Source organism: Schistocerca piceifrons, chromosome 2, assembly GCF_021461385.2.
Source record: "Schistocerca piceifrons isolate TAMUIC-IGC-003096 chromosome 2, iqSchPice1.1, whole genome shotgun sequence".
In the NCBI taxonomy this organism is placed as follows: Eukaryota; Metazoa; Arthropoda; class Insecta; order Orthoptera; family Acrididae; genus Schistocerca; species Schistocerca piceifrons.
In genome coordinates, this window is record NC_060139.1 from 215,334,725 (window position 1) to 215,792,557 (window position 457,833).

A 457,833-nucleotide genomic window follows, 5' to 3' on the forward strand; every position below is an offset into this window, starting at 1 on the left:
AAAGGAAGCAGGGCAACTTGAGACATGAAAGAGTACGGAAGCGTTTGTTGGGCGCTCCCGCAGGCGCGGTGTGCAGCTATGACCACAGCTGCGTAGGTGCACCTAATTCGTTAACCTGCGAGTACTGAAAGCACGGTAGGAATGAACAGGTGGAGGGAGCTGCAGTTCTAACTATTGCCTGTCCCAAAATTATCCTTGGCTCTGGAGACAAATCGTGGTTCGCAAACAATAGCAGTTCAGCATTGTCGTTTCTTTTATTTATTTATTTATTTATTTTTTTACACCTCTAGTTCCGTAGGATCAAATTGAAGAGCAAATCTCCAAGGTCATGGATGTGTCAGTACCTGAAATTACAACATAAAAGTAAAAAAGATAAAATAAAATGTTTATAAACCCAAAAAAGTCAAGCCATAAGATTAAATAAACGCAGTCAACAATTTCTTTTTCTCTTTTTGCTGATGCATTTGTCCCACAGTTTTCTCAGGGTCGGCTTGGTTATAATCGAATTTGGCAAGATTAATGTGAAGGGGTGGCCGGATGCCCTCCCTGCCGCCAACCTATACCCCCGGGGGCAGAATCAGTGTACCCCAGCATTCTCCATCTAGTGGAAATCATTAAATATTGTGAACATATTGCAGATCTCTGCGAGTTGTGTAACTGAGACGGAACGTGGGGACCAGCCTGCTATTCATCTAGTGGGATGTGGAAAACCGCCTAAAACCACATCTAGGGTGGCCGATGCACTGGCTCTCGTCATTAATCCGCCGGGCAGATTGGATCCTGGGCTGGCGCGCCTACCCGAGTCCAGAAAGCAGCGCATTAGCGATCTCGGATAACCTGGCAGGTTAAACGCGATCGACAATATAACATAAGAATCAGGTTAATTTTTCAAGAAACTCCTCAACATAATAGAAGGAGTGACCCATGTGGAAACTCTTCAGTTTCGATTTGAAAGTGCCTGGATTACTGCTAACATTTTTGAATTGTTGTGGTAGCTTATTGAAAATGTATGCAGCAGTATACTGCACACCTTCCTGCGTAAGAGTTAAGGAAGTGCGATCCAAATGCAGATTGGATCTCTGGCGAGTATTAACTGAGTGAAAGCTGCTAATTCTTGGGAATAAGCTGATATTGTTAACAAGAAACGGCAATAAAGAATATATATATATTGAGAGAGCAATATCAAAACACCCAGGCTAGTGAACAGGGGTCGACAAGAGGTTCGCGAACTTGCACCACTTATTACCCGAACTGCCCGTTTCTGAGCCAAAAATATCCTTTTAGAATGGGAAGAATTGTCCCAAAATATAATACCACACGACATAAGAGAATGAAAATAAGCAAAGTAGACTAATTTTGGTGTCGAACAATCACTTACTTCAGATACCGTTCAAATAGTAAAAATGACAGCATTAAGTCTTTGAACAAGATCCTGAACGTGGGTTCAAATGGTTCTAAGCACTATGAGACTTAACATCCAAGGTCATCAGTCTTCTAGACTTACAACTACTTAAACCTAACTAACCTAAGGACATCACACACATTGATGCCCGAGGCAGGATTCGAACCTGTGACTGCAGCAGCAGCGCGGTTCCGGACTGAAGCACCTAGAACCGCTCGGCCACAGCAGCCGGCCTGAACGTGGGTTTTACACGACAGTTTACTATATAGTTGAAAACCTAGAAATTTGAACTGTTCAGTTTCACTAACTAATGTGGGCAGCGCACTACTGTCAACACTGATCAACAACTAACTTATTACTTCTCATAGGTGTAGCCTAAGCACTGGAGAGCGCTTATATGTATGTACTACCAACTCGAACCAATTCTGAGAAATTAAAACATCAGGATTTGTTGAATTATTTGTTAGAAACTATAAAAACTCGCTCTTACTGTGATATAGCGTAGATGTCGTCGGCTACATTCTCCGTCGTCTGCACAGCTACAGCATCGTAAGACTGTTAACTGACGGAGTATCACTAATATTGTACAGGAGTTACCTTGTGGCATTTTTTCACAAACTTTAAGAATTTCCTTGAATAATAACCTGCAATAGTAAAGACTTGTAGGACACCTGTGTTGTCATTGTCTGCAGACAGTATTACCAAAGAGTCCCTTTCCTTTCCATGCAATCACTGAGTGTCCTAAAAACATGAAAACTGATTAGCTATTTACTGCCAATTTTGTTTGTTTGCTAATGACCAGTTTCAGTCTAAATTTTTCTGCCTCAGTAACAGTTCATTCCTGTATTGCATACCAGAGGTTTAACGAATATGCAGTTTCCAGTATTAACTTCACTCACTTAAAGTAATGTAAAATTTCACACGCTATTCTAACAACTGTATTTAGCTTTGCGGGTGACTTCTGCTGGCTTTGTAAGTACCTTATTGCTCTCATGTTAAAAGTAATTTTAGTTGTTGTAAATTGAATTCAGTCTTTCAATAATTAAAAGTAAATTGCTTGCCATTTTCCAAATTTTGCGTTACGTTACTGTCAGGTTACTTAAAGTCTTTTTTTTTTACGTAAAAAATTTCAGTTACAGCCAGTCATTAATTTAACCAGCAACTTTATTTAAAACTGGAAACTTCATTTAACTTTGCTTTCAAAATTTAGTTTGCAGATTATGTAACTGCAAACTCAGTGCTTTCTGACTCGTTTATTTTCTCGTGAACTGATGTGTTGTGGAAAAGCGTGACAAACTTCTGTTGCCATGCCAGTGATTATTTGCTTAATTTTCTTTGCCATTATGCTTTTGAAGAATCATTGCCCTAGTGGGCTGGCGACCGTTTAACTATCCCTTTTTTTGCTAATCAGTATTTTTTGTATTAAAAATATTATGTGGTATCCTTTTCCGCCTGTGAGCAGTTGCACTATATTCCACCCACTTAAAAATTATTATCACTATTTAGATTAGGTTTAGAATAGATTCTTCCTTCAGAATGGTCTGTTGTACACTTTCCTCCTATTTACCAGTATTATTTTGTTTCAGTAACAATAGCCTTGCTCACTGTCAAATTTTCAGTATGCATACACGATCGTGATCAATTACATCACAGTCCAATAGGCCGATTACGTAGGAGGAGGTTACAAACTGTCTGAGTTACAGGTTCAGAATATTGCTACGGTGATTTGAAAAGCACGATACTGAACTCACAGTGAAGTCTTATCCATCAAATATGTTTGATCTGAACCCCACGGAAAACATTTGGGACACTATCGAGCACCAGCATTGCACCCACATACCATCAGCCTCCAATCTATGTAGTTTGTAGAAGCACCACAATGCAGTAGCAGAATCCATGTACTTCCCCCAGTTTCCGTACTGTCTTTTATACTACCTTACGTTGCAGGAGCAGCCTTTATTTCCATCGAATGGTCAAATCACAGTTCTGTCGCAGTAACTCAGCTTAGCTTTTTTCTACACGAGTCTACACAGTCTATGGTCAGACATCAGTAGTGGAGCCACAAGGACGCCAGCCCATTTTGTTATTGCTAATTGCCTACATCAGGGCCAGCTATGCTCTCTTCCAGTTTCCTTATGTTGTAACTGTCTTTTATTTAAAATCACCCAGTATGTGTGGCGTGTTATGGTAGCCACAGAAACAACATGATTTACACTGTGTGACATCTAGTTTTCTGCGAAAGGCAATGGATCAGAATGTGTTGATGTCAGTTTGATCCTGAGACAGACCTCAAAGTCGTGGCGGAAAAACAAAATGTATGGCAGTGTACAAAAGGTGTTACAGCAGAACAAAACAATGTTTCAAACAACGACACAGCGTCCTAGGGAGCATCTCTTGCGACTTACAGTGTATTCTGTGGGATACGGTCATCCTCTTACAGTACAGGTGATGAAAATTGAAACTGGTCTGTGCAGTGGATCATCACATGTGCTCTATGCCTTTATGCATGCGGTATTTGTTTTTGATATATAGGAGGAGAGAGATGCGGTAAAAGTCTTATGAGTTCTCTATCGGATAAAGATAGTGGAGCTTTTATAGTAAGTAATATTCCTCTGGCGGATGGTACAGAATAACGATGATAGAATGTTCGGGTGATAGAGGTGAATGGGCCCTGAGGGACACGGTTCTGTAGTACCTGTTTGTAGTTTGTAGAAGCACAACAATGCAGTAGCAGAATCCATGTCCTTCCCCCAGTTCCTGTACTGTCTTTTATACTACCTCATATCGCAGGAGCAGGCTTTATTTCCATCGAATGGTCAAATCACAGTTCTGTCGCAGTAACTCAGCTTAGCCTTTTTCTACACGGGTTGCAGAAGGTAGTAGATATGGCTTTCTCTGACTTCTTCTCAGTTCTGACTTACATTAGAACAATCACATGCGCAAAGCTGCAGGGATGGTCGCGCAGAGTCTGAGGGGCAGTTGCAAGATGCATAGGGACCACCTAAAACCAAGCTGGAATTTTACTGTAGCAGATAGGTTCGAGAAAGGAGACTCGTTTCGAGATATGAGAGTGCCAAAAATATGATTCACTAGTGGTTATAATCATTAAAGGACTTCTCCGTAGGATCCAACGCAGGTATGTGGTTGAGGGAAAGTCTTGATTCCAAATCATAGACGTCATTTCTACCGAAAGTGTAGCACTAGAGACCTGAAAAGCTAGTGTACTTTTCTTACGACCTCAATCAGCACACCATCTACTACTGTTTGTGATCCTTCTCCATCAACCATTGCCTATAACTCAGTGGATATATCGCAGAACCTATGACATACGGAATGCACTACAAATTCTGGAGAAATGTCTAGCGGTAGCATGAGGGAGTTGCAAATACTGGCTTCATACCACGTTCATTAGCCGAATCACTTTCTGAAATCGGTAATTTTATCACGAGGTTGCACCGTCGGTGACACGTAACTACACTGCTGGTCTGCTGGTCTGATCACTGTCTATATTCAATTTCGCGATATTTGTCTGGAAAAACCATTTCATTCGGAGGTAATGCCATACCTCGGTTTGTAAAGCCGATATAGCTTTTAACGTGGATACTTGTGTGCACCTATAGAATCAACACCGCTTGTGATAGTAACATTGTCGTTGCGATCGTGTTTTTTAACATCTGGCGGTTTGTAAAACGATTACGCCTCTCTTTCTAAGACACAGTGGTCGCACTCGCAGGAAAAACTTATGATACATATCAACCCATCGCTGATTTTCTCTCAGTATTATTTCATATTGCCGGCAATCAGTTATTGGTGAAGTATTATACTTAGTAGTAGGGGGTGTGTGACAGGTTTGCCATGAGCATCAGGCTTATAAAGTATGTGTGTGTGTATCGACATGTGCAAAGGAAATGACTATGTGAAGTCGAAAGGAAGGTATGGATTTGACGTGGAATACTGTGTTAGAAAAGGGAAGAGTATGTCAAGTCATAAGAATGGTACAGATATTTCTATTCCCAGAACCACAGCCGTCAGCGGGGTGTATTTCCGATACTTTGCTCATTGTCAAATGTCATCCAATTGAGACCGCGATAGTAATATTTAATTGTAAGTACAGGGATAAAATATATATGAGGCCGGTTTTTTTCTAGATGATTCTGTCTATGCGTGCTTGGCGTGCAGTGCTGGTGGCCTATGGCAGGAATGATTCACTTTTCCGGCTAACAGTAGGAGCTGTCCGAATGGAGAGACCTGTTGGGGTGTAGTAATGTAGCTGATTGAACCATGTTCTTCCTCTAAACAGCCAAATCGCGAACTTAGTATGTTTTGAACAGCTTCGTGATAGAGTGGAAATGTGAGAAGATGCAATATGGACGTGTGGCTGCAAATTTCGCGCCTTTATTTAGTTGAGAGAACATCGATTGTGGCGTGTGCATCTCGCAGGTGAAAGATAGGTGAAAGACACGTTTGCTGGTTCTCTAGACATCAGAAACACATTAGTTGACTTTGTAAATTGTAGGGGTGATTGGGAATCTGTTATATCACCGACATCGGTATTCGCGAGTGGAAATATCAGTTTCCTTTATTTTCTTCGAGTTTTCATGTAAAGGTCTTTGCAGACAGGATAAGTTCCTAGTTACTCCACCTGGCTAAAGTTTCGGGTTTCTAGAGAAATAATTTCCACTCTGTATCTTCGGAATTATGTTGCATGAGCGGTACTGCTATGCAAGCGATATTGCTATGTGCTTGATACTTGATATCGAGAAGTATCACGTAAATAGTATAATATTCTGACAAACCATGCAAAATTACGTATGTTCCTGTAATCCCAGAGTCTAGAGATCCGTGTAGAAAAGCAGGCAATAAGCAGGTCGGGACCAGACAGTAACGTTTTTGTGCTGAGGGGAACCGACCTTGAATTTGTAGAGCAGTTCTGAGAGTGACTACCGTCCACTAAGGGCGCCATGGTCACACGTCAGGAGTGGATGACCACCCGACCTCGCAGGAAATATCTAGTGCAGCAAGGAGTATACCTACAGTGCATGTGTTTATGCTGCCTGTCTTCACGGTATATGTACGAGTGTCTGGCGGTCGTTAGCTGTATGAATGATGTAAAAGGGGAGATTTAATATGGTGCAGGATACGAATTATACATTTACTACATCGACACAGTACGCAGTGATATATAGCTGGGTTGGAGATCGGTTTCACGTTCTAATATTCAAGCTTCTGTCCTCAGTGGCAGAGCAGTGTAATTGAGCAAGAGTGTTTCCATATTTGACGATCTGTAGGCCACTTTGCAGGGTTTAATTGTCGGTGCAATATGGTGATCTGTGCAAAATAGTTTTTTTCCGTCTGCAGAACAGAAAAAAAGGCGGAATATGCTCCCACACCAGCGATATCAATAATTATAAACAGATAATTACAGGTGAAGAACATCAATTGATTATGCACACAATTGCACATAGCAACTGCACAAATGGCTTGACGCCCAATGACATGAGGGTGAGACAAATGAAAACCTTAAATATTTTTGTAAATATTATTTATTATGCAGAAGTGGTACAAAGCTGTATCACTTTTGCAAGTCCTCCAACGCTTACAAAGTGCATAAATTCCTTTAGAAAAAAATTCTTTTGGTAGCCCAATCAACCACTCACGCACTGTGTGGCGTACCTCTTCATCAGAACAGAACTTCATTCCTCCCATTGCATCTTGAGTGGTCCTAACATATGGAAATCACTTGGGGAAAGGTTTGGTGAGTATGGTGGATGAGGAAGACACTCAAAATGCAGGTCTGTGATTGTTGCAACTGTTGTACGGGCAGTGTGGGGCCTTGCATTGTCATGTTGCAAAAGGACACCTGCTGACAGCAATCCACGTCGCTTTGATTTGATTGCAGGCCACAGATGATTTTTTGGGATATCTGTGTACGATGCGCTGGTAAGAGTGGTCCCTCTAGGCATGTAATACTCCAAAATGACGCCTCTTTCGTCCTAAAAGAGAGTCAGCATAACCTTCCCTGCTGATGGTTCTGTTCTAAACTTCTTTGGTTTTGGTGATGAGGAATGGCGCCATTTCTTCCTCGCTCTCTTCGTTTCCGGTTGGTGGAAGTGAACCCAGGTTTCGTCCCCAGTAACGATTCTTGCAAGGAAGCCATCACCTTCTCGTTCAAAGCGTCGAAGAAGTTCTTCACAAGCATCAACGCATCGTTCTCACATTTCAGGAGTCAGCTACGGTAGCACCCATCTTTCAGACACTTTGTGAAACTGGAGCACATCATGCACAATGTGGTGTGCTGACCCATGACTAATCTATAAACATGCTGCAATGTCATTCAGTGTCACTCTGCGGTTTTCCTTCACTATGGCTTCAACTGCTGCAACGTTCTGTGGAGTCACAACTCGTTGTACCTGGCCTGGACCAGTAGCATCTTCCACAGAAGTCACACCATTTGCGAACTTACTACTCCATTCGTAGACTTGCTGCTGTGACAAACATTTATCACCGTACTGAACCTTCATTCGTCGATGAATTTCACTCCTTCACTACGCAAAAACCGAATAACAGGACGCTGTTCTTCCCTGGTGCAAGTCGCAAGTGGGGCGGCCATCTTTATACTGATACTGCGACGGTATTTGTGCATCTGCACTATGCTGCCACCTAAAGACAATTCTGCACGCTGTTTGTAGCACGCTTACCAACTTACAGGATAACGGCGCGAAATTTCGATTTGTTATCACAAATTTAAGGTTTTCATTTGACTCACCCTCGTAAATGCCTATCACAGCGAAGCCAAAATAATTTAAAGTATTCAAGTTCTGCACAGAAATTTCATTAAGGAATACGACTCCTCGGCAATAAAGATCAGTTTATAGCAACACTGATCAACCTGAAGTCAACAGAATTTCACCACAAGGAACCTAAACAGCATTTAAGACAAATACAAAATAACTGTACTAATGGCCAGCGGCGATGCAAACAAACTTTACATTTTTTATTACATGATAATTGGTTAAAATACAAGAAATCCGTAGGTATCCACTTTGTGTGATCTAAAGCTCATGACCAACAGTTCCTCTGTAAGCAGATAGGTTATTCGGCTTAGAAAGACAGTGATCTTTATGGGAAATGGCTAATCAAAATACTAGGTTGAACTTATATTAGAAGCCGGCTCTAGGCAGTGTTGCTTCGATTTACTTAAGGGGAACTTAGAGGAAATCAGTTGCATTAAATCATAACGACAATTAACTATAGATATAAAGAGTTCCTTATCAGCACCGTTTACAACTGAAATATAGAACACCAAAGCAAGGCAAATGTTTAATCTCAGGGGTTAAAAGCAAGCAAACAACGGAAATAACTGATCAGCTATGCAGAGATAGCAAACAGACAAATCACAAAATAGTTATCACACAGGCAGCTAGTTCGGAAAACACCTAATGACAAGTAATGAGGATTTACTAGGATCAGCTCGCCAGCTGCCTTACCAAAATAAGGAGTTAACGTTAAAAGTGATTTTGTGAATGTGGCAAGACCAACCAAAGCAAAGTGAGGCCCTATTCGTGTTCGCCCCTGGGTTCGATAAATAAGGCGTTGAATATCGGCTAATCTGCCCATATAGTCCACTATATAGGCAAGCAACGGTCCCCCGAGCAGGCTCCCTTCCTCGAACTTTAGAGTAACTCGCAGTCCAACTCCAATTGTCGTGATGGCGCCAATAACACTCCACGGGCTAGGTCACTGCCCTCTAGCAATGTTCCGTCTAACACAGCGCTCACACGTCCTGGGTAAAACCACAGAGCATAGAAATAAATAGAGTGGCCTTCGGGCTATGCAAGGTGGGTCAAGCTTCCCCCTCTATCTGGGTACCCGCAACCACCAAGAACGTGCAAGTCGCACCATGAAGTACGTATCGCACAGTACACGGAGAGTAAAATTTCATGTCATCCGATTTCCCTTTAAAAAATTGTTTCACGTAGATGAAGCAAAGTTACATCCGTTTCTGTAGTTAGTATCTCAGTAAAACCATTGTTTTGGGATTCGCACATGTTCTCAGCTATGCAGTCTTTCTCATTCGATTTTGAGTAAACTGTTCCGTGAAAAAAAAAAAAAGTGTTCAGTTTGAAATTGTCTGACCCTATAGCTGAGTGGTCAGCGTGACGGATTGCCCTCCAACGGGTCCGGGTTCGATTCCCGGTTGGGCCGGGGATTTTCTCCGCCCAGGGACAGGGTGTCGTGTTGCCTTCATCATCATTTGATCCCCATCCGGCGCGCAGGTAGCCCAAGGTGGCGTCGAATGTAATGAGACCTGCACCAAGGTGTCCGGATTTGCCCCGTCAGGGGCCTCCCGGCCAATGACGCCAAACGCTCATTTCCATTTTACTTCGCAATTGACGTTTTAGCGGAGAGCACTGTGAACTGTTGACGTTTTCTGCTATTGGCTGTTTCGAGTGACGCACGAGCGATATAACTGCGCATAGTCAAAATGTTAACACAGTTTCTGAACTGCACTTTCTATAAGTGAAAATAAATCAAACATACATTCTGTTAACTCATATCTGCAGGAAAACAGTCGAAATGAACGACGGGAAAATAGAACTTCTTTTAGGTCGAACAATGCAGCTATACGTGTAGGAGACAACTGTACTTTCGGTTTTATTATGTTCCAGAGGAAAACGTAGAAATGAAGAAAACAAAATGAAACTTGTGTTACTGTCTAATAACTGAAGCAATGTGTAATATAATATTAATACATTCTTCTGGAGAAAAGAGTACGAAAGCAAGATGAAATTGTTGTTTTACGATTTAATATCTCGAGTTGAGGTTCAGATCAAAGTTGTAGGTTTCTTCGCATCATTCTCGTTTTCTCTCATTGTTGTAATGAAATGTGCACGCCATGCTACAATGTTCTCCTTTCCAATTAGAGATGTCGTATTTTTACATTTTTTAAAACGAAGCAAACCTTTCCTTTTTTGTTCTGGGTAGGCCTGAACTACGTTACTTATTAACACATTTCCATGTGAAGAGACTGTCCGATAATGTATATTTGTGCGATGACTATCCATTTCAGCAGACGCTAAGAATACACAGTAGTAATAACACATTATGACTATAACGTGACTGTACAGAGCCCACGCGCATGTGTCAATCATGTACTGCGGAGTACTGTCAGATGCCTTTGGTACTGTCCGTCCGTAAACAAAGTTTAATTCCGCATTCTGCCTTCGACAGTAACTTGAAAACTAACAAATCTCAAGCAAACCCGATAGAAAAGAGAGATGAGGAAGCGAGTAAACAAGCAGACACAGGGAAAACAGCAGCACGACTGCTCCGTTAGGTGCCAGTTACGTAGCGTACCCAAGGGGATGACAGGCCACCAAATCTGGTGCTGGCCCTGCAGGAGAATGACAACTGCAATCTGGCAACGTTCGTACTCCTCGGAGACCCCACACATGGACACGTCCACCGTGATGCTGTACGCAGAACTGGAACCCTTCTGGAAAGACGTCATTTCGTCCAGTAAGGTGGTTGGGCACACCACTCAAATGGCTCTGAGCACTATGGGACTTAACTTCTAAGGTCATCAGTCCCCTAGAACGTAGAACTACTTAGACCTAACTAACCTAAGCACGTAACACACATCCATGCCCGAAGCAGGATTGGAACCTGCGACCGTGGCGGGCGCGCGGTTCCAGACTGTAGCGGCTAGAACCGCTCGGCCACCTCGGCCGGCGGCACACCACTGTCGATGCGGCACTTTTAGCTGTCGCCCCAACAGCAGCCACAGCAATCGTCGCTGTTCAAACAGTCCGTGTGGCTCCGGACGTCGACGCATGTCTGTGTGGATACTTGTCTTGCTGCAAACAAGAGCATTTCTGTTTCGAGGTAAGATCCTACACTGGGCAAACAATTCAGATGTTGGACAAAAATATGGAAACACTGCGAGAAATGGATGCTTGGACATAAAAGAAAATGTAAGCCAACCCTGCAGGTTACGCTATTTCACCAAGAATCACACCTTTGCAACATCCACAATATTTTTCAAGAGTCAGACATGGTTAGGACAGTATTCTGTTCAGACCTAGTAGATAGTGTCGGAAGTTCCATGCGGCTTTTCGCGGATGATGCTGTAGTATACAGAGAAGTTGCAGCATTAGAAAATTGCAGCGAAATGCAGGAAGATCTGCAGCGGATAGGCACTTGGTGCAGGGAGTGGCAACTGACCCTTAACATAGACAAATGTAATGAATTGCGAATAAATAGAAAGAAGGATCCTTTATTGTATGATTATATGATAGCGGAACAAGCACTGGTAGCAGTTACTTCTGTAAAATATCTGGGAGTATGCTTACGGAACGATTTGAAGTGGAATGATCATATAAAAGTAGTTGTTGGTAAGGCGGGTGCCAGGTTGAGATTCATTGGGAGAGTCCTTAGAAAATGTAGCCCATCAACAAAGGAGGTGGCTTACAAAACACTCGTTCGACCTATACTTGAGTATTGCTCATCAGTGTGGGATCCGTACCAGGTCGGGTTGACAGAGGAGGTAGAGAAGATCCACAGAAGAGCGGCGCGTTTCGTTACAGGGCTATTTGGTAAGCGTGATAGCGTTACGGAGATGTTTAGCAAACTCAAGTGGCAGACTCTGCAAGAGAGGCGCTCTGCATCGCGGTCTAGCTTGCCGTCCCGGTTTCGAGAGGGTGCGTTTCTGGATGAGGTATCGAATATATTGCTTCCTCTTACTTATACCTCCCGAAGAGATCACGAATGTAAAATTAGAGAAATTCGAGCGCGCACGGAGGCTTTCCGACAGTCGTTCTTCCCGCGAACCATACGCGACTGGAACAGGAAAGGGAGGTAATGACAGTGGCAGGCAAAGTGCCCTCCGCCACACACCGTTCGGTGGCTTGCAGAGTATAAATGTAGATGTAGATGTAGATGTGAGTACATTACTTTGGAGCTAAGTGACTTCAAACGTGGGCAAATTGTTGGTGGTAACCAGGTTAACCAAGGTAGCAAAAGAGTTTTGTGTTTCAAGAGGCAACTTATCACAAATTTATACTGCACACAGGGAAAGCGGAAAAACTTCATCCACTAAATCGCAAAGCGGGTGAAAATGTGTGTTGAGTGATCGTGACAAACGGCCATTGAAGAGGATTGTGACGCAAAATGAGTGGACGACAGTTACAGAAGCCATTCCAGAACTCAATGTTGCATTCAGCACCAAAACAACACAAAGGGAATCTCATAAGCTTGAAACTGCAGGGCGAGCTGGAATTCCAGGACCACTTGTAAGAGGAAAACGTTGTCCCAAAGGCCATATTACCTGAACTATGAAGCGAGAGAAGAAAGTCATTTGGTCGGATGAGTCTTGGTTCATGGTTTCCAACTACTGGCCGAGTTTACGACCTGAGAGTGAAACATGGCGGAAGGTGGGTGATGTATTTGAAGGTGAGGGGAGAGAGAAGGGGGGAAAGTATTATTGATGTCAGCTTCATCGAGACTCGACGTGGAATCAGCGGCGAGAAGTGAAAATGTGTACCACACCGGGATTCGAACCCGCGATCTCCTGCTCACTATGCAGTTCCTTTAACCACTTTTTTTTTTTAAGTGACCTTCCCGGCGCCCAAAGGGAGTGGTCAGGGCAAAGTGGACAGGGATCGCAACCCGAGACCTGACCGCCACGTCCCGTTCCCCTAGACTTAGAATTATTTAAACCTAACTAACCTAAGGACATCACACACATCCATGCCCCGGGCAGGATTCGAACCTGCTACCGTAGCAGCAGCGCGGTTCCGGACTGAAGCGCCTAGAACCACTCGGAAAGCGTAGGGAACGTAGAGTAGAGATACGATGAAAATCGTTTATTCATTTGTTTTTCTTTTCGTTCTTTTTTATTTTTATTTATTTATTTATTTTTATCATTAATACTGATGAGAATACGTTACGCGAGGAGGAGAGCGCAGCAAGACGTCAGACTAAATGTTCAAATGTGTGTTAAATCTTATGGAACTTAACTGCTAAGGTCATCAGTCCATAATCTTACACACTACTTAAACTAAATTATCCTAATGACGAACACACACACACACGCCCGAGGGAGGACTCGAACCTCCGCCGGGACCAGCCGCATAGTCCATGACTGCAGCACCTAAGACCGCTCGGCTAATCCCGCGCGGTGATATCAGACTGATTCATACTGTCAACGTACAGCTTCCCCGAGAATAACATTCCGATAACTAGTTAATATATCGGTTCTAAGTGTGGAAGAGGCGGGGATCAACTCTTCATGACAGGAACATCCCAGCTCTGGTGTGGGTTAAAAAAGACACTGCAGCGGAAATTGGAGAAAAATTGTCCGTATTTTGGCTTGCGGAAAAGTACACAATGGCGTTCATTAAGGAACTGCCAGGTAGTGTGCTGCGTGCCCACAAAACCACCTCACAGAGTTCGTCTTCGCTTGCGGGAAGTATCCCGCGTCGGAAAGAGGAGCAGTTGAGTAGGTATCTGATGAGGAGTCGTACGGGTAGTTAGGGACAACACGCGTTGCAGCAAGAACCTCCCTCGCCGAACTGCACACCAGGCGGTGCTCGTCTGTGTCCATAACATCACAGTCGACACACAGCGGAGTGTCTGCGAAGTGAGTCCTGTGAAGGCATGACCGGCATACTTGCTTCCCATTGACAGTAAGTTACCATACAGACTGGACGTCAGTGTCAAGATAAGGAGCGCACACCGATCGCCAAACGGCACGCCAGTCGACGTGGGGAAGCTTCCCCTCAACCACATTCGGTGACCTGTGCTGCTGAAGGAAATCATAGATCCCCTTCGCGGATGTCAATTGCGCCGGCAGTATCACAGCACGGACGTAGCTCAGTTCAACGAAAAAGTATTGGAAGTAAAAGAAGGGCGGCGGTAATTCCGAAGGTTGGATAGGTGCTGAGAGAGAGTGTGGTGCAAGGGCCTCAGCATTAGGCTGGTAAGGCACGTAGGACTACGGCGCCACAAAGTCATGCGAGAGCCAATGAAAAGGGCTACCATTATGTCAGGCACATGATAGAGACCTAAACCACCCCTGCATGGCGGGAGGGTGAGTATTTCGTACCCTATCTTGAACAGCAAGCCGTGACAAACAAACGAACCCAATGCCGCTAGCATGCCGCGAGCCATGGATGGAGGAACAGGAAGTGTATGAGCCACGTGGGGGATACTTGAAGCCAATATAGATTTACATATTGTGTGCGTTGCAGAAGATCGAGTGCTCGTGTTCTAAGAGCCCAGCTCGTAGTTAGGAAAGTAGATGTCGGCAGTTGAGGGCAATTGTCCGCCGCAGATTACTTGCGAAATCGAGTCCTAAGCATTGGAGAGTATCAGCTACACGCAAAGGAGCAGCAGTGTCCGCAGGAAGTCCCGCACCTATAGCCATGGCGCTCGACTTGCGGACGTTAAGGCAGCTACCAGAAGCCTCGCCGTAGGTGGTGCCGCCCTGACCTCAGCACTGTTACGAAGAACGATAACGAGATCGTCTGCATAGGCGGTGCACCGGAAGACATGGCCGCTGAGAGACATCCCAAAGAGGCGTTAACGGAGGACGCATAGCAATGGTTCCATGGCGAATGCATACAACAGTGCAGAGAGCGGGCAGCCTTGACACACCGAGCGACGGTTCGAGATTGGAGGAGTCAGACGGCCATTGTAGGGTACACGAGGCGTAGCTCCACGAAGGAGACGCATTACGACGGTGACGGTAGTATCAGGGTTGCCCATATTGCGGAGCATCCCTTCCAGAAAGTCCTGATCGACTCGATCGAACGCATGGCTGAAGTCAAGAGCTGCCAAATGTCCAGCTATACGACGGCGTGAGCAAGAGCGAGTTATGTCCCGATAGCGACAGAGGGCAGTGCGGATGTTATTGGTACCCCCCCCCCCCCCCAAAAAAAAAAAAAAAGTCTGATCGGGGGAAATCACGTACCGAGCTGTCCGTTTAAGCCGTACAGGCAACAGCCGGGTGAAGATTTTTGTATCGCTGTTGAGTAACGTCAAGGGGCGGTAATCGCGTATCCGTGAGTTACCCGAGGCTTGTGTATGGGAATGAGGAAACCATCGAGAAAACCGTCTGGATTCGGCACGAAAGGTGACATAAGGACCTGACAAATTTTCGTCCACGCTGTCGCCAGAAGAGGAAGAAATGTCCGATAAAACTCCAATGGGATGCCGTCAGGACCAGGGAACCTTTTCGTAGAACCCGCCTGGATAGCGTCATGGATTTCATCCTCCGTGGCATTAGCAACCATATTCATCGTCACATCCACGGGATCCGAGCCAAAGGAAAGTCTGGAGACCGCCGTAATGTTGGCAGGGAGGTGACGTTGTTAAGAGTACGGCGTAACATAACGTGCATGGAGGGAAGACCCGATATCCCGTTGGGTATCAAAACGCTGGTCGTCATCAGTCGTGAGAACATAAATCAAATTCTTCCGACGGTGGCGTCGTTCTGCTATGACATTATACAGACGAGGGTTGCAACTTTAATAGTGGCAATTATTTATTTACAAAAAAAAATTGGTTCAAATCGCTCTGAGCACTATGCGACTTAACTTCTGAGGTCATCAGTCGCCTAGAACTTAGAACTAATTAAACCTAACTAACCTAAGGACATCACACACATCCATGCCTGAGGCAGGATTCGTACCTGCGACCGTAGCGGTCGCTCGGTTCCAGACTGTAGCGCCTAGAACCGCATATTTACAGCTCGTACAAAATAGGTACGTGGTTCAAAGTTTTACTGACCTTCATAGTAGTCACCATCATTGTGTATAACCCGTTGCCAGCGTTGTGGAAGTCGTAGGATACTCTTAGCAGTGCCAGTTGTGTTGACAGTTCGAGCGGCGCGGTCTATTGCCCGGCGAATTTGTAGAAGTTTTGAAGCGAATGCCGTGAAGTATTTCCTTCAGTTTATAAATGGAGCTGAACTCCCGAGGGCTTAAGCAGGGGAGTGCAGTAGGTGGTATAGCACTTAGCAGCCCCACCAGTCAAACACATCGCTGGCAACAGGTTATACACAATGCTGGGGACTACTATGAAGGACAGTACAACTTTGAAACACGTGCCTATTTTGTACGAGCTGTAAATAAATAGTTGCCACTATTAAAGTTCCAACCCTCGTAGATGGGCGTTCTAGCACTAACCCGTCGTGTGTGCGCGCCCTGACCGTGGCTCCCTCAAGGTGGCAGCGAGAGAGGGACGTGAGCTGTGCCTTGGCGCGACTCGCCGTCGCCTGGCGCTCTGGCGCTCTGGCATCAAAGTACATTCCCGGAGAATGGTGAAACAGAATTCCTGAGTCCGTCGCCGCCACTCCGCAACCTCCCTTACGTAACCGATCAACGCCTTGCCGAGAGTAGGCTTTGCAGAGAGCACTCACCACGTCAGGGCACACTGATAGGTACGACGGCGTCGACGACAAGCTGCCCACGTGGTGTCGATGAGCTGCCGACAGTTGGGTGAAGTAAGGTAGGTCGTGTTCAGTTTCCTTAGTCGACGGCCGCGCCACACCCTTTGGCGGCAGAGATTGATGGTGCAGATGTATGCAACATGGTCAGAGAACGCCAGACTTCAGCAGGCTGCACCCCACTGAAAATATCGCTGGAGATGTAAACGTTGATCGAGTCGGCTAGAAGAATGGCTAGTGAAATGCGTATACCCTGGACGATCGCCATGAACATGCTCCCATGAGAGACCTGAGATTCTCCTGGCGTATACAACTTTCAAATAACTTTCGGGAATTCAGCCAGGTAACACTTTCAGCGACCGCCGATATTTCGGCGGGAGAACATCCCGCCATTTTCAAGGCAAACTGCAACGGACAGGCGACGTACATGCAAATTTAAAACCTCGGTTCTCGGACTGAAGCAGGAAAGATAACACACACACTGAACACTAGTGCCACCAAAGATGACCAAAGTCAGAGCTATCGATAGTGAGACTGTGAATTCGCAGGTGAGGTAGCATTGACTCTGTCCCTCTGTTTTTTGACAAGGGAGAGAGCCGGATTCCAAACAGAGTTTAAACAGAAACCTCCATCCCCGTTAACGAGGTTGCTCGCTAATTTAATCTCAACTGCCTCCCTAATAACACTGTCCCAATAGCTGGACGTGCATGCCAATATCTCGGTGTTATTATATAACATGGGGTGACCAGTATCCAAGCAATGTTCGGCAATAGCAGATCTACTTGGCTGGTGTAATCGTGTGTGCCGTTTATGCTCAGTACATCGGTCCTCCATGGTCCTGTTAGTTTGACCAATATATGCCACGTCGCAGCTACAAGGAATACGATATACACGCATCTTACGCAGTCCAAGATCATCTTTACCGGAACTCAAAAGTGCTCTAATTTTAGATGGAGGTCGGAAAACACATTTCACATCGTATTTCCGTAAAATACGACCTATCTTGTCGGACGTGTTTCCTACGTCGCGGTTAATTGAGGCCAGGTTTGGTCCTGAATTAACTAATCTCTTTCGACATGTGTTGACGTCTCTTACTTTTTATTTAATGACCAGTATTACGAGCAGACAGATGGATTTGCGATGGGTAGTCCGTTGTCTCCTGTGATCGCAAATCTGTTTATGGAAGACCTCGAGGAGCGTGCATTGTAGTCGGCACCTTTGAAACCCGCCTGTTTCTTTAGACGTGTTGACGATACCTTTGTTGTTTGGCCTCATGATAGGGAGAATTTGAATGCCTTTCTAGAACATCTGAACTCGATCCACCCTATCATTCGTTTTACGATGGAGGTGGAAGAGGATGGTTGCCTTCCCTTTCTTGAAGTGTTTGTTAGGAGGAAGGATGATGGATCATTGCGATACGCAGTCTACAAGAAACGTACTCACGCCGACTAGTACAGGCTAATAGTTGTCACCATCCGGCTCAGTGTGAAGGGGTACTTCGTACCTTGGTACACAGGGCACATGTCGTTTCTGACGCTGAGACTTTGCCAGCTGAGCTGTCCCATCTTGAAGTTACATTTCGTCAAAATGGTTGTAGTGATAGACAGATTGAACGTGCGTTGCGCTATCGACCAACTGTACATTGGGTGATTGATGGTAATTCTGAGTCAACACCTAAGTCTACTGCCTTTTTGCCTTACGTAGGAAACACGTCCAACAAGATCGGTCGTATTTCACGGAAATGCGATGTGAAATGTTTTTTCCGACCTCCATCTAAAATTAGAGCACTTTTGAGTTCCGTTAAGGATGATCTTGGACTGCGTAAGATGGGTGTATATCGTATTCCTTGTAGCTGCGACATGGCATATATTGGTCAAACTATCAGGACCGTGGAGGACCGATGTACTGAGCATAAACGGCACACACGATTACAGCAGCCAAGTAGATCTGCTATAGCCGAACATTGCTTGGATACTGGTCACCTCATGTTATATAATAACACCGAGATATTGGCATGCACGTCCAGCTATTGGGACAGTGTTATTAAGGCTCTCTGAGCACTATGGGACTTAACATCTATGGTCATCAGTCCCCTAGAACGTAGAACTACTTAAACCTAACTAACCTAAGGACAGCACACAACACCCAGCCATCACGAGGCAGAGAAAATCCCTGACCCCGCCGGGAATCGAACCCGGGAACCCGGGCGTGGGAAGCGAGAACGCTACCGCACGACCACGAGATGCGGGCTGTTATTAGGGAGGCAGTTGAGATTAAATTAGCGAGCAACCTCGTTAACGGGGATGGAGGTTTCTGTTTAAACTCTGTTTGGAATCCGGCTCTCTCCCTTGTCAAAAAACAGAGGGACAGAGTCAATGCTACCTCACCTGCGAATTCACAGTCTCACTATCGATAGCTCTGACTTTGGTCATCTTTGGTGGCACTAGTGTTCAGTGTGTGTGTTATCTTTCCTGCTTCAGTCCGAGAACCGAGGTTTTAAATTTGCATGTACGCCGCCTGTCCGTTGCAGTTTGCCTTGAAAATGGCGGGGTGTTCTCCCGCCGAAATATCGGCGGTCGCTGAAAGTGTTACCTGGCTGAATTCCCGGAAGTTATTTGAGTGCTCCCATGCCGAGGCACTGGAGAATTGTTCCTAGCGTCGCGCACGGAGAGTGACGTGGTAGCTGGTCTTTGGGTACCTAAGTGTAGTTGAAATCGCCTCCCACGATCAATGCATCCAGCCGACCCAGGAAGAGAGACGCGACTGTCTCTTGAGAAGAAGGTGGAACGCTCACGGCGGCGACCCGGACCAGATGGTGCATAGACATTGGCGATCCTGACGCCTCTAAACGTGAAAGCCATACCTCTGGCATCAGGGAGATAGGCAACTGCATCAGCGACGATACCGTCACGTAAGAGGATCGCCACCCCACTACCAGGAGGGGAAGCATTAGAGACGTGTGCTGTAAAATCATGGGGAGCACAGAAAGTTGCAACATGCTCTTCTTGAAGGAGAGCTACGTCAACGCCCGCGGCATACAGCATGTCATGGAGTAAAGCCAGTTTGTGGCGTACGCGAACAGTGTTGACATTGACCGCGGCTATGCGATAATTGAGATAAATCTAGAAAGCTGCCATAGCCAGGAGGACAGGCGATTCAAACAAGGGGCAGCACAGAGAACTCCCTGTTAGGCCCGCACGGAATGGCACGTCACTGTGACGGGGATGGAGCAGATCCCACCAATCGGGGTCCACCGTTCATCTACATCTAAATCTACATACATACTCCACAATCCACCATATGGTGCATGGCGGAGGGTACCTCGTACCACAACTAGCATCTTCTCTCCCTGTTCCACTCCAAAACAGAACGAGGGAAAAATGATTGCCTATATGCCTCTGTACGAGCCCTAATCTCTCTTATCTTATCTTTGTGGTCTTTCGGCGAAATATAAGTTGGCGGCAGCAAAATTGTACTGCAGTTGGCCTCAAATGCTGGTTCTCTAAATTTCCTCAGTAGCGATTCACGAAAAGAACGCCTCCTTTCCTCCAGAGACTCCCGCCCGAGTTCCTGAAGCATTTCCGTAACACTCGCGTGATGATCAAACCTACCAGTATCAAATCTAGCAACCCGCCTCTGAACTTCTTCTATGTCCTCCCTCAATCCGACCTGATAGGGATCCCAAACTCTCGAGCAGTACTCAAGAATAGGTCGTATTTGTGTTTTATAAGCGGTCTTCTTCACAGATGAACCACATCTTCCCAAAATTCTATCAATGAACCGAAGACGACTATCCGCCTTCCCCACAACTGCCATTACATGCTTGTCCCACTTCATATTGCTCTGCAACGTTACGCCCAAATATTTAATCGACGTGACTGTGTCAAGCTCTACAGTACTAATGGAGTATTCAAACATTACGGGATTCTTTTTCCTACTCATCTGCAATAATTTACATTTATCTATATTTCGAGTTAGCTGTCATTCTTTACACCAATCACAAATCCTGTCCAAGTCATCTTGTATCCTCCTACAGTCACTCAACGACGACACCTTCCCCTACACCAGCCGTACATTGCTATCCACCCTATCCAAAAAATCATTTATGTAGATAGAAAACAACAGCGGACCTACCACACTTCCCTGGGGCACTCCAGATGATACCCTCACCTCCGATGAACACTCACCATCGAGGACAACGTACTGGGTTCTATCACTTAAGAAGTCTTCGAGCCACTCACATATTTGGTAACCAGTCCCATATGCTCGTACCTGCAGTGGGGCACGAGTCAAACGCTTTCCGGAAGTCAAGGAATATGGCATCCATCTGATACCCTTCATCCCTTCTGTACACCTCCAGAATGTCCAGCCACAGATTCGACATCGTCAGCTCAGGGGACAGACGTGTCACCGGGCCGGTTCAGTGGAACACTGTCAGAGGTGCGCCCACAAGTAGCATCAGACACAGAAAGGGAGGCAACCGCATCAGACGCAGGAGAGGGAAGGTCAGTATCCGAAGATGGACCCTGACTGGAGTTGAAGGCGGGAAAGGACGTCGTGTATTGAGGTGTCAGGGCGTCAGAGGACAGCGCACCATCAGTAGCAGGGTCGTCATCTCGTGCAGACATCCGATGGGCGCAGTCACCAGAAGGGGTACGGCGCTGTTTCTTCCGTTTTCTCGGCGACCGTTGCTTCCTAACATGCTGTTCCGTGACGGATGGTGGGCGGCTATCGTCCGACATGTGGCCAGATGGCCGAAAGTCGGAGATAGGTACTGCTCCATGATCGGCAATCATGGGATCGGGACAGACAGCTTGTGCCTGGTCTCGGTCATCGTTCATTTGTATTGCCACCGGAAGGGATGTGGGAGAGACAGGCGAAACGTCCATCGCGTCCTCGAGAGGAGCCGACACCGCCACCGACTGATTCAGAGGGGCGTAGCAGGCAGCACGGCCGCAGACACGTAAGACAGAGGTAATACAGTGGGCGCCGCACGAGGAGCGACGTTTCCGATCGGCCTGTTAGGAGACATGGCCTTCCTGGCCGCAACCTGAACAGGTGCGCGGCTGGCCATCGTACATGACGACACCCCTGCAGCCGGCAATAAGCAAGTAGGAAGGCACGTGTTTCCGTAGTTCAATTTTATCTGACGGACACCATTGAGGACGCGGTATGTGAGGACACGGTATGTTTCGAACGTTTTCCACGTTTCAGCCACGTGACTGACGACGCTGCCGTAAGGTTTAAAAGCGGCCACCACAGCGTCCGACAGTACTTCAAACAGGAGTTCGAAAACCCGCAACGTTCTGAGGCCAGAACCAGCGTGATCAACCACCACGACAGTCCCTATATGTCCGTCAGAGTATCGAAACGTGAGACCGTTAGCCTGGTGCCGCACAACGTCGGCGCACAGCTCGTCATTCGCCAGCTTTATGTCCACAGTAGTATTGAGGATCGAAAAATGTATTCCGAGAACATCTTATGGCGGGAGACGCATTTCATCCCGTGTAAAACGTTCAACTTCGTACGCCTTCGGTCGTTCGTGATCTGGCTTGGCGTAAGAAAACACCATGATGGTCGATGAAGTCGGACTCTGCGGAAGTAAACAAACCAGGCACTCTCTCGCAAGCAGCGCAACAGGCGTGACGCAAACAAGGCGTGCGCGCCTCACCCCAGCCAAAGGCCACCGGGACAGAATGTTTGTTATAAATGTGCGAACTATCTCAGCGCGCCTCGCGCCGGACCCACACTACCCTCCAGCGCCTCATATCCGCATTCCCTGTCCACGTCCTCCATTCTCGCTACTCTTAACATTCCGGCAGGAGGTCGGATGCAACTGTGCATGAATGTGTAGTGTCTTTTCTTTCGCATATGTCCAAAAGAATAGACACCAAACATTCATGTAATTCAATTTTTCTCGAAATTAAGGTCTATATTTGATATCAGTGGACTTCTCTTGACCAAGAATGCCTTATTTGTCTGTCCTAGTCTGATTTTTATGACCTCCTCGCTCTGTTCACATTAAGTTATGTTTGCTTCCAAGGGAGCAGCATTCCTTAACTTCGTCTACTTTGTATTCAACAATTCTGACATGAAATTAATCGCTAGTCTCATTTCTGCTCCAACTCACTTATTTCGTCTTTTTTCAGTTGACTCTCAATTTATATTCTGTACTCATTAGACTGTTCATTCCATTCAGTAGGTCTGTAATTCCTCTTGGTTTTCACTGAGGATTGCGATGCCGTCAGCGAATCTTATCATTGATATCCTTTCTTCTTACATTTAAATCCCACTCTTGAGTCTTTCTTTTATTTCCATCATTGCTTCTTCGATAAACAGCAGGGGTGAAAGACTGCATTCCTGTTTTACACCCTTTTTCAAAACGGCTGTGAGCACTATGGGACTTAACATCTGAGGTCATCAGTCCCCTAGAACTTAGAACTACTTAAACCTAACTAACCTAAGGACATCACACACATCCATGCCCGAGGCAGGATTCGAACCTGCGACCGTAGCGGTCGCGCGGTTCCGGGCTGAAATGCCTAGAACCGCTCGGCCCCCGCGGCCGGCTACACCCTTTTTAGTACAAGCACTTCGTTCTTGGTCTTCCATTCTTATTGTTCCCTCCAAGTTCTTGTACATATTGCATGTTACGCATCTTTCGCTATAGTTTACTCAATTTTTCTCAGAATTTCAAACACGTTGCACCATTTTACACAGTCGAACGCTTTTTCCAGATCGACAAATCCTATGAATGTCTCTTGATTTTTCTTTAGTCTTGCTTCCATTATTAACCGCAACGTCAGAATTGCTTCTCTCGTGCCTTTATCTTTCCTAAAGCCAAACTGATCGTTATCTAGCACATCGTTAATTCTCTTTCCCATGCTTCTGTATATTATTCTTGTAAGCAACTTGGATACATGAGCTATTAAGCTGATTGTGCGATAATTCTCGCACTTGTCAGCTCTTGCCGTCTTCCCCCAATGACTTTAGAAATTCTGATCGAATGTTATCTATCCCTACTGCTCCAAAGCTCTGTTAAATTCTGATTCTAGTACTGGATCCCCTACCTCTTCTAAATCGATTCCTGTTTGTTCTTCTATCACATCAGCCATGTCTTCCCCCTCATAAAGGCTTTCAGTGTATTCTTTCCACCTATCCGCTCTCTCCTCTGCATTTAACAGTGGAATTCCCGTTCCACTCTTTATGTTATCACCCTTGCTTTTAATGTTACCGAAGATTGTTTTGACTTTCCTGTATGCTGAGTCTGACCTTCTGACAATCATTTATTTTTCGTTGTCTTCACATTTTTCCTGCAGCCATTTCGTCTTAGCTTCCCTGGACTTCCAATTTATTTCATTCCTCAGCCACTTGTATTTCTCTATTCCTGAGCTTCCCGGAACATTATCGTACTTCCTCCTTTCATCGATCAATTGAAGTATTTCTTGTTACCCATCGTTTCTTCGCAGTTACATTGTTTGTACCTATGTTTTCCTTCCCAACTTCTGTGATGCTCTTTTTAGAGATGTCCGTTCCCCTTCAACTGTACTGCCTACTGAGCTATTCCTTGTTGCTGTATCTGTAGCCTTAGAGAACTTCAACCGTATCTCGTCATTCCTTAGTACTTCCGTATCCCACTTCTTTGCGTATTGATTCTTCCTGACTAATGTCTTAAACTTCAGCCTACTCTTCATCACTAATATATTGTGATCTGAGTCTATGTCTGCTCAGGGGTACGCCTGACAATCCACTATCTGATTTCGGAATCTCCATCTCACCATGATGTAATCTAACTGAAATATTCGCTTATCACCCAACCTTTTCCAAGTATACCTCTCCCTCTTGTGATTCTTGAACAGAGTATTCGCCGTAACTAGCTGAAACTTGTTACAGAACTCAGTTAGTCTTTCTCCTCTCTCATTCCTTTTTCCAAGCCCATATTCTCAAGTTACCTTTTCTTCTACTCTTCCCCTACAACTGCATTCCAGCCTCCCATGACTTTTAGATTTTCATATCCATTTACATACTGTATTATCCTTTCAATATCCTCATACACTCTCTCAATCTCTTCGTCTTCAGCTTCCGACGCCGGCATGCATACTTGAACTATCATTGTCGGTATTGGTTTGCTGTCGATTCCGATAAGAATTTCCATTGCACTCAGTGATGCCGCATTTGCTTTATATTTTAACGCAGATTGTTTTGACTTTCGTGTTAGCAGTTTGTCTTTCGACGAGCATTTCTTTTTCGGTTTCTCGCTATTTTTCCTGCAGCCACGTCGATTTCGTATCCTACACCCCCAATTTATTTCACTCCTAAGTGACGTATACGGGGTGTTCGGAAATTCCAAGTACAAACGTCTAGGACTTTCTAACCGCTCTTTAGAGAGTGGTTATACAGAAACGAGTATTAGATTAAATTCTGTAATACTAAAAGACCCTAGAGCCAAAAAACGGTAGTAGTATTTCGAAGTAACAGTTAGTTAACATTTTACAAAGAGTAGATATTCGAAATAGAATAACGCAAAGTAGTACAAAGGGAATCCAGAGCTGCGTTTTGTTTTGAATGTAATATATAAACCAATGCGCAGCATTGTTAGGTCTCTTGAGTTTTTGTTTTCAGCGGTGGCGAGTGCGTTCGCAGTTCTTCCGTGGTAGTCGGAATTTTGGGATTAGAAGCCTAATTAAATTGCTTTCTTAGGACTGGATTAGACGTTGGAGTGGTGGAGAGTTTAGTATTTTGGGATAAATTCAGACACGGAGTCAATTAGAGGTGATTGGGTGTAGGAACATTGATATTCAAGTGAATGGTGATTGAACGTGTTAAACGAAACGCTACGATCGTATACTTACGATTGTGAAGAGATTTATTGACAATACGGAAACTTTTATGTTGAATTAGAACTTTATTCGCTATATGCGAACTATTAAAGAGTATTGGGACCGAAAATAGTTTGGACCTTATCACACTAGTATTTTTGCCGCTCGTTGTCAAGGTAATTCCGCTAATAAACGAGAAGTGAAAAATAGTGACCCACAAAAGACTAAACTTGTGCTGAACAGACACTGAAAGGATTCGAACCCATAATTAATATCGTGTCTTGAGAATTGAGAAGCTCAGACATTGTAAGGCCCAGAGACATATTTATAATTTATCGAACATTAATGGCAAAGGGCAGTTTCATGGGAAAGCACATCTTTGGTGACAGGTACACGATGAATGTAGTACTGACTGACTGTTATCATACCGAAACAATACACACTAGGATCAACTCTCCTTTCGTTGACCCCCAGGTGTCATCTCTCATTAATTCAAGAACTTAATTGTGTCAATAAAACAGAAATATACGAGACATTCCCAGTGTTTACTAAATTCCGTAATCAGCTAGTACATAGACAATAATATCTGTGAACATTCAAGGGTTATTGAAGGAAGCTGATAAACCTTCTTACAAACAAATTTAATAGTATTCAACGAATGCATACTGACTGCTAAAGTAACTAAATCAAATTACTCAGGGGAAACAAATTAGTAAAAATAGACTGGAACACAACCGACATCTTACTTCAGAGTAATAAAAAAAAACTATCTTTGGATCCGTCATGGTTGAAAGTGTTTGAAATATCTCTGGAAAAACGCGATCAATTTTCAAGTGCTAGTTCACACGACTAGATTCACAACATGAGTCAGAGGTGTTTTATGCCCGACCCACACGGTAGGGAATGGTTCTTAACTAGCCGGGACAATATATACACAGACTTTTGAGATCAGCTTCGCTGCCGGGAGGGGGAGGGGGACGGCGAAGCGATATCGATGCAGTCGCGACAACGGTGGATGTGCGGGCATAACTTGCAGAGGGGAGTGAATACCTAATATTCTGAACAGGAACGTACCGTTTCCGTTCCGCGACGGTTTCATTTCAGATATGCAACGCGTCCACGTCTCCTGGGGAAAAGAGAAAAGTCTCAGAGTTTCTTGTCCTGGTATGCAATAGGGTAGACAGGACAACTTGTACTACGTCAGACGGTTACCTGATGTCACTTAATGTATGCAGAGTTTAAGTAGAGACAGAGGAAGATCTGCTGGCACGGGTTCCTGCCATGTACTAGAAATTTAAAGACGTCAGGTGGTATGGAGAGTGCGTACCAGAACATGCTTTGTAGGTACAATGTCGGTAACAGCGTTGGTGGTCGCCACATCGAGCCGTGCTTGTAATGCATCAGTACTGCTCTGCACGTACTTTGAATAATGGGTAAACATGTAATGTTTAATTAATACAACCAATGTGCTTTAGTGATAAATTAATGTTTCGTTATGTTTCCTTTCCAGTTGTTACCTGATAATTGCATTGCGTCAGCTTAATTCAGTTCCTCAAACAGACGTGGATGAGTCAAACAAAATATTATGCACTCACTCCTCTCTACAAGTCTAGAAGTTTGTAACTCCAGTTTTTACCTGATAATTGCATTGCGTCAGCTTAATTCAGTTCCTCAAACAGACGTGGATGAGTCAAACAAAATATTTTGCACTCACTCCTCTCTACAAGTCTAGAAGTTTGTAACTGGAATTTCCGAAAGCCCTGTATTGCTATATTCCTGTCTCTCCCTGAACATTTTTGTTTTTCCTTCTTTCGTCGATCAGCTGAAGAATTTCTTCTGTTACCCAAGGTTTCTTCGCTGTTACCTTCCTTGAACCTACGTTCGTATGTACAGTTTCTATGATTACCCTTTCTAGAGATGCCCATTCCTCTTCAACTGAATTGCTGTGGTATTCATTATTGCATTATATACATTCTTAATGAATTTGATACGCAACTCATCATTCCTCAGTACTTCAGTATCCCATTTCTTCCCACAATGATTCTTTTGGACAACTCTCTTAAACTGCATTCTACTCTTCATGATTACTAAATTGTGATCGGGGTCTACATATGTTCGTTGGTACGCCTTACAGTCTAATATCTGATTGCAGAATCTGTATTTGACCATCATGTAATCCAGGTGGAACCCTTCTGTGTCTCTAGGCCCTTCCCAGGTATGTCTGCTCCTCTTGAGATTTTTGAACAGTGTATTCGTTTTTACTAACTGAAATTTATTGCAGCACTCATTCTGCCTCCTCTCTCATTCATACTATGAAGCCCATATCCTCCGTAACTCATTCTCTTAATTCCTTCCCCAACTACCACGGTTCAATGACCCATGACTATTAGGTCATCATCTCTGTTTACGTACTGAATTATCCATGTAATTTCCTCATATACTTTCTCTACCTCCTCATCTTCTGCTTGTGACGATGGCGTTATTGTTGCCTTCGATTTTCTGATGTGGCTGATAAGAACAACCCCATCACTGAACTGTTCACAGTAACACACCCTCTGCCCTACCTTCCTCTTCATAACGAATCCTACACCTGTTATACCATTTTCTGCTGCTGTTGATATTACCCGATACTCATCTGACCAGAAATCCTTGTCTTCCTTCCACTTCACTTCACTGACCCCTACTATATCTAGATTGAGCCTTTGCATTTCCCTTTTCAGATTTTCTAGTTTCCCTACCACGTTCAAGCTTCTGACATTCCACGCCCCGACTCGTAGAACGTTATCCTTTCGTTGATTATTCAATCTTTTTCTCATGGTAACCTCCCCCTTGGCAGTCCCCTCCCGGAGATCCGAATGGGGGACTATTCCGGAATCTTTTGCCAATGGAGAGATCATCATGACACTTTTTCAGTTACAGGGCACATGTCCTGTGGATACCCATAATATGTCTTTAATGCAGTTGTTTCCATTGCCTTCTGCATCCTCATGCCGTTGATCGTTGATTATCTTTCGCCTTCTGGGGGCGGTTTCAAACCCCACGGGCAATTAGGTTGCCCTGAAATTGTGTCTACTTACTCTCCCCTCAGAGATAAGACCACTGGCGGAACAAGGGTGACTTCTTATGCCGTAAATGTTCGGCCACCAATGCTGATGACTTGCATTCAAAATTTAAGTTGTGGCTGGGATTGAAGCCGGAAGCCTGGTCGTTTCGATTACCTTTCAAAGATTTATTTCTTTTACTCCTAATCAGCGTAGTGTTTCAGTTGTATAATTTTAAAAATTTCATTCCATTTTTTTCGTCCCGTACATCATTCGGCTTCACACGTCTCTTCTAAACTTGATTACTTCTGTTGTGTCTTCCCGAATTTCTATGCCTTTTGGATCGCTATTCCACATTCTACAACTCTCTGACCCATTTGTCTTTCGCTTCCTTTCAACTTTTGTGAATAAATTGAGAATTTCTCCGTAGTCAGAAGGAAGCATTTTGTCCTGCAGGCTCATACGCAGAAACTCGACGACGCTGAGAACCAGCAAGCTATGTAAATGATAGCAGTTACTGATTCATGACATTACATTGCTGCAAATATCACTCACTTTTTATGGTAGCTTGGTTGACTGATTCGGCGGAGGGGACCAAACAGCGAGGTCATCGGTCCCATCAGATTAGGGAAGGATGGGGAAGGAAGTCGGCCGTGTCCTTTCACAGGAACCATCCCGGTACTTACATGAAGCGATTTAGGGAAATCACGAAAAATATAAATCAGGATGGCCGGGCGCGGTTTTGAACCATCGTCCTCCCGAACGCGAGTCTGGTGTGCTAACCACTGCACCACCTCGCTGGGTATTCTTCTGAGTATTGTAAGAAAATGAAACGCCTACAGCCATCCTTATCATTTTATTTATTTTGTGTGTGACGAAAGGTTTTTTTGCGATTTCACAAGTATTCAAATAGAGTGACACAGTTGTTAATTGTCATCATAACTAAGTTTATGTTGGCTGCATTTTGAACGCAACAGCTGCTTTTTTTTTCTATATCTCGTGCATCCTTGTTTCGGATACACCCATATTCACTCTTATACTGATGCCGCGCAGAATCCGACTTGTAGTCCACTTATAAAGTATTAAGACTTTTTCTTTGTAGGCCGACAGCATTTTCCCAGGGACCACGACTGAGTCTATGTGATCGTTCCATTTCGTATCCCCACAAATTATTACACCGGCGTATTTGTGTTAGTCGATTGAGTCCATCTGTGACTAACAGCAAGGGCTTAACACAGCCCGCATCTCGTGGTCGTGCGGTAGCGTTCTCGCTTCCCACGCCCGGGTTCCCGGGTTCGATTCCCGGCGGGGTCAGGGATTTTCTCTGCCTCGTGATGGCTGGGTGTTGTGTGATGTCCTTAGGTTAGTTAGGTTTAAGTAGTTCTAAGTTCTAGGGGACTGATGACCATAGATGTTAAGTCCCATAGTGCTCAGAGCCAGCTTAACACAGTTCACTGGGGCATGTGTCAAGTTACTCCTATATTATGTCGACAAATTTTCATCCAAAATAACATACAGCGTCGTGCCTACCCCTCGATCCAGCGCAGTGGTAAGAAATTGGTCTCGGGTTCGCAAAGGCGACTGTTCCATTTCCCGTGCGCGGATTTAGATTTCCCATGATCGCTTAAGATGAATGCCGGGATGTTTCCTTTCAAAGGGCACGGTCGATTTCCTTCCCCGTCATTCCTCAATCTAAGTCCGCGCTCCAGTGACGTCGTCGTCGACCGGGCGTTAAACCCTAATCTTCCTTTCTTTGCCTCGAACCAGCCATAAATTTCCTATAATATACCGTATGATACTATTTCTGTCAACTAGCATTGGTGTACATTAAGATGAGGTTGATGACAACAAAATGGCGAAGTATGCAGATTTACAGATCCGAAGTGTTGTAGATTAATTGATTTCAGTGCCAGGAAAGAGTGTTTGGCATACATGCCTGGACTCTCGTGGTGTGGAAATACATGGTGACAATTGTAATATGTCGTAATTGCGGTTGGCTGTAGTGGGACCAAACACTGAACGACTCCACCTCTGGCCTTGTCCTTCTACACTATTTGCTCAAAAGTACACAATGTGGAATACACCACTGGATATCACGATAAGAGGATCTGCCGTTATAAAAAATGGCAGGGAGTGTAGAGTTGTCAGTGGAGAAGCAATAAGAGCAGAATGGGTCGGTCACAATAGATCAGTCACTTTATTCCCATGAAGTAATGAGTGCTGTTGAGAAGGGATCTCAGATCGATTCCGTATTCCTAGATTTCAAGAAGGCTTTTGATACCGTTCCTCACAAGCGACTATTAATCAAATTGCGTGCATATGGCGTATCGTCTCGGTGGATGTGTGACTGGATTCGTGATTTCCTCTCGGAGAGGTCACAGTTCGTAGTGATAGACGGTAAATCATCGAGTAGAACAGAAGTGATATCTGGCGTTCCGCAAGGTAGTGTCATAGGCCCTCTGCTGTTCCTGTTCTATATATATGATCTAGGTGATAACCTGAGCAGCCCCCATGATTGTTTGCAGATGATGCTGTCATTTACCGTCTAGTAAAATAACCAGACTATCAATTCCAACTACAAAATGATCTAGAGAGAATTTCTGTATGGTACGAAAAGTGACAATTAGCACTCAACAAAGAAAAGTGCGAGGTCATCCACATGGGTACTAAAAGAAATCCTATAAATTTTGGGTATACGATAAATCGCACAAAACTAAGGGCTGTAAATTCGACTAAATAGCTAGGAATTACAATTACGAACAACTTAAATTGGAAAGACCACATAGATAATATTGTGGGGAAGGCAAAACAAAGACTGCGCTTTGTTGGCAGAACACTTAGAAGATGCGACAAACCCACTAAAGAGACAGCCTACATTACACTTGTCCGTCCTCTGCTGGAATATTGCTGCGCGGTATGGGATCCTTACCAGGTAGGATTGACGGCGGACATCGAAAAAGTGCAAAGAAGGGCAGCTCGTTTCGTGTTATCGCGCAATAGGGGTGAGAGTGTCACTGATATGATACGCGAGTTGGGGTGGCAGTCACTGAAACAAAGGCGGTTTTCTTTGCGCGAGATCTATTTACGAAATTTCAATGACCAACTTTCTCTTCCGAATGCGAAAATATTTTGTTGACACCCACCTACGTAGGGAGAGATGATCATCATAATAAAATAAGAGAAATCAGAGCTCGAACGGAAAGATTTAGGCTTTTTTTTCCCACGCGCCATTCGAGAGTGGAATGGTAGAGAAGTAGTATGAAAATGGTTCGATGAACCCGCTGCCAGGCAGAGGGTGAATTGCAGAGTAACCATTTAGATGCAGATGTAGATGTAGATTTATTCACCGGATGTCACACGAGCAAGAAATCCATCAGGGCGATTTCAACCCTTCTCAAGCTGCCCAAGTCGACAGCTGGTTATGTGATTGTGAAGTGGAAGCGCGAAGGAGCAACCACAGCTAAGGCAAACCCAGGTAGACCTTATGTACTGATGGACAGTGACTGTCGAGCCGTCGAGTAGTGAGGAGGACAGCTGTAAAAATTCGCATGAAATCGGGGGGCGGAATCACTCGTGAGTTCCAAACTGCTGCTAGCAGTTCAGTTAGCATATTGACAGTACGTTGGAAGTTACAAATAGTGGGATGCAACGGCTGAAAAGCTCCTCATAAACCATACATTTCAGTAGTCAGAGACAAGCGGACTTTGAGTTGGTGTAAAGAGCAATGCCACCGGAAAGGAGTGATCCGGAGTGATGAATCATGCTATACCCTGTGGCAATTCGATAGAAGGGTTTGAATTTGGTGAATAGCTGGAGTACGTTACCTGCCAACTTGTGTAGTGCCAATAGTCATGTACAGAGTAGGTGGCGGTACGATATGGGAGTGTTTTTCGTGGGTACAGAGTGGTCGAGAGCATACGTGGTCTAGGGGCAAAGACTTTCATTAGAAATCAAAACGTCACGAGTTCGAACCCTCCCACTGCTTAACTTTTGAGTAAAAATAATCAGCAATGGCGGGTGAAGATTTCCAGCATAAGACGTTGCCCTCATTCTGCCAAAGGCTTCGCCAAAGAGGGAGGAGGAGCGGGCAGAGGTTCAGGGCACTCTCTTCCCCTTGGGGTGAGAAAATGCCTGTAAAGGCGGAAGATAATCAATAATCAACGGCATGAGGATGGCGAAGGTAGTGGAAACCACTGCATTAAAAACACGTAATGTGTATTCACAAGACATGTTGCCTGTAACTGAAAAAGTGTCATGATGATCTCTCCATTGTGTAACGCGTCCTCTTATATTATTATGTTTTGCTATTGTTGTTGTTAGAAAAATCATTATTCAGTCGGTCGTCGAAATTTTGAAATAAAAGTTATTGTGGATGTCGCGTAATAAATATTTCGCGTGAAGCGCTGTTGCGACACAGGCAAAGGTCATCTGTGGAAACTAAGCCACTGAATATTACAAATAATGTTGTTAAAGAATACGGCCGACTGACCACATCAAATAAGAGGGCACGTACATTCGCGAATGAGTGGTCAAAATAAATAAATAAATAAACGTTAATACTGTGTAGGAAATATAGTTACGCTTGTGCACACTCAAATGTATGCGAACATAACGAACGGGACAGAGGCACGTACATTTTGAGTGTAATCATCACCCGTGGCCTGGATAAAAAGAATTACAGTTAAATGCATTTATTCATCGTAGAACGTAAATGCGTGGACTTCGAAATTAAATGAAAAGAAAGACTGCAGGTTCTGAATGTCGCGGCACATATATTGAAATTGAGGGTAGCGGCCACGAAAGGAAAAAGATGAACACATTCACGTACCTCTATTGTTGAGAAGCGTCGCCGTGAAGATCAACGCCTCCATCCAAATTCTCTGCATAAAATTAAAATAATAGTAATAATTTTCCAGAATTTCAGGAGCTGGGACTCATGGTATCACAAAAGACGAAATCGCTCTGCTTCAAAATAACTTTCATTATTTAACCCAAAGTTATTAGTAAAAAATGGCACAATACTTCTTAACACTAGGACAGGATAACAGCGAAAGGTAACTTATTCTAAAACTAATAAACGAAGACCGTAAAGCTTCTTTTGTTCAGCAAATGCTTTACGCATTAATCTCTGGTAGTTGAACTAGTGTCTATATATTCACAAAAAAAACTATATAATTCCTTTACAATTGGAAAAAGATTCCGTACTAGTTCCTCCTTCGGATCTCCGGGAGGGGACTGCCAAGGGGAAGACAACCACAAGAAAAAGATTGATTAACTAACGAAAGGATAACCTTCCTCGAGCCGGGTCGCGGAACGTCAGAAGTTCGATCGTGGCAGGGAAGCTATAAAATCTGAAAAGGGAAGTCCTAAGGCTCAATCTAGATACAGTGGGCACCAGTGAAGTGAAATGGAAAGAAAACAAGGATTCTGATCAGATGAGTATAGGGTAATACTAACAGCAGCAGAAAATGCTATAAAGAGAGTAGGATTCGTTACGAACAGACAATTAGTTACCGTGAACAGTTCAGTGGTAGGGTTGATCTTATCAGAATCGACAGCAAACCAACACCGACAACAATAGTTCTGTTATACATCGACGTCGCAAGCCGAAGCTGACGAGATAGAGACAGTATATGAGAACATTGGACGGGTAATTCAATACGTAAAGGGGGATGAAAATCTAATAAGTCATGCGGAATTGGAATGCGATTGTAGGGGTAGAAGTAGAAGAAAGTGTTACTGGAGAATATAGGCTTGGTACTAGGAATGAGAGAGGAAAAGACTAATTGAGTTCTTTAATAAATATCAATTACTAATAGTTTGTGCTCAATTCAAGAATCACAAGAGGAGGAGGATGTATGGTTGGAAAAGGCCGCGTAATACGGGAAGATTTCAGTTTTTTTTACATCATGGTCAAAGATTCCGATATCATATACTGGGTTGTAAGGCATACCATGGAGCAGATATAGACTCAGATCACAATTTGGTGGTAATGAAGAGTAGTCTGAAGTTAAAGAGACTATTCAGGAAGAATCAGCGCACAAAGAAGTGAGATACGAAGTACTACGAAATGAAGAAATATGCTTCAAGCTCTCCGAGCCTATGGACACTGCGGAATGGAATAACTCAGTAGGCAGTTTCGTTGAAGAGGAATGAACACCTCTAAAAAGATCAATCACAGATGCCGGAAAGGAAAACATAGGTACAAGGAAGATATCTGCGAAGAAATCACGGATAACACGACGAAAGAAGGAAGTACAAAAATGTTCCGGGAGATTCAGAAATGCAGAAATACAAGTCATTTAGGAATGAAATAAACAGGATCTCCAGGAAAGCTAAGGCGAAATGGCTGCATGAAAAATGTGAAGAAATCGAAAAAGAAATGCTTGTTGGAAAGACTGACTCAGCATACAGGAAAGCCGAAAACTCCGGTGAAATTAAAAGCAACATTAAGTGTGCAATGGGGTTTCCACTGTTAAATGCAGAGTAGATGGCGAACAGGTGGAAAGATGACGTGATAGAAGAAGAAACAGGGGGCGAATATAGGAGAGATAGGGGATCCAGTATTAGAATCAGAATTTAAAAGAGCTCCGGAAAACTTTAGATAGAATAAGGCATTGGGGTTAGCTAACATGCCATCTAATTTCTAAAATCATTGGGAGAAGTGTCAACAAAACGTCTATCCACGTTGCCGTGTAGACTGTATGAGACTGGCGTTATACCATCTGACTTTCGGAAAAACATCATCCAACAATTCCGAAGACTGCAAGAGCCGACAAGTGTGAGAATTATCACAGAATCAGCTAAAAAGCACATGCATCCAAGTTGCTGGCAAGAATAATATACAGAAAAATGGAAAAGAAAACTGGGACTATGTCAGACGACGATTAGTGTACCTTTAGCAGAGGGAAAGGCGCCAGAGAGGCACTTATGACGTCACAGTTGACAATGACACGTTCATAGGATTTGTCAATCTGGAAAAATCGTTCGACAATGTCAAATGGTGCAAGATGTTCAAAATTCTGAGAAAAATTTGGGTGAGTTATAAGGAGAGACGGGTAATATACAGAATGTAGAAGAATCAACAGGAAACAGTAAGTGTGGAAGTCCAAGAACGAAGTGCTCGGACTGGAAGGGTGTAAAACAGGGATGTAGTCTCTTGCCCTACTGTTCAATCTATAACTCGAAGACGCAGTGTCAGAAATAAGAATAAAAGATTGAAGGGTGGAATTAACAATCAAGGTAAAAGCATATTAACGCTAAGATTCGCTGATGACGTTGCCATGCTCAATTTAAGTGAAGAAGAGTTACAGGATTTGCTGAATGGAACGAGTAGTCTAATGAGTGTAGAATATGGATCGAGAGTAAATCGAAGAATGACGAAAGTAATGAGAAGTAGCAGCTATGAGCACAGCGAGAAACAACATCAGGATTGGCGATCACGAAGTAGATGAAATTTATGACTTCTGCCACCTAGGCAGCAGAATAACCGGTGAACAGGGAGAACATAAAATTCAGATTACCACTGGCAAAAAGGTCATTTCTGGCGAAAAGAAGCCTGCTAGTATCAAGCATAGGCATTAATTTAAGGAAACAATTTCTGAGAATGTACACTTGGAGCACAGCATTGTATAACAGTGAAACACGGACAGTAGGAAAACCGGAATAGAACAGAATTGAAGCATTTGAGGTGTGGTGCTACAGAAGAAATTTAGGTGGACTGATAAGGTAAGGAATGATGACGTCCTGTCGAAATCGTCCAGGAAAGGAATACATGGAGAACACTGAAAAGAAAAAGGGATAGGATGATAGGACATGCAGTAAGACATCAGGGGAATAACTTACACGGTACTAGAGGAAGTTTTAGAGAGTAAAAACTAAGAGGAAGACAGAGATTGGAACACATCCAGCAAATAATTAAGGACCTATGTTGCAAGTGCTGCTCTAGATAAAGAGTTTGGCACAGGTAAGGATTTCGTTGTGGGCCAGAACCACAAATGGCCCGAGGAAAAAAAAAAAAAAAAGGTATATGGTGCCCTTATTGCTCTTAAGAGAACGCTGAATGCATAGGGCTATGAACACATTTTACAATATTGTGTACTGCTTACATTAAAGGAGCGGTTCATAGACGATGATTGTTTCAGCATGACAATACACCCTATTATAAAGCAGCATCTGTGAGGCAATGGTTTGTGGACTGCAACATTCCTGAAATGGACTGATCTCCCAGAGTTCTGATACGAACCCAATAGAACAGGTTTGTGATGCTTGTAGGGTACATTGTTCTCATGGACGCAGGACGGCGGCTGCTGATGTAGATAAAGAAAATGAACCACCACACCCGTATCATCAAAGAAATTTATTTCAAACGACTAGTTGCGTCGAAACACTTACGCCATCTTCAGGTCCACTGTAGATAAAAAGAGTTCTTTTATTTCTTGTCACCACTCAACACGTTGTAGAGAATATACTCCACATGTATGCAGTCCATAGTAACTTGCACTACATGAGGTGCACGATTCGTCGTTCAAGGGATTAAAGTACTCTTTTCGTTTACGGTGAACCTGAAGATGTCGTAAGTTTTGTGCCGAAACTAGTTCAAAAGGTTCAAATGGCTCTGAGCACTATGGGACTTAACGTCTGAGGTCATCAGTCCCCTAGAACTTAGAACTACTTAAACCTAACTAACCTAAGGACATCACACACATCCATGCCCGAGGTAGGATTCGAACCTGCGACCGTAGGAGTCGCGCGGTTCCGGACTGAAGCGCCTAGAACCGCTCGGCCACCGCCCGAAATTAGTGGTTTGAAATAAATTTCTTTGATTATACGGCTGTGGTGGTTGGTTTGCTTTACTTTTGTGACGGGTTCGAATGTCGATTTCGTTCCAGACCCCAGCGTCCAACATCACTAGCATCTCTGTTTTCGGCTCTTGAGGAAGATACCTCATTGAAAGTGTCCCCAGCAGAACTTAAGCTTTCACAAAGGTGAAGGGTGGACACGCCCCACATTAATGTCCACTAATAGACGTCCACATATTTTTGTTGAGGTGGTGTACGGTGCTGAGGTCAGTACAGTGTCCAGAGACATTACGGACGATGACTCAAAGTTGTGCCAGTAACGGCGGCAATAATGGCGATACTTTTAATGTGCTGCCGCTGCCGGCGGCGGCCCGCGTTCCTCCAGGTCCGCCCCCCACCACCTCCCGCAGCCCACCTCCCCTGCGCCGCCCCTCCTCCTCCTCCGCCTCCTCAGCCTTGCGAGCGCGCCTTGGCTGCGGACCCAGTAGCGCTCAGGTGTGACTCGAGGAAGGTCCGTGTTTCCGTCGTCCAGATCCCGAGCAGGAGGCCGCCGCGCGATCATCAAGATGCCCTGCTCAGCCGTCACGCTGTCCATGGCCACCATCACGGCCATCGTGGCCGTCGCCCTGCTGGCCATCGCCTTCTCCACCGACAACTGGCTCTACATCGAAGTGAAGCGCGCCCAGATACAGGTGGGTCCTCTCGCCTCGCCAGCGCCAGCCAGTGGCCAACGCTCCCTATGCTGCTCGCTGGCTTCTGGTCCCCCTCCGCCAATGGATCTGCTAAGCGACGGAAAGAAAAGATATGTTCGCGGAAATCTAGATTGCTACCAGGTCTCATCGACTGGAAAGTGGTGGTCTCCAGCTGTGCTCTGCCACCAGTGTAATGCCATTGTCCAGTTGACCAAGTGTGAACGTAGTTCTTCAAGATCTCCACTTGGTTCCGAGGTTGATCCTCAAATAAAAACTTTCTAAAGCGAAGCTCACATAATTTTTTCATTATTTACAACAACCGGTTTCGACCAACTTTGCTGTCATATTCAGGTTTTCAAAAATTTTTATTAAAAAAGTGTTCATTTTGAGTTGAAATCGAACGCCAAGCTGTCAAGTTAATGGCTAAAAAGTTACACATACGCAAATGTTTGCCATAAATAAAAGATTTAAAATCAAAAAGCACATTGTGGACAAGGCCATATCCGCATATGTAACGCTTTTTTATTTTAGAGACTTTATTTGTACAAAGCTTTTCATAATGTGCTACATTTTAGCCACTAACATCACAATATGTCGTGAGGTTCCAACTCGAAATGAACACATTTTATAACAAACTTTTTTGAAGACCTGAAGATGACAGCAAAGTCTGTCGAAATCAGTGGGCTTTAGAAACTTTTTGTCAACTAAAATAGTTACTTCTTATTTCCCAACGTGGAAAAATTCTGTTGATCCTCAGACTACGTTCCGGATTACAATTTTCATTTCGAGCATAATGTCATTGTGAATGCGAAAGTTACCTAGGGGTACAATACTTCAGATACCACCTTCCACATAATCACTTTAATACATCTTTACAGAAGAATGAAAAAAGCTGACATCGGGCAAGATCCGTTTAGATTCTGGAGAATATAGGAACGTGCGAGATAATGCGCCCCTACGATTTGTCATAGAGGATAGGTTAAGGAAAGGCAAACCTACTTTTATAACTTTTACAAATTTGGGAAATGCTTTTGACAGTGTTGACTGGAATACGCTCTTCGAAATTCTGAAGGTAGCAGGGATAAAATACAGGGCGCAAAAGATTACTTACAGCTTTTACAGAAACCAGACGGCAGCTACTTTAGTCTAGGGGCATGAAAGGACAGCTGTGGGTGAGAAGGACGTGACACAAGTTTGTAGTCTATTCGCAACGTTATTCAGTCTGTACTTTGAGCAAGCAACAAAGACAACCAAAGAAAAACTTGGAAAACAGACAGAAAAGGTCTTGGAAGAGCAAGTCAATGGAACGGACAATGTCTTGAAAGGAGGATACAGAATGCACAACATCGAGAAAAGGAAAACAAGCATAATGGATTGTAGTCATATTAAATCAGGTGATGCTGAGGGAAATAGATTTGGAAACGAGACGCTTAAAGTAGTAGATGAGTTTTGTTATTTGGGCAGCGGAATAACAGAGGAGGGCCGAAGTAGAGTGGACATGAAATGTACACTGGCAATGGCAAGAAAAAAACAAGAGAAATCCCACAACATCGAATTTAGATTTAAGTGCTAGGAAGTCTTTTCTGAAAGTAGTTGTATGGAGTATAGCCATGTATGGAAGTGAAATGGACGACAATTAATTTGGACAATAAGAGAAAAGAGGCTTTTGAAATGTGGTGCTGTAGAAGAGTGCGGGAGGTTAGATGAGTAGATCATTTAATTAATAAGGAGGTACTGAATAGAATCGGGGAGAAGAGGAATTTGTGGCACAACTTGACTAGGAGAGAGCAGTTGGTAGGACACGTTCTGAGGCATCAGTGGATCACCAATTTAGTATTGGAGGGAAGCGTGGAGAGTAAAAATCGTGGATGGAAACCAAGAGATGAATACACTAAGCAGTTTCGGAAGGATGTAGGTTGCAGTAGTTATTCGGAGATGAAGAGGCTTGCACAGGATAGAGTAGCATGGAGATCTGCGTCAAACCAGTCTTCAGACTGAGGACCGCAACTATAACAACCCCACATGTGTTTGCAGAAATATTGCAGGACTGGATAGAGCTTACCTAGAAAAAAAATACAAATTCTTCTCACTACATAAACATGCTACACCACGTCTGTGCCATCGTCACACTAAAACGCCAAGAGGAGTCATTCAGCTAAAACGAATGTTCTAAAAGACGGAAGAAAATAATAAATAAAATACATAATAAACGTAAGAACCCACTGTTGATGGCACTGATGTACAGACACATATTTGAGCAAGTAATCTGAGGTGAATATATGTTTTTCCAACAACAAAAAGCAGAAAAGAAAGGTGGAGCCCAGTTGTACAAGCCACTTTACAAAACCACTCTCAGGTCATAGGAGCAATGCGTGGCCATATAATCTCCTAACAAAGCACAGATGAACGAGTGTGAATTTAATCATTCTCTTCATAAAGCACAGATTATCAAGTGTGAACTTAGTAATTAATTCCGCAGCTAATTCCCAGCGTGGTCATAAGACAGTTATACAGGGTGTCCCAGAGATATGGCCAGTTTTCAGGGACATGACAGGAATGATCATTCGAAGCAAAACGAAAGTCTAGCAAACATGGGCTCTAAAATGTATACCTTAAGAGTTATGAGCACTTCTTCATCTTCGATACCGTGAAACAAATTCTTTGGTTTCCATATTGAAGGTGGAGTCAGTGTGAGCCAAAACAAGAAAGAATCGTCTGGTAAACATGAGCTGTCACTTGTTCAATAGTAGAGTTGTTAGCGAAGGTGTACAAGTGCTCGTAATTCTTAAGGTACGCACTTTAGCGACTATGCTTACTTGACAAATTTTTGTTCTTTTGGTCGATACTATCAAAATATGGAAAGCAAAGAGCTTACAGGAGAAGAGGTTTGTTTCACAATATAGAAGAAGTGCTCGTAGCCCTAAGGTACCTGTATGCATTTTAGAGCCCACATTTACCAAACATTTTTGCTCCGAATTGTCGTTCCTGTCACATCCCTGAATATTGACCATTCCCCTTATGAAATCCTGTATGTATTGCAATTTCCACAGCCAGTCAGATTTTTAGTTAAAGCCGTCATCAACCTTAACATTGATTTGAACATCTCAGTGCATTACTAGGTATTGTCCTATTGTATGTTCCTTTCTCTAAGCTTTGAACTAACTTTGCCGTGCGGTTGTATGGGGATCTGCAGTCTAATGTGGACTTCAAACCATGGTACAACTTTGCATATGCCTGATATAAAAATCACTGCCAGGGATGACACAAGCAATAAATGGCAAAAAACGTCGTTGAACTGAAATTCAACTCTGCAACTACGGATTTGTACTGTGACACCCACCTAGCGCCTGAACCACATTAATGCGTTAGCAAGTGGCAAGTTAGGTTAGGTTAGGTTATTCTTTGCATTCCAAGTACCGCGGAATCATCCACTAATTTTTAATGCAGTTAAGTAGAAGTGTTCGCAATAAGGTTATAGGACTGGCTACAACCTGTTTTTGGCAAAACAAAAATTCTTAAGTTTCCTTGCCCATATGACTTTCGACACACGTGTTATCAAGAGTGGAAACAGCTGGGGCAAGTTACCCAAACAAAATGAATGGCTGTTATGCAAGCTAAGAAAACTTGTCATTAAGATATTATCTGAAAAAATAGGGGTCCTTGGATAATAGCATAGATGTACCGAAATGTCTCTGTGAAAAAGTATCCTGAAATAATACAACTCTGCAGCTAATTGCAGTTGGAGCGTGTGTTTCGAATACCAACTTTGCCTCGCTTTTAAGCAATTTGCGAGACTAATCTTCTTCTAATTTCTCAGATTTAAGTAATTAAGTTTGATCACTTTTAGCAACGATTTAACTTTATTAGTTCCATTTTATCCACTGCCGTACGGTCTGTCAATTTTTATCAGACGAAACCTTGTACCATTTGTTTAAATGAAAGTTCCGCCATTCTGCTTTGTAGCCTCTTTACAGTCATGTGGATGAATTTTCATTTAAACAGTATTATATGACTGTGGCTCCAAACTATGGAGAGATTATCTTATACTATTCGATGTTCCAAATGTATATGGATCGCGGTGTTTCCTTACATCCTGTCGGACCAGGCTCGTAATTGCTGCAGCGTTCTCTCTGAGTCGCCCGATGATTTTGCTAGGAAGGTGTGGCACTTTCTCTATATTACGTGAAAACACATGAACTTATTACTATTGCTCTAAGTCCAAAATTTCCTTTGATTCAAACAGTTTTTTTCTGGGAACAAGAAAGTCCGCAGCGTGTGGTCTAGGGTTGCCGACACGGTAGCTCAGCGTGTTCGGTCAGAGGGTTAGCAGCCCTCTGTAATAATAAAAAAATAAAAATTAAAAATTACAAAAAACTGAGTTAATCGATCAACAACGAACGTAAACGGATGTCTTACGACGTCCGCCCGGAGCAGATGCAACGTAGGAAAGCGAACACAATGAGATTTATAAAAAGAAGGGGGGGGGGGGCTAGCGTTGCTGCCTCTGGATCACGGGGTCCTGTGCTCGATTCCCGGCCGGGTTGGGGATTTTTCTCTGCCCGGGGAATGGGTGTTTGTGTTTTCCTCATCATTTCATCATATTTTGTAAGAGCGATTAGATTGGATTGTGAAAAGAAAATGGACTGTGTAAAAATTGGGACTTTATACGGGCACTGATGACTGCGCAGTTGAGCGCCCCACAAACCAAACATCATCATCATCTGAGAAGTAGAAACAAGGCAGTAGTGTCATATTTACACATAGGAAACTGAAACATTTTGCTCTGGACAGGAGCATGTGGAGAAACTGTGGCTAAGTTTTAATAGAATAATTGAAAACGATCTTCATAAATAAGTACCTAGTAGAACAGTACGTGATGAGAGGCACACTCAATGGTATACGGTTACTGTAAAGAAATTAAAGAAACAGAAAAATATGGTTCAAATTGCTCTGAACACTATGGGACTTAACTTCTAAGGTCATCAGTCCCCTAGAACTTAGAACTAATTAAACCTAACTAAACTAAGGACAGCACACACATCCATGCCCGAGGCAGGATTCGAACCTGCGACCGTAGCGGTCGCGCGGTTCCAGACTAGCGCCTAGAAGCGCTCGGCCACCCTGGCCGGCAAAGAAACAGATACTACAGTACAACAAAACAGGTGTAAAACACAAAATAGGACTAGAGATGGCAATATGCTGAATGTAACGCGCTAGGCTTTCAATGGGTCAACGTGTGAAGCGTTCAATGACTACTGCAGCAGAATACTGTCGAAACTTCTTTCACAAAGCCCAACGAAATTCCGTTCCTATGTAAAGGCTGTTAGTGGCACCAAAGTTAGTGTCCAGTCACTCATGGACAAAACAGGAAATGAAACCGAGAGTAACGAAGTAAAATTAGAAATACTGAATTCTGTTTCCAAATGTTCCTTTACATAGGAAAATCCAAAAGTATTCCCCAAATTTAATTCTCGCACCACTGCAAAGATAAGTGATGTTTGGAAACAAAAAAATATGGTTCAAATGGGTCTGAGTACTATGGGACTTAACTTCTGAGGTCATCAGTCCCCTAGAACTTAGAACTACTTAAACCTAACTAAACTAAGGACAGCACACACATCCATGCCCGAGGCAGGATTCGAACCTGCGACCGTAGCGGTCACGCGGTTCCAGACTGTAGCGCCTAGATCCGCACGGCCACCCCAGCCGGCTGTTTCGAAACAGCTGAAACCGCTACAACTGAATAAAGCTCCGGGGCATGAAAATACTGGATATGACGTTCATTGTGAAAAGTCACATCTACTGCTGAGACTTAAATTTATGGATTAAGTTCAACTGGAAACATTTATGGAATGTAGCAGAAGACTCAATAAAAAACAAAACAAAATTCAAAAATTTACAATATAAAGTAGCTAGCTAGTTTACAACATTTTTAAAAGGTATGTGAGGGCTCTCACGGGATCAGAATTTCGTCAGTTGTTTGTGTAGTTCGTGTTGCATAGAACTCAAGTGTGCTTAACGGAGCAATTGGTCACTGATCCAAAAATCTGCAGCGTACGTCTCTTAAATACGAGTTGCGTCCCCTTATATGACTGCCTTCAGATGCTTTGGAATCTACAAGTAGATCCCAGTCAGCTCATTTCCGCTTTAGGAGATTACACATTTGGAAACTACTGCAATGAAATCAGCGAACTGTATCGCGGTAATTTTTCTGTTCGTCACAAACAATCTTCCATACACAATATACAGGATGATTCAAAAAGAATACCACAACTTTAGGAATTTAAAACTCTGCAACGACAAAAGGCAGAGCTAAGCACTATCTGTCGGCGAATTAAGGGAGCTACAAAGTTTCATTTAGTTGTACATTTGTTCGCTTGAGGCGCTGTTGACTTGGCGTCAGCGTCAGTTGATGCTAAGATGGCGACCGCTCAACAGAAAGCTTTTTGTGTTATTGAGTACGGCAGAAGTGAATCGACGACAGTTGTTCAGCATGCATTTCGAACGAAGTATGGTGTTAAACCTCCTGATAGGTGGTGTATTAAACGTTGGTATAAACAGTTTACAGAGAATGGGTGTTTGTGCAATGGGAAAAGTTCTGGACGGCCGAGAACGAGTGATGAAAATGTAGCACGCATCCAGCAAGCACTTGTTCGCAGCCCAGGAAAATCGACTCGCAGAGCTAGCAGAGAGCTGCAAATTCCACAGTCAACTGTATGGAGAGTCCTACGAAAAAGGTTAGTTATGAAACCTTATCCCGAGGCGATGGATCGGCCGCCAGGCAGCCCGTGACAGAGCACTTCATCACTGGCCTCCAAAAAGCCCTGATCTTACCCCCTGCGATTTTTTATTATGGGGGTATGTTAAGGATATGGTGTTTCAGCCACCTCTCCCAGCCACCATTGATGATTTGAAACGAGAAATAACAGCAGCTATCCAAACTGTTACGCCTGATATGCTACAGAGAGTGTGGAACGAGTTGGAGTATCGGGTTGATATTGCTCGAGTGTCTGGAGGGGGCCATATTGAACATCTCTGAACTTGTTTTTGAGTGAAAAAATACCTTTTTAAATACTCTTTGTAATGATGTATAACAGAAGGTTATATTATGTTTCTTTCATTAAATACACATTTTTAAAGTTGTGGTATTCTTTTTGAATCACCCTGTAGAATCACTGCCGCGCGGGGTAGCCGTGCGGTCCGGGGCGTCTTGTCGCGGTTCGCGCGGCTCCCCCCGTCGGAAGTTCGAGTCCTCCCTCCGGCATGAGAGTGTGTGTTGTCCTTAGCATAAGTTAGTTTAAGTTAGATTAAGTAGTGCGTAAGCCTAGGGACTGATGACCTCAGCAGTTTGGTCCCACAGCCCTTACCAAAACTTTCCAAAAATTTATAGACTCACTAGAAACCATTAAATTAATATTGCCTTCAAAAAACACTGAAGTCAAAGTTTAATCTGTTATGTTGAGAAAAGTTTCTTCTTGTCACTGCCGACTAATTATGTGGTTGCCTAGAAAACTTTGTTGTTTCCATTCTTCTGCTAACAGGTTTGTTACCTGCAGTTTCGTACGTTGAGATACCCCACCACTCCACTTCTTGAACGGGTTTACACATGACAGCACCTTCAAGTATTCCGTGAAACACCTTCCGCCATGTGACGTACTTTACCTGGTACTCACCGGATCAGAATTTCGTCAGTTGCTTGTGTAGTTCGTGTTGCACGGAACTCAAGTGTGCTTAACGGAGCAATTGGTCACTGATCCAAAAATCTGCGGCGTGCGTCTCTTAAATACGAGTTGCGTCCCCTTATATGACTGTGCTTTCAGATGCTTTGGAATCTACAAGTAGAGTAGCGTCGCTTTAATGTTTTGACTGTCTAGAAGGTAGATATCCCTATCTGCGACCAGCCGTTAGCACGCCTATGTGACATATCGTCTTGTCCCATTGGAAGTCCCAGACAACGTGCGCCAAGGCTGTTAATTCAAATGGAGCATTGCACGCGATGATAACTAGTCACACAAGGTATTGTTAAGCATTGTCTGTTTAATCTGCGTAATATATTTGCGCAAGACAGATCGAGAAAATATGATGGATATTACTAACAATCGATGTTCCGCAGAGGAAATACAATCTGTTTGGAATGTTACATTTTCTTCTGTCGCCCCGTAATTTGTTAGAAGATAAAAGAAAAACTTATTTCATCAAAGGAGTTTCAGGGGCTTTGGTGTCACACTTCAAGACAACGTAGTACCTAGCAGCAGGACTCAGAATAATTAAGTTCTCCGACGTGACCCATATTTTCTTACATTGCATTTGTGATTTTTCCATTTAACGTCACTTCTGCATACTTCAAAGAGAAGCAGTACTGTAGCTTTCACACGTTCCGCATTCAGCACAGTATTTATTGCCAATTCATTTGTGTTCTGTGTAGGTTGTGTGTATTGACAGGCTCTGAGCACTACGGGACTCAACTGCTGAGGTCATTAGTCCCCTAGAACTTAGAACTAGTTAAACCTAACTAACCTAAGGACATCACAAACATCCATGCCCGAGGCAGGATTCGAACCTGCGACCGTAGCGGTCTTGCGGTTCCAGACTGCAGCGCCTTTAACCGCACGGCCACTTCGGCCGGCTGTGTATTGACAGCTTTCTGAAAAAAAAAGCAATAGAAATATAGTTACACCATTGTCTCGAAAGAGTTTCTGTTTATACAAAAGTTAATACATCTAGTACAATATGTTTAGAGGAAACCTATTGCAGTGTAAAGATCAGCACAGGAATGTCAGAACATTTTGAAGTTGGAACTGGTCAGAGACAAGGAGACGCATTATCTCCAATACTTTTTTAATTAATTTTGTATATAAAAAAAAGACAGCATCAAATATTATACGCAGCTGGAATAAGACTGGGTTACTACACAATAAATTAACTTGCATATGCGGACAGTAGCCTCTCCCCGATGTTATTCAATCTGTATATTGAGCAAGCAGTAAAGGAAACAAAAGAAAAATTCGGAGTAGGTATTAAAATTCATGGAGAAGAAGTAAAAACTTTGAGGTTCGCCGATGACATTGTAATTCTGTCAGAGACAGCAAAGGACTTGGAAGAGCTGTTGAACGGAATGGACAGTGCCTTGAAAGGAGGATATAAGATGAACATCAACAAAAGCAAAACGAGGATAATGGAATGTAGTCAAATTAAATCGGGTGATGCTGAGGGAATTAGATTACGAAACGAGACACTTAAAGTAGTAAAGGAGTTTTGCTATTTAGGGAGTAAAATAACTGATGATGGTCGAAGTAGAGAGGATATAAAATGTAGACTGGCGATGGCAAGGAAATCGTTTCTGAAGACGAGAAATTTGTTAACATGGAGTATAGATGTGTCAGGAAGTCGTTTCTGAAAGTATTTGTATGGAGTGTAGCCATGTATGGAAGTGAAACATGGACAATAACTAGTTTGGACAAGAAGAGAATAGAAGCTTTCGAAATGTGGTGCTACAGAAGAATGCTGAAGATAAGGTGGATAGATCACGTAACTAATGAGGAGGTATTGAATAGGATTGGGGAGAAGAGAAGTTTGTGGCACAACTTGACTAGGAGAAGGGATCGGTTGGTAGGACATGTTTTTAGGCATCAATGAATCACAAATTTAGCATTGGAGGGCAACGTGGAGGGTAAAAATCGTAGAGGGAGACCAAGAGATGAATACACTAAGCAGATTCAGATGGATGTAGGTTGCAGTAAGTACTGGGAGATGAAGAAGCTTGCACAGGATAGAGTAGCTTGGAGAGCTGCATCAAACTAGTCTCAGGACTGAAGACCACAACGAACAACGAATGCGGACAGTGTTGTTATAATAACTGGTAGCAAAGAGAACTTGCATATCATGACAAGTTGTTACAGAAATAGTGCAAGGAAAGCAGGGTTACAAGTTAATAAGGGGCAAACTGAGTACATGGTAGTGGACAAGGCACCCGTTGAACGGACCTCATTGACAGTTGATGAAGTTAAAAAATGGCTCTGTGCACTACGGGACTTAACTTCTGAGGTCATCAGTCCCCTAGAACTTAGATCTACTTAAACCTAACTAAACTAAGGACACCACACACATCCATGCCCGAGGCAGGATTCGAACCTGCGACCGTCGAGGTCGCGCGGTTCCAGACTGTAGCGCCTAGAAACGTTCGGCCACTCCGGCCGGCAGTTGACGAAGTCACTTTTAAAAGAACATACATATTTCAGTATATGGAAAAATTTTACAGCTAGCAGAATAGAATGGAAATTGAGATTAAGGCAAGAATCACAGCGCAAAGTAGAGCACATTTTGGCTTACGGAACGTCCAGTGTAGTAGAGCAGTTCCGAGAAGTTTTAAAACCAGACTATAGCAAAGTGTAACTCCCCCGTTAGCTCTACACGGGTCTGAAAAATGTACACTAGGGGAAACCGATGGAGATGAACAACAAACGCTGGTTTTCGAGAGAAGAACATTTGGAAAAATATCTGGCCCCAAGATGAACACCCAGTCATAGGAATGGAGGATATTAGAAAGCCGGCCGTGTGGCCGAGCGGTTCTAGGCACTTCAGTCTGAAACCGCGTGACCACTACGGTCGCAGGTTCGAATCCTGTCTCGGGCATGGACATGTGTGATGCCCTTAGGTTAGTTAGGTTTAAGTAGTTCTAGGGGACTGATGACCTCAGATGTTAAGTCCCATAGTGCTCAGAGCCATTTGAACCATTTGATATTAGAAAACCAGGAACTGGAAGACTTATACTCAAAAGCTGAAATTAACCAAAAGATGAACAAAAGAACATTAATGTTAGCAGGACATCTAATTAGTATGAGAGAGGAAAGACTACCGCGAGTAGTATTCTCAGGATCCGCGGAGGGGAGAAGGGGCAGAGGAAGGCCACGCACAAGATTGGAGGATGATATCAAATGGTTCAAATGGCTCTGAGCACTATGGAACTTAACATCTGAGGTCATCAGTCCCCTAGAACTTAGAACTACTTAAACCTAACTAACCAAGGACATCACACACATCCATGACCGAGGCAGGATTCGAACCTGCGACCGTAGCAGTCGCGCGGTTCTGGACTGAAGCGCCTAGAACCGCTCGGCCACCCCGGCTGGCGAATGATATCAACGAGGATACGGAGGGTATGAGTGGAGCACGAGAGCCAGGCACAGAGACGGCTGGTGTAGGAATGTTGTTGTTGTTGTTGTTGTTGTTGTCTTCAGTCCAGAGACTGGTTTGATGCAGCTGTCCATAGAGGACGCATATCTGCTCCCAGGCCAAAGCGACAATAAGAGGAAGACGTAGAAGACGATGATATTCGCAAAGTTGGCAATACGCGCAACCTACAGAGAAAACAAGTGAACAGACACGAACACTTTGCTGAAAGCGAAACCGGTGAAAGCTACAGTACTGTTTCTCTTTAAGATTTACAAAAGTGAGGTGAAGTGGAATAAAAGCAGCATGAAAAATGCAGATTAATAAAAAGTGAATGTGCAACCACTTTTTTTCGATTTCTACCTACGCTGACAACGAAGAAAAATCGTACAGGGCTTCGGGAACATGTACAAAAGGCAAAAAGACTGTAAGTTAACTGTGCGACAATTTCATAAAGAAATGTTGTTTTCAATCTATATCAAAATGTGGAGATATATTATACGTGTGGTACCATATTTTCAGCATGAGCACAGAAGGTGCTTTATACAGTAAATAAAAGCGAAACGTGTCTGGTGAAAAATACTCCTTAACTGCAGTAAACATAAGACGGAAAAACCAATAAAATTGATTATAATAGTTGCAGTGAAATATGGTCATTCAAACAACCACATTAAATTTTTAGGACTCAACACTTTCTCAAACTCCCCGAATCAGCTGTGTAAAATGGCAGTTTTACGATCATGCCTTCGCGTGGATAAACTTCTGCGGGCACCTATGCCTCGATATGCCTAAATAATTTATATTAAGTGTGAAGCTAAATAGAGTGGAAGGCACGTGATTTGGGAACCACTGTGTAGCGGGCCGCAGGTAGAGGTCACAGAATGCTTTGTACTGACGGCACGTTAGGCTGAGGTGACAAGGCCGGGAGACACGAAACTGCTTTCAAAGAGGTTTGTCTCCAGTGCTACCTCCCTGAGGCCACGCGTCTCTTTGGCAGCAGCAGCTCCAGCTATTTAGCAGCAGGCGAGGCTGGCTGCAATACTGAGACATCACGTACAACTTTGTGCAGACGAAGCAGAACGCTTTCACTCTAATTACAATGGCCCGTGTTGGATAATGCTTTTTGACGAAAAAAGGAAAGAAAATATATTAACAAACGCAGCAGCCGAAAGGGAATACAGACATTTTATGAAGAGATGGCTAGAGGTCAAATACAAGGCTGTACAGTTAGGGGGAAGGTAGATGCCCCCTGTACAAGAATTAAAGAGACCTTTGGATGAAAGAAGACCAGCTGTATACGAGGGTAATCCCAAAAGTAAGGTCCGCTATTTTTTTTTTTTATAAGTACACAGACCTGTTTATTACTACAGTGGCTTACATCAGTTTACAGCTTGAACATTTAGCTATTTTTCGACATAATCACCATTTCTGTTGATGCATTTTTGTAGACGCTGTGGCAGTTATTGTATGCCCATGTCATACCAGCTCGCCGCCATGCTGTTCAGGAAGTTATGAACCTCTCCGTTCACCTCGTCGTCGGAGCTGAATCGCTTTCCGGCCAAATGTTCTTTTCACCTAGGGAACAGGTAATAGTCACTGGGTGCCAAGTCAGGACTATAGGGTGGGTGGGTGATTATGTTCCACTGCAACTGTTGCAGGAGAGCAACGGTTTGCCGAGCAATGTGTGGGCGAGCGTTGTCATGGAGAATGTGTACGCTCTTGCTCAAGATTCCTCTTCTCCGGTTCTGAATTGCCCGTTTGAGACTTTTCAGTCTCACAGTACCTGTCAGCGTTAATTGTGGTCCCAGTGGGCATAAAGTCGACCAACAATACTCCTCTCCGATCCCAAAAAATGGTTGTCATGACTTTACCGGCAGACTGTGTTTGTTTGAATTTCCGCGGCTTTGGCGGAGAAGGATGCCGCCACTGGCGTGATTGCTGCTTGGTCCCAGGTGTAAAGTGGTATGCCCAGGGTTTCGTCATCAGTGACAATTGAGTCCAGAAAGTTGCTCTGTTCGGCTGCAAGGCGGTGAAGAAATGCGCGGGAAGCATCAACTCGTTGCCGTATGTGGTCCTCAGTCGGCATGCGTGGCACCCATCTTGCGCACACCTTCCGGTAGTTCAATTTTATAAGTACACAGACCTGTTTATTACTACAGTGGCTTACATCAGTGAGCGGTGCTTCGGGAAATCTCAGAAACCAACGTGCAGAGTTCATCCAGGGTGATCCACCGATCTTCACGCATGCTTTGCTGAACCTTCAACACTGTCTCCTCAGAAACTGATGGTCTCCCGCTCCTTTGTTCGTCGTGAATTTCGGTCCGACCAGCTGCAAACTCTCTACACGAACATTTTTGACATCCATGCACGACTCACCATACATCTCCGTCAATTGGCGATGGATTTCAATCGGCGCAGTGCCCTTTGCACTCAAAAACCGAATTACTGCGCGCAATTCGCACTTGGCGGTAACATCGAACGGGAGCTGCATTCTCAACGGCTGCCAAGCCAAGACAGCGCCTCAGCGCGGAATGCGCATGTTTAACACAGCGCGTGAAGCACTCCTCATAACAGTGTGACCAACTGCCACACAAACAGAGTCCTGTACTTATAAAATAATAGGAGACCTTACTTTAGGGATTACCCTCGTACATCATCAAGAGCTCAAATGGCCAGCCCAGTACTAAGTAAATAAGAGCAATCTGAAAAGTGGATGGAATATGCAGAGGATCTTTATAAGGGACAACAAAATTTGGGACAATATTGTAGAAAGAGAAGAGGAAATAGATGAAGACAAGGTGGAAGATGTGATGCAGCTAGAAGAATTTGACAGGAACATGGAAAAATGGAAACAAGACTCGTGGAGTAAACGAGATCCCGTCAGAACTACTGATATCCTTGGGAGATGAAACGTTTCTAGCATGTCAGGAGTAATACAAAATCAATATGTGTTGGATATCAGTTCAATAACTTTAACCATTTTCGAAATTTGGATGTTTTTCTGTAAAAATCATTGGCGCAACAGAAAAGAGCTAGAAACTTTAAAATTTATATTTAGATTTCTTTTGCATAATAATTTAATAGAAACAGTATTCTGGATCACACAAATTAAAATTTTAGTTGAAATTCACGATTTTCTGGTTTTTGTCTAAGAAATTAAGGAAGCAAGATAGATTAAGTAGGTGAATAAGGCTAGGATGTTTAAATTTAAGTAGAAGGGAGATCCGTTATAATCATAAAAATGTGAGAAGTTTCAACAGAATAACTATAAAACTATAGCTATAGCGTATCTCCAAAGAGATGCGTGTAGTGTAATTAAATTAATTCTCTCGCCCAAAATATTTGACTTAGCCACGTCAGACTTTTATTATGATTACTTACTTGTGTGCTGATTGCACAATTAAATTGAAAGCTTCATCGGCCATCAGCAAAGGAAGCAATGATTTATTCGATAACTTAAATTGGTGCATTACTAGCCCAGCGGCTAGTCGGGAGACCAGATTTGATCAGGCGTTCCCTTAGCCGTCCGCACCGCGGCTTTATATGTAAGAACGCTGCGCGAGAAGAAGAAAGGCCCCAGTTCTCTCCAGACGCTGATTAGCGCACCACCTCCGGGAGTCGCGTCGCGTCGGTATCGTTGATGTAAACAGCCTCGGATGCAGTAATAAGTTACTCGGGATACGCGTAACCATGAAATCGTTTCCGAGTGAAGTGTTAATTTTGGGATGACGTTAATGATCTATCTTTAGTTTGCGTATGTCGTATTTTCACGTGCCGCCGCAGGACAGACATTCTACCATTATTAGCGTGGCGTTTGATGAACATTATCATCAAATTATGGCGAGCATTCACTTAAACATTTAATTTGAACAGTTATAGTTGCATCAGCGCATTAGACTCTGAACTGCTCTGGTAGTTGGATTGTGTGGATTCTTTTTGGTCTGTGACTTTTAGAATATAGTGAACATTTTAGAGATAATGGTTTTTGATTATGAATCCGAGACAATCTCCTAATTCCTCAGAGCTATAAGCTGTAGCTATAAATGTATTTCTCAGATGAAGTGGGCACTAGGAATTCTAATTACAGACTTCACGTTTTGCTAATCACATTCTGGTTGCCAATATTGTAGTTAGAGAGCCAGTGTTGAGAACGGCAAACAACAGCATTAAATAAATAATAGGAACATTAACAATCATTCCACCCGCCGCCCCACAGAGAGCCAGTCATGAGGGAACTATTCCACCTGCTGTGCAAGATATATGATACAGGCGAAATACCCTCAGGCGTCAGGAAGAACGTATTAAATCCAGTTGCAAAGAAGGAAGACAAGTGATAGGCGTGAATATTTAGTAAGAAGCGGATGCAAAATATTGGTACAAATTATTTACAGAACAATGGAAAAACTGGTAGAGGCCGAGCTCGGGGACGATCAGTTTGGGTTCCGGAAGAATGTAGCGACGTGCGAGATAATATTGGTCCTACGACGAACCCTATATGATAGGTTGATGAAAGACAACCTACGGTTACAATATTTGTAGATTTAGACAATGTTCAATGTTGAATATCTACACTCTTTGAAATTCAGAAGGTAGCACCGACAATATACAAGGAACGAAAGGTTATCTACAACGTGTACAGAAACGAGACTGCGGTTATACGAGTTGAAAGACGTGAAAGGGCCGGCCGTTGTGACCGAGCGGTTCTAGGCGCTTCAGTCTGGAACTGCGCGACCGCGATGGTCGCAGGTTCGAATCCTGCCTCGGGCATGGGTGTTTGTGATGTCCTTAGGTTCGTTAGGTTTAAGTAGTTCTAAGTTCTAGAGGACTGATGACCTCAGATGTTGAGTCCCATAGTGCTCAGAGCCATTTGGACCATTTTTTGGACTTGAAAGGGAAACAGCGATTCAGAAGCAAGTGAGAAAGGGGTGTTGCCTATCCCCGATGACATTCAATTTGTGGAGTGAGCAGTCTGAGAAGAAAACGATGGAGAAATTTGGAAAGGTAATTTAAGTTTAGAGGGAAGAAATAAAAACAATAAAGTCTGCTGATGACATTGTAAAGCGGTCAGAGACAGAAAAGGACATGGAAGGCCTATTCTTTGCCACTAAATCTATCCCTACTGCTGTGTACCGCTGTTAACGTACAACTAACACTGACGGTAAAGCAAATGCAAGACGTAACCGAGCAGTGCTGAATGCAAACTTTAAGGCGTAAACTGCAGTGGGCGATTTCTGTTGTCAACAGCAAGTGCCGTGAGTGTATGGAACAACTACGTTCCCAAACAAGACAGAGGGCACATAGCGTTGACATTTGCACTGTTATGCACTATTTTGGGCGGCAGCACAGTTACAGAGCTAATTGCTGCAAGAAACCGAACGAAATGTGATATGTAACGAACCACCGGGGATCATGAGTCTCTTACAACAAAATACTCGAAAGATATCCCCGAATAACCTCTGACGGATTGCCAGTGAAGTTCTGTTTCTCCCTGCGTGTAAAAATACGGGATAGACAACATAAAATGGGACCGGAAAACATTTGATACACCTTGAGATAGGCAACCCAACTTACATCAATCGCCCAGGCAGTTGCTGCCATTCCCCAAGAAACCTCCAGCACCTGATTGTACATATACCTGCGAGACTGGAAACTGTCATCAAGGCTAAGGTTGGACCTACACCATACTGAATTCCGGCATTACCGATGGAGGGTGCCACGAACTTGTAAGTAATTTTCAGCCAGGTGGCCGGATACTTTGGATCACATAGCGTATAGTTGTATCGCCTAGATGGACAATGAATCCACCTTCTTCAGTGTGGACGCACAAGTACATCTACATCTACATCTACATCCATACTCCGCAAGCCAGCTGACGGTGTGTGGCGGAGGGTACGTTGAGTACCTCTATCGGTTCTCCCTTCTATTCCAGTCTCGTATTGTTCGTGGAAAGAAGGATTGTCGGTATGCCTCTGTGTGGGCCCTAATCTCTCTGATTTTATCCTCATGGTCTCTTCGCGAGATATACGTAGGAGGGAGAAATCTACTGCTTGACTCCTCGGTGAAGGTATGTTCTCGAAACTTTAACAAAAGCGCGTACTGAGCTACTGAGCATCTCTCCGCAGAGTCTTCCACTGGAGTTTATCTGTCATCTCCATAACGGTTTCACGATTACTAAATGATAAATGATCCTGTAACGAAGCTGGCTGCTCTCAGTTGGATCTTGTCTATCTCTTCTATCAACCCTATCTGGTACGGATCCCACACCGCTGGTCAGTATTCAAGCAGTGGGCGAACAAGCGTACTGTAACCTACTCCCTTTGTTTTCGGATTGCATTTCCTTAGGATTCTTCCAATGAATCTCAGTCTGGCATCTGCTTTACCGACGATCAACTTTATATGATCATTCCATTTTAAATCACTCCTAATGCCTACTCCCAGATAATTTATGGAATTAACTGCTTCCAGTTGCTGACCTGCTATATTGTTGCTAAATAATAAGGTATCTTTCTTTCTGTGTATTCGCAGCACATTACACCTGTCTACATTGAGATTCAATTTCCATTCCCTGCACCATGCGTCAATTCGCTGCAGATCCTCCTGCATTTCAGTACAGTTTTCCATTGTTACAACCTTTCGATATACCACAGCATCATCCGCAAAAAGCCTCAGTGAACTTTCGATGTCATCCACAAGGTCATTTATGTATATTGCGAATAACAACGGTCCTACGACACTCCCCTGAGGCACACCTGAAATCACTCTTACTTCGGGAGGCTTTTCTCTCCATTGAGAATGACATGCTGCGTTCTGTTATCTAGGAACTCTTCAATCCAATCACGCAGTTGGTCTGATAGTCCATGTGCTCTTACTTTGTCCATTAAATGACTGTGGGGAACTGTATCGAACGTACGTCTGACTTCCCGCGGGATATCAGAGTCGCGAGTATGGAGGAAATGGACAGGGACTAAAGATAGGTGGCGCTCGGTAGGAGTGTGGATAGGCCGTGAGGCTTGCCGAGATAGAGCGCGAAAGTGGCGATAAAACTGTGTGCCGGATGGTACAGTGGTTAACGCACTCATCTAGTAAGCACGAGATCCCAGGTTCGAATCCCAGTCTGGTACACATTTTCACTCGTCACTGCTGATTCCGAGTAATGTCCCGATGCAGCTTACATCAGTAACCCTTTTCCTTTCCTTTCTCCCACCTCCACCTTTAACTTACGTATAATCAGAATGTTTTGTCCACTAAGTAAATATTATTTTGAGAGGACACGCAACATATACGCACGCACGCACACACACACACACACACACACACACACACACACACACCTCCTTCCTTGGATCTGGGCCTGTTAGTCATCGACGGTTCATTGTGGTGTACGTGTCGATTTTACGGCCGCGGCAAACTTGGCGAGCTGTTGCGAAAGATTTGGTCAGTGGCTCGCTTGCTCGTAGATCCCGCGTGTGTAACCGGTGTGGGGCGTGCCAACGGAAGTGTCCAGGTGTGGTGAGGTGTGGAGGTGAGGTGCGCGTGCGGGGTTCCGCGAGTGTGCGTGTGGCAACAGAGCGATGTGGGTCACGCAGCGGCGGCGACGACGGAATCCGTGCCGTAGAAACGCTCCGTCTTCTGGGAAGGCGCGCGCTTTCCCTGGCTACCTGCCGTCCCGGCGTGCCAGCGCGTCCGCATCTGCCGGGTAGACCACACGAGACGCACGAAACACACCTTCCACAGGAGACGCACCAAAATATGGTAATACCAAACACACACGTCGTTTACACGTCTAATACGGTGTAGGAAAACAGTTGGTTCTCAAAATAGCATCCAGTCGTCTCGGAATTGATAATTACAGGTCCCCTGTGGTTTTTTTTTTTTTTTTTTTTTTTTTTCAAGAGAATCTTATTCCATTCTTCCTGCAATATAGTGGCAAATTCACGTAACTACGATGGAGGTGGATAGTGATCACGGTATCTGGACTGGACTGATTTGGGGGAAGAGACCAAACAGCGAGGTCATCGGTCTCACTGGATGAGGGAGGGATGGGGAAGGAGGTCGGCCGTGCCCTGTCAAAGGAACCATCCCGGAATTTGCCTGAAGCGATTTTAGGGAAATCACGGAAAACCAGGATGGCCGGATGCGGTAGATCACGGTATCCTTCTCTAGAAAGTATACCACAAAGGCTCAATTATATTGAGATCTGGTGAGTGTGGCGGCCAGAGGAGGTGTAATAATTCATCCTCCGCTCACAATACCAGTTCTGGAGGATGCGAGCAATGTGAACAGGGGTCCTGGCCTCTTGGAACATAGCGTCACTGTGTGACAACAAACATTGTACAATGGGTTGCACCTGATCCACCAAAAAGGTCACAAAGCCCTTTGGCAGCAATGCGACCTCACAGAGTACCCAAGTGGCCCATGCAGTACCACGACATGACTGTCCAAATCATCACCGATCCCCCCGCCCTACGTTTCACTCTTGGGGCGTAAACTCGGCCAGAAGTTGGAAACAGTGTCAACGAGATCAATTCCACCAAATGACTTTTTTCTGTTTCTGTATATGGGCAACCCCATCTCCTGTTACGTGCGTATGCATTACTCACCTGTGGTTTTGGAATTCCAGTTCACCCTCCAATTCCCAGCTTATGTAGCTGTCTGTTTTTTTTTTCTTTCTTTCTTTTTTGCACTGGAAGCGTTCGAAAGTGCGACATTCAGTTCTGCAATGACATTTGCTAACTGTCATTCTCTTATTTTTCATCACAGTCCTCTTCAGTGAACCTCCGTCACCAACACTCAACACACACTTACGTCAGCGACGTGATGTATACAATCACATCTACATGGATACTCTGCAAATCACATTTAAGTACCTGGCAGAGGGGTCATCGAACCACCTTCGCATTTCTCTATTATTCCAATCTCGTATAGCGCGCGGAAAGAATGAACATCTACATCTTTCTGTAAGAGCTCTAATTTCCCTTATTTCATCGTGGTGATCGTTCCGCCCTATGTAGGTCGGTGTCGACAAAATATTTTCGCATTCGGAGGAGAAAGTTGATGACTGGAATTTCGTGAGAAGATTCCGTCGCAACGAAAAACGCCTTTCTTTTAATGACTTACAGCGCAAATCCTGTATCATTCATGACACTCTCTCCCATATTTCGCGATATTACAAAACGTGCTGCCTGTCTTTGAACTTTTTCGATGTACTCCGTCAGTCCTACCTGGTAAGGATCGCACACCGCGCAGCAGTATTCTAAAGGAGGACGGACAAGCTTAGTGTAGGCAGTCTCATTAGTAGGTCTGTTACATTTTCTAAGTGTCCTGCCAATAAAACACAGCCTTTGCTTAGCCTTCCCCACAACATTTTCTATGTGTTCTTTCCAATTTAAGTTGTTCGTAATAGTAATACCTAGGTATTTAGTTAAATTTACGGCTTTTAGATGAGACTGATTTATAGCGTAACCGAAGTTTAACGGATTCCTTTGAGCACTCATCTGGATGACCTCACACTTTTCGTTATTTAGTGTCAACTGCCACTTTTCGCACCATTCAGATATTTTTTTACAAATCGTTTTGCCGTTTGTTTTCATCTTCTGATGACTTTATTAGTCGATAAACGACAGCGTCATCTGCAAACAACCGAGACGGCGGCTCAGATTGTTTGCCAAATCGTTTATATAGATAAGGAACAGCAAAGGGCGTATAATACTACCTTGGGGAACGCCTGAAATCACTTCTGTTTTACTCGATGACTTTCCGTCAATTACTACGACTGTGACCCCTCTCACAGGAAATCGCAAATCCAGTCACATAACTAAGATGATATTCCATAAACACGCAATTTCACTACGAGCCACTTGCGTGGTACAGTATCAAAAGCCTTCCGGAAATCCAGGGAAACAGAATCGATCTGAAATGCCTTGCCAATAGCACTCAGCACTTCAAGTGAACAAAGAGCTAGTTGTGTTTCACAGGAACGATGTTTTCTAAACCTATGCTGACTGTGTGTCAATAGACCGTTTCCTTCGAGGTAATTCATAATGTTCGAACATAATATACGTTCTAAAATCCTGCTGCATATCGACGTTAACGATATGGTCCTGTAGTTAAGTGGATGTAGCTGTTGATATTTTCCAGCATTCACCGTGTGCGGTACAAATCTTAGATACGGTGCGTCTTGAATCATCGAACACTTAGGCTGCTTTGGTTACGGAAGCGCCCTCCATACGACCACCAACCGTTTCCCCATGTTGAAATTCACTTAGCTCCGACATAGTGATTCATAACTACACATGACACTGTTCTGACCACGACTGTAACTACCAACCTACTGAGAGCACTGAACACGTGCCGTCGTGATCAAACACAACAGCGCAGCTCTCCATTTACGCTCAAGCATCCACTGCACAACTACACTTTCATCCATAATCTGAAAACGACTAAGAAGTGCATGACAGAGGGTACTTCCCACTGTACCTTCTCCCCGTTCCATCCGCACATGGAGCGCGCGAAATCATTGCTACACTTCTCTCTGCCTGCTGTAATTGTTCTTATATTGTCTTAGCCTCCCTACGGAAACGATACGTAGTAGGTTTTAGTAGATTTCTAGATTTGATTGAAAGATTGTTACCAGGCTTTCTGTGGATAATTAGTGCTGACTTCAACAGTATGCCAGGCCAGGTTCTTCAGCATTTCTCAGTCACTTTCCCATGGGTCAATCAAACGTGTAATGGGTGTACTTTGTATACTTTCAATATTCCCTTTGAGTGCTGTTTCTACGGGTCTCACACATACAAGCGATATTTCAGCAAGTGTCGTAAGAGCCTTTTGTAAGCAATCAACTTTGCAGACATAGCATTTGCCTAATATTTTACCAAATAAGCGAGGCTACCATCTACTTTTTTTATTTATTTCGTATGGCATCAAGAATACATGACTTATATTGAACAGTAATGGTGTTAATGATAACACAACATGCATAAAGCACAGATAAAATAAATTACATTCATTCCTAATTAGGAAATTTCTAGATCAAATCGATAATACAATATTATCAGTGTGAATGGAATAAATTTAAAGTACACTTGGATGGTTCAGATGGCTCTAAGCACTAAGGGACTTAATAGCTGAGGTCATCAGTCCCCTAGACTTAGAACTACTTAAACCTAACTAACCTAAGGACATCACACACATCCATGCCCGAGGCGGGATTCGAACCTTCGACCGTAGAAGCAGCGTGGCTCCGGACTGAAGTGCCTAGAACCGCTCGGCCACAACGGCCGGCATACTTGGATGAATAACGCGTAAAGAAAAGAAGGTGATTTTTATGAACAGAATAGATATTCAAAGACTGTAATAGGTAGGAAAATTCTTTAAATATTTCCAAGCAACTGGTTATGGGAGGTGTCTAAAGTTTCCTTTCAGGGACTGCATCCTCAGAGACCTCAGGTATGCTGGACAGAGTTCCAGCAAATTTCCGTAGAGGACATTCTACGAAAAAATGTTCCAATGTGTGTGAAATCTTATGGGACGTAGCTGCTAAGGTCATCAGTCCCTAAGCTTACACACTACTTAACCTAAATTATCCTAAGGACAAACACACACACCCATGCCCGAGGGAGGACTCGAACCTCCGCCGGGACCAGCCGCACAGTTGACATTCTGCGACTGTGGTTTATTGTTTGTCGCTTGGCTCTTTCAGCGATTCCCCACTCGTGCTTCAAGTCCTAGCATCTTACGTTCTTGGTGCGTATGCCGTTTTGGGTTGTCCGCAATCTCCTAGGTGGAATCCAGCAAGGGTTAGTGTAGTCTATGAGACCTTCATAGTCAGGACTGGCTGTGAACCACTCATCCCGCCATGATGTTTCTGGTTGGACTTGTTCAGAAGTGGGCCTTTCGCCAAGTCTCCATGTAGGTTTTCTGCACGCGCGGTCTAGGGCGCCTTGTCGAGGTTCGCGCGGCTTCTGTCGGGCGTGTGTGTGTGTGTGTGTGTGTGTGTGTGTGTGTGTGTGTGTTTTGTCCTTAACGTAAGTTACTTTAAGTTAGATTAAGTAGTGTGTAAGCCTAGGGACGATGACCTCAGCAGTTTGGTCCCTTAGGAACTTTACCGAGCGAGGTGGCGCAGTGGTTAGACACTGGACTCGCATTCGGGAGGACGACGGTTCAATCCCGCGTCCGGCCATCCTGATTTAGGTTTTCCGTGATTTCCCTAAATCGCTCCAGGCAAATGCCGGGATGGTTCCTTTCAAAGGGCACGGCCGACTTCCTTCCCCGTCCTTCCCTAATCCGTTGAGACCGATGACCTCGCTGTCTGGTCTCCTTCCCAAAAACAACCCCCCAACCCAACCCTTAGGAACTTACCACAAAATTCCGAAAAATTTGTATATGTGCATGTCGCTATCCCGTGACTTTTGTCATCTCAGTGTATTTTGTTCTCCATGGAGCTGGGCAAGTTCAAATCGATTTATAGAAACACGTTTTGTCATTCATACATGTATCCGGCTGCCATGCACTAGGTGTCTACGACGGACAGACGAGGACGTGTGCAGTGTGCAGCTCCACTGAACATGTGCGTGCTGAACGCTCGTGGCGGTTTGTGGCCCATCTACCACACATGGACGCACGGCCGGCGCTGTCAACATGCTGCTCGTGTATGAGGCCGCAGTCGGCGAGGCAGCACAACCCTCGCCGGGGACGACAAACAGTACCCCGGAAACGGAAACAGAGTAGCTGTGTTTCGAAGACAGAAAACTTAGAAAAGAACGCTGAGTCAGGACGTATCGATTATAATCGACGGAAAATGGGACCTACAGAAAACCCGGGAAACTGCTGTTCTCGTAACAAAATTCGCACTAAGTGACATAGGTAACGTGTTTATCTCCTCCAATATGCGGTGTTGGAACACGATTCGAACGGCAGTTTACGCGACAGTTCGGGATATCTCGGGTTCTTTTCGATCTTTTGATCGGCCTGCCACTTAGTGACTTTTGTTGGTACTATCACAACGAACTGTCTTACCGTTTTTAGTGCACTGTGGATTTTAAGAATGAAAATAGGTGTGAAACACAGACTGAAATATCTTATAGAGTAGAGACCATGCGTAACAACGACTACTATTAATAAATAAAAAGTTTCAATCATGGTTCTCTCTAATTCTCGAACTTTTTCTCGTCCCGTGAACTAGTGACGTCTGATGGTACTATCTGCAAGACGGTTCTTGCCGCTGTAATCCATTCTCGTGATAAAAATTCCAGTCACTTTATTACGATATATTTTGTTTGTTCAGGTTTTAATTCTTGAGTAACTGTCATGATATTTTCATCTGAGCTTTGCCGTCTTGTTTTCAAACTGATTAAAATGTGGTAATGTTCTTATTTGTTATTCCAATACGTAAGCAGAGAGTGAATTGCTCATTTGCAACCTACTTGGTAAATCATTACCGCCTCTAATAAATAAAGCGTAATACTGGGTTCGGTCAAGTACTATTTTTTGGGGGACAACATTTTCGTCTTTGTTAACATTACTTAAAAAACGTAGATGTTTGTTTATCCATATATAGCATTACTGTATGAGAGCTCGTGTTCTCAATTCATTCAAACACAATAAGAATTTGCCGGCCGCGGTGGCAGAGCTGTCGTAGGCGCTTCAGTCCGGAACAGCGTGATTGCTACGGTCGCAGGTTCGAATCCTGCCTCGGGCATGGTTGTGTGTGATGTCCTTAGGTTAGTTAGGTTTAAGTAGTTCTAAGTTCTGGGGTACTGATGATCTCAGATGTTAAGCCCCATAGTGCTCAGAGCCATTTGAACCATTTTTTAACAATAAGAACTTGTGTAGTGTTTACGAAATTTTTAAACTTTAAGCAGAGCCATAGCTTATTGTTGTAGCTAGTACGTAGTTTATTGCGTTTCGCTTGCACTCTTGATGCGCGATTCAGATATCAAGTGAATGTTCGAAGAAGCTCGATACTGCATCGAACGCTGCGGCGTATCGGGAAATCTCGAGCCCGTTCGAAGGCGAGTATTGTTTGCCCGGCCCTACCGATGACACCGCGTTCCTTGCCCTCTGCTCTACCCTCCAGAAATCCCAACGATCCCTCCCGCTCCATCTCAGTCAGTTCACCTCTTGGTACAACCAGTGGTTCCTCAAAATCAACCGCACCAAAACCCAGGCTACAATTATCGGCCGAACCACCAGCAAATTACACCGCCACGACTTTTATCTTCCCATTTGCGACCGTCCTATCCAGTTGTCTAGCACACTAAAAACACCTCAGGCCAGCACTTGCTCGCCGACTAACTCGGAAGCCCCATCTACTAACCATTCAACACAGAGGCCACAATAGACTAAAATTATTAGAACTACTAACCGGCAGAACATGGGGCCTGCACTCTTCCACGATCCTCTACACTTTAAATCCCTGATCCGACCCATCCTCTGCTATGCAAATGTGGCATGGACTTCCGCTCCTCTCTCCTTTTACCACACCCTACACTTGCTCGAACGCCGTGCACTCCACCTTGCCTCTCCTCTACCACCTTATAAAACTCTCGGCCATCATCTTCCATCTTGAACGCCTCCAACTATCCTACGTTACCCAAAAACTCGACGCTACCCACGGTCTAATTTTCTCCATGCTCACTGCACCTGGTACTCTGTCGCGCCTCTATCACCAGGTTCCCCCAAAACGACACCTCCACACACTCCACGTCCTCTACCAACGAAACTTTAATTGCCTTCTCTTATCTGGCCATGAACTCCGTCCTGATCTGTCCTACGAGATCTAGCAGATCTCTACTACCCTCCCTCTGCTTGTCAGGGCTCTCTGCCCCCCCCCCCCCCACTCCTCTCCACCCACTTCCTAATTCTTGGTTCGGAACCGCATCCCTTTCCATTCTTCCCAGATCCCTCTCCCAAACATCCATCCACTTTCCTGTGATAGCCTTATCCTTGGCACTCTACATCCACTCATCACTTCACTCATCTATAAACAGGGCGACAATTATTGAACTATATGAATAAAACGTAAATTAGTAATAAACTACGGCCTGCACACACTTTATTCAACATGTAAACATCACTACAGATATTCGGATGTAGGTTATGAAATGTTCGATATACCTGCCATCACTGGCGATGATGTTGCGCAGTCGAATAGCGAAAGTCAGCATGACCCGCTGAAATTCGAAATATCGATGCTGTCGATGACCTCCTCAGTGGCTGTTTTCAGCTCAGCAATGGTTTTGGGGTTATTGCTGTACTCCTTGTGTTTAATATAGCCTCACAAAAAGGAGTCCATGTGTCCAGATCCGGAGAATATGGCGGCCAATCGAGGCCAATGCCAGTGGCCTCTGGGGGCCCCCCACAGCCAGAATGTGGTCCCCAAAGTGCTCTTCCAGGACATCACTCCCCTACTTCGATGGGGTCGAGATCCGTCTTGCATGAACCACATCTCGTCGAAAAAATGGTTCAAATGGCCCTGAGCACTGTGGGACTTAACATCTGAGGTCATCAGTCCCCTAGAACTACTTAAACCTAACTAACCTAAGGACATCACACACATCCATGCACGAGGCAGGATTCGAACCTGCGACCGTAACAGTCGCGTGGTTCCGGACTGAAGCTCCTAGAACCGCTCGGCCACAACGGCCGGCACTAAATACTGATCTACCCTGTATAATAAAACTACATCGATCCCTGCAGTCAATCAGTCCCCGACGATGAAGAGGGGTTCGTACTCTAAAGTTCGAAGTTGGGTTTGTATTCGAAAGCTCGAGTTTCAATTAAAACATGACGGGACTCGAATGCGGAGAAAATTCTTTACGTGAATGCCGGCGCAAAAACCACCCAGGTCATTTCCTTCTTTACTTCCTCGTGGCTTGTTCGTTTGTGCAAGTGCCCTGACATCGATTGGACATAAAACGCTAATTCTGATTCTTAGTGCCGTGCTGAAGGGCTGTGCGAACACCTAGTGCATTGATTAATTGGACGCGCACGGGAAGGCCGAGGTGCGCCGATTACGGATGCTGGCTGTGCACGTGTCTGGCAGAGACAAGGAGCGCAATACGTGAGCGAGGACGGCCCGCGCTTCCGGAGGCGGAGGAAGCCCCAGCTTCCAGCTGTGATACCAGCCAAAGGCAGCGGCGGCGGCGGCGACCTGGATGGCAAGTGGGCCGTCGCTTTCTACCGGTGGACCGCTCCACGCGACACGACACCTGCCCTCACCCCGCGACAGCCAGGCCTTCCGCGCCGCCACTTTGCTCCACAGCCCTCAGGTCGCCACTGTGGTCTGTTCAGAACTGGTTCAGAAGCGACACTTCAGCACGAACACTTGGAGGCGCGGAGCGGAGTTGCACCGTCCCGCCCAGAGCAACCGCACAATTTCACATTTCATTCAACTCGCCCAAACTCGCAAACTATTCTATGTATAGAGATGCAATTGGCGTGAGTGTCTTCTTGTGGGGCTGCACTATGTTTTCATTTTACACTACTGACCATTAAAATTGCTACACCATGAAGATGACGTGCTACAGACGCGAAACTTAACCTACAGGAAGAAGATGCTGTGATATGCAAATGATTAGCTTTTCAGAGCACTCACACAAGTTTGGCGGCGGTGCCACATCTACAACGTGCTGACATGAGGAAAGTTTCCAACCGATTTCTCATACACAAACAGCAGGTGACCGGCATTGCCTGGTGAAACGTTGTTGTGATGCCTCGTGTAAGGAGGATTGATAAAGGCCTATCGCGATTGCGGTTATCGTATCGCGACATTGCTGTTCGCGTTGGTCGAGATCCAATGACTGTTAGCAGAATATGGAATCGGTGGATTCAGGAGGGTAATACGAAACGCCGTGCTGAATCCCAACGGCCCCGTATCACTAGCAGTCGAGATGACAGGCATCTTATCCGCATGGCTGTAACGGATCGTGCAGCCACGTCTCGATCCCTGAGTCAACAGATGGGGACGTTTGCAAGACAACAAACATCTGCACGAACAGTTCGACGACGTTTGCAGCAGCATAGACTATCAGCTCGGAGACCGTGGCTGCGGTTACCCTTGTCGCTGCATCACAGACAGGAGCGCCTGCGATTGTGTACTCAACGACGAATCTGGGTGCACGAATGGCAAAAAGTCATTTTTTCGGATGAATCCAGGTTCTGTTTACAGCATCATGATGGTCGCATCCGTGTTTGGCGACATCGCGAAGAACGCACATTGGAAGCGTGTATTCGTCATCGCCATACTGGCGTATCACCCGGCGTGATGGTATGAGGTGCCATTGGTTACACGTCTCGGTCAGCTCTTGTTCGCATTGATGGCACTTTGAACAGTGGACGCTACATTTCAGATGTGTTACGACCTGTGGCTCCACCCTTCATTCGATGCATGCGAAACCCTACATTTCAGCAGGATAATGCACAACCGCATGTTGCAGGTCCTGTACGGGCTTCTCTGGATACAGAAAATGTTCGACTGCTGCCCTGGCCAGCACATTCTCCAGATCACTCACCAATTGAAAACGTGTAGTCAATGGTGGGCGAGCAACTGGCTCGTCACAATACGCCAGTCACTACTCTCGATGAACTGTGGTATCGCGTTGAAGCTGCATGGGCAGCTGTACCTGTACACGCCATCCAAGCTCTGTTTGACTCAATGCCCAGGCGTATCAAGGCCGTTATTACGGCTAGAGGTGGTTGTTCTGGGTATTGATTTCTCAGGATCTATGCAACGAAAATGCGTGAAAATGTAATCACATGTCAGTTCTAGTATAATATATTTGTCCAATGAATACCCGTTTATCATCTGCATTTCTTCTTGGTGGAGCAGTTTTAATGGCCAGTAGTGTAGTTTTATATGCCGCAATAAATTTTTAAGACGATGCACGGAAGCTTTACAAAAATGCATTTTCTGGCGATAGTCAAACTAGTTGGAGTGCGCAGCCGCAAAACATCTGCACCTAGTCCACTGCTGCACTCAGTTTGTCAACTGCAGAATGTACAGATGTGCAGCACCTATATGGAAAACTTCTAACCACTCCAAACTAGTGGAGACGTAATGTTTCAGGGTGTTTGAGGCCAACTCCTACTGAAAAACTTTATCCCACTGTAGGAATTACGCGACTTCGTGTAAGGGTCGTCGCAGCAGAAGTCAAACGGAGAAAACAAATAGCTTATCTGGGAAATCCGCTGCGTGGCCTTCAAATACCGCCATCCAGACTAACCTAGGAGGAGCTTTTTAAGGACGAGTGAATGACTTACTGGTAACGCTGAAACACGCAGAATGGAACTGTGGGGAGGTCATGCAGGGCTGCCTGTCACATTCTGGAAGTCCCCCTCTGCTGGCATTCACCTTTAATATCTCACGTGCAAGTCCCTTAATCAACTGAGGACGGGAGTTTCAATATGTAAACCCACCATTCAGTTACTAAACCGTACCGGGCTATTACCCGTCTCACCCTACAGGAGGAGACGGATAATACACAGAAGGTACAAGAGCCAAGAGGGGATAATAAGAGTGAACGACCAAGAACGAAGTGCTCGGATTAAAAAAGGGTGTAAGACAGGGACGTAATCTTTCGCCCCTGCTGTTCAATCTGTACATCGAAGAAGCAATGATGGCAATAAAAGAAAGGTTCAGGAGTAGAATTAAAATTCAAGGCGAAAGGATATCAGTGATACTATTCGCTGATGACATTGCTATCCCGAGTGAAAGTAAAGAAGAATTAAATTAAATGGTTCAAATGGCTGTAAGCACTATGGGACTTAACATCTGAGGTTACCAACAAGTGGCTTATCTGTTCTTAAAAAGCTCTTTCGAGATCTAAGTCTGAATGGTGGCATCTCATAGTCACGCAGTGGATGGTACAAATCAGCAGTTTGCTTTTTAGCGCTCGACTTCTGCTGTGACGACCCTTCTCTTACGCGGAGTAATTTCTGTAACGGGATCAATTTTCTCAGCAGTGGTTGGTGTCAAATACCCCGCCACACTGCGTCTGGTCTCATTGACAGCGACATCTACTTGTCTTCCAGATTGGTACCGCATATTTTGCAGCAGACAAGCAGAGTGTAGCAATGGCTTATGTGCAGAGGACATGAGCTTGCGCACCCAAACCATTGGCAGTCAGTTTTCATATAATGTGTGTATGTATGTGTATGTGTATTGAAACCGGGCACCTAGAAACGACGGAGAGGCTTCGTCCCGCCGTAGCCTTCAGTGGTTCACAACCCCACAACAGGTCACAGCAGTCCCGAGTGTAACCCCAAATGTTTGCGCGGTACAGTAATTATGGTGTACACGTACGTGGAGACAGTGTTTGAGCAGTGTAATTGAGGCGGAGTAAGGGGAACCAGCCCGCATTCGCCGAGGCAGATGAAAAACCGCCTTAAAAACCATCCACAGGCTGGCCGGCACCTCGACAATAATTCGCCGGGCGGATTCGTGCCGGGTACCGCCACGCCTTCCCGTTCAGAAAGCAGGGCGTTAGACCGCGCGGCTAGCCGGGCGGGCTTCATATAATGTTGTTTCTTGCGCTCAATTTCTGTTTAACATTTCGGCAGTGTTTTTTAAAGGATAAAGTTGTAGTTAGTTTTACGCCGAGATAGTTTGTTGTAATTGCAGAGCAGTGGACAAGGTTTCGTTGCCTCCATTTTATTTATAGCTTCCTCCTAACTTGTTTGCTTCTTAGCTGAAAGTGAAAAGCACGCTGGTTTTACGGCATTCGACTTCAGAGTGTTGCGGGTGTAGTATGTTGAGAGCTCTTCCCGTGATTACTCACTTTGTCTTCCACCTTTTCGAATGAGTAACCCCGTGTTGCCACCATTGTATCATCGTCCTACACATGTTCCATTATTCTTAAACAATCAAGTTTGCCTAGATCGCTAGTATATCTTTTTACAACTACGAGTATTATCGGTTTCTACATATCTACGCTGTCATCATCTGATCTTGTAACACCATTAGATGTACATACTTTTTACAACACTGAAAGTCACATGGTGATGTTGCGTTAAATACCACAAATTAAAACAAACAACATGTGCTGATATCCGAGCATACACTTAGTGATTTTGCGTCAAATACCACAAATTAAAACAAACAAGATGTTGTGCTGATGTCCCAGCATACACTAATCGCTTGATTAGTGTATGCTGAGACATCAGCACAACATGTATGTTTTAACTGTGTGATATTTTATTTGTAACATGGTGATGTTCCCTGCCACTTTTTATCACAATTTGGGACAACATCACTATGTGATTTTCAGTGTTGTAAAACTCACGTACATCTAACAACGTTACAAAATCCGATGATGACGACTTAAATTTGTCGAAATCGATAATAGTAATGAAAAGAATTACTAGCGATCTTGGCAAATTTGATTCGTCAAGAATAATGTAACCTTCAAATCGTGTCCAACGATTCAAACATATACTACATATATTGCTTGACCGTCGGGTAAACTGGCTGGTCGTTGGTGTAGATGCTATAGATGAGGGAGATAAGAACACTGCCTCGAGCTAACCCCACACTCTGTGTTCTCCCGTGGCTGTTCTTATTTTGGAGCGAAACACAGAAGTGTTGATTCTGCAGGATTATTTTTGTAAATTTTGTCAAACAATAATACTGCCCTCGTCAGCCAGAGACTGTGGTCATGTGGGTGTGAGCTGCGTTTGCGTGTGTGTTTTGTCTAATTCCGAAGAATTCCTTTTTGGCGGAAAGCTTACTTGTTTGACAGTCTTTTTGTGGTGCCTATCTGCAGCTCAACATCTCTGCTATATGGTAACAGCAATCTATCCTTTCTTTATAATGCTGTCATTATTTCATCCTGGATTTTCCAGCGTTTGATTTTAATAATACTTTGTTGTTTGATAGAGTCTATAGATAGTTCGTTTATGGTTTGTGGTATCATAAGAAGCGCTAAGGTCTGTGAAGGCAGCGTCGGTCACTTGTCCTCGTTTGTGCTCATCCCGTAATGTTGTATGAAATGAAGCTACTTGCCCACAGTACGATCTGCTTACTGTGGCACCTCTTCCAACCTGCTGTAGAAATACATACAGAAACAGAGTATAAGCATTTGCCGAATCACTCTCACAACTTGGAACTTCACAACATGCAAGGTTTTATGTTGCTATTCTGTGCTTGGGAACGGACCAGTCGTAGGGCTGCAACATGTGTGGACCGTAAACGAAGCGATAGCCGCTGGAAGAGAGAGAAGTAGTGTAATAACAAAGAATGAGCTTTATGGCCGAAAGCTAGCTAGAGCTTGTAAATGGAGACGACGTTTGACTAGTTAACAGGATTCTCTGAGAAATTTTTACACTCAGGGAGAAAGAGGTTGTATATAAAATATTACTTGTGGAGAAAGTTGTGCTCCTTGCCCCCTGGCCCCGATATGGGCTGGTGTGGGACAAGGAAAAGCGAAGTTTCACAGTTCAAAATTGTCTTTCTATCGACAGACGGACCGTAAGAACTTCCAGCGTCGTGGAAATGGTTAAACTCGTGAAAGCACTGGCCGCGCGCGCTAGGTGGGTCATAAAGGCGGTGTACCAAGCGGGACCCTCCTTGGCCCTGCGGACGTTGCCCAAGCATCCGGAGTCTTTGTGGGTCTCCGGGTCCGCACTTGCAGGCGTGGCCAGTGTGGTAACAGGTGAAGCCTCATTAGGTACGGACAGGACGTTCTTACTACGCTGCTCACCCGTCGGTGGTGAATGTTAAAAGACGTCCGCTAAAATAAAAAACGTGATTTTTACTTGTATTAGCTTGCGGCCTGGTGCTAGCTTTTTTTGTTTATGTCGCGTGGACACTTTGCTTTTTTACGTGTCTTAAAAATGTTCGCTGTAAGAAAGTATATTTTGTGATACCTCTTATGTGAAAACATGTTAAGATTTTTTTGGTTTGCTTTATATCCATGTGGAACATTTCACTTAGGATTTATGGAAGAGACATTGGCATACCTCTTTTTTGTAAATACCTCTTTTTAGTAAATATGTGTTTTCTTTTTTGGGGCCTCTGTCCCGCGTCACTCGGGGTCGGCCGTGTTACTACTGGTTTGGCAGTGTTAGTTGCAGAGGGTGGCCGGATGCCCTTCCTGCCGCCACCTCGATGCCCCAGGATAGAATTAGTGTACCCCAGCTGTCTGTGTCTAGTGGAAGCCATATAATTGTTCGGACGTTTTCAAATGTCTGCGAGTCGCGTAACTGAGGCGGAACATGGGGACAGCGCAGTATTCACCTAGTGGGATGTGGAAAACCGCCTAAAAACAACATCCAGGGTGGCCGGCATACCGGCCCTCGTCGGTAATCCACCGGGCGAATTCTATCCAGGGCCGGCGCGCCTACCCGAGTCCAGGAAGCAGCACATTAGAGCTCTCGGCTAACCTGGCGGGTATTTTTTGGAAATATGTGTATGTGCTATGTCAATCTCCTCAGCATGGATCTTTGGAACAAAAAAAAACAAAAAAAAAACACTTTTAATCTAATCTCAGATGCTGTTTACAAGTCCGGCCACCCAATGTAAGTTAAGACTGCAACATAAATAAGTCCGTTTGATGGGTTACACTATACTCACACTCTTGAAACTGACTTCAAAACCGCAACTTTGCGGTAGTAGAGACTACGAAACAAAAGGAAACTATAATTCCAAGTTACGACAGTCTTTGCAGCAGATCGTCATCCAAAACCATCCACATTTAGTTTGATTGGAGATTTTTAGGGTTCAGTAGCTCAGTGGGTACAAAAGGAATCTTTATAGGTTCACTTTGTTGTACGTCTGTTTGTCTGTCTGCACGTCTGTTAAGATCCCTTTTTCTCAGGAACGGGTAGAAGCATCAACTTGAAATTTATGTCAAGTACTTGGCGGTGTAAAACATTAAAGCTTCTAAATGCATTCAAAAGACACATCCATCTACGTGACACATTTTGATACTCGCAAATTCACTCATAACTGGCTTAGCAGCCACTGCTTTGCTTAAGTAGTCTATATGGTCTGCACAGATTTTTTTTATGGAGTTTCTTTAGTCAACTTTTTACGTTGTTCACAAACTGCAACGCCTTCTAAACTTTACACTAATTGAGTCCGTAGAAGCATGGTCTTTTCCGAATGCAATTCTGACTAAAAAAGAATTCTGGTAGCTAGAGCCCAAGGGTTTTGTTAATCATACCTTTTACGTTCTTGTGATGATATTTCCATAAGAACTTCCATCCCGTAACACATATTTCTTTATATCCAACCGAGAAGTGATATACCAATTTTCATATATTTGGCTTCAAAATTGTTTTGATCTAACGAAATATGTTCTTAAAAATTTTCGCTCCCTGTTTCACCCCCTAAGAGATTGAATCTCCAAAAACAGTGAAACGAGTATATTTTTTAATATCTAACAGAAAAGCCAAACGCTGATTTTCATAGCTTAAGCTTTGAAAATGTTTTCATAACGAAAAAATTTCATGAAACTTTTCATCCTCTTATTTCACTCACTTAGGCGGCTGAATTTCGAAAAACACTGAAACACGTATTTTTTTGTTTCTAACCGAGGAATCAAATACCAGTGTTTACAGACGTAGCTTTAAAAATGCCTTAGTAGTTCTTTAACAATGATTCATTTTCAAAAGAACTTCCACCCACTGTTTTATCCCCTTAACGGCTGAATGTCCAATAACGTTGAAACACCTATTTTTTTATTTCTGAATGAAAAACCAAATATCAATTTTCGTAGTTCTGTCTTCAAAAATACCTAATAGCGAAATATTTTTAAAAGTATTTCATCAAATATTCCACCTGCTGTATAAGATCCATATCCTGTCAAATTTCGAGCCCCTATGCTTAGTGGTTTCGGCTTGGCGACGATGGGTCGAATCAGTCTAGTGCTATTTCACCATCTTGGGGGCTGCATTTCCAAAAACTGTGAAACACGTGCTGCTCTCATCTCTAAACGAGAAGCCAAAACCCAGTTACCATAGATTTAGCTTTAAGAATGCTTTCAGTGAAATATTTTCATAAAACATATCACCCTCCTATTTCACACCACTACGGGTTAAATCTCCAAAAATTCTAAAATACGTATCTCTTTTTTTTTTTTTTACCAAGAAACCAAATACCAATTTTCTTAGGTCTAGCTTTAAAATTGTCTTAAATGGTTCAAATGGCTCTGAGCACTATGGGACTTAACATATGTGGTCATCAGTCCCCTAGAACTTAGAACTACTTAAACCTAACTAATCTAAGGACATCACACACATCTATGCCCGAGGCAGGATTCGAACCTGCGACCGTAGTAGTCGCGCGGTTCAGGTCTGAGCGCCTGAACCGCTAGACCACCGCGGCCGGCTAAAATTGTCTTAATAGCGACATTTTCTCAGAAGACATTTCGTCCATTTCACCCCCTTAGGGGTGGAGTTTTGAAAAATCCCTTCCTAAACGACACCTACAGTGTACGGTCAGCACCCTCCCCTAATTTCAATTTTTTACCCTTAGCGATTTGGGCTGGGCGATGATGAGACAGTCAGTCGTTCACTGGCTTTTACACTGAGACATTAAGTTTTTAGTTTTGTGGGAATTAGGCCATGGTCCAAGGAATATGACTGACCGTGAAAGCCTGCACTGTGTAAACCAGATTTAGGTTTCCCGAAATATCCCTAGACAGCTTAAGGCAAATGCCCAGTTGGTTCCTTTGAAAGGGCCCAGTTGATTTCCGTCTCCATCCTTCCGTCTCTAATGACGTTGTCTTCAACAGAAGATGGAAACCTAACCTTCTTTCCTTCTCTGACTGTTGCGCCAACAGTTAAAATCTGCCACATCCCAGTCACTGGCACGTTGAACTACCCCGTCCAAGGTATGTGGGGACAGCAGCGTTCTCTGTCAGACACGACGGCTGTATCTCAACAGTATACGAGAGTGTGTAGGTTTCACTATTGTTACCACATCTTATGCTTGGATATACTGACATGCAAGATACGGAAGCACTTTGTGCAACTACCAAGAATACTCTTCGTACTTCTAAACATCTCACCACACAAGCATCTAGCACTCCCTTTCACCAACGTTTCCTACAAATGACACAATCTTTCCATAAAGTTTTGTCACATAATGTAATTTCCATGAATTAAATGATGTAGTATATTTTTCCGGAAATTTGAACTGTCCTGTATGGTACCATCACACTAGACTGACGTCACTCTTTCCACCTCTTTAACACAACAAACTGTAGTAAAAATTTTTTAAACAGACGAGTTTTGATGGGGTCTGTAATGTCGTGTATCACTGGAACTGTATTTTCGTAGTACGCAAGTATGAATACGAAAAATACTAAATGTGGCATGTTAGCTTCGAAAACACTGAAAGCAACATGGCGGCTGCTAGATTTGCTTTTATCAGTCATTCACAGCACAGTACGCGTGACCTCAAGAAAACGTCACCTTTTCATCACACTAACGCACAAACGTCTCGTAATTTGTGACGTATTCGGGAATTTAAATGCTGCTCTTTTCGCTTACAGCAATTTTAGCTGCGCTCTTAGCCCCAGCCTAACAATAGGAAATAGCGATGTATTCAGAAAAAACAGCCAAATATTTGTGACAATCTATGCTATGGTCCAAGCCTAACCGTAACCTCAGTCACCTGTCCTGTCATGTGATTGGCTGAGTAGCTCACGTGTTTTGCGCTGTGATAGGCTGACAGAAGCTAAACGAACAGCCACCATGTTGATTTCATTCTTTCCAAAGATATTTGGTGGTTTTCGTTTTCATACTTTCGTGTTACGAAAATACAAACTTTCAATGACACACCGCATTAAATATTTCCTTAAAACGCATAATTTTCGGTATTGTCAGTTGTGCTACAGAGGCAGGAAGTGTGACATCGCTCTACGAAATCTTTAATAACTTTATTTATAAATTTAGGATGGCATTGGTTTATTGATTAATTTTTCTTTCCATTTGTTTCAGGTGAGTGCAGACATTCATACAATTTAGATGTGTCATAGAGCGGAAGAGTCATTTACCATACGAGCAGCAAAAAGGTAAGTTTCTATTAACATCAATACGATAGACGTTTTCCTTTGTTTTCCGTCTAAGCTGCAATCTTGGTGAATGTAGAACTGTAAGTAATAAATTATTGTATAAATAGTGACTCATAGACTCACAGATGTTTGAAGATGTTAACGTTAGGCCAAAAAGTGGTAATTCTTGTATACTTCACTACAATAGAGAAGACAGTTATCAGTTGCGTATTTATCGTAAACAAGTTTTTATACTCTATATGTAAATAAATCAATTTAGGCGATTCATTAAACAATATCACTTCATGTTTCCCAGTTCAGTTTGAACATACCTTTTGTTTATAATATCATAGACGGGCAATAAAAGACAAATTCTCTTATATTATTTAAAAACTGTCGTAGGTTGCAGAATGTTCTTTATTAAGAATAACACATATGGCCCGGACAGGGCAGCACCAGGTTAATTGAAAATACACCGAAGAGACGAAGAAAATTGTATACCTGCCTAATATCGTGAAGGACTCCCGCCAGCACGCAGAAGTGCCCCAACACGCCGTGGCGTGGACTCGGCTAACGTCCGAAGCAGTGCTGGACGGAACTGACGCTATGAATCATGCAGGGCTGTCCGTAAATACGTAAGAGTACGAGAGGGTGGATATCTCTTCTGAACAGCAAGTTGCAATGCATCTCACCTATGCTCAATATGTTCATGTCTGGGGAGTCTGGTGGCCAGCGGAAGTGTTTAAACTCAGAAGACTGTTCCTGGACCACTCTGTAGCAAATCTGGACGTGTGGCGTTTCACATTGTCCTGCTGAAATTGCCCAAGTCCGTCGGAATGCACAATAGACATGAATCGATGGCAATGAATGGATGCAGGTGACCAGACAGGATGCTTACGTACATATCACCTGTCAGATCGTATCTAGACGCATCAAGCATCCAATGTCACTCCAACTGCACACGCCCCACGCCTCCACCAGCTTGATCAGTCTCCTGCTGACATGCAGGGTCCATGGATTCATGAGGTTGTCTCCATACCAGTACACATCTATCTGCTCGATATAATTTGAAACGAGACTCGTCCGACCAGGCAACATGTTTGCAGTCATCAACTGTCCAATGCCGGTGTTGACGGCCCAGGCGAGGCGTAAAGCTTTGTGCCGTGCAGTCATTAAGGGTACACGAGCGCACCTCTGTCTCCTTACGCCCATATCGATGATTTTTCGTTGAATGGTTCGCAGGATGACACTTGAGAATGGCCCAGCATTGAAATCTGCAGCAATTTGAGGAAGAGTTGCACTTCTGTCACGTTGAACGATTCTATTTAGTCTTCGTTGGTCCCGTTATTACAGTATATTTTTCCGGCCGCACCGACGTCGGAGATCTGAAGTTTTACCGGATACCTGATATTCGTGGTACACTCGTGAAGTGGTCGTAAGGGAAAATGCCCACTTCTTCGCTAACTCGGAGATGCCGTGTCCCATCCCTCCAGCGCCGACTGTGTCACCACATTCACACTCACTTAACTCTTTATAACCTTTCACTGTAGCAGCAGTAACCGATGGAACAACCGCGCCAGACACTTGTCTTATGTAGGCGTTGCCGACCGCAGCGCCGTCTTTTGCCTGTTTACATATCTCTGTATTTGAATACCCATATCTATACCAGTTTCTTTGGCGCTTTAGTGTATAAGGGAACGACGATTTTACAGTATATCCGGCGTGGTCTTATTCTGGACTACAATAAAGGCAAGTAAGCTTCAAAAGCCGACCGAAAAAGATTATATAGAGTAACACAATGTAACTCACGTTAAAAGATCAGAAATTGTCTGCCAAAAAGCACCCATCAGGAGGGCACGATGCTCAAATCGCTCTGAGCACTATGGGACTTAACATGTGAGGCTATCAGTCCCCTAGAACTTAGAACTACTTAAACCTAACTAACCTAAGGACATCACACACATCCATGCCCGAGGCAGGATTCGAACCTGCGACCGTAGCAGTCGCGCGGTTCCGGACTGCGCGCCTAGAACCGCGAGACCACCGCGGCCGGCGGCACGATGCCACATAAAACATACTAAAAGGCAACCCATTTGGAAAATTATTAAAAATTAATGGAATAAAATCACCGGGATCAGGCATCAGTAGAGAGTGAAGGAGAAACCGAAAAATGCGTATTACCTCATGGAGACGACGACAAGCTTTCCAGCGGAGAAAAATTCTTTCTATGTATTATGCTGATTTGGATACAACATTCCAGAGGCATTATTTTGGTCGAATATATGTCGTAAATAATTGATTATGTCATGGGATAATGAAAATTTTGATGGAAATTTTCTGTTTTCAGCTACAGGCTCATGACCTAGAACTTGGAAGACCGTCACTCTTAGGGATTTGTGCACACCGTTTTTATGACGGCTGTACTGTTCGGAGTAGCAGGCAATCTTGTCAGAAGTTAACGACCTTGTAGTGAAGGAAATCAAAATTAAATTTTCGTTTGTATTTACTAGCATTGATTGGTCGTGTGTGTTTTTGTACAATTGACCATGAAATTTTAAATTTTATACCAGACATTTTAAGATGCTTTTATACAATTCTATCAACACGCAAAGATTTGAAAATAAGCATTAGTGATTGCAGCCGGTTATCGAATAAAGACTGATATAAATGCTAAAATTTGATATGAGTAACTTCAGTTATAAAACCATCTAACGCATTTGTCGTTTCATCAACCGTTTACTGACACCTTTCAAGTATTTTCAAGTTAGTTGCACTCTTCTTCGACGACTTCCGTAACGAAACGTTATAGTTATATTTGTTAGACTGAAATTGTCAACTCAGTGTTTATTTTTCATCACTTGTTGAATGTACCTCCACCTAAAAAAAACTGTTCCTTTTTCTTAGATAATCTAACCGTTTCTGCGTGACATAAAATTTAATACTTTACCAAAAAAAAAAAAAAAAAAAAAAACGCTCTACATGTCATCATTTTGGTATCTTTTGTATCTTGTCATTACTTTTTATATCTTTTGTATCTCCTATGTAAATAATATCTGTGGAAGTCGAACGTCATTTTATATGTCTGTGCAACATTCAGTTGTCACCTGAAGATGGCCTAAGGAGCCGAAAGCCGATTCCTGATCGAATATAAACACAATTTTGCTGAGCATTAGGAAGCGTTTCATATTTAGTATTCCACTTAAGAATTTATGCACTGTTAATAAAGTATGAAGAGTAAATAAAATCTGCTCTTTATTGCACATCATACGAAAAGCCAGTATATAGTAGCTGCCATAAATAATAAAATACAACTCTTGTGTTACTTTCAATTTTTATAGGAAGTTTATGTTTTTGTAATTTATTTACTATAATGGTAGACTTACATTTACCTTGTGCGCAATATTTTTTTTATGAATGCGGTACATTTAAGCAATATTTTCCACTAACGCTTCATTTTTACCAAACCTACTTAGAAAATAATGAAACTAGGCAAACTGCCTTGAAACACTGCAGAAGGGTAGTTTTACCTCGGTGAGAGGGGAGCGGGGATGTAGGGGCGCAGCTTTCGTAATTTCCCAGGGGCAGAGTAAACCTCGCTGGAGCTCTGCTGGTGGAACACACAGGTGCACGATACTGAGTCACTCTATACTCAAGAGCCAAACTTGAGGCATTTGATGTGTTTACCTGACATCTCGAAATTGTTCCAGCTAGTCTATTTAACATGACGATACAAGCTCCCAATTACATTTACAGTTGTTACACTACTAGCCATTAAAATTGCTACACCACGAAGATGACGTGCTACAGAAACGAAATTTAACCGACAGGAAGAAAATGCTGTGACATGCAAATTATTAGCATTTCAGAGCATTCACACAAGATTGGGCCAGTGGCGACACCTACAACGTGCTGACATGAGGAACGTTTCCAACCCATTTCTCATACACAGACAGCAGTTGACCGGCGTTGCCTGGTGAAACATTGTTGTGATGCCTCGTGTAAGGAGGAGAAATGCGTACCATCACGTTTCTGACTTTGATAAAGGTCAAATTGTAGCCTATCGCGATTGCTGTTTATCCTATCGCGACAATGCTGCTCGCGTTGGTCGAGATCCAATAACTGTTAGCAGAATGTGGAATCGGTGGGTTCAGGGGGGTAATAGAGAACGCCGTGCTGGATCCCAACGGCCTCGTATCACTAGCAGTCGAGATGACAGGCATCTTATCTGCATGGCTGTAACGGATCGTGCAGCCACGTCTCGATCCCTGAGTCAACAGATGGGGACGTTTGCAAGACAACAACCATCTGCACGAACAGTTCGATGACGTTTGCAGCAGCATGGACTATCAGCTCGGAGACCATGGCTGTGATTACCCTTGACGCTGCATCACAGACAGGAGCGCCTGCGATTGTGTACTCAACGACGAATCTGGGTGCACGAATGGCAAAAAGTCATTTTTTCGGATGAATTCAGGTTCTGTTTACAGCATCATGATGGTCGCATCCGTGTTTGGCGACACCGCGGTGAACGCACGTTGGAAGCGTGTATTCGTTATCGCCATACCGGCGTATCACCCGGCGTGATGGTATGGGGTACCATTGGTTACACGTCTCGGTCACCTCTTGTTCACGTTGACGGCACTTTGAACAGTGGACGTTACATTTCAGATGTGTTACGACCCGTGGCTCTACCCTTCATTCGATCCCTGCCAAACCCTACATTTGAGCAGGATAATGCACGACCACATGTTGCAGGTCCTGTACGGGCCTTTCTGGATACAGAAAATGTTCGACTGCTGTCCTGGCCAGCACGTTCTCCAGATGTCTCACCAATTGAAAACGTCTGGTCAATGGTGGCCGAGCAACTGGCTCGTCACAATACGCCAGTCACTACTCTTGAAGAACTGTGATTTCGTGTTGAAGTTGCATGGGCAGCTGTACCTGTACACGCCATCCAAGCTCTCCTTGACTCAATGCCCAGGAGTGTCAAGGCCGTTATTACGGCCAGAGGTGGTTGTTCTGGGTACTGATTTCTCAGGATCTATGCACCGAAATTGCGTGAAAATGTAATCACATGTCAGTTCTAGTATAATATATTTGTCCAATGAATACACGTTTATCATCTGCATTTCTTCTTGGTGTAGCAATTTTAATGGGCAATAGCATAATTACTATCAATGTTCAATATCAGTGAACACACTGATCGCAAGAAAAGATTGTATGACAGACAAATATGTTCCGGAAAAGGATTCTATTTGAGTATGCACAATTTGCTCGACAAAATAAACGGAACGCAGTGATGAATGTAAACTTCACTAAAACATGTACGTATGACATGTATGTTATCCCAGTTACACACAGCGTTTGAAAAATGTCGCTGACAGTAGGGGTATCAGACTGGAGCATGGTCTGCCTTCCTTCTTCGCCTGAAGAACGGTAGGTCCTGTAAATGCTGATACGGTTGCAGTGCAGGAGCCTCCTCCAGGCAACAGTGGGGGAACGCGGAGCCCACTCCCGGAGGCAGCAGGCAGCAGGGCAGGTAGTGGCAGCGGCCGGCGCCAAGGCCGCTGCGCGTTCCAGACACGGCCTCTCATGGCCACGGGACCAGGCGTTCTCTACAGCATAGGCAGCGCGTTGACCACCTCCGCCAGTGGCAGCCACCGACTTTAACCATGTCACTACCATTTTCTTCGGGGTGAAAGACATTAACGTATGGTTGTTTAATGTCGTGGTCACAAGTAACAATATGGAAAATAATTTTCCCAAAGTTCCGTTTTCAGACGCATGGTGGCTTGGGACATAGAGCGTTATTCGTAAGTAGTTCCAGGGTTTCAGAAGATGTCTGGGCAAAAATAAAAAAAAGGACATACTGAACATAGACGCACCTCAGTGGATAGAACATCTCTCCAAGTTCGTAACTCACATTACAGGTGTTCCATATGGTCACCGTTCGGGACGCGCAAACATCATTGCCGGCCGGTGTGGCCGAGCGGTTCTAGGCGCTTCAGTCTGGAACCGCACCACCGCTACGGTCGCAGGTTCGAATCCTGCCTCGGGCATGGATGTGTGTGATGTCCTTAGGTTAGTTAGGTTTAAGTAGTTCTAAGTTCTAGGGGACTGATGACCTCAGATGTTAAGTCCCATAGTGCTCAGAGCCATTTGAACCAAACGTCATTACCTGCGTGAAGTTCATTGCCACCAATTGTCCGGTAAGGCGTGACAGCAGCCCACTTTGCAAATCTACTCAAAGAATTGCCTACCTGCAGGTGCGAACTATTTCAATGCGACAACACGCATCTGACGATCTGTGTACATTTTCTGACACACCTGCTCCTTATCGCAACTACGCCACAGCGTATACTACGACTAGAAACTTGAAGAGATGCCCTACCCACTCGTGTGGCTTTTTAGTAGATCTTTTACTTTTCGCTCAATCATCTTATGCATTCACGGAGGTACTTATGAACAATCCTCTATCGACCCACTGACAGAGGACTATTTTTACGTGGAATCAATATGAGGTTCCAGTGGTTATGACATGTCTGATCATCTTGTACTTTCATCCACGAAGCGTATTTTCAAAAAAGCGCTTGCATTATATTTAGGATTACAAATATTTTACATTTCGTTAGATTATTTCAGATGGCAAGCTCTTTACTTTTACATGCGAATTCGAGAGTCCCATGTGACAGCAACATCGGTCCTTCTACTTGTGATACGGTGTGAAACACTTTTCACACTAAGCAATTTGACACATGGTACATAATGTCCTTGCTCTAGTTTCCTTCTTTCTCTTGGCGCACCCTGATCATCTTTTTGTTAAACTTTGAGTTGGCAGGTGGTCCCCAACATTCAACACACTTACAGATTTGGATACAGGATTTGGGCGACCAGCAGATCCCTTTCTTTTCACAACCGGGATAAGAAAATCAGTCAATGACATTTTTATGGCCAGACGTTTAGCAAGCAAAAGCGTTATTTTTGGTACATCTGTTACAGTAAAATGTCAGGAAGTGCCATGTCAGTGGTTTAAAATTTCTACCGTGCCCCTAACTGCGAATGTGTGGATGGGAATATAAACTTCTCCAGGCGTTTAATTCAATGTTTGCGTGTAGACATGTATAGAAGGGAACAGGAACTTCTCCAGGCGTCTTATCAGTCAGTGGTTGTGTATTATAAAAAATGGAAATTATTAGAAGTTACAGGAGAGCGAGAAGTAAAACATTGTGTTACTGTGACCACCGCCAGGGAAGCCCCCTCTACTGGTCCACTAAAAGACACCGCCACCAGAAAAGTATGTCCAGCCATAGGTAACCTAGGAGAGTGGATCTCCGCAAACCAGACCGAGAATCTAGTCACAGACACTAGATACACCAAGTCTGAAAGGGCTTACCACTCCTTCAAAAGTAGCTATTCGTCCAAGTGTCCTCAAACTCCGACACAACTGCTGGTAGTGAAACCTGCTGTTCTGTTGCCTGCAAATGCCTCGTAATGACCAGGAAGGATCCATTCAGAAAACTGCAGATCGAGCAGAGGAAAATCCAGAGGAGATTACTAGGACCTGTAAGAGAACAGGAAGAAATTCACAGAATCCGGGACAACGACGAGCTGTACCAATTGGTCATGTATGTAACGAAAAGGCCACAGGCCTTCCATGGACATCTAATCCCCATGAATAACAGGATCTTCACAGTGACAGGTGCCGGCCGCAGTGGCCGAGCGGTTCTAGGCGCTTCAGTCTGGAACCGCGCGGCCGCTACGGTCGCAGATTCGAATCGTGCCTCAGGCATGGATGTGTGTGATGTCCTTAGGTTTAAGTAGTTCTAAGTTCTAGGGGACTGATGACCTCAGATGTTAAGCCCCATAGTGCTCAGAGCCTTGTTGAACAGTGACAGGTAGAGGGAAGATCTCCGAGAAAAAATGGATCGCATCGATATAGTTGGAACTGGAGTTCCCACTGGAGAAAATACCAGATTGTGGTTCCTCAAACCATCCGACAGGGTGTTTTTCCAGTGTCCCTCACCAGCAACAAGACCACAGGGACCAACTGAAAGGAGGAGAGAATGGTGGTTCACAGCAGAAAATGTACTGGGAGAAGAAAGGACTGAAATTCTTACTGGAGAGTAGAGATGAGCCCCGGGGTCCTCATTAGGCCAAAACGACAACGAAGAAGACTGACTTACTGAAAAATACCACTCTCGAAGTATGTAGCAGTACATCTCTGTTCGATTCCCGATCAGACACATAACTTAACTTCTCATAGGTTCGAATCTTGGCTTGTTCCCAGCTTTTGTCAACATTTCGTTCTCAAGGAACACACTGAATATATTGTTAAATCAGTATATTAACTACGCACCCTTTTATTCACGTATATCCCCACAATGTTTAGGGATTTTTTTCCACGCCTCTTCGACATTCTCCAACATAGTTACATGTGATTGAATTCAGATACAAAATCTGTGCTGTAAGCGCGCCAGATGTAGGTGACTACAGACGCTAGAGAGTGCTGCAGACGCATGCAGCTTTGGTAAGCACATCCCACTTGAACGCTTCTGAGATATCTTCAACCATGTCCTCTTCTACGTTTCTCTGTCGTGTCAGGATGGCTGTAACCTGATACAAATCAAGTGTTGTGTCCAGAAGACTTCAGAATTTCTAATCATGAAACGTGTTCGTGAGTAAATTTACGTGTGTGTGTGTGTGTGTGTGTGTGTGTGTGTGTGTGTGTGTGCCCGTAGAAGTGGGCTGATAACGGATTATAGTCTGCACAGTATTCGAACTCCATGTATCAGAGCCCCGTTGAATGAATAATAGGCCTCAATTAAAAGAATAACACAAAGGCCTCCACAGGGTCAGCTCCTACTGGATACTTTCGCTCCGGCAAGAACAGCTACCGGGCCATAAAGAATTAATCACCTGCAGGTGTTGACATTAGCTGATGCCCAAGGCCATGCATACAAAAACCTGAATAAATATCTCGGCACATAATGGGACGGTATTTATGCAAAGCGCCGACTCCGCCAAAAAAGACCACTGCGACCACCATGTAACTGTGCACTTTTGACAAGCGTCACTAATAAATGCGCGCTGAAAGTTATTACGTCCTTCATTAGTCTCGAACGAGACCGCCCGACTAACCAATAACGAAGTATCCGCTGCGAATGCTTTGATCCTTTTGCTAAGGTGCCGGATTGTGAAGTTGACCTATCAAGTGAAAAACAATAGGAAAGGTACACCAGTGAGGCGAAGAAATTCTACGTGTGGGAAATTGTTTAGTTGCAAATCGTCTACAAGTCACCATATCATACCGTTAGACTGCAGATTTTACTGCACCTTATAATTACAGAGTAATAGGAAACTAGCATAATTGTTGAGTGCAATATTCAATGCACACCATGTCACCGCTGACGTAAATTTATTTCGAAGGTCCCACGTTAATGGCCCTCGTACAGCATTACGAAGTGGACATCTGTAAGTGGGTCACTGGGACGATGGGAGTGCCACAAGTTCGGACCAATGCTACTGTTCGTTTACATGCAATATGACATCCCGTGTAGCAAGCGGTTAGAAAATTTTCTTGCTTGCAGATACGACGAGCATAGTTGTTGCGAATTTGAGGCAAAGATTTAGTAAGGCCGCTGCAGCGCAATGTCGATACTTAGTATAGAGTCTCATCACCAAAAGGTTTCCGCAATGTTAGCAGGTCCTTTGTGTCTCCATTTCTGGATGTCCATCGCCTCCTTCTTAATGCTGCTGTATGTGCTGCAGCTCGGCATGTGATTCAGGATTTTAAATCTTTTTCTCCCTCACCCCATGCCTTCTACAAACCCTTGTAAGACTGATGTTGTAACCCTCACTTTTTTCTTAACATTCTTTCTCTCTAATTGCCTTCCCTTCCGTTTATAGCGTTAAGTAATTGCCTCTAATCTTCTGAATCTACAGAAAAAAGGAAAAGTACAGTCCCAACTGAGCACAAAACTTTTAAACAGTTTTATTTCAGTGCCATAGCCGCTTTTGGGGTATCATGCCGGTACACAAAAACATGTTAATGTGTCTGCATTTGATCAGATATAAGGTGAAAAAGTGGCTTTTTCTTGCTTTGGTCCTTATGCTTTCACAGGAACGTTACACTTGGTGTGTATATTAGTAATCATAGCTCCCACTATTTGTACCTCCTACGGGAACCACAATTTCTTTTGTTAGTACTATCAGGATTTCCACTGTTAAAAGCAGAGTAGAAAGCGGATGAGTAGAGAGAGTATACTCCACACCCCTACGAAGAGAAGAAACAGTCTGCTGTGATAAAAGAAGAAACAGGTGCCGATACGGAAGACACAGGGGATCGAATATTACAGTCAGAGGTTAATAGAGCTTTGGAAGACTTTAGGTCGAATACGCGGGAGGCATACATAATATTCCTCAGAATTTCTTAAATCACTGGGGGAAGTAGCAACCAGAGGACTATTCAAATGTATCTAGAGCTATACCTCCAGCCTTTCGTAAAAATATCATCAGCACAATCCTGAAGATAGCAATGGCAGGTAAGCGCGAGAATTATCCCTCACGTATCCAAGTTTCTGACATGAGAAATATAGAGAAGAATGGGCAAAAAATATTGAGGATCTGTTGGGCGACGATCAGTTTGACTTTAGGAAAGGGAAACACAGCAGAGAGGCAGTTCTGACGTTGCCCTTGATAATGAAAGCTGTCCTACGGTCAAGAAAAGTTAGAACACAGGATTTGTCGAAGTAGGAAAAATAGTTCGACAGTGTAAAATGGTGCAAAATGGCCAACATTCTTCGGAAAATAGGTGTAATCTGTAGGGAAAGGTGAATAACAAACAACTTGGGCAAGCACCAAGAGGGAAAAATAATACTGGAAGAGCAAATACCAACTGCTCGGGTCACAGAGTGTATGACAGGGATGTAGTCTTGCGCCCTTCCTGTTCAGTGAGTGTGAGGAAGAATTGCATGCCAGGTTAAATAGAATGAACAGTCTAAGAAGCATACACTACAAAGTGAGACTAAATCGAAGACTAGTGAAAGTAATGAGAAGCAGCAGAAAAGAAATTAATGATAAACTTAACACCGAAATTGAGGACCACGTAGTGACAGAATTCTGCTGCCTTAGAACGCAAATAACGCGTTATGGACGAAGCTACAATACTTAAAAAGCAGACTAGCACAGGCGATGAGCGCTTTTCTGTCCAAAAGAAGTCTATTAATATCACACGTAGGAAGGCGTTAATCTGAGGAAGAAATTCTGAAAACATGCATTTCGAGAGCTGAATTACATGGAAATACTGTGGAAAAAGTGGGAAACAAGTGACGCGCCTGAGATGTGGTGCTGTAGGAGGGTATCAAAAAATAGGGGGACTGATAAGAAATGAGGTGGTTGCTCACAGATTGGGCGAGAAGATGAACATTCGGATAAGGAAAGGAATTCGCGGCGAGTGTAATTAAGCCAACTTGAAGACTGGTGTGTCCGCCTCCGCGAACCATCCCCTCCCAAAAAAAAACGCGCATTGCGCCGAAATTGAGCTACATGCTTAGATTGAACTGAGAAGTAATGCTGAGAAAGTGCTGTACGAGCGTCTACGTACCAGCAGCAGTGTGTACTGCGTGTATTGAAATGGGGACGTAGAAACGACGGAGAGGCTTCGTCCCGTCGTAGCCCTCAGTGGTTCACAACCCCACAATAGGCCACACAGCACTCACCCCACCGCCGCTCCACACCGAACCCAGGGTTATTGTGCAGTTCGGCCCCCCAGTGGACCCCCCCCCCCCCCCCCTCTCACCCACCGGGAACGTCTCGTACCAGACGAGTGTCAACCCCAAATGTTTGTGTGGTAGGGTAATTATGATGTACACTACGTGGAGACAGTGTTTGCGCAGCAATCGCCGACGTAGTGTAACTGATTTGGAATAAGGGGAACCAGCCCGCATTCGTCGAGGTAGATGGAAAACCACTTTAAAAACCATTCACAGGCTTGCTGGCAGCTCGGACCTCGGCACTAATCCGCCGGGCGGACTGTGCCGGGCACCGGCACGCTTTCCCGCTCGGGAAGCAGCGCGTTAGACGGCGCGGCTAGCCGGGCGGGCAGCAGCAACAGCACTTGAGGGAACCTGGAAAAGAACTGCCTTGTATAACGCAGTGGGACTAGGTGGAGGTTCCTGCAGGTGTGCACATGTGGCGTTTTCGATGTAATATCAACGTGCCCTTGAACCCAGTGGTTGGCTGGTCGACCAAGCATGGCCACATCGAAGGAGGGACGTCATTTCGGCACCACCCATCTAAACAGGTCCTCCCGCATCTTGCACGCAGGAGTAGGATGCAACAGAGCAGCCAATAAGATGCCGCATCCCTCCAAAAATACACCAGATGTTCTCCAACTGTTTACAGCTCGTGCAATTTCTGTTCATTCCCATAGTAGCAATCGTTATGCAGTGTAGACTTATATCGATGTCTGTACTCCGTAAGCCGTCGTACATTGTACCAGTACTTCACTCCACCCGCACACCTCAACCAAGTAGGGTTTCATACCTAAATTTGAGCCCTTAGAGGATTGCTTTGTTGTACGTCCTTCTGTCTACCTATCTATCTGTCTGTCCGACTCTTAAGAAGCCTCTTTCCCAGTTACGGGTAGACGTATCAAGTTGATATTCATGTCACATACTGAAGTTATGGTCCCTTGGCCTTGTAATAGCCGGCCGGAGTGGCCGTGCGGTTAAAGGCGCTGCAGTCTGGAACCGCAAGACCGGAACGGTCGCAGGTTCGAATCCTGCCTCGGGCATGGATGTTTGTGATGTCCTTAGGTTAGTTAGGTTGAAGTAGTTCTAAGTTCTATGGGACTAATGACCTCAGCAGTTGAGTCCCATACTGCTCAGAGCCATTTGAACCATTTGAACCTTGTAATAAATATAAGCTTGTAAGTCAACGAAATCAAAAGAAACAGCCATTTATGTCACATGTTTTGATACTCGCAAGCTCATTCATCAAAACTTATAGGGTACTTCCCGTCGGCCTAGAATCATAAATAAAGGAAAAATGAGAAAAGTTTTAATTTGTAATAACATCATACGAGAAAGATATCTTTTTATCATTTGTTATTTGACTGTCTGTCTGTCCGTCTGTACCCCTTTTTCTCAGGAGCAGTTAGACGTATGAAGATGAAAATTTTCACATATTGGGCTCTATGGTTCCTTGGTGCTATAAAAATGCTAAGCTTCTAAGTCAATGCAATCAAAAGACATGGCCTTTTATATCACATATTTCGATACTCGGAAATTCATTCACTAAATTATTATTTTCTCCATTTTGATTCGAGAACACCGTAGGGAATACTGCAACCAGCCACGAGATTGCTTGAAATCATGTTTTAGTTCAGTTCAATGATCAATATGGACTGGAAAAGAAAATCAAACCTCTGTCCAATAATACGTAAAGGAGGGCTTTTCAGAACGACACATGTAAAAGAAATCAACGCTACCATCTGACGATGGGCTCAGGCCACATAATAAAATCATTCAAGAAAGCTTGTGGCTGGTTGCAATATTTACTGCAGTGTAATCATTCCTTAAAACCTATAGCGTACTTCCTGTTGATACAGAATAATGAAATTTGGCAAGAGGCAATGATTCACACTACAAGTAAAGGAAGAAACTAGAAAATTGGTAATTTCTAATTATAGCGTACAAAAAACATATTTCATTTTTCATTTGTTATCCGACTTCAAATTTAAAATAAAAAAAATCCTCGAAAGCCTTGGAATTCACGGAATCTGTATCTCGTCAGTATAAATGTCAATAACAGGCTTGACGGCCGCGGTGGGCGAGCGATTCTAGGCGCTTCAGTTCGGAACCGTGCGACTGCTACCGTCACAGGTTCGAATCCTGCCTCGGGCATGGATGTGTGTGATGTCCTTAGGTTAGTTAGGTTAAAGTAGTTCTAAGTTCTAGGGGACTGATGACCTCAGATGTTAAGCCCCGTGCTCAGAGCCATTTGAACCATTTGAATAACAGGCAAAAATCTTCCAGATTCTCGGTTCCTGAGATAGATGAACTGTCTATAAACAATCTAGTTAAGTTTGGCAGAACACTCAGAGCGGGAGTCCTATTCGCACCTGGCCAATTTTGATTTCCTATGCCAATCGCTGATGATACGCGGGAAGAACAATTGTCGGTACCCGTCATTGTTTACTTGTCATCGTTGACATATGCACTTCTGCCCGCCAAGACTTCCTCTCCTGTGCCAACCTCTTCATGTCAGGGTTGCAGTTGCACCCAATGTCCTAAATTATTTCTTTGATATATTCCAATCTCTGGCTTCCGATATAGCCTTAATTAACCCTCTGCAGCTACCTCCAGCACCATGCAGCTAGCAGAATTTCTTCACTAGGTGTTTTCTGTGGTTCATAATTTTGATGTTACGTTTGTCATTACTCTGATTTCTCCTAATCCTCATTACTTTCCCCGTTACTCTTAATTCACGCTGTGTGTGCTATGGACTGTTCATTCTATTCAATACGTGCTGTAATTCTTCCTCACTTTCACCGAGAATAGCAAAATCACTGGCGAATCTTATCGTTAATGTTCCTTCACCCTGAGTTTTAATCCCACTCCTGAACCTATCTTTTATTTCCGTCATCGTTTCTTCGATGTGCAGATTGAACACTAGGGGAGAAAAAGTGCATCCCTGTCTCACAATCTCTTCAATCCGAGCACTTCGTCCTTGGTCTTCCATTTTTATTGTCCGTTGCTGAAACTTATTCTAGTACCAGTCTTTCCCTACAGCTTGATACTATTTTTATGAAAATGTAACGTGCACGATAAGCAGTTCAAAAAAGCAGAGAAGCTTTTGAAACATGGTGCTACAGACGGATGCTGAAAACAGGATGGGTAGATCGAGTAAAGAATCAAGGGGTTCCGAAGTGAACTGGAGAAAAAAGAAATTTATGCAGCAACCTCAGTAAAAGGAGGACACTTCCTGAGCACCAAGGAATTGTTGGTTCTATTATTAGAGATAAAATCTTTTAATAATTCAGATGGCAAATGTGTAACATTCGGTGATGACTAGTTTCGTCTGGATATTCAGCCATCTTCAGATCTGATATGTGAACAGAAAATTGCCCTTAAGAAGGGTACAACTATGAAGAATTAATTAAAATTACAAAAAAATATGAACGAGTCCAATAGATGTCAATTGATATTTTAAGTGCAGTATCTGATCGTACTCATCGACATAGCAATAGCTCGAATATAAGACCGATCACAATGAAATAATGGAGTGTACCATTACGATGAAACATTATGACAGTAAAACCCAGAAAGTAAGCAGCCAAAGCAGTACAAAACGTGACGCAAATGCCACCCTTAAGAAGGGTACAACTATGAAGAATTAATTAAAATTACAAAAAAATATGAACGAGTCCAATAGATGTCAATTGATATTTTAAGTGCAGTATCTGATCGTACTCATCGACATAGCAATAGCTCGAATATAAGACCGATCACAATGAAATAATGGAGTGTACCATTACGATGAAACATTATGACAGTAAAACCCAGAAAGTAAGCAGCCAAAGCAGTACAAAACGTGACGCAAATGCCACCAATCCAGCGTAAGTACATTAGGAACAAATCTTCCTTACAAAAACAAAATGCTACATTAATCTTCTATGTCCAGTCTCGTTTCAACATTTGTCAGCAACATGTGCTCTGAGACCAATTCAGAGCAATAAGCAGATTAGCAAGCAGCGTGTGCTCACGCTGGAGGGAAAACGAATTGGCAATGGGTGACTCTCGAGCGGAAATGAAGAAAATATAAAAGAAGTGAAATTTAGATTTTAAAATCACAAATAATTTTTTAAACAGTACAAGCAAAAGTGCACGGAAACCATTTAATGAAGTTCAGTATCTACACGAATACTTAGAAATAGGAGAAAGGGAAAACGAGTTATATAAAGCAGGGTGCTTATAAATTAGTTACACCAAAGTAACCTTTAATTGTGAAAAGGGTAAATAAATTCCAGAAATGTTTGATACAGCATAGAATTCAGTATATCTTCAATATTTATCCTCGCATAACACTGTTAGTTCCAGACGTTCCTGCTAGGTGGCAGGCTCAAATGAGTTATTCCAACAGCCACCATGGTGTCAGAGCGCGCTCAGTGTTGTTTACGATTTCACGAATCCAAATCCGCTACTACAGTTCAGAGATAATTCAGGATTAAATATCGCAAGCGACCACCTCAAAGATAAACTGTTCATAAGTGATACAATCGTATATCACATAGCATGCCAGGTCAGGGTAAGCCAGCAGTCTCTGACGTAGCAATTTAACAAGTTCGAATATCTGTTGTGTTACAAGAAGGTAGCCACATTGAACATTTGTAAATAAAACTTCAAGATATACTGCATTTTGTGCTTTACCATACGTTTCTATAAGTTATTTCCTTTTTCACACTAGCAGGTTAATTTTGATATGTAAATATGAAAATTTGTACCGGCCAGAGTGGCCGAGCGGCTCTAGGCGCTACAGTCTGGAACCGCGCGACCGCTACGGTCGCAGGTTCGAATCCTGCCTCGGGCATAGATGTGTGTGATGTCCTTAGGTTTATTTAGGTGTAAGTAGTTCTAAATTCGAGGGGACTGATGACCTCAGATGTTAAGTCCCATACTGCTCAGAGCCATTTGAACCTTCTTTTTTCCTTTAATTTGTGTATGGTCTTAAGGGACCAGACTGCTGAGGTCATCAGTAAAAAAAAAAAATGGTTCAAATGGCTCTGAGCACTATGGGACTCAACTGCTGAGGTCATTAGTCCCCTAGAACTTAGAACTAGTTAAACCTAACTAACCTAAGGACATCACAAACATCCATGCCCGAGGCAGGATTCGAGCCTGCGACCGTAGCGGTCTTGCGGTTCCAGACTGCAGCGCCTTTAACCGCACGGCCACTTCGGCCGGCTCATCAGTCCGTAAGCCTATACACTACTTAATCTAATTTAAACTAACTTACGCTAAGGACAACACATACAGTCATGCCCGAGGGAGGACTCGAACCTCCGGCGTGGGGAGCTGCACGGACCATGACAAGGCGCTTAATTTGGAATAACTAATTTGCAATCACTGTGTAATTAATTACAAGAAAAGAAAACAATATCAATATGGAAAACTAAAAAAACCAATATTCCATCGAAAAGTGCGTCATAGCCCAGAGTCTATGTGCATCGTTGGCAGTAAATCAACTAGGCTAGACAGAATAAAAAGAAAAAAGTTTTGCACACAAGAGGGGAATTGTCAATTGGTAATTGAGGAAAGTGAAGGGAGGATAAAAAATGCTCAGAGACATCAAGGGAGGAATACAAAATGAAGGTTCAAATGGTTGTAGGTTGCAACAGCGATGCAGAGATGGAGACTTACCCAGAATAGATGAACTGGATAGGGAAATTGATTTCGTAATGGAGGAAAGTGAAGGGGGTAAAAATTGTAGAGAAAGAGGTCAAGACCTGACAACAGTGTAGGTTCAAATTGACGTGGGTTGGAGTTTTATGCGCAAATGAAGAGGGCTGGACGGGATAAAACAGCATGTAGAGCAAAGCAGACTTCGAACTGGGTACCACATCAGAAACAAGAATTAAGAGTGATGCCATACAGGCTGTTGTAAATAATTTTGTGATACCTGAAGGCGAGTAGGTTGACCGAAACCGGTAGTAGCTTTTGGTGGTGGTATAATGTGCGCAGACTTTCCCGCTGAGAGCAATTACAATTCTTCGGCCGATGTTTGTTTGATGGTTTTTCTGACTTTCCGTCAGTACGAGTGGCTGGCATGGTCAGAGCTTTGACTTTCCGTCAGTACGAGTGGCTGGCATGGTCAGAGCTTCACCCTCCACCGCTGGTGGTGGACTGGAGTCGAGCTCGCGACAGCAGTTATAAGTACCACGCGCGCCAACGTCCAAGGGCTTTTCCGTGGCCATTTCCACTGCGGTTCTCCCCTCGTTATCTGCAACGGTCGTTCGCCGCAGCACGGGAATCCAGGATCCGTTCACACTGAGTCTTTCTTCTTTCTCGATCAAGCTATTGTCATGTTTGTGTATTCCAATAGCTTCTCTGAATGAGCGGATGTGACAGCTCTTGTCTACAGCACGAACATCCCTGGCTGCGAATTTTACTATGTGGTCGATCCCACATAACACCGATTTCTCCATCTTCCCCAACCTGCAATAGCGCTTATGTTCGATGATCCTGAGTTGATTGATAGTCCGTTTATTTCAACATATACTTTTCCGCATGTTCATGGCATGTACGTTTTTGTCTGTCTATAAATAGTCTTTACACCGTGTTTGAGCAATATACGGCCGATTCTGTCCGTCACTCTGGGAATGTATGACAGAAAGACCGTTATGTTATGTTAACCGGGGACCTAGAAACGACGGAGAGGCTCCGTCCCCGCCGCAGCCGCATTGGTCCGCAACCCCACGACGACTACCGCAGTCCACATCACCCCTCCGCCGCCCCCCACCGAACCCAGGGTTATTGTGCGGTTCGGCCCCAGTGGACCCCGGCCCCCGGTGGACCCCCCAGGGAACGTCTCACACCAGACGAGTGTAGCCCCTATGTTTGCATGGTAGAGTAATGGTGGTGTACGCGTACGTGGAGAACTTGTTTGCGCAGCAATCGCCGACATAGTGTAGTTGAGGCGGAATAAGGGGAACCAGCCCGCATTTGCCGAAGCAGATGGAAAACGGCCTAAAAACCATCCACACACTGGCCGCCTCACCGGACCTCGACAAAACTCTGCCTGGTGGATTCGTGCCGGGGACCAGGCGCTCCTTCCCGCCCGGAAAGCCGTGCCTTAGACCGCACGGGCAACCGGGCGGGACAGAAAGACCGTAGTCGACATTCTTTTTCCGGTGTGTCACTTCGCCAAGTGTTTGATTCTGTGACACCTCTTATGCAACTGGTGGAGCACCCATTGCTCCTCAGAAGCGCTTTTCAGGTCTTGCATCTCGCGTCTGAAGTGATGCGGCTCACGTATTCGACTTACTAGCGTTATGAACGTATTAATCATGCCTCTTTTCTGGCCCGGGTGGTGATCTGACAGTTCCTGCGGGTATTGGTCCGTGTGTGTCGGTGTTTGCGACACGCTGTGACCCAGGTTTTCACCATCCCTCTTGACCCGCACATCTAGAAAAGGTAACTCTTGGTCATTTTCTAACTCGATGGAAAATGTTATGTTTGCATGGAGGCTGTTCAGGAGTCTTGAGAAGTCACCGAGCGGTTCCTCACCATGGCTCCACACAATGAAGGTATTGTCGACGTATCTGTACCGCATCTTAGGTTTACAAGGTGCCAAGTCCATTGTCTGTGCTTCGAAATGCTCCATGAAGAAGTTGACCACCACTGTACTAAGTGGATTGCCAAGTCCAATGTCCATGCCTCGAAATGTTCCTTGCAGAAGTTGGCCACCACTGGACTAAGTGGACTACCCACGGCGACACCTTCGTAGAATCCTCCGTTCCACATGAAATACTTAAAGGTTTGAACATGGTTGTTATTCAGCACCCGTATATTAGTTTCAATATATGATTAAACAGCCAACCAGTTGCACAAAAACGTTAGGTACATTGACCTAGGTTTCGACACCTACTAGGAGTGTCTTCATCAGAATGAACAGTTGCTCAATCGTCTGATGTTGTTCCCAGCTGGGTACAGGTGGCAAAAGCTACAATGTTTTCCTTTACTTTTGACATGAGCACAGCTGTCAGAATTCTGACTGTTCCTTTTTAACAATGTAATTTCACAATTTAGCAACTGTTCATTCTGACGAAGACACCCCTAGTAGATGTCGAAACCTAGGTAAACTGAAACATCCCCCTTGGAAAATTATAAATGACGGTGCTGGTAAATCTCTTACGTTATTTGATTTTCAAACATCTGAGCAAAACTGAACGAGGTCAGACATTTCTCTCTTTACTTATTCTGATCATCAGTAAAGGGACACACAATATTTTTTAGCGCAACGCAATCTGACTTTCAATAATCCCTACAAAAGAATGGCCCTGACTAACAATAGCCTATACCTTTCATGAATCACTTACCTCTCAAAAATTCTTCGTTACTCGAACTACTGTAATACAGCGAGCGCCAATACTGCCAGATAAATAAAAGATTCTAACTACGGAAGGCGCTAACTACTGATAGGCATAGCCAGCGAATGAAAGATTCTGATAGAGGACAAACAATGTATTTACTTTAATAGTGTTCAAAAGTCATAATATATATATATATATATATATATAAAAGCACTCAGTCTTCAGGCCACGAGTGACCTAACGGGACCATCCGACCGCCGTATCATCCTCAGGGGAGGATGCGGATAGAAGGGGTCAGCACACCGCTCTCCCGGTCGTTATGATGGTATTCTTGACCGAAGCCGCTACTATTCGGTCGAGTAGCTCATCAATTGGCGTCAGGAGGCTGAGTTCACCCCGAAAAATGGCAACAGCGCATGGCGGCCTGGATAGTCATCCATCCAAGTGCCGACCACGCCCGACAGCGCTTAACATCGGTGATCTCACGGGAACCGGTGTACCCACTGCGGCAAGGCCGTTGCCGTATATCAGTTCATGACATCCAGTCTTACAAATTTCCTTCTGACGGACACACGTCCAGATCGTCCGCTCTCAAAATTCTGCCATCTCTCTCCCCACATCCACCACTGCTGGCGGCTCACCTCCAACTGCGCAACGCTACGCGCTGTTCACATCCAACTGCCCAACACTGCAATAGCAAATATTCCAACAATGCCAACCAGCCAGAGATTGCACAAAGCACAGTCAGTGATTTTCATACTTAGCGCTACGCGGCATTACCAACATAAAAACCTAAACAGCCTACTTACACAATGTACCTAATGTTTATGTGCAACCGGTCGGTTATTTAATTTTATATTGCCACATCAAATAGCTCGTGGTGAGACATGCGTGAAGGAGCTTGGTGATTCCTTGCGGGAAAATGGAACCGATGTACTGCATAGTGACTGAGGGGCGCGTGGTAAACAAAGAAGCAAACGTCAAAGCTGACCAGTATGTCGTTTTTCTTCAGCTTCTCAATGAAATGCCCTGAGGCCTTTTTGTATGTGTCATTCTTCCCCATGTGCGGCTGGAGCAGAGAGGCCAAGTGCTCCGGCAGTTGCAGTGTTACGTGGCTTTATGCTTAATTACAGACTTACTATTTTATCAGTTGATTTGTTTTCACCACGTAACGCCCGCTGTTTATACGTCCATCTTCGTTGCTAAGCGATGTATAACTTTTCGTTCTGAGGCCGCAACTCTTCCTTTCCTATATCTTTACTACTTTTTATCTATATAAATGATGAACTATTGGTTTTGCCGTATAACAACATTTTAATAACTGTGGAACTATTACAGGCATCGGGTCCCACCAAATGTGTCACCCCCCTATACGTTTTACATGAACCTTTCGAAACACGATCGATCTGTTTACAAAGAGAAAGCAGAATATCTCTTCCTTTGACGTTGTCGCCGGCCGGAGTGGCCGTGCGGTTCTAGGCGCTACAGTCTGGGACCGAGCGACCGCTACGGCCGCAGGTTCGAATCCTGGCTCAGGCATGGACGTGTGTGATGTCCTTAGGTTAGTTAGGTTTAATTAGTTCTAAGTTCTAGGCGACTGATGACCTCAGAAGTTAAGTCTCATAGTGCTCAGAGCCATTTGACGTTGTCCAACAACGATCTAGGAAGCTCGACGCCCTCGCGGCCCAGGCTCCTCCATGGCTCGCGGTAGTTTGCAGCATTCGTTTTATTCCTTGCCCACTTGCCGCTATCGTGGTGATCGTTGGCAACATCTTCCACGTTATCTGCAACATAAATAAACTTTCTTCCCACAGTATTTCTGAAAAGCCAAAAACAAACTTAAAGAACATAATAATAATAACTATTCTTACAATTATTCGTATAAGTATTGGCCGATTTAACGAGGGGTGGGACAGGCCTAAGCCTTGTGAACAACACAGTTTATACACCGGCAAGCAAGGAGCGCTAACAGTCGGTCTTAAATGAACATTATCCTTATGGCTCTTTGGTAACTCATACATCCGAGGAGGCAGGCCTTCTGTGTTGCACAGGTTCCTCTGTCTGTCCACCAAGAGAGAAGAAGCCCTGATAAACCGAATGGCATTCCCTGTACCGGATCTGCGCTTAGATTACGTACGTCATCGGATCTAACACGTCAATACGTCCAGGATATTTTGCTCATAATCATCGGTTTTCGATGGTAGCATTTCCCTTATCGGCAGGCAACAACAGTATACTCTCGTCGGGATTAAGACAATTCTTCCGAGTGCCGAGAATGGAACCGGGAGCAGAGGGTCGCTGCGCGGCGCTTGCGGCCATCTGATGGCTGCAGAACTGGTATTTGTGCTTCCCTGCACATTACCCGGAGCGCATTCTGTTCAGCTCAGCTCTCGTCACGTGCACAGCGCCAGCAGGCAGCCATCCTTGGCATTTCGCGCCGCAGCTCTGGCTGAGAGGCCGCCACACTTCGAGTTCTGCAACCACTGCAATTTTTGTACGGCGAGCTTAAAGCGCCGATAAACCGTTAGGCCGTAATATTCTGTTACGGATCGACTTCCGCTGACTGTGATCCAGTCTCGGTTTTTTGCTCATGGGTTCGCTCCTGTTGCAGTGCGGAGTCTTCGATAGTTACCTTCACCATGAGTTGTAAAACGACACGCAGATTACTTAATGGAGCATTTATATGAAACTTGGCGACCTTCAATACTTGTTATAATGTTCGAATGATGTAGAAGTTGGATAGGGACAGTTTTTGTTGCGGTTTTCAGTCCGAAGACTGCTATAATATAGTTCTCCAGGTAGCTCATGTCTGCTTAACGACTGTACCCTACACACTTCTGAACATAACATAGTGGGGAAAACAGACACCAGATTCAGATTCATCAAAAGAATCTTAAGGAAGTGGCTTATAAGGCGCTTGTTCGCCCGATTCTTGAGTACTGTTCATTTCAAATTCTAAAGGTAGCAGGGGTAAAATACAGGGAGCGAAAGGCTATTTACAATTTGCACAGAATCCAGATGGCACTTATAAGAGTCGAGGGGCATGAAAGGGAAGCAGTGGTTGGGAAGGGAGTGAGACAGGGTTGTAGCCCCTCCCCGATGTTACTCAATCTGTATATTGAGTAAGCAGTAAAGGAAACTAAAGAAAAATTTGGAGTAGGTATTAAAACCTGTGGAGAAGGAATAAAAACTTTGAGGTTCGCCGATAACATTGTAATTCTCTCAGAGACAGCAAAGAACTTGGAAGAGCGGTTGAACGGAATGGACAGGAGGATATAAGATGAACATCAACAAAAGCAAAACGAGGATAATGGAATGTAGTCGAATTAAGTCGGGTGATGCTGAGGGAATTAGGTTAGGAAATGAGACAAAGTAGTAACGGAGTTTTGCTATTTGGGGAGCAAAATAACTGATGATGGTCGAAGTAGAGAGGATATAAAATGTAGACTGGCAATGGCAAGGAAAGCGTTTCTGAAGAAGAGAAATTTGTTAACATCGAGTATAGATTTAAGTGTCAGGAAGTCGTTTCTGAAAGTATTTGTATGGAGTGTAGCCATGTATGGAAGTGGAACATGGACGATAAATAGTTTGGACAAGAAGAGAATAGAAACTTTCGAAATGTGGTGATACAGAAGAATGCTGAAGATTAGATGGGTAGATCACATAACTAATGATGAAGTATCGAATAGAATTGGGGAGGAGTTTGTGGCACAACTTGACAAAAAGAAGGGACCGGTTGGTAGGGCATGTTCTGAGGCATCAAAGGATGACAAATTTAGCATTGGAGGGCATCGTGGAGAGTAAAAATCGTAGAGGGAGACCAAGAGATGAATATACTAAGCAGATTCAGAAGGATGTAGGTTGCAGTAGGTACTGGGAGATGAAGAAGCTTGCACAAGATAGAGTAGCATGGAGAGCTGCATCAAACCAGTCTCAGGACTGAAGACCACAACAACAACATCTGGAACCCCTATCAGGTAGGAGTGATAGAGGAGACAGAGGAGATCCAACGAGGAGCGGCGCGTTTTGTCACGGGATCGTTTAGCTGGTGAGCGGGCGTTACGGAGATGCTAAACAAACTCCACTAGCAGACGTTACAAGAGAGCTGTTGTGCATCACGGAGAGATTTACTATTGAAACTTCGGAACAGCACTTTCCGGGAGGAGTGGGACAACATATTACTTCCCGCCACATACATCTCGCGTATTGACCACGAGGAGAAAATTCGAGAAATTAGAGCCAGTACAGAGGCTTACCGGCAATCATTCTTCCCACACACTATTCGCGAGAGCTAAAGGGTTGGAGGGATCAGATAGTGGTACCGAAAGTAGCCTCCAGCACACACCATTAGGTGGCTTGCGGAATATGATGTAGATGTAGATGCTTACTGTATTCAAGCTCCGATCTCTACCTAGAATTTTTACCTCCGTTAACAACGACTTGATGCTGCAGGAATTGTCCTATCAACCTATCCCTTCTTTAGTCAATTTGGGCCATAAATTACTTTCCGGTACCTCATTATTACTTACCCGATCTACCCATCTAATATTCAGAATTATTAAGAAAAAACTTTTCTTGTCAGTCTGCATCTTTCATTTTCCTTACCTCTGCCTCCCGCAATTATTTTGCGACCCAAGTAGCAAAACTCGTCTAGTACTTTTAGTGTCTGATGTCCTAATCTAACTTTCGTAGCGTCACCTGACTTAAATCCGTTGCTCTCCATTAACCTTGTTTTATGAATCGAGTACTCTCCATTAAGCATTCTTCCACTCTTGTTACTGCTGGGGTTTATTTATTAAATCGTTTTAGTCCGATGTTAGAAACTTATAATTGTGGTTAGTTTATATTATTGTTTTATGTTTGATGATGTCCACCTGATCTGTCGAAGACATCATTCGTTAAATTCAACTGATCTTCCAAGCTTTTTCCCGTCCCTAATAGAATTACAGTGGCATGGGGAAACTTTAATTTCTCGTAGAATTTTCTCCCTGATTTTCTTTTTTGCTTGCTCCATATATAGACTAAATAACATGGGGAATAGGCTACAACTGTGCGTCTCTTTTCAACTGCAGCTCCATTTTCGTGTCCTTCGACTTTGATAACTGCAGTTCGGTTTTACAAATGCTATAAAAGTGGGTTTCTTCAATCATTTTTCTAAAATAATTGATAGGGTCATTACTGATTGTCATGTACGTACATATCTCCGTAATCAAAAACGATATTCCTCCAGATCGGATTACACCACTTGCATCATTCTTCTGTGGATAATTCGTTTCAGTATTTTGCATCCGTGGCTTATTAAACACACATTTCAGTACTATGCACACACTAGCCACCACCTGACGTTTTTAGAACTGTTGTTTCGACAGCTGGAAGACAATAACACTATGGAAACTAGAAGGTGAATAATAAATTACACTGAAACATCTAGGGGCCCATGTTCACTTTTTGCTAGTTGTTAGAGGCACAACATCATTTTCTTTTGTTTTAGGTATTTCTAGACTCCTTTAAGATTTGAGCAGTTCTACGTAGACGTAACCTAAAAATTCTGCGACCGATTACACAGAAGAAACCTTTGTGGAACTGGGCTGAATTACTGGGTGTAATTCTGCTGCTTCTTAAACCACGTTCCTCAAAAAATTAATTGGGAGTACGGGGTTGTAGTTTGCAGAAGCGTTTCGTTGTATTGCATACTTCAGTGGACAAAACTGTCCAGAGTGATCAGTTAATATTCCTGTCATTTGAGCGTGCTTCCCCCCGACTCATTTTCGTGGAACAAGCGATTCGGAATTCAAGTGCGCCAGGACCAATACACTTGTCGTTTCTTCAGGTATAACCGGACCGCGGGTTTCAATTAAGCCCGTAATGGGTTAGTGGGCAGACAGCTCGCGTAGCTGCTGCTTTTTGCGGTTAAGGTTGTGTGCCAGCAGCGCTCGCTTACACCAAGGCCGTTCGTAATGAGCGCCAGCGGTTGACAAGGGTCTCAGACGCGATGAGGTGCGTGCCGCGTGCTGCACACAGGTGCCACAAACATTCTGCGCACTTTGCGCGATTGTCGCATACCTCGGAGCAGACCCGTACCAGCGAGAGGATGTACTAATAGAGATCACTGGATATCGAAATCACTTATTTAAACGTTCCATCGTTGACGGAACCGCTGTAACGTAGTGGTATGACAAGCTGAGAGTAAGAATGAATTTATTGACAAACGAAACAATTTTCCGGTTGTTCTTGTTGTTGTTGTTGTTGTTGTTGTGGTCTTCAGTTCTGAGACTGGTTTGATGCAGCTCTCCATGCTACTCTATCCTGTGCAAGCTTCTTCATCTCCCAGTACCTACTGCAACCTACATCCTTCTGAATCTGCTTAGTGTATTCATCTCTTGGTCTCCCTCTACGATTTTTACCCTCCACGTTGCCCTCCAATACTAAATTGGTGATCCCTTGATGCCTCAGAACATGTCCTACCAACCGATCCCTTCTTCTGGTTAAGTTGTGCCACAAACTTCTCTTCTCCCCAGTCCTATTCAGTACCTCCTCATTAGTTATGTCATCTACCCATCTAATCTTCAGCATTCTTCTGTAGCACCACATTTCGAAAGCTTCTATTCTCTTCTTGTCCAAACTATTTCTCGTCCATGTTTCACTTCCATACACGGCTACACTCCATACAAATACTTTCAGAAACGACTTCCTGACACTTCTATCTATACTCGATGTTAACAAATTTCTCTTCTTCACAAACGCTTTCCTTGCCATTGCCAGTCTACATTTTATATCCTCTCTACTTCGACCATCGTCAGTTATTTTGCTCCCCAAACAGCAAAACTCCTTTACTACTTTAAGTGTCTCATTTCCTAATCTAATTCCCTCAGCATCACCCGACTTGATTCGACTACATTCCATTATTCTCGTTTTGCTGCCGGCCGGTGTGGCCGTGCGGATCTAAGCGCGTCAGTTTGGAACCGCGTGACCGCTACGGTCGCGGATTCGAATCCTGCCTCGGGCATGGATGTTTGTGATGTCCTTAGGTTAGTTAGGTTTAAGTAGTTCTAAGTTCTAGGGGACTGATGACCTCAGTAGTCAAGTCCCATAGTGCTCAGAGCCATTTGAACCAGCCTCGTTTTGCTTTTGTTGATGTTTATCTTATATCCTCCTTTCAAGACACTATCCATTCCGTCAACGGAAATTTTCCTGTATGGGACCGCAATTATCATGAATAGTTTAATCATTCTTTGATTTAACTAAGGAGTTTGGTTGTGTTGATCACAAAATATTAATGCAGAAGTTGGACCACTATGGAATAAGGGGAGCAGCTCACAATTTGTTCGCCACTTACTTTAAGGGGAGGTTTACTATCTCTTGGTTCAAAAAATCGATTTGTTAAAATTGCATTTTTGGATCCATAAAAGTGTTTAGAATCCACCCCTGAAACGGTTTTTCCGAATACGAACGGAAATGTTTGGTATTCACGGTTGAACAAAAAAATCCACCTGCCTGAAATCGGCCTTTCTCACGCACCAGTTTTTTTTTTCTTTCGGAGGACGAGTTATCGCACCGCTGCTTTGGAGGAAACACACAAAATTCAAATGAAAGTTTGAACGCGTGTGTTTCGAAGTTAGCCCCCAAGCATTTGCATTCTGGTGCGAAGCTGGCAGTGAGCAGCTTCAGCGAAGGGTATTCAGCAATTGTGAAGACGATGACAACGATGGAAGTCACCCGGGGACTCTATTCGACGCAGTTCGCCATGCATTCAGACGACGACCGGATTCAAGCGGCCGAAAACCGCTTGTCACCGGCCGTACGAGCGGCTCGGAGCAGCGCAGGATAGCCCAGATCGAGCAGAACGCCCTCCGTGAGGAAGAGGAAGGACTAGTTTATGGACCCGGAATAACAGATTGAACTTAAGTTGCATGATATTGCATTTATATGTAGTCAAAACTTCAAACGCGTTTTTCTCGAAATGACGTTATTCTTATCGTGCGGTATGGTAACTTCAAATCTGCTAAACGGATAGGCATGATTCTTTGTTTCCAACGAAGCTAACTAAATTGTCTAGGAGTTGTACCACTTTTATTCCGATCCATCAACTGTAAATATTTTTACTTGGCCGACGAAGTCGAAAAATCGATGAAAAAAAACCTATTTTTTTCAAATGGCCGCCATTTTGTTTCCAATGGTCCAAATAACATAAGCGAGGTACAATTCCTAAAGAGTCTTATGTACTTCGCTTACATCAACTCAGTTTTGATTACAGACGATCCGGCTGACCTGTGCCATACCGCGCGTGGAGGTCTACATCGAAATTTTGTTTCGTTCCAACGGCACTTCCGCCTTTGCCCTTCGACATTTCCGGTCGAAAAAATTACAGTTTGTAGAGGAAATATCAATAAACATTTTGAACAATTTGACATTGATATCTATATCACATCCGAGAAAAAAATTCTCAAAGAACATGGTTTTATCGGGCCAAAGCTAGTAAACCTCCCACTAAGAACAGACAGCAGTAGGTCATTCTCCGCAGCACTGAGAGTGGCTGCGGCATGCAGTCCCAGTGGGGCACAGTTAAGTGGCGACTGCCCCAGACTTCGGTGCTGGGGCTGCTACTGTTTCTTATTTATGTAAATGATATGCCTTATAGTATTAGAGGTGATTCTAAAATATTTCTGTTTGCTGATGACATCTGCTTGGTAGTGAAGGATGTTGTGCGCAATGTTGACACAGTTCAAGACGTAAGTTCATGTCTTGTAGAAAACAAATCGATGTTAAATCACAGTAAGACTCAGTTTTTATAATTCCGAACTCACAACAGAAACTGACATTTTGATTACACACAACGGGCACATAATTAGTGAAACTAAACAGTTCAAATTCCGAAGCGTTCAGATGGACAGTAAGATGTCGTGGAAACCCCAAGTTCAGGATCTTGTTCAAAAGCTAAATACTGCTTTATTTACCGTTACGACACTATCTGTAATAAGTGATTGTTCAAGACGAAAAGTAGTCTACTCTGTTTATTTTCATTCGCTTATGACGTATGGTATTATTTTTTGGGAGTCCTCTTCTGATTCAAAAAGGGTTTTTCGGCTCAGAAACGGGCGGTTCGAGCAATATGTGATATAAGTTCGCGAACCTCCTGCCGCCTCCTGTTCAGTAGCATGGTAATTCTGACATTGGCCTCTCGATACACATTTTCTTAATGTCGGTTGTTGTTAACGATATCAGCTTACTCTCAAGACGAACAGTCTGTTGGCTTCTGTCTCAGATTCTTCCGCCGACGTTTCTTTGACGATTTTTCTGACGTTTCACCAGCACAAGTGGCTGGTATTGTCCAAGCTTTACCCTCCACTGCTCTGTTCTACTGAGGAACTGGAAATTTTTGTTAAATAATCTAACAATTGTGTTACGTTGTTGATTATGTTTATTTAAACTTACGGCTTGTCGTCTCATAGGATTCATATACATTTCATTTTATCTATTGTTACTCTTCGTTACACTCATTTTATCTACTATTACTCTTCGTTCCATGACCATGGAGACGTGCTCCTCAGTTTCGTCCTACAGAACAAGACTTATATTTTAAAAAAAGAGAAAAAAACTCTCCAGATTGCTAAATGAAATTTCTTTATTTTTTATTGTATTTCAGCACATGCCACCATTAGATATCAAAAAACTTTGAACTTGCGAAACAAGGTTCAGTGTAATTATTAAGTACAGATTTTAATGTTGACACTGAACCTTGCTTCACAAGTTCAAAGTTTTGTGATATACAGGGTGTTTATGAATGACTATTGGGGTTTTAACATTTTATAAAAATGGCTCTGAGCACTATGGGACTTAACAGCTGTGGTCATCAGTCCCTTAGAACTTAAAACTACTTAAACCTAACTAACCTAAGGACATCACACACATCCATGCCCGAGGCAGGATTCTAACCTGCGACCGTAGCAGTCGCGCGGTTCCGGACTGCGCGCCTAGAACCGTAACGCTTTATAATATTTATTACATTAAACTTACAGTTACAAATGATATGTAAAATGAAAGAGCAACTCAAACAGTTTTACCAAGAACCTCAGAAATGTTCAATGTGAGCACCATTTGTCACACGGCACACATCAAGTCTATAGCCGAGTTCTTCCCAAACGCTGATAAGTGTACCTTCAGTGATTGTAGCAACAGCTGCTTCAATCCGGTTTCTTAATTCAGGAAGGTCTGCTGGTAGCGGAGGCACGTACACACGATCCTTGATGAAGCCCCAAAGGCAAAAATCGTGTGGCGTTAGGTCGGGTGAACGTGGAGGCCATGCAAAGCAAGCCCTTGTCATTGGGCCCCTTGCGGCCTATCCATCGTTTGGGTACATGTGTAAATAGACTTGATGTGTGCCGTGTGACAAATGGTGCTCACATTGAACATTTATAAGGTTCTTGGTAAAACTGTTTGAGTTGCTCTTTCATTTAACATATCATTTATAACTGTAAGTTTAATGTAATAAATATTATAAAGCGTTAAAACCCCGATATTCATTTATAAACACCCTCTATAATGGTGGCAGATGCTGAAATGTCGTAATAAATAAAGAGGTTTCATTTATTGATTTAGACTGTTTTATTCATATAACTTTGCCTTAGACTGCATTGAAGTTGAAACTAAACTCGCAATCAGGCTGTGAACACCACACGGCATGTGGCATCAAATAATGCGTTATGGAGGTGGGGTATCACGTATCGACACTAGCCGAGGGGCGTCTTAAAGTTAGCAACAGAATTGCAGGTTTCCATCAGACGCCAGCAGCAGTCACGCGGGATCAGGTGGACCCAATGGAGCACGCCAGCTGAGCCATGCCTTCAGTGGCTGTGGACTATGAGCGCCTTGTGCCGCCACGATACAGGATGGCCAGCGGTAACCATACAGCCCACTCGTACTCGAAGCCTGTTCGCTAAGTGAAGCTATGCAGATACTGCCTAGTTGCGGCTCCAGCACCTTCGTTCGCGCTTGAGTTCAGAGAGCCACGTCCTTGTTGCTACTGTATCAGTTGGACTTTAGTTCATGTTGCATTATTTGTAATGAGGCTTCGTAGGCTTGAAGAAATACAAGTAAATCTGCTGTTTACTGTGTTAACTTGTTGGCTAATCATTTCTACTCCTGTACAGCTTTCATGCGACGACAGCAGCCGCACGCATCTGTAGCCCACCTCTCCTTTCTGTTGTGTTTGAAGGGATAAACAGCAGGTGGCACATGGGGTCAGCACACCGCTTTCCCAACCATTGTCGACTTTTCAGGCCTTGGAGACGGTACTTTTCATTCAAGTAGCTCCTCAGTTGACATCACGAAGTTGACTGCACCCCTTTCCAATACAACTACAAGCAAAACTCCCTGGCAGTTCCGGGAACTGAACCTGGGTCCTTCGCATGAGAATCAGAAGCCTTGGGCACTTGACTACGGAAGCGTTCCACGATTAAATGATCCTCAATTTTTTATTGTAATGTGATCGATTTATAGATGACTATCCCCTTTTTCAAAAGTACCTGGCACTCATAAAGCCTGAATAAAATAAAACTGACGCTGCAAATATTTATAGTAACGCTGATGTGGGATTACTAACGAACATAAGAGAAAAGGCCATCTGAAAACAGGGCTGTGTTCGATTTATCAAACTGTGATATATACGTAGCAGCTCTGTGTGAGGGATAAGGGCAATAGCGTTTTCAGTGTTCAGTGTGTGAGGATTATTAGAGTATGCCGCGCGGGACTAGCCGAGCGGTCTAGGGCGCTGCAGCCATGGACAATGCGACTACTCCCGGCGGAGGTTCGAGTCCTTCCTCACGTATGGGTGAGTGTGTTTGTCCTTAGGATAATTTAGGTTAAGTAGTGCGTAAGCTTAGGGACTGATGACCTTAGCGGTTAAGTCCCATAAGATTTCACACAGAGTTGAACATTTTTATTGGAGTGCACCTGACCCTTCGATTTGCTCCACAGGTAAATATCGTGAGACCAGGCGGATGCCAGGAGACTCCATTGTCTCTCCTGATTGTCCTCTACTGATAGAACACCTCGAGCACTCTTGGCAAGGTTCTCAGCACGGTGAGTACTGTTGGCCCGTCTTACTAAAAATCTGAGACCTGATACTCAAGGAAGGCAGGATTCGCTTACGATTGTGGACAGGGTCCGAATCAGTTACTATTGGCTTGCTTATGTAATTTCTCACATTTATTTAAAGACAATAAAAACTTAAACAGCCTACTTACACAGCCCCCTTGCTCCCCACAAAAATTTTACAAATTGTTTTGGGCAGTGGCCAATACAGATTTGAAAAAAAATTTCATAATTACAATAATAGAGATATCAAATGCACACACTTATTGATACACTGTTGGTCAAAAGCAAAGATTTTCTCACAGTCCATAAAGACAAAAAAATGGTTCAAATGGCTCTGAGCACTATGGGACTTAACATCTATGGTCATCAGTCCCCTAGAACTTAGAACTACTTAAACCTAACTAACCTAAGGACATCACACACATCCATGCCCGAGGCAGGATTCGAACCTGCGACCGTAGCAGTCGCGCGGCTCCGGACTGAGCGCCTAGAACCGCTAGACCACCGCGGCCGGCCCATAAAGACAGTCCTGATCATTCATCACAGTAGTAATTGCAGTTTTTTTTCTCAAAGTCTGAGCAGTAAAAGAAAATGCATACGGAAGAAGTGGATTTCCATGCAGTCTTGAAGAAGTAGTGTTGTCCTTCCAATGGAAAGACAATGCTGACTCTTGACATGCAGACAGGTAATCGGCCACAACAGAGCAAACCCACAGCAGAGTCAGTCGAAGTTTTGAAGAATATTGGTAGGTAGGTCATCACAGAGCAGACCCACTGTAATCCTGGTAGAGAGTATGGTATTGGTGGGCCATCAAAGATGCAGCCCCACTGCAGTCCTTGTAGAGACGACCAGCAGCCATCTGTTGCGACTGTGCAGGTGCACAATCACCATCGAAGAGTCTTGCAGACAATATAGCAAGTCCATAAACCACCACCTGTGCACTCAAAAAGTTTCTGCCATTGTCCTTAGAACCAGCAATGCCAACCAGCCACAGACTGCACACAGCACAGCCAGTGATTTTCATACAGGACGCTACGCTTGACAAGAGCAATTATTTTCTTGGGAATAACAAAAATTTGCAATGCGCTCCATACTTTTGTTCTGATCATGATGTCGAAGGAGTTTTCAGAGTGTACAAACAACGTGTAAGGCGGCTACTGTTATTCATATCAATGTTCAGCTATTATCCTCAAGGTGGTTGGGTTGTTTGGGGGAAGAGACCAAACAGCGAGGTCATCGGTCTCATCGGATTAGGGAAGGATGGGGAAGGAAGTCGGCCATGATCTTTCAAAGGAACCATCCCAGCATTTGCCTGGAGCGATTTAGGGAAATCACGATTCTCAAGGTGTTTATCTGTTGAATGCAAGAGTGATCCTCCCTGAATCCTTCTTGTTCTCTTCTTATTTTCTTGTCTACATATGCTTTTATCCCGTTTAGGATTATTCGCGAGAGGATCTTGCTTGGGACTCACAGCAGGGTGATGCCTCTCCAATTATCACAAACCGATAGGTCTCCTTTCTTGGAGAGCTTGATGAGTGTTGTGGATTGGCAAGAGCACCAACCCACTATGAGAGGAAGCCGAAAGGCACGCGTTTTAGCTCACGCAGTCTGGCGTGAGGTCTGGAACGGGTCAAGGAAATGAGACTAACAAAAAACGTACGTAGCTGCTGGAATACTTAACTGTAATCCATAATTGGTGAACATCGCTCTTGACGGTACATGTTTTACAGTATCAGTAGTAACTGGTAATGGCGCCTTGCTAGGTCGTAGCAAATGACGTAGCTGAAGGCTATGCTAACTATCGTCTCGGCAAATGAGAGCGCATTTTGTCAGTGAACCATCGCTAGCAAAGTCGGTTGTACAACTGGGGCGAGTGCTAGGAAGTCTCTCTAGACCTGCCGTGTGGCGGCGCTCGGTCTGCAATCACTGATAGTGGCGACACGCGGGTCCGACGTATACTAACGGACCGCGGCCGATTTAAAGGCTACCACGTAGCAAGTGTGGTGTCTGGCGGTGACACCACAATGAGCCTGCCTCTGCTCCAATCCTTCGGTATTTTATCATTCATCTGTATCGCTGCAGAGGAAAGGGTAGGTAAATACGGAAACGTGCAGTGTTAGCACGTCGTGGCGCCACGGACAAAGAGTCGGGCAGCGGCTGCCCGATGGTGAACGGACGCTGAGACGTGGGCAGGGCGCGACCGACCGACGTCGTCCTTGCGGCTGGCTGAGTTACGGCCACTGGCGGCGCAGCGCCAAATGCCAGCCGTGCCGAGCCCCACCTACCTCACAGCTTTCGCACGTCAGTTACCACTCTTTGTGGTCCTGCGCTGCAGCTAGTCGGCGCGTGAAACCCGCGCAGCACGTCCCCGTTTTATTATGCGACGATGATGCGACCAGGGAAAACTGGGGATGTTAAATTCAGCTGTACTTCAAGTCTTGATAAACAGCCCAAATTCTGATATACAGGGTGTTTCAGAAGGGACTTCACAACTTTAAAAATTCATATAAATTTACTGAAAGAAGATATAGAGCCGGGTTTAGTGTTATTTTGTAAGGAAACACATCAAGTTTTTTCTATCTTAAACTAAAGATGTTGAATGTGGTTTCCGTTGGTTATCCTGCATACGTCCTATCGGAAGTCATTTTCTTCCCAAACTCGCTGTAGCATTGCAGCCGTAACTTGCCCAGTGGCGGCGTAAATTCTTGCTCTAGGTTCAGGTAGAGAAGCCGGCACAGGAGGTACAAACACGATATCCTTGATGAGTCCCCATAAAAAATAAAAATTAAATCTGTTGGTGTCAGGTCTGGGGAATGTGGGGGCCATGCAATTGGCGCATCACGGCCAATCACTGAGAAAATCCCGGACGTCAGCCAGGAAATGGGGTGGTGCACCATCTTGCATGACGTAAACATTTCGTTATAGGTCATCCTCATCGGTATGTGGTATCAAAAACTGTTGTAACACATCCAGGAACACTATCCCATTCATGGTCTTCTCAGGGAAAAAAAAGGGACATACACTTTGTTCTTGCTCAGTACACAAAAAGCGTTCAGTTTAGGGCTACCACGAACATGTTGCAATATTTGATGTGGATTTTCACTGCCCCAAATCCTACAGTCATGTGTGTTAACCCTGTCACTTACGTGAAAAGTCGACTCGTCAGAAAAGATGATTTTGTCCAAGAAATGTTCATCCTCCTGTAATCGATTTAACATATCAGCACAGAAGTTCTTGCGAGCAATTTTATCAGTGGCTTCTATTGTTTATACGATCGTCAGTCTGTACAGTTTCAGATGCAAACGGTTTCTCAACACATTCCAAACAGTTGTATGTGGGATTTGTAGTTCGGGAAAGTTGAACATTCTTATTATCGATGAATTTATTTCCTTCTCTCACCATCTTCTGTGATGCACATAAAAGCAGACGAACCATTTCCTTCTCGTAACCTTGACAGTTTCCCCTTAAATTTTACTATCGTTGTCGCGCTTGTTAAAGTTTTTTAATATTTCTGTTGCTTTATAACCGAATCCGAATTCCTTTTGTGATGCTGATTAGTGCCCTTCTAACGACTGACACATAGGCATTTTTAAAATCTTCAAAAGTAATCACATATTTCAAGTTTTTGATTTTATCACCTATTTCAAGTTTATAATTTTTCCTTTCTATTCTGCTCTACAGAACACCTCTTCCCTTCCCGAATACTACTTGATACTCTCGTCATTGTGGGTGAAGCATTGCTTCACTTTTCTTCACAAGTGCGTCAGCAGAAACTAATAGGTTACCGGCGAGAGGGAGATTCCTCTATAATTGTTAAGATCTGTTGTTTTTTTCTTTTTTATGTAGTGGAAGTAGGAATGCCAAGATCTATTCTAATGGTATTTGTTTGTTGTACAGATTTCATTTATGGTTGAACATGAAATAATGTCGTTGCTATAACGTTCCCAGAATTCAAGAACTATATTGTCATCTCATGATGCTGTGCTATTTTTAAGTCATTTTATGATTTATCTGCTTCCTTCTATTGTTGGTAACTTTGAGTCTGATCGTATTTGAATTATTTTGTCAAAATACAAATTCTTGTTGAGCTATACAAACATAGTCTCCAACTGGAGAGTCATGTGACACTATTAATTGTTTGTGTAATTGTAATTTATAAATTAGTATTTCCATGACAGTTGCAAATAATATTTTGTTGTAAACAATATTTTTATTAGTGACTAATTTCGAATTTCTTATTCATTGTCAAAATTTTTCTTCTATCGGTACTGATGTCAGATACTTTTCTTTTCTGTTGCTGCCTGTCATTATTTTCGTTTGGTGGCGTCAATTTCAGTTTCGAGTTTTATTATTATAATTATTATTATATTCGGATATTGCTTTTTAAGAGAGGGTTTGAACTTGAGTAGTCGTAATTTTTGCTTGTTCCATCGTCCGTCCGACCTGTATTTGTAATATAATAGTAATTATGTAGAATAAATAAAAACAATGACAGCACAATGACAGAGGACGCCATACAAATATAACATGTGCAGAGTCTAGCATGGTAAGATGTGCCATCGCTGAATCCTTGTACGGATACTTGAAAATGGTCTAAGGCCGAAATTGTACACTAGTGCAGCTGTAGCCAGTTACGTGCAGTAGCGGTAGCGTCAATGTGTGCCAGACTTTGCATCCAAATATGTGGGGTTCGGTGCCCGATCACTGCTAGAATTTTTATCTGTCACTAATCGCTTCATTCGTCTTCGGCAATGTTAGTTACAGTGAAAAGTGCCGAGTAACACATTGGTCCGGAATCCACGTTAAACTGCAGGTATCCTTACTATAAGCCAGTTCGAAAGTGCGTACCATCTCCAGTACGATAGTACCCAGTATGTACTGAAGGTCATTTGGGAAAGTTTGTTCCCAGGCATTCCTAGATCTTCCTCTACTTCTGAATCCGTCCGTTCGTTTCCACAACAGTGCTGATTTGGAGATTCTTCCATCTTTCATCCAAGCCTCAGTCTCCTCTCAGCAACGATTTCGTGCAGTCTGCATAGACCACTTCTTCTCATCACTTCATCATCTGGAACGTGATCGCGATAACTGACCTTCACAATTCGTCTCAAGCATCACTGGTGAAATACAGTGAGCTTGTGTGCTGATTTTGGTGACATTTTCGAGATATCACATGCGTGTACAGCCATTGGCAGGGCAATGCGGGAGTACAGCAGAATCTTCGGAGACATATAGTCTAATTGGGCTATGTATGTATCGTATTCGTTGCAAGACTATTCAACTAGAATGTTGACTATATACAATAAATAATAATATAAATAATAAATATAATCACGACTGCACAATCTTCGTGGACATACTTATACAGTGTAATTGTCGTAGTATCGCATTCGTCGCAAGACTATTCAACTAGAAAGTAATCCAAATATAATCACGAGTGATGATGTAGCTTTTTTAACAGGTCGTTAATTATTGACTCGCTGGATAATACCACAAAGTAAATCACAGAACTAAAGAAACAAGCAGTCAAAATGGGTCTGAAAACATCATTTGAAAAAACACTGTTCATGACAAATATCTGTGATGACACCAAAAATTTTAAAATTCATAAAAAGGCAATATGTAAAATTAATTATTTTAATTGCTTAACGGAATGGATAACATGCAGTACAGAAGAAAAGATACCAATAGTAAATAGAATACGAAAAATGGGAAGAAAATTCCATGTGACAGAAAATAACAAAAAACACCTTTGTCCTGGACCACAAAGCTAAGACACTCCCAAACAGTGGTGAGACCTGGAACACTGAATGCAGAAGAAACACTTAAACTAACAAGATTTTGGGAGACTGAAAAACTAAAGCAAGTTGAAAGAAGAATTGTAAGGAAAGTACTGGGACCTAAAAGTAATAGTAATGGCGAAATAAATTAAAAATCAGAGAGCTCTGTTTGAAAATGGAAAAGCTAGCTGATATAGCGAGGAAAGAACGACTGCAATCCTATGAAGACTTATACTTAATGGATAGTAACACTAACCAAGAAGATCTTCAAATTGCTAAACAGTCGCCGGCCGCTGGTGGCCGAGCGGTTCTGGCGCTACAGTCTGGAACCGCGCGACTGCTACGGTCGCAGGTTCGAATCCTGCCTCGGGCATGGATGTGTGTGTTGTCCTTAAGTTAGTTAGGTTTAAGTAGTTCTAAGTTCTAGGGGACTTATGACCTCAGCAGTTGAGTCCCATAGTGCTCAGAGCCATTTGAACCATTTTGCTAAACAGTCGGAGAGCCATATCCACATGATTCTCTGAAATTGAGAAAGACACAGGGAGTAGATTTGACATAACAGGTAACAGAAAACTTTTTAGAGAAGTAAACAAAAGGTAGGATTTCAAGAAAGAAAGAGGTCAGCAAATGGAATGAAATGGACGCAGAACGAAAAGGAACGACACTCTCGATGGATGAAGCAAGTCTGCGAATAGAGAGAACTAAACACAAAGAAGCAACACCAAAGTTGATTTTCCGTACTATCTAAAAGGGTTATGCGAATGAATAAGTAAAACGTAACAGTGGAGGAGGAGGAGATCAGTGTTTAACGTCCCGTCGACAAAGAGGTCATTAGAGACGGAGCACAAGCTCGGATTAGGGAAGGATGGGGAAGGAAATCGGCCGTCTCGTTCCAAAGGAACCATCCCGGCATTTGCCTGAAGTGATTTAGGGAAATCACGGAAAACCTAAATGAGGACGCTCGGACGCGTGTTCGAACCGTCGTCCTCTCGAATGCGAGCCCACATAAAACAGAACACATGAACCACCGACACAAGGAAAAAGAATAGCTTTCATAGGAACAAGTGATTTCGAATGGAACCCCCAAATTAATACGAAAATAATGAGAATTTCTTTCCTTTGAGGCGACTGTAGTAGTGACAGATTCTCACGCTAGGTGCACAGATCACGCACTGCTTTGAAACTCCTTACCAGCTGTTATTCATGTGGAAGCGACAGTTTGTCCCGAGTGTTTGTTCTTGTAAATACTGTTTCACTTTTTGGCTATTCGGCAGTTTTGCACTTAACATAACAACTCGCCATCATCAATTTCTGTCTGGAATGTCATTACCGTTCAGCAGCGGCATGTAAAATGTTTATGGTGTGCCACACCATAACTCGAAACCTTGTTTTTCTCGGGAAATGCTAATACAAACTTATCTATCCAGTTCGACCAGCATCTTTACGTCTCCTAGCACCCCTCACCGAATTTCCAAAGCTCTTCAAAGACCACAGTTAATTGGCCTTATTGCATTCAGATGTTAAATGAATTGTGTGGCGATAGAGGATTGACAGAAAAATTCATACATTCCACTTGGATATCATTTTTCTTTAATTTATTTGTATTCGTTTCGTAATATATTAGACATATTTATTTGAATGTCTGTCATTTGACAAATTCAGCATTTATCTGTTTCTGGATGGCGTGCAGGGGTAAAAATTTCTTTAAAAAGATGTCATTTTCCCCTTCGACTGTTAAATTATTTATTTATAAAGTCCACGACTGCAATTTTCAAATGCTGACATGTGCAAAAGAATGGAATTTTCGTAATGTAGTACTTGAAATGGCAAAAACGCCTAAGTTCTATCTTGGACCTTATAAATTAATAATTTTAACAGTCGAAGGCGACGATAGTGTCTTCTAGAAAAAAAAAAATTCAGCATTATTTCTACTCTATCCCTCAGTTAATCATGCTTTTGACCATTTATGCTGTGCGCCTTTGCTGCACGCTTCACGTTCGCCGGATGCCTAAAGTAATAACAGGAAGTACGCCGAGAAATAATTACGAAAACGTAAAATATTTCTATAACTGGTTTTGACTACTATTTTCATGAGTTATGACTGCAATTATTATTGATTCGATGAACCCTCTGACAGGCACTTAAAGTGTGTTTGCAGAATATCCATGTAGATGTATTAGAGTGACTTTACCCTGATGAACTGAAATCAGTGTATGTATCATCTTTTATAATCAGTCCATTCTACTATGTCCCAAAGAATGCGTTCCGTGTCTGGTGAGATGTTTGCGACATTCCTTGTGGCGGGGTAATGGTACTTTCCCTAGATTCCTGTATCCCTACGCCAACAGGTGAAGTGGCAGGTTTCTTTACTACTAAAGGCACAAGTGATGAAGTCACAGATTCCATACTCGGAAAGGCGCAGCTGGTGACGTAAAGGACGATAGATCTCCGCGAGCCGGCCTGAGTGGCCGAGCGGTTAAAGGCGCTACAGTCTGGAACCGCACGACCGCTACGGTCGCAGGTTCGAATCCTGCCTCGGGCATGGATGTGTGTGATGTCCTTAGGTTAGTTAGGTTTAAGTAGTTCTAAGTTCTAGGGGACTTATGACCACAGCAGTTGAGTCCCATAGTGCTCAGAGCCATTTTTTTTTTTTATCTCCGCGAACCGTATTGCAACTTACCCATCACCTCATCGACGCATTTTCAGATGGACGTAATTTACACACCACCATCTTCACTCTTTGTGAGCAGTACTGTGGTGACTCGGGTTACGGATAAGCAAGACAAACCTGCCCGCATTTCCGAGGGCATTTTCCATAGACGGAAAGAGACATATGTCATAAGTGTTGCATTTATAAATAAATAAAGCTCTAGCCGCAAGGATGGTTTTTAATTTCTGTAATTCATAATCGATTTCGGGACTACCTGCCCCGTCTTCAGAGGTACCTTGTCACATATATCTAATCGATTAAAGGTACATATCCTTTTTTGGGCTACTAGCTGGCTGTCATAACAGATAAGCAATACGTGCAAGACTCACGGCCACAATACCACACAAAATGACACCCCAGCAGTTGGCAGAAGAATGATTCAGTGTATGCGTGTAAACTGTGTGTATTGAGCTCAGACCGCCATTCCGCAATCCGTATATATCGCATAGTTTCCCTTTTTTACTTCAGACGAGTTTGTGGATGGTATTCAAACGGAAACATGGCCGGTTTCCCTCTTCGTCCTTGTTCGGCTGAATAGCTGATCTGCCTCTAATGACCTTGACATTAAAACTGTAGCGTTAAATTCACGATAAATTTCAAACATACCTTAGGGTGTTCAATGCATGTAATATATTTTGTTCATCTGACGGTAATTTAATCCTCTAATCGTCGTTATCGAGGTGACGCAGTGGTTAGTACGCTGGACTCGCGTCCGGGAGGACGATGGTTCAAACCCGCGACCGGCTATCCTGATTTAGGTTTACCGTGATTTCCCTAAATCGCTTCAGGTAAATGCCGGGATGATTCCTGTGAAAGGCCACGGCTGACTTCCTTCCCCATCCTTCCCTAATCCTAAGAGACCGATGACATCGCTGTTTGATCCCCTCACCCCAAATTAACCAACCAACAAACGTGCTGTAGTTATTTTTGTGATGCTGTTTAACTTGAAAATAAACAACTTCCCTCGAAGAATCAGATAAAATTACGAAGAAGCAAACAGTCTTGGTTGAAGAGGTGTAATTATCATTTATTTATCAATGACGCTGCTTCAAGCCTCTTCAGATTTGCTGATTATTAGATGGTGTTAGGCACAGTGTTTTGTTGGAACCTTTTGTATGCTCGGTATCCCATATATCTAACACCATCTAATATTCAGCGAATCTGACGATACCTGAATCAGGTGAAACACGTCATTGGTAAATGAATAATAATTACATCTCTGCAACCAAGACTGTTTCTTCATCGTATATTGTGGTTGCTGTACTATCCCTGCCGTGTGTTGGAAAATGTTTTATGTTGCAATTATCTGACTTATTACAGTCTAGTAGTCTTGCGAAAGCACATCGGGTAAGACTGCCCCTTTGTTTGTGAAACTGAAGAGCAATTGCGGCGCCGTCGCTAAGCACCACAGTCGAACTCCAGGTGGTAAATGTACCCTCTCAGAGGTCTGTTGGTACACCGTAGCAAAGAGAGTGCTGGTGTGAAAAACGCTCTGCACACAACTGACAAGCAGCTCTCCCATTACACCGATCTTCGCCGTACAATAACATTATGTCGGCGTATTTCACAAGAGCGTTGTTCACCAAGGTCAACAGGAATGCACTTAAAATGAAATGTACGTGCAGCTTGCATTCTGTACTGTAGTGAAAGTTTACTACTGTACAGCAGTGCGGTATGAACAAAGGTCACAGGCACAACAGCAGACGCAGACCTCTCTGGGCAGACCATGAACTCAACTGAACGGCGTGTAAACAAACCCGTATTGGGCATGGGACATCAAGTGACCGGTGAAAAATCAAATGGCTCTGAGCGATATGAGACTTAACATCTGAGGTCATCAGTCCCCTAGAACTTAGAACTACTTAAATCTAACCAACCTAAGGACATCACACACATCCATGCCCGAGGCAGGATTCGAACCTGCGACCGTAGCAGTCACGCGGTTCCGGACTGAAGCGCCTGGAACCGCTCGGCCACCGTGGCAGGCTAAGTGACCGGTGAATGAGGTACGTAATATCCTAGTCTGTGGCGCGCGGAAATCGGGAGATCTGAACGTGTGTTGTGGTATTTTGCGTGTAGCGGAAAAACTGTACGCTTCCGGACATGAGCCGCCCCCCCCCCCCCCCCCAACAAGTCTTCAAAGTCGGTAAGGGAATTTAGTCACACACTCTATATGGATTATTTTATTCGAATTAGTCTACACTATCAACTCCTAAAAAGCCCTCTAGATTCGTCTATAAATAATAAGACGACGGCGTTTGTGACTGTTCCTTAACAGTTCCGGGCTGCGAATTCTTAAGGCTCAAATGTATGGTGAACATATATATCGACATCTTGTTGACAATCACCTGCCTGTCACAATTCCGTAACCTTTCTATTGAACCAGGAGGAAGTTCACAAAAAATGAATGCAAGTAGTTTACAAAAGCATGCGATTGCCCAATATCGTATTACTAAGGAATTCTGTTCGCCTTTTCGAAAGTTTCAGCGTTTTCAACCCACACTTGAAGAGTGGTATGCAGATGTCGGAAACCTGGTTCCCAAGCCCTCGACACCGTGACCCACTTCCGGCAATGGAGAGAACCAGCTCTCCGTTGTTCAGTGTAACGGAAGCTATTTTCGACTGAAATTGTGGTGATGTTGTTGCGGTGTAGTCTCCCGCACAGAAATTTCTCCACCCGTTAGAAACAGAGACCGCACCGAAGGATCCACGTAGCTTACGATCCTACTTCCGAGGTCCACTCCCCGAATTGCCTTGGGCTCCGAAGAAACGTCAACACATTCCATCTTCGTACAAGTGTCGCTCAGCATAACTGTCACGAACTCAGCTCCTCCCTCTAGCCAAATCCGTATTTCCATTTATCTAAAATTATCCAAGATGGTTTCACTAAAACAATGTCGTATTTCTTCCAAAGATTCCCTATTTAAGTTCCCTGAGTATCTCTGCTACACTTTCCTATCGACTGTATAACCTTTCTTACACCATTACCCCCGGGTGCAATCAGGCATTGACTACTACTACCCCCCCCCCCCCTCAATCCTGCTGTGAGTTGCACTCCCCCCCCCCCCCCTCCTCCTCCTCCATATCATTACCAACTTTAAACCTAAATAAACTGTAGAATGAAATACTATTCTTGAACACTTTTTTTTAATGATGAAAGATGAATCATATTTTGTTTGTGTGTGTGTGTGTGTGTGTTTTACCGGGAAGGGGGGGGGGGGGGGGGGTACAATGAATGACGAAGGAAGTCGTGGTGCGTTGCAGTGCTATAGTGCTATCCACAACTCCTTCTCAGATAAGAAACAGTGACGACAGACAATTGTCACAAAACAACTTCCCTTGCATTAACCCTCTCCACCGCTGCACTTTCTTGACATGTGCACTACAACCCTATTTAAAATCAACCAAGTTAAAATATGTGCACTATACTTGTGCTCGTAAATCACTTCATTGCTGCAATACATGCATCTGAGCTGGCAGAAATTGGAAGACTTCAGGCTGTTAATGCTCTAATAATAATAATAATAATAACTGTGTACAGCACTACAGTAGCCCTTATATAGTAACTGCAGTGACGTGCTGTCATTTCATTCATTTATCTTTTCGAAGCGAATAATGAAGCAATTTCTGGAGTACTGTAGGTACTATCTGCAACTGGGAGAAGACATTTTCTTGATATATTTAGAATTAGTTACACATATCTCACTTTTATCATCGCTGATGTACGGCACAAAGCACAATATAGGGTGGACTATGTGAGGAACCTGTAACCTCCACCGCATTACTGCTACTTACTGAGAAAAAGTGATTATTGATAACTTGTACAGTCAATATCAGAGTCTTACAGAACTGTAATAATAATAGTAGTTATCTTTTGGAAGTAATATAGTTTCGTGACTGAAACAGAATCGAATCGTTTTGTTTTTGCCGTCAGCAAACTTCATTTTACCCCCCAGGTGGTAATTACTCACACGTTGGGCGCCACTGGACTGTGTCGTCCTATTATGGTATTAGTAATGAATCTTTGAATTCCTTACATGTATGTTGTCATGCCTACTTGATAAGGTATCCAAACGCTGGACCGTAAAATTGATAGCATTAATGTCTCGTATGCGATTTCTTTTACTGATGTTCAGCACGTGCGATTGCTGTCCTGTGTGGTCAGCGCCCATGCCGAAGTGGATACATCGGTTTCATCAGCGCACAGAAGTTAAGCTCGTCGGGCGTGGCCAGTACTTGGATGTGCGACCGTCCGAGTACGCCATGCACAACTGACATTTTCCATTTGCTTTTACGGCAGAGGGGACAGGAGGATTGGTGGCATAAAGTTCCTGATCACCAGTCTTTATGCCAATAAGCTGGATTAAATTCCAGACGTCTCCGCAGGATCTCATGAAATGGTGATCCGTCCGTCGGAAAGGGACGTTAAACTCGGCGGTCCCCATGGTGCTATTCTATAGTAGTAGGCTATGTGCCGGCACCTGGTTTCAGCTCTCCCTTCTTTCATCATTTCCAACAGGAACATGACACTCACCCCGTTTACTTGTGACTCCTAGAAACGGATTTCGTAAACCGATTTCCCAATACCGCTTCTGGGTGGTCATGTTAACACTTCAAAATCGATTCTGGAAATCCGCTTCTAGTTGCCGGATTTCCAATTTCGCTATCGATTTTCGTATATGTAAACGCAACCGGTTTTGAAGCGCGCTTGGTTTTGTCAAGTTACGCCTTGTTTTCAGAAAATTAGTTTAATACGGACTTATTGTGCAGTGAAAGAGAAGCAGAAATATTACAATGAGCACTGTAATTTTTAAACGAAGAGAAATAACGATTGTGTTGACTGATTCATCAACCGGAGCAGCTGCTTTCCAAAGGCCATATTTAATTGGGCTAGTAAATCCGCTTCAGACGTTAACATTTAAACACGACAGCAGAAACCGGTTTCCAAAATCGGTTTTCGTGTTTCGGAAGATGTGTCGCGTGTATACGAAGTGACTGCACTGCACTCGCTCCCATTACAGTCACCTACTGTTAACAGATGCACTTACGCACACAGTTCATGCTTTCGCGAAGGGAAAGTGCCTGCGGGCGCGAAGGATGGAGAAAACCTTTCCAATTAGGCGGCTGAACCTGCTCTTTCCGACATCTGCATAACACTCTTCAACTGTGGGGGGAAAAACGCTGAAACGTTCGAAAGGCAAGTAGAGTTCCTTATTAATAGCACTTTGCACAATCTCACGCTTTTGTAATCTACCTACATTCATTTTTTGTGAACTTCCTCACGCGTTATATGATTTCGTGATGTCAAGGGAGCCTATCTCATGGTAATACTCCACAATCATGTTTGGATAGCATTTTTTTACATTTAAGTTACGCAAGGAAGATTGAAAGCAGTTTAATATTTATGTTGCTCTACAGACTCTGTCTTGTAAACAATTATAAGAAATATTTTTGGTCGATGTAGTGCTTTATGAGCTCTAAGCTCTTGAATACGTATATTTTAACGCCTGTCATAAAATGATTCAAAATAATTTTGTAATCAATGTCCATGTTACTCGTATTTTGAAAGAAACTACATAAAAATGCAAACTGAACGTCGTTTCCATTAAAAGGAAACAAGGTGTCTGATTTTAACAGCAAAGCCAAAGCCAAGGGGGTTGACTGAGAAGCGAGCTACCAAATAGCGGGACGCTCGATGCGTTAGTCTCAATGAGAAGCCGAAAAACCTCCAACCAGATCAGACTGGATTCCAGGTTTTGTAATAAGAGGTTTCTGTACCAAACACGTTTCTGAGAAAGTGAGCGCAGCAAATGATACGTGCTGACCTCCAGAGCACCTGGTTGTAAATTTTCTGAGAGTTATTGGAGACCTTGATTCGCCGAAAACGACCTTGATCGGTTATTTTTAATGCAACTACGAAATGGCTTTATTATGATGCAACAGAGTTATAAAGGCTCTCACTTTATGGAAACAAGGTAATTACATACCACCATCTATGGAAGCGAGCGCTTTTGTCGACAGGGAGTTTGATTAATTGAGTTTTTTAAATAATATAAGCGTTCCAGTTTGAGAAACGGTAGCAAACTGCTGTGGTGGGCTTATTTGTTATTATCATCGGAATTTAAAGAAGCTATTTATCTTGACAGCTTGTGGTCCAATACCAGAGACATGTCTGTAAGCAGTACCAGGATATGTTCGCTGTGACCTCATCGTGCTCTGTCGATCTAAAATGATTACTGCTGATTTAGGATTAAGCTAACTACATGACTGATACATGCAGATACATTTAAAATTTTCATACTGTTCGGTGAAAACACGTTCAGAACCTGAAGTACGAGTCTGTTACACACTTTTAAACAATAACAGTGTTCGCAAATTAACGTGACGAAGCTGCTGAGTATCGAGTGGAACTTTTGCATATACGCACTACTTGAGTTGAATATCACGAAACGGATCTTACAGTTATTCCTCTGGCCTTCGTAGACACCGATACCTGTGAAATAGATGATGGAGTACTGTGGCGATTTTAGCGAGTGTGCCCGTGTGTGTACGACTATCTTAAATTTGGTGAGATTAATTATGGTGACTTCTTACACCATTCAGAATAACATCAAGTGGCAAAAGTAAATCGTAATTACACTTTAGAAAACGTTATCTAGTGGACAATCTTCGCAGAACATTAGTTTCCATTACTTCTCTTTTGGTAAACACATCATTTGTGGCAGAATGCAAACATCAAATACGATTGAAATAAAGTATTTACTCCTGTGATATATCAAGATGACCACTTAAATTTCCCCTCTGATGTCGTAAAGGAAGTTGTTGCATACTTTATTTAGAAGTTTGCATGTAGAACATACACCGTAGCTAAACAGTGCGCAGTTCACGCCTGAAAAAAAAAAAAAAAAAAGTAAATAAAACCAGTTAATGATTGTAAATTTTAGACATAGCTGCTGTGCAATTAAAGTGACATCTAAAACAGATCAATTTGTTATTCAAATTTATTCTCGGTGACCATCCTCGGATGACAATGTCTACTATGTACAAGTCTTTAACATAATGCAGCGCTTCACCAACCGTAAATTGTTCAAAGAAATTCAGCCTTCAATTGCAAGGTAAAATTTTTAGTTTACCTATGTTTCGATGCCAATAATGGTATCTTCATCAGAACCTATAAATTAACCCCTACGGACACATATTACACATTGTTCTGAAGAAGATACCATTATTGGCATCGAAACCTAGATAAAATTAAAATTTTACCTTGCGACTGTCTGCCTACGATGTGATGGCAGCACTTACGAAGTAAGGTACGAGTCAACTGCATAAAATAACTGACAGTTAATTGATGCTTTTTATATTACTTCATCAACACTGCCTTCTCATTATGGACATTTTGTTCTGGTAGAACTGAACATCAAGAGTAAATGAAAAAAACAGCGACCTGAGCAGTTTCAAGATGGCTTGTAGCCCTAAACGATTAGTTCATTAGGTGGAATTGATGTTGATATAATGTCCTTCTCGTTAAAGGACATCGTGTACAATAAAATATTTCCGAACGTGACGTAGTTGATACAAAACTAAAAGGTCCAAGCTCTTCCACAGTTCGTGCTGTTATGAAGTTTGCGCGTGGTCCTTCAGAAGCATTACCTGTTTCAATTCACAAAGAGTTTCTCTTCCGGGAATTACAGGCAGACAATGGTGTAACAGCGAAATCAGAAAGCTGTCTACCTTCTGGACAAATTACAAGACGAGCATCTCTACTGATAAACCTATTTTTCCCTTACAGCATGCACAAACTCGGAGCTCTGTATATTCACGGTAACAGCTGGGGCCTAGGACGATGTTTGAATCTTGTTAGGGAATGATATGCATCAATCAAGAGTGGCGATCAAGATACCGTTCCCTGCAAGGAAACTTCCATTTCATCGAGAAACGATGGACCGGAGATAATGCCACCCCCCCCCCTCCAATGTTTACATGACCGAGTATGCGAAGCTACTGTCCCAACAATGTAACGTTTTTGGTTAACTCATTCCCCGCAATTTTTTGGAATATTTTTCGTACTATACCATGACACATACCATTTTTCAGTAACTACAGGTGCCTGTAAGAAAGTAACTGTTTTCGATTGGAAAAAGTCATTATTGTTTTACTACCGTGGATGAGAAAGAAGAAAGTACTCGCATTAGCGCAATACAGCAAAATACTCGTCCATAAATCTTATTTCGGTATCTTGAGTCTTTAGTGAAATACCAGATGTCTCACGACGTTAAAGTCTCCCCTACGAGTCGTCAGGTGCCCTTTCTGTGATTTTTTGTGAAATATTTTTAATTTCTTTTTTCATGACGTGTTGTGGAAATCAGCATCACACAAAAGATTTCACGCGAGCCGTATATGAACGGTATACGTTGTTGTCAGTCCCATTACCAACAAAATGTTGAAAACTCCATTTTATGATTAGATTAGATAGAATCTCTTGCGACAGAACTCCAGCGATATTTACGAAAACAACGATATACGAAGAATATTTACAGTCCCACATATAAAATAGAACCATATACCAATTTCAGGCAATCTCTACACATCTCCAAACGCTACAGAATTCACTTTCTCGCATCGATTTTGTATCCTTTCCCCACCCCTCCCTTTCATTTTTTTCCAAGTCGTCCACTTAGCTTCCATTAGTTAGTCGATTCGGTTTATCTCTACGACTGGGACAAAAAAGAAAAAAAAAAGGCGCCGTTGTTCCATAGACCATCCATTCGACTGATTCAGTTTCATTCTCATTAGATTCATAACTATATCTTCCACTCCAGTCCGCTCCAAGATCAGTTTATTAGTTTCCTGTCTCTCTCATAGCCACTCAAACATCTCTCCGTGCCACTGCACACCGTTCACATCTCGAATGGTTTTCCCATTAAAAGTCCTTATCAAAAACTGGTAACACACACATACTCACCTGATAATAGGTGTCTTGAAAATAAATAAGGCGCCTCATCCGGATGGAATCTCGGTTCGTTTTCACAGAGAGTACTCTACTGCATTGGCCCCTTACTTAGCTTGTATTTATTGCGAATCTCTCGCTCAGCGCGAAGCCCCAAGCGACTAGAAAAATTCTGAGACAACTCAGTATATAAGAAGTGTAAAAGAAAGCCGCGCAAAATTAGAGATGCATATCCTCAAAATCGGTTTGCTGCACAACTCTTGAACATATTCTCAATTCAGATATAATAAATTTCCGTGAGACGTAAGGGCGTCTGTTCATACATCAACACGGATTTAGAAAGCAACACTCGTGCGAAACTCAGCCTGCCCCATTCTCATATAATATCCTTTGAACATGCATGAAGGGCAACATACAGACTCCATATTCCTAGATTTCCGTAAAGCGTCTGATGCGGTGCCCCACTGCAGACTGTTAACGAAGGTACGAGAATATGGAATAGGTATCCAGATATGTGAGTGGCTCGCAGGCTTCTTGAGTAACAGAACCCATTATTTTGGCCTCAACGGCGAGTGTTCGTCAGAGACAAGAGTATAGTCAGGAGTGCCGCAGTGAAGCGTATAGGACCGTCGTTACTTTCTATATACGTACATAAATAACCTGGCGAACAGTGTGGGCAGTAATGTGCGGTAGTCTGCTGAAGATGTTGAAGATGTAGTGTACGGTAAAGTGTCGTCGTGACCATAGGAAGATACAAGATGAATGAGACAAAATTGCTAGTTGGTGTGATGAATCTTTCAACACGTGTTAATGCGGATGATTAGCAAAAACATATCCGCATAGAGCATTACAGCATTAGCACTATGCTGCTTGACACAGTCATGTCGATTAAATATCTGGGCCTGACGTTGCAAAGTTATATAAATGGAACGAACCCGTAAGGGCCATAGTAGGAAAAAATCGGTTTATTGGACGAATTTTGAGGTGGTGTCGTCCATCCGTAAAGGAGACCGCGTATAGAAAACTAGTGCTCGAGTGTTTGAGATGCCACCAGGTTGGATTACAGGAAAACATCGAAGTACTTTAGAAACGGACTACTAGATTTGTTATCTGTAGGTTCGGTCAACACGCGAGTATTACGGAGATGCTATGCGAGCTGTCTGGAGGGAAGACGATGTATGGGTAGTCGTTTTTCCCTCACTCCATTTGCAAGCGGAATAGGAGAGGAAGTCACTGTAAAAAGAAAAAAGAAAAAAAAAAAAGAGTAGTGATACAAGACACCCTCCGCCACTCACCATACGGGGTGTGTAGATAATCACAAAGAAGACTGACACCGGTCGCAGTACCGAACCTTGTGGAACACCTGTGTGATTTCTATCACTAAAATCCAAATTACGACAGCATAGCCTGTTCTTTAAGTACAGACGTTTCGCATGTAAATCCGTGTTCTACATCTACATGGTTACTCTGCAATTCACACTTAGTGCCTGGCAGAGGGTTCATCGAACCATTTTCATACTACTTCTCCACCATTCCACTCTCTGATGGCGCGTGGGAAAAAGGAACACATAAATCTTTCCTTTCGAGCTCTGATTCCTTTTATTTTATTATGATTGTCATTTCTCCCTACGTAAGTGGATGTCAACAAAATATTTTCGCATTCGGAAGAGAAAGTTTGTGATTGAAATTTCGTAAATAGATCTCGCCGCAAAGAAAACTGCCTTTGTTTCAGTGACTGTCACCCCAATTCGCGTATCATATCAGTGACACACTCACCCGTATTGCGCGATAACACGAAACGGGCTGCCCTTCTTTGCACATTTTCGATGTCCTCCGTCAATCCTACCTGGTAAGGATCCCATACCGCCCAGCAATATTCCAGCAGAGGACGGACAAGTGTAATGTAGCTTGTCTCTTTAGTGGGCTTGTCGCATCTTTAAGTGTTCTGCCAACAAAGCGCAGTCTTTGTTTCGCCCTCCCCACAATATTATCTATATGGTCTTTCCAATTTAAGTTGCTCGTAATTGTATTTCGTAGATATTTAGCCGAATTGACAGCCGTTAGATTTGTGCGATTCATCGTATACCCCAAATTTATCGAATTTCTTTTAGTACCCATGTGGATGACCTCGCACTTTTCTTTGTTTAGTGCCAATTGCCACTTTTCGCACCATACAGAAATTCTCTGTAGATCATTTTGTAATTGGAATTGATCATCTTATGATTTTACTAGACGGTAAATTACAGCATCATCTGCAAACAATCTGAGGGGGCTGCTCAGATTATCACTTAGATCATTTATGTAAATCAGGAACAGCATACGGCCTACGACACTACCTTGCGGAACGCCAGATATCACCTCTGTTTTACCCGATGATTTACCGTCTATCACTACGAACTGTGACCTCTCTGAAAGGTAATCACGAATCGGGTCACACAACTGAGACGATACTCCATATGCACGCAATTTGATTAATAGTCGCTTGTGAGGAACTTAGCGCGGCCTTCTGGAAATCTAGGAATATTGAATCGATCTGAGATCCCTTGTGTTGTTAGTCCACCCAGTTTAGCCATGAGTCATTACAGTCCACTCAGTAGCTTCACTTACCGCACTTAGCGCGGCGCTGTTTACGTCCTCTCAGAGGCGTGCCTGACGTCGAGAGGCATCGCCGCAGCAGGTAGTTGGCGATGAGAGGTGAAGGCGTGGGGATCGCAGACCTCGGGAGAGGAAAGCGCTGGCGAACAGACGGCCCGGATTTACGGCTGAGTCGCGATCCTCCTGGTGAAAGCTGCTGCCGGCCTGCCCAGCTGCGGATAGAGGGGACTCAAAAACCCGCGCCACCGCCCGCACCCGCAGTGGCAGCCGTCCGCAGCAGGAAGTCCTCTCGCCTAGCCTCCAGGGGATCAGGTTCCACAATGAAACCACTGACGGAGAAGCGGCTCAGCGGTTCACACTCGTGTTGACAATGGTCGTTTCCCATTTTTTTTCTTCCTCATTGACTGATAGTGCCAAGTCTCTAAGCTCTTATTAGGGAGTAGTGGATTCAACTATCCTGACAAGGTTTCCCTACAATTTATGAAACGTCCCCTTAGAAAAATTATAAATGACTGTGCTTAAACTGACACACAATATTTTTAGCGCAACGCAATCTGACTTTCAAAAACCCCTACAAAAGAATGGCCCTGACTAACAATAACCTATACCTTTCATGACTCACTTACCTCACAAAAATCTTCGTTACTCGAACTGCTGCAATACAGCGAGCGCCACTACTGCCAGCTAAATAAAAGATTCTAACTACTGAAGGCACTAACTACTGATAGGCATAGTTAGCAAGTGAAAGATTTTGATAAAGAACAAACAATGTTTTTACCTTAATAGTGTTTAAAAGTCATAATGTATATATACAGGGTGTTACAAAAAGGTACGGCCAAACTTTCAGGAAACATTCCTCACACACAAATAAAGAAAAGATGTTATGTGGACATGTGTCCGGAAACGCTTAATTTCCATGTTAGAGCTCCATTTTGTTTCGTCCACCTACGCTCAATGGAACACGTTATCATGATTTCATACGGGATACTCTACCTGTGGTGCTAGAACATGTGCCTTTACAAGTACGACACAACATGTGGTTCATGCACGATGGAGCTCCTGCACATTTCAGTCGAAGTGTTCGCACGCTTCTCAACAACAGATTCGGTGACCGATGGATTGGTAGAGGCGGATCAATTCCATGGCCTCCACGCTCTCCTGACCTCAACCCTCTTGACTTTCATTTATGGGGGCATTTGAAAGCTCTTGTCTACGCAACCCCGGTACCAAATGTAGCGACTCTTCGTGCTCGTATTGTGGACGGCTGTGATACAATACGCCATTCTCCAGGGCTGCATCAGCGCATCAGGGATTCCATGTGACGGAGGGTGGATGCATGTATCCTCGCTAACGGAGGACATTTTGAACATTTCCTGTAACAAAGTGTTTGAAGTCACGCTGGTATGTTCTGTTGCTGTGTGTTTCCATTCCATGATTAATGTGATTTGAAGAGAAGTAATAAAATGAGCTCTGACATGGAAAGTAAGCGTTTCCGGACACATGTCCACATAACATATTTTCTTTCTTTGTGTGTGAGGAATGTTTCCTGAAAGTTTGGCCGTACCTTTTTGTAACACCCTATATATATATATATATATATATATATATATATATATATATATATATATATAATCAGTTCATGACAGCCAGTCTTGCAAATTTACTTTCTCTGATGGACACACGTCCAGATCATCCGCTCTCAAAACTCCGCCATCTCTCCCCACATCCTCCATTGCTGGCGGCTCACCTCCAACTGCGCAGCGCTACGCGCTGTTCACATCCAGCTGCCCAACACTACAATAGCAAACAACAATGCAAACCAGCCACATACTGCACACATCACAGCCAGTGATTTTCATACAGAGCGCTACGTGGCGCTACCAATAAAAAAACCTAAACAGCCCCATGCTCCCCACAAAAAATTTTACAAATTGTTTTGGGCAGTGGCCAATACAGATTTGAAGAAATTTTTCATAATTACAATAACAAAGATATCCAATGCACACAGTTATTGATACACTGTTGGTCAAAAGCAAAGATTTTCTCACAGTCCATAAAGACAGTCCTGATCATTGGTCACAGTATTAATTACAATTTTATGCACAAAGTCTGAGCAGTAAAAGAAAATGCACACAGATGTAGTGGATTTCCATGTAGTCTTGAAGAAGTAGTGTTGTCCTTCCAACAGAAAGACAGTGCTGACTCTTGACATGCAGACAGGTAATGGGCCACAACAGAGCAAACCCACAGCAGAGTTAGTCGAAGCTTTGAAGAATATTGGTAGGTAGGTCATCACAGAGCAGACCCACTGTAGTCCTGGTAGAGACGGCCAGCAGCCATCTGTTGCGACTGTGCAGGTGCTACACACAGCACAGCCAGTCATTTTCGTACAGAGCGCTAGGTGGCGATAAAAAAAACCTAAACAGCCTGCTTACAAATTCTCTAAAGACCATTGGCGACTCCAGCTTTATTCCTTCTTGGAAACATTTTGCATGGAAGTTTTACCAGCTCTTATTACTGTTTTTGTGGTCTGCAGTCCAAGACTGGTTTGATGCACCCATCCATGTTGCTCTACCCTGCGCAAGCTGCATCAATCAGAATGAATATTTCGCTCGGCAGCGGAGTGTGCGCTCATATGAAACTTCCTGGCAGATTGAAACTGTACCGGACCGCGATTCGAACTAGAACTTTTACCTTCCGCCGGAAAATGCTCACCGACTGTGCTACACAAGCACGACTCACGACCCGTCTTCACAGCTTTACTTCAGAGAGTGCCAGGCATAGGTCTCAGGTTCGAGGTTTGGTCCGGCATGGATTTTAATCCGCCAGGAAGTTTCAAGCTTCTTCGTCTCCGAGTAACTGCTGCAACCTAACCCATTTGAACCTGCTTATTTTATGTGTCTCATTGTCTCCCTCTACAATTTTTACGCCTCACACTTCATTACGGTACAAAATTGGTGAGTCGGCCGGAGTGGCCGTGCGGTTCTGGGCGCTACAGTCTGGAGCCGAGCGACCGCTACGGTCGCAGGTTCGAATCCTGCCTCAGGCATGGATGTGTGTGATGTCCTTAGGTTAGTTAGGTTTAATTAGTTCTAAGTTCTAGGCGACTGATGACCTCAGAAGTTAAGTCGCATAGTGCTCAGAGCCATTTGAACCATTTGAAAATTGGTGATTCTTTCACGCCACAGCATATGACCTACCAATCATTCCATTGTCACAGTTTGCAATAATTCATTTTAACGCCTGTTTTATTCAGTGCCTCTTCATTAGTTACCCAAACTACCTATCTAATCTTCAGCGTTCTTCCCTAGCACCCCATTTCAGTATCTTCTATTGTCTTTTTGTCTAAACTTTTTATCGTCCACGTTTCATTTTCGTATAAGCTACACTCCAGACAAACATCTTCACAGAAGACTTGCTATCATTTAAATTTATATTCGGTGCTAAGAAATTCCTCTTTTCTCAGAGAATCTCTTCGTGGTAGAGCCAGTCTGCATTTTGCATTCTCTCTAATTCGGCTATTTTTTGTGCCCAACTAGCAAAAGTCATCTACTACTTTCAATGCCTCATTTCCTGATCTAACTCCTTCAGCATCACCAGATTTAATATTTCATTCCACTATTCTTATCTTAGATCATTCACGTTCATCTTATAACTTATTTTCAAGATACTAACCAAGAGTACTACGGCTGCGTCTTGGACGGCCGTTTCTACTTGCTACTGACTCATTGCCGCGGCATTGTTACATCATTGACTACTGACTGCAATCCCGAGGTTCAGTTCCTATTTACCAACTTTGAATTTTCTTATGTAGGAGAGAGCTAAGAGAGGGTCCACAAGCCCTTATTTATCGAGGTGGCGTCAATAAATAGGTTTGCTACAGGTCAGAAGTCACAAATATAAGGGAACTTCGCTGTAAATTTATAGCCTGAAGGGAAGAAAGCTAATGTTAAAGTGTAACGTCGCGTCGGCATCGAGATCGTTAAAGATGGAGCAGCTGAACGAGGGGTAAGAAAACAGGCCGGTGTTTTGAGGAACAGGTATGGCAACAGCCTGCTGACTTACGTTAATGATTAATTGGAAGAGTAGGCTAACTGCTAGAATAATTATTTTTACGTTAAAAAACCGTTAAGATTACAATTGGGACATTTACCCGTTGACCTCAGTATTTGTGTTCCTGTGTAGCTATTTAGTGTGTCGTGAAAGTAAATTGTGCCATATCACTGTTTACCAACGGAGTCTGGGCACGATGGCTAATGGCTGAACCTCTCAGACACAGAGAAAAAACAGCTACTGCAATTATCCTCCAACACTTCATGCACAAATGTCTTCAAGGAAAATGAATTTCGTAGATTTTGGTTACGTTTGCGTTGTGAGTATGAAGAGTTGTCTAAAGAGGCGTTGCAACAATTGATGCGTGTCCCTACCACTTAGTTACTTGAGCAGACCCTTCCTGCTCTTGGCAGTATTGAAACCTTAAAGAGAAATCGTCTTAATGTGGAATCAGACGTAATATCGATGATGACAAAACTTATTCCAGATTTCAGTGGAATTATGGAAAAACACAAAGAATTTCGTTCCTCACATTAGCGACCCCACATTTCAAAAAATTGTTTATCAAGTGGATTTCTTTTAGCAAAAAAAAGACATTGCTTTCTAGTTATTATACTTACTGTACTGTATTACTGTATGCCGCGCGAGATTAGCCGAGCGGTGTAAGGCGCTGCAGTAGTGGGCTGTGCGGCTGGTCCCGGCGGAGGTTCGAGTCCTCCCTCGGGCATGGGTGTGTGTGTTTGTCCTTAGGATAATTTAGGTTAAGTAGTGTGTAAGCTTGGGGACTGATGACCTTAGCAGTTAAGTCGCATAAGATTTCACACACATTTGAACATTTTTATTACTATATTTTCTGTATTACTATACTGCTACTGTATTACTGTAATTTACTGTTTTCAATTGGCATTCCCTTCACTAGGCAACAATCACGTACCTTTAGAAAAAATTACTTATCGCATTATTTCCTTGATATTTTTGTGAGTGGTAATTCCAGTTATCAGATTTTTTTAATATTACGTGAAATTTTATATAGCACAGCAGGGGGTCCGCGTAATCGGAAGTTTGAGAACGACTAGTTTAGAGACATCAATTAGTTCTTAAGTTACTCTATATTCTGAAAGTGAGCCGCGAAATTTGAAAACTGATATTTGTACAAATATAAATGTTTTTAATAATTTCCTTTTGGTTGGGTCATGGCTCTCCCCCCGCCGTCCATTTCTGAGCTCTGCGCTTGGTGGAGCCAAAGACAAAATAGTTCATCATAACTGCTATTATAATTAACTTTCCGCGGAAAGGCGACCGTTAGGATAGACCCCAAGAACAGGCCTTGGCCTTAGAAAACATGCCGTCTGCGCAATTTGAGACACAAATTTCTCGCAATGACAACCATAAATGAAACTCTCTTTATACCACAGCCGCAGCGCGTCGAAGTTTGACGTGCGCATTACATGGTGAGCGTCGCAATTAGCAAGGAGGTCGCTACCAGTAGGTCAAGGAAACCGCTGGGAAAATAAAGTGAGCTGCAGGAGAAAACATCAGTGCTGTACTGCCACGATTCGTCAGCAGTATCTATGCCCAACGTTTGAGTTCGACAGCAGGGAGCATATGGCAGATTCAGGCGCCTGCTGAGACAAATGAACAATGTTATCAAACGTAAGTTTAGAAATATTTTATTATGCCCTAATGAGATAACTGACTGTGAACTCCGAGGGAACTGGCTTAAAATTCCGGTTTGAACACCATTCAATCATGATCTTTACAGCGCTCATTCTTCTCAGTTTACAGATAAAACAGTTCAAAGGTCACTTAGTAGCTATGACTCAAGGATTATATTCTTTCGCTTACGCCGTAGTCCCGCATCGATCGCAGCGTCGGCGTGGTTACAACGGAATCGGCAATGTTAGTTTGAGGGATGGCCGGATGCCCTTCCTGCCGCCACCCTGTACCCTCCAGGACGGAATCAGTGTACCCCAACTTTCTGCGTCTAGTGGAAATCGTGAAATAGTGCGGACGTGTTTCAAATGTCTGCGACGCGTGTAATTGAGGCGGAACGTGGGTAACAGCCCGGTATTCACCTAGTGGGATGTGGAAAACCGCCTAAAAACCACATCCAGGCTGGCCGGCACACCGGCCCTCGTCGTTAATCCGCCGGGCGGATTCGATCCGGGGCCGGCGCGCCTACCCGAGTCCAGGAAGCAGCGCGTTAGCGCTCTCGGCTACCCTGGCGGGCGACTCAAGGATTATATGTAAACTCTTTATTGATCTGTAAGGAAGCGGGGCCTTTTCCTTAGAGAACGCTTAATCTATGAAGCTGTGCACTGTTACGGTATTTATTCTTAAGTAACAAGCAGGCCAACATTCGGTACTATTTCCATTTGTTTTCGTGATTTGTTGTTGCACCAGTTTTATGTAGATAGTCCCTAGGTGTATTTAAACTGTTTGCTCGAAGTCATACATATCAAAGCCATTTGAAATCTCTGACCTCACGGACTTTTTACATATAATGATGAAGAACTAATCGTTTCAGTTTTTTACTCAAGTCATCAGGTGGCTGAAATGCCGAGGAGCGTTTACTACTCTACACCGAGTTTACTTCCAAAAGCTGAGAAGAAAAGTGTTCCGCTTCGTTTGTTGTATCGGGAACTTTCGGAAACCAAGTGTCAATTATTAATAAAAATATGTTTTACACTTAAGAACCGCCAACAATACTTTATTTGTCCCTATAAAAAGTACCACGTTTGCCACAAATGCTATGAGGCACTGAATAAAATATGTCTTCCTTTTCTGGTATCTGTTTTTCTGTTGGTCACTACCATCACAAAAATTACAACTACGGCAAGTAACTGTCATAATTTGTTGTTGCAGGTGCGGTCTTCAATCCGAAGACTGGTTTAATATACCTATACACGAGAGTCCTGAGAAAGATTTGTCATCTCTGAATAACTACTGAAACCTAGATCCATTTGAAGTTGCTTACTGTATAGATACCTACGTCTCCCACTACAGTTATCACGTCCCACACTTCCCGCTCTTAACTCAGGACATATCCTATCAACTGATCCCTTCGTTTAGTCAGGCTGTGGCATAAATCCGTTTCTTCCACAGTTCGATTCACTACCTCTTCATTAGTCACTCGATATAACCATTTAATCTTAAGCATTCCTCTATAACACGACACTTAAAATACTAGTTAGTTAGTGGCTTCGTTTCATGTTCCATTGTTAATTTGGCATGATACATCATAATGATGTGGAACGAATCATTTTACATAAACATCGCAAATTATTTTCTAAATATGGCTACATGCTGAACATTTATGAGGCCTTTTCTTAGTACACGGCTGAGAGCAAATCCTGCCCACCACCTTTTACTCATTACAATAATAAACGTACTGCTTCGGAAGAAAAGTAGTTGTCAAGGAAAAACTTTTTCAGTCTTTTCAAATTTTACTTTCCTGACTATCAGACATTTTACTTTGAAGCGCCAAAGAAACTGGTATAGGAACGCGTATTCAAAACAGAGATATATAAACATGCAGAATACGTCACTGCGGTCGGCAACGCCTATACAAGACGAGAAGTGTCTTGCGCTGTTGTTCGATAGGTTACTGCTGCTACAATGGTAGGTTAACAAGATTTAAGTGAGTTTGGGCGTGGTGTTAATAGTCGGCGCAAGAGCTATGGGACACAGCATCTCCGAGGTAGCGATAAAGTGGGGATCTTCCCATACGACCATTTCACGCGCGATATTCCATGAATATCAGGAATCCTGTAAAACATCAAATCTCCGACATCGCTGCAGCCGGAAAAAGATCCTGCAAGAACGGGGCCAACGACGATTAAAGAGAATCGTTCAACGTGAAGAAGCGCAACCATCCCGCAAATTGCTGCAGATTTCAGTGCTGGGCCACCAACAAGTGTCAGCATACGAACCATTCCACGAAACATTATTCACACGCGTGAAATGGTCGTACGGGAAAATCCCCACTTTATCGATACCTCAGAGATGCTGTGTCCCAACGCTATTGCGCCGACTATTAAGGATCCTTTATTGTATGATTATATGATAGCAGAACAAACACTGGTAGCAGTTACTTCTGTAAAATATCTGGGAGTACGCGTGCGGAACGATTTGAAGTGGAATGATCATATAAAATTAATTGTTGGTAAGGCGGGTGTCAGGTTGAGATTCATTGGGAGAGTCCTTAGAAAATGTAGTCCATCAACAAAGGAGGTGGCTTACAAAACACTCGTTCGACCTATACTTGAGTATTGCTCATCAGTGTGGGATCCGTACCAGGTCGGGTTGACAGAAGAGACAGAGAAGATCCAAAGAAGAGCAGCGCGTTTCGTCACGGGGTTATTTGGTAAGCGTGATAGCGTTACAGTGATGTTTAGTAGACTCAAGTGGCAGACTCTGCAAGAGAGGCGCTCTGCATCGCGGTGTAGCTTGCTGTCCAGGTTTCGAGAGGGTACGTTTCTGGATATATTGCTTCCCCCCTACTTATACCTCCCGAGGAGATCACGAATGTAAAATTAGAGAGATTCGAGCGCGCACGGAGGCTTTCCGGCAGTCGTCCTTCCCGCGAACCATACGCGACTGGAACAGGAAAGGGAGGTAATGACAGTGGCACGTGAAGTGCCCTCCGCCACACACCGTTGGGTGGCTTGCGGAGAATAAATGTAGATGCAGATATGGGCTTTCGGAGCCGACGGCTCACTCGTGTGTCCTTGATGACTGCACGACACAAAGCTTTACGCCTCGCCTGGGCCCGTGAACACCGACATTGGTCTGTTGATCACTGGTAACATGTTACCTGGTCGGACGAGTCTCGTTTCAAATTGTATCGAGCGGATGGACATGTACGGGAATGGAGACAACCTTATGAATCCACGGACCCTGCATGTCAGCAGGGGACTGTACAAGCTTCTGGAGGCTCTGTAATGGTATGGAGCAAGTGCAGTTCGAGTGATATGAGACTCCTGATACATCTAGATAGGACTCTGACAGGTGACACGTACCTAAGCATTTTGTCTGATCACCTGCAATTCCAGCAGGACAAAGCGACACCCTATACGTCCAAAATTGCTACAGAGTGGCTCCAGGAACACTCTCCTGAGCTTAAACACTTCCGCTGGCCATCAGACTCCCCAGACATGAACATCATTGAGCATATCTGGGATCCCTTCCAAAGTGCTGTTCAGAAGAGATTTCCACCCCTTCGTACTGTTACGGATTTATGGGCAGCCCTGCAGGATTCATGACGTCAGTTCCCTCCAACACTACTTCAGACATTAGTCGAATCGTTGTCGCGTCGTGTTGCGGCACTTTGGCGCGCTCGCGGGGGCCCTACACGATATTAGGCATGTGTTTCAGTTTCTTTGGCTCTTCAGTGTATACCCCTGGGTGAGTGATCAAAAATTTTAGTTGCAGCATTGTACACTTCTTTTTGTGCTAAAGACAACCGTGATGTGGAGTAATGAATGTCATTTTTCGTTATGGTATTGAAATTACTCACATCAGTTCCTCTTTGCCTGCATTGGATTACGTACAACAAACTTTATGAAGGAATAAATATAACGTGAAGCAGTAATCAGAATTCATAGCTGCTTAAACAGATGTCTGCAAGATGATCGTGGGTGAGCACTACATGTACAGCACGTTTTTTGAGCTATTAAGACTTTCTTCCTTAAAGATGAGCTAGACCTGAACATTATTTCATATGACATTATTGAATGAAAATATGCGAAATATCTCAATTTACTACCATGTCTCTTTCTAAGATTTGTAATGATTCTAAGTGGAAATGTGGCTGAAGTAAGTTCTTTTGAGAGTTTCAAAACGTGATTTTTCCGATTTAAATTCTCATCAATATGAACACCTAAAAATTTTGCCGTTTGCACCCTATTTATTGTTTCTACGCCGAGTGTTACGTTTATCATTGTTGTAGTTCTCCTACATGAGTAGAACTGAATATATTGTGTCTGTTTCAAATTGAGAGTGAGATAATTCGCAGAAAACCAGTCAATGATAGTTTTAAAAACATTTGTTTATTATTTCTTTTGCTTCTGTATATGTGCGTGGATAGATTATAGTGTCACCGGCAAGAAAACAATTCTGTTTGTTGTATATTAGACGGAAGATAGTTTACATATGTGAGGAACAATATTAACCTAAAATTGAGTCTTGGAGAAACCTATACGTGATTTCTCTCCAGTCAGAATTACGTCCCCCGGAGTATATTGGTTGGTTTACTAATTACAGTGTACAACTTTCTCCATTATTTTGAAGATATGATATCCATTGGTCGGCAATGTCATCAGTCTCATAAAACTTCAATGAGAGTACTCAGTAAAAGCCCTAGATAGATCGCGGAAAATACCAACTGGCGCAGTTTTATTATTTAATGCTTGTAAAATTTGGTGAATGAACATGTAACTGACATTCTCAGTAGAGGAATTCTTCTGAAAACCAGACTGCTATTTGCTGAGGATATTATTGTTGATGAGGTGAGATACTGTTTTAGATTGAATTACCTCCTCAAAATTTTTGGAGAATAACGTCAGCAGTGAAATAGGTCGGTAGTTATTGACACCTCTCTTATCACCTTTCTGAAATAGGGGTTTGACAACGGCATATTACTGTCTCTCTGGAAAAATGCATTCTGTTCTTATCTGCACGTCTTATCTTCCGCGTCTCACTTCGATACAGCTCTACACTGCCGACAAATACTTTCTGAAACTACTTTCTGACATTTTACGAGTAGTTTCTGTTCGATATTGAGAGATTTCTCTTTCATAGAAATGCTTTTCTTGATATTGCCTGTCTGCATTTCACGTTCTCTCATCATCAGTTATTTTGCTGCCCGAACAGCAAAAGGCATCTGCTACTTTGAGTGTCTCATTTTCTAATCTAATACCCTCAGCATCGACTGATTTAATTCCACTATTCTTCGATTACGAGTACTTTACTTTTCTTGATGCACATCTCGTAATTTCATATCAGGACACCATCCACTCCGTTCAACTAGTCTTTGTCGTCTCTGACAGAATTATAATGCCATCGTCAAACCTCAAAGTTTTTATTCCTTCTCCCTGAAATTCCCGCTCCAAATTTCTACTTAAAGACATCATATTAAGTAACTACTGTGGGAATGAACCTTTCACTCTGGTAACCAATGATGACTACAGTAAATAACGGTGGTAGATTGCTTGTTTGAATTTCAGCTCTAAGTTTCCTTCACAGTTATTTGTATCGTTAGTGTGCCACAAGTGAGGGAAGGAAATGATGCTTGTCTAGATAACACATGTTTCTCGTCTAACGACTGGTTCCACGTGAGCCGTACAACCGACTACTTGCAGTAGCAGTCTGCCAGGAGCCAGAGAGAAGTGTTGCATCATGGCGGACTACCTGTTGCTTGCGGCCGACCATAAAAATACCCCGGAGGGCGGACGACGCCCTGTGCGCGGCCGGTGCTTCCACCCCTCCACAACCTGCTACCCCCACCACTCCGCTGCTTCCGGCGGAGGCGCCTGTTCTGCCTGCAGATCGGCTCCTCGGGGCTGACCGTCTGCTGTTTACTTCCGTTCAGCAGGTGGCTGGCTGCACGTGCAGCTGAGCACCTCGGAACCCCCATTGTGAACCGAAAGAGGAGACTACAATACGAGGCGGCAAAGCACGAAGTAGCCTAAAGACTGGTGTGAATATTCTGTGATGCGATTCTACAGCAGGTCCATTGCCTTCCCTTGCCATCTCCTGATCTGAGAAACAGTTCTCTTCCCGTTAGTAGTAGCGGTAGTTGTAGTAGCTTTATTCATCCGTAGATCTCTTTTCACAAGGATATAGGACATGTCAAAGTATTTACAAATTTAGATCAATTTAAAATAAGCTTATTCGTATACACGTACACTACTGACCATTAAAATTGTTATACCAAGAAGAAATGCAGATGATAAACGGGTATTCATTGGACAAATATATTATATTAGAACTTACATGTGATTACATTTTCACGCAATTTGCGTGCATAGATCCTGAGAAATCGGTACCCAGAACAACCACCTCTGGCCGTAATAACGGCCTTGATACGCCTGGGCATTGAGTCAAACAGAGCTTGGATGGCGTGTACAGGTAGAGCTGCCCATGCAGCTTCAACACGATACCACAGTTCATCAAGAGTAGTGACTGGCGTATTGTGACGAGCCAGCTGCTCGGCCACTATTGACCAGGCGTTTTCAGTTGGTGAATGTGCGGGCCAGGGCAGCAGTCGAGCATTTTCTGTATCCAGAAACGTAGGGTTTCGCAGAGATCGAATGAAGGGTAGGGCAACGGGCCGTAACATCATCTGAAATGTAACGTCCACTGTTCAAAGTGCCGTCAATGAGAACAAGAGGTGACCGAGACGTGTAACCAATGGCACCCCATACCATCAAGCCGGGTGATACGCCAGTATGGCGATGACAAATACACGCTTCCAATGTGCGTTCACCGCGATGTAGCCAAACGCGGATGCGACCATCATGATGCTGTAAACAGAACCTGGATTCATCAGAAAAAATGACTTTTTGCCATCCGTGCACCAAGCTTCGTCGTTGAGTACACCATCGCAGGCGCTCCTGTCTGTGATGCAGCGTCAAGGGTAACCGCAGTCATGGTCTCCGAGCTGATAGTCCATGCCGCTTCAAACGTCGTCGAACTGTTCTTGCAGATGGTTGTTGTCTTGCAAACGTCCCCAGCTGTTGACTCAGGTATCGAGACTTGGCTGCACAATCCGGAGGAGGAGGAGGAGATTAGTGTTTAACGTCCCGTCGACAACGAGGTCATTAGAGACGGAGTGCAAGCTCGGGTGAGGGAAGGATAGGGAAGCAAATCGGCCGTGCCCTTTCAAAGGAACCATCCCGGCATTTGCCTGAAGCGATTTAGGGAAATCACGGAAAACCTAAATCAGGATGGCCGGAGACGGGATTGAACCGTCGTCCTCCCGAATGCGAGTCCAGTGTGCTAACCACTGCGCCACCTCGTTCGGTGCACGACCCGTTACAGCCATGCGGATAAGATGCCTGTCATCTCGACTGCTAGTGATACGAGGCCGTTGGGATCCAGCACGGCGTTCCGTGTTACCCTCCTGAACCCACCAATTCCATATTCTGCAAACAGTCGTTCGATCTCGACTAACGCGAGCAGCAGTGTCGCGATACGATGAACAGCAGTCGCGATAGGCTACAATCCGACCTTTATCAAAGTCGGAAACTTGATGGTACGCATTTCCCTCCTTACACGAGGCATCACAACAACGTTTTACCAGGCAACGCCGGTCAACTGCTGTTTGTGTATGAGAAATCGGTTGGAAACTTTCCTCATGTCAGCAAGTTGTAGGTGTCGCCACCGGCGCCAACCTTTTGTGAATGCTCTCAAAAGCTGATCAATTTGCATATCACAGCATCTTCTTCCTGTCGGTTAAATTTCGCGTCTGTAGCACGTCATCTTCGTGGTGTAGCAATTTTAATGGCCAGAGGTGTACATTTACAGACTTGTAGGTAGAGACAATTATTAGATTTACTCCTGGTATACAATACTTTTTTTACAAATAACTTATTAAATAATGTAATGCCATACTGTTCACTCATATCTCACTATCAGTCATTGCACACACTATACACAAATTGTTTCGTAACACTTCACTCACTACACACACACACACACACACACACACACAACACAACACAAACCGGTGATCTCTGGATCATTTTCTGTACCACAACCTCCCATTTGCTATCCTGTAAAACTGAGTCAGTATCCTTCTATAATGAGTGAGATGTTGCGCTCAGAAACAGGAGGAGGTGTTAGTGTTGTGCTATGCATAGCTTAGGGGTAAGTATTTATAGAAAAGGAAAAAAAACATAGTGTGAAGGTGTTATGTGGAATGTTGAATGTTTTATAATCATTACTATTATTTACTTGTATAACATTTTTTTTACCAAACCCCTAGTCTGTTTTATCTAAGTAATCCTTCAATGTATAAAATGTAGTGCATAACAGGTACTTTTTAGTTGCCTTTTTAAATAAGTGCATTTTTGCAATTTCTTTAATCTCTTTTGGTAATTTTTTGTACAGTTTTATTCCTTGATAGAAAATGCTGTTTTGAGTTTTATGTTTATTTTTTCTTGGTAAATGTAAGTTGAGTCTACCTCTTGTTCCATGGTCATGGAAAGCGCTGTTCGTGCAGTAATTACCAATACTATTTTTGATGTGTACAACTGACTAGTAAGTGTATTCACATGGTGCAGTTAAAATCCCCAGTGTTTTGAACAGATCTTTACAATGAGCTCGACTACTGTTTTTTGGTTATTATTCTTATGGCAATTTTCTGATGTTTGAAAATTGGGTTCATATTTTGTGCATTTGTTCCCCAAAACGGAATGCCACAGCTAAGAATTGAGTGTATATATGAATAGTATGTAACTAAAAGACACTGCATGTTACATACTGATGACAGGATTCTAAGGGCATAACATGCTGATGACATTCTGTTTGCAAATACCTTTGTGTGTTCACATCACTTCAACTGAGCATCAATATTCATTCCTAGAAATTTTGCATATGTTACACAGTCTATAGAGGTGCCATCTGTGTTTAATTTAACATTGTCATTTTCCCTATTCAAACTGAAATTCATGACATTAGCTTTCTTTATATTCAATGTCACTTTATTGCTTATTGACCAATCGTAAACTTCTTTGAGAGTTTCATTTGCTTTCTCTGCGAGGAGTTCTCTTGTTTTCTCAGTGACTATAATATTGCTGCCATCAGTGAAGAGAATTTCTTCACCATGAATAACACTACTGGGAAAGTCATTGATGTAGATCAGGAATAGTATTGGTCCTAATATGCTACCTTGCGGAACCCCTATATTAATGTATTTTGGTTCTGATATGTGTTTTACTAAATGTTTAGATCTATTTGAAGTATGTGTTATCTCGACTTTTTGTATCCTATCTGCTAGGTATGATCGAAACCAGTCATTAGCTACACCTCTTATTCCTAATGCTTCTAATTTATTTAATAGAATCTCGTGGTCGACTGTATCAAAGTCTTAGAAAGATCCAAAAATATGTCTGTGACACACTCATCTTTATCAAGAGCATCAAGTACAACTTTTGTGAATTCTACTATGGCTGACTCCGTGTTTTTGCCACTTCGGAAACCAAACTGTGATTCGCTTAAAAGATTGTTTTTATTCAGGTAATTCATTAATCCGTCTTTCATAATTGCTTCTGTTATTTTTGTGAATGGTGACAGCAGGGAAACGGGCTGTTAATTTTCTATGTCTTCTGCATTACCTTTCGTAAGCAAAGGTACAACTCTTGCCTGTTTTAACCGCTCTGGAAACGTCCCTGATGTGAAGGATTCATTTATTATATTTGTTAAAGGGCCTTGTATAATCTCTGTGCATTGTTTTAGTACACACATTGGTACTTCATCTAAGCCTACTGACTTTTTATTTTCTAGCTTTTGAACAGTTCTATTGACTTCATTCTCTGTGGTTGGAAGTAACATCATTGCATTTGGTGCAAAATTATTTACAGCTGTTATATTTGTTTTGGGGAATTTTTGCTGTAACTACTCTGAAATATTTGAAAAATGCTCATTTACATAGTTTGCTAAGTGTTGTGGATTATTTATTACCTTATCTCCCCCCCCCCCTTATCAGTATGTTATTCTACATTTGTTTACCTTTCCCCGTTTCCTTTTTCATACCATTCCAGACTGCTTTGCTTTTATTCTCTGCATTATATACTATTTTGTCATTAAATGACTTTTCTGCAGCAATCAGCACCTTCCTATAGATCTTTTTGTATCTGTGATAGAAATTTAAGAATTCTGGATCATTGCGTCTCTTTTTCATGGAACTGAGATATTTAAGCGTTTGGGAGGGCTTCTTAATACCGCTGGTATCCATCTATTTTTGTATGATGTTGATATAGACATGCATACTTTTGGAAATGCCATTTCAAAGTTCAATTTAAATATGTGGAGAATTTAGGGAATATCTTATTTAGATTGGTTTCCTTCTACACTTCATCCCAGCATTTTTTTGCTAGTTCTTTTGAAAAATCTTTTATTTTGATTTCTGATAGATGTCGTTTGTAGGCTTGTAGTTCAGGGAATGATTCGATGCCTGATTTTACTGTTGTTATTTGACGGAGTTGGTCTGGTAGCCCTAGATCTTTTACAGCTACATCACATTTTTCCCTGTCCATATTTCTGGCTACATGGTCAATTACTGATAAAGTAACTGCAGTAACCCTTGTTGCACTGTTGACCAATATGGACATGCCAAAACTTTGAAGGATATTTATGAGGGTGTTGCTGGATTCATTTATGATATTAGTGTTGATGTTAATGCTGACCTCTGTACTTGAGACTTTATCTAGAACGTCTGTCAATTTATTGAAGAGAACCACAGCTGAATACAGAATCTGACTTCGAATTTGTCTTCGGCAATGTTCAGTGACAGAAGCATATCTAGGATCAACACTAGCATCTCCAATACTTAAATTAGCAATCTGACAGTGATCAAATTATTATCAAGTCAAATAATGGTGAGAGTGTACGGAACCAACTAGATGATCACCATATTCTACTATTACTCAAAGCTACTGTAGCGACTGTGACTCGAAAAACGTCTAAAACGTTCCATATTTTGCACAATTTTGAAATACAGAAAGGTCCTGATCGCACGATTCTTTTTTAAGAATTACGTTTTTCAAAATTTCATCATCAGACTGAAGATTTAAATCAAATTTTAGTAAAAAGCTCACGAAAGTGAGCACGTAGACTGAACATAACACAGATCTCATATACGCATATTTGACAGTGCCGTTGTCTGTTAGAAGAGAATGGCACTTGTTCAATCTGACGATGAAATTTTGAAACGTTTAACGCTTAGAAAAGAATTGTACGATCAAGACCCTTCTATATTTAGAAGTTGTGCCAAATCTGAATGATCATCTGCCAAACTTTCATATGTCGTCGTCCTTGTGTCACAACCCGCACTCATACTATACGTATACTCCCGTCCAGGAAGGGCACAGTTATTGAGAGTCAGATGCTTAGTATGGGAGAGTGGTTCGGGCAGTGATTCGTGCACAGATAGCCGAAGCGGGTAAGGCAACTGCTCGCGTAAAACGGCAAATCAGGGTTCGAGTCTCGGTCCAGCACAAATTTTCATTGTCATAAGGTGGTTCATATTCACAACTGCGCATACATTTCCTGTAGTAAAGTAAGTTTATAAAAAATATTACGAAAATACTGTTTATCACCATTATGCTGGCGAAATTGGAACAACTGATTGACAGATACCATTCGTGTAAATCAACTGACGCTTGGAAAACCGATATTTCATCGGGCTGGCGATATGTAAACATGACAGTGGATAACTGTTTCCTAAATACGGTTTTCTTCTTCGCAACTTGCCTGACACTTAACGCATGGGGACAGAGATCGCGGCGCTGGTGCAACAGCTACGAAAACGAGCTGCGAGTCAAACAGGGCATAAACAGTTAACAGAGGTGCCAATCCGCCTGTTAAGTGGCGGCGGGAACCTGTTCCATTACCGCCGACTCGCGGATGGTACCGTTTTAATGGCGCAGGTACCCAGGAGGACGTAAAACTCCTATAACCGAGTTGCCGTGGCTAAACACTATATTCCAAACGCGACACGAGAAGCGTTCTTTAATTGACAGGGAAGGTTACTAGTATGTTTCTTTTTTCTTATAGTTTTATTTAGCTATATGTTTGCTATGTCGGTTTGCTGTTGTGACTGCGGAAAATTCCACGTGGCAAACTTAACGGTTGTAAACCGACAGACTACACCATGTGATATCCTATTAATTGGTCCGACACTTATAACATTCGTTCTCTTGGTCGTGTATCGAATTGATTACGCCACAATTCTGGAGGAGAGCATCTTTCACGCAGAGAAACAGCACGAGTTAAGAGAAAAGCGCCCGTGTGAAACATGGCTTGCTTCGATTAAAACTCTTCTAGCTGTTGTACCGCGTCATTGTATATCAAATACTTTAAAATGCGTATTACAGCGGCCTTCCTCAGGACAAGACTGGTTTTATTGCAGGAGAGGTGCCCCTATTTACTGCAAAGTATTGGTGTCAATTTTTGTATGTCCACCCTTCTGACAGGAAATCTGTTGGGACGACAGTCGTTTACTATTGGGAGAAAATAAAACTCCTACAGCCATCCTTATCATTTTATTTATTTTCTTGCAACCAGTTTCGGCGCTTCAAAGTGCCATCTTCAGGCCTGTAACGTCAGCATTGTCGACTTATCAATCAAGCAACATGAAAACCGAATAAGAAACAAGGAGAAAACTCTACCAGTGAATTTACAGCAAACATTAGATCGAACGAACAGATACATCCATTGTCACATATCTAAAATACACCACAACGAATTTCCACTCAATCCATTGTGCAATTATATTATCTATTAATAACTTCTTTACATAACTATTCAATGATTTTTATTGGCCAGTCGGACATACATTATATGCACAACCCTGAAGTAATCTACTGAAAGACAAAATAACTGTAAAAGGTTATAAATGTATAATGGAGACAACACCTCATAAACAAATAAAGAAAAGGAACATGACCCATGTGTCGCGTCAAAGTATGAAGTACAAAGTTGCACACAGTTGAGGGGCATGCACTATGTCATATACATAAAACGAATGACCAAGACGTGTCACAAGATGGAATATAAGACCCACGTCAGATCATATGTAGAACCTATGAAAAATGCCACAGGAACCTGTTCATGATGAAAAGCATTCATGTGTGAAAGTATCTATAGATCATGTACTGCCGCCCGGTGTGGCCGTGCGGTTCTAGGCGCTACAGTCTGGAACCGCGTGACCGCTACGGTCGCAGGTTCGAATCCTGCCTCGGGCATGGATGTGTGTGATGTCCTTAGGTTAGTTAGGTTTAAGTAGTTCTAAGTTCTAGGTGACTGATGACCTTAGAAGTTAAGTCCCATAGTGCTCAGAGCCATTTGAACCATATGATGTACTGCCATGAAACAATCCCACACAGGGTCACTTAGTAGCCCGCAAGGATGCAGTGCATCACAAAGGATGACTCAACAATATATATACACGAAATATTAGAAAATCTTTCGGACTAGCACACCATTCAAAAAGTACTCATATGTGTTAAACATAAGCGATCACGAAGAAATAAAAGGATCTAAAATAACATATAGTTATGAATAGATTTACTGTAACCAGCACACACCTAGGTCTTTCGATGACATTAAAACCAAAAGCCATTACATCCATGCAATTACAATTTTCAAACGAAAATACCAATCATACAAATAGTGTAAGAGACAAGCCAGATTATTAATTGATCAGTGAGGAGGCCACACAATACGCCAGTAATTCAATCATAAGTAATTGTAATATGTCTGTCAAATGTAAAACTGTGAACGCGTGATAGCAATCTATAAGTTGGCAACACGTACACTATTACAACAAAAACCAGGGTTATGCCACGAGTCGTATCGAGCGGAACTTAAGTTAAGGTAATGTAAGTAAATTCACGTAAAATTGAAGACTGGTACATAATTACTAAATGTCTCAGGTGTGACTAAAGTAACTGCATGTTAAAAAGAAGGAGGCATTTAAAGATATCTAGGTACAATTCTAGGGATAACGTACACAGTTCTACCACGAAGCACCTAACTAGAGACCAATGGCAGCAACGTTCACGTTAGCAAGCTGCCTGATCAGCAACCCACTCGACAAGTACACTACTTAAACTAAGTTAAACTAACTGACGCTAAGGACAACACACACCCATGCCCGAGGGAGGACTCGAACCTCCGGCGGGAGTGGCCGCGCAACCCGTAGCAGGACGCCCAAAACCGCGCCGCCACTCCGCGCACCCTTCAGAAAGTGAGTTACACATAGGCCATGTAAGTTTTGTTGAGTGCTTCACTACTTTTCAAACTGACCTATTTTTGCGACGTACCAATTCTCTGTAAACAATGGTCAGAACTTTGTACCAATCGTTCATTTTTTGGCGATAGAAACCGGCGCCTTTATCACGCAGCCATTGGAAAACCGCTGTGTGACCGTCGTCACAGTTCATTGGATAAGTTCTCCCCCCCCCCCCCCCCCGCCCTGATGTTCTTTTAGTATGCGGAAAGGACGGAAATCGCAGGGGCAGAAACTGGACTCTGTGGCACTACCCACTTCTACACGGCCTGGGTGGAATACGTGGCAGCATTTCAATACGCCTGAACGCGACGTTGTATTGGGCCCAAATACCGCCAGAATTGTGTGTGCAATTTAGACGTTCCGCCCATGACAATTGCACTGCCCCGCGTACTTCAACTTTGGAGCACGTGTCCAGTTGCTGCGCCGTTTCACTCCCGCTCTGTGATCCACATATTATCCGTAACGCAGCAGAACTGAGTCTGCAGGACACCCGGAACACGTACGCTCTACTGACAATGCACCACTCTTGTTGCGGAATGGTCTTAACGTGGGATGACATATGTAACTCAGTTTCTGAAGTCCCTATGTAGTAATTAAAGTTTTGTATGCCATGATGTATGTAGACAATACTGAGGGTACAATGGCAACGTTAACATCTGTGAAGATAGGTTTCCTACCACTTCTGGCAGATTCGTATCTTTCCTTTTAGGATAACCTTAGTAGCATTACATTACGACCTGCAAAGTAGGGAATATTCCAGATACACCAAGAACGAAGAAAGGGAAGTAGGTCTAGGGTTCAACCTGCCGTCGACAACGGAGACATTCGAGACGAAACAGAAGCTCGAGGAAATAAACGATCGTGTTCTTTTCAGGGGAACCATCCCACCTTTACACGTAAACGACATAGAGGAACCACGGAAAGACTAAATCTTGACAGCTAGACAGGGATTTATATAAAGGACAGCGCGAATTGTCGTCATAAAGTTGCCTGCGTTTACGAAACTGTTGGAAACTCTCAACTAACAGACATACGCTAAAAAGACTTATAACATCTCTCAAAATAAACTCACTTAGAAAATTACTAAGAATTTACACAATGGACTTTCACACTCTGCAGCGGTGTGTGCGCTGCTTTGAAACTTCCTGGCAGATTAAAACTTTGTGCCGGACTGGTTGGGTTGGGTTGTTTGGGAAAGGAGACCAGACAGCGAGGTCATCGGTCTCATCGGATTAGGGAGGGATGGGGAAGGAAGTCGGCCGTGCCCTTTCAGAGGAACCATCCCGGCATTTGCCTGGAGTGATTTAGGGAAATCACGGAAAACCTAAATCAGGATGGCCGGACGCGGGATTGAACCATCGTCCTCCCGAATGCAAGTCCAGTGTCTAACCACTGCGCCACCTAGCTCGGTTGTGCCGGACTGGAACTCGAATCTAGAATATTTGCCTTTCGCGGCCAAGTGCTCTACCAACTGAGCTACCCAAGCACGATTCACAGTATTTTCTGTGATCTTTCCAAGGTGCATGGTTGTATAGATGACGATAGTTTCTTGCTCACAGCTGGTTTGAATCTTACTTAAACAGAATCCAAAAGATGATGCTGAATAATTGAGACAGTGTCGGTAAGGTACAATATTTGAGTGTCTGGGATAAAAAAAAAATTACAAAGGAGTCCCATAGGGTTGAATTTTGGGTCCACTTATATTACTTATACTAGTTAAAGACCTTCCACTTAACACCCAAGAAGCAAAATTGATACTTTTTGCAGACGATACTAGCGTTATAATAAATCCTACTAGAGAAAAAGCACAGGAAGAGTTGGTAAATGGTATTTTCTAAAGAATTATTAAGTGGTTCTCTGAAAATGGATACTCCCTAATTTTGAAAAAAAAAAACAACACATTACATTCAGGTCTGTACAACAAATAGAGTCGTACCGACAATTGATGTTGCACATTAGCAGGAATCAGTAAGTAGGGTACAACGATCCAAATTGTTGCGTGTATGTATTGATGAAAACTTGAACTAGAAGGAGGATATTACCGAGCTTCTCAAAAAAAAAATTAGTTCAGCTACTTTTCTCTTCGTATAACTGCTAATCTTGGAAATAAACCTGTCAATCTCCTGACATATTTTGCCTGTTTCCACTCAATAATGTACGGAATAATTTTCTGGGGTAACTCATCTCTTAGGAGGAAAGTATTGATTGCACAAAAACGAGCAGTAAGAATAATTTGTGGCGTTCAACCATGGAGGTCACGTACATACCTCTTCAAGGAGCTAGGCATTTTAACTGCGCCGTCGCAATACATATATTCACTAATGAAATTCATCATAAATAATGCATCATAATTTGAGGAGAGTGATGTACGTACATGCAACACTAGAGGGAAAAGTGGGCTTTATTTTCCTTTGTTAAAGCTGTCCGTGGCTCAGCATTCTGAGCATATGCACAACAACAAAAAATGTCTTGACAGGAAGCGAAGCAAGTTTTAAATCTAATTTAAAATCATTTCTCCTGGGGTACTCCTTCCATTTCATTGACGAATTCCTGCTTAGAAACTGGTAGAGAGTAAAAAAATAATAACGTGTTCATCAGTGTTAGCGCTAATCACGTATACGTATCCTGTAAACTGACTCGTTCCAAATAATTTCGATACAAGAATCGTTCAGATGATTTGTGGGACAAGTAACAAGAAAACCGCCCTCACTGCTCTACTTCCGCCAATATCTCGTCTCCCACTTTTCAGGCTTCACAGAAGTTCTCCTGCATACCTTGCGGGACTAGAACTTCCGGAAGAAAGAAACTTGGCTTGCCAATAACCTGTGGCCTCTTTTCAGCCCCTGCCGTATCGTTTCTATTACTTTTATTGTAAGAATGATACCGAATACACGCAGTACATACAGTCCGAGGTAATAGCCTCTGAGAACTGAGGATCAGACTAACAGATAAGTGCGCCTCGTGGAGGAAGGAGCAGATGTCTGTCAACGGCGGATGAGAAAGTGGAGTGACTATCTTACCTTCTTTGTGCGAAACTACCGTGGAAAAACAGCGAGCGGGGAGCGTGCGGCGGTTTCTTTGTAAGGGTTAACCCAGTTCCCAGACCCAGACAAGGCAGCAGACTCCGCGCAGCTTTCCTGCCCTGCTGGAGTCTGAACTACTGTAACTTCGGTTATGTGTAAATCTGTACAGCCATATCTAAGGCGAACCGTTTTTGTCAGTCAAACAACTGCCCTGTCACAGTTCTACTTACGTGAACTGGTACAAGCGAAAATCTAGAAACCCGTTAAAGGGTGGCTCAAGAATTTATTCCATTCAACCAAGTCCTTTGCTGTCCTTTGATGGAATCACAATGTTATCGCAGACGTCAAAGTTTTTATTTCTGCTCCTTGAACTTCAATCCTTGTCCAAAATTCTTCTGAGATTCCTTCGCTGTTGCTCAATACACAGACTGGACAACTTCGGGGATAGGTTATAAACCTCACTCGCTCCCTTCTTAACTATGGCTAATCCTTCACTCTTACAACTGAAGTCTGATTTCCGTGGAAGATGTGCCTTTCGCTCCTTGTACCGTATTTTATCACTGATACTTTCTGAATTTCAGAGAGTGTATCCCAGTCAACACCGTCAAAAGTCTTCTCTAAATCTAAAAAAGCTGTAGGTGTACAATTCGCCCTCTTAGGGTTCCGTGCCGCAATCGGTTAGAACGGAACCGTTACAGGATTGCTTTGTTGTACGTCTGCCTGATTACCTGTCCGACTGTTAAAACCCTTTCTCTCAGGAACGGTGACACGTACCAAGTCGCTCTCATGACGGTGTAAAACACTGAAGCTTCTAAGTTAATGCAGTCAAGAGATGCCTTCATTTATGTCACATGTTTTGATAATCGTAAATTCACTCATCAAAACCCACAGCGTACTTCGGTACTTCCCGTTGGTCTGGAATCACGAAATTTAATAAAAAGGAAGGTTTCACAGTACAATCAGAGGAAAAATTTGAAAATTGTCAAATAGTAATTACATCACAAGGAAAAAAAGTCATTTCTTATCTGACTCTCCGTCTGTTCATCCGGCTGCTAAGATTCTTTTTTTCTCAAGAATGGGTAGGTATCAAATTGAAATTTTTGTCACATACTAAGGTCTGTAGCCCTTGGCGGTGTAGTAAATGCGAGCTAAGTCAGTGCATCCAAAAGCTACGGTCATTTAGGTCACACGTTTTGATACTCGCCAACTCGCTCATCAAAATCTTTAGGCTACTCTTTGTTGACCTAGAATCATGATACTTGGCGAGAAGCAAGGTTTCACAGTTCAAGTAAAGGAAAAAAATCAGAAAATTATTAATTTATAATTATATTACACGAATAAATATTTTTGTCACTTGTTATCCGACTTCCAACTAAAAATTAAAACATTCTCGAAAGTCTTGGAATTTCCGGGACCGATATCCTGCCAGTATTAATGGTAACTAAAGGCAAAACGGTCGAGATTTTCGGTTCCCAGAACGGATAAACTGCCTAAATACATAAATAAGGTTTTACTGGACTCCCAGTGCGCAAGTCGTACTAGCACCTGACCAATCTTTTCAATCTGTCTTCTTGGATATGTCGTAGGACCAGTGCTTTATTGTCGTGTCTGGGGATCTAGTGGAAAAGCCGGCGCGGTAGCTCAGCGTGATCGCTCAGGAGGCTGCACCCCTTCTCTAATAAAAAAATCAGAGTGAATTTCTTGCCGTGAAATGGAAATGATCGTTTGGCGTCATTGGCCGGGAGGCCCCTTACGGGGCAGGTCCGGCCGCGTTGGAGCAGGTCTTATTACATTCGACGCCACATTGAGCGACCTGCGCGCCAGATGGGGAAAAATGATGATGAAGACAACGCAACAGCCAGTCCCTGAGCGGAGGAAAACTCCGACCCAGCCGGGAACCGAACCTGAGCCCGTAGGACGGCAATCCGTCACGCTGATCACTCAGCTATCGGGGCGGACGTTCTTGCCGTTAAGCGATGAGAGACATCTTGCGACTTCCGCACAACATCGGTCTCCTTCCAGCAGAAAGACAACCAAGAAACAGACAGAAAACAAGTGATAAAGCGCGTGCATGGAAACGGGAAGGTCGCGGGATCGAATCTCCGTCGGGCCACGGAATTTTCTGTCTGTCTCTCAGCTATGTGAAGATTCGCAAGGAATGACACGTGGTCCGGATTCCACGTTAAACTTTAAATCCCCTTTCCCCAGTAGGATTCCGTGGAAAGTAAGGAACACGCAAGTAGCCCAAGCGGCGTCCAATAAAAGACTTATACCAGGCATACAAAATTTTCATAGCATTACCTGATGAGTTCCAATTTCCTCTGGAACTCAAATTAATCTTCACCTGCTTTGATATGTGCCGGTTTTTCCGTTCTCCCATAAATAATTCGTGTCAGTATTATATTAGTGGCGCGCTACTTGACAGTCATGTCGATCAAATCTTGGTGTAATGTTACAAAGTGACATGAAATGGACCGAACATGTAAAGTCGGCAGCAGGGAAGACGAATGGTCGACTTTAGTTCATTGAGATAATTCCAGCTGATTTTATCATTGATTACTATTCGCAAAGTTCAGAGAACCGGTATTTGCGACAGACTGCAGAACGATTCCGCTGCAACCAACGAACATCTGGCGCAAGTACTGCGATGACAGTACGAGAGAAATCAGAGCTGGTGCGGAAGCGTATTCATAGTCGTTTTTCCATCGTTCCGATTGTGAGTGGAAATGGAAAGGGAGTGACAGGCAGTGGGACAAAGGTACTAAGCACCGGGCGGTGGCTTGCGTTGTGTGAATGTACATGTAAAAAGAAAAGAAGGAATTCTGCAGAGAAGAGGAGAAAAATCAGATTTTAGCTGCGGTGCACAAAAGATGAAATTCACGGAGAAGAAGAAATAGAAGAAGGATATCGGTAAAAGATGTATGTTAGGCAATGGAGTTACGATGAGGAACTTTTTTTTATTTCAAAAAATAGTTTCTGCTTTTTTTTTTTTTTTAACAAGTGTGTAAGCCTCTTCATAATTCTAGCGTCAGAAAACGGGCAGTGGCAGGCCACCGCTCTAAATTCCTCCACGTGAACCTGCAGCGGTAAAATTCGGCGGTGCAGCAAGTGTGTACCGGTCAGCTGGTGATGGCGTTCTCCTTTTTGCCTGCTCTGTGCGAAGGCTGGAGGCTATTGCTGCGCTAGCGACCGCTATGTTAATCCAGCCTCCTAACTGTACTCTCGCCGGGCCACACACACACGCACACGCACACACACACACACACACACACGCGCAGATCCAGACTCGCAGACAGCCCGGCCGCACCCAGCTGCCAACACCAGCCTTGACCTTCCAGTCCAGGTCGTTGGTTTCTCACCAAACACGGCCACCACGGGACAGCCCACAAACGTAGGTGCCACCCAGTGGTATTTCACCGTCTTTCGGTCCTTTGATTTTTGCCGTCTATCAAAGCGTGGCAGAGCCGTCCAGTGTCGGAAGATAGAAACAGCAATAATAATTGCTTCATCAATCATTCGCAGTATATATACATCACTGTGCGTGTGCACGCAATTAAATGCGACAGCGTATAAAAAAAAAGAAAAAGCCAGATGTGACTAGGTCTCGCGCCCTGAGGGCTCCGTAAAAACTTAACTAACTATGTAGCAGTTCATCCATCGAGGATTTCGACGACTTTTGCCCGATATCTACGTTGATGCTGGCAAGATTCGCTTCCAGGAAGTCCAAGACATTGGTGAATGTTTACATTTGAAGAATAAGATTTTCACTCTGCAGCGGAGTTTGCGCTGATATGAAACTTCCTGGCAGATTGAAACTGTGTGCCGGACCGAGACATTATGGAAACATCCCCCAGGCTGTGGCTAAGCCATGTCTCCGCAATATCCTTTCTTTCAGGAGTACTAGTTCTGCAAGGTTCGCAGGAGAGCTTCTGTAAAGTTTGGAAGGTAGGAGGCGAGGTACTGGCAGAAGTAAAGCTCTGAGGACGGGGCGTGACTCGTGCTTGGGTAGCTCAGTTGGAGCCGGCACGGTAGCTAGGCGTGTTCGGTCAGAGGGTTACGTACTCTCTGTAATAAAAAAAAACTGAGTTAATCGATCATCAACGAACTTCATCGGATGTCTTACGACGTCCGCCCCGAGCATATACAACGAACAAAAGCGAACAAAATGAGATTAAAAAAAAAAAAAAGGTTGGTAGAGCACTTGCCTGCGGAAGGCAAAGGTCCCGAGTTCGAGTCTCGGTCAGGCATACAGTTTTAATCTGCCAGGAAGTTTTACATTTGAAGTTTGAATTCGGATAACAAATGACAAAAGAAATATTTTTTGTTTTATATAATTACAGATTTTCTAATATTGTCCTTTACTTGTACTGCGAAAGCTTTTTTCTTGCCAATTGTCATGATTCCGCGTCAAGGGGAAGTACCATGTAGAATTTAGTGAGTGAGTTTGCGAGTATCAAAATATGCGACATAAACTACAGTATCTTTTGATTGCATTGACTTGGAGGCTGACGTTTGTTATACCGCCGCGAGACATTAATTTCAACTTCATACCTCTACCCATTCCTGAGAAAAAACCGGTCTTAAAAGACGGACGGACAGACAGTCATGTAACCACCGAAAAAAATATTTTTTTGTGTGTTATAGAAACAAATTAACATGTTTCGGATTTTTTTCCTTGGGTTATAGGGTGAAACCTTGCTTCTTGTGGATCATGACTGTAGGTAAACGGGAAGTACCCTATAGATTCTAACAAGTAAGTTTGCGAGTATCAAAATACACTGAAAAGCCAAAGAAATTGGTACACCCGCGTAATAGCGTGCAGAGCCCTCGCGAGCTAGCAGAAGGGCCGGAACACGACGTATCATGGTCTCGACTAATGTCTGAAGTAATGCTGGAGAGAACTGACACCATGAATCCTGCAGGGCAGTCCATAAATCCGTAAGAGTACGAGGAGCTGGAAATCTCTTCTGAACAGCACTTTGCAAGGCATCGCAGGTATGCTCAATTAGGTTTATGTCTGAGGAGTTTGGTGGCCAGCGGAAGTGTTTAAACTCAGAATGTTCCTGGAGCCACTCTGTAGCAATTGTGGCCGTATGGGGTGTCGCATTGTCCTGCTGGAATTACCCAAGTCCGTCGGAATGCAGAACGGACGTGATTGGATGCACGTGATCAGACAGAATGTTTACGTGCGTGTTATCTGTCAAGAGTCGTATCTAGACGTATCAGGGTCCCCATATCACTCCAACTGCACACATCTCACACCATTACAGAGCTCCCACCAACTTGAACAGTCCCCTGGGGGGAGGGGCGGGAGGGACCCAAACCGGGATATCTGTCCCAGGCGGCAATTTCAGGGGATGCCATAATTCTTGACGAAAAAAACCTTGTTTCACAAAAAAATGGTTCAAATGGCTCTAAGCACTATGGGACTTAACTTCTATGGTCATCAGTCCCCTAGAACTTAGAACTACTTAAACCTAACTAACCTAAGGACATCACACACATCCATGCCCGAGGCAGGATTCGAACCTGCGACCGTAGCGGTCGCGCGGTTCCAGACTGTAGCGCCTAGAACCGCTCGGCCACTTCGGCCGGCTCTTGTTTCACAAAGCGCCTATAATCATGCGCACGTTCCTGTATCAATTATTCATACGATTTTGACACGCATCCCACTTGGTTTTTGGACATTTTTGAACACATTCTAAGTTGGTTTCTGAACGAATTATAAGTTGATTTTTGGATGCGTGCATAGAGCACGTGATTTATCTGCCAAGGGAATCCCGTCGTATCTAGAAATAAAAAACTTCCCCGCAGACAAAAGGGGGCAGCAATATAAGAGCCGAATAAACCCGAACGGGTGAGTGCCAGTTATTGTTTGTTTGTGTGGATGATTAGGTGAGCGAATTATCAGCGTTGTTATAATTATCAGCGGAATCCATAGGTTCGGATTACCAGAGTGGAAATAAATAACCAACAGGAATAACATATAAGAAAGATTCCATTTTAGCTTCTTGATGTATCCAAGAAAATCAAATTTTGACAGAAAATTTTTGCCAGATTGCTGCACTACCAGTAGTACAGACCGCGGTAAGCAGCCGCTTTAAGTTCTATTCTAGGGATAGTGCGGAAAACGAGTCGTACGAACCTATAATAACGCCTAATCGGAGAATAAACGCGGGATAACTGAACCTGTAATTCTGGCAGGGTTAGTGAAGTTAACCGGAGAATAAGTTTTGACAACGGCAGGACCAGTTACAGAATTAGTGATGACATGATTGTTTGATAGAACGAGGAAAGAGAAGAAACGAGGACATCACACAAATTATATGGAAGAATACGACGATTCCAAATTTATATCAAAATTTCATACTAGCTACTTTTCGATCTCAAGCTTGAGAAACTGCAGCGTGTGAAAGTAATGTGAAACTATTTCCTAACATAAAACTTCTTGCTTGTAGTAGGCGTTTGATACTGCTATTTTGTGAATTATGTTCTGTCGTGTTATTTATGTAAATGAGGTACATAAAAATCACCATTTGAATCAAAACAGTCTCGCTTATTTGGCGTGTTATACTCGCTGCAATATTAGAAAGGCCTATTTCGTTTTATCTAGGAGACAGTTACAAAATAGAGGTAATCAAATCGAGAAACAACACCGGTCTTGGGCACTATTCGCATTAAAGCTTTTTCAGTATTAGACAACATTTTGATTTTTCGTACAGCAAAATGTTTGGCGAACTTTGAAGCAATAGATTGTTTCGCAGAAAGGAAAGCACGCAGTGTAAAGATGTAGCAATATTAGAGAGAAAAAAATTGCTGGGGAGTAAGGATTGAAGAAATGTGTACTGTCTTGCTTGTCTCTTATCTTTACTGGTTTTATGATCCCTGTATTTAATTTTATGTCACACAAAAGAGAAAGTTATTAGCTAATAGGCAACAAAGAGTGCAAGTTTTCTGAAGAGTTCTTATTCTCCCGGTCACAAATAATCCCACCAAGCATTAATTGTGTTCTTTTTTAAGGGGGGTAGGACGTCAAACAGGCCGACTTGGAGCAGGAGAGGCATCACAGGACATTTTAATTTCCGGTGTCTATACTTTTACAAATAAATTCATAAAACTTTTTCAGCATCACCAGGAAGGATCCAGGATTCACACTCATTGCAGTGGAAATTCGAAAACATAGCAAAATAATTTTTTTTTTACGTACGAAATTTCATCATTTTTTTTTTCACTTACTAATGGTTGCATTTGTTGCTATAGGTACACTTTTCTTCATAATTAGAGAGATTCTTCGATGAATTTTGCACAGCATACATACCATATTCACAGGTGTATGAAACTCTAGAATTTATTTAATTTATGAAAAAACGAATGAGCTGTTATATTTTAAACTTCACGTTTAGAATATACACAATTTTTATACTTAATTACCTCAATTTTTGCCACATTTTTAATAGAGTTGGAAAATTCTAGAGTTTCAGACACCTTTAAGTATGGTTCGTATGGTGTGCAAAATTCATCGAAGAATCTCTCTTACTCACGAAGAAAAGTGTGCCTATAGCAACAAATACTGCCATTAGTAACCGAAAAACATGATGAAATTTCACAAGTAAAAAAAATTTATTTTGTTATGTTTTCGAACTTCCACTGCTATGAGTGTGGATTCTGAATCCTTCCTGGTCATGCTGACAAAGTTTTACGAATTTATTTGTAAAAGTATAGACAGTAGAAATTAAAATGTCCTGTGGTGTCTCTCCTGCTCGAAGTCGGCTCATTTGACGTCCTACCCCCCTTAAGGAGGGTAGGATGTCAAACCGGCCGACTAACAGCCACCACAGGACATTTTACTTTCCACTGCCCTGAATATTGTTTTGATGGCTTCCATTACAAAATATATACGCTTGAATTCCACAGAGGGAAATACAGTGACGTGCGATAGAAGAATGCTGTGTGAAGAGGCGGAGCACTGCACTTTGACACACTTAAGAACAAGTAACATGTCTTGCATTTCCTCGAACATATAGTTTCCATACCAAACTCCTCAGAAATATATGCGCTACAAAATGAACATAGTTTTTAATTTGTTTTAATTTTTGGCGTCCTATCTCAAACGCTCAGGGGGGGGGGGGGGGGGGCATTATCAAGTTTTTGTCCTCGTTCGGAAATGTCCTAGATCCGGGTCTGTAAATTGCTGTTTCTGTAAAACATCTGCACCCTTGTTTCAGAATTATTTTTATTATTAAAATTCATAGTACGTTAATACCCCTACGACAAGTAGAGGTGGTACCGACAGCAGTCCCCGAAAGATCGAGCAGAACCCGAGATTAACTCGAGCTGTGACGTAAACTATCGAGTACTTCGGGTCGTGCTAAAGCAAGTGCTACTGTTTACCATCCGCGCATTGTTCTAGCGCAGATGTTTGGCGCCTGGGCATTTCATTTCTGTGTCGGCGTGTCCCAGTCCATTCGGGAAACGTCTGTCTCCACGCTGTACTTTGTTGTTTCTGTCATTATCGACTCGCTCTCGCAGCTAATGACGTCGCAGTGCTACCGGGGCGGCTTTTGTGTGGCCGAAGGGAGACAGGTTGGCCAGCAGTGGATGGCGACAGGTGAAAGGCGTCCCTTCGGCTTCTCGGCGCTTAGAAAGCGTCGCCCCAGGGGGTGCCACCGGGCTATTTTGTAACATGGCCGTAATTAAATCGATCATTACGGGGTCCCGGGCGTTTCCTGCCGGAGCGTGGCGAACGGCGTCTCCGGAGAAAGTGCGTTACCCCCAGCGAAAGTGCGTATTACCGGCTCCACTTCCGTAGTTCCTGTGATTGTCCTTAAATCTGCTTCTCCCTTTCATAATTACACAGATCCGCGAGCGCGAATGCGGCATTTAGACGGCCATTACGTCTGCTAAGGTTTCTGCGTCTGCCTCTGTACTTGGCAGATCACGGTTGTGTGCTTAGCTGAATGGGCCTGTTATTATACCGGTGGTTAGATTTCTTCCAGTTCCATTCACAGACTGAGCTTGAAATGCATGGAGCATTTATGGAGAGCGACGGACACGCACTGAATCCAATTGCAAACTTGATCCTGGTGAATTCCAAGCAAGTTTTTATTAACTGTACGGCAACATAGTTTTTTAAGTATTGTTTGGCACTCGCCCCGTTATTCAAGTAAACCATTCGCACTACCCATCTTTGTACTAGCTTAATAATACTGCTGTTTCTAAATGTATCTCACGCATTTGGGCAAAATTCCGAATGCCATGCAGGCCAACAAATAATTTTGTAACAAATCGCATTCACAAACACTAGGCCAGATTCGCAGTAATCTATCAATTAATGGCAGTCTATACAACATCGTTCCACTCCAAGCCAAGTGCATTATTACGCCCAAGTATTTCATGTTACGACGTCATTAAGCCTATGTCGTCCAAATACGTGCTTATGAGGTGCACCTGTGTCGTTTGTCGCTTTTGAAATATAAAGTAAAGCTGTCAGCAAACGGAAGATTGATTTTATCACAATGCTTCACTGCTCGAGGTCGTATTAGCAGACGGTATAACATTTCCTTCCTCCAACCTCTGCACCAACTTATCCAGCCTTTTTAAAAGAGACCAGAAGTAGAAAACAGACTCGAAACCACGACGCAGTTCGGTATTTCTCGTATTAACAAACGGTGCTAGAAGCCAAAGAAGTGATAAGTGAAAAACTTTCGACTCACCGGAGCTCGAACTTCGGCCCCGTTGTGTGGTCCTTCACCCTTCACCACTGAGCCTCCCTCCACCTACACTTTCCCTCTCCCCCCCCCCCCCCCCCGAGCCAAAGAGTCTTAAAAAGTGTAGCAGTATTTTTCTTGATGATTAAAAGTCATTTGCACAGCACGTCCTACTACTTATTCAGGATAACGTTCTATATTATCTGATCGAACAATGGAATCACGAAACCGTGGTTACGTGAAAACACGAGTGAAAATAAAAACAGCAACTAACCATGGTTAATTACTCACTTTATTCAAAATTTTTATTTTACGTGTTTTAGATTCTTTTACTGATTAGTTTCTCGTTATGACATCTCATAATTTTAAAAAAATTAATTATTTCCGCACACCTAAAGATGAAGCTACCGGCTAGAAACCGGAATCACCACTACCACGGATGGTTCAAATGGCTCCGAGCACTTTGGGACTTAACATCTTAGGTCATCAGTCCCCTAGAACTTAGAACTACTTAACCCTAACTAACCGAAGGACATCACACACATCCATGCCCGAGGCAGGATTCGAACCTGCGACCGTATAAGTCCCGCGGTTCCGGACTGTAGCCCCTAGAACCGCACGGCCACCGCGGCCGGCCACTACCACGGATAAACAGATTAATTTACCTCAGGTACTTGTTGATTTTTATTTTCAGAAACAAATCACCTGCACTTTCAAATTTATACTGTTGGCACCACGCCGTCTTCAATTTATTTACATTGTTTTTCCTGGCACCGAGCGAGGTGACGCAATGGATAGCACGCCGAACTTTAATTCCAGATTCCAAATGGCTCAAGAGTATGCTGCAATGGCCTATTTCTTTCTCTTTTTCTGGGCCTCAACTGTTTCTAGTGACGTCCTCGTCAGTGGGACATTAAATCCTAATCGCCCTCCTTTTGTCTCTAATGACATCGTCGACGGGACATTAAATTTCAATAGTCCTTGCTTTATTTTTTCCTCTGGTGCAGAGTCCTTACCATTTAACTTGGGGCCAACCGTCTTGTGCCCCATCAGTTGGTAGTGATGACCAGCGTCGCACTTCACGCTCTGCCTGCGGATTCCAGCATCCTTATCAACACCACAGTAAGCTATGCTGTGGTACCCTGAGCAAGATTCATGAAACTCAAACTCCGAATAGTATGCGACTCAGTACTATTTTGCGTATACTAACACTAATAAAATGCATTGTCTGTGGTAAATACAATACTAAACAGCATTTAAGACCAGTGATATAAGCCGGCCGGTGTGGCCGTGCGGTTCTAGGCGCTTCAGTCTGGAACCGCGTGACCGCTACGGTCGCAGGTTCGAATCCTGCCTCGGACATGGATGTGTGTGATGTCCTTAGGTTAGTTAGGTTTAAGTAGTTCTAAGTTCGAGGGGACTGATGACCACAGATGTTAAGTCCCATAGTGCTCAGAGCCATTTGAACCAGTGATATATGTATATGTTTACCAGTAGTATTTAAAATGTTAATTGAGGAATTTAAATATAAAGTACAGCATTCTTTGTATCGCTGCTGCAGGCCATGAAGACACGATTAGAGTAACTACATCACGCATAGAGGCATTTAAGCATCCTCTCTTCCCACACACAGAATGGAAAGGGAAGAAATCCTACTATGTGTTAGAGCAGGAAGTACCTCTGCCATGCACTTAACAATGGTTTGCATAATATGACTGAAGAAAGAAGCATTTGGTAACTCCCAACATCCACGGAAATAGCAGGGACAGTCAAGTTGCGGCTCATGGGCTGTGGCCAGGCACGACTGCCGTAGTGTCTCAATCTCACTGCACACTTCCCCCACTCAATTAGCCGGCCGCTGTGGCCGAACGGTTCTAGGCGCTTCAGTCTGGAACCGCGCGACCGCTACGGTCGCAGGTTCGAATCCTGTGCCTCGGGCATGGATGAGTGTGACGTTCTTAGGTTAGTTAGGTTTAAGTAGTTCTACGTCTAGGGGACTGATGACCTCAGATGTTAAGTCCCATAGTGCTCAGAGCCTTTTTGGAACTTCCCCCACTGCTACGCCACGCTGTCTGAGGGAGGAGGGGAAAGATGGGAAAACTGCGAACGTGACGCATTTAAATGGCTGTGCAGTCGCGCTGCATACGGCTTGGTTTTATATTTCTCATTTCTCAATAACATAGAGCATAAACAAATCAAATTTTCAGTATCATTTAATTATGTGTGGCGCACTGAACGCCTAATTTTTATCCGGTACAAATTCTCTGCATACTGACAGTCGCAGACAATTTCTCATATTATCGCATTCAAGTTGCCACGGCTTAATTTAGTTTCATAGTCGAAGAAAGGTCTTCCACACGAATGTGTCGATCGAAGTTTTGGAGCACTTTTGTAAACTCATTATGGAGACCAGTACAATGAAAACCCAGTCAACGTTACAAATTTCATTTTTTTATGTACTCGATGACTATTTCGCGCCACGACCCATTTTCAAATCATTGTGCCAGATCGTGAAAATGGTATTTCCAAAAATAAAAAACCATGTCAAAAATATATATGTATTATGAGTTATCAGTATCCACAGTAACTATTCAGTTGCACTTCATAATATGTATATATATTTTATATAGTTTTTGTATTTTTGGAAATACGATTCTGACTATCTGGCACGCTGATTTGAAAATGGGTAACGGGCCGAAGCTACTCACTGTGTAAATAAAAAAGTACAACTTTTTCGTTGTGCTGATTAACAGAAGTTGCTGACCTGCAATTATTCCAGCATGCTGGAAGTTCATTATGGAGACGTAGAAACTCTACCTGAGGAAATCAATGTAGACGTGCTGGATAGTTTTAAACGTAAAAGGATTTGTCATTAAAACCGGAGTTACCTTGCCGGTCAATCAGTTACATCTGTATAAGCACAGGGGCTCTTTCAACTGAAACGGCAAACAGTCTCGAAAACGGAAGTACGATTGACAGTGTCCTTAAAAGTTTAGGAAACTATCGCCGTAATTCTTTCAAAGTCATAATGAAGTCTTCGAACCTCAAATATTCTTTAACGGCAATAAGCTTAGGGAACTGAAATCTTTTTGTCAGAATGTATCACTTCTATGACGCGATTTTCTTTTTAAATGCATTTCTATCAGATCTGAAAGAAGTTGTTTCTCACCTTGCAATGTGTTACTTTGGACAATGCGCAGTCAAGTCCATTTAAAATGCGATCCATTTCAAATGTTCTAATTTTCGTTCCTGCACTTCTTTTTCCTTCGTAAATTCAACAATAGCAAGTTTTAAATCAAAAAGTCGTTTCAGGTATGCAAGTTGGCTTGACGAACGCACTTTGCACTAACATATAAAGCTCCATACTCTTCGTTCTTTTCCATCGAAAAGAGTTACAACTGACTGGAATGATGTGGGCGACTTCAGAAATTTTCGTATTCATATTACCAATATCTTCATGTGCTGCATGTCTTCTTGATGTACTGTACAATGAATCCCGTCTGTCGATCGTTCTAATATTTTGCTCTTTCATTGTCAACTAAATCTGTAAATCCTTTCTGCATGGTATTGTAATATCGTTTCATAGCAAATTTGCAGTACCCGTCGCTTATGCGACTGCACAGTATATGTAGGGAATTCTCATCCCTCTCTTCTCTCATTCCCATTTATTTTTAAAGGCTTGTGACGATAGATGACTAGCTGCCTCTTTTTGTACAGGCATCCATGCCCTTCACACCACGAACAAATAACGCAAGGTAAAAAGCTGTGACATCATAATTCAGCCAGACGAAGTGAAGAGAGTTGTGTCGACCGAAAAATGCCACGCGGCAATATTAAATAAAATGTCGCGCTGTACCGAGTACTTGGGGAAAGCAGCTAAAATCGCTTAATAGTGGAAAGGCGTCAGGACCGGTAGAGATACCTATAAGATTCTATAAAGATTATACGAAAGAACTTGCGTCTCTTCTAGCAGTAATTTATGAAGTAATTTAAGAAAGGCCGTAAGACAGATCCACACAATTATTGACCTATATCTACAGAGGTAAAGGTAATATCCGGAAAACCACAGAGACGTGTGACAGGACCGTTGCCGTTTACTTTACATATAAATGATCTAGTAGAAAGCGTCGGATTTCCTTTAAGACTATTCGCAGATGATGTAGTTGTCTATACCAAAGTAGAAACCCCAGAAGATATTAAGAATTTGCAGAACGACCTGCAGAGAATTTATGAATGGTGCAGACTATGGCAGTTGACCCTGAAAGTAAACAAATGCAACATATTGCGCATACATAGCAAAAGACATCCACTGCTGTACAGCTCCACTATTCATGAAAACAGCTGGAGACATTGTCTGCCGTAAAATATCTAGGCTTAACTGTCCAGAGCGACCTTAAGTGGTCTGAACTTATGCAACAGATAATGGGAAAAGCAGTCACCAGACTCAGATTCATGGGAAGAATCTTAAGGAAATGTAACTCATCCACGAAAGGAGTGGTTTATAAGGAGCTTGTTCGCCCGATTCTTGAGTATTGTTCATCTATCTGGGACCTGTATCAAGTAGGACTGATAGAAGAGATAGAGAAGACTCAACGAAGAGCGACGTGTTTCGTCACGGGATCGTTTAGCTGGCGAGAGAGCGTTACGAAGATGCTAAACAAACTCCACTGGCAGACGTTACAAGAGAGGCGTTGTCCCATCACGAAAAGTGTTACTATTGACATTTCGGGACAGCAATTTTCAGGAGGAGTCGGACAACATATTACTTCCCCCCCCCCCCCCCACATACATCTCGTGTATTGACCACGAGAAGAAAATTCGAGAAATTATAGCCAATACAGAGGCTTACCGACAATCATTCTTCCCATGCACTATTCGCGAGTGGAACAGGGTTGGAGTGGCCAGATAGTGGCACCGAAAGTACTCTCCACCACACATCATTAGGTGGCTTGCGGAATATGATGTAGATGTAGATGCACAACGGGCAAAGCCGAGACTGAGATTTGGTCCGCAGGGGCCAGCGTGAAGTTCGACAAGCCGTGGTCGGCCCTAGAATATATGTTACGTGTTCGAAACAGACGGCATTAGTCGATCGTTGTGCAGAGCTCAGGTTCAGTACGAACGAACAGCGAACGAATCCGACCAGTGTTCTTTCTCTATACTTCGCGCCAGCGCCTTCGATTATTCAGTTAGCGGAGGTCCGAACACACCGTGACGTAGGCAGCGAAGCGGATATCCTCTCCGTCCATTGATGTGTTGACCCAGCACAGCGTGACGGAACAACTAAGCGACGCAGAAAATGAGCTTCAAGTGGTTGAGGACGTCAAGGTAATTTCCCAGCCGCGTGACTTATCTGTGCTTGCTCACCCAGCTGCTTGACTTGACCTAGTCATTGAACGCAGGTCTCCTCACCCCGAACAATACAACGAGACACGCTTTCTCGTATTGTGCGGTAAAGGCAACGGGGAATGCGAACTTGCGGTTAAGGTTACGAGTCGAAGACGTGACGCTCTTTTGTACTGTTGAATGCTGCCACGGAGGTCAATGGGCTGAATTCAGTTTCGAATGTAGAATACTGTTTTGATCAACCGCGCTGCTTACCTGACGAATAGTTTTTGCACTTGGGTGTGCATACAAGTGGCCTTCTTCCATGTCAGCCAATGATGAGCTGAGTGCGATTTAGTGGTGAACTCAGCGTGAAGAACTTCATTTGGTAATCCAGTAACACGTGTGTGTAGAGACGGAACGCACTTGGTTCACACAATCAATGATCAGAAGCTGCCTGTTCCAGATTTCCTTGGAGGCTAAGATATGGGTCTGGTCAATCGAAAGATGGATATGGAAAATGTGTTTAGTGTCATTTTTTTAAAATCCCTTTTCAGTGATAATTTGTTCTCGGTTTTCTGTTGCATTTCCCTAGACTTGTTCCAAGTGTCAAATCATGGAGAAAACGTTTCGAACTTTCATTACTAAAAGATGCATGGTCTTTGTGCCAAGCAGGTTTCCCTCGGGAGGTCCGTGAGCTAAAGCTATAAACCCATTCCATGTAATTCAAATGCATGCAACTAAATCCTTTGATATATTTGTTTTGTAAATAAATCCGCATTCTTGCTTCAACTGTAGTTTATTTTTCCCACACGCATTTCACTTTTTTCTTACTCTTGGCCTAAGGCATCTCCAATGGGATCTAGGACGATACTGTTTTGTTATTTTCAGATCATCAACCAATTCACGTCGCGTTTTTTTCTGTTAATAAGTAATTGCTTACAGTTTGTTGACATCTGCGTTTCCTCTCAGCTGGTCTGAGGTCGCACTACCACTTCATTTCCGAAAAATAAGCACATTTTTGTATTCCCAACTTTTTTTCCACACTGTTCGTCATGCTTCTCCTTCTTCTTAATGGTGTACTATTGCTCTTTTGCGAGTAGTGCTTATGTACGGAAATGAGTGGTAGTGCGACCTCTAGATCAGATAAGAGGAAACGCAGATGCCAATAAACTATAAGTAATTACATATTTACATAAAAAAAACGCGACGTGAAGTGTTTGATAATGTAAAAATAACAAAACTGTATCGTTCTAGATCCCACTGAAGATGCCTTAGAGTAGGAAAAAGGAGAAACGCACGTGGTAAAAATAAATTACAGTTGCAGAAAGAAAATGCGGTTTATTTTCAAAGCAAATATTTCTGTGCTTGCTGCGGAGGATGGCCACGCAGACAAACTTGTTAGCTTCTTTGATTTTAAAGATGCTGCTAAAACATTGTTGTCAACGCAGGCATGTAAGATCTAGAAACGCAGTATGATCAAAGTGTCTCATGCTGATCCATCTCAAATAGCTATTAAAAATTCTTACTTTGAAAAGAAGGATGGAAAAATGTGAGTGTACTGAAAAGAGGGAAGACCATGGCAGACGTATGTGACGCCGAACTTCATCTGAAAGACCTGCCATGTTTATCGGTAGAAAAACAGAAAGACCTGTTGACGCTGTTGTCATTTCTTCAACAGCACAGAGAGTTTTATATTAAACTTTGCAACTCTGGTCTATATCTACAACTACATCTAGGTCTAAATATACATTTTGCAAGCAACGTATAGAGCATGACAGAGGGTACCTTGAACCATTACAAGTCCTTGTCTTTCCTGTTCCACTTGCAAACGGAGTGAGGGAAAAACGGCATTCTTTATGCCTCCGTGCCAGCCCTAATTTCTGTTGCCATTTAGGTCCTCGCGCGAAATGTACACTAACGATGGTGGTGTCGTTCTGCAGTCAGGTTCAAATGGAGATTCTCTAAATCTATCTGAATAACGTTTCGCGAAAAGAACGTTGTCTTCTCTCCAGGGATTCCCATATGAGTTCCCGAAGCATCGCCGTAACATTCACGTGTTGATCGAACCTACCGGTAAGAAGTCTATCAGCCTACCTCTGAACTGCTTCGATGTCTTTGTCTTATCCGACCTGGTGGGGATCCCAGACACTCGAACACTATTCCACAGTCTGTTGCACAAGTGTTCTATACGCCGTCTCCTTTGTAGATGAGCTACACTTTCCTAAAATTCTCCCAATTTGATCCCAAGAATACAGTCGTGTGAGAAACAGAAGTCAATACTGAGGGACGTTTCTTCATGGCTTTAATGTTCTTTTTTCCTTGTAAAAAAATGTAAAAGATATAAGCGATGGGTTTTGTTAACTACAATTCTACTGGTTACAATATGGCTGCTGTACTTGTACTATCACAACTAAAACGTAGTATCTCTGTGTTAATGGCACTTGGAACGAAAACTTTCTTATTTTCCCTGAGCACCATCCAGTTTCCTGACAGGACAGTTTAGAAGGTTCTTAATAAATCATTTATGAGGTAGGGACAAACAGTTCTACGCTACAACAACCTCTCATTCGGTAAAAATGGAACCCTTACTGCATCACCTTGTTATTCCACCGCTGAAATTTCTATCAAATACTAAGATCTGCGGCCCCTAGGCGGTGTAAAAAATTTAACCTTCTAAGTCAATGCAGTCAAAAGTTACGAACATTTACAACAAATATTGTGATGCAAACTCACTCATCAAAACCTGTAGATGAAACTGTCTCTATATAAATAATTCTGTTTGTACGGAGCCCCACAGAACGCGAGTCCTACTCAACTCATCCGTTTTGTACAAAAAAGATACATCGCATATTCATTCTCCTCACAAATTTGAGATTTGGCGATTCGAATGTTTTCGAATTTCACTCTTCAATTTTGTTTGCACCACTTCAGCATTCTAAAAGTTTGTGTTAGCATTTGTGTTTGTGTTTGCGCACGGACCACCAGTTTTGGTCAAACCCACTACTTTCAAATTACGGATGATCATTACATTTGGGGTAAAGCAAGACTCCTTGGCATCAAATACATAATAAAAACCATCAACTGCATTAACTGTCATCCACAGGCCTACATGTATCCATTATCTTATACATTTTTCCATCAGTCACTAATCGACAATCCATTGCAGTGTTGAGCATTCTGTCTGGTCAAGTCGCAACATATTGTCAAACGTAAACAGTTGGTGTCATGCTAGAGAATGGCGTAATGCCGAAACTGTAATATCGAAAATCTTCGCCCATAAATTGAATATAATGTCCTTTCAAAAAATTTATGTACGCTGCGGATCCATTTTCTATGAAGTTAATGGATGGCTGGAGAGGTTTTTATTAACATGCACAAAAACATTCAATATTTTCCTCAGCAAGATGTCATTGACAAAGTAGCTGAACAAGGAAACAAATGTTCACCGATGTTACCCTATTACTCGTCTTTGATCTTTCCATACCCTAAAGGCATTAAGCGTCAAAAGGTTATTATATGATATTTAATTACAACAAATAGTGCAGTTTTAATAAATCTTCAATTCGTTAGGGCCTTGATATGAAGGAGGAGGAGAAGATTAGTGCTTAACGTCCCGTCGGCAACGAGGTCATTAGAGACGGAGTACAAGCTCGGATTAGGGAAGGATGGGGAAAGAAATCTGCCGTACCCATTCGAATGAACCATCCAGGCATTTTCCTGAAGCGATTTAGGGAAATCAAGGAAAGCTAAATCAAGAAGGCCGGATGGCCGGACGCTGGTCTGAACCGTCGTCCTCCCGAATGCGAGTCCAGTGTGCTAACCACTGCGCCCCTCTTGAGATGATATTTGTTCGTAGCGCAAAACTTATGATACAAAAAGCACAAAATACAAAAAGTTTTTAACCATTGATATGTCTTTTCCCCGTCATTTTATTATAACAAATCGCACCGAAAATGACGCGGTTTCGAGACATCCTCAATGTACTGGCTCTTCGGAACTACTTATGTCTACAGCTCATAGTATTAAAACCACTTGGGGTTCAGCTGCCGGAGGTTCGAGTCCTCCCTCGGGCATGGTTGTGTGCGTCGTTCATAGCATAGGTTAGTTTAAGTAGTTTGTAAGTCTAGGGGCCGATGACCTAAGCAGTTTGGTCCCTTAGGTATTCACACACGTTTGAACATTTGAACATTTGCTTCAGCTGCAAACGCAGTAATCCAGTGTGATCTGTTGTAAGTTCTGTTATTGACGCAGAAAGCTATTTTGTATCTCATTGGCCAAGTTGTTTACCTCTCCGCATAAATCTGTCGTGTCTGATTCTGCCTTTCTCACTTCAACGTGGTCCGCAGCATGAAACGTCGTGAGGTTACAAAACTAGTCCAGTTCCATCACGTGCGCAGTCGTTTTCACGTCCCGTGTGAAGACGGCTTTAGAATTCAAGTGCTGTTGAAGCATCACGTTCATCTCTCCACTCTCTTACGAAAAAAGTAAAAAAACTCTGTTGCCCCGTTTGTGGGTGACCTTAAAGCAGCGGCGAGACCTCGGACGGTAGATTCTGTAACCGGATGTCCTTCCGTGTCGACTAGAAACCGATATGTATAGACGAGGAAGGTAACTACTGCCATTGCATGCGTGATGCGTGAGCTAATAATCGAATATATAAAATTGTCCGACGTTTCGGCAATTATTGCAAACGCCCTTCCTCAGCGCTTTGTACTGACAAGGGGAGGCCGCCAATTGTGAAATTCAGATTCGATTCATACTGCGCATAATAAAAGCTCATGGCCAGAGGTGTAATGTGGCAAAGCACCAAGATGCACTTCTCAGCCGTTGTCGAGAAAATCGACAGTTACAAGAAACCGTTGTGGTGAAATACTCTCAACGATCAATAATTATCGACAGCGTCGTGGCGCAGCGGTAAGCGCTCGGGTTCGTAATCCGAAGGTCGCCGGATCGAATCTCGCTCCATGCAATTTTTTTTTTTTAGTATTTGTTTTTTGTTATTCAAATGTGTCCATACACACGCACATATATATATATATATATATATATATATATATATATATATATATATATATATATATAATTCCCGGCAATGAGGTTGCAACAATTATGCATATAATAAGTTGTTGAAAGTCGTTTGTCGTGGAAAAACTGGCGACTTCGAACATCATTATGTTTTCCGCAAACAAAGTTGTATTTCACAAATGTTATTAATTGTCTTTATAATGTTAACAACGTATAGTTAACGGAAGACGTAGAAACGATATTCCGAAACGAATACGTATAGCGTAAGTCAAACGTTCGAATTAGAATAGAGACCCCACGAACACAAATTTGCTGTGGCAGGTATGAAATATAGACTCCGTTTCTCGCTCGTTAGACTTGAAGGACAGATGTTTAATGGGCCGAAACGAGCCGCCGCATAACAGCGTAGTTGCCTGCTAACTTCGAAAGAAGGTAGATGCGGTCCCTAGCGCAACTTATAACATTATCGAAAATCAGTGCGGACGGGAGAGCTTTGGTACACCCTGTTAAAAAAAAACGGAAAAATGGAGGCGGTACAATTGGAGAGCGATCCGCCTTCACCAACATGCATAAGCAATTCATTAATACTTTATATATATATATATTTGAATTACAAAAAACTAATAATAAAAAAAATTGCATGGCGCGAGATACGATCCGGCGACCTTCGGATTACGAACTCGAGCGCTTACCGCTGCGCCACGACGCTGTAGAAAATTATTAATCGTCGAGAGTATTTCACCGCAACGGTTTCTTTTAACTGTCGGTTTTCTCGACAACGGCTGAGAAGTGCATCTTGGTGCTTTGCCACATTACACCTCTGACCATGAGCTTTTATTATGCGCAGTATGAATCGAATCTGAATTTCACAATTGGCGGCAACCCCTTGTGAGCTAGACTGCTGAATGAGACAGACTTTAGATCTTATATATTAGCAGAGAAAGCTGTTTACGTAATTTGATGGGCTACTGAGGGTAGGAGCAGAGAGTGTTAGGTGTTCTTTATTGCTCTTTGTATTATTCCTCGTCACTGATGGATCAAGACGAGCTTGATTGTTGTTTCTATTATTTCTTGCCAATGGTGGAAACAGGCGAATTAGAAACCGGCGGTAGCTGTGACGTAGCACTGTTTACTTACTGCCAGGTGCAGGCTGCGGCGTGCCTGTGCTCTATGTACCTACGACCATCGCGGTCTCCCGTACGCCTGTGTGAGTTGCTTTGCGCGCGCTGTCCTCCCGTAGCGTTGTCACTAATGGCAGCCAGGATGCCGGAAGCATAACCCCGTCCTCTCTATTCACCTTGGCGGGTCGCTTGGCTATTTCTATCGCCTCTCTAATCTTCCTCCTCAACGTAAGTTGCTGTTTCGCCAGAACGCGTGCTTCACGGATTATTATCTCTTTATCGCACTCATCCTGGTGTTCCGTTGCCTCAGACGGATATACACTGAAGCGCCAAGTAAATTGATATGGGCATGCGTATTCAAATACAGAGATATGTAAACAGGCAGAATACGGCAGTGTGGTCGGAAACGCCTATATAATTCTAGTAACTGGTGCAATTGTTAGATCGGTTACTGCTACTACAATAGTAGGTTATCAACATTTAAGTGAGTTTCTACCTGGTGTTATAGTCGGCGCTACACCGATGGGACACAGCATCTTCGAGGTAGTGATGAAGTGGGGATTTTTCCGTACCACCATCAGAAATCCGGTAAAACATCAAATCTCCGACATCGTTGCGGCCGGAAAAAGATCCTGCAAGAATGGCACCAAAGACGACTTAAGAGATCGTTCAACGTGACAGAAGTGCAACTCTTCCGCAAATTGCTGCAGATTACAATGATGGGCTTTCGGAGCCGAAGGCCCACTCGTGTACCCTTGATTACTGCACGACACAAAGCTTTACACCTCGTCTGAGTCCGTCAACAACGACGTTGGACTGTTGATGACTGAAACATGTTGCCTGACTGACGAGTCTCGTTTCAAATAGTATCGAGTGGATGGACGTGTACGGATGTGGAGACAACCTAATGCATCCATGGACCCTGGACGTCAGCAGGGGACTGTTCAAGCTGGTGGCGGCTCTGTAATGGTCTGAGACGTGTGCAGTTGGAGTGATATGGGACCCCTGATACGTCTAGATACGTTGCATGTAATGAGGCTCGCCTTGATTATAGCATAATATACCGATAGTAGAGCAGTACGCCATTAAATAGTAAGCGCAATTTATTTCTAACGTGATTGACGCTCATAAGGCATTAGTTAAGATTCTGAAGTTCTGTCTTAAATTCTTGTCTTCTGTCATGACCAAAGACTCTAGGAACTTTGTTATACTTTCACTCTTCAGTGTTTTCACTTGCATGCTGGCACTTTTCCGGACGCTGATTAGTTGCTACCTGAACATAGGTCTAAAACCGGTTTGTGACAAACTAAATCAAATAATTCTTTCTTCATTACCGAAGATTCAGTGTTTTGGTAACGCCTTTAGTTTTCAAGGTTTGATTACTTGCACACTGGTGTCTAATTTGTACGCGAGTGATCTGTACTTGATGATGGACTAGGAGGCAGAAAACTGATTTACGTTAAACAAATGTTGGGGGAAGAAAAGTCATTTGTTTTCTTTTCACTCTAAAGTACAAAATCAAAACTAGCAGAACATTTGTGTGCAGGCCGGCCGCGGTGGTCTTGCGGTTCTAGGCGCTGCAGTCCGGAACCGCGGGACTGCTACGGTCGCAGGTTCGAATCCTGCCTCGGGCATGGATGTGTGTGATGGCCTTAGGTTAGTTAGGTTTAAGTAGTTCTAAGTTCTAGGGGACTGATGACCTAAGATGTTAAGTCCCATAGTGCTCAGAGCCATTTGTGTGCATTTTATTCTTAAATACAACAATGCAGAGGCATTCTTTATCGCGGGATGAATTTATGTGAAACTGCTTGCATCGTTCTGGGTAGGACGAGGAGTGGTGTGTATTCGTTTTGCAGAATGTGTGAAATCCTGTGAAATGAAATTGAGTATATGCATTTCCGACGGCTTGCGTCGCCGCTACACACTGTGTTTCGAATAAAGTTTAAAAGATACGGAATGGAAACAATACGAAACACCTTGCAGTAATGAGCAATAGGCTTAAATGGTTTGGCTACATTAACAGAATGTGTTCAGAGAGATTGCCGAGACGAGCCCTGGAATAGATAGAATCTGGCCGAAGACCAACTGGAAGACCACGAACAAGATGGAGAGACCAGGTGAAGGACGATGTGAACCGAAGTGGACTGCAATGGGAGAAAATGCTAAAAGAGATAAGAGAGCCGGCCGGAGTGGCCGAGCGGTTCTAGGCGCTACAGTCTGGAACCGCGCGACCGCTACGGTCGCAGGTTCGAGTCCGACCTCGGGCGTGGATGTGTGTGATGTCCTTAGGTTAGTTAGGTTTAAGTAGTTCTAAGTTCTAGGGGACTGATGACCTCAGAAGTTGAGTCCCATAGTGCTCAGAGCTATTTATTGAGATAAGAGAAGCTTGGAAGAGGTTCTATGAAAGACCTGCATAAGCAAAAACGTTTCAGGAAGCAGAAGAAGACATGATTCAGTCCCTTAAGACCAAGTTCATACATGTCCTTTCCTCTAGACATGTGCGAAACGGAAAGCAGATATTATGTGTCGCGTGTGTTAGGCGCTTGCCGTGATCCGGTAAGTGTGAATCTGGGATGTCTGCAAGCTTGGCCGCAGGTAGAAAGAAGACTGCAGGCGGTATGCCAGATGCCGTGAGAAGAGACGCCCTGTTCAGAAAGCGTTACCTCGGCGGTCAAAATTTCACGGCTGCGGTCCATGTCTCGCTGCGTCAGCCGTATGACACGGAAGAGCGATTCGAAAGCTGGAGACTACTTCCGATAAAAGATCGCTGCTGACCCCCCGTGTCTGCCCGATCCTGTGGGAAACAGGACACTTCTGCCACTGGTCACTCGTCGCCGTTCGCTTGCTCGTGCGCATGCGCTGTCTCATCTGGCTGAAGTCTCGGCATTCTGCCGTAAGCCGGCCAAAACTGCGGCAGTAAACGATTTCTGTAAGCGCGCAAGAAACGATGTTGCCCATACCGGCGTGTGATTGACGAGACGCGTTTTACTACAGACCAAACTCCATATTGTACTCGTGCGTGACAATGTTTGGCCGCGCTTCTTTTTTTAACGGCGAACTACAATCTAACCACTACTGACCACCTGCGCTGGGAATTTTCCACGACGCCATTCCACTTCGTCTTCTGTGTGGTATTAGCTGGACGTGACTGCGGTTAGAGGTAACGCTGTTGGTGGTTTTACACTCATAGTACAGGTCCGTCAAAACCTGGCTTATTTTGTTCGACTGATAAAAAAGTAATTTGTAACATTCTTTAGTTCCAGCTGTGCTACTATAGTTCAATTCTTTTATCTTGGCGGTTCGCGCATGCCCGCCCAGACGCGGGAGATTGCTGCGTTGCCAGTTGTACGCGCCAAGAGAAGCAGCGCCTTAGTATAGTTCGCAAACTTACGTTTAGGGGGGAGCGCTCAGTTTATCAAGTAAAGCCACCACGGCCGCATTAACCCTTTCGCTGCTACAGAGACGTGCTCCCCGCATTCCGCGATGTGCGCGATTTTGTCATCATTGCACTGCTCGCCTGTGCAGATACATGGTGTTTCGACTGCTTTGACACAGTTTATCATTCGATTTCACAAAAACTATTTGGCCCAAAAATTTGATTTTTACACATCTTCTTGACTGATACCTTCCTCCCCCCCCCCCGTAAAATGACTTAATTTTCTTTCGAAGTTCAACACAGTTATTTTGTGCAGCATTAGATGTAGTAAACTATTGCACGAAATTTCAAGTTTGCGGAGGTAAAAGTCCATAGCGTATACTTTCCGTATGGTCGATTTTAGTTGCCACTAGAAATTTCAAAAAATTACATTCAAACGAATAAAATTCATGAAGTAAGACACTTCGATATTGTTTTTAAACAAAGAAAATATTAAGCACCGAGCAAGGTTTGAACTCGGCACCTCTCGCCTAGCAGCCATACACTCTAACCACTACACTACCATTGCTCGTCAATTGATACTTTAAAATATTACGGCAAAATACCGACAAACACTGTTGGTATAACTATGAATTACTCACGTTTCGTCGAAGTACAATAGGAAATAAACAATTACCGCTGTTCTTTATTGCGAAAAAGCGGTTAGTGAGAATGATACAAACACCTTTTCTTGCTATCGCCTGAATTAGGAGGCTTATTGCTTGTTTGGTTTAATTAATTAATAGAATATGAAGCAATTGGTATAAAGAATGCTTTTTCCAAACTTTCTATTAAAGAAAGTCTGCAATCAAGACACTGCTTTTGTTCAATTACTTTATTTATGACTGAACGTTTCTGAAACTGAAGACACTCGTCCGTGCTCTGCACTGCAGTCGAGCTCTGGCAACGTCGTTCTCTGTTCATTGGCTGACTGTTTTGTGACGTCAGATGCGCAGAACGAACCTAAACTCGGCCGCCGTCATAAATGACGCACACTCTAATATGGCAACTGTGAAAGGTAGAAGTGAGCTGTAATCAACCCTAAGATTGTTTTCAGCGCCACGGTGCTATACAGGGGGTGGTGCTGTTCGGCTACGAATGGAATTTTTCATCCATATAATTATATAAACGGCGATTAACAAGTTTCCGTTTGAAGGCTGTACAATCCATAATCTCCATGCCGGTCATGCAAAATCGCAGTGAACGTTGAGGCAATCATTCCACCGACTCACCAGGGTTGAATATACCCATTTGGAAAAACACTGTGTCCTGACTCCTACTGCGTGAAGAAGCCCATAGCTGCCTACTGTACATCCCTGTCCTACAGGAATCGGCGACCCTTCAAGGCCTTTTTTAAGGGACCGAAGGAGTGATAATCGCATGGGAAGAGACCACCACTACAGGGTGGATGCTCGGGTGTCTGCCACTTGAGTTGGCGTAATTTCTGCGTCACAAGGCCGGCGTTGCGTAATACCGCCCCCCTGTGATGGGGACAACATGTTCCTTGAAATCAACAAGCAAGCCGCGCGGGATTAGCCGAGCGGTCTCAGGCGCTGCAGTCATGGACTGTGCGACTCGTCCCGGCGGAGGTTCGAGTCCTCCCTCGGGCATGGTTGTGTATGTTTGTCCTTAGGATAATTTAGGTTCAGTAGTGTGTAAACTTAGGGACTTACGACCTTAGCAGTTAAGTCCCATAAGATTTCACACACACTTGAACATTCAACAAGCAATGGGCCCCAGTAATCACAGAACAGGGTGAGCATTACCTTTCCAGCAGACGGCTGTGGCTCTGACTTCTTCAGACGAGGGGATGGATGACACTGTTGCATCTTCGACGTTTTCGGCTTCGGTTCCCAGTGGTTGCACCAGTTTTCGTCGCCTGCAACAATGTGGTCAGGAAATTAGTTGCCTTCTGAAACGCATCAGCCAGGTGCTCCAGGGTGCTTAGGTGGACCGTCAAGTAACATCCCAAAATGTGGCAATTGGGATGTTTTTGACGCTCCACTATGGTAGATGTTTGCCCACTAGTTGTTTGGGCATGCACAGAGCTCCACTGTAATATGCTGAATCGTTCGCCATGTTTCCCCCAACTCTGCAATGTTTACTTTGAGATTGGTTAAGCGATTCACGCAACTTTTTGCAGTATTTGTTATAAAATATTTGAAGTTGCATGGATGAAGTGTACCGATTAGCAATTACTGTGCACTGAGATTTTTAGAATGCTCTTTTCATATAAGAGAAAAACTGAAATGTAAATTTACACGGCTATAGAAATGTAGGCTCGTAACTTACGTCGTAGTTTGTGTTGTGGACTGGCAAGACAGCCAATCCACAGTGACGGGTAACCGAAAGGCACGCGCTTAAACTCACGCAGGCTGGCGTGAGGTCTGAAACAGGATACGTAATGAATGCTATAAAGAAAAATACGTAGCTGCTGGAATACTTAACTTTAATCCACAATTGGTGAACATTGGTCTTGTTGATACAGTATATGCTTCATTAGATACATAGCAAAGGATAAATGGCGCCTTGCTAGGTCGTAGCAATTGACTTAGCTGAAGGCTATGCTAACTATCTTTTCGGCAATTGAGAGCGTAATTCTCAGTGAACCTTTCCTAGCAAAGTCGGCTGTACAACTGGGCGAGTGCCAGGACGTCTCTCGAGACCTGCCGTGTGGTGGCGCTCTGTCTGCAATCACTGATAGTGGCGACACGCGGGTCCGACGTACACTAGCGGACCGCGGCCGATTTAAATGGCTACCACCTAGCAAGTGTGATGTCTGGCGGTGACACCACAGTTTGTAAATATTAAATGTTATGAATTAAGAACTCGGTACCAGTATCTTCAAATATAGGTGTTCCGCTGAAACAGCCTGTGCCTACGTATTACTTTTTTCCTATATATAGGCGCTTTACGAAATACGGCGTGTTTATTATACAGGGAGGGGGGAGGGGCGGGAGAGAGTATAGTTAAATGTTACAGTGAAACGAATTTTTATTAATAGGTTCATCTGTCCTTTAACCAGTATTCATTTTGTTACTTTTGCTTCATGATAGGTTTGTTAATTGTTGAGTTGTCGTAAGAACTTTATTCTTTGACGGTTATGTTACTTGTACAGGTTCCCTCACAGTGACCAACCCGCAATAAAAATATCTTCATTATCACTCGTCCTACCGTACCCACGTAAGAAATGGGGTTAAGTACAGGGTGCGGCATGTAAAACCGGTCAGCCGTACGAAATGGTTCAAATGGCTCTGAGCACTATGGGACTTAACATCTGAGGTCATCACTCCCCTAGAACTTAGAACTACTTAAACCTAACTAACCTAAGGACATTACATATATCCATGCCCGAGGCAGGATTCGAACCTGCGACCGTAGCGGTCGCGCGGGTCCAGACTGAAGCGCCTAGAACCGCTCGGTCACACAGGCCGGCTCCCGCCGTACGCAACGATAATGTTCCAGTGCGCAAGCGCGCGTAAATAATAATAAAAAACGAGAAACACCGCCCTAATAATCGCGCGCGAACTAACCATTTCCTTTGATGCGACACTGCGCGGAACTTCGTTGTTCTGTTGGCAGCTGCAGCCGCAGTCAGTGAAACTTGTCGAAACCAGTCAAGAAAAAGGCTTCGCTGTGTTGAGCCGGGTTAGTGTGAGTGCGTAATAATGCCATATTCGTTACCCGAGGGTGTTTCCATTGATGAAGCGTTCATTCGCACTGGATCTTTTGCGAAAACAAAGAATTTGTTACAGGAGAAATTTCCAGTACGTTCTGTGGCAGCAAAAATCACGATAAAGGAACGGATTGAAAAATGGCGGCACACAGGATCGATTCAAAATGTTCCAACCAGGAGATTCCAACCAGGTTCATGCGAGTGAGAGAAGTTGTAGACCTTTTTTAAGGGGCCTGAAGTTAAAATCGTAGCGGATAAGTATTGTGCAAGAACTGAAGGAGCCTGACCTCCAGAAGTGACTGAATTTCAGTTCATGGCTGCTGCGAAATGTTGCTTGTGGTGTTTTGGACCCACTAAGGGTCATCATAAGTGACGAGGCGTCATTCCCCCTGTCTGGTTACATGAATTCCCAAAATAACCGGTGTTGGTCAACAGGAAATCCACAGGCGATCCATCAGGTACCCTTGCATGACGAGAAGATTGGTATGCGGTGTGCCATTTCCGCCACACACAATATAAGGCGAGAAGATAGGGCTTTCAGTCTGTGTTCATGTGTTGACTTTACGGATCGGCTTTACGTGCCGCGTCGGCCGGTGTGGCCGAACGGTTCTAGGCGCTTCAGTCTGGAACCGCTACGGTCGCAGGTTCGAATCTTGCCTCGGGCATGGATGTGTGTGATGTCCTTAGGATAGTTAGATTTAAGTAGTTCTAAGTTCTAGGGGACTGATGACCCCAGATGTTAAGTCCCATAGTGCTCAGAGCCATTTGAACCATTTTTTACGTGCCGCGCTCTGTATTATTCAGTTTCTTTACGTATGTTTATGATAACGACCTAAAAGTATCGCATTTTGCCAATTGCGAAAATATCTCAGGAATCGAAATATTTTGAGTATAGTTTTCGACTGGAGGAAGAAACGCAACTGCATACAACCTATTTCATATTTCATGTTTATAACTACTTTTAGCAACGTATATTTACAAAATACAACTAAACACCAGGTCGTGGTTTCCAGATGCCTTTCCGGCAATTATTGGTCCAACTTGTTTTCGTTCGGGATCACTCTGAAATCTAAACATGTGAAAACCATATTTGCAATAGATAGTGCAGTTCACAGCTAAGCGTCCACCCACATTTATGACGAGTTCTTCAGTACATTTAATTAGGAATCTCTACTCCCATCGTGACTCATGCGTAAACAAATATGAACATACAGTTAAAGTTATAGGAGACAGAGGCATGGACATGATGTCCTACTTCTGCTAGATTTCAGATACACCTTATGATGGGCCTAAGACTCCGAAACCGTAGTAGTGTATAGAGACTTCTGTCGTATAAGACTTCGGTCAATAAAAGAATTTTACAACTGTGATTCGTTTGTTCACTACGAACGTGTTGCAGAACGGTTGTGGATGTCACACAAATAAAAATTTATGTTCTCGGCTTTGTTTCTTAGCGTCGTTCTGTGTGTCGCTGTATGTTGTAGAATGTAGGTGATGGGCTGGCCTGTCTCGCTGTGCAGCTGATCCACGACGTAAAGTGCATGACGCATTGGCGGTCGGGACGAATATGTGTCGTTTACTGTGGGGAAGTCGGGTCGTTCCTCCGGACAAAAGACTAAAACCCGAGCGCTGCGTGGCAGCTGCAACCTTCGCACGGCGCACACAAAGGCTGACTGCGTAAACCGACGAGATAAGCTTTTACGTTCGACAATAGGCGCTGCAACGCGGACGGCCGTCCAGCGCCCACAAAGCAAAAGCGGACGACCGAAGACGGCGAGACTGCTTTCCGTGTCTAACTGCGCGCACGAAGGCCAAGGACCCGCCTCAGCCTGCGCAAAATGACGTCACCGCCGGCTGTGTTCCACCTGAGGACCAGAAGCTCTTCACTTATTCTCTGCATCACATTGAAATTTACATTTTATAGAAAAGAAGTCGCCGTTAAACCAATCCAATAAAGTAAAACACATCGCAAAAGAGTGCAAAATTTTTATACTGAAATTTAGAGCTCTGCAAAGTTAATTGCTGCTAGTGTGTTGTAGAGATAACATTTTCATGGCACTTAGCGTCGGCGCCAAACGATATGTGTCCGAGCGGCAGATGGTTCAAATGGCCCTGAGCACTATGGGATTTGACATCTCAGGTCATCAGTCCCCTAGAACTTAGAACTAGTTAAACCTAACTAACCTAAGGACATTACACACATCCATGCCGGAGGCAGGATTCGAACCTGCGACCGCAGCGGTCGCGCGGTTTCAGACTGAAGAGCCTAGAACCGCTCGGCCACACCGGCCGGCTTCCGAGCGGCAGACATGCGTACAAAATACACTTGTCTTCCGGAAGGTGCACGGGAATTGAAGTGTAAATCAGACTTGGAATGAATAAATAAATGTCATTGAATACGAAAGCGTGGTGTCTGTTCTTTCGGGAAGGACTGGGAAAGGAGAATTGAGAAGGACAGGGGGGAGGAGGGAGGAAAGAGTGGTGGGGAAGGGGAAGGTGAGGGAGACCAAGGAAGGAGCGCAGGGGAAGAGCATGGTCAGAGTTGGAAGAAGTTATAAACATCGCGGCGAAGCACATCATCTGGGACTGGGAGACGTTGGAAATTCCTTACGGAGAGAGAGCGGAGTGTGTGGAGAGAGGGTAGGACACATCGGTAAAGGCGCGGCAGCAGGCGGGGAGCAGAGAGGAAAGGAGACACAAGGGGGGGGGGGGCGAGGGGCATCAACTCGGCGGTTGGTCTAGAGGATATGGATGAGTTCAAGGAAAAGGAGGAGATGTGGGAAGGGGATGAGGTCATAGAGGATCCTCGTGGGGGACAGGAGACGGATACTGTAAGCGAGGCGGAGCACTTGGAGTTCAAGGATTTGGAAGGCATTATAGAATTTAGGAGGGCATCACTGACATAACAAAGGTGGAAGGGTGCAGTCCCCATGTCTGGCCAGACAAGAGTTTCAGGAGACAGAGTCCACTGTGGATCTTGATTTCGGATGGTAAGGAGATGGGGAGTCTAGGTGAGGTGTCCGTCAAGGGTGAGGCCAAGGAATTTCAAGGTGGAGGTAAGTTAGATGGGGCAGTCACAGATAGTCAGGTAGAAGTCACGGAGCCAGAAGGAGGAGGTGGTATGTCGTCTATTGATTGCCTGGGTTTTGAAAGGATTGATTCGAAGGAGGCACTGGTTGCATCAAGCGATAAACTGGGTTTGGAGAGAGCGCTGGGACCACTGAAGGGTAGGCTAGAGGGCAAGGACATCAGCATACTGAAGAGCTGCCGCTGCAGACGCCACCTTCTATGCGGTCGAGTCTCTGGCCCTGGTGGCGCTGCCGCATTAGGGCGTTTGGCTGGTGCCGTTCGGTTTTGGAGGGTGCCCTTTGTAATAGCGACCGCTGGTGGACGGCCGCTACAATCGTGCCGCCAACTTCAGTCTTCGACGGTGGCAGTCATCTGCGTGGTATCGATTGTGCAAAGGTACTACACACTGAATATCTCTTCCAGTAAGGTCTCTCAGTAAAACGGTGGTTGGGTGGTTGCAGCGTGCTGAGAGGAGATTGAATAAGAGAACGAGGAGGAAATAAGATGTCGAGAACGTGTGAGTTAACGTGTCTGGTTCGGAAAGGGAGACCGGACGTCAAGATAACGCATGTTAAGACTGCGTCGTACAGTTGAAAGACCCAGCATACGGATATGACGATGACAAGATTATTAGATTTTGACATGTGCTAAAGCACAGTTTAGGTAATGCGCTATTTTCGGGATCTTTTCATAATATAACTACCGTCTGTATGGTACCACGTTAATGGCATTCTACTTTAGCGTGCAAAACTAACTTTCTCATGTTATGTTACTGCTAAAATAGGAAACCGCTGTAGTATAGTACAGAAGGTAAAAAAAAAAATACGCAGTGAGACGAACAGAAAAGACACTTTAATCACAGGCAATAATTACACTGAAGTCACCGCGGTTCGTGATTGTCATTTGGACTTAACACACTGCTGTGGGCGTGATCCCCATGAACAAAAGAGCATGTTCTACAATGTGCCCCCATGCTGGCTACAAGGCTGGTACTGGTAGGACATTACATTCCTCCACCAGCATGGTTGACGGCTGCCTGGGCCCGTCAGCACTGACATTCGTCTATTGATGACTGGAAACATGTTGCCTAGTCAGACGAGTGTCGTTTCAAATCGGATCGAGCGGATGGACGTGTACGGGTAAGCAGAAATAATGTGTGTGAATTCCTAAGGGACCAAACTGCTGAGGTCATCGGTCCCTAGACTTACACACTACTTAAAGTAACTTACGCTAAGGACAACACACACACCCATGCCCGAGGGAGGACACGAACCTCCGGCGGGAGGGGCCGCGCGGTTCGTGACATGGCGCACGGGTATGGAGACAACCTCGTGAATCCATCGACTCTGCATGTCAGCAGAGGACTCTTCAAGCTGGTGGAGGCTCCGCTATGGTGTGGGGCGTGTGGAGTTGGAGTGATACGGGACTCCTGCCTGATACGTCTAGATACGATTCTGACATGTGACACGTAAGTAAGCATCCTGTCTGATCACTTGCATCCGTTCATGTCCATTGTGCATTCCGACGGACTTGGACAATGCCAGCAGGACAATGCGACACCCCTCACGTACAGAATAGCTACAGAGTGGCTCCAGGAACACTCTTCTGAGTTTAAACATTTCCGCTGGCTACCAAGCTCTCCAGGCATGAACATTATTAAGCATATCTGGCATGCCTTGCAACGTGCTGTTCAGAAGAGGTCTCCACCCCCTCGTAATCTTACAGATTTATGGACAGTACTGGAGGATTCATGGTGTCAATTCCCTCCAGCACTACTTCAGACATTACTCGAGTCCTTGCCACGTCGTGTTGCGGCACTTGTCGCCTGCTCGTGGGAATCCCACACGATATTAGGCAGGTGTGCCAGTTTCTTTGGCTCTTCAGTGTATATACACTGATGTGCAAAACTTAAAGGCGGAAGTAACTTCCGCATGGTGTGTCACTGCCAAGTGACATAGCTCGATGAAGCTTAGACCACGCTAGGAATAATTGCTACAATATAATAGAGAAGACAACTGAAAAGAACGCACAATGAGACGAACAGACAATAGGTACACAGAACAGACAATAGTTACACACTGAACTCACCGCGATTCATGATGCTACCTCCCACATTGTAAAAATCGAGTCATGGGTCTTAACAGAGTGCGTGGTCACCATAGACGGCAGTGTACGCTCGGCAACGTGCTGCCATGCTGGCGACAAGGCTGGTAGTCAGTTCTAGAGGTACGGCAGCCCATTCCTCCACCAGTGCGGTTGACGACTGGTGTATGGTCTTTTGTCCATGTGCACGTGCTGCAATTGAGTCTCCTCAATGCATCTCACGAATGAGTGTTTGATGGGATTTAAGTCGGGGGAACGCGCAGACGTGTCCATTCGCACCATGTCTTGTTGTTCCAGAAGCTCCTCCACCTGCACAGTTCTCTGCTATCACGCATTATAATCCATAAAAATGAAGTCAGCGTCAGATGAACCCCTAAAGAGACGCACACGCAGTGCCAAAATAACGTTGAGTGGTGAGTGTACCATGTTCAAACATTTGGATGACAGTACGCCCATGTAACATTATGCCTTTCCTCACCATAACACCCGGCGCACCAAAACGACCACGTTTGACAACGATACTGGGTGCATTCCGTGTTCCCACCTCTCGCTATATTCGGGTACTTCCAGCATTTTAGCTCAGTAACCGGTGTAACATGTTGACTGGAATACTCGCTTTCAAATTCTGAAGGTGGCAGGGGTAAAATACAGGGAGCGAAAGGCTATTTACAATTTGTACAGAAACCAGATGGCACTTATAAGAGTCGAGGGGCATGAAAGGGCAGCAGCGGTTGGGAAGGGAGTGAGACAGAGTTGTAGCCTGTCCCCGATGTTATTCAATCTGTATATTGAGCAAGCAGTAAAGGAAACAAAAGAAAAATTTAGAGTAGGTATTAAAGTCCATGGAGAAGAAATAAAAACGTTGAGGTTCGCCGATGACATTGTAATTCTGTCAGAGACAGCAAAGGACTTGGAAGAGCAGTTGAACGGAATGGAAAGTGTCTTGAAAGGAGGATGTAAGATGAACATCAACAAAAGCAAAACGAGGATAATGGAATGTAGTCGAATTAAGTCGGGTGATGCTGAGGGAATTAGATTAGGAAATGAGACACTTAAAGTAGTAAAGGAGATTTGTTATTTGGGGAGCAAAATAACTGATGATGGTCGAAGTAGAGAGGATATATAATGTAGACTGGCAATGGCAAGGAAAGCGTTTCTGAAGAACAGAAATTTGTTACCATCGAGTATAGATTTAAGGGTCAGGAAGTCGTTTCTGAAAGTATTTGTATGGAGTGTAGCCATGTATGGAAATGAAACATGGACGATAAATAGTTTGGACAAGAAGAGAATAGAAGCTTTCGAAATGTGGTGCTACAGAGGAACGCTGAAGATTAGATTGGTAGATCACATAACTAATGAGGAGGTATTGAATAGGATTGGGGTGAAGAGGAGTTTGTGGCACAACTAGACAAGAAGAAGGGACCGGTTGGTAGGACATGTTCTGAGGCATCAAGAGATCACAAATTTAGCACTGGAGGGCAGCGTGGAGGGTAAAAATCGTAGAGGGAGGCCAAGAGATGAATACACTAAGCAGATTCAGAAGGATGTAGGTTGCAGTAAGTACTGAGAGATGAAGAAGCTTGCACAGGATAGAGTAGATGGAGAGCTGCATCAAACCAGTCTCAGGACTGAAGACAACAACAACAACAACCGGTGTAACAACTGCGCCAGACACATGTCTTTTATAGGTCTGCCGACCACAGTGCCGTATTCTGCCTGTTTACACATCTCCGTATTTGAATACACATGTATATACCAGTTTCTTTGGCGCTTTAATGTATATGCACACTATAGGGATTTATACGAGGTGTTCAAAAAGTCTCTCCGCAGTGCCGTATGATTGTTAGTCGCGCGTGCCGTATGCCGCAGTGAATATACCGAAATGAAACTCAGTGAAATACAAGTTATTAATTTATTGAATATTCATTTTTACTTACAAATTTTCACATTAAATGTTGAAAGTGACCCCCCTGTTGTTGAATATACAATTCAATTCGTCTAATCATGTTTTCAAATACAAGCTGTAACAGAAGCACCGAGCGGTCTAAGGCGCTGCAGTCATGGGCTGTGCGGCTGGTCCCGGCGGAGGTTCGAGTCCTCTCTTGGGCATGGGTGTGTGTGTTTGTCCTTAGGATAATTTAAGTTAAGTAGTGTGTAAGCTTAGGGACTGATGACCTTAGCAGTTAAGTCCCGAAAGATTTCACACACATTTGAACAGAAGCAGTGAAAGTGGATATTACAGACTTCAGTTCATCGATGGATTACCCTTCTATTTTGTTGAACGAAATTTTTGAACCATTGACAATAACGCAGTCTCTTGCCATGATCAGTATTTTTCAGTTCTTGCACGACTGTCACTTTGTATGCGAACAGTTCCAATTTTTCCTTACAGCTGTGTGGGCCGTTCCGACACTACCATCGATTTCCAGGGCGAGTTTTCTTACTGACTTGTACGGACTCGTGGACATTTTATCGGAAATATCGAGTAGTTCATCCTCAGACAAAACGCTAGGACGACCACTTCTCGATGCATCTGTCATTGAACCCGTACTTCGAAATTTCTTAATCAAACCTCTCACAGCATCGCGATGTGGGAGTGTTGTCTCTGGGAAAACTAAATTAAATGTTTGACGAACTGAAACTGTGTATTTACCGCCAGCTTTGAACACCTCTTCGGCTAAAAACACACATTCTTGAGTGGTTAGCATTTTAACAGTGACAAAACGAAACAAAGGAACAAAGGAACTAAAACCTTCACGTCAGCACGTAACGACACACATCAACGATACTACTAACGCTGGCTGAGATAAACGAAACAGTGGAATGTTGGGGGAGTCCACTTGAAGGGAAGTAACGCAGGCAGGCCAACAATCATACGGCACGCGCGCGGAACAATCATACGGCATTGCGGAGAGACTTTTTGAACACCCCGTATTTTGCAGAGCACAATTTGATAACGGCCACACGGCTGGAATTGCAATAGTGCGAGTAAATAACTATTACCGGCAACCGCGATCACGCTACCATTCAAACAAATTGACATGGCTGTGGACACCAACTACGAGAAGTTAATTAATTTCATTCGCAACATCCTCCTTAAATGAAGTATTGCGCTCGTAAAAGGCCATGCTGTCTGAAAACTTCAGCGATCACTTGGTTTGGTTGTCAGCTGTGAACCCGACAATCGGTGCCATCAATGAGTCTGCAAGGACAGGATTTCATAGTCCGCTATTTACCACAATATAATTCAGCCCACTTGCGCCCTCTGCTTATCAATCTCTGGCTGAATACATGTTTGCTTCAACTTGGTGACATATTTCCATGTGGTGAGCAACCACAACCGGACTGACGAGTCACTGAACAACACATTTCTTTAGCTATGAAAAGCTCGTAATGATTCTTTTTCCGAGATTGCAAAATGTACGGGAAAATAATAAGTGGCTTCTTATGTACCATCAAAAGAATTGAGAATTGGTTCCAGGACAAGCTGTATCAACGACGACTCTATAACCGGATGCCATTAACGTTGGCTCTCACGGTATTATTATTACATAGGCCCTACATACATTTCATGTACGGAATTATTACTTGAAAAGCCTTAACAGACAATTAACACCCAGACGCGTCGCCTGAAGGCCGAAGTAATCTCCGGCGTCCCTGGGCGGCCCACACGCGCAGGCCGCGCCGCTCACACAATGCTCATTGTGAGGATCGCCAGATTAACAGCGCGGGACGCGACGCTTAATTATGCGGCGCCATTGTTGCTGCGGGGATTCCCCCCACCCCCCACCCCACCCCTCCGCGTCCCCCACTCCTGACCGCTGTTGCCGCGCCCACGAACGCCACACTTTTATGTCCGTCTGTCCAGCTCTCGACTACTTGCCTCCGTCCACGCTGCAGAACGATGACGTCATAAGGAAATCGGCGACTCTGCCAATCTGTACCACGGTAATACTCACTCCACAAGACTTCACACACGCCTGACGTCTTTTTGATTTTACACTCAGTATCAAAGACAGCAGGAATTGCTATCGACTATCGTTAGCGTTCGATGTGAGGCGCTGGGGATCGCCGTATTGGATTTCGTAGTTGATAGTTTTCGTATCATAGCTTGCATGTTATCAAAATGTTCCGAAGCAACGACACGCAGCAGACTTATAAGGACACGTCGTTCTTGCTACCATTTTTTATAATTAAACTCCACATAATGAATGTAATGAGGCCTAAGCTACAACATAATAACTGTACTATAATCGCAAACAAAACAAAGTTGACACTCGGCGCGGTGGCTGATGGGAGCGACCGTATGGGATTTCCCATTTACAGTCGCGCCCATCAGCCACCGCGCCGAGTTTCAGTTCTGTTTGCGCGATTTTTACTTCCGTCAGGTCATCGTGATGTAGTGGTTATGAGTGTGGATTTATGAAGTATAAAACAGTTTCCAATGTTCCTCCTTTCTTTCTTTTTTCGCCTTTGCGCTTCTGAAAGATTCTGGGACTTGCTCGTTAATTTAATAGGAATATTTTCTGTATTTGATGCTACGTACAAATAAGAGTGCTCTCTCAGGAGTGAGTTGTCATTGTCAACAATTTACAAATTAAGCAGGGGACACGGAGATGCTAATAAATATTCAAAACACGTTTGGTAACACAAACTACCACTCACTAGGGAACCTCCCCATCGCACCCCCCTCAGATTTAGTTATAAGTTGGCACAGTGGATAGGCCTTGAAAAAGTGAACACAAATCAATCGAGAAAACAGGAAGACGTTGTGTGGAACCAAGGAAAAAATTTAGCAAAATGTACAAAGTGAGAAGTCGATGGGCGACATAGGCAACATCAGGACGTCTATGTTCACTGTAATAAGTTTAGTGTCTGTGTTTTGCGACCGCACTGCAAAACGGTGCGATTAGTAGACGAAAGGACGTGCCTGTCCAATGGGAACCGAAAATATTTGATCGCAAGGTCACATGTCAACCGATTCCTCCACAGGAAAACACTTCTGATATATTCTATACGACACTGGTGACAGATAATAATTGTCTGAAAATAAAAAATTAAACTGTTCACTCAAGGGAAGACTTAAACCCTGGACCTCTCGTTCCACAGCTGCTCACACTAACAGCGGGACCACGGCATTCCTGAGCTCGCTGTTTCCTTGATGTTGCGTATCTTGCACATGGACTACTAAGTTTGTATATTTTGCTTATTTTTTTCATAGTTCCATACAACTTCTTCCTGTTTACTCGATAGATCTGTGTTCAGTTTTTCAAGGCCTATCCACTGTGCCAGCTTATAACTAAATCTGAGGGGGGTGCAATGGGGAGGTTCCCTTGTCAGAATGTAAACCATAGACAATACCGATACATTAGCAAAAGAATTAAAAATTAGCTTCATCTCACATATCTTCAAAGTTTTAATTAAATTTACAAGCTGATTCTGCTAGGACACATCTTTGCCAAACAAGAATGTCTTCAATTAAAGTACATCTTTAGCCGCCAGTGTGACATTCTTCGTCATCTTATTACCCACAAAGTGTGCCAATAACGACGTGTTTTCGAGAGAACCTCAATGTGCTGGTGTTTCGAAACAGTATTTATTCATAGAACGTATGTTAAATGTCCAGCCGCTTTTATTTCATTGCCAGAATGGCTATCCACGCTTTTTAATTACAGACATTCCGGGCCCATTCGGATGCATCTTTTTGACGGAGCCACTCAACCGCATAATTTTGTCGGTCGTTGGTGCGAGAGTCGCTACTGTCTTTCAGTAATATGAACTTATTTCCATTACTTGTGAATCAGTCTTGTGTAATATCACATCGATAGAATTTCGGACTTTCCGCAGGAGTATGGCCGCGCCTACTTCGCCTGACGTAACTACGCGCTGCGAGCTATCTTCACCACGCACCCACCAATGCTTATCATCCTTTGTGTTCGTATCTCTCATGATCAATCACTGTATCTACTGTACGTTGCTTCTGATTGTTTCTCAATTTCCTTTGGGCCTGACGATCTTTATTACTTTATTTCTGATGAACGACCAGCTATCCAGTGGATGGATTTCGTCCCATGCTGTAACAAGACTACCTCCCATTTTAATGCATTACTCCATTAATTATTGCTTGTCTGTTACTGTTTCTGGCTACCAATGTCTCTCAGTATATCACTCATTCTGCCGGAAACACCAGCCTCAGTGTCGTCATCTGATGTTGCCACGATTAGGACACAGGAGCTCTGCTGGTAAGAATTATTTCATCTGCGGATACGGAAGTTGTGTTAGAAAGGTCATCTAATTCATTGTCATTGATCTCACTCGCCTCATCGGTTTTATTTCGGGCACGCTACATTCCCCTGTAAATGCACAAGCATTTTTTAAACATATTTTGGTCGTCAGGTTCTTACTTGCATTTAAAAATGTCGGCTAATCCGAACTTAGTTACTTTTTGTGTGGCGAAGGAGGAGAAGATACACTGGGATGGCAAAGAAGTTACCCACCTCCTATATTTAATTTAAGAGAAACGACTGTAGTGCTGGCTACATCAGAAACCGAACAGCTGACTTTCAGAGATCATTCGCGTGAAACATTGATAGCGAAATCGATTCAGGCCTTCATCTACACCTTCGTTATTACTCTGCTATGCATAATAAAGTGCCTGGCAGAGGGTTCAATGAACCACCTTCAAGCTGTCCCTCTACAGTTCCAATCTCGAACGGTGCGCGGGAAAAACGAGCACTTAAATTTTTCTGAGCGAGCCCTGATTTCTGTTGTTTTATCGTGATGATCATTTCTCCCTATGTAGGTGGGTGCCAACAGAATCGGAGGAGAAAACTGGTGATCGAAATTTCATGAGAAGCTCCCGTCGCGAAGAAAAATGCCTTTGTTTTAATGATTGCCACTCCAATTCACGTATCACGTCTGTGGTTCTATCTCCCCTATTTGGCGATAATACAAAACGAGAAGCCCTTCTTTGTACTTTTTCGATGTCATCCGTCAGTCCCACCTGATGCGGATCCCACACCGCACAGCAGTACTCCAGAATAGAGCGGACAAGCGTGGTGTAAGCAGTCTCTGTAGTAGAACTGTTGCATCTTCTAAGTGTTCTGCTCTACCCGCAATACTATCTATGGGATCGTTCCAATTTAGGTTATTTGTAATTGTAATCCTTAAGTATTTAGTTGCATTTACAGCCTTAAGATTTGTGTGACTTATCGTGTAATCGAAATTTAGCGGATTTCTTTTTAGTACTCATGCGAATATCTTCAGACTTTTCCTTATTTAGCGTCGATTACCACTTTTTGCACCATACAGATGTCTTATCTAAATAGTTTTGCAATTCTTTTTGGTCATCTGATGACTTTACAAGACGGTAAACGATACGTAAACTCGTCAACGAAAATCGGTTTCCGACATTCGGGTTCCGCCTTTAGAAGTCGTGTTACATGTAAACGCAGCAACTAAACCCTTGTATTCATTATTGAGCATGTGGACAATGTGGTGTACATTCCAAGTTCTTCTCTTGGAAAGATCACATTTTGGTGGTCATCGATGCTTCATTGCTTGCTTGCGTCGCGATCATGTGCTAACAAGTATGGTTTCTTCCAACGAATGAGTTTTATATCAAATGCAGACGAATGAGTTTTAGATGCTGTTCACTGATGAAATACTACAGTATCTCCTCAACTGAGTCTATGCGGCAGACGATAAGTTGTATGTAGTATATGTACTAGTATGTGCTGTAGAAGTATGTTGAAAATAGGTTAACTGATAGAACAAGAATGAAGTTCTCTGCAGAATCTACGAAGACAGAAAAAAAATGACAAGAAGAAGTTACAGAATGATACAACATATGTTGAGACATCAGGTGATGACTTCGAAAGTACTAAGAACCGTGGAGGGCGAAAACTGCAGGAGAAGACAGAGATTGTAATTCACCCAAGAAATAATTGAGGACGTAGGTTGCAAGTGCTGCCCCGAGGTGAAGAGGTTGACACAAGAGAGGAATTCGTGGTGGGCCGCATCAAACCAGTCAGAAGACAGATGGGTCACAAACAAAACACGCAGGATTGTTCTCCTATATGTCTATTTTCAGTCTTTTGGACTTAACTAATTATTTGAATGGAATGTCTTTTATTGGAGTCTAAAATTATACACAATCAAGTTTACAAAATCTTAGAGTTATAGCAACTGCAAAGCACACATTCATTCCTAGATGTGTACAGCGTCAAAGAGTCACTAAGGCACCTGAAGGAACCTAAAATTCCTTAGTGACTCATGGATACTGTGTACAGTACCTGCAAATTACTGGTTACTCTGCTGCTACTGTAATCCGCATACGTTCAGTGCTTGAACGTCACAGGTAAGCAATGTAAAAAACTCCAGAATTATTTTGCAATAAAATAAATTTAAATAATTCAGCTCTAGCGGATTTCTGCACTTGACGGTAAACAAGTTTTCATAGATCATTTGATCTTGAAATGTCATAGTTTTAGAGAATTATGTGTGATAAATCGCAGAGAAGTTGCAGTAAAGTGGCATACTGTTTTCTGTAAGCCACTCGCTAATGCTGCCCATTATTCTACTGACTAAAAGATGTACAATATAGTCCATATCATTTGCAATGACACCTACTTTGGCTGCCTTTCATGTTTCAACAACGGTAGTACCTTCCACCGGGAAAAAATACATAAAATCGATCGAACATAGGTAAGGAACCGATATCATTATTAAGGTTCCTTTTTTAACTTGTGGATAAAACATTGGAGACTTCGATTCTTGATTGGGACACGAACACTTCTCAAGTGACTTAAATGCAAGGGATAGTACAAAACCTGCTGCTAGAAAAGATCACCAATAACTAGTAACGTAGAGCCGCACACTGGAACGGGGGAATGATCGTGTTTAGGGCCCGCTGTGCAGGCAAGGAATGAGAACGCCGCGTTGGCGAAGCCGCCACTTGGCTGTCAGGACTGCCGGGTGAGTCACCGGCAGTGCGTGAAGGCGTGCGGCGACCTGGACATCGATCCGCTGCCTCGTCACGCAAGGGCGTACCTCATATGGACGCTACTTGTCGAGGCAGATCGTTACTAACGGCGGTAGTTGGTAAAAGTCTGGATGCACTATTGACGATACTGCCGTATGTTGTGAATGATACAAGTCCCTTCTATGCTGTCGAGATGGCTACATATAAGAACCGGTGAACCGCTACCTACATGTAACCGATTCGAAACATGACAGCAGAAGAAATTTTAATCGCTAAAATGCGGCCTCCAGCGGGAGGAGACAAATGAATCTGAAAGTCCCTTTTGCGCGCCACTGAAGCTGGATCAAATATCAAACATTGGCGGTCTTCTTTAAGATTTTTGGAAGGAGTAGATTTTGAGCAAGCAGCACCATTCGCAACACCCGTTCACTCCATGCATACACTACTCTCCATTAGCAATCAACACACTCAGCCGTAACGTATGATACTACATATTAAGAGTTTTCAGACGCCGTTTATTTGGTGTTTCGTGAGATACTTACAATTTTGTTTTCTTATCGCCTCTGTTGAATCAACTCGGAAAAAGACTGATTGCATGCTCTTTCACACGAAGCCCGGCGTCAACTGTAATCGTGTTTAGGCTCACATTACAAAGAAATCGGCCATGCGGGATTAGCCGAGTGGTGAAGGGCGCTAGAGTCATGGGCTGTGCGGCTGATCCTGGCGGAGGTTCGAGTCCTCCCTCGGGCATGGATGTTTGTGTTTGTCCTTAGGATAATTTAGGTTGAGTAGTGTGTAAGCTTGTGGTCAAACTAACTTCATGAGCCCAACCTATTGAAAAACAGTCAATTTAGGAAGACGTGGTATTCTACAGGTCAAGAATATTTATTGTTGAAACTTCCTGGCAGATTAAAACTGTGTGCCGGGCCGAGACTCGAACTCGGGACCTTTGCCTTTCGCGGTCAAGTGCTCTACCATCTGAGCTACCCAAGCACGACTCACGCCCCGTCCTCATAGCTTTACTTCTGCCAGTACTCGTCTCCTACCCTCCAAACTTTACAGAAGCTGTCCTGCGAACCTGGCAGAACTAGCACTCCTGAAAGAAAGGAAATTGCGTAGACATGGCTTAGACATAACCTAGAGGATGTTTCCAGAAGTTTCATATCAGTGCACACTCCGCTGGAGAGTGAAAATCTCGTTCTGGAAACATCCCCCAGGCTGTGGCTAAGCTATGTCTCCGCAATATCCTTTCTTTCAGGAGAGCTAGTTCTGTCAGGTTCGCAGGAGAGCTTCTGTAAAGTTTGGAAGGTAGGAGACGAGGTACTGGCAGAAGTAAAGCTGTGAGGACGGGGCGTGAGTAGTGCTTGGGTAGCTCAGATGGTAGAGCATTTGCCCGCGAAAGGCAAAGGTCCCGAGTTCGAGTCTCGGTCCGGCACACAGTTTTAATCTGCCAGGGAGTTTCATATCAGCGCACACTCCGCTGCAGAGTGAAAATCTCATCCAGGGATATTTATTGTTGCTGATACCATAAGGCGAAAAATAATTAGTATTTCCACCAGTGCCTAATTTCGGGGCTATGACGCCACATAACATAATGCTCCAGGCTTCTCAATTGAGGAGAGATCCAGCGACGTTGCTGACCAAGGTAGGGTTTGGTAAACACGGTAACAAGCAGCAGAAATTCTCACCGTGTCCAGACAAGTTCAAAAATGGATCTGAGCACTGTGGGACTTAACATCTGAGGTCATCAGTCCCCTAGAACTTAGAACTACTTAAACCTAACTAACCTAAGGACATCACACACATCCATGCCCGAGGCAGGATTCTAACCTGCGACCGTAGCAGTCTTACGGTTCCGGACTGAAGCGCCTAGAACCGCACGGCCACCGCGGCCGGCCTCCAGACGAGTCTTCGCTGGTCATCGGGGCCTCGAGTCTCACTGGCTGGAGTAGAATTGTCTTCAGTGATGAGTCTCGCTTCAAACTGAACCCCGAGGACCAGTGAAGACGTGTCTCGAGACACGCCGGACAGCGGTGGGATCCCAACCTGATTGTCGCTGGCCATACGGCCCGACATCCAGGCGTGATGGTCTGGAGTGCCATTTCATTTCTTAGCAGGTTCCCTTTGGTTGTCACCCGCGGCACCCTTACATCACAACGGTACGTCGACGATATTCTGCGCCCCTACGCCCTGTTTCACTATCCTTCGTGGCAGTCGATCCTGGGCTTAAATCTCAGCAAGATAAAGCGCACCCATACACGGCAAGTGTTTCTACTGCTTATCTTCGCATTTGCCAAACCCTACCTCTCCTTCCAGTTGAGAACGTTTCGAGCATTATGGGAAGACCCTCCAACCACCTCGAGATTTTGACGATCTAACGCACCAATTTCTACAGAATTTAGCACGAAATCCCTCAGGACATCCAACAACTCTGTCAATCAATGCCAAGCCGAATAATTGCTTACATAAGAGCCGGAGGTGCACCAACGGTTTATTCATTTGCTCAGCTAGTGAAGCTCTTTCTCTTGAATAAGTCAATTTTTCTAAAATTGTGATCATTTGTTTAGCCGGCCGAAGTGGCCGTGCGGTTAAAGGCGCTGCAGTCTGGAACCGCAAGACCGCTACGGTCGCAGGTTCGAATCCTGCTTCGGGCATGGATGTTTGTGATGTCCTTAGGTTAGTTAGGTTTAACTAGTTCTAAGTTCTAGGGGACTAATGACCTCAGCAGTTGAGTCCCATAGTGCTCAGAGCCATTTGAACCATTTTTTTAATCATTTGTTTGTCTGTAGATGTACAACACTTCTACCGATTTCCACCCCAACTGGGTAATTCCTTTTAATTCCTTCGTGCTGCGTCCTTTTTTTTGTCTTAGGTGGTAAGTAGAAAGGACACTGTGTGTCACGAATGAGCAGTGTACGGTGATTTGCCGGCCCTTGCGGCCGAGCGGTTCTAGGCGCTTCAGTCTGGAACCGCGCTGCTGCTATGGTCGTAGGTTCGAATCGTGCCTCGGGCATGGATGTGTGTGATGTCCTTAGGTTAATTAGGTTTAAGTAGTTCTAAGTCTAGGGAACTGATGACCTCAGATGATATGTCCAATAGTGCTTAGAGTCATTTGAACTATTTGTATGGTGATTTGGGACTTAAGGCAGTTCAGTTTTGACGTCGCTTGTATTTGCAAATGCAATAATATGTTACTAGAGATCCGTGACACTAATAAAGACTAAAGATGGTTGGTGTGACACCGAAACAGTTTATGCAGTGCAAAGAATGTGAAATTTTGAATTGAAAAGTGAGTTTAGTGATTGTTATTCCTTTAGACGAGACTGACTGGGGCGCAGTAAGAAGACAGAAGGAATATTGAGGTATAACGTCCCCTTGATGGCGCGGTCGTTAGGCACGGAGCAAATGGATTGGAAAGGAACATGTCGAGGCATCCCGACAATTGTTTAAGAGATTTGTGGAAGTGTGGAAAGCCTATCGTGGTTGCCCAGACAACTATTTGTACCGTCGTCCTCCCATTCAGTGTCCTCTGCCTTACCACTTCTCTCAGTGTCCGCAAATATTGTTTGATAATTGTAGTAAATCACCGCGCTATACACAAAAGCTTTTAATTTTTTATCGTACAGGGTGATTCAAAAAGAATACCACAACTTTAAAAATGTGTATTTAATGAAAGAAACATAATATAACCTTCTGTTATACATCATTACAAAGAGTATTTAAAAAGGTTTTTTTTCCACTCAAAAACAAGTTCAGAGATGTTCAATATGGCCCCCTCCAGACACTCGAGCAATATCAACCCGATACTCCAACTCGTTCCACACTCTCTGTAGCATATCAGGCGTAACAGTTTGGATAGCTGCTGTTATTTCTCGTTTCAAATCATCAATGGTGGCTGGGAGAGGTGGCCGAAACACCATATCCTTAACATACCCCCATAAGAAAAAATCGCAGGGGGTAAGATCAGGGCTTCTTGGAGGCCAGTGATGAAGTGCTCTGTCACGGGCTGCCTGGCGGCCGATCCATCGCCTCGGGTAGTAGACGTTCAGGTAGTTACGGACAGATAAGTGCCAATGTGGTGGCGCTCGATCCTGCTGAAATATGAATTATTGTGCTTCTTGTTCGAGCTGAGGGAACAGCCAATTCTCTAACATCTCCAAATACTGTAGTCCAGTTACAGTAGCACCTTCGAAGAGAAAGGGACCAAAAACTTTATTGGCTGAAATGGCACAGAAAACGTTCACCTTAGGCGAGTCACGTTCATACTGAGTTGTTTCCCGCGGATTCTCAGTGCCCCATATACAGACATTGTGACGGTTGACTTTCCCGTTAGTGTGGAAAGTTGGTTCATCACTAAACACAATCTTTGAAACGAAAGATTCATCTGTTTCCATTTGAGCAAGGATAAAATTACAGAAATCGATTCTTTTAATCTTATCAGCTGCAGACAGTGCTTCAACCAATTTCAGACGATAAGGTTTCATAACTAACCTTTTTCGTAGGGCTGTCCATACAGTTGATTGTGGAATTTGCAGCTCTCTGCTAGCTCTGCGAGTCGATTTTCCTGGGCTGCGAACAAATGCTTGCTGGATGCATGCTACATTTTCATCACTCGTTCTCGGCCGTCCAGAACTTTTCCCTTTGCACAAATACCCATTCTCTGTAAACTGTTTATACCAACGTTTAATACACCACCTATCAGGAGGTTTAACACCATACTTCGTTCGAAATGCACGCTGAACAACTGTCGTCGATTCACTTCTGCCGTACTCAATAACACAAAAGCTTTCTGTTGAGCGGTCGCCATCTTAGCATCAACTGACGCTGACGTCTAGTCAACAGCGCCTCAAGCGAACAAATGTACAACTAAATGAAACTTTATAGCTCCCTTAATTCGCCGACAGATAGTGCTTAGCTTTGCCTTTTGTCGTTGCAGAGTTTTAAATTCCTAAAGTTGTGGTATTCTTTTTGAATCACCCTGTATAATTTCCGCCTGGCAGAATCATGTGCTCAACATTCTTACTCTGAAAATCTCCACTAAAGTCGAGGAAGAATCGTTGAGGAATATTACCTTTCGTGATCTTCAGTATTCTGCACGGGTATCTACGGTTACAAGATTTTAAACATGGCTGAAACAGCAACTGTTGAAATTCTTCACGATAAAGGATGACAGCCTGCAACTGTTTTGGCTGTCATCCTTTATCGTGAAGTATCTACTGTTAGTTTTCGGACGAAGCAAAACAGGTCCATCAGCGTAATTGTAGGAAGACCAGTCTTGTTAGAAATTCACGATATTCTGTCTTCGTTGAAGCTGAGGGTCAAGAAAATAGAGGACATCGCCTCACAGGAAAACAAGACGAAAACCACGCTCATAAAGACGGGTTCCCTTTACCTCTACCGAGCGAGGTGGCGCAGTGGTTAGACACTGGACTCGCATTCGGGAGGACGACGGTTCAATCCCGCGTCCGGCCATCCTGATTTAGGTTTTCCGTGATTTCCCTAAATCGCTCCAGGCAAATGCCGGGATGGTTCCCCTGAAAGGGCACGGCCGACTGCCTTCCCTAATCCGATGAGACCGGTGACCACGCTGTCTGGTCTCCTCCCCCAAACAACCAACCAACCAACCTTTACCTCTTAGTGGGACTGCGAGCTGTTGTACGCTGCTCTCAGTATTGCACAGTGCTTGCCTGCATTTCCGCACCCGCATGGGAAGTAGCGCTTATCTCCACCAGGGGTTTCATAAAGTTGTGGCGCTGCAAAGCTCATATATGACCGGTAAAACTGAGTTTCTACCGTTTTCTCTGGATGTAGTTTAACGTTCAGCTGGTAAACAGATTGTTCATTTAGGTATTAGTTCCATGTAGCCCAATGGAGTGCTATGACAGTCAACAAGACGAAAGTTTTATTATTACGCCTTGAGATAATTGTCCAATAACGAGAAGTGATTTCGGTGAGGGAATGGTCATTACGAATTAAGTAATTACTTACATTTAGTAAAATTTGTATAGTATGTGTCCTTATGATCACGGGGTAGTACACTTTCCGACAGAATGCCTTGGCCAATAGTAGAACCACCACTAGCTACAACTGAATGAAACTAGTATTCGAGTACATGGTGACAACCATATATTCTGGGTTTAGAACAAAGTCATGTCATATTTTTCAAGTCCAATATTTTCGTCTTTCACTCTTAGCTTTACTTCCAGTCAGCAGAACTGCAGTTTGCTGGGTCATACTCAAGTGGAAAATTTCGTGCACTTTTCCAAAACTTGATGTACGGTGTACTAAACATGGTGCCCAACCACATTTTCAAGACATCAGCAACGGTCTGAGAAAATTCGTTCATATTACGAATTTACTGCTATAATGTACACAGCAGTAAGCCATTTGCTGAGACTTGTGCAGCTGTTGCGATGATGCTGGATACGAACTATATTGACTCGAGCACACTCCGCTGCAGAGTGGAAATCTCATATTGACTCTCGCTTGAAATGTTTATATCTATCAGAGGATACTTAAATATTCTGATGGGTGGTTAAGGATGAAACTTTCCACTTGAAAATGTCCTTACCGTCGAAACCGTGCGGATGAAAATGTTGTTTTTCAGACAATTCTGGGAGTATCGATAGGTTATTATGCGTGGCATTGATTCTTTGTGTCGCTGCCTAAGACCCTCCGGTAATTACTGTTCATCTGATCGAAGCTTCATTCGCAAGCCATTACCACTGGCTCCAATGCACACTCTAACGCAAGTTGAGCCCTTCACTCCACCATGCGAGTCAGTCTCTGGGTGAAGGGAACAAGTGGTGAGCAGCACCCTTCAGAGTCTTTATCAATGACCACCTGAGTAGAAATAGGCATTTTAAATTGATAGCATATTACACTTTCCTACAATGAGCATCAAATATTCCAAATAGAATCTAGAAATCATAGGATATACAATAAAATAATAAACAAATACAGTCTGTGACGTCACATAACGAAAACATTAAAAATTAATGTCAATTAATTTTATATTCACAAATTCAGTTACATAATAAAAAGGATTAATAAATAACCAATTTCATAGTTTGCTTCCGAAACTGGTTATGTGAGCTGATCGGGCAGAACATGGAAGTTTATTAAATATCCTTAAGCTGTTGATTAGACGGGAATTCCCTATTCTTGGCAGCCTGTGCCTTGTTGTTTCTAATTTTATTTTGTGTCTAGTGTTATGGTGGTGTATGTCTTTCCTCATTTCAAAATCCGATAGATTAATCACTGTTAATATTTTGAGCTCTATGAATAGTGCCTGGCAGTGTCTAATCTACCAGCATTGCTCATCGTCCATATCATATTCTTTTGAATTTTTCGAATTTTACTGATGTGAGGATAATGTCCCCATATCTGCGGCCCATACTCTACATTGGGCTGAAATTGTTTTGTTACTACGCCACTCAGTTTCAGCGTTAAACAAGAATCTCGAGATAATTTTGCACAGGTATGGTTGATGTGTGTTTCCCAAGTTAACTTGGAGTCTACGTGAATTCCTAGAATTTTAACTGTTTTCACCTCTGCCTCTTATGACAATCCTAGTATAATCTGCTGGTTTTTATCAGGTTACACAGCAGTATATTTGATGAGCACCAAATTAGTGCTGCTTGCATGCCATCTTGAATCATATCTTGAAGAACTAATGTGTTCTTATGCTGAGCTAGCAATGATGCCTCATCGACACGACAAATAACATAATTGGGAACACAGTGAGGTAAATCATAGACTGCAATTATATAAAAAGAAGGGCCCAAGGACAGAACCTTGTGGGACCACTGTTTTAACTTCTTGTAGCTGTCAGTGCCTGTTTCTGACAAACTGTTTCCTATTGTTTAGGTATGATACAATTACTGCCAATGCAGAGTCTTGCACACCATATAATATGAGTTTAGCAAGTTATATATCATGAGAAATACAGTCAAATGCGTTTCTTAAATCACAAAAAAGAAGTGAAACTATTCATTCACAATTGAGAGGGCAGCAGTGGTAGTATTACTTCCCTTGCGCAAGCCAAATTAATTATTAGAATTTAGATTATGTGAATTTAGATTATGTGACTCAAAGTAATTGTTTAGTTAGCTGCAAATGAGAGATTCAAATATTTTGGAGGAAATACGAACCATTGAAACTGGTCAGTAATTTTTGAGATAATGTTTGTCGGCTTTTTTGTTCACTGGTATAACTTTCGATATTATCAGTGTTGTAGGAAATACGCCAAACTCTAAACGTCGACTATTTTAGAAGGAAATATGAAGCGGCCTAACAACCCAGAAGATTTTAACTTTAATTCCACGATATACTGTTAAGTCTTAGAAATTGCACTTCATTGGTCAATTATCAACGCAATGTAAATTCTTGAGAAACCATTTCAGTCAGTGGTCACGGACGGCAGTTTCAATAGACATTACCATCATCAGCTCTAGTGGGCAAACACCCATCGTAGACTGTATCTACTGTCAGTCGCACAAATACTCGTTTATTTCGTCGGCCACTCCAACCAAATGTAGCTTACTCTTGGGTGCACAGGGCGCTTACAATTAAACTTCCGCTACTTGAGAGGGCCCCATGAAAAACTAGTGATCGTAGGATAATGAAACATTGTTGAAACATTTGTAAGGACATGTGGAAGATAAATACTGAATAAACCATTAAAAGAAATACATTTTAATTTCCACATGATAGGGGAACATTTTTTAATTGCGTACCATCTGCCTGTAAGCGCATTAGAGAAACCATTTCACAATTGTTCGACAGCACTTTTCGAACGGTGGACCATGGAATGTTTACCTGTCGTGACAGAACTTGTGCACTGCTTGATGATCGCATATTGTGCCCAGCATTCTTAGCCATGGCAACAGGAACTTCTGCAACAATTTTTGGCGAAATCGGCCTTCGGTCTCTCCCAGGAGCAATTCCCAAAACGACAATTAATTCGACCTTCCGAATCGCATTCTTCAATCACAATGTGGATAGAGGACCTCTCCATATTCCATTAAAGCGTCGATACTGGCGAAGAGCAGCAGTGCTATTGCTGTTGATTTGATAAAACTGCTTTACCAGTGAATCCCTACTCACCTTGTCCAGACCCACGTTGACTGTCTGTCATTGTAATGTACATTGGTGCTTTTTTGTCAATCCTACGACGCCGTACCAGTACCGGCACCTAACGACAAGTCATTACACTAATACTACTAACAACGCAAATCCTGCACTGCACAGTCTCAACATCATTCCTATAAAGTTGCCTACGCATACGGTAAATAGTTTTCCGTCTGCTCTGGCCCAAGTAGCGAAAGTTAATTACGACCACCCTGTAATTTTACAGTTTTTATCATGCGCTGACGACGTGTCTCTGTTTGTGTGTGCAGCAATACGCGGCGAAACGCGGCGGCCAAGACAACCTGCTGGACAACATGAACAAGAAGTACTACTACTACACCCGCACCAAAGGACTCTTCCGCATCTGCTACCCCAAGGAGCGCCCGCCCACAAGTAAGTAGCTGGCCTCGTTTTTAATCGACATACAGTCAGACTAGGCGTGTGTGTATGTACTGTTTATTTATTGGCTGTTGGTCCTACACACAGAATACCTGCTCAGTCTTTAGGGTCAAACTACACAGATGGCAAAAAAGATTCTAAACCGTGTACTCGATACGCTAAGAAATGAATAGGTGGCGCTATCAACGACGATGCAGAAACATAAAGCAGGTTATAAACAAGCGTGTAGCACGTATAGCTCACTCAAGACGTCGTATTGTCTGAAATATTCATTTGTGATCACTGGTTCTCTACAATAGTTTAGCTTTTGATCGTAAAAGTTTCGAACACCCGTTTGCATAGGCCGTTTCTGTTCGTAGCACTCAAAATCCCTAAACAGATATTCGCAGTGCTTTTGTGTGACACGCACAAACAGCGATTTTCATCATATCAACAAACTTTTGAAACGTTCGAAAAACAGGTACCAACATCTGGGTGGTAAAAACTTAAAAAGGTGTCCCTCATACTACTATCCACAATCTGTCAGTGATGCAGAAGTGTTAATTAAGTTTCATTTAAAGTTAGGCACGTGCTATGCTGGCAAATCGTCGATGTTGATTTCGATTTCGTTGTTGGAGTATAAACACCGATAGCCGATAATAATCGATCTCAGAACATCGATATATCTAACATCGATGTTAAGTGATGGATATACAGGGTGTAAACGGTAAATGATTACAAAGTTACACGTTGTTGTTGGTGAAGTCGAGATGAACAAATTAATACATGACAATTGTGGTCTATCAGGCCGGTATACAATACCAAATTGGTCTATAGTAGCCACCTAAGCTAATGCGCATGCGGATCACGCGAGATTTTCAATATCCTCTCGCACTCTTGCGTCATCGTCTTAGACAGCTATTTCGTTAACATGCTTTGCACTTTCCCGTGAGGGTAGTAAAGGAAGAAGACTTTTAAAACTAATTACGTTTACAATTTGATCGAAACTTAACCTAAATAAGGACAGAAGTTTCGTAGTAAGAAAGCCAGTCAGAAAAAAAAACGATGTAATTGCTCATTTTTTGCTGTGAAAATTCACAATATGTTGACGTAAAAAGGACACTTTTTGCGATAAAAAGAAATAAACCCTCGCTGCGCTCATGCATTGTAGCTTAGGAGGCTTTTGTAGGACGGCCTGAGATTCTTTCCTGGCTTGGTAACCACAAATGTCCTGCATCAATTTGTTCGTCTCATCTTCATCAATACCATTGTGATGTTGTAAATAGTTGTCGTTTGTACCCGGCATACAGGTGGGCAAAGTAAAACTGTCCTGGAAAATATTGCATTCGCCTTAAGATAGGCAACCCAACTTACACATCCATGCTGGGAGTATATGATGTAAGTTGGGTTGCCTATCTTTAGTTGCATGAAATATTTTCCAGGGCACTTTTATGGTGCCGACTCTGAAGAACGGCGTGATCGCAACACACAAATACATCTGATGTCATATTTATTAATCAATAAGTATAACTATAGTTAACATTATGTTCTCGCAACGTTTTGCGTACCGATTGTAATGCATTTTATTAGCTATTCGTAGCTCCACTAATAATCCAGATGTAAATTTATTCTTATTGCTCACTCCACAGTTATCGTAACATGGAATTCTCTTCCATTTTCGTAGTGTTTTTCGTAATAACGAAAGTGTCAAAAAGTAACAACCGTTGCCATCGCTTGTCGACGAATACAACGTCCCTCCACTGTCGCATCATATCGTGAAGATGTTCAACGGTACACAGACTGTGACAGAATTAGAGAGAGTTAAAAGTTTGTATCACTCGCAACAATTAAACGACGGAAAACGAAAAAAAATGACACAATAATTATCTTTCAGAGTAACAGACGAGCGAGTAAATTATTCGAATACTGGCAGAACATTTGAGAAACCTTAATTGTGGATATGTTGGCATCCTGTACATATTCGCTTGTAGTGGATGTCGCAAGAAGATTGTTCAACATTCAGAGAAATGATAGGAACGATCATTCGAGCAAAAAAGTGTACTAAACATGGGCTCAAAAATAAATACGGTAAGAGCTATGCACACTTTTTCATCTGCGCTACTGTGAAACATATCTTTTCTACTGAAGAAGGATTCATAGCTCTTAAGATGTCCACTTTGGAGCCCGTGTTTACTGGACCCTTTTTTTGTTTCGTTAGATACCACCAACCCTCAAAATAGGAAACGAAAGGGCTTTCAGTAGTAGAGATTTGTTTCACACTATCGAAGACGAATTGCTCGTAGCTCTTAAGTATAGATTTAAGAGCCCATTTTTACTAGACTGTTTTCCTCCAAACGATCATTCCTGTCTTATCTCGGAATATTGACCATTCCTCCTGGGACAACCGGTATTTACGTAGATCAAACGTAATTCTTGCGTATCATAAAAAGAAAATATGTTCACTTAATTTGAAGTAACATTTTTTAACAGTTGAAAACAAAACATATCAAGCAATACCGGCGCATACTACCTGACACCAGTAAAGCGTGAACTGAATGAGCAATGAATACGCTTAGCTACAACAGTACCCAGTATTCCAGCCTTAGCCGTCACCACATTTGACATGAGCTGTACTGGCACCGTTATGAGACACGTTCACAAACAGATTCGTTTACACGATGAAAAATTTACGCACAATGGTAACAAGTAACCTGGCTTCCTCTTTAACATAGATGCCACACTGTTGCAAGGACTTAATGGTCGATATTCAAACTACGACTCTTAAACGTACGACATCAATATTATATTATATTATATTATCACCGAACATACCTACGAGAGGCGTTTGAAAAGACCGTGCAAAAATAAAAACCACTTACGTGTTTCGGGTAAACCTTTTTTATTTTTCGAGATAGACTTCTTTTAGACTTACACACTTCGTCCAACACTGTTCTAATTTGTTGATCCCTTCCAAATAATAGGAATTGTCCAAGTCTGCAAAATAGCTATTAGTTGCTGCAATCACCTCCTCGTTTGAATAAAATCTTTGTACCGCCATCCATTTCTTCAAATTGGGGAACAAACAGTAGTCCGAGGGAGTCAAGTCTGGAAAATGGGAGGGATGGGAAACGAGTTGGAATCCTATTTGCTTTAATTTTGCAACTACACGTGCTGAAATGTGTGCTGGTGCATTGTCGTAACGGAAAAGGACTTTTTTGCGGTGCAATCGCCGGCGTTTATCGGGCAGCTCGGTTTTCAAACGGTCCAGTAACGATGAATAATATGCACCTGTAATAGTTTTACCCTTTTCCAGATAGTCGATGAGGATTATCCCTTTCCAATTCCAAAAGACAGTCGCCATAACCTTTCCGGCCAAAGGACTAGACTTCGCCTTTTCTGGTGCAGATTCTCCCTTGATAACCCATTGTTAAGATTGTTGTTTGGTCTCAGGAGAATAGTAATGTATCCATGTTTCATCCACAGTGACGAAACGACGCTTAAATTCTTGCGGGTTCTTCCTGAACAGCTGCAAACCATCCTTGCAACACTTCACACGATTCCGTTTTTGGCCAAGCGTGAGCAATCGCAGAATCCATCTTGCGGATAGCTTTCTCATGTCCAAATGTTTATGCAAAATATTATATACCCATTCATTCGAGATGCCCACAGCACTAGCAACCTCACGCACCTTAACTCTTCTTGTCATCCATCACCATATCATGGATTTTATCAATGGTTTCTCGAGTCATAACCGCCACAGGGCGTGCAGAACTTTCAGGAACACTTGTGGCCATATGACCTCTCCGAAAACTTTAAAACCACTTATAAACTGTTCTAATCGAAGGTGCAGAGTCACAGTAATTTTTATGGAGCTTCTCTTTAATCTCCTGAGGCGTTTTGCATTTCATAAAGTAATGTTTAATCACCACACGAATTTCTTTATCGTACATTTTTTGACAATCAGAGCAAAAGGCTATTTGCAATTTGTACAGAAACCAGATGGCAATTACAAGAGTCGAGGGGCATGAAAGGGAAGCAGTGGTCGGGATGGGAGTGAGACAGGGTTGTAGCCTATCCCCGATGTTATTCAACCTGTACAAGAAGTAAAGGAAACAAAAGAAAAATTCGGAGTTGGAATTAAAATCCATGGAGAAGAAATAAAAACTTTGAGGTTCGCCGATGACATAGTAATTCTGTCAGAGACAGCAAAGGACCTGGAAGAGCAGCTGAACGGAAAGGACAGTGTCTTGAAAGGAGGATATAAGATGAACATCAACAAAAGCAAAACGAGGATAATGGAATGTAGTCGAATTAAATCGGGTGATGCTGCAGGAATTAGATTAGGAAATGAGACACTTAAAGTAGTAAAGGAGTTTTGCTATTTGGGGAGCAAAATAACTCACGATGGTCGAAGTAGAGAGGATATAAAATGTAGACTGGGAATGGCAAGGAAAGCGTTTCTGAAGAAGAGAAATTTGTTGACATCGAATATAGATTTAAGTGTCAGGAAGTCGTTTCTGAAAGTATTTGTATGGAGTGTAGCCATGTATGGAAGCGAAACGTGGACGATAAATAGTTTAGAGAAGAAGAGAATAGAAGGTTTCGACATGTGGTGCTACAGAAGATAGGCGCTCAGTCCGGAACCGCGCGACTGCTACGGCCGCAGGTTCGAATCCTGCCTCGGGCATGGATGTGTGTGATGTCCTTAGGTTAGTTAGGTTTAAGTAGTTCTAAGTTCTAGGGGACTGATGACCACAGATGTTAAGTCCCATAGTGCTCAGAGCCATTTGAACCATTTGCTACAGAAGAATGCTCAAGGTTAGATGGGTAGATCACATAACTAATGAGGAGGTATTGAACAGAACTGGAGAGACGAGAAATTTGTGCACAACTTGACTAGAAGAAGGGATCGGTTAGTAGGACATATTCTGAGGCAGCAAGGGATCACCAATTTAGTATTGGAGGGCAGCGTGGAGGGTAAATATCGTAGAGGGAGACCAAGAGATGAATACACTAAACAGATTAAGAGGTATGTAGGTTGCAGTAGGTACTGGGAGATAAAGAAGCTTGCAAAGGATAGAGTGGCATTTAGAGCTGCATCAAACCAGTCTATGGACTGAAGACCACAACAACATGGCTGAAATTTGGTGCGTTCTTTCCAAAGATGCTACTAACTAAACATGACCTCGATACGCGCCGGCGGTGCCATCTCTCGGACTTTGCACGGACTTTTGAAACGCCCCTCGTACTTGAAGTTTAAAAAAAGGGGCAAACGTGTATTTATTCGTAGTTTAACGGACAGCTGTATGAGATGTGATCAAGGTAAGTACCCGCAGGCACCGCAAGAATTGGGGTGGCAGATAACAGCGGCGGCGGACGCGCGCCACGAGCAGGGAAAGCTTGAGGCGTCCGCGTTATCTCAGAGGCCCGGGCAGCATTGCTTGGCGTGGCTCGGTCACTTTATCGCTTCCGGGCTACTAGTCGCTGGTCAGTGGGACGGCGGCGCGGTCGAGGTGAAGGCTGCGGCGGCCAGCACGGGGGCCGCGGCTGGTTTGTGGAGTCTCCAGTCGGTGATAGCCACGCTTCGCGTGAGACGACCACGATGGTACCCGCACCGCGACGTAGCAGAGGAGCCCACCCGTATCGAATGCTGCCGGCTGGGTGGCAGCCGAACACGATCCGGCCCGTCGGCCGCCCTCAGACTCAAGTTTCGCGCAAGACTACCACCGTCACATAATTTTCTTTACATAGTACTGACGCTCTTGTTTCCTTGCTGGAAAATAAGCAAAACGCTTTCCCTGCATACCAAAAACATACTTTTAGTTCTACTTTTTGAAGAATGAGTGAATCTGATTGCTATCTAGAAAGTGAACAGAAACACTGAGTAATACGGAGAAATCACTCATTACTGTTGTATTGTTTCAATGCTTTTTCACACGCAGCACAGTCGTTAATTTACAGCCTTTCTACACGCTGTTCTGGACGCAGTGCAATGGGAACATAGAAAGTACACTACTGGCAATTAAAATTGCTACACCAAGAAGAAATGCAGATGATAAACGGGTATTCGTTGAACAAATATATTATACTATAACTGACATGTGATTACATTTTCACGCAATTTGGGTGCATAGACCCTGAGAAATCTGTACCCAGAACAACCACCTCTGGCCGTAATAACGGCCTTTATACGCCTGGGCATTGAGTCAAACAGAGCTTGGAAGGCGTGTACAGGTACAGCTGCCCGTGCAGCTTCAACACGATACCACAGTTCATCAAGAGTAGTGACTGGCGTATTGTGACGATCCAGTTGCTCGGCCACCATTGACTAGACGTTTTCAGTTGGTGAGAGATCTGGAGAATGTGCTGGCCGGAGCAGCAGTCGAACATTTTCTGTATCCACAAAGGCCCGTACAGTACCTGCAACATGCGGTCCTGCATTATCCTGCTGAAATTTAGGGTTTCGCAGGGATCGAATGAAGGGTAGAGCCACGGGTCGTAGCACATTTGAAATGTATCGTCCACTGTTCAAAGTGCCGTCAATGCGAGCAAGAGGTGACCGAGTCGTGTAACCAATGGCAATCCATAGCATCACGCCGGGTGATACGCCAGTATGGCGATGACGAATACACGCTTCCAATGTGCGACCATCATGATGCTGTAAACAGAACCTGGATTCATCCGAAAAAATGACGTTTTGCCATTCGTGTACCCAGGTTCGTCGTTGAGTACACCATCGCAGGCGCTCCTGTCTGTGATGCAGCGAGAAGGGTAACCGCAGCCATAGTCTCCGAGACGATAGTCCATGCTGCTGCAAACGTCGTCGAAATGTTCGTGCACATGGTTGTTGTCTTGCAAACGTCCCCATCTGTTGACTCAGGGATCGAGACGTGGCTCCACGATCCGTTACAGCCATGCGGATAAGATGCCTGTCATCTCGACTGCCAGTGATACGAAGCCGTTGGGATCCAGCACGGCGTTCCGTATTAACCTCCTGAACCCACCGATTCCATGTTCTGCTAACAGTCATTGGATCTCGACAACACGAGCAGCAATGTCGCTATACGATAAACCGCTATCGCGATAGGCTACAATGCAACCTTTATCAAAGTCGGAAACCTGATGGTACGCATTTCTCCTCCTTACACGAGGTATCACAACAACGTTTCACCAGGCAACGCCGGTCAACTGCTGTTTGTGTTTGAGAAATCGGTTGGAAACTTTCCTCATGTCAGCACGTTGTAGGTGTCGCCACCGGCGCCAACGTTGTCTGAATGCTCTGAAAAGTTAATCATTTACATATCATAGCATTTTCTTCCTGTCGGTTAGATTTCGCGTCTGTAGCACGTCATCTTCGTGATGTAGCAATTTTAATGGCCAGTAGTGTATTATACTAGGTTAGTGCATAAGTTCGTAGCGTTTTCCCATACAAATAACAAAGAATTTAGTCGTGAATGATATATTCTCCGTCATTGTTTAGAACAATCTGCCAAAGTTGAGGTAACTTTGCGATTTCGCGACAATACAAACCACGTGGTTCTGAGGCGAAGAACTCGTTATGTTCGGAGCGCATTTTCATCCGGAAAGGAAGTTTCTTGGAGGTTGTTCGACAGAGCGCGGAAAAGGTGAAAATCTCAGGGTACAAGATCAGTCTAGTAACTCCTGTATAGTGCTTTTCGTCAGACAAGCAGAATGCGGGAGGGCGTGATCGTGGCATAGAATCAATTCACGCCGTTTTCTGGTCGTTGTTCTGCAAGACGCCTCAGTTGTTGACAATAAGTGACAGATTTGATGGGTACACCTCGAGGAAACAATTCGTAACGCACCACACTGTCACCATCCCACCAGATCCTTAACATCATGTTTTGTGAATGCGCGCGTGTCCTTGTAGGGGAAATTGCTGCTTTGTTTGGGCTCAACCATTGTTTTCTTTTCATTATGTTAGCATAAAGACATCATTTCTCGTCACCATTAACGATACAGGATTGGAATGGTTGCTCTTGTTCCCAGGTGAATTGACGACAAGCAAGCAGAGATGCACATATCGCCACCTACTGACTTTTGTGATTTCGGCTTAGAGCATGCGATCCCACACACCCGATTTTTTAACCTTCCCTATTGCATGCAAAATGTCACGTGACGCTGAAATGATCACAGTTCATTACATTTGCCAATTCTCAAATGCACTGACGTGTATCATAGTGGATTAATGCGTTGAAACAATCTTCCCTCCTTAAATCAAAGCCGGCCGCTGTGGCCAAGCGGTTCTAATCGCTTCAGTCCGGAACCGTGCTGCTGCTACGGTCGCAGGTTCGAATCCTGCCTCGGGCATGGATGTGTGTGATGTCCTTAGGTTAGTTAGATTTAAGTAATTCTAAGTCTAGGGGACTGATGACCTCAGATGTTTAGTCCCATAGTGCTTCGAGCCATTTGAACCTTAAAACAATAAAATTATTTTCTTGCCGTGCTCTGTCCAGTGGCATTAGCCCCAGACAATGCAGAAATGCTTCTGTCTTCCTCCGCTGCTGTCACTCTTCTGTTAAACTCAAAGCGACAGAATAATATGTTCCAGTATTCTTATTTCTCCATTTGGCACGCCATGTTCTAGTGTCCACAGGTCTACTCACTATCTCCAGATGACAAAATAACAATATCTAAACTCAAACAGAAATAGTGAACTACAAATAAAAAATGACAATCGATAAACAAATCGTAGCAACCGGAATACCAACATGCAAAACAAAAGCGCTACGAATTTATGCACAAACCTAATAATAGGTGCAAATACAATAACGCACGTTACACAACGTATAAGTAGTTTGAGTGCTCGCAAAAAAAAAAGGCACACAGATGCGCCGATAGTGCCCTACGGGAGGTGACAAAGTTAGTGGTGGAGACTCCATCGCGAGCAACAACCGCGCTGTGGGAGAGTTGCGGTGCGGCGGCTGAGGCCTATGCAGAAACGTATACGAGTATCTAGCGTAACTTCTAAGCTACAGCTTGCGAGTCTATAAACAACTTATGTCAGTACGACTAATAGTTCAGCAAATACAGGCGCTCAAAGTTAATCATTTCTCACTAGAGCACCGAAAAAGAAATAGTGTATAAACAATCAACCAAACATCGACCACGTGCTGACAGAACGAAATCTCACAAAGCGGTAAAAATGTTGAGTAGTGGACATCACATATTAAGCTGTTGACAATCTAAAATAAAGACTACGCTTCATGTGCAAATTATGTGTCAGTCCCCTGATAAATTGCTCTCAAATGCTTGCTAAAAATAAAATTTTCTTTCCGTTCCTTTGCGGTTCTCCAAAGTGAGTGGTAGAGCCTTGAGAAGTAGCTTACTTGCGTCAATGTTTACCCCTCCTTTATTCTCTTTAGTGAGCATCTATAATACATGGAACCCTCTAGAGCACAGATTTTTATGAGATATTTATAAAATATGCCTCTTCCTACAAAAATGTAATGGCATTCGCTACGATCACACATGACTAGTCCCATTGTGCTCAGAGCCATTTCAACCAAGCCTTGTAGAACGACTTTATCCTGGCGATTTCAATGCGTGCATGGAACAGTTTACTTTTAGTGTCCTACACTAATCTGCAGAATTACGAGGGTTATTCCAAAAGTAAGGTCCGATTGATTGCCAAATTGAAACCACAGTGAACATCAGAAATGTTTTACTTGTAACAATTAGCTACACCTTTCAGCTACTTCTCTACGTAGTCGCCGTTCTGACTTAGACTTTTGTCATAGCGTTGTACCAACTTTTCAATAGCCTCATCATAGAAGGCAGCCGCCAGTGCTTTCCGCCAATTCTCCACGCTGGCCTACACCTCGTTGTCTGTGTCAAAATGTTGTCTTCAAAGACAGCGGTTCATGTGACCAGAGATGAAACTCAGGGGGAGACAATTGCGGACTGTATTGTGGGTAATCTCACATTTCCATTTGAAAACGATGCAGGAGCATCTTCATTGCCCCTGCAGAATGCGGCTGAGAATTGTCGTGAAGACGAAACAGCACGACAGTTATGTAATGTTGGCTGCATAGCTTCAGGCGAAATTTCTCACCAGGCCCTCGTACTTGGCGGCAGACACTATTTTCTAGACATCTTTACGCACTCACTGCGAGCTCAGAAATGAGAAGAGCGACGTGATGCTAACTGGGGTTATACTAGAGACACTACCCAACACATCTGTGCAAAGCTTTATCGGATTTTCATCGTCGTTTCCATTTCGCGACCGATCGGACCTTACTTTTGGAATAACCCTCGTAATATTGTCGTATTTACTCAAAGATGCTTTCCGGAATGACCATCACCACCAGTATATAAATGTGCGTCTTGTCCATGAATGAACGCACTAAAGGAAGTGAAGCAAGTAAGAGGAGCTGCTTGACCTTATACTGCTATCATGGAACTAAAGACAGATTGCAAACAAAGCTGTATCTTATTTGTTGTAATTAATTAAAGTAATCACCCCGGCACTCGATAAGAGTTAACGAAACCACCGTAAATCCGATTCTGAAAAGCCTGCCAGCGACTTGTTCTGTTTTTCCTCGTGAATACGTGTCCAGGGTCTGAGCAACCTGATAGCGGAAAAAAAAGTCGCGACGCAGAGCGTTTTTAGACGGTGAATTTTCCAACCTTCTCTGGAGTGCAGAAATTCAATCTATTTCATGTCGCTCCTGCACAGTCGTGCGTTAATCATTACGTGTAAATTTGAGCCCTCAGTCACAGAAGACCCGGTTCGGGTGGAACGGTTCGAAAATTTCTTCGGCATCACTTCTATGGACGACTGCTGCATTCTTTTAAACCCGGCATGGGTAACATCTATGCAAATAAAGTTTCGCATTCTTAGACCCAAAGCTAGAAACGAAAGTGTCCTCAAAATACATCCTGTAGTAAATAAGGAAGGTTCACAGACGTATTTTCGTGTAGCATATTGTGCATCAAAAAGATGTTCGTCAACGACTGCCTTCCTTCAAATACAGTTAGGCAAAACACCCTTATTAAAAGATAATATATTCACTCTTGACGTGAAAATTCCTTGAGGTGATATCAGGGAAAAGAGTCATATTTACCAGCCACAAGATCCTTACACCCATCAGTGACATTTCCTGCTTCTAATGTCAGTACAAAGAGCCACAGCTGGCAGTCACAAGATGTTCGCCTATCGGGTGACGTACTGAAACCTGCTATGTAGGGGAAAGTCTTTCTGGTGCTCACGAGTAGTTTCGTAAGTAAGAAGCTTCTTTCCTCGAAAGTGACCATCATTATTTCCAGGAAAACGATATGAAGACATACAGTTCTTTCGTGCTATCTACCACGTCATGTTTAACACAAGTGATAATCCATCAAAAACGCTGATTTATTTTATTTCAAAAGTAATGAGTTTTCTGCACATCCCCCGGAAAAACATTGATTAAACATTCCTTTTTTCGACGACGTCATTAGAGACATTGTACAAGCTCCGGTGCTAAAAGGGTAGACAACGATGTGGACCATGTGGTTTCCAAAGGAACCATTGCGGCTCTTTCCTTAGGTGACCTACGGAAACCACGGTAAAGCTGATTCTGGATAGCTGTACGCGGATTTGAACCGCAGTCCTCCCGAATACGAGTCCAGTGCCTTAAACGAGATTTTTTTCTTTTTTTATTATGGGATGAGCAAAGGAGAGCAAAAATGAGAATACAGCAGCGTCTTAGGTGTGTGTGCTATAAGGATGCTTGGAAGACTTAGCAGATTATGCTGAAGAGGGAGACAGAAGAATTCCGAGACATGCTGGTACGGCTGCAGCCAGCCACTGAGAACGGTGCAGTAGTGCTACGTTGTTCAAAACACTCAAAAGACTCTTCGTAGGATAGATGGAAGAAGGCGACGTCTTTACCCCAAAAAAAGGGTATCTATTAATTTTGAAGAACCAGTGCTTGAGACGGATTCAAATAATTCAGCTGGTGTAACTATATATTTCATTTAAGAAAAGTTCACACATACTGCGAAACCTGTGGAGTACGTAGACATCTATCCTTACTTCAGACTAATACGAAAGCGTATCTCCATCATGACCTGTAGAGTGCCTGACAACGAATACATGTATGATGACATTAAGGTCGATCCTGTAATTCTTAAATAACTACACTAAAAGTCATTTCCAGGCCTCTGTCCGCCGACCTCGCAATCGACGGACCATAGCTGAGGATCCTAAATTGTGGGAACGTGCTGTGTCAGAGTACAAGAATGAGCTGCCGAGCCGTGTCACGGGCACTGGAAGACTGGTGTCTGTTGATGGGGCCTGGAAGACTAACCACACACTCTTCTTCTTCCGTCCCGGAAGAGCTCACTTAAAGCTTTACAGCGTGGATGGATTGTCCACAACGAGCACATCATAAATGACACTTCGAAGATAACTTGGGCAGCGTCAGCAGCTAGCTCACACAGACATCTAGAAGCATGTTAAATTTTGGTCATATGCACGGTCTGTCGGTACATTCGTAAAATTTAACAATAAAAATGGAAATGAATAAAACAGGAATTATTCTACAAAAATGAATATCCGTTATTTCAGAAAATTTACAAAATGGTTCAAATGGCCCTGAGCACTATGGGACTTAACTTCTAAGGTCATTAGTCCCCTAGAACTTAGAACTACTTAAACCTAACTAACATCCATGCCCGAGGCAGGATTCGAACCTGCGACCGTAGCGGTCGCGCGGTTTCAGAAAATTTACAAATAGCAATAAAATGACGAAGATATGGTTGTTATTGTTACGGACATCAACCTTAATGTTTGAAGCAGTATCTCCATATATCCCTTATCATCGTGCTCTTAAATTGTTCATTTGTCACTCCGCCATTTCGGGCATTACGTCAAAAGCACGAACACTCTGGAGGAAGCGGCGCTGCGGCAGTTTGTTGTGGGAAAGGCCTTCCGTGTCTTTCCGTACATCGCAAGACCCCTGCAGCATGACGACACTCCGGCGTCCTTCACAGAAAGCAGGACTACCGGCTGCTTGTTCCCAACTGCCAGGAAACCGCAGGCGTTAGGAAGCTTCAGAGAAGGGCGCCATCGTCCACAGACTCCTCAAGACACAGCATTCACCCACGTTATTTTACGAACTGTCACACTCCTATCGCGGAAAGCAAATTTATTCTCTGTTTGGGTGCGGAGGTACCTTAGATATAATAATCAAGATTGTGGCGATCTTGAGAAGGGGGTAAAGTACCACACGCCTAAGAAAAAAACTAAAAAGCATCCAGATGACATGGTCGGACGTCAGTGTAATTTATTGTACACGCCATCGGCGAGTATGTAAATGATTAGACCTGCAGTTATCTGTGACATATTTAACGACCACCGGAGTGCGTTAATGTTGTTTGTGTTTAGTGTTGTTACCTGGCCTGGTAGCATATACAATGGGCGTGAACTGTGTTAGTTGTTGAAGGATCACTGTGAAGGACAGGAAGATGCCGCGTAACCAGCGAGACAGCGTTATCGGAACCAGGCAGAGTTTGAAAAGGGTCTCATTGTGGGTCCCCATTAGGCCGGTTGGTCGAATCGTTTAATATCTAGATTTGTGGAGCATTCGGAGGGGACATTGACCCTATGATGGGCTGCGTGGGAACATACTCGTCATCACTGTTCCGGCCGACCACATGTCACCACCACAAAGAAGGAGCGACGTATTGTACACCAAGGACATTGTAACCCCTTCTAAAACCCCTTCTAACCCCTTCACATCTATGGTTGCCATCCGAGAACAAGTAACGGAATACTCGTGGAATCGGGTGTACAGCCGGTGGTCTGCGTCTTCCCAACACAATATTTCGACGTCGTAACTCGGGGTCTTCATCAGGTGTTTCCAGCGACTGGTCGACAAGCTGGCCGTGTCCCCTACTAATGGCTGAGCGGGTCTGGTGTTCCGCAGCGGGCGCGTACGGCGTAGAGAACACCAGACACCGCTCAGCCATGAATAAGGGACATGGCCAGCTTGTCGACATACCGACCCCAACAGACCAACATGAAAAAATCGACCCATATGCAGACGACATCGCCTATTGGTGCACGGGACTCAGAACTGACGTAATACAAAAAAAAAGCTGCAAAATACCTGACCAAATTAGAGTCCTGGATGACCGAATGGAGAATTCGACCCAACCCGACAAAAACACAACTACTATTACTCCAATACCGCAACCTTACGAGAAAACGACAGCAGAAACAGGAAGACATAACACTCCGACTATGGAACGAGCCCTTACACTGACCGACACCGCAAGATACCTCGGCGTCTACCTTGACAAGCACCTGAACTACCAAACCCACCTACAACACCTGCTCAACAAAACGACGAAACGACAACAGTTAATTCGACAAGTATAAGGACGACTGTATGGCTGCTCCACTAGGACAGACATACACACATACAAGACATACATACGACCAATCACGAATACGCCGCTGCACCACTGGGCGGAATACCAAAGACAGTAGCAAACAGACTGTACTCGAAAGAACGCCGACTACTGCGCAGCATAGCTAAGCTACCATACCGCACCCCTAGCGACAAAGTATTATACAAGACAACAGGAATAACCCCACTACAGACAAGACTGGCAAAACTAAGGGCAAGATACGGCTCACACATCCTACACAAGCGACCCGACATGGAAGACATACTGACGACCAAGCCACACACAACGAGACACGCGAAAACCAAGTACATTTACCCAGTGCGTACAGTAGCGCAAAATACATCAAACGAGTTCCCCGACTTAGCGCCCACGATGACACAACAGACAGAAGGAGAAACTATTCCACCCCACCTAGGCGAAAGACAGTGAGACAGAAAAGAACGACCTAATACACCACGACAGCCCCCGCATTCAACACACCTCATAGCACTGAGCACAATAGCTTTAAGGAAATGTTAGATAAGTTCAAGACCCATTGTAAAAACCAGCTCCAAGTACTACCAAAGAGGTAAGGATAACATGTAAAACTAGATATAAGGCAACCAGCTCCAAGTACTGCGAAGCAGGAAAGGAGAACATGTAACACTAGTTTTAAGATTAGTTATGAGTTAGGAGATACGACCCACAACACCAACGCCCTCCTTCATTCTTCTGCACTATCTTGGGATAATAGCATAGAAAAAATAACTGTAAACACTATAAGCATCTCCCATTAGGTTAAAATGTCACTTCCATTTATATTGTCAAATCACACCCATATACGTTGTTAAATCATTTCACTCATTTCATTTAACTTGTTATCACCATTTCACATGTTAATTCAATTATTTTGTCTAATTAGTTCTGTTAGATTAATTATTTTGTCAAATTAGTTCAATTTTTAGTAAAATTAACTCAATCATTTTTCCTTAATATTCTATTAAATTCGCTAAAAAGTAACGTAAAACTAAAGATACTCAATATAAAATAATAACAAATAATCAAATATATGAAAAAATGGAAATAAAATAAAAATTGTAACCTCTGGTTGATAAAGGGCAAACAGATAAGCCCTAGAAAAGCCCGCCTTCTCCCCTCAGGAGAAGGAATGAAATGTACTTAAAAAAAACTTATCGACCAGTCGCAGGAAACACCTGATGAAGACCCCGAGCTACAACGTCGAAATATTGTGTTGAAAAGACGCAGACCATCGACTGTACACCCGAGTACAAGAGATGATATAGAATCGCTGAGAAAGTCTAAGAAAGTAATGGACTGCCTGTAAGATTCAGTGTCTTACTGTACCATCGGTAGGAGACTAGCAGCACCCGGACTAGGGAATTACCATCCAATGTGCAGGCTGCTTCTGACAGCACAACACAAACGGCTGCGTTTGAAATGATGCTGCGACTAATAAATGGCGTCGCATTATGTTCAGCAACGAATTGCGATTCTGCAGAACATCGGATGCCCATCGTGGACGAGTATGGCGGCGTCCTGGTGAGAGGTCGCATTCTGCAAATGTTTTGGAGAGGCACAAGTGTTGCTCCTGGAGTCATGGTGTGGTGGAGCAACGGGTATGACTTCACGTCACGGCTGGTATTGTCTGAAGGGACTCTAACGGCAAAACGGTCACAGACATTCTGCGTACTCATGTGTTACCTCTCATGTTGAGGTACTGTCGTGGCCGGCGAGGTCCCGAGATCTCTCACCAATAGAACATCTGTGGGACCAGCTGTGACGTCAGCTCCCTGACAGTACCAATATCCAGGATCAACGTGAAATCACCTGTTGACAGCACTCATTAGTTCGTATGACTAAAGACCCATTTGTGTTTCATAAGAATGATATTTTCCGAATCGGTACTGGCTGCGTGTCAATAAATCGTTTTCTTCGAGCTGTTTCATAACGTAGGAACTCAATGGATGTTCCAAAATCCTAATACGAATTGAATACAGTCGCATGGGTCTGTAATTCAGCGGATTACTTATGTTTCCTTTCTTGTTTATTAGTGCGATCTGTGCAAGTTTACAATCATTAGTTATGAATATTTCTATGAGCGAGCTATTGTGTATGATTGCCAAAGATGGAGCTATTTCATTACAAGATGAGAATAGAAGCTTTCGAAATGTGGTGCTACAGAAGAATGTTGAAGATTAGGTGGGTAGATCACATAACTAATGAGGAGGTATTGAATAGGATTGGGGAGAAGAGAAGTTTGTGGCACAACTTGACTAGAAGAAGGGATCTGTTGGTAGGACATATCCTGAGGCATCAAGGGATCACAAATTTAGCATTGGAGGGCAGCGTGGAGGGTAAAAATCGTAGAGGGAGACCAAGAGATGAATACACTAAGCAGATTCAGAAGGATGTGGGTTGCAGTAGGTACTGGGAGATGAAGGAGCTTGCACAGGATAGGTTAGCATGGAGAGCTGCATCAAACCAGTCTCAGGACTGAAGACCACAACAACAACAACACTCCGAAAAGAAATTTATTGGTACACAGTTTGGACCAGAAGACTCGCCTTTATTATGTGCTTTAGACTGCTTGACTGCACCGATGGTACTTTCTTCAAAACTGCTCATTTTGGTAACTGTTCTCGATTCGTATTTTGAAATATTTGCTGATCTAATATGGTGAAAGAATTTCGGAAAATCGTGTTTAGTAATTCTGCTTTTGTGACGTTGTCGTCAGTAACTTCACAATTCCTATCGCACAGTTAAGGAATTGATTGCGTCCTGTGGCTGGTGTAGTTAATATATGACCAGAATTTCTTTGGATTTTCTATCAGAGACGGAATTTCGTTATGGAATCTGTGCAGAACATGAGGACAGAAATTGGAAACACTAAAAACACATTACCATGCCTGATACTGTTTAGGACAACCGTTGACTTTCAAAAAATCTTCCACTTGTCTCGGAATGGCTAAATACAGGTCATTTATTGCTTTCGAGGTAATCATTTCTTTCTGCAAAATAGTGGCAAATTCAGGTAACAATAATAGAGGTCGATAGCGATCATGCACCCCTCTCTCCAAAGTAGACCACAAAGGCTCAGTATATTCATATCTAGTGACTGTGGTGATCAGGAGAGATACGACAATTCTTCCTCATCGTCACAAATCCAGTCTCGACAATGTGAGCTGCGTGAACAGGAGCCGTGTCGTTTTGGAACACAGGATCACCATTGAGGAACAAACATTCTTCCACGGGTTGGACCTGATCAGCCGAAGTGGCCATATAACAATTGGCAGTAACGCGACTTTGCAGAGTACCCATGGGGCCCATGAAATACCACGATGTTGTTGTTGTTGTTGTTGCTGTTGTCTTCAGTCCTGAGACTGGTTTGATGCAGCTCTCCATGCTACTCTATGCTGTGCAACCCTCTTCATCTCTGAGTAACTACTGCAACCTACATCCTTCTGAATCTGCTTAGTGTATTCATCTCTTCGTCTCCCTCTACGATTTTTACCCTCCATGTTGCCCTCCAATGCTAAATTTGTGATCCCTTGATGCCTCAGAACATGTCCTATCAACCGATCCCTTCTACTTGTCAAGTTGTGCCACAAACTTCTCTTCTCCCCAATTCTATTCAATACCTCCTCATTAGTTATGTGATGTACCCATCTAATCTTCAGCATTCTTCTGTAGCACCACATTTCGAAAGCTTCTATTCTCTTCTTGTCCAAAATATTTATCGTCCATGTTTCACTTCCATACATGGCTACACTCCATACAAATACTCTCAGAAACGACTTCCTGACACTCAAATCTGTAATCGATGTTAACAAATTTCTCTTCTTCAGAAACGCTTTCCTTGCCATTGCCAGTCTACATTTTATATCCTCTCTACTTCGACCATCATCAGTTATTTTGCTCCCCAAATAGCAAAACTCATTTAACTACTTTAAGTGTCTCATTTCCTAATCTAATTCCCGCAGCATCACCCGATTTAATTCGACTACACTCCATTATCCTCGTTTTGCTTTTGTTGATGTTCATCTTATGTCCTCCGTTCAAGACACTGTCCATTCCGTTCAGCTGCTCTCCCAGGTCCTGTGCTGTCTCTGACAGAATTACAGTGTCATCGGCGAACCTCAAAGTTTTTATTTCTTCTCCATGGATTTTAAAACCTACTTCGAATTTTTCGGTGTGTGGCGGAGAGTACTTTGAGGCCGGCCGGAGTGGCCGTGCGGTTCTAGGCGCTACAGTCTGGAACCGCGCGACCGCTACGGTCGCAGGTTCGAATCCTGCCTCGGGCGTGGATGTGTGTGATGTCCTTAGGTTAGTTAGGTTTAATTAGTTCTAAGTTCTAGGCGACTGACGACCTCAGAAGTTAAGTCGCATAGTGCTCAGAGCCATTTGAACCGTTTTGGTACTTTGAGTACCTATATCGGTTCTCCCTTCTATTCCAGGCTCGTATTGTTCGTGGAAAGAAAGATTGTCGGTATGCCTCTGTGTGGGCTCTAATCTCTCTGACTTTATCAGCATGGTCTCTTCGCGAGATATACGTAGGAGGGAGCAATATACTACTTGACTCCTCGGTGAAGGTATATTCTCGAAACTTCAACAAAAGCCCATACCGAGCTACTGAGCGTCTCTCCTGCAGAGTCTTCCACTGGAGTTTATCTATCATCTCCGTAACGCTTTTGCGATTACCAAATGATCCTATAACGAAGCGCGCTGCTCTCCGTTGGATCTTCTCTATCTCTTCTATCAACCCTGTCTGGTACGGATCCCACACTGGTGAGCAATATTCAAACAGTGGGCGAATAAGTATACTGTAACCTACTTCCTTTCTTTTCGGACTGCATTTCCTTAGGATTCTTCCAATGAATCTCGGTCTGGCATCTGCTTTACCGACGATCAACTTTATATGATCATTCCATTTTAAATCACTCCTAATGCCTACTCCAAGATAATTTATGTAATTAACTGCTTCCAGTTGCTGACCTGCTATATTGTAGCTAAATGATAAGGGATCTTTCTTTCTATGTATTCGCAGCCCGTTACACTTGTCTACATTGAGATTCAATTGCCATTCCCTGCACCATGCTTCAATTCGCTGCAGATCCTCCTGCATTTCAGTACAATTTTCCATTGTTACAATCTCTCGATATACCACAGCACTCCCCTGCGGCACACCTGAAATCATTCTTACTTCGGAAGACTTCTCTCCATTGAGAATGACATACTGCGTTCTGTTATCTAAGAACTCTTCAATCCAATCACACAATTGGTCTGATAGTCCATATACTCGACGTGAGAATTCCCGAGCCCAGTTTCCGCGCCACGATACTAGACTCGCACGCAGACCTCTGGAGCCCGGAGTGGACTGGCCTGGGACTAGTGCGGCGAACACATGAATGGCAGGCAGCAGGTAGTGTAAGAATGGAGTGGCTGGTGGGCATTGTATGCTAAGCTGCTCCGCCTCGCGGCCGGATCTCTGCCGCACCTCGTTGCGCCACGCGCCGATCGTGGCACGGACTGGCCCTGCTGACAAACACCTCCGCCTCTTACCACAACACGGCTGCCTTTGTTTCGTCGTCGAGTGTCCAGTCGCGACACTCCCTCCGATTTTTATTAAACGCAGGGTCGATACAGAACGGCCTAGACCATGGAGGTAGGATAAGGGGAGATGGCGTTACAGACTTGACGCTGTACGTTGTTTTGAAGCCAGTGGGCGGAGCCTGTCGCCATCTTGGATCCCCCAAAACATTAGCAGACGAGTGTTTACAATTGCTTCTTGTTCGTTATTTCTGTCGTTTGCACGCCATATTTGTTTTATATAGTAAATGTTACACTGTTTTAGTGAAAAACACCGCATAAGGAACGCAACTTCAAACGTTTTTCTGGTCTTAAATGCCTATTCGATACAGAAATACGACACGAAAATATGATGCTTCTGGCCTCAGTACTTTTGTTTATTCATTTCGAATGACCGAGAAGAGAAGTGTGTGCCATGAAAAGCGTGTTTGCGTAATCCATTTCTGTTCGCTTTCATTGTGTTTGTGTCGATAATTGATAAGGCCGGAACTCCAAAAACAATGATTGATAGTTTAGAGGCGCCGATTTGTATTCCTTGCATTTTCAAATCAAATGCAAATTTTAAATGTTCAAGTTTGCAAGAAACGTACCTTATTTCCTTTGGCGTCCCATAGATGTATGCAGGGATGATATAAACAAGCCAGCTGTCACGTCAACAAAGTGAAAGATTCTTTAAATTACGAAGGAAAAGAAGTGAATTTAAGATTGTCAGACCCATTGTAGTTTACACATCTGCTTTGTTTTTAAATTGCACCTACCAAGCGACATTCAGTGTGGCAAATAATAGCAATTTACAGGGTAACACGACAACACAGTGATTTATGTAATGATCTAAATAGCCTGGACTTGTATACGGAACTTTGCTTTAACAAATATGTAACCCTTTAAGTACTTCTAATTTAACCACTGTAACAGATGTTCCACACATTTTACTGAAGATTTAATTAACTACATGTAATTACATTACTTTTATATTAAATTATTGCATTTTACAACATTAGTCCCCATTTCCAGGATATTTCTTGCCAGGAGTTTTCAGTTACTAGGGAATAACCAAACTATGAAAACCAAGTGTATTGCTCACCTCCAGAGAGCTCTTCGCGTTGGACTGATAGGCAATCTAAAGTAAAATCACACAAATAAAACTTTACTGTAAAACTTAACAGTGCATCAAAATTTCAAGTATGTATAAGAAAATAGCGCTTAAATAAGTCCACTTACGAATGAAATGTGATTTGTTTATAAACTTTAGACTACAATCAGAACGATTAATACACCTGTAAGCGAGGCAAGCCGGCATTTTTTTTAATCCAAAAACACTTCACGACTACACGGAATCACAACACCAGAAGCGAATGTTTTGGGGTAGCTAACATGGCAGGTCTTCACTCGGGTCGGCAGCAAGTTTGTGACGTCATGACAACTTCTCTTATTTTTACCTCCATGGCCTGGACACCAATGTTCCCTATGGGGCCGCCATATTCGGGCTAAAGCAGACGACACTGTGTAACGTATTTACTTTCGGCAGTATGTATCGCTTTTTTGGGTAGTTTTGAATCGAAAATTGCCTAGTTACGTTTACAAATAAACTACGGGACATCGTGCAGAGCCGTTTCGTAATTTGGTTAGAGAAAAATCTCAAACCTTCACGTTTCTCGTAAAATTTCTGCAACTATCTCCTTACATCTACATCTACATTATGACGTCTACGTTGACATGACGCTAAATGCTGATCTCCTTCCTTTTTGCGAGTTGGCAGCACTGTTAGTGTATCAGTAACACACGTCCGCGTTGGCAATTTGCGGAATATTACAGGTAGCTTAGCCCGCATCTCGTGGTCGTGCGGTAGCGTTCTCGCTTCCCACGCCCGGGTTCCCGGGTTCGATTCCCGGCGGGGTCAGGGATTTTCTCTGCCTCGTGATGGCTGGGTGTTGTGTGATGTCCTTAGGTTAGTTAGGTTTAAGTAGTTCTAAGTTCTAGGGGACTGATGACCATAGATGTTAAGTCCCATAGTGCTCAGAGCCATTTGAACAGGTAGCTTAAATGTAGAGGAGAGAGCGGGTAGGAAAGAGCGGAAAGAGTACATTGAAGACCTCTACGAAGGGGAAGACTTGTCTGATGTGATTGAAGAAAAAAACAGGAGTCGATTTAGAGGAGATAGGGGAGCCAGTATTAGAATCAGAATTTAAGAGAGCTTTGCAGGACTTAAGAACAAATAAAGCAGAAGTGATAGATAACATTCCGTCAGAATTTCTAAAGTCATTGGGGAACTGGTTGGTGTGTAGAATGTATGAGTCTGGCGACATACCATCTGACTTTCGGACAAATATCGTCGGACACAATGCCGAAGACTGCAAGAGCTGACAACTGCGAGAATTATCGTGCAATCAGCTTAACAAAATGGTTCTGAGCACTATGGGACTTAACATCTATGGTCATCAGTCCCCTAGAACTACCTAAACCTAACTAACCTAAGGACAGCACACAACACCCAGTCATCACGAGACAGAGAAAATCCCTGACCCCGCCGGAAATCGAACCCGGGAACCCGTGCGTGGGAAGCGAGAACGCTACCGCACGACCACGAGCTGCGGACCCAGCTTAACGGCTCATGCATCCAAGTTGTTGGCAAGAATAATATACAATAAAGAAAATTGACGATGTGTTACTCGTAGATGACGTTCAGTTTGGCTTTAAGACAGGCAAGCGCACCAGAGATGCATTTCTGCCGTTGCGACTAATAATGGAAGCAAGACTAAAGAAAAATCAAGACATGTTCATAGGATTTGTGAACTCGGAAAAGCGTTCGACAATGTAAAATGGTGCAACATGTTCGAAATTCTGAGAAAAATAGGAGTAAGCTAGAGGATGGGACGGGTAATATACAATATGTACAAGAGCCAAGAGAGAATAATAAGAGTGGGCGACCAAGAACGACGTGCTCGGATTAGAAAGGGTGTAGAACTCTTACTGTTCAGTCTGCACATCGAAGAAGCAATGATGAAAATGAAAGAAAGGTTCAGGACTGGAATGAGAATTTAAGGTGAAAGGATATCGATTAAACGATTCGCTGATGACATTGCTATCCTGAGTGAAAGTGAAGAATTTCATGATCTGCTGAGTGCAATGAATAGTCTAATGGGTATAGAATGTTCACAGAGAGTAAATCGAAGAAAGATGAAAGTAATGAGAAGTAGCAGAAATGAGAACAGCGAGAAACTTAACATCGCCATTGATGGTCACAAAGAACATGACGTTAAGGAATTTTGTTATCTAGGCAGCAAAATAACCAATGACGGATAGAGCAAGGAGGACATCAAAAACAGACTAGCACTGGCAAAAAAGGGCATTCCTGGCCAAGCGAAGCCTAGTAGTACCAAACATAGGCCTTAATTTGAGGAAGAAATTTCTGATAATGTATGTTTGGAGCACAGCATTGTACGGTAGTGAAACATGGACTGTGGGAAAATCGCAAGAGAAGAGAACTGAAGCATTTGAGATGTGGTGCTGCAGACGAATGTTGAAAATTAGATGGACTGACAAGGTAAAGAATGAGCAGGTTCTGCGCAGAATCGGAGAGGAAAGGAATATTTGGAAAACACTGGTAAGGAGAAGGCACAGGATGATAGGACATCTGTTAAGACATGAGGGAATGACTTCCTTGGTACTAGAGGGAGCTGTAGAAGGCAAAAACTGTAGAGGAAGACAGATATTGGAATACATCGCGCTAATAGTTGAGGACGTAGGTTGTAAGTGCTACTCTGAGATGAAGAGAGTGACACAGGAGAGGAATTCGTGGCGGGCCGCATCAAACCAGTCAGAAGACTCATGACCCAAAAACAAAAAAACAAAAACAAATATAAAAGTAGCTTACGGGACTTTGATGGATAAAGAGAAACGTTATGACAAGGGTCGATCAGGTTAACAATGCAAGTGTTGAGCACACAATGTGACCCTTGCCAAGACGTCAGTGTGTCATGAGAGAGCCGGTATCAGGTGGTACTAATGGCGGGCTCGCCAGAGGCACAAAGAAAGGCCGTGCGACTTCCGGCAGGACGCCGAAACCGGTTCTCTTAAATCGCGCCCAGATCGCAAGCCTGAGTAGCGTACGTCATTTCGTGCGAGTGGTCGGCGCCACTTGTTGGCCGTCGTTGCTGCAGAGTTGGTGCTCCCTTCTAATGAACAGCTGGTCAGCGCGCGTCTGTGTAACGGCTGAGAAACTGCTTGCGAACGCCCAATAGCTTTACGTGCTAATTAAGCATCGAGGAGGAATAAGAACCGGGAAAACAGTGCAGCTTGCCACTAGATTACCGAAAATATCTGAAAAAAATTCCTGTCATGGGCCAGCCTCTTCATTTCAGAGTATCTCTTGCGTTTGCGTCTCAATTATTTTTTGGATGTAGTCCAATCTCTGCCCTTCCCTACAGTTTTTATGCCCTACTGCTCCCTCTACGCACAATGGAGGCTAGTGCCTTATGCCTTAACCTTCTGACTGATTTTTTTGTTCTTTTTTCGAGCTGCATTACAACTATTAGGGCCTGACATCTTATTATTTATACAGGCATTAGTGCTCCACACACATCTCTTAGCCAGTACCCAAGGCTACTACTGCGCAGCAAAATTGTGCTACGCACTTGAGGCACTGTTGCTCATGCAGCACCACGTGGGGGTGGGACTGCATGGAGTTCTTCTGTCTGCACTTTGGTGTTATCTTTCATTGACTTACAGCATATAACTGCTGTAAGTAAATGAAAGATTTCTTAAAGAAAAATACAGGAATTTGGAAGTAGGAAATTATAAATTTATGGTATAATTTAAGCAGAGAATAAAAGGAGACAGGAAAGAGTAAATGTGGGTATATCTTCACCCACATCACCTGGGCAAGTGGAATTGGAATTGAACATCCCAAGTCCAGCGTTTGTTAGGTTAGGGTTGGGTTGGGTTGTTTGGGGGAAGAGACCAAACAGCGAGGTCATCGGTCTCATCGGACAGAGAAGGAAGTTGTCCGTACCCTTTCAAAGGAACCATCCCGGCATTTGCCTGGAGCGATTTAGGGAAATCACGGAAAAGCAGGATGGCCGGACGCGGGATTGAACCGTCACCCTCCCCAATGCGAGTCCGATGTGCTAACTACTGCGCCACCTCGCTAGGTTTTGTTAGGTTACATAACAACTAATGCAATTAAATTAGTTAGTAAACAAATTATGCATAGATTCGGAATAATATCTTGCCTCAATGTAATCTGATCCTACATAACTGTAGGAGAAATAACAAGACATCACTAACCTATTATTAATCTCGTAAAAACATTTTTGTAGAATAACTCTACAACTTTTTTAAGTAGTAGACACATTAATTTTGTATAATTGCGTAATATGCGAGATCTGTTTCTGTTGTGTATTTACACTGTTTCATTCTGCTTGCTTACTTCATAAAAAACTTATATCGCATTCATATTATTACATTTACAATAATGTTTTCATCTATGTAACTACTTAACAATGCTGACTACCAATTTTATTTCAAAATGTCCGCCCCCAGTAGCTGAGTGGTCAGCGCGACAGAATGTCAATCCTAAGGGCCCGGGTTCGATTCCCTGCTGAGTCGGAGATTTTCTCCGCTCAGGGACTGGCTGTTGTGTTGTACTAATCATCATCATTTCATCCCCATCGACACGCAAGTCGCCAAAGTGGCGTCAAATCGAAAGGCTTGCACCCGGCGAACGGTCTACCCGACGGGAGGCCCTAGTCACACGACATTATTATTTCAAAATCATTAATGTATGGTTATTTTAATTAATGTATTGGTCAGAAGTAACAATATGAAAAAAAATTTTCCTGTCGTTTCTTTTTCCAAGTGGGTTAGGGGCGATTTGGGGGGGGGGGGGGGGGGGGGGGCACACAGGATTATTCGTAAGTACCTCCAGGTTTCAGAAGACAAGTTTGCAAAAACTACAAGACATACTGTAAACAGATACACGTCAGTGGACAACGCAAGCTTTGTTTGTGATGTGGCAAGCGTCAATTGATGCAATTGATGGGTGGAAGCCGTTGAACCCATGGTGTCTGCGAAGCAGCCCGCGTTGCGAATCTGGCAGTTGCGTTTTCTATCTGCTGGTGCGTACTAATTCGATGTATCAATACGAAGACGAAGGTTAACAATGAAACTTCAAGACAGCACAACCTACAGCTGCTGTCTGTAATTATAAGAATTCTGATAACCTGTAGTGAGACACATACGTCTCGATGGTACTCAAAGGGTTAACAAATGCTTTACGATCCTGTTCCTTCTTCTTGTTAGTGTTTATTCCATATACTCACTGATTCTGCGGAGAACTTCCTCATTCCCTGTCTCATCAGTCCACCTAATTTTAAACATCTTCCTGCAGCACTCACATCTCAAACGCTTCGTTTTCTCTAAATGTACTTTACCAGAAATTTCTTCGACAAATTAAGTTCTTTACTTGATACAAAGTCCTCGTTGATTCCTCCGTCATGTGTTATTTTGCTTCCAATGTAATAGAATTCCTTCACTGCATCTACATCTTGGTCCCCAAATTTGGACTTTGACTTTGACTTTGACTTTATCGCTAATCTCTTTTCCACAACTTCTCGTTACTTTCTTCGGTTTACTCTTAACCGATATTCTGTGCTCACAAGACTGCTCATTCCACTTGGTATGTACTGAAATACTCATCCTCCCTTTGACTTAGTAGGACAGCAACGTCATCAGCGAATATTAGCTCTGGCTCTGAGCACTTTGCGACTTAACTTCTGAGGTCATCAGTCGCCTAGAACTTAGAACTACTTAAACCTAACTAACCTAAGGACACCACACAACCATGCCTGAGGCAGAATTCGAACCTGCGACCGTAGCGGTCGCTCGGCTCCAGACTGTAGCGCCGAGAACAGCACGGGCACACCGGCCGGCGCGAATATTAGCAATCGTATACTTTCCCCCTGACATTTAGTCCGACATCAGGACTTCTCTTTTATTCCTTCCATTGCTTCTCAGATGAACTGATTTAATAGCAGGGGCGAAAGACTACATCCTAGCCTTACACACTTTTCAGTCCGTGAACTTCGTTCTTGGTATTCTATTCTTATCTTCCCTCTTGATTCTTGTACATAATGTATATTACCCGTCTTTACCTCTACTTTTCTCAGAATTTGGAATGTCTTGCACTACTGTACACTGTCGAAACGCTTTTACCAGGACGACAAAACCTATGAACGTGTCTTGTTTATTTTTCTTAAGTCTTGTTTCCGTTATCAAGCCCAAACGTCAGAACTGCCTCTCCGGTGCCTTTATCCGATTTCCTTTTCTAAATCTTCTTTATATTATTTTTGTTAGTAACTAGGATGCATGAGATGCAACGCTGATAGCACGACAGTTCTCGCACTTATCTATCATTGCTATCTTCGGAATTATGTGGATGATATTTTTCCGTAAGTCTGATGATATGTATCTAAACTCTTAGATTCTGCCGGCCGGTGTGGCCGAGCGGTTCTAGGCGCTTCAGTCTGGTACCGCGCGACCGCTACGGTCGCAGGTTCGAATCCTGCCGCGGGCATGGATGTGTGTGATGTCCTTAGGTTAGTTGGGTTTAAGTAGTTCTAAGTTCTAGGGGACTGATGACCTCCGATGTTAAGTCCCATAGTTCTCAGAGCCATTTGATTAGATTCTACAAATTAACTTCAATAGTCGTTTGGTCGCCACTTCCCCGTATGCTTTAGAAATTCAAACCTGTGTCAAACGCTTTTAGAAAATTAAGATAATAACAGACAAAATCAGTTCTAGGCCTTATTTCGTTAGAATAATTATTACATAAAACATGTTTGCGTTCTACAGAACCGAATATAGAGTAAGGCACTGACGATGGCACAAAGCCGCCGAAACATTTTGGGTTTACCTGTACATAAAAAAAAAATAAACTTTTTGCGTAACAGACGGACCTGAAATCTAGTAATTTTGACTGCAAACGAGACTACTACAGGAGCTGAAAAATAAAATGATGAATAGTTGACTTATACTGGATTCCCTCGCATGCCGACTCCCATTTCTACTTTTATTTCATCACACAGTTCCTCCCCTCGTACAGGCCTTCAATGTACTCGTCCCAGCTATCGCAGCGTTTATCAGTGGAAATAAATTGCTTTTAATTTCACTGAATGTTGTTTTGACTTTTCTATACGCTGCATCAGTCCTTCCGATGAAATATTATTTTCCGACGCCCTCGCATTTTACCGGCAGCCATTTCGCCTTGGCTTTCATGCACCTGCTACATATTTCATTCCTAAGTGACTTATACCTGTATTGCTGTCTTTATGTCTTTCCCCGAACACGTTTGTACTTACGTCTTTCGTCCGTCAGTTGAAGTATTTCTTCTGGATCTGAACGGTTCCTTCGCAGCTACCTTCCTTGTAACTCTATTTGTCTGTTCAACTTCTGTGATTTCCCGTTTTAGAGATGCTCATTCCTCTTCAAACCGGTGTATTACGATAACGTCCAGCACTCCACTTTCCAGTTGACAATACAGCATGGAACGTAGGACTGTGACTAAATCTCCGTATGGGCTCTACTTTCTCCGATTTTCTCGTCGCGGTCATTCCGCGAGACTTGTATGGGAGGGACTAATATGCCACATTGCTCTTCTAGAAACGTTCTCTCTCGGAATTTTTAACAGTAAATGCCTACGTGGTGCACAACTGTTTACTCGAATGGGGACATAATCGCCGTAATCTCGATGTCCTTGTTGAGGACCACAGAAACTTACTGGTTCTCGATTTCTGTCCAGGCAAAGTTTGTGTTCAGACACAAAGAGCAAGCGGCTCCAATATGACGCACACTATACAAAGAAACTAAAAAATCGGTCACAATGCAATAAAAACAGTTAATGCAAAAAGCAGTTTGTCAACGCGTACTGTTCAGTGAGCAACATGTAGAGGTAAACTAATAAGAAAATGTAACCACAGTCACAACGGAAACCCTAACGAGTTCACATGGTGACTTTGTTTACGGTTGTAGCAACGAATTCTAGGTATCTCGTGCGCTAATATGGCACAAACGAACCCAAAACAAAGCAGCCAAATGAAAATCGTTTCGAAATTCATAACACCACACCGCAAGCCTTTCAAAACAGAGAACAAACAAAATCGGCGATCAAAAGAATGAACGTCGATAGCAGCAGAGAAAGTATCGATATCAATAGTCCTTTGTTTTACGTATGACAATCTCTGGCGCAGATATTAACATTGGAGTTCTACAGAGCGAGATACACTTACGTATGATAAAAGAATGCTGTGCGAAGGGGTATGGCGCTGCATATTGGTACACATTATTATTAATCCTTTCAGCTCCTTATGTGGAGCATAGGGCTGCAACAAACGATCGCCATCTTGTTCTGTCATCTGCTAGTATCTTCATTTCTTCCCATCCTATTCCTTGCTGATGGCCTTCTGCTTCAACTGACCGTCTCCATGTCATTTTGGGCCTGCGTCGTCTCCGTCGTCCTTGCGGGATCCAGTCAAGTGCTTCTCTCGCAATATGTCCATTTGGTCTTCTAAGAGTATGTCCTAACCATCTCCACTTCTTGCTTCTGATTTGCAGCTCAATTGGCTTCTGGTTTGTTCTTTCCCACAGAGTTTCGTTAGAGATGACATTTGGCCACCGCATCCCCAGGATGTTCCTCAGGCATCTGTTATTGAATGTCTGCAGCTTGTGGATTAACTGTTTTGTCTCATTCCATGTTTCACATCCATAAAGGAGCACAGATTTTACATTACTTTCAAATATCCGCAATTTGGTCCTCAGTGATATTTCCTTCGATCTCCAGATGCAGCGTTGGGTTGCAAAAGCTCCTCTTGCTTTGTTGACGCTGCTGTTAATGTCTTCTGTTGCACCGCCACCTGGTGTAATCATGCTTCCTAGGTAGCAAAGCTGATCCACCTTTTCAATTACCTGGCTGCCAAGCTTAAGCTCTGCAGTGCTTTTATCATTTGCCCGCATGTCTTTAGTTTTAAATGCGAACATTTTATGTTAGGCTTTACCATGACTGTTATTGACATTAAATGAAACAACAAGTTTACTGCTAGCAGTCACCATTTTATTTATTCAACCCGATGATGGAGGTTTAAACCTTTGAAACGCGTCGCGGAAATAAATAAAACGGTGACTCGTAACAGTAAACTTGTTGCTTCATTTAATGCCTTAGTTTTTTGGGCGTTAATTTTCAAGCCAACTTCCTTGTTTTATACATCGAACTATTCAGGAAGATGTGCGCTACAAAATAGGCATATTTTTGAAAAATCGATTTTTTTTCATTTTTAACGTCCTCCCCCCCCCCCCTCCCCCCCCTAAGAGGACCACATCCCACGCACGAAAACCACCCCCAGAAACGTGACACAACCTCTATTAAACCGGGTGATCAAAAAGTCAGTATAAATTTGAAAACTGAATAAATCACGGAATAATGTAGATAGAGAGGTACAAATTGACACACATGCTTGGAATGACATGGGGTTTTATTAGAACCAAAAAAATACAAAAGTTCAAGAAATGTCCGAGAGATGGCGTTTCATCTGATCAGAATAGCAATAATTAGCATAACAAAGTAAGACAAAGCAAAGATGATGTTCTTTACAGGAAATGCTCAAGATGTCCACCATCATACCTCAACAATAGTTGTAGTCGAGGAATAATGTTGTGAAGAGCACTGTAAAGCATGTCCGGAGCTATGGTGAGGCATTGGCGTCGGATGTTGTCTTTCTGCAACCCTAGAGATATCGGTCGATCACTATACATTTGCGACTTCAGGTAACCCCAAAGTCAATAATCGCACGGACTGAGGTCTGGGGACCTGGGAGGCCAAGCATGACGAAAGTGGCGGCTGAGCACACGATCATCACCAAGCGACGAGCGCAAGAGATCTGTCGGACATTTTGTGAACTTTGTTTTTTTTTTTTTTTGTTCTAATAAAACCCCATGTCATTCCAAGCATTTGTGTCAATTTTTACCTCTCTATCTACATTATTCCGTGGTTTATTAAGTTTTCAAATTTATACTGACTTTTTGATCACCTGGTATTTTACTGTTGGCGTCTGACCAGATGAGAGAGTGACAAAAGAAGGCGATACGCCCGAGGTGTCACCTGCTGTGTGGGCAGCAGCGGCGGCGGCGGCCAGGTTTGGCGAGTGGGTCCTTAACCTACCTGCGCCGTCTGCGGCGGCCACCAGGCGCTGTTGCCGTGCGGCTGCTCAGAACCTGGACGGTCTGTACCAGGAGGAAGGGTGCACGGCGGACCGAGCCACGCGCTTTCACGGTGGGAGGCTGCGCCCAGGCGCGAACACCTCCGTGATGCAGCTAACTCAGCGGCTCTGAACCTGCACAGGGCGTTATAGCGAACAAAGTAATTTCAGTCTCCATCCCAAATTAATAAAAAAGATAATCTAAACTCTAAGAAACACCAAATCCAAAATAAAGTTCAGAGGAGAAATATCTGAGTAATTTAGACTTAAACAGGCTTAAGACAGGGAGATGATTTATCGCCATTACTTTTCAACTGTGCACTCGAGTACGTGATGAGGGTACATGGAATATCCTATGAATATAAGAATTGGAATCGAGAAAGATCAAATGAATTGCTTGGGATTCAAAATGGTTCAAATGGCTCTGAGCACTAAGGACTTAACTTCTGAGGTCATCAGTCCCCTAGACTTCGAACTACTTAAACCTAACTAACCTAAGGACATCACACACATCCATGTCCAAGGCAGGATTCGAAACTGCGACCGTAGCGGTGGCGCGGTTCCAGACTGTAGCGCCTAGAACCGCTCGGCCACTCCGGCCTCCGCTTGGGATTCGCAGATGACTTGATGTTACTTGCTAATAACATTCTAGGAGCCAGAAATCAAGTAGCAAGCCTACAAAATATAGCGCGAAAATAGGACTCCATATATCATTGGAAATTACAGAGTTAATGAAAGTAGATCCTCTCGCAATCAACCACATAACAGTAAATAACAGGACAGTAAGCATAGTAATACATTTTAAATACCTAAGAGAAATCATAACATACAACTTTAAAAAAAATCTGCGTGGCAAAAAAGAAGGAACAAAATGATAAAAGCTCAAAAATTAACATGGACTACAAGCAATAAAAAAGTATGTCAATCTAAATTAAAAAATTATAAGACGGATTTTCGGCCAGAGGTGACATGCGGATGTGAAACTCTTTTCAAAGTCATCCAGAAAATTTGGAATCACAAAAACCTAAATGTAACACGTGTAAATAAGAAATATAAAAAAGATGAGTAGTGGCAGATTTCGCCAAATGAAGTGGTGTGCGGTGAACTGGTGCCGATCCCATATACAATACGAAAAAAATATCTCTTTTTTTCGGTCACATTATGAGGACACCAGAAACCAGATCACCAAGAAAAATTATACAGAAACTTTGGAACTTGAAACAACAAGTGGTATGGATAAAGGATATCAGTGAGAACATGAAAGGGCTAGAATTACCCCGAGACGTTTTGCAAAGCAAAATACAAAATTAAAGAAACTCGAAAATATAAAAAATAAGATTTAAACCAAAAATAAACAAACAACAAGCAATAAAAAAGTATACTTACAGATGAAGAACGATAAATAAGATCAGACAGAATGAAAAGAAACTGGGCATATTCGGAAAGGATACCTACTGGAGAAGACGACCAGAAAATGAATGAAGTGGTCCATTGAATAGTGAAAGCAAATGCAGAAAAAGAACAAACAAGACTAACATTAGCCCTAGGAACAACAACAAATCGAAAAACTGAGCAATTCTCACGAAATAACCGTAACTCACAAAAACTCACCACAGTTTCATACATAAACTGATCATGCAGAACATTATCATCACCGACCTGCTATCGATATAAACCCGCCAGCTAGCGATCGTGGAGGCACCGCCAGCTCCTTTCATCGCCACCGTCTACCTTCATGGTGGTAAAGATGGCCTAAAACAGACCGAAACTGGTAAGCTCATAAAAAAAGAAGTCTCTTGCAATTGTTACTGATCATTCTTAAGTAAAAAAAAAGCGTTGTTCTCCAAGAGACATGTTCTCAAAAATTTCTGTTTTCTTTATGCTATGCATGATGTACAACGATCAATGCTACTACGGCATTTTTTGTCCGTTCCATTTCTGAAAAATACGTGATTTCACTTTAGTAATATTTTACTGAAGGAAATTTACCGACAATTGCTGAAGACCAACTAGTCGAGTTCTCTAAGTCCAACAGCAGCACAACCAAGCGTCTAACGTCTCGACATATAGCTGAAAGAAAACGAAGTTCGTGGAGATCGTTTCCGCACATGTGCAGTCGTCCGTCTACTCAAGAATTTAGAATTACACGACTGCTCAGTAATGTCAATGCTATATTTACTGGCAAGTCATGCGGGCATCCACCGTGAGTAGCCCATTGCGACTAGGAAGTCGCTCGTGTACAAACATAGGGTTATCATTTTGTGTATACACTGAAGAGCCAAAGAAACTGGCACGCCTACCTAATATTGTGTGGAGCCCCCACCTGCACGCAGCAGTGCCGCAGCACGACTTGGCATGGACGCGACTAATGTCTGAAATAGTGCTGGAGGGAACTGACACCATGAATCCGGCACGGCTGTCCATAAATCCGCAAGAGTACGAAGGGGTGGAGACCTCTTCTGAACAGCACGTTGCAAGGCATTTCAGATATGCTCAATAATGTTCATGTCTGGGTAGTCTGGTGGCCAGTGGAAGTGTTTAAACTCAGAAGAGTGGTCCTGGAGCTACTCTGTAGTAATTCTAGACTGTGGGGTATCACATTGTGCTACTGGAGTTGTTCAAGTCCGTAGGAACGTACAATGGACATGTCACCTGTCAAAGTCGAATCTAGACGGATCAAGGGTCCCATATCACTCCAACTGCACACGCACCAGACCATTACAGAGCCTCCACCAGCTTGAACAGTCACCTGCTGACATGCAGGGTCCATGATTCATGAGGTTATCGCCATAGGCCGTAAACGCCCATTTGCTCGATACAATTTGAAACGAGACTCGTCCGACCAGCCAACATGTTTCGAGTCATCAACAGTCCAATGTCGGTGTTGACGGGCCCAGGCGAGGCGTAAAGCTTTGTGTCGTGCAGCCAACAAGGTTACACGAGTGACCTTCGGTTCTGAAAGCCCATACCCATGATGTTTCGTTGGATGGTTCGCACGCTGACACTTGTTGATGGCCCAGCAATGAAATCGAAACCTGCAGCAGATTGCGGAAAGGTTGTACTTCTGTCTCGTTGAACTGTTCTCTTCAGCCATCATTGGTCCCGTTCTTGCAGGATCTTCTTCCGGCCTCAGCGATGTCTGAGACTTGATGTTTTACCGGATTCCTGATATTCACCGTACACATTTGAAATGGTCGTGCGGGAAAATGCTCACTTCATCGCTACCTCGGAGATGCTGTGTCCCACTGCTCGTGAGCCGACTATTAACACCAATTTCAAACTCAGTTAAATTTTGATAACCTGCCACTGTAGCAGCAGTAGCCGATCGAACAACTGCGGCAGCCACTTGTTGTCTTATATAGCCGTTGCCTGTTGACATATCTCTGCATTTGAACACGAATGCCTATCCCAGTTTCTTTGGCGCTTCAGTGTATTGACATAGTTGTGGGGAGAAATTATCGTTAATCTAGTGAAATGCCAGAGGCAGGGAGACGAGCTTGCAAGCAGCACGCGGTGTGTTTTTCTGGCGGCTGCGAGGTGCGGAGCCAGCTCCTGCTAGGCTGGTGTCCTTGCGCAAGGCTACTGCGTCACAGAACAGGGGGAACAGAGCGGTGTGAAGAGATGAGGCGGCGGCATTCCACGGCCCGCCTGACGTCCGCCGAGCATCTGCCGCGCTGCTGGAAGGACACGAGGAGCGGAGCGCAGCCTGCGGAGGGCTGGGCTGGGCCGGGATCCGGGAAACACGACACCACGGCGCCGGCCGCCGCCGACACACTCCAAAGTGGTCTGGCACCGACTCACACACTTTTAATAGTGACTTTCTGAGATAAAAGATGGATGATTACTCTACTGATGGACCTCTAGATCTGTGTGAGGGACATTTGCAAGACATTTAGTACTACTGTATACCTATACACATTATGTCGCGTAACTCAGCGTACAGCGCGTAGCGGCGAGTACATCGTAGTAGTATTAGCTGTTTTCTGTGCGAAGGAAAAAATGAGCGTCATATACAATCGCACCAAAAAGTATTGGCACACTTGCGTATTTATCGTTGCTGATTACAAACGCCGCACCTTTCGGTACACACAGCACATGTGCGTGCTACCTCACATACCAGACATTAAAACTCTGCCCACAGAGCCCACCATTAAAAAAGAAATGCAGTGTTAAGGGCAAACATGTATCTCCTCTGCACGCAAAAAGTATTGGCACAGAGCGTGGCTTTTCAGTATATTGCTGGGTTTTCAGGTACCGGAACGCCATCTGCTGACGTAATAGAAACTGCGTGTTGTTGACGGCCCAGTCGCTACTATGTTTCTGCAATGCGCGAGAGTGGTCAGCATGGGGCCGAAGAAGGAGGAACATTTCAGTGGCGTTGCGTGAAAGACTGCTATTGCTCCATTCACAAGGGAGAAGCTATAGACAAATCGGAGTAGAGGTGTCTGTTAGCTACCACCGTACGAGCAATCATTCATAAATATAAAGAGACTGTAACAACAGTGAATAAGTGTCGTCCTGGACGTCCAAAAGTGCTTACAACCCGAGAGCGTCGCCGTATCATCGCACCTGCTCGGAAGGAACCTGCTACAAGTGCAGCAACTATTGCTGAGGTTGTTCAGACAACGTCCGTCAAGACGGTTAGTGTTCAAACTGTACGAAATGTGTTGAATGAGGCTGACATGCACGGACATTCTCCCGGGAAAAAGCCATACATATCGGAAATTAACTGGCAGAAACGCCTGCAGTTTGCCGAGGATTACATCAGCAAGCCGATGGAGTTTTGGAACACTGATATTTAGCGACGAATCGAAGTTCAGTGTGTTCGGATTTGATACAAGAAAGGAAGTTTGGCGCAAGCCGAATACACACCTACACATCAAACACATGCATCCCACAGTCAAACACGGTGGGGGCGGTATCATGGTCTGGGGCTGTATGGCGGCGTCCGGCGTTGGAAATCTAGCTGTAATCCACGGTACAATGGATCATTTGAGATGCATCGACGTGTTGCGAGGTAATTTACACGGTAGTGCACAGACATTGGGCGTTACTGAGGTGTTTCATTTCCAGAAAGACAACGACCCAAAACATACCGCCATGAAAACTCGGGAGTGGTTACTGTACAACGCCCCCAGAAGGGTTCTAACACCACCTCAGAGCCCTGATCTGAACCCCATTGAGAACCTGTGGGCTCATCTTGACACAAAGAAAAAGACGTCCGTCTAGTAAAAACGACTTGGAGAAAGTGCTCCTGGAGGAATGGTAGAAAATTACCCCTGATATCACCCGGAATTTAATACAAAGCATTCCTACGCGTTTAAGTGCTGTTATAGATGCTAAAGGGATGCACACTAGCTATTCGAAGGTGAACATCAATGAAGAAAACGAACGATTCATACGCGTGCGCCAATACTTTTTTGGCTGCAGAAGAGCGATGTTTATTTTCATAACACTGTATGTTACTTTACGGACAGGTGATTTGGACATATTTGCAACCTGTGTAATGTAAGGCGGCACGTGTCTGGGTTCTGTTCTGAAATATATGTTTCGTTTAACCTACAACCACTAAAATGTAACTGTGACAATACTTTTTGGTGCGATTGTACGCCACCGTACATAGCCCAATCTCTCATATGTTAAGCTTGTTCACATCGGACGCCGCAGTCACAAGTTTTTAAAAAGACAGTTCCAATTTCCACTCTGGCTATACCCTATTACGATCACAGTCATGTACTTCACACGATCAGCTGATTTCAGCGGTGTGCCATTTTCAAGTGCTTATTCATAACATGTATGTCTTTATGTACAGGGTGTAATGGATAAAGCACAGAGACCTTAACGGAAAAAAATCGCAACACAAAAAACAAAAATTATTGTAGAGTATTGAAATTCTGGGTAACATATGGATGTAATTAACATTGCAATTCCGCGGATTGATGTAAGCGCGCGACAAGCCATTGCAAATGTGAAATGCTAATATATTAACAACTGGTGAAACAGGCAGATTATTGAATACAAGCATGCAAAATGGCTCTGAGCACTATGCGACTTAACATCTCAAGTCATCAGTCGCCTAGAACTTAGAACTAATTAAACCTAACTAACCTAAGGACATCACACACATCCATGCCCGAGGCAGGATTCGAACCTGCGACCGTAGCGGTCACTCGGTTCCAGACTATAGCGCCTAGAACCGCACGATCACCCCGGCCGGCACAAGCATGCAAACATGCATACATTGTGTTTTACAGATGTCGAATCTCAGTTTTTGGGATGGAGTCCCATGCCTGTTGCACCTCATCGGTCAATACAGAGACGGTTAATGCTGTTTGTGGATGACGCTGGAGTTGTCATCTGATGATGTCCTATATCTGTTCGATTGAAGACAGATCTGGTGCCCGAGCAGGTCACGGCAACAAACTGACATTCTGAAGAGCATGTTGGGTTACAACAGCGGTAGGCGGGCGAGCGTTATCCTGTTGGAAAACACCGCCTCGAATGCTCTTCACGAATGGCAGCACGACAGGTGAATCACAAGATTGGCATACAAATTTTCAAGTCGTGATGCGTGGAATGACCACTTATTGTGCTCCTGCTGTCATACGAAATCGCACCCCGGACCATAAATCCAAGTGTTGGTCCAGAGTATCTAGCCCTCAAACAGGTTGGTTGCAGGCTCTCAACTGGCCTCCTAAACAACACAGGGGCGTCACTGGCACCGATGCAGAACCAGCTTTCATCAGAAAACACACAGACCTCCACCCCACCCTGCAAAGAGCTCTCGCCTGACACCACTGAATTCGCAGATGGGGGTGGTTTGGCGTCGGCGGAATGCACGCTACAGGAAGTCTGGCTCGAGGCTGTCCTTGAAGTAACCGATTTGTAATAATTCGTTACGTCACTGTGGTTGCTACTGCTGCTCAGATTGCTGCTGCAGATGCAGTACGATGCGCCAGAGCCGTACGCCTACGACCATGGTCTTTCCTCTTGGTAGTGTCACGTGGCCGTCCAGAGCCCGGTCTTCTTGCGACAGTACTTTCCCGTGACCTCCCCTGGCAGTAGCCATGTACAGTGGCTACATTTCTGCCAAGTCTTTGTCAATATCGCAGGAAGAACACACAGCTCCTCGTAGCCCTATTACACGATCTTGTTCAAGCTCAGTGAGGTGTTGATAATGCTGTCTTTGTCGCTTAAAGGCATTCTTGACTAACATCAACTCACCACGTCTCAAAGGCAACTAATGCTCACGACCGTTACAGTGTGTATTTAAGGTAAACTTAATTTGTATCCTCACAGTGGTGTTAGTAGCACCACTCTTATGCGACAGGCATCACCTTTCAGAAGGAGAAACAGGCCTACTAATTTTCGTTTACGTCGCACAACCCCGCCTTTGGGTTGCAATTTTTTTTTCCATTAATATATTTTCCTCACTCAAGTCTATATATACAGTGTGCAAAGGGTATAAGTGCAGATATTTCTGTTGCTAACTAAAGACAATAAACAGAACAACATTACATAAGTATTTACGCCATTTGTAGACTAATAATTGTACGTATTACAAGCCGCATGTTTTTACATTGGGTAGTAACTGCAATTACATGTGGCAAGAGCAAAACATTAATGCTTATTTTCCTCTGGGCAGCAGGTTAGGTGATGATGTGTGAACGTGTGGATGCACAGCAGTTACTCTATACTGAAATGAAATGAAATGATCGGATGGCATTATTGGCCGGGATGACCCATTCGGGTTCGGCCGCCAAGTGCAAGTCTGATTTCAGTCGGCGCCCCACATTGGGGGACTTGCGACCGAGGATGAGGATGAAATGATGATGAGGACAACACAACACCCAGTCCCGGAGCGGAGAAAGTCTCCAACCCTGCCGCGAATCGAACCCGGGCCCAGTGCATGGGGGGCAAGCACGCTAAAACCCATCTAAGCAGGCGGACGCTCTGTATTGACGGCGTAGTCTAGTTAGTGTGACCATCCGGTCTGCCGAGTGCTGTTGTCAAGCGGGGTGTACGCAGCCCTTGTGAGGCAAACTGAGGAGCTACTTGATTGAGAAGTAGCGACTTCGGTCTCGGAAACTGCCGTACGGCCGGGAGAGCGGTGTGCTGAACACATGCCCCTCCATACTCGCATCCAGTGACGCCTGTGGGCTGAGGATGACACGGCTGTCTGTCGGTACCTTTGGGCCTTCATGGCCTGTTCGGGAGGAGTTTTTTTAGTCTACTTAGTGGTGCATTACAGCCATAAGGAAAACATCAGGTTTCAAGTTTGTGATGTGTTTGTGGGAAGACTATTTTACACAGAGAATAAACAACCAATACACTGATATGTACACATAGTAAGGTACCACACATAAAAATATCTGCATTTACACCCGTTACACCTTATATATGTCTGACAAGGGGAGGCCGCCAATTGTGAAATTCAGATTCGATTCATACTGCGCATAATAAAAGCTCATGGCCAGAGGTGTAATGTGGCAAAGCACCAAGATGCACTTCTCAGCCGTTGTCGAGAAAATCGACAGTTAAAAGAAACTGTTGCGGTGAAATACTCTCGACGATTAGTAATTTTCTACAGCGTCGTGGCGCAGCGGTAAGCTCTCGGGTTCGTAATGTGAAGGTCGCCGGATTGAATCTCGCGCCATGCAATTTTTTTTTATTATTAGTTTTTTGTAATTCAAATATATATATAGTGTTATTTATATATACACTCCTGGAAATTGAAATAAGAACACCGTGAATTCATTGTCCCAGGAAGGGGAAACTTTATTGACACATTCCTGGGGTCAGATACATCACATGATCACACTGACAGAACCACAGGCACATAGACACAGGCAACAGAGCATGCACAATGTCGGCACTAGTACAGTGTATATCCACCTTTCGCAGCAATGCAGGCTGCTATTCTCCCATGGAGACGATCGTAGAGATGCTGGATGTAGTCCTGTGGAACGGCTTGCCATGCCATTTCCACCTGGCGCCTCAGTTGGACCAGCGTTCGTGCTGGACGTGCAGACCGCGTGAGACGACGCTTCATCCAGTCCCAAACATGCTCAATGGGGGACAGATCCGGAGAACTTGCTAGCCAGGGTAGTTGACTTACACCTTCTAGAGCACGTTGGGTGGCACGGGATACATGCGGACGTGCATTGTCCTGTTGGAACAGCAAGTTCCCTTGCCGGTCTAGGAATGGTAGAACGATGGGTTCGATGACGGTTTGGATGTACCGTGCACTATTCAGTGTCCCCTCGACGATCACCAGTGGTGTACGGCCAGTGTAGGAGATCGCTCCCCACACTATGATGCCGGGTGTTGGCCCTGTGTGCCTCGGTCGTATGCAGTCCTGATTGTGGCGCTCACCTGCACGGCGCCAAACACGCATACGATCATCATTGGCACCAAGGCAGAAGCGACTCTCATCGCTGAAGACGACACGTCTCCATTCGTCCCTCCATTCACGCCTGTCGCGACACCACTGGAGGCGGGCTGCACGATGTTGGGGCGTGAGCGGAAGACGGCCTAACGGTGTGCGGGACCGTAGCCCAGCTTCATGGAGACGGTTGCGAACGGTCCTCGCCGATACCCCAGGAGCAACAGTGTCCCTAATTTGCTGGGAAGTGGCGGTGCGGTCCCCTACGGCACTGCGTAGGATCCTACGGTCTTGGCGTGCATCCGTGCGTCGCTGCGGTCCGGTCCCAGGTCGACGGGCACGTGCACCTTCCGCCGACCACTGGCGACAACATCGATGTACTGTGGAGACCTCACGCCCCACGTGTTGAGCAATTCGGCGGTACGTCCACCCGGCCTCCCGCATGCCCACTATACGCCCTCGCTCAAAGTCCGTCAACTGCACATACGGTTCACGTCCACGCTGTCGCGGCATGCTACCAGTGTTAAAGACTGCGATGGAGCTCCGTATGCCACGGCAAACTGGCTGACACTGACGGCGGCGGTGCACAAATGCTGCGCAGCTAGCGCCATTCGACGGCCAACACCGCGGTTCCTGGTGTGTCCGCTGTGCCGTGCGTGTGATCATTGCTTGTACAGCCCTCTCGCAGTGTCCGGAGCAAGTATGGTGTCAATGTGTTCTTTTTTCCATTTCCAGGAGTATATATATATATATAAAAGTATTAATGAATTGCTTATGCATGTTGGTGAAGGCGGATCGGTCTCCGATTGTACCGCCTCCATTTTTCCGTTTTTAACAGGGTGTACCAAAGCTCTCCCGTCCGCACTGATTTTCGACAATGTTATAAGTTGCCCTAGGAGCCGCATCTACCTTCTGTCGAAGTTAGCAGGCAACTACGCTGTTATGCGGCGGCTCGTTTCGGCCCATTCAACATCTGTCATTCAAGTGTAACGAGCGAGTAACGGAGTTTATATTTCATACCTGCCATACCAAATTTGTGTTCGTGGGGTCTCTATTCTAATTCGAACGTTTGACTTACGCTATACGTATTCGTTTCGGAATATCGTTTCTACGTCTTCCGTTAACTATACGTGATTAACATTATGAAGACAATTAATAACATTTTTGAAATACAACTTTGTTTGCGGAAAACATAATGATGTTCGAAGTCGCCAGTTTTTCCACGACAAACGACTTTCAACAACTTATTATATGCATAATTGTTGCAACTGATTGCCGGGAATTATATACTTGAATTATGAAAAACAAATACTAAAAAAAAAAAAAAGTTTCATAGGGCAAGATTCGATCCGGCGACCCTCGGATTACGAACCCGAGCGCTTACCGCTGCGCCACGACGCTGTATAGTATTATTAAACGTAGAGAGTATTTCACTGCAGCGGTTTCTTTTAACTGTCGATTTTCTCGACAACGGCTGAGAAGTGCATCTTGGTGCTTTGCCACATTACACCTCTGGCCATGAGCTTTTATTATGCGCAGTATGAATCGAATCTGAATTTCACAATTGGCGGCCTCCCCTTGTGAGTGTATTTAAATGACACAGCGCTGAGATCAGCTGAAAAAATGGTTCAAATGGCTCTGAGCACTATGGGACTTAACATTGAGGTCATCAGTCTCCTAGAACTTAAGAACTACTCAAACCTAATTAACCTAAGGACATCACACACATCCATGCCCGAGGCAGGATTCGAACCTGCGATCGTAGCGGTTGCGCGGTTCCGGACTGGAGCGCCTAGAACCGCTCGGCCACAACGGCCGGCTAGATCAGCTGACATGTGAAGTAGGTGACTGTGATCATAACAGGCTACGGCCAAGGCGATGAAAATAAATTCTCTCTCGCATTTGTCATGATCGATAAGCGATATATCTGATGGTGGCAGCATCATTGTTGCACCGCTTTCTTGAAACATTGGTTCTCCAAATACTCCCGATAGGGTTTGGCGTGAACTAAGTCGACTTTCTTCCAGGGAATCACATTTAACGTCCGCCAAAATTTCTGTCACACTTTCTTCCAGGCCATACCGATCAGTTACGACCCTAGTTGCGCTGAAGAGCAATAGTCAAGTATTGGTCAAACGAGTTGTTTTGTAAGCCACGTCCTTTGTTGATGGACCACATTTCCCGAGAATGCGTCCAATGAATCTCACTCTGGCATCTGCATTACCCACAATTAATTTTATGCGGTCGTTCCAACTCAAACCGCTCCGTACGTGTACTCTAAGGTATTTATGGAAGTAACTGTTTCCAGGGATTGTTCTGCAGTTGTGTAATCATACAATAAAGGGTCTTTCTGACTCTGTACTCCCAATTGTTTTGTTTATGTTGAGAGTCAGTTGCCACTCCCTGCACCAGGACTTCCTGCATTTCACTATAGTTTTCTAGCTTCGCGACTTCTCGTATATAACAGCATCATCCGCAGAACGCCTCATAGAACTTACGACGTTATCTGAAAGGTTATTTATAAACCGAAGCGCCAAAGAAACTGCTACTGGCATGCGGATTCAAATCCAGAGATATGTGAAAAGGCAGAATACGGCGCTGCGGTCGGCAAAGCCTGTATAACAAGTGTCTGGCGCAGTTGATCGATCGGTTACTGCTGCTACTATGGCAAGTCGTCAAGATTTAAGAGACTTTGAACGTGGTGTTCATAGTCGGCGCACGAGCGATGGGACACAGCATCTCCGAGTTAGCGGTAAAGTGGGGATTTTCCTGTACGACCATTTCACGGTGTACTGTGAATATCAGCAATCCGATAAAACATCAAATCTCCGACATCGCTGCGGTCGGAAAAAGATTCCGCAAGAACGGGATCAACGACGACTGAAGAGAATAGTTCAACGTGACAGAAGTACAACCCCTCCGCAAACTGCTGCAGATTTTATTTCTGGGCCATCAACAAGTGTCAGCGTGCGAACCATTCAACGATATGGGCTTTCGGAGCCGAAGGTTCACTCGTGTACTCTTCATGACTGCACCCCTCGCCTGTGCCCATCAACACCGACAATGGACTGTTGATGACTGGAAACATGTTTCCTGGTCGGACGGGTCTCGTTTCAAATTTTATCGAGCGGATAAACGTGTACGGGTTTGGAGACAACCTCATGAATCCATGAACCCTGCATGTCAGCAGGTGGAGGCTCTGTAATGGCGTGGGGCGTGAGCAATTGGAGTGATGTGGGACCCCTGATACGCCTAGATACGACTCTGACAGGTGACACGTACGTAAGCATCCTGTCTGATCACCTGCATCCATTTTTGTCCATTCTGCATTCCTACGGACTTAATTCCAGCAGGACAATGCGACACCCCACACGTTCAGAATTGCTACAGAGTTGCTCTTCTGAGTTTAAACACTTTCGCTAGCCACCAGATTCCCCAGACATGAACGTGACTGAGCATGTCTGGGATGCCTTGCTACGTGCTGTTCGGAAGAGATCTCCATCCACTCGTACTCTTACGGCTTTATGGACAGCCGTGCAGGATTCATGGTGTCAATTCCCTCCAGCACTACTTCAGTCATTAGTGGAGTTCATGCCACGTCTTTTTGTAGCACGTCTGCGTACTTGCGGGGACTCTACAAGCTACTGGGCAGGTATACCAGTTTCTTTGGTTCTTCAGTGTATATAGGTGCAAAGTACAGGTCACTGGGGCACCCCCGAGGATACTTTTACGTCTGAAGACTTCTACACGTTCAGAATGACATGCTGTGTTCTGTTTGCTATAAAATCTTCAATCTAACCACCCAGTATCATATTTAGAATGCTCGTATTTTGTTCATTAGGCGGCAGCAAGAAACTGTATCAAATGCCTTCCGAAAGTCAAGGAACATTTGTGTTAAACCTTTAACGCACGATTACATCTCTTAATGAGTGAATATGAAAACAGTTTAAATTTTTAATTTCGGTCGATAACAACTAGAAGGACCGAAAATCAAATTTTTGTTGCTCCGGGTAGCTGTTAGTTACACTACCTGCAGTTGGAACTGGGTGACCGTTCTAGGGGTTTAACGACGTAGATACTTATCTTCGTCTTCCGCATTTCCGAGTTTCGTTGTGTAGCTGTGCAACAGTACAGAAGAGCGGCAGTTCGAGTCAGATCGTCTTGTTGATCGTAAACGTGTCTCCCGGACGTCTAAGAATAGTCGTGAAGCACGTAAAAGAACTGCAAGGCAATTTTCCGTGCTGTAACCTTGGTCATAACCTCCTCGGCCTAGTAAGTAGCTTTAAAGATGCGACAAGAAACTTAAGTGTTACCGGAACATAGTGCAGAAGAAGGAACGGGGTTCTGAATTACCGTAACGGCTTTGTGGTTAGGTACGGAGGACCGCAGGGGACGTGCCGACCACTGCGCTGAAAGGTGTCCTCCGGCCATTATTCTGCGCGTACCGTCTCTTCCCAGCCCGGGTGCGAGCACGCCTGAGATATTTACGCGAGCGCCGGCGGAGAGCTATTAATTCGTCCCACGCGGCCAGAGGCGTGACGGGAGCCATGTCCGATAACAGCCGTGTCGCAAGCCTGCGACGTGGAGCGTAATTCTGCTGTCGATTTATTAGGCCGCCATTGACGCTTGTGCTTCACCATTAGTTAAACCTAGTGGCTGCCAGAAACGATAAATCTTACCTCGATTTTTTTTTTTTTTTTTTGCTCTGCCGGGCAGTCAACGGAGATTCCATTCTCCTTCTTCCTTTCTTTCTTTATAATTCATGGCCCCCACAGATATTTATTTCTGTCTGTGTAAGGATACGAAAGTCGCATTTTCCGAAATACTGTACATTTCTTAGCTGTTTTTGAGCTCTGTTCTGATTAGACCTGCGCTCCATGTTCTTCCCGTAGAGATAAGTCAGCTGGAGAAGCTGCGCGCGAAGTATTTACAGTTGCAGAGTAATTTGGTATGTCTTCAGTGTAATCGAGGTAAGGAGACTGTGGCTTTGTTTGCTGTGGTAAACCATGACGTAAGATTGGCTGGAGTGAGCAGTACTTTAGAGAAGACTAGATTGGCGATTGTTAAAGAAAGAATACTATACACGAGGTAAGAAATGGATGCTAATGTTCGATATGCAGGGTGTCCCAAAAGGGGCAGTAAAAAATGTCTATCAAACATGGGCTCTAAAATGCATACCGAAAGAGGTATGGGCACTTGTTCGTCTTCGCTAGTGTGAAAAACATCTCTTCTACTGCAAGGTCTTTGCTTTCCAGATTTTTGGGGGGAAGAAGTATTGACAAAAATAAGAAAAAATGTATAGGGTCTAGAACGCCTACTTTAAGAACTATGAGCACTTATTTAACTTCGCTAGTTTGAAACACATCTTTTCTAGGGAACAAGTGTTCACAGCTCTTAAAGTAGGGAGTTTAGAAACCATGTTTACTAGACATTCGTTTTCTTGTGTTGGTCCATACTACCTCGTCCCAAAATAGGCAAACCAAAGAGCTTGCAGTAGAAGAGATGGGTTTCGTATATCGACATACAAGTACTAATACAGAGTGTTTCAGAAGTGATGGTCAATATTCAGGGATATGACAGGAATGATCATTCGACACAAAAAAGTCAAGTAAACAAGTAAAGCGCATACCTTAAGAGCTATGAGCAATTATTGATCTTCGATACTGTGAAACAAATCTCTTCTATTGCAATCTCTTTGCTCTCCATATTTTGGGGAGTATTAGTATGGACCAAAACAAGAAAAAGAAAGTTCAGTAAACATGTACTCCAAAATGCATACCTTAAGAGCTATGAGCACTTGTTCATCTTCGCTACTTTCAAAAACAACTCTTCTAATGATAACAAAACCAGTGGCTGTATTTGAATCCAACGTCGTCTATTCTTTTTAAAACATGCTTCCAGTCCCAACACCAAATGGTCGTCATCTTCAGGCTCGAAGGGTAACCTGCCATCCACAACCGTTTTCAGAATCGTATGCAGCGCGCCAAAATTCCGCGGCAACAACAAACCCAACGTGGCATACGATGCCGGGTATGCACGTCTTCTGGTATTTGGCTGGCGAATTCACCATAAATTGCAAAAAAAATAATATTTAATTATTTACGAATAGACATTGAGAATCCGCTAGGTGACGATCAGTTTGGCTTTAGGAAAAGTAAAGGGACAAGAGAGGCAATTCTGACGTTACGGCTAATAATGGAAGCAAGGCTAAAGAAAAATCAAGACACCTTCATAGGATTTGTCGACCTGGAAAAAGCGTTCGACAATATAAAATGGTGCAAGCTGTTCGAGAGTCTGAAAAAAGTAGGGGTAAGCTATAGGGAGAGACGGGTCATATACAGTATGTACAACAACCAAGAGGGAATAATAAGAGTGGACGATCAAGAACGAAGTGCTCGTATTAAGAAGGGTGTAAGACAAGGCTGTAGCCTTTCGCCCCTACTCTTCAATCTGTACATCGAGGAAGCAATGATGGAAATAAAAGAAAGGTTCAGGAGTGGAATTAAAATACAAGGTGAAAGGATATCAATGATACGATTCGCTGATGACATTGCTATCCTGAGTGAAAGTGAAGAAGAATTAAATGATCTGCTGAACGGAATGAACAGTCTAATGACTACAAAGTATGGTTTGAGAGTAAATCGGAGAAAGACGAAGGTAATGAGAAGTAGTAGAAATGAGAACAGCGAGAAACTTAACATCAGGATTGATTGTCACGAAGTCAATGAAGTTAAGGAATTCTGCTACCTAGGCAGTAAAATAACCAATGACGCACGGAGCAAGGAGGACATCAAAAGCAGACTCGCTATGGCAAAAAAGGCATTTCTGGCCATGAGAAGTCTACTAATATCAAATACCGGCCTTAATTTGAGGAAGAAATTTCTGAGGATGTACGTCTGGAGTACAGCATTGTATGGTAGTGAAACATGGACTGCGGGAAAACCGGAACAGAAGAGAATCGAAGCATTTGATATGTGGTGCTATAGACGAATGTTGAAAATTAGGTGGACTGATAAGGTAAGGAATGAGGAGGTTCTACGCAGAATCGGAGAGGAAAGGAATATGTGGAAAACACTGATAAGGAGAAGGGACAGGATGATAGGACATCTGCTAAGACATGAGGGAATGACTTCCATGGTACTAGAGGGAGCTGTAGAGGGCAAAAACTGTAGAGGAAGACGGAGACTGGAATACGTCAAGCAAATAATTGAGGACGTAGGTTGCAAGTGCTACTCTGAGATGAAGAGGTTAGCACAGGAAAGGAATTCGTGGCGGGCCGCATCAAACCAGTCAGTAGACTGATGATCAAAAAAAAAGACATGCCACTCTAACGTTAAACTGTCTTTGACGCGACTTTCAAGCACATAATGAGCTGATAAATGACAAACGAATATCGACATGCGCAGAAAGGACGTTATTTTCCGGTCGCCGTACTATACATACCGTCGATGAGGTAAAAAGGGCAGCTCGTTTTATATATCATGAAGAAGGGGAGATAGTGTCACGGATATTATAAACTAGTTGTGGAAAGATCTTTTCACAAAATTATAATGACCAACTTTCTCCTGCGAATGTCAAAACATTTTGTGACTCCCCCCTGCAACGGAGTAATTACCTTTGTGATAAAGTAAGAGCTCCATTTTACCCATGTGCTGTTCGAGGGTGAAACAGTACAGACATTGGTTCTATGAACCCTCTGACGTGTGAATTGCCGAGCAATCATGTAGGCGTAGATGCACTTGCCACGAGTCACGTTCAAGCCGACGTAAGCCTGTCCAAGTCAACCATCAGAAGAACAGTGCTTCTCGGAGAGATCAAGATCTAGATTTTTTTTTTATTGTGGCTTTGGGTTACAAGGACTATACAGCCAACAACGGTTATAAAGTGCCAAAGAAACGTAATCGTATAAAACCAGAATAGCATGAAATGAGGAAGTTAGCACACAAAGGCACTCTTAAAGTAAAATGAAAGCGCAATTAGACAAACACCAGAGAGCCGACGGTAGTGATGACAGTGACATTGGAGGAGAATTACAAACAGCACTATATAGCAACGTTATGACAAACAATAATATGCTCTTGTGGAAAAGACAAAACATTAAAGAGCAAATATCGTACATTGTACAATAAGTACAGCAATAGTAGAAGAACGGAATTGCAAATCACACCATATAGCAATGTGAGAAGTGTAGCATATAGACAAACACAATACATCCAACGGTATGTACAATAGTGCCAGTAGAACAGTGACACAAAATGCGCAAGAGAGAAACATTGAAAATGCAAATAGAGGTCCGTACGCAAATTAAAACACAAAATTCTTCACCCGATTACGAACCTGGTTGATGTCATTCGAAAATGAAGACCTCGGCAACTCATAAATTAAATTTCGATGCTGGCGGTTTTCGGATAATCTGTGAGCAAGTTATATTTATCAAAACGGTGGAGGAAAACAGGAACACTGGTAGGGAGGGGGTAACCTGTCGCAACCAATTTCTTATACGAGTTTGATTGTGCAGTCGTGTATTTGGAACATATCAAATATGACGTGATAATCTTCAACCGATATAGGTCTGTGGGGTAACATAGAGATCTAGTTGTGTTCGCAAGGAAAATGCCACAACAGTTCTTAATGGTATTATGGGATGATACGTGCCTGAAAAGCAGACAAATGGCGGAGGTTCTGAACAATTCCGGTTAAGGACAGTCCCGGCGTCAGGCTCCCTGGAATTTGTAATGTCTTTTTGGGTAGCAGCTACACCGTCAGCTCATTCCTAGCGTTTCCCATCGCTTTGCAAAATACCAAAGGCACGTTAAAAATCGAGAACTTGAGAAATCAGCAGTTGTTGAGCACAGCCTCACAAATGAACAAAGAATACTGCGATGAAACCAATATCTTGTCCCGCATGTCTATAGCAGGATTCTGTTATAAAAGAGGCATTAGAAATGGGAATGTGCTAGAAGAGCTTCAACCATGACAGTGGATATATTCTTACTGGTGGGTGGAAGGGAGCCATCGACGCTGAGAAGATACACAGGTATTTGCCGAACTGTTTTGTTCGCCCTGCAACACCGGTGGCGCCTCCAACGCAGGCATCAACACAATCTCTGACAGCATGACGTAATGATGACGTGCGCCGGCCAACCACAAGCCGTCTACGACAACAGCAGCCACGACAGTCAGCAGCTCTTGAGGAAGGCGATGGGGATGACCGTCGAAAGCTCCAAATTTTACACGGCTTTGACGCAGCAAGAAAATCGAGGTTGTTTTATGCAACAGGTAAACTGCTTCAGCAAAAACAAATTTAAAGGGAGAGGGGGAGGAGGGAGGAGAATGACGCTCAAAGCGCCGATGTGAAACCAAGCTGTCACTTTTTTTTAGCTTAGGTTGCGATGTCTTGTACACTTGCTGTGAGATGTTGCTGCATTTTTTACAACCAGCAGTGTACGTGCAAGAGGCTGCGCATCTTTCCACTCCTGCTCGCTCTAAGCAGCAAACGTACGCCGGCGAGGTCCACAACGCGCACTGGCATTGCTGTGGACGGCGCGAGACAGTGGGTGTGGTTTTGCGTGGGCAGAAGTCGCGCATGCGTGGGCCCCCTCCGTCTGGTTGCGAAGTACAGCGCTCCAGGGGCGTTTAAATCCCTTCGTTTTCCTCGACGTTTTCCTGGTCAGCAGAACAGACTTTTTATTGCCTGTGGTATTTCTAGCTACGCTGTAATTCTTAGGTTACAATACTGCATACGGGATGGTACGAGCATATGAGGATTGTAGTAGGAAAGAAGACTTCGGTTTAGTAGGAGAATTCTAGGAGAGTGGGATTCATTTGTAAAGGAGACCACATACAGGACGCCAGTGCGACCTATTCTTCAGTACTGCTCGAGTGTTTGGGATCAGTACCAGGTTGGGGTAAAGAAGACATCGAAACACTTCAGAGGTGGCCTGCTAGATTTAATACTGGTAGGTTCGAACAACACGCAAGTGTTTCGGAGGTGCTTCGGGAACTCAAATGGGAATCCCTGGTAGGAAGGCGACATTGTTTTTCGAGGAACACTATTGAAAAAATTTTGAGAACTGGCATTTGAAGTTTACTGCAGAACGACTCTGTTGTCTACAACATACTCGTACATTGTGCGTAAGGATTAAGAAGGTAAGATACGATAAATCAGGGCTCACACGGAGGCATATAGACAGTCGTTTTTCCCGCGTTCTATTTGCAAATGGAACAGGAAAGGAAATGACTAGTAGTGGTAAGGAGTACCCTCCACCATGCACCCTAAGGTGGACTGAGAAGTATCGATGTAGATGTGCGTGCTCTCTAATCGATTTCTAGCTACGAAGGATTCTAAAAAAACCGAGGAATAAAAAATCACTAAAGTTAAACACATTGGATTTGGTTAAACGTAGACAAAGTCAAGAACAGACTACACAGCTTAAGTATACGAGATGAATATTAAATAAGGGGACAAACTTGAGGAGGCGATTCCTGACAGGAAAGGGAAAAGTTCATATCGACACACGTCTGGAAAAGGGGGTTAAGTCAGCAATAAAGCAATTTCGTCACTCAAGTAGCACCCCATTTGACATCACGGTGATTCAGAATGACTCTGAGCACTATGGGACTTAACTCCTGAGGTCATCAGTCCCCTAGAAGTTAGAACTACTTAAACCTAACTAACCTAAGGACATCACACACATCCATGCCCGAGGCACGATTCGAACCTGCGACCATAGCCGGCCATCACGATGGTGCGTGCAACGAAAAATTCCTGGCTGTACCGCGAACTGAACTCGGGAATTGTACATAGCAGTCACACACGCTGAGCACACCTAGTATTTGTTTTATTGGATCAAAACACTCGTCACTCCAATCGAAGACAGTTAGCTGGATGTATTACGAGGAGGCAAGAAATGGCTCAGAGTTCTGCAATGAAAACCGTGAAAATTCTACACAGAAAATAGTCTTTGGTTATGAGGGAGGTCTCCATTTAATGTGATTCTCTATTAAGAGGAATTTGTGCAAATTCCGACAGCAGCGAGGTTATTAGAAACTACATTAGTTCGGATTGGACATTACTCGAACAGAAAGCTAGTTCGCAAAATGGACTTCCTTTCGGGAGCAGCGAAGATCAAGTACCGATTCAGACGGGGAGTTTGGCGTACAGAAATCGATTAAGGCAGATGGCATGATAGGGTATCGTTGGTATCCGCCCAGTCTTGCTCTAATCGACACTGTGCTGTGTCTATAAGCTTCATCCCGTCATTATAAAAACGACGCCTTTCTCTTCGAAGGAACCACAAACGCAGTTTGCGAAACTACAGAAGGAAAACCGAGCAAAACCTAAATCATCTTGAACAGACTGCAATTTGGACCTTGCTCGTTTCTAAAGCGAGAGTAGCATGCCAACTAATGACTAACGTGCTTTCCAGCTCAATTTTCTTAAAAGTAGGACAGAGAACAGTCTAATTAAGCTTAACGTCACGAAACAAAATACACTGAGGTTACAAAAAGTTACGGAATAATACGCACATATACAGTATTAAAGGGCCATGCATTGGAGGAGCTGTCTCTTATATTCGACTGATTCATCTGAAAAGGTTTCCGAGGAGATTATGGCCGCACGACAGGAATTAAGAATGGTAGTTAGAACTACGCGAATGGAATAATCCACATCGGAAATCGTTAGGGAATTGAATATTCCGATATCCACAGCGTCAAGAGTATGCGGAGAATACCGAATTTCAGGCATTACGAACGCAGTGGCCGATGACCTTCACTTAAATACCGAGAGTAGCGGCGTTTGTGTAGAGTTGGTCAGTGCTAACAGACAAGTAACACTGCGTGAAATAGCCACAGAAATGTCCGCCCCCGGTAGCTGAGTGGTCAGCGCGACAGACTGTCAATTCCAAGGACTCGGGTTCGATTCCCGGCTGGGTCGGAGATGTTCGCTCAGGGACTGGGTGTTGTGTTGATCTAATCATCATCATTATTTCATCCCCATCGACGCGCAAGTCGCCGAAGTGGCGTCAAATCGAAAGACTTGCACCCGGCGAACGGTCTACCCGACGGGAGGCCCTAGCCACATGACCGCACAAATCTATGTGGGACGTACGATGAACGTATCCATTTGGACAGTGCAGCGAAATTTGGCGTTAATGGGTCATGGAAGCAGATGACCGACGCGGGTGCCTTTGCTAAAGCCCGTCTCACACGGAGCAAGGTTCGCCGCAAGTTTGCGAGATGGCGCGCATGCTCGCCGGCTTGCAGGGAAGGGAGCCGGCTATCTTCCATGTCGAAGCTCTCCCACGGTGCAAGATCGGCAGCTAGTTGTGTTGTGATCGGCTGCATGTTGTATCGAACGAAGATGGCTGCTTCAGGTACAGATGTTCAGAGCAAACTGCCATTATTAGCTGTTTTGGTGCTAAACGATGCAGAAATGCATGCTAATGAGAGAAGAAGAAAGAAAGAATTGACGAAAAACTGTATTAAGAGGAGAAACGCTGGAAAAGGTGTGCTCTTCATGCTTCATAAAGAGTTGAGGTTAGTTCGCATAACACCTACTTTTGTTTGAAAAGTATCACCATTTCATTACTGTTTGACTTTATAAATATACCAATAATGACTGTTATATACGACTTTATTTTATAGGATAGAAGATCGTACATCCTTTGCAAATTTAATACGTATGGATATGGTCGAAGAAGACACACGTCAGTTGCAACTCTTCCGAGTGCTTCTGCACGCAAGTGTTTATTATAGTAGTTTGCGCTTTTCATGACGTACGGACACTGGTCTTCCCTATAAGTACATATCAATGCTTTAATCGCTTCCTTGGACCACTGCGGTGCCATTATTTAATAATTATACGAACTTCCTACCGCACCTCACAACAGCAGAAAAGCGACTATCAACAAAGGCTTCCCGCCCAAGCTTTCCGCGACTGACGTCACAAACGAAACGTCTCATGATTGGCCAACGCAGGTGGTAGGCAGGGAACCTTACAAGAAAAATAGCACCGGACCTATTCTGGAAATCTTACAAGGTTCCCAGCAAGGTAGCCCGCTAGCAGACGACGGAGCCCGCAAGGTAGCCGTCGCGCGAGCCAGCAAGGAAACTTACAGCGAATCTTGCTCCGTGTGAGACGGGCTTAACAGCGCATCGCCTGCAGCGCATCTCCTGAGCTCGTGACTATATCGGCTGGACCCTAGACGACTGAAAAACCGTGGCCTGGTCAGGTAAGTCCGTACTTCAGTTGGTAAGATCCGATGGTGGAGTTTGAGTGTGGCGCAAATCCCACGAAGATATCGATCCAAGTTGTCGACAAGACCCTGTGCAAGCTGTTGGTGGCTCTATAATGGTGTGGTCTGTGTTTGCACGAAACGGACTGTGTCCTCTGGTCCAACTGAACCGATCACTGACTGGAAATGGGTATGAAATGATAATTAAATCAAGACCCTATGCTGTCGACAGACGTTGATATACATCAACGGGGACAGTGGAAAATGTGTGCCCCGACCCGGGATCTCCTGCTTGTAGGGCAGAAGGATAGTGCGACTGCAGGGACTTATCCCTTGCACGCTCCCCGTGAGCCACATTCCCACCTTAATGTCCACACACTACATTCGTAGTGCCCCTGCCCATTACACTCATTGCTTGCGGCAGAGTCCCGTAAGAGTCCGGGCAATGCGTGTGCATCCAGCACAGAAGAAGAAGGTCAATGGCCGGTTAGCCTTAACTATGGCCGCGCGGGATTAGCCGAGCGGTCTCAGGCGCTGCAGTCATGGACTGTGCGGCTGGTCCCGGCGGAGGTTCGAGTCCTCCCTCGGGCATGGGTGTGTGTGTTTGTCCTTAGGATAATTTAGGGCCTGATAACCTTAGCAGTTAAGTCCCATAGGATTTCACACACATTTTGAACCTTAACTATGTGAAGACGGTGTCTGCTCTTTCGCACATGTCCGAAGGAACAGATACCATCGTCATATGGAAATGGGTATGGTCGGCTACTTGGAGACCACTTGCAGCCATTCATGGACGTCGTGTTTCCAAACAACGGTAGAATTTTTGTAGATGACAATGCGTTATGTCACCACGCCACAGTTGTTCGGGATTGGTTTGAAGGACATTCTGGACAACTAGAGCGTATGATTTGGCCATCCAGATCGCCCGACATGAATCCCATCGAACATCTATGGGACATAATCGAGAGGTCAGTTCGTGCACGAACTCCTGTACCGGCAACACTTTTGCAATTACGGACGGCTGTAGAGGCAGTTGGCTGAATATTTCTGCAGAGGATTTCCAACGATATGTTGAGTCCATTCCACGTCGAGTTGCCACACTACATCAGTCAGAAGGAGCTCCGACACGATATTAGGAAGTATTCCACGACTTGTGTCACCTCATTGTATGCACGCCATGACATAGTATTTCTACATCTACATCTACATCCATACTCCGCAAGCCACCTGACGATGTGTGGCGGAGGGTACTCTGAGCACCTCTATCGGTTCTCTCTTCTATTCCAGTCTCGTAGTAGTGTGCTGCTAGACACATCGAGTGATTCTAGGCGCTTCAGTCTGGAACCGCGCGACCGCTACGGTGGCAGGTTCGAATCCTGCCTCGGGCATGGTTGTGTGTGATGTCCTTAGGTTAGTTAGGTTTAAGTAGTTCCAAGTTCTAGGGGACTGATGACCTCAGATGTTAAGTCCCATAGTGCTCAGAGCCATTTTTTTGCTAGACACATCCAAGTGCGACCCTTTCTTGAGTGCTGCTCGGGTGTTCGAGATTCCCATCAAATGGGGCTGAATAGTGACACCGAAGGAATTCAGATACCTACTGGTACATTAGTTACTGGTAGGTTCGATCCACAGGCCAGTATTACGGAATGCTCCGTGAATTCAAATGAGAATCCATGGAGGGTAGAAGAGGTTCTTTCGGCGAAACACTGTTGAGAAAATTCAGAGGACGGGCATTTGCGACTGACTGCAGAACGATTCTACTGCCACCAACGTACATCTCGCGTTAACGGCTGCGAAACAAAGGAAATCAGGGCTCGTACAGAGAAGTACAAACAGTCGTGCTTCCGTCGCTCCATTTGCCAGTTGCATAAAAAAGACAATGACTAACAGTAATAGGTGTGGAGTTCAGAGGGTACGTTAACATCTCGTCCCACGCGTGACAAGAGTGGAGCATTGTCAGATGACAGTACATGTTCCGGGTTTCATGCAGGGACAGTTCCCTGCTGTGCTGGTGCAGCACATGAGGGAGCGAAATGTCACAGCAATTGGAAAAGTACTCCACAGCTGAAGTACGCGAGACAGTACGCATCTTGCGGGAAAGACGTCCATAATGCACACAGATTTACAGTGAAACTGTGGCGCTATATGGATCAAATGCAACATCGCTACCAGCCATAGTAAGATGGTGCCAATAATTTGACGAAGGCCGCACAGGCGTGGGTGATGGCGATCCGCCATACAGTCCAGATCTTCGCAAGCTGAAAGAACATCTGAGGGAAATAAATTTTCGACCGACGAGAACGTTCATACAGCGATTCTCGAATGGCCCAGTGACCAAGGAGTGGATCTGTATGGTCAAGGAACGATCGACAGGACTTTCCGACCGTTGTCTACAGACTTGGCGACAATGTTGAAAAATTATATCATGTATCTGTGTCACATTCAAGTGTAGTGAAGCATTCTACAAAAGTTACTTGAACTGCCATAATAAAGTGTAACTTTGAAGTCCTCTCGTACAAGGTACCCTCCGCCAAGCACCGTATCGTGGCTTGAGGAGTATGTATGTAGATTTGGAAGAAAATGCTGTAGTCGGTACACAGATGTGTAGACATCACATGATTGAGAAAAAACAACTCGGAGAACTGTACCAACTACTCTTGAAGACTGATGACATATTAAGAAATAGTATTAGATTATTTGTGAGTTGACGTTTTTGGCAGAAATACTCATGGCTTCGCATTCAGAGAAATGTAGTGACGACGACCTGATCGACGTACAGTACTTTTATCCAAGTCGACATTCTACGAACTCCTCCGTTTTATATCGGAAGAATACTGTTACAATGTTAAATGAATGGCGTTTTACTGCGGCTAATCGGTGCAGGAAGCAAGCAGCGTACAGCTCGTGATGTATATACTACGGTACATTGACGGCTCAGAAGGCACCCGGCAGCCCCATAAGGTATTCGAGGCCGTTGCCAATCAGACGGGCCACGTGTTTTAATTTGCAGCTGCGCACCGTTACTTCGGGCAGGTCACCTCGCAGCGCGATCCAGCGCAACTCACAGACGCCTGACATTAGCCGGCTGTCGTCACAGGGTGTACGTGTTTTGTGACTTGTCAGTAGATCTACATCCACATCTACATTTATACTCCGCAAGCCACCCAACGATGTGTGGCGGAGGGCACTTTACGTGCCACTGTCATTACCTCCCTTTCCTATTCCAGTCGCGTATGGTTCGCGGGAAGAACGACTGTCTGAAAGCCTCCGTGTGCGCTCTAATCTCTCTAATTTTACATTCGTGATCTCCTCGGGAGGTATAAGTAGGGGGAAGCAATATATTCGATACCTCATCCAGAAACGCACCCTCTCGAAACCTGGCGAGCAAGCTACACCGCGATGCAGAGCGCCTCTCTTGCAGAGTCTGCCACTTGAGTTTGTTAAACATCTCCGTAACGCTATCACGGCTACCAAATAACCCTGTGACGAAACGCGCCGCTCCTCTTTGGATCTTCTCTATCTCCTCTGTCAACCCGACCTGGTACGGATCCCACACTGATGAGCAATACTCAAGTATAGGTCGAACGAGTGTTTTGTAAGCCACCTCCTTTGTTGATGGACTACATTTTCTAAGGACTCTCCCAATGAATCTCAACCTGGCACCCGCCTTACCAACAATTAATTTTATATGATCATTCCACTTCAAATCGTTCCGCATGCATACTCCCAGATATTTTACAGAAGTAACTGCTACCAGTGTTTGTTCCACTATCATATAATCATACAATAAAGGATCCTTCATATCTATGTATTCGCAATACATTATATTTGTCTATGTTAAGGGTCAGTTGCCACTCCCTGCACCAAGTGCCCTTCCGCTACAGATCTTCCTGCATTTCGCTGCAGTTTTCTAATGCTGCAACTTCTCTGTATACTACAGCATCATCCGCGAAAAGCCGCATGGAACTTCCGACACTATCTACTAAGTCATTTATATATATTGTGAAAAGCAATGGTCCCATAACACTCCCCTGTGGCACGCCAGAGGTTACTTTAACGTCTGTAGACGTCTCTCCATTGATAACAACATGCTGTGTTCTGTTTGCTAAAAACTCTTCAATCCAGCCACACAGCTGGTCTGATATTCCGTAGGCTCTAACTTTGTTTGTCGCCTGATAAACAAAGTAAGAGCCTACGGAATATCAGACCAGCTGTGTGGCTGGATTGAAGAGTTTTTTAGCAAACAGAACACAGCATGTTGTTATCAATGGAGAGACGTCTACAGACAAAGTAACCTCTGGCGTGCCACAGGGGAGTGTTATGGGACCATTGCTTTTCACAATATATATAAATGACCTAGTAGATAGTGTTGGATATCGTATGTATTCGTTACTGTTGCAACGGAAGTGCCGCGTGCCTCGAAGTACCGTTACGTTTGTGCCTGAAACTATTCGTTACGCGCATAGTTTCTTCCCCGCACGCAGTTCCTGTTCGACTCGAGACGACACGATAGTTTTCGTATTCCTCCACTTGGTTACGCTCAGTGGGCTTGGGAGTGACGGAAATGTTTCATTCCACGACTATCATATTCTCCATATGCAGTTCGTCTCGACTCGGCACTTCTCGTATTCCTTCAATTTCTTGTTCTCAGCGTGCCAAGTCGGTATCAACAAGGAGTACCTAATACATTTCCCCTCTCACCACTTTCCCGCATGCAGTTCATGTCCGGCTCCGTCTGAGTCGGGAGTATTCGTAATTCTTCCGGTTTCCTAGATTCCATCTGCTGTGTCCCTTGAAACCAAATATTGTGCGCGAGCAACAGATAGAGTGCGGGTAATCTACGTCTCTGACAACAATTAGTTCGACCAGCCTATGAAGCTGACAAGAAGTTCTTTTCGACTGGATGATTAAAACTGTCTGAGCCGAATGCAGAGATTCTATTTTACAACTACTCATTAAACTATTCACATGACAATATTAATGGTAATGTAGCACATGTTTCGTTGAGTAACGCAATCATCACGTAGCGTCAGAAAAGCAGACTGATTTTTTAAACAAAAGAGCCAAGAAATAAAGCAACGTGTGATTTGTGTAGACAATCACACTCATTCAGAGGAGGATTCTCAACAAATTAATAAATTAACGAAAAAAGAATATTTATTCCTAATGACGTTCAGTGACGAAAGCAACGAGAAACGAATACTTTGTGACGGGTATGTGTCTCGACAATACCGGATACGTGCGGTACGATACTTACAGCCCTACTTTTCGACGACTAGGGCCATTAGAGCCGCAATTGTAACTGCAAATGGTAGCTTGTGGCGCTTTCCTCTTTATGCAGAATTAGTTCATAAATGTACACCACGGAAAGTGTTCCCTATTAAGTGCTCTAAACAACAAAGCAATCGGAAGGGAAAGTCTAACGTATGATTACGTACGTATTTGCCAAATCACTCAGAGACAGCCAATATGGTAACATAAGAAAAAGAGAAATGAGGACTATGTATGCACTGGAAACTGAAATTTAAGATATGTACGTACCCCGAATTGAGAACAGCGATTATAGCATGGAAGAGATTAACAAAGGATAAGAAAAAAAATTGGATGACGATATTAATTTAGTCGTATTTAGGATACATGTTTTTTTAACCAATATCATTTTTTCAAGTCATCCAGTTGTAAACGAACCGTATCCCAAGATAACACCGAATATTGTGGATCATGCACACACACACACACACACACACACACACACACACACACACCGCCTACCCTCAACATATCGAGTGAAATAGTACAATGGTTAAGGCACTCGTCTCGTCTTCGGGAGTGGGGTCCACACCTGTGTCTGCACATTCAGATTTAGGTTTTCCGTACTTTCCCTGAATCGGTTAAGTCAAATCCTTTGATGGTTCCTTTCAATAGGACGCGGCCAATTTCGTTTCCCATCCTTTTCCAATGCAAAGTTTGTGCTCCATTTCTAATGATCTCTTAGTCGAGAAGATGCTGAATCCAAATTGCCCTGTTTTTAATTCTAAATAAATAACCCACTACCTCACCGAGGTGTCTGATTCTATCATAAATCTCTGACCTGTACGCCTCCTACCCTTTTTCCACTTAGAATGCCAGTTTTTTCCCCTTCGAAATAGATGCTGAGTAGTCTATTTAGGGCGAAAGACAGATATGCCTTTGGGGCGGTTTGCTGTAAGTTCACTATAACAAAATTAAAATATATTTTAAATATTAATAAATATCATAATTACGGTTTGGAGAATCAATGAGAATTTCATCCAAATGTTATCTTTTAAGAGGTCTGCATATTTCTGGAACTGCTTGTCTGATAAGAATCATTGTATAAAACTGAATGTGGGCCATGAGGAAAACGGAGAAGTTGGAAGTAGCTGGAAGCCGGTGGTGCAGAGAAGTATAAAAAATTAAATCGACAGTAGTAACTGAAAAGAAGAGGTATGGGAAAGAACTGTATATCTGATCAGAATAATAAAGTGACTGACAGCTAGCTGAGTACAAAAGAACTACCAGAGCATCAACCAGCCAGATAACGAGCTTGGTCGCACCTTCTGTTTTTGTCATGTGCTTTTTTTCTTTGTGCTGCTCTTTTCTAAAAATACAGTTGCAGCTAATAGCACAAGATGTGGCCGTTTAGTGGCATGAGAAAAAGATGTCAGCTCTGACCGCAAATTTTAATATCGCAGAAAAATATAAATAAATTTTAGTATCAGGAACGAAGTTTCGCGTCTTAATCTAACTGGCATAAGCGGGAGAAACATTCACGCTCCTGAAGAGAGCAGCAAAATGTCAAAACATGTCATGGTGAAGTATGATCGGGAATAAAAAGTGACTAAAGTAAAATAAGTGTGAAGTTTTGTAAATTTTATAATGTAGTTACAGACCTCAGTAATTTTCACTGTAATATAGACAAAGGATAACATGGATCAGAATTTAGAAGTATATTTCACTAGGGGAAAGATAGAGTCCGCCTACAGGAAAATTAAAGAGGCCTTTGGAGAAAAGAACAGCAGCTATTTGAATAGCAAGAGCTCAGAGAGAAAACCGGTCCTAAGTAATTCTGGGAAAGCTGAAAGTGAAAGGAGTATATAGAGGATCTATATATGGGAGGTAAATTTGAAGGCAGTATTATAGAAATGGAAGAAGACGTAGATGGACGTGAGATAGAGATATGATACTGTGAGATTTTAACCTACGTCGAAATAAGACCCCGAGAGTAGATGACACTCCGTCAGAACTACTGATAGCCTTAGGAGAGCCAGTCATAACAAAACTCTTCCATCCGTCGTGAAAGATGTATGGCACAGGCGAAATACCCTCAAACTTCAAGAAGAATGTAATATTTTCAAATCCAAAGAAAGCAGTTGCTGACAGGTATCAAAATTACCGAACTATCAGTTTAATAAGCGATGGTTGCAAAATATTAACGCGAATCCGTTACAGAAGAATGGAAAACTGGTAGAAGCCAACCTCGGGGAAGATCAGTTTGCATACTGGAAAAATGTACGAACAGGTGAGGCAACACCGATCCTGTCTTAGAATATAGGTTAAACAAACCTATCTTTATAGCATTCGTAGACTCAGACAAAGCTTTTGACAATGTTGACTGGAACTCACTCTTTGAAATTTTGACGGTAACATGGGTAAAAAGCAGGAAGCGAAATGCTGTTTACAAAGTGCACAGAAACCAGACGGAAGTTGTAAAAATCGAGGGGCATGAAACGGACGCAGTGGCTGAGAAGGAGGTGAGACAAGGTTGTAGCCTATTCACAATGTTATTCAATCCTTACTCTGAGCAAGCAGTAAAGGAAACAAAAAAACAAAAAAAGGAGTAGGAATTAAAGTTCAGATAAAAGAAAAAAAACTTTGTGGTTTGGCGATGACATTGTAATTCTGTCAGAGACAGGAAACGACTTGAAACGAGGATGGAAGATGAACACCACAAAAGCGAAACAAGGATAATGAGATATGGTGAATTAAATCAGGTGATACTGAGGGAATTATTTTAGGAAACAAGGCACTTAAAGTAACAGATGAGTTCTGCTATTTGGACAGCAATATAACTGATGATGGGCCAAGTATAGAGAGTATTTAAAATGTAGACTGGCAATGGCAAGAAAAGCATTTCTGAATAAGAGAAATTTGTATAGATTTGTTAAGAAGTCTTTTCCTAAGGTATTTGTCTTGAGTGTAGCTGTGTATGGAAATGAAACGTGGACGCAAAACAGTTTTCATAAAAAGTGAATAGAAGCTTTTGAAATATGGTGCTACAGAAGAATGCTGAAGATTACATGGGTAGATCACGTAAGTAAGGTACTGAATAGAATGGGGAGAAAAGAAATTTGTGGCACAATCTGCTTGGAAGAAAGGATAGACGGATAGAAAACATACTGAGACATCAAGGGATCGCCAGTTTAGAATTGGAGGGAAGTGTAGAGGGTAAGGGTCGTTGAAGTGGACCAAGAGATGAATACAGTAAGAAGATTCAGAAGGATGTAGGTTGGAATGTTACTCGGAGATGAAGAAAATGGCTCTGAGCACTATGGGACTTAACATCTGAAGTCATCAGTCCCCTAAAACTTAGAACTAATTAAACCTAAGGGCATCACACACATCCATGCCCGAGGCAGGATTCGAACCTGCGACCGTAGCAGTCGCGCGGTCGGAGATGAAGAGGCTTGCACAGAACAGTGTAGCATGGACAGCTATCTGAAACCAGTCTTAGGACTGAAGATCGCAACAACAACATGGATAAATTTAAGTTTTACATTCAATTTTTGATCCACGTCTATCCAATGTGGAATTGCATGTGTTCGAAGTGCAACCTCGCGGTTGGGAGATGCGTGTTCCCGGTGCGCATCCTGGACTCGTTGGGCACAGTGAATCAGAACGTGTAGGTTTGCGGTGACGTTCGGCGAGTCAGAGGCTCGCAGCTGGCAGAGGTACCTTTCTGCTCTGACGTCATCCCCGCCCACGCCTCATGACGTCACTGCGGCTGACGTCTTAGCACGTCCAAGTTCGCATCTCCTTTACTATCTAAGCGAGTCCAGTCGCCAGCTGAGCGGCCGTGAAATTAATTACAACCAATGCCACCTGAAAAATACTACGCGATTACAGATATGCTGGAGTGATCTGTAGTAACCCTCGGTGGCGCTTGCCTTCACCTAAGTTTTTGTCCAGATTTCGGGATCTCACTAACGTTTGGTTCTGAAGTTTTCCGATCGTGGTACACCTACAATATCAGTTCGACATTACGGAACCTGAACTAGAGACCATGTACGGTTTTCATTAGACTGACGGTGACCAGTTATATATGTTTCAAAAACTGTATTAATTTGGACTATTGCCGTTTCAAGATATTTTTGCTCATCTTCAGGTGGTTAACATTCATTGTGGATGGCCATGTAGTTGTTGCACACTTTGTTCACAGGGGGCGCTAGATTAACACGAGATACGGGATAATGTAAGACGGTTGGGCCTTAAAAAATTCTGTAAAAATTTACTCAGTAAGATTTTCATTTCCGGTATAGGTTGCACACTTTGGCCCTAGACGTTTCAAATTGGCCGCTAGTTATAAACATACACGTTGTGATGCTCTTTTAAACTGTCGCAGTGGTGTAAGACAACAACGCGCTCAGAAGCTTTTGAAAGGAATAGTGTTCCAGCGAATTCATGACTGAACATGCCTTTATCTGTAGTCATATAAGATGTGAATGGAAAAGCTGAGAAACGCACGCCATATGGGCCGTTACAATGCTAAGGTGGATAGTTTGCTAATTCCTAACTGGAAAGCGGTTTTTTTTTTTCTTTGGAATCAGTACACATTAGCAGAGGCCATGACGTAACTGGCACAATGAAATAAATTTTCAAAAGAAAGATAATTGTGTCACCCATATTAAAGTTACAGTTCGAGTCAGATGTCCGAAGCACTGTACCACCCGATCGATAATTTCCAAGACAAGTAAATGGTGCTGAGAATTATCTCTTACGTCACTTCTTGCGATAACAGGGAAAAGTCTCTTGGCCTACTTTGCAGAAACAGCTGTAGCACATCTATCGAACCCTCACCACGATATTTAATCAACGTACACTGTTTTCTTAGTAGCCTATATTCATCTATTGTGGGACTATGTAGTATGACGAACTTGCATCTTTTTTTTCCTGAGCTTGCGTGTCTGATTTGACTTGTAAAAAAATTGCTAACGAGTTCGTAGCCTCTGCACTGTCATTAGCGTTAAAATATTTATTTTATGGAAATTGCTGTTGAAATAACGTCGCCAGACACGGTGTGAATGGAATTAAGCGTGTAGCAGAGTGATTTATTTCATGTGAACTACTGGAGGAATTTGAGGCCAATAGAGAAGCCTTTCTGGCACGCATTGTAAGAAGTGACGAAACCTGGATGCACCACTTTGAAACGGAAACAAAATGGTAGTCATCGATGTGGCACCACCCGCAAACACCGAAAAAGAAGGAAGTCAAGGCAGCTAATTCTTTTGGTAAAGTCATGATGACAGTCTTTTGAGATAGTGATGGTGTAATTCTCTTGGATGTGTTGTCAATCATTAATTCAGAAGCAGAGGTTGAAGATTTTGAACAAACACTAGAACCGTTTCGGACGTGCTCCATCTGACAGTAATCCAAACGAAATCTTGCTGTAGCACGACAACACACACCCACACACAAATCTCCGAATCCGGGAATACACCGTTCCACTGGATTGGACTTCATTGACTCATATGCCCTATAGTCCAGACCTGGCGCCCTAGGACTTCCATCTGTTTGAGGCACTTAAGGATTCTCTAGGTACGACACACTTTGAAGAAGGCGAGAGCATAATTCGTACAGTGAAAACATGACTAAAGAGCCACGAGCTTCTACCAACACAGAACACATGGTCTTACACAACGCTGACGTAAGGCCATGGTAATGCAGATAAATAATACATGTAAAAGAAATGCTGATTGATATTTTTACCAAATTGTAACTATAAATAACAAATATTGAAATAAAGACCAGAAAGTTGCAAAGGTCATAACAATGCTAAAAAAAGGATATAGAAGTAATCTCATGTATTACGCTCCCGTTGTCACTGAAGTCGATTTGCAATGAGATTTTGGAACATATACTGTGCTCCAACATTATTAATTACCTCGAAGGAAACGGTCTGTTGAAAGACAGGCAACACATTTTCAGAAAATACCGTTCTTGTGAAACACAACTAGCTCTCTATTCCCACGAAGTAATGAGTGCTCTCGACAAGGGATCTCAAATAGATTCCATGTTTCTAGATTTCAAAAATGCTTCAAATGGCTCTGAGCACTAAGGGACTTAACTGCCGTGGTCATCAGTCCCCTATAACTAAACCTAACTAACCTAAGAACATCACACACATCCATGCCCGAGGTAGGATTCAAACCTGCGGCCGTAGCGGTCGCGCAGTTACAGACTGTAGCGCCTAGAACCGCTCGGCTCCTCCGGCCGGCTTTCTAGATTTCAAAAAGTCTTTTGACGCCTTTCCCCACAAGAGACATCAAACTGTGTGCCTATGGAGTATCCTCTCAATTGTGCGACTACATCGTGAGTTGCTGTTAGAAAGGTCACAGTTCGCAATAAACGACGGATAGAGACCCACCATAACAGAAGTGATATATGGCGTCCCCCTAGGTGAGTGTTATAGGCCGTCTGCTGTTCCTTATCCACATAAACGATTTATGAGATAATCTGAGGAGCCGGCCGAAGTGGCCGTGCGGTTAAAGGCGCTGCAGTCTGATGGATGTTTGTGATGTCCTTAGGTTAGGTTTAACTAGTTCTAAGTTCTAGGGAACTAATGACCTCAGCAGTTGAGTCCCATAGTGCTCAGAGCCATTTAATCTGAGGAGCCCTCTTAGATTAGCCGGCAGCGGTGGCCGTGCGGTTCTAGGCGCTGCAGTCCGGAACCGCGGAACTGCTACGGTCGCAGGTTCGAATCCTGCCTTGGGCATGGATGTGTGTGATGTCCTTAGGTTAGTTAGGTTTAACTAGTTCTAAGTTCTAGGGTACTGATGACCTAAGATGTTAAGCCCCTAGTCCTCAGAGCCATTTTGAACCTCTTAGATTGTCTGCAGATGATCGTTTCTTTTTTCCGTCTAGTAAAGTCATTAGAAGATCAGAACAAATTGCAAAATCACTCAGACACGTAATCTGATGGTCAATTAAATCTACGTAACGAGAAAGTCATTCACACGCATACTTAAAGGAATTAGTGTTTTACACGAATCTAAAGGGTGTCAATTTAACTAAATATACAGGTGTTATTGTTGTTGTGGTCTTCGGTCCAAAGACTTGTTTGACACAGCTCTCCATGCTACTCTATCTTCTGGAAACCTCTTCATCCCCGAATAACTACTGCAGCCAACATCCTTCTGAATCTGATTAGTGTGTTATCTCTTGGTCTCCGTCTACGATTGTTTCCCTCCACGCTTCCCTCCAATACTAAACTGGTGATCCCTTGACGCCTCAGAACGTGCCTGTCAACCGATCCCTTCTTCTAGTCAAGTTGTGCCACAAATTCCTCTTCTTCCCAATTCTGTTCGGTACCTCCTCACTAGTTACGTGATCTACCCATTTAATCTTCAGCATTCTTCCGATTATGAACGACTTAAAGTGGAACAATCACACAGAAAATGTTGTAGGGAAGTTGAGCCAAAGAGTGCGTTATTGGCAGCACACTTAGTAAATACAACATGTCTACTAAAGAGACTAGCTACACTACGTTTATCCGTCCTCTTTTGGAATATTGCTGTAGGGTGCGGGATCCTTACAAGATAGGATTGGAAGAGGACATCGAAAAAATTCAAAGAAGGGCAGCTCGTTTTTTATTATCGCGAAAAAAAGGGGGATAATCTCACGGGTGTGATAGACAAATTGGGATGGCAATCATTAAAACAAAGACAAGAGATCTTTTCACGAAACTTCAGAAATTTCTCCTCTGAATGCGAAAATATTTTACTGACGCCAGCCCACAGAGGAACCGCTTTTTTAGTCATCAGTCTTCTGACTGATTTGATACGGCTTACCACGAATTCCTCTCCTGCCTTTAACTCTTCATTTCGGGGTAACACTTGCACCCCACGTCTTGTATAATTTGCTGGATATATTGTAGTCTATGTGTTCCTCTACAGTTTTTGCCCTCTGCAGCTCCCTCTAGAACCACGGAGATTATTCCCTGATGTCTTAACACATCATTACTTGTCGGAAAATGATAATCGAAGGGATCGCTGTGTCAAGTAGAAATCTACGGATAACAGTCATTGAATGCTGGCCCCCATTTTGAGGGGACCAGAGGTGGGAATCTTCCTACACGTCGGTCAGTGGGCCTGAAGATGGCGTAATACAGGGCGAGCCAAAAGTCCTTGGACACCATTAATTGGAAGATTAAAGGGAAAACTGAAATGTGATGATGGGAACATAGGTTTGATGTGGAACCGCAACTTTTGGAGTGAATGTCATTCATGGCCGCCACCTTGAAGTCCGCCATTTTGGCCGGCTGGAGTGGCCGAGCGGTTCTAGGCGCTTCTAAACTTCTAAACTGTACAAGATAGACAAAAACAAATTACACCACTAAATTCCAGAGCTCAAGCGAGTGTTATTTGATGTGTCATACACCACCTTCCCATTTAAAAAAAATGACTTGAATCCAAAATGGCGGATTTCAAGATGGCGGCCATGAATGACATTTCCTCCAAAAGTTGCGGCCCCACGTCAAACCTATGTTCCCATCATTACATTTCAATTTTCCCATTAATCTACTAAATTATGAAGGTGTCCAAGGACTTTTGACTCGCCCTGTATATCGCCGAAACTGGTTGCTCAATAAAATAATAATTGGGGAAATTTTAGACGGCAGAAAGACGTTGTGATTCGACATACCGGAGTCAGAAACGTCCTCATTTGTACCATACCGCTGAAAGCAGCGGCAGAACCTCACGTAGCAGAGCAGAAGCTTGCCTGCGCTGGCGACCTTGGTGGGCCGCCGCGGTATGTGGGTCTAGGCGGACTGGAGCACCAGTGCGGAGTACCGTAGCGCCTAGCGGTGCCGCACAGAACCCACCAACAGCTTCCGGCCGCGCATGCGCACCGCACCGGCGTGCCTGTCTGTGTTTGGGAATACGACCGCTTATATCAGGAAGTGCGACTGTTACTGCGACCTACTATCCAGGGCCTAGCTCATCATCACGCTTCGCAATCGAGATTTATCGGGCGAGCAATATCGATTGTGCGAAATAGCTTTAACATTTTGCAAAAATAATATTCCAACAGCCGTTATTTTTATAGCTGTTTATTTCGGGCTACCAGTTGTGACTTCTGAATAAGAGTCATCTTCAAGCCATATATAGTAAGAATTACAAGACGTCAGACAAATACATAATGTCGTTCATAGTATTATATAAACGAAACATACATATAAGTAAAAGGAAAACTGTAATGAAGTAATACATTCAGGTCACAGTCGAGGATATACTATGAATATATGACGTAGTTTGTACACATAGTGCAAGACACAAGTCAATTATCAGAAATAACATAAAAATAGTTGTGTTATTGCAATGTGAACATTAATCCTATACGTTCATTGTCCAAAATACGTATCGATATAATTTTTTTTTTGAGTGGCATAAAATGAAGAAGGGCATCAGATAATTAACATAAAGTTGTAAGAAAACTATGAATTTTCTTATCTGTAGATTACCTAGTTGTGACAGGATACCTATATGCTGCTTCTCTCTCATTCATAGTTGGGCCACATTTCTATACCTCCTTGCTCTGTTACAATTTAAATCGTCAATAACACTAATGCTTATTTTACTGAATTATTCATATTATGTAGTACTGATACTTTATCCTCACAACGTTCGTTAGTTAAGCCGGCCGGAGTGGCCGTGCGGTTAAAGGCGCTGCAGTCTGGAAGCGCAAGACCGCTACGGTCGCAGGTTCGAATCCTGCCTCGGGCATGGGTGTTTGTGATGTCTTTAGGTTAGTTAGGTTTAACTAGTTCTAAGTTCTAGGGGACTAATGACCTCAGCAGTTGAGTCCCATAGTGCTCAGAGCCATTTGAACCATTTCGTTAGTTAATTATCATGGTAATTTTCCTAACGCGACTGTTTATTATTTTACGTTGCTTTTTTACACTTTTGACGCTTCTTGCAATTTTACTTTAGTTGTCTGATGCTATTATTCATTTTATTCCACTCAAAAAAGGAACAAATCCTTTTCGCTTATATCGTTAGAGATTTTGCACAATGAAGCATAGCACTAATGAAACTTCCTGGCAGATTAAAACTGTGTCCCGGACCGAGACTCGAACTCGGGACCTTCCCCTTTCGCGGTCAGCGCTCTACCATCTTTTTTTTTTCTTTATTAACCTCATTTCGTTCTATATTATTCGTTGAATTTGTTCGGGCCGGACGTAGATCCAGTCACCCAGTTTTTTTTACTACGGAGGGCAGCTCAGACCGAAAACGCTAAGCCACGGTGCCGGTTGCAATCTGAGCTACCCAAGCACGACTCACGCCCCGTCCTCACAGATTCAGTTCTGCCGGTACCTCGTCTCCTACCTTCCAAACTTCACAGAAGCTCTTCATATCAGTGTACACTCCACTGCAGAGTGAAATTCTCAGTCAGCATAGGATTAATGTTTTTATGACTTATTTCGGTAGGTGACTTGTGTCTTGCACTATGTGTGCAAACTATATTACATATTCGTAGTGCATCCTTGATTTGAATGAATTACTTCATTTCTGGTTTCCTTTCACTCCTGTATATTAATACCCATATGTATGTTACCTTATTATGTATTATGTATTTGTATGTGTCTTGTAATTTTTAAAGGGTTTGAAAATGACTCTACTGAGGAGTCGAAACGGATTGTTGTTGTTGTTGTGGTCTTCAGTCCTGAGACTGGTTTGTTGCAGCTCTCCATGCTACTCTATCCTGTGCAAGCTTCTTCATCTCCCAGTACCTACTGGAACCTACATCCTTCTGAATCTGCTTAGTGTATTGATCTCTTGGTCTCCCTCTACGATTTTTACCCTCCACACTGCCCTCCAATGCTAAATTTGTGATCCCTTGATGCCTCAAAACATGTCCTACCAACCGATCCCTTCTTCTAGTCAAGTTGTGCCACAAACTCCTCTTCTCCCCAATCCTATTCAATACCTCCTCATTAGTTACGTGATCTACCCACCTTATCTTCAGCATTCTTCTGTAGCACCACATTTCGAAAGCTTCTATTCTCTTCTTGTCCAAACTGGTTATCGTCCACGTTTCACTTCCATACATGGCTACACTCCATACAAATACTTTCAGCAACGACTTCCTGACACTTAAATCTATACTCGATGTTAACAAATTTCTCTTCTTCAGAAACGATTTCCTTGCGACCAGTCTACATTTTATATCCTCTCTACTTCGACCATCATCAGTTATTTTACTCCCTAAATAGCAAAACTCCTTTACTACTTTAAGTGTCTCATTTCCTAATCTAATCCCCTCAGCATCACCCGATTTGATTTGACTACATTCCATTATCCTCGTTTTGCTTTTGTTGATGTTCATCTTATATCCTCCTTTCAAGACACTGTCCATTCCGTTCAACTGCTCTTCCAAGTCCTGTGCTGTCTCTGACAGAAGTACAATGTCATCGGTAGCCTGAATAAAAAAAAAAAAAACTATAAACTAAAAAAACTATAAACATAACGACTGTTGAAATACTATTTTTACAATTCATCGGCCAGCCGCAGTCCCACAATCCATTATAGAAAAATGGAGCTCTGTTTAAATTTATGCCAAGAAGTGTTTCTGACCCATCTTCACTTGGCGTGATACGTTTGTATCTCCGGCAGTATCGCCTGCATTTTCAATACTGCAATTCCCTTGAGCAAAATATCAGTTAGTTTAGCTGCCACGATTCTCGTGTTGCCTATTTACGTTTAATTCTCAGTTAGGTGCAGTTACTTCTCCGCACTTACATGCGCAGCACAAACACTTTTAGGTTCGCCGGTACACTGGTACTGCCATATAGTCGTCCGCCCAATGAGTTGTATATTCGCAAAAAATCTGAAAACTACAAACGTAGCACCACTGTACAGGAAAGCAGACAAACGTGAAGCTGCGAACTGTAGGCCTACTCTATTTCTATCAGGCTTTGCCAAGATTCTTGAACAACAGTTTCTTAGGACAATAACAGCATTCCTAAATAAAGAAATAATGAGTGATTCACAACATGGTTTCTGAACTGGAAGGTGAACCCAGTCAGCTATTACTGCCTTCCTAACTGAAATACTGACGGCAGTAGATAAGAAACATGTTGTGTCATTTTCCGTGGTCTTAGTGAAGCTTTTGATGTAACTGCTCACGACATTCTAGGAGGAACTAAATTATTATGGAATTCGGAAGAAGGAGAAAAGGAAAATTGGTGTTTAACGTCCTGTCAAGATTGGGGACATCAGAGATGGAGCACAAGACCGAATTGTTTCAAGGATGGGGAAGGAACTCGGCCGTGCCCTTCCAAATGAATCATCCACGCATTTGCCTGGAGCGGCTTTGGGAAATCACGTAAAACATAAATCTGAATGCCGGAAGCAGATTTGAACCATCGTCCGCCCAATACGAGTCCACTGTTAAGGAATTCGAGGCCTAATTGGCAGATTCATTCTTTCTTCCATGATCGTCAACAAATCGTTCAAATAAAATACAAACACGCAAATCCACAACATTCCTAATTTTTGTAGTAAGTACAAAAATCAGATACAGAGTCCCTCAAGGAACAGTTCTTGGACTCATTCTTTTCATTCTTTATGTTAATGATCCAGCAGAAAAAGTGAGTAAGTAATGGTATCACAGTACTGTTTGTAGACGACAAAGCTGCCCAAATTAGATCGGGCGATGAAGACAGCCTACAAGAAACAACTGGAGCTTTAATACAAAATTAATACAAAATCTCAAAACTAGCAGCCTTATAGTAAATTCTGGTGAAACAGTGACATTCAATTTCCACATTGCAAGAAAACTCCCCTCTGCAAGTGAGACGATATATATATATATATATATATATATATGGTAGATGCATCTAAATAATCTAAATAAAAAGTTAAATACACTCTCTTATGCTGTAAGAGTCCTCACACAAAACACAAACCGTGCATGTGTGGTTTCAATGTACCATGGCAGTATAGAGTGGTTCAAATGGCTCTGAGCACTATGCGACTTAACTTCTGAGGTCATCAGTCGCCTAGAACTTAGAACTAATTAAACCTAACTAACCTAAGGACATCACACACAACCATGCCCGAGGCAGGATTCGAACCTGCGACCGTAGCGGTCACGCGGTTCCAGACTGAAGCGTCTTTAACCGCACGGCCACAGCGGCCGGCTAGTATAGAGTGACTACTGATGGGTAGAATTATCTTTTGGGGAACTCCACAATTAGTAGAAAACCATGTAGACTACATAAAAGATTGTTAAAATAATAAAACAAGCTAAATACAGAGACTCTTGTATACCAATATTTAAAAATCTCAGTATACTGCCCCTGTCTTGTTTATATATGTACAGAGCACTAATCTTCCCAAAAGGAAGCACCTTAAAAGAAGAAAATATGTTCAAGCATAGCTGTGATTTTCACTCCATGGGACTAGACAGGTGCATAACCTACATGTCAATACAGAAAAGTACATACATTTGTAGAGGAGGCGCATATCATAGTAGTATTATGCTGTATAACTACAAGCCATCCCGTCTGAAACAGATACGGAATTTATATAAGTTTAAAGTGAAACTGATATGATTTTGCCTTTATTCTGTTTATGAGTTTTTGGAACACTATAAAAATTAGTGTAATTGATCGAATACTCTTAACCAAACTGTTGTTTTCCATTATCTTATTTGTTTTCTGGAGCTGGAGGTAATTTCATATTTCTTTAAATTCATAATTTTTGGATTTGTATTATTGTTAGGATTTCTTGCAGTTCATGACTATTCTTTTGTGTTAATTATTGGAAGTCATGTTGTCAATGTATAGCGATGAGATTGCATTGGGCTTGTATATTGTGGGTATTAAATGAATAGGTTAAGTTTGAGTTGTCTTCGTCAGGGAAAATTCTGTATGTCAGTGTTTGATAAAAAAATTATTAAAGACTTAGGTTCATAACCAGTGAAATCGCCAGAATGTTGAAAGCAAGCATGGTATTGTGCATGCATGGTATTGTGCAGGAGACGGAAATCAATTTGTGCGATAGATTTCCATTGCACTTGCTAGGTTAATACAGGGACGATTGTGGGTAGCGCTGGAGTTGTCGTCCGTTGATGTCCAACATGTGCTTGACTGGAGACAGATCTGGTGATCGAGCAGGCCAAGCCAACATGTCGACTCTCTGTAGAGCATGACCGGTTACAACAGCGGTATGTGGGCGAGCGTTATCCTGTTGGAAAACTCCTTCTGGAATCTTGTTCATGAATGCAGCGCGACAGGTGCAATCAGTTGTGCAACTGGATTCGTGATTTCCTGTCGGAAAGGTCACAGTTCGTAGTAATAGACGGAAAGTCATCGAGTAAAACAGGAGTAATATCCGATGTTCCCCACGGAAGTGCTATAGGCCGTCTATTGTTCCTGACCTATATTAACGACATAGGAGACAATCTAAGTAGCCGTCTTAGATTGTTTGCAGATGATGCTGTCATTTAGCATCTTGTTAAGTCATCAGATGACCAAAACGAATTATAAAATGATTTACATAAGATATCTGTGTGGTGCGAAAAGTGGCAATTGACCCTGAATAAAGAAAAGTGTGAAGTTATTCACACGAGTACTAAAAGAAATCCGCTAAATTTCGATTACAAATCTGAAGACCGTAAATTAAACTAAATACTTATGGATTACAATTACAAATAACCTAAACTCGAACGATCACATAGATAGTATTGCGGGTAGAGCAAACCAAGGATTGCGATACATTGGCAGAACACTTAGAAGGTGCAAAACATCTACTAAAGAGATTGCTTACACCTCGCTTGTCCGGCCTATTCTGGAGTATTGCTGTGCGCTGTGGGATCCGCATCAGATGGGACTGACGGATGACACCGAAAAAGTTCAAAGAAAGGCGCTCGTTTTGTATTATCGCGAAATAGGGGGAGAGTGACGCAGACATGGTACGTGAATTGGAGTGGCAATCATTAAAACAAAGGCGTTTTTCTTTGCGACGGGATATTCTCATGAAATTTCAATCACCAGTTTTCTCCTCCGATTGCGAAAACATTCTGTTGGCACCTTCCTACATAGAAAGAAATGATCATCGCGATAAAATAAATCAGGGCTCGCACAGAAAAATTTTAGTGATCGTTTTACCCGTGCGCCGTTCGGGAGTGGAACGGTAGAGAGACAGCTTGAAGGTGGTTCATTGAACCCTCTGCCAGACACTCTATTATGAATAGCAGAGTAATCAGTAGATATAGATGTAGAATCAGGGTGCGTGAGACATCCACGGGGTGCCCCTTCTGTCATACGAAGTCGCTCCCCAGACCATAACTCCAAGTACAGGTCCTCAACTGCCCTCTTTCTAACCAACACACGACCATCACTGGAACCGAGGCAGAACCAGTTTTCATAAGAAAACACAAGATCCTCCATCCTGCCCTCAAATGAGCTCTCGCTTGACGCTACTGAATTCGCAAATGGTGGTGGTTTGGGGTCAGTGGAATGTTCGCTACAGGGCGTCTGGCTCGGAAGTGTCCTTGAAGTAACCGATTTGTAACAGTTCGTTGTGTCACTGTGGTGCCAACTCCTGCTCAAATTGCTGCTGCAGATGCCGTACGATGCGCCAGAGCCACACGCCGAACACGTTGGTTTTCCTTCTCGGTAGTGCCACGTGGCCTTCGCAGCTCGTTCTCCTTGCGACCGTACATTCTCGGGACCACCGCTGCCAGCACTCAGGTACAGTTGCTACGTTCCTGCCAAGCCCTTCTGCAAGGTACATCCAACATCTCGTAGCCCTATTATACGACCTCGTTCAAACTCAGCGAGGTGTTCCTAATGGCGTTTTTCTCTCCTTAAAGGCGATCTTGACTAACAACTAGTCACCACGTCCAATCTGAAAGGTAACTAACGCTCACGACCGTTACCGCAAAATAGGAAATGAAAACGAGTAATGTTCTAGCCCTAACAAAGAGTAATTTCAAAATAAATAGTGTACCCACTGATGATGTCACAGCAGGACGAAACGTATACGAGCGAAAATAAAATAAAAATGTGTTTTAACATAATGTTTTCAACTCGATTTTCAACAGTATTTACAATCAAATACGGGAAAATGTGTGAATAGCCTAATGTTACAGTTATTGGAGACGAATGACTGGATCAGGTCATTGATATTCTCGTCCAATCCCTCCGAGTGTTCCAGCTGCAACCAACCTCTTACTGCCTACACAGATTAAAACATCGGGTGAAGTCCCCGCAGGCTACGAAAAATTAAAGCCGTTCGAGGGCTCTGCCCGTAGGCAGCGTATCCTTGAAAGTAGTGGTGAATGGCTGCGTTGTGGCACATGTCTTGTTTCTGGGCAGCTGGCGGCTGGCGTCTGACCAACACATTCACCTTGCCGCTTGCAATGTGGCACGATTAGGAGCCGAGGCCGGCGAGTTACGCACAGTGGAAAGCTGCTGCGCAAGTTGCCGGGAAACGGAACACTAATATCCATTCCGGTGAGCGAGCCGCAGAGACAAAGAACAAAATAGCGATGTAGGATTATTTCTACCGACGTGTCCACCGAGACCGCGCCGCACAAAGTCTCGTTAGTAGCTAAAATCCCTCACAGAACAACAATAAAATAATGAGAATCGGAAGTCCCGCGTTAAAAGATGGAAATACAGAGCAACAGCAGCGCTCCAAGTGATATAGAGATGTACTAAAGAAAACTTAACGTTGTGGGTTGAATCTCCTGTTGCGTATATAGTTCGTTGTTTTATGCTGTTAATTTTACTACACCAATTTTTTTTATCTTTTAGCAAGCTATTTGAACGTAGCTATAACATATTTCAGTACAGCAGTGACTTTGATGATGATGAGGTCCCCCATACTCCGAGGAGCGTAGGGGACGATGCGGGAAACCCGCACCGCCTACTAGGCAAGGCCCTAGCGGAGGTGGTTTGCCATTGCCTTCCTCCGACCGTAACTGGGTGAATGATGATGAAGACGACACAACAACACCCAGTCATCTCGAGGCAGGGAAAATCGCTGACCCCGCCAGGAATCGAACCCAGCACCCCGTGCGCGGAAAGCGAGAACTCTACCACAAGACCACGAGCTGCAGACTGCAGTGACTTTAACATATCTTTATCACGACCACAATGACTTTAACATATCTGTATCACAATACTAAGGGTATTTTTACGCATATTTCAGGAAACTTGCACTATTATCCACTGATCTCTTATAAAATGTTTCTACATCTTAAAAGAAGTGTAACTGCTTCAACACAAAAGCAGAAAATTCAAGGTTAAGAGAAAGGTATTACAACCAGGAAATAGGGATAGAAACAGTAAAGTGGTGCTCTTGTTTATTTGAAGAGCGAAACCGTTAAATAAAAAATACTAAGTGTCACTTGTGTCTATTTTCAGAAATTTAGTAAAATCAAAACAAAAATTAGTTATTACTTTTTTATTTCTTAAAAACACAATAAAATTTATCCCTGAACTGTCAAACAGCTGTAAACTATTTACTCAATTTCTTCTGAACCACATCAAAAAATGGTTCAAATGGTTCTGAGCACTATGGGACTTAACGTCTGTGGTCATAAGTCCCCTAGAACTTAAAACTACGTAAACCTAACTAACCTAAGGACATCACACACATCCATGCCTGAGGCAGGATTCGAACCTGCGACCGTAGCGGTCACGCGGTATCAGACTGAAGCGCCTAGAACCGCACGGCCACACCGGCCGGCTGAACCACATCAATTCTTTTATTACAGATGGTGTATTTGCCCATGCCATTAACTCTACCGGGTAGGTTTAAAAGATTTTTCAGATAAGACTGCACACTCACCATCTGTAGACTCATTTGGGATGAGACAAAAAATTTAGGAAGTGTATCACTCAAAGAATTACTCTGCACTGTTTCACCTGATCCATTTCTGGTATTAGTAGCTACGTAACGACCACTTGTCAGATATTTTGGAAACACTTCTGGTTAGCCTACGCCGAGTTCTATTCGTAGAGTGTTTTTTTCTCAGAAAAATGGTTCTCACAGACAGAAGTATTAGCAGACTTCATGTCGCCGTGATAGCTCACAAACACCTTACCACTCCACTTTTCTAGACTGGACTGCAAATTTGTCAGCTGCGTCTCACGTCATTATATGTACGAAGACTATAAGATACGCTGTCGTTTTAATCTCTTATAGCCGGCCGCTATGGCCGAGCGGTTCTAGACGCTTTAGTCCGGAACCGCGCTGCTGCTACGGTCGCAGATTCGAATCCTGCCTCGGTCATGGATGTATGTGATGTCCTTAGGTTAGCTAGGATTAAGTAGTTCTAAGTCTAGGGGACTGATGACCTCAGATGTTACTTCCCATAGTGCCTAGAGCCATTTGAACCATTAATCTCTTATACTTTTAAGGTAAAATTATTTGTTCTCTGTTTATCCATGGTATTCGCGTCATATTACGATTGAATATCATTTAAAAGAGACTCTATTCTCTTTCACGATACACGGTTGGTCGCCCATTACTTTCATCCAAATGGCATGTTACTGTCATCCAAGTGGTATCGTGAGCACGTGAGTGTCGTGCGTTATACCCCTCAGGCTATTTCGGCTTTAAAGAACGTCATTTTCCGGTTATGGCTGTAGAAGTTTTTATTCTGATAGTACAGTTTGGTGTTTCGTCATTGTCAAGCGTCTGTCAATGTATAACGTATTAGTAAAATATAATGGGGAGACAAAAATAGTATGAATAACGAACTAGGGAGTCTCGTAACATACAAGTACTTACATATATTGTATAACTCTGTCCGCCTGCTCGCCTCCCATGCAAGCGGGACCGGGTTCGATTCCCAGCCAGGTTGGGGATTTCCTCCGCTCATGGATTGGGTATTGTGTTGTTGCCATCATCATTTCATCCTTATCAAGTCGCCCAATGTGGAGTCGGCTGAAACAAGACTTTCACTTGGCGGCCGAACTTCCCCGAATAGGGGCCTCCCGGCCAACGATTCCATATGTTCATTTCATTTCATTTGTATAACTTACATGTGTACTGTGATATGACATCGAATATTTGTAAACACGTTCGTGATGACAGATTTCCGAGTTTGTTATTCATACTATTATTGTCTCCCAACTATACACTTACCAAAAAACATTTTTGTTGCTTTTGGGAAAGACTTTGTTAATCATAATATTGTTGTGTCCCCATTACACAATATCCAAATAAATTTTTGTCACTTTGGTTAGGCCGTATAATTGTCTCCCACTGCGACTCATAAGTTTGAAATTTGGCACATCGGTGCCTAAATCTTTCTCTGTAATGGTACAAAAGCATGGCGACGCTTCTAACAGCAAAGTGTCGGGCAGGCGAAGAAAAGATCATTTCGGGGGTATAGTGGGTTAATGATGTCACACTGCACCAAATTTCACCAAAATTCTGCCCAACGCCATCGTGGACGTGTCACACGTCCTCCTACGCGCATTTCACCCCTTCTTTTGGGTTGGGTTGTTTGGAGGAGGAGACCAGACAGCGCTGTCATCGGTCTCATCGGATTAGAGAAGGACGCGGAAGGAAATCGCCCGTGCCCCTTCAAAGGAACCATCCCAGCATTTGCCTAGAGCGATTTAGGGAAATCACGGAAAACCTAAATCAAGATGGCCGGACGGAGGATTGAACCGTCGTCCTCCCGAATGCGATTCCAGTGTGCTAGCCACTGCGTCACCTCGCTCGGTCATCCCTTCTTTTGACGCCACTACTATGGAGGTCAGAACCGCGACATCTAGCTTTGGATACACGAGATATTCTTATGGGTGGCCGAGGACTATACATTTCAGACACACTGTAGCTCAGAACCGGCGCCAGAAACCCTCAGGAAGTATCATAAAGAGCGCCAACGAAACCACCCCTTCGCCTTGGGCGTCGGTTCACGCACATTTCGTGGTCGAAAACGACAGTTGGCAGTGCGAAGAGCAACAGGACAATCTTCAATACTACTGAAACCTCCAAGACGATTGAAACCCCTCCCAAGGACACTGCACGGGGCTGCATTGAAGGAGATCTGACCCCTTTGGTATGAAGTGTGACCGCAACTTTTTGCTCTGGTACACCGGATTCAATCACTACAGGCCATTCAAAAGCACTCGAAGAAATCTGAACGTGATCCAAAGTGGCAAAGGATGTTTGTGCCATTTTAACCCTCCTATGCGGCGCCCATCTGTGGCTCGATCACAGAGAGGTGCAATATTGACATGTGCGTGAATAAAACACAAAAGGATCCCTCTAAGAATCCCCAGTTCGGCAACACCCTCGCTGCCACCCACACACCTTTATTGAGCACATTAAAGAATGTACCCGTCAGAGACTTAGACACCCATTCGAGTGAGAGGTACCTCGTAGCTGCGCTAGCGCCTGAGAGCAGGCGATCCGCTCGACACCCATCACGTGGGGTCAACCGCCCTCAGGTGCCAAGAGTAGCTAAGAGACACCACTCGCTTGAGTGGGTATCTACACTCCTGGAAATTGAAACAAGAACACCGTGAATTCATTGTCCCAGGAAGGGGAAACTTTATTGACACATTCTTGGGGTCCGATACATCACATGATCACACTGACAGAACCACAGGCACATAGACACAGGCAACAGAGCATGCACAATGTCGGCACTAGTACAGTGTATATCCACCTTTCGCAGCAATGCAGGCTGCTATTCTCCCATGGAGACGATCGTAGAGATGCTGGATGTAGTCCTGTGGAACGGCTTGCCATGCCATTTCCACCTGGCGCCTCAGTTGGACCAGCGTTCGTGCTGGACCTGCAGACCGCGTGAGACGACGCTTCATCCAGTCCCAAACATGCTCAATGGGGGACAGATCCGGAGATCTTGCTGGCCAGGGTAGTTGACTTACACCTTCTAGAGCACGTTGGGTGGCACGGGATAAATGCGGACGTGCATTGTCCTGTTGGAACAGCAAGTTCCCTTGCCGGTCTAGGAATGGTAGAACGATGGGTTCGATGACGGTTTGGATGTACCGTGCACTATTCAGTGTCCCCTCGACGATCACCAGTGGTGTACGGCCAGTGTAGGAGATCACTCCCCACACCATGATGCCGGGTGTTGGCCCTGTGTGCCTCGGTCGTATGCAGTCCTGATTGTGGCGCTCACCTGCACGGCGCCAAACACGCATACGACCATCATTGGCACCAAGGCAGAAGCGACTCTCATCGCTGAAGACGACACGTCTCCATTCGTCCCTCCATTCACGCCTGTCGCGACACCACTGGAGGCGGGCTGCACGATGTTGGGGCGTGAGCGGAAGACGGCCTAACGGTGTGCGGGACCGTAGCCCAGCTTCATGGAGACGGTTGCGAATGGTCCTCGCCGATACCCCAGGAGCAACAGTGTCCCTAATTTGCTGGGAAGTGGCGGTGCGGTCCCCTACAGATTTGCGTAGGATCCTACGGTCTTGGCGTGCATCCGTGCGTCGCTGCGGTCCGGTCCCAGGTCGACGGGCACGTGCACCTTCCGCCGACCACTGGCGACAACATCGATGTACTGTGGAGACCTCACGCCCCACGTGTTGAGCAATTTGGCGGTACGTCCACCCGGCCTCCCGCATGCCTACTATACGCCCTCGCTCAAAGTCCGTCAACTGCACATACGGTTCACGTCCACGCTGTCGCGGCATGCTACCAGTGTTAAAGACTGCGATGGAGCTCCGTATGCCACGGCAAACTGGCTGACACTGACGGCGGCGGTGCACAAATGCTGCGCAGCTAGCGCCATTCGACGGCCAACACCGCGGTTCCTGGTGTGTCCGCTGTGCCGTGCGTGTGATCATTGCTTGTACAGCCCTCTCGCAGTGTCCGGAGCAAGTATGGTGGGTCTGACACACCGGTGTCAATGTGTTCTTTTTTCCATTTCCAGGAGTGTAAGTCACTCACAGGTAAATTTTTGATGTATAAATAAGGGTGCGTGGTTAGCAGCGAGAACTAGGGGTTCTTAGAGGAATCCTTTGCTGTTTTATTTACGCACATATCAATATTGCACTTCTCCGTGATCATGCCACAGAAGGGCGCCGCATAGGATGGCTAAAATGGCACAAACATCCATTGCTGCTCTGGATCAGTGCTTTTGAATGGTCTGTACTGATTCAACCTGGTGTACCACACCAAAAAGTTGTGACCACACTACACACCAAATGGGTCAGATCACGTTCATTGGGTAGACAAGAATAGTATGAACAACGAACTCGAGAACTCCATAAGCAAGGAAGTGCAGGAAAAGCTGGAATTCCAAAACCAATCAATGATGCCAAAGCCCGTAAAAGGAAAACTTGTTTCACACTGTTGCCAACTTCTGGCCGAGTCATCGTCCCAAGAGTGAAATATGGCGAGTGTCGGTAATGATATGGACAGCAATGTCGTGGTATTTCATGGGCCCCATGGTTATTCTGCAAGGTCACATTACTGCCACAGATTAACCTGCTCGTCTTGGCCGACAAGCTTTATCCAATGGTGCAATATTTGTTCCACAGTGGTGACGCTGTGTTCCGAGAGGACATGGTCCCTGGTCGCACATCTCACACTCTCCAGGACTGCTTTTGTAAGCACGTGGATGAATTGTTGCATCTCACCTGCCCACTGCAGTCACCAGATCTCAATATTATTGAGCCTTGTGGTGTACTGTGGAGAGAAGAGTGCTTGATCGCTGTCGACCTCCACCATTGTTACCTGAACTTGTCACTGTTTTTTCCCTACACCGGTTTAGGCTTGGTAATGTGTTGCTGTGTTGCGTTTTTGGTGTTTTCGTATCTTTGTCCATCCTTTGTACCTGTATGTTATTACGCTTACTGCGGACACGCCCAACTTTGCATCCTTGGAATCCGGGTGGCAGGATTTAGAAGGTATGTGAACAGTCCGGCGTGCGTAACGCTGTACCGTTGCCAAATGCGTACCAAGAAGCCAGCGAGCGCTGTTTCCAGGTTGCTGACTACGAAATGTCGGCGGGTGCAGCAGCGGACGACCTTTGGGAAGGCCGGCGCGCCAGTGTGTGGTGAAAGCAGAAGTGGAGAGCGGTTTCTGGATAGCTCTGCACCACCTCACCTGTCTTCAGTCCTCCCTTATAATTCATAAAGGAGCTCCAGGCTGCCTGCGAAAGTTTTTACACTGTGACGCGCATGAATTAATGGCTGAAAAAGGGAAAACGGCGGAAGAGCCGACCGGCCACCGGCGTGAACAACTTTTTCCGTCACGGCGGAAATTTTACGAGCGGCAGGAATTTGTCGATCTTATTAATAAAACTCTCTCTTGCGACAGTAGAAACTGTGGCACAAAGCTCCTGCTCTAGCTAATTTCTCTGTATTTACTAAAGAAAAATCACCAAACAGCCGTATATTTTCAGAAGTGGTTATTTTATTTATACGACCAGTTTCGGCATCGAACTAATGTCGTTGTCAGGCCCCATGCACTCCATGTATAGAGAATCAGATTCATCGATGCACGAGTAACGCACCTCGAAGACTTTACAACTGGGCACGCAGTCTTCGACTGCAGGTGTGCTCAGTTGTTGACAAGTCTTCGACGTATACACTACACAAAAAAAAAAAAAAATCACGGAGTCCAGCTACTGAGGGCTCCGGTTATGCATGCATTAATGTATCTGATTCACTATACCTGGAATGCACAGGGGCCTGAAGACGCCATTAATGAGATACAGAAACTGGTTGCGTAAATAAAATAACAACTTCTAAAAATATATGGCTGTTAGGTGATTTTTCTTTGGTAAATATCTGACTGGCCATTGTCCCGTATCCACGATGGGTCGACAGAGAAATTTCTTTGTAGGCGCACTGGGTAAAATAGTAACCCTTAGCAGAGATATCACTCTAATACTAACACCGGCTCTAGCTTTGATAACAGCCTAAATTCGACGAAGAGGAGAGTGGAGTAGTCTTTTTTTTTTTCATGTACATCATTCAGCTGAACCAGCTTTCACTGATGGTTGGATCGCGTAGATGATGATGTTTGGTTTGTGGGGCGCTCAACTGCACGGTCACCAGCGCCCGTATGAATTCCCAATCTGTACACAGTCCGATCTAGCCACTTTCACGAATGATGATAGAATGATGGGGACAACACAAACACTCAATCCCCGGGCAGAGAAAATCTCCAACCCAGCCGGGAATCGAACCCGCAACCCTGTGTTCCAGAGGTAGCAACGCTAGCGACTAGACCACGAGCTGCGGACAGGATAGAGCAGTCATTCACAACGTTACTTAGATCGTTACCCTTGAGTGCAGTCAGATTTTAGCTAGAAACCCCTCCCCTCCCCCACCTGTCGCTACCCACCAGCTTTTGTGCCATACTATTTAAAATGAAAAAAGAAATTTCTTTGAACACTTTTATTTTTAAAATGATAAACGATGAATGATACTTGGTTTTTCTGAGTGTTTTATTAAGTCAAGAATGAATCAATGAGGCAACTGTTCATGCTTCTTTCTAACAACCTTTTTTTCAAATATTTTTGAGTCGTTCTCAGTCAGTACATATCATAACTCATCTCCAAATCACATTTACAAATCTTGATTGTCACATTTTCCATGTATTGTGTTCGGGTAGTGTGTGTGTGTGTGTGTGTGTGTGTGTGTGTGTGAGTGTGTGTGTGTGTGTGTGTGTGCTACCTAGAACCCCTTTCAGATAAGAAAGCTAACTATCCACAGTGAGGGTAGCCACTAGTTACAAAACATGTTACTCCTTTCCCCAGCGGCACTTTTCACCTGCACCCACACCCAGCAACCCCACTTAAAATCAACCAAGTTAAAATGTATGCACTAGACTCTCTGTTCTTAAATCAGTAGATAGAGGGGGTTCCTTAGCTATGAAATGGCAGAAATTCGAAGACTTCACGCTATTAATACTTTGCGTCTAATAACAATTATAATTTATTTATAATAATTCATTTATAGTTATTGTTGTGTCGTTCTGTCAATCAGTTCATTTATCTGTTTAGATGTGAGTAATAAAGTAATTTCTGGTCTACCTACAGCTTGGAGAAGATACTTCATGAGGTGCTTCGATTTTGTTACGTATTAGGTTGGTGCATAAGTTAGTAGCGTTTTTCCATTTAATAAACATAACAGATACACATAACAGAGACTTATGTCCTCAATAATATATTCTCAAAAATGGTTCAAATGGCTCTGAGCACTATGGGACTTAACATCTGAGGTCATCAGTCCCCTAGAACTTAGAACTACTTAAACCTAACTAACCTAAGGACATCACACACATCCTTGCCCGAGGCAGGATTCGAACCTGCGACCGTAGCGGTCGCGCGGTTCCAGACTGAAGCTCCTACAACCGCTCGGCCACTCGGGCCGGCAGTATATTCTCCTTCACTATTTACAACAGCCTGCCAACACATTGGGTAACTTTTTAGATTCAGTGACTAGAAATATGTGATACAGAGGCGAAGAACTCGTCAAACCGTCTTCGGAGTGCATTTTCATCCGAAAAGGAAGTCCCTTGCGTTGGGTCGTGTTGTTTTGGCGCGGAGACAAAAACAGCGATGTCTTCGGTCTCATCGGATTGGGGAAGGACGGGGAAGGAAGTCGGCCGTGCTCTTTGAAAGGAACCATCCCGGAACTTGCCTGGAGCGATTTAAGGAAATCACGGAAAACCTAAATCAGGATGGCCGGACGCGGGACTGAACCGTCGTCCTCCCGAATGCGAATCTAGTGCGCTAGCCACTGCGCCACCTCGATCGGTGGAGGTCCCTTGAAAGTTGTTAAATAGAGAGCGGAGAAGATGAAAATCTGAGGGAGCAAGATCAAGGTGGGTGTGGAATAACTTCTCAATGCAACTCCTGTGTAGTGTTTTTTGTCAGCCTAGCAGAATGCGGGTGGGCGTTATCGTGGAAAAGGATATCTTCACGCAGTCTCCCTGGTCGTTGTCTTTGAATTACGTCTGTAAGACGTCTCAGTTGGCGATAAATGTCAGAAGTGGTGGTTATACCTCGAGGAAGCAATTCGTAGGACACCACAACGTCGCTGTCCTACGAGATCATAAAATTATCTTCTATGGATGCGCGCAGGTTGCTGCTTTGATTGGGCTCAACCATCCCTTTCTTTTCCTTATGTTGGGATAAAGATACCATTTCTCGTGACCAGTAACGGTACAGGACAGGAATGGTTCGTATTGTTCACGAGTCAGTTGATAACCAGCAAGCAGAGATGCCCACATGGCCACCTCCTGACTGTTGTGATTTTGGCTTAGTGCATGCGGTACCCATACACCAGAGTTTTGAACCTTCCCCACTGCATGAAAGTGTCGCACGATGGTGGAACGATCACAGTTCATACCACTGCCAGTTCTCGAGTACACTAACTTGGATCATTGTGGGTTAATATGTTTAAACTATATTCATCAAACCCCACAAGTCTTCCAAAACGTGGAGAGCCCCTAATGTCAAAACAATCCTCCTTAAAACAAGGAAACCATTTTCTTGCCGTGTTCTGTTCAGTGGTGTTACCCCATACATGGAGCACATGTTTCTGGCTGCCTTTGTTAATGTTCAACTCAGACAGAAGAATACATCGGAAATACTCCGATTTCTCCACTTGGCACTCAATTTTCTAGCGTCCACAGTTCCACTCACTATCTCCAAAAGACAAAATGCAAATTCAAATAGAAATAGTGAGTTACAAACAGAAAATGACAATCGATAAATAAACATGCAAAATAAAAACGCTTCGAACTTACGCACCAACCTAATGCAGCGATCCACAGCTATCGGGGCACTCTTTTAAAGAGATGACATGTACTTTGTACGGTTAGTTAATTTCTCTAGAAATGACTTGAAAGTTTTCTCGATAACACGGCTTTAGACAGTTATCTCTTTGGCTAATTTGGCTAAAGGACGGCGCCGATTAGTGTACAAACCAAGATTGTCCCCAGCAGAGAACTGCAGAACTGGCTGAAAATCTCTACACGCACATATTCATCTGAGTTATTAACATACCTGTAAAAAAAAAAAGAAAAAAACTGGTCCTGCCGCAAAGACGTTCGCAGTAACAGTGCATCTGCAGCCATAAATCGCTAGGCACCTTCTGTTTTTGCGGAGATTACTTTGGCCATCACAACTCGTCATTCCCCTCCCTAATTTGTTCCATGTGTGAATAATGCTTTCCAAAAAAAACCGTCAGTAAGACTCCACATGAGTTCGATTTTTTCGTCATGACTGTTTCACGAGACAGTAGCGGGGAGAAGTAATGTCTGACTCTTCTAGCAACGTAATGTGTTTGAATTTCCGTGACGTGCAACGCCTCCCTCGCAATGTCTGCTGCTGGAGTTGGATGCACATCTCCGTGACGCTCCCGCGCTTGCTTAATAAAACCGTGAAATCTTTTGCGATCTTCTCCACCCCATCTGTTACTCATATCTGGTAAGGTTTCCAGAGCGAAGAGGAAGCGTTAAGAACTGGTCGATAGAGGGTTTTGTAAGCCAATCCTTCCTAACAAGCATTTCTTTGGAACACGTATAGCATCTGCTCGTGTTACATCTGCTGCCGTGCGGTAATTCCTCTTTATGACGCGTATATATTTTGCGGATGTATTGTTTCCAGTGACTGATCGCCATTAGCGTAAATGAACAACTAAAGGAATGGGTAAGAGATTCAGACACACCTTATTCGGTTGACGATCGAGCAATAGGAACAGCAAGCAGTATTTCCTGTCACTGGTAACATTTTCCGCGAATACTTTCCATGTTTGTATTGTTGGGCTGCAACATGCGCCATAAGGGACTGTCACAGCGTTCTACCTACATCAGTGGCACCCAAACTTTTACTCCGGCGGAACATTTGGAGACTGCTGGTACTTTGATGGAATAACCTATTCACTTTGAAGGTTAATAAAATTAATAAAATTTTAAAAATCGAGGAAAAATGTTTATTTAGTTATTACTTCAATTTTAAATCATAATTAATGATACAGAATTCACCAAAAAATTAAAAAATAATAAGGAAAAATGTCGGAAAATCACTTCCCGCGGAGCAGAGTTTGGGAAACCCTGACCTTGATACACGGTCAAGTTAGTTCCTGCTACAGCCGGGATTACAGTTTACATTGTTGGTGATTCACACAAAATAAAACGCTCTAAATGAATAGCGTGTTGAACTGGAACTGAATAATGGGTACTAGCGGACTAGCGTTGCGGTTGGGCTGCGCTGTTTGTGGCATTGTTTCACAATGCAGTGAGAGCCGTGCGCCGGGCTGAACAAGCAACTACCACCACCACCACCGCCGCCGCCGTCGTAGGCCCGCTGTGGTATGCGGAGGCGCAGGCAGCCCGTTTGTGCAACTCCCTCCGTCTGCAACCAGCGGTCGGCCGATAGGCATCAGAGGCGAAACGAGGCAGCCGACTGCGACTGCGCGAGACGTGGTCGACCTGCCGCGCATGCGTGAGACAAACCGGAGACCTGGCGGGTTGCGCGCATGCGCGAGGAAAGCCTGCTGCACAGCTCTGCTACAGAGAAAGTACGGCTGAAAACACGAGCGCGTCTGAACGGTTTGTTTCGGCGTTTACGGAAGCGTGGAGAGCGCAGCCTACGGGCCGGAACTAGTGCGCGGAGCAACACGGAAGTGAGGATGAGAATAGCGTTCTAAATGGCAGACCTGTACTGCGTTACCTCACTGGGAGCATCTTGTGTAAAGCTGCAGCTCCTTCGAATCTCAGTCTTCAGCGGGTTGCGTATTTTACCAGTCTTGAACATACTAACTTTTGATGATAAAATTTTAATATGTTACTAAAAAATCTAGAAACAGTCGTTCGCTGGTCACTAAGAAATACCTGTAACGCTTTTCAGACACTGGATGAATTAGTGGAAGGAACATTTCAGGCCCCATTCAGTCGCCTTAGACCATAACTAACCTAAGCGACGGAAAATGATACAGCGTTTAGTTCCTCCTTAATAAAATAAAATAAATCCTTGTCCGTCGCTTGCAATACCTGTGGATTCCTGGCAATTGACCGTACTTTCCGCATCGAGACTACAAAAATTTCATAGATGCACATAACGATGCATAAAGCACGCGATGAGATACATGCCCATGTGAGGCTGTTTTCAGACGACGCAGTTGTATCCCGTTTTAGCTATGTTAAGGCCCCGTAATAGATCAGATTTATTCTTCAAATGCCCCATTTGCTTTCCACTGGTTTTTCAAACAAACAGGATGACGTGCAAACCAAGTTTGTCGAATCTGACCTCATTTTAATGCAGCTCTCACATGTATATCGTGTCGCGTAGTATTTTGATACTAGTCCATTTACAATTGCTTTAGGATTAACACATGGGCAGGAGCACATGGACCTGCGTTGTCACGTCCTGCATAGAACACACACGTGATCTTACATTTTATTCATAGAAGAGAAATATCTCTGAAGTGCGTCGTTTCCACAACGAATCTCAAATAGCGGCATTCACACAAGTCGTCAACGGAGCGTCACGTCACGTTACGTCCTGGCACATCAAGGTTTCACGGGAGGAAGTTTTGACGGTATCGTCGTCTGTTAATATCGTTAACATATCTTCTCCGCGCTCACAGATGTTGGAGTAGTGGATTTTGTGCTTCTTTGTCTTCGTAATCTTAATTTTTACTATTATACTTTGTTTTCGTGGTTAATTGCAAATGTTCAATGACAGCTTGGAAGTTTTTTCATCGAGTGTTCTTACTCAAGCTAGGTCAGACATCGCAAAGTGAAAAATTATTTAGGATTTTACAGTTGCCGGTCGGTGTGGCCGAGCGGTTCTAGGCGCTTCAGTCCGGAACCGCGCTGCTGCTACGGTCGCAGGTTCGAATCCTGCCTCGAGCACGGATGTGTGGGATGTCGTTAGGTTAGTTAGGTTTAAGTAGTTCTAAGTTCTACGGGACTGATGACCTCACATGTTAAGTACCATAGTGCTCAGAGCCATTTGAACAATGTTTTTTTTTTTTTTACAATAATAGAACAGAACTGATACGATGTTTAAAAATAAGAAGTTAAGCTTGACAGTGCAATTTACACTACGTAACAGTTTAAGTGAAAAGGTCAGCTTTAATGAAGGAGAAAACTACTGTTGCTTGTGACGTTATTAGTAACGTAAGGGATTCGGTAAACAGGCTCGTTTTATTTCATTATAGCTGTTGTTCCAAATGTTCATGCGTAGATATTTTCCCTAGCAAATAAATGACGATGTTTTGAAATGTTGTTTCACTTCTCCGCACATTGCCAAACAAAATTGATCAAGATCACACATTATGAAGTTTGCTTTGGTTAATAATAAAGTTTCTCGTTGTTACTTCCTCATTATCAATACTATGCTCTGACAGTTTGTGCAACGAACTGTGAATTATAACCTAACCTCCACCCTTCTCTGCTGGGCTAAACGAATTGACGAGACGTGACGGACAAGGTAACCACACGCTGACTTGACGTACCGTCACGTGATGCATTTTCATTTTGCTCTTCAAAGCTAACAACCCACTATATTCCAGATCTCAGATGCTAATTGTTACGATGTCTACAAAATGTCGATACTGAATCCACAGTACCTTCGAAGGGAATCTGTCTGTACTAGCGATATAATGACATTCAAAGTTTATAGGAAGCAGTACGGGCGAACTTACGTCTTGATCACGTGACCACGGTGGCAAATCGCGGTGACAACACAAAATCAATTCCGCACGTATGAACACTCACTCCAGAGATATTTATACTCTACGCTTTCATTCAGATAGCTCAAACTCGCAAACTATTCGATGTACAAAGATAGAACTGACATCAGTGTCTCCTGTTGGACCTGCCCTATGTTTCCATTTTATTTGTATTTGCGGCAATAAAATTTTAAGACTATGTGCGGAAACTTTACAAAAACGGTAGCTGCTGCAGCTCTGGTGGATTTGCTGAAAGCATGTCGCGCTTTCCTCGTTAACCTCATCCGATCACTTCCTTCGTAGTTGTCAATCGTAAAGTAATTTGGTACAGTTGTATAATGAAATACGCCACGAATGCAGACAAAGCGTCTGAAATTAGCGCTTTCTACAAATAAGTTTGCTTGTCTGTTGCTAACACAAGAAAACGTAAATAATCACACTCTGTTTATCACAAATGGTCATCAGACTTTTTTTTTTTTTTTTTTTTTTTTTTTTTTTTTTTTTTTTTTTTTTTTTTTGCAAAGGCCGAGATAGTTCGGTTGAAAAATACTTGGCACATCTGCTTTCTTATTAACGATCAATCAGTACAAGCATGTTCTTTTTCCACAATAACCTCGCTGTAGCAGGTACGTTGGACTGTACCTTCCCTGTTTCCTTGCCAGTTGAGGACACCCGCGGGAAGCAGAACTCTGGCCGCGTAGCGTTCGTTTCGAGACGTGAACTCTCCTTTTCAGGCCGGTACTGCCGCCGTACTGCCAGACTGACTACCCAGCTGCCGCAGACTTTCTGAGAAGCAGCGGTCCGCGCAACACAAGCCGAGTTTCCTCCTCCAATCGTTCTTGTCGGCCATCACTTTTCCCGTCTCACGCACTGCCAGCAGCGCTCACAGCTTAGCACGCATATCCACCATATGCTGAAGGAGAAGAAATGATAGCCAGAACTGTAATTCGAATAATATTACGGCCATCTCGTTTAAGATAAAGTATTTATTGAGAGGATTCACGAAAGGGATACCCGCAGTGAAATAATGTAGGCTCTATGTGCAGATAACGTATACTTTATTGCCGATATCGCGAGACGCTGGAGGGCGCGTGCGCACATAGCTACTGTTGCAGAGCGACCTGCCAGTCAAAGATAGTATTGTAGACGCTGCCCCGTTGACCAGAAAGTTTCCTGCGGCATTCGATCGTTGAGCCATCCATAGAGGTAAAAACAAGCGGAGTTGTCATGACGTCAAAAATTTGGAAGCCGGCATTGTCCTGTTCAAATATGGTATGAGGAGATATCTGTTCGAGGAGCAATGTCTACGGGCCCTACAGCCACTCTATCGGCTGCTTTCCAGTCTGCCCTCAATACATAAGATGCAAGATCACATATTATAGCCATCATCGCACCATTACAAACTTGGCGTTTGTCCGCTTTGCCGGATTGCGTTCACCACGGTGTAGCTATCATTGTACGCCAAGCTGAAGTGGAATGCATCCGAAAACACTACATGTTGCCACTCAGCACGCCAGTGAAGGCGTCACGTCCCCGTTGCAGTCTGGAGCGTTTGTGCTAAGTGGAATCTGACGCATCAGCCACCGCGCCAGTTGTCAATTTTTTTTTTCCTTTATTGTCATTTCCATTCCCCATCAGGGGCGGGCTGGCACCAGCATAAGCGCTGCTCTTCAGCCAAGAGACATAAATAGACCGGTAGACATTTAAAAATAATATAAAGGAGATAACATGGCGGAATATAGAAACAAAAAGGGCGGAACAGCAGCAAATAAAACATACAAAGCGGTGACTGTAAATCGGAGATAAAAATCTAAAAAAGTATGTTGCACAAAAAAAAACACTACATTAAAATGCACCAGGCAAAGTACGGCCGCAGCATAAAAGTCCGTAGAACAAGTAAAGCAGTGGTTTGATGCGGCTCTCCATACTACTCTATCCTGTGCAAGCTTCTTCATCTGCCAGTACCTACTGCAGCCTACATCTTTCTGAATCTGCTTAGTGTATTCATCTCTAGGTCTCCCTCTACGATTTTTACCCTCCCCGCTTCCCTCCAATACTAAATTGGTGGTCCCTTGATGCCTCAGAACATGTCCTACCAACCGATCCCTTCTTCTAGTCAAGTTGTGCCACAAGCTCCTCTTCTCCCCAATTCTATTCAATACCTCCTCATTAGTAATGTGATCTAGCCATCTAATCTTCAGCATTCTTCTGTAGCACCACATTTCGAAAGCTTCTATTCTCTTCTTGTCTAAACTATTTATCGTCCATGTTTCACTTCCACACATGGCCACACTCCATACAAATACTTTCATATACGACTGCCTGACACTTAAATCTATACTCGATGTTAACAAATTTTTCTTCTTCAGAAACGCTTTCCTTGCCACCAGTCTATATTTTATATCCTCCCTACTTCGACCATCATCAGTTATTTTGCTCCCCAAATAGCAAAACTCCTTTACTACTTTAAGTGTCTCATTTCCTAACCTAATACCCTCAGCATCACCCGACTTCATTCGACTACATTCCATTATCCTCGTTTTGCTTTTGTTGATGTTCATCTTATATCCTCCTTTCAAGACACTGTCCATTCCGTTCAACTGCTCTTCCAAGTCCTTTGCTGTCTCTGACAGAATTACAATGTCATCGGCGAACCTCAAAGTTTTTATTTCTTCTCCATGGATTTTAATACCTAATCCGAATTTTTCTTTTATTTCTTTTACTGCTTGCTCAATATACAGATTGTATAACATCGGGGAGAGGCTACAACCCTGTCTCACTCCCTTCCCAACCACTGCTTCCCTTTCATGTCCCTCGACTCTTACAACTGCCATCTGCTTTTTGTACAAATTGTAAATAGCCTTTCGCTCCCTGTATTTTACCCCTGCCACCTTCATAATTTCAAAGAGAGTATTCCAGTCAACATTGTCTAAAGTTTTCTCTAAGTCTACAAATGCTAGAAACGTAGGTTTGCCTTTCCTTAATCTTTCTTCTAAGATAAGTCGGAGGGTCAGTATTGCCTCAGGTGTTCCAACATTTCTACGGAATCCAAACTGATCTTCCCCGAGGTCGGCTTCTACCAGTTTTTCCATTCGTCTGTAAAGAATTCGTGTTAGTGTTTTGCAGCTGTGACTTATTAAACTGATCGGTAATTTTCACATCTGTCAACACCTGCTTTCTTTGGGTTTGGAATTATGATATTCTTCTTGAAGTCTGAGGGAATTTCGCCTGTCTCATACATCTTGCTCACCAGATGGTAGAGTTTTGTCAGGGCTGGCTCTCCCAAGGCTGTCAGTTGTTCCAATGGAATGCTGTCTACTCGGGACCTTGTTTCGACTTAGGTTAACTAGAGTTCGCTAAATGTCGTAAAATTAAGTATGGCGTTAGTATGTTCATACTATACTACAGAATTCCACATACAAATATGCACTTCGTTGTGGAATAGTTTTTACTGCAAAATAGTACTTGGCACAACAGAACTCTGTCACTAATACCACAAAGCATACTCAGTGGCATGAGGCAACTCTATTCGAAGCAGAAATACATCCTCTAATCATTCTGTGACAAGATTCAGTGAAGTTGAATACAAATTCTGTCAAAAGCTGTTAACGTGGAGCCCGCGTCTCGTGGTCGTGCGGTAGCGTTCTCGCTTCCCACACCCGGGTTCCCCGGGTTCGATTCCCGGCGGGGTCAGGGATTTTCTCTGCCTCGTGATGGCTGGGTGTTGTGTGATGTCCTTAGGTTAGTTAGGTTTAATTAGTTCTAAGTTCTAGGGGACTGATGACCATAGATGTTAAGTCCCATAGTGCTCAGAGCCATTTGAACCATTTTTTTGTTAACGTGGAGTTCTCCATTAAACGCGAAAAAGTACGAAAAACGGATGTGAACAAAAATAATGTACAATATGAGCAATATACATACAACGCATGCATTTAAATCGAGAAGTTCACACACAGTTTCGTAGGCAAGAACAAACAAATGACTGCAGAGCACTAAGCGACAAAACCAGCTTCTGCTTTATATGGAACAAAAACAAATATGGAATCATTTACTCCACACAATATCACGGCCATCGGCAAAAATCGAGCTGAGGATATTCGCAATGCTTCGTCAACTCGAATGGGAATCGCTGGAAGGAAGATCGCGCTCTTTTCGCAAGGGACTATTTCGGAAATTTAAAGGACCGTAATGACTTCCGGTAACACGACCTCGGTTCGCTGCCAGGACACCTGGAGCCCATAAAGCTTATCAGACCATCATATTGCCTTCTTATTGGATGATTTTTAGTCTTCCATTTTTGTTTTCGTTTCGTTGTTAACAACAGAAGCTGTGCTTCTGGTTAAGAATTCTCGTGTGTATTGCACTCTTTGAATTTCATTGTAAATATGTTGCTCGTATTCTGATTGTGTTCTGCTCGCATGCGTAATATTGGGTGGAGTAAACGATTCTATATTTGGTTTTATTTAATGTACCGTAAAACAGAAGCTGGTTTCATTGCATGGTGTTTGTGTATTTGTCACAGCTTACGAATCAGGTGTGTGAATTGTACGATTTTAATGCATGTTAAATACATTGTTTTTATTCTACTTTATTTTTGTTCGCATCCGTTTTCCATACTTTCTCGCGTTCGATGGAGATCTCCATATTAACAGGTTTTGACAGTATTGGTACTCAGCTTTATTACATCTTGTTACGGAAAGAGTACGTTATTCTGCTTTGAATGGTGATGCTTCTTGCCTCTTGAGTACCGCACATTTCACAGTGACTCGTAGAGTAAGGATGTAGCTGTAGATGAATATCCTCAGTGTTGGTGACTAGAGCATTCTTCCTTGCAAATGCTAAAAATGCGACAGTTGTTTCACAGACGTTTTCGCACATTATTAACAGGTACTACAAGGAGTACATTTTAACAAAAGTCAATAAAAATTTCAGTGGCCTCCCTTAAACGCGAGAGTATGAAAATCGGAAACAAAAAATGGCCGTCCGGAGTGGCCGTGCGGTTCTAGGCGCTACAGTCTGGAGCCGAGCGACCGCTACGGCCGCAGGTTCGAAACCTGCCTCGGGCATGGATGTGTGTGATGTCCTTAGGTTAATTAGGTTTAATTAGTTCTAAGCTCTAGGCGACTGATGACCTCAGACGTTAAGTCGCATAGTGCTCAGAGCCATTTGACCCATTTTGAACAAAAAATGACGTAGAATACGAGTAATATACTTACAATGTATTTAAATGGAGCAGTTCACACACTGATTCGTAATCAATAATAAGAATTGAGTCCACAGAATACCAAGCGACGATCTTCTGTTTCGTACAAAACGAAAACAAATATGGAAACATTCACTCCACCCGATATTACGGATGAGAGCAAAAATTAGGCATAATACGAGCAACGTTTTTACAGTGCATTTCAAAGAGTGTAATATACACAAGAAGGTTGTAATCTGGAACGTAATTTCCACTTGATAACAACCACGCGCTCGAAATTGCAATGTTGGGTTTTACATATAAATACCCTTTACCACTAGACCCAACCATAAGGTATATAAGAAAAATATCGTCTAATACTCGTATTTCGCAAAGCAAGAATACGGATTATCGTGCCATACTTGCCCGAATTCGAAGTTCACTGCCAGGTCACTAAGAGCGCTATTGTCGATATCTGTTTCCGTATCATAACATAGGCCTTGCACTTCTGACATTTTTATGTTCTGTGAGTGGTAGTATGTCCGCCGTGTACCGTGCGGTGGCTTGCGAAATGTACACGCGGATGTAAATGTAGTTCAGAGTGCAATACACACAAGAAATCGTAATCAGGAACACAAAGCTCTGACCAGCTTCCGTTTTGAACGAAACCTAAACAAATATGGAAGATTAAATCAGCCAATAAGAAACGGAAACGACGGACAGGTCTTGCAGCGCTAAGGGCCTAGTGCTCGTCATTTCTCTGCAATCGTAATCGCTCTTCACGGTTCCACTGTTCTACAAGTCCTCGTTTTAGAATGCTTCGGACGATTCCTTCTGCGTGTTGCAATTTTCACAAACAGTGGTGTACAGTGGTCAATTCGTCTCCGACACAAATGCTTGTCCTCGTTTTGGAATGCTTCGGACGATTCCTTCTGCGTGTTGCAGTTTTCACAAACAGTGGTGTACAGTGGTCAATTCGTCTCCGACACAAATGCTTGCCCACTATTTTAAACGTGATGAAACTCGCTTCTTTCCCCTTATTTGCTACTACAGATATGGCACTCCCATTTTAGACTCGTCCTGTGTCTTCCTCCCTCACTGTGAAATGTATGTTAATTGATGACACGTCTCTAGTACTTTGTCACGATTACTGTAATTTTTCCCCGCATGTTGTCTAAGCAACAATGGTCACCTCCCAGTTTTCGTACAGATGTTCATAGAATATCGTCTCTGCGGATTTTTTTCGCCATAAACGTATTCTGGTGTTTTCCATCGTACTACTCTTCCACGTTAAAAAAGTTTCAACTATTTATTTGAGCAACGGTTATGGACACGGCACAAAGGTACATCTGCAGTGCGCCTCGCTCAAAAAAAGTAGCTCCACCAGGCGCGTCATTCATTACCCGTTGGTGGTAACGGGCGGGTACACACTGCGGTCTGCAGTTGACAAAAACGCGTGCTTTGTGCGCCCCAAGGCATCTTCTGAATGAGGGAGACTACAGGAGGCTGGGAGCAACAGGTTGCGTGGAATGCGGGGAGGAACACAGGGCCACGGGGTCCCCCCTTCTCTTCCCCCCCTCCCCCCCCCTCATCCTTCTGTAAGTGGCCCAGGTGCTGCCCTCGCCAGGGTTGTCCACGAATTACGTCGCGTATCTACCGGAAAAAAGCGGGGAAATCAAAACACCACGTTGTTTCCTCGGATCACGCAAAAAAAATCTCTTGTGAATTACACCAGAAGAGCGTAGGGAGGAGGAGGAGGATATTACCGTTTAACGTCCCGTCGACAACGAGGTCATTAGAGACGGAGCACAAGCTCGGATTAGGGAAGGATGGGAAAGGAAGTCGGCCGTGCCCTTTCTAAGGAACCATCCCGGCATTTGCCTGAAGCTATTTAGGGAAATCACGGAAAACCTAAATCAGGATGGCCGGACGCGGGATTGAACCGTCGTCCTCCCGAATGCGAGTCCAGTGTGCTAACCACTGCGCCACCTCGCTCGGTAGAGCGTAGGGAAATATGTAGTTTACTTGAAAGTAATTTACGGGATTTGCGAATAATTTTTCAATAACACATTTTCATCTATATAAACAATGCTTTTCAAAAGGAGCTGTGTCAATAATGATTTTAATAACAATGTTTTATTCATGCAAACTAAATTGACACTCGGCACGGTGGGTGACGCGAGCGACTGTAAATGGGAAATGAATTTACAGTCGAATCCATGGGCCACTGTGCACAGTGTCAACTTAGTTTGCGCGATTAGTATTGCGACAGTTGTGCTTTTTTCTTGCAAAGAATTTATTGCAATTTTTAAGCGCTGTGAAAGTTTATGTGACCTAATAGTATGTAAAGAGTACCGGTAATTATTATTTTAAAAAGTCATTGTTGCTACTGATAGCAACTGAGCGACACTTTGATGTAAATACAAGAGACTGTTATACACGAGTAATCCGCTGAAACAGAACACATTTGATTCTATCCAAACTTTTTGGTTAGCAGTACTGTCGCAATATCTACGTACTGCGGTTTGATTTACAGATTTAACTTAAACGGAAGTGTGCATTATGTGTTGCGTGTGTTTGAATTTCTCGTAATGAAGGAGGCACAAGTCCTGTAAGAACGTACGCAGAAATACTATTTTCAAACATTAGCATTCAAAGTTCCAATATTTAAATCTGCCGGTCGCAGTAAGAACATAAAAATGGATGCAGTGAAGGAAGCAGAGCATCACACACGCATTTCACATCCAGTGCTAATGGAGACGAATAAAGAAGAAAAATCGAATGTTCCTCTTAAACCACGTAAACTTCCAAAGCAAGTGAGAATGAAATCTTCCAAACCATTTGAGAATGGGAATAAATTGCTGAAAGGTGTCATGCTACGCATACGTAGTGTATACCTCTAAAATTGTCTGTCGAACTGTACGCCAGGTGCCATCTCATTCTTCGGTTCAAAATAGACGGTGTTATTGGTGCTCACAGAGCAAATGATTGAATAACACTGTAGTAAGCAATTTAGTATCCATATTATTCATTTATTTATTGTTTATTTAGCCTGACAAATTACGGTCTTAAGGCCTTCACTTACATCTGGCCAGGAACAACACTAAAAAAATATTACTTAACATTCACGATAATAATAATTTGCATCATCAGCAAAAAAAAAAAATTGGCAATAATAATAGTAACACTAATAATTATGATAAAATAATGGAGGATTTAAGAATGACATTGATTAAGTATTACTTAACAAACTCAGTAATAATACTTTGCACTGTTATTAAAAAGTAGTAACTCCCAATAATAAGAATAACAATAATGACAGTAATAATAAAATAATGTAAGATTGAGAATGATATTGATCAGTTTAGCAGTTATGAAGTCTTGTTCGGCGGTAGAAGAAGTGGAAGGGATAATGAAAGAGGAGACGATTGAAATGAAAGCGACAGTGGCTGTTAGGAAAGAAGAGAAAAAAATGGTTCAAATGGCTCTGAGCACTATGGGACTCAACATCTATGGTCATCAGTCCCCTAGAACTTAGAACTACTTAAACCTAACTAACCTAAGGACAGCACACAACACCCAGCCATCACGAGGCAGAGAAAATCCCTGACCCCGCCGGGAATCGAGCCCGGGAACCCGGGCGTGGGAAGCGAGAACGCTACCGCACGACCACGAGATGCGGGCGGAAAGAAGAGAACTTCAATAGAAAACTCTGCAGACGTATTGCTCTCCTATTGAGAGATAAAAATGTGAAAGGAATAGTGATCCTCTGGCACATAGAGATTTGTCCGAAAAACGCCGCTATTCTCATAGGCACAAACACCACTTGGATTATACGAGGGGGACTTCGAAAAGTAAGTTACACGTTATTATGGCAGAAAAAATAATTTTTATTGATTGCTGCGCTCCACTTCAAAGCTACACTGATATATGATGGTATTTTTCAACATAGTCATCAAGTCTCTGAAAATTACAGTAGGAACGATGCACCAATTGTTCAGTTCCTCGACAATAGAATTTCTGCCCTTGGTCACGGAACCATCCGAGAGCCTGTGTGTGAACGTCATAGTTGGAAAATCTCTTCCCCTCACATTCTCTTAAAGGTTACCGAAAATATGGAAATCGGATGGTGCAAGATCCGGACCTGCCCGTTCAGAAACCCCCACAATGGTGCGGCCTTGGTCAAATCTTTGGTACCATTTCACTACAGCTAGAAACGGCGTTGCATTTGGTCCTCATACCGATTGAATTTTACTGTTAATATGCGTGCAGTTTACACGTATTTCAGCTTCGGAGTACGTTTCCAGTTACCGAGCTCCAACAGCACGCTGTGATGCAGTTCCTAAGGTCTCTACGTATATTCCATAAACACTCAACGTTCAGCCACAAGGCACAAGTACGCACATCGATGAACTATTGCCAATATTTCCCTTTGCCGACTGGCTCTTGAATAGGGTCCACTGACAATGTACGCCCTTCCGCACGCCACTGGACGCCCCTGGAAGCACGGGCTGCGCTTTGAAATGAGAGGAACAGGCCGCAAGCGGTTCTGGAGAAGGCGGTGGTGTGGCGTCGGTATGTCTGATCTCCTGCGTCAAACACGACCGAAAGCCAGGCCAAACAGGCGAAATATTCGCCGTAAGATAAAAACACCAACTTAGTAAATTGAGTAGTGTTTCCTACTCATCATGCGATGATGTTGTTGATGAAGATGTGTTTCCTGCTACTTCCTTACACCTTGTAAACATTTATTGAAAATGATACGCAATCAGCAAAAACTATGATAAACCAATATACACTCCTGGAAATTGAAATAAGAACACCGTGAATTCATTGTCCCAGGAAGGGGAAACTTTATTGACACATTCCTGGGGTCAGATACATCACATGATCACACTGACAGAACCACAGGCACATAGACACAGGCAACAGAGCATGCACAATGTCGGCACTAGTACAGTGTATATCCACCTTTCGCAGCAATGCAGGCTGCTATTCTCCCATGGAGACGATCGTAGAGATGCTGGATGTAGTCCTGTGGAACGGCTTGCCATGCCATTTCCACCTGGCGCCTCAGTTGGACCAGCGTTCGTGCTGGACCTGCAGACCGCGTGAGACGACGCTTCATCCAGTCCCAAACATGCTCAATGGGGGACAGATCCGGAGATCTTGCTGGCCAGGGTAGTTGACGTACACCTTCTAGAGCACGTTGGGTAGCACGGGATACATGCGGACGTGCATTGTCCTGTTGGAACAGCAAGTTCCCTTGCCGGTCTAGGAATGGTAGAACGATGGGTTCGATGACGGTTTGGATGTACCGTGCACTATTCAGTGTCCCCTCGACGATCACCAGTGGTGTACGGCCAGTGTAGGAGATCGCTCCCCACACCATGATGCCGGGTGTTGGCCCTGTGTGCCTCGGTCGTATGCAGTCCTGATTGTGGCGCTCACCTGCACGGCGCCAAACACGCATACGACCATCATTGGCACCAAGGCAGAAGCGACTCTCATCGCTGAAGACGACACGTCTCCATTCGTCCCTCCATTCACGCCTGTCGCGACACCACTGGAGGCGGGCTGCACGATGTTGGGGCGTGAGCGGAAGACGGCCTAACGGTGTGCGGGACCGTAGCCCAGCTTCATGGAGACGGTTGCGAATGGTCCTCGCCGATACCCCAGGAGCAACAGTGTCCCTAATTTGCTGGGAAGTGGCGGTGCGGTCCCCTACGGCACTGCGTAGGATCCTACGGTCTTGGCGTGCATCCGTACGTCGCTACGGTCCGGTCCCAGGTCGACGGGCACGTGCACCTTCCGCCGACCACTGGCGACAACATCGATGTACTGTGGAGACCTCACGCCCCACGTGTTGAGCAATTCGGCGGTACGTCCACCCGGCCTCCCGCATGCCCACTATACGCCCTCGCTCAAAGTCCGTCAACTGCACATACGGTTCACGTCCACGCTGTCGCGGCATGCTACCAGTGTTAAAGACTGCGATGGAGCTCCGTATGCCACGGCAAACTGGCTGACACTGACGGCGGCGGTGCACAAATGCTGCGCAGCTAGCGCCATTCGACGGCCAACACCGCGGTTCCTGGTGTGTCCGCTGTGCCGTGCGTGTGATCATTGCTTGTACAGCCCTCTCGCAGTGTTGGGAGCAAGTATGGTGGGTCTGACACACCGGTGTCAATGTGTTCTTTTTTCCATTTCCAGGAGTGTATTTACTCAACGTAAAGCAGTCTGCACGCGTTCCATTTACATTGACAGTACTAGTGTGTCAAACCCTCAATATACTGAAGCTACTCTCACGCTAAGAGTAAAATATGTATCCATTTTACCATAAGCGTTTAGTTTTACTGAATTAAAACAGTGAAACTAATCCGGAATGAAACTGCTCTCTCTCTCTCTCTCGCTCTCTCTCTCTCTCTCTCTCCAATCGCTCTACCTCGTCCCCACTTCTCGATCTCATCACCAAATCAGTCTTTCACCACCTACTTTCCTTTCACTGTTCACTACCTTGTCCTCATCTTTGCCCCAAGTAATCTCCAGTTAGCTCATCAATTTCCACACTAACCTTCACCTCGCTTACATACTTAAAAACGTACGTATGAACTTAAAAAGAATCTTTTTCTCGATTAAGTGAAAACAAAAAGTAGCTGTAAAGTTGGCACTACACACGCAAACCACACAGACTTAAGTTTAGCCAGGAAAAAAAATAAGTAAACACTAATGGCGCAATATTTTGTATAAAAGGACAGTTCATTGGCGGGAGCTGTCGTTTGTACTCCCGTGATTCACGTGAAAAGGTTGCCGACGTCATAATGACTGCAAGACGGGAATTGACAGACTTTGAACGCGAAATGGTAGTGGGAGAATTACAATTCGGAAATTATTAGAGAATTCGATATTTCGAAATCCGCAGTGTCAAGAGTGGACGAGAATACCAAATTTCAGGCATTACCTCTCGCCACGGACAACGCAGTAGCCGTCAACCTTCCCTTAACGACCGAGAGATGCGGCGTTTGCGTTGTCAGTGCCAACACTGACAAGCAACACTGCGAGAAATAACCGCAGAAACGTATCCGTTAGGACAGTGCGGCAAAATTTGGCGTTAATGGGCTATGACAGCAGACGATCGACGCGAGTGCCTTTGCAGACAGCACGTCATGGTCTGCAGCGCCTCTCCTGCGTTCGTGGCCATATCAGGTGGACCCAGATGACTGAAAAACCGTTGCACGATCGGATGAGTACGAGCGGCGTTTGAAAAGTCCGTGCAAAGTCCGAGAGATGGCACCACTGGCACGTATCGAGGTCGTATTTAGTTAGTAGCATCTTTGGAAAGAGCGCACACCAAGTTTCAGCCATATTGGTATATTTCTTTGTGTTTGGCATTCATGTGAATCATGGAAGTCGATTGATTGTCAGAAAATAGACGAAAAAGAATTTCGTGTGGTGATTAAACATTACTTTATGAAAGGCAAAACGCCTCAGGAGACTTAAGAGAAGCATGATAAACATTACTGTGACTCTGCACCTTCGATAAGAACGGTTTATAAGTGGTTTTAAAGTTTTCGGAGTGGTCATATGGGCACAAGTGATGCTGAACGTTCTGGACGCCCTGTGGAGGTTATGACTCAAGAAACCATTGATAAAATCCATGATATCGTGATGGATGACAAGAAGAGTTAAGGTGCGTGAGGTTGCTAGTGCTGTGAGCATCTCGAATGAATGGGTATATAATATTTTGCATAAACATTTGGACATGAGAAAACCATCCGCAAGATGGGTTCCGCGATTGCTCACGCTTGACCAAAAAGAGTTTAAGCGTCGTTTCCTCGCTGTGGATGAAACATTGATTCATTACTATACTCCTGAGACCAAACAACAATCTAAACAATGGGTTACCAAGGGAGAATCTGCACCAAAAACGGCGAATACCATTTCTTCGGCCGGAAAGGTTATGGCGACTGTTTTGGAATTCGCAAGGGATAATCGTCATCGAATATCTCGTAAAGGGTAAAACTATTGCAGGTGCATATTATTCATCGTTACTGGACCGTTTTAAAAACCGAGCTGCAAGAAAAACCCCGGCGATTGGACCGCAAAAAAAGTCCTTTTCCATCACGACAATGCACCAGCACACATCTCAGCAGTTGTGGTCTCAAAATTAATGAAAATAGGATTCCAACTCGTTTCACATCCCCCCTATTCTCCAGACCTGGCTACCTCGGACTACTATTTGTTCCCCAATATGAAGAAATGGCTGGTGTGTCCAAGATTTTATTAAAATGAGGAGGTTACTACAGTAATTAATAACTGCTTTGCAGACTTGGACAATTCCTATTATTTGGAAAGGATCAACAAATTAGAACAGCGTTGGACGAAGTGTATTAGTCTAAAAGGAGACTACGTTGAAAAATTAAAAAAAAAGTTTACCCCAAACACGTAAGCAGTTTTTATTTTTGCACGGACTTTTCAAGTGCCACTCGTACCGATTTCAGCTGGTAAGAGGAGATGGTAGGGTTCGAGTGTAGCGTAGACCCCACGTAGCCATGGACCCAAGTTGTCAACAAGGCACCGTGCAAGCTGATATCTCCATAATGATATGGGCTGTGTTTACGACCACTGGTCCAGCTGAATCAATCATTGACTGGAAATGGTTAGTTCGGCATCGTGGAGACCATTTAGAACCAAGGATGGGTTTCATGTTCCGAAACAACGACGCAATTTTTGTGGATGACAGTACTCCATGTCACAGGGCCACAATTGTTCATGATTGATGTGAAGAACTTTCCGGAAAATTCAAATGGTTCAAATGGCTCTGAGCACTATGGGACTTAATATCTGAGGTCATCAGTCCCCTAGAACTTAGTACTACTTAAACCTAACTAACCTAAGGACGACACACACATCCATGTCCGAGGCAGGATTCGAACCTGCGACCGTAGCGGTCGCGCGGTTCCAAACTGAAGCGCCTAAAACCGTTCGGCCATTCCGGCTGGCCCGGAAAATTCGAGCAAATGAGCTGGCCACCTAGATCGCCCGACGTGAGTCCCATCGAGCGTTTTTGGTATACAGGGTGTTACAAAAAGGTACGGCCAAACTTTCAGGAAACATTCCTCACACACAAAGAAAGAAAATATGTTATGTGGACATGTTTCCGGAAACACTTACTTTCCATGTTAGAGCTCATTTTATTACTTCTCTTCAAATCACATTAATCATGGAATGGAAACACACAGCAACAGAACGTACCGGCGTGACTTCAAACGCTTTGTTACAGGAAATGTTCAAAATGTCCTCCGTTAGCGAGGATACATGCATCCACCCTCCGTCGCATGGAATCCCTGATGCGCTGATGGAGCCCTGGAGAATGGCGTATTGTATCACAGCCGTCCGTAATACGAGCACGAAGAGGCTCTACATTTGGTACAGGGGTTGCGTAGACAAGAGCTTTCAAATGCCCCCATAAATGAAAGTCAAGAGGGTTGAGGTCAGGAGAGCGTGGAGTCCATGGAATTGGTCCGCCTCTACCAATCCATCGGTCACCGAATCTGTTGTTGAGAAGCGTACGAACACTTCGACTGAAATGTGCAGGAGCTCCATCGTGCATGAACCACATGTTGTGTCGTACTTGTAAAGGCACATGTTCTTCAAAAAATGGTTCAAATGGCTCTGAGCACTATGGGACTTAACATCTACGGTCATCAGTCCCCTAGAACTTAGAACTACTTAAACCTAACTAACCTAGGGACATCACACAACGCACATGTTCTAGCAGCACAGGTAGAGTATCCCGTATGAAATCATGATAACGTGCTCCATTGAGCGTAGTTGGACGAAACTAAAATGAGCTCTAACATGGAAATTTAGCGTTTCCGGACACATGTCCACATAACATCTTTTCCTTATTTGTGTGTGAGGAATGTTTCCTGAAAGTTTGGCCGTACCTTTTTGTAACACCCTGTGTAATCTGTCGGTCAGTTCGTGCACAAAATCCTTCCCGACAGCACTTTCGGAATTGTGGACGGCTGTAGGGGCGGCATGGCTCAATATTTCCGCAGGGGAGTTCCAAAGACTTGCGAAGTCCACGCCATGTCGAGATACTGCCCAACGTCAGGCAAAAGGAGGGCTAACACGGTATTAGGAGGTATCCCATGACTTTTGTTACCTCACCATATAGGGTACGTTGGAAAGTTTTTCTGATTGAAGCCGGCCGCGGTGGTCTAGCGGTTCTAGGCGCTCAGTCCGGAGCCGCGCGACTGCTACGGTAGCAGGTTCGAATCCTGCCTCGGGCATGGATGTGTGTGATGTCCTTAGGTTAGTTAGGTTTAAGTAGTTCTAAGTTCTAGGGGACTGATGACCATAGATGTTAAGTCCCATAGTGCTCAGAGCCATTTTTCTGATTGAAACAACGCAGATGGGTACTAGTGGACTATGGTATTAAGGCTACAGCAGTCCTCTGCTGCAACACACGTGGCTAGCAGGAACTGGATCGGAGGCTTGCAAATGAAGCTGTCTCCAGTGCAGCGGATGCCGCTGGCGCTGCTTGCAGCGTAAAGCGTATGCAAGCGGACGAGCAGCCATCCGCGGCCCTTGACCCGGTGTTCCCAATGCGCGCGCCCCGCTTCCTCGTATTCAGACGACGCTGCTCCGTCTGGGCTATTCTGCCGGCGCCGTTTCGCAAGTCGCCTGCGCTGCCTCTTTTACATAAAAACCACCGCCCTTTGTCCTGTCGCCGGCCGACGAAGCGCCACTCACGAATCACGTAACTTGCAGCTTATAACGCATTACGGAACTTCAGCTTATACAACTGTTTTACATTGTTTGCTCCGTAGTCATTCCAACAGTCTTGTCTGTCTCCTATGAGTTCCTATACCATTCATACGATTACGATGAAACTTTGATGAGTTGTTGTGCTTACACACGACAAGGTAAGAACAACCTACAGCCCCTGGGATGGGGATGAAAAGGAGTGAAAACCTTAAATGAGTATCGTCTGGAGCAGTTTCAATCAATTTGTTTAAAAATACACTACTGGCCATTCAAATTGTTACACCACGAAGATGACGTGCTACAGACGCGAAATTTAGCCGACAGGAAGAAGATACTGTGATATGCAAACTATTATCTTTTCAGAGCATTCACACAAGGGTGGCGCCGGTGTCGACACCTACAACGTGATGGCATGAGGAACGTTTCCAACCGATTTCTCATACACAAACAGCAGTTGACCGGCGTTGCCTGGTGAAACGTTGTTGTGATGCCTCGTGTAACGAGGAGAAAAGCGTACCATCATGTTTCCGACTTTGATAAAGGTCGGATTGTAGCCTATCGCGATTGCGGTTTATCGTATCGCGACATTGCTGCTCGCGTTGGTCGAGATCCAATGACTGTTAGCAGAATATGTAATCGGTGGGTTCAGGAGGGTAATACGGAATGCCGTGCTGGATCCCAACGGCCTCGTATCACTGGCAGTCGAGATGACAGGCATCTTATCCGCATGACTGTAACGGATCGTGCAGCCACGTCTCGATCCCTGAGTCAACAGATGGGGACGTTAGCAAGACGACAACCATCTGCACGAACAGTTCGGCTACGTTTGCAGCAGCATCGACTATCAGCTCGGAGACCATGGCTGCGGTTACCCTTGCGCTGCATCACAGACAGGAGCGTCTGCGATGGTGTACTCAACGACGAACCTGGGTGCACGAATGCCAAATTGTCATTTTTCCGGATGAATCCAGGATCAAGGATGCAAAGTCAGTGACATATCAGCACACCTCTGTAATGTCTGATGGAATTTCAACCAAAATTAGCACACACCTGTAAAAGTATCTGCTGTCAGGAGAAATTTACTGACAGTAGGGCACCTGAAGCACCCCTACGATTGAAGGCTTGGAGTGAAGGCATAACTCAGGAACGCCTGGAGAAATTTCAACCAAATGTCATATATACCTGACTCATTATTTGCATAAAAATACTGTGGGAATAATGTATTCCTGAGGATCCTCACGCAAAAGCTAAAAATATCGTGGAATAGTAGACACAGCAGATTCGTGGTTCTTACTTTATGTTGTATGGAAGAAAATGGCGCGTATGAGCTCTGTGTCGATCAAATAGCAATAGGCACTCGGAATGTGCTGCAGTCATAGATGATGTACCACACGTTTCTGTTTTGGATCTTTCCTTATTTCTGATGCACATAAATGATTTTCCACTTGTATTGTCAGAAGATCCAAACTTTCTGCTTGTTGCACAACATACGAGAACACACAAGAATATGAACTAAAAAGATAGTACTTGTCTTCTTAAAGAAAAGGCAGCTAATGATTTACTTGAACACATCAACATGTGTTTCAACACAAACGTACTATAATTCAATTTTGACACAACTCACTACTTATGTCTACAATTCGGTGTTTCACATACAACGTAAGCTATTAAAACAGTCGAATTATAAAATACGAGAAGAAGTTAGTGTGCAGTTTGTGGGACTACATGTGTTTCACAGTCTTAACGGATAGGGCGCACCGAACAATTAATGAAGCGTCTTAGTTCACTTACATTTGCAGTACGCGTTGTTACGAGTACAGCTACGAATGTGGAAACAAATGGGGAGGAGGACTATCGGAGCACCTCAGTACACACCCAAGTTTGTTCACTAGTCCCACCTGGCCATTACCGGAAATTTGAGAGGAAGTAATATGCTTCTTGAGATGTCATAGGGGGTCCGATAACGTAGTATTTCTCTGTGCTCTGAGCAAACGCGGTGTGTATCGCACAGTTCTTGTCTGAAGCTTCTCTATTTCTTTCTCGTACGAAGGTCGGCGAAGAAAGTCAAGAATCAGCAAGATTGTACGATTTGGCTGCCTCAGCACTCTTCGATAAATTCTCGTTATGATTCCTGCATTGTTTCTACGAATGGTAACGATTCTTTTCTTTCGCCAAACCGAGCTTCTGCTCCGTCTGTCTCATCGTTGACGAGACGTCAAATCCTTATCTTCCTTTCTTTTTCCCCCTTTGTTTCTTGCATTGAAACACAGTGGGACATCTGTTTTCCTACCTTTCACTCGAGTCCCAGATGTTTGTCCGCAGTGACTGATTCCAGCGACTAAAGTCAGCGTAGACAAATAATATCTAAATTTCTGAACTGTACATTGGCAAGAGAGACATTTTTTTGTGTATTTTCTCATCTATAAGCTCTTGCAAGACTGTGTCGAGGCGTTAAGTTATTTTTTGTTAAAGTAAATGAGTACCATCAAGTAGTGGGGATGGAAATGCGCGATGGGAGCCTTTCCTGATCATCTTCCGGTGCGATATAAAGGTAACTTCTAACTCCTTAATTCTCTGTTTGGGGTCCAATTTTTATGAACATTTTGATCTCGAAAGATATTAATTCATGCCTGAGACGATTGAAGCGACATTCTCGGGGTTAGCAACTGCAAACAGTTGAGCATCATCAGTTTAGAAGTCACACTTACAGAACATGACACTGATATAGGTGCTTCTACACCCTTGTCTTTCTCTGTGGATCGGCCCTTCTTGCTAATTAAGAGGAATCACAAATACGGTGTGACTTTAACCACACCCAAATATACACAGTGCCCGACGTTGCGTTAATGTACACAATACAATACGCTAAAAAAATAGGGTGAATTAGTTGAAACTTGACTGAAAGTATACAGTTATTTTTCTAAATGTAGAACATTTCCATTAATAACATTGTCTATGTTGCAATCTCCAAATCGTTATTCAGTATAATTATTGCAGTTTAGACTGGTACTATTAGCAATAACAACAAATGTATTGTATGCTGGCGCTGGAAGAGTCTATCAGTTAGAAAGCTATCCTGAACAACGCGACTCTTATTTGTCATTCCTCGCTCTAATGTCTCGCAAAGTACAACACGTGAAGGTCAGATTTCTTCGCCATGATTAATCGAGGTAAGACAGAGGAAACACTGAAGAACAATTTACCCTGAGTCACAAATGAATATGACTGAATGACTTGTGTCACAAGAATTACTGCACAAGCTCAAGCGGATGTGGCACGCATTCTTCGAGCTGAATCATAACAGCTGTAACATTCTGCCCCGCCGACACAGGCAACAGAAACTGTCTGTAGATGTGTGACAGCGATACCACCAACTCAGTCAGATGCAAATACTTCATCGCACCGGTGCTATTTTTTTTTCTTATGTTAATTGACTTCTGGCAATTTTCATGCCATACTCTTCTTTCTGTTCTATTCTGTCCATCCATACCAGCCACGCCCAAAGTTTATCTGCACCTGCAATTCGTTCCTTCTTTTACTCTGTCCAGCGCCAAGTCAATTGTCCCTAATTACTTTAGCAAACACCCGATCAATCTCTCCCGTCGTTCTGGCAACGATTTTCCGCTGACCTGTCTCTGCGGCTATTCGATCTTTCTGCCATTCCGCATTAATGTGACCATCGCCTATTTTCGGCGCCAACGTACAATAACCACTCACTGCCGGCAGGTGGCAGCACTAGCGGTGAAGGGTATATAAAGCGTGTTGGGGAGAGGCGGATGCGGAATATAATGCCGTCGTCGTAATGGCGGAAACGGATCTCGTTATCTGACGTCCAAAACGGCATGATCATTGGCTTTTGGGCCAAGAGTGCAATATTTCCGAAACGGCTAAGTTTGTAAACTGTTCGCGTACTTGCCCTGGTTAAAGTATACTGCGCATGGAAAAATAGCGCTAACGTAAAATCAGTGCCCAGGTAGCTGTGATGCACAACGGGCCATAGATGACGGGTGCGGATATGTGTACGGAATAACAGTTGAGCAACAGACCGCCCAAATGAACCAAGGAGCTTCCAACAGGGTCTCCTCAAAGACCTTTCAGCGAAAGTTGCTGCGTATGGGCCTACGCATTAGGCGCCTAGTTCATGCGCCTTTTTAGGCCAGTATTACACTACTGAATTTCTTTGTCAAAGAAATTTGATAGTGTAATAGGGAACTTAGTCAAATCTCGTCCGTCGTCAAATAAATTTGATCAAATGTAGGACCTCGCTGTAGATGTGATCAAAGAAGTCGCTTGTCTTCTGTTCACTGCAATGTGACATGTTACCACGTCGAGCGCTAGCATCGCTGCAGCGTTCTGTCATCTGTAGTGTTTTATAAACATTGCCGGTAAATACAATTGGTGTGTACCGACAACTACAAAATTAATAGGGATGTATGAAGCTGATGAGGTGCTTTACAACGTAAGGCACCCTGAATACAAAAATAGATTAAGAAGATCGGAGACCTGACCTAACCTAACCTAACCTCTCTCTCCTGTAGCAAGGAATCAGAGTGTTAACAGTGAGCCTGTCTTCTGCAGATATAACAGTTCTTAAGTGAGTATTGTGCTTTGTGATATGAGCACATACTGAAATGTATGGTCATCCATTCTTAAGTAATTGATGTGCGACTTGACGTCCTCCACTATAAGCTCACGTAACAAGTTTTGTTGAATGCTTTTATCGTGCCGTCGTAAAACCCACTGCTTCATCCAGGTACGTTTCCGTTTTTCCCCCGCTTCTCTTCCGCATGTGGACACAGTGCAATTGTGGTACATGCAACTACTGCGATTAATAACAAATTGTTGTTGTCAGCCATCTTGAACTTTGACGAAAAATATGATACCAGTGTAACACCCCTTTCTAGCGCCACGTCAAATATCTTTGTCAAATATATTTGATCAAATTTTTGATCAGCCGGCCTGAGTGGCCGAGCGGTTCTAGGCGCTACAGTCTGGAACCGCGCGGCTGCTACGGTCGCAGGTTTGAATCCTGCCTCGGGCATGGATGTGTGTGATGTCCTTAGGTTAGTTAGGTTTAAGTAGTTCTAAGTTCTTGGGGACTGATAGCCTCAGCAGGTAAGTCCCATAGCGCTCAGAGCCATTTGAACCAAATCTTTGACAAAAAAATTTGATACTGTAATACCGGCCTTACTGCTGATCATAGGCGACGAATGCAACTGGACGTCCACTGAGTGGCGACAGGTGATCTCAGATGAATCACGTTTTATGCTCGATCGGACAGATGGCCGTTGGCGTGTACGGTCTGAAACGTCTGATAGCAAACACACTGCAACTGTCGCCAGAGAAGGAAGCGTTATGGTATGTGTAAAGTTTTCGTGGCATTTCTTGGGTGATCTCGTCATTCTGTAAGGCACAATGGATCAACACAAGTATGCATCTATCCTTGGGGATCATATCCACCCATACATTAAGTTTGTTTTTCCTCGGCACGATAATGCTCCGACATTGATGCCATATTTCTCGACTTTCGAAAGGCGTTCGACTCAGTTCCGCACAGTCACTTGCTCCAAAAAGTGCGAGCTTACGTCCATCCGATGACATATGCAGTTGGATAGAAAGTTTTCTAACAGACAGGGAGCAGTACGTCGTCCTGAACGTGGTGACTTCAACAGAAACAAGCGGAACTTCAGGTGTGCCCCAGAGCAGCGTAACAGGTCCTCTGCTTTTTACGATTTACATAAACGATCTGGTTGATGGTATTGACAGCGGCCTTAGACTGTTTGCCGTTGATGCTGTAGTCTATAGGAAAGTAGTATCACACGAAAGTTGCGAACAAATCAATGAGGATTTGCGGAAAATAAATGCGTGGTGTAATGACTGGCAGTTATCTCTCAATATTAGTAAGTGTAACCTACTGCGTGTAACAAGGCGAAAATCCCCATTAATGTGAGAGTACAAAATATATGCCCAGTCTTTGGAAGCGGTAACATCCGTCAAGTGTCTGGGTGTGATTATTCGAAATGATCTCAAATGGAATGATCAGATCCCACAAGTAACGGGTAAGGCAAACTCTATAGATTGCGGTTTATTGGTAGAATCATGAAGCGATGCAGTCCTTCAACAAAGGAAATAGCTTACAATACGTTAGTTCGTCCAATCTTAGAGTATTGTTCGCCTATTTGGGACCCTTGCCAGTTGGGTCTGATTCGAGTGAGTGAGAAGGTCCAAAGAAGAGCGGCAAGATTCGTGACTGGTACATTTAACCATCGCGAGAGCGTTACAAATCTCATAGAAAGTTTGAAGTGGGACACACTTGCAGATAGACGGCGCGCTAAACGGAAGGGGCTGCTCACTAAATTCCGAAATCCGATCTTCACCGAGGATGTAGAGCATATATTATTACCACCAACTTTCAAACCGTGCAATGATCACCATTCAAAGAGAAGGGAAATTAGAGCTCGTACTGAGGTGTTCAGACAGTCGTTTTTCCCTCGCGCGATCCGCGAGTGGAACAGAGGGGTGGGGGTGGGGGGGGGGGGGGGAGGGGGAATATGACTGGCGCGAATTGTGCCCTCCGCCACACACCGCTTGGTGGCTAGTGGAGCATATATGTAGATGTAGATGCAACGTGTCATACAGCTCCCAGTGTACGTGCATGGTTCAAAAAGCTCCAGAATGAGTTTACCATACTCCCCCGTCCACCAAAATCCCCGAATTGAAATGCAGTTGACAATCTATGGTATCACCTCGATCAGGCTGTACACGCCTTGGTTCCTCAACCGAGGAACCTAGCACAGCCACAGCACTGGAGTCGGCAAGGCTCCACATCCCCGTCGGTAGCTTCCAGAACTTCACAGATTCTCTTCCTGCATGTCTCGCAACGGTCCGCCCTGCAAAAGGTGGTTATCCGAGCTTTTGAGAGGCGGTCACATTTATGTGGCCGGACAGTGTATCAGTGTATCTCTCAAAGAAACTTACAAGACAGACGATCCCCTATGCAGCACATATTTTAAAAGAAAAAAAATACCCTTTTCGTCGATCACTAGATTGTGAGGACAATGACGGTGTGTCGACAATCAACTATCGAATGCACCGCGCCACCTACCCGTTCGCCAGACAGTTGTCCGCAGGCAAGCCAACTTTGCACATGTACGTTTCAATTCATTAAGATTTTTTTTTTAACTCCTCATGGTTTTATTCGTATCATGGCTGCTGATCCGCAAACTGGCCTTGTCAACACTGAAAGACAAACGAAGAATCTCCCTCCCTCCCCCGCTCTCTCCACCCTCATGTGCTGGCTCCGCGCGTCACCCTGTGTGTGTTGGGAAAATATTCCGGTTTGACCCAAATCTCTGGGGTTTCCAAAGTCTTTGACAGGGAACGCCAGTTTAAGTGATCGCAGACCTCGCTAAAATCCAACAGGAGCTGTGCCCTGTTTATGCTGACCCCGAGGAAAGGCATACTTACGTCTGAGGGAGGACGAGAGGGAGGGGGTGCCAAATGATACGTCGTTTGTGTGGAAAAATGTTCTCGAACCGGCCCCCTTACTATGACAGTATTATGAGGCTTTAATTTTCTCGGTTTTGCCGATGTCAAATGGCACCAATGACTTGACTGGTCCAAAAACGCTCCTACTCTTGACGTTGTTTCCTTTTTTTTTTTTTTGTACACAGTTCACGATATCCGAAGTTTTCCTCGAGAATCGCTAAATAGTGGTGCGTCCAACACGAGGAAATTCGTCAGCAATCGTCATAAAGATCGCATATTTTGCTCCCCTTATTGCACGATTTCTTCGATCGGGATACTGGGTCTGTTATTCCACTCGTCATCATGCATCTTTGTACAGACACCAATATTACACCCGTTTCTCCAGTTATAGTTGGCGCATAAACAGGGCACAGCTCCTGTTGGATTTTAGCGACTGTAGATACCTTTTCACACTAAAATCGAATTACAACACGTACTTCGCAACTGGTGGGAGCAACGATTTTCGAGGCCACTATCGTTTGCTTTTTTCACCAATAGTTAAAGAACCACAGTGGCTTCGTAAACGATCACTGGATGGCACTGCATTAGTGCAACTTTATTTTCAGCTGTCAACATTTAAAAATAAGCAAACAATCCTCACTTTTCAAATGCGCCTTGTAGCATCAAACCGTTCATAGAGGTAACAGTCGTCTCGAGGGAGACCCTGTTTCGCAGTTATTTAATATTCCGTTTGATCGCACATTTTCTATTTGAATCAAAAAATCTTTAAGGTCCAGCTAAGTCTGAATGTATTTGCTCCTTCAGTACTTTTGTTTCTGACAATGGAGTTACCGAAACGTGTCGTACCGATATTTAACTGAAAAAAAAGTGAAATCAAGATGGAACCGTGATGTGATGAAAAAGTAACGGGGATTTTTGTTTTTCTTAAAGACTCTTCATTTATTCATCAACATCAGCTTTGTTCCCTTCAAAGTGATCCCACTCGGATATAACAGTCGTGCCAGCGCTTTTTCCAACCCTGAAAGCACTTCTGGAACTCACTTCTCATTACGGTGTTCCTCTAGCAGTTCTCTCTTTCTCTCTCTCTCTCTCTCTCTCTCTCTCTCTCTCTCTCTCTATATATATATATATATATATATATATATATATATATATATATATATATATATATATATATATATCGCCAGTGGTGGCAAAACGACGTCCTTTCATGGTTCTCTTCAGCCTCGGGTATAAAAAGAAGTTACAGGGGGCCATGTGCGGCGAATATGGTGGCTGAGGCAGTACAACGGTTTTTTTTTTTTTTTTTCAAAAAATCACGAACAAGCATTGAATTGTGAGCTGGAGTATTATCGTGATGCAATTCCCACGGGTGGTTTTGCCATAATTCTAGACTTTTCTTAGGTTTGTTTCACACAAACGGCGCATAACTTCCGGGTAGTGTTCCTTATTGACCGTACGACCATAATGCAGGAACTCATGATGCACTGACCGATTGTAATCGAAGAAAACTGCGAGAAAAATCTTAATTGTGATCGAACTTGTCGATTGTTTTTTCGGTCTTGGCTCTTCAGGCAGTTTCTATTGGGACCACTGGGCCTTGACTTCGACGTCATACCTGTACACCCATGTTTCGTTCAAATGGCTCTGAGCACTATGGGACTTAACATCTGAGGTCATCAGTCCCCTAGAACTTAAAACCACTTAGACCTAACCAACCTAAGGACATCATACACATCCATGCCCGAGGCAGGATTCGAACCTGCGACCGGAGTGGTCTCGCGGTTCCAGACTGAAGCGTCTAGAACCGCTCGGCCACGCCGGCCGGCCATGCTTCGTCACCTCCTGTAAACTTCTTTAGATGTTCTGGATCCTCGTCGAATTCATTCAGCAATTGCTGAGCGATGTCAACGCGACATCGGTTTTGGTCGAAATTCAGCAGTTTAGGAACAAACTTTGCAGCTACACGTTTCATGCCCAAAGCATCCGAAAAACTGCTGATGGTGATCGGCGATTTTCCAGAACCATTTTCTTTACTTTTGCCACATTATCGTCAGTAACTGACGAGCTAAGGCGTCCAGGGCGTCTTCAAAGTATTCTCGACCCTCCTTGGAACATTTATACCACTGGTAAACTCTTAACTTACTCATCGTAGATTCGTCAAACGCCACAGTCAACATTTCCAATGCGGTGCTGCGCTTTATTCCAGTTTTCAAACAAAATTTGATGCAAATTCTTTGATCTATCTTTTTAGAAAGTAAAAATTCGCCAAGCACTCGGAAAACACGTATAACCTTTTTGACCGTCAACGATAAACTAACAAGGGGAGGCCGCCAATTGTGAAATTCAGATTCGATTCATACTGCGCATAATAGAAGCTAATGGCCAGAGGTGTAATGTGGCAAAGCACCAAGATGCACTTCTCAGCCGTTGTCGAGAAAATCGACAGTTAAAAGAAACCGTTGCGGTGAAATACTCTCGACGATTAATAATTTTCTACAGCGTCGTGGCGCAGCGGTAAGCGCTCGAGTTCGTAATCCGAAGGCCGCCGGATCGAATCTCGCGCCACGCAATTTTTTTATTATTAGTTTTTTGTAATTAAAAAAAAATATATATATATATATATATATATATAGTATTAATGAATTGCTTATGCATGTTGGTGAAGGCGGATCGCTCTCCAATTGTACCGCCTCCATTTTTCCGTTTTTTTTAACAGGGTGTACCAAAGCTCTTCCGTCCGCACTGATTTTCGACAATGTTATAAGTTGCGCTAGGCACCGCATCTACACCGCATCTACCTTCTTTCGAAGTTAGCAGGCAACTACGCTGTTATGCGGCGGCTCGTTTCGGCCCATTCAACATCTGTCATTCAAGTGTAACGAGCGAGTAACGGAGTTTATATTTCATACCTGCCACAGCAAATTTGTGTTCGTGGGGTCTCTATTCTAATTCGAACGTTTGACTTACGCTATACGTATTCGTTTCGGAATATCGTTTCTGCGCCTTCCGTCAACTATACGTGGTTAACATTATGAAGACAATTTAGCCCGCATCTCGTGGTCGTGCGGTAGCGTTCTCGCTTCCCACGCCCGGGTTCCCGCGTTCGATTCCCGGCGGGGTCAGGGATTTTCTCTGCCTCGTGATGGCTGGGTGTTGTGTGCTGTCCTTACGTTAGTTAGGTTTAAGTAGTTCTAAGTTCTAGGGGACTGATGACCATAGATGTTAAGTCGCATAGTGCTCAGAGCCATTTGAACCATTTTGAAAACAATTAATAACATTTTTGAAATACAACTTTGTTTGCGGAAAACATAATGATGTTCGAAGTCGCCAGTTTTTCCACGACAAACGAGATTCAACAACTTATTATATGCATAATTGTTGCAACTGATTGCCGGGAATTATATATAACATTTGAATTACAAAAAACAAATACTAAAAAAAAAAGTTGCATGGTGCGAGATTCGATCCGTCGACCTTCGGATTACAAACCAGAGCGCTTACCGCTGCACCACGACGCTGTAGAGAATTATTAATCGTCGAGAGTATTTCACCGCAACGGTTTCTTTTAACTGTCGATTTTCTCGACAACGGCTGAGAAGTGCATCTTGGTGCTTTGCCACATTACACCTCTGGCCATGAGCTTTTATTATGCGCAGTATGAATCGAATCTGAATTTCACAATTGGCGGCCTCCCCTTGTAAGTATTCAAAACAGCTGAAAACGCAAACATAGATCAGCAATATGTGCACCAACACAGATGTATAAAGCCTGCGAAATTAAAAATTCCCGTTAGGTTTTTTTTATCACATCTCATATTTAATAACTGACAAAACAATATGGCTGGAGACCTCTGTGCAGACTTTTCAGCCTATGTTGTGAGAAGCTCATATTACCTATTTTTCGTCGGGGTGTAAAGGGAATCCCCAACAGGGCTGGCAAGTAAATTGGCAGTCGGCACGCCAGCGCATCGGCGTAGCGGTTGCTCCACAGGCTGGCGCAGTGTCTTCGCAGGCTGGCCGAGTCTATGTAACGGGACGGCGGTGTGAATGACTCCACGCGAAGGCGGGGCTCGCAGCCAGAACACCAATCGCCTCGGAATGCCGCTGGGACCATCGAAAGCGCGAACTGCGGAAGTTGCCGTCGCAAGGACGTCTCGGAAATGGCGCATAGCCTCTCCGGAGACACGTGGAGCCTCATCTCGTATCCTGCACCTCGCCGAAACTGCTTTCCTGACGTATGCCGCTCTACACTCATGCTCATAAATGAAGGATAATGCTGATACATGGTGAAACAACGCTCTGGTGGGCGGTTTGGGGGTTTAAATCACCTCGGGGTATGACCATGCGGTGCATTTGACCTGCGGTCGTCGCACGGTGGCGCTGGCAGCAGTCCACATACGCAGAGGTGTGTTGGTCCGTGTCAGAGTACGGTGCAACGAGTGTGTAGACGTTTTCAGACGTGCTAATGGTGACTGTGTGTTGAAAATGGCTCAAAGAACACATATCGATGACGTTGTGAGGGGTAGAATACTAGGGCGACTGGAGGCTGGTCAAACACAGCAGGTCGTAGCACGGGCCCTCCTTGTGCCACAAAGTGTGATCTCAGGATTATGGCAACGATCCCAGCAGACGGGAAAAGTGTCTAGCCGCTACAGTACGGGACGTACACAGTATACAAAACTACAAGAAGACCGATATCTCACCATCAGTGCCAGTAGACGGCCACGGAGTACCGCAGGTAGCCTTGCTCGGGACCTTACTGCAGCCACTGGAACAGTTGTCTCCAGACACACAATCTACAGACGACTGAACAGACGTGGTTTATTCGCTCGGAGACCTGAAAGGTGCATTCCACTGATCCCTGGTCACAGGAGAGCCCGTAAAGCCTGGTGTCAAGAACGCAGTACATGGTCATTGGAACAGCGGTCCCAGGTTATGTTCACGGACGAGTCCAGGTATAGTCTGAACAGTGATTCTCGCCGGGTTTTCATACGGAATGAACCAGGAACCAGATACCAACCCCTTAATGTCCTTGAAAGGGACCTGTATGGAGGTCGTGGTTTGATGGTGCGGGGTGGGATTATGATTGGTGCACGTACACCCCTGCATGTCTTTCACAGAGGAACTGTAACAGGTCAGGTGTATCGGGACGCCATTTTGCACCAGTATGTCCGCCACATTTGCGCAGTGGGTCCCACCTTCCTCCTGATGGATGACAACGCACGGCCCCACCGAGCTACCATCGTGGAGGAGTACCTTGAAACAGAAGATATCACGCGAATGGAGTGGCCTGCCTGTTCTCCAGACCTAAACCCCATCGAGCACGTCTGGGATGCTCTCGGTCGACGTATCGCTGCAGATCTTGAAACCCCTACGACACTTCAGGCACTGGTGCAAGAATGGGAGGCTATACCCCAGCAGCTGCTCGACAACCCGATCCAGAGTATGCCAACCCGTAGTGCGGCCTGTGTGCGTGTGGATGGCTATCATATCCCATATTGCTGTCGGGGTACATGCACAGGAAACAATGATGTTTTGTAGCACATGTGTTTCGGGACGGTCTTCTTAGCTTATCACCAATACCGTGGACTTACAGATCTGTGTCGTGTGTGTTCCCTATGTGCTTATGCTATTAGCGCCAGTTTTCTGTAGTACCACGTTGTGTGGCATCACATTCTGCAATTATCCTTAATTTATGAGCTTGAGTGTAGAAACAGGAGTCACAAAAAACGAAAGTGGGAGTATTGGGGGTTAACATCTCGTCGACGATGAGATCATTACTGCCGGAGCACAACTGAGGATTGGCCGGCCGAAGTGGCCGTGCGGTTAAAGGCACTGCAGTCTGGAACCGCAAGACCGCTACGGTCGCAGGTTCGAATCCTGCCTCGGGCATGGATATTTGTGATGTCCTTAGGTTAGTTAGGTTTAATTAGTTCTAAGTTCTAGGGGACTAATGACCTCAGCAGTTGAGTCCCATAGTGCTCAGAGCCATTTTGAACAACTGAGGATTGGAGAGGGTCGGGGCAGGAAGTCGGCTGTAGACATTGCAAAGAAACGGTTCTAGCATTCCTCGCTTACCATCAAATAATAAATAAATTTGAATGGCCAGACGGAGAATTTGATCGAGAGATGCAAAGACGAGGCGTAACATCTGGAGTCCAACCTACGTCCTCAGATATTTGCTGGATGCATTACAGCCTTTGTCTTCCTTCACAGTTTTTATTTTTTACAGCTCCTCCGAGTACCACTGCTGTTACTAATTAATAAATGCATAAAATCAGGACAAAAATGGCTCTGAGCACTATGGGACTTAACTTCTGTGGTCATCAGTCTCCTAGAACTTAGAACTACTTAAACCTAACTAACCTAAGGACATCACACACATCCATGCCCAAGGCAGGATACGAACCTGCGACCGTAGCGGTCGCACGTTTCCAGACTGTGGCGCCTAGAACCGCTCGGCCACCCAGGCCGGCAAAATCAGGGCAAATTCGTACAACATTAAAGCTGATCTCTGCGTTAAATGTAACCACAACGATAAACCAAAAGTCACGTGTCATTTCGTTGATGTTGCGAGGTACCCTATGCTCGTTACATGTCATACGCGCAAAGAAAGTTGACACGCGGCGCGGTGTCTGATGGGAACGACTGTAAGTAGGAAAATGGCTGTAAGGTCGCTTCCAGCAGCCCCCGCGGCAGGTGTCAGCTTAGTTTGCGGATACAGTGGGTGTTCATACTAAATGGCCATGTCACATTTGTTTGCTGCTGACGCACTTTCTATTGTGAACATAACTGAAAGAATAGATTATTGAGGAAATCTGGCTGAGGTCTGGTGTTGTCGCATTGTTTCACCCTTTATTACGATAATCTTCTTCAACATTCCACGATCCAGATTCTTTCGCCATTCCATTTCGTTCTTTTTATTTTCCTATACTTTTTCGTGTTAATTCTTCTTCTTTATTTTTATTTAATTGTACTTGCAGTAGCAGATGAGCCCGCGGGGCAAAATGATGGTGTTCCAGTGCATAGACAACGTGTAAAGAAATATCGAAGTTTGCATTGTTTTGATAATGTTCTAAGCTTAGCAACCGTTTATTAAATCTGGACGAACTCGGGCCGGCAGACAGAAACGCAGCTGTGCGTGGACGCGGCAGGTGCGTCGCAGAGGGCGATGCTCCCGCTGATGCCGAGATGCTGGCGCGCTTTCTCCGCCGGTATGCGAACCATATCGCCAGCAGCCACTCTCGCCTTGGTCGGAAATACTCACAAGAACTTCCGATAGCGCGTCCCACTCGCCCGTCTGAATACTCACGGTGCATCTGACACGGGCTCCGCAGCATTGTGATCATTGTCCGAGACTAAAATACTGTGCCATTCCCTGTTACTTGTGCTAACACGGTGCGTCGTGGTTGTTTCCACTGCGTGGAAATTTCCACGTTACGGATACCGCATCGACACAAATCCTCTGTAAACGAACAAACTTGTCTGTGAAATGCGCCCTTGTCTAGCGACAGGTTTGCCAAACAAGCTCACACGCGTACAAAGTTTGTCAGTTTAACCTCGCTTTGAAGCAGAAGCAGTTAGTATTCGTGTTTTGACAGTAGTGAGAATTGCCCCAAATGCAGACAAAGCAATCCTGGCCCTGACCCTTTGATAGTGCTTAAAGAAGAACAAGAAAACGTCACTGGTCTAGCGAGTGGCTTAAAATGAGAGATTTACCCATGAAAGTCTGCTAAAGGAGATATTACTCTAGGAAACCGATGATTGCATCAACTTTGTTCGAATGAACATTGAAACTTTTAAAAACTTGTTAAGTCCCTCGGAAAAGAGGAAACTTGTCTGTCAGATTCGCTCCGATCTATGTACGGATGGGTCAAACAAGCCGTTCACGTACCAGCAAAGTTTGTCAATTTAACTTTACTTTTGAAGCAGATGCCTTTGTATATGACGCAAATGCAGATAAAGCATTTCTAACACTGGCTCTGTACTTCGCCCGCACATTGAAAAAAAAAAGCAAGCCTGCGAAAATTTATTCTCTTGCACCTTGTTCTCCAACGACAGTTCATTAAAATACTACAACGTGGGTACATATAGCCCACATCATCCGTAGAAGAACCGTAGAACTTAGGTTTCTTTTATTTCAACACAAATAATGTCTGCCATCTTGTCAAATTTTCCTTCAAACAGCATCGTACACGGTCAGATGTAGTACAGTTCGACAGATTGTTTGACCGTGTATGGGCCTTAACAGAATGCGTTATTATTTATAACAGCTGCATTATTGATCATCAGTACAATTAATGACTGCATTCGTCAGAGGAGCAAATAACCATTTTGTCTATCCTGAACTTAATAAAAATAAAAACCACTTCATATCAGTAACAATTTACAGACAATTAATGACTACATTATTCAGAGGAGCGGATAAGTATTTTGTCAGTCTTGAACATAATAAAAATAAAAACTACTTCATATCAGTAACAATTTACAGACAACTATCTCTCTAATGAATGTCGATGAATAGGTTACTGCCGGATTTTGTTAATTACTGCTGCACCTGAATCCTGTAATGGGACAGTACAACATTCTGCAAATCAATTTCACATCACACAATACAAACGTGTGTATCATCAGTATTTTTTCAGGTGGTGCCCACAACTCGTAAGGCACTTGACCTGCTGCTAAAATTCTTTATTTAGCAACCATTTTGGATCGTCTGTCCATCATCGGGTTTTTAAATACATTTACAGCATAACATTAGATGAATATAGTCACTAACGTCAGACAATTATATGATGAATTTGTTAGTGTTGTCACATCGTAATATAAGCAGCTCTTTCTAGCGCAGTTTATATACTGACAATGTACGTTACAAATTCACGGTTTTATTACCTGATGTCAGTGATTCTATATTCGCCTAGTATGATGCTGAAACTGTTTTTAATAACCTGATGATGGTCTGTCGACTGAAACAGGATGTTAAATGAAAAATTTTTAACAGCGGGAGGCAGTTGGGTAATCATGACATTTTTCAAATTTTTCCGTCTGCCATCCGTAGACTATAAATATATTTACACTCAGAACCTTCATTAAAAAGTGCCGTACTTCATTGTTCTCATTTGTAGCTCGTCTCAGAGACTGTAGTCTGCTGTCGTAATACAATCGGGCAAAATAATTTTCAAGCACCATAAATAGGCGCTACAGAGTAATTTGTCTACAAAACGGTATTACTGTACTCTGTGCCCAGCCGCTAACAACACTGGCGATCTAACAACATTCAACCCTCGTAGTACCGTAGTCGTTATGAAGTGAACATCATTTCGAACTTTTCTGCATACACACAAGCTGAAATTTATCTTCGAATGTCACGTTCCTTGATTTTCATTACTAAATTGTTTTAATTTGTAACACCTCTTCATATTTTCCCGCCTTCTTGCATTGTGAAGGCTGCGATCAAATTCGTGTTTGTTACGAAATTATGTGGTGTCAGCATACCAAATGCAAGTGCAACTTCTTCTACGTTCTGCCAACTTCATCTGACAAACTGTACTGGTCATTAAATCTGCTGTAATCCAAAAAGAAATTTAGTGTAATAAACTGTGTTAATACATTGTTAATGTGGGTTAAGCTAGTAGATTCAAGTATCTAAAGGAATTACTTTTTTCTGAAGGAACATCATTGATTAATGAGGCCATTCTGTTCCAAAACCTGAGTTGAGGTTTATTTTGCTCCTTCCTTTTTTTCTTTTATTCAGTGTGTAATAATATTATGCTCTGAAGAATTGTATATTTTCCGGTAGAGTGTTTGTTGTTTCACATAACTGAAGTTATTTTATGCTCCAGAATGCATAGAAAAATATATGTACTAAATGTGTATTCTATCTAGATAATTTTTAACATTTACTTATCTACTACTTGGCCCATTTTTAATAACTACAATTTTTTTTTTCAGTTGCCACATACCTCAGCCCAGTTGAGACACATTGCCACAACATTGATTATTACATCCATGCTGGAGAGGACACTACCAAGACATTCTCAGAAGATGCAATGGCCAGGATCCGTAAGTACTATGCACAACATAATGCTCCGTGTCTTTGATAGTTGTAGTCTGCTCAAACAAAAGGTGGACGGATTCTGGGATGGGCGAGGAGGGGGGGGGGGGGCTGCGGGGAGGGAGCAAGCTCAGCCCACTGACTCTGAGCACACTGGTTGCCAAAGGGGTAAATAGAAAGGACACAGAGGGGTGAAAAACCCACACGTAAGCCCTGTAGTGCTGGCACTACACTTGCGTTTGCAAATCAGTTCATGCTCCAAGCGGCTTTGTTAGTGCCATTTCCTGGCAGCTGTACCAGCTGCCAACTGCTATGTACTGTGCATCTATGAAAGTAAAAACGGAGACAGTGGCATAAAAAAAGCTTAAAATCAAGAGTTATAGCTTCCTGTTGAATGATTGTGCCTGTTGCTACAAATTCCGTGTAGAAAGTTTGGAAGGTAGGAGACGAGATACTGGCAGAAGTAAAGCTGTGAGTACCGGGCGTGAGTCATGCTTCGGTAGCTCAGATGGTAGAGCACTTGCTCGCGAAAGGCAAAGGTCCCGAGTTCGAGTCTCGGTCGGGCACACAGTTTTAATCTGCCAGGAAGTTTCAAATTCCGTGTAGTTCGCATAGGCAGCTCCAAATTAATTGTGGCAATAAAAAGAATGATTAATATTTTGAACGTGTTTTGAGATCTGTAACAATGAATTGCAAGTAGAAATAAATCACTAAGGATCACTCTCATTGTATTCCTCTTCTGTCCACGATTTACCGCTACTGTCCTATTCAGAAACACCAAAAATTTTGTCTATTGAAATTTCGATGACATCGTTGCACCTCCAGTTCTTCCAGTTGTTGGACCTTCCCGCTACAGTACCCTTCCCAGTCGTGTGCAGCTACTAATGGAAGGGATTCACTGGCAGTCCCAAACATATTGTCACTAGTCATGTCCTCTGAAATGTAGCACTCCATAAATAACCTTCTCACTTTGGTCTGTGCCAGTTCAGTCACACTTACAAGACAATTATGAGGCAGCAAGTGGACAACTGTGAGGCTTTTCTATTTTGCCATTTCCTCAACTACATACGACTTTTTAGCAGGTCTGTGTCCTTGAATTAAAGAAACCAGAGCCTGGTTCCTCGCACTCTCGTTATAGGCAACACACTTCCTTTCCAGCCACTGCAACATCTTCACTTTGATGTCATACTGTGTGGGATTTTTTTCCCACCTGTCTGTTATGATATGGAGTGTTGTCCATCACAATGACAGCCGTAGGAGAATATTTTGGAGAATAAGTTTCCCAAATTCATCTGACTATGATAGTCACCTTTTGTTGATTTAGACCATAATTTTAGTTGTGCCTCACTAAAAAACCCCTTCTTCAATCTATCATTTCCAATAATAAGTCTGTTAGAGGTTCCCCACCCCCATGACACTGTCGTCATCCCTCTAACAGCATTTCCCAAGTGTCAAATTAATGTCTATCCAAGTTTCATTGAGGCAGCATATTTCCGTGGCTTCTTCCCTAATATGTTTCATTTCTACAATGAAACACAACTGCCAGTCAATAGTGTCTCCACACTCTAGCAACATAGAATTCTTGTTCTGAACTTTTTTCCTGAGTCCATCTGATCTTTTCCTCGAGTAATGATCCAAGTTTCCATAAACTGGGAGAAATCCTCTTCACCAAGTAGAAGTCTTCGATTGTTTTCTCGTGACACCCTGTTGAAGCTATCCAACTGTATTTTCCAGTAGATCTTGGCTTAAGTGAAAGAGAATTTAAAAAAGAAAAAATAGTTGCAACTAACAAGGAGAGGTCCCAAGGGATGGGAAAACTTTTGGAGACCACCTATACTGTTATGCAGGTTATGGGACCAGGTATCACATTCTGTAATCACAATTAACTGGGTAAAGATAATGATGACAGTCATTTCCATAAAGATGTAAAAATGTTGGCTTGTAATGGGATTTATTTTTTCTTACCCACTACATTCAGCATACCTGCCAAATAATTTAACCACTACACCATAGTGTGGTTTCAAAAATCGATGTTATTATTGCAATATTACAGACCCACCTGGGTAAAGGGTGCACAACCTACACAACCACATATGTTGTTACAAAAAGGCAATTACACCCCTGAAGACCTCTCCTTGTAAGGGAAACAGAACCAGAATTCTGAAAATAAATAATGGTGCTTTTACACATGCAAACAAAATGACCACTTTAAAATAATTCAGGCTATGGAGACGGCAGTTTCAAGGTATCGTCGACCTGAAAAATTGGAATTGCTTCATCTTGTCAGGCACTTCCACTGAATTTCCAGGATTATCTGCAGAAATTTCTTCTCATAGACCTGAATCTTCCTCCTACGTACATCACTGATTGTCTCATTGGCTGAGAGACACAGTATTAATTATTTTTCTAGTTCCACTCCATAAAGTACTATCCATTGCCTTCTTGGAGGAGGGGAAAGTGTCTCTGGCAGTGCCTGTGATGGACCAGAAACTGATTTGTCACTCATTGCGAGATATATTACTTTGTGACACTGCACAGCATGCAAAACAAACACTTTGCAGTAGCTACAAATGCAACATTCTGTTAGATCTCTTGAGGTTGGCAGTGGACAGACAGAAAACATGAGCAGGCCGAAATTGATTGAATTCCACCAGTCGAGAACTAGAGAACTCTTGTTCATCTCTTTAGTTACATCTCAGGTTACCTACAAAGCGACTTTTGTTCTTACAAGATTCTGGAGCAAATGGAACTGCGTATGCTAACAGCAACACCGTCCATCCTCTTAAAATACTTCTTTGTTCAAAATTAATATAGACATATTACCGCTAACACATAGTTGTAGCATCACCATAGAAAACTTTTACTCATTAGCTTGTCATTAATGGCTGAACACTACTGTGAGAGGAAAGCAGAGTACTCAGTTGTTTGCCTGTGTAAACACATGGTTAAAATTATTACTAGCTACAGCAGTGATAATGAATGTATTGTCCAGACAGAAATGAATGAGGCTGGAGGGACATTTGGACATGACTGTTTCATCCTCAATACTTTAGCCAAGTTCCTGATAGTGCCCTTCTTCAAATTATGTAACAAAGAAATGGAAATAACAGGACTTCATAAAACACCAGCCATTATTAAAAAAAAATAATACTACTGACAGGAACTTGCACAGCTCTCAGCACTGAAACCTCATTCACATATCGCTCATAGCCTGGAGACTGCTAAACGTGGAAAACTTTTATTCATTTATTTTTCATCCTTTGATCACTGTTTGTAGTGATAGGCCTCTTGTGTTGGTTGGGCTATACGTGGATGAGTAAACAAAGTATTTGGTATTTACGTAAAAATATACACTCTAAGAACAAAAAAATGACACATCATGATGGAATTGTCCAAATGGGACGGAAGTTGCTAGATGTGCAGTACATGTGCAGACAAACAAAATAATTAGAATTTCAGAAAAATTGGATAGTTTATTCAAGAGAAAGAGCTTCACAATTTGAGCTAGTCAATAATGCATTGGACCAACTCTGGCTCTTATGCAAGCAGTTATTTGGCTTGGCATTGATTGACAGAGTTGTTAGATTCCCTCCTGAGAGATAATGTGCCATATTCTGGCCAATTGGCACATTAGGTTGTCAAAATCCTGAGTTCATTGCAGGGTCCTGCCCATAATGCTCCAAATGTTCTCATGTGGGGGGAGATCCAGTGACCTTGCTGGCAGGTGTGAAAACAAGCAGCAGAAACTCACCATGTGTGAGCGTTCATTATCTTGACAAAATGTAAGCCCAGGATGGCTTGCCATGAAGGGCAACAAAATGGGGCCTTTAATATTGTCAACACATCACTGTGCTGTAAGAATGCTGCAGATGACAAGCAAAGGGGTCCTGCTTTGAAATAAAATGACACCCCAAACCAATGCACCTGGCTGTTGGGCCATATGGTGGATGACAGTCTGGTTGGTATCCCACTATTGCCTGCGTTAGCTTCAGACACGTCTTTGCTAGTCATCGGGGCTCAATTCGAAGTGGTGCTAATCACTGAAGACAATTCTACTCCAGTCAATGAGATTCCAGTCCGAAGACATATCTGGACTGCAATGGGATACCAACCTGTCATTCGCTATATGGCCCAACAACCAGGAGTGATGGTGTGGGATGCCATTTGTTTTCATAGCAGGATCCCTTTGGTTGTCATCCAAGGCACCCTTACAGCACAGCAGTATGTCAATGATATTCTGTGCCCCGTTTTGTTGACCTTCATGGCAAGCCATCCTGGGCTTATGTTTCAGCAATATAATATCTGACCACAAGTGGTGAGAGTTTCTATAGCTTGTCTTCGTGCTTGTCAACCATACCTTGGCCAGCAAGGTCGGCAGTTTCCTCTCCAATTGAGAATGTTTGGAGCACTGTGGGCAGAACCTAAAAACCATTGTGGTCTTTTGACGATCTAATGCCCATTGGACAAAATTTGGCACTATATCCATCGGGAGGACATCCAACAACTCTTATCAATCAATGACAAGCCAAATAACTAGATGTAGACCAACATGTTATTGACTTGCTCAATTTGTGAAGCTCTTTCTCTTGAAGAACTCATCCAATTTTTCTGTAGTTGTGATCATTTGTTTGTGTGCATATGTACCACATCACATGTAGTGATTTCCATCACATTCAGGTAATTCCTTTGTGATGTGTCCTTTTTTTGTCTTAGAGTATGTTTACAATATTTTGCAGGTATTTTTAAGATTAGAGTTTTCACAGTACAAATAAAACACACATACATACACACACAAAGTAGTATCACACAGAGTTAAGACATATACCAGTATATACAGTTGATATTAATATAATAGAGGGAAACATTCCACGTGGGAAAAATATAATGTTTGTGTTTGTTTGTGTGTCTATCGACCTGCCAGCGCTTTCGTTTGGTAAGTCACATCAACCACGTATATACAGTTGTGCACACGTGCAGTGGCCGGCACAACATCTTTATATTGAATTTGTAAAAAAAACCTATTATTTGAGGATTTTGTATTCTTGCACCTAAGAACTCCCGTACATTGTAACAACAAGCTGAGACAAAATCATACCTTAGTTTTTGCCAGAAAGCAGACACCATTTTAAAGTTGTTTATACTACATGGCAGATTGTTATATACATCTAGCCATTTCAGGATCTTTGTCACTTAACATAGGTCTGTTTGTATACTTGTGGTGGAGATCTTTACACCTAGCATTGTAATTATGTGTATTTTTGTTCAGCAAAGCTGTGCAGCTAATTAAAAAAAAAGAAGAAAACATAATTGCTTCAAATATGTCCAGAGCAGGCACTGCTAGTATACATAATTCTTGCCTTGGAGATAGGTTTTCAGTGTGCCTTATAACCTTTTTATGCGGTTTTAAGTAATCTACATGTGTGTATATTGTCCACCTCCATAGCTACGTGGTAAGTGTGGCAGACTACCGTGCAGGTTAGATTCCCGGTACTTCCAGGAATTTTTCCTTGGTGGGAGGACTGATACAGGGTGCACTTGGTGTTTTGGGGTCAAATGAGGAGCTGCTCGACCAATTAGTAATGATTCCAAGGTCAAGAAAACTGACAATGGCTGGGAGAGCAGTGTGCTGACCACATGCTTCTCCATACCACATCTGATGATGCCATTGGCAGAGGACGACATGGCGGCCAGGTGGGCACGACTTGCCAGTTGGGGCCAGAATGTGGCACTTTATCTATCTTACTTGTCTATGTGTGTATCATTTTTCTCATGATAAATTTATTTGTGGCAATTTTGAGCACATTATATCCACATGAGTCTCCCACACCATGAAAGTTTCCACCATCATCCTAGAAAGTGTTGCAATAATTTTCTGAAACACTTGACTCCCAAAGCTTGATATCAAGATCATCTACTTTGGGTGCCATATTCACTTGTAGTCTTATAAAAGTTATTTTGTTTCCAGTTACATTGCAAACCCCCGCCACCCAAATATTTGTATGCCCTCTATAACTCAACTGTGTCCTCATCTCAAGGCCATTTGCAGATACACTAGTGACTATCGAAGATATGTCATCAACATATACAATCATTTTTCATTTATAGGTTCTGGTATGTCAGTTACATATAGGATCAATAGTCCTATTGTGGTACACTACGTTTTTACACCTTTGAATGTTGAATGCATATTTTCCAATCTGTTTCCCATTTTATATTTTATCTGTACACATCATTGCCTATTTTCAGTAAATGTTTTCACTTTTGCCAACATTCATCCCAAGAGAATCAGCAAATGTATTGATATTTAAAACAATTTTTATTTATTTTTCAATTTCAGTTACACATTTTTAATTACATGTCGTGTTTTGATCAGTCTGAATCTCAGAACTAAAAACCAAATACCTTCCATCTAATATTGCATAATAGAAGGTAGAGAAGAAATACATATAGATTTTACCTAAGTAGTTGCAGCAGCATCATCTTTCTTGCCTGTTCAGAAACTCTTTTACAACAACAGTCAATGTTGTAAAAAGGTTATCTGGTGGAGGCAGGTGAGAGGGAGAAAGAAAGAATGGGGAAGGGGAAAAATGGAATGAGAGTGATTGGCATAGGGGAAAGGAAGCTGGTAGGTTGAGTGGTAGGGATGTCATGAGTTTAACAAAGCAGCAACATGCTAAAACTATATAAAGCACAGTTACGTAAATATTCTCATTAAAGTATTAAAAGTCTATAATAATGAATGTGTAAACTATAAATAGTAAAATTATAAAATGGGGCAAGGAGGATTGAGAGCAGGGAAAGAAGACGGGGGGGGGGGGGGGGGATAGTGGTTGTTATTGGTTTAACGAGAGAAGGTATTATACTAAAATTGCAAGATATAACTTATATAATTTTTTCCATTAAAATATTGAAAGTTTAGACCAGTGGACATGTAAAAGGGATAAAATAGTCTGTCATTGCAACTACAAAAAATGGCTACACAAATGAAGAATATAAAAAGTAATATTATATAAAAATTCCTGTTAAAACATTAAAGTATAGAATAATTGATGTATAAATAGTAAAAGACATAAAGACCATAAAAGTATAGAATTATGTAGAGTGCCTAGAACTGAATTAAGTGCTTTAAATGTAAAAATATTTTAAAATATTGAATGTATAAACCCATGAAAAGTATGAAAAATTAATTATATAAGTGAAACTATGTGTGGCAACTAAAGTTACAGGGAACAGGTTATGGCAGGTGAAGGTAATTGCATTTTCCTCTGCTTGCTGGCATTGTATGGTACACAGTTTTACGAAATGTATGCCCCCAGTCTGCACACTGGCTTGTTGCTAGAATGGTGTGTGAGCGGATCCACTGCTGTTGTCCCTTCTCAGCGAGTGGGACTGTTTCTCATACATGCACTGCATCGAGGTGGGTGATTGGAAGAGGCCTTGAAAGTTTCTAAAAATGCACTGTTAATAAAATCATTCTGCAGGTTTAATGTGTTGCCAGCCTCTTGCAGATGATATGTAAAAACTTCAATCATTGCAATATTGTCCGGAGGTGTCCTGTAAGTTCAATGTGCAGCACATCCAAATCTGTATCAATGGTTCCAACAGTGTGCTTCAATGTTAGATGTTCAGCAGATGCTATTTTATTATTGAGAACTGAAGTGAGGCCTTTGAAGCATATTCCAAACGTCCTGCCTGTTTGGCCTACATGAACTTTTGGACATTTTCCACACATTAGTTTATATAGACTGGCTACCATAAATTTTGAGTATTTTTCATACAGTTATTTATATATAATTCTTTCCTACTTATTTTAATTATTAGTTGGTACATATTTCGCTCTGCTTTATTTTAGATCTGTAGATGATTCAGAATGATCAAAACATGTCATGTAATTAAAGATGTGCAACTGAGATTGAAGAATACATGAGAATTTATTCAATAATATTATCTTATTTGCCATACCTTTCACTGAATTACATTACACTTTGTATGGTTCAGTTGGTCTTTTTGGTTCTTATGAATGTTAAATGAGTGTTACATACTGGAACAAATTGTTACCAGTATGAAGTTTGCTGACAGGGTAGTGTGGTTGGTGTGATCATTTTACACTGATTTTTAGTTCCTCAAATCATGAATTCTGCTCCAGTAACTATTCAGAGATGATTCTTCTTGCACATGATAGACTATTGCGAAGAAATGCATCATACCAGTCTTTGGACTGAAGATCACAACAACAATCAAAACTAACAAAGGAAAGCCCTTACTGGGTTTGTTTCAGTTGTGAGGTACATAGATAAGTAAGTTAGTGATCACAACTTTGAGATTCACCTACCTTTTGTAAAATATTTGTTTAGATTTGATTAAAAGATCCATATATGCTGCTAATCAGAAACTGATTTTGACTGTAGAAGAGTATTTGCCAGAAGACTTCCTGAAGCTCTTGAAAACCAAATTTGCAAGCCAATTAGTAGGTGCGTAATTCATCACTTGCAAAGTATTTTTTGCAAGACAAGTGTTGTTCTTTGTAAATGAAATATTAATTTGTGATTGATTGATTGACCAATGTTCTGGATTATTTCAGGCAGTCATTAAGAAATACCTGCAGATATTTAATACTTACAAAATGTATAATCATAAGGTTTTCTTATGAATATTTTACTTGCCTTAAGTAAGTCTAAAAATTATTTTTTGGTTTAACAGTTATTATACCTCTATATTTTCTGCAGACATGGGTCGTGCTATGATAGCACTCTTCATTGTGGCATTTATTGCTATATTTGTCGCCTTCTGGACTGGAGTTGCTGGTTGCTGGAGAAGATCACCAGGAAATGTGACTGCCACTGCGATAATGATGCTGCTGGCATGTAAGTTCCCAGTAAATTGATTAACATTTAAATACTGTAATATTAAAAATATTGTTTTATTGTGATTAATATATGAAATTACTGAAATATCTGTTAGACATGGATTTAGTACTGAACATCATCATTTTGCTTGACCTATTTTCGTTATTTTGTGTGAGCTGTTTTACTTGCTACATTTCAGTGCTCTCTCTCTTTATATCTACCTATCTATCTATCTCTCTCCCTCTCTCTGTCTCTCTCCCTCCCCTTTTATGTATGAGCCCTGAGCCTGAGACTCAGAGTAAGGTGTTTCTCTCTTCACCTCACTTTCCAGTGTTCATCAGTTTGTTCCTTTCATGTCGTTGCCCCTTTCAGTGGAACTTATTATGTGTCTGAAATTTCCAGATTCTACAGAATTTATTTTGTTACTCTCTGGTGTATAACATTTTAAATATATGGCTATTGGATCTGTTGATGTGTCACATTTTGTAAATCCCACAGTATTTCTTCAGGGCAATTTCTTGACATCATCAGGTGGTGGCTGCTGTTTATTGCTGTCAAGTAGAAATATTGTGGACTTCACAAAATGTGATCTGATGGCAGATCTGAGACCAATATTGTGAACCTATATGCCAAGCAACCCTGAAGATTCATGTAAGTGCATATTTCAGAAAAGGCAATAACGTCATCTGATTTTGAACTAGATCAGAATTTTATTTTCCACCTTTAATCACTATATTTTGCATTGTTCAAATCAACATTTTATAATATGTCACAAGTGAAAAATAAGATTCATTAATCACAGAGTCTACACTGAAAGACATGATAAAAAGTCTTGATGTAGTATACAAACAACACATTTCCAAGATTCGTGTGGTCAGTGGCGTTATCAAGACAAAAGTCATTCAAGAGTATCGGGTTACTACATTTTAACATGACTGTAGCCACAAGTGACTCATAAGCTGGGTATTTAGTTTCAAATATTCATGAGAATAATAACTTAACATAATTTACTACTTAATAGTTTCCTGCAGATAGGTTGTATTTATTTTGGAACAATCTTTTAGATAAGTGACTTTATTACATGTACTTAATCTGACTGTTTACCGGTAAGTTACATTCTGGGCTGTAGTTTGATGAATATGGTTAAACCAATCTCAATTTGTTGTAAAGAAGAGAGTGGTACAGTAACATGTGTTTTGTGTCATAGAAGTATTCCAGACAATGAATCATATGAACAACGTTTTATCTTTTGTGTATATGGGTCCACAGCTCTGCAAATTCCTTGAGGGAAGTCATTGTCATGCATAGGCTATTCTTATTTTTAAAATAAGCATGAAATAAAGTGTTCGTTTCCAAAATAAAAACACCATACACAGGACAATGACTTCCCTCTAGACAGTGTTTTATCATAAGAGGACGCATCTAAATGAACTGTTAAGTTATGGCAGTTAATGAAGTTGAAAGTTGGTAGTGGATCAAAAGCTGCTATACTTGAAATAGACTTTGATGATGATTGACTTTTTACACTGTGGAGTGGACACTGTTACAGGTACATGGAGATTCATTAGAATGAATCTTACAGTGTCATATAGTTAATAACCATAAGTGTGACCCCTGTTATTGAACATACAGTGTAAAGTAGACTTATTATCTGACATTAATTGTGTTGTTCAGATGCTCAGAGTTAAACTATCAAGGTTTTGAGAATTTTATTGTCAACATGGCACAGCGTAAAAAGGTGTTGTGTAGTCACATAGTTTTATAGTGAACTAAAACACTTAAGATGAGCGTAACTAGTTAGTTGTGAAATGGAGAAAAATATTCCAGTATAAGATTTTCACTCTGCAGCGGAGTGTGCACTGATATGAAACTTCCTGGTAGTTTAAAACTGTGTGCCGGACCAAAACTCGAACTCGAGAACATTGCATTCTGCGGGCAAGTGCTCTACCAACTGAGCTACCCAAGCACAAGTCATAACCCATCCTCACAGCTTTCCTTCTGCCAATACCTCACCTCCTACCTTCCAAACTTCAGCAGAAGCTCTCCTACGAAACTTGCAGAACTAGCACTCCTGGAAGAAAGGATATTGCGGAGACATGGCTTTGCCACAGCCTGAGGGATGTTTCCAGAATGTTCGAGTCTCGGTCTGGCACACAGCTTTATCTACCAGGAAGTTCCGAAAAAATTTTTTATGTAAATTTCCTCAGTATGAGAAATCCCTGATAGAACCAGTAGTAACTTTTTTATCTATAAATCAAATACTGTTGGAGAAAAATACATGATCTAAATCAGTGCTCGTCAAACTGCAGACCATGGGCAGCATGTGGCCTGAATCAAGTATTCATGCAGCCTTCAGTTCTCAGCCACATTTTATAATAATATGCACCTAGTAACTAACAGCTGAATCCAAAAACATCAATTAATGGTAAGAGCTTCTTAAGAGTGTAGTTTTTTCCTGCTCAGTAACAAAGAAAGATTCATGCAGAGATGGTAATGTTTTAAAATGTGCTTGATCTTAATTGACATTGGTGAGTTTGGCTATGAGTTAAGTAAAGTTGGCCGCGCACCTCAGGGACAGAGAAGGGAAGTAGCATGACCACTGCAGGTTTAAGAGGATGTGAGAGGAGGATTGTTTGTCATCTAGTACTAACAACTCACGGGCATGCACAACTCGTACCGACCAGGTGTTGTGGTATAAATTTTGACACGGAAGTAACCTGGATTCTCATATGCGCATCATAGAGATGGTCATCCTCAAATGCGGTATGTGCTAACAACTCACGGGCATGCACAGCTCGTACCGACCAGGTGCTATGGTATAAATTTTGACATGGAAGTAACCTGGATTCTAATATGCGCATCACAGAGATAGTCATCCTCAAATGTGGTATGTATTTGTAGCAAGGAATAAGAAATTAAACTAAGGCTGTTGTAATATAGCACAATGAGTAGAAGAAAAGTTACATACAGAAGTTTTAGTAAACACTTCTGAGCGTGTCTGATATTGTATAATGTATTTAAATGTAAATAAAATTACTTTTAATAAGCAGTTAATCACCCACTCACACAGACAACGCAACAGATAGTCAGGCAACAACTGTGTCACAACTTTGGAGTTGAGTAATCTGAAATTGAGAACAGTCGACACAAAGTATTCCGAATGGTGCCGACTTTAACAAGCAGTACTTGGAGGCCGGCAGCTAACATATCACACCCTTACTATAGTTAGCCTGTTGGGGTCGCCAACTAATGATAAGATCAGTACATATGTGACCTGAGGTGCTGCCCAATAATGCGAGTATTGGCTCTTGATCAGAAACGTTAGACGACCATTGGCCTAAATGAGTTGGTAACAATTTTTCTTAAAATTGTTGGTTGAGATGATTACCAGAGCTATTCAACAAATGTGTAAAAACATAGTACATAACAAAAACTGTAATTTTCACATCAAGGCAAAACAATGTACAAACTACAGTAATAACTAGTTTCGCAAATTCAAAAGCATTTCAATTGACACATTCCTGTACAAGAACTTAAACCTTCATAACACAGAAAATGAATAAATTATTAGAAGCATGCCATTCTTTAAAGAAACCAAAACAAAAACATTAAGACAGGAGATACTGTTGGGCAGAAAATGTAGGCTCCATCTATCTATCATTGCTAAAAGGATGACACCATTCAATGAAACATGAAGTGCAGATAACTGCAGGATTTTGTAGAAGGAGAGAAGTCTGGTAGAGTGGAAATTTGTTGATGAGGCATATAGATCACAAGTTAGCTGGGTAAGAGCAAGAGATTGCTGTATTTGAAACTGTAAAAGAGCCTGGTGTAGGTTAGGGCTACACCCAGGAACAGGGACTTACAATGTCAGGCCTTATGGAGTAAATCCAAGGGACAAGCAGGTTTCAAGAAACAGAATGTGGGTCCATAGTTTTATTAGTGCAAAGGCATGTTTTCGAAAGGAACTCATGTAATATGAGATGGGATTCATCATGGCAAGAGGAGGACAGATTGGAGAGTTAAAAATCTGAGAGTGGCAGAAAAATAAATAAGCAGAGGATGGAAAAGATAGAAAAATGGAAGAAAAACAACAAAAAAAAGTTGGAAAAATTAGTATGGAAATCGTTAATAAGAGGTAATGTGTGGGCGATCTATATTGATACAAAAAATGATAAAAGGAAAAAATCGATCGGAAAAGTCTTGAAAACAGACGAAATTTTTGAACCTGTGTAAAAAGAAAGCTAAAGTCACAGGAGAAAATGTAAGCTACTTAGCTTGGCAGCTAAAGTGACACAAGATAAGTGGATGGTGGAAAAGAAAATAAATGCGAAATTCGTGAATAAATTTGTGACAGACGATCGGGCTCTACAAACTGTCCTCTCTTGCCATGATGAATCCCATCTCATATTACATGAGTTCCTTTTGCACTATTAAAACTAAGGTCCCACATTCTGTTTCCTGAAACCAGCTTGTCCCTTGGAGTTACTCCATAGGGCCTAACATTGAAAGTCCCTGTTTCTGGATGCAATCCTACCCTATACCAGGCTCTTTTACAGTTTCAAATGCAGCAATCTCTTGCTCTTACCCAGCTAATCTGTGATCAGTAATTACTAAAAGTGAGACTAGTGAGTGTATGTTTGTGGGGGAGGGGGGGTTTAATCTAATGTCCTCACAATGTGGTTGCGGTGGAACGCAGTGGGAAAGGAACTAGCCGTAGGGTGCAACAGACAAGATTAAAACTGCTGAGTAATAATAACAATTTGCTGATATAGTTCGTAGGTCTGATATGTTTCTAAAACACAGGAAGGACTACTGTTGTAAAACCCCCGTGTATTTTGTACATTTAATTCACAGGAAAAAACACATTTATCAGATACTGAAAATAATAATACAGTACTTACTTTTATTTTCTTGCTGCAGGTCTCCTGAGTGCAGGAGGTATGGGACTCTGGCATGGGGTTGAATATTACGAGAAAGAGAAGATTGTTGGTGAGGAGTTCTATCGGCAGTGGAACCCCGTAAGCATTTTATATGTTGCATTTATTAACACACTAATTCAAATGCTAGGAACATAGTTGATGTTAGTTTAAAAAACCCAAATGATTGAAAATATTTAAGTCTTAAGAAAACTGCTGTACAGTTGCAGTTACATAGCTTGTTTCCAAAAGCTGACATATTGTATGTGGTCTGGCAGGTTGTAATTTTCCAGGATGACTATAATATTAATTTTCTCATGTTGCATATGGAATATTTAAAGATGAATAATACATGTTTATAGATGATTAATAACATTCCTAACATTGTTTCAGCATGCATAATTTTAAAGAGAAAATTGGCATTAAGTAATACTTGTGATTTCACATGAATCAGTAAAGATAGAGAAAAATGTACATGAGGCAGAGAAAAATTCTGAAATATTAGTTCAGAGGCATTTTTAGATTAAGATGTGCGTAGATATTTGTTGAAAATCTCTAATAATTAACTTGTAAGAATATAGATAGGCACATTGTACACAACTGAATGAGTCAAAATACAGTTTTTGCATTCAGTACATTAGTTAAACTTAAAATAAGATTTCAATTTACATAGCATTTTCCTATAATTCTTGCAGTAAACCAGTATTAATTTCACTCGCATTGGTCTGCAAATTTTGTCCTGTGTCTTCTAATTAATGTAATTGAGACCAGTAACATATCACAAATGGTGCTCTATACTGTAGACTGGTATTGGATTTTTCTTTTGTTTACCAGACAATCTGACAGTTCTATTCACATTGTCTGTCAGATTATACACTCCTGGAAATTGAAATAAGAACACCGTGAATTCATTGTCCCAGGAAGGGGAAACTTTATTGACACATTCCTGGGGTCAAATACATCACATGATCACACTGACAGAACCACAGGCACATAGACACAGGCAACAGAGCATGCACAATGTCGGCACTAGTACAGTGTATATCCACCTTTCGCAGCAATGCAGGCTGCTATTCTCCCATGGAGACGATCGTAGAGATGCTGGATGTAGTCCTGTGGAACGGCTTGCCATGCCATTTCCACCTGGCGCCTCAGTTGGACCAGCGTTCGTGCTGGACCTGCAGACCGCGTGAGACGACGCTTCATCCAGTCCCAAACATGCTCAATGGGGGACAGATCCGGAGATCTTGCTGGCCAGGGTAGTTGACTTACGCCTTCTAGAGCACGTTGGGTGGCACGGGATACATGCGGACGTGCATTGTCCTGTTGGAACAGCAAGTTCCCTTGCCGGTCTAGGAATGGTAGAACGATGGGTTCGATGACGGTTTGGATGTACCGTGCACTATTCAGTGTCCCCTCGACGATCACCAGTGGTGTACGGCCAGTGTAGGAGATCGCTCCCCACACCATGATGCCGGGTGTTGGCCCTGTGTGCCTCGGTCGTATGCAGTCCTGATTGTGGCGCTCACCTGCACGGCGCCAAACACGCATACGACCATCATTGGCACCAAGGCAGAAGCGACTCTCATCGCTGAAGACGACACGTCTCCATTCGTCCCTCCATTCACGCCTGTCGCGACACCACTGGAGGCGGACTGCACGATGTTGGGGCGTGAGCGGAAGACGGCCTAACGGTGTGTGGGACCGTAGCCCAGCTTCATGGAGACGGTTGCGAATGGTCCTCGCCGATACCCCAGGAGCAACAGTGTCCCTAATTTGCTGGGAAGTGGCGGTGCGGTCCCCTACGGCACTGCGTAGGATCCTACGGTCTTGGCGTGCATCCGTGCGTCGCTGCGGTCCGGTCCCAGGTCGACGGGCACGTGCACCTTCCGCCGACCACTGGCGACAACATCGATGTACTGTGGAGACCTCATGCCCCACGTGTTGAGCAATTCGGCGGTACGTCCACTATACGCCCTCGCTCAAAGTCCGTCAACTGCACATACGGTTCACGTCCACGCTGTCGCGGCATGCTACCAGTGTTAAAGAATGCGATGGAGCTCCGTATGCCATGGCAAACTGGCTGACACTGACGGCGGCTGTGCACAAATGCTGCGCAGCTAGCGCCATTCGACGGCCAACACCGCGGTTCCTGGTGTGTCCGCTGTGCCGTGCGTGTGATCATTGCTTGTACAGCCCTCTCGCAGTGTCCGGAGCAAGTATGGTGGGTATGACACACCGGTGTCAATGTGTTCTTTTTTCCATTTCCAGGAGTGTATGATACCTTTTGTAAGTAGTATACTCTTGCCTACTGTAACCTGTGAATGATCTCACTTGCTAGGAGAACGAAGAAATTAATGTCGTTTCCAGACTCTAAATTCAGCTACCCAAATTTCTCGTACACAAAATATTATTAAAAACGGTTAATTTCAAAAGCAACCTGAGATGAAACTCCACATCTGTGGGCTTTTAGCCAGACACTTTCAAACTTGTTAACCATCCCATAATGAAAACAATGTACAGTGTGGGAAAGTAGAGAGTCCTACTGTACTACATCTCCAGCTTTGAACCTGAGCTGAATAGAGGTTTTTATTTCTTTTGTGCTAGACCTGTAAAGTCTTTAACTCTGCATATTTCCTGTTATATCACATCTGTTATATTATCATCCTTGATGCAGTCCTTTTTGTGCAGTGGAGTTAACAAATGTTTATTTCTATTTTGTATCACAAGTGCTCTGAGTTATTAAGTTTTAATTGATTGTATATTTACGGGAAAACTTACATGTTGTGACCATGGCTTTATAAACATACAGGTAAATTCTTCATTACTACACAAAAGTAAAAAGAGCAACCAGTCATTGTTAATAATTGTATTTATTAGGAATAGGTTTTGAAGTGACAGATTCAGCATCAGATGTTTAGTATTTAAAATAGTGTATGCTAAATGCAAGATGTTGGCTGTATTTTGCTGTGCTGAAAGTTTGGTAGGATGATGGTGCCATCAAAAATCCTACACCATTTTGTGATAGTGTTGACTTTTTGAAGGAGTTTGTATTTCACAGAACAGTAAGCAACATTCAATAGAAAAGTGCTGTATCTTGTATATTAAACTCAGGCAGATGTTACAGATAGGAAAAGATTCAGGCAAAAGATACTTGCTTGGAAAGTTAGTCAGAGGTAAATTAGAAAATGGATTGGAACACTGTGGTCTGATGAAAGTAAGAGAGTTTATTCTGAAAGGATGAAACAAATTTGGACACAATGGAAGGCCAACCATCAAAAGTGATATTGATGAACTGTACTTTGCGTGGTCCTATTGGGCTCATAGGTGAAGAATAATAATAATAAACTGTCAAATATGAATTGTTTCAAAATAGTTAAAAATGGCATAAAGTCATGCAAGATTTTCAGTGGTAACACTACCTCAAGAAATTTTCATCACAATGAGAAACAGCCAACATCTCGTGTTTAGCATTAGCTACACTATGTGATCAAAAGTATCCGGACACCCTCAAAAACGTACATTTTTCATATTAGGTGCATTGTGATGCCACCTATCACCAGATACTCCATATTAGCGACCTCAGTAGTCATTAGTCATTGTGAGAGAGCAGAATGGGGCACTCCGCGGAATTCATGGGCTTCGAACGTGGTCAGGTGCTTGGGTGTCACTTGTTTCATACATCTGTACACAAGATTTCCACACTCCTAAACATCCCTAGGTCCACTGGTTCCAATGTGGTAGTCAAGTGGAAATGTGAAGGAACACATACGGCACAAAAGCGTACAGGCCAACCTCATCTGTTGACAGTTGAAGAGGGTTGTAATGTGTAATAGGCAGACATCTATCCAGACCATCACACAGGAATTCCAAACTGCATCAGGATCCACAGCAAGTACTATGACAGTTAGGCAGGAGGTGAGAAAACTGGGATTTCACGGTCGAGCAGCTGCTCTTAAGCACACACCACACTGGTAAATGCTAAACGATGCCTTGCTTGGTGTAAGAAGTGCAAACATTGGATGACTGAACAGTGAAAAAACATTATGTGGAGTGATGAATCATGGTACAGAATGTGGCGATCTGATGGCAGGGTGTGGGTATGGCGAATGCCTGGTGAACATCATCTGCAGTGTGTGTAGTGCCAACAGTAAAATTTGGAGGTGGTCGTGGTATGATGTGGGAGGCTTGCGCCCCTTGTTGTTTTGTGTGGCACTATCACAGTACAGGCCTACATTGATTTTTTAAGCGCCTTCTTGCTTCCCACTATTGAAGAGCAATTCCGGGATGACGATTGGATCTTTCAACACGATTGAGCATCTGTTCATAATGCACGGTCTGTGGCGGAGTGGTTACATGACAATAACATCCCTGTAATGGACTGGCCTGCACAGTGTCCTGAACTGAGTTCTCTAGAACACCTTCGGGATCTTTGGGATTGCTGACTTCATGCCAGGTCTTATCAACCGACATCGATACCTCTCCTCAGTGCAGCACTCCATGAGGAATGGGCTGCAATTCCCCAAGAAACCTTCCAGCACCTGATTGAACATATGTCTGTGAGCGTGGAAGCTGTCATCAAGGCTTAGGGTGGGCCAAAACCATATTGAATTCCAGCATTACCGAAGGGGGCACCATGATCTTGTAAGTCATTTTCAGCCAGGTGTCCAGATACTTTTGATCACATAGTGTAATTTAAATTTTGAACATGAAGAAAAATATAATGATGAATCTATCCGTTTTAAATTCGTAATGACACTATTTGTTCATAATAAACTGCATTACTAACAGTGGCTGATTGCCGATGTTACTTTTGTGCAAGAATTAACTTCTTGTATTCTTTTTCCTTATTTATGTGCCACAATTAATGGCAGTTTAACTTTTATTTAGGTGTGCAGCAATCTTTTTGGTTCTTGCTTACAAGTTATAATTTCTAAAATAAAATATGTTAAAGAAATATTTTGTACTAGGCACTACAAGCAGAGACGACCATCTCCTATGACTGGTCATACATCATGGCGTGGATCAGTGTTGGATTCTCCCTTGTTTCATCTTCATTATTCCTCAGCGCTGCTGTCTGCCTACGTAATGAGAAAGAGGCAGAAAAAGTGAAGAATGTGCAGTACATCATGCCAGGTATAGCTGCTTGAGGCATCTGTAAACCCAGTCCCTTGTATTTTCTAGATAAGCTTCAGCATTTAGTGAAACATCTCACAATGAAATAGTGAGTGGTAATTGTTTCCCATCTGCAGTTCCCTTCTACCTTCTATGGAAAAGAGAGGAACCTTGACTAGGATTAAAGAGAAGCACTTAGTGAAGATCATGTTCTGAGAGAGAAAAGAAGCTGATGATTGGTATAGGACAAGTTTAACTAAAATTACTGAAATGGAAAATGATGTTTACTATTTTCTTGTTGAAATAGTTGTCCTGGCAGTAAACTATAAATGTGACAGTGAATGTTGAAAGTATTGTTGTTGCCACCATTGATAATCTTTATTTTATTCAGAATTGAGAATTAAAAGTAACAGGCATGAACTAAATACACTAGGATGGAGGAACTGTTATGCAGTTACTGTTAGTCAATATTAGAGACATCCTTAAAGACAGGGAGAATAAAACTAACATACAACTTCAAAAGTGTTGTGATGTTATCTTACTTTACAGTACTGTAGAAAGTTAGGTATGAAGTGAATTAATTGTCAATAACAGTGACCAACACACTAATAATACCTTGCAAAACTCGGTGTCAGAGATACAGTTTGTGAATTAAAAGTAACAGGTACGAACTAAATACACTAGGATGGTGGAACTAGAGGATCCAAATCTGAGTATTTTGGGAGTGGTATGAGTTATTGAATGAGCAATGCACATTGGGTAGCTGCTTGTAAACTGCTTATGTTTCATAACAGCTGCCTGCGACATTGATCCTGGTGGCACTACCTTGAACAATAATATAGAAATACATGGGATGTGTCCATGGTGGAGTTTACAACTGTTTATAGTCCACAGCTCTTTGTTAAAGATGCCAGTGGACTTGCTGCAGTGGTAACACTTGTTCCCATCAGGTCACCAAAGTTAAGCGCTGTCAGGCTTGACTAGTGCTTGGATGGGTGACTGTCCAGTCAGCCGAGCACTGTTGGCAAGGAGGGTGCACTCAGCCCTTGTGAGGCCAATTGAGGAGCTACTTGATTGGGATGTAGTGACTCCTGTCATGAAAACTCACAATGGCTGGGAGAGTGGTTTGTTAACCACATGCCCCTCCATATCTGCATCCAGTGATGCCTGTGGGCTGAGAATGACACACTGAGCAGTCGTTACTGTTGGGCCTCAAGTCAGTCCTGTTCAGATGGAGTTAAAGATGGTGCATTACTAATTACAGGAATTTCCAGACATGCCTGTAACATATGTTGGAGGAGGATGTGTTACTCAGGAAGCCTTATCAGTATACAGAAAAAAAATCCAAGAGGCTTTGTTGTAATTGGAGAGAATTTGTCCATGTGGATAGAAATCTATGAGAAGCTAGGTCATTCAAGCTACAGAGGACTGAGAAGAATCTTGGTGAAGAATTGTTTGGACAGTAGCATTTGAGGAGGGGGTATTGGATCATTTGGAAGAAGATTCATCAATAGGTACCCCTGAACTTGTGCATGATGTGCATACCACAAAGAATATAGTATGGTGAATACTGTTGGAGCATCAGTTACACCATGGCATAAACAATGCAGAGAAGAGGGGCAAATGGTTTTGAATGTAGAGTTTGGTTCTCTACATGGGCTGTGTTGAAGTATGTGCTTTGATACTGACAGTCAACAGTTTCTATGAGTTTAAGTTGTTGATATAAAGTGTAAGTTGTTTGTATCAAAGACAATCAAATATTTGTGGGCTTATAATATCCATACAATTTCGCACTTAAGGGGTGGAATATTGTATATGTAAAGAGAAGCAGTCAGCAAAGTACCCAATTAAGGTGCTCACTGTTCTTTGCTAGCTATTGCTGTACAGTGCAATATTCATCATCCTTTAAAGTTGTGTTTGAATTTGTATAGGAATTTAAGACAAGAAACGAAGTGGTATTTCCAAGGAATGTAGGGAATAAGTCTAGAAGTGATTCTATTTACTCTTGTGATGCCAAACAAAGAACTGCGACACCATTGACAAACAAGCTGCTAAGATTGTGTCAAGTCAAAAGGCTTGCAGTAGGCTTTGACCCACAACAAAAATTTAATAAATGGGTAAATGACATGTGCAACCGTTTTGATCATTTTGATGCAAGACTGTCCATGATTGTTTCTGTTTTCCAGAAACACTTTTGGATTTATACAAAGATCCAATCAACTTCTTTTTTTCTCTCTCATTGATCTCCACAAGTGTAATGATTCAGTAACTAGCTGCAAGTATTAATTATGTCACATGCTTTTATTTTTCTTTAACCACATAGCCTGAGGTTAATATACAAAGCAAATAACATGCATTACTGTAGTACAGGTGATAGTACTGCCATAAGGTTTTTTTTTAAGGGACTGAGGTTTCAGATCTTCTGGTTTCAGCTATACTAAACAAACACATCTCCAACAGCTTAACATTTCGCTACTAACAGGCAATAACTGCTTTATGTAATGCTTGAAACAGGTGCTGAGGGATAACTCACATATATCATATGACTGGTCATATATTCTTGCTTGGATCGGTGTTGGCTGGGCCCTGGTTTCAGCCATATTATTCTCAGCTGCTGCCATTTGTTTGAGAGGTGAGCGAGAAAAGGAGGAAGCAATGAACATGCAGTATTTAATGCCTGGTAAGCTTTCATTTAACTAGAGCTGTGATAGATATTAATAATCATGGATAATTAATTAATAAAGCAGGAACTGTAATAGATTTCATTTAAGTAAAATTGTGTACACAGACAACAGATTTGCATGGCTTTTGCATTCTAAAGTGCTCACAATACTTATTTGAATATCTTAAATTGGCATAATTGGATAAATACTCTCTCATATTGACATAGTTTAGCATAGCTAACCTGATTGGAGAAAAGGATAATCACAAATAATTAAATGTAAAAGCTGTATTGTTTGAATTATTTTGAAGCAAGCTTGCACCAACAATAGCTAAGATAAAAAAATGGGCAAGAAGCTATAAGGAAGGAAAAAGGGAAGGCAGTAAAGCCAAAACAGGGGTCAAAAGGAAACAGTTACATGTAGAAGAGCAGAGTAGATTCTTCAGTCAGAGTAAGAATAAATTTGTGATGCTTGTGAGATAAGACACTAGGAAAAGTAGCAGTAATAATGAAGACAGTAATTTTTGATTTTAATTATAATGACAGTAATTTTTGAGTTTATTAATGTTAATGATACAAAGTACATTACTGGGTATCCAGTTTGAACTGACACTTCCATCCTCATTGACTGATTTCTATAAGGTTCTGTGAGTGTTAGTTTTGCTATCTAATAACTATGCTGAAAGTTTGTGAAGCATGTAGCCCCTTTTGATTTTGCGCTCTGAGATATGGGATGGTTGTTGAGATCTTAATAAACTGATTGTCACATGGCAGGGTTTGCTTCAGTTAAAACTTGACCATGCTTCATGTATCTGGTTGGGGCTGTTAAGGATATATTGAGATAAGAGCACAAAGCAAACTAATAAACTGAGAATAAGATTCAAATTTAATCAAAGTGTTGGGTTTGACAGTCAGTTTATTAAAGCCTAATCAGTCATCCCATGAATCAGAGCAAAGAAGTCAATGAGGGCTTAGATTTCACAGAATACTAGTGCAGTTGCTGCAAATCTAATCTGCATCAAAGGGGGTACTGGCTATCAGAATATAATTAGGGTATAAATAGTGATAAGTTACCAACAATAGTTTACAGTTTATTTGCTATCTAAATAGTAATTGCTCATAAAAGAGCTAAGAAGTTCTAATTTTTATATAAATTCAATAAGTAGTCCAAAGCCTTCCATCTTGTCTTATGGATATGGATCAATCTAGTGTCAAAACATATGATACCAAGCAACCCGAGAAATTGAATTCTGCATTTAAAAAATGCAGTAACACATAGCAGTCCCATTAGATTTGACTGCTGAGCAAATTCAGGAATGTATATGGTATGAAATAACTACCATAAAAACAATTGAAACTACTTAAAGTTATCAGTGTACCAGGCCCCAGCTGAATTCCTATTAAAATTTACATTGTCCGTAGTCCATTTTTATCAAGGATATGTTGCATAGCAAATGGTTTCACATAATTAGAAAGCACACATATTGCTCCTGGCAGCAAGATAAAATCTTTGGGTTTAAAGTGGTATAGGGTTTAAAGTGGTACAGTGTAGTACCCTCTGCCACACATTTCACAGTGGTTTGCAGAGAATGGCTGCAGATGTTTATGAATGTTCTGTTGACAAAGAGGTCATAATATTACTCAGGATCCTGAGTACCCTAAGCTCAAACATAATAATGTTTCTTGAGAAACTTCTCTCAAGGACTCATGGGTTCAAGAGCATCACTTGGGTAGTAATCAGCTCACTTTTCCCACTAACAGTGTTCTACAAATATTAGATGCAGACATCCAGTTGTCTTTCCTGACTCCATAAATAATAGAATAGAACAGAGCATAAATAATACTGGTACAAAATACCTTTCACCATGCACTGTACTACAGTTTGCAGAGTGTATGTATTGACTGTGGTTTGCAGAGTGTATGTACTGAAATACAATATGGTGCTTAAGAATGGGAATTGCAAAACAATGGAGAATAGCTGCAGCCTACTAAGTTAAGAACATGATTTTTGGTAATAGAGCAAGTAAATTTTCCAGTGTTTTTGACTGATTACAGATAGATTCCATCTTCCTAGATTTCTGACAAACATTTGATACTTTACCACATTGTCAAAAGATGGTGAAAATGCAATGGTACATAATATCTTCTTAGATATGTGATTGGTTTTGGCTTTAGAACCCAATACAGAAGATGGGAAATAAATGTTACATAGAAAAAAAGTTACATGTTATGTGCCCCAAGGAAATGTAATAGGATTGCTGTGGGGGGGAATTTTGACAATTTATGCAACAAATTGTTTTTCTAGGTTAGTTTCAGTTGGATAAATGCAGAATTTTTTGTTGGACATCGTGGAATATACTCACTTCAGCCCATATAGCTTCATGCAAGTTCCAGTAGGTGGCAGCACTATATGTAGTCTTCAAAATGGTGTCTGTAACAGAGGTGTGTTCCAAGCAGAGTGCTGTTATTGAGTTTCTTTTTACAGAAAATTATAGCACTGAAAATATTCATAGGTGCTTGCAGAATGTCTGCGTAATAAGTCATCGGATGAAGTGTCTGTCATCACTGCAACAGGGTCACGCCAACCTGTCTGATTTAACACATGCCAGCCAACCATACACAGGTGCGATTCCTGCAATGTTAGAACGAGCAGCAGACACTCTCATTTGAGGCAGTCAAGGGATCACAATCAAACCTCTCACTGCACAACTGGACGTTTCTGTTAGTAGTGCTGACACACTCGTCCACCATTTGGGGTATTCAAAGATGTGTGCCCGATGGGGTCCTCACCACCTACACACCTTCCGTCTACCATCTGTTTGGTCCAGTGAAGTATGCACTCCACGGGAAGAAGTAGGTGGATGGTGGAGAGGTTATTGGTGCAGCAAGATGTTAGCTCCAACGTTGACCACTAGGGTGATACCATGAGGGCATACATGCCCTCCCAGCAAGGAGGTGTAAGGCCATCACACTGAACCCAGATTATGGTAAAAAATAGTGTTCTGTAAACATAAATGTGGGGAATAATATGTTATGCAAATTATTTATCAGAAAGAGCTGGCAGGAAACTCAGATTGTTCAGTGGGGTTGCAGTTGTCTAAAGGAAAGTATCATTACTAGACGGTTGTGTTGAGGTTCAAATTTTACCATCAGATGTCACTATGCATAATGTTTTTGGGTCGGTCGTTAGTAGTTCTGTATTATTCTCCATACAGTGAATTACAAATAAAGTTGTTCTGTAGTTACATGTCATGCCTGTATTGTCAAACCAAATCCCCCAAGGTTATGGGCCCAGGTTAAACAAATGGGAAAACCAACATTTTACGATTAGGTGAAACCTTAAATTCATAAGCTGAAAACTAGAGAAATAAGTTTGATAACATAACAAATATGGTGCATATGACTGTTGCATACAGTGTTTGGCTATAAATGCTGTCACTTGATAATTGGAGAATGCAAGTCAAAGAACTACACATGAAAAACATTACTTGGAGGAGCTATCTAGAGACATACCACAGCCTGCAGTGATTGGTGAAGGTGAAGTGCTCTGTGCTGCAGAAAATGCATACAAAGTAAGGATAGTAGCAGACAGAAAAGTAATAACAGATTTGATTTTATCTATCAACCCCACTGAGCTGAAGCAAGTAAATAACTGCACTACACCAATTCAGGTATGGATTGAATCCGTCTATGCGTCCAAAGGACCTGCTCGCAATGCAGTGCTGGTCAAATGCCTCAAGCTTCATAAAATGCAACCTCTTGATGACATGGCACAACATGTTACTGAATTCTTCGATCTTATGGACAAGTTACAAGAAATGGATATCAACATATACAGTAATCTGTTTACAATAATGTTGCTCTACAGTCTCCCAGATAACTGCAAAAATTTTAGATGTGCTTTTGAATCCTGTGACAGTGTACAAGATGTTGAGATGCTGAAAGTAAAAATCAAGGAAGAACACAAAGCAAGGATTCAGAAAGACAGTGAGAGTATGAGTGCAACAGTGTTCATTAAATTGGGTAAACATTTTGTGAACAAGCAAAAACGTTCTGTGAGTGACAGTGACAAATCAGAAAAAAATCAAAACAAAAACAAAAAAGGGAAGAATCAGCATACAAATGCAGCTATTGTGTCAAGAAGGGACACAAAGGAGATGAGTGCTTTATCAAAAAGAAACTGGGTGTCCAAGTTGCAAACAATGTCAACGAAGGTCGTTGCTGTCTCTCTATGAAAGATTTGTGACTCCAAAAGTTTGGGTAATTAGACAGTGGTTACGCATCACACATGTGCAACAATTTGAGTGTTCACACATGTGACAAAAATGCAAGAGAATTTAATGTGTACAGAAAAAAGAACTATGCAAAAGACAGTTGGAAGTGACACACAAATCGCAAACACAGCCAGTGGCGCCAACTCCATAATGCTGAAAAACCACTTTGTACTTGCCAAAACTTGAAACCAATCTTAATTTCTGTGGCAAAGGTTGTGGACAACAACCACATAGTGACATTTGAGAAAACTCATACAGATATACAAGATACCAATGGTAAAGGTAAAGTGATTGCAAATTTTGTTGTTAACTTGTTTTAATTAGAAGAAAATTGTCCAAAGGTGTGTGTCATTGCTGAGCTGAAAGTAATGATAATTTGATTTGGAAATCTGGCATGCTTGAGTAGGTCACTTTAACTCATGAGATATGACCAAAATGCTCAAAAATAAGTATGTGACAGGTCTGAAATTCAGTGCTGTCAATTTCACTGGATGCACTATGTGTCCTAAAAGAAAAATCATGACCACTGCCTTCACCAAATGATAAGTGAAATAATAAACAAACTTCTGGAGTTAATTCACTCTGATGTCTGTGGACTAGTGAGAGAAACATCTCAAAGTGGTGCAAGATTTTTTATAGCCTTTATAGACAACTGCAGCAGATAGTTTCAAGTCTGTTTCTTTTGTCAGAAAGGAGAAGTTGTTGACAAATTCATTGAATTCAGAACCTAGTTGAAAATCAGACTAGTTATAAAATTAAATCCTTGTAGTCAGACAACAGTAAGGAGTGAAAGAATGGACTCCTTCCTCGGAATGGCAAAAATACAGTGTCATCAAACAGTTCCATACACACCGCAACAGAATGGTGTCACTGAATGAAATAACTGTTCCTTGGTCATAGTAACTCATTGTATGCTGCTCAAAGCAGTACTTCTGCCATTGTTTAGGGCCAAAGCTATCAACACAGCCAACTACATTCAAAATTGTTGGGTGCACTGTTATAGATCATCCTTCATACAGTCATGACTTCGCCTCATCCGATTTTCATCTGTTCCCAGATCTTAAAGAACATCTTTGAGGACTTCACTTTGATAGCAATGAAGTGATGCAAGCAGAGGTGAGCTTTTGGCTCCACCAGCAAAGTCAGACATTGTACAGTGACATCATCAACAGACTCGTCTCTCGTTGGGAGAAATGTGTTTGTCGTCAGGGTGACTATGTTGAGAAATAAATACATATACATGAATAATAAAGATGTAAAATGTTAATAATGTTCATTGTATTTAAAAAGGTTTAAATGTTTTCACCCAAAAAATTCAGAGGCTTTAGTTTTCAGCAGGACCTTGTAAATTAAGAATTGAGACTTAAGTTTATTGTTCCAGGGTGTAAGTCCCAGTCCTTCAACAAATTTCTCATACTTTGGTGATGGAGGCAGATGTTCTAGTTTCAGGAGACACTGTTGTAGAACCTGACATACGAAGTGATGTTTTATATGAATGTGCTTTGCCATTGAGTGAAAAACTTGATTATGTCCTAAATTTCCAGTTGACTGATTGTCATTGAACAGGGTGATGTATGACAGATTTCCTAAGTACAACTCCTTCATGAAAGCTGACAGGCGAATCAATTCCTTTGCTGCTTCGGTGAGGCTCATGTGCTCAGCTTCATGTGATGAAACAGGAATAATTCCCTGCTTGCTTGAACGTCAGGAGATTTCTGATCTGGATAATATGAGATTGTAGGTAGTATATGACTTCCTCTCACCATTGGAACTTCCCCAGTCAGCATCTGCGAAGCCAAAGGTGCTTATCCTTTCATGTTGGTCAGTTTCTTGTTTATGGTTTCTTTGAGGTATTAAAGTATTCACTTAGCCACTGTCCAGTGAAGAGAAGAATGGCTGTTATTGTACAGCTGTTGCTGCGCTGGCTTAGCTTACTGACTGCAAAGCATACGTCTAGTCGAGTACCGATGGTGCTGAACATCAACCCTCCAACCAGTTCTCTAAATGGCTAACGAATACCATATTCTGCATTCATAGCTGTTGCATCCAACTTGCTCCCAGTTGCCAATGGAGTCCTTACTGGCTTGCACTCATTCATTTTGAATTGGTCTAAACCTTTTTTGATGCAGCCACTTTGATTTCCATTGATGCACAGATAGCACCTTATGGCACCAATATCTGTGACATTAAATATGTCAGGTAACTCACACTTGATTTCTTTTGCCCTTTCTGAGTCAGCTGAAGCAATTCTATTATCATCTACTTAAATGAGTAGGAAGACTGGACATTTTGCTACACTGTCTAGAAAGATACATGGATCTGAACTTGTAGGATGCAATCCAACTGATTTTAAGGTTGCATTCAATTTGGCATACCACTGTCAACCTGTTTGATGCAGCCCATAAATGGCTTTTTTAAACTTACACAGTTTACCACCATACTTAAATGTCTGGAGCATGTCACTTGCCTTCTTGACAACAAGCTTAACTTTCTCCACATCTTTCATCTTTTGTAAAAATTTGACCAGCAAATCCAGCAGTTCCATGGGTAGTTATGTGTCAGTTGACCCACTGAGAAATTTCAATGGTGATATCCAGTTGCGAGACACGCAAGTCAAATTTGATTGATAAAGCCTTGAGTAGTCTAAATGATCCAGTTCTTGCAACTAGAGAGAATTTTTTCTCAAAGTCAACTCCAGGCTGTTGGTTGAATCCTCATGCAACTATTCTTGCTTTCCTTCTCAGCAAGGATCCATCACTTCTATATTTATCCCTCAAAACAGCCCTACAGTCAATTACTCTTTCATTTGTAGGCCTGTCTAGAATGTCCCAGGAATCATTTTTCAACAGAGACCTAATTTTCAATATACTTAGCCTCAAACTACTCACAATGGTCTGGACCACATAAGCCATCATAAACATTGATCTCTATTGCATTTGAAATGAAGTTAGCACCATGAATGAAACATCAGATGAATCTCCTCCTGGCACAGACTGTTGAGCAGGTGTGACATGTGAAGAATTACTGTCTTCATCACATGATAAGTCAGTGTCAGAATTGAATTCTTGGCCTGTAGTGACTGGAAGTCCATGTTCTTCAAAGCCATAGAATGGTTCATTATCTGACAATGACTCTGATTCAGTGTTTGTAATACAAATCCAGCACATACAGACAACTAGAAAGTCTTGGGTTGAATAAGAATATGTAAATTGTATAGGGAAGCACTCGCCTTTTAGTTGCAGCATTGAGCCTTTGACAGGCACATAGGGTAGCTGACAGCTGGGAGGAAGTGGTACCATTGCGCTCAATCTGGTGGTCATGACTATCAATTAGCTGTCCACCTGAAAGAATGGCTGCCAGTAAACTGGGATCAAGGACTAGTGTGACCATCCAGTGACAGAAAATGTGCTAAACACAATATGCTAAACTTCAGTAGGCTATGCCTTATGGAAACTCCCTCTCATTACCAGCTTTTTGAATTACAGAGTTGGGAATTACATCTTATCCTCTACCTACTGTCGCACACTCATCCGTGTAGCCACATGTCCCACTTCATCCGATTAATCTACTCTCAACCTTTCATCTCTGAAGTCTCCCTCATTCCCTTTTCTCCCCCCTCCCTCCCCCCACCCATCTACTCCTTCATTTAATCGTGTGCCACATGCATATCCTCCTGCCTACAACAGAGTGAGTTCATGAAACACATTCCTACCCCTTTTATCTTGTATCCTCTTCCTTCTAGCCATCAGCCACCCTACCCTCTTCCCTCTTTCCCTCCCCTCATTGCCTACTTTCTTCTTTCACCTATTCCACCTGATACAAACCTCAAACATCAACCATAGGCCTCAATCATAGTGCAGTAGCCACCAGGTCACCTGTTGATGTTGCAAATAATGAAACAATATGGAGTGTCTTATATTTGCATGATTAGTTTATGCACATAAAGTAGTTCTCACCAGATATCATGCATTTCAGTCTGCTGCATGCACTTTGTGGCACCACAGTCCACCTCCAAAGCCAAGTTGTCAGTGCAGCAAAATGCCATGTGAGGGACCGGTGTTCGATTCCTGCCCGTGACAGAGATTTTTCTCCATTCAGGGACTGGATGTTGCGTTGTCTTCATTGTCATTTCATTCCTATTGACACATAAGTTGCTGGAGTGGTATCAGCTAAAAAGAGGTGTACCGGATGACCGGTCTACCTGACAGGAGGCCCTAACCACACCCACACCCACTTTGCTTCATTGTCTTTGACTAATGATTACTTGAGATAATGGATAACCTATTTTATCAAGAGGCTACACAGTGGCAGAAGATTTTCCTGATGGTAGATAATTTCATTAAACCAGAGTTCTTCAATATTCTACAGCAACATTATATCAAATGTTTTAACATGAGATTTTCAATGTTAAGAAATACATTTAAATAATATTTTTAAACACCAAACCCAAATATTCTTTGGGGACAACAGTGTTAATCATTTTTATATGAATTTCTTATGCTGTAGAAATTTATTGCAGAAATTATGAAAATGGCATTATTTATAAACTTGTAGGACTTCTAACTTTTCCTATTTTGAATCATCTGTTTCTCTTTTTCAGTGTACCCACAGAAACAGCAGTATGCTTATGCCACAGGATACCCAGCCCCTTCGGCATACCCTGGGCCATACTATCATGGTTCTCAGTATGGGCCATACAACTATTAAGTGCAGCCTGCACAAGAAATAGGATGTTATTTATGACCAGCTGCACTGTTAATGTGTTGAAAACAACATATTCCTTCAACTGGTCCAAATGTTCGCAGATATGGTTTTTTCTCTGCTGAAGGACCAATGCTCATAATAAATTTCAGTCAGACAAAAGGATTCAAAAATTATGTAATTTTGGTTTTTCTGGACATTAGATTCTGAACTGACTGAACAAGTGCCTAGCCTTCCCTCACAACAAAAGCCTACTACATCCATATGACTGTATGATCCTGTGCATGGAATGTGTAAGTGGACACTAAGGGAGAGTGCATATTAATTTTTTATCCACATACATATCTCGAAGGTGCTTTGTCATAGAACTGTTATAATTTATGATGGAATATTATATGGTGAAATGCTGTATACTCTGTTCACCATATAGTCCTTCTATCTGCTGTCATTGCTTTTGTGCTGATATGTATTTACTTGTGAGTGAGGATGGGAATGTGTGTGTGTGTGTGTGTGTGTGTGTGTGTGTGTGTGTGTGTGTGTGTGTGTGTGTTTTATACGTAAGTGACCAGATACATAATCATGCACCTGTCTGTATACATGGTGCTTGTCTTTGTGTATGAATAGTCACATTGCATATGAACTGAATATTGAAATAATGGTAAAAAAAGTATGAAATTTGCTGTCTTGTGAACATATTAGTAGTAATACTGTTTGGACAGATGTGCTTCTGTGGCAGGAGTTAGACACATGAACAAATAATTAAAAAATCAAACTGGTCTGCAATTTACCAAAGAGGAGGTGAAAATATTTCTTGTCAGTGAACATGAATGATGACTTGTGCTTCCACAGAGTGTGTATGTGAGAGAGAGAGACAAAAGCAACTGCTTGCTGTTAAAATTCATGAAGAAATTCCATAAAATAAGTGTGATATATGAATTAAATTGAACTTGTAGAAGTTCCAGAATAGAATTTGTGGGTTAATATTATTAAATCATTTTTGTTTTTGTTTGTATGCATAACATCAGAGAGCTCAAAACAGAAAATGCTGAAAGGAGAAAATTCTAGAAAGAAAATATGTGATTTTTTTTTCAAGAATATTTATTTACTTAATGTTTAAGTTACAAGAAACTGTGAATTCACATCATCATCTATGTTGTGTGCTTGATGTTTAGGTAGCAGCAGACCTTTAGATGGATGTATATTATTAAATTACTGCAGTGCATTAACAAGAGTTTCTTTTTATGTTGTGAGATATATTTCAGGCATTGAAGCCTCAATTTTCTACAAAGATTGTATCATATTTTATGTATAAATCCAATAAAAATAATTTTTTTACCTAGTATTCAGTGTGTTTCCTTTCTTGTTTGAATCCTAAATTCTCATCCTTTTCTTTTTCTTTTAATTTTTATCATTGATTTTGGTAGATATCAAATCAAATACAAGATGAAAATAGGTGGTATGGTTGTTCCAGTGTGAGAAAACTGCAATAAATCAAGAAGCATACAAAGTTCAATGAATAATATGTAGAAAATATGTTATTTCTAATGAAGAAATGCTGAAGGGCACATTTGTGGAGTGTTTGATGGAACTGAGATGTATATGAGAGTTTTTACACACAAGTTTGCCAAAAAATTTTAAAAAAATTAAGATGATCTACGCAAATGTATCAGCTCCTTTACGACAGAAAAAAATCAACATTGAAGATTCGAAGAAGTAGATGGAGCAATGGCGCCCAGAGGAAGAGGAAGCAGAGCACAAGAATAGAAAGATTTCAACTCTCAGGCACATGTTAATACAAGAGCAATTCTCTGTTCAGTAGAAAATGAATAAAAAGCCAACCAAATGAAATGACAGACAAGATAGGGAAAAGAGTCTTAAAAAATAAGAAAGATTTAATCAAACACAATTTAAAAATATAACAAGAGGGGAGAGATGATAAGGAAGTAGAAAGCAAAAAGCTACAGGTAGAAAAGAGAATGGAAACAGAGCAAAGGACAATGGAAGATAGGCCTAGTAGAAGCTTGTGCCACATTGCACACTTGAGATCAATTATCATACATTTCTTGTCACTAATATCCTAAGTAAGATGAATATATAAATATAAAAATACTGGAAATGAGATATGGAGTATAAACAAGGTGATTCAAATATGTTACAATGATTTTTTTGCAGATAATTAATTTGATTCACAACAAGGGACCATACAGTATCATAATGAAGTTGCTGTTCAATCCGACAAAGTTGTAGCTGATTCTTGACAATGCCACTGGACATGCATTTTATATAAATTACTATAAGGGTAGCACAAGAGAGGAGTGATTCTGATAAATTATTTGATTAGAAGAATGTCGTCATGAGCACCTTCAGTGAAAAAAAAAATGTCATCTTCCGTTTCAGGCATACAAGAACCAGGTGTTTCCACTCTGCAGTGTTGAGTTCTAGTATTATTTCAGAGTCATAACTGTGTAGTTATCACCAACTGCCAGCAATAATTTATTCCAGGCACTCAACCTGTTCTTCATATAATATTTTGTAGTGAGTCAACTTGGATGACTTTCATCTAGGACAAACATTGCTCACAGAGATGATCATTCAATTATGTGGAGGTGTTGCCATATGAAATTTTCTACACTTCACTCAGTTTCCATAGAGTTAGTCATTGGCCATTATGGATACACTTAACTTTGTTCTTGGTCTACAGAAATTTTCAGTGAGACATGCTGATATTGTCAGGTGACTGCTTGTCAGTCGAGCATACTTTTATATTTCTATCAGTACTTACACTCACAAATGGTTGCCACCATAGTGAGGGAGTGGGGCCATGCTACACTGGCTCAATTGTTGTCACTCTTCCCACTGGTTTCCCATCCACCTTCAATATGCTAAGTTTAGGACCTCATGCCTTGCTAAGATATAGTCTGTTCATTTTTTTTTTTACCAAGTTCTGATTGTCACATTTCCCTGTCCACTACCAGCTATGGAGGGTGGAGCTTCGACAATGCTAGCTAGCTGGCAGAACATCAGGAAAATCATCAAACAAACATAAGCTGAAGAACCCACCGCAGAAGCCAATAGGAAGCTAGTAAACAAGTGGCCAGAAAAGCCTTAATAATTTTGTATTTATTATTGTGCCATATTCCCTCAGTCATACATACCATTCTACCAATCATACTTGCAGAGGCCGAAGAACCCATGGTAGAAGCCAATAGGCAGTTTGTAAACAAGTGGCTACAAAGGTCTTAATAATTTTGTATTTACTTTTGTGCCATATTCCCTCAGTCATACATAGCATTCTACCAATTATACTCGCAGAGGATTACATTAGATTACTAGCATTCAGAAACTCAGTTGTCTCATATAGATCAAGTTGATATTGAGTGGAAACCACTCCTGATTATCGTAGGATTCACAAAAATGTTCTTCAACACATTGCATCTCTGCAGGATGTTGTCTGGGAGTCTGCTACTGTCATGGAGGTGCCAATGACTGCAAAATACATGTTTCGTTTGAATGTTTGAGCTCTGCTGGAAAATATCCAAAGGCAACTTACAGGTGCCTCATTAATATGATGTGTTAGAAATGCCTAGAAAAATACTGGAATAATGGAATGAGTAAGGGTACTACTCACTGTATTTACCATTTTGCAGTCACAGGCACATAAATGACAATTAAATCATTGATGAACTGTAGGACATCATCATTATCTACATTATTAAGTGACTAAGCTGTCTAATGGCTTGCAGCGACAATGAAAATGTGATTTTCAGTGTGAACTAATTTAAAAATTTGAAATGCCAACATAATCCACTCATTATGAGGTTGTGTGAAGGTTCAACACAGTAAGAGAAGTATTACAGTTATAAATTGTGTATATATCTTGAAACAGTGTAGCTCACTGTATGCAAATACTCCAACTATATTCGTCCAGTATCTGAGAATGAGAGCACGTCATGATTAACAAAAAACTCTACATATAATTTTGAACCCTTATGAAATTTTTCCTCACTGACGCAACCCACAAAATGATGAAAGGCAAAATGTTTATCACTTGCTACAGTTTTCGCTGTAAATGCAGTAAAATTGTGGCATCAGGCAATACATTGTAATTGATTTCTTCTTTGCTGCTAACTATGTCCACAACATGTTTTGCAGACAGTGTCCATGTATAGCACTGACTGTACCTGTAAAATTACACAAATCAGAAAAAGTTTTGCATCATCTTGGTTCCAAGAGTTCCGGAACCTGTACAGAAAATTGGAATAGAGATCAACATAAACATCATTTCCACCCCTTTTATTGCTCATGTTGTACCACCATTCAGCAAGACCTTCAGAGGTGGTGGTCCAGATTGCTGTACCCACTGGTACCTCTAATACCCAGTAACACATCCTCTTGCTTTGATACATGCCTGTATCCATCGTGATACACTATCCACAAGTTCATCAAGGCATTGTTGGTCCAGATTGTCCTACTGCTCAATGGCGATTCAGTGTAGATCCCTCAGAGTGGTGGGCTGGTCACGTCGTCCATAAACAGCCCTTTTCAATCTATCCCAGGCAGGTTCGATAGGGTTCATGTCTGGAGAACATGCTGGCCTAACCTTGTCAAGTGATGTCGTTACCCTGAAGGAAGTCATTCAAAAGATGTTCACAAGGGGGGAACGAATTGTCATCCATGAAGATGAATGCCTCACCAATATGCTGCCGATAGGGTTGCACTGTCGGTCGGAGGATGCCATTCACATATCATGAAGCCATTATGGTGCCTTCCATGACCACCAGTGGCGTACGTCGGCCCCGTGTAATGCCACCCCAAAATAGCAGGGAACCTCCTAATTGTTGCACTTGCTGGACGGTGTGTCTAAGGCATTCAGCCTGACCAGGTTGCCTCCAAACACATCTACGACGATTGTCTGGTTGAAGGCATATGCGACACTCACCAGTGAAGAGAACGTGATGCCAATCCTGAGCAGTCCATTTGGCACATTGTTGGGTCCATCCGTACCGTGCTACATGGTGTCATGGTTGCAAAGATGTCCTGTCTCTTGGTATGTCCTCCATGTCTGAACAACGTCGCTTTGGTTCACTCTGAGATGCCTGCACACTTCCCTTGTTGAGAACCCTTCCTGGCACAAAGTAACAATGCGGACACGATCAAACCATGGTATTGACCGTCTAGGATTTTTTGAACTACAGACAGCATGAGCCATGTACTTCCTTCCTGGTGGAATGACTGGAACTGATCGGCTATTGGACTCCCTCCGTCTATTAGGTGCTGCTCATGCGTGGTTGTTTACATCTTTGGGCGGATTTAGTGACATCTCTGAACAGTCAAAGGGAGTGTGTCTGTGATACAATACACACAGTCAACATCTATCTTCAGGAGTTCTGTGAATCAGGGTAATGTAGAACTTTTTTGATGTGTGTATATCAATGTATGACACGTGATTCATAAGATATAAAGTCATGAGCATTGAGATGCATGAAAAACTACCTTTTGCTAAAAATAGAGTGTACATCATCTAGAATATACTCATCCAGTGCCTGAAAATGAGAGCAGTAGAGACTTCCAACAAACTTTAAACATAATTTCAACCATTTTCTAACTTGTTTCGTGCTTACATGCTTAAAACCAAATATTTAACACATTAACTCATATGAAGAGTTATCAGAATTCTAAAGCCATTTTTTTTAAAAAAAAAGCATTGGAGTGTGATTCTTTAAAGAACTGAGAGTTTACTGGGTCTGAACTAACAAGCAACAAGCAAACCATGTGTGGCTTCATTGTCACAGCTGACAACATTGTGTCAGGAGTGCAGCCTAATTGGGGCGAGTGGTTGTCTTGGGAGGGGTGGGTGCGAGAAACAAGGAGGAGGAGAGAGGTGGAAGGAAGGGAAACTTGTAGCGGGAAGGAAGAAGCAGCAAAGGAATGAGGCAGGAATGTGTTGCCAGTGTGCCTGCCCTAGAGCAGACTGGACAAACTGCACGTGGCACATAATGAAGTGGTGGAGTGGGTTGGGAAGGGGAGATAGAACAGAGGAAGAGGAGGACTGCAAAGAGAACAATGAGTGTGCAGTTTGTCTAATCAGCTTTTGTACTCCTATGTGTAAACAGTGTGTTGCACATTGGAGTACTTACATATAAAAACAATATTCTTGCCTTACACAGAGATCTATGTCCATCTATGTTCTCCTTGATATTTGAGGAGCTGTGTTTCGCAAGGCTACATCAGCACTTTTGTGCAATTCTTCATCTGTTTTGTACTTGCATTGAGCCACATAAGACTTGATTATTCCACTGAATTGTCTGGTGTGGTAAGGTCCAGACTTCATAGTGGCCATTTCAGTGGGGTGGGAGATGCTTCTGAACCACACCCAATCCAGATACCTCGAAACTGGTCATCAATGAATGTACACACCTGCTTAGGCGTCATAATGGTTGCAAACTGTGCTAGAACTCCATCCTGCTGTAAATGCATGTCTTCCAACTGAGGTACTAATCCTATTTTCAAATAAGAACTATCATTCAAATACCCTACAAAACAATACAGTCCAAACAGATATTGTGGTGACATTTCAGCCCAAATCATACTGTGACATGGGTTCCTTTACGATATTTTTACGTAATGAGGATTTTTCTTAGGCCAGGCAATAACATTCCTCCTGTGTGAACTGTGATACGTCCCACTTTCAAATATAATTCTTGAGCAAGGCACATCATTGTTAACAAAGCACAGCAGAGTGCAACTCACTGCTCCATGTCATTGTTAGATAACAAACACTGGTCTAAATCCTTTCATTTTCAACAATATTATGAGAAGTATGGATGACATGGTGGGGGTGAGGGAAGTTGTACTGCTGCTTGTGGAAGCTTGCATGAACATGGTGGAGCCAGGATATTGCTGCTAGGTGCCCTCAAGAGGTGGGAGGGGTTGGGGGGGTGGGGGGAGGGGGGGGAGGAAAAGGAGAGAAATAGAGAAAGGGAAAAAGGGTAGTGGGTGCATTGGCAGTATAAAAGGTTGTGTATTACTGGAATGGGATAGATCAGCTGAGGACAGGGACTAGTGAAGGCTGTGACCAGGGGAGTTACAGAAGTGAAGGATATCTAGCAGAGAGACACCCCACCTGTGCAATTCGGAAAAAAGTGCAGATGGGTTGAAGAATACCGATGGTGTAAACTGTGAAGCAGTAACTGAAATGAAGCACACTGCGTTGCATAACATGTTTAGCAACTAGGTTCTCTAGCTGTCTTTTGGCCACAGTTTGTTGGTAGACATTCATTTGGACAGACAGCTTATTGGTTGTTATGTCCACATAGAAAGCAGCACAGTGGTTGCACTCACCTGTTTCAGATTCGTTGGTGTCTGTTTGTGACCTGGGCTGTGAGTAAGGACACACTATCCACATTCCTCCAGAATCTCAATACCTTCTCCTCACATTCATTTCACTTGGTCCTCCTCATTCCAACAAGCCACCATCCTTGATGTTGACCTCCACCACTGGGGTGTCTACATTGTTACCTCAGTCCATATCAAACTTACCAATCACCAGCAGTACCTCCACTTTGACAGCTGCAACCTATCCCATGCCAAGAAATCCCTTTCATATGGACTTGGCACCAGTGGTTGTCCCACCTGTAGCTATGAGTAGTCCCTATCCAAATAACCAAGGGTCTCACTGAGGCCAACGCAGACCAAAATTACCTTCCCAGCCTTGTACAGAAAAGAATCTCTTGTGCACTGTTTCTCCAGCCACCTACCACCTCCCACATACCCATTGTCTAGCCACAAAGGAGCACTGCCTTTGTTACTCAGTACCACCTAGCACTGGGGCAATTGAATCACATTCTCTGCCAGGGTTTTGACTACCACTCATAATGCCCTGAAATTAGGAATATCCTTGCCACCCCTCCCAAAGTGGTATTGTGCCACCCACAAAAACTATGCAATATCCTTGTTCATCCTTGCTCCACCCCCGTTCCCAACCCCATGTCTCAAGGCCCAGGAACCTACAATAGCCCTAGATGCAATACCAGTCCATTACATTCGCCCAACACCACCTACTCCAATCAGGTAACAGCATATCCTAACCCATCAATGGCAGGGCTACCTGTGAAAGCAGTCATGTGATCTACAAACAAAGCTTCAATCACTGTACACCTCTCTATGTGGACATGACAACCAACAAGCTATGTGTCTGAATGAAAGGCCACCATCGAAGTGTGGCCAAGAGACAGCTGAACCACCCAATTGTCAAACATGCTGCCCACTGTTATGTGCTTCACTTCAATAACTGCTTCACAGCCTGTGCCATCTGGATCCTTGCTACCAAAACCTGCTTTTCTGAGTAATGCAGATGGAAACTCCCCCTGTAATATATTCTATGTTCCTATAATCCCCTGGCCTCATCCTTCACTAGCCCCCGTCCTCTGCTTACCTCTCCCTGTACCTCCTCCCACTCCAGCAGTATACAGCCTTCTACTGCACAACTGTACCCACTAGACCTTTTCCCCTTCTTTACTTCCATCCTTTTCTACTCCCCTCGCCCAAAACATTAAGACTGCACTTAGCAGCTCTACCTTGTCCCCACCATCATGCCTCCCCCCACCTCTATCCTGCTATCCCTCCCCCTCCCCACCCCATGCCTCCTCCTTACCCACACACCCACGTCAGATTACTGCTCCTATCAGATGCAGTTACTGTCCTCAGTCTGGCCACAAAAGCCAGAAACAGTGGTCATGTGTGTGTGTGAGATGTGCTTGTGTGAATGTGTGTGCAATTTCTAGGAAGAAGCCTTTTGGTGTGTGTGTGAGATGTGCTTGTGTGAATGTGTGTGCATTTTCTAGGAAGAAGCCTTTTGGCCAAAAAGCTTAAATGTATAGGAGTGTTTTTGTTATGCCTGTTTGCAACTCAGCATCTTATTTATAAGGTGAGTAGCAATCTATTCTTTTCATAATATTGTTTTCATTCCACTCTGGACTTCCCATTGCTTGATTTTGCCTAACGGTTTTTCTTCTGTCCCATAACCCTATGCTCTTTCCTCTCTAATTCATTACTTTACTCATTGTCTGATCTTTTCTTTCTCTTGTTTCCTGTGGTTTCAAATGGCATACACTCTGACATACGAGCCACTCAGTATTAATGGTCTCATCTGCATGCAACACATGGCTATGTGACCACGCGGATTTTTGGTGCAGCATCTAGTGGCCACTTGCTTCCTGCTGACATAATTATTCCTAGATCTTCAAATTGATCACATTTTCTTCCTCACTCACTCGGAATTTCGCATGTTATTTTCTCCAGCTTCGTGTACCACATGCACTTGTTGAACCTCGATCAACCAAGACCTCCACCCCTCTCTTTTCCCTTGTTCTTCTTATTTCAGCACACATATACTAACCGCACTGAGTCCATTCTGACCTGCAGTCACCAATTTCACACATATCCACCTACTGGCCTGTACCGCACTATTATCGTCTTTTTATTTATTTATCTCTTTGATCTTATTGTGTTTTCATGTCGATTTTAGTACGTTTTCGCCTTTCATTATGGGCCCTACTCCCTCAAGGTTCACATTTTTTGTCCACATTTCATCCTTTCCGTCCTTTTTGTGAGATATTTCCCACGTATTTTTACGAATTTTATGTATTTTTGCGAGTTTTCCCCCATATTTTTATATATTTAGTATTCCTACGTTTTTAAAATCCTCCAATATGAATCCTCGTCCCTTTCATCTGCACAACACAGAAAAGTTTCTCTGTCTTAGCTGGAACCCAGTACTACATACTGTTCCTGCGTTGTGGCTTAGCTCATGGAATCCACTCAAAGTGCCTGACCATCAAATTACCCATTTCTAGCTGCAACCTCTCCTTCCACAATGATGTCTCTCAGTTCGAATTCCGTTGGTCCTTAGCGCTCACCAACCCAGTCCTGCGAAACCATGTAAACCGGGCTCAAACCTACTTGCAGTATCTCCTTTCAATCCATAAAACTCTCCTATTCTTCAATCCCAAATTCCTACATCCCATCTCTCGTATGGAAACTCTTGCCCTCCAGGACCTAGAGCAGCATACAAGGCGTTATCTCAAAAAATTCTCGAGTGTGTTCACCTCCTACTCCCATCTTGGACTATCACTATCCACTACCTCTACAAGAGCCTCCAACCTCCCCTCATAGCTGCGAAACCCTGCCTTGCAGACCTTATTCATTTACAACATCTTCAGGAACTCCCTCCCACCAACATACAGAGGCCAGAACCTATACAGACCTGAAACACAGCCCTGAACCTCTCACCCAAAAGCCTTAGTCCTACAGAAGTATGAGTCTTTTCCAAAACCTTACTTTTTTGCTCCACTCCCAGATTCAATCATGCTGCAGTTCTTAAAGGCCAACGGCGGCTTTGCTGCAGTGGCAACACCGGTTCCCGTCAGACAGTGATGAATTCAGGGGGTGGCCCAGAGGGGAAAGTCCCCCTCCCCCGGAAACTGGGAAATCCCCCCCCCCCTGAGAAATTCATATCTATAGTTGTAGTGAAACATAAAAATTATCACCTAGTCTGTTAACTTGTGCCGTTGTGACAACATTTAAACTACGCCAGCTGCTGTTGCTAACGAAGTTTGGAGTCAACTATGGAGAAGTCGTAATGACATGCAGTTTTTACAAGCAAAATGATTGTGTAACACAATAGGTGGCGGCTGGTCCCTATAATTTGGTTTCGTTACTTATCGGTTCGGTTTGGAACACTTAGCGTCGATTGTTCTGTTTATTATCATTATTATTATTATTATTATTATTATTGCCAACACCAAAAAATTAGCAGTTGCTGTATGATAAATGTGTGGTAAAGCTAAGCATTGCAAGGTGTGTTGGCAACGCCGATTGTGGAATAAGTCAGCCTTTCCTCTCTCATGTCTTCCATCAGCGCACCTCCAATCGGCTTAACGTGTAAGCTAATCCCTTAGCTACGCAGCCCACCCTCGGTGCGAAATTTATTCTTATCCGCCACTCGTATATACTTGATTTGCCCTTAGAATAAATCTGATGTCGAAAAACGCGTCCCCAGGTATTGCTACAGATCTGACACTATAAAAGATTGTTTTAATTTTTTTCTTGCATTACTGGGAATATTTCCAAGATTTAACAGCCATATAGATTTTTCCTAATCGATGAGTCCAAAGCTCAAACCAAATATTTGTGTACACTTGACAATGATTTTCGCAGTGTCAATGGGGATACACAATTTTTGCCTAAAGAAGCGGTACCACGAGTGGGACGTTTGGCAATGCTGCTCTATGAGTATAATCTAAGCTTCCATTGTTGTATAAAAACACAATGCATTGTTGAAACTGTTGTAACGTTGTAACAGTCAGTCGACAGGTTACTATGGAAGTGTGATGTGATTATGTAGTGTACTACATGCAGTCTTCGTCAGTTCATAACATGAAAAGAAGCGTTAGTGCCGAAATGCAGTGTTGAAACAACAAACTTTAATTTCTTTCTTTTCTAATAAAAGATAGTGTATTGCAAAAGACAAAGACGAGTGTGAGTATACTGAAAGAAGTGCTAGTGATTGTGACGATGAATTTGCATAGGTCTACCAAGTCTTCAGTTTCCATTCGACAGTTTTCAAACGATAAATGTGCTATTTCTGGCCTATCCGTAAATTGCAATTCTAAACTAAGTATTGAACGCGAGATTAAGTATCAGCAAAAATGGGAGTGTAAGTACAATTGGTTGTACTTTGATCATGAGTGGGGTGGGGCTTTCTGCAAATTGTGTGAAATGCATTTAAAACACGATATCGAAGCTCTACAGAAAACAGGAGGAGTGTTCATTTCTGTACCTTTCACTAAATTTATAAAAGCTACCAGAAGCATGGGAAAACTAGAAAAGCACGCCAACTCAGAAAAACATGCAAGAACCGTTGCACTTGAAAATGGTAGATTACAGGGATTAAACGCTCCAATTCATACACAGATATTTAAACAAAATGAAAATGTAAAAGCATTGTCATCGTTAATTCGAAGTCTGTATTTCCTTAGTAAGGAAGAAATACCCCACACAACAAAATATGAGCCTCTAATTCGTAAGGTAGTACCGAAAAGCGACATTAATCTTGAAACGTGGTTAAAATTTCAGAGCGAAAGGTCCACATATCTTAGTAAGTATACTGCGTCAGAATTGTTGACTTATTTGCGAGAGTCTTTAGACTTTCAAGATGAAACACTTCTCCATGACAAATATTTTTCATTAATGGCAGACGAATCTACAAATGTTTCCAACCAAAGTGAACTGCCTTTGGTAGTGGTTGTATTCATCACTGGAGACGTTTATGCGAAATTACATATATTCTTGTAATCCCAGAGTCTGTAGATGGGTGTAGGAAAGCTAGCAAGCAAGCAGGTCGGGACCAGAAACAGTAACCTCTATGTGGCGAGGAGAATCACCCCCGAATTTGTAGAACAGTTCTGAGAGTGACTTTGGTCCACTGAGTGCACTCTGGTCACGCGACATGGGGATGGGGGGGGGGGGGGGGGGGCGGGGGGGATGACCGCCCAACCTCGAGGTGAATATCTAGTGCAGTGAAGAGTATACCTATGGTGCATATGCTTATGCTATCTGTCTTTGTGGTATATAGACACATGTCTGGCAGTCCATAGTTATATGCATGATACAAAAGGGGCGTTTTTGTATGACGCAGGATACGAACTGTATGTTTACTACATCGACAAGGTGGAGATCAGTTTCATGCTCTAATATTCAAGTTTCTGTCCTCAGTGGCAAAGCAGTGTAATTGGGTAAGAGTCTTTATATATTTGACAATGTGTAGGCCACTTTGCAGCGTATATTTGTCAGTTTAATATGGTTATCTGTACAAAGTAGTTTTGCCACTGAAATTCTCGTCTGCAGAAATAAAAAAAAAAAAGGTGGACAGTGCTTCCACACCTGCATCATAATTAGTTTGGAGGGTAAATTCAGTAAGATCCAATCAGAATGCTCCAATCATTCACAAGACATCCTTCATGCTGGGGCATAGGAGCATCTACAAACTGATTCGAATAAGATGGAGTTATGAGAAAGCAAGTGTTCAAAGACAAGTATGAAGCAGACCATCCATGCCGTCACTCATCCGCCACTGTCTCATTAGGACATTTCCAGACCAGTAGCTGTAGGATACCGAAAATTCCCGTCATTTTTCTCTTCTGTAGGACAGTGCTTCGAATTCTGTTTGCGTAATCATCATGATTTTCCCCCCCATCTGTGCTTTGACTGTGGTCTCTTTCCAGACCACATGAATGCTTTTATGATTAATGGTGTTTTCACGAGTGGTGAGAACGTTTAACGTTTCTGAGACATATGTTGACAGCATGACGCCACGATTTTCAGGAAGGAAACACGTAGTGTCTCGTTAGGACCATCGGGAAGAACGCAATCGGTGATATTGTGGGCTATTTTCGTAAATGATGTTCTGGGCTATTTTCGTAAACAGGTCCTGGTCTCTGTGTGAACATTTTGCTGCAATGCGTCAGCCAAGCTGGGCAGGTTAGCACGTGTACACAGCTAGATGCAGCTCACATGTCGAGTTTGGATCGCTAGGGACAATGTACCCTTTACCATTCTAGGAAGCATTGGAACAGGTTTCTGTAATGCAGCCTGTGATGTCAGTATCCACAGGTAGAGAAGTATCGCGCCAGCAATGGTAAATAAGCGTGTACAGGCTGGAGGCGTTTTGCGCATGGGACCAGCATGAGCGCGCTGCCCGGTGTGGGCACCATGGAGTTCTGTAGGGGGGGGGGGGGGGTAGTTTGCTGATACATCGCGCTGCGCTTGACTGTAGTTGTAAAGCGATTTTACGTGCAATGAGTGTTTGTGCAGTGCATTATTTTCGGCTGTTTAAGCGCTATGAGCGTTGTGTGCCTTTGCATGGCGTTACACATGCATTATTTTTTGACAATTTATGAGTTGTTTTCGGGTCTGTTGCATTATTTTGTGAGCAGGTGTACAGGCTGTGCAATGCATTATTTCGACAGTTTATGAGCTGTTTTCGTGTCTGTACATCGGTGTACTGCATTATTTCGGTGATTTACAAGTATTTTGCAGGTCTGTAGGCTATGCAATGCATGATTTCGACAGTTTATAATTAACGAGCGTGTCTGCAGAGCGTTTTACATGGATTATTTCGGTGATCTACGGGTAGTTTGCAGATCTGTAGGGTGTGTTATGCATTATTTCAGTAATTTACAGGTTGTTTACGTTTCTGTACATCAGTGTACTTCATTATTTCAGTGATTTACGAGTAGTTTGCAGGTCTATAGACTATTTACTGAGACCCCAAGCACACCAGAGTGAGTGCTTTGTGTCAGTGTAACGAATAAACTACGTGAAATCCATCGCTAAATAAATTGTTCCAAAATAAATAAAGTACAGTCCTTCATCTCTCCAGCAGCCCAGAACAGGCTGAGTCCTTTTCCTGCCATTTTTCCCGCAGACCGCTATCCTGGATTATATCACGGAACGGACGACACTGCTCTGTAGTGGCAGAACTGTGTACGACCGTTGGACTCCAGACTTCATGGTGAACACACAGGATGGAGCTACTGCCTCAAATTGTTTAAATAAACACTGCATGAAAAATAAAGACTTGGGTCCATCCTATCCAGGAGCCCAGTACAGGCTGAGTCCTTTCCCAGCCAATTCTTAGGAAGAGGTGGCGGCTGAATGACTTAGGTTAGTGGAGGTAGCCCAAGAGTCCTATTTTTCGCCATTTTCTTAGGTTAGTGGAGGTAACTGTGGGGTGTTGTATTGTCCTGCTGGAATTTGACCTTCCTACCATTGTCTGGGGGATGGAGGGAGAGATGGAGGGGGGAGGGGTAGGTTTGTGGAGGTAGCCCAATTGACATATCTTCCACCCAAAATTTGAACATCCTGCCCTGATGTCATTGTGACGTTGCCATCTATATTGCCCCAATCTTGGATCCGCCATCTTGAATAAATTTGGCAACAGTGGAGAGTGGGATAGAACATACTTTGTTCCACTGCTCATGTACTGTAAGCCCTTTTCTTCTATGTGGTGAACAGTGGTTTCTACAGTATGGATACGGTTTTTAAAAGCTGGCATTTGATTTGTTCCTACTTCTCACCAGCAGATGATACACACCCAGGTGGAATGACAAGTCATTCAGCAGTTCCCTAATAGACAGCGCTGCTTTGCATCAGCTAGCATGCTAGCAGCAAGTCAGGAAGACTGAGAAACCATTAACTTTTATTGAAAGTGTTGATTTAACACAAAGAACAAGAAGACATTCATAATTCAAAGAAAATAAATGTGGGTACATCATTGAACGTTGTTGCTATATGATAGGAAATAGGCTATGTGTTTTCATTGTTCCTCAGATTAAAATTTAGTAGTCTCACTTATTTCATACATTGGTAGTTCTGTTGTGTGTCTGTACCTTTTCGTATCAACAGTACTAGATGTGCTTAGAGCGAAACCTGGAATATGAAGTTTTTAGTTAAAATGTTGTAAGCAGTGGTAGGGATGAACTGATTAGTGAAGAATGTTCTGCTGTGCCCTGTCACATGTGAGGTGTTATTGTCAGCTTGTCTTGTTATTGTGTTGTAGAAAGGAAAAATGTAAGTTGTCTAATATTTAAATCATTATCTTGTAGTACATGGTATTGCTGATTACCTCAAACTTCCATGAATGTATTTATTTTATCACAAGATCCACTGAATTTTTTAACTGAAAACCGTGTATTCTTCCCTCATCTTTGTTTGGAAGATCAACTTGTGAAAGTATGAAAGGGAGCACCAAGCCCCTCTATTAAAAGTCTTATGGAAAATTTGTAAGACGTTTCAAAACACAATGGTTCAATTCAAAACCATGGTTACGTGGCAACGTTGCAAGAAACAAACTTCTTGTTTTTTACAGCATACTATTTGGAATGGATAACGACAGTTTTCAACAGCGTAAGTGGTGAGTAGGCGAAGAGATCAGTACAAGCACACGAAACAGTGGATGTCTCAACTAGAAGTTAAATGAGTGTAATTTTTCGATTTGCAGTTAACTAATCTGGAGAAACACAAGAGAGATTCATAGGGTTTTATTAGGCATCCAAAGACCGGAGTGCACGAGTCATAGCCACTGTTTTGCTACAAGTGCTAAGCAGTTGTAATATCGATTATAACTGTGGTGTCACCGCCAGACACCACACTTGCTAGGTGGTAGATTAAATCGGCCGCGGTCCATTTAGTACATGTCGGACCCGCGTGTCGCCACTGTGTGATCGCAGACCTAGCGCCACCACAAGGCAGGTCTCGTGATACGAACAAGCACTCGCCCCAGTTGTACGGACGACCTAGCTAGCGACTAGATGTACGAAGCCTTTCTCTCTCATTAGCCGAGAGACAGAATAGCCTTCAGCTAAGTTAATGGCTACGAACTAGCAAGGCGCCATTAGCCTTACAGTGATTGTAATTAAAGTCTCCTGTGTATAGTCAAGAGCGATGTACCACAATGATTGATTAAAGATAAGTATTAATCCAGCTACGTACTTTTCTTCATAGCATTAATTACGTAGCCTGTTCCAGTACTTCACGCCCGTCTGCGTTAGTCTAGCGTGCATTTTCAGCCATCTCGAGCTTCAAGGTGTTGGCCCAGCTGCCGACACATCAATAACAAATTAGTGTACCAGCAATCATACGACTGCTGCAGTGCAATGGTAGGGAAAAATTTTGGTGTCCATTGTATTGTGAAACAAACATACCCTCATGCTCTCTCTGTCCACTGCTACACTTATTGGTTGAAGCTAGTCGTCATCTATATTTGTAAAAAGAATTACGCAAGTAAAAATTTTTGTGGCGGATCTATCAGGATTTCACGCATTTTCTAGCCATTTTGGTGAAAGAAGTGAATTTGTGAGGGAAAGGGGATTTAAACTATCACGTCGTTGTGAAAAATGGTAGAATTTTCATTCACGCACTGCAGAAACCATTATTCTTCACATTACGGACCAGAGAGCAGCATTTAATGATGTGAAAAACAATGAAGGGTGGGATGATAATTCTTTACATTAAGCAATGGGGCTAAATTGTGTACTAGATGGTCAAACTTTTCGTTTTCTACTACAGCTGTAGAATTCGAGTTTCTAGCATACAAGTATCTTGTTTGACATCTTGCAAAGTAAAACTGTGGACATAAGACTCTGTAAGCTTAAATTTGAATCTGCATTATGGCTGTTGAAAGACCGAGTTGGGAGGAAATTTTTTTGAAATGTATATTGGTTGTTAAGAGTCTTATAAATTTAACAGGAGTATCAGAAATTAATTTTAACGAAACAGAAACAAATATTCAGAAACTGCGATAATTGACACAGTAGTAGCAAACATGGAAATTAGACTCCAGGACTTCCATAAAACGGATCTTGCAGAACTTATAAATGGGAAAGAGTTCTTAGGTTACAGTAGGCCAAAAATTTTCCAGATAAGTTAAAACGAAAAAATACTTAGAATATATCCTTTCTTTGTTAGTGAAAAACAGAAAGGAGGACTTATGCTTGTTTACAGCAGTAAGGATCAACGACTACAACCTCAGGATCTCCTTAAATTCATGACAAACAATGGATTAAAAAACGTTTTCTCCGAATATATGAAATTACTATCGTTGGTTTATACAATGCCAGCAACCATTGCGTCTTGCGGAAGAAGCATGGGTACATTAAAACGCTTTAAAACCTACTTCCGCAACACAATCGCAAATGAGATGTAAAACTTGGCTGTTTTGGCTATGGAGAAGAAAACTCTGAAATCTTCAACCATACAGCAGGATTTCATATCTCGTGTTATCGATGTTTACACCCAGAAAAGGACAGGAGGGTGGAACTAGTCTATAAAAAGATGGAACAGAAGGATGGTACCAGTTCATAAAAAGATGGAACAATGAGTTACTATGTGTCATATTTTTATTAATGTGTAGCTGCTTAATATTTTTATGCATTTATTTATAACAATTTCTGTAGTAGTTTCTATCTTAGCAAAAACATGTGGCTAATCTACTTTTGCAGTCTTTCTGTTTTACAAGTTTTTGTATTCAGATTTTTTCCTTTTTTCGAAATTCACAATTCTCAGCCTAGCTTACAAAAAATTCTGCTGTCAAAAACTCCCAACAGGATTATGGGATGATGGAGAGTCACAGGAAGCTGTCCAAGTGCTCCATGTCAACACCCCAGCGTATTCTACACAGGATTCTATTAAGCATCTGCTTCTTTAATCTATCAAATTTTGCTTTGAGCCTCTATTCTCTTTCTTCCTTCATATTCGTATAAAGAAACCATTGTGTGACACAGTTCTGGTACTTACAGAATGACAACGTGGTGATTTTCGAGCTGGAACGTCCCTTGAACAGCCAAAATGCAGATGTCTATAGCCAAGGACTGCATCAAGTCATTCCTTGTCAGGGAAAACTGTCGTGTTAATGAGTGAATGTGTAGAGGGTGAACGTTATCACCAGGTTCCATGGTCATTGGTTGATTTTTTGAGGTGATAATTAAAACTTCATGACTTTCCGTCATAGCCGTTTCCGTTTTGTGATAATTTAGTACTGTGATTTATTGTGGATAAACACATAAATAATGGACTAATTTTTATGAATGACAAAACTGTGATTTCAAAATAGATGTTGTTTGATGCTCTGTATTTCGAAGGATTAACTGAAAACAATTAAATAAACATCTGCAAACTTTTCTCGTTACAACTTCCCTGGATTCATACCAGAATTGCATTTGTTTATAGCATACAGAGCATTCTTCAGTGTAAATACAGTTAACAGATAACAGCCTCGATTGCCAAAGGTTAATAAGTTGCTGCAGCTTTTTGCAAAATGGAGTTTACAAGGGCCATGCCTAGTAAGACACTAGGGAGTAAATCAGTTAAGAAGGTTAGGGGAGTGTTTCTGCTAGTAGAATAGATACGTAGTTGTTAGCATCTCACTTACAGAGTGAACTAACGTCACTTGGTTCCAGTAAGATGGACATAGAGAGAATATGGACAAAGTTCAAGCAGATTGTAAATCACGGTATGGAGAGCTATGTGCCTAGTAAGTGCATAAAGGATGGAAAAGGCTCACCATGGTTTAATAACGAAATTCGAAAGATGCTGAGGAAGCAGAGGCTGTTGCAGTCTCGGTTCAAAAGAGAATGCACAAACGACAACAAGTAAAGGTTAGTAGCGATTCGTGCATCTATGCAACGATCTATGCACAAAGCATACAACGACACCGTCATACCTCAGCAAAAGACCTGCAGAGAAGTGAAAAAAATTCTGGTCCTATGTAAAATCGCTAAGCGGGTCTGAGGATTCCATTCAGCCCCATGTTGACCAGTCTGGTGCGGCAGTTGAAGATAGCAAAATGAAAGCGCAAGTTTTAAATTATGCTTTCAAGAAAAGGTTCACACAGGAGAATGGTACGAACATACCATCATTTGACCATTGACAGACTCCTCTGTTGACGACTTTGTAATGAGCATCCCTGGTGCAGAGAAACAACTCAAAGATTTGAAAGCAAATAAGTCACTATGTCCGGATGGAATCCCAATTCAGTTTTACAGAGAGTACTCTATGGCATTGGTTCCTTACGTAGCTTGCATTTATCGCGAATCTCACGCCTGTCACATAGTCCCAAGCGACTGAGAAAAAGCGCAGTTGATTCCTGTATATAAGAAGCGCAAAAGAACAGACGCATACAATTACAGACCAATATCCTTACCTTCGATTTGCTGCAGAATCCTTGAACTTATTCTCAGTTCGAATACGACAAATTTTCTTGAGACTGAGAAGCTTATGTCCACGAATCAGTATGGTTTGAGAGAGTAACGGTCGTGCGAAACTCAGTTTTCTCATATGACATATTGCGATTTTTGGATGAAGCGCAAAAGCCAGATTCCGTATTTCTAGATTTCTGGAAAGTATTTGAGACGGTGCCCCATTACAGGCTGTTAACGAAGGTATGGGCATGTGGAGTAAGTTCACAAATACGTGAGTGGCTCGAAGACTTCTTAAGGAAGAGAACCAGTATGTTATCCTCGACAGCGAATGTTCATCAGAGACAGGGGTGACGTCAGAAGTGCCACAAGGAAGTGTAGCACGACCACTGTTATTCTCTATTTACATAAACGATTTGGCTGCCAGGGTGGGCAGCAATCTGTGGTTGTTTACCGATGGTGCTGTGGTGTACATAAGGTGTTGAGGATGAGTGACTGAAGGAAGATATAAGACGACTTAGACAAAATTTTCATTCGGTGTGATGCATGGCAACTAGATCTAAATATGGAAAAATGTAAGTTAATGCGGATGAGTAGGAAGAATAAATCTGTAATGTTTGGTTATAGTATTGAAAATGTCCTGCTTTACACAATCAAGTCATTTAAATTTTTGGGCATAATGTTGAAAAGCGTTATGAAATGGAACAAACATGTGAGAGCTCTGGTACGGAAGGTGAATGGTCGATTTCGATTTATTGGGAGAATTTTAGGAAACAGTGGTTCTCCTATAAAGGAGACCACATATAGGACGCTGGTGCGACCTATTCTTGAATACTGCTCGACTGTTTGGATCTATACCAGATCAGACTGGAACAGGACATCAAAGGAATTAGAGGTGGGCTGGTAAATTTGTTACCAGTAGGTTCGAACAACACGCAGGTGTTATGGAGATGCTTCGGGATCTCAATTGTGAATTCCTGGAAGAAAGGCGACATTCTTATCAAAGAACGCTACTGAGAAAACTTAGAGAACCAGCATCGGAAGCTGACTGCCGAAAGATTCTACTGCCACTGTGATTTGTCTTCTCCGTTGTTTTCTAATCTTTCTGATTATTTCACCAGCCAGTGCAGTAATGTAAGTAAGCTGTTTAGGTTTCTATGTTGGCAACGCCACGTAGCGCTCTGTATGAAAATCACTGGATGTGCTGTGTGCAGTCTGTGGCTGGTTGGCATTGTTGTAATATTCGCTATTGTAGTGTTGGGCAGTTGGCTGTTAACAGCGCGTAGCGTGGCGCAGTTGGAGGTGAGCCGCCAGCAGTGGTGGATGTGGGGAGAGAAATCGCGGAGTTTTGAGAGCGGATGATCTGGACGTGTGTCCATCAGAGACAGTAAATTTGTAAGACTGAATGTCATGAACTGCTATATATATTATGACTTTTGAACACTATTAAGGTAAATACATTGTTTGTTCTCTATCTAAATCTTTCATTTGCTAACTATGCCTATCAGTAGTTAGTGCCTTCAGTAGTTTGAATCTTTTATTTAGCTGGCAGTAGTGGCGCTCGCTGTATTGCAGTAGTTCGAGTAATGAAGATTTTTGTGAGGTAAGTGATTCTTGAAGGGTATAGGTTATTGTTAGTCAGGGCCATTCTTTTGTATGGATTGTTGAAAGTCAGATTGTGTTGCGCTAAAAATATTGTGTGTCAGTTGAGTGTTGATTAGAATAAGTAAAGAGGGTAACGTCTGAGTACGTTCAGTTTTGCTCAGCTGTTTGAAAAGCAAATAACGTAAGAGGTTTTCCAGCACAGTAATTCATAAATTTTTCTAATGGGACATTTCATATGTCGACCCTTAGCCGAGGATACCTCGCTGGAATCTTCTGATTTTTTCTTGTAGTTTGTGTAATTAGTGTAGCTTTTGTTTATTGCTAGCGCGTAATTATAGAGAGAATTTCCTTTGTAGTTGTAGTTTTTCATTATTGTACAGTAAAACAGCTGTGGCATGCATGTAGATTTGCACCAAGTATTTCGCAGCTGCGCTTGCAATTACCGAGATATTATTTTCAATGCTATGTTAATGTGTTTTCTTATTTTGCTCTTCAAATAGTGCTTTTCTGTGTTATCGTGTGAAATATTGTGACAATAATGGCATGTGAAAAACGTAATACTAGGCTCCAAAGTAAACTGAGAAATGATAGTGAAGACGAAAGCAGTGTGTCAGCACCACTGTGTAATGAATTAACAGACATTCAAAGTAGTGATTTGGTAATTGTGCATAGGGAAATGGAGCGGGCGTCAAATAATGGTGTAGACAGTGAAACAATTAGTGAACAGGGAAGCATTATCGATCGATCGGTCGGCAACAGCTCGCCACAGGAATCCGAAATGACAGGACACAATCTCGCAAATACTGTAGATTCAGGTTTTGGGTCCTCACTGTTTTCTCAAATAAGTCAAGTCACATTTTTTGCTTGTCAAAATGTGAATGTTGCCGGTGCAAATGCACTGCCGAAAAGCACTGAGGAACATGTTTCAGACACCAGTGCATTGTTATTACAATTAATACAACAAATGGGACAAAATCTTTTAAAGTTAGACACCACGCTTGAAGAAACACGTGAAGATTTAACTACTGAGTTACATAACATCGAATCGAAATGTCAAGAAGTCTGTAATGACGTAAAAACACAAATTTGTGAGCATTTTCAACCTATTTTTCGCGGCATGAAAATGCATTACAGAATCATGAAGCAGCCATAAAAGAACTGCAAAGTATTGTTCATGAAAATCACGAGACCTTGCGGGCTAAAATTGACTCAGTTGCATCTACCGATTCGGTTAAGCTACTTGCAAAAACTCAGGAAAACTTAAAGGACACAGTAGATACTCTGAAAATTGGTTCAGAAAGACACATAGAGGAAATTAGTTCATTATCAGAGAAAGTAGTCGGACTTTCGGATCATCTAAATAAAAGAGTCAAACTACTGAAGGCACTAACTACTGATAGGCATAGTTAGCAAATGAAAGATTTTGATATAGAACAAACAATGTATTTACCTTAATAGTGTTCAAAAGTCATAACATATAGCGGTTCATGACATTCAGTCTTACAAATTTACTGTCTCTGATGGACACACGTCCAAATCATCCGCTCTCAAAACTCCGCGATTTCTCTCCCCACATCCACCACTGCTGGCGGCTCACCTCCTACTGCGCAACGCTACGCGCTGTTAACAGCTAACTGCCCAACACTACAATAGCGAATATTACAACAATGCCAACCAGCCACAGACTGCACACAGCACATCCAGTGATTTTCATACAGAGCGCTACATGGCGTTACCAACATAAAAACCTAAACAGCCTACTTACAGTAATTTCGAAAATGGGTTTAGTTATAAAGTCGCGTAATAATTCTCGCCGTGAAGCAATGTTGCGACAATAGAAATATACGCAAGTGGCAACTGCGCCACAAAATATTAATAAAATATAAGTAATGATTAACACCAGACTGACTGCAACAGCGAGAAAAGGCGCGTATATTCGCGAGTGAGTGGTCTGTCTAATAACTACTGCATTTGGGGATACTGGTAACAAATTGTAATCATTGTAAAAGTCACTCACATAAGACGAGCGCACTGGAGAGGTGGACATATGTATTTTCTTAGACTTACCTTTCCTTGTGGCCTGATCGCAAACGATATCGGTTATAGTGGAAATAAGAATCAGATAAAAATTACAATAAAAGGAATCGGACTTCTTTATAAAGAGAAATATAAAAATTGCAGGTACTAGTGTTGCGGCAAATGACCAAACCAAAAAATGAAAATGACTGCCACACAGTAAGAAAAGGGCTTGTTCACCTACCTCAATTTTTGTACTGCGCCGTCATGAAGATCGCTGCTGCTATCTGTATCCATCTCGTATAAATAAAGACAATATTGGTCCAGGGAGAATGTGTTATTAGGCTTCCATAAATGACGATAAACAAAGAGATTTCGTTTTGACTTAAACGGGTGAGTATACAAACAAACTTTCATAAATGTAGTACCAGGTTTCAAATATATGTCTACACATTATGACAAACAAGAACAGAACAGAAGACTACTACTAAAGCTAATAATTAAAGATTGGAATTATGTCATTGTCCCTCAGATTCTATCAGTGCTCTGACTTATCTATGATTGGCCGATCGATATCTGGCAAACTGGTTTATCAAGAGATATTGAAAAAGTATCTCCACACTGCCAACATAAATTGGGTGTAAGGACCATGAAGATAAGATATGAGAAATTAGGGCTCATACTGCAGTAGATCTTTTAAGGGCAAAGGAAAAATTTGTATGGAATAAATATGCTGAGGAGTGGCAAAGAATTAATTTAGTACATGTGGTAGGTGTAAGACATAATACCTTAGATAATTTTTATTTCTAAAACAAGCGACAAAAACTTTCAGTTATTATTCTTCTGTTCTGTATGTTAGACTTTTGAGAGGAATGTCTTAGTGTAATCTACAAGTTGCTGTAGAATCATTTAGTTAATGAAGTAAGTCATCAAAAGTATCAGTGTTTTATTTAAGATGACTGTACACCATACCTAATTTCTTCTGTCATAAACAGTTTGTATAATAATATTTTGCAGCAATCAGTGTGAAGATAATTGACGAAGGATAATGGCTATTAACTAATATTACTATAATATGTATCCTTTCAGACCAGCAACCTGTATGTTTTAAATATCAAAGTCTGATGTTTCCTTGTCCAGCGAATGTATGTTACAAAATAACATTTTAATTGTTTTATTTACGAGATTATCCCTTCGAGGCTTCGCAAAAATTACTGAAAAGAAAGTCTCCATAAAAGTCAGGCAAAGCTATGTTAGTATTAAAACGGAATTTCTATTTGAGAGACCGCAACCTAAACCAGTAATATGTATATTTATCTCGTTTCACGAATGAGCCATCCTTTAATATGGAGGCATATAGACAGTTGTTTTTCCCTCGCTCTGTTTAAGAGTGGAACAGGAAAGGAAATGACTTTTGGGTTGAGCAATCTTTATTTAATGTCGACTTATTCAGAAAGATTTGCTGTGTTCATTCTGTAAACACTAGACAAGGAAACAGTATGCACTAGGATAACACTTCTTGGAGCATCCTACAGAAACGTGATTCAGTTTTTAGTAGACATCTGTAAGATGTGGAAAGGTGCCTGATGAACATTAGATGTTCAAATGTTGGAAGTATCCTTCCAATAGACTCAGTTTAGTATACAATGGCGTAACCTACAGTAGTTTAACCCACTAGCGCCACATTTTTTAAATTAGCATATATATATACACTCTTGGAAATTGAAATAAGAACACCGTGAATTCATTGTCCCAGGAAGGGGAAACTTTATTGACACATTCCTGGGGTCAGATACATCACATGATCACACTGACAGAACCACAGGCACATAGACACAGGCAACAGAGCATGCACAATGTCGGCACTAGTACAGTGTATATCCACCTTTCGCAGCAATGCAGGCTGCTATTCTCCCATGGAGACGATCGTAGAGATGCTGGATGTAGTCCTGTGGAACGGCTTGCCATGCCATTTCCACCTGGCGCCTCAGTTGGACCAGCGTTCGTGCTGGACGTGCAGACCGCGTGAGACGACGCTTCATCCAGTCCCAAACATGCTCAATGGGGGACAGATCCGGAGATCTTGCTGGCCAGGGTAGTTGACTTACACCTTCTAGAGCACGTTGGGTGGCACGGGATACATGCGGACGTGCATTGTCCTGTTGGAACAGCAAGTTCCCTTGCCGGTCTAGGAATGGTAGAACGATGGGTTCGATGACGGTTTGGATGTACCGTGCACTATTCAGTGTCCCCTCGACGTTCACCAGTGGTGTACGGCCAGTGTAGGAGATCGCTCCCCATACCATGATGCTGGGTGTTGGCCCTGTGTGCCTCGGTCGTATGCAGTCCTGATTATGGCGCTCACCTGCACGGTGCCAAACACGCATACGACCATCATTGGCACCAAGGCAGAAGCGACTCTCATCGCTGGAGACGACACGTCTCCATTCATCCCTCCATTCACGCCTGTCGCGACACCACTGGAGGCGGGCTGCACGATGTTGGGGCGTGAGCGGAAGACGGCCTAACGGTGTGCGGGACCGTAGCCTAGCTTCATAGAGACGGTTGCGAATGGTCCTCGCCGATACCCCAGGAGCAACAGTGTCCCTAATTTGCTGGGAAGTGGCGGTGCGGTCCCCTACGGCACTGCGTAGGATCCTACGGTCTTGGCGTGCATCCGTGCGTCGCTGCAGTCCGGTCCCAGGTCGACGGGCACGTGCACCTTCCGCCGACCACTGGCGACAACACCGATGTACTGTGGAGACCTCATGCCCCACGTGTTGAGCAATTCGGCGGTACGTCCACCCGGCCTCCCGCATGCCCACTATACGCCCTCGCTCAAAGTCCGTCAACTGCTCATATGGTTCACGTCCACGCTGTCGCGGCATGCTACCATTGTTATAGACTGCGATGGAGCTCCGTATGCCACGGCAAACTGGCTGGCACTGACGGCGGCGGTGCACAAATGCTGCGCAGCTAGCGCCATTCGACGGCCAACACCGCGGTTCCTGGTGTGTCCGCTGTGCCGTGCATGTGATCATTGCTTGTACAGCCCTCTCGCAGTGTCCGGAGCAAGTATGGTGGGTCTGACACACCGGTGTCAATGTGTTCTTTTTTCCATTTCCAGGAGTGTATATATATATATGTGTGTGTGTGTGTGTGTGTGTGTGTGTGTGTGTGTGTGTGTGTGTGTGTGTGTGTGTGTGCGTGTATTTGTAAAACTGTGTCCTAGCAACCCAATTTATGGAAATAAGAAGAATTTTTCTTCACTTGCTTCCTAAATGTGAAATTTTTGGCCATTCTTATTAGAGGATGCTGGGCACTTGACAGTTGTTTTGTTATGACACTGCTTACTAGGAAAAATGACAAGGGATAAACAAACTGGTAATAATAAACCCAAAATAAAATTTCAAAACTACCATTTATTTTGCGATAAGAAACATTTACAAAAGTTTTAACCTAAAGATTCTCCAAAAGTGAAATTTGATATGATATTTGGAAAATAATTCCATGCATTATACATCCCACAATATGTTCTCAGCTTTCCATTGCAGTTCTCGTGTTGGCCTCGTCTCTGCTTTTCTCATTTCTGGATAATGTGAAGCTTCTGGTCATACTTACATCTGGTACATCACTCCTGGAAGGTGAAATGAGTTTTGTTGGTCTTCGCTCAGCTGGCCTGATTTCAAGACCTTTCATCTGGTATGTTCATGCAATCTGTCTTCTGAATTCTTTCACTGAAAGAGAAGTTCCTTCACTGAATCTCTTGAAAGCCAAGTACACATCCACAATAGTCATATTTACCATCCTTGTAAAAATCCATCAGTATCACTTATTACCACGCACTTGTAAAGTAGCAATTACATTACATAGTACTGTATAAATATACTCATTCTATTTCGCAATTTTATTTTAAGGCTTCAACAGTAATTTTAATAATGATAACGTAAGGGCTTCACCCACATTTAAACTAAAGTAATTCACGCCACCCATAGGGTGACATGAATTAATATATTGTCGTTATTAATCAAAATAAATGTAAATGAGAGTATGCAGAAGGCAGTGAACAGGCATACACCAAACAATCAGTATGGAAGGCTCTAAGCCATATTGGCCGGGAAGGCGCACTGTTTCACATGGCTGGATGTAGATGGGAGTGCCAGTGGTGCAGGAAAATGAATAGGTTTTTAGTACTTTCTAGAACAATTTCAGCGCAGTAATACCATTCTGGTATCAGAAAGCGCACAGGATTGTGTATGCTAGAGGATCCCCCCCCTCCCCCCCCGTAAAACTTCGATGGTCAGATATCAGCGTCGAGAGAAAGTAGTCCCACTTGTTCTTAACTCTTCAGGTTAAGAAAAATATGTTTTAAATGTTGTCTAAAGCACGTAATTGAAGACAGGGCCTAAGAAAACGATCACCTCTCTTACATACTATTTTCTTTCATTAGTTTATAAAATGAGAAACGACATGATCATACATCAGCGTTGAGGTACGAATAAAGTGGAGGGGAGCGCTAGTTTTGGCATTGGCGGTTTCGCTCTGAAGAGTCACTCTGGGTCCTTCATTATGGACAGAACCATATCTGACTGCTCCAATGAAATGCTGTCTTTATTTGGTCAGTTAGTACTTTTACAGGACAAATGGCTTTCCAGGCACTGTTCTGAGTGTCTGGAACAGCAGCTGAGTAGCGACGGTTTATTGCACAATTTAATACGCCAGTAAAAGTGTACGCAAGGCAGTGATTTTGATTGTATGGTACGAAGTCCCATTGGAACTGTAATGAAATGCAGAACAACAGTAGAACCGGTTATCCCAATCAAGATGCAGTCTCATCGTCATGGGTAAGTGATTTCTTGCATGGGTCGGCGTTGGTGTGATTTTCCCGTAAGTCATCAAGGTTTTACTGTATGCAAGATGGTCGTAGAGTCAAGTGCAGTTAAACAAATCTAAATTCATTGTGTAATGTGGTAATGTTCAGATGAGCGAGTGTTTTTTGTAGTTGCATCGTTAGAAGTCCCGCATGGTAGAGCAAAATTAATTGTTTAACTTGAAGTGAAACCAGTATCTAAATTCTATGAATGTAATGAGAAGACAGATTGCTCTGGAAGGGGCTAACGTAACTGTGTTGTTCTGAAGGATAGAGCCTGATTCATTGAGTAGATAATTTATGAACATAAATGAGAGATGTGTCTTCATAAGGCACGTAAGGGAAGACGTTAGCCTGATATTCAGTCATTTGTGTTGTCTTGGATTAACTACAGGTGCCAAACATTACTGAATAGCAATATCTTGTAGTTGCAACATGTGCTTTGTTGAAGGAAACTGCGCCTCTGAATTATATTTTATTTATCACGGTAGGTCCGTGTTCTTATTTGCTGCAACACCGTTCTTCATTACAAAATTACTTGGTTGATTAGTTGCTTCCCAAGATTGCATACAATGAGTAGCATCGCGAGTGGGAGAGCAGGACTACCTTTGAGAGTCAAACATCTTCGAGAAATATAAAGGTTGTGGTCTGTGGTGCTTACGATACATAAGAAACATTAGGTGGACGTTGACCCACTGTGCGCCTGATTTAATACAATTTCTGTGGCACCAAGGCTCTCAGGTGACTAACCACTGGCACTGATACATTAATAATAATATTTGACTCATGTTATATCACATTCCAGCATTTGGTTTAGTCATAATGGTAGTCAGGTGGAAAAAATCTCATAGTAAGAAATGCTCCACTGACCCCTCTAACTTCCACACTGCAATGGTAGGTTACTCTATGAGCCAGCTGTGAAGATCAATGCCTCCCATGAAATTCTTATATTCAATGCATGTGGTTGTGGAACACTGACCTTTTCTTTTTGGGATGAATTTCAATGTTGAACTTTGATACTAGGAAGCACAGTGTCAAAATTAGCTGCTAATGTAACACACTTGTTATCTTTCCATTTTGTGATGAAAAGTGCCTTCTCTCTGTCAAGTGTGAAATCAAAATATCCCCTTTCTTTCTTGTTCATAACATCATCTGGTGATTGTGGGCACTTAATTTTTCTGCTGTCTCTTATAGCTCCACTTGCATGACAACCCAGTTACTTCAGTTGGAAGAGCAGGCGATGCCTAGTAAAAGAAAGTAAAATAACTGCCAAGAAATACTTTGTAACTATTAGTGTCATCAATAATGGACCACATTTTCAAAATTACTTCGTAACCCAGTGGTAGATTTGCCTTGTCATCATACCTGTCATTGTGATAGTAGCCATCAGTACCACATAAGGTCCAAAGTTTATATCCAAAGAGAATGGGATTCAGTCTGATAAACTGCTTTACAGGGTTTTGTGCATAGTATCTCACAATCGTTCCATCAACTGCCAGATTTTCCTGCAGGACTTTCCATTTTTGACAATTTTTCAGCAGAGCCTCTGATAATGGTTTTATTTAGAAAGATTTGTCACTCTTGAATTTTTATTGGCCTTTTTGTTATCACTGAAATATATTACGGATTTCAGTTCAAGATTCCTGTTACTCAAGATACCTATTACGACTCATCATACCATTCGCTATTTGAACACCTAGATCCTCATCTTCAGGCCGATAATCTCTTTCACTTGACAATTTATGATAGTCAGTAAAGATCAAAACCCCAACAAATACATAAATTCCATCAGGTGAAACTAAAAAATTTATTTTTCAGTTTCCTCTACTATCATGCTTACAACTTCTTCTGAAGAGATTTCTTCAAAAGTGTGCACGGGAGTAAGATCATATAACGTTTCTTTCAGTTCATCGGACAAACAAGAAGCTTTCTTCCTTAAGTCAGGAAATGAATATTTCTGAACCTGATCACACTATTTAACTTCCTATTTAGAGGTTCCTTTAGAAGAAACATGAGGAAATCTCATGTAATATACATATTTCCTAATAAATCATCTTCAACATTTTCCTCATCAGTATGCTCATCTATATCTGGAGGTGGAGCTCCTATGTCTGCATCTGTTTCTTCCGAAAATAAATATTCTACTGCCTATTCAACACTTTTAAAAACATAATGAGTCATGATAAAGAAATCTGAAAAATCGAGAAATATGATTTACTGCAGAAATGCCCAGTGTCCTCAAACGAAGAGACCAAGTTTTCATGCACTGGGACAAAAAATGTAATAAACTATTTTCGCCTGATGCAGCCACAAAAATAAAAATGGAAGTAACCAGCAGGTTCTGCAAAAATGCTCCATTTCTGTTAACAGTCTTCAATTGAATAACTTTAGCAGTGAGATATCAATGGTACCCATTGTTGACAGAAAACTTGCTTTACAACAACAAAACTCTATTGTTGGTTTGGAGGAGCATACATTGTAATAATGATGGGAAAATGGACTGTTCCTAGTCGAGGATAGTGGGTGTTAATGTGTTAAAGGCTTTCATAGAGTTACTCGGAAAATATTGCCATATTGGATTACAAACGAAATTTGAGACTAGATTGACGATTGTTTGGTAGGGAAGAAGCAACATGTTTATTGAATAGAGATTAAATGACAAATATTGAAGTGACTTCAAGTATGCCGTAGGTAAGTGAGTTGTGAACATTGCTGTTCACATTATATGTTCAAGTACAGTATTAACTGTAACCTCAGATTTATTGCAGATGATGAAGTTATCTGTAATATAGTAGAGTCTGAAGTAAAAGCTACACACTACACAAATATTCAGTCCAGTCAGATCGTGAAGAGATTTGAAATTGGCAGAAGGAATGGCAATTTGCTGTAATTGGTTCATGACTGTAAAATTGTGCATATTGGGGAATGCAAAACTTAGTGTCCTATTACTGCAGTGTCAATGAGCTACAACTGAAATCAGTCCGCTCACGCAAATACCTGTGTGTAACAGTTTCCAGGGGTTTGGAATGGAATGATCACACATGCTCAACTGTAGGTAAAGCAGATGATATATTTCGGTTTATTGTTAGGATGCTAGGCAAAATCGATCAGTCTCCTTTGATTGCTTGCAAATCACTTGTGCATCTCAGAGTAGAATACTACTCTAGTGTGTAGAACCTGTATTGAGAGACGGTCAACAGTAGTTGTTTGACCCATGGGAGAGCATCAGGGAAATGTTGAAAAACCTGAGCTAACAGTCGCTTGACCATAGACACTAACTATCTTGCGAAGGCCAACTTAGAAAGTTTCAAGATCCAGAGACTAAGCTAGGAATATATTACAACCCTCTGCAGTCTACATATCACTCCCTTAGGGACAAAGAAAAGATTTGTCTAATTATCTCGTACACACAGGCATTTAAGTTGTCATTATTTCCGAATCCTATGCACAAATGGAATGGGTAGAACTCCTAAGGACATATGTTCCATGCAACTTTCTTTTTCTTTCTGAAAACAAGGTTTCACAGTGTAACAGATTCTTTGAGGGTCGTAACTGCCATTGAATAATTCAGATTTAGGCTCTCCATGGTTACTGCAAATCACATAAGGTGAATATCAGAACAGATCATTTCAAAACACACTAGCAAATTTCCTGACTCATTGTTGTCCATTCTGAGTTTGGGCCTTGAGTCCAATGACCTCGACATCAATTAGGTTTTAAACATTTATCTTCTTTCATATATACATATATTGAAAATCTGATAGGAAATTATGGAATTAAAATGAATCTGAATTGTTGATTCTTTTGGTGTTCTTGCAGTTTGTTGAACAGCACACCGCTGTGGTGGTGGAAAATGAAATATAAAATGCATCCAGACCAGAACTGTTAGCAACATTGAACTTGTATCACTTTCACCAATACTATTATAATGTTTTGCAAGAGTAGAACTATCATTTTACGAAACTGGAAATTGAATCGCTAGTTCTTGTTACTATTATGGTGGTACCGAAATTTCTGTTTACCATATCACTTCAACAATGCGCCACCCACCACACAATTTGTTAGGACTTGCAAAGTAGCAAGAAACTGCAGCAACAAAAATCTGTAATATTGTCACAGTACTTTCCTTTGGAGAACACATGTTATTGAAATCATTACCTTGGCCACCCTAGATTCAAACGTTTTATGAGTGAAATGGTTCAAATGGCTCTGAGCACTATGGGACTCAACGGCTGTGGTCATAAGTCCCCTAGAACTTAGAACTACTTAAACCTAACTAACCTAAGGACATCACACACATCCACGCCCGAGGCAGGATTCGAACCTGCGACCGTAGCGGTCGTGCGGTTCCAGACTGTAGCGCCTTTAACCGCTCGGCCACTCCGGCCGGCTTTTATGAGTGAAGTATTGCTACTTTGCTTCATTCTTTATCTGGGCAACCATTTTAGGTCTAAGCTATAACTGAATAGAGACAAATTGTGATTAACACATTTATGATTGTACCAGTCGAATAGACGGTGGAGATTATAGTTTAACATCATGAAACTTCGTGTACTCATTGTTTAGTACCCCCTTGCAATAAGTTAAATCACTATAGTGGAATGAAGGTGGATTTGAGCTAATCCTGTTTTGTTATCTGCTATAGTCGTAACGATCAATGGTAGTAACCAATTAACATTTCCACAATATCAACATTATAAAGCTTTTGAAGTGAAGTTGAATTGTCAAATTGCTCGAAAAAGCATTGAAATAAAAGCTACTACCTGTTTGCGAATTTGTTGGATTATATTTTAAAATATACTTTTACGTTAGAAAAATACCATAGTTAAACCTATTTCCTTCTGTAGAGATGGAAATTATAGAAGAAACTGCATTCATCCGGACACCAAAGATAACTTTTCAACGGCGTCAGCTGCGATTTAAACTCCAGAAATTAATGGCAACTATATCTTTGGTAGTTCTCGTCTGTAGAAGTGACGAAAGAAACAGACAGAATACATGGAAGGTGATGTGATTCATCTGTGCCATCAGCTGGAAGCATTCCAAAGCAAGCCATTACAAGAAACAGGGGAGGCTGTGTCGTGTATTTGATTTTGAGGTCCGTAATACAATGAACGAAGACAGAGATCGCGAAGATGACCCGCTGTTAGATATGTTCATTACCAATTGGGAGGAGCAGTGTATACAACATGTTGAAAGTGAACCCGACTACGAAGGACAGCTTCAGAGGGAGAGGGAACAAACTCACCAGAAACTGTGGGTGACTTTTCAAAACAGCGCAACTGCAATAGCGCAACTTTATAGAGGTGATTGTGATGTCAATATTGATCACTGTTGCTAAGATAGGAGTGGTGCATCCTTCCATTTTGTGTGGCATGTTATTGATTGTCGAGCCACCCACAATAATTTTCCTGTGTTGTTTTCAGAACGTCAGCAAGGCCTTTCGTTATGGATACCTTTCCAAACCGCCGCTGGTACGGTGACAAATTTGTACAAAGGTAATGAAAACATGGATGCCGATGAGCCGAATGTCAACATACATGGCTGACCTTGTATTCTTTTACTATGTATAGCTCATGTATGTTCGTTGTAGAAAAATAATGTGAATCAAGACTTCTGAGCGGTATGTCACATCTATCAAAGATTAAGTAAGACAATAGCTGACGCCTTTATGTGAACGTTTCTTTGTAAAATCGTAAATTTGCAGATTCCACGGAAGGAATAAGGCGGACTAGTGAACTTGGAATTCAGTGCGGTTATCAGAGACGAAACAAGGAATTGTTGAGCTGGGTTCGGAAAATGCGACACAAAATAAGACGGGAGGATCTACTTTCTTATTTGGCTGGAAAGCCAACTCCACCTCGACCACATCATAGGTGAGTTTCTTATGTTTGCCAAGTGTTTTGGTGAGTGCTGGAACGTATAATTGTTTGTAATCGAACAAAGTGCTTGGCCTTGGCAGTGATTGTGCAGTTGGAGCATCTGGTATATCCATTATCTTAACAAAGGTAATTCATATGTTTCTAATCTGTGACTTTTTTGTCATGCAGATGTTTACTGTAATTTGTGGCAGGTCACGCTTGCTACTCAACTACAGTTTCGTTTTGCAGCATTAAATAGGTGTTAACTGATGTATTCGTGGAAATAATGGAGGCCACCGTTAATCGTGGATTCTCTGTATTTTTGTAATTTATTTCATTTGAGAGACACAAAATCGACAAGCTAATTCTGATACCCGAATTGCTGATAGCCACGTTTACAAATGCCCCATACGTAACAGTTCGGAGCGTTACCTGTGGATGTAAGTGTATTAGCAAAATTCGTGTTCAAAATAAGCCCAATGTCAAGCAAATCTTATTGATTTATGTTCTACAGAGAGTTATTTTATTTGTTTATTTCGGTAAAGGATCATCTCACATTGACATATGAGCTCTTGAATTGTATCAGTCATCACATTCATTGTTAAAACTGAAAATTCATAAACAGTTTATTTTTGTGAATTATGTGGTGGAAGACCGTATTGTGATCAAATAGACTCTCCAAAGACACAAAAGTAAACTATATACAATTTTCTTTCTGAGTTTGAAGTATTTACATAAGAAAAAATGGTTTGCTTCATTTTGTTATAAATTCAAAATGGTGCATCAGTTCGTAACTTGAAGTATATTAGTTCAATTTTCATACTTAAACACACTCTTGGCTTATGGAATTATTTTACAGGTAAATGCCACGAAAATAAATATTTAGCCTGCTTTTGAGAAGTAAACATTGACATTGTTTTCCCCCCCGTAAGTAAATTCTTTTTAATACCTGTTAGATGCATTGTAAGTGCTGATCACTTTCCAGAACATTTGTAATTTAATGATTCTTTTGTGCTAAAAATAAACATGTTTCATTAAACTTGAAATTACTCTGTGTGGAATTGCACCTTTGTATATGGTTTTGCTGGCAAAAAGTCTTAGGCGGGTGGGCGAGTGCAGAAACAAAGCAAGAGAAAATAATAACTTATTTGGTTCACCATGTTCTTGATTATCTAGATTCAAATGTGCGGACTCATATGAGCAAAACAATAGACAAATTTTAATTCTAAAGAAGTATAAATATGTTACTGTAAGTAGTTACGAATGTTGTCAGATAATTACTAGAGTAGTCATTTTAATATTAAGGTAGGTGTTTTTGTGATAAACGGAAGCTGCTTAGTATAACAAAGCAGCAGCCATTCTCTTAAATTTATTTTGATTATTGCAGCTAATGCAGGGGCAAATACAATACAGCAGCTTAATACAGAAAACATTTATAGACAGTTTCTCGTCTCTATTAATGTGTAAACTTTGGTCTCTCCCATTCTAGGGTGTGTCACTTGTCCTTCCTTTTTTAACCAGCTCATCTCTCCTTCCCAATGAAGGAACTATCAGTTCTCAAAGCTAAGTAGTGTGTCTACTCCTGTTATTAGTGTGTATCAGCAGTAGTAGCATTTTTCTTGCTGGAGATAAGCACAGTCCATTGACTTTTTATCAGGATGAGTAGTTTTCCTAACTGAATTTTCCTTGGATACAATTAACCTGTGCTTATTAATTCTGTGATGGTACTCACTGATGATTTGATCTGTTGAACACTCTTTTGTTCATTCCTTCATTATGCTTGAATAATCTTAGTGAGAACCTTCTGGGATATGGAACAAATCATTGTGTACATTAAGTTTCGTACGTTAAATTTAGCTACCATGAGTGGAAATAGTGAAGTGTATGTACAGCTTAAGTTTGTGATATGTTTAACTTTTATTAAGTTGTATCTTGGTTTGTTCCACTTCCCTAAAGGGCCTCATTTATGATGATTTCTACAGAACATGACGAATCAGTGAATGGAAATAAATGGATGGAGTAGTGCAATGCTGTAATGAAGTACTATATAAATCCTGAACAGGCAGAGTGAACCAGTAGAGAGACAGAATGTGATCTGTGTTTAGTTGGTGGAAAAAACTATCGCCAAATATTGTTAAATGTGTTTCTGTCATACAAGTGGTGGGACACTTACATTTGGTCCTCATGAGAAGGACTTTGAAGATACAAAGTCTTCTTCTTTCTGTTTGTAGACAGGCGTGTAGTAGTAGTAGTAAATAATTCTTTTAGTTTACAGCTGATGTAAATTGTACCCAAACTACATCAGGAGACAATTCTCCGACAAGAATTGTGTATTGTATTTTGACTGAAATCTAATAATAGTACTTCAGTGTTAGCAGTTAAATTACTGTATTAAGAATTTCTAACACAAGCCAATTGTATCCCCCAATACACATGAAGAACAGTGAGCTCTTGAATGACATTATTGTTGTGATATATAAAAATTGAAATATTAAGATGTGAAACAAATACTAACAAAAAGATAGAGGGGCTGGCCAGTACTTACCTCAGCTCAGTACAGCAGATAGATTCACAAAACTGAACAGAAAATTTACATTCCTAGCTTTCGGAACTTTGTTCCTTCATCAGGGAGCAGAAAGGAGAAAAAAGGGAAGAAGGGAAAGTGGATTCAGTTACTCACAACCCAGGTTATGAAGCAACAGGGAAAGGTAAATAGGGGGGGTAGCAGGAATGGAGGCATGGTTGTCAGAGGGAAGCCAAAGATATTCTACTGTTAAGTACTGTGCCAGCTTCAAACCAAAGAGTATGCATACAGAAGTAAAGAGGTATATAGTATAAAGATAAACACAACTACGTAGGATGAAAAGATGGGTGAATGGCTAAAGAGGAGAGGGAAAAAGGAGAAGGAGAGCAAGTTCCCATCTCCGCAGTTCCGAGGGACTGGTGTTGGGTGGGAGAAGCCAAGGGATTCGTCACTGGAGCAGATACGTTTGCCATTAATACCTAGGCTGTAGGGAAGGGAGTGTTTGATGTGGAATGGATGCCAGCTATCAAAGTGAAGGTACTGTTGTTTGTGGGTTTGATGTGGACAGAGGTGTGGATGTGAGCTTCAACAAGATGAAGGTCAACATCCGTTTTGGAGAAGGACCAGGTGAAATTCAGATTCGAAAAGGAGCTGAGGTTATGGAGGAAATTAAGGAGTGTTTCTTCACCATGAGTCCAGACCACAAAGATGTCATATATAAACCTATACCAGGCCAGGGGAAGCAGCTGTTGGGTCTTCAGGAAAGCCTCCTTCATGCAGCCCATGAAGAGGTTGGCATAAGGCGGAGCCATCCTGGCTCCCATGGCCATTCCCCCGATTTGTTTGTAGGTCTGGCCTTCAAAAGTGAAGTAATTATGGGTGAGGATGAAGTTGGTAAGTGTGATAAGGAATGAGGTTTTTGGAAGATCTTTGGGTGGGCGTTGGGAGAGGTAGTGTTCAAACGCAGAGAGACCAAGGGTATGTGAGATGTTTGTGTAAATGGCTGTAGCATCTATGGTGACAAGAAAGGTTTCAGATGGGAGGGGAGTGGGAATGGATTTGAGCCATTCTAGGCAGTGGTTTGTGTCTTTGATGTAGGATGGGAGTCTGCAGGTGATAGGTTGGAGGTGTTGGTCTACCAGAGCTGAGATACGTTCCGCTGGGGCTTTGAAGCCTGCCACAATTGGATGGCCAGGATGGTTCTCTTTGTGGATTTTGGGTAATAGGTAGAAGGTAGGGGTAAGTGGCTCAGGTGGAGTGAGTAGGTCTATGGAAGCCGTTGTGAGGCCTTGTGAGGGACCTTCGATTTTTAGGATTTTCGGCAGCTCAGTCTGGATCGAGGGAATGGGATCCTGGGTAACAGCTTTGTAGGTTGAGGTGTCGGAGAGTTGACGCAGTCCTTCTGCCACATACTCCACACGGTCAAGTACCACAGTTGTGGAGCCTCTATCCGCCGGGAGGATGACAATAGAGCGGTCTGTTTTCAGCTCCTTAATGGCACAGGATTCAGCTGGGGTGATGTTGGGGGTTGTCGGGATTTTCTTCAAGAAGGACTGGGAGACAACACTGGATGTGAGGAATTCCTGAAATGTCTGCAAGGGATAGTTTTGGGGGGGGGGGGGAGGATCCCTTTGGCAAGGCGGTCGAAACTGTTCTAGACAGGGTTCAACACTGGTTTTAGTATTTGGGGGCTGTGTTTGGGTGGTGAAGTGATATTTCCAGTTGAGGTTCTGGGTGAATGAGAGGAGATCTTTAACGAGAGCAGTGTGGTTGAATTTAGGCGTGGGGCTAAAGGTTAAGCCTTGTGATAGAACAAATGTCTCTGGAGGAGAGAGGGATCTGGATGAGTTAGAACTGAATTGGGACTGGTGATATGTGGCATTTGACTGTGGTTGTAGTTGAGATTTGGCCTGTGTGGGGTATGTGCTGGGATTGGGAGACTGAGTAGGGTGGCTAGGTTAGATTTGTTGGCTATGAGGGGGGGGTTTGTTGAAGGTGCTGTTGTGGTTGGTGTTTGTGAGGGATAGGGAGAGGGACCCCACTTCTTAGGTGTTGCACTAGCACTGTGGATAGTTTTTTCAGGTGGTATGTGGCATGGAACTCAAGTTTACAACTGGCTTCTAGGATGATGTTCCTGAGTGTGTTTTCCAAGCAGGGGTTTGAGAGGTGGAGGACTTTGAAGAGAGATAGCTGTTGGGAGTGGTGTTACACGAAGTGGGGTCCCTCTCCCTAGCAGAAATGACAAGACACTAACATTAGTGCAATTCACCCCTATTATTCTTAAAGGAGAAAACAATTATAAATTGGACTGTGTACAGGCCAAATGAAGCTAAAATAATTTTTTCAGCAAAGCACTCTTTGGATCACATATTTTGATATGACTGGTTTTGGCCGAATTACATAGAGTACAGTGATGAAAAAAGAGGTTTCTTTGTGTTTTATATGTAGACCCAAAGATTATCTAGATAAACGGAAACAAGTCGTAGCAATAAAATAAAATAAGCGTTTTGTGTAGAAGGCTGTTAATACAAGATCACTTATTCAACTAGTGCAGGCCCCTTCGGAGAGGCTGATCTACATCTACAAGCCACCTTATGGTGTGTGGTGTTACTTCAGTGATTCCCATTTGAGTGATTAAGTGCGTGTAGCTGTCAGAAGTGAAGAGAGCAACAGAACTACCTGTCCGATGGCCCCAGTTGTCACTGAATTGTCAGATGGCAGATGAAGTTAGTTACTGTGATAACAAATCACCACAACCATTTGTTTCACTGCTATGTAAGTGTGACCTAGGGGTAGTGTCTTTGACTAGTAAGTAAAATGTTGTGGGTCCTGCTGTCAGACTTAGCCAATTCGTTAATTTTGAATAAAAACCAGCAGCAATGGCTGCAAAAGACTTTTTGGTATGAGTCACCCTTATTCTGTCAACAGGCTTGTCGAAAGGGGGTGCAGAAGCAGACATAGATTCAGTGCACACTCTTACATTTGAGGCCAGAAAGTGCCTCTTACAGGCCGAAGGAGCAGCAGTGACTGATGGAATGGAGCAGCAGAATGCAGTGGAAACGATTACATTAAAAGCACTCAGTGTGTATGCTCAGGACATGTGGTCTGTAAATGGAACAAGTGTTAAAAATATTTAAAATCCAAGAAAAGAGTAAAATTCTAAGACTTGAAAGTGGTAGGGAGTGGCGATCAGTGAAGTGGTGAGGAGGTAAATGATTTTTGGCCAGACAAATATAGGGTAATATCAGCAGCAACAGAAAACTGTATAATGGTGGTAGGATTCGTTATGAATTGAAAGGTGGGGCAGAGGGCGACTTATTGTGAACTGCTCAGTGACAGGGTTGTTCTCATCAGAATGGACAGCAAACAAATGCCAACAACAGTAGTTCAGGTATATGTGCCAACTTCACAGACAAAAGATGAAAAGAGAGCAGGAAATACGAGGCTATTGAACGGGCAATGCACTATGTAAAAGATGATGCTAGCCTAATAATCATGGGGGTTAGTGGGGAAGAAACAGAAGACAATGTTACAGGAGAATATAGGCATGGTAGTAGGAATGGCAAAGGAGGGTAGTTGGTATGCTTGATGAAGACTTGGGAAGATTCCAGTTGTGTTATGTCATGGTTTGACATAGAATCGGAATCAGTTATGGGTTTGTAAGGCATATGCAGGACCAGATATAGATCTGCGCCACAATTCAGTGGTGATTAAGAGTGGACTGAAGTTTAAGAGAAATTGCAAAATTCAAAATTATTTAGTTGTTCACTTTTACTCATGACAGTATTTAACGAGATATAGATGTGTGAGGAAGGTCCTGAACCTGAAAAAATTGAATATGTCTTTCATTGTAGAAAGTGACATCTGCTACTAAAATTAAATTTTTGGGTTAAGTTCAGCTGAAAAATATAAACACTTATGGAATCTGTAGGAGGATTCATAAAAACAATAAATATTTCTTTCAACATTTTAAAATGTACAGTAACTGAGTAGATCAAAATATTTTTTACAATGTGGGCCAAAGTACCTCCCACCCTCTTGGTATTGTGAGGGTGAGAATTCCACTGTTAAGTACAAGGAGGCTGGATTGAAAGAGTATATTGATGGCCTCTATGAGGGGAGGACCTGGGTGGTGGTGGTGGTGGTGGTGGTGGTGAAAGAAATATCTTGACATAGTGTCTTTGGTTAGTAATCAAAACGTCTTCGATCCCATGTTCAAAACCCGTAACTGCTTAAATTTTGATTAATAATCATTATTGGCGGTCGAAGACTTTCGGCATAAGAAGTCGCCATCCTTCTGCCAATGGCCTTGTCAAAGAGGGTGGAAGAGCAGATAGAGATTCGGGGGCACTCTCTTGTCCTAGGAGTGGGAAACTGCTCCTAAAGGTGGAAAAATCAGCAATGATCAATGGCATGAGGATGCAAAAGACAATGGAAACCACTGCATTAAAGGCACGTAATGTGTATGTGGCCTGTAATTGGAAAAAGTGTCATGATGGTCTTTCCAATGCCAAAAAATTGCGGAGTAGTCTACATTTGGATCTCCGGGAGGGGACTGCCCAGGGGTAGGTGACAGAGGAAAAGATTCAGTAATGAACGAAAGGCTAATGTTCTAAGAGATGGTGCATGGAGTCTCAGAAGATTGAATGTGGTAGGGAAACTAGAAAATCTGGAAAGAGAGAGCAATGAAATGAAATGGAAAAAGGCAATGATTTGTGATCAGACGAGTTTAAAGAAATATCAACAGCAGCAGAAAATCGTAAAACGTCAATAGGTTTCGTTACAAATAGGGAGGTAGGGCAAAGAGAGTGTTACTGTGAACAGTTCAGTGATAGGATTGTTCTTATCAGAATCGATACTAAACTAACATTGACAGTGATAGTTCAGGTATAGATGCCGACGTCGCAAGCTGAAGATGAAGAGCTAGAGAAAGTATATGAGGATACTGAAAGGGTAATACAGTACATAAAGGGAGATGAAAAGCTAATAGGCATTGGGGACTGTAATGTAATTGTAGGGGGAGTAGAAGAAAAGGTTGCAGGAAAATATGGGCTCGGGACAATGAATGAGAGAAGAGAAAGACTTGAGTTCCATAATAAATTTCAGTTAGTGATAAACATTCTGTTCAAGAGTCACAAGAGACAAAAGGAGGTGGTATACTTGGAAAAGGCCCAGTAATGCAGGAAGATTTCAGTTAGCTTACAAATTACATCATGATCAGACAGAGATTCCAAAATCAGATACTGGATTGTAATGCTTACCCAAGACCTGATACAGACTCAGATCACAACATCGTAGTGATGAAGAGTGGGCTGAAGTTTAAGACATTAGTCAGGAAGAATCAATATGCAAGGAAGCGGATACCGAAGTACTAAGGACTGACAAAATACGCTTGAGGTTCTCTAAGGCTATAGATACAGCAATAAGGAATAGCTCAGTAGGCAGTACAACTGAAGAGGAATGGACATCTCTAAAAACAGCTATCACAGAAGTTGGAAAGGAAAACATAGGTACAAAGAAGGTAACTGTGTAGAAACCTTGGGTAACAGAAGATATACTTCAGTTGGTCGATGAAAGCAGGAAGTACAAAAATGTTCCAGGAAACTCAGGTATACAGAAATAAAAGTTGGTGACGAATGAAGTAAATAGGAAGTGCAGGGAAACTAAGACAAATTGGCTGCATGGAAAAATGTGGAGAAATTGAAAATGAAATTATTGTAGGAAGGACTGACTCCACATATAGAAAAGTCAAAATAACCTTCAGTGAAATTAAAAGCAAGTGTCATAGCATTGGAGTGCAACGGGAATTCCACTGTTAAATGTAGAGGAGAGAGCGGATAGGTGGAAAAAATACATTTAAAGCCTCAATAAGGGAAAGATTTGTCTGATGTGATAGAAGAAGAAACAGGAGTCAGTTTAGAAGAGGTAGGTGATCCAGTATTAGAATCAGAATTTAAAGGAGCTTTGGAGGACTTAAGGTCGAATAAGGCAGAGGGGATAGATAACATTCCATCAGAATTTCTAAAGTCGTTGGGGAAGTGGCAGCAAAATGAATATTCAACGTGGGAGTCTGGTGACACACCATCCGACTTTCGGAAAAATATCATCTACACAATTCCGTAGACTGCAAGCACTAAAAAGTGTAAGAATTATTGCACAATCAGTTTAACAGCTAGTGCATCCAAGTTGCTGACAAGAATAATATACAGAAGAATGGAAAAGAAAATTGAGGACTTGCTGGCTTTAGAATAGGTAAAGGCACCAGAGAGGCAGTGCTGAGATCGCAGTTGATAATGGAAGCAAGACAAAAGGAAAAATAAAGACACGTTCATAGGAATTGTCGACCTGGAAAAAAGCATTCGACAGTGTAAAATGGTGCAAGCTGTTTAAAATTCTGAGAAAAATAGAGCTAAGCTAAAAAGGGTATAAGACAGGGATGTAGTCTTTTGCCCCTGCTGTTCAATCTGTACATTGAAGAAGCACTGATGAAGTAAAAGAAACGTACAAGAGTGGATTTAAAAGTCAAGATGAAAGGATATCATTGGTAATATTCGCCTGATGACATTGCTATCCTGAGTGATGTTGAGGAATTATTATGTAATCTGCTGAATGGAATGAACGATCTAATAAATACAGAATATGGATTGAGATTAAATCGAAGAAAGATGAAAGTAATCGGAAGTATCAGAAATGAGAATAGCGAGAAAATTATCAGGATTGATGATCAGGCAGTAAATGAAGTTAAGGAATTCTGCTACCTAAGCAGACTAACGCCGGCAAAAAGGGTATTTCTGGCCAAGAGAAGTCTATTAGTTTTAAACATAGGCCTTAATTTGAGGAAGAAATTTCTGAGAGTGTACGTTTGCAGCACAGCATTGTTTGGCAGTGAAACCTGGAGTGTGGGAAAACTGGGACTGAAGATAATTGTAGAATTTGAGATGTCGTGCTACAGATGAATGTTGAAAATCAGGTGAACCGATAAGGTAAGGAATGAGGTGGTCCTACACAGAATCTGAGGAAAAAAAGAGTATGTGGAAAAGACTGACCAGAAGGGGGACACGGTGATAGGTCTATTAAGACATCAGGCAATGACTTCCATGGTAGTAGGGGGAGCTGCAGAGTGCTAAAGCTCTATACGAAGGCAGAGATTGGGATACATCCAGCAAATAATTGAGGATGTAGGTTGCAAGTGCTACTTCTTGGGAGATGACGAGGTTGGCACTGGAGAGGTTTGTGGCATGGTGCATCAAACCAGTCAGAAGACTGTGCCCCCCCCCCCCCCCCCCCCAAAAAAAAAAAAACTATAGGGGATCCAGTGTTAGGTGGGGTGTAACAGAGCGTTCTAAGATGTGTTATCACCTAAGGAAGAAGGAATAAAATGCCTTCCTTCTGAATTTTTAAAATTGAGCTACCAAAGGATTTTTCTGATTATAGTGTGGAATCTGATGCTGGTAATTTACTAGAGGAATCAAACTGCAAGATGACTGATGACTCTAAGAAAAAAAGATCAGTGTCTCTTGTGCTGGTTGTGGTGCATATGTGAAATACTTAGTATGCATTTAGGTGCTAAACCAGATCAAGAAATTCCTGTGGCAGAATAAAAGAAATGCATTCATGAAACACGCGAGGCATTGATTTTTGAGAATATATAGCCATCCTGAGAAAGTTGTATACTGAATTTTGGCATATAATTTTGGTGATGGCGTGTCGAAGTAGATTTAGTAGTTTGTGCTGTGCTGTAAACTGTGTATGTCAGTTATTTAAATCACATACTGCAAATGTAAATCATTGAACGAATGTATGATACTGAGTTAAAAAGACAGATATTGGACCACCCAGGTTCTAAATATCTCCAAACAATTCCTGAAACTTCATATGCATGTAACATGGATGCCTAGGTCATTAGGATCATTGTGAACAGTTCTTTTCCCATCAAGAAAAAGTTTAAAAAAACACCTGAAATGTATATCAAATTATTATTTGAAATGTATTTTGAGATTGAGTTCTACTCAACCACTATCAACATATCCCTTGCTCAATCAGTGTCAACATACATCTTTAAGGAATGGTGAAAATATTTTAGAATTTAAGAAAATGAAGTACTTGAGATTCATTTGTTGTGACAACTTCATTAACAAATATTTCAGCGATACCTCAAAAGTATGACTACAGCGGAACCTCTGTCATCTGTGCTGCTGGTCAGATAATGTAATAAAAAAAGTTTGTTTTCACAGTCATCCTCCGCAGCAAGCACAGAAATATTTGCTTTGTAAATAAAAACTGCCTTTTCCTGCTGCACTGTACTTTTTTCCGCAGACACGTTTTACATTTTTCACTTTAAGCCATCTGTGGGATAGGTTTTAACGTTTTTGGTTGGCATCTGCATTACCACTTATATGGTCATGTGCTGGAAGTTGCTCTATGGCACTATTTCCAAAACAGAAGCTGAACTTTTTTCTTCCAATTTTCATCTTGTTTGCCCTTATTGTTTGATGTATGTGTGGAGACACATAGGGAACTCACAGTAGTTACGTCTTGAAAAGACAGTTTTTGATCAAATATCTGTAACTAGTGACGGAAGACTTGTTGTGCATCACAACAGTAAGGGCAAACAAGAGGAAAAAGGAAGAAAAAGTTCAGAACATAAAAACGTGCTTATGTTTTGGAGACAAAACGGTAGACTAACCTCCAGCATGTGACCAAATGAGAAGAAATGCAGATGCCAACCAAAAACGCAAAGAAATAACCCACTGATGAAGCCTTAGAAAAAGGTGAAATGTATCTGGGAGAAAAAGTGGTTTTTATTCACAAAACAAATTGTTTTAAAAAAGTTCTCCCCCCTTCTCTTTCTCTCTTTCTTGGCTGTTTCAGTCTTGAATAGTGTGATTTTCTCCTGTTGACTGACAGGCAGCCAATAATCTGTTAAAGTTGAATAGTTTTAAGTTTCCTTTGCCACTCATTTGAGAGCTATCTTGTCCACTGAGCTGCTTCTAGCTGTATCTGAGGGTTTTGTACTTTCGTTTGAGTCTATTACAACTCTTAGTTACATAGCATTGGAATCTCCTAACCTATCCTTAATTTCTGCCAGTAGATTGATCGTAACTGCTGTGATTGATGAGTAGGCCAAAGTTAATTTCACCTGCAAGTGCTATAGGGAACTAAATTATGATCATATCAGGAAGCTGTAAGGCAGGTGCCTGATTTAGCAAGAGTTGACAGCACCAGGGGAGGATATGAAGTGGTTTCCAGTTTTGAGGACCTTACATAATCAGTTGGGTAGAAATCAAATAATAGAAAACTACTCTGCAATGAGTTCTTATTTCTTTGTATTTCTCAACTGTTGCATACCAGTTGACTGCTGGATATCGTGGTCATTGAGTGCCTTACTTGTTTAACTTAGTTACATTGATTTCATTTTGTTTATCTAGTCGAAATTGGGTTATTTACACTTTACTCTATCAGTAAAAAGATAATCTTAATTGAGACATAAAATTATTAATGAGAAATGAGAGTATGTTTCAAAAGATTGATGTCTGATAACATATTTTAAGTTAAACTAAATTGTTTGGAATGCCTTCAAGAGGATGTGACAATGCACATTGAAACAGTAAGAGTATAAAACAGAACATAATTTTGCTGTGGATAACAGAACATGTCATCAGTTTAGGTAGCAAGGCAGTTACCAGAAAGCACGCGCAAACCAATGCGCAAGTGCAATAAGTTGTGAAGGTATCATTTGCCAAAGCAACATACATTAATGATTAAATAATGCCAACTTGATATCTTTGTAGCATTGTTTATTTTTTTTAAATGGAAATAAAATCCACCATGTAGCTATTTTTTTTTTTTTGTGTGTGTGTGTGTGTGTGTGTGTGTGTGTGTGTGTGTGTGTGTGTGTGTGTGTGTGTGTGTGTGTGTGTGTGTGTGAAGAACTTTGATATAAAGAATTGCGCGCGCGCGTTTTACCCATCTTCTTCATCCACCACATATGTGTTAAGTTCTCTTTATTTTGCACCTGAATGTGTGATGGATATAGCTTCATTGCCTGTATTGACTATGCTTCTTTTCTCCTCTCCATATTCCTTCACACAGAAATTGTTTTCCAGTCTTTTGTTGACTCTTATGTAAATGAAGAACTTTGATATAAAGAATTGCTTTTTTCAGCATTTGTTGTTGCTGTAAATTTTCTTTTGACTGAGATCACTGAAGTTCCAATGTTTCCCCTTTTAAATTTTGTTTTGTGTTATTATTATTATTACATAGTACATCTTTTTATTTGCTAAAGTATTGTGTTCTCAAAGATAGTGACAAAAAGTATGCTTATTGTTTTAATTATGACACTGCTTTTTAATGACTGTTAAGCACTTCAGTCCAAATTAGAAAACTAATGTTGTAATGGTAGATTCTATGGTTTACTGGCTGAAAACTGGTGTCCAAATGAGATGTTAATTGGTGCAACATACTTGAACACCTGCACTTCAGTATGGCTGCTTGTTTATATAGATGAAAGATAAGGTATGCCAATTGCAGGAATAGGTTTACTTAAATGACTTCTATTTTTGATGACTCATTGACTTAAGTGCATAGATGAATTTTGTCTGTGAACCCTACAGTCATAAACATACCACTTGAGAGCTTGAAAGTTGACCTTAATAATTTGCTATTTAATGAAATGATTGTTCATTTAATGTCTCATTGTTACTCTTCCTAGGTATTAAACTTTTACAGATTGAAGACAAGCTCAGAACATTACGAAATGTATTTTGAATTGTATGTCTTACTTTATTTTTTTACCAGGTAATATGGTGGAGTGGAACAATCAGCTCTTCTGCTGCAAAACAGATCTAGTATATCAGCATCAAAAAGCTGCAGGCATATCTGCAAACAGCCCTTGCAGAAGTCAGTCGCATAACTGTCAGCAGTGTATAATTAAACTGAGCTAAGCCTAATACAGATGTCCTCAAGGCAAAGCCTAACTCGGAGCAAGTTGAAATGTTTATCACTTAAGTCTTCATCAAACATTGTACTGTGTACATGTTGTTTTTGTTTTGCTGGCTTGTCTTTTCAGCACTGTGCCAATCATATTCATGTATAAACCTTTCTCCTTTATTGTATCTTAACACAAAAATCAATTTCCCTCCACTTTTTTTACCCCCCCCCCCTCCTTTTTCTTAACAAGATCAGCACATGTTCATATGGATGCAGACTCAAAAAATACAACCTTCTCATTTCCTGTCTTTACTAATGACCACAACTGCCCTTAAATCAGGCGCACACGGTAAAAGTATGCTCAGGGTGCCTGTTACGGGGCAACATAAGTGTTTATCTACTCTGTCCTGCTGTACAAACATGTTACCTAGCCTTGGCTTAAATGAATTAAACAATGTGCATTTAAACTGAATGAATGTTGATCTGCTAAGCATCAAAGAGATTATTACTTTTTATTCTCAAAATTGGTTTTGATTAATTTCTTTTTAACCTATTTTATATGCAGGTCTTCCCCACGTCCCAGAACTCTGATAGAGCGGCATGGTTCTCCAGCTGGTTTCCAGATGGATGCACAACACCACGAATTCCATATCAGCAGCAATCATTGTAACAGTGTCTATTCTGATGACAATATGCGTACATTTAGGGAAGCAATAACTTTCGCTAGTGAGTATATGATCTTTATACTATCTCTTCATCATCTTAACATTTTGTTCCTGGTTTTCTTAAAAAAAAAAAAAAAAAATACATAAGTTTTCATCCGTGACCATCTGGTGACAATATTGGAGGATGAGTTTTTGCCATAAAATAGAAGAAAGCATTTATTTATCATTTGGCACCAGATTGATAAGTACATACAAAAGTTTGAGGTACCACCAATGATTGGCAGTCACAACTTTGAAAGTCTCTTCAGAGAGATAGTTCTCTACCTGGAGGGGGCTGAAGAAAAATGCATGGGTTGTCAAGAGGGCACATTGGTTAAGAAATTGGCAACACTGTTGGGATGGTCAGGCATCAGATCTCTCCATTTCCATTATTGTTTAGACATTGCACAGTTTTTGAAAGTCACGTTAGGTAAATGCAAGGATGATTGCTGGAAAGAGTGTGTGGCCATTTCTTTTCCATTGTTGTCCAACTGAACTTGAGCTTAAGGAGAGTTGGAACGTCCTATCCTGACACTTAAGTTTAGTGACTTAGCTTCTCTGTATTTCAGGAATCTCTGTAGCCAGTGACAAGAAACTTGTACAGGACATTAAACTGTATGTTCTGAGTCTACTGAACTACAATAATTGCATTTCAGCCACTGCTTTCGGAAATACAATTTGTTAAATACACGGTTAAAATACGGTGTACTTTTTGTACATTATCCTAAGTAATGTTAATTATACATAACATTATGTTCTTCTTTTAGTTCAGCAGACTTAGGATATCTATGTTATTACTCCCTGAAAATTTGAATACTCTACTCTTAAGTGGTTTCAGAGATTTAGGGAAAAATGCAACAGAAAATGCAGATGTTCAGTAACAGCTTCTAAAGTTTCAAAGACTGTAACTCACTTAATATATGCTTAATTTTTTGTTTTTAGTCACTCAGTATCACCCTGCACCATACTGTATATTGTCCTCTTGATTTTTTTCCCCAAGTTTCTTCTTCTTCTTCTTCTTCTTCTTCTTTCTGGACACCTTAGTGGCCAACTGTGCTGCATACTCCTCTTTATCAATGCGAACCTTGTCTATCTGTTTTAGGTCTGTGATGCAGTTTGCTCCAGGATTAATTCCCATATGATGTAGCTCTTTCACCCTGCCAATGTTGTCATCATTAAAAGCAATAACAACTTTACTTGCCCCCCACTTTTAGTGTCTTTATTCTAACAAAAACATTGTATGGTAAGAGAGCCCTTATAAGATTATTGAACGATTCATTGGGATTTTGAGTCTGACCATGCAGACACTTCTTCAATAATTCAGGATTTGACCAGGTCTCTGTAAAGAAGTTTTATGATATCCATGACTGCTGCTGGGACGGAATGTTTATGGCTGTATGAACTGTTTGAGTACTGGGCATTACAGTAATTGCACCGTGAATCGGGTCTGGGAGGGCAAAGGTGGTGCACTGGTTTTTCATCAGTCGACAGTCTGTGGAAGAAGGTAGCCCATACGGCCTGCTTGATTTTCAACAAGTCCTCAGTATTATGTCTAATGGCCATCCCATAACACTGCTGTAGTTACATCAATCATCTTGTCTCTCAGCCTGCCTATTATGGTGTTATGGGAGATTCCATGGTGACTCGTGTTGCATTTTGAAATCAGTGTTTTATTATGTTATCAATCTGTAAACCCATATTTTCTTTTGTAAATCGTTATTATAAATTGTGTTATTCAGGCAAAGATCTTGAAGTGTTATTTAAACAGCGAAGAGCATTAAAATTAAAGAACAAGAATGTAATTTTTGTTTTAACTGACGTTACAAATTTGGGACATCCTATTCCTAATGTGCATTTTAGGTCAAAATGTGTCCTCAGACTATTAGGAGTATGGATCTGGTTTTTATCACAGAAAATGCTTATTAGGTTGGCATTCAAATGACAGTCACAATTTTTAAAAATATTTATATCATGTGAAATATTGTAATATACTGAAAAGGGCATGTGGCTCAATGTTACGCAACTCATGTTACTACTTCTTGTTGGAAAAGCTTATTTCCTACAAGCAGAGAAATGAATATATGACATGTACCAAATAAGATAAACTTAACATTAACATTTCACTTTCCAAACACCATGAAAAATTATAAGAGCATCACATCTGGGAAAATGAACTTTAAATTCAATTAAGTCAGAGAACTGAAAATATCCTCTTGCATTGACAACATCAAGTGGATTAATTTTCTTTATAATTTCATCGCATTTTCTGGGCCATTTCCAATAGTGCACAGCACACTCCATTGCACTGATTAAGAAAGAATTTCCGAAAACTGCACATACTTCTCCAGCATTGAATTTACTGTCATGTTCTGCTTTGTACCAGTCTCCAATTTTCACACTTTCTATAGTTTCTTCAGTATGATGATCTGCAGCAGCAAAATTCTTTGGAGACAGCAGATATGTTTGTAGTACTTCTTTCTGGTAGTGAAAGCAGTGAATGCTTTTTTATGTTTAGTACTAATGGTGCTGAAGAAAATATTTGAGCCATATTAAGTTTTACGTTGATTCCTTGAATTTCATCAATAGACACATGAAAAACCTGCATAGTTGTGATACTTGCAGCTACCTGAGTGAAAGTTGATGCATTACCTATTATGAATTTTCACTTTTTTTTACTGTATTCCTCCACTAGCCATTTTGCAATTGCACAAATTCCATCTATGGCTTCTTTACCATGAGATGTAGCAAATAAGTTCCAATAGATTTCCACTTTATGGAATATAGAAATTTAAGTACAGCAGCAGTAACATATTTGTTTTTAAATTGTGAGCCAGGTCCATCTGAGTAGATTGAAACTACCTTCACATTTTCAGGTATAGTTGACAGTACCTTGCTAATGTAAGCAATTGCAGTTTGCAAGCCATAGTTTTATCCAGAGCACTATGTGACTTACACAGTGATGAACTTGCTTTACTAGATTGCTGACCTTGGATTTTATGTTGCCTATGTTTTCTAACTCCCTCCCTATTTTTAGCTCTTCCTTCTTCTAATAACAGGCCTTGCTTATGTTGACTCAACTGTAGAAACTTTTTTCTGCTTCTGCTGGCTTTTTCAAGCTTCTTCCAGATGCTTCTTCTTAAATTCTTCATATTTTCCTTCACTCTTTAACTTTTTCCTTCTCCTACACTGTCTTTCTGATGCTACTAGGACATCCTCTTCTTCCAATCTTAAAATCGTACAACTGTGACTCAGATTATGTGACTCACGTTACATATTTAATTTTCTGTTTTTACAATACTGGTTGAAATTTGGAAATTTTTAGTAGTGATATTAGTTACAGTCACACTAAGTAAATTACTGTACAAGATAACTTCATCTCTAATATCTCTCTTGGTATAAAAACTTAATTACATGAAAGTGACTCCTGTTACATGAAAGTTCATATGCTGTTGTATGATATTATTTACCCCAACCTATAATTTACCTACTTCTGTTTTATACTCTTGATGCAATACATTAGGATATGTAACAGTAATATAAATACTTATATGCTAATTCTTACCTGCCAATTAGCTGAAATAAAGGTCTAAAATCTCCAATAATTCACACTCTGAAACTTCCTGGCAGATTTAAACTGTGCGCCTGACCGAGACTCGGACTCGGGACCTTTGTCTTTCGCGGGGCAAGTGCTCTACCATCTGAGCTACCCAAGCAAGACTCACGTGCCGTCCTCATGGCTTTACTTCTGCCAGTACCTCACCTCCTAGTTTCCAGTCTGCCAGGAAGTTTCATATCGGCGCACACTCTGCTGCAGAGTGAAAATATCATTCTCAGTTAACACACTCAGCACATGAAAAAATATGGCGTTATAAAAATGGCTACAAATTATTGAGGGAAAGGAATAACGAGCCACAAACCATTGTTGCCCTACAGTAAAAAGTCCAGCCTTTACAAAAAATATATAAAAAGTATCAAATATCGTGTGTACTACTTTACGTGGAATATTCCTTACCATCAGGAAGTTTCTTGTCTCTCAAACTTTGTTTCAACTTCCTGAACCTGGTGGCCATCCTCTTCTGGACATGACCTTTACAGCACAGCAGTCCACAGCCTTCTATGTAAAAAAAAGAACTACCGCTTTTATTAGATCTTGAAGTAATGCACATAAAACATTTTAACAGTTTAAACCAGTGTAGATTATATTTAAAAAAATAAAATACTTCCCATGTGAGTGTATAAGTGATATATATATCATTTTATTTCGAAAATTGCCAATTTTATAATCAGATAAAAATCCAAAAATGTGAAAAATTTTCCATTCTAACTCCCCTTAATGTGTAATATCAGCATTGATAACAATGAAATCCTAATATTGCTTTGTACAAAGATTAAGTGAGAAGACCATCTTACCTGACTTTGTTTCTTATTCAGATAAGACAACAGAGGCTAGTTTACGAACTGATCTGTTCTCTATTTTACCATACAATGAGATGAGTTCAGTACACTTAAAAGTATTTTGTGAAACATCTGACCGGATCACTAAATTATTAGGAAGGTTATTGTAATGCAATATCTGGGTGATTGGCTCATACTGTTTTTGTGTAAGTATTGTGCCAGCCACATTTTTCTGAGTAATTATTTTAGTCTTTATTATATACATGTTGAACCAGAACTCGGGCTCTAAAATGCTATGAGCACATTTTCAATGGAAGAGAGATTTCACAGTAGCAAAGGTGGAAAAAGTGCTCATGGCTCATTTGTACGCACTTTAGAGCCCATGTTTACTGGACTTTTCTTCTTTTGATCCATATTTACACCTATCAGAATATTAAAAACAAAGTAGAAATGTGTTTCACAGTAGCTCTGAAAGTTTGTAGATAGAGTTCAGTATCACTCTGTATATCAGTTAGGATTCTAAGCACAAATTAATGTTGAGGATTCTAAGCACATATTAACATTGGCACTTTAACATTTTATACAATTGGATATGACTGGTTTGGTGATGGTTAGTTAACATTGATGTGAGCTATTGTGATTTAAAGTGAGTTTGTATTTTCTGAATTTTTAGTTTCATCAGTTAAATTACCTTTGCCTGAATGTTTTATCTAGGGGACTTACAAACACACACATGTACACACATGTGCATGCTCATTTTTTCTTCTGGATATTTCAACTGTACCAATTTGCCTGGTTTCAGCGAAATTCCTAGAGAGTTAAGTTTTCAAACTTTTTGTGTAGAGTTGATTTGCAGACATTCAGCACTTACCCACACTAGTAAGCAGCATTTAGCTGTGAAAGGTTCACTGCACCAGTGATGCTCCAGTAAAAACGAAGCACTTTTGTTTGACATAGGTTAGTAAGGCCACCATTTGTAAGAAAGTGAAGAGAGAAGAAATAAAATTGTATCATAACAACTCGTGAAAAGTATTGTTAATCCACAATTATACTCAGTTACACTGCTCGTATAAACATAGTTGATCTATGATGTAGGACAAGACAGATTGCTACTTCCTGTGAAGAAGACGTGTCAAGTTGAAGACAGGCACAGTTAAGACACTTACATAAAGCTTTCAGCCGCAGCCTTCATCAGTAAAACACACACACACACACACACACACACACACACACACACACACACACACACACAAAAAAAAGCACACCTCCTGCACACATACCAATGGGCTTGGAGAATCTGCTATATTGCATGTTGTTGTTGTTGTTGTTGTCTTCAGTCCTGAGACTGGTTTGATGCAGCTCTCCACGCTACTCTATCCTGTGCAAGCTTCTTAATCTCCCAGTACATACTGCAGCCTCCATCCCTCTGAATCTGCTTAATGTATTCATCTCTTGGTCTCCCTCTATGATTTTTACCCTCCACGCTGCCCTCCAATACTAAATTGGTGATCCCTTGATGCCTCAGAACATGTCCTACCATCCGATCCCTTCTTCTAGTCAAGTTGTGCCACAAACTCCTCTTCTCCCCAATCCTATTCAGTACCTGCTCATTAGTTATGTTATCTACCCATCTAATCTTCAGCATTCTTCTGTAGCACCACATTTCGAAAGCTTCTATTCTGTTCTTGTCCAAACTTGTTATCCTCCATGTTTCACTTCCATGTTACACTCCATACATATACTTTCAGAAATGACTTCCTGACACTTAAATCTATACTCGATGTTAACAAATTTTTCTTCTTCAGAAACTCTTTCCTTGCTATTGCCAGTCTACATTTTATATCTTCTCTACTTCGACCATCATCAGTTATTTTGCTCCCCAAATAGCAAAACTCCTTTACTACTTTAAGTGTCTCATTTCCTAATCTAATTCCCTCAGCATCACCCGACTTAATTCGACTACATTCCATTATCCTTGTTTTGCTTTTATTGATGTTCATCTTATATCCTCCTTTCAAGACACTGTCCATTCCGTTCAGCTGCTCTTCCAAGTCCTTTGCTGTCTCTGACAGAATTACAATGTCATCGGCACACCTCAAAGTTTTTATTTATTCTCCATGGATTTTAATACCTACTCCGAATTTTTCTTTTGTTTCCTTCACTGCTTGCTTAATATACAGATTGAATAGCATTGGGGAGAGGCTACAACCCTGTCTCACTCCCTTCCCAACCACTGCTTCCCTTTCATGTCCCTCGACTCTTACAATTGCCATCTGGTTTCTGTACAAATTGTAAATAGCCTTTCGCTCCCTGTATTTTACCCCTGCCACCTTCAGAATTTGAAAGAGAGTAATCCAGTCAACATTGTCAAAAGCTTTCTCTAAGTCTACAAATTCTAGAAACGTCAGTTTGCCTTTCCTTAATCTATCCTCTAAGTTAAGTCGTAGGGTCAGTATTGCCTCACGTGTTCCCATATTTCTACGGAATCCAAATTGATCTTCGCCGAGGTCGGCTTCTACCAGTTTTTCCATTTGCCTGTAAAGAATTCGCGTTAGTATTTTGCAGCTGTAACTTATTAAACTGATAGTTCGGTAATTTTCACATCTGTCAACGCCTGCTTTCTTTGGGATTGTAATTATTATATTCTTCTTGAAGTCTGAGGGTATTTCGCCTGTCTCATACATTTTGCTTACCAGATGGTAGAGTTTTGTCAGGACTGGCTCTCCCAAGGCTGTCAGTAGTTCTAATGGAATGTTGTCTACTCCCGGGGCCTTGTTTCCACTTAGGTCTTTCAGTGCTCTATCAAACTCTTCACGCAGTATCACATCTCCCATTTAATCTTCATCTACATCCTCTTCCATTTCTATAACATTGCCCTCAAGCACATCGCCCTTGTATAGACCCTCTATATACTCCTTCCACCTTTCTGCTTTCCCTTCTTTGCTTAGAACTGGGTTTCCATCTGAGCTCTTGATATTCATACAAGTGGTTCTCTCTTCTCCAAAGGTCTCTTTAATTTTCCTGTAGGCAGTATCTATCTTACCCCCTAGTGAGATAAGCCTCTACATCGTTACATTTGTCCTCTAGCCATCCCTGCTTAGCCATTTTGCACTTCCTGTCGATCTCATTTTTGAGACGTTTGTATTCCTCTTTGCCTACTTCATTTACTGCATTTTTATATTTTCTCCTTTCATCAATTAAATTCAATATTTTTTCTGTCACCCAAGGATTTCTACTAGCCGTAGTCTTTTTACCTACTTGATCGTCTGCTGCCCTCACTACTTCATCCCTCAAAGCTACCCATTCTTCTTCTACTGTATTTCTTTCCCCCAGTCCTGTCAATTGTTCCCTTATGCTCTTCCTGGAACTCTGTACAACCTCTGGTTCTTTTAGTTTATCCAGGTCCCATCTCCTTAAATTCCCACCTTTTTGCAGTTTCTTCAGTTTTAATCTACAGTCCATAACCAATAAATTGTGGTCAGAGTCCACATCTGCCCCTGGAAATGTCTTACAATTTAAAACCTGGTTCCTAAATCTGTCTTACCATTATATAATCTATCTGAAACCTGTCAGTATCTCCAGGCTTCTTCCATGTATACAACCTTCTTTTCACATGTACATTTAAAAAGGTGTTGCTGATTAAATGAAAGCAATGTTGGAACAAAAGTTTGTTTTTTGTGTTTTTGTGGTAGTGTCTGAAAACAGGACAGTGACATGCATAAGAACAGAAAGTACCACACCTGGCTCTGCTGTTTACTGCATGAAACAGTTATGTCAAACACTCACAGAATGACTTAATAGTTCTAGAAGAAAATATTTCAGAATGAATTGACATCTTGTATGGACCAGTTTCATTAATTCAGTATGCTAATAGAGACAGCTATACAGCATGGAGACGTTTAAGTCACCTAAGCAATGATTCAACTGACCACTTAACATCACTGTTGTGTCGGTAGCTAGATGGCCAATAAATACAACCAGACATCTAGAAAAGGGAACACATTAATATGTTTGTTTATACTATGTACACTTGGTAGTTGAGCTGCACATAACTTTGAATGCTGTAATTTCTTCTCTGTCGCAGAGTTATACACTCCTGGAAATTGAAATAAGAACACCGTGAATTCATTGTCCCAGGAAGGGGAAACTTTATTGACACATTCCTGGGGTCAGATACATCACATGATCACACTGACAGAACCACAGGCACATAGACACAGGCAACAGAGCATGCACACTGTCGGCACTAGTACAGTGTATATCCACCTTTCGCAGCAATGCAGGCTGCTATTCTCCCATGGAGACGATCGTAGAGATGCTGGATGTAGTCCTGTGGAACGGCTTGCCATGCCATTTCCACCTGGCGCCTCAGTTGGACCAGCGTTCGGGATGGACGTGCAGACCGCGTGAGACGACGCTTCATCCAGTCCCAAACATGCTCAATGGGGGACAGATCTGGAGAGCTTGCTGGCCAGGGTAGTTGACTTACGCCTTCTAGAGCACGTTGGGTGGCACGGGATACATGCGGACGTGCATTGTCCTGTTGGAACAGCAAGTTCCCTTGCCGGTCTAGGAATGGTAGAACGATGGGTTCGATGACGGTTTGGATGTACCGTGCACTATTCAGTGTCCCCTCGACGATCACCAGTGGTGTACGGCCAGTGTAAGAGATCGCTCCCCACACCATGATGCCGGGTGTTGGCCCTGTGTGCCTCGGTCGTATGCAGTCCTGATTGTGGCGCTCACCTGCACGGCGCCATACACGCATACGACCATCATTGGCACCAAGGCAGAAGCGACTCTCATCGCTGAAGACGACACGTCTCCATTCGTCCGTCCATGCACGCCTGTTGCGACACCACTGGAGGCGGGCTGCACGATGTTGGGGCGTGAGCGGAAGACGGCCTAACGGTGTGCGGGACCGTAGCCCAGCTTCATGGAGATGGTTGCGAATGGTCCTCGCCGATACCCCAGGAGCAACAGTGTCCCTAATTTGCTGGGAAGTGGCGGTGCGGTCCCCTACGGCACTGCGTAGGATCCTACGGTCTTGGCGTGCATCCGTGCGTCGCTGCGGTCCGGTCCCAGGTTGACGGGCACGTGCACCTTCCGCCGACCACTGGCGACAACATCGATGTACTGTGGAGACCTCACGCCCCACGTGTTGAGCAATTCGGCGGTACGTCCACCCGGCCTCCCGCATGCCCACTATACGCCCTCGCTCAAAGTCCGTCAACTGCACATACGGTTCACGTCCACGCTGTCGCGGCATGCTACCAGTGTTAAAGACTGCGATGGAGCTCCGTATGCCACGGCAAACTGGCTGACACTGACGGCGGCGGTGCACAAATGCTGCGCAGCTAGCGCCATTCGACGGCCAACACCGCGGTTCCTGGTGTGTCCGCTGTGCCGTGCGTGTGATCATTGCTTGTACAGCCCTCTCGCAGTGTCCGGAGCAAGTATGGTGGGTCTGACACACCGGTGTCAATGTGTTCTTTTTTCCATTTCCAGGAGTGTATATGATAATAGTAATGTTCTTCATCAAACCAAATAGTCTGCAATGCTGGTACACGTCACTGAATAATAATGTTTAGTAGCATTGTGCTACTATACTACCACAAAGAGGATCTGTGTAGTATTTTGAATTAAGTTGAAATCTTTTGACGTGTTATTGGTTTGAGTTAATTGCAAATTAAATATTCTGTCTGTGACTGATTTAGGTGTAATAAATTCTTTGTGCAAGTGTAAGGAAACTGATAACTTGAACCTAATGGTTCACAGAATTAAGAATATCTTGTCAAGATATATTTTGGTGGATGTCATAGTACGAAAGTAGTTTCGTTACAGCAGAAAAGTTTAGAGTCTATGTTGTGTGTGCTAAAGAATCTGGTCTCTCTGTTGAAGTGACAGATCTTGACAGCACTGAAACCTTAAATAGTCTTTATTCTTCTCGCATTAGATGCACTGGAGTTTGTCATTGTGAAATGATGGTATCTTAATGAGAAACGATTGGTAGTTTTATAGATTTCTGTAATTAAAGACGAGAATAATTGGACTTTTGTAGTAGTTGTGATCATGACCAGGCTCATCCACCAAATCGGTTAACATTAATTTCTAAAGGACCTAAGCGATGCTGTAATGCTGTTCATGTGAAATTAAGGGATTGTTGAAAATTGGTAAGTAAATGTACCTTCTGTTTAAGAATCTTCTTCTTTATTTTATAGACAGCACTTTCCCACTACAGACATTTAAAAGTAATTAACCTCTAATCAATATTATGGCCTGAACTTTCCCAAGATAAGAATTTATGTAATTGCGGCCCTTAACAAGATATTGCGATATTAAAACTCTGTCAAACAACCTGACTATTTCGTATACTGGTTTGATTACAAGGGAATGCTGGTCACAGCCATAAGATTAACATAGGTAAAATGAATGTCTGAATACTGAAGATTCTAGCAGGTGAAGAGTGTTGCTTATTGTTTGTTAAAAAAAATTAACAAGTTTCTGAGTATTTTCTTGCCCAGCCCAGTCTAGAGTCCTTGGATGCAGCCAGTAGAACCCAGTCATCTCGCTGTTGGGATGTTACTCTAGCGTCTTGGTGCTGGATTCCATTGATGTATGATCTGTGCTTTAAAATCCAGTGTCCATTTGTTTCATAAAACCCGGCGCTTAGTCATGTTTCCAAAACAGATACTAGGCCTGGTGTGGTGACTGCCCCATTTGCTACACGGTTACTGCTGTGCAGCACCCCTACTGTTGAGCTCTATCTTGGCTGCATAGTCCACTGTAGTCTGTTATTGTATCCCACATGTCATTATAATTGTGGCTACCAGCCCATGGCTGCTAACACAGTACTCCGCGGTGCTTTGTCACTACTTTTCCTTATTTTTGTTAAAGACTAATAATTTTCCAACCAAAGACTGGGTTGTGGCACTACAAATCAGACATGCACAAAAAATACCACACTAATAAGTTCATTTATACTATGTATACTAGTAACTGAGTTTCACATAACTTTTAATACTATAGGTTTGTCTGTGGTGTAGTGTATGCAGTGATAGTAATGTTCTTCATAGACTCAGATAATCTTGAATGCTGACACACTTCTGTAAGTATCTGGATATTGGTAATGTTTAGTAGCATCATCCGACATTTGATGTGTTGTGTCCGGAGATGCACTGTGCCTGGTTACCCTCGTCGTCGTCGTCGTCATTGTCATCATTTTTGACAGTCGCTAGATTGGATTGTGAAAAAATTGGACTGTGTAAAACTTGGGACTTTGTATGGGCACTGGTGATCACACTGTTGAGTGTTCCAAAAGCAAACATCACCACCTTGCCTGGTGGTACACTGCCAGGAGATTTGAAAGTGCAACGTCTTGCTTAACATTGTGTGGCGCACCTGGTGTAGTTGAAGAAGATGCCTTCAATACCTCATTTACATCACTGTCAACCAAATAGCATGTTGGCTACTGACAACCTGACCAGGGACTTCCTCACCAGCTTCATTGCCATTCTTCTGCTGAATAATAGGTTCTGTGTTGACTTCAAAGAGCAGCACAGCTGGAGGTTATTGAAGAATGATCTCAGTCAAGGAAATGTACTGGCCCGAGTCCTGTTCAGTACATATACAAATTACTAATGTGTAGCACCCAATATCAGGAGTTTCTTGTATGTTTTTGATGTCACTTGTCCCACAGAGCGCGTTTTTGAATCTGTGTGAAACCCTCTTTGCTAATGTGTTTGAAGGAATGTCAAGATGCTACAGTCAAAACTGTCTTGAACCAATCCATATATAAGTATTAATTAAAAGTAAATTAAAGGTGGTCATGTTAGGAGCTGAACCGGAAGAATGTGATACTCCAAAATACCAAGGACTGACACTCCACATTTCTCTTACCTACATCTACGTACATAAAGCAGCAAGCCACTGTACAGTGTGTGACGGAGGGTATTCTGTACCACTACTAATCATATCCTTTCCTATTCTATTCACAAATAGAGTGAGGGGGAAAAAACTGTCTGTACGCCTCCAAATGAGCTATTATTTCTTGATCTTATCTTCGTGACCCTTATGCAAAATTTATTTTTGTGACAGTGGGATCATTCTGCAGTCAGTTTTCAATGCTGGCTCTCTGAGTTTTTCTCAGTAAAGTTCCTCGAAAAGAAGGTTGCCTTCCCTCCAGGGATTCCCATTTGAGTTGCTGAAGCATCTCTATACCGTATTTACTCGAATCTAAGCCGCACTTTTTTTCCGGTTTTTGTAATCCAAAAAACCGCCTGTGGCTTAGAATAGAGTGCAAAGTAAATGGAAGGTCCGTAAAATTTTGGTAGGTGCCGCCACAACTAATTTCTGCCGTCGAAAATATGTAGCGCTACATAGGCATGCTTTGCAGGCACAAAGGTAAATACTGGTGCCAAAACCTCTGCATCAGTAAATAAATTAAAAAAAGGTAGAAGACGAGCTTTTTTCTCTGCCCCGAGTTTCTACCACTGCATTTTCATACATTATCCAACGAAGTAAATACAAATTCCGTATTGTTCATCTTCGGATGTAGCAGCCTTCCAATGTACTACGAAAATCCGACTGGCAAGACTGTTTGGTATGTAGGTCAATATGGCCAACTCTACATTCTGAATTTTTTCCTACCTGTGACAAGAGATGGTTGCCAATAGGAACTTTCATGAATTGTGAATCACATGCAATATTCTCTTGACCATAAGAATAATACGAATATAAACATTTTGCCACGTATTCTTTTTTGTTTGCTGCTATCTCCTTTAAATCCTGTCTGCCTAATAAACCACGAAACTAAAGTGAGACAACAGCAAACGCGGAAGAATATACATATTATGCCATGTTTATATTTGTATTATTCTTGCGCCGAATAGTGATACAGTCAGGAATGAAGCACGACAGCTGACTAGATTTTTAAATCTAAGATGACTCTAATTTCTGTGCAGAATGTAATGTACTGAAGCGGCATCTGCAAAGATTTTCAAACGGGGAAAAATTTTCGCTAAACTCTCCTTCACAACATCTTCTGTCACACACAGTCTATTATTTGGTTCTTGTTGATCATTATCAAAGAAAGCAGCAGTGTAAGTAACAACAAATAGCAGTCTCTTGCCATTGTTTCGCTAATGAGATGATTCCTCGCTTTTTTTTTTTTTTAAAATTGGAAGCGGCGGTAGCGCACACAAAAGCAAGCCATGCTGCGAGCGGCGACAGGTCGTAAACACTCATTATCAGAATGCGACAAACAATGCTTCACACAGTACAATAATGGATTTTCAGCTTAGAGTGACGTAAACACCTATAACAGAGAACGGCACTTATCAGATCAACGAAAAATAAGCAATCAGTTCAAACTAGATGAAGCATGTGAAAAAGGAAGGGTACCCGTATAAATAAGGATGGAGCGCCTGACGCATAACAATGGCTACCTGGTAAAGCTTAACTGCTAAGCTTACGACTCTAACCAAAGTATTGTAGCTTTATCGTCATTCATTCGATCTAAATTGTGTCTCATACTTCAATGGACCAACTTTGTTTAGATTTGGAGGTGCGGCCTAAAACTTTTCTCTCCCCTTGAATTTCGAGTCTCATTTTTCAGGTGCGGCTTAGATTCGAGTAAATACGATAATACTTACTTATTGTTCGAACCTCCTGTTAACAAATCTAGCAGCCTGCCTCTGAACTCCTTTGGTGTCGTCCTTTAATATGCGCTGGTGCAAATGCCAGATACTGAGCTGTACTCAAGAATAGGTCACACTAGCATCCCATATGTGGCCTCCTTTTACAGATGAACCAAATTTTCCCAAAATTAACCCAATACACTGGAATTGACCACTCACCTTCCCTACCACAGTCCTCACATGCTCGTTCCATTTCACATTGCTGTGCAACATTAAGCTCAGATATTTAAACAATGTGAGTGTCAAACAGGACATTAATAATGCTGTATCAGAACACAAAGGGTTTGTTTCTCCTACCTATTTACATTTTTCTACATTTAGAGCTAGCTGCCATTCATCACACTAACTAGAAATTTTGTCTAAGTCGTATTTTATATTACAGTCATTAAACATGATGACACCTTCCCATACACCACAGGATCATCAGCAAACAACCACTGATTCCTGACCACCATGTGTGCCACCTCATTTATGGAAGTCGAAAGTAATAGCAATCCTATGATACTTCCCTGTAAAAGCAGTACATAAACACCAAAGTGGAAAGTTACAGTCAGGAACGGTGTTATCATAAAGTGGACTGTTACATAATGGGGTAGTAAAGTTGAAACATTTTGAACTTCTGCAGTGGCACTGTGTTGTTTCACTGCAGAGTTCCTGTCCTGTGGGTTGTAACGAAACTTGCACCAAATACATGGACTCCTCAGTGATGTGTGCAGACTTAATGATGGGCTGTTTAAAACCTACACCAAGTGTTTGGCTTCACTGCCTGGCAGGAATAGCTCCACCTTACATAAGAAAAGCAATAGCTACAAACAAGGAAAGGAAGAAGATGGAACATGGAGTAACTCGTCCATTAAATGAACTTGAAGTGCACATGCAAAGACTGAAACCCAGGAAGAGCTTCCTCAGAACATAAGGTCTACTCTGAACCACAGATGAAATAGCCAGGTTACATTTGTAGAAAGCTAAGATCCCCTTAGCCCTGGTAGGAAAAGTGCATCTACAACTCTGCTGCCTGGTTACAGCCAGCCCTTGAATATATAGAACAAGCAGGTCCAGGTTAATATGGCAAGGTCAGGCTGTGTCAAAAAATTACAGTGTGCAGTATGATTGAGGAGACAGTACAACGTATACTTCAGTATTAACTGTGTCTGAACTTCTGCGTGGAAGATAACTTTTAACAGGCCTCAGAGAATTCACTAGAAGTGGCAAGATTTTGGTCAAATTTTATTTATGATCATATACTCATTATCTGTGGAAATGTGTGTATTCCTGCTACAAGAATAATAAAAATGAGGTTAATAACCTTGTTATAATGTGCCATGTAACAACAATAAACAATGGTTACAAAAACTTATGATCACTAACTATATACAAGGTGTGTTCTTTAAGTAAGGCCCGTTTTGTTATAGACACTAGTAGTTCACGCGCATATCGCAATAGGCGCATGCGTCGTGTATCGCCATGCCTCGGGAACAACTGTGCTAAATTTCAGCTCTGTAGCTAACCTGTACGGTTCTGTTCTGTGCTTTCAAAATGTTTAAGACTATCAACTTGCCTGCCACGTGTCAGGTTCGCTCAGTGATACGGTTTTTATCAGCAAGGAACCTGTCTGCTGCAGAAATTCATTGAGTTGCGAAGTGTACGGTGATACTGTTATGAGTGAAAGCGAAGTGCATAAGATAATTCAAAGATAGCAGTGCCAACATCCATGAGGAGGACCGCCCCGGTCGCACTTCTTTGATTAGATGATTTGGTGGCTTCAGTTGAAGTGAGGATTCATGAGAACGGGTGCTTCACAATAACAGGTCTCTCAAAAGAATTTCTTGACGTGTGAAAATCAGTGCTTTGCAACATTGTTTCTGATTACCTAAAGTTTAGGAAACTGTGCTCCTCTTGGGTCCCGAAACTCCTAACAGAGGACCACAACAACCAAAGATTTGAGTGTGTGATGAAGTTCTCACGAAGAAGGTGACAGCTTCTTGAGTCAGATCATAACTGGATACGAAACGTTGGTTTCACCTATCATTCCCAAATTGAAGCGACAGAGCATGGAGTGGACACACACACACACACACACACACACACACACACACGCGCGCGCACACACACAGGCCTGTAAAGGTTAAGGCGAGACAGACTCCATCCCAGCGCAAAATCATGGTGTTGGTGTTTTGGGATAGACACAGTGTTTAGTTGGCAGACTTCATGCAACAAGGAACCACTATCAACGCAGAAGCATACTGCCAAACCCAGAGAAAGCTACGCAGAGCGATCCTAAGCAGAATACGTGGCATGCAGACAAAGGGAATTGTCCTTCTCCATGACAATGCAAGACCTCACACTGCAGCTCAGACCCGCGATTTATTGGACAGTTTTGGCTGGGAAGTTTTAGACCCCCACTGTACAGTCCTGATCTTGTGCTGAGCGATTACCATCTATTCCTCCACCTCAAACAACACCTCAGTGGCAACTGTTACAATGATGTCGACGAGAAAACGGCTGAGAACTCATGGCTATCAGAGCAGGCGGCAAGTTTTTATGAAGAGGTTATTTTAAAATTGGTTGAGAGGTATGATACGTATTTGAACAAACTTGGCAACTATGTCAAAAAATAGAGTGAACTATATACTTTCTGAAAATTTACTTTTTTGAAATAACCTTTCATTGTGTACTTACGTTCAAATGGACCTTACTTAAGAAACACACTTCGTACAAGTAGCAAGTCCTAAAGCTATGCTATAGTACTGATTCCTTATTTAGATACCTACCTTTTTCTTAATACTGCTTGTGTTGGCTGAGCAGTGTTTGTTTTCTTAGACCACTGTGGGCACTGTGCAAAATATGTTCCTAAATCTGGCGGCGGCGGCGGTGGTGGTGGTGGTGCCGCCTCCGCCCTGTGCCTTTGGCTTTGTTGCCAGAGTAAAGAAACATTCAGAACTTCCATAGGTATAAGGATCATTCTAATGGGGCCCATACAGGAATTCTTTCAATCCACCTTACAGTGTAACCTACATGTCTGGTTCAGATTCGTTGTTGATTTTTATCTACGGCAAGGACAGCATCTGCTCTTCCTTTAAACATCTACTCCCAAATCCACTACATCTGGCGCTTCTCATCTCAGTGACTGTCCTTCCCAGAGGTATATATTCCTCTTGCTGGTACTTCTATAAAACCATGGTCCATACAATTGTACTAAAAAAGAGCACATACATTTTTTGAAGATAGCAGTCAGTGTCCTCAGTGGCCTTCGTACCTGTGTGGGATAAATGTGCAGTAGGTAGTGAGCTATCTGAATTTATTGTTAACAATGTGTTCTCCAGACCCACTTTTGTTTTTCAAAACCTGCCTTTGGCTATCAATTTACACGACCTGTTCTCCCATTGCTTAAACCACATCTGACATAACAGTAGCAGTAAGTTTAGAAAATTGAGGCTTTCATGGCAATTTTATGACAAATAAGGAACTAACTGGCAGTTTGACAGTATGTTTAGAAATTTAAAACACTACCCTGCCTTGCTAGTACAATAAAAAAAAGTATCCTGCAAAGTTTCCTACCCTTTACCCCACAACCATGAAAATCGGCCAGTAAGAAGAATTGTTCTTTATCACACTGATGTTGAGTTTCTCAACTATGTCCCTTGTCAGAGCTTAAACTACCTTTTATTTTACACTGACATGAATAATATCCTGTTCAAAATTCAATCTGTTGCCCATATTGGTACTCCTATCACCGAACCAACTTCCCCAATTTTGTAGTCCATCCTTCTGTACTTCCAGTCCTACTTCTGCACCTGAAAACCTACAGTTCATGGTGAATAGCTGTTATAAAACTTGTGATATATACTAGGTTCGTCTTCATCTAGATGAACATACATACTCCATAAGCCACAACCAAGTGAAGTGGCGAACGGTTAGCGCACTGAACTTGCACATGGGTTGACGGTAGAAACCTTTGTCTGGCCATCCTGATTTAGGTTTCCTGTGGCTTCCTTAAATCACTTCTGGAAAATGCTGGGATGGTTCCTCTGAAAGGGCACGGCTGACTTCCTTTCCCATCCTTCCCTAATCTGATGGGACTGATGACCTCGCTGTTCAGTCCCCTCCCCCTAACCAACCATGTCATGTTGCTTAACAGTCTTGAGCATAGATATTTCATCAATGTGACTGGGTCAAACAGTTCACTGCTAGTACTATATTCTTACATTACAGATTTGATTTTCCTACTCACCTGTAGAGGCTTTCACAGCATTAACTATATATTTGACAAAATTTCGGAGTATGGGCACATGATATGTGTTACTTTGATCTTTAAAATGTCCCATGTGGTGACAAAATAGTTGAAACTAGTAACAAATAGTCCTTTTTGATGGTGTATGTAGGAAAATGGCATTTCTGTATTTGTATGAGTTTTTAATGTTAACTTTTGAGTTGAAGTACTTTACCATGATCCTGTCTCCCATAGAGGCACATCTTTTGTAGACCATAAAAACTTCAAAATATGTGACTAAATTCTTACCCATGGTTATTGTTCTAGATCCAGCAACTGCAGCGTCTCGCCGGCAGCGTTCATCAGATCTTGGTTCATTTATAACAAATGAATTTGCCCGTCACAAACGACCAGCTCCGTCAAGTTCTCCTTTGTCTGATATAAGTATGGACTCGCCAACACACAAGCGATCAAGACTAACATAGTTACTTGAATTAGTATTTGTATCAGATATTCTCCAAAAACACCAATTTCTTGAACACTTCAGAAGAATAAAGAAGTGTGCACGTATGCCTTTGCAGCGTCAAAGCTGCTTTATACAAAACTTAAAATTTTGATTATAGTAAGAAATTTTTTAAGCAGGAGTGCTTTACTACTATAAAAGTGCAGCCAATATGTTTGTGATGTTAAGTTTGTGAAGCTTTAATCATCTAGTGCCAGAATTTTGTAATATGTCATCACCTTCAAAAGGTTGATTTTTATTTCCGTTTTACTTATGTAGTGTGTACAGTATTCTCAGGTTGAAATTTACACATAAATTATTCTCAACATTCTTTTGTTTCTGTGATTCACAACTGTAAGTTCATTCAGGGGATCTTTCTTTGTCCAGAAAGAAATTTTTCAATGGCTGGTTTCAGGTAGCTTGTGAAAAATTTCCAGGTGACAAGTTTTGGGAGTTGAGAATATAAGACTTGAACTTTAGGGGAACTGTTATTAATTTATAGAAGACATTTTGTTACACTGAAGTGATTCATTATTGAACTGTGATTATATTAATTTAAAAGCAGTGTACTCAGGTCTTTGGAAAAGTCAATAATTGGAGTATCTTCCATCATAATGAAAATACGAATTGTTGTGAAGATTTAAACATTTGTGGTAGAGATAAATTATTTATTTTTCTGCTACGGAAACCAGTTGTGTAAATCATATTTATAATCTGTTTTCTGTATTACTATTATTCTTTGCCAAAAAAGCTGAATTCACACATTTAATAAAAACAAATTGTCTTTAAAATCCCCATTGATGCCGAACTCCTTCCTCTTTGCTGAAGTCTCGAAAAGTATTTTATCTTATGTATAATTAGAGCTGTGTTATGAGAAGCACATCTGAGATCATTAATTGGAAGCATCTTGATGTGTAAAAGCATAAATTGTAATTATTGTGCTATCAGTATGTTACATATGGTATTCATTTACTGTGTTTAGTAAAGACAAGGTTCTAAAGCTGCTATGCTCCATGCCATGCCCGTGATAAATCTTGCTATTATAGCATTAAATGCTAAAATATTTGGATTGTGCCTCAATTCAGGGAAGAATAAAAGTTGCCTTACAAGCAAGTCTGTCTATGATTGTAAAGAAGAATACCATACATGATGATGATGATGGCGACAATTATTGTTACGTATAGTGATTTATTTGATTGATACGAGAATTTTGTGTGCTCTCAGTGAAATGACTGTGCCTCCTATGAGTTTCCACAATTATCAAAGAGATACTCATCAATAGGACTATATGTGAACTTCTGGAAGTATATTGTCATGGGAAACTGACATAGATGTAGTCATATATTAAGTGTCTGGATGTCAGTATTTTGCAGTCTTGCCACAGTCATAGAAAGAGTGTGCGCGCGTGCGCACAAGCACGAGAAAAAGAGCCAGAGCTTTGAAAGTGAGTGAATACTGTTTTCTGTTGTCTGTCAACCGCACAATAATTCAGTATAGGTGAGTGATTGCCTTACCATTATTCTTCATATTATTCCATCCAGGAATTTCAGTGGCTTCTTTGTTTTTGTATTAGAATCCTACATTATATTGTTACTTCACTTTCTGTTTCTGCCAGAGCACCGTTTTTGCTCCCCTGCCAATAAAGTAGCTGGGGCTGTAATCTTTAATTGATACAGGGTACATTTCTTGAAATTTTTCACCATTCCATTTGTGAAATTTTTATTTACTTGTGTTGGTGTAAATGTTCATGGCAAAAAAAGAGCACAAACATAGTTGGAGACCTGATGACTTTTCTTATGTTTGTCTTTACACATGACTGTATCCATGCTGAGTTGCAGTGTGTTTACATACTGCATGTCAGTGACCTGTCATCCCAAAAGATTTGAATTTCAAGCCACCCTACAGCACTTAAAAAGTGCAGTTATACTGTGAAGTGTGTTTTTAACATTTAGTATTGTTGTAGATATTTTATAGCAAACTGCTTTTTATATATCTGCTTCATAATTTTATAAAATTCTTCAATCTGCATTGAAGTTACTTGGTAATGATCATTTGCATCCTTATCGGTTTCTCTGATACTTTTATAGCCACAGAGTACTCTGAACTAAACTATAGATGGTGATCATGCAATTTATTTCCAATGTTCTGTTGAGTTGGTACTTATTGAACTTAAAGGTAAGTGTCCAGCGTTTAGTTTTGGGAGCTGGTTATAACTTGCTGTTGTTACATGCTTATCATACTCCTTTTTTATCTCTAGTATTGCACTCTCCACTTGTCTCAGTGAATGAAAGTAGTAGTACAGATCATCGTGTGGCTTGAGTCCCACCAGACTTTGTGCTAGCTGTTGGTTTGATAATACAGTACATTACAAGACAAAAGACAGCATTCGGCAGTGACCAGATTAAGGTTGCTTGCGTTCACACATATTCTGGTCTTTCTCACATACCTTTATCTCAGGAATAGTCTTCTGCTGAGCTAAGATGTTAGACAAGTAGACATTACAACTCTTCATAAAACAGAACGCAAGGAAAATATTGAGGCTGTATCAGTTTTTGTTAATTTATGTAAAAATCTAAGAATAGGACAGGATAGTAGCAAAATGTGTGTGTGTGTGTGTGTGTGTGTGTGTGTGTGTGTGTGTGTGTGTGTGTGTTTCACTGGATAAAGAAAATAATCATCAACTGAATAAGAGGTATAGGTCTAAACAACATATTGACACAACTGCTACATTTCTCTATTCAGAGAGCTCTCTTACATTTGTAGTGGATTTTTTCTTTCCTGGAGTTACATGAATATTTTTTGATGCCATCAGACCTGCTTTTTGTACCCACTAGGCTGAATCTGCTCTGGATCTCATCGCCACTGTGTACACCATCCAGGCAACCAGTCTTCTCCACCTTAAATTTATTAGCCCAGTTACACACTACTAATTCTTCAAATAGCATTCCTTCATGCCTTGTGAACTGTAATATATTCTCATTGTTACATGTACAAAGACTCACATTTGAAATCTCGGTTAACTCAAACGGAGCTCTCTTCATTATAATGTTTTAATATTTCTTCAAAGGACATCAGCACACCTCACTTTTTGCTAGAGTTGTGTGAGGCACCACACATTCCATTTGTGACAACCTTGTGTTTGATGCACTTGGGTGAACGGAATGACGTGCACATTTATTCTAGAACCTTAAACACAGTGACTGTCTAAACTTCTTAACTTTCCACCTATGTCTGGCAATGCAATATTTCCCCTGCAAAGCACAATAATAAAATTAATAACACAAAGCACTATTAATACCAGTGAATCTCTTTCAAACAGTGAAATATTGAAATTGTTTTATGGGGTGTTTGAGGATCTCACCAAAATTTTGAGAATTAATAAATCATTTAGTGGGTAAATTCATTGCTATTAGGACATATTCCTTTATAACCCTGTCCTTTATGAGTTTTTCATGCGAGGCAACCAGGTGGTTAAGAGAATGATTAGTTGTATACAAAGCAAATTTTGTGAAAATGTGTATTTCAGTAAACATCCAGCATGTGTGCAGACAATCTGCTTACAGGCTCATTGCGTGTATAGTATCTTAACAGCAGACACCTCATTTCTTTCGAGCATAGTAGGATTTTATTCCGTGTTGGATGTGCACATCATTAATTCAACCAGTAATGTCAGCTGTTGTGGCAATTTGAATCTGTGCTGTGCTCTTGATATCCTCCAAATGGTGGATAAATCACTGCAGGGACAATAGATCTTTTTCAACCTGTGAGATGGCCCAAAAGTCATCAGTACCTTTGCTCATGCATCAACAATTAAATGGTACAATATCGTATTGGAACCAGAGGTTATTGATTATAGCAGTTTTGCATATGTGGTATGCAGAAACTGACAGTAAGCTGCTCATTTGAGATGGCTGGTAAAAGTAGAGGCCATAGTTTGTAACATACATACCTACAAGCATGTTTATGGAGTACCTCTGTTCATGACATGTAACAAGACGTTGAATCTCATTGTCCTGGACATGAGTATTCTGGTTACTGAAATAACTATAATAATAAAGAAGGCATGTGGTGACAGGAGTGAATATTACCGAACTCTGTTTAATAAGTCACGATTGCAAAATACTGACATGAATTCTTTATAGAAGAATGTGGTAACTGATAGAACTCAACCTCGGAGAAGATGAGTTTGGGTTCCAAAGAAATGTGGGAACATAGGAGACAATGCTGGACCTTAAGTCTTAACAAACAAGATAGGTTAACATGTTGACTGCTGCGAGGGTGCTGGATGACACTAAGGTTCACACCTGACATCATGTGCCAATTGGTGGCCACACACTCCACCCAGTTTAGTGGTGTATCATTGGATTGCGTGTAAATTTGCAAAATTCAAAATGTTGACCAGTATAACAATTAAAATAATCAGATATTAACAATATGATGTAATTGGATAGATAAAAAAATCTACTCACCAAGTGTTGGGAGGCGAACATGCACATAAAAGGAGGTTTTACTTATGCAAGCTTTTGGAGCTGGTGTCTGCTTCTTCCGGCAGAAGCATTGTAGGGGAAGGAAGAGAGGTGAAGGAAAAGGACTGAAGAGGTTTAGTAAAACCTCTCCAGTGCTTTTCCTTCATCTCTCTTTCTTCCTCTTCACTCACGGTCCTTTCGTGAGTACACGCGTGGCGAGCACGGGGCCCCAAGCTATTCCAGCCTTCCTTCCTTTCCCAGGCTGCATTTCCTTTCCCTTCCCCTCGTTTCCTGTGCTTGCTCCTTCCCCTCTGCCCTCTCCTCTCCCTCCCTTGGTGTCCTTGTTTATGTTGGCCCTGCTATCCTCTTGGTTATGTTGACTTTGCATTTCGGTTTTGTTGAGTAATTACCTCATCCTTTTGGCGTTCTCTGGTCTCCGTTTGGGGTTTGACCTCCATTACTAAATTTCTATTCCATAGTGTGAGCCATTTGGGGAAGAGCACTTTACCTAGTGTCACTGGCGTGTACCCTCCTAGTTTCCCTCTTTTCCTTCAAGTCGTCGTCTGATGCTAGGGTACATAGCCAGCACGGTAGTCAGTCTGTGTGGTAGGGTCACTATTTACCCTTTTGGTTGAGCCCCCTGAACACACAGGGATCACATTCTGATACCTGAGCTGTGACCACCTCATATAGGCCTAGGAGTGGTTGCTTGTCATCCTGGAACATCGGACATCCTGGCAATGGCTGCTGTGCCAGATGGCCCTTGCTGTGGCTGGGTGGCATCCGTGGGGAGAGCCCCTGATCAGAGTGGGTGGCATCAGGGTGGATGCTATGCAAATGAAATGCATACGGGTCCAGACCTCTGGCCGTTCTTCTATGGCCGTCTCTTTGAGTTGAACTGATTCTTTTAATGCTGCTTCTTCTGCCCCTTCGGCCTTCCCTTCCATGGCTACCCCCTAGGAGGAGGGTCGGGCTTGTCAGCTGGGGGCGAAACCTTTCCCCTGCTATCTGGTTTGCACCAGGACTGACGGGGATACTTTCACCAATACCAAATCCTTACTTTTTTTTTTTTTGTTGTGGAACACATTGAAGACAAGTTTGGCGCGGCACAATTCCTGTGTCCATTACCCCTCACCAGTCGTTGAATATGGTTCAAGATGTAATTTTCCACAGGGACCTCATCCTTCAAACTGATGATGAACTTAGGGACAACCTTGGATGGCAGGGTGTTCGACGTGTTCAGAAGAGCCCGAAGGACATTGCATTGATACTGGTGCCTTTATTCTGGCCTTTGTAGGGGATGCCCTCCCTAAGGAGGTCAAGATTATGGTTTATAGATGTGACGTGAAGCCGTTCATCCTACAACCTATGAGATGTTTTAAGTGTTTGCGTTTTGGACACATCTTCCCACTGTTCGCAGACCCCTCTCTGTGGTGACTGTGGACGTCCATGAGGGGAATTCCTGTGTTCCCCCTCCTGTATGTGTTAATTGTCATGGCAATCATTCTCCACGTTCACCCAGTTGCCCAGTTTGTAAGAAGGAAAAGAAGATACAGGAGTATAAGTCCCTTGATCTTATAACCTACACCGAGGCTTGTAAGAATTGTGCACGTCTTCATCCTGTGTCAATGACATCTAGCTATGCTTTAGTTAAATTTTCACCCCTTTCTTACCCCAGTCCCAAACCCCTCTTCTCCCCCCCCCCCCCCTCCCCATTCCCTGTGGTTCCCACACCCTCCCCTCAGGTCACCACTCCCCCTCCCCAGCCGGAGAAGTGTCCCACTTCTTCGGCATCTGCCAGTCAAAGGCACCCATCCCGGGACCCCCCTTCCCGGCACCTTTCAGGCGAAAGTTCTGCTGCCACACGAGAACCACGGTCTGTGGGCCCACAGGTCACTCGCTTTCTTTCTGATCCAGATCTTGCTGCAGCTGCCTCCATTTTGCAGTGCAGCCCTCCTCGATTTCAGAAAGAAAAGAAGAAGAAACATACGTCCCGAGACAAGGAGCCTCTGGTGTCACTGGGGGGTCCTGTCCCCACTTTCACAACCTGACTCTGACCTGCTATTCATGGATGTCGCTCCCTCCTTGTCTATGACAGATGGTGACCTGGCGGCATGACTGGCTTTAGCCTGTTCACCCCCATTTGAATCATTGCTCTGTGGTTGACCAATGGAATTGTAATGGATATTACCGTTACTTTCCGGAGTTGAAATCCCTTATTTTGTTTTACTCTGCAGCTTGTGTGGTTCTACAGGAATCTAATTTTACTGATGATCAGTCACCGACCCTCTGTGGGTTCCGTGCTTTCTGCCGAAATCATGTCAGATCCCTATGGGCCTCTGGTGGCATTTGTACGTTGGTCATTGTGGATGTTGCTAGCACGTGGATTCCTCTTCAAACTACATAGGAAGCTGTTGCTGTTAGGGTCCACCTGGACTTTGCAATCTTTATCTCCCTCCTGACAGGACTCTTACACTTGCTGCCTTAACTGCTCTTCTTCAACAACTTCCTCTTCCCTTCTTCCTTGGGGATTTTAATGCTTATCATACCTTGTGGGGCAGTGCATTTTGATCTAGTCGGGATCTTCTCATAGACCAGTTTCTTGCAGACCACGACTTGGGCCTTCTTAATGATGGCTCCCCTACCCATTTTAGTGCCGGTCATGGTACCTTTTCTGCCATTGATCTTTCTCTTTCCTCTCCCTCCCTCCTCCCTTCATTTCACTCATCGCCTCATGACAACCTTTGCAATAGTGACCATTTCCCATTGTTTCTCTCACTACCTTCCTTCTCCCCAATGGACAGGTTACCTCGTTGGTCCTTCCAACACGCCGATTGGCCTCTATGTACTGCACAGACGTTTTTTCTCCCTTATTGTCAGATTTTATTGGTGACATACTATGTGACGTGTCTGATGCGATTGTTCATGCTGCTAGCCTTGGTATCCCATGCTCATCTGGACCATTTCGCCGCCAGCAAGTCCCATGGTTGAGTATGGCCATCCGTGATCACTTTCGAGCTTTGCAACACCTTAAGAGGCATCCATCCGCTGTCAATTTTATAACCTTTAAATGTCTACACGCTAAAGCCCATTACTTAATCAAAAAGAGGAAACGGGTGTGTTGGGAACACTTTGTTTCTTCCCTTGGTTCTACTGTCTCTCAGGTATGGTCTACACTTCGCTCTCTCCAAGGTTACCATCGGCAGTCTACCCTCCTGGGCCTTGCGCTCCCAGATTGCATTCGCACGGACCCTTGATTCTCACGGAACATCTTGAGACCCATTTTGCAACAGCATCAGCATCAACTTCCTATACAGCTGCTTTCCTTCACCAGAAACAGTGGGCCAAAGCTTCCACCTTATGTTTTACCCCTTGTCAGTCAGAATCTTACAACAAACCTTTTACTGAATGAGAACTTCTTTCCACACTTTCTTCTTCTCATGATACAGCCCCTGGCCCAGACTCCATTCATAACCAGTTGCTTAAACATCTCAGCGCTCCACAACAACAACATCTTGTCCGGGTTTTTAACTGTATTTCGCTCCTGGGTGACTTCCCTTCACAGTGGAGGGATACCATCATGGTTCCCATCCTGGGAAGAACCCCCTGTTTGTCGAAAGCTATCGGCCAATTAGTCTGACAAACGTTGTGTGCAAGTTATTTGAACAGATGGTAGCCCATTGGCTCAATTGGGTCCTTGAATCTCGGTATCTATTGTCCCCTTACCAGTGTGTCTTCCAAGACGGACAGTCTCCGATCGAATCTGCAGTTGGGCAGGCTTTTTCCCAGCGCTGCCATTTGGTTGCAGTATTTTTAGACCTTCGCAAGGCCTATGATGTGGCTTGGCACCATCATATCTTTCTTACACTTCATGAGTTTGGTCTTTGGGGCCCACTCCCGATTTTTATTCGCCAGTTCCTGTTCCGTCGGCCATTCAGTGTTCAGGTTGGTACTGTTTTTAGTTCTCCATGCACCCAGGAGAATGGCATCCCATAGGGTTCCATATAGAGTGTACTTCTTTTCCTCGTTGCTGTAGATTGACTTGTGGCCTCCGTCAGTCCTTTGGTCATCCCTGCTCTGTATGTGGATGATTTCTGCATTTGGGCTAGTTCCTCTTCAATGACCTCTGCAGAGCAACAGCTCCAGGGTTCTATACGGCGTGCCTCTGCATGGACCCTCTCACATGGGTTTCAGTTCTCTCCTTTAAAATTGTGGGTGGTCCACTTCTGTTACTGTATTACGGTCCACCACACTCCGGACCTCTACCTCAATGCACAATGATTACCTGTGGTCCCACAGTTTCTTTTCCTGGGTCTTCTTTTTGACAACAAGCTCACTTCGCTGCCTCATATTAGACTTCTGAAGATAGGTTGTCCTTTGCTTCCTTGCCCACACCTCTTGGGGTGCGGATCGTTCTGCTCTTCTCCGCCTTTATTGGGCTTTAGTGCTGTCTTGCTTGGACTATGGTTGTCAAGTTTATGGTTCGGCTGCTCCTTCCACACTGCGCCTCCGAGATCCGGTCCACCATCGTGGTATCCGTTTGGCCGCCGGTGCCTTCCCTACTAGCCCTGTTGGTAGTCTCCTGGTTGAAACTGAGATCCTCCTCCCCCCCCCCCCCCTTTTCTGTTTGGTGGTCCCAGTCCCAGCTTCTGGTTTCTTATGCAATCACTGTCCATTCATCTACCACTCATCCTTCCTATTCTATCCTGTTCCCAGACCAAGGACATCGCCCATATGATTCCCGCCCTCGGGCTGGTTTACGGGTAGGGGTCCTCCTTGCGTCTCTTCACTGTGATTTTCAGCTTCCTTCTTTGTCCTGTCTCCCTTCCGTGATCCATGTTCCCTCCCAACCCCCCCCCCTCCCCCCCCCCTCCCCCCCGGTTAGTTCCTCGGCCCCGGATTTGGATGGATCTCCGCCAAGGTCCGAAAGATTCCATTCCCCCGATGGTGTTCCTCTTCCCCCCCCCCCCCCCCCCCCCCCCCCCCCCCCCCCGCCAAATTTTATGGCGGTTTCGGGATGCTGTTGTTTTTTACACTGATGGTTCTAAATCTGCTGATCGTGTGGGATATGCCTTCACCTTCTCTGTTGGCATGGAAAATCATCTCCTGCCAACTGCACGTGGGGTGTTTACTGCGGAATTGATGGCAATTTCCCAGGCCCTTACCTTTATTAAACAGTCCCAACTCAACCGCATTTTGTTATGTACGGACTCTGAGTGGCCTTAAGGCTATTGACCGGTGTTTTTCCTGCCATCCTTTGGTCTTGGCCCTCACTGATCTTCACCATGCTGCTTGTTCTGTTGACTTCCTTTGGGTCCCTGGCCATGTGTGTATCCCAGGTAATGAGTTTGCTGATCGTTTGGCTTGGGGAACAGTCACTTACCCCCCTTTCCCTGTAACCCCTCCTGCGGCAGATTTACAGCTTCATATCAAATCCCACTTCGTACAATCATGGACCAACTCTTGGGAGGCTACCTTCCTGTGTAATGAACTTCATGCGATTAAGGGGACACCTGTCCCGTGGCGTTCTTCCTTCCGCCTCTCCCAAAAGGACTCGGCCACCCTGTGTCGTCTCTGCATCGGCCATACCCAGCTGCTCCATGGTTTTCTTTTGCATAATGAGCCACTCCCACTTTGTGGTTGTGGGGCCTTCCAGTCAATAGCCCACATTTTGGTGGAATGCCCCCTGCTTTTGGCTCTGCGTACTGAGTACGAACTTCCCCGCACATTACCTTTAATATTGGCAGACGATTCCCATATGGTGGAACTGGTTCTCAGTTTCTTCTGTGAAATTGGTTCATTATTTCAGTTCTAAGGTTTTTAATGTCCCTCTGGAGTAGGGGCAGGGTGGTGAGGGTTGGAGTGTCTCCCACTGTAAGCTGTGTTTAAAGATTCCTGACTCCCCTCCCTGACCAAGATCCTCTTTTCTCTTGCTTTTACTCTGTTTTTATCGCTTTTTAGATTTGGTTAGTCTCCTTTTATAATACACACTTTTATATTCTAGTGGTTGAATGCTTTTGAATAGCAGGTGAACTTGCCTGTACAGCACCAGGAGTGGGATATTTCCTGCCTCTAGCAAAGCCTTGTGGTTGCCCACTTGCTGACTTCCCTCCTTTTGTTTTCACCATTGACAAAATGACTGCACTTTTACATTTTTTATCCTTTTATCTTTTAATGTTATGACTCTTGTGGGATGTAAATCCGTCCAAATGGACCACCTTTGAAACAGGGGACTGATGATGTTGCTGTTTGGTCCCTTCAACCCCAACCAACCAACCAACCATCTTCCCTTTCACCCCTTCTGCCAGAAGTGAAGGCACAGTCCAGCACTATGTACTATATTAAACACTGAAGTGTGTGGGTGCTAGCAGGCACATGGTTCAGGGGTAAACCTCTGACATGTTAGCTGACAGTCAACCGATGTTAACAGCATTCGTGGAGTTTGAGGAAGCTTATGACAATGTTGACTGGAATACATTTGGAAATTCTGAAGGTAGCAGGAATTAAATACAGGGAGTGAAAAATTATCTATGGCTTGTACAGAAACCAGACTGCAGTAATGAGTCAAGGGATGTGCAGGGCAAGCAGTGGTTGAGGAAGTAGTGAGACAGGGCTGTAGCCTATCCCTGATATTCAGTCTGTACTGCGAGCAAGCATTAAATGAAACCAACAAAAAATTTGGTAAGTGAAAGTTCAGGGTGAAAAAGAAAAGAAAAAAAAAATGGGAAGTTTGCCAGTGAAACTATAAGTCTGTCCAGAATGGCAATGCGCTTGGAAGAGCAGTTGAATGGAATGGGTAGTTGATGCTGAAGGGATGGTACAAGGCAATGGGTCACTAAAAGCAGTAGGCGAGTTTTGCTGTTTGAGCAGCAAAGTAATTGACGGTGAAAGTAGAGGGCTATAAAATGCAGACAAGCTATAGCAAGAAAAAAGACTTGACTAACATTTAGTATAAACTTTGAAGTGTTAGGTTTTTTCTGAAGGTACAGTAGACTTCAGCTGCTCTAGCCATTCCTTGTACATATGGGTGCTGGATTAATGGAAATAACTGGATTATTGAGTATTAAATTAAGTGTAAATACATAGAGGTTATATTTTATTAAATCTAAATATACATCCATTTTTATAGAAAACTCGAGGATTGAGTATATGCGTATACAGTTGTATAACTCACTATGAAACACCCCAAATTTTTAGTTGTCAAAATGATACGGGATGTCAGTATTCTTTATCACATAATGGCTTTACAAGCGTTACATCAGTAGTGAAAGTTTCTATTTGTTGCATAATGCACTCCAGGAAGATGTGTGCAGCTACAGCCCGAGCAGTGTGAGGTTTTTGTGTTCTCTCCTTTTATGTCCCCTTCATCACTTTTAGTGTAACTTACCTGTACACTTATGATTATCTCTTTGTCTGTTAAATTTGCTCATAAATAGCTGCTCGTCCAACAGTGTACTCTGCAGCAATGGATTTTTGCATAGGACCTCAGTTCAGCTTATCTCTAATTTAAAGTTTCTGCTTGAGGTCTAGCATAATGTGTTTCATTTTAGAAGAAACATGTACAGCATGTTGCTTAAGCGACTAGAGGCTGAATGTGGCCAAATTACTGAGAGTCTGGACTACAGAGTGTTGGAGTACCAAGAGTTTAGTGTATTTGTCTTGAGCATAGTCTTGTAGGAAAGTGAAACGTAGACAATAAGCAATTCACACAGGAAGAGAACTGAAGATTTTGAAATGTGGTGCTACAGAAGACTGCAGAAGGTAATATGGGTAAATTGAGTAGTAATGTACTGAATCAGATCAGGGAAAAAAGCAACTTGAGGCACAACTTGACTAAAAGAAGGGGTAGTTTTATTAGACGCATTCAGAGGCATCAAGGAACTGTTAATTTGTTACCTGAAAGAAGTCTAGTTGTAAAAAAATTCAGGTAGACCCAGGTGTGAATATATTAAGCAGGTAGAAATGGATGCAGTTTACAGTACTTGTGCGGGGATGAAAAAAGCTTGCACCTGATGGACTAGCTCACTGAGTTGCATCAAATAAGTCTTCCTATTGGAGCCCACAATTACAAAAGACACATATTTATCTACCAGTTCTAACAAGGGAACCTCCCCATCGTACAACCCCCCCCCCCCCCTCAGATTTAGTTATAAGTTGGCACAGTGGATAGGCCTTGAAAAACTGAACACAGCTCACTCGAGAAAACAGGAAGAAGTTGTATGGAACTACGAAAAAAATAAGCAAAATACAAAAACTGAGTAGTCCATACACAAGAGAGGCAACATAAAGGATAGTGTAAGCTCCGGAGGCCGTGGTCCCGTGGTTAGCGTGAGCAGCTGCGGAACGAGAGGTCCTTGGTTCAAGTCTTCCCTCGAGTGAAAAGTTTAATTTTTTATTTTCAGACAATTGTTTTGCGAAGCTGCACCAGTACACAGAGCAGTATTGTTCATGATCGTGTGTCAATTATCAAAGTTCAGGCACTCACACATAATCAACGTCGCTCTCCAAAATTCCAGGACATGTTCAGATTTGCTTGGACATATGCAGGATTTGACGGTCTAATCACGGAAAAAATTTGAAAACGTTAAAAACATATGTTTTGACAGAGCACAGGGAAAACTGTGCGACTGTGAAACTGTTGCATTCATTTGTTGCAGTTTATGTGACAAACTCTTATGTTTTCATGACTTTTTTGGGAGTGATTATCACATCCACAAGAAAACCTAAATCGGGCAAGGTAGAAGAATCTTTTTACCCATTCGCCAAGTGTACAATTAGGTGGGTCGACAACATATTCCTGTCACGTGACACACATGGCGTCACCAGTGTCGTATAGAATATATCAGACGTATTTTCATGCGGAGGAATCGGTTGACGTATGACCTTGCGATCAAATGTTTTCGGTTCCCATTGGAGAGACACGTCCTTTCGTCTACTAATCGCACGGTTTTGCGGTGCAGTCGCAAAACACAGACACTAAACTTATTACAGTGAACAGAGACGTCAATGAACGAACGGACAGATCATAACTTAGCAAAAATAAAGTAAACTTTTCACTAGAGGGAAGACTTGAACCAAGGACCTCTCGTTCCGCTGCTGCTCATGCTAACCGTGGGACCACGGCGCTCCTGAGCTCAGAATATCCTTTATGTTGCCTATCTTGCGCATGGACTACTCAGTTTGTATATTTTGCTTATTTATTTCATAATTCCACACAACTACTTCCTGTTTTCTCGATTGATCTGTGTTCAGTTTTTCAAGTCCTATCCACTGTGCCAACTTATAACTAAATCTGAGGGGGGGGGGGGCGGGTGATGGGGAGATTCCCTTGTAAGCAAAGAAGGAGAAGCAGAAAGGTGGAAGGAGTATACAAGGGTGATTTACTTGAGGGTAATATGGAAATGGTAGAGGATGTAGATGAAGTTGAAATGGGAGATATACTGCGTGAAAAATTTTACAGAGCATTGCAAGACCTTAAGTTGAAACAGGGCCCTGGGAATAGACAACATTCCATTAGAACTACCAGTTCTAACAAGGGAACCTCCCCAGCCCTGACAAAACTGTGTCATCTGCTGAGCAAAATATATGAGACAGGCGAAATACCCTTCAAGAATAATATAATAATTTCAATCCCAAAGAAAGCAGGTGTCGACAGGTGTAAAAATTACTGAACCATCAGTTTAATAAGTCAAAGCTCCAAAATACTATCCCAGATCCTTTACAGAAGAATGGAAAAACTGGTGGAAGCCGACCTCAGGGAGGGTCAATTTGGATCCTGGAGAAATGTAGGAACAAACAAGGCAGTGTTGACTGGAATACTCTCTATCAAATTTTGAGGGTGGCAGGGGTGAAATACAGGGAGTCAAAGGCTATTTACAATTTGTACAAAAACTAGATGGCAGTTATGAGTCAAGGTGCATGAAAGGGAAGCAGTGGTTGGGAAGGGCATGAACAGGGTTGTAGCCTGTCCCCGATGTTATTCAGTCTGTGTATTGAGCATTATTCAATCTGTATATTGAGCAAGCAGTAAAGGAAACAAAAGAAAAATTTAGTGTAGGAATTAAAATCCATGGTGAAGAAATATAAACTTTGAGGTTTGCCGATGACATTGAAATTCTGTCAGAGTCAGCAAAGAACCAGGAAGACCATTTGAACGGAGTGGACAGTATTTTGAAAGGAGGATATAAGATGATCATCAACAAAAGCAAAACAAGGATAATGGAATGTAGTCGAACAAATTCAGGTGATGCTGAGGGGATTAGATTAGGAAATCAGACATTTAAAGCAGTCGTGGAGTTGTGCTATTTGGGGAGAAAAATAACTGATGATGGTCGAAATGAGAGGATATTAAATTGTAGACCAGCTATGGCAAGGAAAGCATTTCTGGAGAAGAGAAAGTTGTTAACACTGAGTATAGATTTAGGTTTGAGGAAGTCTCTTCTGAAATTTTTTTTGTTTGGAGTGTTGCCATGTATGGAAGCAAAACATGGATGATAAATAGTTTAGACAAGAAGAGAATAGAAGCTTTCGAAATGTGATACTACAGAAGAATGCTGAAGATTAGATGGGTAGATCACATAACTAATGATGAAGTATTGAATAGAATTGGGGAGAAGAGGAGTTTGTGGCACAACTTGACAAAAAGAAGGGACTGGTAAGTAGGACATGTTCTGAGGCATCAAGGGATTTCAAATTTAGCATTGGAGGGCAGCTTGGAGGGTAAAAATCGTAGAGGGAGACCAAGAGATGAATACACTAAACAGATTCAGAAGGATGTAGGTTGCAGTAGGTACTGGGAGATGATGAAGCTGGCACAGGGTAGTGTAGCATGGAGAGCTGCATCAAACTCCCGTCTCTGGACTGAGGACCACCACCACCACCACAACAACAACAACAACAACAACATATTTATTTACATCTGCTGTCACTTTTCCCTGTAGTACGTTGATTTCTGGAGCTGCCACGGAGGTCCTCTACTACAAATTATTGCTACTGAAATCTTGCATACTATATTATCCAACCCAGTACCCAAGGCCAGTTTAAACTTGCGACAGAACCAAGTGTTAGAATAATATGTTAACATACAGTGCCGTCAGCATATAATTGTTGGAAACTGACACACTTGGTGCCATATCATACTAGGTGTTAGATATCTTTTTGTGAGCTCTAGTCTGCTAATTAGTGGTCCTGGTATGATCACTGGATGTCAAGTAACCACCTTCAAACTTTCTCTGATTGTCATTTGTTGTACAGTCATAATTTAAGTGCCTTGCAAAATTGTCTTCAGCTTTCCTAGAATTGTGCATGCTATGGCTATTTCACTTATGTTTTTACTTATCAATTCCTGTTTACCTAGGGCACTTGCATATTGTGAGATCTGATGTTTCTTCAGGATAACCACATTCACAGCTTCATCAGGCTTTTTCCCTGGAAATATTGTAATTAAATTAATTCTCGCACACTAGGAAGAAATTTGTTAGCTCTGTGACCCATTGCAGAAGTTTCCCATTTTTTCTGCCATGACAGATTTGTTTTCTTAATTTCCTACTTTCTGAATACTGACCAAATAATTATCTCTTTAATTTTGTCAAGTTCCCCCCTTTTGTGGCCAATCATATAGAGCTTGGTGCGAAATTCCGAAGTCCAGTGAGCATAACCTCATTGTAACGTATCCAGTGTAGACGTCCAAACTGCCCAATTACCTCTGAGTAAAATATTTCCTTGGACTCTTGTTGCGGACATGGCAAGTTTCTTGAGATTAGATCAGTGGAACCATGTATGTGAGGCTCTTAGTGCTCTAATGTAAAAAGTAAATTGTTAAGACACATTAACGGAAGTTCCACCATTTGGTTGTACACATAGTTTATTCTACTGTACACTTGTGATTTAAGTGTCACTCTGTTGGACATGGTCAGACATCTAAGGATGAAGTCATTGTCGAAATATATTAAAGTTAGTTATATAATGCAGGTGTCAGCATAAAAATCAAATGTTACAATACCGTTTTGTAGTAGACCTAGATGAACACATAATCATGTTGGTGATCTCAAACAATTCATATTTCATGGTATACCATGTGCACCTGAACAACTCATAATGCACACAGAAGGCCTAGGATTAGAGTAACCAATTAAGAACTGACTACTGTGCATTGCACACAGTTTCGAACATGCCTCACTCAACACAATGCACAACTCAAAAAGTAGATTGAAAAGTGTATGCTTGATATTAAAAATAGATCCACTTCGAGTGACCTATCACTCACAAAGTTTTGTGATGAGATTCTTAAAACCTATTTCTTTGGGAAAAGAAAACTGTAGAAAGGAAATTGTCAAGTACAAACATATACAAATATGCTTTTAGAATTGACGGTTTTTAGTTGTGGTTTGGTCAGTGCTAATAACAGCAGCAGCATATATGTATTGACTTATTAGTATTCTGGGTTAAGGAACAACCTACAGCTGAAATTTTTGCAAAAAGAACTATGGAGGAATAAAAAATGGCTTTAATATTCCAGTGGTGTAATAAAGAGAGATTGGTTGCCATCAGTGTCACAGTGGCTGATCCCTCACTTTGACCTGCTCTTGTGACTCCGTTATATGACATGGAGTCTCTACTTTCATTTAAGTAATTGTCTAGGTGGGGCACTGAATTGTAAATATTGTCTTAGCTGCCTGTGTTGCTTAAAAACTTAGCAATGATGTAGTCTTGTTTATGTGCCTATCAATCCAGAACACTGTCATTGCCACAAGTAAAACATCACAACTTGTTCTTTTTCACCACTGCAGTACAGAATTGGTTGGGACTGTTGCATGTGGACTGCAAGAAAACTAGCCTTTCGAAAGACAGTGAAGTGGGTCATAGTATTGGAGTACTTGTCGTAGTATTCGAATACTTGATACATGAGCAGCTCTGGATAAATAGATAGCAAAATGCATGGCCATTTTTACCAGAAAATGAAAAGTTAAGTGATGCACAATTGTTACCTGTAATAATTTTTGCTAGAGAGATTGATGATTTAAAAAAAGAAAAGTAAAGTGTCTTTTTGTTATGTCAAGATAATGAGCACTTTGAGCCTGTGCATTTTGAGATTCATGTAAAACTCACTAGATGCTTTAAGGGTAGGAGTAGCACAATTCTGGAGTGTCATTTCTCTTAGAAGTGTTGTTCTTCTTCACCACCAAGTTTGACAGATTCTGAAATAAGTACGATTATGTTGAATTTATGGTGTACTCCAGCTAGTTGCAGGACTTTGTTTGTGCAATGTGTACAGTGTAATCTCCAAACTGAGTTATATCAATAAAATCATACAGTTCAGTTCTTCCAATACACCAAGTGGTGTTACAATTTTTTTTTTTTTTCAGAAAGGTTATGAACTTTCTGTCTCACATTGTTCCTGTGAGAACTCTTTCTTTGATGACACAACATTTTTAGTTACGCAATATTATCGTGAAATCTGTGTGACTATATGTTTTGATAATGAAAATGTAGCATTTCTCTTTACCAGCTGTGCTACAAGGCTGTACACGCCCTGCTCTTACACTGATAAGCCGAAACATTATAACCACTGCCCATTGTGAAGTCAGATGCCACCTGGTGGCATTGAAGGCACATGACAGGGTAACGAAAGTATGTAAGCGGAACAGACACAGATGGAGGATCACCGTAGCGAAGGTATGTGCAGCAAATCGGGAAATCCATTGAGATAAGCAACTTTGACAAAGGGCAGATTGCTATTACACACAGCTTGTGAACAAGTATCTCAAAAACAGTGAAATTGGTTGAATGTTCATGTGCTGGCCATGAGCATCTATGGAAAGAGGTAGAAAGACAATGAAACTACCACTGGGCGCTAAATGGTTGGACGTCCATGACTCTTCACAGAAGGTGGGGTTTGGAGGCTTGTGTGCTTTGTAAAGGAGGGTAGATGGTGATCTGTGGCATCTCTGCTGGAAGAGCACAATGCTGGTGCATGCACAAGTGTTTTGGAGCTCATTGTACATTGTTGAACATAGATGTCTGCAGCAGACCACCCCTATGCATTCACATGTTGACTCAACGACGTCGTCAGTTATGGTGCAGTGGGCATGAGACCATCGGAATTCAACTGTCGATCTATGTAACCACGGTAGCTCTTTGGGTGAATCACATTTGTGCTACTCTATGTCAATTGTCATCTCCACAAATACCCTCATCGAGGTGAACGGCGGCTCGAAACATGCAGTGCACCGCAGACACACCCTGGTGGGAGCAGTATTATATTATGGAAGACATTCTCCTGCACTTGCACAGGACTTATGGTAGTAATTGAAGACATGATAACAGCTGTGAACCACCTGCAACCCTTCATGCTTGATGTCTTCCTGACAGCAATGCCACCTTTCAGCAGTATAATTGTCCATGTCTCAGAGCGAGAACCATACTACGGTGGTTTCAGGAGAATTATAATGAACTCGTGTTGATGTCTCAGTGACCAAATTCTTCTGATGTAAATCCTATGGAACTCATCAGAATCGCTATGAGGTGCCGTCACCACATAAGCAAATCAGAGGCCCGTTATTTACATGAATTACATAACTTGTGCATAGTGTACTGGTTGTTACCTATCTCGTTTCTTGATAACTGAATGATGTGGAATCTTTCGCGGTATATTGTGGGAGGACCACATTCGCACCACGTGTATGTAATTGATAATAATACGAGTAGTTCCAGCACAATTTCAGCAAGGCTTATTTATTAGTAGCTGCTGAAAGATTACACACTGCAGATCTCGTTTGTCTAGGGGTTTTGTCTGCAAAACATTACTCTAACAAGCATGGCCTGGGTTTTCTTCTTGTTTGAAATAAACACTACCGGATTCGAATTACTTTCGGCTAAAATAATATTTATTCGTACTCTTTGTTTAGTAACTACAATATTTTCACTTCGAACATTGATACCCTAAAAATGCATTATACTGTACTGGTCACTTAAACACGTCCATCTCCCTCCAATACCGACAAAGAAGTGGCGGGCAAGCCAACATGTGCCCGGAAGTTGCAGACATTCCTGCATTCCAGATTCTTTGGTCTTCTGACCTTAATACACTCCAAAGACACATATAAATAAATACATATAAATATACAACATTTATCATCTCAAACAAATCCATTATTTATCATAAAAGAAAATATTCATAAATAAATAAATTAAACACATTGTATGGCAACATAATGAGGTTACCTTAACTCTCTACTGTGGGCATCGTACTTTTCGCATGAGATAAAGTTTATCTCTGACAGGTAATTACATTACAATAGACATCTAATGTCACAAATTAACTAACAAACTGTCGGATCCCTGACATGCAGGATCAGTGATATATTTCATTCCAAAGACAGACAAACAGGCTATTAAGCAGATAGTCATAATGTTGTGGCTCATCAGTGTTTGTGTCCTCAAAATACATGCATACACTGAACAACATGTTCTTATAATTTCTTAAAGATGCTGAGTCGCAGATAGGCACAACAAAAAGACTGTCACAAATACGCTTTTGGCCAGCAAGGCTTCATGAAGCCTTGCTGGCTGAAAGCTTGTTTGTGACAGTCTTTTTTTTTTGTGCCTCTCTGTGACTCAGCATCTCTGCTATATGGTGAAATTGGCAACATGTCTGTTCCATATTTTGGTGAGTAACACAGACACTGGCGTGTTGATGGTTCATGACAATGTACAGCAGAGATGTTCAGCAGCATAGCATCCACACTGTCCAGTCACATTAATGTGACCATCTCTCAAAAGCCTGAATAACCACTTTTTGCAGTGTGGACCACTGCAAAAGGTGCAGAAAGAGAGTTGGTGAGGTTTTGGAGGTTCTGACAGGGATGCGGAGCCATGCCATCTCTAGTTCCTTGGCCATATGTGATAGGTATCTGAGTTGAGGATCCATGGTAGGAACAGACTGACTGAGGCAGTCCCACAGATTCTCGATTGGATATAAATCCAGGAAGTGTAAGATCAAATGAAATGCCTCCTACAGGTCAGACTATTAAAATCCTAATGGTAAACTGCTGACGCATTCACAATAAAGTTTGAGACACTTGTGAAAAGCAGTGAAGCTCACATAATATTAGGTACAGAAAGCTAGTTGATACCTGAAATTGATAGGAGTGAGATTTTTGGGGAAAATTTAAATGTATATCGAAACGATAGTCGCATGGGTAGTAGAAGTGATCCACAACATTGCTGTCCAATATCCTTGACATCAGTTTGTTGTAGAATCTTAGAACATATTGTGAGCTCAAACATAATGACGTATCTTGAACAGAATGACCTGCTCAGTGCCAAACAGCATGGATTTCAAAAACATCAGTCTTGTGGAACACAACTTGCTACTTTCTCATATGGCATACTGAAAGAAAACATTGATCTTGCGAAACACAACTCACTCATTTCTCGCATGTGTGACTGAAAGTTTTTTTATTAAGGCCACTAGGTAGATGCAGTATTTCTTGATTTCTGAAAAGCATTTGATTCAACACCACACCTACGCTTATTGTCAAAAGTATGATCATATGGGGTATCAAGTGGAACTTGTGGCTGGATAGAGACTTTTTGGCAGGGAGGATGCAACATGTTATCTTGGGTGGAGAGTCATCATGACACGTAGAAGTAACTTCGGGTGTGCACCATGGAAAGTGTTGGGACCCTTGCAGTTCATGTTGTATATTAATGGCCTTGCAGACAGTATTAATAGTAAACTCAGGCTTTTTGTAGATGGTGCTGTTATCTGTAATGAAGTACTATCGGAAAGGAGCTGCATAAATATTCAGTCAGATCTTGATAAGATTTCAAAGTGACAACTTGCTCTAAATGTTCAGAAATGTAAAATTTTGCACTTCATGACTATAATATCATGAGTCATTGTTGGAATCAATCATCTCATACAAATACCTGAATGTAACACTTTGTAGGGATAGGAAATGGAATGATCACGTCAGTTCAGTCGTGGGTAAATCAGGTGGTAGACTTGGTTTATTAGTAGAATACTGGGGAATTGCAATCAGTCTACAAAGGAGATTGCTTACAAATCACTCCTGCGACAGGTTCTAGAATATTGCTCATGTATGTGAGACATGAACCAGGTAGGTGTAACGGGGGATATTGAATATATACTAACATGAATGGTCACAGGTTTGTGTAATCCATGTGAGAGTGTCACAGAGATACAGAAGGAACCGAAATGGAACACTCTTGAAGATAGATCTAAACAGTCCTCAAGGATAGATACATAATTGTGTTGATCCACTGTGTCTTCCAGAATGATGAGCTCAGCCATGGAATGCCACGAAAACATTCCCTGCACCATAAAGTTACCTCCTCCATCTTGCGCCCTTCCAACAATTGTTGTACAGTGTTTGCTTTCAGACATTTCACACCACACATGCCAGTAGCTATCTGTCATCTGAAAAGGCCACGGTTGCCAACTGATGTTCAGTTGCACAGTTGACTTGCAAATTCCAGGCTTTGATGCCACTGAACAGCAGTAAACATGGGTGCATGAACCAGGAGCCTGCTGCGGAACCCCATATGAGGAACATTCGTTGAATGGTCATTGAGGAGACACTGTTGGTAGCTGCTTGATTCATCTGGGTGGGCAGTAGCTCGACAGTTGCAGGTCTAGGCGCCCATTCACCTCTGCAGCCATTGTTCACACCTGTCGTCTATGGCCCGTGGTGCACCCCAGTTGCCTTAGTGCCAGTGTTGTATAGCACCATTTCTCCATTCACAGTGTACTTTATCCATGGCAGCACACAAACAGTTTACAAACTTGGCCATTTTAGAAATGGCCTGAAGACCAATGATTGTGCCCTTTTGGACATCAGATAAATTGTTCCATTTCCAGATTGCAACGGCTGCAAATTTTTCACGTCCCCAAGATAAGATTTATATATTGTCCACTGTCAGTGCTGCCAACTGCAGTGTGTGAGTGTTTATTGCTCATTGGTGTCAAACATAGGTGGTTGCCACATTGATGTGACTGGACCATGTGTTTGTAGGTTTCACACAAAGAGACAGAAATAGGAAAAATTATATGACAAGAAAAACATTTTTTTGTTTTTTTTTGTTTTGACATCTTTATGATCAGTTAACTCACTGAGGAACACACAAAATTGTATCACTGAAAATGGTAGTATGTTCACAAAAATGCAATCTCAGTTTCAAACCTACCGTCAAATTGGACTGCTTAGGACGGTTTCCATTTTCAAATTTCTGTACAATTTAGAAATTAAGTGTCACTAACACACTGATTGTGTATAAACTCCAGTGACTGTATGTTCTTGTTAGTTTTCATCATGAAATGAATGTTTTTCTTTTGCTTAGGCCTGAAAAGTACTTTTTTCTTGCTGTCCCAAGTTGTCCTTGAGATGAGATAATTTCGGACTGTAACTTAATAGTATTCCTATATCTAGATGTCTGAGTCTTATGTCAAAGTTTATTTAGTTTATTTGAGACACTGCAGAAATAACCAATAAGAAAAAAATATTGATTAATTGCCAACCTAATGCATTTATCTCATCTTTATTACACAGTACATCTAAATACAGAAAATTACACTTGATTCAGATGTGGTCAAACACAGTGAATACATATCTACTCTTCTCATACTTTAGTTGGTACAATAACCTTTGTGGGACTGACAAGTCGATAGTCGGCAAGACACTGAGAGATTCTCTTTACGAGCGGGGTTCTTTGGAGGACACGACGAGTGATCGTTTTCCTGCGTTAACGATGTATGAAGTGTTTTTGTGCGGTACAATAAAGGTGGTCGTTCACAGTATAAATTCTACACAAGTGTTTTCCTTTGTATAGTGAAATTACCCCTACATAAGTGATGACCCCGTAACTAAGCAGTGTGACAGTAGGCAAGTTTCTTGAGATATTTTCCGCGACGTCTCGTATCGACATGTCGTCTGCACAGAACCTTTTCCATGACATCGACGGCGTCATCCAAAACATCAAAAAGGAGCTCGACACGATGCAGCAAAACCCTCAGTTCACAGTGCCACGGACGCCTACATCTCAAACCGACTTCACCCACGATGTTACGTTTCCAACCGCGCCGCGTGTGCCGGCGGGTCCTGCGCCGCCGCCACAGGACATTGCCTCGCACAACCAGCGCGCAGGACACGCCGATATCAGACCCAAAGTGCTCCCGTTTTCATCACCCTCGTCGGTACCGCTCCCACGAGTTTCGCACTTTCCGTTCGCCAGTGATCGTGGGCCACCCGCGTCGCGGTTACAAATTCGAACCCCACCTTTCGTTCCCGAGCGTCCGGAAATTTGGTTCGCTATTATGGAGAACATTTTCGTGCAGCAACAAATAGTCAACGATTTTCAACAGTTCACGCTAGTGATATGCAACCTGGACCAACGTGCGTCGTCAGTGGTATCGGATATAATTATGCAACCCCCATCACAACAAGCCTACGCCACTTTCAAGACGGCTTTAATTTCGCGTTGTACAAAACCTGTGGATCAGCGGATATCACAGCTCCTGTACCACAAGAAACGCGGTGACAGGTCGCCTTAAGACTTTTACCGGCATTTACGTGCTATGGTGGACCCTTCCGTGTTCTCAGACACATTACTTTTGCACATATGGCAACAGCAGTTATCTCCGCAAGTGGGCTTAACCTTAATTGCTTACGAGGGCCGGCCATTAAGCGAGTTGCTGCAAGTGGCCGATAGAGCGCACTCCCTGTTCGACTCACGCGCCACAGTGGCTGCCGTCGCAACCACCTCGGCCAACGACACCAGCCGAGCACGGCTGGAGCCGGTCGACGCGGCGCCTCCAGCTTGTGCTGCCACGACCGCACGACGAGCGCCGGACAAGACCAAAGTTTCCATTGAGCGAGTAAAACCCGCTTGTACAATGACAGCATCGACGACAGTCTCACAGATGACTTCAGACACAACTTGCAATGAACCCACACCTTCCGCAGAACCAGACAGCTGTGTCCCACATGAGCCCCACACCAGGGGATCTAATGCATCAACAGAATCAGCAAGCAGCACCCACACCCGCACTATCCGCACTCGGGCAGGCCGAGAGGTGAAGTTTAAGTACCCCACCATACCGGGTGCTCCGCACTTCAGGGGGGGGGGGGGGCTGTGTGGGAGTGACAAGTCGATAGTCGACAAGACACTGAGAGATTCTCTTTACAAGCGGGGTTCTTTGGAGGACACAACGAGTGATCGTTTTCCCGCATTAACGATGTATGAAGTGTTTTTGTGCGGTACAATAAAGGTGGTCGTTCACAGTATAAATTCTACACAAGTGTTTTCCTTTATATAGTGAAATTACCCCTACACCTTCATTATTTGAAGTGTCTTAACACTGTCTGTGTCATCAACTGTAGGAAATAGAAATATAATGGTTTTCTTTCCTTGGTAGTTACAAGGAAATTTGCACTGACAGATTCCATCACTTTCTGTTGAAAGCACTTGCTTTACAAAAACTTTTCCTTCTCTTTCTTGGTGCCTTCATCATACATGAGTTTAATCACCATAGTATCATTAACATGTGGCTGGATGTTTCCAAAGGATTCTTCAAATTTTTTTGTTGTCATTGTTTGCAATGGATTCCCAAAACTGTGTCACATTCTTCAGTTGATGCAACAAAATTATCAAACTCCAATTCTTTACTCATTTCACAAACTGAGAATGGTTCATTATCAGATTCAGACTCTGAGTCATCTCTGTTATGTTGCTTCCTGTTTTAAGGTGTCAGTCAGAACTAAATTGAGCTGCCCTCATGTTTCAGTTCACTGGTGTCAGCAATTATATGCTCCTTAGTATGACCCTTGCTCCTGTTGTTAGTAAGATCTGCAAGCATTTGTGTTGAAATTCTTTGAGCCGCAATTAGCTGAAGTCTCATTTGGGTTTTCAGTATTTCAGTTTCAGAAGTCTGAATTTTCATGCAAAAATTCTTGCAGTGGTGCTTTCCAGCGACTCTCTTCAATAGTTCTTTTAATAGCCTTCCCAACACTTGTTATGCATCAAGACCCCTGATTCCATTTGTTTGGAATCCATCTGCCAATTCGGCAAGATGACCTAAACACTTCTTCAGCAGATGTGGGAAGGTGTTCTTAGGAATTATTCCATAATGTTTGTTTTGCCATTCTTGTAGTACCTTTCTCCATTCAAATCGAAAGGGTGTAAAGAATGCTAGGTCTAAAGGCTGATGCTAATGTGTTGGATTGCATGGTAGTAAAACAAATTTGATATTGTTCTTCTCGTGTTCTCGCATCACTCTTATAGAAATGTGACTTGGGAGATTGTCACCAATAATAGCCTTTGGTCCATCTCCTAAGGATTTCAAATATGGTAAACCTAAAGTAAAGAACGAATCTTCAGAAACTGGACCTTCAAACCACCTGGATTTTGTTCTGTCGTATCATGTTCCCTGAGGTCCTCCTTCCACCCAAGTTTGGTATAGTTGATCTGCCCTATAAATAATATAAGGGGACAGTAAATGTCCACTAGCTGTTCCAGCAAACATTATTGGTCTACTTGACTTGGAAGAGTCTACCAATCTTTCTGGATATTTGCGTCTCTGCCAAACAATAATTTTCTTCCTTCCTGGATCTTAACACAAGTTGGTCTCATCACAATTTATAATAGCATCAGTGGATACATAACCTTTAGTGTTACCTCTAATGTTTTAAAGCAGTTTGTTATTGATTCTTTATCAACAGCAGCTCTGCCTTGATTGATGTTCTCACTTAATCTCACTTTCAGTTGATCACATCGTCTCTTCAGAAATGATTTCACCCAGTCAACACCAGGCATACCGAGACCTGAGTTTCTCCTGGCGTATACAACTTTCAAATAACTTCCCGGCATTCAGTCAGGTAACACTTTCAGCGACCGCCAATATTTTGGCGGGAGAACACCCCGCCATTTTCAAGGCAAACTGCAATGGATAGGTGGCGTACACGCAAATTTAAAACCTCGGTTCTCGGACTGAAGCAGGAAAGGTAACACACACACTGAACACTAGTGCCACCAAAGATGACCAAAGTCAGAGCTATCGATAGTGAGACTATGAATTCGCAGGTGAGGTAGCATTGACTCTGTCCCTCTGTTTTTTGACAAGGGAGAGAGCCGGATTCCAAACAGAGTTTAAACAGAAACCTCCATCCCTGTTAATGAGGTTGCTCGCTAATTTAATCTCAACTGCCTCCTTAATAACATTGTCCCAATAGCTGGATGTGCATGCCAATATCTCAGTGTTATTATATAACATGGGGTGACCAGTATCCAAGCAATGTTCGGCAATAGCAGATCTACTTGGCTGCTGTAATCGTGTGTGCCGTTTATGCTCAGTACATTGGTCCTCCACAGTCGTGATAGTTTGACCAATATATGCCATGCCGCAGCTACAAGGAATACAATATACACCCACCTTACGCAGTCCAGGTTCATCCTTAACGGAACTCAAAAGTGCTCTAATTTTAGATGGAGGTCGGAAAACACATTTCAGATTGTATTTCCGTAAAATATGACCGATCTTGTTGGGCGTGTTTCCTATGTAAGACAGAAAGGCAGTAGACTTAGGTGTTGACTCAGAATTACCATCAAGCACCCGATGTACAGTTGGTCGATAGCGCAATGCATGTTCGTCATTTTGACGAAATGTAACTTCAAGATTGGATAGCTCATCAGCTGGCAAAGTCTCAGCGTCAGAAATGACATGTGCCCTGTGTACCAAGGTACGAAGTACCCCTTCACATTGAGCGGGATGGTGACAACTATTAGCCTGTAAGTACAAGTCGGTGTGAGTATGTTTCCTGTAGACTGCATGTCCCAATGATCCATCATCCTTCCTCCTAACCTACATGTCAAGAAAGGGAAGGCAACCATTCTCTTCCATCTCCATCGTAAAATGAATGTTCGGGTGGATCGAGTTCAGATGTTCTAGAAAGACATTCAAATTCTCCCTACCATGGGGCCAAACAATGAAGGTATCATCAACGTATCTAAAGAAACAGGCGGGTTTCAAAGGCGCCGACTCCAATGCACATTCCTGGAAGTCTTCCATAAACAAATTTGTGATCACGGGAGACAACGGACTGCCCATCGCAACTCCATCTGTCTGCTCGTAATACTGGTCATTAAATAAAAAGTAAGTGGATGTCAACACATGCCAAAAGAGATTAGTTAATTCAGCACCAAACCTGGCCTCAATTAACCGCAATGAATCAGACAGAGGAACACGAGTGAAGAGAGAGACCACATCGAAACTCGCTAAAATATCAGAGTCATTCAACCACAGTCCCTCCAAACGATGTAAAAAATCAGCTGAGTTCCTGATATGAGGTTCGCACCGACCTACTTGTGGACTCAACAGAGAAGCAAGATGCTTGGCTACATGATATGTTGGAGTGCCGATGTTACTCACTATAGGACGGAAAGGAACCCCTTCCTTGTGAATCTTCAGAAGGCCATATAACCTAGGGGGAACAGCACTATAGGTGTTAAGACTCTTGATAGTGACCTGCAACAAACCACTTTTCTTCAGGAGGCTGTTGGTCTTTCTCTCAACACTTTTTGTGGGGTCAGCATCGATTCTGCAGTACGCTGAATCACATAGTAAACGTTTCATCTTTTGTACATAATCATGTTTATTTAAAACAACTGTGGCGTTGCCCTTGTCCACAGGTAAAATAACAATATCAGGATCAACTTTGAGAGAGCGTAAAGCAGCCCTCTCTGCTGCTGTCACATTACTCTTGGGTGGACGAGCCCTAGTCAAAACACGGCATGCCTCCCTCCTAACCTCCTCTGCAGCATCAGGAGGTAGTTTGCAAACTGCCTGTTCAATTGAACTAATAAAATCAACTACCGGCAAACTCTACGGAGTAGGTGCAAAATTTCAACCCTTCCCTAGCACAGATAAGGTTGCGTCATCAAAAGATTTCTCTGTGAGATTTATCACAGAACGCCAAGATATAACATCCGACTCCACGCGATGAAAACGTTCAAACTTTGCCAAATGCCGGACAGTGATGGAGTTGTATTCCCAGTCAGCTTGAGTCCATGAGGCACCGTCCAACCAATCCCAAGTGAAATCAGACACTTCAGATGCAACCATTAAATGAAAACGATACAATTCTTTGGAAACAGAATCCAAATGTCGATGAGTAAAATGAATCCTTTCGCAAACAAGAGCCAAGCCAGCACGTTGCTTGATGCGATTGGTGGCAGGAGAATTGATATGGTGCACAACCTTGGCAAATGTTGGGACATGATTTTCATCATGACGCCTCAATAAAAACGACAAAGCACATTGCAGTCTAACTCAACAGCTACGAAGTTTATCCAACTTACGTAAACACCGATACATTTCCTCCCTGTAGAGGTAAACAATGTGAGACATGAGTTTCTCCTGGCCTATAAAACTTTCAAATAACTTCCAGGAATTCAGCCAGGTAACACTTTCAGTGACCGCCAATATTTTGGCGGGAGAGCACCCCGCCATTTTCAAGGCAAACTGCTGTTTAAACTCTGTTTGGCATCTGGCTCTCTCCCTTTTCAAAAAACAGAGGGACAGAGTCAAAGCTACCTCACCTGCGAATTCATAGTCTCACTGTCGATAGCTCTGACTTTGGTCATCTTTTGTGGCACTAGTGTTCAATGTGTGTGTTATCTTTACTGCTTCAGTCCGAGAACCGAGGTTTTAAATTTGCGTGTACGCCGCCTGTCCATTGCAGTTTGCCTTGAAAATGGCAGGCTGTTCTCCTGCCAAAATATCGGCGGTCGCTGAAAGTGTTACCTGGCTGAATACCCGGAAGTTATTTGAAACCAGGCATATTGATTTTGAATCTTGGCTCTCACACAATAGTTTTGTCAACACATCTTTTGACAATTAGTCACACATCAAACTGCAATCAGGAGTAAGGAATCTGTCAATATTTCTTCATCATCTGTTGATAGAACACATGGACACTCATATTTTTTGGTGTTTTTGCCAGCTGCTCTACAAGCAATTGTACTCTTAGGCAAACCTTACATCTCAGCAGCTTTCCTTATTGACTGTTCTTTCTTCACAGAATCCCAAGCAATTTGCAGGATACCATCTGCAAAGTCATAGTATTTTCAGGCTCCTAACCGCTTATTGTACTGCCTTTCCATGTTATTTAGTCTTAAATATAATCAAAACAATCATTAGTACTTAATTTTATGGATGATTATTGAAACAAGTGTAACTTGGGACATTGTCCCAAGTAACTGCGATTACAATTTACAATTTAAATAAATTTTAATTGCATAGGTTGGCAGCTACACAAAATACAAAGCATTTCTGATGCTGAAAAATGGGGTTATAATACTACAATATGTTCACCTTTATAATCAATCAGCTTTATAGGTAAATTGTAGTTAGGTAGATGTAAATTCGAAGAGAGAGACCACTTCTAAATTAAAAAGCTATTTTTCCTAGTTTCAGTAAAGTATTTATGTAAACCCAAACTTAATTAGTTTAAAAGGTATTTTTAATTAAAGATTTCACCTGATTCAAACTTTCAATGCCAATTACAGCTGAACTACTGTAATGTTTTTATGTGTATTTTTCAAGAAAATCAGGTACATCACATAAATCAAACTTCAGTTACACCTCTACCTTGATATCTCCTGGAAAAATGTACATCTCGCTAGTAGACATTCAGTTGCAGGTGCTTTTTGTGTTATATAGGTTCTCACTGATGCAACTCATAACAAAGATATTCCAAAGAATGGATTCATATTATCCCACATTGGACTGCAGTCCCAAATAACCCCATTTGAGGTACTCTAAGACAATACGTGTTTAAAATATGTGTGCTTTCTTGTACTTTTGAGTATATTGCTTCTTCACAACCAAAATATTATATATCATATACCGACTGTACGACAAAACAGGTTGATATCACCCCACTTAAATTTTTGGTAATTTTCCTTAAAAAATTCTGATGTTAATGTTCCTTCGTTAAGCACATAGTATTCACATCATCAAAATGGTAGAAACAGATTCCTTTCAAAGAACTTTGTTATTCAGTTTCAGTTTTTTGTCCTGGTTGCAATGAGCTTATTAGTTTTGTTAGGAATGATGGCAATCAAAAGTTTCCATACATCTAGCCATAGGAAGAATCTTACGAGGTAATAGGTAAATAGTAGTTAGGTAGATGCAGATATAAATTCGAAGAGAGAGACCACTTCCAAATTAAAGAGCTATTTTTCCTAGTTTCCATAAAGTATTTATGTAAACCCAAATTTAATTAGTTTAAAAGATATTTTTAATTAAAGATTTCACATGATTCAAACTTTCAGTGCCAATTACAGTTGAACAACTGTAAATTTACAGGATCTGTGGATAAACTTTTCATCACCAGACTTTTATGAATTTATTGAATCCTGTATAAATGATCAAAGTTCTTAATTAAAAATTACTAAATTTTCAAAAACTACATTTCAACATACATTATGGATCCCATGGTCATAAATGCAGGATTCCCGTTGCGTAAACATAAATTAGTATTACATATTTTAATAAATGCTGTTCGTGATAAATAATATGCAAACAAAATATGATGAGAAAATCAGTAACCAATAAAAGAGGAAATGTATGACCTGTAGAATTTGTAAACCATTGTAGATGAAAGAAGCTGAACAATATCCTAACGCAAGTATTTATAAGGTCAAAGCTCATGCCATTTCAGTCAGTCTTTCTCTAATCTGTTCTTAGTCTGAGCTCTCAGTCCTTATGTTGATTTTCCTCTTAGTCTTTGGCTGGTGTAGATAGTCTGGTTTTTAGCCTAGCCTTGGGAAGAGTTTGTGTTGCTCCTCTGCTCATTTAATTCAGGCTGAGATAACATGTTTTATAGATATGAATAATAGACCAAAATTTGGGTGAATATTTGGGACTATAAAAATTTTTATGTGACTTTCTCGACTTAACTGCATATGAATACACATACTGTAAGGGAGATTTGCTAGGAGCTTGATGTAATGTGTCATCTGTGCAAAGTGATCAACAGAGAAGTGTGTCTGGAAGCAGTTGAAGAAAAGCAGGCATGCAGATTGTGAAGAATAAGCAAGTAAGGAAGCAAGTTAAAAAATGTAAAAAATTAAAAATAGGAGTGTGGGAACTTTAATAGCAGCAATACTTCTGCAGAGGTGCAACCCAATGGAGTAAAATAATGCCACTTATACCACACATTAGTTACATGCACATACCGTACCTCAGTGATGCACTCTCCATTCCCTTCTTACAAGGAGAACAAAGCCTCTTCCCAAGGGCAATCTAATAAAATTACTGAGGAGATAATTTCCCTCAGTTAATTCTGACAGAATTTAATAAATAATGTCTGGTATTGCTTTCTCTATTTAGATTCCACTTTGAAACCCAAGATCAATACTACCTCTACAGCTTATCCTAGAAGAAAGACTAGTGGAAGGACAAACCTTTGTTTATAGCTTTTGCAGATTTAGAGAAAGCTTTTCACAATGTTGACTGGAATACCTGTTTCAAATATAGGCAGCAGAAGGTTATGTATAGAAACCAGACTCCAGTTGTAAGAACTAAAGGGCATGAAAGGGAAGCAATAGTTGAGGAGAAAGTGAGACAGGATTGCAGCCTCTCCCTCATGTTATGCAATCTGTACATTGAGTAAGTAATAAAGGAAGCCAAGGAGAAATTTAGAAAGGGAATTAAAGTTCAAAGTTTTTACCAAGGAAGTACTTCTATCTGAGATGGCAAATGATTTGGAAGAGTAATTGAATTGAATCATATATATTATTTCTGAAGTCAACATCCCTTTTTCTCAACAAATACTAATCATACAGGGGTGAATGAGGTATTGTTAGGAAGGTTTTTTAACCAGCTTCTGACATTTTTTGCTAAAGCTCACTACTTGTGGAAAATTTTAACATGAAGGAGACTTTTAACTACCATAGGCAAAAGACCATCATGGATGACCAGCTTCATGCTGATATTTTACAATCCATTGAGATAAGCTGCTTTGATAAAGGGCAGGTTGCTATTACACAGGGCTTGTGAACGAGTATCTCAAAAACAGTGAAATTGGTTGAATGTTCTTGTGCTAGTCATGAGCATCTGTGGGAAGAGGTAGAAAGACAATGAAATATTAATCACGAATAAGAGGCTCCTTTTTCATATTGTCTTATATCAAATACTGTTTTATTTGTTTGAAAGTATGTATTAACTGGATAATTTATATACAGCAGGTGGGAACAGACTTTATAACATGTCCTTGGATCTCACCAGCCCCCAGACCTTAATTTCTGATAATTTTTTGATCTCAGATTTCTTTTCAGCAACTATGTCAACGGCCTTGCCACAATGGTAATGATGGATCCATTAAGGTCACCAAAGTTAAGTGCTATGAGGCATGCAAGCACTTGGATGGGTGACTGTTCGGGTCTGTCGAGTGGTGTTGGCAAGCGGGGTGCATTCAGTTTGAGGAGATACTTGCCTGTTAAGTAGCAGCTCTGGTCACAAAAACTGACAATGGCTGGGAGGGTAGTGTGCTGGCCACATGCCCCTCCATATCCGCATTTAGTCTTCATGCACACTGTTCAAAAGAATTAGGGGAAACTTCTGTCAACATCCACTGTATTAAATCTGTTTTGATACTTGTGGTCTTATTGCATGGCTTGAGTTCTTCACTTTGAATGGAGGCAATAATTAAAAGCATTTACTATCTGTTGGCTGTGTTATGCATCACAGTGTCAGGTGACCCCTCAGAAGAAAGCGACTACCAGTGTCCTAATATTTCCTAGTGCGGCACACAGATGACAGTTGCCATTTGTGGATGTTGTATTCAACCAAGCACATGCAATGCAACATCATAATCCAGTGGAAGTTGCAAGGATGGTCTGTTAGATAAAAAAAGGACAATGTTCAGTCGTGTTGCTGCAGATGCCATTGCCTCTCCATGTGTATCTATAGGTTGTGGACACACTACAGGGAGACGGGTCAATATACAAGGTGACTTGCAGCCGTCCTTGGAGACCTATATCTGGCCATCTCTGTGTTGCGTTTTCATACAGACACCGCAAGAGCACTGTAAGATGATCTGAGAAGGGCCACTGGAGCTGCTGTGTACAATCGAACTGTATTGAACAGGTTACAAGAAAGGACTTCAAGACCTAGACATACCATTCAAGTGACATGCTTTACACACCAATATCTTGCAGCACACCTTCAGTTCTGCCATTCCCATGTCAGTTGGAAACTTTGTCAATGGCAAAACATGTTATTCACAGATGAGTCCAGATATCCTCTGACACGAGGTGATGGCTGTGTTTGTGTGCTGAAGCCTGTGATGAGTATTATCTGCTAAATGTTGTCCAGGAAATTGACAGATTTCCAAGGTTCTGTGACGTTTTGGGGAGGCTGTATAGCTCTTGTTGTTGTTCGCAGTTGCCTTATCGCCAGGCAGTCCACTGAACAGATCCTGTTGGACTATGTGGTGGCTACTGCATACGGTGATAGCCATGAATTTCCTCTAATGCCAGGGCCTATGTGGCAGGTGTCAGCAGGGATGCCTTACAAAAGCTGGGTATTGCAGTAATGGAAAGGCCGGCAGTGAGTCTCAACATAAACCACATCGTGCGTACATGGGACATGCTCGACAGATGTGGTCATGGTCGTGCTGTTCCACCACAGACTCTCCAAAAACTCTCAAGGGCTCTCACAGAAGAATGGGAACTACGGAGCATGCCACGTAGGTTTCAGACAGTGATAAATGCTCATGCAGGGCATGTATGTTATTGAAGCTCAGAGTCTAATTAAAAGA

General features: G+C 42.7%; 2 protein-coding genes and 1 non-coding gene across 4 annotated transcripts; all 3 read left to right on the forward strand.

The window, feature by feature from the left end:
* The first annotated feature begins 37,994 nt into the window (after nucleotides 1–37,994).
* On the forward strand, nucleotides 37,995–357,798 carry LOC124776330. Of its 2 annotated transcripts, none has more exons than XM_047251268.1 (7): nucleotides 37,995–38,203; nucleotides 202,506–202,629; nucleotides 325,837–325,947; nucleotides 334,666–334,803; nucleotides 339,709–339,806; nucleotides 344,675–344,840; nucleotides 356,356–357,798. In XM_047251268.1, the coding sequence occupies exons 1-7, from the start codon at nucleotides 38,078–38,080 to the stop codon at nucleotides 356,460–356,462; spliced, it is 870 nt and encodes a 289-aa protein (XP_047107224.1). In that variant the 5' UTR covers nucleotides 37,995–38,077; the 3' UTR covers nucleotides 356,463–357,798. The 2 variants fall into 2 exon arrangements, with proteins under 2 accessions (XP_047107224.1, XP_047107225.1); XM_047251269.1 differs by lacking the exon at nucleotides 344,675–344,840 and adding an exon at nucleotides 347,334–347,499.
* Nucleotides 115,790–115,873, forward strand: Trnas-gga. The gene is given in 2 exon segments: nucleotides 115,790–115,829; nucleotides 115,839–115,873. It is a non-coding gene; the product is annotated as a tRNA-Ser (tRNA).
* Nucleotides 357,799–389,656: 31,858 nt separating the features above from the next.
* On the forward strand, nucleotides 389,657–425,065 carry LOC124776433 (telomere attrition and p53 response 1 protein). The gene is made up of 5 exons (XM_047251427.1): nucleotides 389,657–390,007; nucleotides 390,128–390,199; nucleotides 390,409–390,577; nucleotides 404,581–404,741; nucleotides 423,350–425,065. The coding sequence occupies exons 1-5, from the start codon at nucleotides 389,812–389,814 to the stop codon at nucleotides 423,505–423,507; spliced, it is 756 nt and encodes a 251-aa protein (XP_047107383.1). The 5' UTR covers nucleotides 389,657–389,811; the 3' UTR covers nucleotides 423,508–425,065.
* The last annotated feature ends 32,768 nt before the right edge of the window (nucleotides 425,066–457,833 follow it).

What these genes read in the sequence shown, in the direction of transcription:
- LOC124776330 (XM_047251268.1), top strand. Translation starts at nt 38,078, where the DNA reads ATGCCCTGCTCAGCCGTCACGCTGTCCATGGCCACCATCACGGCCATC. An exon ending in AGATGCAATGGCCAGGATCC is followed by an intron (nt 325,948 to 334,665) that starts GTAAGTACTATG and finishes TATTTTCTGCAG; the next exon opens with ACATGGGTCGTGCTATGATA. An exon ending in TCTATCGGCAGTGGAACCCC is followed by an intron (nt 339,807 to 344,674) that starts GTAAGCATTTTA and finishes ATTTTGTACTAG; the next exon opens with GCACTACAAGCAGAGACGAC.
- LOC124776433 (XM_047251427.1), top strand. Translation starts at nt 389,812, where the DNA reads ATGAACGAAGACAGAGATCGCGAAGATGACCCGCTGTTAGATATGTTC. An exon ending in CCACCTCGACCACATCATAG is followed by an intron (nt 390,578 to 404,580) that starts GTGAGTTTCTTA and finishes TTTTATATGCAG; the next exon opens with GTCTTCCCCACGTCCCAGAA. An exon ending in GGAAGCAATAACTTTCGCTA is followed by an intron (nt 404,742 to 423,349) that starts GTGAGTATATGA and finishes TTATTGTTCTAG; the next exon opens with ATCCAGCAACTGCAGCGTCT.